Source organism: Camarhynchus parvulus, chromosome 18 (assembly GCF_901933205.1).
Source record: "Camarhynchus parvulus chromosome 18, STF_HiC, whole genome shotgun sequence".
Lineage (NCBI taxonomy): Eukaryota > Metazoa > Chordata > Aves > Passeriformes > Thraupidae > Camarhynchus > Camarhynchus parvulus.
In genome coordinates, this window is record NC_044588.1 from 11,423,615 (window position 1) to 11,961,740 (window position 538,126).

At 47.9% G+C, this 538,126-nt stretch overlaps 21 protein-coding genes across 40 annotated transcripts; 13 read left to right on the forward strand and 8 right to left on the reverse strand.

Moving 5' to 3' along the window:
• Window positions 1-1,205: 1,205 nt before the first annotated feature.
• Window positions 1,206-10,975, reverse strand: SLC9A3R1 (SLC9A3 regulator 1). Its single transcript, XM_030961959.1, has 6 exons — window positions 10,527-10,975; window positions 4,472-4,633; window positions 3,579-3,732; window positions 2,986-3,026; window positions 2,387-2,473; window positions 1,206-2,257 (listed from the first exon to the last, which is right to left on the reverse strand). Exons 1-6 carry the CDS (start codon window positions 10,917-10,919, stop codon window positions 2,105-2,107), a joined length of 990 nt encoding a protein of 329 aa, XP_030817819.1. The 5' UTR covers window positions 10,920-10,975; the 3' UTR covers window positions 1,206-2,104.
• A 2,137-nt stretch (window positions 10,976-13,112) lies between these two features.
• On the reverse strand, window positions 13,113-28,886 carry RAB37 (RAB37, member RAS oncogene family). 3 transcript variants are annotated; one of them, XM_030962061.1, is made up of 10 exons: window positions 28,808-28,886; window positions 23,042-23,152; window positions 18,733-18,843; window positions 16,699-16,740; window positions 16,486-16,552; window positions 16,349-16,401; window positions 15,800-15,865; window positions 14,996-15,052; window positions 14,654-14,730; window positions 13,113-14,543 (listed from the first exon to the last, which is right to left on the reverse strand). In XM_030962061.1, exons 1-10 carry the CDS (start codon window positions 28,865-28,867, stop codon window positions 14,435-14,437), a joined length of 753 nt encoding a protein of 250 aa, XP_030817921.1. In that variant the 5' UTR covers window positions 28,868-28,886; the 3' UTR covers window positions 13,113-14,434. The 3 variants fall into 3 exon arrangements, with proteins under 3 accessions (XP_030817921.1, XP_030817920.1, XP_030817919.1); XM_030962060.1 differs by lacking the exon at window positions 18,733-18,843; XM_030962059.1 differs by lacking the exons at window positions 23,042-23,152; window positions 28,808-28,886 and adding an exon at window positions 20,798-20,911.
• A 9,498-nt stretch (window positions 28,887-38,384) lies between these two features.
• LOC115911325 (CMRF35-like molecule 2) lies at window positions 38,385-42,599 on the forward strand. The gene is made up of 7 exons (XM_030962214.1): window positions 38,385-38,439; window positions 38,539-38,883; window positions 39,651-39,786; window positions 40,747-40,850; window positions 41,341-41,414; window positions 41,990-42,127; window positions 42,408-42,599. Exons 1-7 carry the CDS (start codon window positions 38,400-38,402, stop codon window positions 42,540-42,542), a joined length of 972 nt encoding a protein of 323 aa, XP_030818074.1. The 5' UTR covers window positions 38,385-38,399; the 3' UTR covers window positions 42,543-42,599.
• A 3,008-nt stretch (window positions 42,600-45,607) lies between these two features.
• Window positions 45,608-58,294, forward strand: XYLT2 (xylosyltransferase 2). The gene is made up of 11 exons (XM_030962213.1): window positions 45,608-45,771; window positions 50,624-51,095; window positions 51,556-51,731; window positions 52,044-52,246; window positions 52,654-52,734; window positions 52,885-53,101; window positions 53,505-53,681; window positions 54,519-54,781; window positions 54,885-55,080; window positions 55,469-55,802; window positions 56,169-58,294. The coding sequence occupies exons 1-11, from the start codon at window positions 45,619-45,621 to the stop codon at window positions 56,489-56,491; spliced, it is 2,595 nt and encodes an 864-aa protein (XP_030818073.1). The 5' UTR covers window positions 45,608-45,618; the 3' UTR covers window positions 56,492-58,294.
• Window positions 58,295-58,851: 557 nt separating this feature from the next.
• Window positions 58,852-64,706, forward strand: LOC115911278. Its single transcript, XM_030962150.1, has 5 exons — window positions 58,852-58,986; window positions 59,602-59,723; window positions 61,603-61,701; window positions 62,153-62,317; window positions 63,685-64,706. The coding sequence occupies exons 1-5, from the start codon at window positions 58,899-58,901 to the stop codon at window positions 63,829-63,831; spliced, it is 621 nt and encodes a 206-aa protein (XP_030818010.1). The 5' UTR covers window positions 58,852-58,898; the 3' UTR covers window positions 63,832-64,706.
• Window positions 64,707-65,211: 505 nt separating this feature from the next.
• Window positions 65,212-68,459, reverse strand: MRPL27 (mitochondrial ribosomal protein L27). The gene is made up of 4 exons (XM_030962151.1): window positions 68,398-68,459; window positions 66,844-66,966; window positions 66,048-66,115; window positions 65,212-65,615 (listed from the first exon to the last, which is right to left on the reverse strand). Exons 1-4 carry the CDS (start codon window positions 68,417-68,419, stop codon window positions 65,409-65,411), a joined length of 420 nt encoding a protein of 139 aa, XP_030818011.1. The 5' UTR covers window positions 68,420-68,459; the 3' UTR covers window positions 65,212-65,408.
• Window positions 68,460-68,615: 156 nt separating this feature from the next.
• On the forward strand, window positions 68,616-73,253 carry EME1 (essential meiotic structure-specific endonuclease 1). 2 transcript variants are annotated; one of them, XM_030962147.1, is made up of 8 exons: window positions 68,616-69,284; window positions 69,368-69,495; window positions 69,671-69,763; window positions 70,120-70,241; window positions 70,436-70,565; window positions 71,077-71,192; window positions 72,212-72,401; window positions 72,750-73,253. In XM_030962147.1, the coding sequence occupies exons 1-8, from the start codon at window positions 68,621-68,623 to the stop codon at window positions 72,924-72,926; spliced, it is 1,620 nt and encodes a 539-aa protein (XP_030818007.1). In that variant the 5' UTR covers window positions 68,616-68,620; the 3' UTR covers window positions 72,927-73,253. The 2 variants fall into 2 exon arrangements, with proteins under 2 accessions (XP_030818007.1, XP_030818008.1); XM_030962148.1 differs by lacking the exon at window positions 69,671-69,763 and having other exon boundaries at window positions 72,750-73,252.
• Window positions 73,254-74,686: 1,433 nt separating this feature from the next.
• Window positions 74,687-78,681, reverse strand: LRRC59 (leucine rich repeat containing 59). Its single transcript, XM_030962149.1, has 6 exons — window positions 78,365-78,681; window positions 77,695-77,853; window positions 77,288-77,392; window positions 76,637-76,709; window positions 76,035-76,208; window positions 74,687-75,490 (listed from the first exon to the last, which is right to left on the reverse strand). Exons 1-6 carry the CDS (start codon window positions 78,527-78,529, stop codon window positions 75,246-75,248), a joined length of 921 nt encoding a protein of 306 aa, XP_030818009.1. The 5' UTR covers window positions 78,530-78,681; the 3' UTR covers window positions 74,687-75,245.
• Window positions 78,682-88,939: 10,258 nt separating this feature from the next.
• On the forward strand, window positions 88,940-125,076 carry ACSF2 (acyl-CoA synthetase family member 2). 3 transcript variants are annotated; one of them, XM_030962196.1, is made up of 16 exons: window positions 88,940-89,095; window positions 94,471-94,666; window positions 96,389-96,517; window positions 97,481-97,534; window positions 100,065-100,183; window positions 100,405-100,567; window positions 100,967-101,062; window positions 101,993-102,141; window positions 102,879-102,970; window positions 104,044-104,120; window positions 122,422-122,529; window positions 122,637-122,788; window positions 123,229-123,370; window positions 124,444-124,554; window positions 124,715-124,783; window positions 124,875-125,076. In XM_030962196.1, exons 1-16 carry the CDS (start codon window positions 89,010-89,012, stop codon window positions 124,923-124,925), a joined length of 1,794 nt encoding a protein of 597 aa, XP_030818056.1. In that variant the 5' UTR covers window positions 88,940-89,009; the 3' UTR covers window positions 124,926-125,076. The 3 variants fall into 3 exon arrangements, with proteins under 3 accessions (XP_030818056.1, XP_030818057.1, XP_030818058.1); XM_030962197.1 differs by lacking the exon at window positions 97,481-97,534; XM_030962198.1 differs by lacking the exons at window positions 96,389-96,517; window positions 97,481-97,534.
• CHAD (chondroadherin) lies at window positions 105,435-113,546 on the reverse strand. Of its 2 annotated transcripts, none has more exons than XM_030962200.1 (4): window positions 112,662-113,546; window positions 108,867-109,030; window positions 108,558-108,703; window positions 105,435-106,313 (listed from the first exon to the last, which is right to left on the reverse strand). In XM_030962200.1, the coding sequence occupies exons 1-3, from the start codon at window positions 113,544-113,546 to the stop codon at window positions 108,562-108,564; spliced, it is 1,191 nt and encodes a 396-aa protein (XP_030818060.1). In that variant the 3' UTR covers window positions 105,435-106,313; window positions 108,558-108,561. The 2 variants fall into 2 exon arrangements, with proteins under 2 accessions (XP_030818060.1, XP_030818059.1); XM_030962199.1 differs by having other exon boundaries at window positions 105,435-106,316.
• Window positions 125,077-127,345: 2,269 nt separating the features above from the next.
• Window positions 127,346-130,373, forward strand: RSAD1 (radical S-adenosyl methionine domain containing 1). Of its 4 annotated transcripts, XM_030962053.1 has the most exons (9): window positions 127,346-127,486; window positions 127,905-128,038; window positions 128,118-128,322; window positions 128,395-128,760; window positions 128,851-128,914; window positions 129,003-129,150; window positions 129,222-129,276; window positions 129,678-129,781; window positions 129,856-130,373. In XM_030962053.1, exons 1-9 carry the CDS (start codon window positions 127,352-127,354, stop codon window positions 130,004-130,006), a joined length of 1,362 nt encoding a protein of 453 aa, XP_030817913.1. In that variant the 5' UTR covers window positions 127,346-127,351; the 3' UTR covers window positions 130,007-130,373. The 4 variants fall into 4 exon arrangements, with proteins under 4 accessions (XP_030817913.1, XP_030817912.1, XP_030817914.1 ...); XM_030962052.1 differs by having other exon boundaries at window positions 128,395-128,914; XM_030962054.1 differs by having other exon boundaries at window positions 128,530-128,914.
• A 183-nt stretch (window positions 130,374-130,556) lies between these two features.
• Window positions 130,557-140,887, forward strand: MYCBPAP (MYCBP associated protein). Its single transcript, XM_030962382.1, has 16 exons — window positions 130,557-130,688; window positions 131,352-131,444; window positions 132,382-132,529; window positions 132,631-132,734; window positions 133,211-133,385; window positions 133,711-133,826; window positions 134,504-134,654; window positions 134,834-134,949; window positions 135,643-135,743; window positions 136,371-136,482; window positions 136,816-137,005; window positions 137,528-137,715; window positions 138,274-138,420; window positions 138,593-138,874; window positions 139,666-139,787; window positions 140,522-140,887. The coding sequence occupies exons 1-16, from the start codon at window positions 130,557-130,559 to the stop codon at window positions 140,709-140,711; spliced, it is 2,367 nt and encodes a 788-aa protein (XP_030818242.1). The 3' UTR covers window positions 140,712-140,887.
• Window positions 140,888-145,827: 4,940 nt separating this feature from the next.
• On the forward strand, window positions 145,828-155,198 carry EPN3 (epsin 3). 2 transcript variants are annotated; one of them, XM_030962011.1, is made up of 10 exons: window positions 145,828-146,042; window positions 148,619-149,274; window positions 149,631-149,749; window positions 151,346-151,429; window positions 151,706-151,813; window positions 151,906-151,990; window positions 152,228-152,539; window positions 153,417-153,518; window positions 153,903-154,124; window positions 154,255-155,198. In XM_030962011.1, the coding sequence occupies exons 2-10, from the start codon at window positions 148,704-148,706 to the stop codon at window positions 154,572-154,574; spliced, it is 1,923 nt and encodes a 640-aa protein (XP_030817871.1). In that variant the 5' UTR covers window positions 145,828-146,042; window positions 148,619-148,703; the 3' UTR covers window positions 154,575-155,198. The 2 variants fall into 2 exon arrangements, with proteins under 2 accessions (XP_030817871.1, XP_030817872.1); XM_030962012.1 differs by lacking the exon at window positions 151,346-151,429.
• Window positions 155,199-155,408: 210 nt separating this feature from the next.
• On the forward strand, window positions 155,409-167,291 carry SPATA20 (spermatogenesis associated 20). 2 transcript variants are annotated; one of them, XM_030962303.1, is made up of 16 exons: window positions 155,409-155,474; window positions 156,438-156,575; window positions 156,667-156,731; window positions 157,095-157,249; window positions 157,479-157,622; window positions 157,870-158,071; window positions 158,169-158,299; window positions 158,393-158,497; window positions 158,997-159,071; window positions 159,283-159,495; window positions 159,652-159,844; window positions 160,577-160,745; window positions 161,157-161,365; window positions 161,476-161,675; window positions 161,777-161,857; window positions 165,515-167,291. In XM_030962303.1, exons 1-16 carry the CDS (start codon window positions 155,443-155,445, stop codon window positions 165,683-165,685), a joined length of 2,283 nt encoding a protein of 760 aa, XP_030818163.1. In that variant the 5' UTR covers window positions 155,409-155,442; the 3' UTR covers window positions 165,686-167,291. The 2 variants fall into 2 exon arrangements, with proteins under 2 accessions (XP_030818163.1, XP_030818164.1); XM_030962304.1 differs by lacking the exon at window positions 157,479-157,622.
• Window positions 167,292-184,203: 16,912 nt separating this feature from the next.
• Window positions 184,204-331,321, forward strand: CACNA1G (calcium voltage-gated channel subunit alpha1 G). 6 transcript variants are annotated; one of them, XM_030962183.1, is made up of 38 exons: window positions 184,204-184,901; window positions 229,552-229,663; window positions 230,162-230,295; window positions 240,431-240,528; window positions 242,500-242,659; window positions 244,449-244,740; window positions 245,243-245,335; window positions 246,962-247,772; window positions 247,860-247,904; window positions 249,280-249,644; window positions 263,990-264,141; window positions 264,673-264,858; window positions 265,955-266,069; window positions 266,739-266,894; window positions 273,976-274,069; window positions 274,648-274,835; window positions 274,965-275,411; window positions 280,907-281,007; window positions 282,147-282,270; window positions 285,140-285,208; window positions 286,087-286,271; window positions 292,556-292,682; window positions 295,383-295,508; window positions 296,099-296,188; window positions 296,752-296,965; window positions 299,418-299,468; window positions 305,226-305,377; window positions 307,748-307,857; window positions 308,905-309,038; window positions 310,217-310,287; window positions 310,557-310,635; window positions 310,714-310,835; window positions 311,088-311,432; window positions 313,695-313,835; window positions 316,974-317,108; window positions 320,104-320,293; window positions 322,769-322,938; window positions 326,717-331,321. In XM_030962183.1, exons 1-38 carry the CDS (start codon window positions 184,660-184,662, stop codon window positions 327,569-327,571), a joined length of 7,281 nt encoding a protein of 2,426 aa, XP_030818043.1. In that variant the 5' UTR covers window positions 184,204-184,659; the 3' UTR covers window positions 327,572-331,321. The 6 variants fall into 6 exon arrangements, with proteins under 6 accessions (XP_030818043.1, XP_030818040.1, XP_030818041.1 ...); XM_030962180.1 differs by lacking the exons at window positions 299,418-299,468; window positions 313,695-313,835; window positions 316,974-317,108 and having other exon boundaries at window positions 326,717-326,767; window positions 326,921-331,321; XM_030962181.1 differs by lacking the exons at window positions 299,418-299,468; window positions 313,695-313,835; window positions 316,974-317,108 and having other exon boundaries at window positions 326,717-326,767; window positions 326,924-331,321.
• An 8,052-nt stretch (window positions 331,322-339,373) lies between these two features.
• On the forward strand, window positions 339,374-386,829 carry ABCC3 (ATP binding cassette subfamily C member 3). The gene is made up of 31 exons (XM_030962184.1): window positions 339,374-339,483; window positions 352,462-352,638; window positions 353,500-353,625; window positions 354,518-354,655; window positions 356,264-356,389; window positions 357,198-357,259; window positions 358,376-358,507; window positions 362,567-362,785; window positions 365,078-365,255; window positions 366,010-366,171; window positions 367,135-367,227; window positions 368,533-368,736; window positions 369,941-370,087; window positions 370,478-370,565; window positions 371,324-371,390; window positions 372,531-372,657; window positions 372,967-373,143; window positions 373,987-374,154; window positions 374,879-375,062; window positions 375,967-376,072; window positions 376,755-376,908; window positions 378,296-378,503; window positions 379,276-379,586; window positions 380,317-380,516; window positions 380,615-380,741; window positions 381,681-381,782; window positions 382,730-382,876; window positions 383,804-383,962; window positions 384,323-384,489; window positions 385,578-385,772; window positions 386,409-386,829. The coding sequence occupies exons 1-31, from the start codon at window positions 339,454-339,456 to the stop codon at window positions 386,515-386,517; spliced, it is 4,590 nt and encodes a 1,529-aa protein (XP_030818044.1). The 5' UTR covers window positions 339,374-339,453; the 3' UTR covers window positions 386,518-386,829.
• A 768-nt stretch (window positions 386,830-387,597) lies between these two features.
• Window positions 387,598-396,322, reverse strand: ANKRD40 (ankyrin repeat domain 40). 2 transcript variants are annotated; one of them, XM_030961826.1, is made up of 6 exons: window positions 396,157-396,322; window positions 393,507-393,655; window positions 392,055-392,531; window positions 391,065-391,246; window positions 389,772-389,825; window positions 387,598-388,400 (listed from the first exon to the last, which is right to left on the reverse strand). In XM_030961826.1, the coding sequence occupies exons 1-6, from the start codon at window positions 396,306-396,308 to the stop codon at window positions 388,389-388,391; spliced, it is 1,026 nt and encodes a 341-aa protein (XP_030817686.1). In that variant the 5' UTR covers window positions 396,309-396,322; the 3' UTR covers window positions 387,598-388,388. The 2 variants fall into 2 exon arrangements, with proteins under 2 accessions (XP_030817686.1, XP_030817685.1); XM_030961825.1 differs by lacking the exon at window positions 387,598-388,400 and having other exon boundaries at window positions 389,556-389,825.
• A 3,065-nt stretch (window positions 396,323-399,387) lies between these two features.
• Window positions 399,388-419,670, forward strand: LUC7L3 (LUC7 like 3 pre-mRNA splicing factor). 3 transcript variants are annotated; one of them, XM_030961823.1, is made up of 12 exons: window positions 399,388-399,586; window positions 406,212-406,278; window positions 407,280-407,319; window positions 407,583-407,727; window positions 408,740-408,814; window positions 408,904-409,008; window positions 410,891-411,052; window positions 411,474-411,757; window positions 412,289-412,449; window positions 417,245-417,385; window positions 417,491-417,596; window positions 418,918-419,670. In XM_030961823.1, exons 1-12 carry the CDS (start codon window positions 399,488-399,490, stop codon window positions 418,928-418,930), a joined length of 1,398 nt encoding a protein of 465 aa, XP_030817683.1. In that variant the 5' UTR covers window positions 399,388-399,487; the 3' UTR covers window positions 418,931-419,670. The 3 variants fall into 3 exon arrangements, with proteins under 3 accessions (XP_030817683.1, XP_030817684.1, XP_030817682.1); XM_030961824.1 differs by lacking the exon at window positions 417,491-417,596 and having other exon boundaries at window positions 417,245-417,438; window positions 418,918-419,367; XM_030961822.1 differs by having other exon boundaries at window positions 417,491-419,367.
• Window positions 419,671-420,838: 1,168 nt separating this feature from the next.
• Window positions 420,839-427,792, reverse strand: LOC115911112 (ankyrin repeat domain-containing protein 40-like). The gene is made up of 5 exons (XM_030961827.1): window positions 427,519-427,792; window positions 426,825-426,973; window positions 424,868-425,350; window positions 424,196-424,371; window positions 420,839-423,449 (listed from the first exon to the last, which is right to left on the reverse strand). Exons 1-5 carry the CDS (start codon window positions 427,650-427,652, stop codon window positions 423,306-423,308), a joined length of 1,086 nt encoding a protein of 361 aa, XP_030817687.1. The 5' UTR covers window positions 427,653-427,792; the 3' UTR covers window positions 420,839-423,305.
• A 15,237-nt stretch (window positions 427,793-443,029) lies between these two features.
• On the forward strand, window positions 443,030-448,353 carry WFIKKN2 (WAP, follistatin/kazal, immunoglobulin, kunitz and netrin domain containing 2). The gene is made up of 2 exons (XM_030962072.1): window positions 443,030-443,558; window positions 445,720-448,353. Exons 1-2 carry the CDS (start codon window positions 443,358-443,360, stop codon window positions 447,229-447,231), a joined length of 1,713 nt encoding a protein of 570 aa, XP_030817932.1. The 5' UTR covers window positions 443,030-443,357; the 3' UTR covers window positions 447,232-448,353.
• Window positions 448,354-469,750: 21,397 nt separating this feature from the next.
• On the reverse strand, window positions 469,751-474,140 carry TOB1 (transducer of ERBB2, 1). Its single transcript, XM_030962288.1, has 2 exons — window positions 473,902-474,140; window positions 469,751-471,674 (listed from the first exon to the last, which is right to left on the reverse strand). The coding sequence occupies exon 2, from the start codon at window positions 471,535-471,537 to the stop codon at window positions 470,572-470,574; it is 966 nt and encodes a 321-aa protein (XP_030818148.1). The 5' UTR covers window positions 471,538-471,674; window positions 473,902-474,140; the 3' UTR covers window positions 469,751-470,571.
• Between the last annotated feature and the right edge of the window lie 63,986 nt (window positions 474,141-538,126).

A 538,126-nucleotide genomic window follows, 5' to 3' on the forward strand; every position in this document is an offset into this window, starting at 1 on the left:
AGATGTAGCTGGGCTGGGATTTGCTCCCCTAAAACCCGACCAATGTGGGAAAAATAATTTCTTTTAACCTCTGCTGCCAGGGGGAAGGGGCAGGGTGATCTCCTGTCGCAGCTCCTGTGCCCAGCTGGTTGCTCTGGAGCCAGTGAGGGCCTCGCTTGGCATCCCCGGGCTCCGCAGGCGGCTGGGAACAGCCTCGCCCTGGCAACCCTCAGCAAAGTTGGGTATGTCCCGGAGCTCAGCCCACCCCAAAGGCTGGGGAGAAGAGTCCTGGCAGGGCTCAAACAGGGCTCCCACAGGGAACCAGTGCCCAGCTGCTCTGACCAGGCCAAGAGGCAAAAGATGCTGCTGGTACCCACTGGGTGCCCCCACCCCTGGCCTGCTCCCTGTGGCATCCATCCCAGGTAGGGGTGTCCTGCTGCCCCAATGGGATGAGGATGGGAAAACAGGGGATGGGGGCTCACCTTCCCTCAGAGGACATGTCTTTGGAGGATGAGACAAGTTGGAATGGGCTCCCCCAGCTTCCAGGAGGAAGTGACAGCCTGCACATCCCCCAGGAATCTGGTGGCACTTTGTCACCTAGGTGTCACTTGAGGTGCAAAGATCTGTGACCATTTGTGTGCTCAGGTGGAAAAGCTTCTTTGCAGATTTGGAGCACAAAACAAGAGTGTGCAGAAGGGGAGGAAGCAAAGATACCAGACAGAGGCCAGGCACAGCCCTGCCCTCCTGCACCACCAGTCTGGCCCCACTGAGCCACCCAAGGCTACATGCATTCATTCAGAGGGACAAGCACCCCTCTCCTCACTGATCCCCCTGCCTTCCTTCAACCCAGGTGCAACCCAGGCTCATCCCAAAAACCCCTGTAGGGGCTGGAGGCACATTTGGGCTGCCCCAAACAAAGCTACTGCCCTCCAGCCTGGCCAGCAGACCCAGATTAGAGCTTTGCATCACCCCCCTCGCCCTCCCCCTCCACCACTCTGCCCCCCTTCACTCCCCAGGGGATTAAAGCTCATTAATCACCCCGAGCATTAACCCCCACTGGGACCAGCCGGTGCCTACTCCCTCAACCTGTCCCCATCACATGTGAGGGGTACCAAACCAGGCCCAGTGTCCCCCAGTTACCTGTTTTTCCCCCAAGCCCCAGAGGGCCACAGCAAGCCATCTGCACCCCCTAGGCTCTGGAAGGATTTAGCCTTAAACCAGACTTGTGAAGTCAGAAAGGTTTATTCCAGTAAACAGAATTTGTCTTGAGCTCAACAGTACAACAACACCTGATTGCAGCACATGGAAACAAAACATCCACAGGAAGAATTTCCACAAAATACAGGTAAAAAAAATAGATGTGATTGGAAAAACACTCATTTCAGAAAAAAACCAAAAAGTCTGTGAGAAGCTTTTAAATTAAACAGTGTTGGATTCAAACCCTGATTGGCTCTGTCTCCAGGAGTGTGCAGGAGCAATGGAGACTATTATTGCTTGCTGTGCTGGCTCCAGACACCCTCTCCTCTCCCAAAATTTGCCCCAGGGCAGGGTGCTGGGCACTCCCCAGTGCTGGGGACCCATACCCCTCCTTGCAGCTGAAGAGGCAAAGGGACAGGGTCATTGTGGATGGAGCTTGCCAGGCCAGGGTCAAATGCCCTGGCTGTGGTCAGTGGCTGGGCAGGTGGGGTTTGGGAGAAGATACTAAAAGCCTCAGGTTTTACAGCTAAAAGGTAATTTGGGGGGGGAATCTCAAATGGAGATGAGGTTTGGGATGGGGGAAGAAACAGGGAACAGTGGGGATCAGGAGTGTTGGGCATCAGGCCACCCCAAACCCTTGATCCCTCCCAAACCCCTGCTTTGTGCTTACCAGGGTGTGCAGGGCTTCAAGGCAGGGCTGGAGGAGCACCCTGGGGATGAGCTTTTGGGAGGGGGCACCCCCAGCACCCCCGGGCCAGAACCCCTCTGCAGGGATGCTCACTGGCCACCAAAGCCCAGCACTTGGGTCAGGGTGGTAGGGAGCAGCCCCACATCTCTACCAGGAGCCCATGGTAGGGAGGAGAGGAGTGCAGGAGAGGTGGGTATGGGGCTGGGGGGGCTAGAAGACACCCATCCTGCCTCAGGGCCTTCACAGGTTGCTGAATAGTTCGTTTTTCTTGCTCCAGTCCATCTGGGGTGCCCTCTTGCTGGTGCGCTTCTGGTGCGCCCGCTCCTTGGCCACGGCCAGCGGGATGTCAAGGTCCAGGAGGGAGCCAGATGCTGAGTGGCGTTTGTCACCCTCCTGTGGGTGAGGTTGGAGCTGAGATGGGGTGTCAGCCCCACGGTGTGTCCCCTGGGCAGCCCCATGGCGGGGGCTCAGCCCAGATCCTGCTTCGCAGGCAGCGCCTCCCCCCAGCACTCCCAGCCCTACCTGGCCGTGGCTGGAGCAGGGGGACACGGCCGGCGCCGCGGGGCTGGCCGGGCTCTCGGACACCGACCGCGGCTCTGCCCCGTTTTCCTGAGGGGAGCAGGGAGGCAGTGTGAGCTCCAGCCCTGGGGCTTGACAACAGCCTCCAGAGCTGCAAGTCCCACCCAGGGGGCCATGAAATCCGTCCTTCCTGCACGTAATCCCCTGCAAGCTCCAGGCACATAAATACCTCTAGCGCTGCCCATCAGGGCGGGGAAGGATTAAACCCCGGCCCGAGTGCCCTGGCTTTAGCAGGAGGAGGAGGAGGAGGGTGGCTGCAGGGCTGGGTGCTACTTCCCTACTGCAGCACAAGGGCTCCCAGCCCTGGAGTATCAGAAGGCAAAAGAGAGCAGGAAAACAGCCACCTCCATGAAATGCAGCACCACAAGCATCCCCCTTCCTGGAGGACACCAGTTTCCTTCCCAGTGGCACCAGCTCTTGTGTGGCAGGCTGAGGCCACTGCGGTATCTGGTGGCATCCCCCACCCATGGGCAGAGGGGACATGAACAGGAGGGTCCTTGACTGGAGATGGGCATACATGGAATTAAAATCAAGGCTCTTACCTTCCCTATATCACCATTGGCTACTGGTTCTGGCAAGGGACCTGTGGGATAAGGACACATTGGGATAAGGCATTGGGTGAGGATGTGTTTGCTTTGTCCCCTTGCCAGTGGAGGGCAAGCCAAGGCTGTACATGGCCAATGCTCACACAGCACTGCCCAGGGTCTGGCCAGGTCCTGAATTTTTTAACCACCCGCTGCAGCAGCCCCATGGCACAGGGGAATGGTGCCATGCTGCCAGACACATTCCCATGATGGCAGCTGCGATGTGGAGCCCAGCGAGACCCCTTCCCCATCCTCCTGGGGACCACTGTGACAGCAGAGGAGAGCAAAGGGCAGCTGATGCCTGTTTGCTCCTCAAGTCATAAACCCTGCCAAAGTGCAACCCAGGGCCATAAACCTACCCACATCAGCCCCACCAGCGCTGCACGGGGCCCTTGGCTAAGCAGGGAGATGCCAAAGCCAGGTGATTCTGCTTGTCCCCAAGGTGATAAGGCCAACTCCCAGGGCTCAGCCCCCTTAGGTTTGGTGAGAAGGTGATACAGAGCCACCAGAGGTGGCACAAACCCCTCCCAGCAGCAGAGTCCCCAGCCCACCTGTCAGGTGCTGCTCTGAGGGCACCACCTTGCACTTCTTGAAGAACTCATCTGTGAGGACGTCCACCACCAGCAGCCTGGTCTCGTCACCACTCGCCTTGATGGCTGCCACCACGTCACTGTGCTGCTTGCCCTCCATGCACACACCATTCACCTGCAGGCACCACATCACCACTGGAGCTGGGGGACATCCATCCCTCAGAAGCATCATGCAGGGGGCAGGTACCAGCCTTGGTACTGATCATAATCCCAGCACAGCCACCCCATAGCCCCCACAGGCATTCATGGCCTCACAGGGATTAGCAGTGAAGCCAGAAAAAACTCATTAAAAGCAGATTTTCCTGAGTAATTGGCATGGGGTTGAATGGGCAAAGCTGGCAGGGAACTCCCAGCAGCACATGGACCCGGGGCTGGCTCAAAACCCTTGTGCCAAGTGATGGTCTCTAGAAACCCCACAAGCTTCACTCCAGAAGAGGCAGCAGCCCCAAACCCCTGTGAGCAGCAGGGCTGGGGCTCAGCTGGTCCTTGCTCTCATGGATCATCATCCCACGTGGCACAAACCCGAGCTCATCCCCACCCCGGTCACACCTGACAGCAGGACTTGCGACCATCGTGCACCTTGGCCACCCCAGGGGATCCCCGGGGACAGTGCTACTGCTAATTAACCCCCAGACAGCTAATTAATGCTCAGTCCCAGCCCTCCACAGTGCTGCACCCGTGGGTGGGGACCGGCAGGCTGGCGCAGGTTGGGCGGCTGTGCCGTGAGTCACCAGCGGCACCAGGGACACTGTGTGCCTTCCTGGCCAGGGGCAGCTGTCTCCCAGGCACCAGGATGTGAGGGAGAGCCAAGCCTTTCAGAGAGCCCCCTCAGAGCTCCCCTGGCCCCAGCACACCTCGATGATGCGGTCCTGGGGGGCCAGCCCTGCCGCCTCCGCCGGCGAGCCGGGGTCCACAGCGCGCACGTACTGCCCTGGGCGACTCTTGTCACTATGCAGGTTGAAGCCATAGCCATCAGGGCCCTTCTTCATGTGGCACAGCCGAGGTCTCAGCTCCTCCTGCAATGGGAACAATCTGTGGGTGAACTGCTCCCGGACCCCCCAACACCCAAGGACAGCATCAGGAACCCCAGAGAGCTGCTGGAGCACCAGAGACACCATCCTCAGGTGGCCACCTGTGGGCACTGACATCTCAAGATAGGATGCAGGGTGCCAAACACCTTATGATCCTGGGCTCTAATTAATTAATTAGGTTCAGGGCAGACTAATTGCAGTGAAACATTGAAGCAACTTGTTATTACGTGTGTGTTCCCAGACCACGCTCTTCCTTTAGGGATCAGGACTGCAACTGCCATGAAGGTGGAGGAGGAAACACAGCCCAGGTGGCTGGGAAGCACTCCCACTCCACCCCATCCCACTCGGGAAGCTTTGGCCACTGGAGAGGTCTCAGGTGATGGCACAGGTCCCCTGCATCGCCCCCTGCCAACTGCCCCTCCCCATGGCAAACCAGCCATGAGCTCAGGGAGATGCCCCACCCCAGAGCACCCCACAGCCATTGTGAGCAGGGAAGGGGCACACAGGGCTCGGGCAGGCAGCTGGAACACAGATGGAGCAGCTGTAATGCTGAGGCACCTCCATGCCCCAGCATGACCTTCCAGGATTGCAAAACAGAAACCAGCTCCACTGGGGCGGTGTGACTGGGACGTTCACCTCTCCAGGAGGCAACACCCAGCTCATCTGCACCTGGTTTCACCTTGATCTGTGGATCCACCAGTACCTAGAGCCAGAGAACCCCACTGGGGCAGCCACAGCCACTGACTTGGCCCCCCTGGTGCCCTCTAAGCTCCCCACATGGTGAGCAGCAGAAAGAAGCAGAAGCATCCTGGGAGGCTGGCACACAGGAACTGCCTTTACTCACCCAGCAGGGAGTGGGATGTCCAGGAAGAATCAGAGGAACCAGGTGACATAAACCAGACACCTGCATGTCGCACTGTCAGAACTGCTCTGACCCTAGCACCCAATACCACTTTTACAATTTATATATAAAATGGTTTGATCCCACCTTGACCACCAAAACCTGGGCTTTGGTTGGGCTCTCCCAGCAGCCAAGGCTCACTCAAACTGCTGGAATATTCCTCATCAAGGGGGTGTATTTAATCTTTCATCTGAGATCATTTTTTTTCTGTGGGTACCCATAGCATCACTGAGGACAGGCACTGCAGGAATTTACCCTCCCACACCTGCACAGGGTGCTCTTTACCCCCTGCACAGCACTCTTGCATCTTGCCATGAAATCACCTTTGCCCACAGCAGGGAAAACCTGGGTCCTGGGGTGCTGACACCCCATATCTGACACACTGGTGTGGCACAGGGTCCCACACGGGCCGGGTGACACGTTCACAATTGCTAAGCCCAGTGCTGCAATAAAGCCCTGATAAAGCCCCATCCTCTTGCACAACACCCTCCTTCATGGTCAAGGCCGGCCACCACCCCAGCACCACCTGACAACGCCCTGGGAAGGGAGGTGCAGGCAGCACCCAGCACATCTGCCAGGAGTGAAGGCAATCCTGAGATGCCTCAGCCCTGGCATGCAGGACTTGGTCCCCATGTGTGTCAGCTGCACATGCCCCGTGCAACAGCCCAGCTGTGGATTCCCTGGCTGGGTGGAGCATTGTGACCCCCTCGACTTCGCCCCTTCTGCCCTCCGGTCCCCACGCCGTGCCCAGGTGGCAGCAGGTTCACGGGGTGTGACAGCAGAAATCCCAAGCAATGGTGGGGACAGACAATACCCAAAAGAAGGACAAAAGGCAGGAGCTGCTGGATGAAGGCAGCACCTCCCCAGACCCCTGCCCTGGCTCAACCCTGAGCAAGGGTTCAGGCTCTGGAGCACCCAGGCTGCCGGTGCCCTTGGCAGCTCTGTGGGGCTGCTCCACGCCGATAGCTCAGGACAAAGCCAGAGGGAGCACCCAGCAAGCGGGGCTGGCAGCGCTCCCAGGCGAGGAGGAGGAGGGAGGGCTCTGCTCCCACCCATACCAACAAAGCCCTGGCAGTCTGGGCTCCCTGAGATGCTGGTGCCGTGAATTTTGGGTGGGGATAGGAAGTCCTGCAGGATGGACAGATGTCTCAGGACACAGGGACAGGTCACGCTGGTGAGGGAGGCACCGATCCTGCAAAGGCAGCTGGCCAAGGCAGCAGCACTGGCTGCAAGGGCAGCCTGGCCAAGCCATGACCCAGCCCCCAGCAGCCCCCCACCAGCAGCTGGCAGCTCCTCCAGCCCAGCATGCCAGGCTGCCTGCCTGACCCCCCCCAAGTCACAAAAACCCTGCAGGCAGCCGCCATTCTGCCATCCAGAGAGGAAAACAAATGCATCTGATCCTCCAGCAGCCGTATCCTGCCCATCCATGGGGTGAGCACCCCATGGCAGTGCATCCTTTCAGCCCCAAAGTCCCGTTTAGGCTGAACAACATGAAGCAAGAGGGTTTGGGGCCAACAACCCAAGAATACCCGTGGCTGTGGAGCTGGGCAGTGGAAATGCCCCTAATTTCTCTAAGCTGCTGCATCCTGTCCTGCAAGGCCAGCAGCTCTCCTGGGATTAGCTGGCAGAGCCTTGTTACAAGCAATTACAGCCTCAGTCAGGGAGGGCGGTGGGGGGAGCTGGAATCGGCCCCTGCAGAGGCATCCCATGCCACCCCTCTCCTCTGCACCCAGGGAAGGCAGAGAGGTCTCTGTCTGCAGAGATGCCCGCTCAGGATGAGGACTTCAGGAGCATTGCACTGCTGCTCCTACCCTGAAACAGGATTTGGGGCACACTCAGATGCTTCTCCCCCCGCAGCACCTTCAGCCACCTGGCAGGACCAGCAATCCCAGGATTGTGGGGACCTCAGCTGCATAGCACGTCAGGACTCACACCCCATTTCCCAGCCACTCAATAGCAATTTCAGGACAGCTTTTGAAGCCTCAAGTCCCAGGAAATTCCCTGCAGCCCTACAAGCAGCATCAAGCCTGCTGGCGGCAGCAACCTTCCCAGTTACTCAAAGAGAAACACAAGAGCTCTGAGGATGCCTGAGCCAGCAAATTCACACGGGTCCCAAAATCTGGCTCACACATTCGGGCTTCATACAAAGGGGATGCAAAGCAGCCTCCTTTGCAGCATCCCTGTCACGTCCTGTTTGACTGGAGCTGCTTTTCATGCAGCTGCCTTGGGAGGAAATTTAATTCATTTCCTAATTAAACTCCAGCTACCCCAGTGCAACGCTCCCAGTGCCGGGGGAACTGCTCCCTGTTACACTCTGAAACCCAGCCCTGGGAGGCTCTCCCAGGTTTTACAAGGAGGGATGAGCCTTGCTGGCAGGAAGGGCTCTAATTTAACACTAAATTTGCAAGAGGGAAGCCTGAGGCTGGTAGCAAATGCCTTGCCCTGGTACCAGAGCACTGTGCTGGCAGCACCCAGCGCTGCCCTGGGAACACTGTGCAGCTTGTATGAAACTTTCTCAAGACACTCCCGAGCAGCTGAAGCCTCCGGAAATAGAGACGGAGGCAGACAAACTGTCACAGCTCTTGGTGGGGGGACACCTCCACGGCACAGGGCCCCAGGAAATGGGGCTGACCTGAGGGGTGTGAAACTGTCACCACACCATGGACCAGCTTCCCAGGGAGGCTCAAAACCTCCACCACAGCATCAGGGGGATTTGCACACTCAAGGTTTGATAGGAATGAAAAAGGAGCCCACAACTGCCTGAGGGATCTGTGGGGGTATCCGAGATCCCCAGCAGTCCCAATCATGCAGGACCCAGTACAGTTTGGAGAGAGAATGGATTCTGCTGGAAGGTGGGAGACATTAAACATTGCTCACCACAAGCAGCTCTCCCAGCTCCTGAGCGTCTCCAGGCTTGTTAAACAAATAAAGGCAAGTCCAGCCCAATAAAGCAAACAGAACTCTGACACGTGAAAATCTCCTGCTTCCCCTGTGATCCCAGGAAATCCTACCAACCCACAGTGATGGGATGGGGCTGCAGGGGGATGGAGCAGCCAGCACTGGTTGCCTGCCAGTGGCCAGAAACAGGCCACCAGTGTGTTCCTGCCTCACTGGAGAGGAAACCCTTTCTGCCTGCTCCGGCTTGGCTCAGCATCCCACCCTGCTTGGTGGGTGCCTGGCCTGGGTGATGTCTCCAAACCCACTTTTCCACTGGGCCCTGCCCCCAGCCGCAAGGTTTCCTGCTGCTACCTGTTGAGAAACCATCTGGGGCCTTGTGGCAATGCCACCCCACATCACCTGCTTCCTGATCTAGTGAGGAGAGAAACCGCTAGCAGAGAAACCGCCAGTAGTAACCGTGCATGGGCTGTGCCCTGAGCCTGCTCCCCAAAACTGTGGGGAATCTTCAGCCAAGACTGTCCCCCAAAGCCCATGAGGTATCTCCAGCTGGGGCTCTCTCACAAAATCTTGTGCGGCATCTGCAGCTTCCTAAGCTCTTTCCATCACTCCAGCCAACACAGCAAGCAGGCAGCAGTCCCACAGCATGAGAGGGCTCCATCCTCTTTGGGGACTGCACGTCCTTAGCCCCCAAACTGGGCAGGGGACTCACCTGAGCTGCATTAAGAACAACCCTTTTATTTTTCCCAGCCCATGGAGAGGTCTGGGAGCAGAAAGCAGAGCCTCACTAGCCCCGAGGGAGGGCTGGCACTGTGACATACGGGAGAGCAGGCACGTTCTCCCTGCATGGGGCAGCTCTGGGGCCCAGCACGGGGCCACATGTGAGGGACCTGGGATCATAGAGGGGACAGCGAGCAAGACAGCACAGAGATAGAACATGGCTGTTCCCAGCCAAATAAGCCCATCAAGGAGGTGCTGGAGTGATGTTTTAGCCAGGCAGTGATGAGAGCTGTGCCTGCAGTGGATCAGCCCAATCAGGGGAACAAGCACAGGCTAAAGTCCCACAGGAGACACAGCTCAAAACCACCCAATCCTCAGCAAAACCCCATGCTGGTAGCAGTTCAGCAAGGCACCAAGGTCTTTCTGGGGCTCAGCATCAACACTGGGAAGGCTCCACTACACCAACCTCTCTGGGAACAGGTCATAAGATTTCCCCAGAAGGTTCCTCACACTGAGAACTCAAGAGGCTGCTGCCCAGGGAGCCATCCACATGTCTGTTGTAACAACAAACACGTCTTTGCTGGGTAAATAAAAAGCAGTATTCTCTCCCAGAGCCCCGAGCGTTTCTTAGGAACCGCTTGGGGCATGAAAGGTCAGCTGTTTCTCAATTCCTCACCTTTCTACATCACTTTGTTTGTGCAACTGCTCACTCCCACGCGTGCTTAAGGCCAACATTCCTGAGTCGGGAAGCGTCTGTGGGGACTGCCAGGATCAAGCCCCCAGCCCGGGAAGAGCTCTGCTATCTCCACTCCACAGCAGAGACTGAGCACACTCAAAGCAGGGTTGACTACTACCAACACCAGCAGTCTCAGCCCCGAAAAACCTCTGCCACGGGTTTTTGTTGTATTTTGGGGTGGGTTAGTGCCGGCCCCCCTCAGCCCAGTTCTGGGCTCAGCTGCACGTCAAAGCTCCCCCTGTTGCTTTCCTCACCCCATTTTACCGGCCCCGCAGCACAGGACTGAACGGGGTCAGTGGTGGGTCCAACCAGCCCGGTGCGCCCGCCCGCCCCCGCCCGTCACAGACACGGCTGGGAGACAGGACCATCTAGAGAAAAAAAAATATTTAAAATAAAAAAGGCAAAGCAGCCGGGCGCGGCAGGACCCGGGGTTTCTGGGGAGCCGCGTTTAAAGCAAAGTAAAAAAAGAAAGAATCGAGACCGAAACCACACACAACGCCCAGGGCGGCCGCGGCTCCCTCTCGCCCGTTTGGAAGACGACCACGGCCGGTCGCAACCCCTCCTCCTCGGACAACACCCTCTGCCCCGAAAACTTCCGAGCCCCAGTTCCCCGGCCGCTCATTTACCCGCTGGTCGCCACCACCAGGCTCCCGCGCCGCGGGCTCCGCCGGCACCGGAGCCGCCTGCCCGCCGACCACCGGCGGCTCGGCACCCGCCCCGCCCTGCTTCGGCAGCTGATCCTCGGCCGTCGAGTCTACGACGAGGAGGCTGACGGTGCCGGCGGCGGCGCGGATCCGCTCCACCACCTGCTGATGGCTCTCCCGCTCCACATTCTCGCCGTCCACCTCCAGCAGCCGGTCCCCAGCGCGCAGCCCCGACCGCTCGGCCGGCGAGCCCGCCTCTACCAGACGGATGAACTGGCCCGGCTTGCCCTTCTCGCCGTGCAGGTGGAAGCCGTACCCATCCGGGCCGCGCTCCAGGCGGCACAGCCGGGCGGCGGGGCCCGCGCCGCTGCTCATGGCGGGGGAAGCGGCGGAGCAGCAGCAGGCCCGTCCCGCCACCCGCACTCAGCGCACTACGCGGTAACGAGCCCGCGGCACGGCTTATATAGGGGGGCGGGGCGCGGGGCCGGCGGTCGCCAATCGGAGCGCGGGATGCGATGATGCACGCCAAATAAGGACAGTGATGGGGCGTGGCTATGCAAAATTTAGAGGTGCGGTTATGCAAATGACGTGGGGTGGGTATGCAAATATGCTCCCGCCCCGGTGGGGCGCTCCGGGCGCGGCGCCGCGGGGTCGTGGTGCTGCAGCGGGACCGGACCGCCCCCGCTGGGGTTCGACCCTTCCACTGCCCCGCAGCCCCCTCCGCCTGTCCCTGGTGCCACCCGAGCCCACCGCGGCAACTCCCGATTCCTGCTGAACTCCCCCCACCGGGGATCGGCTCTGCCACCGTCCCGGAGACAGCCCCGACGATGGCCGGAGATCGGTGGGACGCCCCCAGCTGTTCCCGCTCCGCGGCACGTCCCGGGTGGCCTCTCGGGGAACATCCATCCCACACCCTCGCCCAGTCCTTGAAGGCTGCCGTTGCTCCCAGCGCTTCTCCGACGTAGAGGGTGGAGGGATGCTCGAAGTAAAATAAAAATAAGTAAAATAAAATCCCCAAATCCCCAAATCGAAACTGCGCAGGAAGGCGGGCCGGGAAGAGGGCAGGTAACTCGTTTTGCAGTGGAAATGAGATGCCAGCCCTGTTCCCCCAGCCGCCCCTGAACCTTGCTCAGCCCTCTAGATCTGATCTGATGGCCCGAAGAGGGGAAGGTGGAGGGAACCCCAGGGGATTTGCTCTGCCCTGGCTCCATGCTCTCTGCTCGTGGACTGAGAAGAACAAGTAGCTGCAGGAGGTCATGAGCATGTGAGATCCTGGGGTTTGGGCTCAGCCAGGACAGAGCAAGGCTGTAACCAGCCTGGGCTGCTCCGGCCGTGCCGCAGGGCTGCTGGTGCCAGGCGGAGCCGGCTCCTGGGATTGTCCCAGAGAGGGTAGCACAGAGGTGTCTCCCATGCAGGGCCTGGCTGAAGTTCCTGGGCAAAGGTCCTCAGGGCAGCCAGGATCAGTTTAACCGAGCTGCAGACCGCAAGCAAGGAGGGGACAGCTGCATGCCATGGCACACGTCTCTCACAAGGCGCTCTGTCCCAAAACCCTGCTCAGGGACCCCGGCGGCCGAAGAACCCCCTGTGTGCTCGGGGTGGCCGTGCTGCAGCTCCGTGGGACGCAGCTGGGAGCGGAGGGTGGGCTCATTTGTTTCCTCCACTCGGCTGAGCATTCGCCCGCGGCCGCTCGGCGCTGAGAAAAGCGGCGGAGAGGAATCCCACGGCAGCCGGCGGCAAATGCCTTCGGAGGGGAAAACCAGGGCAAGCGTGCTGTGGCACGGCCCCAGGACAGGGGATCTATCGCCCGCAGCACAGCCGCCCCCTTGGTAAGGGGGCTGTGAGCAGCACAGCCCTACAAGCGAACTTTTTGGAAGGGCAGATGCAGAGCACATCTTGGGTACCCTGCGCAGGAAACAAAACCCAGCTCCAGCAGGGCTGGTTTGAGCACGGGACCGAGATAAGGAAGAAAGGCAGCAGCAAAGGAAACAGCGAAAGCTGCTTTTGGGTCCGATAGTGCCTGCGGGATGGCAGGGCACAGGCAGGACCGTCGCGCTCCAGCTGCCTCCTCCTGCCCTTTGCATCTTGGAGAGAAGTTAAAGGAGCTCAGGCAGGAGGGGGGAAAGAGAAAAGAGCCAATGTCTGTTTGTGTTGAAGCCATCCAGCATTTTTTTGCAGGCATCAGCCAAGCGGCCGCAGCAATGCCATTGGTGGGAAGACGGAGTTATTTGGGGAATGCTGGACTCCGCACCATGAGAACAGCAGGGGAGGAGGTTGGTTTTAATTTAACAGGCCATGTTTACTCTTCCCCTCTCACCTTTGGTCTGTCTGAAATGTGCAATGCAAGCCCCCCCCGCAGCAAGGCAGGGAGGAAGGGGCTGTGGGTGCTCCCCCCTCCTCACGGCTGCTCCCAGGGCCCCCGGGCCAGCCGCTCCGCAGCGCCTGTGTGCAGCAGCCTCCCACGTTGCAGACCCAGGGCAGGGATTTCTCACGCAATAAACAATCAGGCAGATGCAAAGCCTCAAAAAATACTCAGCTTTAATCTGTAAACTTGCAAAGAGAGACCCAGGGGCAGAGCAGAGGTGAAGGAGGCACTGGGGCAGGTAAGACACAAGCAGTCAGGTGCAGAGCCAGAGAAGATGCTGATGGGGACAGATGTGCTGGACAGTCCCTGACTCCTATGTGCAGTGCCATACCCTCCACAGCTGCTCTCTGCATCAGTGCTTCAGTTACACAACCAAATATTCACCATCTGACTGCTCAGGGGAGTGGACAGTGTGCTCGAGGGAGCAACAGAGCTGGGCTGAGCACCAGGGATGTCCCTGAGCCCCACCAGTGCCCAACAGAGCAGTTTGCTGGCTGAAAGATGCCTGAAAGTGGGTTCCAGCTGCTATTTGCCAGCAGCAGGAAGGCATAGGTGTATTATATGGACAGTGACAGGAGAGAAACCCAGCCTGGCCTGGGAGGCAGCAGGGCTGAAGCATCACCCCAGCTGATGCCATCATGGGCATCTCCTGCATGAGGTTGGAGATGGTTCAGTCTGGAGGCATTGAAATGAAAAAGCCTTTTCTTGTTAAAAAAAATTGTCTAATTTCTGTGGCTACAACATGGGGGAAGCAAAGTTTTTCCAAATTGCTGTGTGTACAAGAAGTGTCCCAGGCATTGCTTGGATGCTCCCAGGGGAATTTTATTTCTCACACCAGCTGTGTGGGCAGGGAGCAGGTTTGGCTGGACCCTTCCCCATCCCAGCCCTTCCCTAGAGCAGAGCCAGGATACAATGGGGACATCATTGCATTTATGGTGGCAGGAGGATAAAAGCCATTGGCAGCAACTGCAGAAATGAGGAGCCCCAGCCGAGCGTGGCCATTGGGGTGTGGGGCAGCCTGGGGGGACAGAGCTGAGGTTCCTTGGGAGGGAAGCCAGAGCCTGGCAGCACCAGGGACATGGGGGCTGGACCAGGCCCTTCCAGCTGGACAACAGCAGCACTGTGAGCAGGAATAGCTGCAAGGGAGGACAGGACTGGGACCTGCAGGGGGGTTCATCCATGGCACAGCTCCTCCAGCTGCTCCAAGTCTCTCAGTGAGGTGTGTGGCTGTGTCCTGCACCCTGCTCATGTGGTGGAGGTGATGGATCACCATGGCTTGCTGGTCAGGCTGGCAGTCACCACACCATAGTGATTCCCACGATGGCACAGAGGTCATCGCTCTGCAGGGCAGCAGGATCTGAATCCTGGCACCAGGACAAGGGCCCTCCTCATGCACTCTGCTCCACTGTACTGTGCCATCCACCTTGGCTTGTCAGAGCTTGGTTCCCTCTGGTGCTTGAGGGCAGCATAGGGCCCCACTCTGCTTCACACCTGGGCCCCCAGGCCTGCCAGCTCCTCTGGGCCACCCTCAGGAGAAGGCACAGCAGCTGGATTTCTTCTTCTGTGACTCTGTGATGTAATCGTGGATCTGGAAGTGGGGCTCATCCAGCGGCTGCACCGCGCGCTGCTTCAGCTCCCTAGAGGGGTGAGGCTGTGTTACCCCCTCCCACACTGTGCTGGGGCGTGGGAGGTGGTGGGGCTGCAGGGGACACCTTCCTTGTTCAGCGCCCTGGCCCCAGGCACTCACTTGGCAATGGCCAGGAAGGCCAGCTCCACGTTCATGCCTGTCTTGGCACTTGTCTCCATGAAAGGCACTCCGTACTCCTGCAAGAGCAGCACGACCCCATCCGTGGCAATCCCCAAGATGCCCTCCTGGCCTTCTGAATCACCCCTGTAGCCTGGACAAGGCTTGAGGGTCACCCCCTCCGTGCCTTGCCCCAGGTTTTGCATGCAAGTGACTGCTGTGTTGCCCTGCAAGAGCCAGGCAGGTCTGGGCACTCAGAGGGGATGGCACGGCTGCATGGGAACCCTGAGTGACCTGAAATTGTCTGGGGGGGCTTAAGTTGGGTCAGACCGTAGCACAACTCACCCTGGCCAGTGATGCTCCATCCTCTGTCCTCACAGCTCTCTCGCTGCTCACATCAGCCTGCCAAGGGAAGGAAAATGTCCCCACACACCAGAGCAGCTGGCACCCTGGGGCATCTGGCAAACCAGCAGTGTGGGTGTTCAGGGGGCTGACAGGAACGAGGGGCAGCATGGACCCAGAAGTATCCACTGCCCAGAGAATCTGGGATCTGTGGAGCATCTGGGACCTGGTGGCACTGAGGATATCAGGGGGAACCTGTGACCTGGGGACACTGAGGACCTGGGACAGTACCTGAGAGCATCCAGGATCCAGGGAGGCTCTGGGACCCTGCTGGGCATCAAGCACCCAGCGTCATCCAGGATCTAGGGGACGTCCAGTCCCAAGGGGAAATCCAGCTGGGCACTGGGCACCCAGCAGCATCTTTGGCTCCTGGAGAGAATCTGGGACCTTGTTGGGCCTCTAGGGCTTGGAGCTACCTGAGGTCCAGGGGTGCATCCAGGCCTGGGTGGGCATCCCATACCAAAGCATCCCATTCGAGGAGCATCCCGTACCTGGAGCCTCAGGCTCGTGCTGCCACCCGCTGGCTACCGGGAACACTGCCCTCCCCGAGCCCCCAAGCCCCGGGGACATTTGGGACAGAGGAGCCACGCCGGGGACAGAGGAACCACCTCTGCGCTTGGCTGGGCCCAGAAAGAAGCAGAGCCCGGCGGAGGGTGCAGGCAGAGCCCCATCCCTGCACAGCCATGGGGATGGCAGGGGCACACACAGCACAGCAAACCCCAGGGTGGACGGGGACCCTGCACACACCTTATTGCCCAGCAACATGATGACCACGTCCTTCTGGGCGTACTCATGGATCTCTGTCAGCCAGGCCTGTAGGGCAGCAGGACTGTGTCGGGGTGAGGGGTACTCCTGTCCCTCCCAACTCAGCCCCCCACCCCTCAGTACCCCCCTGCCTTCCCTGTCAGCCCTCGCATCCCCTCAGCACCCCCATCTCTCCCCCACAAGGACAGGGATAATGACTTTTCTTGGCACAGGAATTATCCCAGCATCACAGATGAGCAGTCCTGAAAACGCCCCGTCTCCTTGCTACAGCCCAAGCTGTAGTTCACATCCTTCCCAAACCACGTTTTCTCCCTCAGGCATTCACCGTGTCCTTAAACAAAACTCACCCAGCCATGCAGCACCCAGCCAGGTGCCCTGGGATGAGCTCCCAGCTGGCTGGCTCTGGCCAGAACAGCCAGTGCTTACGGGCAGAGCAGGCTCCCAGCTGCCCCAAACAGCCGGGCAGCCAAGCAGGGCGCCCGCGCTGCCCGGCCCTGGGGAGAAACCCCCCCAGCCCTCGGTGGGACTCACGCGGATGTTGTCGAAGGACATCTTGCTGGTGATGTCGTAGAGCAGGAGCAGGGCTGGAGGGGAAGAGGCAGAGGCATTGCTACACTGCAGGAATGTGCTCTGGATGGTCTCCCATCCCTGCTGGACCCGAAACTCACCTTGGGCATCCCGGTAGTAGGCGTGGGTGACGCTGCGGAAGCGCTCCTGTCCTGCTGTGTCCCAGATCTGCCGAGAAACTGCCCTGGTGAGAGCAGGGAGAGCAACCTCCCCGAGCTGGGTCTGCTCCTGTGGCTCCCAGCCCTGCCAGACCACCATGCTCAGCCTGAGGTGGGTTTCCATCTGGAAATTTCTTCCCCCCTCCCAAAGCTCACCTGCAACTTCACCTTCACACCATCCACGGCCACCACTTTGTTCTGCAGAAGACAAGGAGAGCAGGTTTATCAGCCCAAAGCATGTCCTGGTGCATGTGCCAGCCAGCCCTGGCACTGAGCTGGCATTCCACAGCCCCTCAGCTGCTCTCCCTGGGCCACTGGAAAGAAGCAAGGCTGCCTGTGGGCCTGGACATCAAAGCCTCATTGCTACAAACTGTGATCCTGATTGCTTGGCAGCTACGGGGACATCCCAGAGCAGCAACACCTCGAGGCAGAGTGAAGAGCAGAATCAATGGAGAGGAGACAGCAAGATCCCAGCCTGCCTTGGATCCAGTGCCTCGTTCATCTCCTACAGCCAGAATCCCTGTCCTTGGCTCCCAAGTGCCTAATGAGTCAGGCAATGACCTTGGCTGCCCAGCAAGTCCCAGGAACACCGACCTGCTCTGGCTCCTGCTGGGAAGCTCTGGGATTGCAGCAGCCCCCGGGAAGCTGGCAGAGCTGTGGAAGTGGGGAAGCATGGATGAACCACACATAATTTTGCATTTATTAATAACAGGTTGGTGTGCTTTTTTGTTTGCTCACCATATGTTTGCCCTGCTCTTTCTGACAGGACTCTTCAGCTCCATGTGCTCAGGAACCACTGCTGCACTAAAAATTTAGTCTGTTTGCAGTAATTTAAGGGTTTTGGATGCTACAAACTGCCTGGGCATGCACACTGGGTGATGCTGGATATCCTGCTCAGGCTTACTTGCTGGTGGAGCCTTGCTTGATTCTTAAAGGAGGTAGAAAACACTGAGCTGGAGGGGCTGCATGTAGCACACAGCTGTATCCAGCATAACAGGAGGAAATCTCCTGGGTCAGGTTTGCAGCCAGGCTGGGCTGGGACCAGGAAAGGAAAGAAGCATTTCCAGCTGAGCTGGGAAGGCAGCTATTGAGGCTTAAGCAATCGCTATTCTCATCTCAGAAGCACAGGGGCTTCTCTCCAGAGGCCAGAAAAAAGAAAAGCAAAAACTACCGAAAAGCTATTTTAAGACTTAAAGAATCATACTTGGAGCCTGGAAAGAGAAGACCCCTATAAATAATTTGGTTGCCTGGAATTGTTTGAAATGGAAATTCAGCCCATGTGGTGATGACAGCATTTGAGCAAATGGGCTGGAAAAAACAAAAACATGCCCTAGGAGACTCTGGAGATTACCTAGAGCAGTGAGCCATGAGCTGCTGGAGGGGATGCTTGCACGAGGCAGAGCAGGCACCTACGGGCTGGCAACACCTCTGGGTTGTTGCACCGAGCCCAGCAGTGGGACACAGCAGATTTTCCTCTTTTCATGACTTTATCATAAGGAAAGGCCTCGTGGCCTCTTCAAACCAAACCCACAGCCATCTCTCTCCCCCAGCCCCTGCTCACCAAGCCCCCAGTTCCACCAAAAGCCAAACACAGCAGAAGTGGCAGCAAACAGGAGCAGCTGCAGCTGCGGGGGCAGAGGAAGCTCTGACCGCACTTGACACGTGTGGGGGCTGCGGGCACAGCCCTGCCCGGGGACACCCCCGTGACTTCCTTCCTGCTCTGCCCTGTGCTGCAAACAGCTGTGCCTCCCTGGACACCCTTAGAAAGATCCTGCAGCTGAAATCTGGTGAGCAGACAGCAGTGTGGGGGTTTAAACAGCCCGTTTCAGCCCTTTCAAGGCATGAAATTACAGCAATCTGCGTTTGTCCCCCCCAGCTGTTGGCTTTGGCCTGCATGGTGGAGCGTACTGGCTGCCCAGCACACACCCCCAGGCCATGAACACAGCTGGGATGGGTTAAACCTAGACTTTTTGCTGATTTAAAGGTAAGAGGCAACAGTACCAGCGGGCTCTTCTGTCTGTTACTGCTCTCCCAGGTAGGGGTGGAAGAGTTCCAGCAAGAACCTGCAGCTGGTTGAAAGATAACTGGGGGTACAGAGGCTGGAAACCCCCATTCTCCCTGCCCTGCACCCTGTCCTGGCCGAGGTGCAGGTGGAGGGGGGCAAGGGGCTGGCAGCTGTGGTGGTCTCACCCGGAAATCTATGCCCACGGTGGCAATGAACGTCCCGGAGAGAAAGGCCCCCTCTTTGAACTGGAGCAGGAAGCAGGTTTTCCCCACGCCTGAGTCTCCAAGTAACATCACCTGCAAGATGGGCGCAGGGAGAGATGTCAGCAGGACAGGGAGGGAGCAGCACCCCTGACTGGTGCTGAGCCCTCCCCAGTTCCTTCTCTCCCTTCGTTTCTCTCCCAGGGCTGGTCCCGATGTGTCTGGAAAGCCCCGTGGGAGCCGGGTGTGGGTGGGACCCCTGAGGCTGCGGCCAAGCAGTGCCCCAGGGCACCAGGGCAGCCCCCAGCCATGAAAAAGGGGGAGAGCTGGTGTGAAAGCAAGTACTGCAGCAAGAAGAGATATCTCCTAGCCAGGCCCTGGCCATGTCCCAGCCCAGCAGGCTCCTAGGGAGCCAGCCACAGCTCCCAAATGCGCAGAGACACCCACGCCTTGCCCCTGACCCGGGTGTGCCCAGCCCAAGGGCTGATGCATGGCTTGGGCAAACCCTGCGTGTCCGGGACTCCCTCCCTGTTGGTGCCTGCTGCAGACACCAAAGCAAACACGGTGCCTTTCCCCTCCTGCTAAGCAAACAGGATCAGCCCAGGCTCTCCAGCCACTCCAGCACCACTGGACTCAGGCAGGGAGCAGCCAAGACCAACGCTGGGCTCCATAAGCACAGCCTTTCCCAGCGCTGTGTTCTTTCTGCCTTCCTGCAGCAACCTGTTCCTGCCCAGCAATCATTAACCTGACTGCATCATTTTTCACCCTTATGAAAAATATCAGTGAGCAGGACTTCAGCAGGAAGGTCCATCCCTGCATGCCCACCTGACAGGATGCTGGAGCTTGCAAAGTAAACTTCTGCAGCCCTGCTGCCCCTGGGGCAGGCAAACACCGTGGGCCATGGCCACCTTCCACAGGGATGGCACAGCAAATGCCAAAGCTGGTGGCTGGAAATGCTCTGCCTCCTGCTACCACTTTGCTGGCCAAATCCTTCCCCAGGACTTGGGGAGAGCTGAGGACACTGCTCAGTTCTGCCTCCACCTCACTCTAGACCAAGCTGAAAACTGTTTTTCCCCCTCAACCATGGAAATTGCCCCCTACGAAGAGGAGTCAGAGAGGGGAGGATAAAGGCAAAGGAATAAAAGCAGTTTAGAGAAGGTGACAGCATGCAGGACCACTTTGGAACTGGCTCAGTGAGGCAGCAGGGGGTGTCTGGGCTGACACCGTCAGCGCTGGGCTCAGCCTGGGGCTGTAAATTAAGTTTTGGGGGTATAAGATTCATCAGTCCCGTGCTTCCCCTGAGCTGCCCGGATAAGGAATGTGCTTCCTGGGGCAACCCTTGCCTGGGCAGGGGTGGGGAAGAGGGGGGCACTCAGGAAAGAGGGCTCCCCCCTGCCCCAAGGCCTGGCAGGGGTGCAGAGACGTTCACAAGTGGCATGCTGCAGTGTGGGTGAAGGGGGCCCTGGGCTGGATCCAGGGCTGAAACGCTGTTCCCACCCTGGAGCCCTTGGGGTGCTGCGATGGCCTGGATGGGGTCCTGCTCCCCCTGCCCTGTGCCATGGGGGGCACTCTGGGGCTGGCAGGAGCCCCTTGCCCTGGAAAAGGTCTGACGGGTTTTCGGGGGGCAGAGTTCGGCCACGCTCCTCTTCCCCCGGGAGCCCCCCAAAGTCCTGCTCCGGCCGCTGGTCCCTCCTGTGCCACGGCCGGGCAGGGACACCCCGGGGCACAGACGGCACCCTCGGGACAGGGACGCCCCATCTCCACCTCCCGGGGAGGAGAACCCCAATCCCGGCACCTGCTGCATCGGGGGCTCCCGGGGCAGAGAAGGGCTGGGGGGATCAGCTGCGGCTGCCGCCTCCCTCGCCTTCTTCCCCGTTCCGCGGCCGCTTCCTGGGCGCGATCGCAGCAGCGGAGGAAGCGGGTGGCCCTCGGGACCCTTCCTAAACCCTAAACCCCTCCGGGTCTCCCCCAAGCCGGGGGGTGAACCCAAACCTTCCCCTCTGGCAGAGCTCGGAGGGTCCGTCCCTGCTCCCCCCGCGCCGCCTCCCACCTTGCCGGACAGTTGGTAATCGCGGGGCAGCGCCGGGGGATCCCCGCTGCTCTTCGGGGGTTCCCCGCTCCCCTCCGGGGTCTCGCTCCCCGCCGCCCCATCGGGGCCGCCCATGCCGAGTCCGAGCGGAGCCGCCGAGTCCCGGCGCCGCGGCACCTGCGGGAGCTGCGGCCCCACCCGCCCTCCTCCTCCTCTTCCTCCTCCTCCTCCCCGGCCGATGCCACCCCCGAGACCGTGCCCCGGCCGCCTCGCTGCCCAGCCCGGGCACGGGGTGAGGAGGAGGAGGCTGAAGAGGGGGAACCTGCCCCACTGCACCCCCGCAGCGGGGCCCCCGCGGTGCTGGGCTTTGCTGCCGGCTTGGCTGCGCGGGACAGCGGGCAGAGCCCCGGCACGTCCCTCCGGGCACGGGCGTGGGGAGAGGAGGAACTGCTCAGCCCGCACATGAGCAGTCACCCCGTCCCTCACAGTGCGGGGATGGAGACCCCGGCGCTGCCAAATCCCACCCTGGGACAGCGGGGACGGCAGCTCCCACTCCCAGCCCCCAGCCCACCCCAGGGTGGGGGGTTTGCCCCCTCTGCTGCAGCCCCAGCGGCGCTGAGCTGGGCCCGGGTGAGCAGCCGGGAGCCGGAGGGAGCCGTTCGCCGGAAGCCGCGAGCTGAGCCGAGCCGGTTCCCCGGCGCCCGCCTCTCACCCGGGATGGCTGCCAGGCCTCCCGCTCCCCCTGGCTGCTCGCAGCCCCCTGCATCCTCCACCAGCCATTGGGGCCCAGCTCATACTGCACTCCATTTAGGAAAAGCCCAAGCATGGGAATGTGGGAGAATTCCCTGGAGAGGGATGTTGTGTTACCCAAAACCCCACCCCGTAAAACCTCATATAAGTCCATGAACTACAGCTGGTCAAGGTCTTCAGCCTTACAGGTTCATGTATAGGAGCCTTGAACCCTCCCCAGTCTATTTTCCCTGGAATATCTCATCATCTCATCTCATCTCATCTCATCTCATCTCATCTCATCTCATCTCATCTCATCTCATCTCATCTCATCTCATCTCATCTCATCTCATCATCTCTCCCACATCAGGGCTAATCTCAGGGCAGCCTCCATCCCTGCTCACACCACTGGGATCCAGGGGTGCAGGGCTCCAGTGCTGTGGTCAAGGCCACACGTGGCTGCAGGAGGTCCAGTGACAGAGATGCCCTCTGGAATGGCATCCACCTCCTGCACCAGTCAAGCCCTCCTCTGCCCCCTGGGAAATAGAACCTGTATTTCCAGTCCTGTAACTGCGCTCAGACCCAGCCAGGGGATTTATAGTTTATGTGTACTCTTTGGCCAGGAAAGTGACCAGAGCTGGAGGCTGGTAGCTTGGAGCTCCTGGAAGTGGCTGAGCTTCCCTGCAGCAAGAGAGGGAGGGGGCTGGAAGGATATGGAAAACCGTGCTGGGCAGGAAAAACGCCTGGCTGAGCATCACTTCCACACACTGGCATTTGCTGCCAGAGAAACAAGGCAGCCGGGAGCTGGCAGAGATCAGTGGTGTGGCTGAGACTCCTCTGTCTGCCCATGGCTCAGGCCCCTCAGCAGAGGCACCTTGGCTGCGGATGCCTGGGCTGCTTGGCCCCAGACCATCCCCACTGGGGCCACATTTTCCTGCTTCTTTGGCCTGGACTAAAAAGAAAATTCCTGTGGGTAATCGCACCCCCGTAGGTACCAGCCCCTTGCTGAGTTCCAGCTTTGTCACAATGCTGAAGGGATGACAGTCTCTCTGGAGTAAGGTCCCAAGCACTGTCCCTGTCCTGAGCTCGCCCAGGAGAGGGGACACACACATCAGAGCCACTTGAGACCCCACGGCAGCTCTGCAAATAGCTCTGGATGGCAGCCGAGTGCTTTTCCCAGCACTGTCACCATCTGCCAGGGCCCCGGGCTGGACACAGGCAGGACACAGGCTGGCATCTCCCTGGCAGAGCAGGGCAGCTCCAAAGGAAGCTTTCTGTGTGTGAAACACAAGGCTGCACTTGGACACAGCCCCACCAAGGGATTTGGAATATGGAGCTTTACCCATCCTTCATCCCTCCCAGCAGTCCAAAGCATGCCAAGAAGCTCACAGCCAGCCCAAACTCCTCATCCAGCAGCACCAAAGCAAAGTATCCAATTCTTTGTGCTTACCACAGATTCATAGATTCTGATTCCCCAGATAAAGCTGCTCCCCAAGGGCGAGTGCACAGCCCAGGGACCAGGGACCGGGCTCTTACCGTAAACCCAATGCCCACGGTGGCAGAGAAGGAGCCCGGAATGAACTTGCCCTGGTCAAACTGGACCAGCAGTGATGTCTTCCCCACGCCACTGTCTCCAACCAGGATCGTCTGCAAGGAACAGATAAAGAGGCATCAGTGCAGGTGCAGGTGATGGGGGAGCTGAGAGCCAGACATTTGGGTAGGTGTGCTGGGTAATGTGGCGGCAAATGCAGCAGGATCAAGAAGGACCCACCCAGCCCCTGGATCTGTCACATTTGGTTCTGCCACTTGCCCAGAGAGGAATTTCCACCCCTTTGTCCATCTCTGTAATTAATGAAATGTTCTCTGGGATGAGCTTCAGCCTGAAACCCACTGCACCCTGTCCAAGAGAGGAAAGATGGGAGGGAAAGTAAAGCACAGCCTGTCATGGAGAGCGAGCAGGACAGAAGCTCCTACCCCAGCTCAGGAAGCTGCCAGGCAGAAGCGGCCTTGGCTCACACAGGCCTGCTGGAAAACCTCTTTGGGAGGACTTTGGAGTCACTGGATCAAGTCCAAAACTGTTTAGTCAAGAGAGCATCTCCTGCAGCTGCTGCACACAGCTGCTGCCACAGCCACACAACCTCACCGGGTCACTGGGCTGCCTTTGTGCTGCCTTAATGTCATGGACCCACAGCACTCCCTCCTGGCAAAGTGATGGGTTTGAAATCATGGGGTCCCTTTGCCTCTCCAGCCTCCCTGGGAAACCCCAGACTGCTCCCATCCCTGAGCAGAAGGGACAAGGGAGCTGTGCTGGTGTCAGAGCTGTCACCTCCTAAGCAGCTCCCACACTGCCAGCCCATGGCCCTGGTACCCCTGGGGAGCTCATCTTCCCTTCTGCTCCTACCCGTGTCCCTCAAAATCCCTGACCTAAGGGAGACCTGCAGTGCAAACAGAACCCCTCCCTTCCCTCTGCTGGTATCTGGCTTTTGTTCACAGAGCCACTGGCAAACATTCTCCTCCTTTCAGGAAACTGAGGCACTTTCAACCCTTTCACAGGACACAAATTAAAATAAACACTCTGCTACCAGCCTTCTGGCTTAGAAGTGCTTTGGGTTTTGTCTTTCAGGACAGGGGTGTTCCTGAAGCTGCAGTTCTGGCAAACATGAGTGTCCCCTCTGTTACTGGTCGCCTGTCACCCCTGAGGCTGCAGGGATGAGGCAGTGAGGTGCTGGGAATAAACCTCCCCACCCTCTGCATCCACCTCTGCTACACTTGGCTGCATCTGTTTTACCCCTGTTTGGTTTGTGTTTGTGCAGCTCCAGCAGCCTTGCTCCATCCTGCAACACCTCAGTCCTTCGACTCCAGCCTGAAGGTGCTTCAGTACCTCCCCACTATGCAGGGGAGCCGCTGTGCACATCTGGTCCTATCCCTCTCCTGTCCCAAAGTGCCCTGGGCTGACACCAATCCTGGCACTACTTCAGGCACTGCACTTCCCCTTGTGACACAGGGTGAGTGTGAAGGAAAGTTTAATCAAATGCCTGAACAGCCCAGCAGATCAAGACCTGATTCCATACACTGGGAGGCCACGTGGGCTTCACAGCACCTGATGCCATGATTCCTGCACCCCACAGATCCCAAAGAAGTGGGTTGAAACCAAAAGCCAAGGAGCTTGAGGACCCCAAACCATGCAGGGATGTGGACTGACAGGAAATCAGCGTCCTGCCTTGCATAAAGCATCCCCCCACAACCTGCCTGGAGCGTGCTCACACTGATACACTTCAGTGAGTGCTTGCCTCAGTGCATCAGCACTGAGAACACATTGGAGAACACATCCCAAACACTGAACCTGTCCTGGGAAAAGCTGACCTCTGAGCAGAGCTGGTGGTAGGAGGGAGCCCTGCACCTCTGCCAGATGCAGGCTGCTGCACAGACCTGTGTGCTGAGAGGCAGCAACCTGTGCCCAGCTCTGCAGGCAGAGATTTCTCCCTCCTCCCTGCCTGGGCTCTTTGCAGGTCACTTGCACATTCAGAGCAGCCGCGTGAGCTGGGAGCTTGCACTGGGGGAATGTTGGGAGGCAGAAATCTCTGGGCCAGAGGAACTGGTTCACCCCTTTCCTGGGGGAAATTTCCCTGCCCAAACCCCCCTTGGCTCTTCCCTAGGGCCCAGAACTTTTCCCTGTGCGGAGAGAAGGATATGCCCAGGAGCAGCTGGATAGGAAAGCACTCCAAGAATTCATTACCATGGGGCTCCTGCACCTCAGTGCTGTATAATTTGGTGTTACATACTATTTCCAGGTAAAATACTGATGCTGAGGTGTGCAACAGGACTGGGTGCACCCTGCAGTGCTGTCTTTGGGAGCAGTTAATGCAGAGAACAACATGAATTATGGAGGGAGAAGAGCTGGTTGGAATGAGCACCAGAAAGCCTTCAGAGCCCAGGGTTTACAGAGAACATGTATAAAAGGCAGATTCCTCTATTAATAATTTAAATGGGATTCATAATAGAGACAACTCATGAATTGCTTCATGACTTAATAATAACAGCAAAATTTGGCCTGGAACAGCCAAGAGATATTCCTAATGACTGCAGGAAAAGCTCATGGGCTCTGTGGAGGGACAGCACAGTAGAAATCCCTGTGGCTGGTCACCAAATAAACAAAAACAAGAACAAAAAGCCCACTGTAGGGAAGATGTGACTTGTTAGCCCTTGAAATCTCAGGCTGGACATGACTGAGTCATGATAGTAAAAAGTTTCCCAAAGTTCCATAGCTGTCCTGGCTCTTCCCCCACCCTCAGCCACAGACAGACCTCCTCCACTCCACACCTTCTCATCCCCCTCAGGTTTTCCCTTTTTTTTTTTTTTTTTTGAGTGGTTTTTTTGTTGGTTTGTTTTGTTTGTTTTTTTGGTTGGTTGGTTTTTTTTGGTTGTTTGGTGGTGTGGGGTTTTTTTGTTTTATTTTTTGGTTTTTTTCTTTTAGTTTGGGCTTTTTTGGTTTTTTTTGGTTTTTTTTGCGGGGGGGTGGGTTTGTTTGCTTTTTGTTTTTTCATGGGAAACTTAAGTAAAATGTTGCAAGATTCCTTTTAGTGCTGCTGATCCTCTCTGCCTGGTGGTGTGGGGATGGAACAGTGCTTTGCCAGAGGTAACCTGATTTCTCCACCACCCCACAGTCCCAGAGAAAAGCAAGAAAAGCAGGTGCACCTTGTAACACCCTCCTGAAAAGACTTGTCTGCCTGATCTGCTTTAGGGGAAAAGCAAATATCCCTCCCTACACCCTGAGGTAGTTTTGGTGCTAATTCTAATGTAGATTGATCACTTCCAGTCAGAATCGTTGCTGGCTCAGCATGGGCTGCAGGGACAAGGCAAAATAATTCAAACTTCCCATACTTGCAAGGAAAAGAGACATTTTGGTCTAACCTGCCGAGGGAAGAGAGGGTTTCAAGGCTGTCAAGGCAGCACAGGGAGGCAATGGGTGCAATTCCAGTGCCAGCCAAATGGGAGGAGATCTGGGACAGTGCATGTAGCCTGAGGTTGTCTTCCCAGCTCATTTTTGAGATTAAACATGCACAACCTGGGCCTGAGCTAAATATAGCTAATGGAAGCCTGGCAGGCTAAAACCCCAGGCAGGGCATGCAGGGAAGGGAGAAGTGCCCTCCGCAGGCTCTGGTGCTGCTCTCAGGGAGCTGATGAAGCCCCAGACCCACAGGTTTGTGCCCAGGTGAGCAGGATTTATCTCAACAAATTGTGGCAAATGTGTTCATCCCCCAGCACAGCTGCCTGCAGAGCTGAACTGGGACACAGCACTGGGACAGGTCTGAGGGTGAAGACATGTCTGCTTGCAGCCCCTCACCCCTCCACTCTTGTGGCCTCTCAGGCTGAGACTCTCAGTCCCTGAGACTCATTTTTAACCTGCTCTTTATATAAAATTGGGCTGCCTTTCCCCAGCTCCAGGCAGTACTCCAGGGATGGAGTTGGATGATGCTAGAAGCTGCTATGTGCCACAGGGACAGTTCAGGGCTGTCCCACCTGCCCAGACACGATTTCACCATGGCCAAGACACTTTTACCAGCTTGAGAGAGAGCCTGGAGCCCTCTGCCAGCCTGGCTGGGCCCTTGCCTTGGCAGAGGCTGTATCTGAGCACTGCAGACGTGTGCTCTAGGGCTGTGCATCTAACAAAACCTGGCTCAGATCATGCAGGAGATCCCTGTTTGCAACCCCCTGTTAACACCTTGGATCAACCACAGACAAGGAACACATCCCTCTGCCTTTGGGTCTTGCTCCAGCTAATGGACCCAGGAATCACAGGAAGAATGATTTGGCAATGGGTCAAACCACCTGAAAGTAGAATTAATCATTTTGTATCAAGCAAAACTTTTCTGGAACAGCCCAAAATAAACCTCTGCTGTTCCTGCTTTGGTTAGCTCCGGGCCCATTTCCTCCCCAGACCTGGGTTTAGCCACCAACCAGAAATCATTTAATCCTTGTCTCCAGACTGCAAAGCTCTCTCGAGGTTTTTCAACACATCTGAAATGTGATTGCTTGCTCAGACACAAGATCTAGTGAGGTATTTGCTGCCTCACTTCCCTGGAGTGAGAGCAGCCTTGTATCTGCAAGACAAGCAGCCCAGCCGGGAGAGGCAGAAAAATACCAAGGGAAACAGCAGGGAATGTGGGACTGGAATGGTTATTTGCCTGGGCAGCCTTCTGCCCAGAGCCTCATTTCCACTAATGTAATTCCTTAACTGCTGCAGCTGCTTCCTGGAGAAGAGAGAGTTAAGGCTTGGCAAAGAATCAAAGTTTCTCAAGTCATCCCTGGGGGCATGTTCTATGTATTCCATGTGCAACAGAAATGAGAACTGCTAGTAATTGATATTTTTCCACTAATCAAGGGCTGGGCACCTTGCCCTGAGTACAGCAGGATACAGAACAGACTGGGATTTGTGAAGAGGGATCCACAGAACCCTAGCCCTTCCCCTGTCTTGTCCCATCCCTGATTTTCCCGAGGGCGGCAGTTCCTGCACAGTCACTGGGGACTGCAGGAAAGCAGTGTGAGGACAGCAGGAAGGAATGATGGGTGGATCTGTGATAAATCTGCATCTCCTCCATCACTCCAGGAGTGCAGGGCAGTGCCTGACTGCAGAGAGCAAAATCCCTGCTGCTGCTGTCCCTGCAGCAAAGCTTGAGCACCCCACGTCTTGCAGGGACACCACCAAGCCTCACCACCCTCCGTGCCGTTGCAGTTACAAAACACAGTGCCAGGAGTTACAAAAACACAGTCCCAGGAATACTGCAAAAGAGGATTTCAAAGCAAAAAGGGCAGGAATGGACGTCTCTGGGACACGGCTATTTCCTAGCAGGGAAGTCCCAGCTCATTAATCTGCTTCTGGCAAACAGAGCCCCGGAGTTCAGCTGCTCCCGACCCGCCCTGAGCCTGCCAGGACAGCGGGAGCGGCTGAAGGGCGGCTGCGGGCTGTGCCGCGGGGCTGGCCCCGTTCCAGCAGTCCTGGCTTCCCAAACACGCCGAATCCTGCCGCCCCCTGCCTACCATCGGCCGGGATGTGCTGGGACCGGGGCCAATCCCCGCAGGCTGCCCATGCCCACAGAGGGGACAGAGCTGCCGCCGCACCGGGGTGAGAGCGAGAGACGGACCCCACCGGGAGAGGAGGAGCGAGGAAGGCAGAGGGACGGAATTTGTCGGGAAGTTCAAGCAGGAGCGCTTCTCCTTCTCCCCGCTCTGCAGCCCCCTCCCGGGTGCCCCCATCCCCATCGCCATCCCCATCGCCATCCCCATCCCCATCGCCATCCCTACCTTGTGCAGCAGTGCCTCGTTGTAGCCGTCCGCCCCCGGGCCGGCGGCGCGGGCCCCCATGGCCGGAGGGGCTCGGGGGTGCCGGGGCCGGGCCGGGCCGCCCCTGCAGCACCGCGGGCAGCGCCCGGCCCGCTCAGCACCGCGGGCAGCGCCCGGCCTGCACTCCCGGCCCCCCGCGGGACAGCGCTGCTCGGGGCCGCCCGGCGCGGGACTGCCCGGCGCACTGCCCGGCCCGCTCCGGCCCCGCGGGACAGCGCTGCCCGGTGCGGCACTGCCCGGCCCGCTCCGGCCCCGCGGGACAGCGCTGCCCGGTGCGGCACTGCCCGGCCCGCTCCGGCCCCGCGGGACGGCGCTGCTCGGAGCGGCACTGCCCGGCCCGCTCCGGCCCCGCGGGACGGCGCTGCTCGGAGCTCGTCGCCGCCACTCGCAGGGTTCCCCGCCCGGAGGAGGCGGGGGGCAGCGGGGAGAGGCCGGTCCCGCCCGGGGGCGGGGAGGCGGCGGGAGCGTCCCCCCCGCCGGCAGAGCCCGCCGGACTCCCCGCACCACCGCTGCTCCCTCCCCACCTCCCCTCCCCACCTCTGCCACCGCGATAGAGCCCCCCCGACCTGGCGGAGCCCGGGGTCCCTGCCGTGGCCACCGGGAATCGCTGGCCTTCCCTCGGCCGCGGGAGGCACCCACGGGGCACGGCCAGGCCTGGCACAGAGATTTGCGGTACCAGCTCCGATCGGCGCCGAGCTGAGCACGGAGCCAGGCCCGCTGCCCTGCTCCAGCCCGCATTCCCAGCAGGCTCGTGGGCGCTTAAGAAGCCTCCTGCCCGCACCGAGGCTGCTCTGGCCCCCCAGACATCGGCCCACAGAGCCCACGGGCAGGATGAAGCCCAGAGCTGCGTGGTCACCGGTGTGCCACCCCAGGGAGGGGCAGCAGCTCGTGCTGGCCAGGCCACCTTTACCAAACTGGTGCTGTGCCTGGTTTATCCTGACAGGTCCACTTTGGGATTCCACTGCATTTACAGAGCCCAGTTAAGACCCTGCTTAAAGTAAAAAAATTGTTATTAGAAACAGGATGAAGCTGTGCCTAAACCTGAAGGTGACAGTCAATATCTTGTTGAGATCCTTTTCTTTACGACTCCCTTTAGAGCAATCTGATGTTGTTCATTGCACTGGAAATAAATTAATCTTTACTCAGAAGTTTATTTAAGAGAGATTCAATTCCATCTCCAATTCCCTCCCTCAAGAGGAGCAGATGGCCTCAAGCCAGAGGAACAGACCAGGCTTCCAAGAGCCATCTGCACCCATCCGATTGCTGTTTGACTGCCTGGGCCTGACATTGCTGATTATATTTACTCATTATTTCTTCTGACTGCAGAGATGGTTCTGCTGGGTCAGATGATTGGACTCAGAAACAACAGCCAGAAAAAAATTTAAAAACCAATAGGGTCAGTGGGGTTCAGGCTTGCCTGAGGCCAAAAAGCCCAACACAACCCAACCCAGACCACCCTGCAGCCAGACCATGGCCTCATGCACTGGAACACAATCAGCAATGCAAAAACAAATGACAAATCCTGGTGTCTGGATCAGAAAATAAACAAGTGCTTCAAGATAGTGCACATACCCCACACAGGCAGGGCCAAGAAGAAGAGAGCAGCAAACCTCAGGAGGTCTTCAACAAAGCCAGAGCAACTCTTAAACACACCAAGAACTTGTCAAAATTCCCAAACTCCCACTGATGTCTGCATAATCCTTCCTGCAGATGTCCCAGTGCTGCCATGGCCCATTGAGGATGGAGATTTCATGCCACCATCCTGAGTGCATGCTCAGCCTTCTCCTGCCCCAGAGCAGGGGCACTGCCTGACCCAAGCTGTCTGCTGGGTCCACAGACCCCAGAGACCCAGATCTGCTGCAGGGACTGCACAGCCCTGCCCTGGACACCCAGACTGGGCAGGTACTCAGACAGACCTCTCCTGGAGATGGGGGTGAAGAAAAGGGTACGCCCCCAACATCTCACTACATCTGAGGCTCCAGGTCTGCTTATCCCTGGATTGGAATTTCTGGCAGGTCCCTGCTGCAGGAGAAGCTCTGGGGCTCGGAGAGCATTCTCTGACTTCTTAGCTCAAGCAACATTTGTTAACTACCCTGAGTGACAAAGGAGAGCAGGGAGGGATTGAAGAGCTTCACGGAGCCAAGGTGTCCATTCCCTCTGCAGGCGCTGGCGTTGCACCAGAGGCACACTCAGCCCTGCAGGTTTAACCTCACTCAGCAGGAAGACAATTCTCCTGTCTCTCATGATATCTCCAAAGGTAATGCAGCCTAATGAGACAACACAGATTGCCGGCAAAACACAGGCACCAGCATGCCCTGGCCCTGCTCCAAGGGCTTTATCCCACTTTATCATGCTGGAGGACCTGACCCATGGTAGATAAGTGATAACAGAGCTTTATCTGAGCCCAGCAGCCCAACTCCTGCATCACTGCCTCCCTTCACACGCTGGGGAGTGCATTTCCCCAGCACCCAGAGCAAACCACTTGCTCTACCAGCCTCCCCCAGACCCAGCAGAGGTTTCTGGCAGCCAGTGAGCAGTTTACAGCCCCAAGCAAGTGCTGACCAGCTGAAATCAATGCAGAGCAATGAAATCAGAGGAAATGACCTGTAAATTGCAGTGATTCCAAATAAACCTGCAATTTAGATCCATTGTTTAGTGTGTCTGCTCACAGACTGTATCTCTGGTAGCTTAATTACTTGTGTATTTGCCTTGAGAAGTACAGCTCTAACAGTGGAAGACTTAAATCCAGCTCAGGAGTTTCTGCTTCACTGAACTCCTGGCCTGCTCCTGCTTGTTCTCTGCTGCCCAACCCTATTAACTGCTGTAGTATCTCCCTGGATTGCCTGTACAACACATCTGGGGGAAACTGGAGCCTTGCTGAAGTCATTCCTTCCCCATGAGCTAGGCAGAAATCAGAATTTCATCCTCTGAATCCACTGAGTATGGATTCTTAATTTCTAAATTAAATAACCCCTGCCTTGGCCCTTTCTGGCTAAGTCCAGCCTCGGGTGGAGCCCAGAGCAAATCCTCCACCACCACAAATTCGGTGAGTATGTTTTGCCACCTTTATTGTCTTTGCTGAATTGGAAAATCTGGGAATGATCCAGACTTATCTTGGGTATCTGAGATGGCAGCAGAAAGAGAGATCAGACAGTGCCTGCTCAATCAGCCAGCACTAAAGGAGCTACAATTGCCTTATCTCCTAAGGACAATTATATTCAGCCTTATCTCCTAAGGACAATTTCCCCAAACTTGCTAAATCTGCCAGTGAAGAACAGACTGAAATGACCTGATTATTTTTCAAAGGCCCTGGTTTAAATAACAGAATCAGGGATTGGAAATATCATTGAAGTCCAGGGAAGACAGGACTCTGGAAAGGCTCAGCTGTGGTGTGGGTAATACAGTGGGATGAGAGCTGGGGAAGATCTGTTCTTGCTGGGCCCTGAACCAAGGAGATGCACGCTCTGATTCAATTACTGCCTGTCTCAGAAAGCCTTTGAGGCTTTTTCTTAGGACCAACACCAGAGAGTAAACCCAGATTCAAAATCTTGCAGAACTAGAGCGACAGCAGCCTCTGCTGGCGTGGGGCAGTGTCCCGGTGCTGCAGGGGAGGGACTGGGAGCGCTGCCCAGGGCCGGGCAGGGGCGGCAGCGGTGCAGGTGTCAGCTCCTCTCAGCCCCTGTGCCGGGCCCCCAGCACACCGCGATGGCGCTGCCGGGGCTCTGACACACTTCGCTCGCTGATGCGGCCCCCGAGCCACGCGAGGGTGCTCGCTCCAGCCCCAGCGCAGCGCAGACCAAAGGGAAATGGATGCGCTCCTGTCAGGGTGCCTTAGCGGGATTCCTGAGGAGCATTTCAGCAATGCTGCTCCTCTCACGCAGCAGCCTTGCCTTGTGCTTCCCGGGCCTCTTTCTGCCTAAACAGAGAGGTCTTGGCTGGCAGGATCCTGCCACGGCCGCCCAGAGATGCTGGTTCAGAGCACAGTGCCTTCCCCTGCCCTGTTTATCCATTCCCCGGGGCCTCTGGAGCACCTCAGCACCCGTGCCATGGCTGGAGGGTGTTGGGGGGGCTCTCTGCAGGGCTCTCCCCACTTTGGACAGAGTGATTCCCCATCACACTCTGTTGTACAGATTTGTCCCTGAATTGCTCTACTCCCTTTCTGGTTTCCCCTTCCAACTGACACTCACTTTAACTGGGTGGATCCTCCTGTGACAGACTTCTGTGTCAGCGCTCTGGGGTTCCTCATTCCTGCCTGCTCTCATCTTGACCTTCCGCTCCAGGAGGATGTTCACACACTGCTGGTTGTTTGGGGCTGAGGCTGACTGGAGCCATTCCCTTTGCAAACCCCTCACTGACAACCCCTGGCCAGTGTCCCACTCAGCCAGGAGCCCTTCACACAGCAGGTGACAGGAGAAGTATCAGAGTAAAACCCCATGTGGGAGTCGCAGTGCTGATGTTGGGTTGCTGTAATTGACTGCTGTGAACTCAGGGGATGGAAGGAGATCTTCCACTGAGACAGTCAGGAGCTCTCTGGGGTATAACACAGTCCTGGGGCCTGCCATGATGGGGAGAAAGCGGCCTCAGTCTGTTCTGAGGGTCCAAGCCCCTGCACTGGACTGGGCAGCTGCTCGTCCTGCCCAGGACCCAAACCTGGGAAATGGGAAAATGACATCTGATGGTGATGTGATAGTAATGACACAGCATGGATGTGGCTTGAAAAATTCCCCAGCAACTCAACCAAAGTGGCTCTTTGAAGAAACGTTTCTATCTGCTTTCAGGTAACTGAGCTGCCCTCAAAATCCTCATGCAGCAAATACCTTTGTAGGCACCTTCCCTGTACACATTCCATCCAGAGTCTCTACCTCTGAGCCACTTCTCACAGTCCTTGCCTCACTCCAAGGGAAGGGTGGGAAGGATGCACTGTGATTTTCCAGGCAGTGGCAGGGATGCATCCTCAAGGAAGATGAGGTGGCTGGAGTGGGAAGTGTTTCAGCACAAAGCAGATTTGCCATCTCCAGCCACTTTTTGAATTTAGATCTTGCTGTTATTTGCAGAGTTTTGGCTCACAACCAGCCAGCTGGGAAGGAAGGAGTTATTTGATGACCCAAAAGGAAACCCGGAGTTTCCTCTTGCCATGGCAAGGCATTGAAAGGGAAGGGGATTCTGAGGTTTGTGCTTTCTGCTCTTTCCAAAGGGCATATTGGAAGAAAGCCAGGGAAGTAGCTTTGCTTTGTGTATTTGGGTTTCTGAAACTTTTAATTTAATTCTGGGGAAAAACAGCATTGTCACTCAAAATCCCACAGCTGTGCCAAAAAAGGTGGTTTGGGGAGGAAAAGAAGACTCTTTTGCCTAAGAAAACAAACAAAAGCAGCCCAGCTCAAGCTGGCAGCCCACTCCAGAGCCAGAGGGCAGCGGTGCAGGGGGTTGGATGGCTGTCCATCATCACAGTCCATCATCCCAATCCATCAGAACTGGGAGAGCAACCCAGCATCACAACCAGTCCATCAGCAGGGATGGACTACCCCAGCCCCTGCATCCTGCTCTGGCCAGGCCCTCTCAAAATTCCCCAAAATCCTTTGGGCTCTGTGCAGGGGAAGGGTTTTTGGTCCCTGCTGGGATGGGCATCACGATGGAGGAACCTGCTGCATTTTGGCATTTTCCTGGGAACTCAGTGACTATTTCAGAGAAAAAGCAGAGCCTCTGTCATGGAACACCCCAGGGTGAGTCACGAGTGGTGGGTAAAGGGGAGGAAGTAACTGTCTTAAGAAGAAGATATCCAGGGTCTGTGGGTAAACACTGCCCAAAGAAGTGGCAGGAGAACACAGCTTGGAAAACTGTTAGGACATCCATGTGTGCGTGGGCCTGGCTTCAGCCTGAAGGATTTTTTGTGAAAAACCACAGGGAAAATTCCACCTCAGGAGCAAGAAGCTGGAAAATGAGGATTTTCTTGGTTTGGACCCTTTTCCTCGTGAGAGCCATGAGCACAGGTCAGTAAATCTGTATCAGGGGTTTTGGCAGAGCTGTGGAGAGGCAGGGGCTGAGGCAGACCAGGAAGCTCACTGTGGTCATGGCAGAAGACCCAAACCTTTCCTCTGGTAGTTACAGGGTGTGATCTCTGAGATTTGCTTGTTCCCTGCCATATGAACCCTGGGAATAAGGCTTTTCATTCTCTTACTAACATACACCCTTGATGGGGGCTGTTTTATTAATGACTGGTGACATCTCACCTCAGCACTGCTCACGGGCATAGTGGGTGCACAGGCACAGCCTCCCTCGGGCTGCAGCCCCTGGCCTCAGACCCTTCATGGTTCCCTGAGGCACTGCCAGAATGGGTTTACAGCTTCTCTCTGTCCCCTGCAGGTGGCTGGGCAGTGACAGGCCCCAGGCAGGTGACAGTTGAGCAGGGCAGCTCACTGGCAGTGTCCTGCATCTACAAGCCGCGCTACAAGCTCAACTCCAAGTACTGGTGCCTCAAAAACTCCCTCTGGCCTTGCTTGACCTCCATCATCCAAACCGACGGCTCAGAGGTGGCAGTGACACGGGACAGGGTGTCCATCAGGGACAACCACACAGCAAATTCATTCACAGTGACACTGAGCAGCGTCACAGCAGGGGATGCAGGTCGGTACTCCTGTGGGGTGAAGAAGAAAGTGGGGATCAGCCGATGGCACAGCACCAAGGTGATGGTCTCTGCAGGTAAAACAGGGCTGGAAGCAAAGCTGCCATTAAACTCCCCCTTTGTTCCTCTTCCTCCTCTGCAGTGCTCAGGGCATTGCTCAGATACCTCCATATCCACCCCCTGCACCTGCATTGCTGAAGTCTCAGGGACAGAGACTCCTGCGCAGGGTACAGGACAGAGGGTGTGGGGATATCTACTTTGTTTTGACTCTGTTTTCTCTGCCAGCTGTTTCAAACACAACTGAGGACAGCAACCTGAGCCCATTGACCACCAACCCTCTGTGCCTCAGGGGCTGTGGGGAGCCTCCAGTGCTGTGAGTCAGGGTTTGGGATCCAGGCAAGCCCCCAAAAGCATCCCCTGGCCAAAAACTTCATTTCCCATGCATGTACCACCTGGCTTTGAGTTCCCAAGGAGCATCCTGGGGGCAAGCAGTCCCCATCCTCATTCCCCAGACCCTACTAAAGCACTAGCATAACCTCCTTTCTCCTACACAGGTCCCAGCCCAGTGTCATCCACTTGCTGCTTCTGCTCAGCATCAAGGTGCCCATGGCATTAGCCCTGCTTGGCGGGGCCGCCTGGGTGAGGAGCCGGGGCAGGAGCCGTGGCCAGGAGATCCTGCAGCTCTTGGAGGCATCCAGCAGCACCAGGACACGGGGCTGCCCACCCGTCCCAAACAGCTCCGAGCCCCAGCGACGCCCTCCTGCCCCCCTGGCCCCCACCCTGCTGGGGCCGTGCCACCCTCACGGCCGCCCCGTGCCGGGAGCTGCTCGGCTCCGGGAACTTCTGGCCCTGGACAGCCTCGGCCCCTCCTGGCAGCCCCTGTGCTGCAGAGGGAAGGGCTTGGGGTGCAGAGAGCCTGTGTCTGTTGAGCTGCAGCTGCCAACGGAAGACAATTTGGCAATAAAGGCTGGGTATCCTGCAGGGCCGTGTCTCCTTCTGTCTGTCTGCTCCTTCCCTCAGCTTCCAGCACTGCCCAGGATGCCTGTGGCAGCCAAAGCTGATGCACATACCTGTGTGGGGACATGCTGCATTGTGCCTGGGGGGGAACATGGGGTCACAGGGGCCATGCAGGCTCCACTATGGCCCAGCTGAGCTTCCTCATGGGGAGAGGAGCCCTCAGCCCCAGGAGCCTCAGCCCTGCCACCTCTGCCTGGTCCACCAAATGCCCATCTCCAGCTTAGCAATAGCCAGGCAAGGGTGTTCTTCCAGAACTCTGCCCCCCACTCAGCAGCTGCAGGGACTGGGGACACAGGGAGAGGCCTGGAGGGACCTGATCAGAGCATGGGGCTCCTGAGCCACAAAGGGGCTGTGCTGGCAGGAGAAGTGGGTGCTCCTGTCCAGCTGCACCACGATAAGGGGCTGGGGTTACCCATTTCATTCCCCTGGGAAGGACAGGGTGGCCATGCAGGAGCACTGCCCAGCCTGGAGGATTGTCTGGCCTTCAGGTTGTCCCTGTGCTGTGCTGAGCTACCTCTCCCCCTGGATGCCCTGCCTGGCCAGAGGGGCTGGCCAGTGTGGCAGGGAGAGGCAGGCTGCGTCCCGACATGGGGGCAAGGCTGGAGGAAGAGAGCAGAGACTCCGGGCAAGGGCACAGGGGACAGTGCACAGCAAGTAATCTCAGTGACCAGGAGAAGCTGAAACTCTAGGAAACAGGAAATGCCATGATCTTGCTGGATCTCTAACAGCAATGGAGGTGGTACCAGAGGCAAAAGAGGAAGCAAAGCCGCAGAGACACAATGAAGAGGAGCAGCAGGGCTGCCCCCAAGTATCCATGTGGCTCCTGCTGGCGCTGACCTCGGCACTGCTGCCAGGAAGGGCTGAGCGCCCCGCCGGGGCCGGAGCCCCACGCTGCATCCAGCAGAGGAAGCGGGAGGTGTCCGAGCAGCGGCAGCGCTCCCGCGAGTCCGCGTGTCTGCACAGGCTCCGGGGCAGTGACAGGGCCCGGCACCGCGCAGGGATTCCTGAGGGAAACCCTGCCGGTCACGCACCAGCCTGGCCGGGAGACGTTGCCGAAATTCTGGTGCAAAGCGTGTACACGTACTGGTGTTACCTGTGCCACTTACATCGTCAGCACCGCGAAACTGCAGCCCGAGGTGCGGCAGGGCGGGTTCTCCATCCTGAACAGCTGCGTGCTCCGGGCATTCCCAGGCACTGCGGAGCGTCGGGCCAAGGAGGATGCGGGCACGCTCAGCTGTGGGATGCCAAAGGGATTTTTCCCTTTCTATGAGAGTGCTGATGTGGAGGTTATCATAACCCCAGTGGGTCCGGGCACGTTTTCCCCACACAGCAACAGTGACGCCCACGTTGGGGGCCCGGGACCACACTGAGGGAAGAGGTTTCACCCCGTGCGTGACAGGAACACGGGGCCCGTCTGGAACCCGCTGCATCCATCCTTCCCCCGCATCTGCAACCCCGACGCTCTCTCCGGACGCGCCGCCGGGGACCGGCGGCACTTTCCGCTACTTCCCAGTGCTGGCCGGGCTGCAGCTGCTGGCGCTGCTGGCCATGAGCGCGGCCGTGCTCTGGGTCAGCGTGCGGGGCCGCTGAAGCCCCGCCGGGACCCCACGGCCCCGGCCGGCGCCGCTCGACCCCCGACTGCCCCGGTCCCGACGGCGCGGGCAGGGGGAGCCGCACCGGGGCCGCGCCGGGCCCTTCCTGCTTTCCCCGCCCGCTTCAATAAAGCCTTCCTGACCCCGCTCATTATGCCTGCCTCGTCTTCTCGGCGGCTCCCCCTGCCCAGCAGTCCCGGGTTCCTCTTCTCCACCCTAACGGGGCGACCGCGCCGCAGGGGCGGCCCCGGGGGCGGGCCGAGCTCCGCCGAGAGCAGCCGGGACGGGAGCGGCACACGCTGAGCCCCGGGGTCCCGCGGCGGCCATGCCGCTCCTGCCTCTGCTCGCCTGGGCGCTGCTGCCAGGTAAGGCGGCGCCGGAGCCCCCGGCTGCCGGGCCGGCGCCGTCGGGCGGGAGGTGCCGCTGCGGCGGCTGCACTCCCGCGGCTCCGTGTGTCTCCACAGGCTGCGGGGCAGTGACGGGGCCCGGCTCCGTGCGGGGATTCCTGGGCAGTTCCCTGTCCGTCACCTGCAGGTACCAGCCGGGCCAGGAGAAGCTCCCGAAATTCTGGTGCATGCCAAGTACAGGGGTTGTTTTTACCTGTGATAAGGACATCGTCATCACCTCGGAGTCGCAGCCCGAGGTGCTGCAGGGCCGGTTCTCCATCCGGGACAGCCGCACACACCGGGCATTCACGGTGACCGTGGATGATCTGTCCAAGGAGGACGCGGGCACCTTCCGCTGTGGAGTGCGAACGGGAACATTTAAGCGTGACGAGAGTGCTGATGTGAAGGTGATCGTGCTCCCAGGTCAGTACTTGTGGGTTGCAGGGCCACCATGCCCTTCATGGATGTGTCCAGCATCCAGCATGGATGTGTCCTCCTCCAGCTGCTTGGAGCAGGGGCTGCAGTGTGGGCAGCCTGGAGCTGATGGGTGCCATGCAGGTGAGATAGCCCTGGGGTGTGACACCAGAGTGCAGTAGGTGCCACCACCACTCATTCCCTCTTTGTTCTACCCATAGCCCCTTCTTTGCCCCCCCAGTTCAGCCATCTCCATTACTGAGGTGTACTGTGCTCTCTGTGACCACTTTTCTTCCTCATTAGCTCTTGCTGGCCTTTTCTGGGCCCTCCTTGTCTTCCTGTATAACACTGGATGTTCCTCATTGCACTGTGCTGCCCCGTTTCCCACTTGGGACATGCAGCACCTCTGGGCACCAGGCCCTGGGCTGAGGAAACATCCCTCACCATTGTCTTACCAGGCATCAGCCTGCACAGCAGGACAATATATATGTGCTGTTGCTGTGCTAGTACTAAACTGGGCATGGGGTGCCCAGACCCCTTTCTGCAGGGTGAATCTGTTTTGTGCATATTTTGTGGGGGGACTGAGACGGTGAAAAGCCTCATGGGCAGAGGAAGGGTCTTACAGCACTCTGACTTTGAGATGTGCCCCCTGGATGTGGCAGAGGGGACCCAGCTTCTCCTCCTGTGACAGCATGGATGGCACTTCTGACTCACTGCAAAACCCACAGCATTTTTCTCCACAGAGATCAACCATGCCTCTCCTCTTTTTGTTACAGCTTCTTCCACCCTCCCATCATCGACCTACGTGACCACCACGTCCTCTGATCTCATTGTGTCTGTAGCAGGCCACACACAGACAATTTCCCAGGAGGAAATTTTGCAATCAACATCAAATCCCTCCACCCCTCAACTGTGAGTAGCAGCTCCTGCCTGCAGCAGCCACTTTCCTCCATGAGCTCTCTGGTGCTGCTGGAGACCTGCAAACATCAGACTCTTCACATCTCCCTTAAGGACCCAGACCTCCTGTTTTTGCCTTTAGAGACCACTCCACACGGAAAAATTCTTCTCTGTGAGGGTGGTGAGGTCCTGGCACAGGTTGCCCAGAGATGTTGTGGATGCCCCATCCCTGGAAGTGTTCAGGGCCAGGCTGGATGGAGCTCAGAGCAACCTGGCCTAGTGGAAGTTGTCCCTCCAGTGACAGAGGGTTGGAACTGGATAATCTTTAAGGCCCCTTCTGACCCAAATCATTCTCTAATTCTATGACTGTAATTCTGGTGCCTCTAGTCACAGGGGAGAAGTGGTTTCTGCCTGCAATACCAACCCCATTTCCTTCCCCAAACTCAGTGAGACTGTTCATGGGAAGCCAAGTGCTGCCCAGTGTCCTGTTCTTTGTAATTACATACAGCCTGGTAGAGATAGTTGAAAAAGCATTAAACCAGTGGGTTAGATGTTCCCCTCTTCTCTCCTGCCTGTGGGAGGTGATGCCAGCAGCAGACAAAGCTGAGACTCTCCATCAGCACACAAAGGTGTGCTGGCTCGCCAACTTTTCCTGCTTGCCCATTACAAACAAGGTTAACACAGAGTGGAGTTAAACCAGAGCAAATGCAGGAACCCATCCTTAAATCACTGAAGACACAGTGGCTCTCAGACCCAAGCATCCTTTTGCTTCTGCAGTTTTTGGTTTGCTCTGCTCCATGCCCAGCTGGCAGCCTGACCATCCCATGCCTGCTGTGATGGGCAAGCCCTGCCACTCTACTGCCACAGCGACTTCCTGTGTCACCCACAGCTGCTTCCTGCAGCCCTGCTCCGTGCTGGTTCATCCTGAGAAGCATGACAACATAAATTGTCTTCTTCATTCTTTTTTTCTTGCAGCTTGAACGTAGTTGAGCACATCCTCACTCCAGCCATCATTGTGGTCCTTTTTTTGCTTGCTGTGGCTGCTGGTGTTCTAGTAATACTTTCCAGAAAGAAGAAGGGTGAGTGAAATTGTCAGTGCCACACACATCCTGTTTCTGTAACAGAGCCTGCTCTGCTTCCCTTATTTTTCCCTCTGTTTCTTTTTCCTCCCCCATTCCCTTCCTGATCCATCCAGTTCCTTCCCTCAAGGGAGCAGTGGGTCCATGCCATGGGTGCTATCCCATGGGTGTTGTCCCCTGGGAGCAGGGAATGACAGCCCTTGGGGTGGGTGCTGCTGGGCACAGAATCTGCTTGAGTTTGTCTGGGCGCCATCACTTGCACGGGCCAGGCTTACACTAGGCTTGATGCGAAGTTTAAGGCCAGTGTGAAGGCTGGGGAGGGACAGGAGAGGACATTGCCAGCTGGCAGGTGAGTCTGGCTTTATTTGAAGAACTGCTCCAGTTTAGATGGCTCATGGAGTGTCAGGTTCCTGTCCTGCTTTATGGCAAGATTTGCAGTGGCAGTGCATTTTCTCAACACGTTTCTTTTCCTGTTTTCACTCACGTCCAGCCACATCCATGCTTCGTCCAGCCCTTTCCGGAGCAGCCATAGAGATGGACAGGACTTGCAGCATGTCACCTACAGTAAGGAAAACCCTATGAGTTCTTGGAATTCTGTGCCCTAAGTTCACATGAAGAGGGGAAACATTGCACCCTGAGCTGCCAGAGCTGCTGCTTTCAGCCAGGTTCATGGCACTGGAGGCTGGGAGGGATCCTTTGGGCTCTGCTTGCCAACAGAAAGACACAACCAGGGACTTTCTGTGACTATCACAGAGTATTCCTGGGAAAGAAATTTAGGAGTTATCTGAGAGGTTTCTCTCCAAGACTCTCCAAGCATGGGAGCTACTTCTCTGGGTGAAACAGCCTTGGGAATGTGCAGCAAATCACACCTGAAGTGCTGCAGGGTAGCTGCTCCTTCCTTACTGCTTGGAAAGTATTTTCTGATATTTTGCTACCAGCTCTTGAGGAGGGGCTGGTGTCACAAGAATTCCCCTGGGGAATATTGAGCCAGCCCTTGCTTCAATTTTTTATTTCCACCCAGTGCCCCTACAGCCATCTCAGCATCCACCACGCAGGACAGGCAGCAGGGTGGGAGATATTCCCACCCCTGTGGATGCAGGCAGGGAGTGGCAGCAGGGTAAGAGCTCATCCTTCTCCAGCAGGGAGCAGGAGCCTTGAACTATGCGGACATTAACCACGGCCCGGGCGCGGCTGAGAGCCAGTACAGCAATGCTGAGGCTTTCCACCGCCTGGAAACACTCCCAGTGGAGAACACAGAGGTCAGGCAGAGCGCTCAGGTAGGAGAATGCCAAGCACTGCCAAGCTGGAGACAGTGGGAGGAAAGCTGGAGTGGGTGGGTGACAGAATGAGCAGCAGGATGGGCTGCGTGGGGAAGGAGAGGATTGCAAAGGGAAATGCCAAACCGGGGTCCAAGTGACCCTGGCTAAGGGGGGTTCCTTCTCTGGTCCCTGTGGCTGCTCCTGGGTGCTTAAAACATCACAGAGAGCTTCCAGCAGACAGTATTTGCCTGGAACAACCCCACAAAGGGTGTTTTTGTTTATCTCCCTCCTTTCCCAGCTTTTGGAAGAGGAAAGAGAGGCGTTATATGCCAGAGTGCAGAAGCGCATGCCACAGCAGGAGCAGATCTACGCCAACATGCCATCAGCTCCACGGCCCAGTGAAGAGCTCTACAGCACTGTGTGGGGTAAATGAGCAAGCACCCAGCCCCATGGGCTGCTCCTGCTGCTGGCAGCACCAGTGAGACTTGCACAGAGGACATGGGGTTGATGTTCTGCTCAGGTAGGAGCCAGCTCAATAGCACAGCTGTTGCTCTCCAAGGTTTGGATGTTTCTTTGAGGCAACATCAGAGAGGATGAGGTTGTGTGGAGGCACAGAGAGGGTTGAAGATAAAGTCATGCCTTTGCAAATGCAATTTGGAGTCCTCATCCGTACAGCGGTGGTGCTGGGAATAAAGCTCTCCCCCTTGTAGTGGGGTAGTCCAGGCCACAGACGCACCAGGCAGGGTGGGAGAGGTGGGCAGGGGAGCTGAGCCTGGGCAGGTGGGTGAACTGGCTCCCTTTGCTCACCACTCATCCCACTTGCTCCTTTGGCTGCGTTGCTCGTGTGGGCTGAGGCTCCCAAACCCACTGTTCACCTCTGACATTTTTTCATGCTAATGCCAGCTGGCAGCTCCTGGGAACCAGGACAGTGGGAAATGTTATATCCAAGTGCATTTGCATGGGGTGTGGAGGGTGAGGTGTATCAGGATCTTGGTGCAGAAATGGCATCTCCTCCAACCCCTGGTACCACAGGCCCCTGGGTAGTTTGCTCCTGCTCCTTCTCTCCCACCACCCCCAAGGACCCCCAACCTGGGAGCACTCAGGTGGGCTGTAACCATCACCTTGCTCTTCCCTGCTTTGCTGATAACTTTTTTTCTGGCACCCACTAAATACTTTCTGTGTGAATTGTTGCTGCTTTATCAGTGACACCAAGAATCTGATAGCATTGGCCGTGGTGTGTGACTGTGTTTGTACAGCAGGTTCCCACCTGCTAAAGGCTTTGTTGCAGAGTGTCACCCTGAAAGCAGGTCCAGCCCCTTGCTGGTGCCCAGCAGTGTGAGAACTCAGATCTTTAAGGACAAGGACTCTTGGGCCTCCAGCACAAACCCACAGCCCCACCACCAGCCACTGCAGCATCACTCCCCACTGCAACAGTCCATGTAGTCTTGCCCCTAGCATGCTGGTGCCCTCCCCCTTGAGTGTTCACTCTTCTCCAGCCCAGTGCCAGGCAATTTATCCATCCACTCCCACAGAAAACAGGCCATAGGGATGGGTGTCCATTTGTGGTGGGCTGGGAGCAGAAACCCTGAGCTCTTACACATACATGGTTGCATGCAAGTGGTTTTGCACAAAGAGGTGAATTCTCCCTTGCCATGAGAATTTGGGCACTGTAGCTTTTTGCAACCCCTCTGGTTTCAGGGCAGGGATGCTGATTTATACCACAACCAGGAGGAGGCTGAAGTGGGAGCTTCTCACTCTCTACAAATACCTGAAAGGAGGTTGTAGTCAGGTGCGGGTTGGTCTCTTCACTCAGGTAACAAGCAACAGGACAAGGGGAAACAGGGTGCCACAAGGGGAAACATCTCCACAAGTTGTGCCAGTGGAGGTTTAGATTGGATATTAGTGAAAGTTTCTTCCAGGGCTGTGAAGGAAATGGTAGAGTCACAATCTCTGGAGGAGTTTAAAGACAGGTAGATGTAGCATTTGGGGATATGGCTTAGTGGTGGCCTTGGTGGTGCTGGGTTAATGGATGATCTTGATGTTCTTCGGGGTCTTTTGCAGCCTAAAGAATCCTAGGTAGGGAGCCTTTTCCTGCTGCTGTAGAGATGCTGATGCAGTCTTGTTGCTCTCAGCTCTTGAGGCATGGGCTAAATTGCTCCTATCAAAGGGGAAATCCTCCTAGAGCTCAGCAGGCTGCTCAGAGCCCTTCTGCAGCCTGGGGAGGCCCCTGTTACCAAAAGTTCTTCCTTTTAAAACCCTCAGGGACATTGAGGCTGCAGTGTTCCCTCGGCTTCATCAGCAGAATCTGCCCACAAAGCTCACAGGAGGTCATGGAACTCCCCGGAGCTCCTATCGCCACCCAGCCACTGCTTCCTATTTCTTCTGCTGAAATACTTCCACCCCCAGGAGCTTTCACAGGGGAAAGGCTGAGAGAGTTGGGGGTGTTCAGCCTGGAGAAGAGAAGGCTCCAAGGAGACCTCAGAGCCCCTCAAGGCCCCTCAGTGCCTAAAGGGGGCCCAAGAGAGCTGGAGGGTGGCTTAGAACAAGGGCCCAGAGTGCCTGGACAAGGGGAATGGCTTCACAGTGTCAGAGGGCAGGGTTAGATGGAGTATTGAGAAGGAATTGTTCCCTGGGAGGGTGGGGAGGCCCTGGCACAGAGTGCCCAGAAAATCTGTGGCTGCCCCATCCCTGGAAGTGTCCAAGGGCAGGTTGGACAGGGCTTGGAGGAACCTGGGGTAGTGGAAGGTGTCCCTGCCATGGCAGGGGGTTGGCACCAGTGGCACAGGCACACACAGCAGTGCACAGGTGGCCACACACAACCATGTGTGCACCCCAGTGCACACTCACATCACTCACAGTCCCACACACAGTCACTCATATTCACTCACACTCACATTGTCTCCCATTCATTCACACACACATTCATTCACACTCACACATTCACTTACATGCTCACACTCAAATTCATTCACACACTCACACAGTCATTTGCACACTCACATTCACACATTGACACACACACATTCATTCACTCGTTTACTAACACGCTCACACTCATTCATTCACCTCACGTTAATTAGCTCACACTCATTCATTCATTCTCACATTTACTCACATTAATTAGCTCACACTCACATTAATTAGCTCGCACATTAATTAGCACACACTCACATTCATTCACTCTCACATTTACTCACATTAATTAGCTCACACTCACATTCATTCACTCTCACATTTACTCACATTAATTAGCTCACACACTAATTAGCTCACATTCATTCACACTCACATTTACTCACGTTAATTAGCTCACACATTCATTCACACTCACATTTACTCACATTAATTAGCTCACTCTCACATTAATTAGCTCACATTCATTCACTCACATTTACACGCTCACATTCCCTTACGGGCCCCGCCCCCGCCGTATGCCCCGCCCCATCGCAGCCCTGGCCCCGCCCCTCCGTGCCCGCGCATGCGCAGCTGTGGCGGCGGCGCGGCGGGCCATGGTGGCCGGCGGGGCGATGGTGGCCGGCGGGCGGGCGCGGAAGCTGGTGCGGCGTTACCGGCTGGCGGCCGCCACGGCTCTCGCCATCCTCCTGCTCCAGGGGCTCGTCCTCTGGAGCTCCGCCGGCCTCGATGAGGAGGGCCTGGCCGAGGTGTGCGGCGGGAGGGAGGGGGGCGGCCGGGGCCTGCCGGGGGGACGGTGGTGGGGGCGGTGGAGCAGGGAGTGTGGGCCGTGCTGAAGGAGGGCGATAAAAGGGCTGAGGGGGCCGTGAGGGGGCTGAGGACGACGCGGGAGACCGAGGAGGCCCGAGGGGCTCGTAGTGGGCTGAGGGCCTGGGGGCGATGGGTGCTGGGAGGGGGTTTCGTGGGGGAGCCCTGGGGAGGGACAGTGCCCTGGGGGAGCGAGTGTGCCCTTGCTCAGGAGCTGGGGCGGGGACAAAGGGGGTGGGCTCTGTGGGGTTGGCAAGGCCCAGACCCAGGATGGGGTTTCTGGGGTGGGGGGTCCTGCAGCCTCAGGCTGCTGAAGGTGTTGGCGGTGGGGTGGGCAGCGGGAGGTTGCCTGGGGCCTTCTGGCTGCAGCGGTGCAGGGTCACAGCACCTCTGAAGGGGAGCTGGTGGCCCAGGGGGTTTGTTTTGGGTCTGGCATAAAGTGAGGAGTATGAGGGGCTTGATGGGGATCTTGCACTTGTGGTTTGGGGAATGTTGTGGGGAACTGGGGTCAGGGACATGCAAATCAAAAAACATGGAGTTCAGAGAGCTGGCAGGCTTGTGTCAGCTCCTGTGTAGCTGTTCTGGTGAGAGGTATTCCTCTGAAGTGGGAGAGTACAAGGACCTTTAGGAGCTGCTGATGTCTTTATACCAGAACATCCTGCTAAGGCCAAATGCATCACTTCTTATGAGTGTGGGGAAACTGAGGCATGGTCTGGTGAAGGAGTTTGCCCAAGGTCAGACACAGAGAAGGTATCAAAGAGGACCCAGGCTGATGAAACACATTGCTGCCACCTTCAAACCAAGCTCCTACCTGTGGGTTGTTAATTTGGATTTGTTTATTTGTTGGGAACTGCCCAGACTGTGTCCAGGTCTGCTATGTCTGTGTGGGCCAGTGGCTGAAGCCTCCTATTGCCTCCCTGGTGTGGAGGGTGATCCCGTGGTCAGCAGGTCTAGGAGGCTTTCCTTGAGAGCAAAGAGGTGAGAAGGGGAACGGGCAGCCCCTTGCTGTGGGGAAGATCTCTAGAGTGACACCACTCATTCAGCAGCTGAATTCCCAGCCTTAGGCCTCCTCCTGGGCCACAGGAAATGGCCATGAGCACCCTCATGTGCTGCCATATGCCCATCACCAGCACAGAACCAGGGAATGAATGTGGCAAGGAGAGGATCGTGATCTGGAGGCACTGGAAGCATGAGAGCAGACTGATCTGGTACCAAGGAGTGCCCAACTGCTCCTTTGCCTGTTCTGTAACCTTGATCAAATTACTTCACCCATCCTGGCTTCTCCTTCCCTCTGTACCATCCTGCACCGTTTGTCTGCTGTTCTCTGCTCCTGCTCCAGCCTCCTGGGTTGGCTCATTCTGCCTTGGTCTGTGCTTGGTTTCCCGATGTCTCATCCCAAAACTGAGCTGGGCAGCTGAACAGGTTTGGCCATGGGTCCCCTTTCCTGGAGAGGAGTTGGTTCACCACCAGCAGTCCTGGGAATTGACAAGCCTCTTTGGAGAAGACAAGAACCATCCTTAACTTCACCGACAGCCTGAACCCATTAGCAAGCTGGGAAAAGTCCATTTAACCTTAATTCTTATAAAATGCAAAGTTCTTGGTTTCTGTGCCGTCCTGCTGTCTGATTTTGGCCAGACCTAGAGGAGACACCATTTCCCTAAGGGCATTTCTGGTAAAGCCAGAGGAACAGTCCCAGGAGAGTCTGACCTTGCAGGCCTGAAAGGATTCATGGAAGTTTGGGATTTCTTAATTGCTATACTAAATAGCTCCTTCCCACTAATGAGCACAGCTCATCCCCAGCATGAATGGGCTGTGGAGAAAGTGAGAGACACTCAAGTCCTGGACATGCTGTGGAGCTGGCTGTGCCTCTTGGATCCATCAGTTCTCTTCCCAAGCCCTGTTTTGGGGTCCTGCAAGGCGCCCTCTGTTTACCAAGCAGATTCTTTATGGAGTACAGACCAGGAGTATTTGGATCTGTGTCCATCTGCCCATCAGCACTGTGTTTCCTCCTGGAAACCAGATTAATCTTGTTCCACCAGGATCAAACAACACAATCCCTATCCAAACTGATGGATGAGAGAGGAAATTCCCACTCTTGCTGTGGTCAGCATGAGTGTCTCCCCACATAAGTGGGAGCCTGAGAGACCAGAGTGATCCTGTCTCTGTCATTGTGACACCCACAGCTCCTGGATGAGCACATGAGCTTCCTGAAGCTCTTAGTCGGTGGTGGAGTTGGCACCAGTAAAACTCAAACCACAAAGTTTCCTTGTGGGCGGAGAAGAGGATCTGTCACTGCAGTGTTTTAGCCGCTTGTCTGTCCCGGCAAGGGGTAGCACCTCTCTGGGGCTGGTGAGTTTTAGTGTCCTCTGTGTGCTGTGACCACAAGAGAAGCTTCCTATGAAGTGTCTTTTCTTCTTGAGAAGAGATTCCTTGATAGTTACTTTTCCTGACAAAAGAGTTTGTTTTCAGGGGACTTACTCCAGCCATTTTAACTCGGGATTCCTCTGGTGACTTTGGAACATTTTGGTGCTGGTTTTGTCTGATGAGTGCTGGTATGTGCAGAAACCTGTCAGACAGCCAGAGAGGGAATCCTGCAGAAACCAGGTGCTGTTAGCTCTACTGCTCCCCGTGGCACAGTGGGACCCGTGCAGGGGATGGGGTGCAGGTAGATACACAACCTATGGCTCTGTTTCACTCTGGGGTAGCAGTGTCACATTGGAGGAGGCAGAACAAGACAAGTCTCTCTGGTAAAAAGCAACAGGACAAGAGGAAATGGTCTCAAGTTATACCAGGGCGGTTTAGGTTGGATATTAGTGAAAACTGTCACCAAAAGGGCTGTGAAGCCCTTGAACAGGCTGGATGAGGAAATGGTGGAGTCACAGATTCTGGAGGTATCTAAAAGATGGGTAGATGTGGCACTTGGGGACATGTTTTAGTGGTGGCTTTTAGGGGTTTAACAGTTGGGTGATCTTAGCGAGTCTTTCTAACTTAAATGATTCTGTGATTCTAAGTGAGCTCTGGCTGGTGCCTGGAGTCATCTGTGTGTCAGAAGGAGGAGATGGGGACCCTCACTGACTGTCCCACACAGGTCTCAAATACAGCAGAACAATGTGACCAGAGCCATTCCCTGCCAGGCTGGGGTGGAGGGTTCACTCTGCTGTGGTGCAATAATTAGAAACCCTTGAGTTCCTTGGCTGGCAGCTCTGGTAGCACTGGCAATGCTTCTAACAGCTTCCCTACTGAGAGAGGCAGCCAGGCATGCTCCTGAGCTGGGAACAGGGCTCCTTCCAGGGGGAGGAGCAGGACTGTAACCATGGGTGGACATTGAATAGGGGGTGTCCCCACAGGCAGGTGTGTTGGGGAGTGCAGGATGTGAGTGGGATCAGCAAGTCTCTTCCTGTAGGAGCATGGAAGATACTCTCCTCACTTTGTGGCCTTCCAGCTGCCCTCTCCTGTGATGCTCTGTGGGGAAAACAGGTTTATAGCTCTGGAACAGATGGTCCTGCATGGTGACTAACGAAGGGTTCACTGCTTGTCTTAGGCTGCCTGTGACACTTGTCTGGGTGGAGGCAGGCTTGGCTGATCGCTGCTGAACCAACTCTTTGGGATTTAAGCAGTGGTTTGGCCATGGCTTTGCCAGCACACCATGGGTAGTCTGGGAACTCTGCAATGGGTGGATCACCAGATGCTTTCCAACCTTTTCACTCTGTGCTTTCTCCTGGCTGTGACCTTCCCAGCAGCTACACCCTCAGGGGAGTCTTGTGCCAGGGGCTAGTTCAGTCCTGCTGTCCTTGTGAGGCATCTGTCCATCCTTGTGAGCTGCCGCTGCTCAGGAGTACCCCTGGTTGATCCTTACAGCTCCCCGTGGTACCTGGCACAGCTGCTGGGCAGTCAGAGTTTGGGGTTCTGTGAAACAGCCCTGGGAGGCTGGGCTGGAGCAGGCAGCTGCCTGCCTGTTATCCGGGAGTGCCTGCAGTGGGCTGGAGCGCATGGCCCCGACATCACGGGTACACTCACTGGGAATGTTCTTTCCCCCGAGAGCGGCATCCAAACTCCCCAGCTCCCTGCTCTCCACAAGGCTGTCTCTGCTGTTCAGCCAGCCTGGCAGAGGTCACGAAGCGTAATTAAGTGCTCCCTTTAGACATCTGCTGGGGTCCACAGGAGGTTTGTGCCTGGATTTCTAGGGAAGGTGGTGATGGCAGTGCCTGCCCCAGCCCAGCATGGGGAGCCAGGGTCTAGGGAGGGGTGCATGGGCAGGGCCTTGGTCTATTCCTGTCCAGTGCTTTCAGCCCAGAGAGCACAGCTGTGGCTGCCCGTGACTCTGGCTGTGCTGGGCTTGGGTTCACAGCATGGTCATGGCAGGGAAGAGTTGGTCCAATAATCTCACAATGAAATGACTATCAGCAGCAAGTACAGCCCAATGCTCATCTCCAGCATCAGGGATATCCCTGCAGGTGGGCAGACCTTCAAGGGTGGCTGGTGCACACACAACCCACTGTGTCCATTTAGTCTGCAGCCCAACCACAGAGGGTGAGACTGTGGCTATCCTCATGATGGGGGCATAGGCAGGGGGCTGCTGTTGGGTCTTAGCCTGGGGTTTTGGGTGATGAAAGGGCTGTGTAATGTCTTGTGCTGCACAGCGGTTGCTCCTGGAGCATCTGTCATGCTGCAGCATTGAGCTCTGTGGGGACTGGGAATGGATGCTCTGAGGAGGACGCTGACAGATCAAGGGAGAAACAGGCCTGAGTTAATGCTGTCTGTCCTCTCTTCTGCATCCGCATGAACCTGCAACAGGAGCGGCAGAAAAAGGCTGGGTTTCCCGAGAGCAGTGATGGCTCCAAAGACTCGGACAGCTCTGCCGGGCGCCGGAGCAGTGCCAGCCGGAAGCATGGCCGGTGGCGGGGCCGGCTGGACAGCCCTGGGGCCATGGTGTCCAAGATGGTGAGAGCCGTCACGGCCAGGCACAAACCAGGATGGAGGCTGCCGGCCATGCTGGATTCCTCCAGCCACAGGAACCTGTCAGAGCTGCGTGGGGAGGCCCAGCTGGCCATCTTCCAGCAGGGTGACACGGGCAGCGTGGAGGGGGCTCCCCAGCCCACTGAGAACAGTTTCACTCCCAAGTGCGAAATCACGGGCAAGGACGCCCTGTCGGCGCTTGCCCGGGCCAGCAGCAAACAGTGCCAACAGGAGATCGCCAACGTGGTGTGTCTGCACCGGGCTGGCAGCCTCATGCCCCAGTCCGTGCCTCGCCACTGCCAGCTCTCAGGTGAGTCCTGCTAGAGTGCTCCTGGTCACCCTAGGAATCGGGAATATCCCAGGGAGGCTGGTAGGCCACCTTCCTTATGCCACCAAGCTGTCCCACCTGGCAAACAGCAGTCTCAATCTGTCACTGATTCCCAGATTACCTCTGCCTCTGTAATCCAGTCAAAGTTGTGCCAGCCTTTTTAAGTTGGGCTGTTCATCCCAGTCTGCAGTTCTGCAGGGGTCAGAGCCAGGCCCAGCTGCATTTTCTGTTTTGAAGCACCAGGGGAGGGCACCCCCTTTCCCAAAATCCCCCATCAGTGTAACACAAGGGGCTGCATGTGCCGCCATGCCTTGGCACTGCAGTCAGTTTGGGGTTTGCCTGAGGTTGAGTGCTTCCCTGCTGTCTGCTGCCTTGCTCAGGAGCTCCAGGTAGTAGATACCAAGGATGGGGGTGGCTGACACCCTTCTCCCTCCCCATGCAGGCAAGGTCAGCCCTGTGATCCAGTGGGACGAAAGCCGGCTGCAGCAGGGGCCCCCCAGCAAGCCTGTGCGCATTGCCTACATGCTGGTGGTGCATGGCAGGGCCATCCGCCAGCTGAAGCGGCTCATCAAGGCCGTGTACCACCAGCAGCACTTCTTCTACATCCATGTTGACAAGGTGTGTAGCAGGGGTGAGGGAGTGGGTGCTAACAGTGCTCCATTGGTCCCTGGGTGAGGGAGCAGAGCTGAGGCATGGGTGGTGGTGAGTGAGGAAAGTGGCTGGATAGGGTTAGTCCTCACTGCTGTGGAGCTGTGACCCTCTGCCACTACTTCTGCAACCCCACGGAAGCAGGATCTATCCCCCCTGCCCTGTTTGATGCTTCTCTTCTTGTGGAGGCTGCTGCAAGGGCTGACTCCGGGCTGGTGGCAAGGAAAACAGGGCCCTGGGAGGATGCGCTCCTTGCTGAGGGTGAGCCATGTTCCCTGGCAGCGCTCCAACTACCTCCATCGCGAGGCTGTGGAGCTGGCCCGGCACTACCCCAACATTCGTGTGACACCCTGGCGCATGGTGACCATCTGGGGAGGTGCCAGCTTGCTGAAGATGTACCTGCGTAGCATGAAGGACCTGCTGGAACTGTCCGAGTGGCCCTGGGACTTCTTCATCAACCTGAGTGCCACTGATTACCCCACGAGGTGAGTGCCTTACTCTAGAGCAGAGGAGGAGGCTGGAGGTGTTGGGGCTGTGTGATGCTGCAGAAGCCTTGGGAGGGGCACGGAGGAGCAGGGAGCTGAGAGAGATGGGGTTGGAGATTGCACCCACATGCTGGTGATGATGCTCTGGGGCCAGGCTGGACGCATGTATGCAGAGGAGCCCAGCAAGTACCTCCGAAGCTGTTTTTTCCTGTGTCTGGGTATTGCAGGAGAATATGCATGTGAAGCACGAGACAGCAGAGAGGCTGTGTGTCTATGTCTGCCCAGTGGTGGAACAAGGGTTTGAGTCAGCAGTTTTGTGTTCCTTGTGTCTAATGGCTCTCGCAGAATGAGTGTTTACTGGGCTGCTTCACACCGGGAGCATTAATGATTCCTGATTTCCACCTCAGGACCAATGATGAACTGGTGATGTTCCTGTCCAAATACCGAGATAAGAACTTCTTGAAGTCACATGGCCGAGACAATGCCAGGTAATCTCAGCTAGAGGCAGAGCTGAACTGGAGGAACAGAAAACGAGGGATTTCAGAAAATAACTGAAACAGCTGTGGCAGGGAGGGGATGTTCTGCATCTGCACTTTGCAAGGTGGTTGACACTCCTAATTCCTCATCCGTATGCCCAGGTTTATCAAGAAGCAGGGCCTGGACCGCTTGTTCCACGAGTGTGACTCCCACATGTGGCGACTGGGCGAACGCCACATCCCCGAGGGCATCGTGGTGGACGGGGGCTCCGACTGGTTCTCGCTGACACGCAGCTTTGTGGAATATGTGGTCTATGCTGAGGACCAGCTGGTGTCCCAGCTGCGCCAGTTCTACACCTACACACTCCTGCCAGCTGAGGTGGGTGCTGGCTGTGGGCCACAGGACAGATTTTCTTCCCACTGTGCTTAACATATCTTTCCCACTTCATCCCTGCTCTGGGTACCTGCAAAGGGTGTTGCTGGTTCTGTTCAGGCAGTTTTGTGCCTCTCCTTTTCCAGACTTAGGTATGAAAGAGGGAAGAGAGGAGCAGATAGGTCAGGGGTCGTGCTTACATACAAGCCAGCTTTAGGTCCAGTCACCCTCTGAGCCAGATGAGGACTGTTGCAAGCCTGGTCCCTTAAGTGTTGCCCTCTACTGGGAACGGGGAAGTTTCTGTTCAGTAGTAGTTGAGGTCTGCCCTTCTCCTCTATGGGTGGGGATCTCCATTAACCAGCTGTCCTCTATCCCACTGGGTGTCCTGCCCCTTTTCTGCCTTGCACAGTCCTTCTTCCACACGGTCCTGGAGAACAGCCACGCCTGTGAGACACTGGTCGATAACAACCTCCGAGTGACCAACTGGAACCGGAAGCTGGGCTGTAAGTGCCAATATAAACACATAGTCGACTGGTGCGGGTGCTCCCCAAATGACTTCAAACCCCAGGACTTCCTTCGGCTACAGGTGAAAAAGATCCTCCTTTCTCTTCCTGCTCTTTCCCCTCCTCCCTGTCCTCTTCTCTCTGAGCTGTCCTGCTGGCACCCCAGGCTGCAGTGACGGCTGCTGTGCATGTCCCTGCAAGAGACTGGAGCATGATCAGGTTCCCCAGTGGGGCTCAGTGTAGATGTGTCTGTAAACAGGCAGTGGGATTATCCTGACTGTCCTGCCCTGCAGCCAGGGTTCTGTTTGCAGCATTGCTCCTATTCCTAGACCTTCTCTCCTGTTTTCCTGCTCTTTCCCTGCAAATGTGTCACTTGAGGGAAATACCTTTTTAGTAAAACCCATTCAGAGTGCTGTTTCTTTGGCAGGTCAAAATGCCTTGTGAAGAAATGTCTCCCATGCTCTCAGTGCGTGGGGATGTGGACTGAACACAGGAGGATTGGGGGAGATAGAGCCAGCCCTGAAAAGAGCAGTTGTGGCAGGATTTTCCAGCAGTTCCAGGCTTACAGAGCCCAAGACGCTGTTCCTGCAGGCTGTGCCACTTGGTCAGAGCTAATGGAGGGCTCAGCAGTGGCTCTGGTGGGTGGGGGCTCTTCAGAGTAAAGATTGCAGCAAAGGAGCTGGATGACACATGGTCTGGGCACAGAAAGGGGGAGGTGGTGGGAGAGATGGGGACCCATCTGCATTCCCAGTAACTGTTGGTGTGCTCCCAGTGATCCTGTCATAGAGGATCCCACAATCAGGCTGGCTGTGCTGTGCTGCTCCTTAGCCTGCCTTCAAAGTGGGTAGGATGGATCCTGCTGGAATGGGAGGGCAGAGTGGGTGCCCCCAACATTGTTAGAAATGCCTGTGCTCTTCCAGCAACTCTCCAGACCCACCTTCTTTGCCCGCAAGTTTGAGTCGACAGTGAATCAGGAGGTGCTGGAGATCCTGGACACGCACCTCTACGGCAGCTACCCCACCAACACCCCGGCCCTCAAGGCCTACTGGGAAAACGTCTATGATCGTGTTGATGGGCTCAGCGGTCTCACTGATGTCACCCTCACCTTCTATACAGCCTTCTCCAGGCTGGGGCTCCACAAAGCCTCATCCATCCCGGCAGCCAAGGCTGACAAGCTCTGCAGGTAGGGTATTTTCTGTGGTCTCAACCCAGGCTCCAAATGGAGGCCTTTATCTTGTGCTGGAAGTATGCTTATGCTCAGATATGCAACCTCTCTATCTCTCCAGATTTGAGCCTCGAGGCTTCCCCTCCAGTGTGCACTTATATTTCTATGACGACCATTTCCAGGGTTACCTGGTGATGCAGGAAGTGCAAAGTTTGGCAACTGGGCAGACAGAATCCTTGGAGGTGTGGATGATGCCCCAAGGAGCTCTGAAGCTGTCTGGTCATGGAGGGCAGGCAAACCGCTTGCAAAACCTAGAGGTAAATGTGGCGCTTTTCTTCCTGGCTTTCCCACACTGTGCTGCCATTCCTCCTCTGCCCTACCTGCATGCAATGGGGACAGAAGGACACAGAGCTGCTATTGTTTCTGAAAAGAAACCTTTATCTGGGAGTTTGGTTTGTTTGTGAGGAGCTGATTGTTGGTGAGTAGGCCTTTAGGGGATCTTTCAGAGCAGGTGAGATCCAGTGCCTGCAGCTGCAGGAGGCCTTGGCAGAGCTGAATTAGTGCTGGCGCATGATCCATGGAGTGTCCGTTGCTTTGGATGCCAAGGTTTATGTGTTGTCTGTTTTGGGGAGGTGAAACACAGAACCTCAGCTGATAGTGTCTCCTTGCTCAGTGTCCCACTGCTTGTGCTTCCTGTCCCTCCAGGTGGGCACAGAATGGGACCCCAAGGAAAGACTGTTCCGCAATTTTGGAGGCTTGATGGGGCCTTTTGATGAGCCGGTGGCCATGCAGAAGTGGTCACGGGGCCCCAACCTGACAGCCACGGTGGTTTGGATTGACCCCACCTATGTCATTGCCGCCTCCTACGACATCACGGTGGATGCTGAGGCAGAGTTCACCCAGTACAAGCCCCCCCTCAACCACCCCCTGCGCCCTGGCATCTGGACCATCCGCCTCCTCCAGTTCTGGGAGCCTCTGGGGGAGAACCAGTTCCTGGTGGTGCCTCAGACCTTCAACCGCAAGCAGCCTCTCAGGAAAGGTGAGGATGCTCTGGAGTTTGGGGCTGGAAGAGAGGGTGTCCCTGTGGGCAGTCCAAAGTGCTTTCCCCCTGTGTTGGCCCCTGGGCTGCAGCTCATGACCAGGCTGGAGCCAGTTTTCCACTGGTGCCCCTTGCCCATGTGAATCCTTAGACTGAGCTATCCTCTTAGCAGCTGTGGAGAGCCCATTGGCCCACGTCAGTGAGATCCTTCCTGCGGCAGCGTCCTTTTCCTTGTGCTGGACAGGAGCCGGGGTTGCAAAGGAATGGGGTGCTGTGCCCCAACTGCAGTTGGGGGCAGGACCTGCAGGGTGCCAGAATGTTGCTGCACTGCTCATCCCGTCTCTTTTCTCTCCCTTTCCTTCCCAGACGACAGCAACTGGCTGCATGGTGGTCCCCCCCGCAACGAGTACATGGACCAGAACTTCCAGGGCCTGGGCGGGATCCTGAACCTGCCACGCTCCGAGGCGGCAGAGGAGGATGCGGTGCACAAGGCACGGCTGACGGGCAAGGAGCTGGAGGACTGGGCGGATGCTGCCATCGGCACCTTCTGGTCCGCAGCGAATGTCTGTGTCAGCAGCCCCTCTGCCTGTGCTTCCCTGGAGACCTGCAGCAAAACTTCCTGGAGCTCCCTCTCCCCAGACCCCAAATCAGAACTGGGGCCTGTCAAACCTGACGGGCGGCTGAGGTAGCAGGAACAGCCAGAGGGCAGCCTTGGAAGCAGGGAGCATCCTCCGTTTCTGATTTGGGGGGTGTCTCTGGACCACATCACCCTGTGCCATTTGCACCGTAGTCACTCAAGGAAGAGAAAATGGGAACCTCCAGGCAGGGGAAAACCTTCTCCTGTGGGGTATTTTGGGCAGAGAGGCATGAGGTGCGTCTTGCCCATCTCTGCAGGAATGAGCCTTTGCTGGCCAGGGAGAGTGTGCTGGAGTGCCCATCCCTGTGGGGGCATGGCAGGCACGTGGGAAAAGCTATGTGTTTGTTACTCCAGGCCTTGGAGCTTCAGGAAAGGGTGATGTGGGAGGGAGGGATGGCTGGTGAGTGGGCAGGCTCTTGACCAGCTCAGCATCCTGCCCAGCCCCAGACTAGAACTTAGCAGGTTGGGCCCTTGTTGCTGACTGCTGCCCTGGTGGGCTGATGAGGGACTGGGGATAGGCAGAAGCAGAATGAGTCAAAACCCGCCATGTGCACAGAACTGCTGCTGGCTTAGGGTTTACATCTCATCCTTTCCACCCCAGCCCTTTAGTTTGTATTTTTATAAATATATATATAGAAATATATATGATGCAGAAGTGCAATAGAGACGAGACCCCGCATTGGCCGGGAAGTCCCTGTGTCTCCATTTCCCCTGAGACTGTAACATTCCTTGTTCCCTTGGGTGTCCTGGTGCTACAGGACAGGGTACTGGGTCGTTTACATCCTTTTTTATTATTATTATTTTATTATTATTGTTGTTGTTTTGCTGTTTGCCCATTTCCTGCCAAGGGCTGCTGGGGACCTGTAACCTGTTGGCCTTTGGGCAGGGTTGCCCCCAGATTGTGGGGCAGCTGCCCAGCTATGCCAAATGTCTGGAGCCCTGGTATGTTGTGCGGCAGTGAGTGGGGAGTGCTCAGTGTGTGGTTCAGGCCCAACAAGCTGCGCTGTAGACCCTGCCACTTCTGTTTCCACTTCAGCAAAAGGATGCCCTGATCCCCTGCCAAAAGAGCATCCACAGGGCCGATGTCCTGCTGCAGATGAGCCGTGCCTGGAGGGCTGCCCTGTGCCACAGCTCCATGACCTGACATTTTCTTTTCTCCCACGTCAGCAGAAGCTTTTGGGACCTGCTGTGCTTCCCTGGGCAAAATGCAAAGCCGCGAGACAAGGTCTGGCCAGCCCCATCCTCCCTCCGCTGTTTCTGCTTCCCACTGCTCCAGAGGGAATAGGCACCACCTCCTCTTGGGAAGGGTTGCAGTGAAGCATCCCCCTTCCCTGCAGTGCCCCCAGGATGTCCTTGGGGTCTGCCTCTAACATTCTTCTCTCCAAGACTGATGCTGCTTGGAGAAGTCTGGGTTTGGTTTCATCCTGGGAAGACACTTCACAGCTGGGGACAATTTGGAGCCCATCTGGCCCAACTCTGCTCAAAGCAGGGTCTCAGGAGCTGGTGGGGTTTTGCTGTCTCCTTGGATCTGTGCCATCCTAACTTTTCTCCCGTGTCCTAGCTCTCTCCGCCCAGCAGGTCTGATGCCCAGTCTACAAATTTAAGGATGTGGGTGTTGCAAGATGTGTACTGTAAAACAGAGGGGACTGAGACCTCTATGTGTAAGGGCAGGTACCTGCTGGCACTCAGCCCCCCCTGTCCTGCGCCCACTTCTGCCTGGGGTGCTTTGGGGCAGTGGAGGAATGTGGGGGGAGAAGGGCCACACACTGGAAGATGCCAAAACTCTGTGTCAGAACCATTATATAAAGTTGTCTTAAATATGCAACATCACCACAAATACATCTCTATCTCTACAGTTTGGTGTGTCGGGTTTTTGTGGTGTTACGGAATGGGTGGGGGAAGTTCGGCCGTACCCGGTGAGAGTGTAAATCCCCCCTATGCACGAGGACAGGGGCTGTGACGGTGTTGGGGCAGGGTCGCCTTCCTCAGATGGGTGATGTGTAACCCAAAATCAAGCTTGGGGTTTTCAAAACCTGTGGCTGGAGAGTGAGAGCTCGGGAGTGACCCGAAGCCACGGGCTGAGTCCGGTTACACCCTGGCAGCGGGTGCCCTGAAGGTACCCAGATACTTAGCGTTTACACGGCACTTCATTAAGGTGTTAATCGGCTAATGAGCGGGCACCTCCTGCTGCCTGCGGGGCCAGGAGCCTCCTGCGGCACAGGCCAGCTTTCCCTCTGCAGGAGCGAGGCAGCGCTGATCCCGGCAGTGACCCGAGGCTCGGCCGGCACCGCGGGACTCTGCTAACCGCGGCACTAGGCCGGGGCACCCGCGGCTGAGCCGGGCTGGCCCTGACGCGAGTCCGAAGGGGAGCCCCGCTCGCTCGAGGCCCCGCCCCGGCCCGCCCCTCGCGGGCTGTGGAGCGCGGGCGGCGGGCAGGGGCTGTCGGCGGCGGGGTCGGGATGGCGCAGCCCGCGGAGGCCTCGGGCCACATCGCGACCGCCAGCGCCAGCATGGACAACAACGTCCTGGCCATCGTCATCGCCGCCAGTGAGTGGCGGGCGGGGGCTACGGCGGTGCCGGGAGCGAAGCGGGGGCGGCCGCCGGGCGGGATCGGCCTCTGCCGGTGCCTCCCGGGCTGTGCCGATAAGGCGATACCTGGGGAAGGGCGGGGGAGCGGTCGCTGCAGCAGCCGGTCCTAATCCGGCGGGTCCCGCTGTCTCGCGGGACTGGGGCCGGAGCGGAGCGGCGGCGGGGGCTGGCGGTGCGGGTGGGCTCCGCGGATCCGCGGGTGGGCCGGGGGGGAGTCGCGGGTTCCCGGGAGACCGCAACACTGGCGAACCGGTGCCCGGCCGTGGTTCTGAGGGAGCCGAGAGCGCCGGCCGAGAGACGGTGGTTGCCGGTGCGGGTCCCCGCGGAGCGGTCCCTGCCGCCGCGGTCCAGGATGGGGTGAAACCCTCCTAGCTCTGCAGGTGGTTCACCGTCTGGGAGGCAGAGAGATGGTGGGGAGAAAGGGGCTTTAGCGCTCTTGAGACGGGCAGCAGGTGGAATCGGCTTCTCAGGGGCTTCTCCAAGCGTCAGCCGCGGGGCGAGAGCGGGCGGCAGGAGGAGGCCCGCGCGGCCCGTCGAACCACCGGCTCTCTCGCCTCTCCCGTCTCTTGGCAGCGGTGTCCACCTCCGTCTTCATTGTGGCGATCCTCATCCTGCTGCTGCTCTTGTACCACCGGGACCCCATGTGCTGCCAATTCCTCTGCTCCTGCCGCCTTTTCCAGACCCCCAGCCAGTATGTGAGTGTCCTCCGAGTCCTTCCTCTCTTCCTCCTGCCCACAAGTCCCCCTCTGTCCCTCGAGCTCCTGTTGCCTTGTGCTGGGTCTGTGGGGGATGCACTGCCAGGTTACTGTCCTGCAGCCTGGCTGGGATTGTTGATGGATGTGGGTCCTCCAAGCAGAGCTGGGCTCTGCCATCTCCTTGCTCCCACTCTATCCATCCATCCACCCACCCACTCCTGCCTGGCTGTGCCATTGTGGTTGTATCTCCAAGGCCCAACACTAAAAGGCGTCCCTGCTCTCCACACATCTTGGGAGGGAGGTTCTCCTCCCCTTGCATAGTCATGTGTGGGGTCGGGCTGTGCTTTATAGGAAGGGGCCCAGCAGGGAAGGGAGCTGGAAGCTGGGGGCAAAGGCAGACAAAGCTACCCGCATCCCTGACAACTGGCTCTCTTGTGCGCGGCTCCTGGGGAAGAAGCAGTGAGACACAAAGCCCTTTCGCTCGCATCTGTAATTTCCTAGGGCTGGCTTTCAACTAGGGAAGCTGATGGAAAAAGAGCAGCGTGTGTAGCCAGTGTTGCTTTTGTGGCAGTGACTGCCCGGGGAAAGCTCAGCCTCCAGAGCTACAAGGAATGGCTTTTGAGGAAAGGGCTGCAGGTACCACTTTGCAGTCCCTGGGAGAAGAGTGGACATTCAGCCTCACTAGCAAGGGGTGGAGAGACTAGTGCTATGAAAGGCAAATCTAATAGTCCAGTACAGGCTGAGAAGTCTCCACCAGAAATCACAGTGGAAATAGGCTGCACTGATGGTGTCCTTGTCTGATTGTCTCCACTCCTTTCCCTCTCTTCCCTCCTGTTGCCCGCCCATGGCACACACATTGGGAGCGGACCCTGCTGCTGTGCTCCCTTGCCCTGTGGAGCTGCTCTCTGAGGCAGTGTGGCATGCTCCCTGGATTCTGAGGTGGAAACTTCAAGCAGGCATCTTGCCTTTAGCAAAGGACTGTGCGGAAGGATGGATGCAAAGAATTATGGAAGGAAAGGGAACATATAACGTATTTCCTTCAGAAAAAGAGAAGCAGTTGTAGTGTGTGAGGCAGCTTTTGTGCAGGAATAGTTGCACTGGTTTTGCTCATGAGTTATTGAACCAACAGTTGGGTGCTGTTTTCCTGCAGCTTCTGTAGTTGTGCTGTAGGGCAAAGACAAACAGCTCCTTGCTTATTAAGACCAACAGTAAATCCTCACAGTCCTCCCTACACATCCCTGGTTGCCCTGAGAGTCTCTGGGCTGGTTTCTGCTGGCAGAGATGGGGTTTTCTGAGAGCAAGGTAAAGCCATGGCTCAAGTCCTGGCTCTGGCTCGAGGGGCTGTTCTCTGTGAACAGGATTTCTGCTCTTGCTCAATACCTTGACAGAGAATCCAGTTTAACTGGAGCAAGACAGCTTGGGAACAGCACAACTATTGCCCTGTAGATTTGCTTGCTGCATTATCCTGAAATGACAAGCTCAGTAGATAAGAGCTAACAAATTTTGTAACCCTGAGCATGTGATGGAGCTCTTATCTACACCAGCAGAATAGTTGGGTTGTTTTTTGTTGCACCCCAAAAAGAGATGGTTCCACTGATTTTCAATGAAACCGTGCCCTGGGGCCCAGACTGTCCCTCTGGCTGTGCTCTGCTCTAGCTGGCTCCAGCCCTTGGAGCAGACCCTGCACTGCCAGGGAATGTGTCCTGGAGCTCTTGGTGTCACTGAACAGGCAGGGGCTGCTGCCAGCACTGAGAGCTGCAGGAGGGAGCAATTCTTCCTCTGCCAGGGTCTTGCTGTCCCATGAGAGCTGGTTGAGCTCTGCTCTCTACTGGGAAGGATGGGAGGGATTTTGGCTTTGTTCATGTCCTCCTCATTCCAGGACCGCCCCCCGCCCTACTTCAGCAGCAGCCAGCAGCTGGTGGGACCCCAGCGTGGAGCCTCACGGCTGGAGAGCACTGCTGAGAACCCGGACATGCAGGTGATGGCAGGGTCCCTGCTGGGAGCTGGGTGGGAATGGTGCTCATGGGCTTGGAGAGAGACTCTGGTTATGGAGTTTGCCTGGGGCAAAAGGTGCTGGGCACCATCTTCTGGTGCTATCCCACAACGTTGGGAAGTGCTGCCAGTATGTAAAAACCCCGGGGTAGGCAGCATGTGGAGGGAAGGAATATTTCAGAGGATACCACAGTGCCCTGAGGGGTTTGTGCATGAAGTGCCAGTGGTAGATCCTGGGGGGCTTGGGATCCTGCAGTGCAGGTCATGGTGTAATTGCCCCCGGGAGGGTGGATATCGTCTCTGGATGTTGAAAGGAGCCTACAAGTACCTACAGCTTTGAACCCTGAACCCTTAACTCAAGGTTGCACCAGGACATAAACTTCTAGTGATGAGAGCCATCATCACACTGACCCTTTTCTGGGAATGGACATTTCTAGGGAGACGAGCTCTTCTGTGTCGGACCCCCCAGCACATACCAGCTCCCGTCCTGGGAGCAGCCCCGCCTGCCCAGCTACGAGAGTGTGCGGAAGAAAGATCGCCAGCGGGAAATCCATCAGATGATTGCCGACAGGTTTGGGCTGTGGGCAGAGCCATCCCAGGAGGTGAGCTCCCCTCCCTGGAGTGGGGGGCTGGCAGAAGCCCATGGCAGTCACCACTGTGGTTCATATCTGTGTCTTGCTTCACAGTTGGTGGTAGCTGAGGACTCTGTGCTCTGTGATTGCCTTCCTGATAGCTTTTATCTCTGGGAAAGCACAAAGTGTATTGGGAGGCTCCTTTGGTGTACATCTGTGCTGGTTAATGATCCATCTCTCCTCCCCCAGTGCATTTGCAGAAATGCCTGTACCAGGAGGCAGGGCAGAGCCCCACGGAGAAACGGCAGGCTCTTCAGGTCACCTGCTCCACACAAGTCCAGGCTGGGAGTGTTATTGTTGGATCTCTAAGGCTTTCATGGGTTCTTGCTTTCTTCTCCCTGCAGGACACTTCTGGGGACATACCTTGGTATTACCTTGAAGTGTTTATGGCTTATTTATGAGCAGGAGGCCTTGCTTGTTACGATATTTAAGATTTGCACTCCCACAATGTAACAGGGAAAAGTGAGTGCATCCTGCCAAGTAGGTCCTGTGGCAGCATCCTGAGATGCTCCTGTTCAGAGACCTCATTGTCTAAAGCAGGACAAAAACTTCTGAAACCCTGAGTAAAGCATTAAAAGTTCACTGATTTACCTGGATTTTGAGCTCTTAAAGCTGTACCATAGCCCTTGCCACTCAGTGTTTGGAGCTATTTCTAATGCCTGAAAAATTCCAGCTTGATATGGTGGAAGGTGTCCTTGCCCATACAGGGGTTGGAACTGGATGATCTTTAAGGTCCCTTGCAACCCAAACCATTCTGTAATTCTATGAAACCTGGGCATTGAGGGCACAGGAGAGTAAAGCTCCAAAGACAAGTAGTTGAGAAACAGCACTGGAAGCTCTTCCCACAACATTGTCATGCCACTTCCTGTCACCTGTGGAGAGAAAGCTAGCACAGCTCTGCCAAAAGAAATGTGACAACGCATGGAGGTTCCTCTCTCATGCAGTGAGACTTGCTGCCAAAACCTGGGTACAACACCTGGTTTGTAGGTACTTGTGTAAATCCCAGTAATTTGTCTTTAGTCAAGGGAAAACAAGTGACAGCCCTCTCTCAACAAGTTTGTTCTGGCCTTCTGCCAAGTCCTTGAAAGGGAAGAGCAGGAATCTGGCAGAGAGTGTGAGGCGAGAATGTGTCTCTCAGTAGGTTTGTGCCATGTTCCAGACTGATGTTCTCATCTCCAGGTGTTCCCCAGCCTACAGCTGGCTGCGCTGGGGGACTGTGGGGGTTTAATTTCAGGCTGGTGGCAGTTGTGAGCATTTTCATCTGCTCTGTGAGAAGAGGTGGGATAATCTCATGGTTTTTCTGATCCGCTGTAATGCTCTTCCTCTCTCCTCAACAGATGCCACCTCCTTATGAGCATGCTCTGAGGCATCCTCCAGCTTTCTCAGGAACAGGAATAAGCTCAGAGACTTTGGACAGACACGGTGTTCCAGACCCTTTCCATGCCCCCCTCAGCTACCAAACTCAGCGGAACACTGCGGTGTAAGGCCTTGGCCTCAGTGAACTGCTGCTTCCTGTGCTGTCAGCAACTGAAGTGCCTGGGATACCATTTTCCTCCACAGTGAATGGCCAAACCTTCACCCAGATCCACAATCAGCTGAAACACAGGCAAGACCAACCCAGCCATCAGTGACATCCCTCTTGCAGCACAAGAACAACCACAGAGCCATTGCTGGCCACTGCACTGAGCAGAGGAACCAGGGACATCTGCTCACTCTGGCAAACACCAAAGGCAAAGGTCTAGCTGCTGGAGCTGCACAGGGCAAAGCCAAGGGGAATGTCTGCTAGGCCAGAGCTCCTCAGGAGCAGTATTTCATACCTCTGTGAGGCAGCACTGCTGGCTGTACAAAGGATCAGACCTCAGGTACTGGTGGTATTGTGCTGCTTCACCTGTTTCTTAGGTTATCAAGTGCTTTACTGTATCTGGATTACCTGCCAGGTGGAAATCCTCACCTGTGAGTGGCAGAAGGGATGTGGTTTGCAGCACTGCTGCATGCTCTGGCACCAACAGCCTCTGTGACTGACAACAGTTCTGTACAGAGCCCACACATGGATCTGGAGAGGTTCCATGGGTTATACCCAAATATAGACCACCAAGATGAACCATGGGACTGGATTTGCAGACAGGGAAAGGACAGATGCAAGGACTGAACAGCTGGAGGTCTACATGAAGATGTGAAGCACAGGTGGACACATGTGGCTGACCCAGTTCACCTGGTCTTCTGCAGAGCAGAACTGTCAAAATAATGTCAACACCGGTGTCCTTACACTACTGATTTTGATAACTTGTTTTCTACTGCAGAGTCAATGTTTCAAATTGTTTACAAACCTGTAGATAAAATGAGATCAGTTTGGGCACAACACATTGGGGCTGCTTTATTTTGAGCAATAGAAGCTCAAAAATGTCATGTAATGACAAAGATAAAAGGATGAGTATCCTGGATAATGCTTTATCATACACCTCCAGCTGCTGAGGCTTCAAATACTAGTCCAGATTTGGGCATCTTGCCAGGCCCCCTGAACTCAGTAATGAGTTAGAATTAGGCCTGAACTTGCCTCACATGGCCAGTGAATGGCACACTCAGATATTTAAGTTAAGCATTGAGGTGAGTGAGCTAGAGGGAAAAATCCAGCTTCCAGGTACACATCATAGGTGCATGTGGAAAAGGAGCTGTTCTGTGCTGTTGTGAATTAAGGTACAAATAGAACAGTAATGACTAAAAATGAGCAAAAATAGAGGGAATTATTAGCAGGACAAGTACTGACACAAGAGTGATTGTAGAGGGAATTCATCCAATGGCACAACAGACCAGGCTCTCTAGATACTACATGACCATGGTAACACATTCCATGAGCAGCCAAGACCTTCAGCTGCCCCACAGCATTTATTAAACACTCATAAAAACGCCAGTAGGTGATCTCAGTGCCTGAACACAGATCACAAGCACTTCAGGAACAAAACCAAATCCTAGAATGGTATCTTCAGAGCCACTCTTGTCCTCAGATGCCAGTATAGCTGTAGTGGTCTGTCCTTTCCATCCATGCCCACACGACACAGCAGGTTCACAGCATGTTGACGAGTTTGAAGCTTCCTACCTCTGTGGTAGGGACAACACTGATAAAAGTTTTATAAAGGACTGCTCCTTTGGGCAGCTGACAGATCACATCCCTGCTCTCACTGCTGCGGGGTGGGGGCACGTAGACCTCTTTGGTGTATCTCACAATCCCATCCTCCAGGGCATATAGTGTCTTGTTACGGCCCATCCCCACCTGGGAGAGGATGAGGAGCATTAGAAAGGAGAGGCTGGACATCCACAACTAAAGCAGATCTGATCATTGGTCTGCCTTGTTTGATATCCTGGCTTCAACAGCATCTGTTGCTTTATTTTTTAAAATAAAACCACACAACTTGTTTCCAGCAACCAGTTTGCAATGGTGCTCAGTATGAGACATGAGACACCCATTCCACCCTGAAGCACAAGTGCCCAGTGAGGTCACAGAAGTGTTCTGGGACAGCAATTACTTGCAGACCATCCCTGAGTCCCATGAACATAGGTGAGGCTCTGAGCAGGCTCTGTGACTAACACCACAGAACACAGGGATGAGCATTAAGAATGAGACTGAAAGAGAAGAGGCAGTGAGTGTGGGGCTCTGGGGGGGACTGCTGTTCTCTGAGAACCAAAGTGAGAGAAAAGGCCTTACGTGAGCGCCGGGATGCCAGCGGATCAACCGCTGCGTAGCCAAAATGTTTCCTGCATGGACAAATGCACCTGCAACAGAGTGACACAGTCAGGCTGCAGAGAAAGAGCTTCCAGAGCCCTGGCAGAACACAAATGATTCTGGGACTTACAAATCCCAGCTTTTGTAGGCATTTTCTAAGGAAAAATTACTTTAAATGTTAAAAGCATCTGAACAAAAATGCTGTTAGCAGGAAATAAAAGGGCAATGGATGGACCACAGCAAAAAGTCAAATCTCTGAAAAGATTGCTTCTAGGGTTCAAGGCATTTTCTGGCTGCTGAAGGCATTTGTTTTACTACATTTACATTGATATGTTTCCATCAGCAAAGCTAGTAATTATTAAGCACTCAACTGCAAGAATCTGCACTTTGGCTTCTGCTAAGCTTTGTAATTCTCTCCTTTGTAAACACTGGAAATGCTCCGTTTTTCCACTCAGTGTGGGGGGAAAGTGCAGTGCAGTTATGAGGTGTCTCACAGTGTTCCCTCCTCCTGGGCTCTCTGGATAGGCAAAGTTAAAACCAAAGTACATTTTCTGTAGGCAATTTTGGCTGGCAGCCGGTGGGCTCCTGGTGGGGGGAGCTGACTCACCGTGCCCTCCCACCAACAACCCTTGATCATGAGGTTTCACTGATCCTCCCCTTCTTTCTCCTGGAAAAGTGCCCTGCCCACCTCTTCCTGAAACACTCAACTACTGTCACATATCCGGAGAGAGGAGCTGTGAAGAACCCAGTGAAATGCAAATAAGATACTGAGACCTACCTTCGACTTTTTTGAACCCATAGCGTTTCCCTGGGCTGCGGCCACCTAGGTTTTTCGAGCTGCCCCCACTTTTCTTAGAAGCCCATCTGACAGCAACCAGGCTTGGATGGTGAGTGGTTAGAACTAGGTTAGGAGAAAGAACAACATCAGCTGGAAAAACTATCATACATAATTCCTTCTGTCAGATGTAAAGGAAGACAGGCTTTAAAATTAAAGGCAAAGGAAAGCCCTGGGAGAAACAAAAAAGTACTTCCAAGATAAATTAGACCAAAATGGCCTAAGTTCCTTGAAAAAAGGCCACATCTCGAGTGCTGCTGCTGCCCAGGTAAGAATAAAACTCTCAGCAACCATGTTAAATCATGTGTACAGATTCCTGTTTCATCTTGTAAAATGCAGCAGAGGTGTCATTAGTTGCTGTGGATTGCTCTTACAGTGCTTTGAGAAAAGATGGGTTGTGATTTGTTTCAGTTTCCCCTTTGACCAAATGGCACTCACTTATACAGTTACATCCTGAAATCTTACAAATGAGCAGACTCCAAGTCTGGAAAATATATAAACATCTATGACCAGCCAGAAACAGTCTGAGGAGTATCCAGAAGGAGTATAAAGGTTGAACTTGTTGGAGGTCTTTTCCAACCTTAATGATTCTGTAATTCTATGATTAGAGGCTCTAGGAAGGAATACAGAGCCCTGGGAGTGGCAAAAGGGGAGTCTGGAGGACAGTTTTTTTCATTAATCCTCCCAGTTTAAGGGAAGTGTTTAAGACTGAACAGGGCTTGGAGCAATCTGGTCTAGTGAAAGGTGTCCCTTCCCATGGCAGGGGGTAGGAACTGGGTGATCTTTAAGTTTCCCCCCAACCCAAGGCATCATTATCTTAAAAATCTCTTCAGTACCACCTCTTATGCAGGTAGGAGACAAACCTAATTTTTCTGAATTCCTCTATTTAGCCCGTTAAGCAGCAGGTTAGTGCAGAACAGTGGTTATCTTGTCTCCCTAACCTGAGCAAAACCACTAGTTTAACCTAATTAAATCATCACGGATACTCAGTGAGCTGGAAATGTCCCACCACTGGAAGTGCTCAAGCACAGGCTGGATAGGGCTTACTGCAACCTGGTCTAATGGAAGGCATTTCTGCCCATGGCAGGGAATTGGAACAAGATGACCTTTAAGGTTCCTCCCAAACCAAACTTGTCCATAATTCTAAGAAATACTGTTGAGGAAAGGGTACAAAACCCCATTAATTTCAGGACATGACCCATTAAGTAAAGCCTTCGAGACTTGACGATTTACAGGAAATTAGACAAGACGAAGCATAGCTACAGTTTCACATACACAAACCCGCCCATCGCCGTCACCACAGCTCCGCCTCAGCTCCAAGCAAAGGCGAAAGCCTCGGCCTCGCGCTATCGGTGGTGACGTCCCACCGGGGGCGCGACGTCCCGCGAGGTGACCTCCCTGGGGCACTTTCTCCCGAGCTCATCCCTCCCGCTCCAAGGCCAGACCGCCGCTCCCCACCCCGCAGAGGGTAATGAGCTGACACGGGCCCTCACTCACGCAGCCGTCCCAGCGCCGCCATCTTGATGGCGCTGCTTCCCCGCCTCCGCCCGCTGGGAAGGGGACGCGCACGCGCGCGCGCTGGGCGGCAATTGGTCCGAGCGCGCGCTCTCGCAAGCGTTCGGACCAATCGCCGCCCACTGCACGCGCCTCCGGGCCAACCAGCGGCCGGCGCGGGCTTTCCCCTCAGGCGGGCGCGGGTGCCCCTGAGGAGACGGGGGAGATGGCGGAGAGGGAGTCGGGGTCTGAGAGCAGCGAGGAAGAGACCCTGCCCTCCTTCGCCTACCTGCTGCAGCCGCCCCCATGCCTCGGCGAGCCGAGCCGCCCGCGGTCGCCATCTCCTGAGCCTGAAGTGGCAGAGGTTGTCGAGATGGTGAGCAGCGGGAGCGAAGAGGGAGTGGACGTCGTCCCTTCGCACGAGATTGTCAAGATGAGGGTGGGAGCGGAGCCTGAGCCTTTCAACTTGGGCGCCGATGATGAAGGAGAGGCATCTGGGCTTTGTGCTACTGGTGACCTGATGGCTTCTGGGAGCGAAGGGCTTCGGCAAGACCTGACGCCGTCTGGAGAAGTAGCTTGTAATAGTGAGACTGGTACACGCAGTGTTGGGACATCCTCCTTGTGCTCCTTGCCAGTCGACTCTGACAGGCCTAGTAGCCCCCCGGTAAGCAGAGAAAGGCCAGAAACATCGCTCCCTCTCAAGAAGCGACAATATAGTCAGAAGGAACGGGAGGCAATCTGCCAGAATGCGTGGCAGAGAAGGAAAGAGCAAGAAGCAAAGACGAGGAAGCAGGAGGAGGAGAAAGAGAGGAAGAGAGCCGTTGCCAAGATGCTGAAAGCTCAGCGGCCAGGAGAGTGCCAGAAATACATAACAGTGGTGCTAGATCCAGGTAGTTGTCCTCACAGCCTGCTGCTGCCTTGTACTGATTGTTGTCTTCTCTCTCTGGAGGCCTGACCCGTGCATCGATTTCAGTCATCTTACAGGTAGAAGGTGGCAAGCAGATCCTTAGTGCTTTGCAGGCTGCCAATTATTCCTGTGTGTTTGAGAACCACGCTGTTCCCTGCAGCATCACCTGGAGGAGAAAGACAGTGACGTCACAGGTATGTGAGCAAAATTTTTATAATTTCATCCTTTTCCTCATGTCTTATTTGCAGTCATTAGTAATTGTATTTAGTAGCCCAAGTGAACACCTTCTAATTTCCCTGCTCAGAGATTTGAGTGGGAGTCTGAGTGAATTCTAAACAGACTGGCCTGTTTGTTTTCATATCTGAACAGATGGGAGGAGGAGATGAATGGACAGAAGAACCAAATGTTCTGGTTCTGCTTGGCTTGGAGGAGTTTTTGTCCATGGCTCACAGCTACAAGCAAGTGAGAATGCTTATGACTTTTGTGCTCCTGAACATGCCTTGATGTAATACCAGTGTTTTGCCATCCCTCTTAGTGGCAGGAAGGTTTTGGTATGGGAGGAATGCAGGGTTTCACTGAAACAGAAATCTGGGTGTAGAAGCCATTAATGGGCTGTATAATGTTAAGTTCTGACAAGCTTTCTTTGCTAGTTAAAATTTTTCACACATTCCTCTGAAGAGTCACATTGTTACATCGAGTGGGTTTATTTTTTACTTTTCCTTCTTTCTGCAGACCTACAACCAGGGCAATAATTTGCTGTGCTTCTCTGTATACCTCAACATTGTTTAACTCCTTATTTTTCCCATTCATCTTTTTAGAATGCTGATGGCTGTGCAGAAAGGCAGAAGGAGACCCTGCAGAGCTATGTGGCTCGTACGATGGAGAAAATGCCTGGGAGAATTCTGGCTCTGGCAGTAGTTGGAGTAGAAAATTATTTCAGGTCAGACTTCTTCCCTCCAAATGTTTCTGTGTTTTCTCTGGCCTTGAAAAATGTCATAGGTGTTTATGTTAATTCTTTCTAGCAAAGACTGGAGTATAAGAGGTATCCCCAGAACTGCTCCACCACTTTTTAGACAGAAACAGAAGCAAAGGTCCGTCCAGACTGTCACCGCAGTCTTACTTTACTCTTTTTAGGTCTCTCCAAGTTCAGCCAAAACAAAGGCTGCGACAGACTGCAAGTGGGAATCAAGAGAAACGGGGAGGAAGGAGAAAAAAGGAGTCTAAGGATTCTAACTTGGACTTATCCAGAATGGATGTGAAAGAAGTGAGTGCTTTTAAAACACATGCAACCATCATCTGTTGTCTCCCAGTATTTGAACATTTGACCCAGTCACACAATTTTGTACATGGGAGTACGTGGCTGTCATTATTCATTTATCCATCAGTCTATGGACAGAACTCTTTGGGTTCAGCTCCCCACTGCTCAGTCATGTACCTGTTTCCACAGAGACTGATGTGTCTCATTCACCTGGATACTGATGTCAGGCGCAGCACCTCTTGCCCTTCATGGCCCATTGGCAAAGGCCATTGGTGGTGGCTTGTTCATAACAAGAGCCGCAGAGGAGCTGAGGCAGCTTAGAGGACACTGAGGTGATATTAACTGTCAGGAGACAGACTGCCCCTAAATACTTCAGTGTCTTAACTGTTCCCAAAATGGAGAGTGAAGGTTCTTGTCCTATAGCAGGACATTTGTGACCCTTTTCTGCTTCAGACAAATATGGAATTTGATGCAGCAAGACTGATTGCGCCATTTGTTGTTCCCAATGGTGATACAGGCCCTGGTGGATCTGCAGCTGAGCACACAAGTCCAAATCAGCATTTTTGAGAGCAATGAAGAGCTTGGGGAATATGCCACTATGTTCACAAAAGCTGTGGCTGAAGCACCATACAAGTGAGTAAGCAGGGAGATTTGGTCCTACCTTTGGAGAGGCTGCACTTTGAGCTACTGGGAAGGAATAGCAGATACAACACAGGATATAATGGTTCCTAAAGGTGCAGGTGACAGAGCATCTGCTCTTGCAGCTCCTTCAACAAAGGACTTGTTCTTGAAATTGATGTCCTGCCGCAGAGGGATCAGGACAAACCCTGGTTTCATAGTCACAGGCTGGTTTGGGTTGGAAGGGACCTTAAAGATCATGTAATCCAACCTCCTGCCATGGGCAGGGACATCTTCCACTACACTGGGTTGCTTAGTGCTCCATCTAACCTGACATTGAATGCTTCCAGGGATGGAGTATCTGCACCTTCTTTGGGCAATTTATTCTGGTGCCTCACCACCTTTGGCTTTCACACTGGAGCCTTGACATCAAGTAGAGCTCTTGTTCTGAGCCAGATTTTTGGAGTGGGAAGGGAATGCGAGTAGGGTTGGCTCTTAGAGTGCCAGCTTTTCTTCTTCAGTGTGTAATGAAGAGACATTCCTGAGAATGAAACACTTGATTCTTTCCATTGATAAGGGAGGACAGCAGCTTGTTGCACAGTGATAGCTAAGAAAGCCATCTTGTGCAGTCTCACGCAATCCTGGCATTCCTATCACAGCAGCTGCTGGATTTTCATGTCAGCCATGACAAGAGATGAGCTGTCATTAAAAATGACATCTAAAAGTGCTTTGTTATGGTTGACAGCCAGAAGGTGAATTTTTGTTTACCACTTTGTCTGCAAGTTGGCTTGTGTCAGGATTGCTGCTGAGTATCAGATTGTTTATTTTTCAGGAGCAATCTGGGTCTTAAAGAAATTGGTAGTGCATGTAAAGAAAACAGGGTCAAATTATTCATGTTTCCTTTGATGCCAGTTGTGTCTCTGACAGCTCAAGTGAGGGACGGCGCTCTGGCTCTGTGACAACAGATGGTAGGGAAAGGATTTTCTTCACAGCCTCATTGTCTCATTTGCTTCCGCATTCCTTGTTCTCTCTAGGCGAGAGCGAGAGAACACAGGGTTCTCTTTCTACTTGGAGAAGGACTGTTGCAGAGGGGTGAAGGTGGATCCTTCTGGAAAGGGTCTCTTGAAAGTTTGGAAGAGGCAGATACAGCAATTTAACCGTGTAAGCTCTGAGATGGCTGAGGCTATCGTGTCTGCCTACCCTTCTCCTCAGCTTCTGATCCAGGTAAGGATGCCTCAGGGATACCCAGCACTGTGTGCAGGCAGCCAGCTCATGCAGGGAGTGGAAGAAATAATGTAATCAGTATTCAATTAGACACAGTGATTCTGCATGAGCGGTTCAGTAAGTTAGCAAAGGAACTGATTCCTTGTCATCCACTGGTCTGGCTTCCCACTCAGGGAGCAGCACTGGCTTCACTCTCCAAGCTCACAGATGGGACTTGGACAGAGACCAAGTGAAAAATGAGTGGGCATTGTGGAAGGGCAGAGCAGGTACAGGTGCATAGCTTTGATTGGTTTTTTGAGCAATGGATGCAAGTGGGTGATCCCATTGTTGCCTTTTTGTTGCTTTTAGGCCTATGAGAAATGCTCCTCGGACCAGGAGCGGGAGAACATGCTGGCCAATATCCCTGTGCACCGTGGGGAGGGTGTGACAGCCACCTCCCGGCGCATTGGGCCGGAACTGTCCCGACGCATCTATCTGCAGATGACTTCCCACGACCCCGACCTCTGTCTGGATTTTACTGGGTAGCACAGGGAAAAAGGATTGTACTATTCAGTTAAGTGTTCCATTTTGGATTTCACTGGGTAGCTCCAGGGAATAAGGGTTTTTAACCATTTGTCTGGTCGAGTTTTCAGTTTTCTTCTGTGAAGAAGTGCTTAGGTAACACTCATTGATCCCTGTTTAAAGACTTGAAACACATTAAGACTTTATTGTAGAAGGAAAAAAGTTGGATAAAGCTGCTGAATAGCAGGAGTTTACACAAGAGATGGTGAACATCTTCCCTAAGCACATGAGTTGCACACAGCTTATAGAACTGATGTTGTTTTATTTGTCTTTCTATAAAATAAATAATTTTGAAGAATAACCTTTGCTTAACATGGCGTCTTGAATATAGACAGATATGTCCTCTGTTAAAAGGAATACTTCCTGTTGCTCTCCTGAAATGCAAGGACTTACCTTCTCCCTCCTTTGGGACAAATCTTGAAGCTAGAGCAACATGGTGCTGCCCCCCCAGCACCTGCTCTAGCGAGGTGAAAGAACTGTACCTCTCAAAACAGTCTCTCATTGTTCCGCTGTAGCAGATGGGAATGAGTAAGACTAATTTTCAGATACAAGTTTAGAGTGCTCTGATTCAGTCTCCAGACGGCTTAATCTAGAGAAGGTCTTGAAATCTGATTATATGTGCTGGAATTATGAGGTCTAAACAGTTGGCAGAAAAAGCTCCCTTTTAATTAGATTGGGGACCACAGCCTGTCCATGCAGCCATCAGCACTTGTGTGCACACAAGGACAGTTGAGGGTTTTTGTAACAGCATTGCTGAGAATTAAACTGCATCCCATTGTGGAAGTTAACTCTTTGGAACCCTGCTGCCTGCAGTGGAAAAATCCCTACCTGCCCTGGATACTTGTTCTAGGCATCCAGCTGGAGCCCTGGCCTGACCAGAAGTGCTGCTAACCTGAATCTATAAATTGTATAAGCCCATGCTCGCCAACCTATGTAACATTTATCTGGATGTTGGCAGGAAGGGCTGCATGGAGGAAACATTGCTTTAGATGCTGTTTGTAATTTTCCTGAACATTTCTGGATAGAGAGTAAGGATATTTTAAAGAATGGGATGAGCTAGACACCCAAAGCAAAAGTTAAAGGTGTTTGAAGGAAGTTTTGAGAACATGCACCCTCCTGAGGCAGAGGCACCCCTTCCTTCCTTTCATCTGACACTTATGCTGCTGCTCTCTCCTGTGCGACATTCAGGGAACCACAATCTTATCGTGAGGTTACAGAAAAATGAGGGTTTACTGCTGTGATGGTTTCCCCATAGCACTGCTCCTGGCAGCAATAATCCCAGGTATGAGAAGAGGGAATGATTCTGGAAACCAGTGTAGAATGTCTCAGTGGAATCTGTAGCACAGATATTCTCTGAAACTTGCACTTCATTTTAAGAACTCACAAAGCTCTTAAGGATATGAAAAACTTCTGTTTGATGGGAGTTAAGGAAATTTTAAAATGAATTTTAAATAATTTTAAAGGAAATTCTAAATAATTCACAGACCATTGCAGAGGTGAGTTTTCCTCTTGAGATGCAAACCACCAAACCTCCCAGCCTTTCCCCAGCCCCGAGGCTTCCCATTCCTGCCAGCAGTGCTGCCACAGTGCCACCCAGTGCTGCTTCTGCAGCTGCAGCAGGTAGGAATTATTCCCATGTACTTTGAAATAATTTGTGGCTGTTCCTAAAAGGCCTAATTAAAATGAAAACTATGTTAATAACATAAACATCCAGTTCAGACAAATTGCCGTGAAAACTATTGTATTGAAAATTTTCAGCTTCTTTCAATAGCACATCAGCCTCTTTGCTCCAACATAGGGATGCACAGCCATCCTACATGCCTGTAATTGGTCCTGGAGTGTGGCCTTAGTGTATTATTCCCACACAGCCATACCACCATTTTTAGCACAAACAGAAATGAGAGCAAGGAATGGATATGTATTAAAAACCTTCCACCTCTAGCTCAGAGCTACAGCTGTCTCACCCAGATGGATGTTAGGGCTGCTTGTTCCCACTCCTATAGACTGTCAGCTTCCTGTACCTCACAATCCTGGTGGACACAACTTGGAGGCAAGGAGTGGTAGCAAGTTTAGGTTAATGTGCACAAGTAATGGGAGTTACAGGCCGACTGAGAGACATGCACAACAAAGATAGTTTGAACAATAGCTCTGCTCTGTGGAGCGGACCAGCAAACCAACACTGACTGGTTCAAAGCAGTTTCATCAAAACACAATTCCATAGGAATTCTGGCTGCGTAGATGGTGGAAGGAGATGCTGATGAAGCAAGTGCCCATCCAGGACAATCACTGGTGCGAGTTGTGCTGTAGCATGTTCTGCAGAGTTTTGTGGTTCTGCAGAGCAGCCACCACGTCCTCGTAGAGGGTGTTCACGCTGACGCACAGAGGTTGATGCTGCAGCTCCGTCAGCTTGCAGGCAGCCAGGGTACAGAGGATGCAGAGCAGCACAAAGAGCAGAACTCTCAGCACTGACCGTGACCACGAGGGCTTGTGCCGGGGAGGCTGAGGGGGACGGGAGCTGGAGGCCGGCTCTGCAATGAGAACGTGAACAGGACAGAATGTGAGGAATTAATAACGATAACAGGCTGTGCTCACAAACAAACTATTCAGGTAAGATACTTAATCCTCTGCTGCAGTTGGCTTTTGTTGTGAATTTTCATCACTTAGCTCTGATAAATAAGTAGATGTGCAGGATGTAACTGCTTAGAATAAAAAGTTTCAGATCCAGTTTCATGGGCAGCAGTGAAGGGGGTGTAAAGCACCTCTGTGTTGCACAAGATCTGATTATGCAAATGTAGCTCAGTAGACTTAAGAAAAAAATGAGTGGAGGGAAGTTCTCATTAGGAACAGCTGGACAACTTCAAGACTTGTAGCTCTACAGTTCATGGTAACATAGGAAAAGGGGGAAAGGGCACAGCAGCAGAGTTCATGAGAACTCCTATAAGTTCCACCCTACCCTCTCCCACCATCTTCCAGTCTCCCAGTACCTGAGCTGCATGAAAGCAATTCTGGCAGCATCACAATCTAATGACAATGAAACCTGACACAATTGCACCCAAAACAGACACTACTTACTTCGGGTGTGCACAGTTTCCTTTTTAGTTTTCTTTTCCATCTCCTGTTTTGCAGCTTTCTGAGCATCATACTCTCGCCTTCTGCGCTCCTTTTCCTCTGCCTTCTCTCGCTTCCGCAGTTCTCTCTCCAGAGCCTCCTTTGCTCTCTGTTCTGCTTCACGCTTCTTCTCCATTTCTGGGGGTTAATAGCAAGTTTTTCCCTTTTATGCAGAGGGTTGTCACTGCCATTTTCCTTATTACCTTATTATCCCAACTGGAATGAGGAAACTAATTAAACAACTATCCTCCTTTATTACCATTTTATTTAGTATTACATACCTTGCATTTTGCTGTGCTTTTCTTTCATGTTTTATAGGTAACCTACAGCACATTCCTTCCAGAGATTTAACTATTCCTCAGGCCAAGAAATCACATGCACTACCACCCTGCTCTATTTCTCCCTCCAGCCCTTTTACCCTACTATTCCCTGAGTACTTTGGGTTTGGGTGACTACAAGTATGTGTTAGATGGCAATTTATTAGATGGTGATCAAAATGTTTGGGTGTGTTAGACAGACCAAGAGCAGTCCCCAGCAGACAGCACGTAGGGGCTCTTTGTCCCTACCTCTCTCTGCCTGGAGTTTCCGCTGCCGTTGTTGATCTTGCTCAGACTGGATTGCCTTCATGTGCTGCAGTACCTTAAACAGCCAAGAAAACAACCTGAGGGCTGTGCAGAAGCCTAGTGGCACAGTCAGTTCAGAGCACAACAGATGGAGTGTGGCTGAGGATAGGCAGCTGGGGCTGACCCCCAACCCTCACCTATCCCTACAGCTACGGCTCTGAAAAGAACTCACAACTTATGTGAGTCTCTGTTGTTAAAAAACAAATCCTCCCATTAAAAACAAACATGGCAAACTGGTGCTCAGTGATTCAGAGGATCACAGAACATTTCTATTTATGTTTGCCAGAACTTCTCCAGAGGTCTTTGTACTATCAGCACAGGCATGGATTACTATGTCTGATTATGCCTCCTTTCTTGGCAGCCAGCATTTAATCCTCTCTTAACTCCACAAATGGAGAAGCATCCTCCTCAGCCAGGTGTTTGCTCTCTACAGGCACAGCAGTAGGGGAGTCAGTGCAGTGGACCTGCACCTCACTCCCTGAAGAAACTTCATGCTCCTGCAGCAGCTGCCCAGCTTGCTAAGCAAACAGAGGAAGAATCACTCGCAAAGCCATGAAAGGAAAAAAAAAATTAGAATAAAATGAGACTCCTTACCTTGACAGCAGCCTGCTTACACTGCTTCTCATCCAGACAGTCTCCTGCCACTTTTGCCAGGACAGGATCCAGGGGATTGTCCTTCAGATCCAGCCACTTCAGGTTCTGCAAAAAGGCACAACAAAGGGGAGGCTGTAAGAGCACAGCAATCTTGGAATTATTTAAGAGATCCAAAGCAGAAGCAAAGAACTGCTTAGCTTTCACATTAATGAAACAGGTACAGACGAGCAGAGATGTTTTCGATAGACTGAGAGGATTTTTACTGGGCTGCGGTGCAGACCCAGCTGAGTTTTGAAATGGGTAGTCAGCAGGATGGATGCTTTACCAGAGAAATCAACTTGAGCAGGATCACAAGACCCTGGGCTGCATCCCAAAGCTTTACGTAACTGCCCAGCAAACAGTTTTACCTTGAGCTGTGCAAAGCTGACTGGCAGGGTGACCAAGCGGTTGTTCAGGAGGTCCAAGTGCTGCAGATTGACCAGGCGGCCAAAGTCCAAGGGCAGCTGTTGCAACCGATTTTTACTCAAATCCAGTTTCACCAGATGCATCAAACTGCAGAAGTCTGACTAAAACCCAAACAAAGAAAACCCAGAGAAAGCTGGTCAGCACCTTTATAGAAGAACCTAAGTGCATGGAGATAGCCTGCATCTCAAATCAGGCACAAATCCTTGACTTACTACAGGACTGTGATGGAGGAAAATCGCTCTCCTCCTCTGCCTTGGAAGATGGAGGTGAGACACAGTGGGACAGATAAGACAGACCGAGAAGGTTATGGATGACAATATGACGGAAACAAACCCAAGTCTCCACTGCTGATGAAACTCCTCTGTATTCACCTGGGGATGCTCTGGAAGGAATGTACTACAATCTTCACACAGTTCAACCCTGTACTCTCTCCCGCCTCAGCCAAATCCACTGCCAGCAATGACCTGTCACTGACAACTGAGTCATTCAGCCACCTCAGGGCAGCGAAAGTGCCAGCTCCACAGCGCCTGGTGAGCCTCTACTGAAGCACCAGCTATCTTTCCAAATATTTCCCAGCAGACTCATCCCCACGGAGGCTCTCTAGCACCTTACCGGCAAGGAAATGAGGTTGTTACAGGACAAATCCAAGACAGTAGCTTTCGGAAGAGCGGCCTGAAAGACAAATAAGGCACTGAATGAGCATGGACATTCACCCGACCCCCTCTGACACCTGTTCTGCTTCGGCCTCTGCGGTTTCTCCCGCGTCAGTCTGTCCATTCCCCGCGGCTGCTCCGAGGTCACGTCATCTCCGGATCCATCTCTGTGTCCAAAAAGATTCTTATCCCAGGACAGCAGTAACTAGCGGCTGCCGGGCCAGCGGGACACAGAACCTCACTGCTTTAAATACCTGCAGGCCAGGTCACAAGCCCCCAGCACATCCGGCTGCCCTACGCTGCCCCTTCCCGGGGTGGATTTCGATCCTGCAAATGAATTGCCAGTTTGGTATGAGGGCTGGAAGGTGTCACAGGTTTAAAGGGTGTTTTTATAAGGTGTACACAGGGTGAAAATATAAGTTTTAAAAAATTTTTGTATAAAGGTAATGGGGGCAAGATGGAGGGAACAGGGCGTGTCTCATCCTTCTTCCTTCTTCTTCTTGTTCTCCATCTTCTGCTGTGGTGATGGCACTCAGGGATTGGTTTGGGGAAGGGGTGCACTGTCCAACATGGGTGATAGGTATTGGAAGGTAAAGGTAAATATGATATACGTAATTTGTGGTATAAGAGACGGAGCAGCCTTGGGGGCGGTCGGAGAGCGTCGTGGCTGCCTTGCTGGTCAGACCTCTGTCTGCCAGGAAGAAAATTTTGTAGATAAGACTTAATAAACAACCTGAAGACCGAACAGCAAAGAGTCCAGTCTCATTCTTCAGAGCCTGGGGTCGCTCCCTGGACCACCCAACTCACCTCGGGGGCAGAGAACAAGCAGCCGACCCCGAGACATGGCGTCCCTGGGTGGGCAGCCAGGGCAGAGGCGCCCAAGGGGCACCCAGAGAAGACCCGAAGCAAGCTCCAGATCAGCTTCGAAGAGGACCCGAAGAAAAACTTCGAGTGGGCAGCTCCCAGAGCTGGACTCGTTCCCAGGAGGGCTCCGATAAACCTCCTTGGGAAGCAGCCAGAGCAGCGGAAAGCAGGCAGCCACGCAAGGTCAACTCGCACTCCCACCTTCGCCGAAGAAGAATTCGTAGCAGGACAGCCTGGACCGGACCCAGAGGCGCGCCTGGGATCCATCCTCCTGTGAGCTGCAGGCCGGTGAGCAGGACTTCCAGACTGCCCTGACGACCTCGCTTTGGTAAGAAGGTTCAGAATTAAGAACATGGGGGGGACACTCTCCTAGGAACAACTGACCATTCTATCCGCCCTACAGGGCGTGGCACAAGCACAAACCCCTTCAATCTCTAAGAAGGAGCTCAAAGATCTTTTACTTTGGGTCAGACGCAATTATCCTTATACAGAGACGCGTCTGTTGTTTGAAGTCGGTTTTTGGCAAGAAATAAATAGACATCTTTACTTCTCAGCAGTTAAAAAGGGATGAAATAGCCACAAAATTACTAGCACCAGCTAGGGTTATGCTTGAGGCAATCTCTAAAAGAGTTGCCCGGCGGAAATCTGTCAGATCTCTGACAGAGGCAAAAGGAGAGGAGCAAAGCCAGAGAAGGAGATTGGCTCTGCTCCCGGCTGCCCGAAAAGAGGCAGGCCCCGATAAAAGGGGGATTTCACCATCTGCAACTCTCTCATCCCAAGGGGCTGCGGGACCTCAAAAATACCCGGAAATTTCAGACACTTCAGAAGTTTCAGGGTCTGACTCTGATATCTCCTCACTTCCAAGCGGGATCGAGGAATCAGATTGCGCTGTTACAGCACATCTGACCGGCCCGCGGGAGCAAAAGGGGAGGGGGGGAGATCTCAGGATCGGGTAGAGGGACCCGGGAGATGCCAGAGGGGGAGGGGGAAGGCCGTTCTCGCGGCGGACCCGTTTGCGCTGCAAAGGCAGCGGCGGCGGGGCCGGGAGGCGGGGAGGCCGTGGAGATGGTGGGGGGCAGGGATTTTCAAACTGCTTCAAGCGCAGCGGCGGCGGCGGCAGCGGTCCCCGGTGGAGCCGTGCCCAAAGTGCACGCGAGAGGCAAGACAGGGAGACCCGGGGAGGAGTCAGGGTTCGATTCCACTGCATCGGACACGGGGGGAAAGCAAGCCGGAGCAGCTGCAGAGCTCCAGGCTCCCGTGGGGAAACGCAGGGAGGGAACCCCACACCCGGAAGTCAAACCGCGCAGGTCTGCCAGGATCGCGGCAAGAAAGCAGGCACAGGCGGGGGGGAACTGCGCGCGCCGTCGGGAGTCATGGATACGGCGTCAGAGGGGCAAGAGAGGGAGTCCGGGGAGGAAGGAACATCAGAGGCGGAGCGGGACAGAGACAGTGAGCAAGGGGGAGGTGAGAGGCGTGCCCAAGGCTACGCATGCCCGGAAGAAGTGGGGGCGTGGTCGGAGGCGTGTCCGTTCCCCTGTGACGACACGGGCAAGGAGGAGGCGGGCTCGGGGTTCGAGTTCGGGGAGCTCCGCCCCTTCTCCAGTCTCGGTTCCTCCGGTTCCAGGCCTTTCGGGTCAGACCTTTGTTGCCCCAGGGAGGCGTTCGCGTGTCCAATCCCAAATGCCAGCACAGCTAGAAGCAGCCCGATCCTTGCCAGCCCTACAGGGCATGACAAAAAAAAAAAAAAAAAAAAAAAAAAAAAAAAACGGCCTTGAAGCTTTTATCCCCAGTGAGGATAATGTTGGAGGCAATTTCGCGGAATTCCGCGGGGTCTGCCAGCTATCAGCAGGCAGGAAGTATTCTCTCAAGGATGGGGGAAGGGAAGCCATCCTGCCATCAGCAGGTGGTAGTTGCCCTTACCGACCAGGGAGGGGCAAAAGTAACGCCTGGCAAACAGGTGTGGGAGGAATTGGCATCATCTCCAGAGTCCCCAGGGTCCCATGGGTCCCCAGAAAGCCCAGAAATCCCAGAACTTTCAGAGGGAGGAGGGCGGAGGGGGTCGGGGAGCCCGGGGGAGAGCTGCTTCTCGGCGACTGGCGAACCCGTGCCACGGCGGCGCCGGCCGGCCAGCAGCCCGGGGGAGCCGCAGAGGCGGCCGTAGGGGTTGCGGAGGGCGAGGGGGCCACGGCGGCAGCGGGGGGAGTCGCAGGCACAGCAGCACTGGAGGCCACAGCGCGCACGGCGGTGCACGCAATCGCAACAGCGGGCGGTCAGCAGCCGTCCAGGGCTTGGTCCGGCGGCGGCGAGGGCAGCCCCGAGCGGGGCCCGGCCGGACGGAGCGGAGCGCGGGACCGCGGGAGCGGGAGGCACGGCGGAGGCGGGCGCATGCGCGATGGCGGCGGCAGTTTCACGCAAGGGGTGTCAAAGAGGAAGGTTTTTTCCCCAGTTCGCAAACGCGGCATGAACACCGGCCGAGCGGTGGCACGGAGCCAGATCGGGATCGGGGCAGCGCGGGTGTCGGTCACAGGCAGAGACGGGGCATGATCAGGGTGCAGAGGGTGCCCGGGGTACCGGCCCTGCTCCGATCCCGTGGCGGCGGGCACGCAGCCAGCCCCAGCAGCCAGCACACAGGCAACCACAGCAGCCAGCACACAGTTTCAGCCTCCATCAAAATCTCAAGTTGGAGATTTTTCGCGGGTGCAGCACATGTTGTGTGAGACACACCGAGCTCCTCAACAGTCCGGTCCCACAGAAGTGACGGAAACAGCATTTACCAGATGATCAGGCTTCAGATGCAAAAGATAGAGTAAAAAGCTGTCCAAAATCAGTGTAAAGTGAGAAAGCACCGGGCTTTTGCCCAAGATACAGAAAAAAAAGGGAAACCTGTGCAAATCAATGTTATTCGAAATATGATGTAGATGGAAATCTTCTATTGTGAAAAATGCCTCTAAGGGAAGGAAGCTACCATATAAAGATAGAAGTATTAGTAATGATTCAATTACCTAAAATATCTCTGAAGACAGAGCATTTGAGAAATATCAATCAGATCCTATCTGTGGGATCATCAGCTGATTCTCCAATGGTTCAGAGTTTTGTTGGCATTGAGTTTGTAACCTTTGTTATTTTTGGATTTTATAGGTGATACTGATAAATAAGGATTGTTATTAATGCTATATGAATACTTTAAAAAGATCGTGATAACCCCTTCAAACACTTCCTGTTGATAAGTTGATTATATAATGAGAATTCTCAGAATTTATGATAAGAATTATTATCAAGGTGTTGTAATATTTACAGCCAGCTTTAATGTGTTTCATTATCTCTTTGTGTGATCATCTACAAGATCATCTACGTGTCTCTTCAGAATCTTCTCTTTTTGTTTCTTAACTACTCATGTTTTTTGGGTTTCTTTTGAATCCAGATTGCCAGTTTCATGGTTTTCTTCAGTTATTATTTCTTCAGTTATTATAGAGTACTGCAGCCGAGAATTTAAGAGGTTTGCTGTGTTTGAAGAATTTCTATCCAGACAGAAGTTTCGGAGGAATTCAATTACTTAATGGTTTGATTGATTTTTAATTCTAAGGTTTCCTACTCATAATTGCTGTTTTTAAGAGTCTTGTTTTAAAATGTATTAAGTGATGTCCATCAATTAGAGTTCGAACTCTGGCCAAGTTCTAGCTCTACTTGAATGGAATGATTGACAATCAGCCCAGATGTTTTCTGCATCAAAAAGTATTCAAGTCCCTTTGGCTTGACAATTTGACCATATATGATAGCTGAGCCTGTTTTCAAAGGGAGTTTGGAGAAACATGAATCCGGACATGAGTTCTCCAGTTCTCTGTTGTTTTAAGGTTCATCAGCTGTCGCAGACTCTGGGATGACAGTTCAGTGTTGCAGTGATTGATAATTGTATGATTTCAGATGTGTTATTGGTTATGTGTATTATCTGATTGATTTCTAATTGCTGTTATCTTACATTTCCCTATGCAATATTGCATAGAGACTGAAACAGAACAAATCAATGTTTTATTTTCAAATCAGGACCCATTCTTCACCTCCAAGATTTTGAGATAATCCTCCAGTCCTTGCAGGGACATGGATTTGTTTGTGTTTTAGCAGGTGCAAAAGTCCAGGTAGATCTCAGTAAACAATGTGAAACTCGATCAAGTGCATGAGAATGCTGACAAGAAGCACGGGCAAGAAAACGTTGACTATTCCACAAGCAAAAAAAAAAAAAAAAAAGACGCACAAATGTGGACTGCACAGAGATTCCAACCCTTGTGCTTCGCCCACAGAAGATTGTGGACTTTGGGTTGCTTCATGGATGAGAGTCACACAGTGATACCTACTGGCATCACTGGAACTTCACCCAAGAGACAGGACTTTTTAATAATTGGTAAGGACGGAAGCAGCATCCTTGGACTTGTCATTTATCCTTCGATTGTTTCGGCAAATCAGAAAGAAGAACTGACAGTTTTAGCCAAAGCTCTTCGATCACCACTGACTGTTCCAGAGAACACCGCGGTAGCCAAAGCTATCGCTTTGCCACCACATGCAGCGGAACAAGTAATGCCGGTGTTTGATCAGCAGGACTTTCCCTCTGGAGACCATGTCCATGGAATTCTCAGTTCGTCAGAAAGTGTTCGTCATTTGGAAGAAAACTTCAGGCTCATGGAGACTGCTGCACAACCTCAGGAAGATCAACGAAGTCATTGAGGACATGGGACCGCTTCAACAGGGACTTCCTTCACTCTCAATGACTGGCCACTTGTGATCATTGGTCTCAAAGACTGTTTCTTCAGCATTTTGCTCCATCCAGATGATGCTCCTCCACTTGCATTCTACGTCCCAAGCATCAACAGGGAGGAGCCTCTGCAAAGGTACCAACACAACAGGAGCTGCAAAAAGCTTGTGACTGTGTGATTGCAGAGGTGCAGAAGGCAGGACTGGAAATCAGTGTTTCCAAGATTCTGGAGATCGCACCATGGAAATACCTAGCGTGGAAGATCTCGGAGTGAACAATAAGACCACAGAAAATGGAAGTCGGCAATTTGCATGACCTGCAACAGTTTTCAGAGAAATCAACAAGATGAGACCAACCTTGGGGATCACAAATGATGACATCCCAGAGGCTTGATCTTTTGAAAGAGGACAATGATATCAAATCTCCCAGAACTCTTACACCTGAAGTGCGGAAAGAACTCAAGAAAGTTACAAAGGTCTCCAAAGACGGTCCTCATGGACCTGGAGATGGCATCCCAAATTATCATAAAAAAAAAGCAAGGGCAAAGTTGCTGACAATGTCAGGCATGAATTTTTCTACAATTCATTTACCATTGAAAAAAAAAAAAATTTTTTGACTGAGCAATGCAGAAATCAAAAGACTTGTTAATTGTGTTGTTAGACTATCCAGGTGTTTGCACGATTCATTTTCCAGGTCACAGATTGCTGAAATCAAAAATTTGCTACAGGGAAAAACCGAGAGGCGAGGTCCGAGGTGGGTGTCAGCGAGACACGTGAAGCCTTACCGGACTCGGACACAGGAAGACATGGATCCTGGAACACAAGAAGCGAGCACGCAGACAGAGGGAGAAGACAAGACCGTGGACATCTTCTCGAAAAACACATAAAGAGTTTAAGGACTTGGGGTTTCTTTCAGGGGCTTGGGTGTCACGGCATGGCAAAGCCTCTCACAGGGAGTGAAGCCGTGAGCTTGAGATTCGATCAGGTATTGCTCATGTGCCTCATTCTTCCATTTATTGCCTTAGGCAATGGAGCAGATTTGCCCATGGTCCAGCCAAAACAAAATGTTTGAGAAGCTTTGGCCAATGCAGCAGGTTTAGACAGCATCTGCTTGACAGATTCGAGGCCAGGGAGACCATTCTCAACATGTTTGGTGGGCTTGCCGGTGAATGAATGGCCAATTCCAAAAAATACTCCTATAAAGATTTCATAGGTCATTTCAAATCCTGTGAATGAGTGGTGTCTTTGGACACAGTTCCTCCCTGTGGCTTCTTTTGAACTTGAGGAACTGGAAATTCTTGGATCAACAAAAATGAATTTTTGTATAAAATTTGAACTTCCAGAGGTGACACAAACAAAAAATAAGACAATCTATGTCACTCCAAATCATCCTTTTTATAGAAATGCATCTGTTTGGTGCAAATGCACCAAGGTGACAACCAAAGCATCATTCCAGGTTCCAGCACAATTACCACAGGGAATCTTTTTCATTTGTGGGGACAGAATTTGACCTGGTATCCCTGCAAATGTCAAAGGTGGTCCATGCAGCATTGGGAGAATTTCATTGCTAACACCCAGTTTGAGAATTTTGAAAGAGCAAACACATAAGGAGAAAAGATCAGTGGAACAATATAGTCCAAATTGTGATGATGATGTGCACACATGGGGACAAGGCTCAGAGAATTGCAGTTGCAATTTTCTCACCCCAGACCGCATCGGGGGTGGCCTTGACTCAACTGAATCGTATGGGTTGCTGGCTGAGCAAGCATGCTCGAGCTGTTTCTCTTACACTGAGTGACATGTTAACAGACATCAACAGTGTGAGACGAGCAACCCTCCGAAACAGGGAAGCAATTGACTATCAACTGCTGGTGCACGGAGTGTGAAGAGTTTGAAGGGATGTGCTGCATGAACCTGTCAGATCATTCAAAATCGATTCATCAAAATATTCAAAAAATAGAAAATAGCATAAAAAAGCTGGGCGAAATCACTGGAACTTGGATCAATGATCTGGTGGAATTTTTTGACCCTTCTCCTTTATGGAGAAGAATTTTTAAAATGGGATTTTATATTTTAATGATACTGGTAGTTCTTCTGCTCATCATACCATGCATTCTTTTATGTGTGCGGCGGGTCATGGATCGAGTTGCCAAAGAGGTGTTCTTGGTGCAAACAGAAGGGGGAGATGTGGGAACTCTGCACATCACTCCGGATGTGAGGAGTCCCCCGAGACCACGTCGAGAGCCGAAACCCCGTCAGGGGGCTCGGAGATCTTGGCATGATGCCCGGAACACTTGGTGGCTGGATTTCGATCCTGCAAATGAATTGCCAGTTTGGTATGAGGGCTGGAAGGTGTCACAGGTTTAAAGGGTGTTTTTATAAGGTGTACACAGGGTGAAAATATAAGTTTTAAAAAATTTTTGTATAAAGGTAATGGGGACAAGATGGAGGGAACAGGGCGTGTCTCATCCTTCTTCCTTCTTCTTCTTGTTCTCCATCTTCTGCTGTGGTGTTGGCACTCAGGGATTGGTTTGGGGAAGGGGTGCACTGTCCAACATGGGTGATAGGTATTGGAAGGTAAAGGTAAATATGATATACGTAATTTGTGGTATAAGAGACGGAGCAGCCTCGGGGGCGGTCGGAGAGCGTCGTGGCTGCCTTGCTGGTCAGACCTCTGTCTGCCAGGAAGAAGCTTATATTTATGGAATAAAAAAAAAACAAAAACAACAAAAAAAAAAAACAGAGGGCAAAGAAGAAAAAAAAAAAAGCCAGGGGGAAAAAAAAAAAGAGGCAACCACACAGGGAAAAAAAGAAAAAGCCAAGAAAAAACAAGAGGCAATCAGAGACAAAAAACATCTCAGAGAAAAAAGAGCCACCCCTCGCGAAAAAAACCACCAACCATCCCAGGAGCGCCACACAGCTGGTGGGGGAAGAAGAGGGGGAGACGAGAGGACGAGCCAAGCAGGGGGGGGAAAACCGAGGGGGGGAAGCCCGCAGCAGGAATCCAGGGGGGGGGAGGGGGGAGGCCGTGCGGGGGGGGGGGGGGGCGCCCCCCGTGTGGCGGGGGGGCGGGCGGGAGGCCGGCAGGGGGGGGGGGCCCAGGGGGACACGCGGGGAGGGGGGGCGGGGCGGGGCCCTGCCTGGGCGCCGGACAAGGGGGGCCCAGCGGTGGAGCCGAGCGCGGCCACAACGCTGAGGGCTGGGGCCGCCGACGCCCGGCGCCCCAGCCCCGGACCGAGGCCAATCCCTACCCAAGCTCCACCCCCCCGCACAAAAACAAATCAACAGCGTGGATGGTAGTGATTACAACCCTTAGCGAAAAGATGGAAAAAAAATTAACATGTGCGTCTTAATTGCAATGGATTTTTAGCCTCAACCCAACCCTAACTAAAACCTCAAGCCCCGCAACCCAGTCCATTAGAACCCTATTAACACATCCACTCCCCCTTTAACCCCACCTACCCAGACCGACCGCTTCCCGTAAATCCTCCCATATGGGGAATTTCAACATATGTGCCCCCTTTAGTTTTTTTTTTTCATGTTGTTTTGAGTTTTGGTGGGGTAAAGGCCAACAAAAAACCAACTTTTCAGTCGCTCTGCCAGGCCCAAACAAAAAGGGCGTGCCTTAAGCCAAAACCAAAAAAGCTGCGCTGGCCCAAAGCCCCCGACACAGCCCCGTGTCCCCGCGGGGGGCCACACCCCCCCCACCCCCCGGGGGGCGGCAGGAGGGCCCTGGGGGCGGGAGGACGCGAGGAGGCGCCGGCAAAGGACAAAGCGCCCCAGCTGAAGCAACACAGAAGACCCTGCGGGAGGGGGGGAAAAGCGCGGAGCAGGGGAGAGGGAGGAAGAGGGGGAGGGGGAGGGGGGGTTTTTGTGTTGTGGTGGTTGGGCTGGCTAGGGGGGGGGGGGGGCAGACGGCGACCGGGGGGGGGCGACCCCACTCCCCCTGGGTGGCGCGCTCAAGCCTCCCGGCGGGCCCCCGCCCCCTCTTCCTGGCCCGGGAAACCCCCCCCATCCCCTTGCCCCCGCAGAGGCGCCCAGTGCCGCTCCCAAACACCAAAAACTTCGCTTGAACTACATCCCTCAAATCTTCTCCTTTTTAAAAGCTGCGCACCCGTGGCCGCTGGACAGGTGTAGGCTTTTGGCCCTTTGTGGGCTTTGGTGTGGGTGTTGTGCCTAAGTTTCGCTATTTGCGGTTGGTGTGTTGGGTTGCTTATCCTGCCGCCGGTGTTGTTGTGTGGGTTTATGAGCACCAGTTCGCCTGCCCTTGGGCTGTGCGAGAGGCGGGGGCGCCGCGCCACCCCCCCCCCCGCCCCCCGCCCCCCCCCCCCCCCCCGCGGGGGGGGGGCGCCGCCCCCCCCCCCCCGGGCCCCGCCGCCGCCGCTTCCGGCCCCCTCGTTGCCGGGCGGCGGTGCAGGGGTGCGGGGGGGGGCCCCCAGAAAAACCTGTGGGGGGGGGGGGGGGGGGCGGGGGGGGGGTCCGGGGGGGGGGGGGGCGCGGGGGGGGGGGGAGGGGGGGGGGTGGGTGGGGGTGGGGGGGGGAGCGCCGCCCCCACCCCTTCTGGGTGGGGGGGGGTGGGGGGGGGGGGGGGGGGGGGTGGGTGGGGGGGGGGGGGGGGGGGGGGGGGGGGGGGGGGGGGGGAGGGGGGGGGGGGGGGGGGGGGGGGGGGGGGGGGGTGGGGGGGGGGGCGGGGCGGGGGGGGGTGGGGGGGGCGCCCCCCCGCCGGGCCGTTGGGGTTCCGTCTGAGCCTCCAGTCCCTCTCGCGGATCGGGCAGGGCGGGCGCCTTCTCTGCTTCCCTTCCCACCGGTGCCTCCTCCCGGCCGGCGAAGGGTCCCGGGACCGCGGGGAGCCGCGGGCGGGGCGGAGCGGGGCCGGGGCCGGGGCGGGCCATGGAGCGCAGCGCCCCCGAGCACCGAGCGGCGGAACGGGACGGGACAGGACACAACGGGCCGGGTCGGGGCCTGCCGGGTGCTCGGGTGCTGCCGCTGCTGAAGGAATGGCCACGGCCCGTCTGGCAGCGCTGCCCCGGGCAGTGCAGCTCCTGCGCCGGGCGGGCGAGCGGCGGGGAGCCCCGCGGGGCAGGTAGGGATGGGCTGGGGCACGGGAGCTGCGGGCTGTAGGGGGCAGAGGGCTGTGGGGCTGCAGGGCGTGGGTACCTATAGGGGACTGGGGCTAAAAGGGATAGGAATTAAAGCGGGAAGGGGGCTATGGATGAGAAGGAATAGGGGCTATAGGGGATAGGGGGGATGTGGATGAGAAGATATGGGGGCTATAGGGGGCAGAGGACTCTGGGGTTGGGCAGCTGTAGGGCACAGAGGCTGCAGAGGATGAAGACCATGTGTAGTGGGGGCCAGGGACTATAGGGCAGCTGCAGAGCGCTGTGGGTGTCCAGCTAGGCCGGTGGCTGCATGCAGGGAGGGCATATTCATCTCAATGTGTAACCCTTGCCTCCCCTAAAACCCCTCCAAAGTGGCAGAAGGCAGGCTGTATCCCCTGGATCTGCTTCGCCCCAGCTTGGGAGTGGGCCGGGGCAGGCACGAGTCCTGAGCAGCAGGCGAAGGGAAGTGGAGGCATTGCAAGGGCTGAACTTTGTGCAGCAGCTCCATCTAGATTGCAGCAATGTGAAATGTATCAAATGGCTGCCCCATCCTCCGTCAGGGCTCTGTCTTGCGGTCAGTGTCCCTGTCTCCCTGTGGTCCTGCAGCCCCCAGGGAACTGGGTGACCCAGCAGGTCTGGGACACCAAGAAGCTCTGGGGCTTGGGAAGTCAGGCCAGTTCTTTGCCTGGCTTTTCTTCAGCACTGCCTTTTGGAGCAAGTTCATGTAAAAAAAAACCCAAAAACCAAAAAAACCAGAAATGGGAAGTATCTGGCTTTGAGAAAAGCTCTGAAGGATTAGCTGATATTCAGAGTAATAATCACCGGGATGAATGACTTCCAATGAGCAATTCCAAGAACCAGGTGGGCCATTCCTTGTTTTTCACAGACAGGGTTTAGGTGTGTTTTTTCAGCTGGTTTGACATTAGGAGTGAAGTGTTGAAGCCATTTCATCATAGGTGTGTGAAGATTGTCTTCTCAGAATCTGTTCTTAGGAAATAGGATGAGAAGGGAAGCATGACAGTGTTCACTGCAGCTCATTCCAGCCCAGAACTGAAACTGAGGGACAACACAAAGCCCTTGGAGAGAGACAGCATGTATTTAGAGAGTAAACTCTAGTAATGTTATAAAAAACGTTTACTGAATTCTGCTCGTAGGCTTGTTTATCCTTTTGGCAGGGAGAGTGCAGAAGGCAGAGAGTGGAAAACAAAACCAGAAAGTTACTGCAGGAGGAGTCTGAAAACCCTGGGAACCTCATCTCTCCTTAAACGAAAATATTAATAATATTTTTAAAATGTAGTAAGTATCTGATTAACTTTTTAGTCAATAGATTAAAGGAGAAGTGAGGACAGAGCAGAGTGAATTTTCACCACCCTTTAATTGCAGTCATATTACAGAAAACACCCAAAAGCTCTTGTTTTGGGGAGAGATGCTCTTGGTAGATGTCCATGAGCCAAGGAACTGGCAGAATCTGTGAACCTCTTCAAGTGTGAACTCTGTATTTGGGACAATTCCCAGGCTCGAGGAAGGCCGGGCCTTTCCCACAGGTGCAGATGTGATGGCACCACAGGGCAGGTCAGTGTCCTTCACATTACAAAGGGGACAGGAGCTTACACTCCCTTGTTTTCTCTCCCATCCTTTTTGATAATTTCTGTAGAGACTGGTAAAGAGTTAAAGGTGAAAACGGAGCTGGTTATCTTATGTCAACAACTCCAGACTGTTAATTTGGGCCGTTCAGAGAAAAATACAAACAGCTAACCTAGGGTTAGCCCAGAGTGTTTGCCTCAGTCTTATCATTTCTGCTCCCTGCAATCAGGCAAAAGAGCTCTGGGATTGCTGGGATTTGGCTGCTCTCCCGCCTTTTGCTGGGAAGAGGAGGAGGATGCATTCTTACGAGATCTCTGATGTCTCTCTGTTGAGCTGCGTTGCTGAATTTGAGGGTTCTGGAGTTTTGTACGAACAGCCTGTGGATGAGGCTGGCTCATTTGCAGGCTGTCTTGCTGCTGAAATGTGCTGCTAACAAAAGGCATGTGCTCTCCAAAAGCCATGGTTTACAGGGCTGACACCCAAGAGCAAGCAGAGTTTTATCTGCTCTCCTTTGGCTGAGTCAAGGAAATGAGAGCTGGTGTAATATCAGACCATGGGTCTTGTTTTATCTCCAGCAGCACCAGATGCTTTGTAGGAAGAGGTGAAGGGTGAATGGCTTGTTTTCTGTAACAAAGGTGAACACAGAGGTTATTTCTAAATCCTTTGGACCCTTTCTTTCTAGAGGTCTCTTGATACATTCTCTCAGATCAGATACATACATTGCTGCTGGCTGTAGGTAGGAGGGAGACCAGCCCTATGTGATTTCCAGCATGATGCTGCTGATAATGAATGTATCTTGTGTCTGCCTCCTTCATTCCACTCCTGATCCCCAGTGCTTCCAAAAGGCTGCTGTGTTTTATCCCACACCTTTCATTTCTGCCACTGTCAAAGTGATACAGAAATGCTGAAGCACATGTGAATGTCAGACCAGAATTTGGGGAGCTCAGACTCGATGGCAGTTGAGAATTTTTCTTAATGCATTTGAAGAAATTATGTGAGTTAGTGCTTTGAGAAGAGTCAGTGACTCTGGCTTATGAGCATGAGATATCAGCTTTCTTAGCCTCTAATTTCAGCCTCATCATTTGCTGATGCTTTAATTTGAAAATGTGAATACTTGGGACCTCTGAGACCAAGCTGTGTTCACAGTGTGAAATACTGCAGTATTTTCTCAGTATTGTTCAGCATGTTGCTTTGTAATGATATCTTTTACTACTCTTTGATGCACTTTCATCCTCATGTTTGGGGATAAGGAGGAAGCCAAACCACGAAACCTGGAGCTTTGTGCCTTCTTGCATTTAGTGTAAAAGTCTTGTTCTGAAAAGTCAGTGAAACCTTTTGGCTCTTCAGGTCTGGAAAATATTGAGCCAGTAAGCCCAGAGAGCCTGATCTGTGTAATGCATTGCCAAGACATGAGAGTGTAAGATATTCCCCTTTTCACTGGCAGTGCAGGGCTGGGCAAGTACCTCTTTGAAGGCTGACTGCAGAGAGCAGGAGACTGTTTCAGCTGGTCACTTTGGGTTTTGATTGAATTTTCTCAATCTGAATTTTGTAGTATTTCTTCCTCTCTCCAGTCTCTTTGTGATGCTCTTTTGTTGTTTATTTTTCCCAGTGCTGAGCCTGCTTGGCTCCTAGTGCCCCCTGAGATGATGCTGGGGGGAAGAGCTCTTGCGCAACCAGGTCAGCAGCTGCTCCCTGCCCTCTCCAGCCCTTCCTAGGCAGGAAACTCAGGGGCAGGCTCTGCTGACACCGGAGATGACTTGGCTTGAGGGAGATGAGAGTGTGACTGGCCCCATTAAGCGTTTTAAGGAACAAGCTGAGAGTTCTTCATCCGCCCTCTCGAGCTATGATGGGTCAGGGACTTCTTCAGTCTCCATTTCAACCAGCAAGTGGCTGTGGGTGGCTGTTCTGGCTTTCACAACTCTCCTAGGAGCATTCATCCTGCCCTTGCTTTAGGGAGAATTTTTTCTACTTTTTGATTTATGGAACCGATGTTTATAAAGGCCTTTCTTCAGAGCTGTCTTTCATCTCCTCACTTATACACATGTTTTGCCCAGGAGTTTTCAAGCAATAGAAGGAAGTTCAGTTTAGCACTTGTCCTCCCTCCTCCTCAGGCAGTCTTACAGCCTTGATGTGAGTTGCCCAAGAGCTTGGTGAGAAGGGATGTCTGAGCAGAGCCCGTGGGAGTTTGCACAATCCTCCCTCTGCCGAAAAGCAGTAGGGGAAAAGGGTCAGGTCATTCAGTGTCTCTTGGAGCTGTAGTCCCTCGAGAGTAAAATCTAGCTTTTGTTCTCTGAGCACCGCCTTTCACTCCACATAGGCGGTAACTGCAGGCTCAGGCTTGTTTCTTGTGGGCGGGAAAACAAATCATTTGTCACAGTAACACCAAGTCTTTGCAGAATATTGATCCCATAGTAGATGGGCATTTGGGCTGAGCTATTTTTCCTCTTTAAGGCAGGGATTTCCCCATTATACACTGCATTATAACAGCCTCTGTGCTATGCACCCTACAAATGCACCTTGACCCTGTCACTCCTGGTTGTCTCCTGATGTTGGAATGGAGGAGCTGAAGTCGTGGAGAAAGGCAGAGAGGAAATGAGGAGGGACAGAGAACATGTGGGGCTGCCTGGGGAGGAAGACAGCGTGGTGGGAGGTGGCTGCTGGAGTAGAGAGAGGTTTGTAGGAGATGGAGAGAGAAACCAAGGTAGGAGCTGCAGTGCTCAGAAGCTGTGGTTCATGGGGAGATTGCTGCGTTTCCACCGATGATCAGACCTCAGGGAAAGCCTTAATGATTTTGAAATTATTTTCCCTATTGTTGCTTCTCTTGACTCATTGACCTCCCCCTTGGCCTCCAGCACAATGTCTCGGTGCTTCTACCCTGCCTGGCTTGTACTTCTCAAACCCATCCCAGCTCTCCTCCTTCCCACCTGTCTCAAATTTGCAGTGGGGGCGATCTCCTCCCTTCTGTGCTATTGCCTTTGCACTTTCCCCCCTCATTTCACTGGGAGCTCCTCTTTTTATTGCTGCTGTTTCAGTTCCATAAACTCTCTGCATTCCAGCTGTCAGAGATGGAATGTGTACAGCAGATTGCTGTTGTAAACACAGAACATTCCTTTGTGGACCCCTCAGTTACAGCTTAGTTTCTCTGAACTCTTCTAAACAGTTTTCATTCTGCAGGATTAGACTCTTCTCTGCTGATTGTTTTGGAGAATGACCTCTTTAATTTTAATTCTCTCTTTCTCATTTGTTTGCTCTTTTCAGCCAGTTGAGAGAATTTATCTACAAACTGGTTTGGTTGTGTTACTTCACAGCTATTTATACTTTTTAATGTTGCAGGAAGACCAAGCCCAGTTGACATCTCTTTGTGAACTGCAGAGCCCATATTCTGTCCAGGCGTGCTGATATATCTGTGTAGTTTTCAGTGCAGGTGAATGATGGTAGGACCAGGATGTGCCGGCTCTACAGGGCTGGTGCAGGCTCCTTCCCCACCAGGTGTCCCATGGAGGGATGCCTGTTCTGCCTGCTGGTATAGACTCACATGTGCGTGCCCTGGGGGTACCAAGGTTGTCCATGTGCCCCAAGCCACTGCATAAGCTTTCCAAGTCCTTTTGGAAGTCTTCCTGATCTTGACTCACTGAAGCAGCTGCCTGTGGTTCCCACTGGCACAGGAATGTGCATCAGGTATTCCCAATGCCATTGGCAGGCTGGTAATCCCTCCAGATGGGGAGAACTGTATTGACAGGTTATATTAAATAGCCTCTTCTTTTTTTTTTCCCAGTGCCCTGCACACAAAGATGCCCTCTGCGTCTCCCAAGGTGACCAACAGCTACATCCAGGGACCCACAGACATTCCCCTTCTTGACAAAACCGTGGGCCAGTGCCTGGAGGAGACTGTGGGGCGCTTTCCTGACCGCGAGGCCTTGGTCTTTTGCCGGGAAGGGGTTCGCAAGACATTTGCTCAGTTCAAAGAGGAGGTGAGTGCCTTGTTCATCCCTCAGGTGATTGGATGACAGCAGCAAGTGTGATGGAGGAATAGGAAACATTTCTCAGTTTCATTGCTCAGCTCAGGACTGAGATGAGTTGTGTGTGGCCCTTCATGCCGGTGCAGAGGGAGCAGCGCATTTCCAGCATGTACTGATGGGCATGTGCTGCCTTCATCCTTCTCTGAGCCTTGGAATGAAGGAGGGAGGTGGCATATGCAAAATGCTAACATCCCATAATGAACATTCATACTTAAAAATTATCACACTTGTCTGATGGGTTGTGGGCTGAGTCATGGTGCTTTTCTCAGTTGGAGTAGACTCCACCTTTTGGATTCGTCACTCTGGCTATCAGAGGTCCTGAGTGTGGGGAAGATTTTTATCCAGGCATGAAGGCAATGGAGCAAAATAAAGGACTAGGGCTCAATATCATATGCACAGCTGTGTGTGGGTGTGTGCATATACGAATATATGGTTCTCTGTTTTTGGAGTGGAGGGACTAACTACCTGGAAAGTTTCTAATAAATGTATGATATGATCTTTGATAGGAAAGAATGGTTTGGTAGGTTTTTAGGCTTACTATGGTTTTGGTCACATCCATTCACATAAACAAGATTAGCTGTATTCACCTTAATTTTAAGAAGTAGGCCGTAATTCAGAACTAAATCAAATTGTTCCTTAGAGTCATATCTCCTATAAGGCAGATTTTATAAATTCCAAGAACTTAACAAAACTATGAAACCTTTCCTGAATGCCTCAGTGTATTTATACATACATTTGTGAACCTGAAACATGCTTACCACCCTGCAAAATAAAGTAGTTGTTAATATAGTGGCTGAACTTCAGTTGACGAATCACAGAATCACAGAATCATTAATGTTGGAAAAGGTTTCAAAGACTGAGACTTTGGCCAATCACAACACTGTCAAGTAGGTCAGAGTACTGAGTGCAACATCCAGTCATTTCTTTAAGGCCTCCAGAGGCAGGGACTCCAACACCTCACTGGGAAGTCCTTTCCAATATTTAACATTTTCAGTGAAGAAATTCCTCCCGTTTCTAGCATGACCCTAGCCTGGTGCAGTCTGTGGCCACTTCCTCTCATCCTGAACCTTGTTATCCAGGAGCAGACCCTGACTGCCACCTGCACTCTTGTCAGGGAGTTGTAGAGAGGAAGAAGGTCTCCTCTGATCCTCCTTTTCTCCAGGCTGAGCCCCTCCAACTTCCCCAGTCACTCCTCACAGGATTTAGGAGGATGGGAACCCAGAACTGGTCAAAAATCACTTGACAGAATTTTCTTCACCCAAATCCTTTTTGAAGTGATACCCAGAAGGGAGGTAGATCCAACAGTGTGGATGGGCCCAGCATATGGGTAAGGCTTGGTCCTAAGTGGAATTGATGAGAAACTTGGCAATAAATATTCTTTGGGCAAGAAGTAACTTGCATCAACATAATTGCCTATTTTGATTTCCTTCCTGCTTTGTTGCATTGTTCCAGGTTTGTTGTTTTTATGCTTTCAGTCAACCTGCTCAGCAGGGGCTGGTCTGTGCTCCAGGCTCAGAAGCTGCTGCAGGCATGGGCTGATGGACTATTCTGGGGAGACACAGTCTGTTGCATTTCAGTTACAAAGATGATGCTTTTTCTCCAGAAAGCAGTGCCTGGAGACCAATATCCCCCACTGCATCCTGTGTGTGATCCTCAGGCTCTTGTATTTTTCAGGTGGACCAAGCAGCAGCTGGACTTCTGGCCCTTGGCCTGAGGAAGGGAGACCGGCTGGGGATGTGGGGACCCAATAAATATGAGTGGGTTCTTATGCAGTTTGCAACTGCCCAGGCAGGAATCATCCTGGTAAGGAGTTTGCTTTTAGCAGTCTATTGGGAAAGGAAATAGAGACAAAGAAGCAATAGGAAATACTGGAGATTAAAGTTTGTTTGTTTTTCCATGCTCTTACCTGGCATGTCATCTATAGCTGAATCAATTATTTAAGGAAGACCTCTGCAGCTCTCTGCATCTTCGTCCTCCGCTCTCTAGGGAAGCAGGCTGCAGAGGGAGAAGGAGAAAAAAAGTGCTTACAACAGCTGTTAATAGGAGATGTGCTTTTCTCTACAGCACCATTTTTATGTGGGATGTTGCTGCCCTAGCCAGTTAGCAGCTGGTTAGATCCCTTTGAAATGTATTGCTCCATGGAACAAGGGCTCACTTAAAAATCTCGTCCAGGCTGCATATGCCTAAAGCCAATTTTCATTTGATAGCATGACCAAAATACACCTTATTTAGGCAGTGTATTGTGTTGAGGTCTGTACCCTGCCTTCTGCTCCATTTCCTCCATCCTAGTTCATTCCAGTGTCTGCAGGAATAGGGTGGAACAGTGTGGCTTGGTAGGAACCTGTGGGTGAACTTAACTCCAGTGGCCGCTCTGTGGAGAGCTGGGTAGAAGGTGTTATCACGGTTCTCCATGAAGAAACCTGACTTGCACGAGAATTTTGATCTAGTTTAGTGGATTGGATCAGCTAGATCAACTGGATCAACCCCTGTGAGACAGGAGGTCTGGTTTCTGTTCCTGAAGCTCTGTTTTGACTATGTGACCTCACATAAATCTCTTTTGCAATTGTTTTCTTTCACACAAACACAGAATTCAGATATATTTTCTGTGGATGCGGAATCCCTGTGGTGGTGAGCTCTTAGTTCTGTGTTGGAGGAGAGGCTCTGAGTGTGGCTTAACCCTGGAGGAACTTTTCTGTTGGAATCTGTGCTAGGGGGGAGTGTGTTCAAGGCAAGAAGGTGATCAAATTCTTGTTTCTGGCTCTTCAGGTATCTGTGAATCCAGCCTACCAGGCCTCTGAGCTGGAGTTTGTGCTCAGGAAGGTTCGTATGGCATGAACTGTCTGTTGAAGGGGATTGGTGGGGACATGGTGCAGATGAGCTGCTTAAGATTTGGGTGTACAGGAAGATCTGGCTGGAGAGCAGGGCTCGTGTTGGATGTGTACAGGGGATGAAGCTGCAATTCTGTGGCCACGTTTCTTGCTGTGGCTGCCTCCCTGTCTGATGGAAACTGCTGTATCCTTCTCATCCCTCTCTCTCTGCTAACAGCCAGGTACTGCCAGTACTACCCCAACCCAGCCCCCACTGTCAGCAATCATCTACTAGGGAATGGGGGAAAAAATGTAGGATTTGATACCTCCTCTTTGCCCCTCCTGCTCAGGGCAAAAATCACCATCTGGGATATCAACCTTGAAAGTAGAACCTCAGAAAGGACTTAATTTTAACCTCAGAAAGGACCAGTCTACTTGGTAGCTTGATTTCTCCTTCACAGGTTTGTCTGAGGCTGGCTGCCTTGAATTTAAGCTGGTTTAAGTCCTAGGCATTGCCACTGTTTAAAATCTCTCTGCTGTCTGATCCTGCTGCCTCATCTACCCTTGAATACCTGCCTGGGTTTGAGTTTGTGACGTGCAGAGCACTGATCAATTTAAACTGTTCAGGCTCCCTTGCTCAAATAATGAGGAATTCAGATTATTAAATATTTGATGGCTAAAAATTAAGATTAAGCAGCTAATTTTTTTCATTGTGATTTGTTCAGCTATAAATGAAAGGCTAATATTAGAAGAGAGAGGGCCACTTCTGAATGTTCCCAGCACCACCCAAGTTATTTTTACCTAGAAAGTGGATATTTTTTAGCAAATTTCTTTTGTATCAGTAACTGTGTCATGGGTTGTTGGGCTGCAATTTGAATTCTTGTTGCATCCTTTCTTTAATCCTCTCAGCAGTCCTGCTGGTCACTCCTGTTCTCATGCATAGGGGTTGAACCCACTGCTGCAGTGGAGCACCATCTCTTCCAGGCTGGATGTCCTTGGGCTTCTCTGTCCTACTGCAATGTGCAACTCAGTTCTTCCTTTTTTCCCCAGCAAGGCTTTCGTTTTCATCTCCTCTGATTTTCTTCTCTAATGTAATCTGGAATGTTGGTGGGATAAGAGCAGAAATGTGCTTCAGCTCCCATGGGAATTGCTCCTGTCTTGCCCTTCCAGATCTGCCAGCATTCTCAGCTTTATTATGCACCTTTGACACTGGGATCTCTTGACTTCCTCATCACCCTAAGGATTTGTTTGTGTTTGTTTATTTGCATAATAAAATTTCTGAAGACTTTAGGGCTTTTCCTGTTGGATCCTGTCCATCTGTGCAGTCCGATTGGTATCTATGGAAAGATGTGTGGAATAACCATTCCTTGGATTCCTACTGTATTTCCAGGGCTTGGTAAAAGCAAACTGATATCGAGTTTTCATATTTTACATTCTTTGAAGACAGGTCTGCTGCCATTCAGGTTGAGACCATGTGGGAGAGGCCCAAGCAGAGACTCTTTATCTTGTACAACACCAGCCCTTCAACCCTCCCTCCTCTCCCCACACAGCCTCTATTTTTCAGAGCTGGTTCAACCAGAATTGTAGTTTAAAGGAATTAGTAGTAAGAAGCTGCTGAGGCCCAAAACAGCCTCAGTCCCCTGGGTTCTGGGCAGCCTGTTCCAGAAAATAGAGCGAATGTTTATGTTCCTTTCTGACAAAGCCCAGAGGGTACTTACAAATAATTTATTGGAGTAGCCTTTGTCTCTTTATTTCCCAGACTCTGGGAAAATAATGAAAATAGCTGCATAAATATGTAAATAGTTTATTGGACACAAATACATTTTTTGGAAGATGAAAACAGTTTGCAAATCTGGGTCAAATTCAGAAAAATCTTCACTGCTGAAAAAGAAACAAAAATTCTTGGAGTAATTAAGGTATTTTGTTTTGGGATTATGTAAATGTAAGAGTTGAATGAAAAATGTTTTCATTTTCAAAATAGCTAGTGCTTTAAAAAGAGGTGGAAAATTCTTAGGAAAAGGAATACCTCAAAAATTCCACAAAAAAACCTTGGCTTGATTTAAGAGGCAGATTTTAGAAGTCCTTGTTTTTCCAAATTTCATCAAAAATCCTCGTTCCAGATCAACACAAATTAATTTGTTTTAACTTTATTTATTTATTTATTCATATTTTGGGACTGGGCTTTTTTTTTAGATTTGAGACTCATAATCTGAAAAATCTGTTGTTTGCCTTGTGCTCACAACGAAGGGCGTCAGTCCTGTGCAAGGAGGGAACCTTAGGCTACAGCTCTAATTTCTTGACCAGCAAAAATCATCCTGAATCCAGCACTGAGGAAGAGCAAAGCACTGGCTGCACAGCTTGATCCAGGCTTGGGATGCTGGTGTGCAGTGGCAGCACTCCTTTGGGAATGTGCAGCTGTAAGGGCTCATTTGCTTTAGTCATTGGGGAACCTCCCTGTTCCTGTACTGGGAATGGCTGCTTCTAATCATGTCCTGACCATCAACCCAACAAGGCTGTTCATGAGTTTCTGTCTTCCTTCACAGGTTGGCTGTAAGGCACTGGTGTTTCCCAGTCAATTTAAAACACAGAAATACTATGATATTCTAAAGCAGTCATGTCCCGAGCTAGAAAAATCCAGTCCAGGGGGAATAAAGAGCAAAAGGTGAGTTAGGAACATCTGGAGTCTTTGCACTGACCTCACAGCCATGTCCTGCCTTGTGTCCCCTCAGCTGCACAACACAGGTTTTCCTGAAGAAGGACTCACAGGAGGTCTCATCTGAAGAGAACAAGTTAGGCTGGCCCAGAGGTTTGCCCTGACCAGTGCCTGTCTGGGCACTTTTCTCCTTGTTCTTTTATTGTTGATGGTATTTTTCTCTCTGCCAGGCTACCTGACTTATCCATTGTCATCATGTGTGACTCGAAGCTGCCTGGCACCTTCCACATGGATGAAGTGGTGCAGGCTGGGGACAGCAGCCACCTGAAGCAGCTCAGGGCTGTGCAGCAGACGCTGTCCTGCAATGAGCCCATCAACATCCAGTTCACTTCAGTAGGTGCCCTGCCAGCTCCATGCCCTGGGGTTGGGTTCCTCACTGGGAACACGGGATGCAATGCCACACATCACATTTTCTTCCTGTTTCCCTCTGAGACCAAGCTTCCAGCTTCTGCAGTAGGATGGAAAAAGTGTTCTACCATTTCCCCTTCTTCCATTCTTATTGTTCAGCCCTTTGTCGAGGGCTAATGGAGATGAGACAGTGCCAGGTGAACTCTGTTCGGCTGAAATTGGCTATTTTTTGGGATTCAGGTGCTGTTAAAAAAGTAAAACCAGTATCCCAGGTCTGATCGGAGAAAAAAGTGGAAGATCACCCCAGAGTCTGCCAGGAAGAATCTCCCCTGAGCTCATCCTCAGAAAAGGTGGTCTTATTGCATAATTCCCTGTGTCTTCTAGGGAACAACGGGAAGCCCTAAAGGAGCCACCCTCTCCCACAGGAACATTGTGAATAATGCCAATCTGATTGGTGTGAGGCTGGGGATCACAGACCAGGTGGGTTTGGTGGGAACAGGGTTTGGGGAGGCCTCCACTGCAATGGAGAGACCGTGTGTGGAGAATGCTGGTGTTTACTCAGTGGAAGGGCAGGATGTTTTACTGCAAATGACATTGAAGGATTTTAAAGCATAACATTTTGCATTTCAAGGGAGTTCATTGATCTTTCGTTTTAGTTTCATGTGAAGGGTTTTGTTTTAGGCAAAAAAAGCTATCTTTTTGTGGGGGCAAAGCATGAAATTAATCACTTTTCATTTTGGTGACTACTCATTTCAAATAATTACAAGACTCTGGATGTTAGCTTTGTATTCTGTTGACTGAGGTTTTAATTTGATTTACATGACTTGGTTTCATGTCATGTTTACAGTCTTATAACTCTTATCAGGGTATGACCTCTCTTTTTATGGTTTCTTAAAGAAAATGTTAAAGACAAATATTTTATTTTGAAGTTCTGAAGTACTTATTTCTAACACATCAGCTGTGATCCAGAGAATAGATGAGTTGTTTCAATTGGTCTTCAGAGCCTTTGGTGATTAAAAAAAAAAAAAAGAAAGTAAAATGAATAGCATGTGCCAAATCCTGCACGTTTTGTGCCAAATCCTGCACATTTCATGCCTCTCACAGCACTCTCATTTGTGTCTTTTGGTATATAATGTATAAACAATAGCAGACCAAGGAGTCCAGCAAAGAAGAGACATTGCAAGATTACAGGATGAAATATTGACATAAAAAACTTCCCAAACTGATTTTTATTAAAGGCAGGGTGTGTCAGTTGTGTTTTCAACTAACAGGAGCACACTGGACTGTCAGATTTCCAGCCAAGGGGATCAGGAAAAATGTCACTGCTCAGATCTTTGCTCTTCAGCAGGGAGATGGGCTGGACACACGCTGGGAGGTCTCCTCTCCTCACTGTTTTCTGGTTGATCCCAGGAGAGTCGCTGTGCGCTCCCTGCGCCTCTCTACCACTGCCTGGCGTCGGTGGGAGGCTGCATGGTGATGGCTCTGCATGGCACCTCCTGCATCTTCTCATCGCCCAGCTTCGAGGGCAAGGCTGTGCTGGAGGCCGTGTCTCGAGAGAAGTGAGAGCCTGTTTTGCTGAGGAGCAGTTCTTGGCTCGTGGCTCTGCTCCTTCCCTTGCCCCACCTGCCAGGACCTTGCTTGTGCTCTTCCTTCCCACAGTGGGAGAGGCAGATTTGCTGCTGCACTCAATTGCCCAGGCACTTCAGGAACCAAAGTCTGCCTTTTCAGCTGTGCTTGGGAGTGTGTCATCCTTCTTCTGAAATTAAGGAATCCTTCCTGTCACCATAGGGCTTTGCTTGGGAAGCATAATGCTGTCTTGGTTTGCTGTGGCTGCTGTGTTTTCACAGCTGTACACCTGCCCTCCTTTTCCAAGTCCAGCTCTGCTGCTGGGATAGGGTTTCCATATTGTTCCTTAAGTACAGCTTGGGAAAGAAAAGATGCTGTCTGCATCATACATGTACATATGTCTCTATATTTTATGCAGATGCATGTCTGTGTATGCTGCACATCTGCTGTGCCTGCCTCCGTGCTGCTGCTCTGCAGCCCCAGATGGGACAGGACGGGATGGGACAGGAGGGGATGGGACAGGACGGGATGGGACAGGAGGGGATGGGACAGGATGGGACAGGATGGGATGGGACAGGAGGGGATGGGACAGGAGGGGATGGGACAGGACGGGATGGGACAGGACGGGATGGGACAGGAGGGGATGGGACAGGACGGGATGGGTGCTGAGCTGGGGCTGCCCCCAGTTTCCACCTCTGCAGCTTTGCCTTTTTATCCCTTCTTTCTCAAGATGCTCCTTCCTCCTTGGCACACCCACCATGTTCATAGACATACTCTCCCAGCCAGACTTTGACTCCTATGACCTGTCAACTCTCCGGGGAGGTAAGTCTCAGAATTCAAATGGGAAAATCCTGAGAACCAGGATATTCCTAGTTCCCTGCTGGGAGGCCATATTTTTCATTTTTGTGAGCACACATCTCTTCTGATGGGAAGAATTTAGTTGCATGAGCCTTGTGTTTCCCCTGTTAATTTGATGCCACATTTCTTTTCCTTGGGGAATCCTTCCAATCCATCATTATGTATTTTAGGACTCCTTCATCTGAAGGCAGTCTAGGGAAGGACCTTTCTATTTTAGCTGCAAGGGGAGGTGTCAGGAAGGGCTTGAATTTCCTTATCTCTCCAGCCACCACCATGTGGCAGCAGATGCTTTCTGTGTCTCAGACTAGTGCAGTCCGTAAAGCAGAGCCAAGCTCAGATTTCTTTCTCAGACCTGAAGTTTCCTGCTTGTTTCTGAAGTCATTCATCCTCATGCTGGAGGGTGTGATAACATGTGCTGGAGCTTCCTCTCTTGTCCCAGCCCACCTTGGAAATAGCTGGGCAGACCACCAGTCCTTTTGAGGCAACAATAGTATGGAGAGAGTACGGTGCTGGAGCATAAGGAAATATTTTAGCAAGTTACCTAATCATCTCTGCTATGTGCAAAACAATCCTGTCTTCATCCTGTTCCCCACCAAAGCCCATCTATTACCCTGCTCTTTTGCTCTGTCATCCTAGGTTGGAACAGGTGGCAGTGGGACCTACCCTCTCCCAAAAGGGAGAGGCAAGGCAAGAGGAAAGGTTTTTGGTTTTATGGTGATGATCGATGAGAGTGTTTGTCTCACTATAAAACTGTGTCTCTTTCTGCTATGAATCTTTCCATTTTTGGGGAAATGTAGGTTGGACTAGGTTTGAGTTATAGAGTTTATTTTCCTGTTGAGAAAGGCAAATTGGCCTTGCTACAGCCTTTGCTTCTAGAACAACTAGGACCTGTATAAAAAGATTTAGGAAGTATTTTGACACGAACCAGTGTATCCCACAGGTCTTGCCAGCATTAAATCTGGGAGTGGAGATCTGTTTAAGGGACCACTCCTGGGAATAAATAGCTAGTTTCCAAGATATTTTCCTCTTCATTCCAGGAATTATTGGAGGTTCTTCTGTTCCCCCTGAGATCATGAGGACAATTATCACCAAGATGCACATGCCAGAGGTTGTGGTGAGTTGTGGTGGCTGTGACCAGACCTGCAAGGGGTGTTGGTCGTGGTGAGACGCCAAGTTTGGGTTCTCTGGACCACAGTGGTACCTGGTGGTCCTGGAGCTGCTGGGATCAGGCTGAAGAGGGAAGGCTCAGAAAACCTGGAAGACAGAAGTGGGGGTTCTGCCTGGTTGCTGCTGAGGTGTCTGGGGAGGAAGCTTCAGAAGAAGACAAGGCATCACATTCAATGTCATTAAGTGAAATTCTGCTGCTCATTTCAAAACTTATACTGACATTCAGTTGTACACAGTGCCAGGATTATGGTGGCAGAGGCAATGCTGGTTCATGGTGCGGGTGGATGCTTACATTCCTCTTGGTGTGGAGCTGTCAAGTTTCTTTGCCCATCCTGGATTTCCTGTGGATGTAAAACCTCATTGCATGGTTTTTGTCTGAGTCAGGTCATGGGAATGGTGCCATCCACGTGTGCAGCACCAAATGCTGCACTGCTAGAAGGGCAGCATGTGCTGGGCAACGTGTCCTGCTGCTCCACCACCCTAGGCCTGTGCAAGAGCCACCAGCATGTGCTGCATGTGGGGGACAGGCCACCAGCAAGGGGGTCGGTGACCCTGTAGGTGACACATTTCCTAGGCATGTCCTGCCATCTGCATGCAGGATGCATGCAGAATGGCTGCGCCAGAAAAGGACTATTTTGTTTTGCCCTAAAGGAAATTAATTTGGTACCATGCTGCTTCCCAAGGCTGAGGAAGCAGCCAGTAGTGATGGATAAACATGTGGGTCTGGGAGTCAGATCAGGCTGTTGTTGTTGGCAGACCCCAACTGCACCAGCAGTAGGGTTTTACAGGGACAACTCTGTGCTCTGCCACAGACCAGGGGAATCCAGGGCATCTGTCCTGAAGCTGTCTTGGATGCAGCCAGTTTTTTTTCCTGGATATGATGCTCTTAATGCTGAGCTGGAAACACCAGGGTTGGTGCTGCTGCTTGAGCTCTGTCAGGTGACAGCTACCTATTTTCATAGTAAAACTGAGTTTGGCCTCGCAAAATATTTTCAAGCATTACTGTGAGAGCCCAGAACTCATTAGGTGTCACATGTTCCTGTTTTGTAGCAAGAGAAATAATAAAACGCTCCCAAACAGTTGCTCTGCCCATGGGATAAAGAGGATTAAGTCTATATTTGTGCCACTGGTCTCATGTTACTGCTGATCCCTCCAGCCCTCAGACAGACACACAGAGACTTGTTGATTTCATCTTTGCAGCAAGAGCTTTATACAGAAGATGTACATAAGAAAATATACAATTTGATTTCTATATAGGAGGCAGAGGAGTTTTCACCCTCTTAAAGGTCATTTACACTGTTACAGAGGAATAAATAGACATATATTTATATAACTTTTCAGGATTAAAAAACATAGTTGAATTGCAACTGTGGCTTTGAAATAGCTGTGACAATAAACCATAGTCATCCTGGTGTCCTGCTAGATCCTCTGGAGCATGGGTGGGAAGGAGAGGAGGGGTGCCTGAGCCAACTGCACCATGCACACCTTCTCCTCTTGGACATCTTGGTGACCTCACAGAGTGGGAGGAAAATCCAGTCTTTAGATGGCTCCAGTTTTGGAGGGTCCCAGTACTGTTTCCCTTAAAGGATTTCTGGCCAGTTTTGGGAGATGGCTGCCTCAGGGCCACTGGCTCTTGGTCACTGCTTCACCTGTCCCCTCAGCCCTGGCCTGCAGGGATCCCCTCTGTGGGAAGGCAGGGGCATCTCTTTGCATGGGTTGAGACCAATTTTCCTTATCAAGCAGCTGGGGGAGGGGTGCTCCTACCTTCCCATTTGCTCCCTCTCCTCTGGAATGGGAGAGACAGCAACCAGCTGGTTGATCAGGGACTTGGGTTCTGTTTCTTCTGGGAAAGATGACTGTGTTTTACCAGCAGGATCTAGCTTAGCTTGTCTTAATGTGGTCATGCATAGTTTAGTTTTTAAAGAGGCCTCTTTTAAAATACGTAGGTGTCAGAAAAGATTGAGAAGGTGGATTCCGTCCTTGTGATCAGCAGAGAAGCAGGGATTCAGAGGAGGCTGCAGGTGTTCATATATATCAGAAGTGTTTCCTGACAGGTAGGAGAAGCTCAAGGAAGGACTCAGAAGTCAGTAGTTTTCTGATGGTTGAAGTGACCGGTCACCAGGACGGGCCATACTGGAGCCTGCTAGCATTAAAAAAGACAGAAGGCCACATCTTTAAGGGGATTTTTCCAGCAGAGCAGTAAACTTGTAACATTTGTCTATTTTTAAACCAGTGGATGAAGCCCATACTTGAAAGTGAAGAGTTTGGAGTCAAGGAGCTGTTACAACTTCCTGCACCAGAGGAAATGGGTTAGTCCTATCTCTGAGCTACTCTCCCAACTCTCTGTGTGACTCCTGAGGATCTTACCCAAAATGCTGATGGTCAAGGGACACTTTCTTGGCAGAGGAAGGAAGCTCAGAATGAAATTTTCAAGAGTAGCGGAGTATTTTGATGCCCTGCTTCTGAAAATCCAGGTCAGGTGTAGTCTTAGAAACTACCAAGCAGCTTTTCATCTTAAATGTAGCCAGTGCCCCAAGTCAGTCCTCATCTCTGAAGTACAGACCCCTGTATATGACAGCTGCCTGGCTCTCAAGGGGTGCATGATGAAATCAGAGGCACTTTCATAAAACTCATGTTCACCACACTGGAGTGGGTTTGTGTACCTGCATTTTGGCATGACACCTGAAGGCACTGAGCTTTGTCTCCTGCAAGACTGAAATAAATAGTTTCCTATTTCGTTAGCACTTGTAAACCTATTCGAGGGAGCTGGATGGAAAGCTCTACAGGAAAAAAAAACCAGGTATTATTGTCATGGTTTTCTTACTCTCACCATGGAGGAGTGAACTGGGATTGAGTTCAGGCAAGGAAAGAAGATTAAGAAGGGTCAGACCTGTAAATAAACTGTGTTTAAGTATGGTGGTTTAGAAAACTGAAGTTTTTCTGTGCTTAGAGCAGAACTTTTCCTGCCCTGTATGGAATGACTGGTATTTCCATCTCTAATCCATAAAACCCTCTGGCACTACAAGAGAAATAACCGCTTTAGAAAGGCACAGAGCAGCTGGCATAATCCCTGACAATTTGGTCATAAATTTCCTTTCTCTACCCTGATGTGCATATCCTTACTGAAGTGGGGATCACAAGGCCATACCATGGCACAATGCCCACCTCTTTTCATACAATGCAGTGCAGGATCACTGGACTTTCTTTAACAAATGAGAAAAGGCCCCTTCCCCAAGAGCTTACAAACTTGCAGGCTCATTCAAAATCCTCTGGAATCTGTACAAACTCCAGACCTATTTCTGGGATGGGAAAAAGTAAAATGCTTGGGGTGGAGTGATGACAGTTGTGGCTTTTTTGCTCCTCTGCAGGCTGAACTTAATACCCCTGGTAGTTTTCCAGCTGTGGAAGGTGTCTGTGTGATCAGTTTTCACAGTTGGTGTTTGCCTTGGTCGCTGTCAGCAAAAGCTCATTGCTGGAGGGGAAGGCAGCCTGGTCTCTGAATCACCTCCTGGCTCAGGACACCTTACCCAAAGAATATTTCCTATCTTGAACCTCCCTCCCCTGGGATACTCATTTGAAGGCAACAGACGTTTTTAAATACCTGACTGTCTTGGAGGGAATTGTTGTGGAAAAGGAAGTGCTGAATCAAGAGCTGCTCCTTATGAAAGATATCTACTTTCCTATGGGCTGGGCAGTCTGGGGCAAGACTTCCCAGCAATGCCCTGTCCTGGATTTCACACCAGATCTGGAGAACCTATACAGGGCAAAGGGCTGAGCATCTCCAGTTGGTTAGAAAAGTAAAGCTTGTGTGGTCCCAGCTCAGGGTAGGAGTCAGCTAAATCCACCCTTGTTTTGATATATAGTGTTTATCCCTTTTGTATAACAATTACATCTTGACTTGATATGGGGCTCTGGTGTTAGGACAGGGTGCATGTCACCATAGTGCCTGAAGCATGATTGAGGCTTAAACCCTAATACAGTGTAGGGCTTTTGGTTTTTTTCCTTATGTACAGCGATTGCTGCAAAAAGAGATAAATTTTTTCTCATGTTGCAATAGAAGCTCTGAAGATTTCAAAATTATTCTGTGTGTATTTTAAGGATCCTTAGTTCTCTATTTCATATTTATTTACATGTTTTGCCCTTAATTTCTGCCCCAGGCCTGTCTTTAGCCCTATATTTTTTTCACAGAGCTGGTTCCATCCCTGATGCTGCAGGCAGGTTCTCTGCTCTGGGAGCTCATGGAGCCAGGAGATGGTGCAGCTCTGAGCAGAGGCATCTGTGGGGGGATGGATGAGCTGCTGTAAGCCAAACCCTGGTGGCATTTGAGACTGATGCCACCAAAGGTGCTGGGGCTTCTGCTGTGACTAAAAGGGAACCATCTTACGTGTTTAATGGCGGCTCCCCTTCCTGGACCTCTTGGTGGGCAGCTTGCAGGAGCGGAGAGCCGGGGTGTCCCTGATGGGCTGTCCCCGGTGCTGGGCTGGGGTGGAGCACGTGTCCTCAGCACGGGTGCGGTTGCCTTTGAGCCACCTGTGACACAGGGAGGAAGGAAGAGAGGAGCTTGAAAAAAGGGCAAACCACGGCCATCAGAGAGCAGGGTGGGGAGAGAGCTGCCGAGTGTGACAGCAGTGTCCTGGCGCAGCTCGGGGGCCCAAGGAGGCCCCGGGGAGCGCGGGGTGCGGCGGTGCCGTACTTGCGCAGAGGTGCCAGCTGGCAGCTGCAGTGCCAGGGGTTTCGGGAGATTGTCAGCGTCTCCATTTTGTCGAAAGGGAAGTTTCGGGGCAGTTGGGTGAGCCGGTTGTTCTCCACGTGGGCGGTTTTCAGCACGGTCACGCCAGCAAACGCGTTGTCTGCAAACTGAAGCACAAAGGTTTCTGGTGAGGAACGTGGAGTTGGGGAATGGGGACTCCAAACATGGGGGCCTCTGTTCCAGACTTTGAGTGTCATAAGAGCAAGGCTGCCCAGAGAAGTTGTCAATGGGCTATCCCTGGAAGTATTCAAGGTCAGGATGGACAGTGCTTGGAGCAACCTGGTGCCCATGTCAGGGGGTTTTGGAAAGGGATGATCTTTAATGCCCCTTCCAACCCAGGCTATTCTATCATTCTGTGAAGCATGGAGAGAGCAAGAGAAGAAGCTTTGAACAGGGAGCTGGCTTGCTGGATGCTCTATACACTTGAGAGGCAGCAGGCTGGTGGGCTCATAGTTGATGGAGTCTCCTACAGGGAGAGCTACATCCCAAATCCATGTGGGATTGTCTTTGCAGCCACATCCCTAAATAAATTGAAATCTGGCAACCCTTTTTTATTTTTGAGCTATAATTCTTCATTCTAATTGAAGATATATTCTGGTATATTCCTTTCTAAGGCTGGAAATCCTCCCAAGGCCTGTTGCCTTGCCTGGAGCAACTGAAGGAGGAGTGTTTGTGGCCTCTGAAGGGGCTGTAGACTTTGGCAGTGCCTGGGGGCTCTGAGTGGAAATTTACACTTGGCATTTGAGCGATGCAGAAATACAAGCAGGTTTCCAGCACCTCAGCCTCCTCCATTTTTTCTCATTTCCAGTGGGTTTTTTTGTAAGGGATGCTGTAAAATTTGTGCTTTCTTGGTTGACAGGGAGGCTTTAAAGTAGAGCCTCCCTTAAGAAAGCTGTTAAAAAGCAAGAGAGGCCGTAGATCTGACTCTGCAGCTCTCCCCTCTCTTCCCTGAAGCCTCATCCCTGATGTTTTTCAGCCCATGGTTACTCAAGTTGGAAAGTTGTTGAAAGCAAACCCCTCAAAAGGAACTTCCATGGCAGTGATGGGTTGGGGAGGGGCTCCCTGACACAGCACAAAGCTCTTCTTGGCTATGACAAACCATTTCTTCCCCCTCTCAAAGTAGGGGAGAGCTTTCTCTAAAGGTTGGAGAGGACACTCACTAGGTCTTCCCAAAGCCCCAGGACCTGTGCTCCCATTTCTGAAAAGAACCTTGCACTTCTCATGGACCATGAGGGTGTGTTCTTGCTCTCTAAGCTGAAAAGCTTGACATAGGAAATGTACTATTTTAAGCCATGAACTTTTGTCATCTTCCAAATTAAGCATTGCTGGATGGGATTAGAGCTTAGCTAGGAGACACCCAGACTCTTGTAGCTGTTAGACAGTCAGCATTGCTGGTCTTCTCTTTCCAAAACGGAGCTGACCTCAGGAGGCTGGGCTGTGCTGATAGCGGAGCTGCTCTGAGGGATGCTGGCACGCCATGCAGAGGGGCGGGAGGGCTGGACAGTGGTGTTACTGTCTCAGCTGCTCATTCCTCTCCCAGCCCCATGAGAAGAGTTCACATCTGCTGCTAACAGCTACAGAGCTGCCTGCCAGATCGTGTCTTTGGGAAGAAAAGGGTGATTTTTATCTCTTATTTAGATGGAGGATTACTGCTGTTAAGTTATTTTACACCGAATACACAGACAGGGGTGCCTGTCTCGTGTTGAGGTACAAGGATGGTCCTGGCCTGTGCAACACAGCCCTGTGGGGTCCAGCGTGGGTCTGTGATTCTGGGGGGAAATGGGAGCTCTGTGCTGGAGCCTGAGCTCCAGCTTTTACTCAGGCTCTTCCTTTTGCTCAAATGTAATTTAGGCTGGAGTAGAATTGCGTGGGTTTACTCTTTATCAGCTCAAAAATCTTGCAGCCATGCAGGGAAGAGCTAAGGACAGCATGTTTGTGAAGGAGAAAGGGCTGCAGTAAAGATGCTGGCAGCACTTAGAGCATTCGGTGGTGATTTCCTGGATCGTGCAGCCTCCGTGATTAGATGTCTCTTAGCAGTGCAAAGTTCACACGTGGGCTGTTTGGGTATGAGACCTTTGAGGATTTGAAGGGAAAATGAGCTGGAAGCTTTCTATTTGCAAGCCCTAAAGCTGCAGAAGCCACCCCTATTGGTGCTGATCCCATAAACTGGTGTCCTGTTGGGCTGCTGTGGAGGAAAGGAGGCACTGGCTGCACAAGAGCCTTTTAAGTTCCTATCCACAGGTAGTCACTGTAAAAAAAAAAAAAAAAAGTCCTTTTTGCTGTCTAGAATTGTTAACCATTGCTTCTTGGTCAAACCAAGGATGCTTATTTCCCTGGAACACCCCAAAGTCTAATTTCTTCAACATGTAACTTGGAACTCTGATATCTCTAGCTGGTACAACATTATGCTGCAATATTTGACTGAAAGTGCCTTAGAACTGAGTCTACAGAAGTACTGTCACACAGCATCTAAGGTCTTGCCTAGTAGAGGCATTCAGGATTAAAACCATTGCCATTAACCTGAGAGGTTAATGCTCAGAGTGGTCAAGGGCTTAAATGCTGAAGTTATTACTCAACTGGTTTAGTTAGTGTTGTTCTGCACCTGGACAGGCCATTATTCCAGTTTTTGAGCTTTTTGGAATTCTATCTCCCTTTGAAAACTCTGGTTTTGTGCATTTCTTGTAGCTTTCATGTGATCTGCTCATCACTGTGAGACTGAGTTGTGAAGAAATTCTCTTTTTCATCATATCTTCCTGCATGTGGTGGGTGTTGCTTTGCAGTGCAGTCCCAGCCTGGCTCACCTGGACTCTCTTTGGGCTTCCTGGCAAAGCATCATCCCAGGGAGAACTGTTCTGTTCTGCCTGCAGCTCCCTCTCTTTCCAGCCACGTGGGATTCACCCAGGACCTCAGGCTGCATCAGGATGCTGTGCTGGGTTCTGCAGCACTGCCAGGCTTTTCAAAGGTCCTAATACAAGTGATTCCCTGAGTGTGATACTCCTGCCTGTGGATCCTGCTTTCTCACAGAAAAAGGAGGAGGTTGTTTTGCCCTTCAGGATACCTGAATGTCCCTCCTCCCCTGCAGTGGGAACAGGGCTCCTTTGTAAGATGCTGCGAGAGTTCCTTTTGAGACAGCATCAATAAACAAACCTTTCTTTGTAACGTGTCAGGTTGGGAGGCAGTGGGGAGGTGAAGGTCTGTACCCCTACCTGTCTGCAAGGCAGGGGTAAGAAACCAGGACTGTTCACAGCCCCTCCAAGGAACCTCCCTCTCCCAGTCTATAGCAGGTACCTGGGCTGAGCAAAGGAGGCAGAGCAGTTCAGCTTTGCAAGGTGGAAGTGCCGTCCACTATGAGGGACACGCTCACCTCTCATCCCTCACCTTGTGTCTGTGAATATGGAAGGTTCCTAATTGTTCTGGAGCATCCCAGATACCTTTCTCAGTGTCTGGTGTCACCTCCAGCTTGGGAGGGAATGCACTGCCTTGCATCCATCCTGAGGGCTTAATCAGCTCCAGATAATTTGGTTTTGCATAAATAACAGAGGGGTGGGGTGTGCTCTCTCATCCCTCGCTTGAGCCACGTCAGGGTGTAGTCAGTGCCTTGCTGCCTGCAGAGCCTACAGACCTGCACTTCCCCTGTCCTCTGTAAGGGAGGGTCAGCAAACCAAGGGCTTTGTAAAGGGGAAGAAAAGAGAGCCCCATGTTTCTGATCTGGAGCAAGTGGAAGGAGAAGGAACTCACCTTCTTCAGTTTCATGTTGTCCAGGTGGAGTGTCTGCAGGTATCGGCCAAAGGACTGGAAGGCGTTGTCAGGGATGACCTCAATTGGGTTATGAGAAAGCTTCAGTTCCTCCAGCACTCTCAGCTTACTCATTGCATTCACAGGGTAGCTGCTGAGCTGGTTCTTGTCCAGGTGGAGGACAGCAAGGTTTTCCACATCCTCCATGGCCCCAGGTAGGAGGTTGGTGAGGGCATTGTCGGAGAGGAAGAGCCAGCGCAGATCTTTAGCCCCGTTGAAGACCCCTGGTTTCAGCTCCTGGATTTTATTGCTGCCCAAGTGCAGGATGAAGAGGTTGACAAGAGGGGAGAGAAGACCTTTGGATAGGTCTGGGATCTTGTTCTTGTCCAGGTACAGGTAGGTGAGATCAGAGAGATCATCAAAGGCTCCTGGCTTTATGACACTGATCTGGTTGTCGGTGAGATAGAGGTAGACCAGGCTCTTGAGCCCCCGGAAGGCTCCGGTGGAGATCTCCTTGATCTGAGAGCTCTGGAGGTGCAGGGACACCAGCTTTTTCATGTCACGGAAGCCGTTGGTCGGCAGGATGGGGAAGTTGTTCTTCTGCAGGTTGAGAAGCCGTGTCTGCTCAGGCACTTTGGGGATCTTCTTCAGCCCCGCGTTGTCACAGATGACGTGCTGCAGGTCTCCGCCGTGGCAGTGGCAGCTGGGGGGACATGCCTGCATGGTGGAGACGAGACATGCCAGCAGGCTGAGGACACCGAGGAGGAAGCCTGACCCATTCATGGTCAGATCTGGAATTAAGTGTGGTGGGAAGAGAAGCAGGAGGAGGAGAGTGACGGGTGGGAGAGAGAGAGAGAGAGAGAGAGAGAGTAACTGGGTTTGCAGCATACTGAACACAGCCCTATTTATAATGTTATTAAAAAGCAAAATCCCTTCCCACAAACCACAGGCAGCAGCCAGTTGGAAACAACTGGCTTTGGGAACTTACTGCGAGCTTAACCCCTTGGCACCAGGCAGAGGAGTGTCCACAGCCCTGCCTGGCCCTGCTGCTGAGCGATGTGCAGGAGTAGTTTTCATCTCTGGAGGAAAATGGGAGGCAAATACTCAGGAAGAACCAATGTAGACCTGCTCTGTGGAGAACCTCCCTGGTCCCTGCTGAGCAGAGCCCAGATTCATCTGCAGGGGGGAAAACAGCCTGCTTTGGTTGAACAGCATAGCAGGGAGCACTGCTGAGCTCCACAGCCACCTCCTGCTGGAGCTTCCAGCAGATTCTGGGGTTCTACTTAGCCTCAGCTGGTTTGGGGAGAAGCATCGGGTCCTGTTCTCACAGAGGAAGGTTCCTGGTGGGGGGTGGGATGCCTTTTTTCACTGATTCAAGAGGAGTTTGCCTAAACAGGGATTGGAGAAGGTGGGAGTGCTTTGGGGTCATGCCAAAGGCCAACAGTGCAGCAGTTGTTCTTGTGATGCAAAATTTTGGTTGAACACTTCCAGATCTAGGCTGCATTGAAGAGCTGGCCAAGCAAGGGAGTGCAAAGACAGTCTTAATTTCTTTTCTTTCTGTGTCTTTTCTTATGAACAGTTGAGGATAATATGGTCATGGTCAGGATGCCTGGTGCCTTCCAACAAGGGGTGGGGCAGCATCAGAGCCTGCAGGGAAGTGATGGGATATAGGCTGGTGGATATGAAATGCCAGGCAGTGGTGTAGAGGTGGGTGGCAGTGCCTGTGACTCTCAAGGCAGAGCTGTGGAAAGAGAAAAGCATTGGCATTGGTAAAGAGATGGAGAAAGAGCAAAACAAAAGAATCGCTGCTGGAGATGGGAGTGGCATCTGCCTTGGTTCCTTTCTTAGGGTAGTGGTGGCAAAGGTGAATTAACACCACAAGGGATGTCCCCTGCTCTCCCAATAAAGAAGGTGAAAGCAAAGCAGTTAAAAGCCCCAGTGCCCGCTTCTGTGAGCGTGAAGAGAGAGATCCAGGGGTTGCAGGGTGGGGTTTGGAATTGGAACATTTTGAACTGATTTCCAGCCAGTTCCTGGCTGCAGCAAAGAGCTGAGAGCTGAGCATATAACTGTGAGCTTGTTGAGATTTCTGCTCCTGAGGCTGGCTGCAGAGCCCCAGTGGAGCCTGTGCAGAGGCGAGACGGGCTCAAGAAGGGGAGGAAATCCAAGGGCTGACTTAGGACACAGACTGGCTTATTCACTGAGATTTCTGGGTTTTTCCATTGTTGCAGTGAGGAATCAGCTGGCGCTGCCGAGCGTGCTCCGGACCGTGTTATGCAAACGGCCTGGCAGCCCTGCTCTGGTCAGCAGCTGTCAGTCTGAGCAGTGTTTGCACTGCAGGACTAATTTGGGGAAGAAAATAGGCTTCTGGGGTGAGAATGTGGTTCTGGTGAGTCTGTGGCCAAACAATGATGTAATATGTGGGACCGTGGTGCAAACCAGGCCATGTCAGGCTTTCAATGTTTGTCAGCTCTGAGATGTGATGCCTTGGAGCAGCTCACCTCAGCACCAAGAGCTTCTCACCTCTGGAGAGATGATCTGACCTTGAGAGCTCCATGCTCCTGCTGGAGAGACCTTCTGGTTACTGTGGGATTTAAAATTCTTTGATCAAAACAATGGTATTTTGGCTTATGCCTGGTTCAGTAGGCACCACAATGGTCATGCACGTGCTTTTCTCTCTGGAGAAGCTCTTCGAGTGCCTTGGTCAGGACCTTTGAGACAGAGAAGCAAGAGATAGATAGAACCTTCTATGTTTTCTGTCTTTGCCTCTTCAGTTTGCTGTTCCATGATTCTGAGGATGCTCCTGAGTGTGCACTGCTCATAAAGCTCAGGCAGGGAGCTGGGGGAATGATTGGAAAAGAAAAAAAATCACCTTTAAAGCATCATCTTCTATCTAATAATTGATTTTATTTTTTCTCTCTGAGCAGGTTCAACCACTTTAATTTTCACTGTAATCCTTTGATTAACAAATCCTGCAGTTATGTTACTCTGTGCAAGAGCAACTGGTGGGTGATATTTAAAACCCTGTCTGTTTCTGCTGGACTCTGAATCTGGGGACTGAATCTGTGCTCCTTTGCTGAGAGTCTGATACTTTAATTTCCCCTTGCAAAAAAAAAGTCATCTAACAGCTTACTGCTTCTGCAGAGATTTTGGCCAGTGTGGATCAGGTTGGAGCAAAAAGCTGGTGAGGGCCTTGCAAACCCCATCCATAAATACATTGTACCCATGTATATTTCTGGAACAAGACCCTTTTCAAAGGTTAAACTGCTCAAACCTAAAACCTCCTTCTCTTTCTTCCTCTCACTTTCTTGTACCTTTTTATGTTTGCTGGCTGAAACTGCATATCTAGGGGGACAGAGACACTCTCTCCCTGCAGGGATGTGTGTGCTGTGGCTGTGGACACCAGTGAAGTGTAGCTTCCTTGTGAAAATGCTGGGACATAGCTGCCACAATGCTGGTGTGACGTGGGAGGCTGTCCCTACTTCAGCACTCCTGCCAGTCCTGATCCTGAAGTATAGTTTAGGTGGATGCCAGGTTATTATTGGGGAGAAAGGTGTCTGCTCCTCAGATCCATTTCTCCAGACTCAAGTAGTGAATAAAAGGAAGTTCTTTCCCTTAGTATTTTTTGATTTCCATGCCTCGGCAAGCACATTCCTGCGGTGGGAGCTGTTTGGCATCTGCCACAGCTGGCACCTCTCCCCTGGCTCCAGGTTGTGTTTTGAGCTGCTCACTAGACAGCTCTGCTCTTCCCACACCCTTAACTGGCCAGCAAATGTCCAGCCATCCTCAAAAGCCTGCCTGGGTCCCACTCGTGGGTGGTTGGCATCTGCAGGTGACAATGGAGCAGTGTTGGTGTCCCTGTGCCGCAGTCAAGGGGAGCTGAGTCCTGGCCAGCTCCTACCTCACATGTCCCCTGGGACCAGCACTGCAAGGACATTGCAGAAGAGGCAGGATTATCCTGCCACCTCTCTTTCTTAATTGATTAACAGTTCTGCAAACATTCCTGGTGATTTGCAGATGCTGGACTCCCCTCCTCTCCTTCTTAGAGGTGTTGTGGGCTAAACAAATAAATACTGTTTTTGAAGCAGTATAAATATAGATCTGGGGTGTTTCTTTGATGTTGCAGGTCCGACCTGGTTTGATACCATACTGGAGATAGTATTTTCCATGTTTAACCTTTATTTTTATAATTATGAAAGTTCTGGCATATCAAGACAGCTCCATAGTTAAAATAGTCCATTGCTCTTTTAAGCCTGATTCTGTAGCTTTTAGGGACTCCAGATCTGGTTTCCTGTGACAGTGTAGACTTGCAATCACCTTCTTGGACTGGCACCAGTGTAGCTGGCCTTGGGGTGCAGCCCTCCTCTTTTTGGCTGAAGGTGGGGGCTCAGGCATCTTCTAGGGGTGTCCAGGAATGTCCCAGCTCTTGTGGAGCTGAGCCCCTGGCACAGGGTTGGGGGCAGGGTGGGAGAAGGTGCAAGTTCAGCAGTGTCCCATGGATTTGTCCCAAGGGCAGAGTACACTCCAGACAGTGTTTGAGGAGCTGTGGTGGATGGGCAAAGGGAAGTTCCAGGGGTTTTCTTGAGTTCCCCTCTCTTCTAGGCAGCTCCTGTCCCAGCAGTAGCATCCAGGGTTCTGAGTTCAGACCTGAATTGCCATTTTAATTTTAAATTCTTGAAGAGTCCCATCACTGCAGTTTGTAGGCTGCTTGTTGAGCTGGAGGAGGTGATGGTGGGTCTACCTCCTTTCTTCTGATGGTTTTCTTCCACTGTAGCATGGCCTCCACCCATTGATCTGTTGCCAGTTTGGCTCCCCATTGATGTCCACCCACCCTTCCCTTCTGCTGATTCCAGCAGCTGCTGGATGAGGCTCTTGGCCTCTCCTGTGAAGCTCACCCAGCCCTTACAGCCTCTCCCAGCCCTGCTGTGTCCACCCTGCAAGGCACCAGATGTTCCCTAGCATCCCACTGCTCTAGCCAGGACTCTTGTCCTGGTTTGCAGAGCCTTCTTCCCTTGTGGAGCACCACTGATCCATACAAGACTTCTGACTTTCCCGAATGTTCCCCAGCCATTAGTCCCCGCTGTTCTCAAAATGGAAAATGGGCTTCATGTGGTGACAATATTTCTGCTTGTCCTCGGCCTCCCCATCCCACCCCACCTTGTTTTGGGGAGATCTGATGAGTAGGTGGTTTCTGTAGCTGTGGAAATGGGCTGTGAGAACATTTAAAATGCCTCATGGAAATAACAAGATTCCAGACTTCCAGCCATGTGTTTGGTCGCAGCTGAGGTCTCCAAATCCATAGGGGTGTTATCTTTGCCCCTAGATTTTTGCTGAGTTTCCTTGTCCAATAGTATCCTGATACCTCCAAACCAGTGGTTTTCTACCTTCATGTGACCTTTGTACATTTCCTCTCACTTTTTAATTTTATTTTCACTTTTCCCAAGTGCATTGGCATCAGCACTAGGGAGGATGGGGTTAATTGCCCAGCAAAGACCTTTTATCACACTGTGGATAAACCAGTAACTGCCCATGTCTTTGCTGGTTGCCACTGGGCAGCACTTCTGCACTGCTGGCAGGAAGGGGGAAACACTTCCAAGCCTCAAGGCTTCTGCTTGGCCTGGAGAGAAGAGAGGCAGCTTTAACTCAAGACCACGAGGAGCAGCTTGTCCTCACTGGGCAATAACAGGAGATTCATTCCTAGTGCAGTCTCAGCCTGGGCACACTGGGTTGTCCTTTCGGTCTCCTCCTGAGGCAAAGCCGTTGCGTGCCACAGCACAGGGAAGGTGCTTTGGGCACCTAATACTTCTGGGATCTCTTTAAAGCCCCATTGAAACTGGGACTGTCTGGCAGCTCTCTTGGTGGAGAGATGTCAACAGGGTGGCCACCCTTAGAGATTTGTCCTGCAAGACTTGTTTGTTTGTGTCCTGATGTTTTTGACACAAAGATGGTACTGTTGCTGGGGAAGGAAATGAGATCTCAGTGTGACACAGGCTGGATGTGATCAGAAGTTGTTTTTTGCAGCAGCAGCAAAGTTGACCTGAAGGTTCAGGAATATTCCAATACAACTGGGGATAGTGGGATATCTCCAAAGCAAGGAGACGCATGTCCCCAGGGGACAGAAAATTTAGGGTGATCTTGGCAATGAGCAGCTGAGTGAGGGAAGGTTCTTGCTCAGTTGAGAATGATTTGGAGCTGGCTGTGATGGGAAGGGATGGGGTTGACTCAGGGGGAGATATCCAAGACAGACGCACTCGGCATAGGTTTAGGGATAATTAAATCCATCCAGCATGTTACACTGAGAGCGGGTCAAAGGGCCTCTTAGAAGTCCCTGAACACATCTCCTGGGTTGCCAGTCGGCTTTCTGTTGTTCATGATGCCCTCTTTGAAGTCTGAAAATCCCTATTATTTCACATTCAATTTGCTGCATTTTTTCTGAGGCCAATATTGTCTCCAGCAGAGCTCAATTTCTGTAGGCTTTAGTTTGGCAGTTCAAGCCCTGCCATCATCATCTTCCAGCGTGGCACTACTGGAGGGTGGTGACGAGGAGTATGAAGATGTTCCCTGAGCAGTGCTCAGGTCCAGGGTAGGGTGTCCTCCAAGGAACTCATGCCTTTCTGCAGCCCTGACCTTCTGCTCCAGTCCCACCCAGTATAACCCACTTGGGGTACTGGTGGTTAAAACCCCAGCCTTTTCATTACAGCCTTTCAGCAGCAGTTAAATGTGGAGGACACTGGGTGTTTTTATTGCTGTTGAATGCCAGGGAAAACCAAGGAGCAGAGGGCTGATGTGGCTTCTGCCAAGTTATGCAGTAAATAAGCAGCACAGTTGGGAAAAACCCAGGGTCTTCAGAGTCCCCACAGTCCCCACCAGGTCAACTTGCCTCCCAAATGTTTACTAAAGAGACTGAAGTCTGATTGTTCTTACTTTATTTTTAATTTTTAGACGCTTCCCTCTTCAGGCTGTTTTGCCTGTTCCACAGTGACCAGTATTTGAACAGCACTAGCAGGAAATGTTTGGGAAATGTGCTTTAAAAAACACAGTTCTGCTAAGATGTTCCTTTTATTCCTGGTTTATACAGAGGCTTGGGATTCACAAAGAATGAATCTCTTGTTGGTAGGAGCAAGTTAGGCAGCAGTTTGTTTTGGAGCTGTCTTTGTCATCATTGAGGGCAGGACTGATCTGGCTGTTGGGGTGTCACTTGTGGTCCTACAGTAAAAAAAGGCTTTGAGGTCAATTATATTTTGTATTCTTGTAGCTCCTCTTGAAGCCAAGGGTCCAAGCTGGAATCTTTGCCTCTGGAAAGGCTGAGCTTTGACACCATATACAGCTCCAGTGGAAATTATGGAGCTGATGCTGAAATTATTGGGTGAGGTTTTCTGGACTGAATTACACCAGATGACAAGGCTGAATGATGTTAAGTGTCCCTTTGGGTTATGAAGGCTTGGAATCTTCATGGATATCTCCAAGTTTAAATTGGTGTGTGGAGTTTCGTGGAAGTGTTGCTTCATCTGCTGCTGACAATGGACATGTTGGATGGTCCACGTGTCAGATAAGGGCTGGGAAGACAGCTGTGCTGGCACAAGGGTTTGCTCCATTGCCTGCCTCCATCCCAGGAATACAGCTGTGGATAACCATCCTAAGAGAGAAATAACATCTTGGAAATAACATCTGGAGCAACATCCTGGTATCTGGCTACAGAGTGGTGTGCTGGTGTAGGCAGGGGAAGGCAGTAATTGGGAAGCAGATGAGGGGCTGGAGGTTCAGACCTGTGTTGCCCTCTGAACCAGTTGGGAAGCCCATTTCTGAGGGTGTGAGGGTGTTTATGGGGACAAGCCACAGGCCAGGGCATCAATAGCTGGTGTTTGGGGTATAGGGCACAGTGCTAGGCATCTGGAGGAGCCTGGTGAGCCACAGAACTCACAGCATCATCCTGCCAGAGAGCTGCAGCTCCTGCATCCAATTAAACTGCTGGAGAGACCCGGAGAGGCAGCAAGGATTGACTCAGGGCTTGGCTGGGATCCTGGGACCAACACTGCAATTCATCCAGCAGAGTAAAACAAAAAAACAAAGGCACTGGGATTTTTAATAAGTGTCTAAGGTCTCGGATTTGGGTCTGGTCAGTCATTTGATCCAGCCACAGGACTTGTATTAGTGGGTGGGGGAGAAATCCAGTCTGAGCATGAGACGCTGTGGGTTTGCATCCAGCTGGGAAGTTGTCCTTGTGTCTGGGAGCAGAAGCCTATTCACAGTTGCTCCTTGGGGGCTGCCAGGCTCCAAGCAGAGCAGTTTGCACCAGATGGTCCCTGCAGCATCCTGGAGAAGTTCTCCTCCAGATTCCTGGATAAAAGCAGGCTCCAGCTTGGATTCATGCTGACCCTGGTGCAGTCAACAAGAGCATCAGCCGTTGTGCCAGACTGTGCCCAACATGAGATCCTGCAGCAGCTCCAAGCAGTGGAAAGTGCCAAGTGCTCCAGGGTTATTACACACTGTTGTACCCCATACCAGTGTTGTCTTCAGCTCATTCACAATATTTTCATCCTTGTTCACATGCTTCATCATAGTCCTTTGCAAAGCTCCACATTAATTTGGGGCAAAGTGTCTGGAGTTGGGTGAGCACCATGACCATGTAGGCACACCTGGGCATTTACTCTGAAGGAACTGACCAGATCTGGGTGCCAGGGCAATTTGGGGGTGAGAGCTGCTCATGTGTCAGTCTGGAGAACTGCAGGAGAAATGAGGAAATACCTCCCACACCAGCCCTTTCACAGCCATGCTCTCCCAGCAAAGCAGCCACCAGTGACATTACTGGGATGACGTTACTCTGAGTGGGTCAGAGACACCAGAGCAGTGCTCCAGCAGCTCCCACTGCTGAAACACAGTTCCCAAGAGCTGAAGATGTAGCAGCAATCCTAGCAATGGTGCTATTGGTGCAGCTCAGAGCTTCTCAGGGCGCCTCCTGTGCAGCTCCTGCTGCCTCAGCCTGGCCACTGAGCTGGGCATAAAGCACTGGAATTTTCCTCTGAGGAGAAGTGACCTTCAGCTGAGGTGGCTCAGAGCCTGCCATAGGGATTAGCTGTGAGGGAGGTTTAGCAGCAAGAAGCTTTTGTCCTGCTGTGAGGCTTTGGGTCTGTAAGGGCAGCTGTGCCAAGTGTTGAGCAGCCTCGTGATGCCTTACAAGGATTACAGGGGCTGATGTCTGCAAAAGGATCTGAAGCAAGCAGCCATGCTGCAGGACACACTGTTTCCCACAGAAGTCTGCTGCTGGCTCCAGGGTTTTTCCAAAGTGATGTTCTATGTTCCCTGAGTTATTGGAGATGCAAGGTGAACTCAATACCTTGACTGCAAGGGCACCAAGGCAAAGTCAATGTCTGGCAGAGATGGTACGGGACAGGGCTTGGAGAAACAAGGGTTGAAAAAGAGCGCGGTGAGCGCTCCAAGAATAGCAGTTGGGGTGTCAAAAGTACATGACACCCCAAGTGTTGTGGTTGATGGGGTCAGGAGTATTGTGAAGGAGATGAAGAAGGCCATGGCAGGCAGGTGCAGTGATGCTTTAACTCCTGTTTCTCCAAGACTCTCTGGCAGAAGTGTCTGGAGGGCCCCATCCATAGCCAGCAGAGCAGGACTTCCTGTCACCTGAGTGGCTTGGGAGAACATCCTCCTCACACCCCACTCTTGCCTGCAGTCATGACCAGCTTTGTCTTTCCTGTGTCTGAAGTCATGTGGTCCCCTTTCCCCCTGAGACACATTTCATCTCCTGTGTTTGCAGGTTGCCTATGGGACCACAGAAAACAGCCCTGTCACCTTCATGGGGTTCCCCAATGACAGCATCAAGCAGAGAACTGAGACTGTGGGATACATCTTTCCCCACACGGAGGTGACCATGACCTTTCCCACGTGCTCCAGGTGCTCTGCCAGCAGCAGACCTCACTCCATCCTCACTGTCTGGTGCTGATGTCCAACTAAGCCCTTCTTCTCTTCCAGGCAAAAATTGAGGATCCAGAAACAGGGCAATCTGTGCCTCTGAACACTCCTGGGGAGCTTCAGATCCGTGGCTACTGTGTCATGCTGGGCTACTGGAATGACCCTGCCAAGACAAGTGAAGTGATCACTGCTGAGAGGTGGTACAAGACAGGGTGAGTCTGAGAACTTCTCCCAGATGGTCCCACAGGGTGGCACTGGATGAGGATGCATGGGTGTGTATAGGAGTGCTTGGCTGGGATTTCCAGCGTAGAGAAAACTGTCACAGTTTATCCCTCTGATCTGTCTGTGACACTTAGAACTGCTTTTAGCACAGAGCCCTTGGTGCTGAGTGTCCCTGGAGAGGGGGATTGTCACTGGCCACTTGTGCTTGGAGGGATTGTAGGGGTACAGGGCAGGGCCAGGCATTTCCTCCCCCCTAAACCCTGGAGCTTGTGTGGAGGCTGCCAGTTTCTGTAACAGGAGCTCTTTGATCTCTTCCATGTGCTCAGGTGGCATCTCAGCCGTTATCCTCTGATACTACCCTGGCTGGGTGGGAGCATCAGCCATTCTTCCACCCAGCTGGGACAGGACTAGAAGGGCGTTGTCATTTCAGGGACATTGGGGTGCTGAATGAGCATGGCTACTGCAAAATTGTAGGGCGTTGCAAAGACATGATTATTCGGGGAGGAGAAAACATCTATCCGGCAGAACTTGAGCAGTTCCTCCACACCCATCCCAAGGTTGAGGAGGTCCAGGTGAGTGGAAGGAGGTGGGGTGAGTGAGAATCTGGTTTTGGGAATCTTGTACATAAAGCTTCTGGGATTGCTGCTTGGAACCTGGTTGTCTTTCCCTGTTTTCAGCATCAAATTCCATGTAATATTGGTAAGCAAGGAGGAGGGAGAGTCTCATGGGATGGAAGGGGCATGGGACATATGGATTGTGGCAATCCCCTTGTGTTCCAGGTGCATGTCTGCAAAATGCTTGTCATTCTTCAGTTTTAAACTGCCTGTCCATTTCATGACTCCCTCTGAAATTCTTACTCAGAAAGCAGTCTGGAAGGACAGTTTTTACTGATAATTGCTCAACTCTGACATCCAGAAAGACTCTTCCAACAAGCCCCTGGAGATGAGGAGTGAGACTTAGTTTCACTCCTTTGCAAGATAGCAAAGATTTCCAGGACTGAGCAGCTGCTCTGTGTCTGCTGGGATTGTTCTCCTCCAGGTTTTGTGCCAGACAAGTTTCCCCATAAATAAACTGCTTATTTAGTCAGAGTTCTGCCTGTGCCAGGCGAGCATCTCTCTTTGGAACAGTCCCAGTGCAGATGGGTTGCAAACCAGCCCTGTTTGTGTGGTTTCTAGGGCTTTATGTCACTGCTCTGGACTCAAAAGGATCAACGTGTCTCTAGCAGTTGGAGATAATGGTTCAAGGCAGAGAATGACAGTAGGATTCTTGTGGAATAGGGGGAGCAAACTTTGGAGAGAGCTCAGGCTTGGGAAGCCCATTTCCTGGTGTCACAGGCAGAGGCCCACTAAGATCTGTGATTATAAGGGTTTTAAATAATGTTGTAATTCAACCTCATCCTTCCCCTGCCATTCCATCTGGAGATGCCGAAGCACTCATGGCAGCCTACCAAGTCTCCTTGTTGTTTGTGAAACCTCTTGCCCCATTTTTTTGGAAGCAGAGGGATGATGACAGGTCTGTGTTGCATCCACAGTGCTCCAGCACCCTGTGGTATGGAGTCAGGGTACACACCATGGGCCAGCACACAGACCCTGTGGGAGGCCAGGGACATCCCCAAGGGTCACACTGTCCATCTCTCCCAACCCAGGTGGTTGGTGTGAAGGATTCAAGGATGGGAGAAGAGATCTGTGCCTGCATCCGACTGCGGGCTGGGCAGGACTGCACCAAGGAAGAGATTAAAGCTTTCTGCAAAGGGAAGGTGGGTTCCCAGTCCTCAGTCTCCTTCTGGACCAGTACACCCAGTGGCTGCTGGGGACTGGTGGATGAAAGCCCATGGATTTAGAGCACTGGGGGACCCAGCCCTGGCAGTGCCAGGCTGTTCCTCTCAGGTTGTGCAGCCCTAGTTTTTCTCTTCCCAGATCTCGCATTTCAAGATCCCACGTTATGTTGTGTTTGTGAGCCAGTACCCACTCACTGTCTCAGGCAAGGTAAGAGGGGGCTGGGGCAGGGCAGGAGCCCTGGCATTCTGTCCCAGCTCTTCTCTGAGTCTCTCTCCCTGCTCTCTGCCCTCTATTCCAGATTCAGAAATACAAGTTGAAGGAGCAGATGGAGAAGCACTTGCAGCTCTGAGACTGGGAAGGCAGAGCAAAAAGCAGGATAAATCAGCCCCATTTCAGTCAGCTCTGAGTCTGGTTTTCACCTGTGCCTTGGGCTACGCAATGGAGGTTTTCCCTGACATCAGGCTGATGGCACTTTTAGTCAATAAAACAGAGCGCCTTTTTCCCCAGTTGGGCTTGTTTCTTTGCCAACAGAAATACTGTGGTGTGAGGAAGGGATGCTCATTTGTGGAATTCTGTCCAGTTACTGAAAGACCTTATGAAGATTTAAAATTGTTGAGTGTCTGTGAGCAGCTTGGCTGCAGCCATTTCACACGAGCTGAACATATGCTGGTGGGTATTTTACCGACACTCTTAAGTCCAAATGCCCTGGACTGGCTTCCCAGGATAGGTGATGCCTTTTCTTCTTGGATGCTGTGAGACTCCTGGGTTATTTAAGAGCAACTGAACTTGAAATGAGGGGCAAGGGTTTCAGAGAATGAGACTTTGCATTGGGGCTCTCTAAAACTGGCTGGAAAAGCTCACTCTGTTCCCACACCTCCCCCAGGTGTTTCCCCAAAAAAAAAACCTTCTCCAAGGTAGACATGGCTTTGTTTATTTTGTTGTTTTGGACAAGACAGACAGTAAGGCTATTGCAGAAATACCAAAATTCTTGTCCCATCGGCAGCATGAAGCAGAGCATACCTGGGACAGCATTTTACGGGAGTTATTTGGTACCTCCCAACCATGAAACACTCCTGTGAGAAGAGGGATGGCAGAGCTCCTCTTTGCCAGCAGAAGTGTCCCACCCCAGCTGGAAAGCAGATAATGTTGCTGCCAACTCTTGCTGACCTCCCGCTGTCTCCCTCCCACTTCCTTTCCCCGCAGAGCTGAAGCTGGACCCCCTCCATGCTGCAGCTTCCTCCAGTGGGTGGAGGGCAGTGGTGCAACAGGGAGAAAGAAGCGTCAGCGAGGTCTCAATCCTTTATCTCACAGCTGGACTGTGGGCTCTACCCATGGAAGCAGACAGCGGGGCCATGTTCCCTGTCCACGTCTGCACTCTGAAAGAAAAAGATATGGATGGTTTGTGTCCATCTTTTGTACACTGTCTTTCCAGCAAGTTCCTCTCCTGCTCCCACACTGCTCATGGGGCTGGTTTCAGCACTGATCCTTCCACATTTCACTCAGGTCTCCTCCCTTTCCTGGTTACCTCTGTCACCTTCCTTCCTGAAGGAAGAACTTTTACCTGCATGACAGGAGCTGTAGCCAGGGACCTTGGGGACACAGAGGGCCTCTGTGACTGATGTCTAGGGAAGGACTGTTTACCTTCTTTTGCTTCCCACAGCACTAACCCAGGTGCAGGACAGGCCTGCAGTGAGTGGAGCTTCTCCTCCCCTCCCTGATCAGTACCTCCACACTTGGCACAACCCCTACCCTGCCCACAGGTGCCCCATGTACTCGGTATAGATGAGGGCAGTGAATAAGAAATACCAGTGCTACCAGCCCTGGCTGGTGAGGACAGACACACTGCTAAGAAAACCAGTGGGTCCTCGTCAGAGCCAGCACAGGGGGAACAGTCCCTGTCACCCCACTCCTGCTCCTGTTCTGGGAGTGGGGCAGCACCATCCATGGGTATGAGCCCTGGCTGAGCCTGGTCCCAGGGAAGCCTTCCCTACCATCCCATGCCTTCCCCAGAGCGTATCCACCCCTCGCCAGCCAGGACACCTCCCGCAGTTCGTCCTGCCCCTTCCCAACCCCTGGGATTATGCATCCCCGGCTGTAAATACTCAAGGAAGAGGAAGAGCTGGTCATTTTGGCTGCCAGTGCGGTCTCGGTGTGTGCAGTGCTCCAGGCTCGCTCCATGGCTTCTGCCCTGCCCGTGCCTGAATCCCACTCTTATAGTCCTCGCTGCCTGCCCGGAATCTCCCCGGAGAGGGAAGGTTACATCAGGGGTGTTTTACACCGAAATACGCGTTACTGACCTGGGAACAGGAATCTGCAATCCCAGCCTTTGTCATGGGCATTTCAGAGTTCCTCGTGACTATTAATAGAGACAACTACTGACGTCGGGGTTCGTCAGCTGCGGGTTTGCACAACCCTGAGTGGGGACAGGCCACCTTCCTCCGCCGAAACTCCGGAAAACCCCTGTCGGCCCCGAGGAGCAGCCGAGGAAGGATGCGGGGGCAGGTCCCAAACCTCGTTCGGACCGTGCATGTGGGGAGGACACCGAGGGAGGACACTGGCCCTGGCATCCCCAGCACCGGGAGAGGACACTGACTCCTGCATTCCCGGCTCCGGGGAGGACACTGACCGCAGCACCCCCGTCATTCACAGCGAGCATATCCCACACAGCTCCTTCGGGAGCGAAGGGCTTTGCCCCCGATCCCTCCCCCGGCCCCTGCGCCCCGCCCCGGGCCCGTGCACGCCGGGAGCGGCCCCGCTCGGTGCCCGCCCGCTCCCATGGCGGCGGCGCGGGGCTGGCTGCGGAAGGTGGCGGCTGTCGCTGGGGCGCTGCCCGGCGGGGGCGGCCCGGGACGAGCACCGGGACCGGCCCCAGACACGGCCGCCCCCGCCACAGCCGCGCTCTACGTGCACGTGAGCGGGGACACGGGGGGACCCCAGGGTTTGTGTATGTGCGGGGGTGCCCGGCAGTCACGGGTTTGCACACGTGGGGACCCACGTGGGTCCTGGGGCTTGTACTCCTTGAGGGGCGCGGGGCTGGCGCAGGTGGAAGGTGAATGTGGCTCCCTGGGGCTCACTCACACGTGGGTGCATGTGGGACCCCGGGGCTTAGACACATCGGGGAGAGCCCAACCTTGAACATGTCATGGGGCTAGCCTGAACTGATGGGTCCTCGAGCCGTGCACATGAAGGGTCACACCTGTGGGTCGTGTGCCTTGTGGGGCAGGTGGGGGGCACTGAGGTCCATGCACTGGGCTGGGGGTGTCCCCCCTCGAAATGGAGTGGCTAGGGATGAGGGCATGGCCGTCCCCCACACGCCCCGTGCCCGCAGTGGCCCTACTGCCGCAAGCGCTGCTCCTACTGCAACTTCAACACGTACGTGGTGCCGGCGGTGGACGAGGCGGCCGTGCGCGCCTGCCTGGTGCGGGAGGCACAGACCCTGCTCCGCCTCAGCCAGGTGCACAGGTGGGTGCACAGCGTGGGCTCAGGGGGAGCGCTGGGCCCTTCCGTGCCCACCTGCAGCTTCCCACCCTCTGCCCCACAGCGTCACCTCCGTCTTCTTCGGCGGGGGCACCCCCAGCCTGGCCAGCCCCGGCACTGTTGCAGCAGTGTTGGAGGCCGTGGCGGGGGCTGCCCACCTTCCGGCTGGTGCTGAGGTCACGCTGGAGGCCAACCCCAGCTCCACCAGCGCATCTGCCCTTGACGGCTTCAGAGCAGCTGGGGTCAACCGTCTCTCCATCGGCGTGCAGGTGAGAGGGGCTCTCCCCGCCATAGCCGCCGCAGCCCCCCGTGACCCCATGGTCACCGTGCTCCCCCCGCAGTCGCTGGATGACACCGAGCTGAGGATGCTGGGCCGGGAGCACACAGCGGCAGAGGCACGGAAGGCTGTGGAAGCGGCTCGGGGGCTCTTCCCTGGCCGAACCTCCATCGACCTCCTGTTTGGGCTGCCGGGACAGAGCCGGGACGCCTGGGCCCAGCGGCTGGAGGCAACCCTGAGGCTCTGTGACGACCACATCTCCCTGTACCAGCTGACGTTGGAGCGGGGCACAGCGCTGGCCGCACAGGTCAGGGGCGGGGCCCTGCCCGCACCCCCCCAGGATCTGCTGGCTGACATGTACCAGACGGCCCGGAATGTGCTGGTGGCTGCCGGCTTCCGCCACTATGAGGTCTCCAATTTTGCGCGGAAGGTGGGATGCCCCCCATGCTGTGTACCCCAATGTCATGTTGGTCCCCCCAGCAGGCTCAGCCACTCCTCTCACCCCAGGGCTCTCCCCCAGGGCGCCCTCAGCACCCACAACCTCTCATACTGGCGGGCTGAGCAGTACATCGGTGTGGGGCCAGGTAAGGGGGTGATGGGGGGCCAGTGTGTTGGGGAGTGTGTGGCTATGTGCCCCGTGGACTCCGTTGTCCTCCTACCGGGCTGCTGCAGGGGCACACGGGCGCTTCGTGCTGCGGGCTGAGGGCGGCTGCAGCCGGGAAGCTCGTGTGCAGACCCTGGAGCCTGTCGCCTGGATGCGGGAGGTGCAGAGCCAGGGACACGGCACCAGGAGTCGGGCGGTGCTGAGCCCGCTGGAGCAGTGAGTACTGGGGTCCCCCCCCGTGCCCCCTCCCTGTCTGTGCTGCCTCACAGCTCTCTGTGTCCCCACAGGCTGGAGGAGCTGCTCACCCTGGGACTGCGCATGGATGAAGGCATCACACATGAGGTGAGAAGCCATCTGTGGGGACACCCCACATCGACCCAATGCTAATCATAGAATGGTTTGGATTGGGTGGCACCTTAAGGCCCATCTCATTCCACCTCCTGTTGTGGGCAGGGACACCTTCCACTAGACCAGGTTGCTCTGAGCCCTGTCAAACCTGGCCTTGAACATTTCCAGGGATGTGGCATCCACAGCTTCTCTGGGCAACCTGTGTCAGGGCCTCACCACCCTCACAGGAGAATCTCTTCCCAATATCTAATCCAAATCTGCCCTTTCCATTCATCCCTTTTCCTGTCACTCCATTCCCTTCTTCAAAGCCCCTCTTCAGCTCTCCTGCAGCCCTTTCGGGTACTGGGATGTGGATGCCCCATCACTAACACCCTTCTCTTGCCCTGGGCACACAGCGCTGGGGGCATTTCTCTCCTCAGCTCAGCCTGCAGGCCGTGTTTGGGGAGCCGGGGGAGGCTCGGGCACTGCAGCAAGAGGGCTGGCTTGTCCTGGACAGCGGGTGAGCCCCGGGAGCTGTGGGCAGGGCCGGGGGTCTCCCTGGGGCAGGGGCTCTCACCACCACCTCTTTCCCAGTGGCCTGCGGTGCACCTGGGCCGGCCTGGCCGTGCTGGACTCGCTGCTGCCCGACCTGCTCTGGCAGCTGCAGCGGGTGCTGGGCGCTGCCCGGCGCCCACCGAGGGGAGCGGCAGGGGAACGAGCCGGTGGCGGGGCGCGAGGGCTGTAAGCGGCCACAATGGATAATAATGGCTAATAAACTACAAGAGCGGTGTGCTGGCTGAGGGGTGTTGGGGCCGGGGCGCTGGCCGGGGGAGGTGTTACTGCACGGTAGGCTCCTGTATCCCGGTGTTCGGGTGTCCTGAGGCCCGGTGTCCCGGCGCCCTGCTGTTTCTAGTCGCGCAGTGTCCTAGTGCCCAGTGTCCCGTGTCCCTGGTGTCTGGGTATTCCGGAGTCCCGGCACCCCAGTATCCCGCTGTGTCCGCGGATCCCGGTGCCCCGCCACCCTGGTGTTCCTAGTCGCCCAGTGTTCCGTGTCCCGGAGCGCCAGTCCCGCAAGATCCTCAATGTCCCATTGACCCCGGCCGTTTCGCAGCAGCACGGCGCATGCGTGCCGGCAGGCGGCGCATGCGCATGGCGCGCCCCGCCCGGGGGAGCCGTACCGCGGAGCCCCAGCAGGGGGCGGTGCCCGAGGCCGCTGCCGCCCGCGCGCCCTGTCGCGGCCTGTCGCGGCCTGTCGCGACCTGCGGCGGGGCGGGCGCGGTGCCGGTGGCCGGGACATGGCGTCGCGGGGGGGAGGTCGGACTCGGAACCGGAGTCCTCCTGGTACGGCCGGGAGCAGGGTGCGGCTCAGCAGCGGCTGGGCCGGGCCAGGCCGGGCCTGCGGCCTCGGTTGGGCCGCGGTTGAAGCGGTCGGAACCAGCCCCTTCCCCCGCCAGTGACCTCCTGTCATTATTCTGGTGGTTTTGGTTTTAAAAGCAGCAGGTCCCACCGGGAGAGGCCCGCAGGTTAAGGGGGAACAGTTGCTGGTGGGATCCCCGGAGTTCGGCTTGGCCCGCAGGTGCCGGAGGAGCTGCCCCGCACCCGTTTGGTATTTCAGAGCTGTTGTGCCACCGAGCAGCTTTTGAAACCCCGTGTTTTGTTATCCGAGTCGTGCTGGGTGAGCGCAGGGAATGTGTGCTTGTACTTGCAGCTAGAGTTGGAAACTTCCCAGGAATGCGTTGTTCCACCTGCAGGGATCTGTATTTATTTGCATTTATCTTACCGTTGTCTTTTATCTGAATAAAGTGTGAGACAATTCACTCCTACTTGACCCACTTTGGTCTTTGCAGCTTCTCAGAGGTTCACTCTTTCAATTACAAGAAATGCTGAATTTATTGTTCGTTGCAGCCTTAAAGAGAAATAATCCCAAAACATAGTTCAGGTGGAAATCATTAACCAGCCTGAGAGGAATATGGTCCTTTTGGGAGACTGAAGAAGTCTCTTCATCTGTTTTTTTAGGCAGGAAGGAAAAGACTTTTGAACAACCCTGTTCAACAACTGTAGAAGAGCCTGAGCCTGAGCCTGAGCCTGAGCCTGAGCCTGAGCCTGAGCCTGAGCTTGTTTCATATATTCTGCAAGGAGAGGACATCCAGGCACTTGAAATTAAGGCGGAGGACCTGGAGAAAGTATGTATGAGTATTTTTACTGCTAGAAACAGCTGCCTTAACAGACATTCTCCTGTTGGGTGTTTAACCGAGGGTGCTGCCCATTTACTTAAGCCAAAAGTCACTCCTGCAGCTGAGTTCTTATGCTGTTTTGTCTGTCAGGTTTTTTATTGTGATAAAATGTCAGCTTATCAGGTTCAGTTGCTAAAAGTAAAGGATTATAAGTGCCTATAGAGTCCTTTCAAATGGAAGAATAAGTCATCTGCATCTTCAAAATTACATCTTCAACTTTCTGATCTAATAAGACCTGTAAATTGTTTGGTAGCTCTCATGGCTTTCCTTCCAAAACTCAGATCACAGTGTGTGAGTGGAAGCATTTGAGTGACACAGAAGCAGAAATCTCTTCTGGAAAGTGATTTAAAACTCTCCTTTTGTGCCCCTGTTATAAAGCAAGATCCAGAGGAGTAAGACAGTAACTGAGTTGGTATCTGCACAGCTGTGTAAGGTGTCTTGTAGGGGAAGAATCATAGAAGATTTGGCTTGGAAAGAACCTTAAAACTTAAGAACCTTAAAACTCTATTTCCACTCCCCCTGCCATGGACAGGGACACCTTCCACTATTCCAAGATTTTCCAATCCCCATCCACCCTGGCCTTGGACACCTCCAGGGATGGGGCAGCCACAGCTTCTCTGGGCACCCTGTGCCAGGGCCTCACTACCTTCGCAGAGAAGAATTTTTCCTAATGTGTAATCTAAACTTACTCTTCTTTGTCTACTTTGAATCCATTCCTTCCTTGTCTTGTTGTTACATGTCCATGTGAAAAGTCCCTATCCAGGCCTCGCAGCACCCTTACAGGAAGTGTACTGATATGACTACTGTGCATATCCTAAAAGGATCAGATGGAATAAAGGTGAGTCAGTGTGTACCTAACTGCACTGTGACTGTTTACTTCCTGAAGCTTCATGCTCCACGCCTTGCCCGTGATGCTGGGAGAATTCCAGTTCGGAAGAATTACCTTGTCCGAAAATACCGACCCAAGGAGGTGGCACATCTTGTAGCACATCCTGTTCCCCCCAAGGCACCCAGGGGACCACTGACTTTTCCTGGTAGGGTTCAACTTCACATCTTACCTGTGGGTTTTGGTTTTGCTAAGCCAAACTTTAGTGACCCGCTTCTGGGGTTGGGTATTTTTATATGTGTGTTGTAGGATCAAGACAGTTTGATGATGGCTGTGAAGAGATCCTCCCTCATCACATTTTGGGGAGTCTCCAGGAGTTAAGGATGGAAGCCTTGGTGAAAAGAAACACTCAGGTTGGTTTGCAGAGTTAGGAAAATGGTTCTGCATAGAACTTTTCCAGAGGTAGAGTGTGGTGCCTGCAGTACCTTTCGATGCTTTCCAGCACCTATCAGGAGCAGGGCAGGCCTGAGGTGTGGTTTTCCCAGCCTCATCACACTCTCAGGGAGGGTTGCCTTTGGAGAAACTGCACCAGCAGGTTTTGGAGTCCTGTGTGCAGGACCAGGTCATGGAAGGAACAATTACACAGGCTTCCTCTTCCCTTTGTGCCCTGCTGATGGTGTCAGGGAAGAACTGGTGTTGCAGCAATGCCATTGCTGGAGTCTCATTACTCAGATAAACACTTCCATTGTATCTTAGTGTGTCCCCACTGCCCTGGGTTCCTTCCTCTCAGATTGCTAATGTAACATTGTGGTCAATCTGAAGAATTCTCCCTCTCCCATTCCTGTTCTGGTGCATGGAGAGGTCCATTTAATGTTTCATTTCTCATCAGCTAGCAGATGCTATTAAGGTTCCTCATACAGATGTTACTGCAGCAGCTTTAGAAGAGGAACATGGAGGAGAGGAGAAAGCAAAGGCACATCAGGCCCAACTAGCAGAGCACAAAGCTTTCCAGAACTGGAGCCATCATATGGCAATGAGGAAAAAGCAGGAAAAACACCTAGGAGGTGAGAAAAGCTAAGGAGGTCTCATTTTATGAAATTCTGTGTGCAGGTGGAGAAGTTTGATGTCCCCACCCCAAATTGCAGTAGTCATTGCCCACCAGGGTTAATCCCATTGCCACTGCAGTCTAATTCCATGTTCTCAGAGCTCCCACACTGCTCATGCTGTTGGCTCTGGATGTTGTGGAAAGGTGTGCTGGTGGCTCTGGCTGGGGAGAGGGCAGTGGATTTGGCAGGAAACCGTGTAAGTGGGTTACAGATGAACAATAACAGTGGCAAAGGGTGTGCCCAGAAGTGCAGCACCAATGATGTGATGGTTTTTTATTTATAGAAATTCTTCACAAGCCAGAGAATGAATTGCTGATGAACATGTCAGACAATTACAGGCAAATCCAGGAAGAACGTGACCTCATTGACCGGAGTCTCCCTGCCCTGTTTCCTGGAAAGGTGAGAGCCCCACTTCCTGTGTGTCCTGATTGTGCTGCTCTTGCCACACAGCACAGACACTCTTCTAAGTCAGTCTCTGAAGTGCTGTCAGGAGATGTTTATCAAAGCCACTCTGAATCCCTCAGCTTGGTGTCTCAGCAGAGCTTTCAGGGACATGAAAAATAAAAACCTGAATTGTGCTATCTATACCAGCCAGGGGAAAGTGGTGATGAGCAAGTGGCATTTCTTGGTTCTCACTAAAGACTGTTGTGCCCTGGGAAGTGGCATGGGAACGTGTCAAAATTGTTGTTCCAGGGGCAGAAATATCTGATAGCTTCAGGCTTGGATTTTAGTGATTGCCATGGAGAAAAGGGCATGGGTAAGACAGGAGGGTTATGGGAGTATCATGTTAATTTTTTTTTCACATTTATAGCACTGTCAAAGAATTTGCATTTGTGTGAGGCTTTATTTTAATATCATTCAACCTTCATGTGCACTAGATAGAAGAAAGTTCATCTTTGACAGCAGCCTGATAGAAATTTTGGCTTCCTTAGCAGAAATGGATAATTCATAGACTTTTAAAATGCTTATATAGTCAGGGTTAGACCTCTTCTTTTTAGCTTTGAGTGCCTCTGAAAATAGCAGGTAGCTGCACCATTATCCACAACAGTCAGTGGGAGCCTTGTTTCCCACCCTAGGGATACCGAGTGGGAAGCGAGTTCTGGAGCCTTCCTGAGCAAATTGGGGATGAACGCACCGGGCTGACTCTGACCCTGACCCGGACAGAATGTGGGCACCCAGAACCACTCACTCATGTGGGGAAACCCCGAACTGTCCAGAGGGAAACAGGTAAGGGAACACTGCAGAGAGGTGATTCCAAAGAAATGGGGCACAAGTGTGAAGAAGCAGCTCCTTCCCTGTTGAGCCTCCTCTTGAAAACACTACAAGGCCAAAGTTTGGCAGAGAATGAAATTTGATTAGGCATGTGGGTATGTAGAGAGTGAGCTCTTGTATTGGTATTTCCACAGGTCTGAAGCCTCCAAAGAAGATTCCTTGCCACCTAAACTGGGATAAGAGTCTTTACCTGAAACATCGACGACAGGAGCTAAAATCTCTCCTAGAGGAGCTGGGCTTTTATAAGCCGGTAAGACCGGAGGAACAAGGACATTGTTTGTGTCTCTTGTCAGGTGCTGTAGAGTAACAAAATTGTCAGGAGTTGGATCTGAAAAAAGCATTAGGAAACTAAAACTTGGTCCCACAGTGTTTTTCGTGGAAGTTCCCACATTTCCAAAGGGCCACACCTATGAAAGAGTTGTCTGACCTCCTGAAGTGCTGCATGGAGTGGTCTAGGGGCCTCAGAATAGGACCCCAAACCAGCAGCATGCAGCTTCCAGGACCCAGGCAAAGAAAAACCTGCCAAGTAGTGGTGCAGGACTTTGATTTAGTGCTGTGGGGCAGAGGGAAGAGATCTTTACCTATGTGGAAGACACACACTGAAATAATCTCCTGAAGGCAGGTGACCCCTTCTCCTACAAACAGAACAAACCTCACTTTTTTGTCTTTGAAACTTGTCTCTGAGGATGAGGAACATGTGAAGGACACTTTCTCTGTGCATCATTGCTAGTGGGGAATGCAGTCATCTAGGATTCTTGGGAATCTCAGAATTGGTTCTTTTCCGTGTCCCTTGAGCATCCTCCGGATGCCTCTAAAAACCATTGAAGAAGCAAGATATCACAACTTCACTTTACTTGGCTGAGTTGATGCATTTGTCTAGTGTTTTAATGTCCTTTCTGTGTAAAAGAGCAACTGTGAGTTGATAATTTCTGTGTATGTCCAGGATCTGGAAGGACTGGAGGTGATTGGGAAAGGGCAGCCTTTCACATCTGTCTCAACTAAGGCTTTTCTACATACCACCATTTCTGAAGAGATTGAGATCCTGTAAGTTCTACTTTGTGGCAAAGTAAAGAATTTTGGGTGTGCACCATCAGTCTGTGAGAATATCCTTAGCTGTTCTTATCCAGAATGGAGACAAGTCTCCACTGGGACACAATAAAAGGCATATTCTTATATTATAATCACCAGATCTAGGAGCCTTTGTGCCTTGGGGCCTTGTGTCTAAGGAGCAACAATCAGAGAAAAGTTTTGTTGAGGCTCTTCCTCCAGTCTTCACTCTGTGTGGCTTCAGAGCTTAGATCAGGCAGGGTGGGATTCTACTCTCAATTACCTCCATTTGATTGAATTTTTCTAGCCTTCCATCATTACTTTCCTAGTTTTCCCCATCCTGTCCATCTGCAACAGGCACAGCCTGAGAGCCTCTTGTCCTTTTTCACTCATGTACTTAGACAGGTCTCATTCTTTAATATTTTGGCTGTCGTGTCCTCCTTGCCAGTGACACGTAGCTAGATGGGTTCACCACGTCTGCAGGGCTCTGTCCCTAAAGAGAGTATCATGTGAGAAAATAATAAATGGCATTATTTCTTACAGGGTCTTGTAATTCACCCCTGGTTTTCCCCTCTCTGGAAGTGAATTTCACTCCATGAAAATGCTGGCTTTTGTTTCCTTTAGCAGTGACCCCTTAGGTGACTCCTTCACCGAGGTTCCAGAAGCTGAAAAGGTTCCATCTTTAGTTTTCTGTGGCGAGCCTGCTCGTTGGATCAAGGGCATCACTGCTTGCAGGGTAATTCTGAGATTTTAATTGTTTAGTCAAGCTAAGCCTGTTTGAGCTCCCAAGTCACAGTTGTACAATAACTGTCATCCCAAAGCCACAGAATGGGGGCCTTACTCTGAACATAGTAGAATATCCCTGTGTTTGTTCCAGAGAGATCTAGGAACAGAAGGGCTCTGGTTGTGGTGTGCTGTTCAGATTCCCAGGCTTTGTCTGTAAAATGGCCACTTCTTTGGACTTGCCTTACAAGTTCTCCTACCAAGGCTCAAACCCCTTATTTAAGCTATGACTTCATGCAGGATAAATCCTACTAGATAGAGTAGAAATTGTTCCTTTTCCTTGTAGAAGGAAATTGGTATTGCTGCCCGCCTCACCTTTGAGAGTCTGGCTAGTGAGAAGGCTGAAAGCTTCCTGACAGTGACCAATGATGGCAGAGCTTCCATTTGGTACAACTGGATGAGGCTTCCCCAGCAGATCCCCTCCAGAGAAACCAATGGGAGGAGAGTGCCCTGCTTTTACTTTGATACCAGACCAGGTATGAGACCTGCTGGTCTCCAAGACCTTTGTACCTCAAGCATAGAGCAGGAATTTGGGAGTTACCGGGGTTGTGGAGTCTGACTAATGGCAGAGCACTGCTGGGTGATTTCTCCTGAGGAAGCCACCCTGGGTGTCAGAGCTGACTCACCCCAAAAGAGCTGTGCAAGGCAGATCTCTCTCCTGGAACTTAAAGGAAAGGAGGTTGCTTCTGCTCTGAGTGTAAATGGGTGGAATATTGAGAAGTGAATAATATTCTAGTGGCAAATGGGTCATAATCTTCTGGAGAGAAAACTGAGCTTGCTCTAGAAGGAGAGTGCAATGGAAATAAGGCCAGTTCAGGAACATAGGGACTGAGAGTAAATCTGGAAGGAGAATGATAGCTGGATGAAGTGTGATAACCAGCCAAACTATGGAGAAAGAGTCTCCTAGAGAGACAAGGACACTTGGGATGGTGTTGGAAAAGGGTCAGGCTAACCAGGTGGCTTCTTGCACACCCAGTGCATTTTCTCTCTTATTTCAGGTGTAATTTTGCCTGGAGAAACTCTGAGGTTTTCTTTTATTTTCAAGTCAGAGAGAGCAGGCATTTTCAGCGAGCCCTGGGAATTTAGGACACATCCCCTGTTATTAGGAGGAGCTCTGCTTCAGGTGACCCTTTGGGGAATTGCTGTCTATGAGGATAAATTGGCTGACTTCAGAGAGAAATTGGAGGTAACCAAGCATGTAGCTGGGTAACTGAGCTTTGAACTTTATATGCAAATAGAGGATAAGGGTGGGAGTGGACAACATGGTATTTTTATTGTTGTGCAATTACTGCTGAGAGTGAGATTTACAGAATGTCTGCACATACTTGAGCAGGTTTGCTAAATGACATGAGGAACTCTGCAGTCTATTGTAATGTTGTTACTAAAGACATGACTGTGTCTCCTAAAGTGTTCACACTGGTCCTTTAAAGAATGAAATTTCTGTTGGTAATTAATTTCATTATTTACTTAATGGGAAGGGGATTGACTGCTGTACACTATGATAGCAGTTAAGGTATAAATTGAAAATTACACTATGCTTTGAAAAATATAGTTTGGGGGCAGAATTTGTAGAGTTTATTTGAAAAGCTGTTGGAAGTATTGCTCTGCTCAGCAGGGTTTGCAGTTGTTCATGTCCTTGTAACTCTGTACAATGAATAGTGTGGTTATTACAGGTGGGACTGAGTTTGTGTGTTTGCATATGGAATGGGGACTCACACATGTTGTTCTTGTTGTGGTGCCTCAGAGTGAGCTGGCTGCTCGAGAAGGTGCTTCTATAGTGAAAGAAAGCCTGAATGAACTTCTTAAGCCAATTCGGACACCCGAGCGTACCCCATCTCCTGTGGATGCCTGTGTCACAGAGGAAGAGCTGTTCCACAGGAAAAATCCCAAGGTGATGTTTGCTACTGGATGGACTGCACAACTGAAATAAGTGGGGAGGGCAGATCCACGGGGCTGCTGCATCCCTAGGATTCTGGAGCTGGCAGTCTGCCATGGAGGCTTTAACAGTTGGGTTTGAAGAGGGAAGGTGCAGCTCATGTTTACCTTTTCCCCCGTTGTCACAGTTGCATTATCAGCATCAAGTGGTAAAGCAGCTGCATAAACTATGGAGACAGCACCTGACTGTGCCTTCAGTCTTGGAGGAGGAAGTGCCCTTGGACCAGAGGAACACTGCAGAGGACATGGAGTATCAGGAGAGCACCTTGGAGCCTCCCTCTGTCCGGAGCAGCACCACTGAGCTCCCATGTGGGAAGCACACATTAGAGGATGCTCCAAGGGAAAAGAGCACTGAGGAGGAAGAAGCAGGTCCTTCAGGATGGAACCTTTCCCTCGAGGACTTTAAACAGGTGGGAACCTCTGTTCCCACAAGCTGATGGTGTGTTAATTCCCCTACAAACAGCCCAGCCTGCCCCAATATGGGCCCACCTAAAGGGCTGTTGCCAATATACTGGGAGTTTGCAAGATTTATGATGTGTGTTGGCTCTGCTGACCACACCCTCAGTGCTCTTGTAAAGAGATTCCCAAGAGAGACTTTGTGGGCTGTTGTGTGAAGAAGAAAAGAGAAGCACACAATATAATAGATATTTTAAGCTCTTCCCCCATTAGCTTTTTGTCATCCCAGGACTGAATGTGGGGACAGGTTGGGCTTACAGCCTCCTGTGGCTCCCCCAAGGGCTCTGCTCCTTGGAGAGCCCTTCCTATTCATCAGAGAACTGGGGGCACACTCATGACAGGCTGTGGATAAAATACAGACCTCCTTTTATTAAAGCAAGAGTGCTTTGGATTCTGTCAATGGTTTTTCTGTAGTGCTCTCTTGGAAATCTCTCTGTTGTTTTTATAACTAAGCTTTACTAGGGAGCCTTCTAGCTTGATAGAATCCCTGTTTCCCAGAACACCTGAAGTTGCAAAGGAGCTTAATATCGGTCTGATGAGGGAATCTGGATTTGTTCTGCAGATCTTGGGTACCTTGGCCATATCCTAGCTGTGTAGGAAGCCCCATCTGGGTGTGTAAGTGTCCAGTGCAGCCTGGTTTCAGACTGGTGTCCAGGAAGAGAGCTGTGGGCTGCTCCACTGAGCTCAGGGACTGGGAATAAAGACTGAGAAGTGTTCCACAGCCGCTGTGAATTTTCTCTCACAGGCTATAATGTCAATCTCCGGGGAGGAGCAGCAGGAAGAAGCACTGACCCAGCTCAATAAGGCAGCTCTGGAGCTTTGTGTTGAACAGAGGCCAACTCAGTTAGACCTTCTGTATCCACTCTGGTGGGTTACCTTTGCAAGGAAAAGCTTGTGAAAACATTGTGTGATCAACAGCCTCAGCAAGCTCTCTTGCAAGTGTTGTGATTCAGAGTGCACATAATTATAGGAGGTCTAGAAGTCATCTTTATGCTCTGGTTTTTTATAGCTTAATTGTAGCAGCTGTCTAGGACCCAAATGCCTTTTTTTTTTTTTTTCCTGGAGATAAGTTTAGAATATTAAATGCATGTAATTTTGGAGAGTGTACAAGATTATTTCTGGCAAGACTATTCCAGTCTGTATTTATGAAACCTTTGGGTATTTTCTGTACCCTTTTACTCAGATAACTGTCTCCTCCCTCATACAGTCTCTCTGTTCTTTGCTCAGGCTTTCAGACTGTAAACATATCAACAGCTTTGAGCTGCTTCTAAATTAGAAGGATGCAGGTTCCTCTTGGTAAACACAGAGCAGGTAGATTTACCAATGTGTGTCATGTTGAAGAGCAGAACTAGTTTCACAGTAATATTAATGGGTTCCTGGGAGCCTGTTGATTTGCAAACCTTTGAGACCTCGGAGGGCTCTAACATGAGGAAAGCAATTTAGCATCCCCCTGCACAGATATTTAGACAGTGCGTGCTGTTTTGTTGGTTTAATTGCACAGGGCAGCTGTCAGCTATAAGGTGCCTTCACTTCTGGGCACAGGGTCAAACAAGGTGGCAGTTGCTGCACTGTCTCCCTTCTAATCCTGACCATTTTCTCAGCCTCCAGCTGTGGCGTGGAGCAATTGATGACTTGGTGAGTCATTCTCTGAGGCTGAGATCCGTGCTTGGTTTGATGAAGAAGGACATCTATGCAGAAGCTGTTCCAGAGGAAACAGGTAAATGGTTTTACCACGGCAACTGCTTTCTGTGGGCTGTTGGAAATGCAAAAAACATGATGAATTTGAACTGAAATGTCAATTTCAACATGTCTCCCTGAGGAAGAAGCATCATGAAAATAACTGGCAGATTGTATGACAGTAACAATGCTAATTGGGATCTGTGGTTTGGCATCAGGAAAAAAACATCCCCACAAAAAAAAAGCCTTTTGATTCAGCTAGGTCTAGCCATGGTTTTCATACAGACTGACCCAGCAAATACTGCCTCAATGAGACCTCTTCATACCTTATTTAAACAAAGAAGTCTTCAAGGTATTGTTTTTCAGTGCAGTACATCTCAGATTAACAAAAAGAGGATAATACATTGCAAAAGTAACACATTCCCACTGCGCAAGTGCAGTGGGATGGACTTTCTGGATGTGTGGATGCTTTTGGTTAATGGAAATCCTTTCTTTTGCAGAGGAAGTAAAGCAAGGAGGAGCAAAAAAAGGAGGAAAGGAAGACAAAATAGCTACAAAGAAAGAAGAGAAAAAGGATAAAGACAGCAAAAAAAGTAGAGGGACATCAGGAAAGGAGAAAGCAGTAGGTGTTGGGATGCCTGGTGAACCCTTAGTGCTGGGAACAGTGTGATCATCCTGAGGTTGTGTATCCTGAGTTTGAACTAATTTCCAACCCAGTGAAAGAGGTGCTGCTGCTGGGAGATGCATATTGAAGCAGTCTGATCAGTGTCCTGACCTATGTCCCATTTTTCCTTGGTCTGTCCCTGATTAGGATCATTCAGGCAGCAGAAAGCTGAAAGCAAAAGATGAGAAGCAAGTATCTTCCATTTCTGTGCAGGTCATGAAAGGAGGAGTAGAGTCCATCAAAGGAAGATATGAGAAGCAGAAGGTGAAAGAAGAAGCTGCAACTACAGTTGCGGCAGAACCTGTTCAGGAGCAGGTGGACTCTATTTCACTTGAAACATACCGGGAAAAGCTCTACATTGAAGTGAGTCTAACCAGAGCTTGTATCATTGTCAGGGTTTTGTTCTTTTCTTGTAAGGCACACTGAGGCTCAGGGGGAGAGGCAGGCATTTTGTTAAACTCAGAAAACTGGCAGACATATGTCCCTTGTGCTGCAGTAAGGTAAGTGTGAAATCCAAATTAATTTGTTTCAGCCTGGATTCTGTTAGCAGAAATCCAGCCATCGCATAGCCACATGCGGGACTTCTATCTGGGATGTCTTTAGCATTGCTTGCAGACTCTGGAGGGATCAGCTGAATTAATTGTACCTCAGATAATGTTAAACACACTTCATAGCCAGGGAAGTTATTACTAGAGCTCTGACAGCAGCAGGCTCCCACTTCTATATGGTTGTGTGTGTGCCCATATGAAAATGTACCTCAGAAACCATCTCTGTCAATCTCAGCCTCACGATTTCCTCATGTGTTTTCACTGCAGCTGTCTTTGAATTTCTGCAGGTTTACAGGTTGCTGGATTCAATGGTGAGCAAAATGGTGTCTTTATTTGAGGATCTGAAGCAGTAACATGCTCTGAAGTAGGAGTGAAGCCCTTTGTATGTAGAAATAGACTTGCTTTTAAAAAAATAAAATAAATAACCATATTTACACAGATGGAGTGGAGATTCTTCTTTCTGAAGTGATTCAGTGGTTACAAATACTGGGCTGCCTCTTTTCTGACACACTGTGATGTGAGACTATTGCTAGATCATCTGTTACTGCTACAGATGATGCTTGCCAAGAAGAGACAAGGCAAGAAGTATCACCACCTTGGAAAACATTAAGACTGGAAAATACTGGTATTTCTGCTAAAGGAGAATTTAAAAGTGCCAGTTAACATAAGGTATATTCTTTGTGTCTTGATTGTGCTTTGCTAGCAGGTGAGTGAACAGGATGTCCTTGTTCTCATGAATACTGGTACCAGGAGAGTAGACAAATCCATCCTGGGTTTTAGCATATTTTTGGCATCTTGTCCAGTCTCCCCTTGGGACTTGCTGACAGGAGGCTTCTCTGAGGCATTCTGGATCCCAGTAAAAACACTGTCCCAAGGGGTGTGCCACCCTGCCTGGTTTTGCACTCTCAGATTTCCTTCTTGTGCTGATCTTGCCATCTCTTTCCATTGAACTCCAGGTACCCACACCCCATTCTGAGCCAGGTTTTACATGCTTCCTTCGAGACTAATCACTCTTAAACGAGTGAAATTTTTGCTATAAAAGTTGTGAGCCATGCTCAGTCCTCATATTAGAGCCACCCCTCCTGTCTGTCCATCTGCCTGTGTATCTGGGCTCCATCACCATTTTCCATCTGTGTGCATCACTGCTGGAATGGGGCTTTTTGTGGAGGCATCCCAGGCCTGAGTGTGGCACATTGGACTTGGAGCAGGTTCTCAAGGCAGTGAGCTCTGTGTGGGGTCTGTCTTGGCCTGGTGTCACTAAGTGCCACCTTCCTGCTAAAGTCGCTGGACAGCATTCCCCAGAAAGGCTTTGGCCCTGTAGAGCAATGACATCAATGTAGATCATTAACTGGGGATGGTGATCCCACTGAAGCTCTTAAGCAGCAGATGCCTATCCATGCTCAGCATCGCTCAGCCATGAGTTCAGTGGCTCCAGGTGTGCCCCTTGGGTACATGCCCCTGTCCCTGGGCTGGCACACGCTTGCAGCTGCACATGTAGTGTGAAATGACTGCTCCTTCTGCTGCATTGGTGTCTTCTGCTTTCTCATTTTAACTCCTGTGCTGTCCCTGGGGAGAGGATCTATTTCTCTCCTTTGGCTCCCAGCAATACCATGTCAAAGCACAGCTTGTTTTTTTCACTGGCCAGGTGAGGCTCCTCATCTTTTGAGATGTTCCTTTCAGTGGGGTGTGGGGAAGCATTTTGGCTTCTATAGCAGTAGGAGCCTCCTCTGGCTTGGTGGGCAGAGACCCACAAAGGGAATGTCTCTGCTCAGCATTCCTGGAGTGAGAATTTCAGCAACATTTTGAGAATTAGGAGGAAAAAGGCCTGAAGTTGGGGTGTGTCTCACAGGCTCTGACAATAGCTCCTGCCTCCCTGGAGATGATTATCAGCTTTGTGAATTTGCCCAACTCAAACTGCTCAAGCCATCTGTTCCTAGGAGAGAGGGAGTCTGCATGTTCTAGAGGCAACGTGATTGTCGGAGAGGCAGGAATCCTTTCATTTGGTAGTTTTACCTTAAAGGATGACAAAGCCCATCCATGTCTCCATGGATCCATATCTTCAGTCCAGCCTATTGAAACCAGGCTCCATGTGTTCATCTACCCACAGGAAAATCTGTTAATGCCACATGGGGTAGATGAAAGTTTTACATCAGTCACGTACAATGGACGAATGTCCTGTGCTGGCATTGTCCCTTCCAGGGAGGAGACTGGTAGCAGAGGGCAGCTGGGTGGCATAAAAGTTCTGCAAAGGAGAACAAACCTGTGAATAGTCTAATTTCTTGTCATAAATTTTTGTCATAAATATTGCCAGTACCTCTTCCAGCCTTGGACAAGAGTGTCCTCAGGGAATGAGGTACAAGGAGCTGCAGGAAACAATGTGCTGGGCCAGCAACTGTGGTACTCTGCTGTCTGGCTGCTGCAGCTTTTTGTGAGCCAGCTGATTTTTTTTCTCCCCTTTTGCATTGATTTGTGGAAGTAACAGAACAGGAACTGCAGTGGAATTAGAGGTGGTTTCCGCAGAGTAGCTTTAGAAATATATACCTCTTATTTACAGGCCTAGTGTGAGATGTGGGCTCTGTCCTTAGCAGCAAGACCCTCAGGGCTGTCAGCCCTGCACTCTGCAGGATACTGTAAGGCTGAGTCCTTGCAGCCAGGCAAGGAAATTATTCCTTCTCTTCTCCCAAGCGTGGGCATTATTTGTATTAGTGTTAATAATTTGTGTTGTGTTTGCTAAATAACCAAGGTGAGCAACCTTCCTGGCCTTGGGAGTTGCATTCCAAACCCATCACGTGAGTGGGGCCTGAAGACACCATCACCACCAGTGAGGATGGGAAGAGGGGGAATTGCAGGAAAATAAGGCAAGCAGAAGATGACAGTACATTTCCAATGGCAGAGGGGGTCTGGGTGAGCAGCCAGGCTCCGCTGAGGGCAAGCAGTGCTTTGCTGGGTCCTATACCCACAGTGAGGTTTTGGGACCCCCCGCAAAGAAACCTCACATTTGTACAGCTCCAAAAACACCTCCTGGGATGTTCTCCCCATGGAGAGGTTCACTTTGCTTATAAAAAAATCACTGCCTGAAGAAAGGCAAGCTGTCTACCATCTGACACAGTGAAGCAGGAGCATTGGGAATGGAGGAAGCTTGGAGCCCATGGAGCTTGGGCTGCCGTGAAGAATGCCTGCCACTTCCCGAGCTGGGATGTTCTCTGGGCTGACCTGCAGAGGGTTTGGATGCTGGATATCCTCTTTTCCCACACTGCAGCTGGGAGTGGGATGCTTATTCAGCCTGCACGGCCACAGCCCGTTGGGAATGTCAGGCTGCTGAGATCCGCAAAGCCCCCAGAGGCACATGGCCTCCCCCAAGACCTAAGGCAAAGCCCTGGGGGCAAGATGGATCTCCGCTCAGCACTTTGTGTGGCTGGTGGAAGCAGCAGCAGGAAGGCACGAGCCCCCCTCCCGCCACAGAATGTCTCAGCACCCCTGAGATGTTTTCCATCGTGAAAAATGTCAGTGATATTAAAAAGATTATATATATCCATAATACTTGAAGGGCTGTCAGTGATTAAAATGGAAGGCAGAGGCCGAGAGAGAGGGGGTGGCATTAAAATGATCGAGAGACATGACTTATTTTGTCATGTCATCTGATGCCTCTCTCTCTCGCCCCAGCCAGGCTCCGGGAGCTGTTCAGAGCAGGGGAAGAACCCGCTCCAAATTTAGATCCTAGCAAAAGAAAAAAAAATAATTTAAAGAACCCAAATTGCGAGCGTGGCCTTGGGTAGCACAGAGGGAGCTGCGTGGTGGGGAGGGTCGACATCCCTCGGAGCTTCTTCCGCGCCCGGGGACGTGGATTTCTGTCTAAAAATAATGGGGGGGAGGAGGGGGGGAAAGGAAAAGGAATACAGGCGCGCAGGCAGCAGCGAGCAGCGCCTGGCTGGCTGCCAGAGAAGGGGCAGTGACTGAGCATTTACAGCATCCCCGCCTCCCGCATGCGGCGGGGCAGGGGCTCGGCGCCGCATCCCCCGCGGCCGGTACCGCACCGCGCTGCGCCGCACCGCACCGGGGGGGCCTGAGCGCCTCTGCCGGTGCCCGGGCGGCCCCGAAGGGGTTAAGCGGCGACCTGCCGCCGGGACCTGCCCAGCCAGCCCGGCAACTCGGCGGCGCGCAGCAGGAGCGGGCGGCTGCGGCCGCCTCCAGCCCGCGCTCACCGGCGGCGGCACCGGCGGCAGCACCGCGCAGGTAACCGGGGCTGCGCGCCCCTGGCACCGGGCTGCGGTGGGGGGAGGAGGACGAAGGTTCTGGACGCTGGGGCATCGCGGGCTGCGGGGTTGCCGGGCCCCGGCGGGATCGCTCGGTGCCGGGACGCCTCCCGGGCCAGGCTCGGGCCCCCGCTGCGGCTGCGGGAGCGGGAGCCGGGCGGGTGCGGGAGCCGGCGGCGCGGCGGAGGGCGCTGCGGGGGCCGTTCCCTGCTGCTTCCCCCATGGCGGTCGCTTCTCCTCTCAACCCTGCACCTGATTAAGGATGGAGCTGTAAATCCCCCTCCCGGCCCCCTCCCCCGCGCCGGCCCCTTTTGCCCCCCGCATCCCCCCCATCCCTACCGCTACCGCTCCCCCTCCAGGCCGTTCCTCCTCGCCCCCTCGCCGCTCCCGCGTCGCCCCCGCAGCCCCCCGCGCCGGCCCGCGGCCGATGGGGACCTAGCCCCGCAGCCGTGTCCTTCTCCCACCTGGCCACTCTTGGTCAAGGTCACTGCAGTAATTCCATATGAGCTGCTGGGTGCTGCCGCCTTATCTCCCACACAGCTTCTGTTTCACTCCCTTTATATTCCAGGGAGGGGGGGGATGATTCTGTGTTTGATAAACCCGCAGCTCTAAACCCCGCTGGCAGCTCCAGCCCTGATTATGTTCCTCTTATCCCTACCCCAGCCCATGCTTCCCATCTCTTTCCATTCAGACCTCCCAGGCCATCTCATGGCCGCAAAGTCCAGCTGGGGTCAGGTTTCTGGCCAGGATGAGCCGTGCCGGGAGCCTGTCACTGGACCTTGGGGTTTGTCCAGCTAGGAAACCTGTTGGAGGCAGAAGGAACCATCCTGCCTCCTCCTCGGACTGCCAGTGTGCTTGCTGGTGCTTTCCAGGCTGGTGGCACCTTTGGAGAATGTGACTTTATCTCCACCTGGGTGGTGGTGGAAAGCAGAGCATGGAGCCAAGTCCTGGAGGACTTTGCTGTGTTACTGCCCTTGTCCCAGAGGTGTTTCTGTGCCAGGCCGGCAGTGGCCTGGCCGACTGCACCATGGGCTCTCCCGGCGGGATCCAAAGGCCGCGCTGACGCTGACGGGCTGCATTGCGAAAGGGAATCGGTGCAGGGAACCGACTCGAGAGAAACTTTGTCCGCCCGCGAGCGTGGCGGTGCCAGGCTCCTCTCTGACTCACAGGAGATGTTGCTGGCGGAGCTGTGGGGCGCCTGGCTGCTGGCCCACAGGAGCAGGAGGTGCTGGACTGGTCGTGCAGGTTGTGTGGGACCATGGTGGGTGCCATGCATGGCTTGTGGGCACATCAGCATGGCCCTGGCCCAGCTCCAGTGTGATGGAGTCGTAGCCTGAGCTGGGAGAGGGCTGGATGTGGTGCAGCAGCTGCAGTCCAGGGAGGTACTGGAACCCGAGGTGGGTGATGAAATGGACACTGATAACTGCTGTCTGCAGACTGCTGTGGTGGGGAGATATTCCTCTGCTCACATGTGTTATCTTGGATGGGGGAAAAATTGCTAGTGAGTTTTGTCACAGCTGCAGTGAGGGCTCTGGGAGCAGCTCAGCTCCCCAGTTCTGCAGTGCAACCCTGCCGAGGGCAAGGCAGCCTCTGCCTCTCCCTCAGCTTGACTCTCTGACAAAATGAGGGTGAACAGTGTCTTCTCACCGTGCAGGGAGAAGGTGAGGATTTAGGACCAGCATGGAGCAGGGCACAGGGTTGTGATGGGCTCATGTGAGGACAAGTCCAGATTGCCCCACGTCACTGCATCTGTGTCAGTGCAGCGCATCCCAAGGACAGGCATTGCCTGTGGGGAGGTACCAGGGCAGCTCCCAGCCATGCCAACCCCTGCTGCCCCTGTGTCTAGGTCCAGAGGAGGCTCAGACAGCTCCGGGTTTTGGTGAGAGGGGCATTGCATTATCCATCCTGCTGGCTAACCTGGCACTGGCTGTTAGCACCCTGAATTCACCAGTCTCCTGCAGGAGCAAAATTACCGAATTTGCTGGGAAAACCTGCCTGAGCAGCTGCCAGCACTAGAGAATCGTTATAGGCTCTGACTCATGACAAGGTTTTGGGTTTGCAAGATGCAGCCTTGACAGCACTGAGAGCCTTGGGCTGACAACTGGGACAAGCAGGGCTGTGTGCAGCTGCAGGTAGTGCATCTGGGTGTACAGGGGAACTCGTGGCTGCACAAGGGCTGGGAGGGTCTGAAATCAGCTTTGCTAGGACAGTGGAGTTGAGGCAGATAGGATCTGGAGGAGGGAGCTGCCATTTTCAGATGATTACTTTTAGAAGCAGAAGTGCAGGGTAGAATCTCCAAATGTTGCTGAATCCAGAGCCAAAACTTGTGGTGGCTTGGCAATTCTGGGTATCACTTGCCATGAGATTTCTTTTCCCCTTGAGCATCCTGTGTGTCTGAGTTGGTGAGTCGTGGCAGCCTAGCAGGGTGCACCTGATGCCCCTATGATGGTCACATCCACCTTGAGAAATGTCCCTGGTGCCAGCCGAGGACTCTGGGAATGGGTCTTGGTGGTTGGGGCGATGCTGAGATCTCTATGTCACTGTTCCCTGTTGCAGGCGCCGGTGAGGCTGTGGCAGTGCTCACTCATCGCTTCTCCACCGTTCCTGCCTGCCACCAGCAGGTCTCCAGCACCACACAGCCATGACAACCTCGGCGCTGCGTCGGCAGGTGAAGAACATCGTGCACAACTACTCAGAGGCAGAGATCAAGGTGCGGGAGGCCACCTCCAATGATCCCTGGGGTCCTCCCAGTTCTCTGATGTCAGAGATCGCCGACCTCACCTTCAACACAGTGGCTTTTGCCGAGGTCATGGGCATGATCTGGCGGCGGCTGAACGACAGTGGCAAGAACTGGCGTCACGTCTACAAAGCCCTCACCCTCCTGGACTACCTCATCAAAACTGGCTCTGAGAAGGTGACCCACCAGTGCCGGGAGAACCTCTACACCATCCAGACGCTGAAGGATTTCCAGTATGTGGACCGTGACGGCAAGGACCAGGGCATCAACATCCGGGAGAAGGTGAAGCAGGTGATGGCGCTGCTGAAGGACGAGGAGCGGCTGAAGCAGGAACGGGCGCATGCGCTGCAGACCAAGGAGCGCATGGCCCTGGAGGGCATGGGCAGTGGCAGCCACCAGGTCACCTACGGCCGCCGGGCATCACCTTACGGTGAAGATTACAGCCGGGCACGTGGCTCACCCTCTTCATTCAACTGTGAGTGTTACTGGCAGTTCACTTGGGCTCTCTCAGGGGAGGCAGGGGTTACATTTGGTTTGCACCTGCTTGGTGCCCGTCATTCTTCTGCATCTTTTGGGATGGTGGTAGTGAAGCCCATCCTGCACCACAGGGCAGAGATTTGGCTGAGCCAGTGGTGGACCCCAGCAGCAGTGGCAGCTGGTGGTGCCTCCAGCCTTAAACTCATGGCTTGTTCAAGATAGTGAGCTCTAAATGTGGCTACATCTCCTGGGGAGGCTGGGTATTGGGACAGAGGCCTGGAAACTGCTGATGTGCTTCCCAAAATACCTTAGTCCTGATGCCACTGCTTCCCCTTTTCGTCTTTTATCTCCCAGCATCATCCTCATCCCCACGGTTTGCCTCTGACCTGGAGCAAGCACGGCCCCAGACGACAGGAGAGGAGGAGCTGCAGCTGCAGCTGGCACTGGCCATGAGTCGGGAGGAGGCAGAGAAGGTAGAGTGGCCCTGCCTGTCCTGGGGCATGAGGCATCTCCCTTACCTTGCCTTATCTGTGAACACAGTGGGTCAGTTCCCTGGGAAGAGGCAGGATTTTGAGGGCTGCCTGAGGCTGGTGCATGTACCTGCAACTGTACCAGGCTGCTCGCATTGTGTCTGGCATCCAAAATCACCAGCGGGCAGATGGAGGCATGGGCTGCCCCTGCTCCCTGTTCTCATATTAGAGAGGACAGCACAAGGCTGGGATCTGTCCAGCCTCCCAGACCTCAGGGTGAACTTGGGGGGTCTTCTGGATTTACCCCAAAGCCCACCCCCCCAACCTGGTTGCCCTCCTCTGCTGAGGACTTTTGGTCTAAGCTCCCCCATTCCTCTTGCCTACCCACAGAAGTTTTAGGAGGCAAAGCCTTGCCCAGCAGTTTGTATGGATGCAGGGCCAGCAGCATCCCCAGGGCTGGGGGCTCACTGCACACAGATGCTCCCTCCCACTGTCTGGTCCTTTCCAACTAGGCTAGAAGGAGCACTGGGAAACAGCCCCAGGAGGAATCAAGCAAGTGAGATGTTGTGCCCAGTGTGAAGCCACCTCAGGCTGTCCCTTCTCCTGTCTGCTGGCCCCTTTTCCACCAAGAATGGATTATTTGCTCACCAGCAAACAGCTGGCACAGCGTGCATGAGCCTGTGGGTACAGCCAGTACACAAAATCAGAGGAACATGGGGACCAAGGAGCTACATGGCTGAACTGGTAGGCATTCCCTGGAGCTGTCACCCAGCACCATGAGCTCAGTCGTGCCAGGCAGAGGACGTGCTCTAGAGATGATGCTTGTTGCTGCCAGTCTTTCCTGCACGATGGAGGCTCTTTTGGAGGCAGAGCAGGGTGTATATCCCTATTTTTGTCCTGGAATTGAAGTATTTATAGCATCCTCACGCTGTTCCAATGAGCACTGAAGAAACTCTGTGGAAAGTGTTGCCTTTTTGTTGGAGTCCATCTGGGCTGCACAGTCATGTGCACACATTTATGGGTGTCGACACACATACACCCTTATCAGGGTACCCATTCCCAGCCCCCATGAGACCCCACGCTGCTGGAAAAGTGTCATGAGGCAGTGATCAGGGCCACCATGGTGGTACAGGGACAGCCTCTCCCCAAAGACTACTCAGGTCTAGGTATGGGGCTGGCAGGAATCCCAAACTGAGGCCAGTCAGTGTCACAAACCATCTTTCCCCAGCACGCTGCCAGGGCAAGGGGATGTCTTACTCATCTCCTCTCCTTCACTGACTGCATCGTGTCCCCAGAAGCCTCCCAGGGGACATGTGCTGACTGCCTAATTTAGGGTCATCCCAGCCTTAATCCAGTGGCAGGTGATGGGACTGGGGAAGGAGCTGGGCAGAGGCTGCATGGAACTTGAGCAGGAGCTGGTTAGAGAGCACAGGGACACTGGGCTGGGGGTCTGCAGGCAAGGCCAGCTGGATGGGCACAGATGCTGTGCAGGCAGGCAAGGGGCCGCTGGAATGGCGGTGGCAAGGAGAGGGACAACCACCAAGCAGTCTTGCGAGTTGAGGGCAAGCTGAAATATCACCCAATTTCCTCTGTTGCCAGAAGCCACTTCCTCCACTTTCCAGTACAGACGAAGAAAGGCAATTGCAGCTCGCGCTCGCGCTGAGCAAAGAGGAGCACGAGAAGGTACCTGTGTCCTGCAGTCCTGGCGCTCCGCTCTCCTTGCACTTGGTCTCTCTGTGGCACCAGAGCCCAAAACATCACCTTGCTCCGGTGCCCGCTTTGCTTTCACTGCTCTGGGCTGTCTGCTGAGTGCTCTCCTGGGGGGCTCGGCCCTGGAGGAGCTGTCTGCTCAGATGCTGGGACTTTTTGGGTGGCAGCTCCTGTGCTGGGTGTGTCTCCTGGAGAAGGTGCTGTCTGCAGGGTTGCTGAGCTGACAGGCCCCATCCCTCGTCCCCACAGGAAGTGAGGACCTGGCAAGGGGAGAACTCCCTGCAGCAGAGACCTGTGGAGGAGACTGCCCCAGGCAGGGACGAAGAGCAAGAAGAAGATAAGATGAAGAAAAGCCAGGTATAGCACTGGAGGCTGGGTGGCCACACAGGGGTGATCCTGCAGGTCTGCCCCAGGCTCCTCTCACCTTTTTATTCCCTTCCTGTCTGCAGTCTTCTATTCTGGAGCTGGCAGATATATTCGGGCCGGCACCAGCCCCCGCCAGCCACACGTCTGCTGACCCATGGGATATGACAGGTGAGGACAACTTGCAGGCTGCCAAAATTTGGGACAGTGGCAGAAAGTTGTTCCTTGCCTCTGTTCCTCCAGCAGCTCAACAATGAGGACCTCTGCCTTCTCCCTCTGGTGGCCTACTCCGTTACACTCCCAGGTGGTACTGCTGGAAGCCACGGTCTCCTGGCCACATACCCACCACTCAGCATTCCTCTGTGCTCTGCATTGTTCCCCTCTCCGAGAGTTTCCCTTTTTTTCCAGATATGAAACCCAAAGTGGAGCCGGTGGCCTCTGCCTGGACCGGTGCAGCGGATCCCTGGGTGCCAGTCCCAGACCCTGGTGGGGAGCCCCTCTCCCAGGCGAGCGCCTCATCCCAGCAAACCCCTGCTGGGCCCTGGGACTTTCCCCCCAGCACCACTGCAGCCTCTGACCCCTGGGGGAAGGCACCGATGTCTTCTGGCTTCCCTCCTGCAGACCCCTGGGGAACAGCATCCCCCCCAGCCCCCCAGGGCTCCAGTTCTACACCAGCTCCTGACCCTTGGGCTGCTGTGCCTGAGCAGCCTCCAACCCCTGGTAAGAGGCTCAATGGACCTTTTGGCTTTGCTGAGGATTGAGGACAGCCTTGACCATCACTACCCTCCTGCAAGTGGGCATCTCTGGGTTCTCCCCCCTTCCTCCTTCAACCAGCTCCCCAGGCACCCCTTCCCCACCCTCCTGACCCTTAGCAAGACCTCTGCTCACCCCTCAGCATCCTGAAGACTTCAAGGAACTTTTAGGCTTTATCTTTGTACAGAACAGGCTGCTTTAATTAACATAGCAGTTAATAGAGCCATCTGATGGGAGCAGGTGGCAGCCCCACACCCCTCCAGCAGTGGGGTGATGCTGTGTCCCATTAGTGATACCTATTTGCTCAACCCAAATGACGCCTGTACACCCTGCCAGGACTAGACAGGACCGTTGCTGGTCGCAGGTGCCATGTTGCAGATGGGGAAACAGTTGTAGGAGCAGCCTGTGTTTCAAAGCTCATTGTCACTCTCAGTTCCTCCTGGGTGTTTCCTCCAGCCCTGTGTAGGTCCTGCATGTGTTGCCCCCAGTTTTGGTCCCTGGTGAGGGTTGTAGAACCTGGTCTGGAGGCCAGTGCTGTTTGCTAAAGCATTCCTGCAGACCTGTCCCCTCTCCCTGTCCCTGCTGGGGCTGGGAAAGGGACCTGCTTGTTATGGTGTAATGGCTGCAAGCAGTAGGGGTGTCTTGGTCTGCAATGATCCCATGATCTAGCGCATCTAAGCCTTCCCCAGTGCACATTCCTGACCCCCAAACCCATGCCCTGCATTGCATCCCCTCTTCTCTGTCTCCTTGCAGGCAGCCACCCCTGCCTCTCTCCTGCCCTTCCATCTCCTGCCCCACACCTCCCTGCTTGCTCCCCTCCTTGAGTGTCCCCTCTTCCCCCCAGCTCCAGGGGGGAACGCTTTTGACCCGTTTGCAAAGCCGCCTGAGCCGCCGGAGCAGGAGCCCTCGCAGCCGCCCTCCTCGGCCAAGTCCAGCAGCCCTGTGGGTAAGAGCTGGGAGTGGGCAGGTGGCAACCTGTCCCTGCCTGTGGCAGGGAGGCAGTTCTAGTGCTGGCCAGGTTGTGTGTAGTTGCTTGCTGGTGTGGCCAAATCTTGTTTCCATGGGCACGTGCTGTGGCCTCAGTCTGCCTGACAGCTAAGGGAGCAGCCCAAGTCTCTGTGTGCACTCATGTCCCTAACTCTGCTGTCTCCCATGGTGGCTTGGGGGATACTTGGGCAGGCCATGCTCCAGGCTCAGCCCCACTGTGTCACGCAGTGACCTGGGGTGAGATGTGTTGTCAGCCACCCTGTGCAGTGACAAGGGAGAGTGCTGTCACCCTTGGTGTCTCCCAGCTGGCTCATGTGTCTCATCTCCCCTCCCTCCATCTCAGAGCCCGACCCCTTTGGCGACCTGTTCCCCAGCACCAGGCAGGATGGGGCAAAGAGCTTTGACCTTGCCAACCTGGCTGACTCCCTGCCTGAATCCGGCAAGGATCGGAAGGACTGTAAAACTCCCGAGGCCTTCCTTGGCCCTGCCGCCTCCTCCCTGGTCAACCTGGACTCCCTGGTCGCACCTACTCCGGCCTCCAAGACCCGCAACCCCTTTCTCTCGGGTAGGTGCTGCAGGGCTGCTGGCCAGGGGCTTCCCTGCGCTGGGCAGGTGGTGGGTGGGGAGAAAGAGGAGGAGCAGAAGTGCTGGAAGTGGCCTGGCTGTCCTGACATGTCCCATCTTCTCTTTGCCAGGTCTGAGCACACCGTCCCCCACCAACCCCTTCAGCCTCTCTGAGCAGCCCAAGCCGACGCTGAACCAGATGCGGACCAGTTCGCCAGTGCCCGGCCTGCCCACCGGCCACCCCGCCAACTCCATGACCTACAGCGCATCCCTGCCGCTGCCCCTCAGCAGCGTCCCTGCTGCCACCGCTGCCCTCCCCGCCTCCGCCAGTGCCTTTCCGCAGGCTGGCACCTTCCCCGAACTCCCCAGCACCTTGCCGCAGCCTTTACTGCCGCTGAGCGGCCCCCCGGCCCCGCCGTCCGCGCCCGGGGGGCTCAACCCCTTCCTCTGAACCCTCTGGACATCTGGACATGTGGACCCCCTCCCCAGCTGTTACAATCCCCCTGATCATTCCTTCTACCAAGACTTGGGGGTTTGCTAAGCTGCACGGGAGGGTGCCCCCACGCAGCCCCCTCCCCGTGCCCACTATGGGGGGCAGCCAGCATGAGCCCCCGTGCTTGACGGGCACCAGGGGACCCTTCCCCTGCGAGGGCCAGTGTGGGGGGCCACGGTGGGGCTGGCTGGGGGGCAGCCAGCATGAGCCCCGGTGCTTGACGGGCAGGAGGGAACCCCCTTCCCCTGTGAGGGGCCATGGCAGAGGCCTTACGAAGGGCTGTGGTGCGGAGGCTCCGCTCAGTGGGCGGGTGCACGGGGTCCGGCTGCTGGATGGACCCCCGGCGCGGTGGGGCTTTGCCCCAGAACAGCGGGGATCTGGGGTAGCGCAGGGCCGGGGGTGGAAGCCGCGGGTCCTCCCACCCCGCGGGGTTCGCCCTCCCTTGGCTGCTCCTCTTCACCCCCGTCCTGCCGCCACCGCCCCCCGCCCGCTGCTGGGCGCCGCTTCAGGGGCGGGGGCGGCGGTGCTTGGGCGCTGCGATGGCGGCGGCGGCTGCGGGTGCCCGTGCGACAATAAACTGCGCTGAGCAACCCAGTGTACGCCTGTGGGTGCCCCGTGCCATTATAAACTGCGCTGAGCGACCGCGGCGTGCGGCGCGGGGCGGTAACGGCTGTGGGCCGGTAACGGGGCGGGACCGGAACCAGGAGGGGCGGGGGCCCAATGGGGGCGAGGCTGCGCCTCAGGGGCCGGGCGGTGACGGAGGAGGGCGGTGGCCCCGGGGGCGCGGCCGGGCCGGTAACGGGGCGGGGCCCGGGGAGCCGCCGCCATGTTGGTGGCGCCGCTGCGCTGCGCCCGCAGGTACCGGAGGGGCCGGGGAGGGGCGGGTCCGACCCTGGCTGCGCGCCCCGCCAGCGCCGCCGCGCCATCACCGCGTCCCCGCCGCTCCGCGAATCCTCCCCGCACCTCTCCCGTGCCCCCCTTGTCCTCGCTGCAGCGCCCGCGTCTCCTAAATCCTCCTGCAACGCCCTGTACCCCTTCTGCATTTCCTCTAGATTCTCCCTGCACCTTCCTGAGTCTCTCATGTAGCCTTTTCGCAGCCGTACACTTCTCCTGCCTTCCCCGGCATCCTCCCCATATCCCCCTGTATCCTCCCTAAATCCTCCTCTCACTACCACAGCCCCTGCAGGATTTTACGTACTCTGTATTACGTACTCTGTAGCCCCGTTCTTCACCCCTTTCCCACCTCCTGCATCCCAGCCCTGCATCTCTCCTTGCATCTCCATATCCAAACCCCGCATCTACCCAGCAGCAGACAAGTCTCCCTGCCCCCCACTCCCCTCACCATAAAGAGCCTGTGTCCACCCTGCCCACATCCACCCCACGAGAGGGGATTTTTCTTTCTGAGGGGGTATTCTCCCTGCGGACATGCAGGTCAAGTCCTGCAGATGCTGTTCTTGCATTTACAGATGTTGAGTGTGCCCCCAAAGTGTGCTGGTGGGGGGGGCAGCTCTGGGAATGGCCTTCACCCCACCGTGGGTGGGGTGTGCCAAACTGGAGAACAAGCTCCTCTGAGCTTCCAGTGAGTGGGAAGGACTTGTAACGTCCTAGGGGGATTGGGGTGGACTGAGCCCCAGCAGAGCTATCTGGGGCTGAGACTGTTTCCCTTGGAATAGGGAGCGAGTAGTGGAGAGCAGCACCCTGTCCTGGGGCACAGCAGGACCTGGGGTGGCGGTGCTGATGCTCTGGTCTGTCATGGCTCCGTCCAGAGGCTGAGCTTTGTTGTGGTGAGCAGGGAAATCCTGAGCCTGTTTGGTGTCACAGGCACACATTTCTAACGGGGATCGCAGCCATGGCCACGGTGGGGACACCCGGCCCCCCCAGCGTCCCTCATCACACCAACCGCCTGATTAACGAAAAGTCCCCGTACCTCCTGCAGCACGCCCACAACCCTGTGGATTGGTAAGAGCAATAGGGAGCCTTTCCCCTTCCTCCTCCTCCTCCTCTTGTCCTTGTGCCTGTGGGGCTGAGGGACTCTTGTCTTCCCCCACAGGTACCCTTGGGGTCAGGAAGCCTTTGATAAAGCAAAGACAGAAAACAAGCTGATATTCCTCTCAGGTAATCAGAAACAAGGCATATTTCATGTCCCCATATGTTGGTCAGTAGATGATCAGATAAGCTGAGCTGCATCCTGAGCTGGTGTGTGATTAGCCATGTAGGTACGGATGACCACCAAGCAAGAGAGTACAATGTGCTGGAGTAGCTCTCTCTGAAAATGGGCTGCATGCAGGACCAGAGTCCTTGGTCAGCTTTTAGGATCAAGAGCTGAGGAGTTCAGGAGACTTTTCTCCTCCATTTCTTGTCCAGGGAGGCAGCAGCTCTTGCCCATAGCAAGGGTCCCCATCTCTGAGTGTTCTCCCCATCATGTGTTTCCTGCTCCCTGCAAAGGACCTTTCCTCACCTGTCTGAGCTTGTTTGCAGTTGGCTACTCCACCTGCCACTGGTGCCATGTCATGGAGGAGGAGTCCTTCAAGAGCAAGGAGATTGGGGAGATCATGAATGAGCACTTCGTATGCATCAAAGTGGATCGTGAGGAGCGGCCAGATGTGGACAAAATATACATGACCTTCGTGCAGGTGAGGGAGGCATGGGCAGGGCCCAGGAGGCTTTGACTGGTTCTCTCAGGGTGTTGTTCATTATCATGTTCCTCAGGCAAGCAGAACCAGTATATGGGGTGGTCTGGATGGGTCTCAGCGGTGGACAGAAGCACGCATCTCTCTTTGAATGAGGCTCTTGTTTGTGCTGGAAGGGCACAGAGCAGGTGCCTCTTGCGTGACCTCGGTGCACATGCGTTTTGTCTTTCAGGCCACCAGTGGTGGAGGTGGTTGGCCTATGAGTGTCTGGCTGACCCCAGACCTCAAGCCCTTTGCTGGGGGGACATATTTCCCTCCTGAGGATGGAGTTCATCGTGTTGGTTTTCGGACGGTGCTGCTCCGGATCGCAGAGCAGGTGCGGGGCAGGAATGGTGTAGCAGACAGGGCTGAACCAAAGGGAGCACAAGGAAATTGGTCTTGGCTTGAAGGGTAACTGAGTTAGGAGATTCAGTTGTGAGGAAGAGTAGCCCAGAGAACCAGCCAGAGCTTTGGCTTGGTTAGAAGTGGGTTTGAGCTGATTTGGGGAGCATGATTGAGAACTGGAGGTGTGGTTTGGACTGGTGCAAGGCAAGAAGAGCTATCTGTTTCCCATTGCATCTTAGTGGAAGGAGAACAAAGATGTCCTGTTGGAGAGTAGCCAGAGGATTCTGGAAGCATTGCGACACACATCAGAGATCCGCGTGCAGGGCCAGGAGTCACCCCCACCAGCCAAAGAGGTGATGGACACCTGTTTCCAGCAGCTCTCCAGGTCCTATGATGAGGATTATGGTGGATTTTCCAAATCCCCCAAGTTCCCCACCCCAGGTCAGTCTGGTCTCTTCTGCTGAGACTGCTGTGAGGCAGACAGCAGTGTGGGGGCAGAGCCCACCCCACAGCCTCCCGTTATCTCCCTGTGTTTCAGTGAATTTGAATTTCATGTTCACATACTGGGCCCTGCACCAAACAACTCCAGAAGGTGCCCGGGCACTGCAGATGGCTCTGCACACCCTCAAGATGATGGCCCATGGGGGCATCCATGACCATATTGGTCAGGTAGGAGTAAGTCTTTGGGGGTAAGTCCCTGTCATGGCCAGGAGGTGTGAGGTGGAGATCTGAGGTAGAGACGTCTTCACATGCTCTCTGCAGGGGTTTCACCGCTACTCCACTGACCAGCACTGGCATGTTCCTCACTTTGAGAAGATGCTCTATGACCAGGGGCAGCTGGCAGCCATGTACAGCAAAGCCTTCCAGGTATAGCTTTGGCATCCCTCTGTGTGGCTCCCACTCCTGCAGGCTGCAAGGACTGGCCTGGTTTGGGGAGCAGCTTCAAAGCCTATTCCCCAAGATACTCCCCATCCCACGGGCATGGAGCAATCCAACGCTCCCCTTCATCTCCTGTTGTTTATCCAGAAGTGCTGCACAAACGTGTGACAGTGTAGCCCTGGGGCTTTGAGCATAATGGGGGAAGAAGCAGCCTTTGGGCTGGTTTTTGCAAGTCAGCAGACAATGCTGCTGCCTCTGACTTTGGTGTAACTCCAGCATTACTCTCCACTGCCCTTTGTAGATGTGCAGTACTCACTGATAGGAGATTTCTGTTGAAGGTCTTACTCTGAATCCCTCATTTAAAATCCTTGGACATTCAAATGCTCCTTTGCCAACTCTTCAAATTGAAATCTCTCAGCATATCTTGCTGTGTCTCTTGCCCCCTCCCACACATGTAACACTCATGTCCACCCTCTGTCTCACACAGATCTCTGGTGATGAATTCTTTGCTGATGTTGTCCGAGACATTCTGCTCTACGTCTCGCGTGACCTGAGTGACCAGGTAGGCTCTTCCCTGAGCTGACCCAAAGGGAGCCACTTACCCTACCCTAGGATGTGGCTTGGAGCTGTTTTTCCCTCCCTTCCATCCTAGCTGAGCTCAGTCTGGAGCATTACTGAGGCTCATTAGCCAGACTGCCAGCCCTGCAATGATGGGGAGCTGGCTGAAAGTGTTGTCCTGGAGCTGGAGGATCTCTCTGTTGCACTTTTCCCAGGCAGGAGGTTTCTATAGTGCAGAAGATGCAGATTCCTACCCAACCACCACATCTAGAGAGAAGCGAGAAGGAGCTTTCTGTGTGTGGACAGCCAAGGAGCTCCAGGCTCTCCTCCCTGACCCTGTTGAGGGGGCCACAGAGGGGACAACCTTAGGAGATGTCTTCATGCACCACTATGGAGTGGAAGAGGCTGGCAATGTGGACCCCATGAAGGTGAGGGAGAGCAAAGACTTGCCTAGTGTCAGGAGCACTGATGAGGGACCTGCATCCATAGGCATGGAGGGATGGCAGAGCAGCCCCAAAACACTCAGAGTCCAACACCTCCCAAGTCTGATGGCATTTCTAGAACATGTGTCCCTCTCCCTTCAGGACCCCCATCAGGAGCTGAAGGGAAAGAACGTCCTCATTGCCCGCTACCCCCTGGAGCTGACGGCAGCCCGATTTGGGCTGGAGCCAGGCCAGCTGAGTGCCCTGCTGCAGGAATGCCAACAGAGACTGTCCTCAGCCCGGGCACAGCGGCCACGGCCACACCTGGACACCAAGATGCTGGCAGCATGGAATGGTGAGGGGTGGCTCTGCTCTGAGGACACATGCCTTGGCTGGACCCCCACCAGGGCATGGTAGCAACAGGTCCTGCTGGGACTGAGAAGCTCCCACAGAGGCACTGGGTAGGCTGTGATCGGGACCTGTGATCAATGGCTGTGTGGAAGCAGCCCCACACCTGCAAGCCTTGGGAGCATTGGGATACTGCTCTGGCTTTTTTTTCTTCCCCAGCTGCCAGCAGAGAGCAGCAGAACTCTTCCCGTGGCTCAGTTCAGCTCCTCTGGCTGGGCTGTGGGGAAGGGGTCTGAGCTGGGGACCCAGGACCCTGGTGGGCACAGAGCCCATCCCTATTGCTGCATGGGTGAGGGATCACAGCACTGTGTCTGTCTGGGGGTCCTGCCTCAGGGAATCACTGCAGGACCCCCGGCTGTGTTCCCAGCAGTAAATTCCTGGGTGTTTGGATTTGGAGCTGACGTGGGCTGGAGTCACCCTGCAAACTGGAATAATCTTGAGCCCTGTATCTGCCCACAAGTGAGGGCTCAGCTCTTGCTGGCCTTACAGTACTCTGCCTATCTTTGGTGACAGTGAGTGACTTCATTAATGATTGGAACTGAGCAGAAGAGCTAAGACCTGGCCTGCTGCCATCAGGGAGGATGAGCTTCACGTTGAGCCTCCTTCCGAGAACTGACAGTGACCCTCTCACTGATTCCGTGTGCCCCCCTGACCTGTCCTGCTGTCTCTGCCTCTGCAGGGCTGATGATCTCAGGCTTTGCCCAGGCTGGGGCTACCCTGGCTGAGCAGGGATATGTGAGCAGGGCTGCACAGGCAGCTGCCTTCCTGAGGACACACCTTTTCGACCCTGACAGCGGGAGGCTGCTGCGGAGCTGCTACCAGGGCAAGCACAACTCAGTGGAGCAGATGTGAGTATCAGAGACTCCACAGACTTGACTGGCCACCTGCAGGTGCTGCCCAGACCCCCAGCAGTCCCTGTCCTCTCTTCCAGGCAGGACCGAACTGGGAGGGAGGGAGGCTGTTGGTTTTGTGTAGAGCTTCACTGCAGTTTAGGAAGGATTAGTGTCCCCCAGCCAGTGAGGAAGAATTGAAGTCAAAACCTTTCCTGTTCCTCATCTTTCATGTTGGCAAGTGTCTTCCCCTACCTTCTCCTCCTGTACAGACCCTGGGGCTGAGCTGTGTGATGGCCACAGCCATTGCTTTGCTTGGTGGCATCTTCTTGGCTATCAGAGACCAGTAAGCAGGGCTTTGCTGGGTTGGAGAACATTTCTAACCTCAGTTTAGAGATTCTGATTTTCCTTCCCTGTGTGCCACTACAGCGCTGTGCCCATCCAGGGCTTCCTGGAGGACTATGTCTTTGTCATCCAGGCACTCTTTGACCTGTATGAAGCCTCGCTGGACCAGGGCTGGCTGGAGTGGGCCCTTCATCTCCAGCACATGCAAGACAAACTCTTCTGGGACCCTAAAGGCTTTGCTTATTTCTCCACTGAGGCCAGCGATCCCTCTCTGCTCCTGCGTCTCAAGGATGGTGAGCTCAGGGACCTGGCAATGTGTTCCGTGGATTGTGGTGTGGGAGGACGGGGCTGATGGCAGATGATGGTGAGGCACTGGGCTGATGGCAGATGTTGTCCTTTGCAGACCAGGATGGAGCAGAGCCCACGCCTAACTCAGTCGCTGTCACAAACCTGCTCCGAGCAGCTTGTTACTCTGGTCATATGGACTGGGTGGAAAAAGCTGGCAAGATCTTGGCTGCCTTCTCAGAGAGGCTGCAGAAGATCCCGATAACCCTCCCAGAGATGGTCCGGGCCACTGCTGTCTTCCATCACACCCTCAAACAGGTATGGGCAGGGGCTCATTGTTCCCTGCAGGACCTGCAATGGCATGGGTGCAGTTACAGCTCTGTTTTCTCCCTCCTGCCATCCACCCTCCCCTTGGACAGGTTGTCATCTGTGGGGACCCCCAAGGAGAAGACACCAAAGAGATGCTGCATTGTGTCCACTCTGTCTTCAGCCCAAACAAGGTAGAGGTGCTCCCTGCCTGCCAGCCCTTCCCTGGTCTCGGCCGTCTGCACTGCTGGTGTTTCATCCCTTCTCTCAGTGCAGCTGTTGCACCCATCCTCCTCTGTTCTGCCTCTCTTCTGGGAAGCATCCTGTCCTTTTCATTTCTAAGCACAGCCACAGGGCCATGGCTGAGCCCTGCACTCCTCTCCCTGCACAGAGCATGGGCAGCCCGGCCTAGAAGTGGCTGCAGCAGTGGTTGTTATTGCTGCTGGCTGTTTACACTGCTCTCAGTGTAAAGCCCAGTGCATTCCCAAGGGGAAACCTTTCATTTCAGTGTGAAGGTATGATGCCTACTGTGGATATGTCATGTCCTGTGCAGACCCAGTTAGTATCTGGGTCACCTGCTGCCTGGAGACACCCTTGCATCCTTGGAAGGGATGAGGCAGTGCCTCACTCCAATTCTGGGTACCACCAGCTGGGAGAGGCTGGCTTTTCCCAAAGCTCTTCTCCCATTCAGCAGCTGTTGCTGTGTATTGGGGTTCCTGCCTGACTCTGCTTGTCCTCATCTCTGCTTTGGGATGTATCAGTGCATCCCACAGAGGGGCTGGAGTTGTTGGCTGCACCTGCAACTGGCAGGGAAGGGCAGCACAGCAGCTGGTGCCCATCAGCTTTGGTGGCCAGTGTCCCTGCCTTGGGAATGATGGCTTTGACCTCAGCAAAGCTGTGGAGCTGAGGGAAATAGGACTGGGCTGTGAGTGAGGGAGCTCGGTGTTTGGATTGGATTCATCCCTGGCCATTGGGTCCTGGTGCCAGGGACTGGCATGTTCAGTTTCAGTGTCTGGGGAGCTGAGGCCAAAGCACCACTTTGCCTCTGTAACCCCAGCTAGGATGAACTGGGGAGGGCTGAGCCATCAGCACAGAATCCTCTGCTCTTGTACTCTCGTTAGCTCAGCCCACAGGGGTGTCACCCCTAACCCTCTGCCCAGTGATGTTTAATGTCAGCATTGGAGGAGGAGGGACACATTCCAGGGACACGAGTGGGGCATACAGCTGTCTGTCCTTCCTCTGCCATCACCCATCCAGCAGCGCTCTTGTTCCATGCAGGTCCCTATTTTGTGTGCGAGGCCTCTATTCCCACACTCGACCTCTGTCCCTTTGAAGGATTACACTGGGTGACCCAGTTTGCAGGAACAGGAGCCCAGCACCACTGTTAATAACCCTCTGCCCACATCTGTTCAGCCCTTGGTCCCCTGAGCCCCCACTGGCAGTTCTGGGGTCTTGAGCAGAACAAATGGCACAGCCATGTCCTCCTCTTCCCAGCAGTCTGGCTCCCTTCTGCAGAGCTGGTAACAAGCCTGGCTGGTTGGGATGCTCCTTCCCCAGGGGAGGATCTTCCTCCTTCAAGCTTTTGCATTCCTTGGGGAAGGGAGAAGATGAGGGCTGGGTATTCTGGATGGATATTTCTGTGGGGGAGTGAAGCCATGGTCATGCCTGCCAGGGCTGCTTGCAGGGGACCTATGCTTTGAGGGGCATGTGAGAGGCTGTAGCTGGAAGCTGTCAGCAGGCAGGGTGGGAGTTTGCCCCTTGTGTGTTCCTCATGTTGCGATGATGGGAGCCAAAGCGGTTCCAGCTTGGGTTTGTTTCCTGGAAGAAGAATTGTGGCAGGAGGGTAGAGCTCTCCCCCAGAGGAGCATAGCCCTTTGGACATGCATCTCCCCTTCCCCAAGCATGAGTGTGCAGCAGTGGTAGGAGCATGATCTCTGGCAGTAGCAATGGCTCCTCCCCTTGCAGAGGTGATGGGAGGAAGGGGGGAGAATCCCACTTCTCAGAGAGTTGCACTACCTTTGGGAGCAGCCCACTGCCTCCCAACAGCCGTCCCTCTTTCCATGCTGCATCACACAGAAATGAGCATGCTACTGTTCCTGCCTGCCTCCATCCCCCTCCAGCTGCTCCTCAGATCTCCTTCCCTGCCACGGGAAACTGCCCTAAGCAGAGCAGCCCTGGGTCATCTGCTCCAGGGACATGGCTGATTTGGGAATTGCCTTTGCCAAGGAGTTGGGGGAACATCTCTGTTCCCCTGTGTCCCCGTTCCCTTTGTGCCAGCAGGGTGCTGGGGGCCAGACTTGTGTGCAGGAACACAATTAATTAGGTTGTTCCAGTAATTAATTCCTTACAAACCTCACCCTGAAATCCTTGCTGTAACAAGATGCTAATGATAGAATTGCATGGAGGTTGTGATTTTAAATGGCCCCTGGGTCTGGAGTAGCCCTTTGCTGCAGGCAGCTCTTTGGGGATGCAAGTAGGGGTGATGCTGATAAGGTGTTCCTGTGAGTGTTCTGGCGCTGGGAGCAGAGAGGGTTGGTTCCCTGCTCTGGGGCTGGATCCCAGCTGCTGGTATAGATCCCTGCCCTGTTAATGGTCTTTAGGGTAATTATGAAGGATCCCATTATCTCCTCGGCTGCAGAGCACTCGCCTGCCACTTGCCTTCATCCTGGCCCTGTGAGAGGACCTTGGGAGCTTGTGAGAAAAATGAATAATGAATTTCAGATTGGACATGAGTTGGTAATTAATCACTCCTGGAATTAATTCCAGACAAAGGCAAAGGGGGAGGAGATTAGGGGGAGCAAGAGGCAGGCAGGGAGACAGGCTGAGCCAGAGCTGGGTCAAGCAGATGTGGGGTGATGGCGGATAGAACAGGACTGCACAACCACTATCCAGGGCAGGGACTTGGGGATGTGGTGCCCCCCCTGGGGACACAGTGGTGTGGGCAGCCCCTGCCAGGCATGAGTGAGGCTGTGTCTCTGGATGTCAGTGCTGGGTCTTCTGCTGGCTGTTGTGTAGAGGATGCTGCGTGCCAGGTGAGCAGTGCTGTGGTGGGAGATGTGTGTGCTGTGAGAGGCAGCATTTGGTGTCAGCATCCCTTGGTGGCATTGGCATGAGTAGTAGGGACATGTTGCGAGTGTGTCCATGCTCAGTAGACACATGCAGGGCTTGGATTGGGGTGGGCAAGGGACAGCTGTGTGCTCCAGCAGCAGGACGTTCCCTCTGTGCCCTTGGGAAGGACAGCCTTTTGCTCACCCTTTACATCTGTGTCGGCATGAGGCTCGCTGCCAGCTCCTGGCCTTTCTCCTGATTAGCCTGTAAGCCCCGAGGCTTTAACAAACATTTTCCCTTTCAGAAAAGCTAATTATCCTGGCAGCCCAGTTATCACCTCTGGCTGATGCTGCTGTGTCAGCCAGGAGAGCCCCTGACCCACTGCTCATTGCTGCCTGAGTTTTTCTGGGAAGTGTGGGTAGGGCAGGAGGAACTGGGCTGCAGGTCGGATGGGGCAATGCTGCAGCTGTTTCTGGGGCTGTTCTTTGGCTGGGTAGGTGTCCCCAAGGAGCTGGCTAGGCTGGGATGTGCCGATCCCTGTGCTTCATCCTGGCTGCCAGGTGTTCGGTGTGGTTAGACTGCTGCATCTCCGTCATGCTTTTTCCTGCACTGGCATTATAGGGTGTGACCCTGGGACCCTGGCAGAGGGCTGGAGTGGATCCCTTCAGCTCCCCATCCCCTCTCCATTTTGAGAGAGTGTGTGTGGGGACAGTGTCAGCCCTCAGCATGCCAATGGGGCAGGAAGGACCAGCTGGCTGGCACTGCCCGTGCTCTCTGGCTCTTACAGCTCCTTCTCTGGGCAGGTGCTGGTGGTCGCAGATGGAGACAGCGCTGGGTTCCTCTACCGCCAGCTGCCTTTCCTTGCATCCCTGGAGAGGAAGGATGGGAAAGCCACTGCCTATATCTGCAGCAACTTCACCTGCTCCCTGCCTGTCACCTCTGTCCAGGAGCTGCGTGGGATGCTCAGCCCATGAGCCCGTCAGTCCTGCTGCCCGTGGGAAGGCAAGAGTGGGACAGACTGGCACGGGAACATGGGAGAACCTCATAATAGAGGCAACCTGAGCACCATCCCAGATGGTTCCTAGCAGTGCAGTGGGGCTGTGCCCTTCCCCACCGGCAGCAGGTCGGGGTCTGCTTGCATTGTTGCTTCAGCAGTGTCTCAGCACAACTGACTGTGGTCCTGGGTCCTGTTTTTGGTATGTCCAGGAGACACCCATGGAGGAGCATCTCCTGCCTCTGTATTCATGCTTGCTTCTCACCTCTTCTTGCTGAGGAAAAGAAAACCAAATTAAACATAAATCCAGTGTTAATGGAGAAGTCAGATGTGAACAGTTAGGGTTCCTATAGCAACCCAGGGTAACACTGTCAAAAGCACCTGGATGACTTGGGAGTCAAGCGATCTTAAAAGTGTTACTGGCTACAACAGCTGTGGTATTTTTCCGTTTCAGAGGAGATTGTAACATACATTAACTGAATATATAGTGCATGGAAAAAACCTGCTGATTACAACTGTAATGTATGTAAAGTTTATGTAATGATGTAAAGTTTATTCTCTCTTTCCTCCCCTCCTTCCCTCCTTGTCCTCCCTGCTTCCAAATGGGTGAGTACCAGGTTTTCAGCATCTCTCTGACACCCTGGGCTCCCCCAGCACGGTACCTCACACCCCAGCTGGCTGGGTGCTGTCATCTGGCAGCAGAATGGCACTGCCCATTGGCTTTCTAGTGGGTTGTGCCAGGGTTTGGGAGTAACTAGCCAGGAGAAATGCCTTTGAAGTCAAATTGGAATTTTGCACTTCATTTGAGTGGAGGGGTTTTGTTTTCTCTCCTCTCTTGGTTTTAAAAGCCTGAAGTGTTTCTGGAAATCCAGCTGAAAATTGCTGGTTTGGCAGATGTCCGCCTACTTTCTTCTGGGATTTTTTGCCATCTTTTTTTTTTTAACTTGGCATCTCTGCTGTGGGGATAGATTTGACACCCATCCTCAGAAGTGCTCAGAGTGAGTTGGTTTGTGTCTGCTGGGAGAGCATCCTTGGAGAACAGGGCTGGTGCTGAGTGCCTGTGGGGGAGCCCACATAGATGCCACAATGGCAGTTGTCCCCGAAGTGGCACAGGGCTAGGGTGACATTTTGGTGCCCACCAGCCCCTTGTGGCACAGACACAGGGTGCTTTCCTCCCATACTGTGTTACTTGCTGGTGTCTCTGTGAGCAGCCCCCAGGCAGAGCTCTGCTGTGAACCTCTGTCAGGATGAATTGGCTTCACCTCTCAGTAAAACAAAACAAAACAAAAAAGAATGAGAAGTTCATTGTGATGAATAACTGTTGTTGTGGCACCTCTGTCCTCCCAGTATCTTTGCCTTGCTGCTGTCCCTGGGTGCTGGTGGCCATGTCTGATGCTTCCCACAATCTGCCTATCCCTGGAGCCACCCCTGGGCTTTATGGCCTTAGCAGGGGGTGGCTTTGCTTGAGTTCTACTGCAGCTCCCCTTCTGGACCCCTTGGTACCCCTTGGCCAGACTCGCAGCTGGGACACCCAGGGGTGCTGCTCCTCGCTGGTGGCTACAGTGGTTAAACCCTCCCAGTAGTGCTTCCTGTCCTTTCCTGTCACCAGCCTTCTGATTTCATGGCAAATGCTGTTTTGCTGTTTTGCAAGGGTTGTTTTCTGGGGCAGTTACCAGGAGACAGGGCTGGTGGGTGCTGCCCAGCCTACCCAGGCCCTCAGGAGGGTGATGGAGTGGGATCTCTGGGCTCAGGGGTCCTGTGCCACTTCCCAGCGTCTGTTTTCCTGATCCCTTCCCGCATTCCCTTTGGTGGCAGATGCAACGGCTTTCTCCACCAGTGCAGAGGCTCAGGGTGGCTGGAGGCAGCATGCTGTGCTCCCCCGCTCCTCTCCAGCTGCAGAGCTGTCAAAAAAGCTCTCCAAAACCACATCAGATAACTGATGTGCTGGTTTTTCCCCACAAACACTTGGGTTTGCCATCGGGCTGCTGCAAATGCACAGGGGGACTTCCTCCTGCCCAGGGCTCTGGGCTCACCTGGGAGCCCCAGCAGCCAGGGATGGGGAGAAACAGGTTTTCCTTGGCATCTTTTTTATATAAACACCTGCTTTAACATTTAAAACTTACACTGGGGAATGTGCAGGGCACCCCATTTCTCAGACCACCAAGGCAGATGGGAAGCCCGACACCCACAATGTCCCTTTGGGGGGTCTGGGACACATGGGGGTGATGGGGAGGCAGCATAAGCAGCCACCCTTGCTGCGCTAATGAGGCTTTCCCTCTAATTAATATTCCCTGGAAAAGCCAGCGCTGGTTCTAGATCTCAGCTTTTATCTCCTGTGGCATTGAAGTGACATCAATGGGAGATGGGCTTTGAAAGCTGTTTGTTGTGGGGGATGTTGCATCTGTGGGAGAAGGGGAATGGAGAAGGGAGTCCTAAGCCTGGATCCTGCTCCAGTGTCAATATCCCCCTCTGAAACATATGTGGGGGTGCAATTTGCAATGCCTTTGAGAAGGTAGATTGGGCAAAATAATGCGGTTTCCTAAACTGAGCACACAGTTAATTCATACACGAGCACCCACGTCCGGCACAGCTGAGCACCCCATTGCCACACACCTGGATAGCCAAGTAGCACCTGAGCACTGATCTGCTTATGCCTGAGTGGACAATTAACTCCTGCCTGAGGGTTATTTTGGGCATGAACAGGCAAGTTTTGATAGCTGGGGGCTGCTGCAGGAGGAAGTTTGGAAGTGCTGCTCAGTGGTTGCTCTGAAAGTGATTGAAAGGCTTCATAATGCCCCAAAATATCAGGGGAACCTATGACAGGCAGGTGCAGGGGGGCAGGAGATGTGGGGCTGGTATGAGTTGTCCCTCCAAAGCTAATCCTGTACTGTTGAGCCCAGTTACTCCAGTATTCACCCAGAGAGAATTTGCAGCCAGCAAGCTGCCATGGTGAATCCCCTGAGTTCCAGCCTCCTCTCCTGGGTAATTTGGGGTGCTTGCTGCAATCCCCTTGCAGCAGGATGTGGGTGGGGGTTGCACCAACCCTCCTCTGGCATCCCATGGAGCCTCTGCAGGCAGTGGAGGGGGGCTGGGGGGCTCAGCAGCTCCTAATACCCTTCCCTGCCTCAGCATTTGCCTTGCACAGATGTTCACACCATGCAGCTCCAAGTAATTCCAATGTTCCTGACAAGTGAATTTGCAGCTGAGGCTGGCTGACACTTGCTCAAAACATGCTTCTTTCTTTTTAAACTGACCCTCTGTGCAGATTGGTGCCATGGACCAAGTGGACACAGTCAGGCTGTGCTGTGGGGACTCTGTGGGGGTGTCCCCTGTGGCTCAGCTGCTGCTTTAGTTTCCCCTCCCACAAAAGCGTGTCCTGGCCATTTCTATCCAAACCCTAAACCACCTCTGCATGGCTCTGGAGCATGTGCTCTGCCTGGACACTCCCAGAGCCCCTGTGTGCTCCAGAGCTGTGCAGAGCAACTCGCAGCTCTCCCCAGCTTTTGCAGGTGCCCTGGCCAAGGCATTTTGGGGACTATCATCCCCATGTAATGCTCAGCTGCTCTGAACAGGCTCTGCACCCACAGGCCAATGCTTAGAACCAGTTGGAAATCTCCCATTCCTGCCTGGCAGCTGCAGCAATCCCACCCATTTCTCAAGGGACTGCCAACCTTGGCCACTTCTGGGAAGGCAGGGAGGGGTGGGGAGGGATGGCTGAAGGCCCTGTGGCATAGCAGGAGGCCATCAGCACCAATTAAGGGTTATGCAATGGACACTTGGCCATTGCAGGCCAGGGCAGGGGTGCACATGGCCATTAATCCTCGATTATTATAGGTTTGGTATTTACTGACTGTGGTAACTGTTGCATTAAATCAAAATTAAATGTTTATTTTGATTTTACAAAAGGACAGAAGAGGATGTCCAGGGTGGAAGGTGCAGGTCTGTGGGTGCCTGGGTAGGAGGGGGTTTTGGGGGTGTACAAAGGAATCAGAGCTGCAGTGGAGGGATGGCCTTGCCATCAGTGTGGGGACATCCCCAGGTGCTGTGCCAGGCTGTCAGTCCAGGTGAGGTGACAGTGGCATCTCCACTGCCTTTGGTGCTTTGTGAGCTGCTAAATTAGAGGTTAGAGATGCTGAGGGCTCTCAGGGAGCCTGGGCTGCTAATCAAAGGGCAACAGGCTCTGCTTTCCGTCTGAGGTTTTATCCAAGACTCCAGGAGGGCGGACGCTCCTCTTCTCCCCATGGCTGGGTGGAATTAACTCCTTGTGTGCTGCGGCCTGGCAGGAGCAAGTAGCAATATTTCATGGTGTCACCTGAGACTAAAACCCACAGGAATTCTGAGGCTTGGGGAAATCCAGAGCTGGAAGGCAATGCCTAGGCTTTGGGGCCAAATGTCCTGCTGGAATAGCAGGAATAGCTCCCAGCCATAGTTTCTGGCTGCAGCATAGATGTCCTGACACAACTTCCCTGGTGCCTGTGGGCTGATGCCTGCTGGCTTGTTTGGAGTTTTTACCCATAGAGGGGAAACCTGAATGTCTCTGTGTGACCCAGCACTCCTCCCCGTCCCTGACACCCATGAATCTGGGACAGGCAGAGCTGGGCTCGCTGCAATTATCCATGGATTAATGGCAGCTAATTTAGTTGGAGTCACAGAAGCTAAACTGGATCGATACAGGGTGAAGAGTATAAAGGAGGAATCAATAAGTATGCAGAAATCGGGCTGCACATCCCTGTGGGATGACGCTTTTGGGGCTGGGGCAGCGGTGCTGCCTGAGTGATGTGGGGCTGGGAGGGAGCGCCGGGGACATGGGAACGGGTGGCAGGCGGTGCCCGGGGAGATGCAGGCTAGCACGGCAGAACTGCGACTCAGCACAAGGCTTTCATCGGCTTAGTGCAGCTCAGCAGAGCGGAGGCCGCCGTGGCAGCCGAGCTGCGGCTCTGCGGGCTCCGAGGGGCGGCTGGCCGGGTGGGCCGCCGGGGGGCTGGGGCCGAGGGGCCGGGGGCGGGGCCGGGGGCCGGGGGCCGGGGGACGGGGGCCGGGGGCGGGGGCCGAGGGGCTGGGGCCGAGGGGCCGGGGCCGGGGGGGGGCGGGGCCGGGGCTGGGGCCGGGGGCTGGGGCCGGGGGACCGGGGGGGCCGGGGGCTGGGGCGAGGGGCCGAGGGCTGGGGCCGGGGCTGGGGGGCCGGGGGCCGGGGGCCGGGGACTGGGGCCGGGGGGCCGGGGGCTGGGGCCGGGGGCCGGGGGCCTGGGGCCGAGGGGCCGGGGGGCCGGGGCCGGGGGCCGGGGGCCGGGGGGCGGGGGCTGGGGGCCGGGGGCCCGAGGGGCCGGGGGGCCGGGGGCCGGGGCCGGGGCCGGGGGCTGGGGCCGGGGCTGGGGCTGGGGGGCTGGGGCCGGGGGCTGGGGCCGGGGGCTGGGGCCGGGGGCCGGGGGGCCGGGGGCCGGGGGGCTGGGGGCCGGGGGCCGGGGCCGGGGGCGGGGGCCGGGGGCTGGGGCCGGGGGCTGGGGGCCGAGGGCCGGGGCCGGGGGCCGGGGGCGGGGGCCGGGGGCCGGGGGGGCGGGGCGGGGGGCCGGGGGCTGGGGCCGGGGGCGGGGCGGGGGCGGGGGGGGGGGCCGGGGCCGGGGCCGCCCCCACTCTCCAGGGGACGTCACGGCCGCTGGGAAACTGGTTGGATGTTCAACCGCAATTTGGATACGAGCTGACTTGGGCCACCTGCAAGGTGTGCACCAACCAAGCATCCTCACAGCAGGATGGAAACTGGGGATGGCCCAGTGACCTCTGGGGTTTCTGTGCTCCCGTGGCCGCCAGTGAGGGCTTGGTCTGTCTCCCTCGTGTTGCCTCCTAGCCTGGCAGCAGGGCATGAGGCAGGGTCCTTTTTCATAGCTGACAGCTCATGAATATTTATATCCGCCTATAAAAAACGGCCACTGCATCCCAAATTAGTCACAAGGCCCTGGATAGAGGCAGGGTTCTGGGTGCAGTGGCACTGATGTCACCCCCAGCTCTGTGGTCAGATGACAGTGACATGGCCTCTCGGCTGAGATGGGATGGAGCAAGGGATCCCTGTCCCTCTAGGGCTGCATGAGCAGCTCCCAGGTCTTGCCTTTGGACTGGACCCTGCTGTCTCGTGCGAGCCTCTCGTCCCTCCTGGGAGCCTGCTCAGGGTGCTAACAGCACCCAGATTTCTACCCCTCTTGGCTTCTCTTTCTCACCATCTTGTGCTTTAAAACATAATTTAGTGGCTGTAAATGAGGTCTCCATCAACTGCTGAGGGCTGTGGGAGCTGCTACCCCCACCACGTGCTGGGTGTGTGCTGCCTCTGGGATGCAGCCAGAGCAGGTGTGTTTACCTCCCAGAAAAGTAAGGAAATCCATGTTTTGGTGAACAAATAGAAATTAAAAGGCAAAAAGATGGAGATAAAGGTATTTCCCATCTCCTAAGGGGTTGGCAGGGATAATAAAGAGAAGAATCTAATTTAGAAAGAGTCTACAAAGACAGAAGTGCTGGAGGCGTCTTGGCTGTAGTGTGAAGCTGCAGCCTGAGCATCAACTGAGCAAACCCATGGGGATGGGATGTGCCCTGGCAAGAGTAGGTGTCCCCATAGTGTTTGGAAACCGTTCAGCCCATGAGCAGGCTTGGCCAGGGGCTAAACTCTGGCTGGGGAAGGGTTCTTGCTTTGCTCTCTGTGGCCAGTGCTGGTGAGGAGCTCAGGGAGGGCCCAGTCTGGGAGGCAGGATGAGGAGGAGGAGAACCCTGTGCTGGGAGCAGGCAGGCAGAGGCAGCGAGGCAGAGCAAAAGGAGACAAGAGGCAAAATTAGGAGACAATTAGGCTGGAAACACACCCCGGGGAGGGAAAGCACTGAGAATGGCTGGGTTAACCCAGGTCAGTGCAGGGCAGAGGTTCAGTGTCACCATCTCTGTGACTGCAGTGCTTCGGCAGAGCCCCCAGAGGGGAGTGGGGTGGAGGGGACTGCAAGGGCCTGGTGTCCTTTGAGGCTTGCAGATTGGAGAATCACGGGCAAAAAACCCCTCTAGGAAGATGCTGTTCTCTCTCTACCCCACCTGCCGATCCTCCTGTCTGCCATGCTGCTCTGGGCTCCCCCATCACACGCTAATGAAGGTCCTGGATACTGCCACTAATGAAGGGCCTTGGCTTTAAACACCACCACAGATCCTTCCCCTGTTTCTGGATGAGATCCTTGTGGCAGTAATGAAGTCCCTAAATCCCTTCTATCTCCCAGGACAGCCAAGGGGAAGGGCTGCAGTGCAGTGGGGGTCCTGCCCCCCCCAGAGGAGTGTAGCACCCAGGCTTCTCCTGAGCCCTATCTCCATGGCAACACGGTGGATGCCTCTTGGATACTTTACAGGCCACCTAAGGGGAATCCCAGCAGCCTGGGAACTTGGGCAGGGTCAGGGAGAAAATGCCTGTCTGGGTTAAGAGCATGCCTGTCTGCCTGTGTGTCCTGTCCACCCACAGCAATATCCCTGTGGATATTGCTCAGAAGCTCTGCTTGATCCTAGCAGCAGCCACTTAAAACTCAGTCCATGCAACATCTCCAGTGATGACGAGCATCTCCCAGAACAAACAATTGCGGAATTAACCCCAAAGGCGTTTCAGCCCCTAATTTTCCATCCCTGACCATGTCCTTAGCTTGGCCTTGATGAGCCAAGGGATAGAAAATCCCAGCATTTCCGTAACACAGCACCAGTGCAGCCTTTGGCCCTTGATATTTTTCCTTAATATCTGTCTTTCCTTTTTACTGTGGTTTTTATTACCAGGCACAGTCAGATATAAGGAAACCTAGCTGAAGCACGGAGGGCTCAGGAATTCTTATGGTGCATTGGGAGGGGGAAATCTGGGGCTGTTTCAGGTGAATGCATGAGCTGGTTAGCAGAGAAATGGGATCCATCCTGCTTCCCTGAGGGTCTCCCTCAGGATGTCTTAGGGCAAAAATCAGCCCTGCAGAGGAACCACATTGCTGTGTTGTTGCTTGCTGGCTGGGTTGGAGGTGTCTTGAGGGGGCTGTCCTCCTCTCAAAGCTGCCCCCCTTGCTCCCCCAGGCTATGCACTGGGGAGCTCAGGCTGTTCCCCTTCATTTGTTGTCATTTATCTATAATTTAGCATGGGATTTAGTTATATTCTAATTGAGTTTCATGTGTCACAGCATGTCTCAAACAGAAAATAAAATATTTAACAACCTCCACTGGTAATAAAGATTCACATTTGCCTCATTCTGGTTCACAGTACATGAATACTCTGCACTGCACTCCACAGGTATTAACTTCATTCAGATTTCTCCCTGGTTATGCAATATAACAGTAATGACAGATAGAAGCCAGAGCTTAAAAAAATTATAATCAAAACCAACAACAACAAACCAGTTTGATGTCATTAACTCCCCTCTGTTGGTTAGGGGAGCATTAATATGTTTCCTTTCATTGCTGGCTCCTCTGTGCATGCAAATGCTCTGTGTCTGCTCACACTATTATGGGCAGGAACTAGGGCAGGAGAAGGGCAGGGGCAGCTCCAGGGCTGGGAGAACTCTGGTCCTGGGGGGCCAGGACCCAACTGGGATGAAATAAAGCCAGGTTTGTGTCTCCACTGTGCTGCTGCTTGAGTGGAGATGTGGACTAAAGCATCACTGGGCCATGCTGGGGCCGGGTCAGGGCTGTCACAGCAGGACACTCAGGTGGTGAAATGGGTCAGGCCCATGGTGGGGGGAAACGCTGGGTGATTTTTGGGTGGTAGCTGGTCCCCAAGAGGGTGAGCTGTGTCTGTCCTAAGCAAAGAGGACCTGGGTACTGTGGGAAGGTAGATCTTGGGGAAGGTGTTGGGACTTGCTGAGGATGACTGAGTGCTGTAGCCAGGTCTGGTGTGTGTGGGCTTGCCCAGGGCTGTGCTGGGGGAGATGAAGCCACTTGGGACACAGTTGTGTCCAGGCTTTCCACTGCAACAACTCTCCGCAGGCAGAGATAGGCTTTGATCCTGTTGATATCCTGTGCTTTGCTGTGGGGCTGCTGGGAGGTTGGTGTGGGGCACCTGCTAGTCCCTCGCCCCATCCCTGGATGGTGTGAAGACTTGGGCTGTTCCTTGGAGAACTCCCATGGGAAAGGCTGGGGCTGTGATGCCTTGGAATCTCCAAACCCACTCGTTACCCCAAGAAAAGGGAGGATGTGGGGACATACTGGTCTGGTACCAGTGTGCAGAGCATGAGAAGGGGCATGGGGCTGGTGCTGGACTGCCCTGGTGGTGTGGAGCTCCTCAGCACCACATTCCCTTGTGCTCCCTGCACCCCACAGGGCAGCTGGATCGCCACCAGCTCTGCCCTTCTCCCACGCTGACAGCCCTGCCCCACCCATGAGAATCTCATTTTGTCCCTGTTGGCTCTGTCCGTGGGCGCTCATGAAGGGCTGGGCAGCCCCAAACCAAGCGCTCCCCCTCACAGCGTTAACCCCAGCGGCAAAGCTGCTGTGCTGCCCGTGGATTCGCTAAGGCAATGATGATTCATGCCAGGAAGAGGCCACACACAGGCGGTGTGATCCAGCCAAAACGAGTGGAACTGGCTAAAAGCACCCCGGGTGCCACCAGCGCCTCCCCACCGGCACGGCGAGGAGCTGGCACAGAGGAGGCACCACAGGGAGCTGCCTCGCATGGCTCACTCCCGGGGCTTGCCGGGGTCACCCTGCTGCTCTGCCCCCTCTCACACCACATCCCTCGCTTCTTGCATGTCCCCATGCCTGGCATGGCTTTGGGGCATTGCCTCTGTTGCCTGGGTTCCCGTGCATCCTGAAGACGCTGTGAGCTGCTGAAAATTCGAAGTGCTCTTTTAATTATGTGCCATGAAGAAAGCAGCTTTGATCTTGAAAGGAGGCTAATGATGGGACCAACGGGATATTTTTGGTAGCAGAAGCCCAGACTCTATCTCAATGTATCTTTAAAGAGGAAAAATTTCAGGTTTGCTTATGAAATAGTAACGAATAACTTATAAACCATGACATCACCATACACATTGCTGCTGGGGAAGTGATTAAAAGGTGCCTTGCAGATGTGAAGCGAGAGCATCTGCTCTCTGCTGGAAGGTGGAGGAAGATCTCCTCACCAGCATTACATTTAAATGAGCCAGTCTTCACTTCCATGCTTCTGCAATGCTCAGCTCCTGAAAGAGGATGGCTGGGGGGCACAGGCTTCAGTGGCGGTTCAGCATGCCAGTTCTCCATGCCTGGCTTTCTAAGAGTGTCAAAATCAGACTTCTCTATCCAGGAAGGCTGCCTGGGTCTGTATGGACCCATTGCAGGGTAGGATTTGGTCTCCACTTGCCCCAGCATTTTGTTCAGCATCTTGTCCCAGCAGAGCCACCCATACACCATCTCCCACAGGAGGGTGATGAGAAGGACCCCAATGTCCCCACAGGTGAGACAGAGAAGTCCAAGTACTCTTGGTGATGTAGAAGTTGCTTTAGAGTGAAGTGAGACCAGGATGACCCCACCCCAGCATATTGCAGTACCCCCACACCCCAACCTGGGCACCTGTGTCTGCAGCCACTCAGGTGCACTGCCCCCCATCAGCCACCCCCACTGTGAGCTGCTGGCAGGCTTTGTTATGTTCCACATTAATTTTAATTATATTTTATTTTAAAGGGCTATTAATTACAAAGATTTCCCAGCAGAGGCTTTATATGAAAAAAAAATCAGAAGGAAAGGAGTAAAAAACCCCTGCTTTTCACATCAAGAGTTCTTACAGGTGAACTGGAATATGAATAAAATTGACAGGGGTTAAGCAGTGAAGGAGCAAAGTCTGGGGTGTGTAAGGACCAGTGGCACTCAGGGTGCCTCCAGTTCACAGCCAAGATCATTTGTAGGTACAGAACCCCCTCCCTGGAGGAAAGACCTGCCATCCCAGCCATTCCAGATGTTCCAGCCTGCAGCTACCAGCTTGGGGCAGCACTCACTGGGATGAGATGTTCAGTGGGGTGGAGGGCAGTAGCTCTTGCTCACGACCCAGCACCCTGCTGGCCTGGCCCTGGGGTACCTGGCTCTCAACCTCCACAGTTGGCAGGTTAAAGCCCCACTATCCCTCTTGCCCTGAGCCCCCTCCTCCTGGCTCCCCTAGGGTCAGGTTTCTCTGTACCCCTGCCCTAGCTCTTCTCTGCTCCTCAGAGAAAGGGAGGCATCTGTCCCATGTCAGTCAGTCATTGCTATCAGGGTCACGTGCTCATTTAATATTCATTTATTTTAAAGCCATTTGGGTCTTTTTCTCCCCAGCTGGAGAAGGAAGCCACTGTTTTAGGGCTGGGGAAGAGGTGTGGGGGCTGTGGTGCTCATGTGCCATCCAGAGCTGGGAGTTAGGGGACAGGGTTGGCCTCTTTGGGGAGGGATGTGACCCCCTTTCCCCCAGCAGCACAGCACTAGCACAGCGATTTAATGATTTTGACCTACATGAGGTGGACCTGATGCCTTGGAGTGGCTACCTAGAACAGAGGCTAGACAAGATTAAGAGAGTAAGAGTAGGTATTTGATAAAGGCCTTCAATAGGTACACCATGGGCCGTCAGAAACCTCTGAGGCTACAACCAAGATGGATGATGGTCATGAGTTTTGCAGGCAATAATAAATTCAGTCCATTTACATATCAGGAGTTAATCCTCCAATTACAGCTTCGGGTGATGAAGTCATATTCCTCTGGTTTGCTCTTTCCCCCAAACTCACTTTTGTTTATACTTTTCTGGGCCTGAGGCAGTAGGGTGTGCTTGAGTTTCAGGCCTAGAGGAATTGTTTTGTCCACCAATATGTGAAGACAATAACTAACAATCTATATGGAGTTTAGAACTATACACTAAAGCAGTACAAAGTTTGAAAAATATAAAAGCTAAAATCCTAAGGCATCAGGGTTCAGCTGTTCTTTGGCGGGAGAGGTGGCAGGAAACAGCCTTTACTAGGGAAAATTTTGAGGGTTTTTTTTAACATGGGCCAAGATCTGTTTTTTTTGTGACTGTCCACCAACTCTAAGAACTACTAACCTCTCCCTACTCTCCCCTCCTCCCATGTCTGCCTTTTCTCAATTAACAATTTGCTCAATTGCTCAGCAGGTGCCATCACAGCTCCGCCTCCCTCCTCTTCCTCACCAGACCCAGGGGCAGGAGGGTGTTTGGTGTAGCTCTGGGGTGAAGGTGTTCTCTGGCTGGAGCTCCTGAGTGCTCAGGTAAGAGCTCAAGCAGAATTATTAACCTGAGACCTCTTGCTCTTGTGCCAGTAGAGAGGGGTTGGTGACGCCCTTGGGTGCCTCTGGCTGCTATGGAATCTTTGATGGAGAAAAGGAGCTTTTCTTGAGCTTGGAGCTGCTGTGAGGGCAGGGCAGTGACTTCTGGGTGTTGTTGTTTAGAAGGTTTCTTTTCTTGCCAACCTGCACGTGCTGAATGAGATCTTAGCGTCCTGATCCCTGCTGAGCCCAAGGCTGAGCTCCGCCGCTGGTTCCCTTGCCTGACTCTCAGGTGTTCCCCTGCCTCTGCCCTTCTCCTTGCCTGTCTCAGTTATTTTCTGTTTTTGGCACCTTATACCCTTCATTTCTGAGGTCTTTCTTATCTCTGGGGATGCCTTCCTGCGCAACCTGGGGTGCTGGAAGTGCTTTTATCAGTGCTGGGGCCAAGGCAGGTGCTCGCCAGTATCCCAGTGCTCAGCAGAGCTGGCAGCCGCAGAGCTTGGGGATCCAGGGCCTGGCAATAAGCATCTAGTTTCCCTCCTGTCTCTTCCTGTCAGAAAGATTTGAAGATTCAATTAGAGGGGGAGTTGCTGATAGCAGCAGGGTTGGTGCACTGCTCGTGCCCTGTGCTCCTGCTTAGTGGGGACTCAATGAAAGCTGAAGAACTTGGGAGAAAAAAGCAAGAAATGCAAATTTGAGGGGGTTGGGGGGTGGTTTGGAGCACAAGTCTTATGAGGAGCAGCTGAGGGAGCTGGGGGTGTTTGTGCTGGAGAAAAGGAGGCTCAAGCAGGACTTTATTGCTCTCAACAACTGGAAGGAGGTCGTAGCCATGTGGGGGTTGGTCACTTCTCCTGGGTAACAGCAAGAGGTTAAGAGGAAAAGGCCACAAGTTGTGTCAAGGGAGGTTTAGAGCGGATATTAGGAAAAGTCTCTTCACTGAAAGAAAGAGTGGTCAGGCATTGAAACAGGCTGCCCAGGAAACTGGTGGAATCATTGTCTCTGGAGGGATTTAAAAGGTGTGTGCATGTGACGCTTATAGATATTGTTTCATGGTGGGCTCGGCCATGCTGAATTAATGATTGGACTTGCTGATCCTAGAGGGCTTTTCCAGTCTAAAATGCTCTATAACTCTATGATTGGAGGCTCGGGGGTGTGCTCTGCCCCCTGGCACTGCATAATGGTGCCCAGTCAGGACAGGGACCTGAGGCAGCACCAGGCTGGGATGGGGAAGACCTGGTTCACAGCATGTGTTCAGTGGGGTGAGCCTGGGTGTCAGGGCAGGGCTTGCTCCTCCAAAACCTCATCCCTCAGAGCTGGGTGTCCAGAGCAGCACTGAGAGCAAGCCAGAAGCTGGGCTGAGGCTCCATGTCCAGGGAGAGGGCAAGGCAGAGCCTCTCTAGGGCATTGGACAGGGACCTGCCTTGATCTTTGCTGGATTCAGCAGAGTTTATTTTCTCTCTGGAGGGAGGGAGCCATGGTAAATGTGAGAGGATATTTAACAGGGACAATAAGCAGTGTAGTGCTGGGTCCTTGTGTGCTGTTGGGGTGGGGAAGGTGTGTCTGGTTTTGTGCCTTATGATGGTCAGAGCCAAGATGTAGCCACTAAACACCCAATCTGCCCAGACAGAATAGCCTTGAAAGGGTACTTGCCTCTCCTCTTCAGGTTTTCTGGAGGTAATAGAGGTTGTGAAGGGAAATGTAAAGTTTTTAAGGATGGCGGAGGCAGAGAGATTTTTATTATAAATTATGTTCTGAGCCTCAGAGCTGAAACATGGGCTCGGGTCAGCTCCTTGCTCTCTCAGGAGAATGAGCCACATGGTGCTACAGCCTCAAGCGGCTCAGCCCTCGCATATGAAGCAGTTCCCAAAACTCAGGCCGTGCTCAGGCATGGATTGATTGTGTACCAAGAAGTCAAGGTGCAAACATTGATCATGTAGGAAAGTGCTGGTTGTCTGCCAACAATAAGCATTCCCCAGCCTAAATTATTAATTCCTTCATGCACACCAAGTGGATTGCACTGGTCACAGACGTCCCCTTGCACATTTGCGTGGTGGTGCTTTATGCCATAGTATATATTCCTTCCAACTACTTGTCTGGCTCTTCATTTAATAAAGATTGAGAGATACAATAAACCCATTCATTAAAGAGAAAAAAAAAAAAAAGAAAGATGAAGCTCTGCTTATGGCCTCCAGCAGTCGGTTTCATTAAGTTTCTCCCAAACCCTCCACGGTGGTTCCTGGTGCCAGTACCCAGCTCCTGGGGTTTGGGGATGCAGCACCAGACTGGGAAGACCATGGCATTAATGGGATAACTGGGAAGAGCACGAAAGTGTCTGGATGATGACAGAGCAAAAGGACCTCGTGAGGGAAATCAGAGGTTTGGATGGGATTATGAGGAGTTAAGGTGCTAGTTTGTGCTGTTTGGAACGTGGGGCTGGTCTGTTGCTCCTCCCAGATCCTCCACTGCTGTCCATAGTGGGGAAAGTATTCTTTGAGCTCTAGGTACTGAGGACAGGAGCATCCCAGCAGGGCTGTGTCAGGGCTGGGGCTGGGAGGAGCAGCCAGGTCACTGGGACAGGGAGGGCAGGGAAGCAGGGTGTGTGTGACGCTGGGTTTGGTGGGTGTCTCTGCTATAGCTGGGTCAGCTCAAATAGTGTGAATGGTGTTTCTCAGGGAGTCAATTCACTGACAAGGCAGCCAGGAGCCCCTTTGCACAGCAAGGACTGATCCCACAGAACTGGCTGTCACTGGTGGGGTGGGGGAGCAGGGACAGAGCAGATTTGCTGCTCTCAAAGTGCTCTTCCACAGCACTTGAGTCTGTGAATTGGTTGTGGGAGGCCTGCTCTGCCCCCAGACTGTGACATCCAAAACAAAATGTGTGTTTTCCATCCGGTTCCAAGGCATGAGAAGAGCTTTGGACCTTGTTGTGATTAATCATTCAGCCCTGAGCTGGATACTCTATGGGTTCCATCTATAGCTCCCAGAACTGATAGAAATATTGTCCTGCCTTATTAAAATCACCCACAGCTACTGCAGCTGTGTGTCAACAGCAAAACAAATAGCGACTGGTTCCCATCGGGTTGGAGCCTCTCTGCTGAGGCTGTCTTCAATCCTCCTCCTGCCAAAGTGGTTACAGATGTAGGCTTTCCCTATTGCAGATCAGAGTAGTTCCTGTATGGCTGATTCCAAATCCCATTACCATGCTGAGGCCAGAGCCATTTTTGGTGAGCATCAGCTTGGCTAAATCTCCCCCTTGACATGAAATGTTGCTCACAATGCTTTTCCTAGAAGGACTGCTAAGGAAGAGAGTGCAGGGCTGTGTTCTCCCCAAAAACCTCCTAAACTATGTGGAAGAGCAGAGTAAGAGGGCTGTGCTGGAATGAAAGCAGGGCTACTTCCTCTTCCTCCTCCTCCTCAGGTGTCCCTGTCAGGGGTCTGCTGAGTAATCTGGCGCTCATCACAACTGCTGTTGAGGGCATAACTGATGTTGCAGTGCATGAGTCCCCTTCCTCTTGCCCCTCCAAAACCACCACAGCCCAATAATTCCTGCCACTATTTAAGCTGTCCCTGGCTCACCCTCATCCCTTCTCTCCTGTGCTATCTTTGGTCTAATTAGAAGGCCAGGACTGTGCATGTGAGGTGACCTTGTTAGTTCCTTATGCTGTATTGAAATTTCTACTCATTTACATCCCAAATCCCTAAATGTGCAGCTCTGGTCTCCGGGGTCACTTACTGCTTTCCATCCTTCTCATCAAGGCCCTGGGCTGGAGCTCTGTTTCCTGTCCTTGCCAGATCACTCCACTTCTGTCTGGAAGCTGAGTCCCCCTCAAACAAACCCTGTTGTTTGAGAAAGACAAATTCCTGGTCTAGCCTGGGCACAAGGGAAGAGCTCCCTGGGGAGATGCAGTGGGCTGGAGCAGTGCTGGGAAGGATTCCCACCCTGAGACAGGGGTGGGCAGATGAACATTCTGGCTGGGCTATGCCAGGCTCTGGGTCCTCGTCCCTCCGACATCCACAACCAAGATCACTCTTCCCCTAGCAAGAACATCTTTTTAGTTTAGTATTAGCTTGCGCCACACTCCTATTAGGCTGGTGCTGCAGGCTTGATCCTCCTTGAGTGCTTCACTTTAAATATAGGCTTGACAGACTGTATATCCTCTTCCTTTTTTCCTGTCCTAGTTGAAGGGAGAATGCTATTGGAGATGGGAAGGTTTGCATCGTCTCTCCTGTGTGATGTTGATCCCTTTATAGGGCAGGTATCTTCTAAAGCAAAATGCTTTCAATTCTCACGGTAAGCATAATTCTTGAAAATGTATGCAATAAACAAAATGAGCCAAATGTAATTAAAATGAAGACAGCATATAATCTGGTAACCCACTTAGAGGCTCAAAGCTTCAGCTTTAAAAAAATGTTTGCTCCAAATCCATTTAAATAAACAGACCGACACACAAAGGCTCTCTGTATATTATTGGGATACAAAGAGGATCGGATCAAAAGCAGCTGTGACCAGGCTGTACATATGTAGCGAGGAAATTGCTTGATCTAAGACTGCACCTTGTACATGCAAATGTGTTTGTGGACCTTCCCAGGAATTGCATTTGTACCACAGCTGAGCTATTGGGCTGTGCTCTGCCAGGGAGCAAGGGCTGGTGCATGCCCCACTGTGGGAGGGCTGGCTGGGGGCTCAGGGACCCCTTGGCATGTTCATGTGCTTTGGCTGTGGCAGGGAGAAGCCAAAGACAGCCAAGCTCTGCCCCTTCCATGCACACACTGCATCCAGAGGGGGGAATCGCTCAGAAACCTGTAGAAAAAATGGGAGTTCCTGTCCTTAGCACCCGTGTCATGGGCTCTCCATTCACCTGGTGTCACACATGCCATGTGCTGTCACACCAGTGTGCCTCTGGGCTTGCAGGAGGGTCTCCTGGCCCTGCACAGAGGGCTGTGGGATTTGAATCTCCTCTGCCTGGACACTGTCGCTCACAGCTCTGCAGCAGAGCCTGGTTGGCCTTGAAGTTTTGCCAATAGCAATGTGATTTGTCTCGGGTTGGACAGCACAGGCTGTGAATCCAAGATCAAGCGTGCTCCCAGGCCAGCAGGATTTGGCCAAGAGAAGGCATTTTGGGTCAGACAGGAGCATCTGCCTGGTGTTCTTGCAGGTGTTTTTGGACTAGCTGGAGCTCTTGGGAAGGACATGCTCACATTTATTAAAATATGATGGAGCGGCTACTGGGGAAGAGTGAGAAAGCTGTTTTTAAAGTGGAAAAGAATTCTAAGCATTTAGAAGCACGGTCCTGGCTCAGCCTGGGGATGTCAAAATGCCGGGTGGTGGCAGAAAATCCTTTACTCGGGTCCCGCTGGAGGAAGGTCTGACTCGGTAGTGGCCGGGAGTGCCCAGCGGCCCGTGCCCCTCGTTCGGGGCCGTGTGTCCCTCGCCTGTCCCCCGGGGCGCTGGCGGCGCGGTCCCCCGTCGTCGGGGCCGGCTCCCGCCGCGGCCGGGACTCGCACCGGCAGAGGGAGCTCCGGCCGCGTCCTCCGAGCGGGGGGGACCGGGGGGACCGGCTGCTCCCATGGCTGTGGGGTGACGGGTCCCCTTTCCCTCCTCGGGGCCGAGCCTCCCTGCGAGCTGCTGGCCGGGCTCGTGTGCCCAGTCAGCCCGGGGGCGGCCGGCTTGGGACGGGGTGACCACACTCGAGCAGCCGGAGACTGGGACGGAGGGAAGACCGGGCCGTGACCCACATGCACCGAGCTCAGTAGCACGGTCTCCGCTCTTAGACGGCGGGGACGGGGCAGGAGGCAACCCCTGGGGACCCGCAGCAGGGCGAGGATCTCGTGCCAGGCTCAGGCGGCACTCGGGAGGGCTCCATACCGGCTCCTGCACTCCTCCCGGCACTTTGGCCCTGCCGGCCTTGCTCTCCTGGCGCTCTCCTCTCCCGCAGGAGAGACCGGGCGGGGCGGTCTATTCCCGCCGCATCTCTCCCTTTTGCCTCCCCCCGGTTCCCCTTCTCCCGGTGCTGCAGCGTCCCACCGGGGCTTGCCTCCGCCTAACGCAGCGCGCGGCTTTCTCGCTCTTCCCTGCCCCCAGCGCTCGGCGTTTCGTCTCCCCGTTGTCCCCCCGCAGGGCAGGGGCTGCCCGGCCCCGGTGCCGGGCGGGTGCGCCCCGTCCAGCCCCGCCGGGGACCGCGCTGCCCGTCCAGCTGTGCCCCCGGACGGACACGCGCGGCAGCCAATGGGGAGGCGCTGGGGGGCCGCGGGCGAGCCCCCATTGGCGGCGGGGGGAGGAGGAGCCGGGACTTGAAGTTGGAGTGAGGGATCCAGCTGTGCGGAGCGCTCGGCTCGGCGCGGCCGCCGCGGGAGCATCCTCTGCCGCCGCCCGTCCCCGGGGCGCCGGGCAGCATCCCATCGCCCCGGGCAGATGTTGGGGAGCCGAGGGGACAGGCACAGCCGCTAGGGGCGGCCCGCCCCCCGGGTGGGGGCCAGCACCGGCAGCGGGGGCCGCCCCGCAACCGCCTCCCTGCCCGCGGCTCGGGCCCCCGAAGGCACGGCGAGGAGGAGCTACGGAGCCCGCAGACAGCAGGGCAGGACGAGGGGGCGGCCCGGCCCCGGCAGGGGGAGAGGCAGTGGCTCGCCCGGCCATGCCACCCCGGCGCTGAAGCCGCCCCGCCGCATCCCCCAGCCCCCCTACCCCGCCATGGCCGCGCCACTCTAGGCGTCCCACCGGCTCGCCCCGCGTCGCCCCGGCTCCCCCGGGGCCGCCGGCCGGAGGATGGACGAAGATGGACCGCGAGCGGCCGAGGAGGATCCGGAGCCGGGCAGAGCCAAGACTTTCATCCGCCTTAATGACCTGTCCGGGGCCGGGGGCCACCCGGGGCCGGGGGACAGGGAGGCGGGCAGCGGCGATTCGGAGGCAGAGGCGCTGCCCTACCCGGCGCTGGCTCCCGTCGTCTTTTTCTACCTGAGCCAGGAGAGCCGGCCGCGGAGCTGGTGCCTCCGGTTGGTCTGTAACCCGTATCCTTTGCAGGTGTTCGGCGGCGAGGTAAGCCCCACGGGGCCCCCACGCCCCCGGAGCGGCCGGCAGGGCGGGGAACACCTCCTGTCTGAGGCCCGCCGGATGATGGGGAAGGAGCCGGCGTTTGGGAGGACCCGTCTCCCGCCGTCCCCGGGGTAGCGGGCGGCACCCGGCGACGCTCCCCCCCTCCCCGTTGCTCGCCCGGGAAGTTTTCCGGGCTGTTGCAGGGGCTCGGCGGTTCGTGTCGTGCCGCCGGGCTCCCCTCCTGCGGGGCTCCTCTCCCTCGGCCGCCCCGCCGCGATGCCGCGGCTCCCGCGGGCTTCAGCGCTCCGTTCCGCGGGGACTCGGAGTGGAGCTGCTGGGGACCATCTCCCCCAGGGGATCGACCGTCTCTAGTCCAGCTCCCCTGACACACTGAGCGACCCTAACCCCGGTCTCTTCCCTTGTGGATCGGTTTTTCGTTCTTGACCCCGTTTCTTGCCCATTTTAGGCTCCCTGGTCCTTTCCCTGAGGTTTTGCAAGACGGGTGCAGTCTGGAGGGAGGCGGATGTTTTGGGGGGGTTGGTTTGCTGTCCAGCTTCAGGGTCCCTAAATAATTCAGGGTGCTTGAGGCCCGTCGAAGGGCCCATTCTCGGCAGTCCCCCGGGGGATGCTCTGTGCTTGGACGGGTCGGGGCAGGGTGGGGGTCATGGTCCTGGGCGGGCATCGGCCAAGGGCAGCTGTTTATCAGATCCTAGGGTGAGCCACGACCCCCCAAAGGCTTCTGATCTTCTTCCAAGCTCCCTGTCTGCTCTGGCACAGGCCGAGCTGCTTTAGTCAAGTTTAAGCTTTCAAAAAGAGGGGTGGGGGTGGGGGGGGAGAAATAGAGGAGACAATAGAAAAATTTCTTCTTTCACAGTCTTGGTGTCTTTAAAGCTTCCCTTTGGAGTTGAGTTGCAACCAGCACATGGCTTCCGCATGGCTTCTAGCATTCTGAGTATTTTACCATCCCCAAATTCCAGTTTCATTTATTATTTGAAGAAACAAAACCCCAAAATGAAATAAAGTGAAGCGATGTGGCTTCCAGCAGGGGCTGGTGCAGAAGAGGCAGCCGCTTCCTGGGAAGTTCCCGCATCCGTGCTGGGCTGCCGGCAAGAGGCAGGCGAGTAGTCTGGGCAGCAGCCCCACATCTGGAGGGGGAGAGGCTGTGCAGCAGCACGGAGGACATGTTACATGGTACAGAGGACCAGAATACCCTGTGCTAGTCCTTCCCCACTCCTGGTGTGCAGGAACTGTTAAGGACTACATCTCAGCTGAGGTTGGTGTGCTTGGTGAGGGTCTGCTGGAGTTGTGAATATTGTTTTACTTGAGCTTCAGCAAAGATTCTCTGATAAACAGGCTGCCTTCTCTCCTAAAATGTCCCCCAGGAGGGAAAAGTCCAAGATTTCTCTTCCTAGCCATGAATACTCTCATCAGCTTCTCTACAGATCTCTTTCAGGCCAGCTAAGCAGTTCAAACTGCCTTTATTTAAACATAGGAAATCTAACAACTTTGTGAAGCCTTCTGTTTTGGAAAGAAATATTAATGACAGGCTGCAAGTCAGTGTGTTCTTGTTGCCTACTATGACTAGTAGTATTTATGATTGCTGGTTTAAATATGTTTCCAAGTATTTATGGGTTTTTAATTTTTTTTTTTTACATTTTTAATCTTTGACATGCTATTTTGAATCTGATGTTAACACTTGCATGTTTTAGTGTTTTCAGTGAAGTCCCCCACCCCAGTAGTGGCTTGAAATTTGTTTTTTCCTCTGTGGCTGCAAAAACAATCTGATTAACTTTTGTCCTTGGAAAATCAGTGGTATTGTGGGCACCTGCAAACACCACTGAGAGTCGGGGATGAGCATTAAGTGCAGTCCCACTAGCTGCGATTTTTGTCACCAATTTTTCACTTGTTACTGACAGAGAAAGGATCTTGCTGGGAGTCCTAGGGCCACAGGGGTGATGCTGTGGATCTTTGAGTCATGTGGCTGCATACAGCTGTTTGTTTTGAGGGTCACTGACCCAGAATTGGGGGAGTTTATTTTAAAACAACACAAAAAAAAAGGCAGTTCAGCCTTCAGATGAGAGGAGCACAGTAGCTACTTTAGTACCTGCACTGGGTCCCATCACTTACTGGGTTGCTCAGAAGAGCATTGTCTTGCTCAGTCCTTTGCCTTTCTGCCAGTCCAGTGCTGGAGCTGAGCCTGTTCTTGTTTATATTTATTACTTTTATTTTTTTTATTTCTTTAGTGTGGTGGCCCTTCTCAGGCTGTAACCTTCTAGGAATTGTGCCTCAGTGTTAAAACCATGTATGTAATCATGTTGCTGGAAAGTCTTTGTTGCCACCAGCTGCCCTGCAGAGGAGTGACAGTGCTTTGGCTGAGTAGGTGGTGAATCCTGCCCCAGCTCTGGAGAGTCTGGGGCTTTCACTGCCTTCTGCCATTCCCTCAGGTGGATTTTACCTTTCTGCATTGGCTCCTACAGAAACTGGATGGGAAGACTCTGGTTTGAGCTGTGCTTGTGGAGATGCAGAGCTTGGGGCTTTTCCAGGCAGATTTGTGATGTTCTAATCTGACTGATAAAATTTACTATTGATGGGGCATCAGGAGGAGGTGCAGGACCCACTCTTGCCCAGGAACGACAGTTTGTACCCCCGAAGTGCAGCTGGAACTCCTGGGATTCTGCTCTATATCCCTGTCCAGGCAGTTAGTGTGACTGTGGTACCTGAGGCTGGACTGGGGGAGGGTGATAGTTGAGGTGCTGAGTATCCAGCAGGGATGCAAAGTCCTGTTGATGTGGTTTTTGGGAGTTTTCTGCCATGTTTCTGTCTAGAGCATTCTCTACCTGGACCAGGAAGCTTTTTCTCTTGCTGTCTGGAGCAGAGATGTGGGATACTGGGTTGTTGTCGTGCTCCTCCTCTCCCTTAGGTCTAGAAAGAGGTCATGAAGTTTGTCCTGATCCAGAAATTTTCCAGAGCCTGAAACCTTGGGATTTTTAACACTAAACATGTACCAGATGGCCAACATGTCTTCTCCCTCCACTCCGTTGTGGTCTCTGAGTGAAAACCTCTCTGGGAGCCATGAGGAGACCAGCCTGGATGACAGCCTTCATATTCCTGGTGGCTCTGGGGTGGAAGGTTCTTCCCTGGTTGAGAACTGCCTGGGTCAAGAGGGAAGAAGAGCAGGGACAAGTTCAGTGGTCATGGTGCTGGACCCACAGGCTCAGAGGTGGGAAGGGCTGTGGCACATGCAGGGTGTCCCGGTGTGTGTGCTGGCAAGGCCGTGAGAGGAGAAGCAGGCTTCTCTGAGGGGGAGAAAAAAGGAGGCAAGCTGGTTACTTGACTTTCACTTGTAAAATGAAAGCACCATGAATGATGGGAAGATGAAAGGCTGTATCAGGGTCTGTTCCAGGCTGCTCCTCTGATCAGAGACAAGAAACGAGGCTATTTCTTGAGAGTTGTGGAGTGATTGAAGAGCGGGAATGGAGAAAGTGGGGAGGATGCTACCACTTGGCATTAAGAGCTCTGAATAGAGAAATAACAGTGTAACTGAAAGGGCCTGTGATATCTATTGTAGTACTGAAAACTGCCTCATCCCCCACGCCCGCCTGCCTGCAGAGCGCTGCTGCCTGGAAAGCAGCACGCGGCAATGGGGCGCTACAAAAACCTGCTGGAAGGTGCCATCCCTGGGGAGATATACCCACATTGGCTGAAATCCTGTTTTTTCCTCCTGGTTTGGAGGGTGAAGGGCAGCTCTGCAAATTCCCTCTCTGGGAAGGGGAGGTTTGGGTGGCACCAGGAGGAGCGCTCCCATCCTGCCTGGCTGCTCTGCGGCACAATCCCTGGGATGCGGGGTTTGGGAATGGCCTGGCTGCTCTGCGGCACAATCCCTGGGATGCGGGGTTTGGGAATGGCTTTGGCAAAGAAACATATCTTGATCTAGTCACAGAAACCAGCCCTGCCTTCTGTTGGCAATAAAACAGAGAGGACTCTTCCAGCAGCTGCCTCACACGGCTCTGTTCACTCCCCAATAGGAAGAGGTGGGTGACCAAAGCTGGGTCCTGGGGAGGCCTGATTGCCCCCAACTCCTGTTGGAAGTTGCAGATGCCCAGACACCTCCAGGAATGGGTCTGGAATCCCCATGGCTTCATGCCAAAGTGTAGCTGAGATCTGCACCAGGCTGGCTCACAGGGTGGCTGGAGCTGCTGTGCTAGAGCTTGGTTCTTCATGGAAGGCAGTGCTGACCCCATTGAGAGCACGGTCAGCCCCTGCTGAGCTCACCCTGTGCCCTGGTCTGTGTTGGAACCACTTTGCACTGGTCTGGCTGGATCCAGCTCTTCAGGGAGGGACATGCTTGTGTGTCCGACTGCACCAGAGCCAGGACCCTCCTGCCTGGTGGGGGTGACACCTGAGGCTGCTCAGCTGTGTTGTGGTTTGGGCTCCCCAACCCCAGCAGAGCCCCCCAGCGCCCCTTCTCATGGGAATGCCTGTGGTGAGGACAGGGGCAAGTGGAACCCCTGTCACCTTGCGGAAGATCGGGGTGTCCTCACCTCCTCCTCAGCCATGTCAGCTCATGAGGAGAGCCAGACACTGCTTATGCTGCTCTTTGAAGAATTCAGTGTAATGCAGGGTTAAATTAATTTTCTTGTTATCAAAAGGGTGTGTTTTTTGGGGCAAGTGCACGTGGTGTCCTTATATATACTTCTATACATTTGTTCCAGCCTCACTTCTGAGTTTAACAAAGCAAAACGCTTTGATTTGACAGGTCAGACCTGAAATGGATCTTGTTTTAATTTAAAAACCCTACAAAGGAACCAGAATCCATTTGCTTCACCTGTGTCTGATCCATCCCAGGGCACCTGATCTTGTTTCTCTCCCCTGACCCAATTCACCCACTGATGCCTCCCCCCCTTCTCTAGACAGATGGAATTTCTCCCACTGTTGCCGAGCCTCTGCTCTCTCTGTGCCCCTTCCTTGGCTCCTGGGGAGAAGAGAAAAGAGAAAATCCTGGCTTGTCTGGCTGATGCCCGACTGAGGGGTCTCTTGCAGCCCCCTGGGATGGAGCATCCTGGTGCTACCAGGGCAGGTGCTGGCGCCTCCCTGGGCTCACTCCAGCTCCTGCGTGATGATCTCAACCCATCACCTTTTAGCAAGGGCAGCACAGAGATGCTGTGGTTATTTTCCTCCTCCCAGGAGACAAATAACTGCAAATCCTCTTCCCTGCTGTTCACAAACCTTTTGGGAGCTCAGCGGGAGCAGGAGGCAGTGTTCACTTCCCAGAGCTGGGTGCATTGGCCAGCGTTCCTCTAATCCCTGGCTCCCTGGAAGAGCCAGGAGCAGCCTGATCCTAATCTAGGTGACACCTCATCTCACCAGCCATCTCTGGACCCGTCCATCGCCCAGCTGTGCCGGCAGCCCAGCGCTTCCTTTGCTCCCTGCGTGTGTATGTTTTTTAAGGAGATTCTTCTGCGAATTCCCCCTTCCAGGCTGTTGTGTCACATCTGGAAGTTTGTGTAGGAGTTTATCCAAGTGCTGGAGTACAGCGCAGCTTTTTCTCATTTAAAAATCATAGGCTGGCATTTTGAAGCGGGCTGGGGTGGGGTGGGGGGAGGGAAGGGGAGAGGGAAGCTGTCTGCCAAAAAGGAGACTGGAGCAGAGGAATCATAATGACTTCCAGAAGTTTTCTTTCTTTCTTTCTTTCTTTCTTGCTTTCCCTCCCTCTCTCCCGGCTCACAGACAAAAGGCTCGGCCTCATGCAGTTCGTGGTTATGTCATCCCGGCGCGGGGAGCCCCGGCCGGGAGGGATGGCCCCATCCTGCCTGGGGACCCCGCGCGGCTCGGGGACAGCTCTGCTTGGGCTCCTTGTAGGAAATCCGGAACGCTTGCTCTCCTGTGGGGTGGGGGAGCGTCTCTGGAGACTTGCTTGATATCAGTTCACAGAATATTCTGAGCTGGAAGGGACACACAGGGATCATCGAGTCCAGCTCTTAAGTGAATGGCCTGTATGGGGTTGCTTTTCATCTGGGGCCAGGAGCTGGGGCAGCGTGGCTGGGAGGAGATCCCAGCTCTCCCCCAGCCCCCCATGCCCAGGACAGGAGGGGCAGACATGGGGTTGGACCACCCCAGCCGCCACTCATCCTTGGGGCTGACGTGTCTCCTATGGCTCCCTGCTCTCAATTTGATCGGCTTTTGTGTTCTCTGCCCTGTTCAGCAATGCAGCTTGTTGGAGCCAGTCTAGAAATGCCCAGGATTTTATGATGCACAGAAAATTTTCTGCTTTCTTCTCCCCCTGCACCCCCTGCAGAAGCTTTGGCATTGTGCTTTTGCATTTTTTATTTTAAACTCTCTTTCATTTTTCCCTCCCATTCTGAAAAAAAACCAAGTTTCAGATTACCCCAAGTTCCCTGCCCAGCTTTTACTCAACTCTCCTTTTTTTTTCTACTGTTTTGCTGGAAGGGAGCAAAACCTTAGGCCAAAATGAACCTCCCTGATGGCTTTTTCACTTGGATCATGAAATCATTTTCCCTTGGCAGAGGACCCATGGGGAGCCTTTGCCCCCGGCAGCTTTGCTGGCTGGGACTAGAGTCTGAGGGAACGGGGCCGTCCATGGGGAACTGTGGAAGGAGCATCCAGAGTCAGGTTAGGAGGGCTTTGAAGCTTCACTGTGGTTTGGAGAGGGTTGAATTTCCTAGTTAACTGGGAGGCCCAAGTGTTTCTGGGTTTGTTATGAGGCCAGATCGTGGCTTTCCCTTCCTCTGTGCCTTGGCTCTCTGCTGAGCAACCTAGACGTGAAATGTTCTCTTTGGATGGTGATGCATGCAGAGGTTTCCCCCAACCTAGGTTCATTTGGCTTTGGCTTTTTTCAGCCTTGGCCTCTCACCCAGGAATCTGGCCTGGTGCTAAGAAATAAAACAAAAAACCAAACCAAAACAACAACAAAAAAGCCCCAAAAAACCAACCAACCAACCAAAAAAACCCAAAACAACAACAACAACAAGAACAACAACAACAACAAGAAGTAAAAAAAAGAGGAAATTCACATGGTTTTATATAACAGAGTGAGTAACAACTGGTCGTGCTTTGGGATGCTCTCACATCTGCTTCCGACCAAAGCCCCAGCAAAGAAGCTTCGAGCAGATGGAAAAACACATTTTTCAGCCTGAATATTTGCTGAGAGAAGCTTTGAGGCTTGCTCTCTGTGCTGGCTGTGGTGGTGCTGGTTAGTGCCTTACGGGAAAGGGGCTTTTGGGGTGCCAGGAGCAGCATCCTGTGCCAGAGGTGCGGCACGGTCAGACAGGTCCTGGCGGCTGCTGCAGCCGTGCACACGTGCGTAGGACTGGGATGTGCCCGTGACTCAGCCCCAAACTCTGACTTGGTTTAGTCACAAGTGGATAGAAATTGTCCATTGGTTTGGCTTCTGTGCCTGAAATGTTGTTTTGGTTGGGATTTTTAGCAGGTTTCCTAGGCGCAAGGCACTGGCGGCTGTTTGGTGTTGGGGTTTTCTTGTCACCTGTGTCATCCCAGTTTTCTCTCCCTCTCTGCCAGGATGCAAAATCCAAAGGCGAGAGCAGAAGAGGGCTGAAAATGGGAACAAAATGCTAAAGAGGTGATGACTGAGAGCTGGGAGCTTGGCACAGACTAGCTTATAAAGAAAAGGGAATTTATTTACTGTAATCCAGGTGCTAGCCCCACACTTACTGGGTTTCTGGCGCAAAGCATCCTTACATTTATCTCTAATTTGGTTCTCTTCCAAGAGGTTTCCCCCAGTGCATCCACTGAATCAGCTTTGAGATGCTCCCTAACCCTGGGGGCTGCAGGCAAACCCACAGCCAGCAGCAGTGGAGCTGGGCAATCTCACAGAGATTCACCCACTTTGGCTGTCTGACCACCCCCAGGGGGCTTTTTGCCTCCAGGATTTCCTATGATTCATACCTTAATCAGGTCAGGTTTCGAAGTCCCTCCTCTTGCATTATTGATGGCCCCTGTGCTCCCTCCGGAGATGCTGGTGGCCAGAGCAGCCCAGCCCTCCCCTGCCCAGATGGCGAAGAGGGCTTGTTGATGATTTGTTAATTCAAATAGAAAGTGCTTGTTAACCCCGGTGAGGCTGAAGCTGCCTTCTGTAGGGCAGGGCTCGCCCCCATGCCTGGGACTCCTGCTGCCAAAACATTTATTTGGCGTTAAGCTGCCAGCCACGCTATGCAAGTATAGATGTTAATCATGAGTGAGGTTCATTTTTAACTCTGGGTTGTGACTAGTCTTTGGAAGAGCCGTACTCTGGGAAGGGGAGAAGGTGGTGGGAGCTCTGCTGTGCATGGGCGTGCAACTCCCAGGGCCAGGGTGTATGGATCCTGTGGAAGGGAGCAAATGTCTCTGCTCCTTCTTGGCTACAGGTCTGTAGGAATAAATTGTTCCTTCTGCTGTGGGTGAACGAGGCTTCTAAGTGTGTTTGATGGGCTGCTCTTTAACCAGTCTCCTCCACATCAGTGCTAGCTGCTAATTACATGAATCCCAGATCTGGGCTAGTGGTCCCTGTACCTGTGTTGGATGCAAAATGTCTTTAATTTGGGAACCATCATGTCTAGATAGCCTGGCTGTAACAATTCTACCTTAATGGGAGAAAAAAAAAACTCCAATAAGAATGATAAATAAAGGAGCCCTCTGATGCACCATTGAATTAATGTTTATCCGGGCAGATAGGGAGGAAAGGAATTAAATTAATATCTGACTTGTAACTGCTACTGTATGTGATTATTGACTTATCTTGCTTTGGAGGGCCATAAATATGTCTCAGGATATACCCCTGAGACCATAATCTGCTCAGGATCACTGTGCAGGTCTGTCTCTGATGTTCCTTCAGAGATTCATCCTGACTTCTAGGGTCAAAAATCCAAATTCCTCTGACAAAGGACCTAGCCACATGCAGAAGGGAATGTGTTTGCACTATATGGCAAGCATACAGCATAATTCTTGAAGGTTTCTGCCTTGTATAAATTGCTTTATTGTTTGTGATCCATGGCTGGCTCAGCATTGGAGGCTGTGGAGCCTGATTCAACTCAGAGGAGACATGCAGGTGAAGTTTCTTGGCTCTGGAATTGGGATGGATCACAGCTGGAGTCTCATACTCTTACCCACTGCCTTTCTCCCTGTCCTTGGGATTTTGTGCCCCTTAGGCAGTTGTTTGGGGGTTAAGGATGGCTTGGAGAGATAAGATGGGCCTCTCAGCCTGCCCCTCAGTAGCCCTGGCCCAGGGCTTTGTGTATCCATGAGCCTGGGGAGAGGGGTGAGCTCTTGCATTTCAGCCCTTGATGCTGAGTGGATGCTTCTGTTGATGACCCAGTGAATGTGAGCTGACCCCAGGCACCCAAAACCATGCTGGCCCTGGGGGTGGCACAGGGCATTTCACAGCTCAGTGTCCTCTGTGTCCTCAGTGTCCTGGGGCTTTGTACCCACACGTGTGGTGCACACACAGGGCCAGCAGCTTGGGAAACGGATGGTGGCAGCAAGGGCCAAGTTGACCTCTCATGTTCCCCTGGTGAAGCTGAGCTGGAGGATCCCTATGTGGCTGGGCTGTGGCAGGATGCTTCCTCTAGCTGAGGTGGGTGTTTCCCCTCTTGGGCTCTGTTTCATGTAGGGGATAACTTGCTGCCTGTGTGACTCCTCTTTCAGCAGTGTGTGTTCACCCCATTCTCTGGCACAGCCAATGTTAGTGCGGGAGTCTCCTGGCTGTGAATGGTGCTCTGAGCCCCCAAATCTCCTCTTCTTCTCACCCATTGCCTCAGACCCTGCTGCCTGGATGGGGCATTGCTGTGGTGAGGGTATTTTTCAGGATGCTTCTGTTTTTTCCTTCCATCCTGTCCCTTAGGATGGTGCGCATCCTGCCCCACAGCAACCCCCTCCATCCACCAACATGCTGTTCCCATGGGAGCAATTTCCCCTGCTGTGGGCAAATCACAGCCCCTTCTTCAGAAACTGCTCATGGCTGCAGTACACAGGGGAATCCTGTCTTCTTCCAGGAAAAGAAGAGCAGAGGAGCCCAAGGCCAGCATGGGGTATCCACAGTGAGGGTGGAGACACTTCTGCCTTCATCTCAGTAAATGGGCTCTGGCTCCTCCAGCAGCGGATGTTCACATCTCAGTTGGGTTCTGGGCTTGGCTTTGTGCTGGGCTTTGTTTTCTCTTGTCTTGTAGCCCCATGAAGCTGAGCTGTCTCAGCTCTGGGAGCTCTGAGGATTGAGCAAGTGGGGATCAATCTACAGATCTTGTGGAGAACCAGGGGGCGAAAGGAAAGTGCTTTGCAGTGCCTCCCCCCCGCCATCTCTTCCCCAATCTCCCCCTTTCATCTGCCTAACACCTTGATTTTTTTCACCTCTGGTTTGGGTTTTTCTTTACTATTGCCTGGAATTTGCATGGGGGGCAGGCTGGAGGTTGGGGGGGGTGGTGTGTGCACTGAATCTATTCAAGGAGTTGTGATCTCTGCATTTCATTTTGCAGTTCAGCTGGAAAGATCTCGTTTCCAAACACACCCACACACAGGCACAGCAAGAGAGGAGAGTGCAGGGGAGGGAGGGAGCTACTCAAGGGGGATGGGGGAGCACGGACAGGGATGGGGGCCATGGCATGGGTACTGGGAGCCTTGGCACATCTGACTGGGAATGGTCTGTAGCCTTTATCTGAGGACAGGAAATGCCTCTGCCCTGTATCTCAAGGCCATGCAGAAGCCTTGTGGCCCTGTGAGTGCCTGGCTGCTTTAGTCCAGAGCAAAAAGGGACTGAGAGGAGCAAGGGTCCCTGAGCATAGCCTGTGCTCTGAGCCTGGCAATGGCCCTGAGAGCATCTGGGGGGGATCCAGAGCAGTTTTAGAATTGCCCACAGTGTGTGTGGGTACATACATGTCCCCACCATGGGCTGAGCAGAGCCCAGGACATGGCTGCACTGTGGTGAGACCTGCTTTTCTAATGGAAGAAGAGCAAAGGCACAGAAAGAAGTCACAAAGCTCCTTTCCTAGTGACCTTCAAGCCAAGATGATATTGTTTCCAAAGATGAGCCAGTGCTGGAATGATTCTTATAGTCTGTAACTCCCCATCCACACTATCTCCCTCCAGGGCCTTCCTTGCCAGCTGGGTCCTGACTCCAGCTCTAGGGTTCTGGAAGAGCTGGTGGGAGATACATCCTGCATCTCCCAGTGCTGTTAGGGATGGGGTTAGTGGAAAGCAAATGAACCTTCATCCTGGTGGGCATCTAAATGTATAGCAGAGGGTAAAAGTGAGGAGCTGAAAAGATGGGAACTTGGTGTTGGTAGAAGGTTTTGGAGAGACACCTCAGTCTGCCTAAGCTGAGAGCTGACAGTAACCTTGCCTCTATGTTAGCGTGCCGGGGCAATGCGGGGACGGTTACCTGAGCCCCCAAGTCTGGGTCCTTCCCTGACTTCAGGGCTTTGGAGCAGCTTGGTGTGCTGGGGTGTTGCCACAGGTACCTGCACTCCCACACAGCTTCCCCTCGGGCCCCTTGGGTGGATGCTGGTGGCGTGTCTCAAGCTCAACCCCCGCACACCGAGTCCTTCCATCACCCCTTCGGGTCAGCGCGTGATTTTTTCCATCGCTCTGAAGCGGCTGAGCTCATACAACAATATTCCCTGGGCCAACACCGCTCCTTTTTGAAGTTCCTTGTTTTGGTGTTCCTCAAGCTCTCTTTCCTCAGGCATGAAATACAACACCCCTTGGCACTGGAGGCTTTCCCCAATGCTGTGGCTTTGGTTATCCCCCGCATCCTGCTGCCAGGTGAAACCACTGCCCTGTCCCTGAGCTGCTGCTGGTGGATGCCATCACCTCCCTAACTCATCCCAAGGCTTAAAAGGTGGTAAAATAGGATCCTTTGGCCACCTTGGCGTGCCGCAGCATGCCGCCAGTGGAAAAGCAGCCACTGGAGCGTGCTTGGGGCCATGTTTGTCTTAGCCAGTGGCCGCAACTGGAGCCATGGCTCTGCCAAGCAGTGAAAATGCCAGAGCAGTGAGTTTATCCCACGATGTTTGATTTGTGGTCACGGTGGAAGCTGGGTCAGGAGTGACAGTGGAGGATGCAGCAGAAAAGAGCAATTTCAAGACAGTCGCAAAAACATTTCATGCTGCTAAAAGTCGGGATTTTCTCCTTTGTTTTTCCTCCCCCGCTGCTGGCCGCGCTGGCGGTGAGGTGAAGTTTATGGGAGAAATAGCGTGGTTCTGGGAAATATTTTGCCTCACTTGTATTGTTGAATTTTTCTTTTTCTGGCAGCAGATGAAGGAAATGGGAGCACAAACAGCTTGGCCGGTGGGGTATTGGTCCAGAATCAGCCTGGGCAGCAAGAAGCTGCTTTGCTGGGGACAGAAAATACTCGAAAGCGGATGGGTTTTCATTGTTTTCATTCCTCTCCCTTTCTGTCCCTGTGCTCAGCTGGCTCTTAGGATGCTGCTAAACGAGGGGTGAACACATCTTGCTGTTAAGGCAAGGATGTGTGTTGATGCTCTTGGCCTCCCGTGTGTTTTCACTGATTAAAATCTTAAATTCTTCCATTTTTTACAAGATTTTGGGTTTCTGTGCCAAGCTGGAGAGTCTCTATGGCAACTGCTACAGGCAACTTTTTTCTGTAACCCTTTTTGGGTTTTTTTGGAAGACAGGGGAAGAGGATGAGTGGCTGGTGCTGAAGACTAATAACTACTTGAGTACCCCAAATATTTGGGGTGGTGAGTGCTGGGAGAGCAATGGAATTGAAATACAGAATTGCTTCATGCCCAAGAAGCCAAGCACCAGGGCCCTCACTGGACCCCTCACCCCTCTGCTAATTATAGTGGTTTTTGACTGTGAAGAGTGCAGAGTCCCATCCACCCCCACCTCCATCCCACCCCAAGGCCAGGGGTTTCCCACTTGGGTCTGTCATTTCTAGAGGCATTTAGAGCCATTCTTGGAGTGTGATTGCAGCAACATTTCAAGACACAATTAAAACCTGAGCCTTTTAGGAAAAGTTGCAGCATATAATAGAAAGGAAACCAGCTGGGCTAGATTGAAGCATAATAGGTTTTGGGAGTAATTTTTAGAATCCTGTACTGTAGGTCTTTCTAGAAAGATACTATACAATTTAATAACATGTTATATTCCTCTATGTTATATTTAAATCATCCTATAGTATTGTGTAGGAGGAATCTAATTTTCCACTACAGGGTAATATACCTTTCTATAGGTTTCTGGCTGTGGTTTTTATAAATTTAGTTTGGTCCATTGGAGTTAAATGAAAAAATTACATCCTTCCTAGAAAAATCAAACAGAATGATGAGAAAATAATACCCTTAATTTATTTAATAGAGCATGTGAGTATTTTCCATAAGGGTTTATATAGCTGCATAAAAACCCATTTAGGGTCTGTTGGGAAGGTGATTTGAGATAGGATGGAGATGTGTTCAGATGCTGTCCTGGTCAAGCAGTGTGGGGCCTCTGAAATAGGGCCTGGGACTGTCTAAAGAGGAAAAAATTAAAAATAAATAAAACCCAGGATTTTCTTGCATCTCTATTTCCACTCCTATGATGCAGTTAGAGACATGATGGAGTGGTGGGTGCTGGGCTGTGGCATGAACTGCTGGAGCAGGGTGAGACTGGGGGCTGGATCTTGTGCCAGGGGCTGGAGAAAGGAGCAAGGAGCTCTCCAAGCTTGGAAAAATGGGCTTTGGAAGTAGCATGCAGGGGCTATGCCACCCTGAGTGGCTGTTTGCAGCAGGCTGAGGGAGGCAGGAGGGTGGTCCACAGCAGAGAGGACAATGCTCCGTCTGCATCTTGCAGCACTGCCTTGTTTGTAAGGGCTGAGTTCTGTGGTGGTTTTGCCTGGTGGCACATGGATTTGGCCATACCAAATCCACCATACAAAGTGGGGCAAAGATTCTCTGTGCTGTGCTGGTGGGCAGGTGTGACAGGGTTCAGTGGGCAGATGGCAACTGGGCCCTTTTGTGTGCTCACCTTGCTTTGTGGGGTCTTTGTCAGCTGTAACCACACCAGTAAAAGCCTGCGGCGGGGATGCTCTGCTCACCTATGGAGAAGACATGCCATAAGCTGGGGCACATGTGGTTCTGCATGGGAAAGTGCAGGACTGGGTTCTCTCTTCAGCTTAGCTTGGAGCTGCCCATCCCTCTGGTGTCAGAGACCTGCATGGCCAGGTCCCCACTGGGATCCTAGGGAGCTGGTGGCATCCCAGGGAGAGAGAGAAGGGAAAGGTGGTAGCCTCGGTCCTTCCAGATCCCCAGAGGACAAGTGCCTTTTAATAGCCATGGCAACTAATAAGCCCTGCATGGTGACAGCCCTGCTGTCTCCATGGAAACGGGCCGAGTATCACATAGCAACATGTGCCTCATGTACCCATAGAAACGGCCCGGTAGCTTTTCAGCATCTTCTGTTAGATCTCTGCTCTGAGAGAGCAGAGTGGTGGTGGGGTTTATCCCAAGGTGAACCCACTGCTGCAGGGAGGTGGGGCTGGGGTGAAACTGGGGAGGAGGGTCCCAAGGGCTGCGGGAAACCAGGGGCTTTATGGGAATCAGGCATGTAAGGTGCAGGCAGGCCAGCAGGGTGTTCCCAGGCTGATGAAGATTTGGAAGGCGTTTGCTATCCAGTTTTTATCTTCCTCATGACAGCAGCAGGACTTCGGTGAAAGGGGAGGGGGGTGTGTGCAAAATAATTTGAATTTGAATCTGATGGGCTTTGCTTTGCTGAAGGAGAAGAAATATAAAAGATGCTCAGGGCCGGAGGGCTGGAAACCACCTCACCACAGGCAGAATGGTGTCACAGTAGGATACTCACAGCTGGGTTTTCTTTGTGGTTTCTGGAGTCACCTCATCCTCAAGCTGGGGGTTTCCAAGCCACCCAAATGAGGTGTAGAGGCTGGGAGCGCCCCTCCTTTGTGGGTAGCACTCAGCAAGGGGGAGGCAGCAGGACACATGCTGTCTCTACATGCAGCCTCTGCCATTTCTTGCTCAGCAGCTCATTAACCAGCCTGAGCTGTTACAGGTTAATTAGGATTTGTAGCTGGTGAGTGTGAAGGCTTTGCTGGGGTCTCACCGTGCTAAGGTTCATGTAAAACGCTGTGGATGTTGGGTTGCCTACACATGCTGGGTGCAGCAATTGCTCTGAACCACTGTAGCAAATGCAGCCTTCCACAAATTTATCCACTAAGACGCTGAAAATTTTAGGAACTCATTTATTTGAAGCTGTTGGAGCATTTCTTGCAAATGCGTTTCTTCCCCCATTGTCGCAATATGGTTTTAATGGGAAGCCTGCATGGACACTTAGGAGTAACCCTGGTTTCTGTAAACTTTCATGTAAATAAATGTGATGGGTTTGTGGGTTTGGGAAGGTTTACCGGTTTGGTGTTCTAAAGGCTGTGAACTGAACTGGTTAATTTTTTCTTTTTTTTATTATGAACTTTCAGACCTATTGTCTCAATTTTTTTTTTCTCACAGCTTTTGTTTGGTCTGTGGGCAGCTGGGAGACACCTTTAGGTAACACCTGCAGCAGTGTCCAAATCCCACTAATATTTTGGGGAATGGGAGCTCTAACTTTGCTCAAGCGTGTTTTGAGTGGGACTGGGGAACTTGGAAACTTTTGGAATTTACCCTGTGATTTGTGTCTTATGGGAAGATAAGTGTGAGTCAAGAGCAGGTGCTGTGGGAGAGGTGTTTTCTGTGGGAAAGTTTGATGTTGTGGGTCCATCCTGGTCAAACATGAAACTGATGCCATGATGGATTAACCTTAAAACTGGAAAATCTGTGCTGAAGCTCTTCCGGCTGTTGGGTCTGGCAGCAAAGAGACGCTTCTGTGGTTGTGCTGTGCCCTGATTGATCTCGGGCCTCCATTCAAGCAACATAAGGCTGGTTAAATAAACAAATAAATAGGGAATTGCAATAAAATTTCCAACTATTGAGCTTCTTACCCCGACAAGTATTTGCTTCTGGGATGGGAGTGACCCCTGGGTTCAGCAGGTACCCCCATGCCAGCACTGGGCAAGAGTTGCCCCCTCTGGCTCCCTGGTGCTCATCCTGCTGCGTGCAGGAGGCTCAGTGATAATGGCATCAGCGCTGGCCTCAGAGGAAGGTTGCAGCCTGCTCAGCAAGGTTTAATTAAATCTGAAATCCCGGCTGTTTTCTCCTGGGCTTTGGCTTGGGATGCCACAGGTAGGGAATCAGTGAAAGGAAATAAAGATAATTAGAGCAACTTCAAGGGCTGTTGCACTCCTGGCAAGTGGGGGGCTGGAGGCTGGGTGGGCTGCAGAGAGACTGAGCTGTGGTGCTCCTTTGAGACATGCACAGCATGGATGGGATCATTCCCGGGGAAAGACTGAGCTACCAATCCAGCTGAGAGCTGTCCAAATCAGGGATTTGTTCAAACCCAGAGCTCAGAGTTGGCAGTGCCATCTCTGAAACCCCCTAAATGACTGGGCAGCTCTGAGCCAGCAGCAAACATCCCCTGCAGTGTGTTTTTTCCCCCCCCCCATTTTTTGGGGACCTGCTTATTAAAGCTGTGAAGAGCCTGGCTATAAATGAGATACAAATGTACACTTAACACCACATCTCCCTAAGGCCAGTGTAGATATTCTGGTATTTAAACTACCAGAGCCAAGGGGAAGGAGACAGCAAAGGGGAAAAAAAGAGGAAAAAAGGAAAAGTACCTCTAATTGAGGTCAGTATTTGAACAGTGAAGATCAATTAATTCTCCTGAATCAATAGGTCTGGGTGACTGAAATAACACATCCCCACCAAGTGCTGGTACAGGCTGAGAGCTGACCTGGAGTGAGCCGCTGCTGTGGTGGAGGTTTCAGTGTTGGCAGAGACTTCACTGTTGACAGAGGTTTTGGTGGTGGCAGAGTTGTTGCTGTTGGCAGCCCTGAAGGATGCTGAAGCTGGTGGTTGGCTGTTGAGGGCAGTGGTGGGCAGCTTCCTCTGCCTTCAGCCTTGCAGGAACCTGTGAAAATCTACTTATACCCCCAAGCCATGGTCCCTCACCCACTACACTTCCATAACCAATTCTTCAGGCTAGAGTAGATTAAACTGAGGGGGTGGGGAAGATTCTCAGCCAGGAAAGGTGGGATGCAGCCAAGGTGCTAAGCAGTGCTTTCCCCTTTGGTCCCTGTTGGGATGGATGGGAACTGTGGACATCCCTCCCCTCACTTTTTGGCCAGGTGAGCCTTTCCAGGGTGGTGGCTTATAAAATGTCCAGCATTCCCAGACTCACATTTTTATTCCTCTTTACTGCTCTTCCAAGAAAACCCATTTGCGTGTGTGCGTGTGTGTGTGTGTGCGTGTGTGTGTGTGTGTGTGTGTGTGTGTGTAGAGGAGATTATCACGTTAGCGTTAAATACCCTGAGGGAAAGTGGGGAGGGCGGGTTGTTTTTTCCTAGTCTATCTCCCAAGGACAGCCGAGCTGAGCAGCAGCACGTGCTTGTGGAATGTGGCACCCATGGGTGCAGCCGTGCTGGGCAACACAGTGTGGAGGCAGCCAATGACTTCCCGGGGAGTCTGCACCCGCAGCAGGCAGGACAGCACAGCAGGGAGGATGAAAAAGCACCCTTGTTGTTATTATTCCACGAATTTTATACACTGAACTGATGCATATGGCAGATGAGATTATTTGCCTCCAGGCACACAGGAAAAGTGACGTGAGGCAGGATCTTTTTGGCAATCCTGTGTCTTAAACGTGAGATGAAATCTTCTGGGATGGGAAGGCAATGGAGGAGCTGTGGTTTGGGTCCTCTTGGGGTCACACTGCCCCTGTACCACGAAGCTTGGTGAGGCTGCAGCTCGTCCTAACAGTGCTGCTTTCTTCCCCCATCCTTTCAGAGGAGGGGAGAAAGCCGCTGCTATTTCCACTGTCTCACTCTGTTTCCAGGTTAGAAATCCAGGACGCTCTCAGGTTTGCCGGAGGAAGGTGAGGGAAAGGCTGTAAAACCTGGCTGTGCTCAGGAGATTATTTATGGCTGGGTTTGGTGCCACGTTCGATGCTTTTTGCTGCCTCGTTCCCACCTCCCACGGCCCCTCGCTGCAGCTGGGCTGGAGGAGGGGGAAGGGGAAAATGCCTTTGGCAGCCCCCACCGGGTTTGATCCTGCCCTGCTTGGCCAGTGGGGGAGATGAGAACGCCAGGTCCCTGCAGGTGCTGAAACAGCGGGTCTCACCAGGCATCTCACCTGGCCTGGCTGGGGGAGCACAAGGAACAAGAGGCTGGTGTTAGTGTCCCCGTGCCAGCTCCCTGCAAGGTGACACTGGGGACCCCCAGCCCCTCCCGCTGTCGAGGACGCGTGGGCAGACGGGATGAATGAGCGGTGCCTTCGGAGATCGCAGCAGGTGCTAACGAGCGTGGCTTGAAATATTTCATCACCTTTAAATAGGTGGGGTTTACTGTGTGTATGAAAAGGTAGAAAAACCGCCTGTTTGCTGGCCGAGTGTGTCGGTGGGAGCTTCCTCCCCCTCTTCCTTCTCCCACGTCGCCGCCTGCAGTGCCCTGTGACCAGCACGAGGCTGAGGATGCTGCAGGTTGCGAGGCCATCGGATAGCAGGGCGGGTGCAGGATGCATCCCCTGTACCGCTCCTGGTGCAGCAGCACGGGCAGGCTGCAGTGCTGGAGGGGGGTCAGGGCTCCAGTGCTGGTGCAACTGTGCTCCAGCTGTGTCCCTGGGAGCAAACAGAGCTCCTGGAAGTGCCCGTGGTCTCAGTGGTTCAGCCTCTGTTCTTGGCTGTTCTTTCCCTTCGTGCTGGTAGGGAGTCGGTGAAACCAGCACCGGCACAACGAGTCTAGAATGAGCAAAAGCAGCGCCTTTTTTTTTTTGCCTCCAGCCACATCCTTTGCTGCAGATGAGAAGTGTGATTTGTTTTCATGCCTTTCTAGCAATTTCTGGTGTGTTCCCACGACTCCAGCTGCCGGGACAGCCGGGGAAGCAGCTGGCTGGGCGAGCTGGCATTGCCGGGCACTCCTCGCTCCTCGTGGCTGGCCCACGCCTGCCCAAATAAAAGCTGGGGGGAACACGGAGCTTACAGGCTGCTGCTGGAGGTGCGGAGAGTGCTTTAGCAAGCTGGCATGAACTAAAATTACTGAGGCAGGCTCCCTGCTGGGAAAGCTGCTCGCAGGGTGCTGTGTGCCCCATTTCCTCAGCAGCTCCTTGCTGCTGGAGAGGCTGATGGCACAGCATTTTCCATGGATAGAGGGGCACCAGCGTTGGGTCGGGGTGCTGGCACTGGGTGGGCTGTGGAGACCCCCCGCACGCATGTTTTTGGAGAGTGGGGAGTAAATACTGTCATTTTGCATTATGTCCCAGCTCGCTGCCACACAGGCGCTGCCGACGCTGCCTTGCACCCACCCTGCGGGCAGCCTGAGCCCGGAGCAGGCGCCGGCCAAACCCGAGCGGCTCCGCCAGCCGCACTCTGTGGAGCAGCTCCTTTGAATCAGAAATTGTTGCGTAACCTCTAACGAGCCTCCTCTCCGGTTTGCAGCCACTTGCCTTTCTCCCCTCTTTATTAAGCTGGCGCACAATTCCCGCTGGGTTTGCTTTCCAAGGAGGACTGCTGAGTGGATAACGGGGCTGGGGCTGCTGCTCACCATGTCGTCTGCCCCGGTTTTGAGTGGTTTTTTAACGCTGGGTCAGTGGTGGGGTTGGAGACAAGGACACCTGAGAATGCCCCCAAAGGATCATGAGCGTCACTGCTGCCCTGGGTGCGGGATGAGGCGGCTGCTGCTCCAGCACTGCCAGCCTGAGCTGCTCCTCACCCACTGAAAATACGCAGAGGTGCTGCTGCCTGGAAGGAGGAAAAAGCTGAAATGTTTTTCTTGGAGAGAGGAGGGAACCAGGATGGGAGGGCAGGGAGGCACTGCAGCGTGCCGGCAGCAGCCGGAGGGGATGGCTTCTCTCTGCCGTGACCCCCAGGGCCGGGCACGGTCCTGTTGGCTCGAGCTCGCTCTTGCTGACACACACCATTGGCAGCAGCCGCCTGAACTGGTTATGCTGCGGGGAAACCCGAGAGGCTTTGGCTTTGCTGGAAATGAAATGAGGAGAGGGCAGGGGGCCCCGTTGGCAGGGGGGGTCTGGCTTTCCTTCTTGGGGCTAAGGGAACAAAAGAGGAACCCGCAGTGACATTTCAAGTGTTGCACAACTTGGCACAATTGACAGTGGGTTGGTTTTCTCATGCTGCTCCCTCTGTGCATGGCCTTCATCTTCCCTAGCAGTAGCTCTCCCCTTCCTCCCTAGGGGAGCAGCTGGTGCTGGAAGCTCCTCCTGGATGATGGCTCCAGGGAGGATGTGCCTTATGAGTCCCTCTGCCACCCAGGGAGGGGAAGACGTGTGATGGAAACTCCTGACAAGGAGGCTGATGTTCCTGCTTTGCCTCCTGGGGGTTACAGAGGGACAGTGCTGAGTCCCATGGGGTGCTTGCTCCTGCCTGGAGGTGGTAGTGGGGAGAGGGGGACATCCCTGGGGTGGTCCCTTTGGGATTGAGCCAGCCCTGTGATCCCGCTTCTGTGGGGTGGATATTGGGTGGCTCTGTGTCCCCCATCCTGCTGTCAAGGTCCTCCCAATGGTCCCTGCAGCTCAGCAGGGGGAGCCTCTTGAAAGCAGCCCTGCAGTGGGTGGCTGGTCCTGCTGGAATGCCTCCCTGCATACAAGCAGCATAAGGGGTTGGGATCTCATGGGATCCAGCTCTGCACTGGCAGATCCTGGGGACTTGGGATTACAGGGGGCTCAGGAAGTCCTGAAGTCTGTCCTATCCCCATCAGCAATGCGGGAATTGCAGGGAGAGTGTCATTACAAACCAGTGAAGTGGAATGAGTGTTTGGGAATTGGCAGCTCTCTGGCTTTTCTCCCACCACTCACAACCTTTCTCTTGCTCACACAGACAATTTTTGTATTTTACTTCTTAAAATACATATACATGTATATAAATACTGTATCTTGGCAGCTGCTGTTCCTCAGCACCTGCTATTTCCCCGGGAAAATGGGGATTTGGTAATGGTACAGCCTCCCTGGTCCCTGGGGCCTTGTAAACCTGGCAGTTGTTTATGGCACCAAGCAGCAGCATTCTCGCTGCTGCTCTCCACCTCTGAGCATCTCCCTGGCTGGACCCTGCTACAGAGGGATGGGGTCTTCAGGGGTCACCTTCCCCTGCTCCCAACTTGGAGTTTGCTGGGGGCTCTTTGTGGCAGTTGGGTTGTTTGAAGATGCAGGGCAGAACTGGTCCTGGCTCAGTCCTGGAGCATCCCCTTCTGGAGTTTACCCCAGTATGTCCCTGAGAATGGAGCTGCTGCTTTGGGTTTAGATTTTAATGACTTGCTGGTTTCTAATAAAAATAACCTGGGTGGACTCATGGTCTGTCCATTGACTGGCCAAGGGCACTGCTCTGGGTTTCAGTAATGGTGGAGCAAAGGTGTAGCATGGCCCCTCACAGGGCTTTGCAGTTTGTCCCCACACCATCCACGCTCTGCCTTTTGCTTTGGCTTTGGGACACTCATCCTCCTGCCAGCACCCATGGAACTGAGGCAGCCTCTGCCACAGCCATGTATCCCTTTGCTGCTGTGGTGGAGGCACAGACCATCACCATCTTCCTCCTCTTCCTCTTCATCACTACTGGAGTGAAAGGCTCATGGGGATGCTGGGCCCTGATGGGGAAGCTCCTGCCCTTTACTCCCTGCTGCTGGATTCCCATCATGGCCCCACAGAGGGAAAACCTAGCCTGGGGGTGGTTGTGGGGTTTTATAACCCTGAGAATGAATCCCAGCGCCATCCCTGCCTCTCTGGGGAGCAGGATCACGTCACTGCTCAGGAAGCCACTCCCTGGGAGTGGCAGCTTGTTAAAGAGGGAAAGAAACCCAAGGGGCTGGTTGGCGTGGGGCTGGGAGTTGGGGCGCGGGAAGGCTGGTAGTGGATGTGCTTCCTGCACGCTCCCTGCTGCTCTCAACACATGCTCAAGGTTTTTCCCCAGTTCAGGTGTAGGACCACAGTGTTTTGGGGGGATTTCATTGCACATGGGGGACAGCGAACCTGCTCTGTACCTGCAGAGTCTTGGGCAGGCGCAGTCGCATTGTTCACTCGCACGTGGGGTGGCTCTGGTTTGAGGGACCCTGAAAAGTGATGAGCAGTGGGGTGATGGGCTGATCCAGGAGAGGACAGACTGTGTGGTGATGGGGGATGTGAGACGCAGATTCCACTTACTCCCCATGAACAAGGCTAGGGGTTAAGGTCTGCAGGGTACCTTGGGGGATATACAGTAAATCTGATTCTGGGTGTCACCAGTGGGAGCAGCCCCACTTTTGTGGGAGCAGAGACAGGCAGTGGGACAGCAGGTATGGCCCCGGGGGCTGAGTGCAGAGCCAGAGTTCTCTGCCCACCCTGGCCATCTCTTCACTGACACTACACTGCCATGATCCAAACTAGCTGTGCCCTTAGCTGTCACCCATCATGAGAACATGTGTGTGGTCCCCAGCACTTGCCACATCTTCTGGCATGATATCCCAGCCTCTGTTGTTCCCCACTCGCTCCATTGCCAGGGTGAAAAGTGCCAGATACAGGCCCTGCCTGGAAGCATCTAGCAGCAAATGCCTCACCTGGGTCCCTGTCCCCCGCTGGGGGCCCTGGCTCTTGCCCAGTCCCTGCTGCAAGCTCAGCACCTCCTCAGGGGAAGGAAAACCAGGCGAATAATTCACCCTGAATTATTCAGCTCGCTAATTTATTAGCTGGACAGACGTCACTGCATTCCTTCCCTGGGCTGCCCACCAGCAGATCCCAACCTTCTGAAAGCGGAGAGCATTCCTTCCCCTGCCGTTTCCGCTGGCTCGCTCTGTTTATTTGCAAATCGCCCATTTGCGTGTGTTACTTGGATCCCTCTGATTGCGCCTGCCTTTGATTTGGGCACGTAGCTCGCTCCGGGGGTGGCTGACCCCCGGCAGGGTGGGATGCTGCTCTGAGAACCGGGGCTTTGCCATGAGCAGCTGCAGTCTTTTTTAATTCATCATTTGTTTTCTGCAGCCGATCCCTGATTTTTCTCACCGCTGCTGCTCCCGCAGATGGGAGGATCCCGTGGGAAGCAAGGGAAGAGCAGACAGAAGTGGAAGAAGGGAAGAATGGAGTGCTGGCTTCTGTCTGGCTCTCCCTGCCTGGTTTGGGTAGTGGTTGCTGCTCTCCTGTTCTCATTGCTGTGGGATGGGGCCGGCAGTGCTGGAGCGGCACTTTTCCAGACTGAGTGCTCTACAAACCTCCCTCTTGGTCTGGCTGTGCCCCCTTGGTCCGGCTGTGCCGTGCTGGGGTGCAAACCACCCCAGGCACCCCATTGTTGATTCCTTTTCCAGGACTTGAGTTCAGGTCCATCCTCTCCAGTGCCTGTGGGATGTGCTCAAGTGACTTCCCAGAGAAAGATCAAGGCTAGCTGTGGTCCTGTTCTGCTTTGCCCCACTTGGGTACAATATCTGGGAAGTGCACAGGATCTGGACCTGTTCTCCGAGTTATTTTGGGTTTCATTGCAGGGCAGAGTCCCTGATGCAAATCTGGTGTGCAAGGCAGGGTTTGCAGGCTGAGCAGGGGGTCCAGCAGAAGCAATAACCCAGGAGGATGCTGCATCCCAGCCCTCAGGTTTGAGGCCCTCTTTAAAAATCCCTGCTCAGAGCACAGGTGTCTGTGGAGAGGAGCAGCCTCTTCCACCCCGTGGGAAGTGCAACCTGTCCTGACACCTCCAAAGGCATCCCTGGGAACAGAGTGTGGAAGGAAAAGGTGCCAGAGGCAGGGAAAACCCCCATGAAAGCTGGGAGGGAAGCAGCCAAGCTACTTCCTGAGCCCTGGCATGGGGCACTCACCTTGGGGCAGGGAAGGAAGGGCTGGAAGAGGATGGGATCACTGAGGGGGTTGTTATCCGACCGCACCTCATCTGACTCTCATCTTCCGGGTGCAAGAAAACATCTGGAAGGAATGGGAGGTTGTTCTCCCTGCTGGGATGGCTCTGGGATATGCATCTGGGATTGGCAGTGGGAGTCTGTCCTCCACAAGCATTTCCCTGGAAGCTCTTGGCATTAGCCATCAATCACCCTGGTGTAAAGAGGAGGTGCAGGGCAGAGCCCTTGGTCCCTGTGGGGTTTTAGGGCAGGTGTCCTTGGGCAGAGGGTCCTGGTGTGGCTGTGCTGGGCTTTGTCAAGTGAATGGCAATGGCTCTAATTGTGCCTGAATTCCTCTGAACCACAAGTGAAATCTGCAAAAATACAGAAAGTAAACAGCTCAGGGCCGAAATTCCCAGCGCTTTAGGGAACCTTCCACTAGGAAAAGTTTCTGAGCTGCTAACAAAAGGTCTGCCTCTCCTCCAGCCTGCCTGTGTGAGGACCCCCTGGACTGGGAGGGATGCAGCCACAGTGCCATGGGTACTGTGCTGAGAGCTGAACTGACTTAATGCCTTGGAGCAGCTTGAATATTTTCTTCTTGTTGTTGGATTTTTGTTGTTGTTGTTTTGGTTTGCTGTGCTTTTTTTTTTTTTAAATTTTTTTATTATTCCTTTGCTGCTTGTGTCTGCCAAACAGGGAGGTTTTAATCTCCTTCTTGCAGACTATGGGAACAATTGCCAGGATGCTGGAGTGACCTTTGCTGCACAAATAGGAAAGATGGCAGTGGGAACCAGCCCCCCATTGCAGCCTCCCTGGCCTGTCCTGCCCTGGGGAGCTCTGTTCACCCCCAGCTGCAGGTGTTGGAGGGGGAAGAGGCTCTGGCAAAGAGATGAGCAGCCCTTGCCTATCCCTCCCTGCATGCTGGCAGGGTCTGGGAAAGATTCTGTCCCCTAAGTGTGTCCCCCGGAGTGGGTGGGGCTGTCCCCAAGGGTGAGCATCTCTCATGCTCCCCCCATCCTCCCTTCTCACTGATCTGGTGCCCAGTCCCTGTGTCACACTGACCCTGAGGAGCTCTGGTCAGGGCTGTGACAGTGACATGGAGACCTGCGAATCTCTGGGGCTTTACTGCACCCAAACTGTTCCATGTCAGCTCCATCCCCGGGAGCTGGGTGGCTGACTGGGTGCTGGACCCAAAAAGGTGTTAAATTTGGAGGAGAAAAACCAAGTTGTGCACATGAGTGCATCAAGAGGCTTTTGGGATGCTCTCTGTGGGAGAAGGCTGACTTCCTGGGAAACATCCCCTCACTGGACCCACTCTCCCACCCACCCACAGATAATTCCCAGTGACACCTTCCCCTCCTGCTAGGGATGGTCTCAGCTTCTCCTGACCCTGCAGCTCCATGGGGCAGCTCTGGTTCCCTTGGCCTCTCCCTGCAGGTCAGGCCTTTCTCTGGCTCTCCTCCAAGTCTTTGGATCGGCTCTTGGAAAACTAAAGCCATAAAGTTTGCCCCAGCTGGAGTAGAAACCCGCAGTGGCTGGCCTGGGAGGCAAGCACTGGACCCGGTGGTTATTTATAATGCAGCAGTGAGGTTAAAAATAACAGAAATTTGAGCTCAGGAAGTTGTTTTGGAGGATATGAAACTTTTACTTTGGTATTCAGATGCCAGGTCTAGTGCTGGTCATCCTCTGTCTCTGACGTCCCCATGCTGTGTCCCTTGGGGGTCTGCAGTCCCTTCCTTCTTCCCAATGTGTTGAGTCCTGTTTTGTGTCTTCAGGAATCATCTCTATTCCCAAAGAGAGTGGGGACACCGTGGGAAGCCCCAAAACTGTGCTGTGCCAAGTGCAGGGGTGGGCTGACGGGGGCATTCTGCTCAGGGGTCCTGGTGGCTCTGGGGAGGGGACAGTGTGTGGTCGCAGCTCCTGTACATCCCCCCTGGTCATGGCTATTGTCACTACAGCTGTTTATTCCCCTGGGGTCAGAGGGGTTCCCACGCCCTGCTCCCAACCTCTCCACTGCCAGCCAGGCACATCTTGAGCCACGGGTGCCCCACTCCTGGCAGTTGGAGCCCTTTCAAAGCCTTCCTGGGGGTCTTCTCTGGCATTCCCAGCTCCTCTCACTGCCAGTCATGGGTAGGCTGCAGGCTGGGAGTCAGATACTCCCCTTCATGTTCCTGGCATCCTTGCAAGGGAGAGCCAAAGCGTTTTGCCACCTAAAGCGTGAAGCCAGTTGGTGTCCCCCGTGACACAGTGTCCCCCATGACCCCCCTTCCAGCCCACTGCTGGCTGAGACACCGAACCTTCCCAAACCCCTGTGCAGGCACGTTTCTTGGCATTGATGTTTTATTTTGCTTCAGCTCAAACCTTTTCCCTGTTGACACTGTGCCAGTTTTGCTCCAGATTTCTGGGCTGAGCAGGGGTGACCTTTCCCATGTTTGCTGTCTGGGCTTAGGATCCATCTGTGCTCTGCAGCCCCAGTGAGGCAGCGGGCAATGGGGAGCACTCGGCAGGAGTAGCTCCCTGGCAGGTGCAGTGCCACTTCCCCCTTTTCATGTCCATCCTCCTGGCCTTGGGCCTATCTCCTTGGACCCAGCTGTGTCTTGTTTTCCTGAAGCAGAGCTCTGTGGGGAGCCAGGCTCTCCCTGTACCTGTGCCTCAGAGCCAGGCAGTATGTCCCCAGCCAGGCTCCCTGTAGGGGCTGAATTTCCCCATGAAGGGCTAGATGTAAAGGGCTGATCTATCCCATCTCTGCATTGCTACCAGGAATACAACCCTCTATTAGCAGGGGAAAAGATCCTCTCTTCTGCAGGAGGGAACTTCAAAGGTGAATCCCAGGATCACATCCTCTGCACGAGGGTGCCTGTCCCCAGCCTTGGACCCAGGGTATGAGGGTACACCCAGTCCTGCCCACCTGAGTGAGGAGACTATCCTCTCACTGGCCTGGGACCCACCACAGGGTGCACATTTTGAGGAGTGGAGCCAGCGGCCACACAGCCACTTTGGCAGCATTTCTAGCTGAGCAGAACAAGGCAGGGATGGAAACTGGAGATGAGCTGGAGGCTCCATTTGTGACAGCAGTTCCTGTGGGATTCATGTGGACTCGCCTGTCTGGTTCTGGATAGCAGAAGCAATGTGCTAAACCCTGTGGGGACTGCCCCAGAGCATCACCAGCCCCTTTCTTCCCACTAAGTCCAAACAGCACATGAGGCCAAACTTTGCCATTTGTGATTTGTGAGGAAGAGAACTCGCTAATGTTACTTCTTGGCAAAGTCTTGCTGAGAACTCTTCGAGGGTGAAATGAAACGGGGTCACAGAAGGGTTTAATTGGGCACGTTGTCCTTCAAGGGAAGGAAAAGTCAGACAAGAAGTTTTAAACATTTTATAAAAATATCCACATGTGCTCAGCGCAAAACTCACCGTCTTTACCTAATTTAGAAAATGACTTTATATGGAGAAAGATTTAACTCTGCTCCATGGAGGAGAAGAATAATGAATACGTCTGCACCAAATCGTGCTGTCATCTGAAGATCTCCAAGTGCTTTCCAAAGGGTTGGAGAGAAATAATTGTTCTTCTCTTCCCTGGTTTTAGAAATTGAGGCATGGGATGAGAAAGCCTGAAAAGTGCAACTTTCCTGACTAATTTTAGCTATTTGAAGTCCAGATCTAAGTACCTAAATAAATGACCTGATTTTAATAGACAGCTGGTCAAGTCTCCAGGGTGAAATCTGGAATGAGTCAGGCTCCATAGGTCTGCAAAGGGGGCCTGGGTCTGGAAAGGGAGCCTCCTTCCCTTAATTTGACACTATCACCACAAGCCTTGCTCAGATTTAGGATAAGATGAAGCTAATGAGAAGAAATCTATCTGAATTTCTTTGAACTTAACAGAAAAAAAAAGAGAATTTCTGTTTAGAGGAGCCTTATTGTAGCCATGTGAGTTCAGATCCCTTGGTGTCTCTTGGGGACAGAGGCTGGATCGCTCTGGGTCTGGGAAACAAAAGCAACCCAGGCTTTTCAGCCCTGTTATCACACCCCAACCTTTGAAATTTATTTAGTAATAAACAGTGCAGATAGTGAAGGAAAAGAAGGAAATGAGTGAAGGACCTGCACTATCCTGAGCAGCTGAACTGCTCCTGGTGTGGGGAATTGCATAGACCATTTCCCACCTCTGCAGTGGCGGTGAGGCCGAGGCTGCTGGTCTCAGCTCCAATCCTGCTCCTGCTGTCCAAATATAACCCAAAATCCCTTGAAAGGAAAATGTGATCTCTCTTTCCCAGCTGAGCAGTCTGCTGGGTCTCCAGGGTCAACCTCACCAGGAATGAGCAGCAAAATTCTTGCCAAAGTGGAGCTTTGAATTAGGTGGGCTTAGCTGGGATCCTAAAGCTGAGGAACTTGAACCTGAGGACAAATGGGGGCTGATGGGTTGTCCTGGGAAGTGCATTCTGTTCCCAAAATGCCTGTCCAAACTGGGAAGATGGTTCCCACAGCTTGTCCTGCAGGGCTAGTGGAGATCCTTGGGGAGATGCTGGCTGGGTGGTGATGTGAGAAGAGGGCAAAATACCTGTCTTTGTGTTTTGCATCCTTGGACAGCCCTGAGCTCACTTGTGCACCTCTCTGTGTGCAAGACCAAATTATAATTTAATTCTGTGTGTACAACACCAACTCCTTCTTTGTGATCAAGGTCTTGTCTGATGAGTGAGAATGGTAATACATATTTCCTGTGACCAAGGGCTGGTCCCAGCCCCAGCACCTGCATCTTCTTCTCTGCATGCCACAGCCTGCTTTATTTTCATTATGTCTTCCTGCAAATCCACCTTGCTCTGAAGAGGGATAGCTGGGCTGGTCATGTCCAGAACTATCAGGTGCCCCTCAGACTTCTCCATCCCAAATCTGCATTGCCTCAGGATGGAGCTCACAGTGTGACAGGCAGGGCTTAAGCAAGAATCTGGCTCCTCTGGTCATTGCTGGTGCTGGCAGATTCCTGCCTGATTGCCCCTGCCAGAGCCCTGGCATGCAGGGCAGCCCATGATGCAGAAATATTTTCCCTCAGCAGGAACAAGGCACTGGGCACCCAGCAGCACTGGAATGGGAAAGGCACCCAGGCTTTGGCATTTTGCTTTCTACTTGCTGTCTGATGGCTCCATGCCTGATTTTTTGCTCTCTCCCCATTTTGTTGAGTCTGGACACGATCCTTTGTGCTGCAGGACTGTGGGCATTGCCAGCAGAGCTGCCTGGCTCTCTTGGTGCTCAGTGGGAAGCAACTCCACTTGCAGGTGGCTACTCTTGTGGGAAACCCACCCACCTTTGCTTTCTTGTAATTTAGAGATATCTCCCGCTCAGAGTGCCTGAAATGCACCTCCTGGCCTGCTGGCACTGAGGGCAGGAGGAACTATGGCTGTGACCCAGATGAGATGGGAAAGATCAGATCAGGGGAAAATGAATTAGGACGTACAGAAGTCCCCTTGATCGGGACAGTAACCTCTAATCCGGCTCAGTTCTCCTTATTTACAGTTGCCAAGAGGGAAGGCAGGAGAAAAGCAGCCTGGCAAGATACACAGAGCTGATCTCCTTCCCCCAACTGCTTTGCTCTCACTAATGTATTTGCTGGCAGCGCTTGCTGTCCCCGGAGCATTTTGAGCTTGGTCAGAACAACTGTTCACAGCCAAAACAGAAGTGTCAGAGCAGGCATAGGACTGGGAATGGCTGGGAGTTGATTGGAGCCCCCAGCCCCTCAATACAGGAAGCCTGTGGGGAAATGAAGTGCTGAGCCCTTCTGCGTCCCCTCTTCAGCTAGCAAAGTCAGAGATGCAGCAGGGAAAACTTGCAGCCCCTGACTGCAGCAGGGTCCCTCAGCACCTACAGGGTGTTTCTGCTGAGGGAAGGGACTGGGCACTGGGGCAGTTCTACCAGGCCATACTGCTTGAAAATACTCCCTGAGAAGCCCCAGGGCTGCTTTTCTCTAGCTCAGGACTCAGTAAGATGAGTAGAGACATCTGAGAGTGCTGCCCTGTACCGGGACACGATGAAGGACAGCGTCCTGAGGGAATCGATTTGGTTGCACTTTGCAGTGTTGCAGAGGAGATCAAAACCTCCTCCAAAATCTCCTACACTGTAAAATGAGGCCTTTGATATGCCAGGCTGCAAGCATGTGCTTCTCTTCTGAGCTTCTCCGGACCTGACCTGTGCTGGGACAGCAGCATTCCAGTGCCTGCTGCGGAATATTCCAGTATTTTTAGTATGGCCTGGTGCGGTCACTGCGCTTGTTACAGGCAAAAGCAATGAGAATTTTATGAGGTATTAATGTATTGTGCCTGAAAGCATCCATGTCCTGCTCAGCTCCATACATGCACATACTTCTTCTGCACCTCCTGTCCTCAGCCAAAATATCTTGTCTCCTTGCAGGCTCAGAGGGAAGATAAATATTAGCACTTCGAGATGCTCTGATCTGAGTTTCAGCCTGTGTTGCTGTTGTTGTGGTTAAAAAGCACTTTTTCTGGCTGCAAAATTCATCAGGGTCCAGTCTCCAGGGTTCAGAGGGAAACCGGAGCAGCTGTTAATGAGGGAGCAGTAATATCTAGAGCTCATTTCAAAGCAATAATGGGATTAGAAAGGAGACAAACATACATCGGTCCCGTGCTTGATGGTTTTATTTTCAGCTTTTTTGTTGCTTTTCACTTTATTGGTTGGAACATCCATTTTGCATTAGACAACAGATGATGAAATCACATGGGATCACAGAGAGGTACCAGCAATGGGCTGAGATGGGGAAGTTTGAGCTTTCTTGACCATTTCAGAGAGTTTTCACCACACAGAGCAGGAGTTAGAAGTGCACAGGGAACAGGAGTGGACAATGAGGCTGTGATGGAGAGGGAGACAGGACAGTGAAGGGCAGGAGCTGGAGACTGCAGCCCCTTTAGTGAGGTTTGTAATATCTTATTAATGGAAGAGAAACTGCAATTTTTATTTTGTGGAAATTCTTCTGTTCCACATTAAATTTTAAAGCACTTTGCTCCCATTATAGTGTCCTGCCAGAGCATGCTGCTGGCTGGGAGGAGCTGCCCTTTGAAAGGTTTTGGGAGAGCCCATGTTTGTATCCGGGCTGGGGGAGCAGGGCAGGGTTGCAGGGTCCTTCCCCTGTCACCCCAAACCCAACCCTCCTGTCACACCTGCTGAGCGTCACCCAGAGTCTGGGGTGGGGGGTGTGAAAGGTGCCAGGGGTGGGCTGTAGTGGGCTGCGCGCCCTTGGTAGGTGCAGGGGCTCAAGGAGGGCTTGCCTACACCCAAAGCTCTTTTTAATTAACTCCATGTGCAGGGACATGCGGATCCTGGAACAGGAACAAGGCACCCTTATTCCCCAATAAGCCTGTCTGCACATGGAGTAAATCAATAGCAGCTCATCAGGAGCTGTGTGCTGGCTGGAGATGCTGCCTAAGGATGAGTCACATGCAGAGAAGGGGGCAATATAAAAAGAAAAGGGAAAAGAAATCTGAGGTTTGAGTCCAGACCTGGACTTAGGAATGTCCACTGTGTTGCTGGTGTGCCAAACCAAAGGGCTAGCTTTGTACTGTGTCCTCTCCCCTGCCTGCTAATCCTTGTGGGTGGTTGGAACAGAATTTTTCACCTTGATCCCATGATTATGTGCTGGGCTGTGAGTGCCTGAACATCAGGACTCTTTGTGGCTTTTAGCTGGTTATGGGTTAGTCCCACTGAGCTCCAAAGCAAGTGGTGCTGGCCTTGGGCTCCCAGTGAGAAGGCAATTGAATGGGCTGGGACTGAACACTCCAAGGATATTTTGAAATGCCATAGGTTGTCCCTGTTGCTTTTCCTAAGCCAAAGTGAGCGAGGCTCAGATGATGTGCTGGAGATTGGGAACCTGGGGAGTTGTGTACATTTTTCATGAAGCTTTTTGGGAGATGAAAAGCATTAGAAATTATTTGGTTTAAGGTTCCTGAAGTGACCAAATGCCTTGAGTGAGGCTTATCTAGAGCAGCCTGAGGCTGTTCCAGGACACAGCAGTGTGCAGGGCCAGATCCAGCTGCAGAAGTAGGGTCTAGTAAAGGTTTTGGAAAGGAAAGGATGAATTGCTTCTTACTGGGGGCTGAGTGCCAATTATGTTTCTCACCTCTGTCCCAGCCCAGCAGTTGCTGATGGTGAGAGTCAGGACATATCCACCAAAGGTGCCCAGTCCCCCTTGGCAGGATAAAGATCCCCAAAGTGACCATTTCCACCCAAATGTTCTCAAACCAATCTTGCTCCCAGTTTTCTCAGTAAAGATGAGCTGTGCAAGGGATGTGGAAATGGAGCCTTTGCAGCTGCCAGAGTCTCTCTACCTGATTTCTCTCCAACATCGAGAAGCTCCCAGGGTAGTGGGCACCCAGCAGGTGCCAGGGCTTATTCTGCAGGAATGAATGAATGGAATAAATCCATTTCAAATGCCAGGTTTTGACAGAGGTGACAGGCTTTAGGAGGTGTCAGTGGCTCAGTCCCTGCTCTCCCTTTGTAGAGGTTTGACTCTGTCACACCACACTGTTGGGGCTGCCAGCACAGGAGGAGCCATTGGGGTTGGAGCTGGTCCCTGGCTGCTGCCAGAGCCCTTTCAAGGCATTACAGATCATGTGCCATCCTCTCGCTGAGCTCCCTGGCTATTGTTAGCTGCTGTTGAAACCTGACACTAATTAAAGAGGGTATTTTGTGTTTAATAAATTCCTACTTGAGTCATGCCAGCAGGAGGGCACTGGCCAGATACCTGCCAGCATCACTTCGGGGTGGCAGCACTGGTATAGTTCTCCCTTAGAGTCTCCTGCACCCCTCAGCCCTGTGGGTGCTACCCCACAGGGGTGCATATCCCTGCACCAAGCTTGTCTACCTGATCCCTAGAAAGAAAAGTCCCCTCCCTGTGGTAGCAGCACCTTGGAATACCCAGAGGGATCTTCAAATGCTGGGAGCAGGCTGAGCATCCCTAGTGCCATGTCCCATCCTGCCCCCTTTCCTGCCACCACAGGCAGCCAGCCCTGTGCTCACCCTGCTCCCTGTCTGTTCCCACTTCCCATCTTTGCGAGGAGACACCAACGCGCTGTCAGGAAGCTGAAAGCATCAAACTGCTGCAATGCCCCAAACCCCCGGCAAGCTCTGGAGCACTGCCTGCGTCTTCACTGCTGGGAAATTGGGAATCTGCCCCCGCTACCAGCCAGGCTTCATCCTTCTCCTTCGCTTTCCTTGTCTGGAGGGGAGGCTGGACAGGTCTGTTTCCCCTGGGAATACCAGAATCACACTTGGACTACCACTAGCAGCAAGCGGGTTGCTGGGAGGGAATTGCAGGAGTAGAGGACATGGTTGACTCTGTGCCCCTCTCTAGCAACTGTCCTTGCTTGGGCAGAGGAAACCAGGGGCAGTGCCATTCCTGCAAGCAGATTCCATAGGATGTACCTTAACTTTTGCAAAATAGCCACTTTTGTAATCTTTTCTAAGACTTCAGATATTTCATCTAACATCCATCGTGCAAACCCTTCAGGGGAGCCCCTGCTGCTTTTCGTATACCTTCCCTCCACATCTACCTTTGTTTTTTGGGCAGTGGGGTGTGGCATGTATAGGACATCACATCTGAGTGTAGGCCAGGGTTTGGGGTGGAGCATGTGGGGTGAATCCTGCTGGTCTTGCCCTGTTTGCCTTGGCTACATCTGTGTGAGTGTGCGAGACTGGGAGGTGTTTTGGGGTGGCATTCCCTGTGTCCACAAAAGTGCCACAGCAGATCTTGGCTCCTGTACTGAGCACCGTCCCAACCCTATTCTCCTGCTTCTTCCTTCCTCTATCACCTCCCTCCTTCTTCTCTGCAAGCAAGATGCTAATCCACAAATTCCTGCCATGGATTTGCCTGCAGGGTTCAGTTAGACCAAACATCCAACTCAGCTGAGCCCCTGCTCCAGCTCCTGCTGCCCAAGTGGCTCAGCCTGGGGAGAGCAGCTTCCTGCTCCTGGTCATTCCACATAAGCCTGGGATGGATTTTAGTCACTGTGGGATTTTGACGTGCTGTCAGGATTTTTCCGTTCCTGCAGACAAGTGTTCCTTGTAGACACCTCAAAAACTGAGTCAGGTGCACCAGCATCTCCCAGTGAAGCCACAGACTGGCTGCAGCCTCTTCCATGCAGAGAAAAAGGCAGGGATTGTGGGCTGGGGTAGCCTTGACCTCCACTTCCCCACCTGCAGAATTCCCTCCTTGCTGCTCATCTCCATTGTGAAAGCTCTGTGTTGCTTTCACTGGAAACAGCTATTTTTCTTATTTTTATTGATCGTAGACTTCAAAACCCAAAGTGTGTAAGATGGTTCCAGTCTAATTAGTACTTAACCTGCAACAAAATATTGTATTTTACATTGATTTTTTTTTTTTTAGAAAGGAAACACTGGCTCAGTTTCTAAATGAAACACTTTAGCAGGCCATTTGGAAAATCATCATCATGTTCAGACTTTGTAAACATAATTTCTTCAATATTCTTTTTCCTGCAACTTGCAGCCGGGTAAGAAAACATACACAAAAATTGGCGGGTGGTTTGAGTCGCCCCAAAGCTCTATTTCTCCAGCAACACTCTGAATGGAAAGTTGTACCCGGCACTGGCTAATGCCAACCAGTAAGTGGGAAGGGCTTGGTTCTCCCCTGGTCATGCACAGCTCCCAGAGCAAGGTTTCCTCAAAGGGAGCTCTCCCTCAGTGACCCTTCCAATCACAGCAAGTCAGGCCTTGCTCTCAGAAACTCCTGGGGACCCCCCAGGCCAGTGTCCCCAGATCAGGGCTGCAGTGAAGGGGAAAGGAGAAGGTGTGGGGACACGGGGTCTGTGTCCCCCAGCACTGCTTTAAGCCATTTGGACCTTTCAGAAGTGATAAGGGGCCCTCCATCCCTTCTGTCCTGGCTTGTTCCATAGGCTTAAAATGATTCTGGGTTTGTCCTTGGATTTGTCCTCTGAGCTTTTTGTAAGGCTTGGCCAGATTTCCTTAGGGACTTTGAGCTTGTACCCTTTTGCAAGCAAAATGCTGTGCTGGGGACATGGAGGGCACAGCTGCAGCAGATGTGGCCAAGAGCTGGATGCTTTTGGCTCCTCTTGGAGCCACTGCAGCCAGGACTCTGCCTCTCCTGCTGTCTCCCTTTTTCCTCCTTCAAGCCCATTTGGGGAGTGCAAATGGACAAACCCCAAAGCCTGAGCTTCTCTAGGGGCCTTGGAAGATGTTTGCCTCAGTGCAGTGGACACGTTTCTCTGCTTGGTGAAAGAGGGTGGGTGGAAGGTGCTGTGGAATGTCCTCATTCCTATTTGCCTTTTGGCACTTCTTTGTGATGGCTCTGTGGGTCTGACAGCGTGGGGTTTTCTGGTGAGGGCTTTGCTGTGCTTCAGATACTCTGCCTCTCTAGGAGAGTTCCCTCCTGGGATCCTGCCCTGTGCCATGATTTCCCTGTCTGTCACAATCTTCGCATGAGCATCCCTTGGCCAGTGTCTCTGGATGAATGGGAATGGGCTGAGTGGAAGGTCAGGGCAGGGTAGAAACAGGTCATGTGTCTGGGATGGAAATGGGGTTGTTTGTTTAGCTTGCTCACCAAGTGCTCTTCCTCTGAAGTTTCCCCTGGCCCTCAGTCAGCAGAGGGAATTCCCTTTCCCTCTGCCCAAGATCCAGCTGGGATTGCTGCAGGAAACATGCAGACTAGCTGTAATTGCTGTCTCTCCCCATGTTCACCAGGTTTTGTGGTCCTCACTCGGTACCACCCTGCCTTCCACTTGTCTGGGTGATTAGGGATGTGCTGGATTAATCAGCAGAGGTGGTGGTGATTCTGCTGACCTGTCCCATCTCTTGCACTGCCCCAATGACATTCTCTGCCCTGGATGAATCTTTCTTGCACTTGCTTTGTGTATATTTAATAGGCTCGGATTTGGTTTCAGCTCATATGGGAGTTTGGGGGCTCAGTGAGCTGCATCCTCCAGTGGGATATGGCTGGGGGGGGAGAGTGGTCCCCAGGGGAGAGGTCTATGGAGGGAGGCAGAGAGCCTCTTTCACCTGTGACAGGCAGGGTGCTGATCTTCACAGGGAATCCTTTGGCTTCACAAGGAATATTTTGGTTCTGCAGGTGTGGGCACAGAGTTTTCCTGGCCAAAGAGGGTTAACCCAGTGTTGGTGGGAGCAGACAGTGAGCTTGTCAGCGATGGTAAGGGAAGCAGAGGAGCTGCCAGGACAATTAGCACAGGCTTGTTCTCCCCAGCATGTCCCTGGGATGTAATCAGCCCGTCAGTTCCCTGGCTTTATTAATACATTGATATTTGGAGGTCTTGGCTCTGCGCAGTGTGGCGCCTGCCAGCCAAGCCTCTGCGGGAAGTGGGGGTTCAAGGTGGCATGTCTCTGGGCATGGCAATGCCTCATTTTGGAACCCTTTCAGGTTTCTTCCACGGGGACTGATGGCAGAGGAGGAGGAGGAGGAGGAGGAGAGACATTCCCTCCATCTGTGCACTGCCCTAGGAAGGGATTTAAATCACAGGTTTGCAAAAAAGAGGAAATGTGCCTGATTTGCTCAGGCTTTGAAGCCTGCAGGAGTCTCCTGACAATGATCCCCTTCCAGCCTCAGGCAGGTCTGGCTCAGAAGGGATCTCCTTCCCCTCTGAGGCAGTGTCAGCTAGGGCCTCCATCCTGGGGCTGGGGCAGCAGCAAGGATCAGGCTGTGCTCCTGCAGCTCCCAGTGAGTGCAGGCAGGAGACTTTCTGTTCCCAGGGTCGGTACCCTGGATCTCATCTACCCTCTGTGCCAGCAGCAGAGAGTGAGAGATGCTCTTGAAGGAAATACATCAATATTAAAATATAAATAATAAACACAGATTAAAAATGCATATATATATATATATATATATGCTTAGGACTAGTTTTATCCTCATGCATCTTTCCATGAGTCTGGGAACTCCTCTTCCCTGTCCTGTCATTCTTTCCCCCCCCAGTGTGAACTTGTCTGACCACCACAACCTCCTTGGCACGGCAGCCCTGATGCCACACATGTGGCCATGCAGAGCCATCCCTTCAATTCCTTCATTTCACCAACTGTTATATAAATCTGCTTTTATACTGAACTTGTGGACGTCACTGGAGCTCTGTCCATACCCATAACATCACTGTTTCCATGGGAACCAGCGTACTTCCAAGGGGGAAAAAGTAGAAGGAGACTAAAAAAGGACAAAGAAGGAACAAAATAAGACAAATATGTGACATATCCCAACTATGTGTCGGTGTAGGATGTTACAAAGATTTCACTGCAACTTGTTTAGGGAGTCTTGCATAACAGTTTTTGTCTTGAGTGTAGCAGCATGCAGAGTTACGGATGGCAGAAACTCAATAGTATCCCAAATATCCGGGGTCCCTTAGTGAGGAAGAGATGTCTCTGGCAGCTCTGCATAAGGTGCTGCTCTGTGTAAGCAGCAGGGGAAGATGCATCTGCACGTGCTGCAGCATTGCCCTGGGTTTCCATGGGTTTTCCTCTGGCCTGGAGTGTGACTGGGCCTGTGCATTGTGAGAAGGTGGCATTGCTGGGTGTTGTGGATGTGTCTTGGAGAGCAACTGGCACCGCTGAGCTTTAGGGGCAGGTGCTTTTAAGGGACATTTACAGTGAGTGAGTTTAAACATATTTGTCTGGGGGTTTAGTGTCCATCCACTGCGCACTTTATTAGGCATGGTGGGAGAAAAGGTCTTAAATAAGTTACTGAGCCTCAGCAATGGCTTTGGCATATTGAGAGTATTTTAACTGGTAGCCCCTGACTCCCTGTGGAAGACCTGGCCATTAGGAAGGATTTTACTGTTCATGACAACATCTTTGTTAATGTCATGTGTGAGCTAGTGGGAGGGAGCCCAACCCCTGGCTCTGTCACAGGAGGTGACGGCTGGTGCAGAGGCTGAGCTGGGAGCTGGGAGGGACAGGTCTGGGTCGAGCATGGGAACATGCTCCCACCTCTGCAGCCCCATTCTGGTGGGATGAATGGGAGGAGTGCTGGTCCCTGAGCCACCCAAATGTTAGCTGAAGGTGCCAAACTGTTGGGAGAGGGAGTTTGGGGGGAAGTTGAAGCTTCTGTGGAGCTTGATTTGGGCAAGCAAGGCTTCACCTTCTTCTCTTCTGACCTTCCCTCCAGGAGATGCAGGGCAGTGGGAGTTGGATGGTGGCTTTGGCTGGTGAAAGAGCAGGTGAACTCCATGGGGCTTCCACCTGACCCATCCTGCTGAACCAGGGCTGGGGCCATGCACTGATCCTTTGCACCAGTTCATTTTGGGCTGTTTCGATCACTGCTCTTAGTGCTGAGGTAGGCATGAAGAGGAAGGAAGGACTGGGACAAGGATCCAAAATAAATTTAGCCTAAAGTGCTCCTGCTTGACAAATATAATATAATATAATATAATATAATATAATATAATATAATATAATATAATATAATATAATATAATATAATATAATATAATATAATATAATATAATATAATATAATATAATATAATATAATATAATATAATATAATATAATATTATAATATAATATATTATATTATATTATATTATATTATATTATATTGATTTATTTTACTAAAGCACCCATCCTTGCAGATGCTGGTCCCAGAGCCAGGCTGCCAGCAGCTGAGCCCTCCCAGCTCAGGAGTTAATTGCGACCGGTATGTAGGACTTTTCTTAAAAGCTCCAGCTCCTGAAATTTGGTGATTATGCAAGTCACTCAGCTTGCAGGATTTTTTTATCTTCTTTTTTTTTTTTCTCTCTCTTTAAGCAATAAGATTTTAAACCCTTCTGGTTGCTGGAAAAAAACCCCTTAGAGTAGAAATCTAAAAGGTTACCAGAAAACAATACCAAAACTGTAAGACAAATAAGAACCTCATCAGGGTTTGAATTTTATTTATTTTTTTTTTACCAAACAACCTTTTTTGTCACTCCCCATCCCCTCTAAATATGGCATCATTCTTTGCCTCATCACTCGGGTGGCTGAACAGGGCTCCTCCACACTGCTGAGCAAATCCTACCTCTTCCTTCAGAGGTGGCTGCATCTCACAGGCACAGGAGAGCATCTCTGCCTGCAGATGACAGTGCTAAGTCCTTGGGAGAAGAATGATAAGATGATTGCTCCCTGAAATCCCCCTTTTCCTCCACTTTTGGGCTTTACAGTCCCTTTTATGTGTCATGGAGCCACTGGGGACTCCGTAGTCTCACCAGGATGGGAGCCGAGTGCTGCCTTTCATGGCAGAGGGAAGCAGCCAGCAGTGCATCCCTTTGAACATCAGCAAGCTGAAATGAATTAGAGATGACATTTCCAAAAACACTGCCATGAATAATCACCCTGTTTTGGTTTCCCAGGTTTAATTGTGAGGCTGCATGAATTAAAAGAACCTCCTGTGTCTGTCTACACTGGGAGGGAAAGGTTCTGAAGAGCTGCAGAGCAGTGATGAGGCAGGGATGCTCCTGCCTAGCTTTTTCCCAGCTCAGAGCCTGTGGATGGGGATATGCCAGGCTCAGCGGGGTCATGCCAGCTCCTGGCAGTGTGTCCTCAGCCTGCCAGCTGCAGTGACATGGGACGGGAACACTCTCTGAGCAGTGCTTGAATTTTTAAACCCCTTTGTGCAGCCCCACTGGAGGAGCCTCATAGCTTTGCTTTCCAGGAATGCGCTGGCGATGGGACTTGCCTGGCACAAATCCCTGCAGACCGCAGGGCAGGAGGCAAGTGCTCCATCACACGTGTGCCATGAGCATGCCAGGGCTGCCGTGCCTGCAGTGGCTTTTCCATCCTGCCAGGGAAAAGCAGGCCTACTGCTGCTGTGATGCTGTGATGCTGCAGGAAAGGCTGTAAACCCTGCAGCATCTTCCCTGCTTCAGCCTGAGCTTGTGTCCCTCAGAGGGACAGGTGGGAGCAGGCATCTGGGAGGGCAAAGCTGCAGGGTGGAGACCATGTTACAATGACACTGGGGGCAGATCCCTGCCAGTGCTTGGCTGCAGGTCAGGGAAGTGGATTCACTTGGTAGAGATACTTCGAGAGCACCTCTGGCATTGCTGCGTCCACAGAGGTGGAAATACTTCCTGCAGATGCTAAAAGTGAAATACAGAGGCTGGTCATGCTTTGGAGGGAATGTGGTAGGAAAAAAAATCTAATTAAATGTCCAGGACTGTGATGGGAATCCTGTAACCTTTAACTGGGCATGACATGAAGAGCCTTTTCCGAATGTTGGCTTGGTGCAGTGAGAGGCAAAGCTAGGAAGGGGTTATTATTTCCATCTGTGAGGCAGATTAATTCTGAGAACTTTTAACTTCCCTTGCCAGCAGCCTAAATTAATGTTTTAGAATTTTAGTCCCTGCCTTCTCCCACCACCCCCCAAAGGCCAGGCCCTGGAAGTGCCATTATGCTTCTGTCAAAGGGGCTATTTCTGGAATTGATGATATGAATGAAGCCTAAAACTCCACTCTCATTAACGTCTGCAGCTTATCCCGGTGTCACTCCTAAGCTGGTGGGACTTGGTGACACTGCAGGGGAAGGCTGTCATTTCAACCCAATTTTCATATCACATTTGCACAAAAATTTCCAGGCCTTGCCAGCGCTTTCCACACATTTGTCAAATCCCAGCCGCTGTCCCAGTGAGTGAGGGCTTCTCCTGGCACAGAAGTGATGGCTGTGGGTGCTGATGGGGGACTTGGTCCTGGATGTGATCTCTGTGTTGAAACGACAACTCCTTGCCCTAAAAAACAGACAGCAAAGAGAGCCCAGTGTCACCTGTCTGGATCCAGGGGGTTTTCTGCATTGCTATGGTTGAGTTTCATTGCATGGTACAAACCTGCAGCCCCTGGTGCTGCAGGGCTGCCCCCTTGCCCACGGAGCCCAGCTCCCATCACACTGCTTGTGCTTGGGGTGGGGGGAGGAGGGCTGTCCCACCCCCCCTCCCAGCAATGGCAGCACATGTCCTTGGAGCTGCTACTTCGCTGGAGAGTGGGAAGAGGGGTCAGGAAGGGAGAGAGAGGGATGCAGAGAAGGAGGAGAAGGGGAATTCTGGGAGCTACCTAGGAATAGCAAAGCATCAAGGGAAGAAATAAATATTAATCCCATAGAAGAGTGTGTGTCCCTGTAGAGCATCACCAAATGCTCCCCTCCATACTCAGCTCAGACAGTGGCACTTCCCCAGGGAAAGGGAACCCAATCTCTGGGGCACAGAGGTGTCTGCTCTCCTCAGCCTCAAGCCAAAGAGTCCACCAGGACCAGTGCAAGTGCTCTACCTCCTTCGAAAGAGTCCAGGATGCAGCTGGACAGAGCATCTCATCTGGTTACTGCTGCCCTTGGGCAACAGATGCTGATTTAATTCACTCACCAGTGAATTTGATCCAAACTTTTGCAACCAAATCATAGCAAGCATAATGCAATATCTTTCTCTTTTAATTATATTAGGGTGGGTAGTGTTGGCTAATTGAATCTGGGACTCTTGCCTCTTAATTACAAAAGGTCAGGTGCTGCGAATCGTGGGCAGGTGGCACTGGGAGAACTGGTGGTGGGAAGGGGCCGAGGGTTCTTGCTCTGTGAAAGACCTCCTTTGGTAACAAGTGACTGACTTCTGGACATTTTCCTTCTTTTTTTCTTTTGTTCTCTCTATCTTATAAATTTTAAGTCAGATTACAACAGAAGTGTAACTGCGAATTTCTGTGTGACAGAAACAGCTTTTTTTTTTAGTTGAAAAGAATCTGTGAGGATTTTGGCTGCCTGCCTTGAGCACATTGATGGTAAAAATGTGGATTTTAAAGAATATACTGGGATGAGCAAGTGACCCTTAAAAGTGGTGACTTCTGACACCCATCGGATGGGGTGGATGGGGTGATCACCTGCTGTGTGGTCATGAACCCCATTATTAATCCTTTTTCTTTTAAATATCAGCTCTGCTTGGTGGGAGGAGAGGGCAGGGCCCTGAAGGCCAGCTCTGTTCCCAGTAAATATTTACCTCATGCAGTGAGGGCTGTGGGCTCAGCACGACACTGGGTGGTGGCAATGCCACCTCTGCCCCTGCTTTCAAGTATTCTCCTCCTCACCTGAACTGCTGGCCAGGGACCAACACTATCTCTCATGCTCCCCCAAAGCTGCTTTGCCCCTTCCCTGCCTGCCCTGCAGCAGTGACAGGCATTCAAAAAAGCACCTTCTGCTTTTGCTAATTGAAGAGTTTTCCTTTGTCAGCCTCTTGCTCAAAGGAGGGTCGGTACAAAGCCATAGCCAGCAGCACTTTGTGTGCCTCTGAAAATCCCATTAGCAGAAGAAAGAGCTTGAATTTTCATTCAGCTGAAAAAAAAAAAAGAGGGAGAAAAAAATAACACCCCTTCAACCTTCTGATGTATCAGCTGCACATTAACATACTGCCCTCGGCACTGCTGGGGTGCCTGTCCCGGGAATATTTAATCAGGGTGAAGTGTTATATCGGACTGAAATGTATGTGCTTCAGGGAGAAATGTGCTGATAAGTGGTCTGCAGTTAAATGTGGGGTAAAAAAACTCCTCTGCCCTCAGCAAATAAACACCCCTCCCCTTCCCTGGGTCCCCTCCCTCTCCAGCTGTTTTCCTGCCTGCAGATGTTTGTCCCTGCAAGATAAGTTGGGATGTGAGGAGGGCAACCCTGAGATGGGAGGACAGGATAGGATGGGGGGACCTTCACCATAGCCATGGTGGGCAGCACGGGGGAGGTCATGGCTGTGCCAAGATGGGAGGTTCTGGCCCGGGGTAGCATGTCTTTGGGCAGGTAGGGGCTGCTGTACCATGGGGACCCTCTTGGGGTACAGATGTGGGGCTGGTCCCCAAATCTCCCTGCTGGCCACAGCTGGTGCCCTGTGTGGGGCAGGTTGTGGCATTTTGGGGGGCTGCACTCTCCTGGCTTCCCTCCACTTGCAATCAGCCACTGGTACCAGTGCCAGCACTCTAATGAGTATTGAGGGGCATCTGAGCCATGATGCAGACTGCGGCATGCCAGGGAAGGACAGAGTCTTTGGTGCCATCCTGTGCTCTTCCATTTCAGCCTTTGCTCATCCCTCTACGCCAGATATGGGGCTGTGGTGGGCTTGGCTCTGCTCAGCTGCCCTGCTGTGTGAGCATTAGGGCTGTGCTGAATCTTGGACAGGGAGGAGGTGAGAACAGAGTGGCTCCAAGCTGATGCCCACCATGGTTGTGTGCCCGTCTCTGCTTGCACAGGAGTTTGTGGTCCCCAGCCAGCATCAGCAGCTGCTTACTGGGCCAAAAGCCCCCCCCAGCTGGGATGGAGTGTGTGGAGGAGATCCACACCCAGTGAAGGCTCTTGTCCACTGCCATGGAAGAATTTGAATGGATCTTTGACTGTCTGGGGACTTGTCCATCTGTCTCCGCAAGTTCTGACCCAACCAACCCAGCTGTCCTGGGACATCCTCACTTCCCTGCTGCATATCTTCACAGCCTATACAGGTGACATTCCTTCTGTCACCCCTTTGGGTCTTTTTTAATTCTTTACGTTCCCAAGGGCTTTGCAGCTCCTTGCTGGCAGAGCCCAGGACATGGCTGGTTCTGCTGGGGGATCTTCCCTGGCCCCCAAGCTGGGGATTCTCTTCAGTAGCTGCCCCTTCTTCTGGCTGCTCTCCATGCCTGCCTCCACAGGACTATATTTAGGCTAAATATCCCAGCCCATAGCCCCACCCTGACAGTTGGAATGTCTATCCCAATATCCTGTAAACATTTCTCCCGATTAAAAGATCCAGATTGTCGACAACCAAACTGTGACTCAGCCCCGTGTGGTTTCCAGGAATTCGCCCAGGATGGGTGGCGGGAGCTGCCAGCCCCAGGCCTGTGTGCCCGGTGGAGAGGCACCTGCTGATTCATCCTCACCTTCCGCTTCCCCAGGCAGATAACGCTACAGCACGGGCTCCTCAACACCACCCGCTGCTGTGTTGCAGTGAAAACTCTCGTCTGTCAAGGGCCATGCTTATTTTCCTGGAGCAGAGAAGCTGCTGCTGGCACTCAGGCAGGAGCATGGCCCTGCTGTCTGTGGGTTCTGGCATTCGAGAGGGTGTTTTTCATGCTAGGCTGGAAGATAACCCCAGCACCACACTGAACCAGTGCCTGGATTTCCCATCTCTGTGCTCCTGGAAATGCCCCCAGAAGTATGCAGGAATTGGGTACTAGGTTTGAACCATCCCTATGGGGATGAGCTGCAGCAGCACACTCTATTCTGCCCCAAAAGTGCATCCAACATCTGTTCCAGCAGCTCAGCTCTTTAAAAATTGCTCTGAGAGGCAGGAGGCAGGTAGGGATTGCGCTCTGCTGGCCCTCACTTAAAGGCTTTTAGGCTGTTCATTAATGGTTTTGGCAGTTTTGATTTGGATTGGGAATGAAAGTTTAAGCAGTGGCTTCGAGGAAACACCCCTGGGATAAGCTGAGACATGGTTAATAGAAATTGTAATGTTAAAGTGCTTTTCTGTAAAACGCTAGGAGAGGAAATTAATGGTGTGGGGTTTTTTAGTTTTTTTCTAAAAGTTGATATCGCTCATTTAATTAAATGTTTTAATCCATCACATCAGCACTCAGCACTCTTGCCATGCAACTTCCATTTTAGAGTGGTTTTCACATCAGCTGTAGCCACTGATGGCAGCATGGCGAGAACACCTGCAGGTATCTCAACATGTAAACTCGGAGAGTGCCTAACGTAGGGAAGCTGGTCTGCTCCTGGCCTTAAAGACCAGGAAAAGCTTTCCAATTCAGATGTTGCTTCTTGTGGATGCACCTCTGGGTCTGTTGCCTCCTTGACAGGTGTGTGCAGATGGTTTGAGAGGGTCAGCATGTTGGTGATTCTACTCAACTGTGTGACACTGGGCATGTTCCACCCCTGCGAGGATATTGCCTGCGACTCGCCGCGCTGCAGGATCCTCCAGGTACAGCCCCAGAGCTGCTGGAAGCTCAACAGCCGCCTCAGGTTGATGTGGAGAGGGAAGGACTGAGCTGGCTCCAGCCACGGTGGTGTGGTGTCCCAGGACATCAGGTCCTGCCTGCATTGTCTGTCCTATGAGCATTTGGAAAATGCTGCTTTTGGTGCTCAGATGAGAACATGCAATGCAGTCAGGCAAAGCCCCTGCCAGGCTGTGCCAGCCCCAGCCTAGCTAAGCCTTTCTTGGAGCGCTTGGGGAAGGCCAACCATCTAGTGGTCAGTGAAAGCAGAGCCCAAAATATACTTGTCCATTATCCTGGCACTATGGGTGCTGTTGGACCATCTGGGCTGGGCCCTGGACCACAAGGCTGCTCTCAGCACAGCTTCTTCCCAGGGATTTAGCTTTTAGAAATGCAAGAGGAGACCTTGCTGGACTCGGGTTTCTAATTCCTTCCCTTGGTGCAAGTGTGCAGGAGCATCCCTCCTCCCTTCCTTTTTTTTGCAGAGCTTTGATGACTTCATCTTTGCCTTCTTTGCTGTGGAAATGATCATCAAAATGATCGCACTGGGGATTTTTGGGAAGAAATGCTACCTGGGAGACACATGGAACCGCCTGGACTTCTTCATCGTCATTGCAGGGTAGGTCTGGGGAGGCAGGTCCCCTTCTTCCTGAGTCTCTCTGTTGTTATTTATGGCTCTGCTCAGCAAGCACTGGATTTGGGGGAGCAGCTGGTTTGTAGCAGTGAAGGCTGGGGGCTGGCTGGTGTTGATTGTTGGTGTTGTCCAGCTCAGCTTCCCAGCAGGGATCACTCCTGAGCTGCAGCTGCCCCTCTGGTGCTCTCAGTAGCTTGAGGGAGAGCTGATGCTCAGTACACGGGCAGAGCGGGGCAGGGTGACAAAAGTTGTTTGTGGTGGATTTTGACCAGCCTGGGGCTCCTTTGCTGGATACTGTGCTTGGCTCTCCTCCCTCCAGCTCACCAAAGGTTTCAGTTTCCATATTTGGAGTGGGCAGCTGGGAGCATGGAGGGCTGTGCCAGGAAGGATCATTCAATGAAACATGCACGATTTCCCTCATTATTATACTTTTTTTTGTCTTGAGGGAAAGTGATCAAGTTTGCCTTTCTGAGTGTTTTCCTTTCAGAGGCACCTGGTATGAATTAAAGGCTCTTCCAGCATCTGAGAGTCTCCTGGCAGAGGCTGGAAATACACATGAAAAGTCCTTGGCCACTGAGCTGAGTTTCTTTGATACACAATTTTCTTGCTGGCCCTTGCCTCCCCTCCCTGCCCCAAGACCCCCAAGACTTTTGGGAAAACAGTTGGGTTTTGCCTCTTTTGATAGAGCTAGGGATCAAATTTACTAAATTTTCTTGGAAAGAAGCAGGGGCCCCTCCCAGCTTGTTTGCCTGGCATGGGTTTGGTGTCCCAAAGAAGGGGCAACCGCCCCTTCTTGTTTGGTCCAAGAAGGGACAACACCTTAATGAGTTTTGCTTATGGTCCATTGCTGGCCTCACAGGGATATGGCCCATGCCTCTGCTAGTCAGCTGGGAGAAGTAAAACAGAGGTTCCAGGTCTCTCAGTGCATCCTTGGCTTGAAAAATTCATTGTTTCAGAGGTGAAAATGTTCAGTGAGCTTCAGACCCAAGAGCTGTATTTGTCCCCATAAACCTGTCTTCTGCAGGAAGCCACAACCTCCTACTTTCCAGCCCCACCAGCCTCTGGCTCCTCAGTTTAGGAGAAGGCTCAGGGTTTCCTCCTGAAATGTCTGAGCAATGTTAGGGACAGCAGTGATGGGATGCTGGACAAGAGGGAGCCACAGGTCCAATCAGGTCTGGTAGGGTTGTAGACACTAGCAGCACATCCAAGGGCTGGAGCTTGCTAAGTCACCTTTATTTCTTCTCGTTTATTATGTCTTATAGTGGAATTAATTGTGATGAAGAGCCTAACCCAAGCAAGGCCCGACATCCCATCCTGGGAAGCATGGTCACAGATGCTGGGCTGTTCCCAACTTCACTGTGCCAGGGTACTGCCACCTTGCCCTCCCAGCCTGGTCCTGCCTCTATCTGTTGATCTTCCAAAACCTTTGGAGCCAGACTTATCCCTGATGTCATTCTGTGGGGACCCGCCATGATGGGACCTCACTCTAGAGGGACACCAGCCAGGACCATTCTTATTCCTATGCCAAAATATCACATTTCTCTTTGCTTAAGCAAAGAAATCTCTGCATAGCTGCTGCACCTGGCCAGGTGACTGCATATGTGAGAGTTATCTCCTTCCCGGGCAGAGCTGCATCATGGCACAGATCCCCCCTGCAGCAGCTGCTCCCCCATCCCCATCATGCAGAGACATTTTTCTTTTGCTGCAGAGGATTTTGCAGCATGGTAGCCTGACCCTCTCGTGCCTTCTGCCAGGTCGGCTTTGCTTCTCACCAAGTGATGGCTCTTTCCTCCATGTGCACGAACTGTTCCCATCTGGGCCCCGTCAAAACCAATTCAGCTGGCAAAGGACCTGACTGGATTTAAATACAAAGCAGAGCCTCTCCTCCTCCAGCACTGACTTTGTCTGCTCCCTTTTGTGCCCTTTTGCTCTCTTCCAATCCTAGCCCATCCTACTCGGAGCGCTGCTGCAATCCTGGGGAGCCCGCTGAGGGCCAGGGAGAGCTAAAGGGGCTGCAGGAATGGGACACTCCTGAAGCAGAGAAAAAAAAAAAGGACTCAAGCCCTTAGTAGACCTAAGATATAGGTAAAAAACACCTATAGTGTTTTTACCTAAGTGCTGCAGGGTCAAATCCCAACCAGACAGAGGGAAATTCCTCAGGTAGCCTTTAGTGCAACTCTTTGGTTCCCAGATGGGGCAAACTACCCCAAGGAGCACCCAGCCCACGGTGCTCACAGCAGAGCACAGGAGCAAGGGATGAGCCGAGCTCTGCATGGAGGAGTCCTGCATCTGAGCAGGTGTCAGGAAAGAAGCCAGAGCCAAACTGGGGCCCTGGAGAGTGTGTGCCAGGGCAATCCTCAAAACCCAGCTGGGTTTGCTTAGATACCAGATAAAGCAAGTCGTGTTTTTAATGGAGGTCTCACATAAGGGCCTCAACCAGATTACCCAGTGAAATTCCAGGGGAGGAGAGTGAAGTTTGCCTGTGGTCCTGGGGACCACAATGAAGCAATTCTGTTTCTGCATTCACATTTTTTCTCTGCCCTTTATGTGCAAGACATGGGAGGAGGGAAGCAGCAGCACAGTGTGAACTCCCCAGCACCTAGCAAGACCCTGAGCTCCAGCTTTTCTGCTTTCCTTGCCACTTCCTTTCTCATGGGCTGCAGAAAGTGATGTCAGGGGAGAAGAGAAGCAGCAAACTATATCAGTGGGGCTTTGGGTAGGGAAAGCATGTAATACTGGGACTGTACACTCCCACAGGCACAGCATCCATAGAAATCCTTCCCAGCCACCACCAGTTTAGAACAGGCTTCAACCCACACTGCCCTCCCCCGCTGCCCCCCTCCCCCCAGAAGTCCCAACTTATAGCATTTCAGCTTCCCCATTCTCTGAAAACTTTCTAGATCTGACAGGGGTTAGCATTGTGGAAGAAGCCTTTTTGTGCATTTTTGCTCCAAATCTCCCTCCCTCTTGTAGTTCTGGGAGAGCCTCTTGGATGCTGTCCTTGCTCCTGCTGGCCACTTCTGTGGGATGCCATTAAGTGCTTCTCATCTCTGTTAAACTGTCCAGACCAATCTCATGAACTCATGGAGTGTAAATGACTTCTTTGTGACAATGTAATGCAATTAGTGCTAATTATAGAGTGTGTAATGTCTGCAACACATCTCTGTAATTACAGGAAAACTTGCCGGAGATGAGAATAGTGCTGTATTATCAAAACTCTGCTTAGGGAAACATGGCTTAGGCTGGAGGTTCCAGAGTTGCGTGAGGGAAAAGGGGAGGGAGAAAAAGTGATGAATGGTATAATTATGTTGCATTATTTTTAGAGGAGGGCATTTGGGGAGTCTGCTTGCGAGAGAACACTTCTTTGAAGGTTAAAAGGCATTGCAAGCAGCTCTTGCCCTCTAAAGATCATTAGATATCATTCTGACTTCTCCCAGCATAAGACACAGATGTACTAAGGATGGATGCTTGTTTGCATCCCAAAATATGCAGAAGTGGTTTTGGTTTAATGCTGACTGGTGCTTGGGCTGGTAAGCCAGAGCTGTGGGATGGAGATGTGCCCTGACTTGGTGTTTCCCTGGTCACTGTAGGACCCAGCATCTACTATCCTCCCAGCAGGGCACAGGAGCACCTTCTCTGCTCAGTCTGTGGGAAGAGGGTAGCCACAGACTGAGGTCTCCCTTCTGCTCAGCTGGAGCCAGCCCTAGCCCAACACTTTGCTGCAGTCCCAGCAGCTTGCAGGAACACAGCTTGTTCTGGCTTTTTTCAGATAAGGACTTCCATGACCTCTCATTCGTGTAGATCGAAATGGACTTTAAGCTATCCTCATCAAAAAAACCCATGGTGTGATTTTGGAGTTATCCTGTGCAGGGCCAGGAGCTAGGCTTTGATCTTTGTGGTTCCCTTCCAGCTTAGGAGATTTTATGATTCTATTCTATGATTCTAACCCCAAAACAATGAAAATCCCTAATGGTTTATTGTTTTCCTGTGAGAGAGCTTTACACCAGGGGATAATTTGGAGCTGTCAGAGCTCATGGGATTCCTCTCTGCCTTCCTGTGCCCACATTCTGCTCCCCACCGAGCAGGGCTGTGCATCATCCCCTGTTTGAGCTGTGTGGGTCTGTGGTTACTCCAGGCTCAGTCAGTTGCTTGGCCAAGACTGAGGAGCCCTGTTTATGCTTTGCTCATTGTAATGGTAACAAGCCTCTTCAAAGACTTTGTAGGAAAGTTAAACACTTCTGGAATATTTTGCTTATGACTGAAGAGGAGCTGGGGCTGGAGGTGGTTGGCAGGCTGCTTAATTCAGGAACAGACACCACTCCTTTCTCTCTTCGCTTCCTGAACATTTCTAATGTTTGTTATGATATTTTTTCTCTCTCTGTGGAAGGCTGTATTAAACAGTGAGCTCCACTGAAGCCTTCATAAACAACCTTAAGGATGTCTTTCTCCCTCCTGATTTTGAGCACTGAATTTCAGGGATGAAATAGGCTGCAGGAAGCCCTGTTGTGTTCATAGGTGACAGGAGAGAAAGGGATAACACAGCCCCCACTCCATCTCTGCTCCATTTAAATCTGGATGGGGTCTGAAAAACTCTAGCTCAGAAATTGGAAGGAGGGCTATGGTGCCAGACGGGTCTCTGCAGGGAGCTGTGATCCCCATGCAGCTGCAGCAGCCAGAGCAAGATTCCTGCTGGGTGCTCTTGCTGAAGCTTCCAGCATGTTGCCTTCATCCCACAGCGCCAGATCGCTCCACAGGCAGGCAGGGCTCCTCTGAAGGGTGTTTTAGCTGTACAAGGCTGATCAAGGGGCTGTTTCAGCTCCCTGGTTCAGACATGGGGAAGAAAGAGCTGTTGTGGGACTGTCTACAGGAGCACCTGCTGCAGCCTCCTGCTGCAAAGGCTGATATTCCCCATATATTAGTCTTTCATCCCTTAAAAACAAAACTCACAGGGAGGCGGGATGAATGTTGCTTTTTCATTCCCTTTGCCTCTGTTGAGCCGTCTGACCTGAGGAGCAGCACAAGAGGATGTGGCAGCAGTGCCCTCTGTGCTGCCTGGGCACCCCGAGCAAGCACCGGGGTGTAATTGCCCATGTAAGAGGCTGATTTGCACACACAATTACCCAATGTGCAGCCACTGCCACAGCCCCTCTGGGCCACAGGGAAAGCTACACCAAACTTTCTCCCAGGAGCCTGGCCCTCTCCTGGGCTTTCCAGGATGGATATGAGTGTCCTGGAAACTGGGAGCCTCCTCCACGGCCTCACTGTGTCCTGACTAATCCCAAATTAGGTGCTTTGTGCTCTGAGCAAAGTGCCAGAACATCAAGCCAATACTCGTCATCATGAACCTCCAGGACTTCGATATCTGGGGCTGAGCTGTGCAATTTAATGTTTTAAGTTACTTTTGGGTGGATAAAGGGTAGCCAAGACCTGGGCACAGATGAAATCCATTGGCTGTGGATGCTCTGTGCTGCCTTCCCACAACCTTTGGAGCAAAGCATCCCGAACAAGCTGCATCCCTGACTCACAGAAACCTGCTGGGTAAAAGAAAGCACTCAGCAGTCTCCCTCACAGCTGAGCTGACTCAAGTCCACCTGTGAAAAGCCTGGAGGTTTTTTTTTAGTTTTAGGACTTTTAAAAAGGTAATTCTTTAGTTTCTTTCAGTTCTTCAGCTGAACTTGCTGCTGTTTCAAAAGCCTCATTAGTCAAGTGTCCTGGCTGGGACACATGGTGCAGCCAGATCCAGCAGGCTGCAGGGTTCATGCTCTCTGTGTGCTATTCTTTTTCTTCTGTTCAACTTGATTGAAATGAGTATTTTTAAAATTAAGCAACACCCACGAATGCGGTGAGACTCACAAGGCTCCAAACGCAGCCACTGAGTGAAAGCAGAGCACAGCTAAGCTGGCGAGAGCTGGGGGAATTTTCATTCCAGCTTTCTGAAGATACACCACCTAAATAATTTCCCCTTGTCTCTTCCAGCACCGATGGCTTAATATCACCCACTGATGGCTGTGCTTTGTAGATAAAGGGTGTCTATATGCCCAGTTTGGGAAGCTTTTTAACGCTGAATAAATCTCAGCCTATCTCTCCTCAGCAGTGCAGGGTTCTGAGTGTGTAGGGGGTGGGCGGCTCTCGGGGCTGGCCCTGCCTGCAGCCACTGCTGCTTTGCCACCGGTTCCTTGTGTGACCTTGGTCACATCCCCTGGTTGTGCAGCACCCCTAGCATCCAGCTGTGAAAGGGGAGAGTTCAGGCTTTCCTTGGAAAGTGCCCTCAGCAGAAACTCTGTGTGACTGCTGAGTTTCACAACATTCTACTTCCTGAGCAGGACTGATGCTGGAGATGGGAGCAGAGTCAGAGCTGAGAGCAGGGTGCTTCAGAGATGCAATGCTGGCTAGGTGTGGGAAGGACTTCGCTGGAATTTCTGTGCTCTTTAGGGACTCTCTGGATAAGCAGAGCCCCTTGAACCCTTTCTGTGATGCCCTGAGCATCACTTTTGAAAGCCCTTTGCCTCAGGGCTGCTGCCTGGCATTGCACTCAGGCAATCATTCCTGGTGCATTGGGTTTTACACAAGAGAAACCCCAGCATGATCCAACTCACTGTCTCCAGGTGGAATAGGAATGAATTTCTCCTTCCTGGTCCATCTTGAGCCATTCTTGTTGCCTGTCAGCTGAGCTCTGGGAGTTTTCCTGCTTGGAGAAGCATTTGCCAAAGGTTTGCATCAGCTCCCTCTCTGCCTCCCACTAGCAGCCCGTTGTATGTCTGGCTTTGCAGATGCTCCACTTTTATTCTTAGAAAGTCCTAAATATTTCCGCTTTCCTTCTGAAAAACTCCAGTGATCGGGGGTTGCTAATCACCCTGACGAGCTGTGAATCCATCCTATTTAATGCTGAGTTTCTTTCTGAGCCTTTAACTTGGCCGGGCACCAGGTTGGTGGCAGCAGTGCTGACAGGCATCGTGCCTTCCCCTCTGAGCAGAGATGACATTTGAATTGAAGCTTCATCAGGAGCCTTTTACACTGCAGATTTCCAATGCATAAATGCTATATATGCTGGTAAATGTACCTGTCACCTCACCAGCTGGTGACATCCTGACATTTGCTCTCCCTGAGTATCTTCCCTTGCCAGGGATGTGGATTGATTCTTCCCATGTTTCCCCTTGCCTTGGGAAGTGACCTTAGAGCTGGGGACTGGTGGCATTCTCACTGGACTTGCTCTTTAGTGACTGAGCTTTACTGACATTCTTTTCTCTAATACTGAGTTCTTTCAAGGCACTTGAGAGAGGTTACCAGCAAGGTGTGGACCCTGTAGTCTGTGTCTGGGGCTGAGCTTGGCAGTGCTGTAACACCAGTTCTGGTAGCAGTGCCCAGCAGCATAAGCAGGAGACCACCTTCTTGCTCTTGGTCTTGGTGTTCAAGTGTTTGCTTAAGCCTCTGGGTTGTTGTTCGGCTTGTTCCTTTAAATTTGGCATTATAATTGTTCTTTAATAAGTTAAATCAAAATGTATTTTACAGCACATCCTTTGCAGCTTACAAGCACTCACATCTCTGGAAGTGCATCTGGAGCTGTCATTAATCAGAAAATGATTTGTCTTGGTGCATTTAACCACGTGCTGCTCTGAATTTTGCTGGCAGCCTCTGTTTTAATAATGGATGAAAGAAAAGCTGTATGTCTGATACGGGCTTTTCACCTGAATTTTGCCAACCACACAGAAATCTTTTTGAACAGCAAGTGAAACATGACAGAAATGAAACCACTGCCCCTCTCCTCACCTTAGCTAAAGCTTGCCCAATGCAAGGAGTCCTGTGCACTGACGAAGGGACTGGTTTTCTACTCCCAGGTCAGGTGGGATTTTGTGAATACACTGCATTCCTTTCTGGTTAGGGGCTGAGAACAAATTCGTAGTATCCATATGTGCATGTCCAACCTCCTGGGACCGTCCCATTGCTGTGGGGGTCAGCTAAGCAGAGAGGAAGATGTTGAGGTTATTTTAAACGTAGATATGGTTTGATCATCGTCATCATCATTCTCATTAGAGCCTATCAGGTAAAACCTCACTGCATTAAACACGGAGTTGTTTATATGAGGGCTGGAAGGGAAGGTGGGGCACCCCTCACCTGCTGGGGCCCAGGAGGGAGGAGGGGGGGGTTGGCTGATCACAGCAAGAACAGAAGCCTCCAGTGGGCTGCAGCCATGGCAAACCTAACACAGCATGGATGGATCCTGCAGGATTTCCAGCAGGGAGAAAAGGGACAGCACTGATGCCTTGGTGCAAGGACCAAAACCTCTTCCAGAAACTTGGTGCCTAATCAGGTGAGATTAATTCAGACCAGGGCAAGCGTGGAGGAAGGTTGTGACTGAGAAACAGAGAGCCTGTCTGTGAGATGGGGCTGGAAGAACTTGATTTGTTTGACTTTGCAAAATCAAGGCTGAGAGAAGATGTGCTTTGTCCTCCATAAATACATGGGTGAGTAAACACCTGGGACAAATAACAGCTACAGAAGCTACTTTACAGACAGTGCTGCTGTAAGAACAAATGGATATGAGCTTGTCCTGAATAAATTCAAGCTGGAAGTTAGGCTTCTAGCCATTAGAGTTGGAGGGAGGGAACCACCAGCTTGTTTGGAGACGGAATTTTTGGAAGAGATTAATATGCTGTAGTTGCCTGTAGTAGTGGGAGCCTGACTGTTCAGGGAGCCTCAGGGTTGTCTTTCTTACCCTTGCCTGGCTCCGCCTCTTCAAGAATATTCTGGGCAGAGCTCTTGAATCTTCCCACAGCCAGAGAGCAAAATCCTGGAAGTGTTGCAACTGATGACTTTGTTGTGCTTGAGCAAAGGTGCCATGAGAAGAATGAGAGGTGCTGGGGCACCCCAGGAACTTGCAGCCATCCAGGTGCATCCTTAGACTAAGTCCTGTGAATGTTGCTCCTCTATCTCCTGAGCTGGGGAATAACCCCGCCAGACAGTGGGAGCGCTGGGAGGTTCTTAGGTCCACGTTGGCCCCATTTTTTTGTCTGCAAGTGTCACCAGTTTTGGTCCCATCTGCCAAGGGTGTTTGCTGAGCAGAGACAGTAGAGCTCAGTGTCCTGTGCTGATCATCTCCTGTGTCCCACAGAGGGGTCTGCACCAGAAGATGTTCTTCTTTTCAGGACTGTGGTGGTACTCAAGTGTTATGAATATGAACGAGGCCAAACTTTCTCCACAGAAAGAGGTTCTCCTTTATTAAAATAGCTGCAAGGAATGGAATACCTAGGATAAGCCCAGGCACCCACACAGCGAGCCAAAAACAAAGCAGTGCGCTAACCCCAAGTGCACTGAGTTCTTCCTCCCCCAAAAAAATAAGCATCCAAAAAGATGAACCCCAAATCAACCGAACTCCCCCCATTTATAGCCCCCTTTGAGTCCAGGATTGGTCCATTTTGGATCCGCATGATGATTGGTCCATTTCCAGGCTTCTCATTGGTCTTTAACGCCGTTCATTCTGGACCAATCGTTTCTGCAGGGCTTCGAATGATTGGTCAGGTCTTCCGTCCAATCCCTCTTCGACCTCGCCCTGCCCCGCCAGACCACTGTTCCACCAAACCCTGGACCCTTCTCCTAGCGCATTCAAATAAGCCCCCTGCCCCCCCCGCCTTAACTAAATACAATTAATATAACATAATTAATACAATATAATTGAACTATACCCTAATTTAACTTAACTTTTACTTATAACACTCAGCACAACAAACTCAGATTCATTACAGTATCCATAAAATTGATAAAAGCAGGGGTATGCCTGGAAATTTCCTCTTTGGAATGTGCAGGGACTTTCAGAAGCTTCTGCCTGGCCCTGTGCTAAAACAGTAACCAAAGTGGAAGATAGAGAGAGAATGAGAGATAGAGAGGGAGAGGGAGAGATCTGTGGCTGTGTGAGCTGGTGTATCACATTCCCCCTCACTGACTTTATCCTGACCTGCAAACAAGCCTTAATTAATTCCTCGGGCAAACTTTCCTGATGGAAGAGATGCAGTAACAAGTCCCTCTGTGAGTGGTTGGCATTTAATGTTTGCTTTATAATGTTTGATAATCTAACATTTCTCCACTGGATCCATGACACTCCTCCGTGGTTTTGTGTCTTTGTCAGGATGCTGGAGTATTCCCTGGACCTGCAGAATGTCAGCTTCTCAGCCGTCCGCACTGTTCGAGTCCTGCGGCCACTCAGGGCCATTAACAGGGTCCCCAGTAAGTCAGATCCTTATTCCTCACTGTTGGGGTCAGCTGTCTGGATCCATGCCCCAAAGATGAGAGGGCAAACCCAGATGCTTTGCATCACAGCTCAAACGTTTGCACAAGCCTTGCAGTGCTGGGTACTACCACCACTGTCTGGGTTCCTTTTGATGCCTGTGGTATCAGAGATGAGTCAATAAGTTATCCAGGACTGTCTTCAATTACCTTCCTTTCTTATCTGGAGCGGGTCTGGGGAGGCTGCTGAAGGGCTGCAGGTGATAGGGATTGACTGAGCCAATAGCTTTTGCCAGGCAGTACAGGCAGTGGGGTCTGAGCCATGCTGGTCCCACCCTCCCTGGGATACTCCATCCTTCCCTGGAGAAATTGGGGTGAGGGGCTCTTGTTATGCCTGAAGATAGTGCCCTGGGAGGTGCTGAAGACCTCAGAGCTGGTCCTTACAGCCCAAACCCCCAGCATCTCCAAAGCAGACCTGGGTGGGATGGGCAGTGACTCTTCAGTCCTGGTGTATCAGGTCATGGACCAGGGCCTCAGCCCTGCTTTAAGCAGCAGTGGGTGCCATTGCCTGCTGCTGCATGGCAGCGCAGCCCCACATGGCACTGGCCATCACAAACCCTCCCACTGCCCCATGCTGGGCAAATCCCAGTGCTCCGTGAGACACTGAGCATGGTCCCTCTCAGATGCTGTATGAATCAGATATGGTAAGTATAAGTACAACTGCACCAGAAGCATTCCTTTTCCATCTCGGTCCAACAATCCTGGTCATCAAATCCAGTACTGTTTTAGCCAAATTAAATCCAATTGTGCACTCCCCTATCTGAACTGGCCCAATGCGTTGATGAGAACTAATCCGCTTCAGTTCTCTATGCTGATGCTGGAAGTGCCTGGGATCTATTTATTTTCCTGCTCCCGACTCGAGCTTAATCTGGCTGTGCTGCTGATGTTTCAGTCATTACAGAAGCTTCAGAATCCTGCTTGCAGTGTTTTTTTTTTTTTTTATCCCCACCACTGAACTGGTGGACAGCTGAATTTATCCACCACTGTCTAACTGGGGATGTAATTCACTTAATGTGTTTTGAAATCCTGGGTAATTTGTCTTCTCTGCAATGTAGTTACAGTGGGATAAAAATGCAAGGTATGAAAAATAAAAAATGAACTTTGTTTGATGATCAGTGCAATAACCACAGAAAGTAATTTTAGTTAATTAGGAGTTGATGCAAGGTGGTTGTTCCTAGTAAAAGAGTAGAAGAAAAACCCTGAGAGAGGAGGTGACAGCATCAGGATAAGAGAAAAAAGTCTTCCTGAAGTATCAAAGTAAAGGGTGCAACAGTAAAGCTTTCTTTAGATAAAAGCCAATATAAGCAAGTGAGAGAGTGCAGAACATGGGGAAAGAAAGCGAGTGAGAGATGAGCAGAATATTACACAGATGTCAGATGAAATAAATTTTTTGTGTGTAAATGTCAAGTTGAAGTCACCATCAATTTGTCCTTGTTACAGAACTGGCTGTTCCTGAACTTGTGAGAATTAACTGCCAGAGAGAGTCCTGTATTTTAAGGAAGAGAGGGCATTTAGGGTAGATGAGGGGAAATAAGGAGGGAAGGGAATTTTGAAATATGCTGAGTGGAGAAAGAAATACAATTGAGCAAAAGAGAGCATCAGAATTTAATCTGAGGGAAGAAAGGAAACATAATTGCTAGAAAACTTCAGAGAAGAGGACTTGAGGAGCAGGGAAGGTAGGTCTGGTGTCCAGGAGCAAGGCATGAATGAAAGGAGTTGTTCCAGAGGCTTTGTGGGGAAGCTAAAGGGGATGGGAAGCTGTGACCCTTCACAAGCCACATGTGGGTGATGAGGATAGGAGGAAAATAATAGAAGGAAATACAGGTGTAAAAGTATCAGTGGAAAGGAAAAGGTCAGGAGGACATAGCTGGAGCAAGAAAATTCAACGTAAGCTTTTCCCCTTTGCCTCAGGTATGCGCATCCTGGTGACACTGCTTTTGGACACGCTGCCCATGCTGGGGAACGTCCTCCTCCTCTGCTTCTTCGTCTTCTTCATCTTTGGCATTGTGGGAGTCCAGCTGTGGGCAGGTTTGCTCAGGAACCGCTGCTTCCTCCCTGAGAACTTCAGCATGTGAGTCTGTGGGCAGCACCAGTGTCTCCCCAGCTTGAGGGAGGCTCTCCCTCCAAGATCTCCTCTGTAAAAAAGCCCTTCTCTTCTGTAAATGCTCCCTACTCCTAAATGCCACCATCACTCCTGCTTGGGCACACACAGTGGGTACAGAGCAAGCTGTGACAATTTGCCATTTGCATTTGCAGGCTGTCCTTAACTCTCAGCTGGCACTTGGGAACCTCTCTGATTTCTAAAGGCCTCCAAAAAAGCCCTCTGAGAATGGGAGTTCATGCTTTCTAAATTCAGCATATCATTAATGTGTGACCTTTTCTGTATGGAGATGCCCAGGTCTGAATCCCCTCCAGCAGCTGGTGGTCTTTATTGCCACAACTTTTGTAGTCCCACCTAAATCCCAGGAAAAGCTAATGGAACTACCGTGCATTTTTAATGCTAGATAATTTTCAGCCTCAGAGCAAGAGATAGTCCCTATCCCAAAGTCTTAATTTTTACAGATCCCTGAATTTTAAGGCTAAAATAATTGTTGTGATCAGTTTGCTGGTCTGATGTAACACTATTTGGACAGTGGTTGAAATACCTGGTAGATGACAGCCTCTTTCAGGGTTTCCATGCCTGTTCTACCTACCTGCTTTTTTCCATCACCTCCATTGCATCAAATACCTGGAGAAAGGCAGGTGACTGCAAATCTTTGATGGCTCTGCCAAGTTCTGCCATGCTGGTCACCTTTCAGTGGATTGCTGACTCCCCAGGGATCTGGCTGGATTCCCACCTAGATGGAGGAATCTTACAAGCCCAAAGCCTCTTTTCTGTACACATCAGGATCATGTTGCTGCTGCTGCTGAGGACAGGCTGGCACAAGGCACCTTCCAACCTCTCCCACCCACCTCCTAATGAACTCCCACCCCTCTTGCAGGTCATGCCCTCAAAGGGTGGCTGGAAATGGCATTACCAGGACATGTCCCTGTTAAGTAAATATCAGCAGAGCAGGGGGACAGTCTCACCACCGAGTAAATCCAATAGAGCCACAGGTTTGGGTGCTGTTTAATTGAGCCAGAATTCCAGGGCTTTAGATAGGCTTTGAAGGGTATTACAGGCAATTCTGCAGGAATTAACCAGGCTGAACTAGGCTTAAAAATATCTTCGCAAGCTTTAGTGGGAGTCCTGGCAGCATTAAGGAGATTGTGTGTGCAGAGCAAGGAGCCAGCTTCTGACTGGCCATGGGTTGTTTCATCTCCCTGAAGAGCATTTTTTGCTTGGTTTGCTGTGGTAAGGCCACCCTCAGAGGGAATTTAGACCTTACCTGTGGGCTGAACTGACACGGTGAAATGCAGATGAAGTCCCTGTCTCTGATTTTTAGGAATTTTGGGAGGTCCTTGTACATAGAGTCTCCCTAAATAATTCTCAGCATCTCCAGAAGGACAGGACATGCAGGAGCTTAAACAGACTGATTTCCGTCTTACTGCAGCAAAGATATTTCAGAGAAGCCCTGTCATGCTGAATCCTTCTCTTAGTCTCCTAAAGTCAAAGCCAGAGTGCTTCCAGAGGGAGTAACTTTTAATAATGCCATCAAAGGGATTTCCAAGGGGCTGAGTGCCCTGCCTCAGTTTCTCAAAACCCAGTTAAGGACATCAGTTCACCCTGTGGAGCTGGAGTAAGTCCAAGGGGACTCCTTTAAAAAACAGCTTTAAGATCCAGAAAAGCAGATGTCAGACTTCTATGCTGGTACAGCTGCCTCTTTGCCAGATTGCTTGCAATCAGTGTGCAAACCCCAGCCTTGTCTGGACTCTTTCAGCCCCTACACAGTTGATTTGGAACGGTACTACCAGACAGAGAACGAAGATGAAAATCCCTTCATCTGCTCCCAGCCCCGGGAGAATGGGATGCGCTACTGTCGGAGTATCCCAACACGGAGGGAAGAGGGTCTGGAGTGCACTCTGGATTATTATTCCTACAATGACACCACCAACACATCTTGTGTGAACTGGAACCAGTACTACACGAACTGCTCTGCTGGGGAGCACAACCCCTTCAAGGGAGCCATCAACTTTGATAACATTGGCTACGCCTGGATTGCAATCTTTCAGGTAAGCCCTGTCTGCCAATTGTCACAAGGTGGGCAAACAGCAGGTCCTGCCCTCAAAATGTTCCCAGGGGCTTTGTAATTGTACTCCTGGGGGCTGTTTTGTACTAGTGTGCACCTACATAGTAGAGCACAGGTGCTCAAAGTGTTAGGGATACAATAGGATGCCTATTTTGAGAATGTCTCCACCTCACATGCATGGACAAAACCTTGTGGGTATGCAGTCTCATGATGTTGATGTGGGGCAGAGCCTAGAGGCTGCTCTTCTTTCTGCAAAATGCACTAGTGGCCCTTAAGTCCAGATGGAAAAGGGCTAGATTCAGCCTGGGCAGCTGGTAATATGGCTGTTGGCATTGGGAGGAGCAGGAGTTGTTTCCTCAGCATCTTGTACTGCACCAAGACCTGCTATGAGGTGTCAGACATGACCCAGGCAGAAGAAACATTGCCTGTGCACTTTACTGTAACTGAGCCTTCAGGAGTTTGTTTTCCTTTCCTGTCTCCACCAGGTCATCACGTTGGAAGGCTGGGTGGACATCATGTACTTTGTCATGGATGCACACTCCTTCTACAACTTCATCTACTTCATCCTCCTGATCATTGTGAGTGGCCTTAGGGGACCAGGGGGCATCCTCCTGGCATTTGTAGAGAGCAGAGTGGAGTCACCCAGAGGAACAGGGCAGAGGGTACAGTGAATATAAAAGCTGAAGTAGCAACCAGCCTGCTGGGAGAAACGCAGCTTCCCTATGGAATTGTGCTGCAGCTGCATTTAGCATGAAGAAGGAAAGAGATGTGCTCAAGCGGTAGATCCACTTCTGTTGTTGCTGCTGCTTCTTCTCTCCTTGTGCTTAGAGAACTTTTCTCTCTTGCTTACCCCCTTGAATTTAAGTTTTAAAGTAGGCAAATTTCACCTGCCCAGTTTCTGAGTAGAAAAAATATTTCACCTGCCCAGTTTTTGAGCTAGAAAGGGAAGAGGCTGCCCAAAAATTCCCCCAATAATGCAGAACCCATCTGGCTGGGTCCTTGGTGCCGTGGGGATGTTATGGGAAAACAGTCCCAAACTTCAGAGAGCACGTTAAGAAAGGAGGGAAGAGATTACTGCCCACAGCCCACCCACACTTCACAGCATCATCTGAGACCACCCACAAAGGAGCCAACAAAGAGTTTCTGTGGGGTAGGCTCCATGATGGGCTTCATCTATGCAAGCAGAATTGTCTACAGTGACTGGCTGAGCTCGTTGTCTAGACTCCCTTTATCGTCAAGGGAGAAAAATAGGTGCTTTAAGGGGGTGATTCATCTCCTCTGAAGGTAGACATCCAAAATAAATTAGATGCATTGCAGACTTGATGCGCCTGTTTCTCTCTTGACTCTAAAGGATCATTAGGTGCCTCACTCAGATGTAGCTAAGTGAGATGAGTTCTTGTCTTGCTACACAATTGGTCTAAGTCCAGAAAAATAGCTGCACATTGTCAGTTAGATCATTGTGGGGATTTCTGCTCCTCATCAAACCAGGACTCAAACCCTGATGAGAAAGTAGACGGTTGTTTAGTCCATGATGCTGGTTTTTTTCTGTTAGCTTCCCCAAGACAGAAACAAACCCTTGCTCTCAGCCTCCCCAAGATGACGAAGAGGAAGAGCAAGCAGTGCTTTTCCAGATGCCGTGCAAAAAACTTTAGCAGTTTGTGATAGCCCGTTAGTACGTCGGTAATTCCCTGTGACCCAGGCTGGGCTCTGCAGAAGGCAGAACCTCATGAAACCCTGGTTGGAAAGAAAATCTCCAAGCTGTGGGTACAGGCTGCTGATGCCCTTGCATAACAGTCACCCGCAAATCCCATTAGCAGGGGAAAGGGATCTGCTCGCAAGCTGCCCACACACTGGCAGAGAAACGCTCCTATGAGGAAGGCGCAGTGCATTCATCGTAATGTCACTAATTGTGATAATTACAACTGCTGTCTATGGAGAGAGAAAAACACCATCTCAAAAGAGCAAGAGATATTTGTCAAAATAATCTTCTCTCATCTTTGATCTCTGACGTCCTCCATGGAGGGCTGGCGTGGGAGTCCCTGGGGTGAGAGCTTGAGAGCTTGGGGGGTGAGTCAGCCCAGCCAGTGGTCCCTGCTGGGTGACACAGGGGGTGGGATTGGCTGGGGTTTGCTGCTTTCTGTCCTCGGCAGATCTGTGTGGTGCCATGGCCACACTGAGGTGCCTGATGTCCCCTGCCCCCTTAGGTGGGCTCCTTCTTCATGATCAACCTGTGCCTGGTGGTGATAGCGACACAGTTCTCTGAGACAAAGCAGCGTGAGAGCCAGCTGATGAAGGAACAGCGCGTGCGCTACCTGTCCAACGCCAGCACCCTTGCCAGTTTCTCAGAGCCAGGAAGCTGCTATGATGAGCTCCTCAAGTACCTGGTTTACATTGCCCGGAAGGGCAGCAAGCAGCTGGTGAAGGCCTACAGGGCAGCAGGCGTGAAGATGGGCTTCCTGAGCAGCCCCACGAGCAAGGCGAGGGCTGAGCGGCACGCCAGGAAGCGCCGGAGCAGGAAAAGATCCTCCGTGCACCACCTCATCCACCACCACCACCACCATCACCACCACTACCACCTAGGCAACGGGAGCCTGCGAGCGCCCCGTGCCAGCCCAGAGATCAGTGATGTGGAGACCAGCTCACTCCAAAACGGGACCAACAGGCTGATGCTCCCTCCCTCAGCACCCAATTCCCTGGGGGCCCCCAGCGCCTCTCCCAGCAACACTGAGTCCGTGCACAGCATCTACCATGCCGACTGTCACTTTGAGCCGGTGCGCTGCCGGTCATCCCTGACACAGCCAAGCCTCGGTTTGCCAAGCCCAGAAGGGATCCCCAAGAACATAGTGGGCAGCAAGGTGTACCCCACAGTGCACTCCAGCACCTCCCATGAGATGCTGAAAGAGAAGAATTTGGGGGAGGCGGCGGTGGGTGCTGGGAGCAGCACCTTGACGAACCTCAACATCCCACCCGGGCCATACAGCACCATGCACAAGCTGCTGGAGACACAGAGCACAGGTGAGCTGGGGTTGGATCTACATCTGGGGCTGCTTTCCAAAAATATTATTTTTGTCCTAATTTTTTTCTCTCTCTGCATTTTTGCAGGGTTCTTCTCAGTCCACGTTACAGAGAAAGGTGATGGCTTTCCAGGTGAGATGAATCGGAATCTTATGACCTACCTAATGCCTCTTATAGCCAAATTTAGGAGGGAGGTTTCAACCTCCCTGACTTCATATCTACAATAATCCAAGGCATATGAGGGTTTTCAGCGAATCCATTTTCTTTGCAATCTCCATTTTATAGATTAGAAGAAGAGTACAAGAGAGCTGGAGAGGGACTTTGACAAAGAGTGACAGGAAGGGGGGAATGGCTTTAAACTTTGCAGAGGGTGGGTTTAGATTAAATGTTAGGACAAAATGCCATTATTTCCCTCCACTCCTAAACCATTTACAGGGAGCACTTCCCAAATCCTGTACTCCCAAAATCAGATAGAGCTTACAGATGGACACTTTCCAGATCTGGGTCCTATCACACACCTGAGCACTGTGTAGCTCTGCTTCTGTGGGACATAAGGCTTATGGAGATTGAGTGTCTGCTTTGTGTGAGTGCTCAAGGACAATCACAGATGCCGAGTATTAAAAAACTGTGATTTGCTCAGGAAGCCTGTAAGAGTCAGACACTGAATGCATCTTTCTTGGATCCGGGATTTCATATCTTCACTTCAAGAAAGTGAAGATATTTTTCTTTTCCCCTCTCCATCCTGAAGTTTGGGAGTTCAGGCTAGTCTAGTCCAAACACTCTCAGCCTTCAAGAAGTGTTTCTGGCCAAAATTTCCCAGGCAGTCAGTGCCTTTTCCACCCCACTGCAATGGCATTGACCTTTCCAGCCAGGAGCTGTGCCGGGAAGAGACCAAATCCTGCCCCCAGCCCAGAGCTGCCCAGAGACTGAACACACAGAACTGGGCTCTGGGTTGGTTTAGCACAGGGTTTGTGCTCTCACTGCTGGGTGCTGCCATGCAGGAGTCAGGTGCATGCATTGCCTGTCTCCTTGCAGCCAGCTGGTGGGAATTTTGGGAAATATCCCACTGGTATTTCACCCAGGATACACCTGGCAGCTGCCACCGAGGGCAACATGTGGAGAGGGAAGCTAGTGGTTTTGGAGCATCAGCAGAGGGAACAGGAAAGAAGGCTGCTAACAGTCCTCCTGATAATTACAGCCAGGAGCCTGCCAGGACCAGGGGAACCGATTGCTTCCTCCTTCCTGTAATGGCTAGAGATGTAATGAGGTGCGCTCAGGGTCCACGGCTGGGGTGGTATGTGTCTGGGGGCAGCAAAGAGAGCTTCATAAACAGAGAGAAGGCACTTGGGAAGTCCAGGTTTTAACCCAGCAGAAGCCCTTTTCCCATTAGGAAATGCCTGTCATGTCAGAGGCAAAGTCTTGGTGCTAACAGGGAGTGGGGGTTGCTTCCTGCAGCCCCCAGTCCCAGCTGACGAGCTGCCCTTTCCCTGCTCTGCTGGCATTTCAGGTCCCTGCCAAAGCTCTTGCAAGATCTCCAGTCCCTGCGCCAAGCTGGATGGTGGCTCCTGCACCACCGAGAGCTGCCCTTACTGCCTCGCTGCGCTAGCGGGCGAGGCCGAGCTGTCAGACAATGAGACGGCCGACTCAGACAGTGAGGGGGTCTACGAGTTCACGCAGGATGCTCACTACAGTGACCAGCGAGACCCACAAAGGGGCAGAGCCCGGGCCAGGAGAGCCCATCTGGTACTGGCCTTCTGGCATGTGGTGTGTGAGACTTTCCAGAAGATCGTGGACAGCAAATATTTCGGCCGTGGGATCATGGTGGCCATTCTCATTAACACACTCAGCATGGGGATCGAGTACCATGAGCAGGTGAGTGCTGTCCTGGCAGCTCCTGGTGCAGAGGGGTTGCAGATGGAGTTATGAGTCTGAATTCATCTGCTGGTGGGATGGTTTGGGGTGAGAGGCATTGAAATGCTCTAGGAAGGGTCCCAGAATGGAATAAGGCAGGCTTTTTCCTCTGAGCGTGCTTCCAGGTTGCAGCAATCACCTTGACTGGTACCTGGCTATGTGAGCTCCTGCATCTTAGCCCTACCAGGGACGGTCAGCACCATGCTGAGACCACTGTCCCATGGGCAGCACCAGGTGGTGCTGGGGTCTGTGGTGAGGGAACCAAGGAGATGAGGCAGTCCTTTGCCACCAGGTCACTGTGAGCCTGGCAGTGCTTAGGGTGCTGCCAGCACCTGTGGGCTCTGTGGGCCCTGGGGTCAGTGCAGCTGCAGGCAGAGAGCTATTGCATTTGCACTCCTTGGAGAGGCGGTAAAAAATGGCTTTGCCTCCTCATTGAATGCTCCAGTAGCAGCATGATGAGTCCAAAATAGACTCATCACTGGCTATTCCTTTGCTCAATTATCTGAGTCCTTGAAGGCAGGAGAGTGCCTGTGCTCCAGCCTCTCACCGCTTGTCACCTAGCAGAGCTTTCCCTATATATAGTCATTAAGAAAAGGAGTTGCCATGTTCCTCTTGAAACATGTCCATGATGTTCCATGACAAGAACTCTCCTTTCAGAGGCCTCACGTGAGTTTTGTGGCTGCTGCTGGGGCCCACCTGGCACGGTGCCCTTGATCCTGCCTCAAGCACGTGTCTTGGGGCTGCAGGTGCATGCTTCCTGTGGGGTGAAGAGTTTATTAGTGGGGATGCAGGGATGCTGCAAAACCTTGTTATAAAGCCCTCCCATTCTTGAGAGCTCCCAGCATGTTGTTTCTTCTGGGATGTCAGAGCTCTGTGCTCCCAGAAAGACACAGCCACCCCTGTGCCAGCACCGGTCTTGGCTGAGAATCTCGTTGCATCTCAAGTCATGTTTCCCCTTTTCTCCCTTCCTGGCATGTTTCCTTGTTTGCTGGGTTGCACGCAGAGGTGTTTCTCCCCCAGCTCCCGGTGGAAGCAGTGGTGGCTGTGGATCAACTCCCAGTTCCCCTGTCATCCTGTGGCATTAATGCCTCAGTGACCAAGTGCCAGGGAGATGTGGCTGTGCTCAATGTGTCCCTTCCAGCCAGCACCTTCCCCCTGATGCCCTGATGCAGTCTAGCTGGCTAGGTGTTGTTTTCAGTACACAGGAAACAGTGGTGCACTCCAAAGTCCTGCTGGTTTCACCTTCATTTGCTGCCCTTGGTGGGAGCTCTGCAGGGAAGCTTGAGTGATTCTACCTTTATTTAATAATCTTGGGAAGATTATCCCAAAGAAGTTGGGAGGAGGTGGTTGACAAAAACCAATAAACACTTTTATTCCTACCTTGGCTGAAGGGTGAAAGCACATCCACAGTGTCTTTGCTGTAACTACCCAAGGGGCAGATTGTCAAAGCTTGTTGCTCTTTACCAGGAGCATTTTTGGGAGATGCTGGTGTGGTCTCCCATCTGGGGGACCACCCCACTGGGGATGGGTGGCTGAGTGAGCTCCCATCGTCAAACACCCTAAGTGCAACACAACTCCTTAATTCTTTGCCTTGGGAAAAGTGGGGTAGGAGGTTTCCGGTTTCTGCCCTGGCCAGTGGTGAGTCCCAGCAAACATCTGGATGACAAGAGGCAGATTTTTGTGTGGTTTTTGGGTAACAAGGGTGAAGGGAGCTGATAAGCGTGGGGGTACTCCAGACACTGTGGGTGGTTGCTTTCTTTAATGGTATTTTGAAGCTACTACCGTTTCAGATTCCTTTCTCCCAGGCATTTGGAGGGAATAGCAGAGCTTGTTTTTATTAGTTCATCTTCTCAAAGTGGCGGCAGAGAACAGAGAGGTGTTTCTTTGTAACCTCGTAAGGCTTAGAGTTGGCAATTTCATAATCTGACAGTTATGAGAGCAGGAATTAGAGGAGCAAAATCTTGGACCAGGCCTTCCTGCAGAGATTATAAACACTGAAACATGATTTTTTTTCTTTTGGAAGAGCCTTTCCTGAAAGTGTGAGCGATCAACCATGTCAAATTTATCTTTACTGACTGATGTTTGCAAAGATGTGAGGGTGCTTGAAGAGTACTTGACTCCATGACTTTCTATATTAAGCTCTCTGCTTATTTAGACAATATTTACCTCTTGGGCTTTCCACATGCTGCCCTGGGCACAGTGGGCTATATTAGGGTAAATATTTTAAGGGCCTATTTTAAGGTGTCACGTCAAAACCTTGTGTTGTTTAGAGGCCCCTTGGCAGAGGGGCTGCTCCTCTCTGAGAGGAAGGACAGGCTGGAGGTTACCCAAAAAGGAAGAAGGAAGATGCCCGCCCATCTGCCCCCAGCAATGCTGGGTGGGATTCAGCAGCTCTGGGACCACCAGACCATCCTGGGACTTCAAGACAGGAGCTGGTGAGCTGAGCCCCTCACAGCCAGGGAGAAAAGTTTGCTCCTCTGGAGGTTTGACATCTCACCTTGGGACAGGCAGCCTGGAGGGACTTGAAAAAATCTTTTACTCCCTTGTTTAACAGACAAGGCAACCAGAGTAGGCCTGGTTGGGATATTGAAGATGATAGTGGTTCTCTGAAGGCATATACAAATGAGTGGCAATTGGGAGTATGTTGAAAACACTGGCCCCACCTCTTGCTGTTCATTTGTATTCACCCATCAGTCAGCCTGGTTAGACTGTGCACCCATGGCCGAGGCTGCTGGATGAACCTCCTCTTCCACCCAAAGCTCTTTTCCATAAGCCACCTTCCACAGTAAATTGTGGAAAACACACATTTTACCATCACATGACTGGGGCTTCAAGAGCTGGGTTTCCTCTAGGCTCCTTCTGACATAAGCTGACTTTCTCATTCAACACCAGGTTGTTTCCACGTGGTTCCTGCACATGCCTGAGCTGTAGGTACACCTGACTGGTGCAATTCTATATTTCCTCCACACCCCACCCATCCAAAACCAACTCCTGCTGTTCTTCTGACTCTAGGTGCAGTCGGAGGGAGGCAGTGCAGTGTGAGGTGCTTGCAGCACTTGCCACGTTGCGGCTGCTGGGCAGCAGTATGAAATTTTCCATCAGGGAAATGACAACTAGATTGCCACAGATTATTAATGTGGCTGCTAAATAGCTTGTTTTTCTACAGAGATGAAGCAAAATGCAGGTAGAAACTATTAGCTTTGGGTAGAGGAATATAAATGTGATTTAAAGGTAGACTCAGGGGATTTTAAATACACTGTTGAACCAATTGACTGATTCGCCTTAAGGAAGCTGAGCCTCTGCAGCACTGTGGGTTCAAACAGCTGCGGCTTAGCAAAAGATTGTTCTGCCATAGAGCAGGAGTAAAATGTGCTGCTAAAACAGAGGGTTTCTGTGCTGCTTTCCCCCCCACCCTGGCTGTAAGCCAGGCTCTGTTCCATAATGTGCTGCTTTTATTTTCCTTTTTTTCCTCCAACTCCTTTCTTGGAGTGAAAAGCAAAGGCTTTAGTATGAGGCGTGATGTTGTACTCCTCAGTAGGGGAAAGAATTCGGCAAGGGCTTCCTTGAGGAAGGGCTTTGGGGGTTTTGTTCTTGTTTTTAAAATCTGGTTCACATTGAGCTTCCTGGCTGTTCTGAGTTTCCTTGTCTGAACTCGCATTGTATGAACTATACCCTACATATTCTTTTGTTTAAATAGCACTTGAATTTCAGTCGCTGTCTCTGCGGTGTTTTGCCATTGTTAACATAACAAGAAAGAGACTGGAGAGTCCTTCACTGGCCTCCCGAAAGCTGCAGTGGGTTCAAATCCCTGCCTGGGTCTTGTGTGGACTTGGATCTAGATTGATCCAAAACCCTGGTGTCTCTGAAAGGAAGGAAGAATTGGTTCAGACCTGTGGGGAGCCTTTTGTTGATTTTTAAGATCAAATTGGAGAGGTGACAAGGGTGAATGACTCTCTGGGACAGCACCCAAGGAGAAAAGCTCGTTATCCATGGGAGGCAGTTCTACAAGGAAATGGGATGAGGCGATGCCTGACATGTCCCCAGCATAAGTGCAGCCACTGGAGGACCTCCCACTATAGCAGCCTGTTGTAGGGATCCACAAAGCCGCAGTGCTCAAAGCCAAGGTGGGCAAACTCCTTCCTCAGGAAACAGGAGCAGCCTAAGCCCATGGCAGTATCTCAAGCTGAATTCCTGGTACATCCTGCTGCAGGGGAGAAAGCAGGGTACAGATGATGTAGAGTTGTCACTGGTAACATTACAATCTAATAGCTGCTGCAGCATGGAAATATCAGCCATCTGTGCCAAGGAGTCAAAGGAAACCTTGCTGGCAAAATGCATTAAAGCATCTATTTATGTAAACAGTCAAGGCTTGAGAACAAGAGGGTTGTCTTAATCAGCATCAAAGAACATTAAATTTTTAGATATCCAGTATGATGGAGAGGGGAGGTGAACCTGCCAGCATGGAGCAACCATTAGGCTGCAGGTTCAAGAATTAATAACAGTCACCCAAATGGTATTTATGTACTTCTGCTTCTGCCTGAATTCACTATGCAGGGAAGAAGGTAACTGGAAATTATTAGCTGTCATAACACCCACTGATTGATTTCTCCATGTGGGAGGAAAATTGGATTGTTCCATGAAGAAATGGTGTAAGGGAACTGGGCAGTGGGGATGTGACAGGTTGCTGCCCAGGTCTCAGGGTACTTGTGTGTCCAAAGTTCTGGGCAAACTGGAGAGTAGCAGGTCTGGATCTCTGTATGAGCACTGCCTCAGAAGATAAGGGCATATTTGAGATGAGAAGTACTTTGCTCCCAGGACTTGGTGGTCAAGAGCATCCCAATCCCCACCAGTTTCAAGCCCAGTTGAACATTTTGCTGTTGGTAGATGGCAGCTGCAGATTTGTCAGATGTGTGGAGTCTGCTCTTTTGACCATCCCTATATCCTAAAATGAGGTCTTGCCCAGTGCTCCTTCACCTCCTGAGGAGGCTGTGGGAGACCTGGGGGCTGGTTGCAGCTCGCCCTTGTCTCGCTGCATAGGGCAGCTGTGGACAGCACCGTGTCCCTTCCAGCCCCTGTGGCTCCATGCCAGGTCAATCCAGGGCACACATATTTTGGCTTCTTTGATGTGCATGGATTTGTGTCAGGTCCCCAGGTCAGGAAGGAAGGGAATCCTTTTGTTTTGTAAAATATTTCTAGTATCTCTTGGATCTCTTCTGAGTTGTTTCCTATGAGTGCAGGGACTCAAAGACCTGTCCCATGTCCATGTCCCAGCTGGTGCTGCACCAGGGGCTCTCTGCATCACACACTGATGCAAACTGGTGCTGTACTCCTTAACCCTGTACCTTGGCTGTCTCACTCCAGCTGAATGGTACAGACCAGCTTTGTGGTGAAATTTCTCATTTGATACTTCCTCGTATGAGTCTGATTCATTAGGCTTTGTTTTAGAAGAGCGCTTACACAGGTGTGTGCATCCCTGAATCAACAAAACAGCCTTTCCTTGGAAAGCCTCCATCTGCCCAGGGCTCTTCCCAGGAGCTCACAAGGCCTCGTGTTCACTGCCTTCTCTTCCTATAGAAGTATCTCCACTTCCACTGAGGTGCACATCCCACATCTCTATTTAACTCCATTACACATCTTTCCAGCCCTGTGCCAGCTGCTGTTAGCCAAGCAATCAAAGCCTTGGCAGCTCAGCGAGGCTTTTTCCTCCCTCAGCGTCTGCTGGCTTTGCCCAATGTAGGGCTTGGAGCTACTATCAACTTAATTCCTCGACACTCCAGCTGCAAGGGGCACTCCCATGGCAGGCAAATGGGAGTGGGTTTGCACACGCTGTATTCAATTAGCTCCTGCTTATGCAGAAATTACTCTTATTGATGGCTTGTTGTTGGAGACTGGAGGAGTCAATGCTAATGGAAGTCATCAGAGCTGTTAATCGCTAGGATTACTGACTTCAAAACCAGTTTTCTATTTGTTAGTGGGGGTAATTCTTTTTATGGACCTTGGGGGTTCTTCTGCTTCTCGGGGATTGGAAGGGTTTCTGAGGTCTTGTAGAAAGTCACATGTTTTAATTGACCCACTTGTGAAGCTCTTCCAGGGATAAAAAATGCCATGGTCCTCTTAGTCATTTAAAAATGGGCTGTGCCTACAAAGCAGACTTTATCCTGGTTCTGGAGACTGAATTATTTGAAAATTAAATGGGATTTCATGCAACTGGAAAGGTTATTTTTTTTTATCAGATAAATCAGTTCTCTGTATGCTTTAGGGATGAGCCTATATAGATTCCTTGGCACCTGCTAAAGTTTTCTTCAGCTCTCTGACTGGGGAACCATAAGTGTCAGTTCTTTCCTGTTAATTTAGTTCAGAGGCTGGAAATACTTGGGCTACCTTAGATCCTATCATTACAGCTGTTGTTTCAGCTGCCATCCATACCCTCATGTTATCTCTGCCCAGGCAGCATTGAGAAGAGACTCCAGCTAGGTGAAATGGAAGAATGATGTGCACTTTCAAAACTTGCTTCATCCCTGTATGGATGAAAAATTGTTGCTCTATGCAGATAGTCAGGCATTTCTTTCTATTCCTTCTTTGATTATTGTGGTTGTTCCCCTTGGGTGGGATCCAGGAAATTCAGCTAGAGCATCTGGAGCACCCTCAGCTTGCACCGCTAGCACTTTCATCTGTAAGCACTTCTGGTTGTTGGTGTTTTCCCAGGGATCAGTCCATATTTTTCCTTAGTTCTCCTGGTAGAGGTTTGTCCCAATGCTGTTGGCGCGCGTAACTCTGCCCTGCTGTCACTCATGTCCTCACAGAGCCCATTCCCACCCTGCTCAGCCCCCAGCAGGAATGGGGGCAGAAGCTGCGTGTTTTTTCCCTCATCTCTGCTGGATTTCAGCTCTTTGTTATAATTGGTTTTTTGCTGATGTTAGGAAATGAGCAGCTTTTCCCCCATGGATGTCTGTCAGCATTAGAGATAGTGTTACCAGCATCAGAAATCCAGGTTCAGCAGAACTGTGCAGGAGCTCTACAGTGACAGCATTTTTCTTTCCCTCTTTTTATTTCCTCCCTCCCCCTGGTCCCTTCTCAAGTACTAATGGGGAGATGAGTTTCAAACTTGGTTTAGATTAACCAGAAATAGAGGGCTTTAAATCTTAAGTACTTACAAGGTGTGACCAAGTAGAAATGCAGCTTTTGTTCACTTTAAGCTCCTGCGAAACCTGGGCAGAGGGATGAGCTGGTTCATGTTTTTCTTGCATTTTCTGGGATAATACTCATCCAGAAATCTCAAGCAGAGAGAGATAAGGTATCCCGGCAAGATTATATGCTGTCCCTCCTGAGAGTGATACGAGAACCCAGCTGCAGGACTTGGTGGAGGAGGGTGTCGTCTGCAGGCCCTGTTTATGGGTATGGGCAGCCATGGTCCATGGAAGGTCCCTTCAGGGTGGGTCGATGAAATTCTCCATCAAATTTGGGGCTCATTCCCTCATTTGCACCCCACTCTCGAGGTCTACAGGTGGGGGCTGGGGACTCATCCCTTTATGGGCAATAGGGGCCAGGGAATTCAGTGTTTTGCCATGGTTCCCCAACAAAGATGTGTTGGAGAGGAAGGTCTTGCACCAGGAGGTTCCATGTCCACAGGATTCAGCTCCTTCTCTCTGCAGATGTGGGCTGGGAAGGGACACTTGTTGATTGGAATGGGGAAGGCTGAGTGGAAGACAAGGAGATTAGCAGAAGGGATGGAAGGGGAATCCCTCCTGTGCAGACAGCTCTGATTTCTCTGAAATGAAAGCTGCTTTCCTCCCTTTCTTACAGCATTATTTGCTGCGGCATGAAATACTCAGCCTCCATTCAGCCCCTTAGAAAATCCTTCTTTCCCATGCACTGAAGGGATGTAACTGGACTTGTTAACTTGTCTGAAAAGTAATTTCCTTATAATAAATGCCTATAAATCCTGAACATCCCAGCAGTCCTCCAGCCCACTGAGCAGTGAGCACGCTGTCCTTTTCCATGTCTCCAGCCCCAGGAGGAGCAGAGCAAAACCGGCTGCAATCCTGCTACTTTCCGAATTGTTTTCTTTAACCAAATTGGCAAAGGACAAGTAGAGAAAGCCTATCATACCCTGATTAAGCATAGCTCAGGTTTGCTCTGCTGGACACAGGACAGTAGTTAAAGCCTGATACCTTTTAAGGAACCCCAAAGACAATGAATGTCACTTCTGAAAATATGTGTGGATTGAGTTTCTGTTTTTAGCCACAAGCAGCTCCAGAGCCAACAGGAGCTGTATTTACTGAAGGGAACTGAAGTGGTATTTTGGATGGTTGTGGCTCCGTGGGTGCACTGATACAAGGGGTTAATGTGAATGTGTTTGGGGCAGTGCATGGAGAAGGCTTGAGGGTTGAATGAGGACACAGCCATGAGCTATCAGTCGTGGGGAACTGAGCGTGGGAGAGGGCAAAGACAGGGCACCTCATTTTGTTAATTAAGAGCTGCTTCTGTTCATGAGAATTTCTTGCATTCTGCCCCAGGACTTGTGGTCTGGCTTCTGTTCCGGGGTGGACCTGGTGTGTGTCTACACCCACATGGAGGATGGAGAGGATCTTAACAGAGCAGTGTTAAGTTGAAAATCCTATCTTTGTGTGACCCATTTGATTTTCTTTCTTATGTATATATATTAGAAATCTGCAAGTGATGAGTCAGTAAAATGTTGTTGGTGTTTCCTGTGAAATAGCTGAGGTCGCTATTTTCTTTCTGTGTTATTTTTCCTAGTTGCCATGGTAATGATTTCAGAAAGGTCTTATTCTTGCAGCAGTTTGAATAGGTTAGAAGTTTTCACAGTCTTCTGGATACGCTTACAGAAGCAGAGCAATATCTCAAAGATAACCCTTGGGATCAGGAGGGATCTGCCTCCTGGCTGGTCGTCCCATCCCTTGCTCTGTGCTGTGGTGAGACAGAGTGGGTTTTTCTGTTTTAATGTTAGCAAGATAGAGAGGAAAGACCCTGGGGTGCTTCTATTCTTTTGTGTTGGCATCCCAGGACCAGGGGTGGGACAAGATCAGGCTTGCCTGCATCCTGGAGCTCATTGTCTGGACAAGGGGAATGTGGGATGGATGGATGTGTGCTAGCCATACCATGGCACTGGGTGCAGGTCTGATGATGATGATGATAAAGATGAAGACCCTGTGCCCTAAATGGGTCACAGCTGGAGGAAGGCAGGAGTTGGATGCCTTGCAGGCTCTGGGCACTGTTTGCCGGGGCACTTGGTTGCACTTCGTGCGGCAGCAGGGCTTGTTTTTCAGAAACTGGGGAACACAGGCCCCGGGGCTGGCATGGCCCCAGCTCCTGTCCTCACCTGCTTCCCTACTCAGTGCCCACAGCCTCGCTTGCTCAGCAGACACCTTGGAGCCCTGTATGCAGGGAGAAGAGGCATGTGCCCACATAGAAATGGAGTATGTCATTTCTGCCATTGAGCTTCTACTCAACTTTAAATATAGGGGGGGGGGGAAAGAAAGAAAGGCATTACAGCCTATTTCTAAATGCCAAAAAAGAGCAAGGTGCTGGTCCAGCTTTCAGATACCCCTTGAGGCACTCTGGGGACACCTTCCCTTGCTTCCCTTCCCATCCCCCCTGGCAGTGCCCTGCTTGGTGCCAGATAGCCCTGCCTGATTCCTCCAGACAGGGTGCAGACAGCATGCCCTCCTGGCTGCCACTCTTTCCCCCTGCCAGGCAGGATCAGCTCTGGGTGGGTGCCCAGGCTCACATCCTCCCGCTGCCCCAGTGATGCTCTGTGTTTTTTGAGCGGCACTGCCCTGTCTGCTCTGATTTCTTGTGCTGCCACAACTTGTCAGTGTGCTGTTTGGTACATCAACAAATCGACACTACACAAACAGAAGGCTAACAGGGAATGATTTATCCAGGACAACATATCTGTGTGTCCAGCAAGGCAAGATGTCCTGTAAACAAAATTCAGTATTTACTGAGGGCTCATTGGCAGAGCTGCTGTTTTGTACCACAGTTGAATTACACTTGGATCTTGCTCTTTCTGGGAGTTGCTTGTTTAATCATAGGCTGCTTTCCTTTTAATTAGCCACTGCTGCTACTGATGAGAGAATTAGCAGACTCTTCTTTTAATGGAGAAGCTGAGGCTGTGGCAGCTGTGCTGTAATGAGGGTGGTGGGCAGAGGCTTCGTGCTGCATAGAAACCCCAGGCTCTGCACCTCAGTTTCTGCTTCCTGAAAAATGTCTTTTTTAGGCTGGTCCTGGAAGGTATTTTTCCCCAACAATATATCATTTAGTCAAAGGAAGGATGTTACTTCCCCCAGCCGTTGTGTTGTGGCCCTCAGAGAGAAAGTCTGAGTGATTTTGCCAGCTGTTTTCCTCCCAGCCCAGTGAGGATCCATGGAGCTGGTTGTGTGCCAGGAGTCAGTGAGTCTCTCAGGTACATCATGTCTAGAGCTGGTCGATAGTGTTTTGATTAGACAGTTATTGTCAGAAAATGGCAGTTTATCACATTTGAAGCTGTTTGTGGGAGAGGAGCAGTTTCAGTGGACTGGCCTCAAAAGCCCCCCAACTTTATTGGAATATGTTGTCTGCGGTGTTTGAAATGTCCAGTTGGGGGTTTAGCTCCCTAGTGGTTCCCATTGGTTCCCCAATGACAGTTGGGGAACAAAAAGTTCCATATTCTTCTTCAAGCTGACTTTTATTTATGTTTTTTTAATTGTGGTTGATTTACAGTACAGAGCAAAGGGATAAAGGAATGGGGAGTGAAATAGAGGGAAGAACCTCCAAGATTTTCTGCATTGTGTCTTAGTTTCCCAAGCTTGAAATTTTGAATTCTTGTTTGGGATGGATTGATAATTTCAATTCCCATGGGAGAGAAAATCATGTTCCTGCTGTACTATAATGATGTCTCAGGAAAGTGGTCTCAGACATATTTGTGATTTCTCTAGAGTAGAAGCATCTTATAAAAAATCTTATTATCTTATACATCTGTGGCTGAATGAAAATCCCATAGCTGGCATTCTTAGAAGGGTCTGAATCCCCATGGCCTGGCTGAGATTCCCCAGGGCAGGATCATGATCACAGCCCTCCTCTCTTGGTACAAATAAATTCCAGTGGTGTCATGGCAGGGGTCCCCCATGGACCAGCTGCCGCTCTGTGTCCCTTGAAAGGGATGATGAGCTGCTTCAGGGGACTCATGAGCTGCCCTGGGGACCCCTGAGTGGGACTGAGGGTCTTGAGGGGATGCCCTGCTTCACAGATGGCTGTGAAATCCCCCAAGTGATTTGCATCACCCCATCTCAACTGCTTAGGGATGTGTAGTTTCCCGAGGCAAAATAACTCAGCTGATTTCAGCCACTTCAGAGTGGGGTGTGCTTCCAGTAGATGCTCAACTTACCCACCCCAGCAGAGCTCCAGGCTGCTCTGGATCTTCTCTTCTCTTTTCCTGGATGGATGACATGGAAGTTTTCCCTTTCTCTTTCAATCCAGTTTGACCAATTAGTTTTTTGGATATTAATTCTCACCTCTGGTTCAGGAGTTCTCGCTCTTCATTTTTCTTATGTCTGCCCAGTGTCTCAGATATTGAAAACTGTTTCGTGCAAGAGAAGTGGAAAAGAGTGTGTGGAGGAGGAGTGGGAGGGCAGGCAGCTTTTTTGGGGTGAAGTAATGGGAGGCAGGTACATTTTTTGCTGCTATGCCAGCACAGGTTGTCCCATAGTCCTCACAAGCCAGTGCCAGGGCTATTTGGATGTTGGTATCTCCTAAGTTGAATGGTCTGGGAGGGAAATTTCATGGGCCAGAAGGGTCACAGCCCCTCCAGTGTGTGCTGAGAATCCTGGGAGAGTTGCAATGTAAGTGCTGCTCCCCCTCTGCCTCCCCGCATCACCCACCTATGCCCTGCCAGCACCTCCCATCTGGATTTGCACATTCCAACATCTCTGACCAGAAAGTGCCCATGAAGTCCAAAGTTTCATTAATCCATGCTATTAACATGTCACCCCTTTCCAGAGCTGTTGGATTTTCCATGTCAGCCTCCACGAGGAAGGGATGTTGTGACTGTGGGAGATGTTGGGCAAGGGGTTTAACTGGGTTGTGCCTGTGGCTCCAGTTGGATTTCACTGTACCACTGCAGAGGGGGAACAGAGGGTGGAAATCAGCCTTCAGGGTCCAGGTTAGTGGTGCTGATGGATGAGAAGGAAAGCTTCCAGGAACACATCTTATTTCCAGCTGTATCACTGTGGTACTAATAACAGCACAGCCTGCCTCAGCACTGAGGCACTCATGAATGAGTTGGCATTTTTTTGTGAGTAATGTAGAATTGTAGCTATTTCAAATTGTCCTGAGGTGCAGCTTGACATATAAGTTCTTGGCCTATTTATTACCCTGTGTCTGAGTGTTCCCATATTACGACATGGGAACACTCAGACATGGTGTTCCATATTACGACATGGGAACACTCAGACATTAATGTATTACGACATTAAACCATGGCTGAATTTAATATTGGGAGCTGCAGCGTTTGTATTTTAGCTGTACATCAGTGGCAGGTGATTTGGGCTGTGTGCATGATGTGTTTGGCAAACTCTAGCCAAGGGATCTGTTCTTCAGCAAGGATGTTTGAGGTACAAGTTGTGTTCAACACCCTCTTTTTTTTTACTTTTTTATTACCTTTTCTTTTAAATGCTGCTGTTTCCTCCTTTGCTATCCTGTGTCATCACAAGCTCCTGCCAATATCCGTGCAGGGATATTATCCGTGCAAGTCCTCAGGGATTCACTACTATGTTGAGATAACATCACACCAATTTGGGTCCCCATCTACCCTCAAGCTGGGTTGGAGGAACTTGAGCTGCAAAGGCTGGACTTGGGTAGTTTAACCCTTGGAAACAAATATTTGAATGCTTCCATGGATTTATCTGTGGTTTTTGCCAGCATGTATTTATGAACCCCTTGGTCACTGTAGTTTTTTGCGGCTCTGAAGCAGGGTTGACCAAGTATTGATCTTGCCCCTGAGGTCTCTACTCTTGTAGTTGCCATCATGTCAGGGTTGGGTCACCTCAAGTCAAACCCTACAGCCTGTGCTGTGGTGTGGCAGCTCCTGGTCTGTCACAGGAAGTTTTTGGCCAGTCATTAATGTCTTTAATGTGAGTGGAAGGTGCTGCCAACTGCATGTGTTGCACGTTGTCTTCTGCTTGTAGTGTGGCTGCTGTAAGCATGCACATGTGGCCATAACCCACCATGGTTATCGTCCAGGCATCTAAAGCCACATGGGTGGTTATCAGTTAGACCAGCCAGTGCCAAACTACCCCAGGGGAACCTAGCAGCCACTGTGTGTGAGGTAAGCTGTGCCAGCCCATGGCCGTGCGCCACCTTAGCGCTGCTGATGTGACCCCACCACCATCTGCCAGCAGGATGTCAGCTTCTGATTTTAATGAAGCCTTTCAGCAGAAACAAGCAGATGCGACTGTGTCTTGGGGTTAAATGGGGGGAAGTGATCTTGTATGGTGATTCTGTCTTTGCCACTGACTGGTCCCACACAGACTACACCACAGGGTTTTGTCTTCTGCCATATGTTTTCCAGTAATGCCTGCCCACCTGTTGGGGAAAGTGAAGCACTGGGCATCTGCAGGCATTGCTGGGAATCCTCTGTGAAACATGCTAAAAAACCATAAAAGGTATTAATTTAGGTCTAAGACTACCAGGAGTCTGTTTGATAAATGTTTGTGGTTTTTTCATACCTCTATTTTCAGATTGCCTGTCTGGAATGCCAGCATCGGGCCCTTCCTCAGTTGCAGATTTGGGGCCACCTGATAATGAGATTTCTTTTGAATAATGAGATTTTTTTTTGAGCCATTCTGGTTATATCACCTCAGATCTCTGCTTTTGAAAAATCTTGGCTCAAGTCTTTTGATGAGCTACTAAATAAAAAGACAGGCCCTAAAGGGATATTTATGTGAGAAAATGGCCTTACTTTCCCTTCTGCATAAGGAGAATCAGTGTGGGGGATGTCAAAGCATTAAGCCTCAGTATATGCCACTTCTGCCTGAACCTCCTGAGGTGGTACTAAAGCTCTGATTAACGTGACGTCCATGTCCAGATTTACCAGCTGAATTTACAATGGACTTCTAAACCTTAAACACTCTGAAAGTATTTTCCTTCCATCTCCTGAGCTTTGAGTGAGCTATTGCTGTTTTCTCACCACATCATTAGCATCAGTATTTTTGCACTTGCAGTATTGAGGCTTGTTGTGTTTTCATGTGTGATTTTTTGATACGGAGCTGGCTGTTTGTTTTTTCAATTTCCTCCTCTTCTTTCCCCAGCCAGAGGAACTTACCAATGCCCTGGAGATCAGCAACATCGTCTTCACAAGCCTCTTTGCCCTGGAGATGCTGTTGAAAGTCCTTGTTTATGGTCCTTTTGGCTACATTAAGAATCCATACAACATCTTTGATGGGATCATTGTGGTGATTAGGTACAAACCTTGAGCTTTCTTTATGTGTGCTTGTCCTCATTTGGGTCTTTAATTAAACAGAAAGTAATGGAGAGTTGGCGTAAATACCTTCCTGTGACACTTTACACTTCTCTCTGTAATTAATGCACTTAGGCATGATTGCTAATACATATCTTGGGATTATTTTACGGTCATTTTAGAGAGAGGCTCAAGCAGAAAACTATCAGCCCCAATGTCCTGGGACAGTCTGGGATCCAAATGGCACAACCAGTGCCCGATTAAGTATCTCTGGTTTTTGGCACATGCAAAGGCTATAATTGCCCCTGCAGCTACAGTCACTGATTTCTAGGCGTATTTTTGACATTCAAGTAGGGCTCTGCCCTTTGCAAGCCTGGACAGAGTCCAGATCACTGCGAGCATTGGCATCACATCTCTGCCCACTTTCTGTCTCTCTTCTCTCTGAATTTCACCTTCCCTTCCCTGCCCCTCCTCTGGGCCTTTACAATTAGGCTTTGTCTGTCAACTTGCATTGACATTTTTTGTCCTCCTCAGCGTGTGGGAGATTGTGGGCCAGCAGGGCGGGGGGCTCTCGGTCCTGCGCACCTTTCGTCTCATGCGGGTGTTGAAGCTGGTCCGCTTCATGCCAGCACTGCAACGCCAGCTCGTTGTCCTCATGAAGACCATGGACAATGTGGCTACCTTCTGCATGTTGCTGATGCTCTTCATCTTCATCTTTAGGTGAGTGTTTCCAATTCCCTGTCCTGAGCTTGCTCTGGGTTTTTAGATGGGATCCCGTGGTGGGATGAGGAGGTGACAGAGTCCGTGCCAGAACATGGCTGAGCTGAAAGGTCCCAGGAGCAGCATTGCTGGCTGTGGTTTGCTGCCCTAAATTCTCTCAGTCAGATGAGATTTCTTTGCAAAATGGTTTACAAAGAAGATGCTGGATGATTCCTTGACATCACCACAAGACAGCAATCCCGTTACTTACCAACTATCAGAAAGCTTGGTGATAAAAATATTGCCAAGAAGAGGATGATCCTAAAGGAATGTCATGGTGGTGCTTGTGCTTTTTCATGGCCTCGTCTTCAGACAAGTAGAAATGTTAGAAACATGGTTGGCGTAGCTCTGTATTTTTAGATTTTGGTCTAGATTTTGAGAAGAGTTGTTCTCTTTCTACAGCCAGCTGTGGTGTTTGAGCAATGCAGGCACTGGGAAGGCTGAAGAGAGACAGTGTCTTCCAGGGCACAATGTCCCTTCTTCCAGTGAGACTCCAAAACTGCTATTTGCAAGCATGGTACTCAGTAGAGCTGTAAATAATTTGATTATTCAGGTTACTAGCAGAGAGCAGGGAAAAGCAGATTATTCTTCTAGTATCTATCCATAATGAAAAGTATTCTGTTCTTCTGTCAAAATTGAAAAAGCTGTTTCGAGTCCCCTGATATGTCTTATTCGGGCATTTCACAGAAGCCCTTTTTGTCTTCCTAATTCAGTTGAAGCATATTTTGCTGAAAATGTGTCATTGCAAAACAGAAAGTCAAAACATTTTGTTTAGAAAATGTTGAAAGACAATGTTTTGACTTACAAAAAATGAAGCAGAAGAAAAACAAGGAGCAGGCATACTTTTTGGTTGAAACTCCTTGACGGATTTGACCTAAATTCACAACAGATTTGCGTGATCTCAAGGCATGTTTTTCAGCGAACAAAGGAGCCATCTTTTTTTAAAAAGCATAAAAAGGAATTTCTCAGGTGAAATCAGGAGAGAGTCACCCTGCTGTATGATTACTGATTTGTGTGGTGGTCCTGTTGTCGAACCCCTGCTTCCTGTCATTTGCAGCATCCTGGGCATGCACCTCTTTGGCTGTAAGTTCGCTTCAGAGCGGGATGGTGACACTCTGCCTGACAGGAAGAACTTTGACTCCTTGCTCTGGGCCATCGTCACTGTTTTCCAGGTACAAAATGGAAAATACAACAGCTGATGGGCGTTTTGAGACTGGAAAGACTGGGTTTGTTTTCCAATGCATCCGAGAGAGCTTAGTGAAGCTCCATGCCATGGAAAGAAGATGACCCAAAACCACAAGGTTTATGGGGGCTTTTAGACTGTTTTCCAGAGTAAATTAGAACCCTGGTGAGGAGGGGCTGCCAAGTCAGGAGGCTCTTGTGTTTGCAGGGTATGGACTGGGTGGGTGAAAGTAAATATAGAGGGAAGAGATGGAAAGGAGGAGATCAGGACCATTTGTGGTGGTATTTTGACAAATAATGGAATCTTATTTAAAGCTGATATGTGCAGGTTTTTGTTCTAGCAGCTCTGGGCCCTTTAACCCTGGGATCTGTGGAGGACTTTAAGTCATTCTGACTGACCAAAGGAAAGGTCTGACCACTGTGATGTTACCCTCCCTTATGGCTGTCCCTGGATATGGGGGACAGGGGAGTTTGCACAAGGTCCTTGCTGAGAATCTCTGGTTCTCTCTCTTCTCTGGCTCAGAAGAGATTTATCCTCTTGTGGTTACAGCTACAGTGGAAACCCTAAAAGCAGGATGCTTGTCTGGCCTATCCAGAGCGTGGATACCCAGCATGCTATCCTCCAGTATCTCTATAGTCCTGATACTCTTCCTCTGCAGATTTTGACGCAGGAAGACTGGAACAAGGTCCTTTACAATGGCATGGCCTCCACCTCATCCTGGGCTGCTCTCTACTTCATCGCTCTCATGACATTTGGGAATTACGTTCTCTTTAATCTGCTGGTGGCCATCCTGGTAGAGGGTTTCCAGACAGAGGTAATGTCCTCATGCTTGTGCCTTTGCTTTCTTTTCAAGTTTTAGGACCTCCAGATCCTGGAATCTGATTTCTGAGGTGGTCAGCAATACCTTGACAGAAGTGGTATGGGAAAAAAGTGGGGTAAAATATTAGGTCTTCTTATTTTTTTACTTTTTTTGTTTCCGTAGCCATGGTGCAATTTAATACAGCAAACCCTCTAAAGGAAGGGCTTAAATGAAAAGCATTGTTAGCATTAATGCAGGAGTGGGAATTGAGGTGTGAGTTAGGCACTGCGGATGGGATCACTGCTATGACAGTCTCTTTGAAACAGTTTTCACTGTGTTTGTCATCCAGATTAAAGGCCCCTCCTGAAAACTTACACAGGCTGGTAAGAGATTAGTGACACGATTATCTTTTTTCATGGTATACATTCATGGAGCTCTTTCAATTTCCAGCCCTGCAATGCTCTGCGTATTTTAAAGTACATGATTTCTGGTCTCTGCCATCTGCTTCGTCGCAATGGGAGCTTCCATGAGACATTCTGCATTGCTGGAAGCTTTGAGGGGGCATGTAGGCTTGAGCTCAACCTTTTTTTCCATCCTACTGCCAATCCAACTGTCCAGCTTGGTGTGGGTGTGCGTGTCACCTAGTACCCCTTAGAGTGGGGGACCTGTGATGCTCACCTGCTCCTTGAAGAAGTTTTCCAACTGTTCAAGAACACCCATAAGGGGAGGGGACCCCTATACCCTGTCCGGGGCATTGGTTGGAGGGGTAAATACAACCTAAAACTCCTCACTGGGGTCTGCTTATTTGGGCTGCACTTCTACACACTATCTCTAATTTTTTAAAGCATTCTGGGGTGAAAAAATATTTGAGTTTTGTTGCATGTGTATTATGATATCCTGCAACCCTATGAACAGAACAGTTTTTATTATCATTATTATTTTTGAAGTTTGGAGTTAAATTAATGGAGTCATACCAGGACATAGCAAGAATAATTTTTTTCTTTTGTATCGTCTCTTTCTCTCCATGATGGTACTTTTCTTTTTTAATTGTTATTGTTGTAGCTGTTTCTGTCTGTAAATGTCCCCCACCATTCAGTCAAAGGGACAATCACTGCTGGGTTCTCTCAAAGAGCAAAATGTTCCTTTGCTCAGTCTCTCAAATACCAAAAATATTCCCTTGCTCAAGTGAGAAGAGGTACAAAGCTCCTTGTCTGTTTCTGGTGACAGCTTCGAAACCCAAACTTTGTTCAGTCTGGCAAATTGATCTTTGAAGGTCACCAGCACAGGAGATCACCTGGATCTCTGCACCCACTATGCAGAGAAAAGGATACAGCCTTTAAATGCAGCAGCCCATTTGCCAGGCCCTGGCCCTTAAGGGAGGCTGACTCCTCTGCTCCTTGGCTCAGTCTGGTTTACCATGCAGGAGCATGCTCCTGCTTCACCACTGCAGCATGCTTCTTCCTGGACAGCAAATTATCCCTTGCCTTGTGGCCAGCTGTGCCATGGTGCAACTCCCTGTAAAGTCATGTTCTGGCTTAATGTGTTGTGGTTTTATTCCAGTAATGATGTCCTTGAGGGTATGGCTCCCCTGAAGTCAGGGAAGTGCCTGCAGCGCTCCTCAAATTTGCTCTTGGCTGTTTTCTGCAGCAGGGCTGCCCCATCAACTGCCCCCATGTCTCCGCTGCCAGAGCAGCACTGGGCTTGGTCCAAGCCAGCTCCAGGATATCTGTGTAAGCTGAAATGTGCTTTAAGTGCTGTGTAAATGAGGGAGGAACTTTGGATTTGGGACAGCACCGGGACAGCCTGAAGCCAGTGGTGCCCATGACAGTACTGAGGTGAGCACAGGGACCAGGAATCAGTGCAGCCCCCAAATACCAAACCTGGGTTTGTCAGTCCTGCACAGCCCTGACAATTTTAACAAACTCACACCATATATCTATAATTTGTGACTCTGATTACATTGCTATTTTATATCTCAGGCTTTAATGATAGCTTTTTAATAGTAATCTTCCTTCCACGTGCTTGTTATTCTGAGTTCTCTACATTCATCCAGTAAGGTGCAATGGCGCCAAGAGAGCCCTTGGCTCAACCCAGGTTTCCTGCAGCAGACTGGGAGCGAATGTCTCTGGAGGTCAGGTCCCAGGTCTGGCCTTGCTGGTTTATGTTTATTCAGCTTTGCTGGTGTGTAGCTTTGTGAACAGATCACATTCTGGTTTTTGCAAGCCAGCACAGAGGATCCTCTCCTAAGCAGAATTAATAGAGAGATCATCTCTCACTGTAAACAAACCCCAGCGTCTACTGCCTGTGTCTGCACTTGACTCTTCTGAGTTGAGTTTGTTGGCTTTTTTTTTCCATTCTCCTTCAGATTTCTGGGCTGAAACACAATCCTGGGGCTGCTGCCTTTATCTCCCTGGTCCTTGAGTACTTTTCCTCAATCCACAAGCACGTCGTTAATTTTAGTGCATGGCTTTGCAGCCCCAGTTGCCAGGCAGCAGATGACTATGAGCAGCTGAAACACTAAAAGGGCCTCTTCCAAACTTTAAATACAGAGCAATATATTTTGCAGGATTGAGGTGGAGGGGTTTTTCCCCCATTTTTTTCCTTTAATTTGGAATTAATTCCTTTAATTTGGAATGTTTCATTTAACCAGCTTCTCTCATGACTGTGCAAAAGGCACAGGCAGGACTTTTTGCCATGTGGTTATTTTTGACTGCACATTCCCTGATTGAATTGGACCCTGGTGTTGATGCGGGGAAGGTGAGCAGGGGACTCCATTTGATTGAGCTGCTAACTGGAAATTACTGCGTGACCACTCTGGTGCCTGCCTTGGAGACTTCTCTCTGAAGCAAGGAATGACTCCTCTCAGTCAGGCATAAAGCTCCTCTCCCAAGGAAGGAATTCCCAATAGTGTTATCTCCAAGGTGTATTCTTCCATTGGTAATCCTCCCAGTTTGTGTCCTGTTGTCCCCATCTGTCCTCACTCATGGGTTTGATCCTTTCTGTCCTTTGTGCCCTGCTCCCTCCCTGGCAACTCGGGTCCTCCAGCCTCTCCATCCTTTTCTCTGCAGGATGCTACTTGCTCTCTAGAGGTAGCATCCTTGGGGAAATACAGATGTTCAACTTCTTCTGGGCTTTCACCAAAGGGAACAGTCCCTCCTCCTGCAGGGGAGATTTTGGGTGGTGTTTTTCTTGCACCCCTTGCCTATTGCATTCCTATCGGCTTCAGTGGGATTTTCCTTGTGAAAGGAAAATTTCCATCTTTTCCCTTTCAATGGCTTTTCCATGTCTCTCTCTGCTACAAGCAAAGACTTTAAGTTAAGTGTCCATCACATTGCAGGCAAGTCCTTAAACTCTTCATCCCAGCCTAGGCTGGGGTGAGTTTTGTAACAATTTAGCAACCAGAAAAAAGATCCATTGCACTGTAGGCAAGAAATTCAGCTGGCGGGATAAATTGTGCCCTACTGCTTCAGCGTGGAACCACTTGTTGCCCCATGGGACAGGACCAGGCACTGCCACACTGCTGAAAAATGCTGAGGAATACTGGGAGAGCCACCCCTGAGCAAGGGGAAACACAACAAGGTGAAAAAGGATGTCTGTTTTCCAAATGGGCAGGGAAAGGCTGGCTTCTGGTGCTGTGAAATGTTGGGGTCATGGGTGTTGCAAAATTTCCCAGGATGGGGCTGTGCCCCCCTGGCTGCAGACCCCTGATTTAAACTGCTGATTCAAATGGGTGTTTCCACTAACAGGTCTGAGCATGGATCTGAACTCACAGCAGACTGTGTCTCTCCTGAAACTAGATATTTCACCTGCAAGAGCACTGATATTATGTTAATCAAACATTCATTAAAAGCCTCCATTGCTGCTTAATGAAGGTGTAATAAATAAAGATGCTATTATACAGCTGCAAAAAAAATCATGTTTTCAATAATTAGCTGGTGTTTCATTAGCACAATTATCACTTAGGAGCTGAAGCAAGCTCTGTTCTAAACACTTAATTTAAAGGGTGTAAGGCTGGTCCCTTCAAAGGGTTTCTTTCTACCTGAGATCCCACTCTCTCCCTGTGCTGAGTGGAATGGATCCAGTGCCTGGCTCTCCATTGTAGCCACACACTGCCCTCCTCCCCCTTCCCCTCTGCTTCCCTGCCTCTTCTCTTGTGTTTTTTGATTCCCCACTCAGTCCTGCTGTTGAAACTGAAAATTGAACCCCAACTTCCCCTTCCTCCTTCTTCCTTCCCCCCATTTCTCCTTCAGGAGATCTCCAAGCGAGAAGAAGCGAGTGGGCAGTTAAGCTGTATTCAGCTGCCTGTCGACTCGTCAGGGGTACGTACAGCACATCCCACTGCCACTGTGCTTGTCTCTCTTGTGGTGCCTGGTCACACACTGTGGTGCTGTTCTCATAGTAGCTGTCATTCTTTTGGGGTCTATTTGAGTGTTTTGGAAGTGGTTTTTCGGTTGTTTTTTTTTTTTTGGTTTTTTTGTTCCTTTTTGTCACCCTCATTGTTGAGTCAGCCCTGATTTTAAGTCCCTTCCTTCTCTGAGGGACCCAGGTAAATTAAGGTGGGTGCTTCGAAGTGGCTGGTGTGGCTCCAGTCAACAGCTCTCGCTGACCCTTTTCTGAATGCCTGCCCTGGGGAAGGCTCCCCAAAAGACTGTCACAGCCTCTCCATGGCAGTCACATCCCAGGGACCTCCCTGAGGATGTGGATGGTGATGCTGATTGCAGGGCATGCATGCTGAGGCTCCCTCATGCAGGTGGGGGAGGATGCCTAGGAGTGAAGGGACCTGGAATCAAACCTGTTTTGATAGGTGTGTGTGTGTTGATGCGTGTGTGGGAGTCCTGTGCTCTGCAGGACAGGGTAAGACAGCAGCAGTTGCACTGTGGGAATGCTGAGATTGCCAGTGCAGTGCTACATATTACAGGATGTGAAATGGTCCTGTTTGGGTCCGAGGAAGCTGTGGATCTCCGAAGCGCAGCACACCACAAACCTCACCCTTCTGCCAAACTCATCTCTCTTTTTACCACTCACTTCCCTTTCTTTTGTCTTTTCCAAGAAGCCTGGCTTTTTCCTCAGCCCAAAAGCCCTTTCCCCTTGTATCCCAGTGTGTCAGTCCCTTTTGGTACAGGCTGGTTTAGTTGTCATACTGCCTGGCCCAGCTTGACATTATCTCATTTCCCAAAAGGATTTTAACTCCCTGTTCTCTCATAACCCCTTTTCTATCCAGAAAGGCAAACTGGGAGTGCAAGAACAGGTAACGGGCAGCAGCACCAGCTGCGAGATGTTTGCCTGCACCGTCCCGAGTCTGGCACGTGATATTTGGGAGGGGATGCTCACTGCCCTCCAGACATGGGGTTTGGTGCTGGGGAAGGGGGTGGGAAATCGCCACATAGCTCTGCTTTTCCGTCTTGGCACACATCTCATTGTGCCCCCTTAAAACTTTCCTTAGGGCTGTTGAAGAGCACTCCAGGTATACAAATAATGTAAAATTCTTCCCAGTATTTATTTTTAATAACCCATCAGGGAGAATGAGTAATTCCTGGCAGGCCTGCTGACAGGCTGAGCTGGGAGCCTCTGTGGGGAACATATCTGGAGCCAGCTGGAGCCCCTGCTCACACAGAGACTGGATCTGGCTCCAGCAAAGCTCAAGCCAGGCTGACTTTACTGCTCCCCCTTGCAAGGTGCATTCCTGACCTTCTCAGACTGCATCCTGCAGGAGGAGCTTCCCTGAAAAGCACAGAAGTCCTGAATCCTCAGGGTATTTTTGAGCCAACACTTCATATCGCACTGTCTTTTTGCCTTAAAAATATCTTTGAGTGTCCAGCCTGCCTGGAAAAAATATCTTTAATAGTTTAGTGGCACCACACTAAATATGGGAGGAATACTGGGGCTCATCCCTCTGGGGTTTTACTTAATAATGAGGTATGGGGCACTGACATGTGTTGGATTCATCTCTTCCTTCTGTCCCAGGCTGGGGTCCTTCTGAGATTTTACAATCAATGAGTACCCTAGCACCAAACCTCAGCAGTGCTGGCCAGGGCTCCTGTGGACGCAGCTTAGCCTTGGTGGGGTTTTCTGGGGCTCCTGGCCTCTCACTGCTAAGTGAGGATCTGCTTGGCTTTTCCCATCCCAGCATCTTCCCCCACCTTCCCACCTCTTCTCCATTGTGTCAGGGCTTGGTGCCCTTTGCCAGAGCAGTGGTTTCAGCCATGAATCCTCCTCTTTTTGGATGGGTATCAGTCCTTCTGGCGAGCACCTCTGCCCCTCTTAGGTGTATCCTAACTATACCACACCCTAAGTGCCTTTCTGCAGTGCGAATGGACAGAAATCAGGGTCTGTGCCACAAGACGGAGCAAGAACCCAGGCACCACGCAGAGAACAATGATCAACATCATCTTCCTCTACCTGAGGATGGGTACCTGTCAGAGGAGACAGGCCTCGCTCAACCACCAACGTTTGAAATGATACAGCAGAATTTAAACTTCCCAAATGATCCAGCATAAATCCCCAAAACTCCTGCTCCTCTTGTGTGTGGCAGCTGGGAGGGAAAGGGTTCCTCATGGCAGTCGATGTTGGGTTCTGCCACCTGGATCCTCTCTATGCTGATGGGGCATCCATGGACATGTCACGTTTCTCATGTTGGAAGTTTGGGGTCTGTTGTGCCCTTTCTGAACCCTGGATTGCTCCACCAAAGCATCACTGGAAAGAGCCACACCCAGAGACTTTTAGGTGTATAGATTCAGAGAGATTAGTAGGATCATCTTTTGTCCACAAATTGTTCATCAGTGTTGGTCCTTCCCTAACATCTGCCACATACGCAATTCCAGCAGCAAAAATTAAGCAATAGTTTGGTTTTTCTCCTGATCCCTTTCTGGGACCATGTTTGGAGCCAGAAGCAATCCATCTTCCTGATAGGAGGTTAATTAGTCTGTGGTATAAACTTGTGCATGCATCATTTTGTGGAAGGTGATGTTGCATCGTGGTACCAAGTTCAGTGGATCTGTAAGATGTGGTGTTGGACACGGGAATCCATAATTGCAGAGGGCTGTCCGTGCACTGTGGCCCCTCAGCCTCCTTGCTGAAGCCTTCTGTTTTGCTCCAGGGTGATGCTTCCAAGTCTGATTCCGAGGGGGATCTCTTCCCCCACAGCCTGGAAGAGGAGGGAGAACCTAAGAAAAACTTGTCAAATCCAACCTGTGAGTAATAACATTGGAAGGACAGGCCCTTCCACAGAAACCTTGCTTTGCAGTGAAAACAGTGTGTCCAAAAGGAAAAACCCCTCCCGGAGGGAACGCTGTAGTCCCAGTTTTGTCACGCTTCACTTTGCAGCAGGCTTGGGGTGGGATTATGGGATGCATGCAGGGAGAGACATGATTGCATTTGAACTGTTAATTTCCCCATTAAGCCCGAGGTCTGGGCTTGAGGGGTGTCTCTGCTGGAGGAGTTTGGAGAAAGAGGATGGAGGGGGTGGACAGGACGTTCCCAGGGCTGGAGCTGGTGGGTATTAATTGGAGGTTGAGGGGGCAGCAGGTGACATTTTGGGTGTGCTGTCCTCTACCATTGTTACCCGATCCCACTGACACCTGATCCCATTCCTGTTTGACATCCCCCTGCTGGGCTGAACGACCCAATTCTCCAGAAGGGCTTTTTGGCCCATAGCTCCCTGATACTCAGAGCAGAGCCTTCCCTGTGCAGCAGCTTTGCCTGCCCACGAGCAGGCTGTAGATGTTCCCCCTTGAGGTGTGACGCCTAAAAACCCGCTTGTGTCTTCCAGTGATGGCCCTGAGCGACCACCCGGAGCTGAAGAAGAGCCTGACCCCGCCGCTCATCATCCATACGGCCGCCACGCCCATGCCCATGCCCAAGAGCGCCGTGTTCGGTGACGCGGCGCAGGGCTACGAGTCCCGCCGGGCCAGCGGCGTCTCCATGGACCCCGCTGCCGCCCATGAGCTCAAGTCCCCGGTACTCGCATCACCTCCCCCTGCGGATGTTCAGCGCGTCCGTGGGGCTATCCGTCCATCCAGCCGCCCCCGCCGGCCTGGGGCGGGTGGCACAGGTCTGATGCGCTCCCTGTCGCTGTCCTTCCCACAGCCCAGCACCCGCAGCTCCCCACACAGCCCCTGGCGTGCCAGCAGCTCCTGGAACAGCCGCCGTTCCAGCTGGAACAGCATCGGCCGGGCCCCCAGCCTCAAGCGCCGGGGGCAGAGTGGCGAGCGCAGATCCCTCCTGTCCGGGGAGGGGAAGGAGAGCTCGGAGGAAGGGGACAGCTCGGATGAGGAGCACTCCAGCCGGGCCGGCAGCTTCAATGGCTCTTTGCCTCACCGCATGGAGTCGCTGGAAACGAAAGGGTCCTTTGACCTCCAGGATACTCTGCAGGTGCCTTCTCTGTATCGGACCAGCAGTATGCACAGCACCAGAACATCTGTCTCCGAGCACCAGGACTGCAATGGGAGGACCTCTCCAGGTCTGCTGCTGCACCAGCTCCACCTTGATGAGCCCCACCAGGATGGTGATGACGGCGATGATGAAGGTAGCATGGTAAGGAAGTGCCACGTGATCATTTTGGGCTTTATGACTTGTCAAAACAAAGCTTGTCACTGTCTCAGGGGTGCACAAGTGAGTGCAAAAGATATTAGGTGTTACCATCACCACCACACCAGACAAGAGTCACCCAGAAGGTCTCTAGGCAGTGGATGCTCTCAGAAATGGGATTGGTATCCAAGTAAGTATTACATGCAGTATCACATGGCTCATGATGGAGACATAAGGGCAAAACTGTCCAGATTCCACTAAATCATGCAGAGTGAAGGCTATTTGAAATATATGCTTTTATGGGTTAATTTTTTGTTTTCTTTTTTTGTTTTTGTTTTTAAGCAAAACAGGTAAGTCTCCCTGCTTTCCAACTGTTATTCAGTTTTCTGCCCCCACACCAGCAGCAGAAAACATATAGGCAAAGAAAGAACATGGCTTGGTCCCCCATTCCCATGGCAGAATTAGTGCCATGAAGATGGTGGTAATTTCAGTGGCTCTGCATTAATTTCCGTCTGAAGAGGCATTTCACTGACGAATGTCTCTTTCACAGGCCTGAAAATTGTCATTTAGGAAATATAAGCTGAAAAGACTGCAAGTGCAGGGAAGAGATCAGGGTTCCTGGTCCTTTTTTCAGATGGATGTTTGTATCTTAAATGGAAAAAAGGGGAATCTGGCTCCTTTTCCAAAGTTGTTCGCGTGACTGGCTGAATGGGACTTGAGTTGGGCACAAGGGTGTCACAGTTCTGGCTATCATGTGTGCATTGGGGCTGGTTTTGGAGTGTTTCCTGCTTGTCCCAGGTTAACTCTTTGTTTGATTATACCTTGTTCCCAGATTTAAAAGTGTGATATTCTGATGTGTCATCCCCAGGGGTGACTGTTTCTTTTGTGGGGGTAGATGGGGTTTGGGTAGAGACGTGGAGGTAGCAGGGTCTGTTCTGAGAACAGGAAAGCTGCAGATTTGGACATGATTTTACTCTTTTCCTCTGACTTTATTGAATGAAATTGGAATTGGGATCATGTGAAGGGATGTGAAAGGTGGCATTGACTCCAGAGTCCTCTGTTCCTTACAGGAGGTGGAGTTAGTGCTGGCAGAATGGAGTCACTCAGCCGTGAACCACCTTTGCAAAAAGCCATTATCCCATTACATCTCCAGTGTGGATCCTCAGCCTGGATTTTTACTCATTGTCTTAACCTGCTTTTTAACTTCCATAAAATAAATTGAATTTTTAAGGAAAGTATCAATAATTGTTTTTGGAAAATTCCCCACTATTAGAAGTGTTGAAGAGACCATGCTCCTTATTGCTTGCTGGGGATTTTTTTTTCTCATGCTCCAACATCTGCTACTTTTCCAGCTCACCTGGTCCAATCATCCCACCAGTCCCTTCCTTTTGCCCCCCCCCAGGATCAAAAGCCAGCAGTCCCCCTTGTGCTGGGCATGGTGTGATGATATGAGTCCCTCCTCTCCCAGCCAGTGCTGACAATGAACCATGGAATAAGATTTTTAATTTTTATCATCTATTTTTAGCATAAACCAAACATCATCCTCTGTGTACCAAGGTCTGGCCATGGAGGGTATAATCACCTTAATATCCTCCCAGGTAATGGTCAGAAGCAAATGCCAAGGGGAAGAATTGACAGAATAAGGGAATAAATTGTGTCCTAGCCCATGGGATAGCCACAACTGGGATACCTGCAGCTAGCTGGTGCCCTTCCCATGCTCTGAAATAGGTCTTCCCTGCAAATCAGTAAACCAGATGGATGAGAAGATATTGCTTAGATTAGAAAAATGAGTCCCCAGGTTGCAGGGCTTCCCTCCTGACATTTGGGGAGAAACTCTGTTCCTAAATTAGCCTTAACAAAGTTGGGGGATGAGGGAATTGCATTTTAAATTGAAAAAATGAAATACAAAACTACCCATGAACAAAAGAGGAGAAGAACTTGACTATTACTCAGATCAAAGTAATCTTAAATATGCCCTTCTACATCAAAGCTTTGTATTCCTCCTCGCTGCCTGGATTTGATTGTCTCTGTGCAGAAATTAAAGGAAGAGCAACTGGATTTCCCAGGCTACCCTTATATTAGTGAAGCTCTGCTGCCTTCGATGAATTCCTTTATTTCTTCAATGATTTTCTTTATTCTGAATTTCTGTCCCTCTGAGGGGACAAAATCAGGCCCCTGACAGTTTCTCTCCCCAGAGCTAGGAAACCAAGGGGCTCTTCTTTATTGAATCACTGCAGACAAGAAGTCTCTCACAGAGAGAGTGATCCACAGCTTTCTTGGGTTCACATGGCTGTGACCAGGATAGGGGGTCTGCTGCCAAGTCTTTGTTGTTTCCAACTGCTGGATTTTGGATGCTTTTGGGTGCTTTCTACCGAAATTGCTCAGTGCTCACAGCAGAAAGTAAGGAAAATATTGAATATGCAACCAATGTGTCCCCCCCTCTCCAAAACCTCACTGCATTTTACTATTGCAGCTCCTTTTCCTTTGCCTATTCCACTTTTTTCTTTGTGGCATACGGTCCAGCCACTCCCAAGCCCTCTCAGCCTGTCCCTGTTGCATATTAAAATTAAATAATCAGGTCTCAAGCGTCTCTGTGCAGCTTCCAGCTTGCCTGGAGGTCCTCTGCTGCTCACAGAGCATTTTTCAGCAGTTCCCCCATCCTTATAAATCTTTTATAAATCTAAACCTCACCCTTACTCTGAGGAGTGCATCAGTCATCTTTTATTGCCAACTGCTTTTCATCCTACCCTCAGAAGTGCATTAATATCTGAAATTCCTAAAAATAATCAAAACTTTAAAAGCAGCTATTTATCAACAGTTCTCATTGCTGTGGGATTGAAGGCCTTCATTGCCACTGCTGCCTGTTAGCACCCAGCATCTTCCAACATCCTGGCTCCTGCTGCCTCTGGTGAGGGATTTGGGTGGGCTTACCCAGGGAGATTTTGTCCAAGTCACTGGCAACGGAATTAAAAATTAGTTTTCTTCTCCTCCCACATCTTTGTTCATCCTGTCCAGGTGTGGTTTATGAACAAATAGATGTGATTTAAGCCACATAATTGATATCTTACTTTGAACATAATGCAGGCTTGAACAGCAATCAGCCCCACTGTCAGCACTTGGAGCCTGCCTCGACCTCGCTGGGAAAGCCTTGGACAGGGCTGAGGCTGGAAACACTCTGGGTTTATTTCACAAATACCTTACTTTTGGCTCAAGTTGACTGACCTGTGCTGTTCCACTGGTGGAAATATGGAGTAATTCCTCTGAGTTTAGGTTTCTGGGGATGTACTTCACCCTGCTTAGAGCAGCTGGGCTGCAGCCCCAGTTGAGTCCTGGTGCTCACCCTTACTGTAACCCTCTGAATAGAGAGACACAATGGGAGATCACTATTTGCCTTTGTTATCTGATTTATCCCATTAACTGCAAGCTGCAACAATTAGCCAACCCCCAAAATATCTTTGGCATTAAAATTGGACAAAAAGAGTATAAAGAATCATTCTGTGCTGCTGACGCATTACCATTCACTACAAATCCTCTTGATAAATACCAGAACTGCTTTGAATAATAGATACTTCTGGAAACCTTCCAGCTCACAAAATGAACTGGCCTGAGTTGTAGCTATTACTCCATGTCCAGAGGCTAGGGTAGCAATCACTGCTCACCACAGCTTTGAGCAGACACCTGATTTTTATCAATTTATTTACCTTTGCTAAATCTATGGATAATTACACTAACCAGGCTGCTTAAAGGGATAACACAACCCCAAGGATGCATGCTCTATTAAATACAGTTTAGAGACAAGGGAGCAGTTCTGGCTCTTTGCCTGAAGCTGGAAAAGGGATGTGAGATCATCCAAGACAACCAAAACCCCACTGGTGTGCAGTGCATGGTCTGTGTGTGTAGAAGTTGAGGGAAGAATGGATGGCTGAAGGAGCAAAGTAGAAAGCTCTAACTTTTTGTTATTAAAACTTTTCTTCTTATTTGCCAAGGTGATTTTCATTTTCTGAAGAGTTCAGTTTGTCACCAAGGGCTTTCATTAAAACAGGTACTACAACAATTATTCTTCATCACTAATGAGACCCCAGTCTGGGTGTCTGTAGGAAGAGAAAGCACTTCCTCCACTCCGCTCAATTACTCTAATAAATCCAATTTTTACAGTCAAGAGTACTTCAAGTGCCAACAGTTTGCCTCAAAATGAATCTGCCCTCCCTGTTTCCTAGATGAAATAAGTAAAAGTACCTTAGTCCTGGAGTGCGGATGCTCCTGGGGTGAGGGTAATTCCTGTGCTGTCCTTCAGACCCCTCTGTGGCCTCACGGCCCTGAAATCTCTTGAAGAATCTTGAAAGAGTTCATGCAGTCATATTTCCAGGTCTGCCCATCCAAGCCCGGGTGGTAGCAGAGAAATAAGGCTTATGAAAGAGCAAGAATTGTTTTTTATTTATCTGCAAAGAACTCTGGTAACAGTGCACACACTGGCCTGTGCATTTATCTTCTGGTGCTTTGATGTGGGAGTGCTGGGGAAGCCCTGGTGTGGTGAGCAAGATGTTGGCCTGGCTTTTAATGGTTGTCCATGCACAGCGTGCTAACACTGCTTTGCCAGTGATTAAAGATCTTGATTTTCCTTTGGAGGTCTATGGATGGGAAGTTGATAAAGTTAAATCAGTTATAGTAGCCAGGATAAGGCTTCCCCTTGACATCCAATTTTTGATGTCTTTGGTTGACTTGTTGGCTCAGGCTTTTGTAGTCTACCCTCCTGACCTGAAATGACCTTCCAGACAGCCTATAACATAAGGATGCATGGCTGAGGATGTGCTGTGGTTTCAAGTAGAAATTAATTTGCATGAATTGGATGGTCCATGTTCATGCAGGTCAGGCTGTCCATGGTGTTTCCTTCTGGCTTTATAATCTCCTATCTAATCTGTTCATGCTGAATGAGAGGCAGATGATCACCATTGTGTTCCTAGACCAAAACTTGGGCCTCAAGTGATTTCTTCAGCTTTACAGTGGTGCACGGACACAGGGCTTTGCCCAGCAAGCAGCAAGAATCTCTCCCTCTGCTCTATAACATCTGACATAAGCATTCTATATTATTTTTAAAAAACCAAAGAAAGATACCCCACAAAAATTTCCCTAATATACCTTAGAATATTCAGGCAAGCACCTGATGAGTATTTGGAGGCACTGAGTGGGTTATCATTTCTTTGGGCAAGTGTTTTATTTATCATGTTTGTTCTCTTGGATAACTGTCAGACCCAGTTACAGTGCAGAGAAAGAAGACCGAGCACTGTAAGCTCACAGGGCTGGCACAGCCCTCATCTGGCTGCCAGAGCTCTTTCCCCTGCCCAGCAGGGTCTTGTCTGGGGACATTATTTTATTTCAGCTTTACTGAGCATTTGAAGATAATTTTTTTGTGAAAAGCTGCCCCAAGTCCTTCACGTGGAAGTTTTGGGGCGTTGTTGTTTTAATGGTTCTGTATTTTCCCGCTCTGTACATTTTCCCTCCAGAGCAAAAGGGACCGTATGAAGGCCTGGGTACGGGCACGGCTCCCCACCTGCTGCAAAGAGAGGGACTCCTGGTCCATCTACATCTTCGCCCCTCACTCCAGGTAAGGCAGGGCACTCGGGCAGTGCTGGTGTGGTAGGGCGGATGGTAACAATGCATTCCCTCATTACAATGGCTCATCTGCCTGTTTATCCCAGACGGGTCTCTGTATGTCAGTCCACAAAACTCCTAGCCCTTCCTCTGCCCCAGCAGACATCAGGGTTGAATAGCAAACAGTTGCTGGCTGCAGAGTGTCCAGTCAAGACCCATAGCCCAGGGCATGCCTGCAGCTTCATCAGGTTCCTCATTTCCTTTGGCAATGATGCCAGTGCTCTGCGAGTTTTTCACTTGGTGGAGTGTGATGAGTTTGGAGCAAGGGGGAGAGGTGCAGCATTTGGCAGAAAAATCTGAATTTGCACCACCACACACTTACAGCACAGCAAAGGACTCCCTGATCTTCTCAGCCTGCCTCTCAGCTGAACTTCTCTGTCCTTCCCCTTCCCTTTCTCTCAGAGAACACCCTCTCCTTGCTTGAAGGCCCCCAGCTCTGCCCTTCCTAAAGCCTGGCCATGGGGATCCAGCTGAGCTCTGTGCTGTTCAACACGTTCCTCCAGACATGCACCCATGTACCCAAGGGGTTCCCGTGCTGGAGCTGAGGGCCCTGGACAGCGTTCAGGTTCATTCATACAAAGATTAGAGAGATTTTCAGAAACAGACTTTGGGAAATGTAATACGGTATTATAAATCCTGGGTCAGTGTACAGCCATCTGTCACAATAAATAGCTTCTGCCCCTTGGTTTTGCGTGTGCTCAAGCCTTATGGGCTCGCTGGGAGTATTTTTTCCTTTATTTAAGCTAACCTTGAGCACCAGGAAGCAGGTAGAGGGGCAGATCCAAACCTGGCTGTGTGTCTGAGTCATGGAAGCAGCTGCCCCGTTCCAAGTAACCAAAGCCCTCTGTGAGCATTCCCAGGGCTTGAAATTTGTGGCTCAGTTCTGTAGATCAGATCCCTCTCTGTTCATAACCCAATCTGCCCTCAGTGTGTGGCTCTGCCAGGGAGGGGATTGGGAGATTGGAGCTCATCTGCTTTGCAAGCAGAGTGCTCAATTCCCCTGCTATGCGTTGAGCTGCTGTGTGTCTCCTCAGCCAGTTGAGCATTAATAGCTAGTCTGTGTCTACTCTTTTTTTTTCCCTCTCTCAACAGATTCCGTCTGATGTGCAATAAAATCATCACTCACAAGATGTTCGATCACGTCGTCTTGGTGATCATTTTCCTGAACTGCATTACCATTGCAATGGAACGACCCAAAATTGAGCCTCACAGCGCTGTGAGTTTCTAAGGTTTTTCTGTGCTCCTCGTGGAGCAAACACGTGTGGCTTAGACCCCACTGCTGTGCACTTGGTCTTTTTTTCTTTCTCTTTTTAAAATGGGAATGTGCCAACACCCCCTGAGTATCCTTTGAATTAGGTGCAGCAGCTCTCCTGGGCCCTATCCAGTCTCCTTTTAAAGCACAAGTGCACAGATCGTGGCCTGCAATATATCCAATATCTCATTTCTGGAAGCACGATCAAGGTTTTAACACATGACATAGCATGACATCTGTCTCAGTTTCCTTCCCTGAGAAACCTTCAAACACTTTTCCTCTCTCAACACAATGTTCACTTCTTCCATCTGTTCCCCACAGGCACGTATGTGTGGTGCAAATGGAATGGGGGAAACTGTTCATTTCATACTCTTCTCTCCCCTTTGTGTATCAGCTTTGTTGTGACACCAGAAAAACTGAATTGATGCAGGCATTGCAATGCCAGTTCTTGGAACCTCTTTGTTCTAATACGCTATATAAGGATTCCTCAAACTAGACCCTCACAGCACCAGCATCCAGCAATCAGAGGGGCAGAATCATTCTATTGCTCTTTTATTTTACCATAGATTGGGGTTGAGATGCGCTGGGCTCTTGCTGATTTATCACTCAAGACTGCTCATATCACAATCATATAGAATCCTGTTTTGTTTATGTAGGCGTGTCAGGCTGTTCATTTTTGTGGATTTTCAATGTAAGGCCTTAAAACTGGAGTCTAGGCTGCTCTCTGCCTATTTTAAGCATTCCCTAGTAGTCCTTCTTACTGTAACAGTTTGCCCAGCAATCCGTTCCCTAAATCCATTTTTTTTTTTCAGTTCCCTTGCAGTCGTGCACCAAATCGCAGCTGCAAGAAGAGAGCAGGGCTCCCCGCCAGCTGATGTAGCAGGAGATCACCCTGCTTATCCCCAAATGGGGCACCCTGAGAACCTCTCTTAAAATACTAAATGCTTCCTTTGAGCCCCTTGCTATGTCCTCTGAGAGTTACCACTGCCCAAGACTGGCTCCAAAAGGAGCTGCAGGTACACAGAAAAGGGAAATGGGGTGACGTGTGTTAGTTGGAGGAGTCCACAGCAAAGAGCTGTAGCACACAAACCTAATTCATATAGGAGAGGAGGAGCTGTGGTGTCCCCTGGCATTGGGAGAGAGCTAAGACAAAAGGAGACAAGGCCTGGTGTGAGGTTCATCACCATTAGGTTATAACAAGGGAGCTGGACCATGGCCTGGGAGCTGCAGAGGAGAAGGGGAATGCTGAGCAGTGGGGCAGGGGATTGAGGAGAAGTGCATGGGCCCTGCCTGGGCAGATGGAGCTGTCATCTGGAAACCAAGAGAGTTAGTTTAGGTTGAATTGTTTAAAATAATTGTTCTTTGCTTCCCTGAGCTATGGATTTTCTAACTGCTTCGAATGAGTTCTCTGTTCCTGTCCCGGTTTCAGCTGGCTTATCAGAACAGGGGCTGCTGTTGCAAGACAGCATGTGGTCCCCACTGCAGAGTGCATGACATGGACCAGGGAGATTATCCTTCAAAATAGCCACATGCTTGCCAGGGAGGAATGCAATGTCCTCAGTCTCACCTCCATGATATTGCTGTTTTGTCTCCAGCTGCACAAGCAGGTCTCTATCATCTCCCTCCTGCCCAGTGCCTGCCCCTTACAGCAGCCTTTTGTGTGGCAGTCAACTAACAATGGAGATGTTTTGTATCACAGCTCATGCAATCACAGTACAGGTCTAGGACCTAATTAATTATGGACCATGTATAGAAACAAGCTACTCTGTGGTTCCTGAGTCACTTCCAGTAAATCATGATCTGGCAAGCAAGCGAGTTGCCAAGGTGTTTTGTCTTGTTTAAATTGCATCTCATTTTGAGTGAGAGATCTGCATTTCTTATGGGACTGCTCTGTAGGGAGAGGCAGAAATAAATCCAAAACTGTTAAAAGCAGGACTGGGGCCAATTGTATGTGCTCATACATATCTGTACATGCATCATCATTCCTCCAGCATCTGCCTTCTGCTGTCCATTTCTCAGTGCAGGGAATCAGAAGCTGTCTAGGGGTTAGGGTAAAGTGCAATTTATTTAATAATCATCATTAAAAATAAAGGTTTCTGGTAACTATGGATAGGGAACCAGTCCATGGGCTCATCTGTAATCACTAGCTGCTCTTACTGAGTGGTGGCGCTGAGGAGGGCACAGTCTAGTGGATAGTGCAGGGACTGGGAAATGAGGCTGTTTGGCTTCATGCCAGGTCTAGACTGTGGTTTTGGGCAACAGAATCGACCTTTTGGGGGCAAGTCTCAGCTGGCATAAAACCCCAGAGCTTTGCTGGCTTTGCAGGAGCTGTAATAACTCATGCCAGCTACAGTTCAGTATCCCACGAGTCCTGCTGTCTCACAGCTCTGTCACTAATATTGACTTAATTTCTGGGAGAATTGGAATCTCAGTGATATTTACACAATGCAGTGATTTCTGCAGGTGAGAGGCAGGTAGAGATTTGTCAAGCACGTTTCAAGGAGGGAACATCTCCCTGTTTCCGCTACGAGGGGGAGGATAATTTGGGAGAAATTAGGGAGGATTTGGAGGCAAATGGGAAGGCTTGGGGGGGAAGGTGCTGGCCGTTGTCTCTGTCCATGGTGCTGACACAGAGCCGGGTACTGGCGGCCCTGAACCATGCAGTGTTATTGTCTAGATATTTGGATTTTCTCCTCTTTGCAAGCAAACGGTTCAAGGCTTGTTTCAGCACAGAATTGGAAGAACAGTTTTCAACCACCCAAATATGCACGGGGGGATGCATAGCTGCAGAGAGCAGGCTATAAAACACTGTCTCTCATTTTCTTTTTCATAGGAACGGATTTTCCTAACACTCTCCAACTACATCTTTACAGTCATCTTCCTGACTGAGATGACAGTTAAGGTAAATGCAGGTGGAGGATAAGTGTGCCTGTATTATATTAGTTGTTTTTAATTATCGTGGACTCACAAAACCCTTAGGTCCACCAGCTGCAAGTGTGGTGTATATCTTCCTCTTCTGAATCATACTCAGAATGTCCACCATATGCCTTATTCCAAGCACATTTTACATCAGAACAATTGCACTGAAGTTGCTCTTGATTTACACCATTATAGGAGCAATGAGATCCTTGAATTCAGCAATCCTGTCCTATTCAGCAAAGCTCTTGAGCACATGCTTAACTTCAGCCATGCATGTAAGTCCCATTGTCTTCAACAACCAGTTGTCCTCAACCACCTAAGCTGCTGTGTGCTTTCCTGAGGACGGAGAGACTTAAGCACATTGAAACACTTTGCTGGATTTGAGGCAGAAGGCTCAGAAACCCATGGCTGCAAATCTCTCTTGAGTAATTCCTAATCATCTCACTGAACAATTGCGCTTTCTTTGAAAAGTTTTTCTAATTTCTTTATTTGCAAAGCTTGTACATGATTGCTTGGGGCAGCCGCTCTGTACCTTCTCTCCTGCAGTGTATAGGAATAAAATATGATAGAATTTTTTTTATGCCAGAGCTAAAAATGTTAGGAATAGTTTTGTGCAGGTAGGTTTATCTGCATTAAAAGTACATTAGCTGTAAGGGACAACCTGGGATGTTTCTGCAGCGGTATTTTCATAATTCTTTCAATAGAACACTTTGCTGGTTTTTCTAATTAGGCTTCTGTACTGGGAAGCAAATAGACTCACAGACTGGTGTCTGTAAATAATGCATTCTCAGCAGGTTGCTAACTGCAACAAACACGTTGGATGCTACAGTCATAATTTGTTGCAACTTGGTGTCTGGGCAGGTGGTGGCACTAGGCTTGTGTTTTGGGGAGAAAGCCTACTTGAAGAGCAGCTGGAATGTGCTGGATGGGGTGCTGGTGCTCATCTCCGTCATCGACATCCTGGTCTCGATGGTGTCAGACAGCGGCACGAAAATCCTGGGGATGCTGCGGGTTCTGAGGCTACTGAGGACACTGCGGCCCTTGAGGTAAGTAGAGGCAGGGGAAGATCTAAGGATGTGTGTGCCAAAGGTAGGGCTTAACATTCATGCATGGGAAGGGGCAGATGAGACATGTGCACAGTGTCTGTAACCGGTGTCATCCCAGCCTCCTGCAGCTCTGCAGACAATGGCAGTCTGCAGGTCCTGCTGAACTGCGAGAGCTCTGGGCCCTTGCTGGGTTTTGGGACCAGCCCCAAATGCAATAGGAAACTGATCAATGCCTCTTTTGCTCATTAAAACACACATCCCCTGCTATTTGTGTTCTCATTTGCTCTGTGTAAAGTGCAGCTTAATAGCTTCTTCTCCCCCTTTCCTTCAGGCAGTCAATGGCTTTCATAACAAAGAAGGAAATTAGTAGCAGGTGGTAGATCATTTTTAAGGAAGCAGAGACTCAACTGTTGCTTAACCTAGAATGCAAAGAAGCTTTTTTCCCCAGCTCCCCATTAATTTTAGAGAGACATTTACTTCGAAAATGACCCAGACAAGATGAAAACAATTGTTCTACTAACTTGGCCCCCAACTCTGCCAGCAGGAAGTAGCCTGTGCTCCAGGGACAGGCTCCACTCTGATAAGAATCTGCCCAAGGACCAACCTCTTATAAATGGGCATCTGTTTGTGACCTGTACCCCAAGGCATGAGGGTTTCTCTTCATGCTAAATGCAGTTCCTCTTTAATACCATTGTTGCTGCTCCTGTTATGCAGCAGCTAATAAACCTTCCTGCTCAAAGCATCTTTGTGTGCCTGTCATATCTTACTGCTGCTTCCTCCATAAAAAGGTTCACTTTGAATCAGGATTTTTCTCTTTCAGAACAGAAAAATAGGACTCTGCTTCTGATAGAAGATGTTGTTTTACTACCCCTGTGTGAATAATAAGTCTAAATAACAATGGCCATGCCTATACATATCTTTCAAATATTCTCAACAGCTACAAAGGACATTCTGTTCAATTGGTCTGTGTATGTGTGTTGTACCTGGTGAGTTTTAGGACATGAGCTGCTTTTAATCATTTTTATTTGGACAGCTGGCACCATTGGGGTAGTTCAGCTCCCTCACCATGTGAGTAGACTGTATTCCTATGTGACTCCAATTCAGGCTCTTCTCTCTTTGTGTGTCCCCTGGTATCTCATGACAGCTGCAGTTTCTGGGGTAGTTTCTGCCCAGTTGCTGGTTGGGTTGATTTGCTCTGTTCCTTTGTTTCCGCTGGTTTTTGACCCATATTAAGAAACCTATAAAATAATCTAGATGGCTCAGGGTAAAAGAAGGATTGATTTCTCTTCTCTGAACTGTAGAATGCAACTTTCTCTTCTGATGTTCCATAGTTAAATCAGATTTAAAGAGAGACGTTTGTGTTGTGCTGATCTCTGCTGGAGTCACCTGTCTGACCTGGTCAAAGCACTGTATTCTTCTTTATAGATCTGTAGGGCTGCCTGGCCAGGACTTGGGTCTTTTTTTACTGGAGCCTTCCTCTGTAGTCACCTATGTGCATGAATAATCTGCAGTTATGGGGAATAATCCACTCAGTAACTGAAGGAAGACTTGCCATCTGAAGCATGGGTGGGATTGGGGTCTTCCATTGCTATTGCATCCTATTGGTATTTGATTTGTTTTCTCAAGAGATTAAGTACATGTTTTCAGCCAACATGCTGCTTTCTACTACAAAGGAAACAAAAAAAGACAGCAACAAGCCCATTCCCTAAATATGTTCAGGATCAGTTCTGTTCTCCCATTATTAGATTTGTAGGAAAAGAAAAAGCAGCCATCAAACTGAGGGCTTTTCAGTAAGTCATAAATCTCTGCCTGTGGAAGCCCATCTGCCTCTGTGCCACACATCTGGGCTGCCTGAGCAGCCTCTGCCCACAGCTGCGCATGCTGCCTTTGCCGCAGGCTCAGCGTATGGCTCAAGGATCACATCCTCACTGCACAGCCTGGGATCTGTAGCTGCATCAACGCGGGGTGACAGCTGGGACAGGTGACCTGAGGTCTTTGCACACTGTGGCGTCAGTTACCATGTCTGGGTGAAGTGTCTCATGGAGGCTGTGCCAGTTTTTCTTCAGGAAGGCATAAGGCAGAGACCAAAGCAACTTTCCACTCACACCACAGAGGAGCAAACCTGGCTCCTTCTGTCCTCCCTTTCCGGGGACACTCCAGGACAGGACTGCAGGAGGACACCCTCAGTTAGAAGCCAAGCCACAGCTGTGTGTGTCACACTCAGCTCAAGGGCAGAGACAACTCTCGTGCTCTGTGTTGGCTTTCCCACTGGATGGCCTGGAAGGGGGATCCTTTCAAAAGATCTTCCCCATGCTGTCTTTTATTTTCTCCTGTGGAAACCACCCCATTGATTTATGCAGTACACAAAACCCTGCACAGTTCTGCCCTCTGCCCAGACATTTAAAAACCTGTATGCCAATTGCGGGGTTTTGATTGCATGATTGATTATCAGCCTCCATATTGAATCCATGAAGATTCAAGCCCAACTTTATGACCAGAATTCCAAAAATAAATTCACAAAGGAATGACATTTAAAGATGTTTCCATTACCCTCTGATGTTTCAGCCAGTAAAGGGATTGCTTATACAGTAACATTCCTTCCTAATGCATTCAATCTGCTATTGTTGGGATCAAGTGTTATAGCTTAAGATACGAGAGAAATCAAAATTGAAAATGTATTCAGATTTTATGTGGGTGGACTTCTGGGCTGTTTTACTCTCTACAGAGCCCAGGCTTTGACTTCTAAAGCACACAGATAAATTACTCACTTTTATACTATCATGGTCTAGTAGTCATTTCATTACTCTCTTCTATCTATCATATTATCACCTTTGCTAATTTTCTTTTAATCTGTGGAAGAAGGTCTTCATTAATGTTGATCTGCTGCCTCATCTAAGTACTGCTACTTCTTCTGACAGTTCTCATTGGGAAGCTTTAATGTTGGTAAGGATCCAGCTGGGATGAAGCTGGCAGTGGGTGTGGAGCATCTCACACCAGGGATTCAACAGCATTGGGAATCCTCAGACCAGAAGAACCAGGGGGAATTAGAGGGATTAACATTTCTTCACACCAAAATAAAGAAGAAAGAATCTCTCATTTCAATTTCTCTGTTTGTCATATGCCTAATACAGACTGGAATTGTGCTGAATGGAACCTTATCAGGTCTCCTTTTCCTGCACGACTGCAGGGCTCCAAATCGGCTGCATCTTTCAGCCATAAATTGCAGAGGTATGGGTCAGATAAGATTTTACAAGCCTGATAGCAGCAGGACCTTGGCAATACTGATGAGGTGTGGGAATGCTGTATGTTGACATATTGTAGGTGGTACTAATAATCTGGAAAAGCTGAGAATTTCATTGACACTCCTTAGAGAAATGTCAGACTCTTAGGAGAATATCAGGAATCTTCACACAGACTTGCCTCAGTGTTGGATCAGGCCCCTAGTCTGAGGCAGCTCCAAGGTCTGAAGGTTTCCATTAGCAAGAACTATTATTTTTCAAAATCTTTTCAAAGTCTTTCCTCCCTGTAGTGCTGAAAACAGCACTGGCATGGAGCTAAACTGGTGGCAGCTTTTACTCCAATGCATTCTAATTTGAGGAATTCCCTGGTTGATCAAAACACATAAAGCAGCTAAACTCTGCTGGTTTTCAGCCCTTTATTCCTCTACATGCCCATGACTTTGCAAATTCAGACAAGTAACCTCCTATTTTCCCTCTCAGCTGGATATGAAATAGTACCTCACAGGGGAAATCACTTTATTATTTCTAGAACAGCATTTCTTAATAACCGTTGGAGAAAATTATCAACTTTAATCTCTGGAGACTAAATGCCTTCCTTGTTCTCCAAAATTTAAGGATGCTTCAGTAGTTCAGACGATAGACCTTCAGTTTAGAAGACTTGACTTTGGTTCCATCCTGCGTGACAGTGGACAGAAGTCCATGATCCCTAAAGTCAGGATCCCTAAAGGCACCGAAAGACCTAATTTACACTGAAATAATTGGAATTTAGTTGCCTTCCTACCTCTGAGAATGTGGCTTCCCTCCTCCTGTGCCTCAGTTTCCCACCTGTAGTTTGGCAGGTGTTGTATTTCACCCAGAACTGTGCAAAGAATGTGAGGCATGTGAAGGTCTTTAGTCCATCTGAGGAGCTGAAAGCCTCAGCCTGTCCAGCCCAAGGCTTGCTTTGTGCACTCAGACATGGCCTGTTAGGCTGCATTACCTCACTCATCGAATTGGGCACACTGAGCTGCTCTTCAGCCTCTGTTTGCTAGGCTGGGCTCAGCTCTCAGCCCCATGGCAGCAACAGCAAAGTCTCCAGGCTGGGCTAATCCCTGTGGGCAGCTTTGGCAGCCTACATTGACCAGTCCCCACACTGCTCATGAGGTGTGCAGCCTTCTGCTCCTTCAGCCATCTCATTCTCCAGCTCCTTCCCTAAAATACCCAGATCTGAATGTCAGGAAACCTGAGGCATCTGAAATAGGGAGCCACAGCACCCACCTGGCAGAGATGCTCAGTGTGAGGAATAGCAGCATCTGCTCTTTGTGTTTCACTGGTAAGAGAGCAGATAAAAATACCACCATCTGCTTCTTTTTGAAAGTGATAACTGATGAGTTACCCTTGACATTTTGAGTAAATATTTAACCAGAAAAAAAAAAAAGGAAATAAGCTTTAGCTTTTCAGGATGTTATTTAAACCCAACAGTTTTGGTAAGAGCTGGTGGCTGTGCATTGAGCACTGCAGATCATTCAACTTGCAGGCCCTAGGGCAGGAGAGGAATGGTGCAGGTTGGCTGTGGTCCCAGATGAGGCCGCACATGATCAGTGTGAATGTGTCAATGGGGATCTCTGCTGTGAGCACCATGCCTGGGAGAGGGAGTGGAGGAGAACTTGGACCCTATCCAGGCAGCAAAACTCCAACAGTGCTTCAGGTGGTGGAGCCAGATTTGGGGAGAAACGGGAGAGGTGGTGAGAGGACTCCCATGGCAAAAGAGAGACCCAGGCAGAAACTAGAACATGGGGAAGTTTGGGACACATTTGAGAGCCAAGTGTTCAAAGGAGTCACCAGCAGCACCCAGAAACACACAGTCACTTCCCTCCTCTGACTTTCACAGCATTTAACTGCTTCTGAGTCATGTAAGCAGTTTCTATGGCATCAGTACAAACTGATTTACAGAGCTAGTGAAATAGCTAGTGAAATGCTTAATTCCAGTTGGCATCAAGAGGAGGGAGGCATGTAACCTCTTCAAATGCCTTTCTTGGTTCCCATCTTCAGGTTGGTGAGGCTGCATATCTTGTTCATCTTTCCTAGCATGCTGAGATGGCTTCTCTAAATCACACAAGACTTGTCATTTCTTTGCAATATTAACCTTGAGAGTATAGTACAGTTTCTACTTTTTTTTTGCTTTTTTTTTCTTCAGTCATGAAGTCCACATTATGCTTCTTCAACTTTGGGATATGATCTAACCTTCTGTTATGAAATTCTGTGTGATACCAGACAGAGAGGAGCAACAGAAATTAGGTTAGATGCTTCCAGTCCTGCCAGTGGAGTTTCACCTGGAGGACAGCACTGTTTTAGAGCTGAGGCTGTACAATGGTTATAAAGCAGAAATTGTGATGGTCTGAGGGATAGCTCAGGTCCCTGTACACAGCAGCACTATAAGGACACAACAGATTATTTTTTAAGATGAGAGTGCTGAAAACACTGACACAGGATGCCCAGAGAGGTGATTGATGCCCCATCCCTGGAAATATCAGGGGCTCTGAGCAACCCGATCTAGTAGTAGGAAGTGTCCCTGCTCATTGCAGGGGGTTGGATTAGATGACCTTTAAAGGTCCCTTCCAACCCAGACTGTAATTGCTACAGATGTGCAGGCAGATGTGTAAGAGCGGCAGCTCCATTTCATGGACTGAGACAGGGAAATCAGGTGTCTTGCCTAAATCTGTATAGGAAAGGACAGTGGAAGGCCCTCTCTTTGTAGTCCTAGACAGGCTGCAGGCATGAACTGTGTCTGTGGATGGCCCAAGCAAAACAGCTGAATTTTTTGGCCTGACTCTTCGTATGTTTTCTCCTCCTCCTCTTTATTTATGCAAAGCTGACCCTTTGCTCCAAGACCTCCGTAACTTTACAGGTCAATCTTCTAGAAGTGCTTTTTCCATCATGATTTTTGAGTTACTTGTCATTGTAAAAAATTTTCTAATGCTATGTTCTTCATATCTTCTATCTTGATAGGAGGCAAAACTGAGCAGGAACAGGACTAACAGCTTTTGTAATTACTTGCCCCTACAGAGTCATTAGTCGAGCCCAAGGACTGAAGCTGGTTGTGGAGACTCTCATGTCATCATTGAAACCCATTGGGAACATTGTGGTTATCTGCTGTGCCTTTTTCATAATCTTTGGGATCTTGGGAGTTCAGGTGAGTCTTCCATAAGCCTCAACACTTATCCTGAAAGCATAACAAGCCTCAAATTGCCCCAAGTCAGGGTATCTGTACGCATGGCACAGTGTAAGGCTTTCTGAACTCGAACTGATGTCAGGATGGATGGGGTCTCTGTGCTCACTGCAGGGAGTTGGACTAGGTGACCTGTAAAGGTCCCTTTCAATCCAACCCATTCCATGATTCTATGATCTCTCCTCCACCTTTTTTCTGGTTACAAACTGATAGGGAAATAGAAACTCAAAGCTGAAATCATTGGCTTGTAAACTCCAGAGAGACCTTGAACTAGAGATACATTCAGATTCTGACAGTTTGTGTAACTGAAAGCTTGCAGAAACAAAGATTTCTGAGTCTGTTTCCTGCCGGATTTGCTGGCAATATTCTCAGTCCCAGGAGTGCAGGAACCCAGGGGGACAGCAGCAGTTTCCAATGCAATTGGTTTCTCATTACCTGGGAAGAAGAGATTGCTTCATATAAATATATTCTGACATAACGCTTACTTCTTTCTGAAGTTTATCTGATCTGTCACAGCTGTCTTTTGGAAAGAAACTCTATTTGGCTTTGTTTTGGAAAGGTATCTTATATAATATTTTACTCTAACATACTGCTTAGATAATAAATACAGCATTGAAAATAAACAGGGAAGAAAATCATGCCATCCATAACCACCTCAGCAGCTAGATTGGTTTAGCATTACAGCATAACAATATCCATCTATTATATTGAACAGATTCATAAAACTAAGCATATCCCATAAAACAATCTAACACTCATGAGAAAATTTATGCCAGAAAACAAAACTTGCAGTATGCTCTTTGAATTTCATCCCTGCTAATTGTGATGCTTTCCCTGGACACTTGCAGCTTTATATTAAATTGTCATGACTATTGATGTGATTCAGAGGTAAATACAAGCAAGACTGATCCTGTATTCAGGATGCAAAATTCTCAGTTAATATTTATGTCTAATTAGATGTAAGATGAGGCCAGAGCTATTTTCTATAAAAAGATGATCTCTCAAACTTACAGTTAGTTTTTCCATTTAAATATAAGCTGGGGATCAAACTAGAGGTTTTTAATCTATTAAAATCCAGACATCAAAGTTTCTAACGGTGTGTCCTCTTAGCAAAACTGTTTTGATTGTAGAGCTGCCCATGTGTGAATAGTCATTAATAAGATAGAAGAAATAGGTGGATAAAGCAAGTCCAGTAAGAAACACTGGGTCTTTTCCTTTCAGAAGTGCCCAACTGTGAAGTACTGACAGGGATCAATGTTTTTACAAATTGAGCTTTGTGTTTCCAAACCCTATCAGGAGCACTGTTACCTCTCCCACCTGAGTGCCATTACAGTCCAGCTCCTGGAGAAGTTATATTTACAGACAATATACTAGAACCAGTTATTTACCTTCCTGCTTAATTAAAATTTTTCTCTGTGAGGAGTATATCTCCCCAGTCTGCCTTACCACTGATAGTGTTTCTCCATGGAAAGATCAGGGAAGACTTCTTGCATCCAAAAATTCTATGATTTCGCTGAGCAGTGATTAATTTTGCATGCCTAGAGACCATTTTCCTGCTGTTGATTTCTGGAGGAAACCCATGGAGTAGTGTGTGAATTTATCTTGTTCACTATTATTTCTAGACTGTTATTTGTCTGGAACAACAGATCAAACCCCATCCGTGTCTCTTCTCAGTATACCCAAGTGGTGTTTTAAGGAGCCAGGAGAGCAGGTTGCCATTTCCCCCCACTTTCCAACAGTAATGTCAATAATTTCTGTCAGCAAATAAAAGTAGATTTGTTGGCTGTCTCCTGAGATATGATACCATCCGTCCTGCTTGCATCAATCACCCTGTCTGAAGCAGTAATCAACCCCTGCCACTTTCTGTTCCATGCGTGGGAAGCACCAGGTCTAGAATTAAGCACATGGAGGCTCCTGTTCCTCATGCAGGTATAAATAAGGAGCTGACTATCCAGGAATTGCATCCCCCCAGGCATAAACCAAAGGAAAAAAGCTCAGTATCAGGTACCCAGTACCATCTGGGCTTAGCTCCTTAAGCTGTGCACAGGGAATAATTTCAGTCACTCTGCAGACTGCAGAGCTTAATGACAGCTGGGGCACAGCACCCAGAATCAGAGAGCAGAGCAGGACTGACAGCAGTCTCGATTCAACACGAACATCACCCCCAGGGGCTCATCTCCCCTTGGAAGTGTCCCCTTGTGACCTCCATGAGCAGAGATTAGTCCATCACTGGGTCTCTTTGCTGCCACCTTTTCTCTGCTGACAGTGGGCCCCTGTTAGACTTCATTTGTTGTTAACTGGACTGAGAGTCACCAGAGTTGCTCCACATGTGATAAGAAGCCATTAGCTGGTCTGGGCTATTGGCTGGGGCTACACTTGAGCTAACAAGTGTAGGAGCAAAGGCCTTTAGGTGAGTCTCAGATCACTGAACCCGACAGCTTAATGCATGAGGTGGGTGTCCTAAATGATGTGAAATCATGCATTTTCTCATTATGTGTGTCTTACAAAGGCTGCTCAGTCTTAATAACCTGCAGGAATCAGGTCAGTTCCCTCGACAGCTCTGATTGGCGTGCGCTGTGCAAGAACCCTGGAGAAATGCTCATCACCTGCATAGAAATACTGTGGACTGAACCCTGACACTTCCTCTCTTTGCTTGTTTTGCAGCTTTTCAAAGGCAAGTTTTTTGTGTGCCAGGGGGAGGACACCAGAAACATCACAAATAAATCGGATTGTACAGAAGCAAGCTACAAATGGGTCCGGCACAAGTATAATTTTGATAATCTCGGCCAGGTATTAATAGAACGGTAATCTGCTTCTTTGCTCCTTTACCTCCTTGACTTAAAACCTGTGGCTTATTATCCCGTGGGATTTTCTTACAGGGCCCTGCCTGCCACAGTAAATATTCAGTTCACATACACAGCATTCTGTCTCTGTAAATCCCAAAGGTAGTGTTTCCAAGCAGGCATACACTTCTTTTTGGAACAGAACAAGCGCATGTGGCTTCATGAAGCACTTAATTGCTTCACTGCTACATAACAAACCAAATATATCTTGCAGAAGGGCTTGTCTAATAGAGCTGGACATTTTCAGCCATCTCTGCAACGCAGCCTTTTTTTAGCAGTGTGGTAAGAACTAATTAGCTGGGAGCAGTAGAGACCCGGAGGGTGGAAATGAAGCCACTTTTGTCTTCAGCACTGTGGTTTCCGAATTACTGTTCATTGCTGAACCAGGCATTGGCATTGATAGGTTTTGCTGCCAAGAGAAATCTTGGTCATCAAAGTATCCCATTATCAGGCAGGAAAGGGCAAGGTGGAGTAAGATGTTACAAGTAAAAGAGGTTTAGTGCAACTGTGTCTAACTGTTTTTCCATGCATTTCTAGGCCCTGATGTCTCTCTTTGTCCTGGCCTCCAAGGACGGGTGGGTGGATATCATGTACGATGGCTTGGATGCTGTGGGAGTCGACCAGCAGGTACAGGCTGCAGCAGAGCTGTAACAAATGACTTGTCAAAGGTCACATATTTTAGCTCTTGTTTTGCAAAGTACTGTGGGCTTCTACAGTCAAATGGGGTTATGAAATTAGGATCCAGGGTGGTATTTAATCCAAGTTGTGAGATGTGATGAATTAGTAAAATGTCTGGATTTGTACTTAACATTTTCCCTACAGATTTTGCATCATGGTGTAACTTGTGTTAGGTGAAGTGCACCTATCAAAGGATGGTTTGACTTTTTAAACAGTTTGGTCATTTCAGGAGAAAAGAAGTGCTTTGTGTATGTAGAGGTTCGCAATGAGGAGCTTACAGTAGCTGCAAAGGATGCTGCTGTCCTTTTTGCAGAAGAGAGGTGGTGCTTCTGTCCTCAACACACATTTTAGGAGCATTCAGTTACAAATGTCTCAGCAAGCTCTAATTTTCAGGAAGAGCAGAGCAGCCTGCCTGAAAGGGCTGTGAGTTCTGTGGTTGGCACAGCTGTATCAATTTGTTCCCATTCTTCTTTTTGTGATTCAGTTGAAATTTGCCTTCCTCCACTTTGCAGCCAGTCATGAACTACAATCCCTGGATGCTCCTCTACTTCATTTCCTTCTTGCTGATTGTGGCCTTCTTCGTCCTCAACATGTTTGTGGGGGTGGTGGTGGAGAATTTCCACAAGTGTCGGCAGCACCAGGAGGAGGAAGAAGCCAAGAGGCGGGAGGAAAAAAGGCTCCGCCGGCTGGAGAAAAAGAGAAGGAGTAAGGAGAAACAGATGGCTGGTCGGTAGTCTTTCCACATCTTTCTGAGTCCTGCTTGACCTTCCACATAAACCCCTCCTCCCTCCCCTCCCTGTCTCGTGTCTGGTGATAATTCTTCTCCCAAAAGCATGTCCAGCTATAAAATTTGCATGAAGGAAATAGTGTCATTTTAGGCTGAACAAGGAGCCAAGGAAGCCTTTTTAATGGCTGCATGATTTGCAATGACCTTTCCATTGGGGGTTATTTAAATTAAAAAATAATAATAATCAGGCTTGGAGCTTCTTGGATAGCAGAGCTCAGTGTTACACAAATAGTGACAACTGCAAAGATCAGTAGTGCTGGATGGCATCATAAATCTCAGTCATGAGCACTGTTGCTGATAACTGGATTCACTATTTGGTTTATTACAGTCTTGTATTGCCAGAGTGATGTTACCTGTCCCATTTATCAAGCAGGTTTATTTATTGGCACAGTAGCACCACTGCTATTCAAGAATGTAATAAAATAATAGAACCATCTCATTCTAGTAATGCTTTAAAACTCCATAGAGAAACATATCAATGCATTTGCTTGAGAAATACAGATTAGAAGAAAAAAAACAACCAGACAAGGAGAGTAACTAACTACACAAAATAGTGCTGGTGCAAATTGAACCCAACTCCCAACTAGATGTGCAAGTGTGTAGCCCTGCCTAGAGGAGGCTCTACAGGTGAAACGAGGAAAGACCCCACTCTGCCAAAAGTCTCCAAACTGACATTTGTCTCTTAGTCTCTTTTCATTTTAATGTAGTTGAATAATTCCTAAATAAGTTAGCCAGAGGCCACAGGTTGGAGGTGCTCTTCTTGCATGCTTTCTCTTCTGACTGAACTTTCTCCATTGCCCTTCCTGTCCACGGCCTTGCACATTCTCTCCCTGGTCAGTCCACCTCCTGCTCTCTCCCTGTCCTCTTTCACTTCTCTATCTTTGACAGACTTCAGGACTGTTTAAGAGGCTATCTGATTAGGTGCTTTTTCCCAAAGCTGGTGATAGTGTCTGTTTTTTTGTTGTTTTTTTTTTTTTAATAGCCTAAGAGGTGTTTAATAGTTGTTGCAGGCTTAATCACGGAACCACATTGCCACAGTGCTGCCTCAGCCTCTCTCAGTTCAGCATTTCCCCAACCATTTCCTTTGGTCACATCTTTTAGTCCCATGAGCTTCACACGTTACAAAACGTGTTACAAAACAGGATATGTCACACCAGCCCCTGGCCATCAAACTTAGGTTTATGCCAAGAGCCTGCTTCCCTCACTGGCCAGTGTAAAGTAGGAGGCTTCCCTCAAGAGCACTGGAGGACCCATTAGACTGTTCTCAGTTAAGTGGGATACAGATGGAAAGAGGTTTTTTTGTTGCATGTTTTTTTGGGTTTTCTTTTTCCCCTCAAGAAAATGCCTAGAAAGCTCTTTTGCTTAGCTCAAGTTCCCAAGCACAGTTTAAGGCTGATGAGTTAGAAAAGGATTTTAAAGGTTGGATATAACAATAGCTATTTAAAGTTGCAGTTTTGGAATACTGATATTTCTGTAGAAAAAAAAAATAGATGTTTAAGTATTATTAATTATTTTATTTATAATGCTAGAGGAACTAGATGAAGAAAAGATGTAAGTCTGGGCAATTTCCCACAGGGAAGGAATCACAAACCATCCTTGGAGATACAGTTATTCATTCAGTGCTATGAAATACCTCATTAAAGAGGCAATAAACAGATACTTTACTGAGGATCAAATATTGCTGAGTATTCAATTGCCATAAAAACCTTTCAAGAGTAAAGTATGAAGTCCTCCAAATCGCTTCAGAACAGTTTTCCCAATCCATGCTCAGTGAAACATTAGTTTTAATTGACTGTGTCCAGCTTTCCCCTCAGAGGCAACAGATGTCATTGCTTAACTTTGTTCTGCACAGTGGGAACTTGCGGACGAAACCATGACTAGGGCTGGAATTGTGCCAGCAACTGGATGGGGGTTCCTTTCAGCTGGGCTTCCTGAGTGATCCCAGATGCCCAAACCAGCCTAGGGTTGTCAAATACACACAGACATTGACTAGTGGCACGGTCATTTTTAGTTGTACACTCTTCCAATGCATTTATCCAATCAGGTGTCTGAAAACTGGGGAAGCATGTGAAATCTGAGATGTGGGCGGGTGCAGGAGTGGTCACTGTGAGGTATTGCTGTCCCAGCAGGCAGTGTCCCAGATGGTCCTTCAGCAGTGTGTTCATCATCAACTGAGGGGGTTCTTGGGGATGTCTTGGGCTTCCACAAGAGCGAGAAGCACAAGAGCTCTTCCTTTCTCACATATACCTGAGTCCACCCTCCACGAGGCACAAGGATCCCACAAGGAAACACTGCTGGCAGAGGCAACGGAGAGCCATAGGAACCTCCACAGGGACTGGGGAGTCTTGCTGTGTGTCCTGCCGGGTGATTAATGCCGTTTCATTCTTTTAGATCTAATGCTGGATGATGTATTAATGGAGAGCTCAGCCAGTGCAGTGCAAGGTACTGGGAAGCTGGCACGTCTCGTCCCTCTGAATGGCAGTGCTGTGTCACTAACAGTTGGCCACCGCGGCTGAGGCATCCCACTAAACCATGTGTGTGGTGCAAAGCTCGTTTGCTTCCTTCATGGCACACGCATCTCATTCTGAGCTGCAGGTCTGCAGACCTGCCTCAGCACTGACACTTGCAAACCCTTAATTTACTCCTCAATCATCTTACGTTATTCAGTATTTTTTCCCCTCTGGTTTTCATTAAGACACTGTCAGACTTTTCATGGCTTTTTTTTATTTTTATTTTTTCGTTCTTTTAGCTTTTTTTTTCTGAAGAGAATAATGACTGGACTGTGAAAATGGGTCCTCTACTGTTGACTTTAGCTTTCCAACAACCAGCTTAGGAGTCTGAATGATTTTCAGGTGTGTGTCTTTGGAAAGCTTAGGGAGCATATTTCATTATTTCTTCAGCCCTTGCTTATTGCTCCACAAACACTGTACTCCAGGGAGTGGTTTTTTTCAGCAGGGTAAAATTCAGTACAGGGCAAAGCTTCAGTGCTTCAACAGGGAACTCAACCCCACACCAACCCCCACTGTGGACACAGGATTTAGTCATTGTGCTGCCCAGTGTGTAAATTCTGTGCATTGATTAATCCATGAAGCATCTTGTAAATTAAAAGAAATAAAGATACCACCTCAAAGCCTTTTCAGGTGCTGATGGAGATGGACCAGCTGGGCTCAACACTAATGGGGTCTGAGGTGTCCCTTTTGACCCACAGCCTGCTCATACTTCCCTTTCCCAGCCCCCTTCTCAGGATGATGCTCAGGGCTGCAAATCCATCCCTTGCTCTTTTTACTTTTAGGAGAATCTTTGATCTGGAAAGCATTTTGTTTAATTCATAACTTAAGAATATTAGCCTGAATGTTTAAAGAGGCACCAACATAAAAACAAATATAGCTGCAATTTTCGACAAAAATAATACACTACAAAAATTGTGCCATTAAAACTCTCACCTGTGCACAGGCTGCCACTGCTTGCAGCCTGTGAGAGATGGGTGCAGGGCTCCATCCATCTCTCTTAGATTGCAGGGAGCTTTGATTAAATAAAAATTGGCTTTCACTGCAGAGATAACTCAAGGAGACAGAGATTCTACCTTGTATTTCTAAGCCCTTGTTGGAAGTTATCACAATATGCTTTAATAAATCCTGAATCTCCTTCCCATTGCCATTCCTGATATCTATATTTCTTTGCTGTCTTTCTTGCTGCTCTTGCTGGGCCTCTTGGTCTCTCCTGTGAAATGGGGGCAGCATGAGGGAGGGGCTCTCACTGGGTTTGGTGATCTGGTTATTTTTTCTTCTTTTTGCTTGATTGTGACTCCTCTCCTGGTCCTACAGAGTTGCATCAAGGCTGTCTTATTTTATGTTATTTTTAAGACACTGAACTCATTCCAAACCCCCTCCATTATTCCTTGCAGGCTCAGAAAGTCTCTTAGCATTTACCCTTAAGATGTGTACAATTGTCAGACCTGTGCCGTGTGTTTCCTTTTGCCGTCTTTTCTTTGGATCCAGTGGTAGTGAATGTACCATGCTGCTCTGCAGGCACCAACATGAGGAAATAGAAGGGTTTTATTTCTGAACCTGACTGTTGGGAATTTAGAGAATGAGTCCCTGGTGCAGTAGATGAACTTCCTGTGGTTCAGTGAGAAATCTGAGTTGTGACCCAAAGCTTGCCCACGTGTCGGCACTTTCAGAGGGCGTCTTTTCTCTTTCTGTGAAGACAAGATGGTATTGTGTGTGTGCGTGTGTGCTACTGCCTGGTGCTTAGTGAAATATTTTATAATTTCATTTTTTCCTTTATTTTTTCTCCAAGTCTACATTCTATCACAACGGGAATCTTCGCAGTGGAAATAATTTGTCATTTTCCATTTCACTTTTTTTTTAAATAAATCCATTCAGTACAATAAAAGCCAACTAAAACTCTGTGTTTAAATAAAACAAGTTCCTTCAGTGCAAACTACTTTTTAACCTAATAATATTCTTGATACATTTTGTAAATCCAGCTGCGTCATGGGTTTAATTGCTCACTGGTTTGCCACTGTCCTCCAGATACTCAAACCTGCAAAGCAGTTAATTCCCTTATTATAGGAGAAGGAAGAAGCTGAAGGAGACAGTAATGGAATTGTCCCACTCTTGTGAATTCCAATTTCCCGTGCCCACGCAGCCCCAGCTCGAAGTCACCTCAGGGAAAGTGGCAATTTCTCTCTTGACAGGGCTATATTAGGAGGCAGATGCTCCTCGTAGATATTTTGGAGCTGCATGCTCAGCTTGATTCCCCCCAAAAAATGCAGTTAATGGGAAGAAAGTGGCCCCAGTCCCACTCCCTGCTGTGGTGGCAGAAACCAGCCGAGCCCTGGGAGATTCTGGGAGTGGCACTGCCCAGCAAAAACAGGGGTGCCCCAGTGCTGCTCTGCTGGGCACTGGTGATGTTTCACAGGTGACGTTCCACCACCATCAGAAAAATGGACTACAGGGTTTAGTGCCCCAAACCCAGTCTGGGATCACTGAGCCCCAAGGGCACCTGGCCTGGGAAAAGTTAGACAGGGATTAGGAATGGGAAATATTTATCCTGCAACAGCAATGGTCATTTCCTTTCCAGCCAAACAGGAGGGAACAGTGGTGAGTTCCCAGACCATGTCAAGGGGATCAATAATAATCCTAGAGCTTGGTGCCAAGAGTTGAGTACTGAAGCTTGCGATACAACCTAAGTTGAGAGCCCATAGAAGTGATGAGCTAAAACCAAGTGCACCCCACTCCAGGCACTGCTTCCCATGCCAGCACAGTCAGGACCACCATCACCCCCAGGAGGAAGGGGCAGGTGGGACTTGCTCAGACCACCTCCCAGCTGGCTGCAACATCCCCTTCCTACCTGGGTTGGGAGGAGATCTCTCAGGATCCACGGTCTGAGCCAAGTTCATCCTGTGGAATGATCTCCAGATTTGACCCACTTCTCCCTCTGCCTTGGCCCCCAGCCCTGGTGAAGCAGCTTGATTTACACCTTGTTTACCAACAGTCTGATGTCTCGTAGTGGGCTTTTGCTGTATTTCCTCATCTTTTCTCACTCTGCCAATTCCTCTTTGTTGGTTTGCTCTCTGCCTTTCTTTAACGCCATATGTGCCTGGAAGCCACATTAACCTTTCCAGTAATAACCAAGACTAACCCAGAGCTCTTGTTGTTCTTGACACAGTGTATTGTAACGGTACAGTAATGTGGTCTTGTGTTAGTTGTGAAGTTCACCACCTGGAGTTTAACAGATGTCTGTATTTCCCAAGATGTTGGTATTGTTAAGCTCTTTATTGCAATAATTACAAATGTCACTGTGTCATAGGAGGCAGGGGCTTTGCAGAGGGGGAATTATACCAGATCTATCCCAAATTCTCTGCAGAACTCTGCAGGGTCAAGTTAAAGAAATGGTATTTTCACAATGGTAAAAACTGGTTTATCTGTTCAGAAAGTTCCCTGCTTACCTAGACGCAGTGGGGATTTATCCCTAGCCCTCAGGCAGCATGTTAGCCTGTGTGTGGGAGCATCTGTATGGCACCAAGATGCATGGCTGACATGGGGACACTGGAGTTGCGAGTGGTGACATAATTTGTAAGCATGGGTTGCCAAATCCTCTCTTAACAAAGTTAATGGAGAAGGATGGAACATTTATCACTGGGAATTTTCCAAGGCTACAAGGGCATCTGTGAGACCAGCATCTAGAGAGGGTTGTCTGTGGACACGTGGGTGCTGGGCAAGGTGAACAGGAGGTATGGTGGGAGAGGGGGTGGAAAGGGGAAAAGCCTTTGCAGATATCTGAACAATTATCAACCCTGCTTATAAGGTCATGCACTGGCTAATCCAGGTGCAGGAGCCCTGCACAGGGAACATTTACAACCTCTCTCTAAATCCTCTCTCTGCTCTAACAGCATTGGTGCTATTCTGTAGGATTTGGAATTATCTGTCAGTCAAAGCTGAGAAAAAAAATTAAATTCCAGTGTCATTATTCGTAAGCAAATCCATTGCAGGAAAAGGTAGAAACGTTGACATTTTTCTTTTTGAAAGTGAATTATACATAAATGTAAAAGAAGTAAGTGATCCAATTACGATCGTGTTTCTTTCCAAGATGATAAGTTGGTTCATAAAAATAGGTCCTATTCCTAACCTAATTGTATTCAAACATTTTAGTTAATTTGCTAGTCATAATTTAGCATAATGTGATCGAGATATCTTGACTTTATGGAGATTTATGCAGATTCTGAGATATCTGACAAAGTCTTATGAGTGAGTCAGCAGTTACTAGTCTGCTTTTTTTCATAAGCACTCAATAGATTCAGCATGAAAATTAATTTCATAGACCTTTTCATCAATACTGTGCTTTAGCACTTAGGTGCAGATCACCTAAAGCCCACTGCAGATCAGAAAGTGAATATTAATACTGCCTTTCATTTGATGACACTGAAACAGAATTTTGGGCCTTCCAAACCCCTACAGAATAAAACTGCTGAGTGTTTTTTCCCTTTGGTCCCTGGGCTGGTAGGGAAAGGTCTGTCTCTATGGAAAAAAACAAAACTGATTTTTCAGGATCCTGCTATGAAGCAGGGAGCACATGCAACCTTTAAATCTATGGATTTGATTGCATTGTCATTGGCTATTGACAAAGTGAGCTCTATTTCCAGGCAAAATATAATCTTCTAAAATTAGTATTCCCCTAGGGCAACCCAAACCTGTGCTTCCTGGCATCATTTTTGCTAAAGTTTTTTTCTTGGACTATCGAACTGTACATTTGCTCTGGAGCACTAAATATCAACTGTGCAATTCTTACAGCTCAATAATTTTCATAACCAGTTGATCATCTAATTATGAGGGTAATATTATACTCTGACATTTTCAAGACAGCCCTTTCCACATCAATCTGCACTATAATGCCTCCTTGAAAATTATACTGAATTATATACTCAGCCTTGGCATTTCCTCATTAGATATTAGGTGAGTAAATGAGTTTATCTCTAGGAACATTTGGGGTCTAAAGTCCATGTGTCATCCCTGAGGCAGCCAAACATGGGATGCAGTTGGACAGTGCAATCTGCGTTTTGATAATCTTGTCTAAATGGAGGATTGTTATTTTCTGATCACTAAGGCTCATTGATCAGTTTTCCTTGGTATATTTATGGACCATTTTTCTGACAGCCAAGGTGTTGAATTCTGTTGTCTCTACAGTTTATTGCAAAGAACATCATATGTTTGCACTCTCTCATTCAAAGACCACCACATACTCAATGGCCTGTGTTTTTAGGCAATTGTTAGTAAAATCTGTCCCCAGCAAATGACCATTAATTGGGTTTTCTAATGCTTTGGGGACTTTTAAGATCAACAGAAAAAAAAAATTGTTATTTTAATTTAAATTTAACTTAAATTTCCCTACAGAGAAAAATTCTTTTTAGCAGCACACTAGTCTCAGCTCACCTCATCCCTGATCCCTGATACAAGGCTGAGTATAGAGCATGTCCCACTGAAAATGTTTCATGGATATAAGATGACGGGAGCTCATCTTTATTACCATTAAAAATGGTAACATGCCAGCAAGGAAAAAAGGAAATAAAAAGGACAGTATTTTGCTGTGATTGGTCTAGAATTCATTATCTCTGGAGTTGGAGAGTGAGGGGGCATTGACTTGAGAAAGATGAAGAGAAATCCCTTGATTTGCCTCTCACTCTCCTCCCTGCTGCAGAAGCTCAGTGTAAGCCCTACTACTCGGATTACTCCCGTTTCCGCCTCCTGATTCACCAGATGTGCACCAGCCACTACCTGGATCTGTTCATCACCGGCGTCATTGGCCTCAATGTCATCACCATGGCCATGGAGCACTACCAGCAGCCAAAGGTACTGGGACAGCCCAGGGGGACAGATGGGGGGGACATGCAGAGCTGTGCTGGGATGTGCTGTTGGGCAGGGTTAAGGCCAGGTTTGCTGTCAGATGTCCACCTTTGCCAGTGGAGTGTAGCCATCCTACAGCTGGCCCCCAGCTCAATCCAGGGCTTTTGATACAAGGATCCCATTGCACCTCTCCCTTCTAGTTAAGTGCAAACTGATCACTTTGAAAATGGGACTGGGAGTGGGTTTGCTTACTTTGCTAGATTTGATCATCATTGATATCTTCCATTTTACTTAGGTTTTACACCCACCCTCTCCCTCCGCCACCCCCCACCTCCCCCCCCCCCCTTCCAAAAAAAGAAGAAAGAAAAAGGAAAAAGAATAGAAGAATTTGGGAAATGGGGGTTTTTTTGCAAAGTTTCTTCTAGATCCCCAATGTCCCATAGAACCTAGTTTTCACAGGAATTGGATTCCATGCTGGGCTTTAACATGCATTTTAATATGTTAGTGTGCTTAATTCCTGGGTCTTTGTCATACTGTGAAAATAAAAACAGCCTGTCCTGAGATGTCTTTTCTGCATAAGAATGAAAGGGAAATATCTGCCTTTGCCACATAACTTGTACTTAATTTTATTAGTGACATTCAGAATGAATAAATATAATGCACGATAGGAGGAAACATTCTTTAAAATTAGACAGGATGTGAATACTTAATATAAAAAAAAACCCAAACAACTAAAACATGCAAATGACAGGGGCAAGGGAAAATATTCTCCACCCTATCACAAGCCAAAAGTTAAAGGGAGCAAGGCCAATTTTTTTTGTCTGTCCAGGTCACCTTTAAATACTCTGGAAGGCTCATTGCATGGTTCAGTCATTAGATGATGAAGCAGGTTGTTGGCGAAGGAGCCTGGGCTGGAGTCATTCTAGAGCATGTGTCTTACCGCAGTTGCTTTGCAGCTATATTTTCCCTTGTATTATAGAAATGTTGGGCAGGCTTTTGTTTTTCTTTTTCTTTAGAAAAATAACATTTTGTCTCTAAGCCTCTGGTATGCAACATCTGGCTAGTAAATCCAAGCTTGGGTTGTGCTGGGATGACAGCATGCTCAGAGTCATATACATGCTTGAGTCCTGCTGAATTGAGGCATGGAAATCCCTCTGGTCTGGATGATGGATGGCTGGGATCCCGAAGATATTTGATGGCCAAATGTACCAAAGAGATTTATATCCAAACTAGTGATTTCTTGGTGCTGAAAGGGGTTGGTTTTTGGATATAGCAGGATGCCCTGGGGATGAGACCCCAGATGGAAATGCTGCAGCTCCTGGAGAGGAGGGAATGCTGCAGTGTGCAGAGAGGTGGCTTGAGTAAAGGGCTGCTGAGCAAAATCTGCTTCTGCCAGCTAAATGTGCTCATTTGCTGCAGAGTCCAAGTGCCCTGCAGTGTGGCAGGGAGGCTTGCTCAGAGCCACAGCTTCCTTTGGTAGCTGGGCTTGTGCTTCTTGGTCACATGAGGTGATTTTTGTCCATGGATGCTTGAAGCTAAACTGTAGCACAGAGGCAGAGTACATGACTTAAACTCCTTCTGCTATGATTTCTCCTACTCAGGGATCGGTAAATGTTGGGTTTGGTCTGTGAGCACATCTCCCCTGTTCCCTAACACTGGCCTGGACATTGTTATTACCATCCTGTTTGCCAGCCAGGAGAAATTCAATGCACATTACTTAAGAGGCTGTGAAGGATGCTGCTACCACAGTGTTCCTTCATGAGTGAGGCTTTTGGGGATGAAATCACTTCTGGTGTATCTTAATGCCGGACTGTGCAAGAGTTGTCCCAGCCAGGATGCACTTGGATTAAACACCAGACTGACTTCTTGCAGAGGGAAGGGGGGCAGAGGAAAATGCAAGGCACTTGCTTCCCCTGGCATGTCATCCCTCTGTTGCGCTCCTTGCCAAAAGCTCAAGGTGAGAAGTAATGGCAGGCTGTCACCAAGGAGCCATTTGGCCAGCACTTGCACAAATGGACAAGTGGGATGAAATTCAGCTCTCTGACAAAAGCACAAGAGGTCTTGTGCTGCTGAGACCAGCAAATGCAGCAGCTCTTTCTGCACACGCCAGCGATCCCAGACGGGGCTGTGCTGCTGCTAGGGGGGTGAGTTGTGCGTTGGGCCTATGTCAGCCCCTCCTGAGATTCTATCACCAGGCAGCAAGTGTACTCCATGAATCCCTGGGACTTTTCCCTGGGACATTTTTCAACAGAGAGAGCCCATGTTTGAAGACTTTTAACTGTAATGGGTAACTGATGACACAAGAGTCAGTTTTGGAGGCAGCAAAGCACCTCTGCAGAACTAACATCTAACCCCAGTCCTGTGTCCATATCCCAGGTTCTTGACGAAGCCCTGAAGATTTGCAATTACATCTTCACCGTTATCTTTGTCATGGAATCTGTTTTCAAGCTTATTGCCTTTGGATTTCGCCGCTTCTTCCAAGACAGGTAACAAAAGATCCATTGTGATCACGAGGTGAGCAGCAGGCTCTGCGAAGAGCTGCCCACATTCCATGTCCTGAATTCCCATGCTCTGGGCCATACTGTGAGTCTGATATGTATGAAGGCTTTTTGGAGTGACTGGTTGAAGGCTGGGTAGGAGGAGACATGGGATGTAAGCTAGAGGATGAATTGTGCAGGCCAAAGAGTGGGATTGCACCATTTTGGCCCTTGGGAGCAGATGAAGGAGGGACAGATGTCCACCAAGCAGCCAGTTCTCATGCCAGTTGCATGTCCATATAATCAAGTGAACCTGCTGAAGTGACAAAATTTATGTAAGAGGAAGAATCTATCCCTGAGTGAACATGAAAGAAAGAAAAGACCTCTTTTTAATGCAGATGAGAAGTAATGGATGACATCGTGTCTTCATCTAGATTTTCACTCTCTTACTTCACAAACACAAATCTTATGTCCTTGGTGGATCTTTCTCCCATTTTTGTCTTCTTCAAAGTTAATACCAAAACCAGGGCACTAAGCAGGCCTTCACATGAGCCCTTCAGCAAGCAGTGGATGGTTCCATCCCTATCCCCACATTTTGTGTGTCCATACTGGAATTAACAGTTTCTCCAGCCTGGCACAAATCCTTGGGGCCTTTCTTTCACCAACACAACTTTTTTTCCAAGGACTGGACATAGGGTCCTGTTCTCTCTGGGGCAGATCTCACATCGAGGTCCACAAGTGTCATGTCTAGAAGTGGCTAGACAGACAACACAGTGTCTCTCCTGAGGTTTGGAGTCTCTGGGTAAAAACCTTCGCAGCTTTTGTTCCTCTTTCCCCTCAGTCAAGGATATGTTTGGAATTGGCTGGTTTTCTAATGAGATGTATTAGTTGTAATGATTTCATAACATCCCTGCTTTTGTATAATACCCTCAGAAAAATACTGCAGATTCATTTGCGTTCTCAAACCATTGAAATGACTGGAATCCATGTGAAACAGACTGCCTCCCATTGCCAGCTTCTTAGTAGATGTTAAACTTCACTTTTTGCTGTCTCCAGATGGAACCAATTAGATCTGGCAATTGTGCTGCTGTCTATCATGGGCATCACTTTGGAAGAGATCGAGGTGAATGCTTCACTACCAATTAACCCCACAATTATCCGGATCATGAGAGTTCTCAGAATCGCCCGAGGTGAGAGGGATAAAGCAGAATTTACTTGTGTTTGAGGTATGTGGTTGGCACCAGGAGAGAGTTAAGCATTGAGAAACAGTCCTGGGGCACATCCCCATCACGATATGCATAGTTCTGGCATCACAGGCTGTAAACAAATGAAAGAACAATGGGGGAAAATACTTGCAAGGAGCCAAAAAGCTGAGCCAACTGACCATGTGTTTCTGCCTTAAGAGATCTTGAAGGCTGAGAGCTTAGAAATTAAGGAGAAGTAGCTGTGGCAGTAACTCCCAGAGATGTACCTGGGAAAATTGCTCCAGTCAAATCAAAGTCATCTCTAACAGGGATTAGAGAATACAAGCTTGAGTACATTGGCTTTAAAAGCTGAGCATCTAATAAATTTAAATTCCCATGAGGCTTTACATCACACCACTTGGTGACAAAGCGTGCCTTGTCACACTGTATCCATCTGTCCCTTCAGACACATTCCCAAGTCAGGGAGCCAACTTCTTCACCAATTGAAGAAGTTGATTTTTCAAAACAGGGAGGTGTCAAGGCCAAATATTGAAGATGTAAAATGTGAGTGCTCAGGCCCTTAATGAAGTACTTCCAGGCCCTCCTGAAGGGTATTGTGCTCTGAGGAAGAATTGTTTTGATTACAGCCCTCATCTAAGCAGAGAAGGAGCTGGAGGAGAAATTAAATGCTGCTGTCTCAAGAGGGGGGAAAAGTGGGTTTTCTGTGCATTGGATCCCTTTCAGAATTAAAAATACATCCAGCTTCCAATTGGAAACGCAGCCTTCTGGAAGAGATGTGTAAATCATTCCTCAGTGAATCATGTACGAAAGTGGGTAGCTTATGGAAGTGGGAAAGTAGCCCCAGGGCTGGGAAAGGAACTGCTCATGATTACCAGAGGAAGGAGATGAGTCCAACACAGATAAAGTGGGGAAGGAAGAGCCAGGCAGAGTGATAACGCTTTCTCTAAGTCTCAGAGTAGGTGATGCTGCTATTCATGGGATTTTGATAGTATCCAGGCAACAACGAATGATGTAAAAAGGCCAAGGACTGTAGCAGCTAATGGAGAACACTTGACAAGATTTCATGTTTCTCTTCCTATAATCTGTGGCTCCTGGGAGAAGGACTGAGTTTGTGCGTCTGTGCTAATGCTGCCGTTACCATACTGCAAATGTGTTTTCCACAGTGCTGAAGTTGCTGAAGATGGCTGTGGGGATGAGGGCCCTCCTGGACACCGTGATGCAAGCGCTACCACAGGTAACCCACTGCCATATCAAGCCAGAGCTCCTCTGGCCCACAGCTCATTTCCTATTGCAGAGGAATGCTAATAATTTTATCTTTACTGTCATTAGAGAATCACATTTCCCTCTCGAAGCACTGAGATACAGTCCCCACATTTTTGCCCTGAACCAATTTAAGTTTTGGAATAAAGAATACAGCAAGAAACAGGTCTGGAACAAAAAAAAAATCAATGAATGTTCTCTTTTTTTTGTGTTTTTTCCCCCCATTTCTTTTTCTCTTTTCAGGTGGGAAATCTGGGCCTTCTCTTCATGTTGTTGTTTTTCATATTTGCAGCTCTTGGAGTGGAGCTGTTTGGAGACCTTGGTGAGTCTTCCTGTGCCAGTGGGAGGGGTGGGAATGGTGTTGGAGTGGGGGGTCTCACAGCTGTGCTTGGTCTTACAGAGTGTGATGACACACACCCCTGCGAGGGGCTGGGACGGCATGCCACATTCAGGAACTTTGGGATGGCCTTCCTGACCCTATTCCGAGTATCCACAGGAGACAACTGGAATGGGATAATGAAGGTAAGTGTTAAGTTTTTGTCAGCAAGTCTATTGCTGTTCTAGATGTGAAATTTGCCAAATCTTCTCAGTTTTCTTCATGAAAGGACAACCCATTGCAGACTGTGGTTCATGCTGCAATCTCTTCACATCCCTCCATCTCTTAGTGTCATTGTTTAGTTGATAAGTTGGTGTTAGGTGATAGGTTGTACTTGACAATCTCCAAGGTCTTATCCAGCCTGGTTGATTCTATGATCTTTCCTTCACTGTTTCCAGGACACACTGCGTGACTGTGACCAGGAGTCCACCTGTTACAATACCGTCATTTCCCCCATCTACTTCGTCTCCTTTGTGCTGACAGCCCAGTTTGTCCTGGTGAATGTGGTGATTGCGGTGCTCATGAAGCACTTGGAGGAGAGCAACAAGGAGGCAAAGGAGGAGGCAGAGCTTGAAGCAGAACTGGAGATGGAGATGAAGACCATCAGCACTGGCCAGCACAGCCCCTCAAACATCTTTGCGTGGACAGGCACCACCAGTGGAGAGAGACCAGAGAACCCCAGCGGATTTACCAATCCCATGCAAATCAAGGTGGATTCTCAGCTCTCAATAGCTTATCATATGGTGAGAATCTCTGTTGGAGGGTGAGGAGAGCTTGACCTGCATTTTTGTTGGGGAAGACCTTGCATGAGTTCGTAGTCAAAGAGGTGTGTACCAGATGTTCTGGGTTTGTGTTCCCTGCTGTCTGCTGCTGACTCTTTTGTGGTTTGGGAGCCAATGCTGCAGGGAAGAGACAACTGGCAATCTCCAGTCCACCTTGATGCATCTGTTTGGAGGAAGAGAGTTTTGCAATTTACTCTGGAGGTCAGCTCAAGCTACAGAGTTCAGAGCTAGCTCCAAATTTACTCTAATTCACAGTTTTGACTGGTCCTTTGTGATAGCAAAATCATGAGCATAATGTGTTTGCTTTTCTAATACAGACCATGAACCCCAACATAAAAGAGGAATAAAACTTGCTAATCTTTACTTCAGTATTAAATTTGTTTTATGTAACCTCAATTTAATATCCATCCCCACAGTCAGGCTTGTAAGAAAAGATTCTCTTAACAATAGAATAATCCAGATGAGACTCAAACTTGAGCTTACCAGAGCTGGTGGCAGAACTCCCACTCGCAGAAGCATGGGTGTAATGTGGGAGCTGCTATGAGCTGCACCATGTCTCCCTAAAGCACAGTTTTTGGATGAAGACTCAGTTTGAGGAATGAGAGGTGACATCAAGCCCCAGACAAGTTATTTGGGAGGTCACTGAGCTGAAATTACTCAGGAAATACAGTCCAGCCTTTTTTTAGTCTTAGCTGATTGCAGATTGGGTTAAATTCTCTGCAGACCTCATTAACTTTTATTACATCATGATTTCACAACAGCATGTCTTGGCTGCAGCCTGGGGTAGACTAATGCATATTCTAATGCATGAAAAACTAATTTATGATTTTTAGTCCAAGGGTGAAAGAGAGTAAATCCCCAGTTAATCTTTGTTTCAGTTCCTAAGCTACTGGAAATTTCTGGTGCCATTAGAATCTCTGATGTTTGAGATAGAGTCCAAAGCTGCTCTTTGGCTCAGGAAAAAGGAGTTCAGGGCCCTATGGGGAAATCCAGATTTATTACGTCCTCTAGGAAGAAACAACACATCCCAACTGGTGCTGTATGTGTTGAGCAGAGTACAGGCAAACTGTCTTCAGCCCTGTTGTCCTGCACCAGCACTGAAACTGGCAAAAAAGAGAAATTGCAAAATTGTGAGACAAATCAGTCAGAATGATACCGTCACTCTGCAGTCTGTTAAACGTGCCCTCTCTGAAGGCGGCCTGGGAAGGGGTTTATTCCAGTAATAACCTTCGAAGTGTGTTTCTTGCTCTTTCCCTCAAACAGAAGCCTCAAAAACCTCCAGGAGATCTTATTCCGACTATTTATTTTCCCAACCAAAATCTTCAGGACAAATCTGATGCTTGAGCTTGACAGCAGAGGAATACAATTCCCAGGACACAACCCTGCAATGACAGCATGCTCTTTTGGTTGCCTCATTCCTGGGATTTTTGCGCTGTGTGGTGTTTGACTGTAGCAGTGGTCCTCATCTCATTGTATGCGTTGGGCATTCCCTACATGGAAGGTGCTCCCTGAAATCACTCCCCTGCTGCCTGCAAAAGCCAGACCCTGCTCTGTACAACCCTAGTGCTGTGGCCGGCTGGTTTAACATTGGCCAGAGCACTGGGGGCACCTCAGCCCATGTCTGGCACATGAATTAGTGACCTGACATGTGTCCATCATGCTCAGTTGCAGCATCCATGGATAGGACACTCAGCTTCTCTTCAGTCAGGTTATTTTGATTTCTGTGCCTTCTGGATATGGATTTAGGTGTCAAGTATTAGGTCCTGGAGCTCAAAAGCATGGACCATGTGTGTAGAAGTCTTGCAGCAAGTAGTCCTGTTGAAGTTGACAGCACCAATGGAAAAATGCTGCTCAGCCTCCAGAAATGACTGGCCATGTTTGATGAGAGGGAGATTGTCCCCAAGAAGGGTTCTGGGTGGGAGCAGCCATGGTCTTGGGGCAGTTGCCGTCGCCCCATCTCTTGTAATGTCTGGGAAAGCTGTCTCTGCTCACCGTGATATTACTGCACTGTTCTCTCTCCTTTTCTCCTGTCCCATTGTTCCTGTTACTGCTGTTCTCCTTGAATGTTTCTACCTTTTTTCCCCCTTCTATTTTTTTTCCCTCATTTTGGTTGTTGGGTTTGATATGCTGTCCTTTTTTTCTCTCTGTCTCTATCCCTCGCCTTTTTCCTCTCTTTTTGGCTTGCTCTCTCTCTCTCTGCATGCTATACACCACCCTTCCTAGGAAAGGCACTTGTTTGATACCATATCACTGCTGATCCAGGAGTCTCTGGAAGGAGAGCTGAAGCTGATGGACAACCTGTCAGGCTCTGTGTGCCATCATTATGCCCTCCCAGCTCCTGAATATTACAACTCTGAGAACCAGGTTAATATTCCTAATTTCCTGCAAAGTCTCCATCCAAACTCAATTTGACCGAGACCTTTAATAGCAAGTTAAAGTTCTTTATGTAATGCAGTCACAGGTATTGGGAAGCATAAGTCACTTTGGCTTTTTCTGTGGGAGTATATGATGTTGTATATCAATGCAAGAGGAAGAGAACATGCTCAGACTTTTCCTTTCCCCTTTCAACACAGTAAGAATTTTTTCATTGGGATTTATAGTTCATGGGTGTTAGATGGGAAATGTGCAAAATTCCATCTCCATCCTTCAGTGGGGTTCTTACATTTGGCTTCCTGCTCCTAAGCAGGGCTCCACAGCAATGTCAGGGAATGTCTGCAGAGCCTGCAGTGTGAGGTTTTCTCAGAGCAGAGCCTGAGTTGATTGGTTTCATCAAATGATCTCTGTGTTCTGTGCCTACTTGTACTGCATGAAAATCCAGTTTTGAAAGGTTTTCCTAAACACCCTTCTTGCAAATGGGTCACTGTAAACTAGATCCTCATCTCTGATCCAATGAATTTGGGAGGGGAGGCAGCCCTTAATGATGCACAGAAGTAACTGTGTGCTCCAGTGCTTTCTCAAGCAGACAGTGCTTGTTTAAAATTAGTCCACTTATTTCCTAGACTAAAATACCTACTTTTTAAACTGCATTGTTCTTTAGAGCAAATATTTTCCCTAAAAGACAGCAGTGACCATGATAACAATTCAAGCACACCTATTTTTTGCTGCAGTTGGAATTGAGCAAATTCCATATTTCTTGATCTATTCCCCCTTCTCCCCCCCATCACCGTCTAAAAATAGCAGAAGTCTTCTTGTTAAATCAGTGTGCTTGTTTATGAGCTCACTGACACTCTAAATTACCCAACTTTTGATGGTTCATTAGAGGAAAGGAACAAGCTTAGGTAAAATGAAATCCTACTGCAGATCTTTATATAGCAGGATTACATGTCTCCCTCTGATTGCTCCATATTGCATCCCAGGGTCTATTAAGCTATAGGAAGTGGTTGTCTCTAATAATTGCCAGAGGAATAGAGATAGTAGCTTTAGCAGGGAAGACAGAGGGTCAGTAGGAAACTCAGTGAGAGCTGGTTGAAAATTTTTTGTCACAACATTTTTCACCAGAAAGTGCTGCTGCAGCAAAAAAAATGGGTTTGTTCTGACATTTCTGTAATGAAAAAATATAGCATTCCAGTTTGCAATGGCTTTTTCTTTTAAAATTTAAGCTTTTTCCCCCCCCGTCTATAATTAAAACTGGCCTAAATCAGTTAGGTGTTTCCAACAAAATGTTTTGACGGCTTCAAACTCAGTTTTGGATTTGGGAAGGCTGAAGTGGGGTGATGTTTTGTTTACATTTTGGCTTGTCTGTTCACACCATTTGTCATGTTCTAAGGCAACTCAGGAATTTAGAGCAGTGCTGGGACTTGCTGAAAGCAACCTGATTAATAGCAGCTCTCAGCAGGGCAGTTCCAGCAGGCAGGAGCTGCTGGAGTCCACCATGCTGCTGCACAGCTTTTTCCTGGCTCTGGTTGGTGGGTCCCACTTAGGGATTCCTGTCCTTAGGCTGGCAGCCTTCACAGCGATGCCTTTTAGGGGAGCCTCATATTAAATCAGGGGCTCCAAATCATCTCTCTTATCCATTGCCAGCAGATAAGTGTGCTAGAAGAGGTATCAGAGCCGAGGTTAGATGAGAGGAGTCCGTCCCTCTTACTTATCTCAGCTGAATTTTGAGCCTCTCCAGGCTCACTCATCGTTGGGTTTGTTCCATCCTGTGGCTGCCATTTCTAAGAGTGAGAAAACCCAGTCCTTTGACAACTTCAATGCAAGAGATCTGGGCCTCTCTGTTTTTTCTCGGAAGATTTATTACTGCTGAAAGACTTTTCAAGCACAGAAGATGGCAAAAAAAATGCACAGTGAGAAATGAAAAGGAAGCACCTGGGACTTACCTAGAGCAGGCAGCCCCTGTGAGCATGAGCTGGGTTTAGAGGTTACCTGGTGAAATGCCATTCCTGGTGTCATAAGCACTGTATCCAGGGAGGGGATCTGGGGAGAACTGAGCCTGCTGCAGGGCAGACACCCCCTCTTACAGTGCCTGGCAGCAGAACTGCTGCTCTGGGGGAGATGCCGCTTGTCCTCTTTTCCCCCTCTTTTTCCTCCAAAATCTGAAGTGACATTTTCACATTTCTTATAAAAAGACCTCTGTGTGTAGGGAGAGAGCTTCATCAATGATTTGATAAGGCCATTCATAGATTGAATGTCTTCAGTGGGGATCCATTTGCGCAAGATGCATGAAAACAGGAGCGTGGCTGTGTAGAGCTGATTCCCAAGTCAGGATTTCTCAGCACCAGAGGAGACAGCTGGGACCAGGTCTGAGGGGCATTTAGGGGCTGAAAAAAGCATTTGGCTGTTTTAGTAGGTCAGTCATTGATGTCACTGGAGGCTCTATAGCCAGCCAAAATGAGCTGAAAGCACCAGGAAGGTGTTTGCTGACCAAAATAAAATTTTAAGTTTCTCCCTGTGCCCTTTTATCTGTGAGGAAGTGAATTATGGTCCCACCTGCCTCTTGGGGGGGAAGGGGGAGTGGGGGAGGAAGTGGTCCCTGCAGCCTCCCTGGGGCACAGGGAAAGGCACACTCCATACCTCACCCAAAAATATGGTTTTGTTGTTGGGGAATCTTTGGAGACTGAACAAGTTTATCTTAGAAACCAGAATGGTTATTGGGAGGAACAACTTCAGAGAAATCAGATCTTGAAACCTCTTGTATTTGATCACAGCCAAGACGATTAATCTCTCTGTTATGAGAGCAGCGTTACTTTTGCTTATTCATGTAGACAGGAGAACCGCAAAATACAATGCTAGCATTAGTGTATGGTTTTAAACCCTCTCCCGGATCCTTGGTAAGCACTAAAGTATGAATGTCCCACTCCTTTTTTAATTTCTTCATTATATTTAATTTCTTCAATGTTCTGTCCCTGGTAACAATGTGTATGATGTAGCTCTCCCACTGCAGGGATATTGCTTTAGTGTCTAGAAGTATTTAGATTATGATACTTTCTTTTTCTTTTTTTAATTTTCTTTTCCAAAATATTTGTGTCCTGGTTTCTTATGTTTAATCATTTCTCCCTTTAGATCCCTCTAGCTGAGATGGAGGCTCTATCTCTGACGTCAGATATTCTCTCTGAAAAGTCCTGGTCCTTAGCTCTGACGGATGACTCTTTTCCTGATGACATTAACACACACTTACTTAATGCTCTGGAAAGCAATGTACATACACTGGTCACTGTGTAGTCTGATGTTTACAGGGTTCGAAATACTGCTCCCATCTCTCTGCACCTGCCTAATGGCATTTCCAGTTCCAACCCCTTCCCAAATAGCACCAACCTCTTCCCTGAACAGGATGCTGTCCTTAATGCCATTAGGTCCTGGGTTTTGTCACTCTTGTCCACAATCTTGGCTCCTTGTGAGGAATGAATGGTTATTTCAATTTTTCTTTTGGTGTCTTATAAACAATTTACTTTCTACAAGTAAAATAAGTAGTAAAAAAAAGAGGCTTTGGAAAAGCAGCAAGGTTGAAATTTCCTCCCCATGTGAAACAAATCAGTGATGAGCTAATGACCCATGTCCTCTGCTGAAGGGTCAGCCCCAACACTTCGATTTGGAGTGGATTTTTGTCATTATGAACACAGGCACCACAAGGCTTTTTGCATGATTGGTGCCAGACCGCTTCTTTTACAAATATCAAATGGGGATCTCTCCAAGATGATACATGTTTCGCAAATTCTTTCTAGCAGCCACTATGCTGAAAAAATTTTAAAATTGACTATTCAGTGTTTTTTTTACTGACATAACCAGTATTTTGAACCCTGCCTTCACCATCTCCTCTTTGAAACATTAGACATTTTTAGCTGTGTAACAGTCAAGTGCTTTTTTTCTGCTGTACAACAGACATAACTCCTTTCTCAAAATTTTAGATCATTCTTGTTTTCTTTGTTGTTGTTCATGTACCTACCTTTGGATGTTTGTGTTGTTCATAAATTTTCTGCCATATTAGTTGACTGTCATCCTAATTAGCACTTATTTGAGAAAAATTTCTTAAACCGTGACAATATTTCCCATCATGCTTCATGGCATCCTGTGCAAAAGATTTTGTAGACTCCGTTTTACTTCTTGTATGAGGCTTTTTGTTTCAAAATTAGTATGGAGAGTTGGACAGAGGAGAAACCCTCCTAGAACTGAATCATATTAGACAACCTTGTTTGACAGCACTGCAAAGTCTCAAAGATACAGCCAGGAGAGATGTTTTTCCTCCCCTCTCCAAAAAAAGGGCAAAACTATGTTGAACAAAGGGTTTTGTGAATTTTTATCCATACCAAAATGTTCTTGGTCGCAACAGTTGCCCAAACCCCTGAAAGACTGCAAGCTTGCATTGAAATGTCTTCTAAATATATTTTTACACTTCATTTAGATGTGGCTTTAGTTGAAAAATATTTGGATTGGGGTTTTTTTGTTTGGTTGGTTGGTTGGTTTGGTTTTTGGTTTTGTATTGTTTTTGGGTTTGTTTTTTGGTCTTTTTTTGTTTTTTTGTTTTGTTTTGTTTTGTTTTGTTTTGTTTTTTTGGTTCAAGGAAAACTTGGGTTTTATTTTCAGTCAAGCCAAAACAACATGTTTTTCAAAAGTACCACTGAACCAAAAAGTCATGTGCTCCCACTGCTCTGTAGCCTGACCTGGGAAGATCATTTTGCAGCCATTTTCAATGGTTTTCATGAATTTCAGTCATGAGATGTGCCCCAAGATTATCCAAAAGTGGAAATAACCCATACTGGATCCAGACGAACCCAACGGTTCACTGGAGGTTGGATTTGGATGGGGTCTCAAATCCAAGTTGTCATGTTCAGATTCAGATGAGTCTTGAGTTTGAGATCTCAGGTTTCAGGTCACCTTTTCTGCTGTAAGCTCAGCAGTATGACAGCAAAGCAGCATGAAGTGGGTAGAAGGGGAAGGCAGGGAGGGACAGAGAGGTTCCCAAATCCAGACTCTCAGCTTTACCAGCACAGGTTTTGCTCTCCTTCTCCAAGCTGTATCAGGAGATTGCAGTCTCCCTTATCTAGTCTGTGTCCAAGCTCTATCCAAATAAGCAGTTTCTCAAGGACTGAAATAAATGCTGTGTGGCAGTGCAGACCTGTTTTGTTCATTAAATTTGAAACAGTGATCTCCTTTATTCTTTTTGCAAATTCCTTTTAATCTCATCCTGTTTCTTGTGCAAATAAATGCCATCATGAAATTTTGTTTTTATGACTGAAGGATAAAATTGGGATCAAAAAAATCTGTGTTGATTCTAGAAAACCTATAATGCACTGAGTGAAGGGAAAAATTTTCAGAAAATAAGATCTAAAGTTTTCCAAAAATGATCAGCTAAATACTGTACTAGACTACAGTGGCACAAACTTATTCCTGTGTTTTTCACTTGAGACATTTTAATAATTAAATAATTGTTTCATTAGAAATACACTGGGAAGATGACTTTGCTTCCATTTTTGCTAATACTCTCCAAGACAATAACACCCAAGAACATTTCTGGGATGGAGATATTTTCTTATTAAATGAGAGCTGAATCCCCTCAATATTGCCTCTGGGGCTGCCCATTCCAAGAGTCTCTTTGGCTGTAAAAATTCCACAGTCAACATATATACAATAACCCTTGCTTGCATTAGATCCCTTCTAATTAGAGAATGGCTTTCACCCTGAAGCAGTAGGTTTAGATACCCTTTTCAATAAAATAGGTTTAGTTATTCATTATGTGAGAAGAAAATCCAATAAAATTGTGCTGTGAGCCAGAACAGAAAATATTTTTACAAACTAGTTTTTGCATTTGGATTGGGGTTCTTTTGTTTGTTTTTCTTTCTTTTATTGTTAAAAGAGGAAACTACTCACGTTTGCAAAAGCCTGTCTTGCTGAGAGGGTCAAAGTTCTGCCAAGCATGTGACCTTTGCTGACCTTGAGGCATGATGCCTTCTTTGCATATCTCTGAAATAGTCATGGTTTATTCCTACGTTGTGGCTTCCTGTTTCTGTGGTCCATTGTGTGAGAGTTTATTGACAACCCCGACAAAGGGGGATGGCTCCCTGATAGATCCATTTGTGCACCCTGTGCATGCCCATCGTGCCATCCTGGTTGCAATGGCTGTCAATCGCGTTTCTGGGTACTTCTCCTTTTTCCCACCCTTCCATACCTGCCTTCCTCACATTTTTCTTCCCCTCAGGCTGGTCTCCGCTCCAAGGACGACACGCTGACCCTGTCCCCCAGCAAGGACCTGCTGAGTGTGAGGAAGCCCTCGGTGGGACGCACCCACTCCTTGCCAAATGACAGCTACATGTTCCAGCCGCCCTACTCCAGCCCCTGCCCTGCCTCCCTGGGCAACAGGAAACCAGCACATCACAAGTCCCAATCAGGTACACCTCTCTCAGCTGGGACAATAGTAGGATTTGCCAATAGGGCAAGAGTTGTGGTTTCCCACGCTCCTCAGCAGGAAGGAGAAAATTGCCACTGGTTTCCAGTCGTGCGTTTAGACCTGTGGAATGGCTGTCAAAAGACTCTCCACAACTTCCAAAGACCCTCCACAATTTACAAAGCCCTGTTTAAGGTAACTCCTTTCCTCAGGATTTTTTGACAATGCGACAGTGGCCTGGCTCAACACTTATTGTCTCCTGCCTGGTTGCCTAAGGTTACAGTCCCTACAGCCTGGGCTCCATCTGTCCCACCAGGCCCCAGAGGAGAAATCCCAGTAAAGAAATATTTCCTCCTGTCTGTTTTTTGCAGCAGTACCTGTTCAGAAGCTCTGTCTGGGAACATCTGTGAAAGACGGGAAGAAGGTGTCTCTAAATGCCTGTAAAATGGATATAAATGTGCTGAATTGAGAGACATGTTGGTGTGAGATGAATGGGAAAATGAGAGAGTGTGGAATTGTTCTTCCCAGTGTGCATGGTTGGGATATACATCTTGGAGCTAAATTCAGAGATATTCTTAGGTACAGGGAGGGCTCTCCCTGCCTGCACCTCTGTCCCTGTGCTTGCAGTTGTCTCCCAGAGCTTGTCCCTGTGCCCCCAGTTCTTCTGCCTGCCAGGGGTTACCTGGGGCTGGGAAGTGAATGGAGGCACCTTTAATTTGTCTGTACATGCCATCAATTTAGAAATTTGTCACCAATAAGACAGTGACATTTTTACAAGCATTGCCATTTGAAAGCCTCTAAGCAAAACATAATTTCAGCAATGTTCAGAATGGTAGGAGATTTGAACAGATTAGAAATAAGATGTTGAAATTTGCATAGTAATAAGAATTTGGATGAATAGCTACTGTTGAACAGAAGCAAAAAAATATGCGGGCACAAGGAAGGAAGATGAATCTGGTGTTGTGAGAAATCTCTGCCACAATACACAATTTTCAAGGTCAAGAGTAATGTTTTGAAGAACCTGTTCACACATAATGCTAATGGTGCAGCTAAAATCCCATTGAAAGCAATAGCAAATCTCCCATTACCTTCAGTTGAGCTAGAATTTATGGGTCTCTGTAACAGTCAAGAAATTCCTGGCCATATGAAAGAATCATGTTTGCTGCAGAGGGAATTTCCAGTGTTTCATTGTTGATCTTTAATTGGGATGTATTTGCACTGTCTTAAACAAAAACTTCATCAGCAAGGGACTGGATAATTTATGAATCCCTTGTTTTTCAAAATTTCACTTCCCAGTTTCAGTTTGGAGAACCTGAATAGCCCTATCTGACAGCCGTGGCTTTTTGGGGACAGGCATTGCACCCTTGTAAATCCACAGGAACAACTGTTCCACTGAGGTGTATCAGAAATACTTTGGAGAGGTAAAGCTGATGTCTTATAACCACAATAAGCAATTAAACCTATTGTGTTTTTCTCCTGCTGGTGAAATTCCAATCGTCTTAAGCAGGCCATAGTGCTGGGAGGTGTGTAAGGTCCCCACATTCTGACATATCACTGTCCTCTTCCACCTACAATGTCACTGCTTTTCAGGGTGGGGGAAGTCACCACCACTTGTTTACAGTTTGTAATATTATAGAGTGCAGTGAAGACAGCAAAAGGTGCCAGGCACCTCTAATAAATCACCACAACCAAGCCACAATATTTCAAGCTGAGAAGGTTTTGTTGTCAGAAACACTGGCACTTGCAGGAGGCATTTGTTTGAATACTCCTTGGTAATGGGACTGTTGCTCTGGGAAAGATTCCAGGACAAATGAGATTCTCTGGGATGTGGTCCAGATTAAATGAATTGTTTTGAAAAACATTGAGCCTGTGTGTGAGGGGAGCACACAGAGTTTCAAACCTTTTAGAAGTAGTAGCCAGCAACCATGAAGGGTCAGGAAGAGGTTGGAGAGTATGTGTTTCCTTCTTCTGGGAGGCTTTGTAAAACCAGCCTTGAGAGCTGCCAGGTGCCGTTCCCTTTCACTTCATTTCCAGCGTGTGCATGCTGATTTGGAGATCCCAGCCGTTGGTCTCCATGTGGGTTCAGGCATGGGGACACCTTCAGCCTTTCAAAGTCAGATGTTTGCAGTGCTCAGAAGTGAGGCTGCCTGCGTAGTTATTAGCCCAAAAGCAGAGATGCAGGAATTGCCAGTTCAGATGAACTTGTAGTTCCTTGTCTTCTGTTCTCAAAAGGAGCTAGTCCCAGTTGTATCAGGGGAAAATGCCAAGAAAAATGAAATAATAGACAATGCTGGAGTAATTTATTAGTCGATGGGAGATTTTTTCCCAGTTCTGGAGAGCCAAATGCTGAATTCAGTGGTCTCGCTGTGCTTGTCCAATCCAAGGTGCAGCAGAGCAGTTTTCCCTGGGAGGTCACTGAGGTTGGGACACAACCCTTGGATGAACACGTCCCATTTCTGCCTCTTCTCCCCCTTGCAAGGTTCAAAGGCATCGGTGCAGTCGCAGCCGGCAGACACCAGCTCCCTTCTGCAAATCCCAAAGGACCATTTCCACCATGTAAGAGCTCACAACCATTTGGTGGGGGAGAGCAAGCCCCAGGTCTCCCAGCAGCCACACTCCCCTTCTGCTGAGAGGCTGCTCCGCAGACAGGTAAGCGGAGTTATCATCATAAACCTGCTGGGCTTTTATATTGATGCATTTCCTGGTTAACCATGCTTTAAATTCAAGGAGGGATTCACAGAGAAACCTCCAGAGAACTGTAATTCTCCTACAGAAATAACAAAATGGTTGGTGGTTTTTGATCTGAAAGCCATCCAGGAGTCTCCAAAGAATGTGCATGATGAGTATCATGTCCTTTGGCAACATGCCTAAATGTTCTCCACATTGTTAGCGCTTTATTTTTTTTAATCCTCTTCATAAATGCAGCCAAATGCTCCTCAGGGGCTTGTTGGGGTTGAGGAACTCATTCTTAACTGCTGTGATTTTTTTGGTGCTGGAAAGGACACAAGGATTGCAGACTCCATCCCAGGCCAGCCCTCCTCTGACTCCTCTGGTTTTCCGAAAGAGAAGTGTTTCATGGAAATTGGTTATCTAGTATGTAAAACCATCATGAGATGCATACTAGTTTTACAGTGAGAACTGAAAATTAAAATATTTTTTCATCAACTGTGAGCTTTTAAAAAGTTTGACTTTATGCACAGCAGAACATGTTTTATTTTGCAGCCAGTTTTATCTCTGGTTTTTGCCTGGCATTGATTTAAATCCTGATTCAATCAAAGATCTAAGGGATCTAATCAAAGATTCCAGTCTGGTTGATTGGAAGCATAAGTTTAGACTTATCTTTTTTTAGTAAAATACTTAAACTTGTGCTTCACTCTCACATTTTTAAGCATATTTCAATGATTGTGCAGCTGGACCAGGACCAGAAGCACATCTGATTCAAAAACTCTGCTTTATTCAGTATTTCCATGCCTGATTTTATATACACAAAGGGGATCAGTTCTATTTTTTCAAAAGCAATTTCTTTCCTGTATAAAAATATTCCCATTTCTTTCATCTTTTAATCAACATTGACAAATTAGACAGTTGATTCATTAAGCTCTAAAAATGGATGTGAAGTACCAAGGTTAACAATTACATTAGTCTGTAATACTAAATTGACATAAGAAATTCCTTGCATGTATTCATTTGCATGGGGTTGGCCAGCTATCCCAATCACCACTAATAGGCAAACTAATTGATGTCATGATTCCAGTTCATAACCACTCTCTCTTGCTTTCTAATGAATCACAGACCCATCATTTTGAAGCGATCTAGCCAGAATTAATTACCATGTTAGCCATCTTCTCCAGTCTAATTTTGTTCACCTCTTTGATGGCTTCCTTTTGTAGACCTTTTCATAAGTTTAAGTCAATTTATTGTCCTCCTTTTCTCCCTCTCCCTGCTCCTGCAGTGACATGAACATGCTCGTGGAGTGACAGGTCAGAGAGTAAAGAGTTTTGTGGCAGTGAGCAGATACAGTCCATTGGCAAACCCATGAGGGGTTGCCTTGGGCAGGCTCCTGAGCAGCAAGGAGCTCCCAGTCTGGCTAATCAGAGCAGTGAGGTTTTTCTGGTGATATTGCTGTTACTGTTAATTGCAATCTAGATGGCCAGACACTGGGAAACTTGGTCCTTTAAAATGCAAAATTCCCTTTACAGCCGCAGCACTTCTGCTTGCTCAAGTGCTGTCTACTTGACTCCTTTTTATTGCTACCACTAGTATCTCACTAGCACATCAAATAGCCCAAACTGGCAAAGCAGTTTAGTTTTCAGTACCCATTTATCCTTATCTTTACATATACTGCATGCAATTCTGATTTGGCTTTTTTTTTTTCCTTTTCCTTTTCCTTTTCCTTTTCCTTTTCCTTTTCCTTTTCCTTTTCCTTCCTTTTCCTTTTCCTCTTCCTCTTCCTCTTCCTCTTCCTCTTCCTCTTCCTTCTTTCGACTCATGTCCTCTCCTCTCCTGAATCCATAATAGATAAACCTTGTCCATCACATACCTGGTCCTTGCACTTTCCCTGAACATTAAAACCTGTGTGTTTAACCTCCCTTTCCCTCCAGAGTGCTGGAGAGCAAGCACAGCCCCCACAGTAACGTCCAGTTTAGACTCCGGAATGTTTGACAATTAGCGATGCACTTGCAGAGGAAGATGAGTGGATCGGATGCTTTGGGAAAACATTCGCGCTGAGGATTGTGCTCCTCGGCAGTGCATGGCACAAAGGCTTTTCTCCAGAGGAATTCTACCTGAAATTAAACCTATATTGGTTTTGTAGTTCCAGGACTCTGTATCAAAGGTGTAGCCCACGCCAAGCTGTGGCTGCTACAGGTGTACACCCCTCTGAGATGGCAGAGGGTCCTTTTATTTTTCAAACAAACCACTAAAACCAGTAAAACATTTGTACTGTTACTACTAACAACAACCACAGATGCCTGTATCATAGAGAAAGAAAGAGCTGGTGGTGACTAATACTGTCGTGGTGTGCAACACAGGTTGGTGTGCAAGCAAAAGTAATGACAACAATTACTTTTTGCTTCTGTATTCAACTTCCGTGTGGTCTGTGTCTCTTTTCAGGATATGAACATGATTTCTTCTCCCAAATACTCATTAAAACTACTGGTGCTGAGGAGACCAGAATAACTTCACTCCTGACTGATTAGTTGCCAGCATTATGCTGTGAAATTTTAACTAGAAAGGATTCACCAGCACTGGATGAAATTGTTTGCCATATTAAATATTCACTGAGCTATCCCCATTGACAAAGGGAGCACAATGTGCAGATGCTGCAATAGACTATGGTGTTTCTGTGCACACATGGACGCACTGCAGCTGATGACGGCTTTGCTGGATAGAGATCATTTGGCTCAAATGATCCTTGTGGGACAATATTTATATAAAGTGTATGATCATTTTGGGGTGATTTGTCACAAAAGTATTCCTTAGCATGAGGAATCTCATCATTTCATCTCCTTACAGTTTTCTAAAGGACTGGGACCAAGTGTATGCATTTCTTTCAAATTTCCCTGCGAAATTTTTATCTTTAAGATAATTTAAAAGTCTTCTCAAACGGATACTCTGCCTTTAAGGGCCAGTTAATGTGGTTGATCTTTAAAGCTGTTTGACAAGGCCTTTTCACAAGTGAAAAGGCAAAGACTTCAAAACATGCCCAAGGTTCCCTCTGTCAGCAGGCACTGATGCTTCATAAGGCTCCAGACAGCCAAGGCAAAATGTGCCTTAAGAAGCCTGAACTTAAGCATCAGAATGAATTGAAATAATTATGGATTATTATTAGTCCAGCTTTGGATTCCAGTGTTTCCAGCTTCTGCCATCAGATGGTGCAGAGCTGTGGCTCCAGCCTAGGGACCAAAGCCAGGGACAGGCTGTTGCCTTGATGCTGGCACACAGCAAAGTTGCTCTGGTGTTGCTGGCTCTGGGGATCCTATTCCAGGCCCTCAGCATCACCTGAGCTAGAGAAGGGAATACACAGGCTCACTTGCACATCTTTCTCTCCTGCTTGCACCTGTGCTGCTGAAATTATTGAGGGCATTGCTGTAGACCTTCATCCTTTGCATAACAAGAACATGAGTAAGTTTGGGTGGGGGCATTCTGGTTTTGCAGCCCTCCATCCTTAGAGGAGAAAGCTAAAGGTCAGCCATTTAGGAAGAGTGAAGGGCTGTCACACAGGGACAAACCCACAGATCCCTGACAATGAGAACTGGCAGAACACACAACACAGGTTGTTATAGGAGTCAATGTGTCTGTGCTGAGGGATCTCGGCAGAGCTGAGTGCCCTGTAAATGCTGTGCCTTGCCTGTACTAACCTTTGTTTGGTCTGTCTCTCTCACCTGGCAACTCCTCTCCTCCCCAACCCCTCTGCGCTCTGATACAGATGGCTATAAGGAATGACTCTCTGGATAGCAAGGAGAATCTCCACACCGAGGTGAGTGAACTCTCTGACCCAAATGTTCCCACTGTACCCAAGGAGGAGTCACCAGTGGCTCTGATGCCCTCAGAAGTGAATGAGTTGGCTGCCTGGAGTCGGGCGAGCGTCCATACACAGCAGCATTCCCACAATCAGTGTAATATTTCAAAGCAGGCACCAGCATCCTGTGCTTGTGCAGACTTGAATCAGGAGACCCCTGAAGATTCAGTGGACCAAGAAGTATCTGAAATAAACAGCTCCTCAGAGCCTTTCACTTCAGAAACTTGCACAGCCTCGAGTGCCTGTTCGGAGGGTCAGCCTCTCACGCCTAAGAGGAACATGGGCAATACTGGCAACGTGATACGGAAGGACCTGAAGAAATATCACAGTGTAGACACCCAGGGTCTGCTAAAAAAACCGCCCTCTTGGTTAGATGATCAAAGGAGACATTCAATAGAGATTTGTTCCATAGAAAACAGCCCTCAGCACCATTCCACATCCAGCTCTTCTGGCTTTATAAGTCAGGTGGTCAGTGAAATAGAATGCTTGCAAGGTACACGGCAGAAGAAGAAACTGAGCCCTCCTTGTATATCTATAGAGCCACCTGATGGGCAGAGTTTGGTACCTAGGGGACCCCACAGCATCTCACCTGCCAGTGGAGACGTTTGCTTGAGGAGGCGTGCTCCGTCCTGTGAGTCCAAGGATTCAGTGGATATAGGGGATTCACTGCTTCCAGACAGTATGTCAACATCTCCTACCCCAAAGAAAGACTTGTTGACACTTCCTAGCTTTTCCTTTGATCAAACGGAAATGGACCCCTGAGTTGCTTTTCTGTTGGTGCCAAATGTCTTCTTCCTTTCATGTAATAGAAAAAAAATCTTAAAAACTCTGTACTCCAAAATGGCACTGGGTAAAAAATTTCCAAAGAAAGATTAAAGAACCAGCTGGTTAAAAGAGTGGTTAACCTATATCACGCTTACTTAAGCATATGTTCTGCTTAGGTAAAAGCAATACAATGTGCAGAATCTATATGTATATTATATTTTATTAAATTAATTGAATCTAGTATCATGGGATGTAGTACATTTTGTGACTAAAGACTCATTTAATTTTCTTCTATTTTATGTATCTCGGAATATTTCTGAGATAAAGTTGGTTTTTATGAATATTTTAACCTAAAAAGTATATATTTATTCCCTTCTTTTTTTGTTTTGTTTTGTTTGGGTTTCATTTTGTTTTGCAAAGCACAAAATGTAGCCAATTAGTGCATTACAGAGGAAATGTATCCCACAGTCAGCAGTAAATAAGGATTATTTCATGTAATATATTTTTCCCCTTGAACTTCAATGATATTCTGGGAAAACAATTGTTTGTGTAGTACAGAAAAGCAGTTGCAATTTTTTAACAAAATATTCCAATCTTGCATAAAATTGACATTCAGAGTATGAAAGCAAGTGCTCAGACCCAGGAAGGTCCAATATGCTGATGTCTGAAGATGGTGAAGGCAGAGCCATTTAACAGTACAAGATACTGAATTATGAAAGGATCATAGTGGATGTTATGGATCATCCACTGGCAACTCACAAAATCATGTCAATGGTTAATTTTCATGCATTCCTAGGAAACAGACAACAGAGGCCTGTGGTCACTTCCGAGATGTTTTTGCAAAGTCTCCAGGATGGACTTTTTATTTTGCTGAGTTTTACACCTCCCTCATCTCTCTGTTTTCAGTGGAGCTCCTCCTCTCTACACTCTGTGGAAAAGAGAGTGAGATCAAGTTTAAGACTTGCAGTAGGTGAAAGCAGGGCAAACATGGCACAAAAATAGGCTTAAGCACATGCCCAAAGTTAAGCTCTTGCCTAGAATGCCTGGAGGTTGATCACATTAAAGTAATTCCTGAAAATTAAAATCATATGCTCATGTTCTACTGAATCAAGGCACTTCAGCAAGTTATTTTACAGAAAGTCTGCAGGTACTGAAATGATTGCTGGTTTTCAGTAAAATACCCAGGTATTTTTCTATCACTGCTAGAGTTAATTTACATTACCCCAACTGCAATTTTATTTCCAATCTATCAATAGCCTTAAGCAGCAACATGATGATACAAAGTGGATAAACCCAGAATTCATGTCCTTACTTTATAACATCAATCATCTCAAAAATTGCCTGTTTACTCCTGTGCTAATGTCCTCTGCCAAAAGCAATCTGTAAAACTGGACAGCACAGCCTGAAAACCACTCAAGGTTGGCCCCATTCGACACCTCATGACTGATGGAAGCCAGACATTAACTCCACTCCACTTCCATGAAATCACATTAAGATGTAAGCTAAATTACACTGCAGGCATGCTTTGAAGTGTGCCAATAGTCACAGGCTTGAAACCAAGTCCACAGATCATGCCAGCACAGGCAAGAGGAGGATTTGTGCTAATTCTGTCGGTTGGGAGTTTGTAAATTTTGACAACTACCAATCTTTGCAAATCACTACAACATGCTGATGTACAGCCTTCTATCCATTCAGAAATTAGGCTGTTTCCACCACGTGTATCTACATTAGCTTGGAGTGTACACACAAGGACAAGATGCTTGTTCATACCCCACAGCCTATTTGAGGCCCTAGGCCCCTTTATTTTCACTTGAGGATGTTTACTCCATAAACAATCCCTACTGATTTACATGTCCACGAGAAATGTAAGGGCTTTCAGCAGGAAGTCAGGCAATCAGTGTATTTGAAGTAGGAGGATTAACATTCTGTACTATTTAGTGCAGTTAGATTAATTCTTGGCTGGGACATTTTTCCCCTCTTCACCACAGGCCCATACAGAGCCCGCTCTCTTTGATATGCCAGCCCAAATCCAGAGTTAAGCCTGTCTAAAGCAATGATTTCAAACAAGCCTTTCATCAGTTCTTCCCCCAGATCATATTTAAGGAAATAATAAAATTACAGTGCATTAAGCCTGAGAAATATTCTTAAGCCCTTTTTGGTTTTACACCCATAATGACCCCTAGCTTTTTCTTTTACATGTGCTAAATAGTTTGGGAAACTAGCTAGGCCACTAAAATTGCCATCCTTGGTACCTCAGTGATTAGGATTGTGTTCACATAGCTGGAATGATACTACTTTTCAGATCCTTCCTTACAAAAAACCCACTGAACATTTTAGCTTGAAATCATGGCACAAAACAGTGATGTGACATCAATCCAAATGTTCAACTCCAAATGTAACAGAAAGCCTAAAAGTTCTTCTATTTAATGCTTGGGGTTTTGCCTACTGACAAGGTTTGTGGAAGTAAGAAAAAAGTTTACATCATACATTAATATTCAGTAAAGACTAGCGAATAAAAGATACTCTATGATGATGCTTTCAGGAAAAGAATTACATGTAAAATAGATTGTTTTCTAAACCAGATAAGTTTTTTCTAGATGCCCTTTTGAAAGACAAATACAAATGTACTGCAGCACATGCAATAATACTCAAATCATTTTAAATACCTTTGGGAGGGTTTTATAGAATTTGACTTTTTTAAACAAAATGTACAAAATCCACAGGAATTCTGTAGAATGGTTATGTTGATAGAATTTTTTATATTTTTGTAGAAATCTATAGAGAAATTGTTAAAAGTCTGCGCTGCATCTTGGCAACAGAAGCAGCTCTTATCTTCGAGTTTCTTTTCATAAACCTGGAGCCAGGCCTGCTCTGTTACAACACATGGAGTGTAGTTTCATAGCCTGCATCCAGGGTGTGTTTGGGAGTCAGCAGTTAAGCTGAAGTTCCATGATACTGCAGTGCTATTACTGTCCAAGAACTGTACCCACATAAAGCACACCCCTCCCCTCCCCCCAAAGCTCAGCCCCTGTCCATGGTGAAGTAGTTGCATGGCTCTCCAGCTCATTCAAGCACACCAGCACTTTACTACTGTGGATTTACTGTATGCAGATGGGAGGAAGTTATTTTGTTATTGCCAATCTGACACAATGGGGGAAAAGAGACTGCAGACGTGTCTGGAAAAACATAAATTCTGTTCTTGCAGCCCCTAGCACATAGAAGTGATTTTTCAAAACTTGGTTAGAGGTTTGTACTGTAGATATTTTGGAGGAGGACAAAGAAAACTGTTTTTGACTTCTGTGGATTGCACTCAGCACTAGGTGTATTCAAGGAGAAAATAAAAAACAGGAAAAAAAAAAACCACCAAAAGCATTACCACTGTAAATTAGGCTATGCCCAGTCTCCCCTTTTCTGCCCCTTTGGCTATAATAACCCATGTACACTATTACACAAGGTGAGTAGAGTAGGTGCAGTACCATAGCAATGTCCATAACAACCTAGTATATATGACAGAACTTTGTATTTAATAGTTAATATATTGTTATACTGTATCAGGTATATAGGCCAAAACAAAGTCTTTTGGTCAGGGCAACAAAAGGTGGTACTCATGGGGAAAATTGGATTTGGATTTGAAAATTGGAAAAAGGATAGGATCTTTTTTTTTTAAGAAAAAAGAAAAAAACAAGTGTAAATCTTTACAACTGACAAAAACAAATGTGTCCTATTAAAAGCTTTTGAAAATAAAAACAACGGTGCATTTCCCTTTTTTTGTTGTTGTTGCTGATGATGAGCTGTATCACTCCAGGCAGTCAAGTCTTTGGTCATGTTTTAATTGTGAACAGTTGGAGAAGTTATCAGATAGCAGCGGCAGCCAGGAGGCTGGAAGGAAGATTGGGAAATGATGGCCCTTTGTGGAGCAGTTTAATGTGTCTGCAAGCAAATCTGGCCCTGGACACTGCCCAGGGTGTGCAGAGTGACCAGCAAGATGATCGGCTGTGCCCTTGTGGATCCCCCTGCCCTGGCAGGAACAGCCCTGTGCAAGGCTTGAGGATGTCAGGACTGCAGCAGAGAGAGCAGCAGTCAATGGGGAGAAAGGACTGAGGAGAAGGGACAGATCTGGTTTGTCTGTGAAGAGGAAGATGCTGGATTTTTCCACTCATTCACATCTTTGGGATTTCCAGCCTGAAATCCATCAGCGTCTCCTGCTGTCATTTAAGTCTTTGCAAAGGAGGAGTTGGTGGGCATGGCACTGCCTGGAGGCTGAAGGGCAGCAGAGGCTCAGAGCTCAGGTACTGCTTAGGAACCAGAACATTTCATAGAATGGTTTGAGTTGGGAGGGACCTTAAAGTTCATCCAGTCCCACCCCCTGGCATGGGCACTGACATCTTCCACTCTCCCAGGCTGCTCCAAGCCCTGTCCAACCTGGCCTTGGACACCTCCAGGGATGGGGCAGCCGCAGCTTCTCTGGGTAACCTGTGCCAGGTCCTCCCCACCCTCACAGGGAAGAATTTCTCCCTACTGTCTAACCTAAACCTGCCTTCCTTCTGTTTGAAGCCATTCCCCCTTTTGTCCTGTTGCTACAGGGCCTTGTTAAAAGGCTCTTCAGGGGTTTTTAGTGAATGACCTGTGTAGCTCCTGACATGAAATCTCCTCTCCCCTGGGGAGCAGCCACTGGAGGGAGGAACCAGACACTGGGCACTCTGCAGCCCTGCTCCTCACTGCCTGGAATGATCTGATTTCTCTGCAGCAGGAGAGACCCTAAATTGACACCCAGACCAGTTTTGCTGTCTAGAGGATGTTTTGATAATCTCTCAGTAGAAAACAGCAGGAAGGATACTAGTCCTTAAACAAAGGGGAAATGTGGATCTGTTCAAAATCCAGTGCAAATCCACTCCAGGTGAGCTCTGTGATATGTCTGTGTTGTCCATGCTGCGGGGCCAACTGCACCAGGCTGGAACCACTGGAATGCCTTCCCAGCCCTCCGGTCCTGGAGGATTCAAGGGCATTAAGGTAAGCTGGGCTGAGCCAAGGAAGCAGAGCCTCCTACAGGCTCAAGCACTTCACACCTCTCTGCTCTCAGGTGAGTTCACTTCCTTATGGGCAACAACAAATCACTCCCTTTCCAACACTGGGGTCCAGAGGAGCTTGTGAGAGGGCTTGTTTCTCTTCTCTATTTCATGAGTGTTCCTGTATGAGGCTCTCCTGCTGAGTTTTGCTATGGTTTTTCAAAGGCTCCAACCCAGGCTGGCTGCTTATGGGTGTGCTCTCAATTTCCTGAGCTTGGGCATGGCACTTTGTTATTCCATTTCTTGAGTAATTGGGATGACACATGGAACCAGGTTGCCTTCTATGTAATGGTAACCATGCCTAGGGAAGCAGCACTTTGAACTTAATTTATTTCTTGGTTCAGACAGGTGACCATGTCCTGCTTCAGCAGAGCAGTGTCCCACTGTGTGCACACCACCTCCCTCAGCCGTAGCTCTGCTAAGCCCTTCAAGATGGGAAATAGGAAAGGCTTGTTTGTACCTTCTGTATTTCAGGCATTCCAGAGATACAAACTGAGACACAGAAACACGTCTAAAATGTGACCTGCACTAGAATCCCCCCCAGATAAAGTAGGAAAAAACAATTTAAAAAGATGGCTCCTCTTATCACCACCAGTACTGTGTAAGGGACCCGATGTGACCAGTTGACAGAAGTGAGGGTCCTGCAGATCAAAGGGTTAAGGCCAGGGAAGTTTTGGGGGGGCCAAGCCCCACTGCCCGGAGGTGGGCGAGCGTCCGACGCCGGAGATGTCCCACAGGCACGGCGGCAGCGCCGGGCGCGCTCCAAGTGCGGCGCTTTGCTCCCACCTAGTGGGCGTGGGGCGAGGGGTCGGGCGAGCTGCCCTCCTTACCGGGGCTGGGACCGCTTGTTACCAGGGAGAAGGCTCAGCAGGACCTTCTGTCCTTCTGCCGCCCGTCAGGTGCTGTGTTCCTGGCTGGATGCTGCAGAAACAGCGCTGGATCGGTATTTTTTATCAAAAATATATCGATGTTTGGCATCACAGAACCATTCAGGCTGGAAAAGCCCTCTAACATCACTGACTTAACCTGACACTGTCAATGCCACCACTAAACCATTTCCCCAGGTGCCACATCTGCTTTGTCTTTCAGACGACTCCAGGGATGGTGACTCCACCACTTCTCCTGTTTCAGTGCCTTAGCACCCCTTCAGTGACAATATCTTACCTAAGATCTAATCTAAACCTCCCTGGCACAAGTTGAGGCCATTTCCTTGTTATTTTGCTTGTTACCAGGAGAAGGGACTGACTCCCACCAGGCTGCACCCTCCTGTCAGGGAGTTGTAGAGAGTGACCCCAGAATTTGAGGTGTGGCCTCCCCAGCACTCAGTACTGTGAGTTTGGTCACTGCTGTGATTCTGCTGGCCAATCTATTGCTCATACAATAGATAGGCTCAGATTTTACCTTCTTGGCCAAATAGTTTCTAATTCTGAGGACATTTTCAGTCACGGAATTTATAAAAATACCAATTATGGGAGGAGGAGAGGAAGGATTTCTCTCACTGTGGCAAAGCCCTGTGTGCTTGGCACTGTGCAAGCTGCTCAAAGCCACCATGCCCCTCACATCCATCAGCACTGCCGCTCCCTGGCTTCTGCAAAATCCAGAGAGACAACGACCCATCCTGGGGCTCTCTGGCATCTCAGAGGTTGTGGCAGCACCCAAGAGGTATGCTTGTCTCTTCACATCCTTTTAAACACATGTACAACACAGTGCAGGGTCCCCTGCGGGGCTGTGCACTCACAGCAGCTCTAATCCATCCACAGCCTGGGAGCTCTAGAGGGCTGTTTAACCTCTGCTCGGCCCAGTGTGGGAGGAGGGGGAGGATCAATCCAGCCCTGTGCCATCGCACAGGGTTTGGGGTTTGGCCGGACTCAGACTGAGTGTCTGTCACTAGATGGCAATGCCACGAAGTGGGAAGTGCCGCCGTGAGCACAAACTCACATGAGGTCTCTGAAACCTGCAGTTCCTGTTTGCTTTGGTGTGGTCATCAGCGAAAGCCTCACTGGCATTTTCGCAACTGAGGGTGATTGGATCTTAAGTTGGTTTTCACATGTTGTATTCAATGCTTTAGTTACATTTAAAACACATATTATAATCCTACAGCATCCTCTGGTGTTTTCCATTACTGCTTGAGTCCCTGGATGCCATAATTGGCAGGTTTTCAGAGGTCATGAACAGATTATTTTCCATATCTATTAAATACTTTAAATAATGCAGCCAGAGACCCTGACGGCTCCAGCTGGGAACTGGAAAGGATGGTTAAACCACTTAATTGCTTACTGTGCTACCAGTTATTTTGTGGAAACAGAAAGCAGAATACAGCTGTTTTGGGGAAAACCAGGAAGAAGTGAGCATAGGAGTCATTCTACAAAGAACATACACTGAAGTGGACAGCATGTGCCATGCTGGCATCTAAAAAGGCAGCACAGAACTGCACTGCCACATGCCACCAGCTCAGTGTGGCTAAGGGCTGGTGATAACTGCATGTTTGTTCAAACAAAGCAGGACCAGGTGTTTGTATTTATGCAACCACTGTGTGCCCATTTTTTGGTGAAATCCTGAACAGCTTCAGTCCATTCAAAGTAGGAGGAGTTTGTGGGATGGCCAAGTTGGCAGGGGAGAGGATAAGCTGTGACAATTGTCACGGGCTAAAGTAGGATAGTTTGGGCCTTAGCTCCAGAAGGCCCAAGTTCTGTGTGTCTGTGGCTGTTTGTCCATCACTCTGAGCTCCACCTGCAGCCAAGCCACTCACAAGCCAGAGCTTCTGCCAACCTCTATAGGCACCTGAAAGCATGTCTGTGGGATCATCTAGCAGGTGAGAGAGATGCCCAGTGCATTTACAGTTCAGCTACTCACAGGATCACTTAGGGGTGATCTCGGCAGTACTCAGCCTGTCTAAATTCTCCTGCTCATTGCTCTCAGTATGAAGTGCAGGAGCACTCATGGAATGGGGCAGGCTGGTATTACACACAGTGTCCTGGAGGAGTCATACAAACACCATTTTCTCCTTTCACAAAGACTTGATGAATTATGTGGACCCCACCTCACCCTGCAGTATGAATGGCCTTACAGTGCAGCTACAGGCCAAATGGAGTATGGACCAAGTGCCCTGTGCTGGCTTCCCAGGGAACTGCCACCTCTGTACTTCCAGTCAGTGAATCTTACCTTCCACTCCTACAAAGCCATGTAGCTGATATGTGCCCAAAAACAGTGGAGTAAGAACTGGGGCTGCAAATTCCCAGCCCACTCCCTCATCTGTTTTATCATGGGACTTCTAAACTGCTCATTGCATGTTCCAGAAATGAGGAAATTAAATCCTTTCGTGCAAGAAGGGAGATGCACATATTTGCAACAGCATTGAGAAGAAGAAAGCCCAAATCTGCTGCTACTCATTCAATGTCAACTTCAAGCAGAGTTTGTTACAAGTTCCCATCTTATGTGTGTTAAAACAAGGTGTCTCCCCCTTTTTTATCAATTAAATGTATAGGGCCTTGCTGTAAATGCACCCTCTTTGGCAGGCATTTTTTCCTTACCATCTGTAAAATGGGATACCTCTGTGGGTCTTGGAAGGGAAGCTGAGCCTCTGCTGTTCCAAGCAGAGAAAGAAGGTGATATTTATAGTCAACTAACCCTAAAACTGTGACTTTCAGAGCTGCACATGCTCAAGACATCCCCAGCCCTCAGCTCTGAATGTACTTCTTTATACAGATCTCTTCAGGAGTTGACCACACTTCATCCTGCTGTTAATGCTTTGAGAATTGGCATGAGGTGTGACATGGAAAGCAGCCTGCCTCATATCTGGCACTGTGCTTCCACAAACAGCTTCTCCCTCACGTTACCTCCTGTCCTGCCCCAGTCAATCTCTCCAGCTGATATCTAGGTGCTCCTGCATGGCCTGGGTGTGCCTGGAGGCACTTCCTGATTGCTCTGGCTTGACCCAGGTGTTAGCAGGTGAAAAGTTCCTTACTGTTACTGTGCAGCTGACATGAAAAAGAATATTCAAATGCATTATGCTGAATGGATCCAGATCAGATCTTGCCATTCCCTGGAATAGAGAATAAATATCCGGTGAGAGGAGGTGAGTTCATGACTCCCTGACATTTGCACCAAAGGTGCCATTTCATTTTCCTGCAGAGCCAGCCTGCATTTGAGGGAACATCACAGGAGTAATGACATGTTCTAGGTACCTCCATCTCCATTCCCACTATTAAAAGGAAGCAGGACCAAAGTGAGCTGCCCATGATAGTGCTCCAGGCTCTGCTTTGCACCAGTGTCAGCAGAATCCTTTACCATGGCCCTTCCCAGGAGCTTTTAAGCTTCTCCCTCCATCTTGTCTGTCTGAGAAGTTAATACTTAATTTCTGCCTTTGATTTTTCCCTCTCTGCTCGTCTGCCTTGCAAGACAGCACATGGAAGTCAGTGCAAAGCCAGTGCAAGTCACAGTGTCTACCGTGAGGTCCAGGCTGCACGATGGCTGCCCTCAAGCTCAGGAGGAATGCAGGGGGAGCCAGCACCCCAGCTGGCACCACTCATCACTACCATCCCTCTTTAATGGCATTAACTGCTACTGAAAGCAGAAGCTGCCCACCATTAATTAGGAACATGAAACAAGTGGCAGAATTATTTAGGGCTCCTTATTTAGAGTCTTATGAGATCAAGGGAAATACCCTAATTCTGGACCCTCCTCTATGGATACGGTAGAAAAAATATGAGGTTCAACAGGACCACCAAAGTCAATGATTTAATCAGGAATTAATTCACATGTCAATTGGACTGTGCTGCTCATTGATAGAGTAAACCTCTCCCTTCCTGTACACACAGCCTACAGTAGCTGTTTGTGAGGTGCCTCTGTACCTGTGACATCTCATAATATCAGAGGTGGTCTTAATTTTGAGCACATTCTCAAACTGCACCCAATCCTGCTCCTTGGTGCAAGAAACCCAGTGGAGCATGTCCATGTGTCAGGAGACATGAAATTCTCAGCACTTCTCAGAACAGCTTCTCTCAGAGATTGTTGCAGGAGAGGAGATTTAAAGAGCCATAAAGGAGTAACTCCCAGCTATTTCTGAGTTTTCTTACAACTTTTATTTCAGTGCAATTCCACTGAACAAAAGTTTTGCAGTAAGACTTGCAAGGCCAACCCACTGTGTCCTCAAAAGATCTCATTCACCCAGCTGGCGAGGGCTTCTCTAGTGTTTCCTCCAGAGGCTTGCAATGTGACTGTGTTGATTAGCCTGACTCAGTCTCACATTTCAGATCTTGTAGGCAATCACCTGAGAACCTTATCTTGGGCAAGAGCTTATCTTCCCACATTAATGAGAACAGCACACCTTTAGCCAGGTTATAGTAAATGCATAAAGCAAATTTTTAGCAGTGGTCATGGCTTTCTCTGATAGTACTTCAGGTGGGAAACAGTCCCAGTATCTCCATAAAAGATTAGAAGAATATTTTTTCTTTAGGGATGACATATTTTTGGGACACAGCAGCACTGCCCTTCTCTGAAGTACTGGAACAGGTTGCCCAGAGAAGCAGAAGATGGATGCCCCATCCCTGGAAGTGTTCAAGACCAGGGGCCCTGAGCAGCCTGATCATGTGGGTGACATCCCTGCCCACGGCAGGATGTTGGAACTACATGAGCTTTAAACTCCCTTCCAACTCAAACCATTCTGTGATTCTCTGATTCTCTGATTTATGATTCTATTCTACTCCTTTTTGTTCTGGTGAAAATTTTTGACCACATCCTTCTACCTGAGAGTTCCGCATGTTACAGAAAGGAAAGAAACTCAGATTCTTAAAATCTTGACGTAGATTTGTGGCAGCAGGGTTACTTTGTGGGAGATGATGTTAATTGAACCAGATGCTGCAGCAAGTGGGCAAACAAACAGCAAGTGTTGGAAGGTCAATAATACTGTAGAAGTCCTAATAAAGAGGAAAGCAAACAGTGCTTCTGCATCACGGGGAGGTGAAATCCAGATTGTGTCCAAGGTGCTACACTACAAAACCTATTAGTTACATATAATCATGAAAATATATTGACTAAAGGCTTTTGAAAATGGATCCATGCCACGGGTTTAATCACATGTCTACAGCAGAAGCAATCAGCATCAAGAAAGAGGCTGTAGATGGATGGAGAAGTGATGTGATGCTCACTTAAATCCTGCTGGGGAAATCACACTCCACAGCACTCCAAATGGGAGACAAGAAGTCTCTCCATGATGTTACCATTAGCCTGAGTGGTCTGGATGGATGGATATAGTCAGCCCAAAGCCAGCAAGTGGCCCAGCTTTGCACACTCCTCAGCACACACTTCGCTTGAATCGTAGAATGATGTGGGTTGGAAAGGGCCTTAAAATCATGTCGTTCCAACCCTCTGCCACGAGCAGAGATCCCACTCACTAGATCAGGTTGCTCAGGGCCCCATTCAATCTGGCCTCGAACAGTTCCAGACAAGGGAGTTTCCACAGCTTCTTCTTGACACGTGGGTACCACCAAAGCCCCCCCTCCATGATCAGAGATGTAGCTGTCCCAGTAAGTCACACTGAGCTGGGGGCGCTGGGATGTCACCCATGGTGTGAGATGCCCGGGCTCAGGAGCAGAGCAACTACAGCCCCTCATCGGAGCCAGCCCCGCCACCGCCCAGAGCAGACCTTGGCCCGCCTGCCGGACTCCTCCCGCCGCCTGCGGGGAGGGTGGGAGGATGCGGCGCGCCGGCCCCACCGCCCCCGCCCCCGGCCCGCCCAACAGGGAAGAAACCGGCTCCTACCTCCGCCCGGTGCCTGGTGTGCGCCGGTAGCAGCTCTGCGCCCTTGCCGCGGCCATGGAGGCTTTCTGCGGGTCCCGCTTCTGGGTAAGCTTCTCCCTCCCCTTCCCGCCGGGACAGCGCCGCGCCCGCTCCGCCCGGGGCTTCCCGTGTGTCCCCCGGGCCGGAGCGGGCCCGGGCAGCCCGGTCCTGCGGCTGCTGAGGGGCTGGGCGGCACCGTCCCTCGGTCGTGGGGCCGTCCCAGAGCCGGCGGTGCGGTGCCTCCGCTCGGGCAGGAGCAGTAGAAGGGCCACTCCGTTCTGTTCGTCCTTCAGCATCTTCACACCAGAGTCAAGACCCCATCAGAAAGCATCCCACCAGGGATGCAGCTCTCCCAGCATAGTCTGCCTCTGGACCTCACACTGATGAACCCGGGGCTCTTCCTTTCTGTTTTAGCGCGTGTTCTGCTCTTCGGAGTCACTTCCATGGCTGGCAAACTGCTCCCCGTTCAGCGCTTTGTTACTATTAGAAGAGGGATGGGTTCGTGGCTGCCGACGGCGGTCACCAGCCCTGGAGTATTATTGTGACTTCTGTCAGTACTCGGAGCCTTTAGCCCTTTGGAAAGGCTGATTGCAGCGGGTACTGGGCTTGTAAGCACAAAAGTTTGGAAATTGCTGCCGTGGTCTGCTCTGATGATGAGAGTGCATAAGTCCTGTTACTAGGTTTCCCCGAGGTACAGCATGATGTTTGCCCCTCTCCTGTAGGAGAGGCAGACGTTCAGACCATGAGAAGCCATGGGGATTTGAGCACATATGCTGAATCTGGAACTGCCCCCCAGTGAATGAGTTTTTGTGTGTCCCTTTTTCTTGTACTACTTCAGCTCAAGGGAGATTTTTTTTCTAGTGAGGAACCGGAATGGAAAGGAATGTCTGAAGTTGCATCACTGCTGGAAAGCTACTACAGGACTGCACAAGCAGTTGGTTCTGACCACTATATGCTGAGTTCTATCCTCAGATAACTAATTACCTTTCAATACCTGTCCTACTATTACTGTTTAAAAGAGGAGTTTGCCTCCTAAGGCCCTTGGTTACCTTTCTTTCTTTGTATTTCATTTCCAAGTGCTCTGCACTCTCTCTGCCATAACAGCTGGCAGATAAGCTTGCTCAAACAAGTCTTTTTGTGTATTATTTCTACCATCAACACTTCTAGAACAGGAACAAGCACAAACAGACTGACCCTGCTCACTGATCTATTGGCTGCCTCCAGAAGCAGGTCTTAGCTTCTCAAGGAAGGCTGGTAGAGCAACAGCTCTTGTAGCAGTTTATTGATATGTTAATGTAAATAGCCAGAGAGATTTCCTGGTCTGAAGTATGAAGTAATTGTATCATTCTGTACTTTATGCTGTAGTGTTACACTCCAGCACCGGCATGGTGCCCTCTGTGCTGCTCTCTAGGGTCTGTGCTCTCTGTGGACCTGTTTTCCTTTTTCTTCCACAGGTGCTTGGGGTAAGAACAACTTTTCATCTGTTTAATTGCTTTAAACAACTCAACAACTCTGAGAAACTTAACACTGTGATTCCATGACCTGCAGGTTGAACTCAGTGGTTACCCTAGTTATGGCAGTACTTTCTGTTAGCAGGAGAGTACAAAGTGCACTGATTTTATAGGATATTTTAAGTGATGACCAGGTAGATGACAGTCACCTTGAAATTATTTGCTGTGCAAATATGTTGTTCTATAAGAAAATGAGGGAAAGGCTTCTATCTAAAACCTGCCCACAAAAGCTGGTGTTTCTGCACACTGAACTAATGAATGGTGTCTAGCTTTGCAGTTCAAAACAAGAACTTGATCAAATGTGAACCAGTATTAATGTTCACTTTTTCATTAGCTGATGAACTTAGACTCTCTATTTTTTATCAAAGAAAATCAAGACATTTTTGGAAGCTGAATGTCGTATTCGTGTCAGTTTTAAAATTGTTTAGAGTGAAAGGAAACATGCTGCTCCAGTTTCAGCAGTTATTTGTTTTGGAGTTTAAATCAACTACAATACTTTTCTGTTAAAAGGGGATGAGAATAAAACCAAAATAGTTCCAAATTAGCTCATGAAAATGTTTAAATATATCAACTTAAACAGATTATTGATTTATGTTGGATTTTTTTGGCTTACTGGAAGTTTTAAGGTTTCAATTCCTCACCCTGACTCACGGTGGGGAATTTTGCTGGAAATCTTGCAGATTGCATTTTTGTTTTTTTTTTTCTTTTGCAGAGGCAAAATAATTTCCTGTTCAACCCATTTCAGAAATAAGAAATGAAAGGGAACGCTGTAGATCACATTAGAAATCTCTAAAAACTTTTTGGCTTCCAGCTACTACTTTACCTGCTGAACATGGAATCAGCAAATTGCTAATACAAATATAGGCTATTTATATATAAAAGAGGAACAACTGGAATTTTATGTTTTTATAATGCATTATGAACACACTCTTCATCTGAACACTTGGAATCATAATGTCTACTTCAGCTGTTAATATCTCCTAGGAGTGTTCCCATGCTAAATGCCTTTGGGGAGGAGATGAATGTGATAGCACATACCCACACAAGGCAGGCCTTAGGTGTGTTCTTTACCAGTGACCATAATTACCTCCTATTTATTGTGTCACGTATTTGCTGTGTGATAGTAAGAGTGCTAAATTGGTGTTCCAATTAATGTGACCCGCAATGCCCATTTTGAGAAGCAGATACTGGTGAATTAGCGCTTTATTATTGCTCATGTTCTCCACTGTAGTAAAATGAGAGTGGCTTCTTTGAGTGGAGAGCAAAGTGATCTCCTGGGGAGTGTTTGCTACACAAGTGTTTTGGCCTACTGATTAAAGAGCACTTGGAAAAACTTGGAAAAAAGGGAATTCTGTTCCAGTGGAGAGAAATCTTGTCTTTCTGCAGCTCAACTTGTCTGGGTACAAAATGGCATCAGTGGCTGCTGTGAGATTAAAATATTGAGTGTTTGGCGCTGGTGTTGACAAATGCTGGGATGAGGGGCAAATAAACACCTTGGTCTGCAGACAGGCAAAGTCTTTAACGAGCAGCTTATATTTTGGGTGGTGTGTTCTTTTTAACAGCATAAATGGGAAATGAAAGAACACATGATAGAGCATTTCAAAGGGGAGGCCACAATTTCTCAGTTCCTTTTGGTACTGCTCAGCTGACAGCTCAGTTTCCTTATTCTCCCTGTGTCTTGGTATCCTGACAGATGTCTTGTTTTTCCCCAGCCCATGTGGAGTGCTGGCTCCTTCTTCATCCAGAGGCTCTTGAGTAATCCAGCAGGAAATTAGCGCAACTCTCAAGAGTAAACAATACCTCAGTCTTGGCTTTGTGATAGTCCCATACAAAGCACCCCTTTAACCTTTAGGTTTGTGGGTATTCCTTCACCTTGAGTCATTCTGTCAACTTTTGGTAGATTTGGGCTAAAACTCGTGCTGCTTTCTGAACCAGCAGAGCAGGAAAATGCATTTCCAAAGTGCCACAAGTTTCCCTTCTGCATAACTTCCTCTTTTGCTGCATCATGTTTAATTTATTTGCAGTTGAAGATGACTCAGGATAGCTGGAGTAAGGCAGAAATATTTCTTTCAAGGAACATGATAGATAGTGTATACTTGTAGCATGTGTACTATTTAACCCCCCACCCAACTTATGTGGTTTGGCCCTAAGTTAATAATAAAACATTTAATTTTAACAGTTCCATTATATTTTGAGCTAAAAATCAGTTCCAGCAGAGGATGAGCGAAGCAGAAGGTGATAGGAGATCACTGCCAAGAAAGGATCCTGCAGTTGGGCAGTATGATCCAGACTGGCTATTGTTTATATTTTAGCTTCCCATTTCTGCCACCCTGTGCTAAACACAAAATGTTCCTTGCTTATAGATATTTAAACATGATATTGATCTCTGTATAATCTTCATTAGCTGCATCCAACTTCAGCTGAATCCCACTCCTATAAATCTCTTCACAAATAACTGCATGAGGTACCTGTGTTCTTTCTCATGTTAGGTGGGAGATCAAACTAGTTGACTTTAACAGTCCCTTCAGACATCAAATCTGTGAAGTTTATGCTCTCTCAAAAGGGTAGCTAGGTTGGCAAGATCCTGAACTCCAAATCAGTTAAGTACTCAAGCTCCAATTCTCCAAGATTTTCAGATTTTTGACACGAGTTGAATGGAAGCTGCTGCTAATTGATTTGGGCCAGAGAATCTCAATGTCAGGCGTAGGATAAATATAAATATTTAGCACTGGATTTGGAGTATTAACCAGTACCTGATACCATTCATCTGTGTGTAAATGGCAAGACTGTATAGTCAAATAGCCTGGATTTGACACTCTTTGGGAAAGACAAAGTATGGATCTGAGAGCTGTGAGCAAAATTTGATACCACTGAAAGCTGCCAGTATCAAGTGAGTCCTTTGGTGACATTGTCAATTAATGAAACTCATCAGTTTTCAACACAACTGTTCCTCCCTGGGCAATTTTAGCTTATGTGGCAGACTGGTAGCTGTGATGTTTGGGACTTTGGAAAGCTATACAGTTTGCCTCCTGAAAAGAAACTATACTGGAACTAAATACGAGTTGCCTGAGGAGCCCCTTAAAATGTAGCTAAAAGTTAATTGCTGTACTTGGGAATATAAAGCATTTTGAGATGGACCTCACCTACCTGGTAGGCAAATTGCTGTGTCATGGCAGAGATAATCCTTTCCTTTCAATGTGTGCAAATTTGTAATGTATTAAAATAAGGAGACTATTAGTGTTTAAATTTAATTTTTTTAATTTAAAAAAATATTTGAAAAACATATTAAATGAGGTCTTTGATTTTTCCCAGTAAGCTCATGCTTGATTTGTCTCTTGATCCCCCGTTGATTGTGACGGGCCATTATCCACTTGCAAATTCCTTGGCTGAGCTTGTGGAGAACAGGGTGGCCATGAGACAGAGATCTTCCTGGGAGTGTGCCCAGGCTTTTGAGGAAGCAACAGCCCTGATTCCATGCTGGGCCTATGTGAGCTGGCATGTTGTCCCCGTGCTAATCTTTTGGTAGCGCAAGAGGTGAAGTCAATGCAATAAAATTGAGGTAATTTACAGTAATGTCACATGCCAGTGTCATAAAGCCCTGAATTAGAACAGAATGAAGGAGATGGAGAAGAGAAACTGTTTCATAGGAGCTGTTCCAAAAATCAAGTTTCAGAAAGAATAATTTCTTTTTTCTCTCTGAAACTTAGAATGCATTTGACATTTTTACAAGAAAAATTCTCTCCTCTTCCCTCCAGTTAAATGATTTCTATTCTAGAATATCTTTCAACTGCTCTCAGGGCAGCACTGATGGCACTTTTTCTGTGACAATCCTTTTTATTAGTAGTATACACCAGCCCAACTGGATGGCCTAGCTTAAAATGGCATTACAGTGGGGCTGTGTCATTCACAGCTGTTTGTGCTTTTCCTATCTCTTCAACTGAGCTACATTTATGATGATCCTTAAATTAACTGAATTCCTCTAACTGAAAGGAGATGGCTTAAATCAAGGATATTCCCTCCCAGTTATTATCACACTGGTCTGCAACAGGGCACCCCACTTCTTTACTGGTGCTTGCACAAGGCCATAGGAGAAAACATCAGTGATTCTGGTAACAGGAAGTTTTCTCTCCAACAGTATATAGCTGTGGTCAGTTTTAAAAGACAGTTGGAAACTTCCTTGTGTAGGAACAATCCTGTTTCATCTTCTTCTCAATCCTGCTTTTGATTCTAGAGCATTTTTACCTGTATGATTGCGCTGTGCCCTCCCCTCCACAAGTAAAAAATGTCCCTCTGTCCAAGCAGGAGGACTGAGTGTTACTGAAACAGCTGAAATAGATGGATTTTACTTTTACTTTAGGTGTATGTTGTCACACTAAATATATGGATAAATATAAATATATATTTATATATTTAGTGTGATCTCTTTCACTATCTCCCTGAGGCTACAAGTGCTTTTCTGAAAAGAAAAAAAAAATATTACTTGGCTCCCATGGCTGTGAGGAATATGAACCTGCCTTTTTTCATCCTGTCTTATTTTGTACCTGACAGCAAAGAAGCTCTGAACTTCTAATCCTAAAACTCAAAAACTGATATGAGAGTAAAAAAAGGAAATTACTGTCAAGTACCGCTGTCTAATCCTCAAGTACATGGTGTGGTTAGTAGCATTTGTATTATAAAACTTCAACTTGAGCAAAAACCTGTGACAAGTTACTCCACAATCATAAACTAATTCCTACAGGCTCTGGCCTTCTGCCAGGCCTATTTGATCCCTTAAAATAAGCCACTAAAGATCCTTTTATTGCTAGAAAAGAAAGTTCAGGTTCTTGCCCAGTGTCCTTCACTTATGTAGAGAACTGGTGCAGTGTGCTTTGTAAAACAGAAGGATACCATTTCTGCTTGTTAACTGTGTGGTTTATGCAGAATTGTAAGTGCTTATGTCCCTCAATCCCGCCTTCTTTCTGAGCAGTGTTGCTGCAGTGAAGAATGTTGTTACCTCTTGCCCTTACCAGATGGGGGAAAGGTTGTTCTGTAATCATGAGAAAAAATTGAGTTGTGCAGCCGCCACTCAGGATTAATGAAGCATCCAACTCCTTGTGCAAGGGCGAAGCTGTTCCTTTGGAAATGTAAATGGGTGATGGTGCTCTGAAAAGCTCATTTGAAACTGGCACTCTTCTGGAGGCCTGGAGCTGTACTTGCTAGCATTTATGCTCTAAAATGACTATTAGAGTTGGTCCCAAAGAGTTTATTAACAAGAACCTAGCAGAGGAGATGGACAACAGGTAGAAATGGGAGGTGAGACATGGAGAGGCTGAGATGAAGCTTGTACTGTACCTAAGACTGAGCCCTGGTAGTTCTTGGTGTTGCAGCTCAGATCTACTCTCATTCCTGGGAGGAGGCAATGTGGTAGAGCCAAGAGAAAGACATCCTTTTTATTTCTTTCCTTTCCTTTTGATTTTTTTTCCTTTTATTTATTTTTTGTCCCCAGGCTGTGCAAGTGAAAGTGTGTGGCAGGGTATTGACCAGACCTAAGGGCAGAAGAAGGGCAGGAAGAGTCTGCTTTGCATTTTAATTCCCTGTAACGATTTGTTCTACATTAGAAACCATTCCCGTGTTAATGTACTACAGGGAGGCATTGTTACTTTCAGTTATTCACTTCCCTATCTTCCACACTAGATGTGTACCTTCCTGGCCAGCTTTCCACTTTCATTATTAATCTTCCATAAAATACAAACTAGTGATGACTGACATGGAATCACTGATAGGGTTTTTATTAGCCTTGGGTAAGGTGTGTATGACTTCAGCCCGATGGCCTTCACCTTCCAGCAGATATAGGTTGGGTTTGTGTTTCCTGTGCTTTTCACTGTTCTTTTGGAGCTGTAGAAATTTAGAGAGAATAATGTATTAATGTATCCATTTAAAGGAGAGAACTGCTTGACACTGCAGACATGCTGTAAGTCTTCCCTAGGGTTTGGATGCTCTCTATTACTGTTGAGGAACATTACTGCAGCATCAGTGATGCTTCAAGATTTTAGCTTTTATATTTTTCAGATCCTGTACTGCATTAGTATATAACTCTGAACTCCGTATAGGTTGTGAATAAACTCTCTTCACATTTTGATCAGACAAAACAATCCTTCCAGGCCTGAGATCCAAGGACAACCCCTGAAAAGTATAAACAAAAGTGAATGGGGGGAAAAGGGGCGGGGGATGGGGCAGCAGAGCAAACTGGGGGAATATGCCTTCATTACCTGAAGCTGTTATTGGAGGATTAACCCCTGATACACAGACAAGCCAAACTTTTGATTGTCTGAAGGACTCATGACCCTCGTCCATCTTGAGTGTGGCCTCTGCAAGGCTCCTGCACTGTCCAAGGTGTACCCACTGAAGGCCTTTAATGAATACCTACTTTATTCTCTTAACTCTATCTAGCCTCTGTTCTAGGTAGCCACTCCATGGCATCATCAATAATTATTTTTACTGCTGGGTAAAGCCAGTGTGAGGCAGCCTCATTTTGAGCTTCAGTAATGGAGTAGGAGTTGATTTAGACTTAAACTCAAGACCAGAACTCCAGCTGGTCTTTTTCAGCAGGCTTCTTGAATCATGTCAGGATTTTGGGAAAGGCACAGATAGGAATTTCCCTGTCTCTGTTTTGCAGCTGAGTTCTAGGCTTTCTGTTTGTTCTTTAAATGCTGTAATGGATGATGTGCAGGAAGCCCAAGATACGTGGCACTGAACTTTTATTTCTTTTAAAGGCATTATCAGTTTCAAGGATGGCTTTTTCAGTAGCAATGTTCTTTTCCAGAGGGGAGAACGTAATAGAAAGTATGAAGTATTAGAGCAGATTTAGTGCTGCTCAGAACCTCCCCTGTTGAATACCTTCCTGTGATTAAAGATCATGTATTTAAAACTAGTCATTTGTGACGGTTGTCACAAGGGGTCTTGGGTGAAGGAAGAGAAGAGATGGTTGACTCCATTATCAGAAGGCTTGATTTATTATTTTATGATATATACATCTATTAAAACTATACTAAAAGAAAAAGCAGGAGAGCTTTTCAGAAGCTTGCTAAGCTAAGAATAGAAAGGTAAAGAATGAATAACAAACTCTGCTCTCTCGGACGGTGTCCGAGCAAGCTCAGTTCTGGATTGGCCATTATTTCTAAACATCTAAGCTGGGCCAATCCAGATGGACCTGTTGCATTCCACAGCAGCAGATAACCTATTGTTTACGTCTTGTTGCTGAACTTCTCAGCTTCAGCAGGAAAAATCCTGAGAGAGGATTTTTCATAAAAGAAATGTCTGTGACAATCATTTAAATGCAAGTCCTACTGCCCAGATTGCCCTTAATACAAGTATTGTGTTTATGTACAGACAGACTGGAGTGAAGGATGTGAGTGAAAGCTGTGGCAAGGGCCCCTGTCAATGATATCCTTAACTGATCAGGAGAAAGCCCCACTAATTTGTAAGTTTTAAATTCCAAGAGACCCCTTTTCTTCTGTGAAGCTGAAGAACAAGCATCTCTGATCTTTTCCCATGGGTCTTCCCATTGTATTTTAGTACTAGAGGATTGAATAAATTGTGTGCCCAGGGAGTTCAGTATAGTGGTCTGGTGATTTCTGCAGTACTGTATCTCACCAGCACAGCCTCCAGCATCCAAGCATCCTGCATCCAAGGGAGTGCTGCTGCATTTGGCAGTCAGGAGAAGCCACAGAGCATGGTAAGTCTGGATTAGTAATAGGTCGCAGGTTGTTGTCCTCAGCACTTGCTTGTGGGTCAGGGGGATGACAGCAGTGCTGACTGGGATGGATATGCTGGCTCTTGTGGTTTCCCTGGAAAGAGTTTTGTGGAGAAAATTGTGTTTCCCAACATTTGCTGTTGAGTACTTCCCCTTGTGAGGGGAAAGTGCCTCTTGCTGGGTCACCACAGCCCTGCCGTTTCTTGCCTGTAGAGTCTTTTCTGAGGGCTGTCACTGAAGGGCAGAACTTTCCCTTATCCAGGGAAAGGTGAGCAGCTCTCAGGAGAGCTCAGAGCCATGAGCCAAGGAACACGGGAGCTCCCCAACATCAGTGTGTTAGACCTCTTTCAGCAACAAATCCAAAGAAAACTCTCACACCCAGACAGTCGAAGGTGGGTATTTTCACCCTCAACGAGAACAGGACACAAGGAACATTACAACTTGATCTGTTTCCCAGGACAGAGTTCAGAAAAACAAAGCCAGATTGAGGCAGGAGCCTTAAGGACAGGAGGCCGAGAGCTGGTGTCTCCCTTCTTGTGTTTGTTCTCCAGGGTGGAGTTCAGTAACTTTACTGCTGCATTGAATATGTAACAAAGTTGGTTGGCTCAGGAGAGATTGTATTGAGCCTTTGTGTCATATTCTGACTCAAAATGAGTTGTTTAGGGTTGGAGTGGATGTTGGAATACACACTGTCAGTGTGGTAATTTATAAAGCCATTAAGTGGATCTTCCAGCTCCATGAAGACAGATCCTGCTTGATAAAAAACACAACTTGAAGGCTCCTTGATTTAAAAGTAATAATAATAATAATTCATTGTAGAGTCCCTGTTACATGAAACATACATGGTTTAACCCCAGCCAGCAGCTGCTCACTAACCCCTCCCACTTCCCTGCTGGGATGGGAGAAGACTTAGGGAAAAAGTAAATCCCATGGGTTGAGAAAAGAACAGTTTAATAATTCAAATAAAATATAATAATAATAACAAAACCGTAATGCAAAGAGAGACAACCAAAAAAGAGAGAAACAGAATGATGTGTCAGCTACCAGGGAGACAATAAATAAAAGTATATTGAAAAAACTAAACCCTTAAGAACTCTATCCCAGGACACATAGCAGCATTAGTCCACTCCAGTCTGGTCTCAGGGAGAGCAAGTTACTTGTATAGAATTCAACTACTTAAGTGCTTTAGGCACTATGTCATCTAATAGGGACCCTTCTCCTATTCAGGATGGGAACAGTCTGCTCTCAGAGCAGAAGCAGATCCTTACAGAAACAGATCTTTACCAGAAAAGATTATTTTTCTGATCCAGGATAGAATTGGAGCTGGAAAAACATCACCAAGAAGCCAGTAGTCAGTCCTGTTATCTTTGCCATAGGTCTCTCCTTCAGCCCACGTCCCTGTTCCCATGTGCTGTGAAGTAGTAGGTTCTTAGGTTCTTGTTGGCCATCATGTGGATACTGCTTCCGGTAGTTTCACATAATTTTGGAAAGGTTCCACTTTTATCACTTTTATTCTCAGGGATAGTTAGATTTTGAGATTAGGTAGAAATTTAATTTTTTCTTTTTTTTTTTTCTTTTCAGAATTTTTGTTTTCTGGCCAGACTCATTTTTACATTCAGAAGTGCAAACCCTTTGCCTTGTTTAAATAAGAGTAAATGAAAACCTTCCAATGCCTTGGCAGCCCTGCAGTCTGTATCTTGGATACAATAGGCAGCTTGTGTTCAGTTCAGATGTTAATGGACATCTGGGGCAGTTTCTAAGTTGCTGTCAGACAGAAAGCTGTTTGTGACATTTTGGTCCTATAGAAAATGTTTAAATTAAAAAGCGGGGGGAGGGTCCTGTGAATATCTTTTCCCTTAAACAGAGTGTTTGTTTTATTCTGAGCTTCAGTTATTGCTATTCTTCCTCTGCTTTCCTTTTCTAGGACTTTTTCCAATAAGCAAAAGGAACATAGTTGCAAACATGCTCAAGACATTGTTAAACATGTAATTTAAAGAGGAAATTAGTATTTTGTTGAATAAATGAGAGTACATAAGCTCCTACTTGGGAACTAAAGAGCTCCAAGCTTCTACAGGGCATGTCCTGCCCCAGGCAGGGTAGCTGCTAGAGGAGCTTATTGCATTAGAGATGCTGAAATGTTTTGATGATGAGCCAAAAGATGGGTGCTCTTTAAATGTTTTCATCCGTTCTGGTGCCAGAGACCTGTTTGCTGAAGGTAGACACAAAAATAGTTTGAATGTGGGGCTGGAGTTTTGTTTTGTTTTGATCTTGTGTTTGAATTGCTGTGTAATTGGCCCTGTGTTGTTGATTTGTGGCTGAAGGTTTCCTGAGGTCTGGACAAGCCTGTTGAGGAAATTTGGGCTGTTTTTATTCTGCTGTCCCATGCTGGATGTCTGACTGCCTCCAAAAAAAGCCATTTCTTGGCTGAAGAAGCACCAGCTGTGCAAAAGGTGCAGTTCAGATGTAGAGCTGGTGGATTTGTGCCAGCCTTCACCACTGCCAAAGCTGAAGCACTGAATGACAAATGTGTCGCAGTTCAGCCAAACTGTCCTGCACGCAGCCAAGGCTTTGTAGTCTCATTACACTTAACAAGCTCATTCATGTGTTTGTGGACAGGTTCAGAGATGCACCTGCCTTCTGACAGATCATCAATGAAATGGAAAGATTCTCTGCAGATTGTGGCTCTGCAATTCCCCTAAAATCAACCACTGCATTCAGGATTCAATCTCTTTTTTGTTGGTAAACAAAAGCAGGACTGGAAATACTTTGAGAAATTGATTTTCAGAGCAGTCTGTCACAAGGGATGAGAATTGGCTCCATGTAACTGACACACTTGAGAGAGCTCACACCCAAAAATTATTGAATAAATTGTTGTAGTGCAGAGATAAGGTATATTTGAACCAGGGATATCTTAGTTTTATCATCATCTTGTTAATGTCAGTACAACAAAGTCATTTTACATTCCCTGCAAGTAGGTATTTATCTACCATGTGTAAGATGTCACATCAGGTGCCAAAGTCCAAGTTTCCTTTGTGAATTTCCAGGAGGTTTGATTAAAACCAAATTCGCCTTCACCATACTGAAAGTTCTGTTTTAGTCTGAACTTGTGTAACAGTGTTTGCATGCAGTGCATTCAAATCTTTAGGTTCAAGTGCATATGTGGCTTGTGGTGTCCAGGATCACAACTGAAAAGCATTACTTGAAATGTTTCCAAGAAAACCTGATTCCTACCTGCTTGTTCAGTACATTCCTTTTGCCTTTGTTTAGAATAGGGAAGTAATTAAAGTTGGAAGCATATGAGTAAGAAGGACGAAGTGTTAGTCATAAATGGAGGGGATTTTCCCAGGACAGCATAGGATTGGTCTAAATCTGATTATTTTGTCCAGTCCTTGACAAGTCATTCTTGCTGTTGTCAGATGGAGAATTTTTCCTCAAGAGCTTTATTTAGCAGAGGCACTCCAGGCTGGGAATGCCTGAGGAACATGGTGTTGTCAGCACCTGCAACTGAGCCTCAGCAAAGATAGAAGCAAAAAGGGATTGTCTGCTACAAAATGTTTGTCCAGCTCTGAAATACAGTAGGGCAGAAATCTTTCTCTTTTGCCCTCTTTATAGCTGTAAATACTTAGTCCTTTCACTAGAGCAGATTAACCAAAGGTGCTTGGGGTAAGTATCTTGGGAAAGCTCTTGTTCAGGCCATGTGCTAGCTCCATCAGGATCTGAATACAACTTCAATCAAGCAGATATTCCATTTGGCAGCACTTCTGCCTCTCTGTTAAGAAATGTGTCTCATCCTTCTTCCAGGATTCCAACCTTACAATACACACGGATAACCCAGACCTAACACCATGTTTCCAGAACACCATCCTGGCTTGGATCCCCAGCATTTACCTGTGGAGTGCTTTACCTTTTTACCTTCTCTACCTGAAGCACAACAAACGAGGGTACATCGTGCTGTCCATGCTGAGCAGGTTCAAGACGGTGAGAGCTCTTTGCAGTGCCCCACATACCACGTAGACTTCAGTTTTATTAGTTCAGCATCCAAGGAAGTGCTGCAGTAGGGTTTAAACTAATTTCCCTCTATCATATTGAAGAGCTTGCTCATAGGAATGAACAGTTTGCATACAGATCTCTGAGGAAGGAAATCCATCCTAGGAGTCCACCTTTCTCAGTAGAGGGAAGAACTGATTGCTCTACCTTGAGTGGTCCCCCTTTGTGAGCCAAAACTGTGCTGCTTCACCCTTAAGTAATGTTTAAACCACTGAAAGCTGCAGAGCAAAGATGTTAAGGTAGGTCTAGTGGGAATTGTATCTCTTTGTGCAATTACTTTCATGAGAAGGGTTTTTTCAAGCCACTCTCCCCACGAAATAGCAACGTGATTTTGTCTGCACCTTGTGCTTAAAGGTTTTCTGGTGTCGGCAGCCCCTCAGTCTGTGAGTGGTTGGATCTAATAAAAGCAAGAAAGTTGCTTTCCATAGGCCATTAAATAACTCAGGTTATTTCTGGAGAAAAACGCCAGGCTTCTGCTTCAGGGCATGTCTACCTTTACTCTGGATGCTGCCTGTGTTTCCAGTCAAAACTAAATAGGGGGAGAAATCCAGGCAAATACAATAATCTTTCTGCTGGTTGTGATTGAAAATCCCTCAGAAAACAGTTGAGATGAGATCCTTGGATTGAGTGCAGTGGGACAGTTCATCAGATTGCAGCTGATCAGTGCTATGATTGTATTTACACAGGTTTGTTTTGCTGGGAATCTGTGAATCAGAATGGGGGGTTGTTTAGCTCTCTGACCGCTCCTGTAGAGGAGTTTACCAAATGTCATTTCTGTTTGCCTCCTCTCAGCTGTTTGGTGTCCTGCTGTGGTGTGTGAGCTGGGCAGATCTCTTCTACTCCTTCCATGAGCTCCTGCAAAACAGAACTCCTCCACCAGTCTATTTTGTAACTCCACTAGTCGTTGGCATCACTATGGTTTGTAGCTGTTTCTGTTCACTATGACCAGTATGAATAACTTTTTCTTAGACAGATGAAGGCTGAAGAGTCCCTTTGCCTTCATTGCCTTATCTGGACCTCTTTTAGCTGCATTATTAGTATTTGTATCAGTGAATCAAATTTTGCTACTGAAAAGGCTGGAGTCACAAATCTCTCTCTCTCTCAAGAAGATTCAGCTTCATAAATTAAAATATTTGTAATGGAGAGATTGTTCTGCCTTCCAGCCTGCTTTCACCTGTTTATCCAGGCTCATGATCCAGGTCTGGAGAGAATTTGAGTAGGACTTTGCCTAAATAGAGAGATACAATAGAACATGGTTTGTGCATTGTTTAGTATAGTATTGGACTTTGTAAAGCTGTGTCTGTTATCTGGTGGTTGTTCCTCCATTAAGCAAAACAAGTTGGCTTTGGCTAGGATGACAAACAGGCTTGTGGCTGTTGTATGAAAAATAAAGCAGTAAGATTTGCCAATTAAGTTTATTCCCTTGGTTAATTTCTTTTAAAAACATCATTTTCTAGACAAGTCAGGATGGTCTGTCTGGATTGGAAAAATGGCAGCTCCTATATTTGTGTAAAACGTTTGTAACTAATATTTCATTGTTCCCAGCCCTATGTGCAAAGGTTTAAAAATTGAATTCTGAAGTTGAGGCTCTGAAAACATCAAATTATTTCAGTGTTATTTGCTCCTCTGCTTACATGATGGAGGTTTTGTCATTGACTTCTGTGAAGTCATGATGGGGCTCATTTCAGAGAGGTCCTGCTGTTCTGCTGTCCTCCTAGTCGATGGTGGCTGTAAGAACTGCCAACTGAGAGTGCAGAGGGTAGCACTGGGATGGGGTTGTGTTCATGTGTTCCTGTATTTACTTTTACAGCTTTTAGCCACACTGCTTATCCAGTACGAAAGGCTGAGAGGAATTCAGTCCTCTGGAGTGCTCATTATCTTCTGGTTTTTGTCTGTGTTTTGTGCCGTGGGGCCCTTGCGGTCAAAGATCATGACTACAACAGCACAGGTAACAAGCTATCCTTGTTAGCACTTGGAGAATAGGAAATGTAGCATCCACATCTATGTGCAAAGCATGAATCACCTGAGTTTGGAGTCAGATCTGAGCCCAGGTTTTGGCAGAGAGAGAGAGAGAGAGAAAGGAGTTTGGTTCTGTTGTTTTCACTCAGACTTGTGTAACTAGAGGGGAACTCGATGTCTCAGGCAATGCAGATTTTGCTTAGCCCAGGACTATACTGGTAACCTGATAGACATAAGAGAGCAATACCAACACTGTGTGTATGTGAACAGACTCCTGTCTTTTTTTGTCTCTTTCCCTTTTGCAGCCTTTTGCTTAAATGGAGATGGGTAGTAATCAGAGAGGACACATTTTAATATGTTAAGTTCCTTTTTTACTTAGGCAGCTTGGCCACATTAGACAGCTTCATGGGCTTCCTCGTGTCAGTGCCTGATGTGCTGAGTGACAGCATTTTGACTCCACTGGGGCTGGAAACAGAGAGAAAGTTGGAGGGAAAGAAATCTGGGCTGTTAAGATTCCTGTTTGAAAACATAGCGGGTTCTCCCAAAGTAAGCAACTTGTTGAGTTTTTCACAGAAACATATTTCACTAAGCAGGGCAAGGCAGGTTGCTCCAGTGATTAAATCATCAAGGCCTGGGAGTGTTGAATCTGTTTGGTAATTTCTTGTTTTTATTCTTGCTTCTTTGTAGTATTAGCAGCATTATCCTGTTAGCAAGGATTTTCTTGTAGCAGGCTGTTGTAAATATTCCATCAGAGATTGAATTAAACCTTAACTGAGAGCCTGGGTAGAACTTTGTCAGATAATAGCTGCAATCTGGTGCGACCGTTTCAAACACCACTTAGAGGCAGCTTTATGAAGTGAAAATATTGGACTATCAATGTTGACTCCATAATCATCTTGAAATTGTGGGTGCAGAGCCTTAGAACAAGTCTGGGTAACATTTCTCCTACTCTGACTGCCCAGAACCAAATATTCCTTCTTTTGCACTTAGGTTTAAACATTTTAAGTGAACAATGGGACTGTTTAGAATGGCATTAGGGCATGAAAGAGCTGTATAAAGGACATACCCTCACAGCCGGAAGTTTTAGGTAAACTGCAGACTCATAATTAAGAAATTTCTCTAGAGCAGATGGAACTCTTATTATGCAATGCAGTGGTTTTTCTGCAGCTTCTTCTGAAAGTATTTGGCACTCACTGCTTTGTCAGTGACAAGATATTAAAATAAAAGGATGTTCTCTGATCTGAGTTGACAATTCCTGTGCTTAAGACATGATCATGCGAGAACCCCCAGAGGTAATTTAAAAGGATATTACATAGACCTGATTCCAGAGGGTGTCTGCATGCAGTGAAGATGTATAAGCACTTTGAACTTGACATGATTTAATGAAAAGCTTGGAGATAAGCATGTTCTTAGGCACTTGTCAGAGTACAAGCATACTTTTGTGAGATAATTCCTGCTGGGAGCTGCTTTACAGTATTCAACTGTAAAGGAAGAAAAGAATTGCCAAAAGAAGCAGTGAAAAAGTGGGGAGAGAGAGAGTATGGGGAACTAGCAAGTGCAATAAAACAATCATTTACAGTGTTTCTTTTTCCTCTAGGGCCATGTAAATGAAAGGTTCAGGTTTACCACATTTTACATCTATTTTGCTTTGATAATCATTGAGTTGATACTTTCATGTTTTAAAGAGAAGCCTCCATTTTTTTCTCCTGTTAATATAGATGCTGTAAGTATTTTTTCACTTTGCATTATTTGGATTTTACAGACTATATGGTGTTTTGAGAATTCCACTGAGAGTACTTGTCATTGAAAGCAGCTTTGGATTGTTATAGAGATGGCAGTATTTAGTGGCCCTCTTAAAAAACACTGGGTATGAAGAGTAGTATTGGGGTTTGGAGTCTTTTTCCATTATCTGTGTCATCAGAAATGGCTTGAAGCTGTGTAGTGAAAGCAGTTCTCCTGCTTGCTGCTTCACAGCAGTGTAAATTATATTTATGAGCACTGAAGTGTAATAATAATTATTTCAAGAGGGTTTTTTGAGGATATGGTGCACTACTTGCTTAACATTCATCTCAAATTAGCAAAAGTCTATGAGGTTTGTCTTAATAAATGAGTTCTATATGTGTTGAGAATAGATATGGAAAAACATTAATAACAAAAGATGGTTAGTGTCCCAGGTTAAATTTCTTCTCCAATTCAAAAATAATCCCTATAATTGGATTTATGTTTGAACCAAGCTGAGAGAGAAGTTGAGCTCATGTCCTAAAATGAACATCTCTGAAACTGTAGAATGACATTTCACTTTATAGGTGTGATTTAAAGGCAGTGTAGGAAGCAATTTTTAGTTATAAAAGGAGTTCAGTGTGGGAAATGGGAAATGAAAGAAATCAATTTTATGTCTCATTAGGACATAGGTACGTACATGTAATATACCACATAATATGCCAAAAATTATCAAAATAGACTCTTGTCATGTTAAAAGTAAATGTCTTGCTTTATTTTTTTTCATTTTTTCCCCCATAAATTCATTATAGAATCCGTGTCCAGAGTTAAATTCAGGCTTCCTGTCACGATTGACATTTTGGTGGTTTACCAGGTGAGTTTTTTCTTCAACCTGTTGGACAGCTTGTGATCTGTTATTGCAGTGAGCAGTACAGAGATTTTCCTTCTGTGAGTAGTTGATGTTGGATGCTCTTTTATCCGCAGTAGTGTCAGCACTTTGAGCGTTTGCCTTTTTAGAAACGCAGAGCCTAAACTTTTTCTCTGCAAGGTATGGCAGCAACAGTATCATGACAAATAGGATGTGCAGCCTGGCTGTGCTCAACGCATGCTGGAATATAACCTAAACCAAGATGTAGCTCTCTGCTCTACAAGATAAATTGTGGCAGCCTTTCACCCAGCTGAGGGTACATTTTTTTTCTGTTGAGGTTCATGGGTGAATGCTTTTTTGTAAGGACATTTCTGTGCAAAAGAGAAGGTAAACTGGGTTATGTATATAAATTATTGCTGCCAACTGAGGTCACAGTATCAAAGATGCAAATTTGAGATTGGGCCTGCTACTCCATGATAAAGAAGTGGAACAGCTGTCAAAGGTCGTGTTAAGGCCCTATTTTTCCACAGCGGTTGAGATCTTCATTCTTCCACCCATGTAATTTTATTGTCCTGGTAACAGCCCTGTAAAGTTCTTTTTAGTGAGAGGATGAGAATGTTCAGCTTCCCCAGTGAGATTCCTGGCAAATAGGATGTTTGTATCCCTTGACAAAATTCCCTTTACAGCTGAGGAACTGCAGTTTTCAGAAAAATCTGATTTTCCTTTTACTCCACTGAGCTCCACTTTCGCATTTTGTTCACCTCTGACAGTTATTCCAGATCAACTTTATTATTTTCACTTCTAAAGCTTCACTGTTTCCATTTAACAGCACAATTTCATCCAAATGCTTCTGTTAGTTGTTTTTTCTTCTGCAGTAGTGGGGTTTTTTTCTGAAGTAGTGTTTTCAATAAAATACATGTAATTAGAAATACATCATGTCCTTTCCTTAATTACAAACATCAATAAAAGGAACAAAGGGTGATAATTATTCTCCAATCTCCCTTTCTGTGGAGTGTCTTCTTGCTTTTGTTACCTTAATAGTCCTAGAGTTACCGGCAATGCTTTAAAACTGAAAATTCAGTTTTCCGAACTTAATTGCACTGTTTTTCTCCATATGTGCAGCATGGCAATTCATGGGTACAAAAGGCCTCTGGAAGAGAAAGATTTGTGGTCGCTGAACGAAGATGACACTTCAAAAACTATCGTGCAACAACTGAGTAAAGAGTGGGACAGAGAAAAAGCAGAGTGCAAACAGTAAGTAGATGAACAAGTCTGCAAAGTTGAGAGATTGGTCTGAATCCTTCCAACACTCATAAGTTGCTCATCCATGAAAATGAGCCAACTAAAAATGCACCCGCCACTTCAGCCTTTCTATTCTTCAGTCATTAATAGTTTACCTTTCTTTTTTTAATATGTCTAGGCACAGGCAAACAGGAGCCCTGTGGGGCTTGTGTGCCACCAACACACTTTTTAGGTGCTTAAAATCTCCAGGGGCAGGTGGTGCAACTTCCCATGTGGAGAAGGGCTGAAGATGTGTGAGAAGAAGCTGTTGAGTTGGTTGGGTTGTAGAAAATGAACAATTTTTCACCACTGAGCTGGTAGTTGTCTAACTGCATAACTGCATCCCTCCCAGGAGTGTTGGAGCACAGCTTCTGGGCACATAAACCAAAGAGAATTTCTCATCATCTTCATCATGATTTTTTTGGCCAGGCAGTATTTTTAGCCTTAAGGCTCTCAGCAGTGAGCAAGTCTTCACTTCCCAGGAGTAAAGATAAGAAACTCAGAACACGTGAAAGGCAGGAGGGGAAGAGACATCTCACTTTATTGCTGAGATCCTACTGCTGTTGCCTAGAAAACTAGCAGCAAAATTGTTCTAGGTATCTGACGGAAATGGGATAAGGGTCAGAACTTGCATATAGTTATACCCCTGCTTGAGAGGATTTCCTTCTCATTGCATGTTCTGTCCTAATCCAATATTTAAAAATTATCTATTGTGCAACTCTATTTTCTTCTCTCACTGTTTGGTGTCCAAAATGTTTCCGAGCAAATAGATATGATAATAGTGTGTTTCAAATGAAAAATGTCAATGAGAAGGGGGGCTGTGCTTCCATTTGCTTTCATTGTGGAGATTTCTTCGTCATGTGGAAGCTTTCTTCTGTTCTCTTTTGTGCACGTCCTTGCCAAATTGTAAAGATGCTATTATTTGATGATATTAGGAGAGAATTGTCATTTTCTTGGCAAGGCTAAATATGATGTGGAGAGTTCCATTTTGCAGCTAAAATTTGAAATATTTCCAACAGTTCACCAGCAGCTGTTCACTAATGCTCTGTGTGGATGTGTTATAGTTCTACTTCAGGGTTTATTTTCCGGGTTTTTTTCATTGTCTTAATGTGTCTATTTTTATGGTGTCGAATAATGTTCATGGTCTGGGTTCTGGTCTTTTTGCACAGACATAAATCTTACTCCCTCAGGCTGTTTTATGGTAAGAGCACAGCCATCGTGCAGGAGTGCATGGGGTCCAGGAAAACTTTTACTAGGAAAACAGAAACCATGCCTGGAGTTTTCTCATGGGATTCATTGCATTTTGGAAACTGTTCATATAAACTGGGGCCAATTGGCAGTGAATTTAGCTCTAAATTATGAGTCATATTTAGCTCAGGTAAAATTTTGTGGCAACTGTATTAATGATTCTAAGATGGGGAAAAGAGCAAAAACAAAGAAAATTACTGTACTCCAAATTGCTGTGCTCCATGGAACTCTGAAAGCTCTACTTATTCTTCAGTTATAAGTAGATACTCTCTATTACTTCCTGTCAAATAACATTAGTGGTAGTTGCTTGAGAGACATTGTAAATACTTTTTTTTCTTTCAACTCTCATTAAATCTGCTCTGAGCAAGCTTTTATGACATTAAAAAAGCTGTGTCAATTTGTACACATGTTGAAAGTGTGATGAAAAGTATTTGTAGTGTACATAGTAGTAATTTATTTCTAAAAACTTAATCAGTTGCAGCTCTGACATAGCTAACGCTTTAAACTTTTCTGGTAATGATTATCACATTTCTGTTGTTCCCAAACATTTTTTGTATCGCTGCTATCTTCTGAGTTACTGTTAAATAATTGCTAAGGATTCATTTGTTTCTTGTGAATTACAGGAGAAACCAGCATGGATTTAAAATGTTACTATAGATAATAAAGCACATAAAGAGTATTTTTCCTTTCTTTTGCTCTCTTTGCTTACATGGCTGAAGTTTCTACTTGCTCACTTTACTGATAAGTGCAGTTTCTTCTGAGAAAGTTAGAGCTATGCTGGATGGAGAAGAGAGAGCTGGAATGCATTTTCCCTCATTTTTAGTTAGCTTCTGATTTTAGAGACTATCCTTATGAAGACATATTGAAGATGCAGGGCCGTATCAGCACCAAAACATATGTGTGTTTTCCCATAAGATAAATCAGTACCTATTATCTGCCCTGCTATAAATAATGGCAACCAGACACATGCTCTTTGCTTTGATTAAAAGCTAGGTGTGAACAGTCCCACACACTGCTGAAAACCTGACCTCACCTAACTACAGGTAGTAAACACTAAAAGTGCATTTTCTCCCTTTGGGACTCTTAGCTGCAAGAGAACCATTGCTTTGCTATTAGCTCAGTGTAATAAACATTTTTAATAGCACAAAGTCAGGGGCAAGTAGTCTTGTTTCTTCAAATTTTTCAATGAGTTTAACAGTCTGGTTGCCAGAAAAACAAGGCTTTTCTCATAAACTCTCCGGGTTTGATCTGGAAGACAAAGACAACACTGTTTGTTCTTGTCTGGGGGGAAAAGAATAAATTGACTGGTTTAGGTTCTCCCCCTGCCCTCTAGCTTTATTGCAAAGATGTTGGGATTTGCAAATGGCTTTTTCTGAAAGGATGTGGACAAGTTTATACACGTGGACTGTTAGCCTCAGTGATCACAGTGAATGCTCACAGGCTGTTGGAATTACTGCACTCTGCAGCTAGCCAGCTCCAAAAAATCTGCACAGTCTTTTATAAAAAAATCATAAATTCAACCTCACTTGGTAGTACTTACAAGTTATTTTTCAAATGCCTTGTGGTAAATATTCACTGTTTCTAGGATGTGTTTTCCATCTGTTTTTTCTTGTAGAGTTTATGTGCCCCAGATTAATTTCATTCTCCCTGTTCCACCTGGACTTAACTTTCCTGTCTGACATTCAGGAAATTTTTCACTAGTCCCATAACCCCCAGGAAACAACATCAATTTGATATTTTCTGGTAGAAGAGTTGCCAGGCTGATGTTTGAGAGCAATTCATGGAGGAAATAATTTCCCAGAGCGTACCCTTTTTTGATGGGCAACAGAAGTCAGGCACCTAAACCCCAAAGGGGCTTCTACAAAACCTGCCTGGAGCCCTCAAGAGAAGTTTGGGCATGTTGGGCCCATTTTTCATCAGTCAGTCTAAAAGAATGCTCGTTGAAGAATCACTTTTGTTAGCTTATTTGGCAGTGGGAGAGCGGCAAAAAGTACAAAAGGAATCCTAGAATCCTGGAATCATTAAGGTTGGAAAAAACCTCTATGATTATTGTGTCCAGTGGTTAACAAAATGGTTGCAGATAAACAGGGTTTAAATGCCTCAATTGTCAACTGAGTAAAATTAAGGTACCTAAACCCAAGGTTTCTCTCCTGGAAGAATCTGAACAGCTGTAGTCCAGATCTTGGGGATGGCCCAGTTTTGAAGGTGCTGTGGTTTCTACTCAATTTCAAGTTTCCAGAAATGCAAAACTTTCTATTTTGAGAGCACCGTGCCTGCTGCAATGGCTATCGCCCCAGGGGGATTCATTCTGCTTCTCTGGAAGCAGCTGTGTGATCGATAAGGGTACAGGTTTAGCACAACTACTGATTGAACAAGAACACAGGCTCAGAAGGAGTAGGTGAGGGTGCCTTGTGTGGGATGTCCATAGCACTTCTTTGAGGATTCCTATGCAAGAAATTGGAGATCCAAAGTCAATTCTGTCCTCTAAGAAAGTCCAGCCTTCCTCTCCTCCTCTGGGCCTCATTCTCATCTCATGGTGGTTGATTTTGTGGCCTATGGATTGCACCCCCTAAGTACTGCAGAAAAAAAAGGAAATAAAACAAGACTCAATTGCACAAGAGGAGCTGATCCTGAGCACACCTTGATGGTGTTGGAAGTCTTGCTGTTGGTCAGTAGCAGAGCAGAGGAGGGTGCAGAATTTGGGGTGTTCCCACAGTGCTGTTCACACAGGACAGTGCCATTCTCATTGTCAGTTGTCTCCTGTAATTTGTTTTGTTTCCCTAGGAAGGAGGATGTGTCGTACATGAGGAAGTCAACCCATGTACAGAATCATGCTGGTGGCAGCCCAGAGGAAGCAGAAGTCTTGATCAGAGACAAAAAGCACAATAGGAAACCTTCCTTTCTCAAGGCTTTGTTGAGGACCTTTGGGCCATACTTCTTAATTGGCTCCTTCTTCAAGTTGATACAAGACCTACTCTCTTTCGTCAACCCTCAGCTATTAAGGTTGGTTTACTCTGTGAGTAGTTTCTATGTGTGATCCCTGTGGTTGCTTGGCTTTGGCACAGGGCTATTGTTTTTGAAATAAAGAGTTAGTTTCCCTCACAGTGCCACATGTGTATGCTTCCTCACCTTCCCCCTGCAATGCCGGGAGACATGAGTTCTCTGTTGCGGACTCAGCTGTAAATTGGACAAGCTTCACTGAAATGCTCCATTTGTAAATCTCCCATTGCCATGGGCAGCTTTGACTTACAAATTACATGTTGCTCTGTGATTCAGTCCAAAGCAATTTCTCCCCATTTCTAAAGGATTAGCTGTGAAATCAAAGTGAAGCATTGCTGGCTGGATCCAGTGGTCTCTGAATATCTGATATCCTCATATGAGGATGGTGGTTGCAGTTGTGGTGTTACTTGATGTGCAGATGTTGTCTGATGCTCCAATATGTGGTGCTCTGGCCAGACTGCTGTCATCTGGGAAAGGTTTTGGGTCGTTTAGATGAGTTCATGTGCTCTTAGTTGTGTTCAGCAATGAGAATGTGAGAGGCACAGTTGCAATGGATTTCCATGTGAAAGAAAATTATAGTTCTATTAAAAAAAAAAGCCAAACAGAGGAAGAGGTTATGAGAGAAGTGGTCTGTTCTCAAATTCTCTTTGTATGAGTAACACCTCTACCTTCCATCTCCAGGGGGACCAGTTGCTCAGCCTGATCCATAAAGGAATTTGCACAATCCCTGCATTTTTTTCTTTATTAGTATTTTTCTTAAAGTGAGGAATTCAGCAGAAAATCATTAGCTAGGAAGAAAGCAGTAGTGGAATTACCAGCATTTCTACCTAACAATTATTAATAGAAAAGCACAAAGTTCTATTAATGCATGAGGGAGGAATGGAACTTGGGTGGAGGTCACAGGTGGATGTAGAGAAAGGGAGAAGAGAAGGCTCTGCTCTTATTTGAGTATCTCAAAAATAACCTGTGTTCTGAGATCGTGTTGTTCTGTGCATGGTTTGTGATATACCCAGAAATTTGCTAAAAAGAGGGTCTGACCAAGTATGGTGACATTTAATAGCTGACAGTCTGTCTTCTCCCAGAGCCCCTGCTGAAGATGAGGCTGCTGGCTGCCTCCTGACAACATATTAAGTGTAACCTATTCTGGGAATTTCTCAAATTTGCATGAATTCCTGAATACGTTTCAGTGATATCTCAAGGCATATTATGGTGAATTCCTTCTCAAGTCTAAATTCCTGCAGTCTGGGAAAATGCCCTTCTGATAGTAAGGGAAGATGAAAAAGCCATGGCTGTCTGGCAGACTGCATGTAAGATAGTTTTATGTTTCTAAAAAGATTGGTGAATCCCTGGGACTACCCAGAAGAGGTTTTCCCTGAAGCTGTTCCCTTTTGCAGAATGAATGAATGGAGCAGTGCAGAAATAAGATTTCTCTGGACTGAAAAAAGAAAGATGTAGCAACCTCATGCTTCTACAAGCTTTGGTTGCCTGATTTGTAGTTTCCAGGTCCGTTTTTCTCTTGCTGATTGTTTGACCCATGGAGCAAAATCTCTTTTTCTCCTATATTTTGACAGTTCGGTGTTCTGATCAGCAGACTGAAATCACAAACGTGATTTTTGAGAGCACTGGACATTGCCATGTGTCACTCTGCTTGTTTGCTGTGTGTCAGTGTGCAGCTCCGGCAATGAGAGAAGCTGGGAGGAGTAAAAAAGGACTTACCAATAAAAGCTGCTATAGCCATCTTAATGGTACCATTTTACAAAAAAAAGTAGGAGTGAAGGACTCTTTATGCATCCATCCAGGAGGATGTCTTTTAATTTAGCACTTTTTTTTTTTGTGGGAAAACACCCCAGGCAGAAACACTCAGGCTGCTTGAAGAAGATTTGGGTAAGAAGCTGGTTTTGCCTGCCCTGCTGCACTGCCTTATTCTGTCCTATCATTCACCTCTTGCCCTGGGGGCCTCCCTAACAGAGCTCAAACAGTGCACTGTGTGTTTAAACCCTGAATCTCAGGGGAAACCAAGAGTTTCTCTTCATAGTTCATTTTCAGGCTCATTTACAAATGGACTTTGTCACTGGCAGAGCTGCAGGTTTTGCTGTTGGATCTTTGCAATGTTGTTTGACTGAAATCATAACTCAGCCTATGTCCTGGAGAGCTGTTGGCTTTTTGTGGTTAGGGAGAGGATGTGGCAGGATGCTGTAGTTGGGAGAAGCTGTGTTATGTCCCATTAAATTTGATGCATGGTTTTTAAATTTTTGTTTCTTTTTCCTTTTCCTTCCCTACTCTGCTGACAAACAGTGTATTAATCGGCTTCATTAAGAACAAAGATGCCCCAGCCTGGTGGGGATTTTTGATTGCAGCTCTGATGTTTATCTGTGCTGTGCTGCAGACACTCGTCCTTCACCAGCACTTCCAGTACTGCATTGTTACTGGGATGAGGCTAAGGACTGGGATCACTGGGGTGATCTACCGAAAGGTAAGGCTGGAAGCATTTTCTGGGCTAGAATACCAGCTAGGCAAGTGTGCTTAGTTCTCACATATTTAGGGAAGGCTAGGCATGTTGGAGAGGAGTAGCCTCCTGGAATATAAAAGACTGGGGGTTTGGTGAGTTTTTAGGAGTACCTCTTTAATACTTTACAGAATTTTCCAGTGAGCAGTAGTGTAATATGGATGTTATGGTAGGTTACTAGACATACCAATACTGGTTCACTTTAAACGCAGGAAGAAGAGAGGCTTAGATTAGATGTAAGGAAGAAATTCTTCCATGTGAGGGTGGGGGGGATCTGGCACAGGGTGCCCAGAGGAGCTATGGCTACCTCATTCCTGTAAGTGTCTAAGGCCAGGTTGGATGAGGCTTGGAGCAACCTGGGATAGTGGAAATTGTCCCTGCCCATTGAAGAGGGGTTGGAACTTTAAATTTCCTTTCCACCCAAACTATTCCACAGTTTGGAAGAGGGATCTAGGAGAAGAACATGTTTATGCTATGAGTTGATCAGACCCAATGAGGTTTTCTTCAGATTGCTATGCACTGCTTGAGCTGGAGATGCTCATAAGCCAAACCATTTCATGGGCTCTTGTTCCTTGGAGATCGGGAATGGATATAGGTGAATTATTTTATTCTTTTTGGAGAAGCACATTATTCTTGGATAGTGTCATTTTGCTAATAATTGAGGATTTGTTCTCCGTGTGTATCAGGATTGTGAATGCATTGACACTCTCTCCCTTGTCAGTCCTTAGTGATCACAAACTCAGCAAAGCGCTCATCTACTGTTGGAGAAATTGTCAACCTAATGTCAGTGGATGCCCAACGTTTCATGGACCTGATGACTTTCCTGAACATGTTGTGGTCTGCACCACTCCAGATATTTCTTGCTTTGTATTTCCTCTGGCAGGTACAGATATTGTCACAATTCATCTAAATAATAATGTGCAGGCTTTTTCTTTTTCTTTTTTTTTTTTTGGTCACTTTGACCTGCCACTGTGTTTTTTACCAATTTAAAGTGTTCTGTCCTGTAGTAAAAGGGTGCTGTACAGCCTCGCTGAATGTCTTAATTTTGTTCCGCTGATAGGCCAGATGGGCATTTGAAACAGAATGTTTCCTTTGTCTTTCCCCTGTCCTTACTTGAGTTTGATGGGCTCAGTCTTGGACTCTTGTTCGCAGTAGTTGATACAAATGAGAGCTTGAGGGTAGTGGTTTAGAGACCAAACCAAACAAAAACCTGGACATAGGAAATATCATGTGTAGAGATATATCCTGCTACGTAAAGAAGTTCTGTGCAAGTCAATGTGAGACAAATCTCACCTGGAAAAAACATAATTTTTCATTTGCTAAATTGTGACATTGTTTCAGGTTTATTCCAGGTTCAGTTTGAGCACTGGCTTTCAGACTTGTTTCTGTGCAATTAATGCCTTTTACTGCGTAAAACAGTAGCGCAAACTTAACCATATTGATTTCAACTCAAAAGCCATTAAATTGCAGCAGCTCTGAGTTACTGCTCTGCTGGAAGCTGAGCTCTGGTCACTAGCAGTTTGTATGCTTGTAGTCACGCTGAGGTACTGGGTTAATTCCATAATTCCAGTTCCCTTGGTCAAAGAAAAGTTCCTATCACAGATACAATAACAACAATAATAATAGTTATTATTGTTATTTTTATTGTTATTATTATCATTATTATTCAAAGTGGTCCCTTATTTTTCTGTCTCTTCTTCACAGTTGCTCTGTAGAATCACAACACTTCACTGAGATAAGTTCAACTTGTCAACATTGATTTCTGTTTCTATCACTTATTGTTGTTTTAGTGCTGACTGTAGGGAACACTTGGGTACAACAACTTACTCTTTCTTTTTAAATCAAGACTTTAGGGCCTTCTGTTCTGGCTGGAGTTGCTGTGATGGTCTTACTTATCCCATTTAACTCTGCAATAGCAATAAAAACCAGAGCATTCCAGGTAAGGTAGCAGCAGAGAAGGTAATGTTACATGAGTTGGCTGATATGCTATGAGAAATGAAGACATCTGGGGTTGTTAATAAGGTGCCATTTGCAACAATTTGCTTATGAGTAAGAATGTACTGATATATTAATAACTGTATCATCTTAGATAATTTTTCCATAGTGAATTGAATGCAATTTAAGGGAAAAAAATCTTCTGTCACTGAGCCAGTGGCTTCTTCATACCTCTGGAGCAAGCAGCTTTTGGGATTAGCAAGAGGTTTCTTTGTCTCCATATCCCTTCACCCGGTATCTTCCTCTAGGAGTATCTAGAGAAACGCAAATAAATCCTGTTCTTTAAGCTGCAAATGAATGTTTTCAGAGGTGGCAGCTAAAACCTGACAGTTTGAGTTTTATGCTAAGAACCAGTGTTGATGTTCACTGCTACTTAGCTGGGCCAAATTTCATTATTATCTTAAGGGAAAATGATCCTTTATTCCTTTCTTTGTAGTCTAGTTCTCTCTAGTCATGGAAAGCTGAAAAAATACCAATATAACAGTGCCCTCTGGCTTTGTGCTAGAAAAAAATCTAATAATTGGCTTCTGCTATGCAGCCTATCTGACTGTTTGGAAGATTAAAAAAGAAATTAAAAGTCAATCTGTTGGTGTAAAAAAAGGTAAGAGTTGGATATAAATTAGGACTTTTAAGCACAGCCTTAGTAACAGAGTGATATTATTATATGCCTTAAAAAGACATACAGGTATCTCTTGGATGCTGACATGTTAGTAGTAACATTCCTTTTCTCCCTTGCCCATTGTAAGATGCATTACTTGCTGTGCATATGTGTGTGAATTTTGTCTATAAATTTGAGCAGGGATGTTTTTATTTTAATAACTGAATGAAAGACTGTATTTTAATACATAGGAAAAAAACCCCCTAGAAGTAGCCACAATTTTCAAGGGATAAGAAATAAAATGTGCAAACAAGGAAGAAAAAAATCTGAAGGAATCAAAGGAAATGATAGGGTAGTATTTTTGCGAAGCGGATGAATCTTTCTTTAGGATGGTTTAAAAATGTAGGTCTTAAGAGTTAAAATGAGTGGAAGGCTTTTGTACTCTGCTTTCCAGGCATTTCCTTTGATTTCTTATGTCTCTGGAGGTAGACTAACTTGCACAATAAGCTCATAACAGTCTGGCTTTCTGTAATTACCTTTTGCATCCTCTTCAGAAATAGCCTGAGGGCCGCGACAGCTGTGAGACATATGTTGAAAACTCTCCTGTAGTCCTGACTGTGACTCTGTCTCCTGTGTTTACCAATAACCCAGGTGGAACAAATGCGATACAAAGACTCCCGCATTAAATTAATGAACGAGATCCTGGGTGGCATCAAGGTGCTGAAGCTCTATGCTTGGGAACCATCCTTTTCAGAAAAGGTCCTGGAGATACGGAAGAATGAGCTGAAAGTTTTGAAAAAATCTGCCTATCTCAACTCTTTGTCCACCTTTGCCTGGATCAGTGCACCCTTCCTGGTAAATTAGATTTTCATGGCTCTCTAAACTGTACAAGTATACCCTTGAAGGGTAAGCCTGAGCCTTTCTGCTTGCTAATGTACATAGAAATAAAATGTAAAGTTTTTGAAGAAATCATTCGCGTGCTTTGATACAGAGTTCTCTGTTCTCGAAAGCCCTTTTGTTAATCAGTATTAAAGTATTTTGTGATAAAGCCTGCCAGTGAAAGCTGGGAATAGCTGTCACAGGAGAATTTCCAACCACTTCAAAGTATTTCCCATAACAAATTAAAACTAGAATTTGAAACCTCAGAGAGATCCGTGAATAGCAAAATAGCAAAAGAAACTTTAATTGAGTCAGTCAGGACAACATCTGTCTTTAGCTCTCATTTCTACCTTCATGTTGCAGTGCTCTGCTTGTTTTAGTGAGAGAGGGAGTTGTTAAATTATTCTACAGCTCAAAAAAGATTTAATGTGAAAACTGAAGCCCAAATGATGTTACCAACTCTGAAATGCATTTTCCTCAATTTTGTCTTTTCCTCTATTTTCTACTTCAGTGGACTGTGATCCCTTTTGCAGAAATGGCTTTGGTGAATAAAACCATTCAGATAAGTCCATGGTCAAAACTACTCCCCACCAATTTTTCTTGAGATCTATGACCCAGTCCTGCAGGAATGATCTGATCAGCCTGGAGATTCTGCCCCTTTCATAGTTCCTTAAAGTCATTGCGCTTCCTTCAGTGCACATTCCTGTTCCTGCTCATTCTGAGTTTGCTGCACAGGATGATCCTTCCACAGTGGATGGTCCCTGTTATACAGCAAGCCAGCAAATAACTTGGATTTCACTTCCTTTTCTACTGATTAGTGAATCTCGTTTGCTTAGCCTGCAGTTTACAATGGGAAAATTTGCTTGGGTGGAGCTGGAAGAAACCACAACCCGATAGAAGCTTTTCCTTTTTATTTATCCGAGTCCTCTTCAAACTCTTAGTTCAACTGAATGTAGCCACTAGAAACCTGACAGGTCTTTTATTTTGTGTGCACTTTTTCTGTACCTACTTGTCCATAGAACTTGACATTTTTAAAGCATGTTGAAAAGGTCAGAAACAAGGAATTCTCCCAGTTTTGTGGTTGGTACTTTTATTTCCAAGATGCCTATCAGGATTGAGTACTTTTAAAATGTGAGAATATACCAGGCATCTTGCAGTAAACTCCTTTTCTGGCTTTCAGGTAGCACTGACAACATTTGCTGTGTATGTCTCTGTGGATGAGAAGAACATCCTGGATGCCGAAAAGGCTTTTGTCTCTCTGTCCTTGTTCAATATCTTGAAGTTTCCCCTCAATATGCTTCCACAAGTCATTAGCAACATTGCACAGGTAAGGAGGGTCTGGAGCACAGGTTGTTCTGAAAAATTTGAACTGAAAGAACATATCCTTGATTTCTGGAATGCAGAGATCCCTTGCATCTGCCTGTTTTAGCTGCTTTTCCTTTTAATATCCTTTCCTGCTCTCCTGCATTGGAAAGCCTGACATCTTCTGTGTGAGCCTGTGTGAATTTTGCTTTGCTCAGATAAACTCAGCTTGGTGTGAGAAATTTCACAAAAGCTTGAATCTCAGCATAAGACTCATTGCAGGGGAAGAATGACTCACTGTTCAGGAAGCCCATGGGGGGAAGCTCAAGGCACTGTGCATGCTTTCTTTTTCAGTAGTAAGAGCGTTAAGTCCTCATTAAAAGAATGATGAAATAATGCCACATTCTTTTCCTAGACAAGCGTTTCCCTAAAGAGAATTCAGCATTTCCTGAGTCATGATGAACTTAATCCAAATTGCGTGGAAAAAAAAGTGATAGCACCAGGTAAAGATGTTGCTATTTTTCTTAACTATGCAAATGCAGCAGACTTATCTCTCTTGGACTGGTTGAGCTAGGAAAAAAGCCAAAAAGAAAATAACAGTGTTAATCTTGAGTTTAAAAAAAGGGAAGAAGCTGCTACTCTGAAAGTGTTTGGTGTTCAGGCTGTGTGGAAATCAGAAAAGTTTCTGGCCATATTTCTGAGCTGGTTGGGCCTGAGTTTGCATCTGCAATGTACCGGATGCTAACAGCACTGAATATGGAATGCATCTGCTGACTGTGGACAGCAAGACTTGTTCAAACCTTTCACACTGCACAAATGCTCAAGAGCAAGTTGAGCATTGCTCACAGTTGAGCAAGCCAGGTGTGGCAAGCAATAAATTGCAGAGTGTCAAAGTTAATCTGATAAATCAAAGTAAACAGCATGCAGTGATCTCCTACTGATTTGAAAAGAGTTTCTGAAGTAAAGTTGTGGTGGTGCTGAACAGCAGATGTTGGGAGCAGACCCACCAGGGCAGGGTGAAGCAGGGCATCTTTTCAGCTCCCTAGGTCTGTCAGGTCACAGTCTATAGCTGAAGCAACAGTCAGTTATTTTCACTCTGAAGAAGCCCATGCTTCCCATGTGCATGAGCCTGTGCTTCCCATGCCAGCAGAAAAGGGAAGTGCAGTGTGTGTAAATAAAGATCCCTCTGTCAGTCTGTTCTCAGTTGTGCTGTTGTGAGTAACACATTTCCTGCCTCTCTTGTTGTGTTTTTGCCACACAGGCAATGCCATCAGTGTAAGAAATGCGACGTTCAGCTGGGGAAAGGAGCTTAAGCCAACGCTGAAAGAGTAAGATTTCTTTGTGCAGTTGCAGTACAATATCTGCCTGGTCTCTGACTCTTGGGAGGCCTGTTTGAAAGGTGTCTGGTAAAAACTATGCATCATATGTCAGCATCTCTTCGCCTTTAAAACATGGAGCGCGTGCCTCATGGTCTTTAAGCTTTATAGAGCAGGGCTTTAATGCTTTAACTTCACAGGAACCAGCATAAAATAGTTACCTATTGAAAGACAGGCTCCATAAATTCCTTAAATAGGCATTTTTTAACTGAAGCATTGTGTAAAATTAGATTGATCTGATGGATTTTGAGGGCAGTTAGAATGTCTGTGTTGGGATCTTGGTGTCCCAGCAGTGGCCTGTTACTTGAAGAGGCTTGTGGCAGATTCATCTCTGTGGCAGTGGAAAGGCCATCTTTAGACTGTGGGGATGAATGTTTTGCACATTTGCCTCCTTGAATGAACAGAAACAAAATTTGCCTGGAAGCATAAATACCTTCTGTTATCCATCAGGATATATGTAAATAGAAGTTTGGCTGGATTTCACTAGTGAAAAGCGCTTTGGCCACAAAGAGACTGTGTCTCTTTGTCAGTCATTTTTGTATCAGTTCACCTTCAGGGCCTAAAGTAGTACCTTTAAGAACACAGTGGGGAAAACAGTAAAGGATTTTAATTGGAGAGGTCCTGTTTTTCTTGTGTCATTTTGAATCCTATTTACCAGCACAGGAAATACAGTTCTGAAGTGGTTTGAACATTTTTAGATGGGACATATTCACTCACTACTTTTATACATTTGCTTTTGGTTTTAAAATCAAACCCCAAAATACTTCTGGAAGATTGTCTCTTTTCAAAATGCTTATTAACTTAATTTGACTTGCTGATGGATTGATACAGCACAGCAAAGAGTCTTGGAAGGCTTGTTAACAATCCTACTGCTTTAGCAACCAGCAAGATATATTATGCTGGGTTTTCATTTGCTCCTCAAGTTCTGGTTACAGCTGATTGTATGCAAGAAAGCGGGGAGAAAACCAGTGACCAAACTTTGCTTATTATATCCAGTCAGGCTGTGACTGTGTATTTCAGCCCTGGTTTAAAGACCGCTGATGTCTTTAGTAAACTAATGTTCAATTAATTTCAAGCTTATTTCCTCCACAGTATAAATATGTTGATCCCCAGTGGTTCTTTGGTTGCCATTGTTGGCCATGTTGGCTGTGGGAAGTCTTCTCTGGTGTCTGCTCTCCTGGGTGAGATGGAAAAGCTGGAAGGAGAAGTGGCTGTGAAGGTTGGTGGTTTTTTATGAAACCATTTAATGATGGTAGGGAAATGTGCTGCTTATGCCTGCCCTTGCCTAAAATGCACCTCTGGCTCCAGAGGGAATTCTAGTTGCTCCTCTGGCAGCTTGTCTGCATGTTTGAGTTTTGCCCAGTTTTATATGAAGTTAGTTTCCTGATTTGATCAATGATACGTGAGCAGTTAGCACACATATACATATAATGTGAATGTATAGGAACCATATACATGCTGAAGATCTTACTCAGAGTATGAATTCGTGCTTGTTATGAGTCAGAGATTTTCTTTCTCCTTTTTCTAGGGTTCTGTTGCTTATGTGCCTCAACAAGCCTGGATCCAGAATGCCACGCTGAAAGATAACATTTTGTTTGGCCAAGCTCCTAATGAGGAAAAATACCAAGATGCCCTGGAGGCCTGTGCTTTAAAAACTGATCTAGAAGTGCTGCCAGGAGGAGATCAAACTGAGATAGGAGAGAAGGTAATTTTTTTTAGGTAGATTCTTTTTATTTCAAGTCAGACCTGCCTGGTGATTCCTGCTCTAGCTAAGGAGAGAACACTGTAAAGTCAGCACTTTGTTTGATTTGATCTTCACAATGGCATCCCTGCTACAATCAACACCAAAACATGCAGGGCAGTTGTCCGGAAAGCGCTTGACTTGAACGTTTTCTTAATTTCAGGCTTGTGTGTGTATTGTGGTGCAGAATTACACATCCAGCCCTGGAAGACCAGAGTGCCCTCTATTTGTTATGAATTGTAAAGGTGCATCTGTCCAGAATCGCTGAAGGCCTTCCTTTTCCTGTAGGGATTGAAAGGGAGGGAACAGATGGTTTTGCTTCAAGTGAAAAGAAGTATAATCATCCCTTAACACATTTTAATGAGAAACACTTACATCTGTGTTTACCAACAAAGATATTATTTTTTTGTAGGCTACTGAGTCTGAGCTAGATTACATGAAATGGTGTGGAGATGGGGATTTGGGTATGAAAGGAAATATGTGGAAGATGTTCCAGGTGCCACAGCCCTGCTTTGAAATTTGCATTTTACATCCTGGTTGACAGTTTTGCTTTTTATAGTTTTGTGTTTTAACAGCTCCCTTTAGGAGCTTATTAAAAAGAGACTTACTGCATCTCCAGTTTGCTGGGTGAATGGAAAGTTTGGCAATTAGCAGGCAGATCTAGAGGCATTCTGTGCCTGTCTCTGGGTGGGTTGTTTTCTTCAGTGTTTCATGTTTCAGTTTAGCACCCAAGTGCTGGGCTGGGTGAGAACCATGAGAAGTCAGAGCTTTTGTGTGGCAGATTTGTTCTCTTCTGTCTCCCTCCAGGGCATCAACCTGTCAGGGGGGCAGCGGCAGCGTGTGAGCCTGGCCCGTGCCGTGTACAGCAGCTCAGATATTTTCCTGCTGGATGATCCCCTGTCTGCCGTGGACTCGCACGTGGCCAAGCACATCTTCGACAAAGTCATTGGCCCGGATGGGGTCCTGAAGAGAAAGGTAAACTGGGCTTTAGATCCTCTTAAAAACACACACAAATTCAGGAACACGGAAGCTGTTTCACCACCCAGGCCTGAGTGACAGCTCCTTCCTGAAATTCTGTGTGTAGCTGGCAACGCATGTACCTTTTCTCACAGCCCGGGCTGTGGCGAAATGCTGCTCACACATGTCCAGGAACACTGTGGTCTGGTCAGAATGTGTACAGGCAGAAACCTGCCCTGTCTTTTAAAATCCTTTCTCTATGAGATCTCCAAAAAACAAGGCATGTGCTGGAACGTGCACAGGCTGGTAGTGTTAATTGTTGTTTCTTGGGGGCAGCGCAGCCAGGAAGCTGCACCAAATGTGGATGTTACAGACGATTTTGGCAACAACAATCCAAACTGCAGTGGTTTTGCTGCACCGTCCACTCCTGCTGCCATCTTCTCAGATCATCTTGAAGCTCAAAAGGGAGGGGCTGCAAAGAAAATCATCATAAGGGAAGGAGGGAATGATAATTCAGTGTATTTAGTTTCCTCTCTGTTTTTGTCAGCAGTAGGAGCAAAGTGACTTCATGTACATCATGTCAAGTTAATTTGCCTAATGTGGACAGTGTTATTTCACTGTGCATTTCACCTTGACACAATAATTCATTCCCTGTCCCAAAAATGTATTTGGCTTGCTGAGTACTGTCAGTCCCCACAGTGCAAATGAAGGATATGTGTTTTTTTTCCTTTTCCCTATCCAGACCCGAATCCTGGTAACCCACAGCATTAGCTTCCTACCTCAGGTAGACCATATATTTGTCCTGGTAGATGGCAAAATCTCTGAAATGGGATCTTACCAAGAGCTTCTGAAACAAAACAAGGCCTTTGCAGAATTCCTCCGGAATTATGCACTGGATGAAGACATTGAAGAGGATGAACCAACAAGTACAGTATTAGTTTTTCTTAAAACATGTCTTCTTCTGTCAACAAGATTACAGATATTTTCTCTGTTAAGTGTCCCCTGGTTCTTCATGGCATTTGCCTTTCTGCAGTACCGTGAAAATTATTGTCTGTGGCCAGGTCTATACAACTGAGAAATCTTTTCACTAATTTCTTTCAAAATTTTGTGTGGTTTGTCCTAGAAGAAAGCAATTTTGTCTTAGAAATTATTTTAAACTTGGGAATTTATTTTGCAATTAGAAAGGTCAAGCTCAGGAAGAAGACACAATAGCCAAGAATAAACTGGGCTTGGTATGAAAGGGGCTACCCAGAGTCTGGTGTGTTTTTTCTTTATATGTGATTGTGGTATTTTTCATGTAGCAAAGTCCAAATGAAATTTTAATCTTGGGTTGCTTTTCAGCTTGGTTTGATTCTGACAAAATGATGCAAGATAAAAGCATTCTGGTGGATGTTTCCCCTGTGTGATAGTGTTCTCATGCCTCTGCGCTGCTGCTTTCAGCCTGGCAGGGGAGCATGTGTGGCACCTTCCAGCCACAGCAGAGGCTTGCAGGACTCCTGATGTGACTCCCCCAGCCCAGGCTCATGCCTACAATGTGCCAAATTAGTGAATTTAGCTAGAACCAACTCTTAACACAGGCAATAGCCTGGCATTCTGATTGGTTAAAGGGATGTGATATAAGTGCATTTGGCAGCCAACCTACATCACAAGATCTTCGCAATTTCATTAGAAGCGATGCACAGAAGGGATATACACAAACCTAGGGGGGAGCTTATGCATTATGATTTTCCTGGGGGGGCGTGGGTTTGTTTTCATGGCTCTTCCTTTTTATAGCCACCTTTCTCTGTGCTTTCCTATGACAGAAAATTGAGGTGTGATCTTGTCTTGCAGTGCTGGAGGAGGAAGAAGTGCTGCTGGCTGAAGACACCCTGAGCATCCACACAGACCTGGCTGATAATGAGCCCGTGACAAACGAGGTCCGCAAACAGTTTCTTAGGTAAACATGAGGTCCTTGCTATTCTAGTCTGTGTCTGGGGTAAAAAACATCTTTCAGATGTCAGTCACATTCTGCTTCTCCATCTGGGCTTCAGTTTCCTCAATTTCATCTCATAAATAAATTGGTTTAGCATCCTTTTAAAAATAAATGTGAACACTCAAGGTCAAACATCTATTCCTTCTGTATTCTTTTCAGTCTGGACTGAACTAATTTCTAAAAGCAGCTCTCTGGTTCTCAGATAACACCACTGTGTGTATTTACCCACACAATGGTGAACTGCTGCCAGATGTGTGAAAAATAAACTCCTTGCATTGCACCTGTCCGTTGGGAGCCTTGGAAATCTTTGAAGGTTTTTATAATCATACCCATAGGTGCTGTCCAGCTACTGCTGATAGGAAAACAGAGAAGCTCAGGGTTTAGTTTGAAATGTCTGCCTTGTCATGAAGGCCCTAAAGGCCTTTCCTAAAGAGCTCAGGCTCTGCCACAGCCTTTCTTAGATCCTGTATTTCTGGCATCCCTGAACATGCAGAGAGGTGGAAGAAGCATCCACAGCTATGAATGAGGCTGGCATGGCAACTTAGTGGAAGAGCTGGGAATAAATCCAATTCACTACATCCCAGCCTTGCCTTAGCACTGCCACAATATGCCCTTTTTCTCCTAATGACTCTTTTGTTTTAACTAGGCAACTTAGTGTAGTGTCTTCTGAGGGAGGAGAATGTCCCAACAAAATGTCAACGAAACGAAGAGTCTGTGAGAAGAAGCCAGCAGAGCCTCCTCTTCCAAGAAAAAGTGCTAACGAGAAACTTATTCAGGCCGAAACCACTGAAACAGGCACGGTATGGTTTGATTCCCCCCTCCCCTTTTCTGCCTTTTTTTTTCTGTTTGAAAAAAATCCCCTTTATTTTAACATTAGATCCAGTTCTGTTAAATATATGTATAAATCACAACTGCAGGCTTTAGGCATTAATCTGGTGACCACTGATCATTCAGATTAGGGATTTTGGCAGAGATTCTGGCACCTAGATAGACCTATATACTTAAGAGAACAAAAAAAAAGGAAAAAATAATCTCTTCCAGTTCCCTCCACAGTCACCCAATACTGCAGAGCCCTGCATTCCATCAGCCCTGCCTTTGTCTCGCAGGGCTTTCAGCACTGTTGGTTTTTAAACTGTTTGGCTGCTGCTGAGTCCAGCTGCAGCACTGGGTTACAAGAACCAGCTGCCTCTGGGTGCCAGTGAGGCTGTTCTGCCTAAATACCTGCCAACCGAAGTACAGAGCACTTTGTGCTTGTAGGTACAAAGGGGCTGTATTCCTCCTGAGTAGGGCCAGGGAGAGAAATGGGAGCAAGAAAAAAGAGAAGATGGGAACACAAAAGTCAAAGAAAGGAACAGAAAGGAGCAGCAGATGGAAGAGGAGCAGGGAGGTTTGATAAAGAAAAAGCCCCTTTCCTCCACTTCAGAAGGCTCAGTGTTTCCTGTTTAGTCTGATGTACATGGTCCATGGCACAGACCTGCTTTTTCTGTGGATTATTTTAGCCTTCAAAGTCACTAATCAACAGCACTTGCTCTTTTAATTATTCCTCCTTATGCTTTTTTCTAAGCACTGAACTTTGTCCTGAGTCTCTGTCTCTTTTTGCTTCTCTGCCTTTTTGCACTACCTTAGAGACAGCACCTTTACTTCTTGCTGTTTATGTTCATGTTGGATTGCATTAGCATTTGGTACCTCATTTAAGTTGCTGTGAAGACGCAGAGTGGAGGCATGTTCAACACTTTTCCTTAAATAGGCCATTTAAAGTTGTCTTGAGTACGATACTCCTGACAAGTTGCTTCTACTTCCTGAAAATCTTGGCTCCTATTCTTATTACCCATCTTTTGCTGCTATTTGATCTGGCTTCTTTCTTTCCTTTTTTTTTTCCCCTCTGTCATAGTCTTAAAAGCTAAAACCCCACAAAAGTAATGAAATACCAGTCCTCAACATGGAGAAGAGTATTTCAGAGAGGTTTCTGACTTGTTTTAAAAGCCATCATCCTGACATGGAGCTCAGGCAGATGGACCTTCCTCTGTGGTGTTTAGGAGTTCAGGCAATTTTGAGTTGGGGTGGTGTCAGAGTGTGTTAAAGTTTTGTCAGCAGTTCCTCTCACAAAGAATGTTTCTATCTCATAATTCTCTTTAAACTCCTTCTTGTGTGGGTTGTGCAAATCAGCCTTAGTGTGTGATTTTGCAGGTAAAGCTAGCAGTGTTCTGGCAGTACATGAAGGCTATCAGCCCTGTCATTTCTTTGGCGATCTGTTTCCTGTATTGCTGTCAAAATGCTGCTGCCATCGGGGCCAACGTGTGGCTCAGTGACTGGACCAATGAACCGGTAGTAAATGGGACTCAACAGAACACAGCCATGAGAATTGGGGTCTACGCTGCCCTGGGCCTCTTGCAAGGTGAGGGCAGGTAAAATCATCATACCCCAATGTTTTAGAATGAGTTATTAGGTCAGAAAGCTGTGGCACCAGTTGCCAGTGGTCCAAAATTATGGTAAGTTTAGATTACATATTAGGAAGAAATTATTTGTTGTGCTGGAGGTGAGGCCTGGGCACAGGATTCCCAGAGAAGCTGTGGCTGCCCCATCCCAAGGCCAGGTTGGATGGATCTCTGAGCAGCCTGGGATAGTGGTGGTGGGCTTTGAACTGGGTGATCTTATAGGCCTTTTCCAACCCAAACTATTCTGTGATTCTGTGATTCTATGAAAATTGCCCCAAGCTCCTCTCCTAAGCAAGAGAGCTCGTGTAACCTGGAGCTACACTGTCTGAGCTCAGCCCAACATTTTTTATTTTGTTGTGAAGCCCTTGAGGGGGCTGAACAGGTGACATGGAAGCTTGAGAGAGGCAAGTTGGAAAGAAAACATGAACTTTTCAGTGCAGAAGGGGATGAAAGGTTGGGGTGAAGTTGTAACATTAGGACATCATGAAGGATTGTGGAAAACAGCAGGAAGATGGTTATGTGTCTGTTTTCCATAGAGAGGATGGTGAATCCTGTGGATGTTCCTGTGCCTTAGGCAGCAGTGGGTGCAATGCTGATGTGCACAGGAAGAGAGGGTGGGCAGGAAATAAAGTGAAGTAAAACAAGCTTGGACCACAACTAGCACTGCCAAGGGTCAGGGAAACTGTGAATCATGGACATCATGGGATAACACATCTGCTCCTCACCTGCCAGGGCTCATAGTGCTGATCTGCTCCTTCACCCTGGCCATGGGGGGCATCAAGGCTGCCCGGACCCTCCATGCTGCACTGCTGGAGAACAAATTCCACACCCCACAGTCATTCTATGACACCACCCCAACTGGGCGCATCATCAACCGTTTCTCTAAGGACATCTACATCATCGATGAGGTCATCCCACCCACCATCCTCATGTTCCTGGGGACATTCTTCACCTCCTTGTCCACCATGATCGTTATCATAGCGAGCACTCCACTCTTTGCTGTGGTTATAGTTCCACTGGCAATTCTCTACTTCTTTGTTCAGGTAACTGGAAAAATGTGTGACAACTATTGCAATTATTCCATTCCTTTTGTTTTTTAGGGAAAACAACATTGATTTGTGGGTAAAATGGAAATATCTGAAGTAGCTATGTGTTTATATAAACAAAACATTACTTACTTTTTTCAGAAAAAGAAATGTCCTGCAAGATGTGGCCATAAAACAAATAGATAGCCATAAACTTCTTTAGCTTTTAAATAATAAAAAGTAAGCTTATTGCTAGAGCCAGCACTGCAGTGCATGCCAATATATTAAATGTGGATATATTTGACATACTGATAAGTTTTCAAAGTAGTTAGGAATTAAAATGTTGAAAATAGAAAGCATCAATTTTATTGACTTCTGGGCCATAATCAAGCTTATTTTACAGACTGTAAATAGAGACCTGATAATGGAGGTGAAATGCACAATTTATTTTCTTGGAAAATGAGGGTCCTACAAATGGATTCATTCTGCTTGATTATATTAACTAAATTTAAAGGGACATAGATAAATTCAACTTTCAGTCTGTAGAAATTGCAGTTACCCAATACTCTTGTGGAATGATGTAAAGGTAACTTTCTTGATACTCTTCTTAATTTCGAACAATATTTTAGAGGGTTGAAGTGCATTAGTAGCAATCTCCTTTAAATCCTTAACCTAAGAAATTCTTCACTGTTAATTTATAAAGTGAAAGTATTTCATGAACCTTTCCATTTCCTGTGAAAAATGGCAGCGATTCTATGTCGCAACCTCCCGCCAGCTGAAGCGCCTGGAGTCTGTGAGCAGATCCCCTATCTACTCCCACTTCTCAGAGACTGTGTCAGGGGCCAGTGTCATCAGAGCCTACAGGAGAGTGAAGGCCTTCGTGGACATCAGTGATCTGAAGGTAGATGAAAATCAGAAGAGTTATTATCCTGGCATAGTGTCAAACAGGTAAAACATAATTTCTTGTTTCCACTTAGATAACCCTGTTTGCAAAATTGGTCCCAGGCAACCTTTTCCCACACTGCTTACCCCTGCATTCTTCCCAGGTGGCTGGGCATCCGAGTTGAGTTTGTGGGGAACTGCATTGTCCTTTTTGCTGCCCTTTTTGCTGTGATTGGTAGGAACAGCCTGAATGCTGGCCTGGTGGGACTGTCAGTGTCCTATGCGTTACAGGTACATGTTACAGCTTTATTGGGGGGTAGTACATTTTTGTAGATGATATGGATATATTTCCAATAATCTAAGTGCTTGCTAAAGCTGGAGTTAATAAGGAAATAATTAAAATGAGTAGTGGGATGTTTGGAAAACAGAGATTCACACTGGATGCTGAAATCATCAGCAAGCTCGCATGAAGGAGGATCTCAGGGCACTTTGGGAGCATCAAGGCTATGCTGCACCCCAGTACTCTCAGGGGTGGCACATGAGAGTGCCAGAACATCAAGAACAGACATCAAGAACAGACCATTTGAGCCGTGTGGCTTAATGTGTTGTGCATCAATCCTGCTGTGCAGCACATTGGTGTGTCCAGGTAATTACAGGCAGATCAGTAGGACTTATAATTAGACAAGGCAAACTGTAGTGACCAGGCTGTGGAGAATGTAACAGCTTGAATGGCCTCACTCTTGCCAGAAGCATTTTAGGTACCCTGAGTGTGCAAAGTTGCTGTTAGCAGTTTTCCAGTGAAACATGATTTGGGGAATGACTTCCTTCCAGCTTTTTTTGAGAGGGGCAAGTGTTAAATCAGCAAGAAGCATCATCATAATCTTCATGTAAGCACTTGATAGTCTGTATATTTCTTGTCCCAGTAACTGTATTAACTTTAATGCAAAGGTAATTATCTCATTTGTAGCATTAATGTGAATACATGTCTTAATAGCAGTATCAGCTCTTGTTGGAGGTTTTTGGCGTTAGGTTTTTCTGTGGCTTTTTTGGGAGGTTTTTGGTGTTTTGTTCATGCTGGGGTTTTGTTTGTTTTGGGGGGTGTTGTTTTGGTTTTGTTGGGAGGTTGTTTGTTTTGAAGCTTTGTTTTGTTTTGTTTGCTTTGGTTTTGTGGTTTTTTATTATATGTGTTGTTCCTCTGTGGGTAATATTTTGTTCCTTGTCTTCCCCAAGGTGACCTTGTCTCTGAATTGGATGGTCCGAATGACTTCTGAACTTGAAACTAATATTGTGGCTGTGGAAAGAATAAAAGAGTATTCAGAAACTGAAACAGAGGTCAGCTACCACGAGTCTAGCATACTCAGCAACAAGATGAAAATTTTAATGCACACATGTACATGGTCCTTCTTGAGGCTCTTGAGACGGTTCCTGCTCTGAGAGTTGTCATTTAACCTGAACAAATGTCATGCTCTGAACTGTAATTTATTCTATCACAGCTCCAAATTATTATTGCTGTCATGCAGCCTGTGCTTAGCATCTCATTTTCTGCTGCTGTGAGCGGCTATAGCACAGGAGATGGGTTTCACATCAGAATATTGGTCCCTTTGTGTTTGAAGTGTTTGATACACCGTCTCACCACTGTGGCTGGTGCCATGGTCCTGCTCATGAGCAGAGCTGCAGTACAATTATCAGGTCTTACACATGTTTTCAATAGTACTTCTGTTTAACCAACTTAATCAGTCCTCACCTCCTATGAGAAAACATCTCTAGGTTCACTGTACTGCTAATCATCCAATTGCGTACCTTTGCTGCCAAAGACTTCTGAAGCTGGCAGATGGAGCTGTGCAGGAAAGCTGCACTCTGGACACACTGGTTTGTTAGTCCTATGTGCACACTAAGAATTAAGAAATGGAGGAGACCTGCAGTAAACAGTTCTGGACATCAAATATTTAACCTGGAACAAAAAAGGTAGCTAGACAAGATGTGTGATAGGTGTTATAAACCATAGCTTGAGCTGGCAGAAAACTGACAGTGTTCTGTTAAAGCTGATGGGAAAATATTCATATCTATTGAGGATTCATCCCTCTGTGCTCAGAGGTTTTTCCTGTTAACTTCACAACAAAGAAAAATGGGTAGATACTTAGGACCCCATGTTTTTTCCCCATTATTATAAATTTATTTGATCATGGAGATTTCATTTATCAGATAAAATGCTTTTATTTGAGCTTGAATTATTTTTTCTCAAGCCTATGTGAGGCATTTCTGACTTCTGTTTTCCTCAGGCTCCCTGGATCATTGAGGGCAAGAGTCCCCCAGAAAACTGGCCATCCAAGGGAGACCTGGAGTTTGTGAATTATTCAGTGAGGTACAGGAAGGGCCTAGATCTGGTGCTGAAGGATCTAAACCTCCAAGTGCATGGTGGGGAAAAGGTGAGTTACCAGCTGAATGTCTGCTAGAACTTTGCTCTGGGCCTCCGGTGACAGCTGTGGAGTAGAGGAGAGGGTCTAGAGGAACACTGATGCCAGTGCAGGAGCCAGCAGTGACACCTGTGCTGTCCATGTGCCAGCATCCTCCTGGCTGTAAAGCAGTAGAGTGAATTGCATGGCGCTTTCTGGACTTTCCAGTTCATTTGGCAACAGGCCCCCATACACGATGTAGGAGGCACCAACGCAAGTGACAAAAATTCAGTGGCAAGAATGCTTTTCTGAAGCGTGCAGATGGGAAAAGGAATTCCAGCTTTTTCTTGTCTTTGACTTCCCTTGTGAAATTTTTGGCATGGAAGGAAATGACATTCTTTGCTTCCTTAATCAGGAAATTGCCTTTATTCTGAGAGATTCATTTCTGCATGCTTTGATGGAAAGTTCTGAGGTTTGCCTGCTGGAGACAGAATAATTAGCATGGGAAAGTCCTTTCCTGAACAGGCTGTTGCTAAAAAATAGAATTGCCCTTATTCTAAGCAGACAGGATGACAGCATCCTTCTGGCGTGGAAATACATGTGCTTACCTTGAAGTAGGAATTGCCTTAGAGAGCCTTTATTTCTTGTCCTTGAGTACCTGGACCTACCATGGGTGTCCCAAATCACCCAAAGTTATGTAGGATGGCTCTAGGCCTGTGTTATTCATTATATTCATGACATGTGATATTTATATGGAATATCATTCCAGTTACAGAAATGGCAATAAGTACATCAGAGTGTACCCACGGTTTGCAGGGAAGGTTGGGACATTCTTTCTTAGATTCAGATCTTCAGTCAAACCTCTTAGAAGAATCTTGGGGGGTTGTTTGGGAGTTTTTTGTTGGGTGTTGTTTTCTTCGTAACTATGTGCTTTGTTGTTAAACCTGCGATTTGTTGTAGATTGGAATTGTCGGCAGAACTGGTGCAGGGAAGTCCTCCATGACACTCTGCCTCTTTAGGATCCTGGAAGCTGTAAAAGGGGAAATTAAAATTGATGGTGTGAAAATTTCAGAAATTGGTCTCCATGACCTTCGATCAAGGCTAACAATTATTCCTCAGGTACTGTTTCTGTGTGTCACAATGAAGGACTGTTTTCTAGCAGCTTAACAAACCATAAATAATGGTTTATCCAAAGAGGAAAATGTTTTGTTGCACTCAAAATTGTTTCAGAAAAACAAACTATTTATACTTTAACTGTCCCATCCTGCCACCTTATAAGCTGGGTGATAAAAAAGGATTTAGAATAAACCATCTTTAGAGCTGAAAGTTGAGTTTGCACTGTATGATGTAAACTATTTTCAGAGAGGATTGGGAGGTAGCCTACCTGCAATGCAATGGACACCTCAAAGCAGCAGCCCATAGTATCTGTTCTTAAAATAGCTAAAGCGCTTGTCTAATGAAAATTGGTTTTATATCCAGGATCCTGTCCTCTTTTCTGGAACACTGAGGATGAACCTGGATCCATTTAATAAGTATTCAGATGAAGAAATATGGAAAGCACTTGAACTGTCTCATTTGAAGAGGTTTGTTAGCAGTCAGCCATCCATGCTGGACTATGAGTGCTCGGAGGGTGGAGAGAATCTTAGGTAAGGAATGCCTTGACTAGAACATACACTGAGCTGTGACAGTGGGTGACACCTGAGCACAGGCTAACATTGGTCTGTCATATCTGAAATGATTCGGGCACCTGTTTCTGTTCCAAGAAAGCCACCAATGTTCAAACATTTGCCTCCTCTTCTGTTCCAAGAAAGCCACCAATGTTCAAACATTTGCCTCCTCTTCTGTTCCAAGAAAGCCACCAATGTTCAAACGTTTGCCTCCTCTTCTGTTCCAAGAAAGCCACCAATGTTCAAATGTTTGCCTCCTCTTCTGCCTCTGCCACAAATGATCTAATTCTTCTCCCAAACCCAAATCCCATCTTGTCAGAAAGAAGTTTTAGGATTGCAGGATATTAGGGACAAGCAGCCCCTTAAACACATTTTGGTAGGAAGGGAAAGGCCATGATCACATTACTGCTGTGCCGAGTAAGAGTTCTCTGCCTGACACTTTAGCAATGTTTATTTTCCATTACTATTTGAAAGGCCCATGAAGACATGACTGGGGATGATAAAATGCCATGTTCTGATATGCTTCATTGGCTTCTGAGGCTGTGGTGTCACCAGATTGCCTGTGATGAATGTTTGGCTCCTTCCTCATGCTGCACACACTCAGAGACTGAGTCTGGGCTATGTTTGTGGCAAGGGAGGAAGTCTGGGTTGCTCAGATACATGTATTTATTTTATTTTTTATGGTAGGAAGGACTTGCAGCCTCATAACATTTTCTTTTCCTTTTTTATTTTCTTTTTCCTAAGTTTGCAGATGCTCAGTGTTATCAGAACTATGAGTGTTTCTTAAAGCTTGGGCAGAAATGTTGTCATTAGCTACCCTGGCTTTTGTCACAGTGATAAAAGGCACATTTGGTGGCTCTGCCAGCACAGGGCCAGGCAGTAAGTGATCCTATCGCTGTTAGTGTAGCCATGCTACAGCCTGCATGTGTGAGCTATGGGGCTGACCGAACAGACAGCTTGCAAAATATTTCAGGGGTTTTTGGGTAACACTATGAGTGACCTGCTGAGCACAAGTGGCTGTGAGCAGTGGGGAGCTGGGGTCAGTGAAGGGCTGTCTGTGCTTGCAGTGTTGGCCAGAGGCAGCTTGTGTGCTTGGCCAGAGCTCTCCTGCGCAAAACCAGGATCCTGATCCTGGATGAAGCCACGGCTGCCATCGACCTGGAGACAGACGACCTCATCCAGATGACCATTCGGACACAGTTTGTGGACTGCACAGTGCTGACCATTGCACACAGGCTGAACACAATCATGGATTACACCAGGTAAGATCTCTGAGTAGCGTGTGGTGGGCTCATGGGTTTGCTGGGGATGTGAAGCAGCACTTCAAGGGGTCTGGTTTGTCTCTAGAGATGAACACTGGTTCTCTTGTCGGGCTGTGTGTAAGCAATTATGTGCTGTATCATCCCAGAATTTCCAGCCCTGACTTTGCCTCTGTTGGCATAGGAAACAGGTTCTATATTCAGAAACCAGAGCTGTGTAGGGGACACTGCCCAGGGACACTCCTGAGACTGTCTGGAAGCTTATGGAACCTTGTTAAAACAGCAGCTGCTGTAACTTCTTCACTAACACCATGCCATTTTAGTTACTTGAAAATATATTAGTATTCTTCATGAGCTTTCATCTCCTTGGCTTTTTGGAACTAGTTTCAGTTCCAGATGCTTTTTTTCCCTCTTCTTGCCCCTGGGAGACAGTGACTGTCCTGTAACTTTTCTAGTCAAGCAGCAGCTCAGGGAGAATGTTTATCATCTATTCTGTTTTAACATGTGAAAATAACTGAGGAAAACAAAAGCAAGGCAAAGATTAGAGAAGTTTGCTTCATGACACAAACAGGTACCACATTCCTTGTGAGGAATTTTCTGACACATCTTTCCCCCCACACCATCTTTTGTTTTGTACAGGGTTCTTGTTCTAGACAACGGGACCATAGCTGAATTTGACAAACCTGCAAACCTTATAGCAGCAAAGGGTATCTTTTACAGTATGGCCAAAGATGCTGGACTGGCATGAAGAGAAGACCCCTTGGGTTTTGGTTTGGTGTTTTTTTAATATTACTGACTTGCCACAAAAGTGACTTGTGAATGTACTGTAATTTACAAAACAGTTTTTGTAGTAGACTTAACTTGTGATATGTGAACAAAGAATTTTACAATTATAAGGACCAGGAAGTGTATTTTACATTTTAAAATATTTTCTATATACATAAAGTATTTTATTACATGCTTTTTTCCTGAAGAATGACAAATATTCGCCAAGAAAATGAATGTACCACCGCACAATTATGTACTGCATTCAGGTTTGTAATTAGTAAATTATATTAATGGTACAAATTACACCTGAGTTGCGTGTTTTCTGCATAAGGATTCATAGGATTTGAAGTGAAAAGACAGGCCTAGTTAAGCTGACTCAGCTGAGTAACAGTGAAATGCTGTGTAACCTCTGAGAAGTTCCAACTTCTTCCTTTCAATATTTTCCCCAGGACAAGGGAGTCCTTGGGACCTTTAGGATCTGTGTCCGGGGCAACTTTGGCATTATAAAATTCCTCTTCAGCCTAAGGAGCAACATGTATTTAAAGCTAAACCTACAAATAGCTTCATATAAAACATTAACTACACAGATTTTTTCCAATTCAGTATACTCCACACAAGCTCACAGGGACACGATTGGACCAGAGGTATGAGAAGTTTGCTGTATGTCTTTGGGTAGGAAGTCACTGAGAGTAAGTCTTCACTTAAGCTGAACGTGCATGCTGAGACAGGTGTGTATCTAGTTTATCTTGTTCAACACTTAATCATCTGAAATAATGGGTGATTTGTTTTGCAGAAATAATTAGCTATTTTATTATTGATAACCAGGCCTCTTCACATAAAAGGAGGCCTGTGTTCAAACAGCATTTGCTGCTAGAATCTGATAGAACCTCTTTTGCTTTAGATGTTTGTGTCTTACAGTAAGCACTCCAGAAAACCACCCAGCAAGAAAAAGTTCCTGTGTTTTACCAGAAGGAAAGTGCAGAAAAATTTTGAGAAGACAAAAATATAATTTGTTAATTCTTACAAATTATACTTCTTAAATAGAAACCCAAATCTGCCGCCAAGCATTTATTAGACATTAACATTTCATATTTCAGAGCACAAAGTAATGAATTATTTATCACACACAGAATGTAATGGTTATACACTGATGAGATTGGGGAGTGTTAATAGTATCTTCCTGGTATAAACTGCACAAGGTATAAAAATATTCCTGGGAATGCATAGATAGGGATCAGCACCTGTGCAAGTTTGCTGTCCAAGAGATGAGCTTTTCTTTAGGGGGGTCTTACTGGTTAACCCTGAGTCCTCCTGGATTCAGCCAATGCCTGAACCTGTGCTGGGGAGAAGGCAGCAGCCAGGGTGACATGAGGAATGACGATTTTATTATTCCATTACAGAGAACTTAATATTCCACCAACAATCTGGTATAAAAACAGATATTGTCAATGACTGGGACTACGTTTGACTTCTGGCACTTTGCAGAAGAGGCATTTTCAGTGTGACGAAACCTTCTGTATTCACCTGGGGAGACTGAGCTTCAGTGTGGTGACTGGCCACAAAGAGAATTCAGGTGTTAGCAGGGATCTGTGCTGGCAGCTGAGCCCCGGCCTGGTGTCTGACGACAGGTTGGCAGCTCCCTCTGGTGTGCTCAGTCCCCGTGCTCCAAGTGCTTCCGCGAGCTGAGAGCAGCGAGCCTTGGGGGGCGCTCTGGGGACAGTTCCCACTGCATTGGCGGTGACACAGGCAGAGCTGACTCTTACCTGCCGCAGCCCACAGGACAGGTGGAGGCTGTGCTTGGTTCTCAGCCCAGGACTGCCGCAGCAGCTGCATGGACACTGCACAGCCTTCTCAGACTCTGAACTCCAAGAGAAGACAAAAGATAAATTCCTTTGGCAGCTGTAGTTTGCAATGAAATTGGGGGGGAGGTGAAGAAACGGGAAAACTCATACCAGTTTGGTACATTCCGTTTGCCTGTTATATCTCATACTTTAGTTTATTCATCTAATCCATAGCACCTGCTTTTCATGTGGCCTAGCAGAGTAGAACTCTTCCTCAAATTCAAGTGACTAAATACTAAAATCCTAAAAAAACCAGATAAAATTCAGCTCTTAAATACTTTTCAATTTCTTTATTCAAGAATTTCACAGCAAAGTAGTCAAATTCTGAATTTTAAGTAACTGTGATTTTCTTTTCAGTAAACTGCATGGGTAAACACAAGTCACAGTGAAAAAAAGAAAATACATTGCATAGGAACATTAAGTTTGGCTATCAGCCCAGAAAACCCTGGGTACTTCACTGCTTTCTTTTTACATAGGTAACTTTACAGGTTCAAGATGCAATTTTTCTCAGGAATGTAGAGGTCAAAGGAAAATAAAATTACATTTTATGTGCTTTTAAAAGGGGAAATAAAATCAGCATTGAAGAAATGTCAATACAGTAACAAAAATAGTATATTAAATTGCACATGTCATTACATGTCAATTGCTCATGTATATATTAACAGACAATAGGGAATAAATTCCCTAAAAGGGATTTTGGTTGAGGGCATATTTATTATTTGGATAATTACTGTCACTTTTATTTTCAACCTGAGAAATAGGGAAAAGTGTAAACAGGGATTAAGAAATCACTATAAGTCACTTGATAGAATTTAAACTTGACATAGTTTTGTGCTTCTGCATATGTAAACCCTTCTGGCTTTTTTCCCTCTAAGTAAGATCGGGCTTAATAAACATGATCTAAAAAGAGAATATTGATGGTAATGGACTCAGTAGAAATATTAAATCAGCTTCATGGCAGGTTCTTTAGCTTGAGTACCTCTGCTATTTTATAGCAAACAAATGATTAGAACAGCTTAAGGTAAGCCTTTCCCTGAGAGCTGCTAACTCTGCAGTATTTAATTATCTTTTTGTAAGGAACTGTTGCATTAACAGATAGTTCTACCAATACTTCCTGTGCATTGAGCTACTTTTATACCAGACTCACTGTTCTTAGATTAACTAGAAGCTTTAAATGTGCATAACCACTTCAGTTTATTTCACAGTTAACAAAATAGATTTTTTTCACATCTTTAGCCCTTATAGGTACTGTTTTTCAAACATAATTGTAAAACGAAAGATAAAAATACTTTGTTTTATTCCTTAATTAGTATGTAAGTTCTGATGCCTTCTTGTTATACCCACTCTGTTCAGAAAGCGTTGGGACTCTGAAAAGTGAGTTTTTGTCGCTTACTGTTAGAACAAGCTCCAGTTCTTGGAAATCCTGTAGCCTTGCAACATCCTTGTCCTTTAAACAAATACAATAAGGAGTTAGGTGATAGTGTCTTTTAATTTTGCAGAGGTAAGTTAAAATAATAAGCTCATACTAACACAAGGTATGTATTTATTTGTAACTATGACAGCTCTTTACAGTGAACTGGAAAGCAAATATCCTGTTGCATCTTGTATTTACTCTGGGGTCTTATTCAACTATTCCCTTAAGTCTGTTTTTAGAAGGAATGCAACACTGACAGTGAGTGCAAGTGATGAGTAAGATTACACTTGCAAGATCTATTGCATGGCACCCAAATCCTTTTTTTTCCCCTTGCTAATTCTTAGCATGAATTAGCAAGCTAATGAATTGATGCTTGCATCTACCCAAGGAGGTCCTGCATGTGAACCTTCATGGCCTGCATGGCTTTCTTCAGGGCTACCCAGCAAGGCCAGCTCTGAGCCCCTGCAGCAGTTCTCTTCTGCCAACAGCAGTACACAGAGTCAGGTTTGTGTCACTGCAGGAACAGTAGGGGTCCTGAAGTCCTACCAGAGAGCCTGAAGTGATTAGAGATGAAAATAAAAAGTTCTTTCAACATTAACTAAAGTTGGAAAGTGACAGAATTGCTTATGTCTTTTTTTTTCCTCCACTTTTTGACTAACACAGAGTAAGACATCCTACAGTCAGTGAAGATGCAGCAGAGTGAAGTCTGTTAATCTATTCCTAATCAGATTTGCCCCACGAGTGATGCCAACAATACTCTATAAGGATTTGAGAGTGAAAGAAAGGTCCATGGTGAGTTGGTAAAACAGGTCAACAGGTCCCTTCTCTGTTGGCTACAGGGTAAATGTTACTAAAGGAAGGACAATTATATTCAGAGTAACCCTGAAAAACACCTATGTGCAAGGACTACAGCCAGGTCTTGCTGAACTCACAGAGCTTGGTTGAGCTCTGCAGGCCTTTTAAATGCTGTTGGCAGCTCACAGTGGTGTTGTGTTGTACTGAATTTTACAACAGAGGCATAGAATCGGGTATTAACTGGGTCCAGCACCAAATAGTTATGAAAGGAGGTGATCAAGAAATTTGAGAACCGTTTTACTGAAGAAATCCCAAACAAGTGCTGAGTGTTGCAAGTTGAGCAGAGATTTTTCATTTTTGGTTGGTTTTTTTTTTCCAACATGGGCCTATGCAAGAGACCAACAAATTATTCCTTTATATCAACAGCCTAAAAGTCTCTTTTCTAAGTTGCTGCACTTCAAAAGGTAGAGCTCTTACCTTTCTTAACATTGTATTTGGTAATTTTCTGATCTTCTGGACATGCTCAGGGTTCACACCCAGCTCATGGCAACTCACTCGGAGCAGCTCCTTGTATGTCAGTTCTTGTCTGTCCAGTTCAATTTCAATGAAGTCATTTTCTCTAAGATTAGGGGTTTGTATTCTCACTTTAAGCACCAGTTCTATTAGAAATAAAGTCACATTAATAGGTAGAGGTATAAAGAAATTGGAAACAATGTCTCTATAACAACTTCCAGGTATTTCTATGTTCTATTAATGTCATTTGTGTCACTGGTAAGAATACATGAAATACTCAGAAAGCAAAACCTGGAATTGTATGACCACAGTTTTAATTAGATTGACTTTCATCAAACTATATGAAAAAATCATAGCAAATCTAATGCAATATATGTGTGCATGTCTGAACCATTGCATGAATACTCTTTAATTGATTTAACAGCAGCTTGTACTGGTTATCAATTTCCTGAGCAATCCAAGATTGCTTTTATTGGTATTTCTTGCTCTCAGTTCACTTTGCATTGCTACCCCATGGTATCAGAATGCCTTTTACTTGAAGAACAAAATTATTAACAGTAACTGGAATTCCAGGTTTCCCTCTCTGTAGGCAAAGTTTCCCTGCAGAACAGGCGGATCCTAGAACAGCTCAGTGCAAACTGAGCCATGTGAGGTTCTGTTGAGCTCACTAGCTTCTTGGTCATGATCTGTTTTTGCAGCTTGGACTATGCTATTGAGAGAATTAGATTACCCTGGTGTCTGTATGCTTTTGTAACAATTGAGACAGCAAATTTTACATTAATATTTTAATAACATTTCTAGCAGAAACAGCAGATCTGCCTACTTCATTCTCTTCAAATGTTTCCTAAATGCCTAAGCATGGCAATCTGAAAGTCTCTGGAAACATATGATTAGTCAGCACTGCCCAAGGTGTCAGAAGATCAACACAAAGCCAGAAGAGATTTTTGGTATTACCTTGCATGTTGAGTGGAAAAGCTCCTGTGAAGAAAACAGGCTGAAAGGCTGGCACAGGTCCCATGCAGGAGCTGTTCCCTTGCTGGGGTAGGGACTGGTTGGATCCTGCTGGGAAAGCGGGACTTCTGCCCCAAGACATTGACCCCTGGTAAACAGGAGCTCTCTGGAGGACAGGATTTGGGTGTGATGGCCCAGCAGACCCTTGAGGCAGGGGTGGGATGTCCCTGTTGGGAGGAGCCTCAGGAGTAGCGTTCCCAGGCTGCAACAGTGCTCGTGCTCGTCCGCAGGTGTCTGAGTCGGGTACAGATGGAGGGTTGGTGTCTTGTGGTTCCAAGTGTGAGAGATTCCCATTCAGGGGAGGATCTGGAATGCTGGTACTCAAGGTGTTGTAAACATATGGGAAAGGTGGGTTAACCAGGTAATTGGGGATGATTGGCAGATCTGAATCTTGCTTTAAGTCTGGGAGTTCATCTTCCACTGTAAAACAAACCAAACAACATTCTCCAAGACTGATTTTCGGTTTCTTTTTTTTTTTTGGGAATGCAGTGTTAAAAGCATCACAGGTTAAAAGATGCATCAGGAAGCACCACATCTTTTTTTCGTACAATAAACAGAATGCTCAGGTGTTGCCATAGAGACATAAAAGCTGAGTCTGATTCTAATAATTCCAGGGGTGCTAATTCCTTCTAAACACTGCAGTACTTCTGTTTTGGCTTGTTTTAATCTGTACAGAATATTGTAACGTGGTCTCTGGTGGAATAAAGCTGTCATCTGCATAATGTTGCAGGCAACGAAAAACAAAGGGTCATATGTTGTTTGATATTAAGGTAGAGTATAAAGGGAACATGCAGTACTGGGAGAGCTGCAGGATTACCCATTCAACAGGTGGGAGAGACAACAGTGAAAACAAAACCAGACACGGGAGTACACAGGAGAGACAAGACATTGTTAATCAGCCGCATTTCAAATTACTTATCACCTCCAGCAGCAAAGCCTGCTCTATTCCAGCAGCTACAAAGCATGATAGAGATGCTCTACTGATGTCTTTTAATGAGCCATTTATCTGGGCTGCTAATTTGTGATTTATCCAACACAGAACATGAGGAAAATCAGGTGTTGCTCATAGAAGACCTTCCTACAGATATTTTTCTCCTGCTGTCCTTCTGAAAACTGGAAACTGCATCTATCTGGCACACAGCATTCCTGAAAATATAGTTTTTGTAAATTTCCAGTGTTTTGAAAAAAGTTTTTCTAACTGGGTATGGAATTTATTGGTAATCCCCTTTCCTTACAACTTTGTTTTCTTATCATGTAAACACTCTAGAAAGCAAGTCCAAATACTAAAATCCAAACACAATATCTTCACATGCAAAACAAAGATTGGAGCACACATGCTTTGAACACCCTTTTACCAATCTTTGATGATCATATGGCACAGTCACTGTAGGTTACCTCCCAACATCTTCCTGATCTCTCTCTTGGATGTTAACTGGGCTGGCCTCTCCCCTTTCTTTGTCAGGATGTCCTTGTCAGCCCCAGCATGCAGCAGATAAGCCACGACAGCCACATGGTTCCGCTTGCAGGCCCAGTGCAAACAGGTCCTGCACATGGAAAACATGGACACCGTGTCAAATCCTGAGTTATGGCCGATTTGTTTCCATTCATTCTTGCTGCCTATAAGAACACTCTACATACATGTAAAATAGGTTTGAGTTGCTAACCTCATTGGAAATTTGCCCTGGACTGGGAGTCTGCAATGGCACCTGCTGATGCCATTTTCTCTTTGTTCCAATGCTCTTTACTGCAATAGTATTTTCAAAGTTCAGGATCTTTTCAATTTATCATTTCTTAGGGTACAGTCTTTAGGCTACTGGAAAAATAAGTATGAAAGTAAGGTTTGTGTATGATATTTTAATCTTTGAAAGAATCAGCTGTACTTCAAATACCTGTGTTTGTGTATATGTGATCTATTACTGGTATCTCCCTAGGATATGTACTCTTTAATTAATGCTGCCAGCACAACCACTTGCACTTTCTGGCAAGTAAATTTCATTTAAAATATTGTAAGCATCATTTCTAAGAACAGTTCTTTGCCCAGTTGCCATTTGCTGCATCAGCAATTACTTGGCTTAGATCTGCAGACAACTAATTTTCTGCAATCTGTAAGTGATGCACAGAACTAATCCCTTTTCTGCATTTTCAAATTATTTGCAGTTTCTGACTAGAGAAACATATTAAGGAAACATAAAAGCTGCTTAGTGCTCAGATCTTAATTAGTGTATATATTAAGTACTTAAAGACTCACACATTAACTTGCTATAGAGTTGTACCATTCTTTCCTACCCCATGTTCTAGTGATATTTGACCCTTCTCTAGCTTTTATATTTTAATTCTCTAGCTCCAGCTGAAGGAAAATCTTCAGGAAAATTAACATGCTCAACCCTTCTCCAAGTTTGTTTATTTATTTTTTGAGAACTACATAAAATAAAGCAGAGATAAATAAACTTAGAAGGGAAAAAACTTTCGGTTGAAAATTTTCAAAAAGCTTTTTCAACTTTGGGTGGTTTGGTTTGGTTGGGTTTTTTTCAGAAAGAGACTGCAAAGTCAGACAGGGGGGTATTTGCATTGAGAACAAAATTTGCTGGTTTAGTTTTTAGAGAAGATATGTAAAGCTCAACAGCACAGCCTCATTTTGGGATTCATCCTGGCCATTCCATTTGGCCTGTGCAGAGAGGAACCATCTACCCACGGACTTGATACTCACCAAAATATAAGTACTCAGCACCTCTAAGAATCACACATACTAAGAAGCTCACAGCAAAAATTTTAATTGTACAAACTTAAACAACAATGAGGATCCATTTATTGCCATGGTTAAAAACTACCAGATCATTATTTTTAAAAATAATTGATTTTATTACAAGACTTATTTCATCAATTCCAGTTTTAGACACAAACTCATTCCGATGACAGGGTGGGTTATATCTCACTCACTAAGATAATTCAGCATCCTTTGAATCAGCTACTTTATATTTTTACAAGCTTTAATTTTAATCACAGTTTAAAGCTCAAGTTGTTAAGTGTTCCATGCTTCTCAAAACTGCTGATTGAATTTTCATCTTTAAAAGTCTTGCTCCTTTCCTAATTTTGTTTTTCCTATTTTTAATTATAATGTCATAGAATCCTAGAATGCTTTGTGTTGTAAAGGACCTTAAAGTTAATCTCATTCCACCCCCTGCAGAGGCAGGGACATTTTCCACTCTCCCAGGTTGCTCCAAGCCCTGTCCAACCCAGCCTTGACCATTTCCAGGACATGAGCAGCCAGTTTCTCTGGGCAACCTGTGCCAGGGCTTCCCCACACTCACAGGGAAGAATTTCTTCCTTACATCTAATCTAAGTCTCTCCTCTTTTAATTTAAAACTGTTCCCCCTTGTCTTGTAACTATCTGTCCATGTAAAAAGTTGTTTCCCCCTTTTTTTTATATTTTCAAGCATGAAACAGCACAGTAAATACAGGCTGAATTGAGCCTGCAGAAAACAGTCTCCAAAAATGCCTGAGCATTCCCTCTCAAATCTTCCTTCAAATAAAATTATGTGTGTGTGTTTATGTCTACAGTGTTACTGGTACAAGTGTGTATTACAGAACAGCCTTCTCTTTAATGTCCTCAGGTGGATCTAAACGAGATGCCAAATCCCCAAGTTCCCTGCTTGAAAGAGAAAGTAATTTTCAAACTTAAGTTAATAATAAATATTTGTGCTAAGGCAAGTTCATGTAAAGCTGAGGTTTGTGTTCTGACAGACCACACCGTCTCAGGCTGGGGGAAAAAAATCAAAACCAACACTACAAAATAAGTCCCCAATGACCTGGAGAAGGGGCAAACAGGGCAGGAGGTGGAGCAGGGACGCGTGTTTGTGACCCTGGTTATCCTCTCTGGAATAGGGACAGCTCCATAGCAGAGTATTCGGAGGCGGATCGACCTTTTCCTTCCTCCTCAATTCACCCCGCCTCGCCTTTCACGTGCGGACCGAATCGACAGCAGCCTCGGCACGGGACCGCCCGGGCCGAGCTCCCCGAGAGACCGGGTTCGGGGGGGCGCCCTTACCATCCGTTGACTTCGTTCTGGGAGTTGAGGCCGACCCCCAGCTCCACGAGCCGCCGCACCTCCTCCGCGTCGCCGAGCGCCGCCGCCTCCCTTAGCCGCTCCTGCCGCTCCCGCTCCGCCATCTCCCCGCAGCCGCCGGCCGCCTCCCGCATCGCCTTCCGCACCCCCACGGCCGCGCCGCGCCTCCGGCGCGGGGGACACTATTGCCGGTGACAACCCGGCCCCGACAGCCGGTTCCGGGGCGCGGCCGCTGCCCGGGGACGGGCCAGACGGGGCAATCCCGGGTAAATGTTGTTTAATTGACATACAAATGCATCGTATGTGCTGCCTCTTGCTCTGCTGATTGTTTTTGCGGGCTCTCGATTTATCATAGAGTGAATTATGGAATCATCGAGTGTTAAGTGTTGGGAGGGACCTTAAAATCATCTCGTTCCACCGCCCCCCCCCCCCCTTTCACGGGCAGGGACACTTTTCACTACACCGGGTTATTTAGAGGCCCCATCCAGCCTGATATTGGACACTTCCAGGGGTGGGCCATATTTCTAGCTCACTGAGTGTCTGTGGTAATTTAGTTAAGATTAATTTTATACAGTGGTTTTACTCAAGGAAAGAAGAACTTTATTATAACTACTGTTGCGCAAAAACCTTCTGCTAAGGGGCTAAATAAAGGGATTCAGAAAAACTGGATTTGCCTGCTAACTGCATGAGGAGGTACTGAAGAGATTTTTAAGATTATGATGATTTGGGTTGGGAAGGAACATAACACTCATCCCGTTCCAACCTCCTGCCATGGGCAGGGGCAACTTCCACTGGACCAGGTTGCTCCAAGCCCCATCCAGCCTGGCCTCGAACACTTACAGAGATGGGGCACCCTCTTGTCCTGCAGAGGAAACTCTTATCATCTTTGTGCATTCTCAGCAGTCAAAGAATCCCTAAAAAACATAAGTAAAATAAAGATCACTATCTGTCTGCAAAGCAGCTGGAAAGATTATAGGTAATTCCTGCCATTTTCATGGTTTGGTTTGAAAAGCTGTTTTTTGTTGTCATGGATTTGTCCTAATCCAAGTTACAAAGCGGTCAGTAAAAATTTTACCACTATAAAAAGTCAAAATAATAATTTCAAACTTCACTCAGACTTTTGTATTCCAGGTTGCTCTGTGCAGCCGTGGCAGCATGCCAAGGAATTCTGAGTAGTTGGTCTCCAGTGTACCTGTTTGCTTCCTTGATGCAATCAGAACATTACCAAGAAACTGAAACAGCCCATGTTCTGCCCCAGTTCCCAGCATTAGCACCCCACCTTCCCTCCCATCCCCAAACCCAGACTGCAGGATATTAACTGAAAATTCATACCGTAACTTGTGCTACATTGATTTCAATCACACTGTTTCAACCATTCCATTGGTTTCTTAAATAATTTCAAGCTGCAAGGCTTGAATGGTGCCTCACAGTGCTGCATTAGGGAGACATTTCCAAAAGGAAACTCCTCAGGTAACAACTGGTGCTTGCATGAAGCCCTCAGTGATGCTGAACAAAGTTGCTGTCAGTCTAAGCCAGTTTTACAGGATCAGCATGAACATTGGCTTCAAGCTGTTATGTTTGCCCAATTATCCCTTCATAAAAAAAGCAAACAATATTTAAGATAGCAGCAATTTTAATTGAATAATTTAGAGAATATATATTGATAATATAATTTGATTAAAATAAGGGATAATTTGGTTCAGATAATAGCGCATAAGCAAAAGATAACCACGGGGTATGGAGTGCAGGGCTCTTGGACCCCGGCCACCTCACGTACAAGCTTGCCAAGTGAAGATTCCCCCCCTATAAGCCAGGTGTCAATATCATCTCCTCCCATTTTCGATTCATCACACTTCTATCTCCGCCCTCGTCTCCACCTTTACGGCGCATGCTCCATCACTCGTTCTGGTGGTTGCACCAGTCTTTGGGGGTCGTCCTGATGAAGGCCTCTCCTCTTCCTCTTTTGTCCTTTAGTTCACCTTTGAGTTACACATGCACACCAAGCCAATATAATGTAAGCCAAAACTAACATTCTACTACATTTTAGCATCAAAGCAATAAATCTCTTATAATTAGCATTTTCCTGGGACCCAACCAGATTTTCCCTTCTTTTTGTTAATTTTGGTAACCGTTATCTCTTGCTATTTCCTCCTATCCTGAACATCTGCAGGGAAGAGGGGGTGGTAGAGCCCCTCCTCTCGCTTTTCTTATTGGCATTTCAACTTTTTAACTGTTTTATTATTTCCAAATATTGATTACTGTATCCATATTTATTACTGTTTCAATTTTATAGGCACGAACCATACCTATTTACCACAAAGTTTTTCAAAAAATATAATTAAAATTTTAATTAGTTGTATGTACGTAGGACATTCAAAATTATGTCGAGCAATTGTAAAATAGTTGACAATTGCTATGTGAAACTCAGTGTATATCGAGTACAAAGTCACATCTAGAAAAGAAAACAAAGTGGGCTGCTTCCAAGGTCAAAGACTAAGACTTTTGTTACATATGCAGGGCTTCTATTCTTCCTCAACCTGTCAAGCATGGGACAGGCTTTCTAGAGAAGTGGTGGTCATCATCCCTCGAAGCGTTCGAAAAATGTGTGGGTATGGCACATGAGGACATGGTTTATTACTGAGTGTGGTGATGGCTGGACTGGATGATCTTAGAGGCCTTTTCCAACCATAACGATCCTACAATTCCCCAAATTCCTATGTGAACATGCCCAGCTGGAGGCACTCAGAACGGGGATTCAGAAGGAGCGCATCAGGAGCTGTTTGAGTGACTTTCTCCAGCCAGGATGGAGAAGGGACTATGACACTGCTTCAGCTGTGCTCAGGCCCGTGTCCTTAGCCTCCAGCCATGACCAGCCAGGCCACTAGCATTGTGTCTCTGTGCTGTGTCCCTGCGTTCGGACACCGCACTGGGCTAGAAACTCTGTCGTGACAGGTTACCGTCTGCAGTGATTCCATACGGAGCTGGACATCACTTGTCATGACACCTCACTGGGCAGGACACCGTCTATGTGGCACCCGCTGCCCCTCACGCGGAGCCACACGCGACTGTGGTGCTTCCGCGTTCCGGCATTTGTCCGGACGCCCCGTTCTTGCCCGCGTGCCACACGGCTGCTCGGTGTGGGCAGCACGGAGGCGCCGTGAGGGAGCGGAGCACGGCGGGCTTGGCCCGCGCGGTGCATTGTGGGCAGAGCCAGCCACCACCGCCATTTTGTCTCCGTCAGGCGCGGCGCGGGTTATCGGGGTGAGGTGGCCGAGCTGGTGTCTGGCGAGGGGGATTCGGCCCGCAGCTCACGATGATATCGGCCGCCCAGCTCCTCGATGAGCTCATGGGCAGGGACAGGAACCTGGCCCCGGATGAAAAGCGCAGCAACGTGCGGTGGGACCATGAGAGCGTGAGTGTAGCGGGGCGGCCTCTCTCCTCCCTCCGCTGCTCTCGCGCCCTGCGTGGAGCCGGGGGTTTGTCGGTGCGACATGGGCGGCTTCTCTTGGCCAGGGACAACTGCGGGAAGGGGGGAGAAGGGGGGAAGGGGGAAGGGATGACGTGCCGGCCAGAGCTGGGATTCCGCGTGGGTTGTCGGGGTGCGGGTTGGGCCCTCCGTGCTGGGCCCTGCATGGCGGCCTGGGGCGGGCCGGCCTGGCCGTGCGCGGGACCAGCGCCGAGTCTCACCGAGGAGGAGGAGGAAGATCCCGACACAGCCGGGCTGTTGGGCTGCAGGAGGGACAGCCCCGGTGTTTGGGTGTCTGCGGGGGAAGGCTGTGCCCGCCGGCGCCGCCGTTAACGGAAACGGGGGTTTCCAGAGAGCTGCTGGTGGCGGAGGTCTCCCGGGGCGGTTAAAGGAATTCAACACTTCTGAGTGGAAGCTGCTGACTTGCACGAAGGGGGTTGAGACAGATGTTCGAGTTTGGGAGATAAATGTGTCTGGATCTCTTCCTGAGGATGGTGTTGGGGGAGGAAAAAAAAGCACGCGCGTACCGACTTTAATGTCTGAAGCTTGTACTACAAGGAAAAATCATAAGACTTTTGGTTAAGAAAAGCTTGATTCTTTCTGTATTTCCTCACTCAGAAGAATCTGCTTGGGAGGGGGGGACGGACACTATCCTAAACAAGACTGTTGTTTAGGAGTACTTAACGTACTTTTGTTAATATGGTGTTCATTCATTTTCTGCAATAAGTAGCCCAAACAAGACAACGTTGTTGTTGTTATTGTTATTAATTGTGGTTTCTCCAATTGGTTGAGCTTTAATGAATGAGTTCGTTTTGGCTATCATAGTTGAATTGTAAGTTATTTCAGGAAAACTCAGTGGTACCTACAGAGTTCCTATAGCTGCTGCTTTGGGAGAGAACACTGAGGAATTTTTAAATTTTATTTTCTCCCGTTCACGATACCTTTTTTTTTTTTGTCATGACGTATGTCAGAAGAAAGTGTCACAGTTACAATAATTTATCTCTTGAATGATAGGGATCTCTGTGGTTAAAGCTGCACAAAGCATTTAGCTCCTCCCCCTGGGTTGTTTATTTGGGAGGAGGGAGAAATGCTTGCATTAAATCATGTTAATCTAAGACATGATTTCATGTTTCTGTATGGGATTTAGGTCATTATAAAGGAGGATAATACTTGTTTGAATTTGTTTGGAGTGGTTGAATTTGTATGATCTAAGGACCAATACCTATTTTACCTTAGAGTTTTCAAGTGTGAGGAACCATTCTTTCCCTAGAAAAATGCTGCTCTGTAGATAAGTGCACATCAGGAAGAAATCATGAGTTCAGGAAGTTTTCATGACCCTGTTTATGTGTTTCTAGACTTACTTTATTAAGAAAATAATTCAATTGGGTGTTCGGTTAGATAATTTCCTTTGATTGTGAATGTAAAATAAGGAGGAGTTAGATGAAATACATGGAATACAAGGTGAATGGCTTGAGCCATATTGGCCCAGGTAGAACAGATAAGGTGATTGGTTTGGTTTATTCGTTAAGGTGAGAAAGACTTCTTTGTTGGTTTTTGTTTTCCCCATCATTCGCTTTTAGTAAGTTCAGATTACCTTCTTCATCTTCAATTGAACAAATCACAGAGTGTTTTCAGTTTTTCTTTTTGCTTACAGCTTCAGGCTGAAGAGTTTGACTATAACCAAATGACTCAGTCTCTAAGCTGTTCAGTTTTGTTGGTTTAGAAACAGGGCCTTGTCTCTCTTTCTCAGTCCTCTGACAGTTCAGAAGGCAAGCACTGTCCTGTGTCTGAGAGCAGTGGGAAAGTTACAGGCTTAGGGTTGAGCCTTCAGTCCTGCAAGATCTGCTGCTGTTTGCTCTGCTTCTGCTTTTATATATGATTAAATACAACCCTTCTGCAAGGAATGTTTTCCTAGATTCCTTATAGTCAGCTGATGAGGTCATAAACCCTAACAATTACTGCTGTTAAACACATGTCTCAGTTTGACTTTTTTTTGTCACCTAAAGATTAAATTTGCAATGCCGACATGTTTTAAAAGACAGGAAATGCAGATAAGGTTCAAATGGTAACATTAATTCCTCTGCCTGCTGTCCTGCTTTTCAGGTGAAATACATCTGCTAATGTAATTTCTTTTGAGATTAGACATTGATCAACATGCAACCTGCTCAATGCCAGCATGTTGTATTGATGCCATAGTGTAGGATTTTGTGTCACATTTCATCAGTTTTGAACGTGGAAGATTACCGAAAAGCTCATCTGTGTTTTGCTTATTCTTTGGAGATTGCATCCATGTGGCTATCAAAAACTGGAAGGTGCAGTGGAATACAAGATGGAAGTGGAAAGTGTGGAAGCAGAGGGTGTGGTGTGATAGCTCAGTGTGTGATTTATTTGCAGTGCCAATGAAACATATAGATCATATATTATAAAAGTTTTTGTAGAGCTTAAGTTCTTACTATAAAACTTTGACATGATTAAAGCTTTTAATCTTTAAAAATTGGAATTCCACTTGTGGTATATTTCAGTATGATGGCATGTCTTTAGGTGATCAGTCCTGGTTTTGGCAAAAAGGCTTTGTGTGCAGGAAAAAATTATTAGTATCGTGTATTTTAGTCTTTCTGCTTACTATCATATCTGTAGACAAAGTATATTTCTTTATTGATTCACACCTTCCTGCTTTAATATGCCACTTGCTTGCACAAAGCAAGGGAAAAGTTCTTACAGAAACAGCGGTTGCATAAGAATTCTGAGGCTGTTCTGTAGTACAAGACACACCGCATGGGCTGCCCGTGCTCCTGTAAGGTTTGAAATTTTGATGCTTCTTCAAGGCAAACTCAGGATTTTCAGAAAGTGGAGAGGGATGAAGAGCTGTTAGAGACAAACAACTGTGAGCAATCACCTCTGATCATGCAGTTTCTCAAAATGTTGCTTTGTATTCAGAGTATGATGGCATGATTTTAGCTATTTATGATGTGTTGTGCTTTTACTTTCATAATGCCAGCAACCTAAATTGCTTTGTATCTAGGTAGAATTTAAGGACTTAATCCTCCAGGGATGGAGGGAGAGGACTTAACCTTTCATTACTAATACTCTTCCTACAACAAATAACATTTATCTTTAAGAGTGGATTCTGGAGAAGGGCTGATGTTTGTTTGGATTTGGATGGGTGGACATTGCTCTTAAAATATCTACTGCCTGTGGGCTTTAATGGATTCAAAGAACTCAACTATGAGAAGGAATTTACTAGTTTTTGATGTGTAAGCCACAGTCTGCTGGATTTTATTCTCAGCGTTTTTACTAGGAATTGTCTCTCTAAAGGAATTTGCTTTTGTAATTGTTTATTGCTGTTAGATACTTCTCCATCAGTAAATAAATTTTTTAGAAGAGACATAAATCTCTTTTTCTAAGAGAAACATGTTAGTGTAGAAGCACTAACAATATAGAGCTGTTAATAGCTTTTTTATATGGGAGAGCTTTGAACTGCTTCCCAAACTCCAGTTGCGCTTGCAGTTCTTGCTGTTAACTTTGTGGACTTAGATGTAAAGGATACTGCTTTCCCACCTCCTAGAGATTTCAGGGATTAGTGAATTTGTGATGAAGAAATGGAAGGTTCAAGCATCCTGGTTTGTTGTAGTGTCTTACGAAAGTGTGAGCACTCATGGGCTTTGAGACCCAAGCTGTCTCAAAGGCTTATCCTGCAGCAACAGTTTGACACTGACACTTGTCTGTTGCACCTTCTCGCTATCAGAGTTGGCAGAATAACTCTGCAGAAAGGAGTAAATGCTTGTTACCTGTATTGGTAGTTACGCCTACCAAACTGCCTGTTATGGAATGTGTTTTCATATTACTTGTGATTAGTGCAGCGATACTGATAAACCATGGATGAGTGATGCCAGTTGAAGCTTATCAGTCACCTCTGTTTCAGTCCTTTAATGGTTCCGTGATGCTTAAACCATTCCTTGGCCCTTAATGTTCCCACTCACCATTGATTACATAGGATTGATTGAAAGTGCAGTTGATGTTCAGCCTGGGAAGGCAGATGTTGCACTATATGAAGCTGAGCTGGAATGATACCTGCAAGATTCTGCAGAATTCCAGCAAGTTGTATTTTCCTGTTGAAGCATATGCAATTGAAGAGCATAATGGGTATGAGAGGGGAAGAAAATTGCTTCAGCCACGGTAGTCTGAACCACTCTGAAGTGAGTATTTCTCTGCAGGCTGCTTCCTAGGAGAGAATGTCAAGTAATACACTGAGTACCATCCTAGTGCTAGCATGGCAGCATCTAGAGCTGGTAGAAGAAAATTATGGCAGCTTTTTGCTCTGTGTGTGTGTGTGTTTTGTCATTATTTTGGGTTTGAGTTTTTTGGTTTGTTTGATATAGCTTGTGTTTGTTTTGGGTTTTTAATATATAAATAATTAATGCAGTGTAGGGCATGTTTAAACCTCATATTTTAAGTATTGGTTATTCCAACTTTTAGCTGTAACCAGTTCATAAAGAGAGGATTTTCCTAGTAGTGCTGTTTCGTAATAATTGTAATTCTTTCTGGTTTTATTGAGGATGGGTATTTTGTTTTGTTCATCATACTTCTAACTTTTCCTTTGCTTCTTTTGTTACTACTAGTTTCTAAACTGTTACAAGCCAGTTTTTAATTTTTTGGTTGATAGAAGATATTCTACAACCCTTTTAATTGTTTGGTGTGGTTAGACTGTCATTACTGCGCTCTCTGTGTCTTAGGAAATTGTTTAATCCTTCTCTGAAATTTTTTGGGAAATGTCTTTCCATTGATCCTTATACCTGTATGTGAGTATGAGAAAATGGAAGAAGAGAATGTATAGACGAATTACATTTCTGTGGGAAAATCCATCAGAAAAACAGAACAGAAAAATCCATCCCAGAAACTGCTCCTTTGAAGTAACTAGTAAAACAAGGGATATTGCAGCTTTCAGAGAAGAACAGATTCTGAAATCAGATTTTGTCCAATAACTTTCTCCTTCCTTCTGAGAAGAAAAAAAAAATCACTTCACATGTTTTCTTAACTATTCTTGTTAAATTGCTTCAGATAGGTACCAGTGTCCAAAGCTGGATCACGGGAGAGGTATTCAAATTACATAATAAGAGATTTGTTTGTTTGTGTTTCTTTTCCATGGTTTGTTAATAGAAAGCCTGATTGTTTCTCTGAGTAATCAGTAAAGCAGTCAGTAGAGTTTTAACTTCTGTAGGCTGATTTGCAGTCTGGCAGTTAGCTTGGAAAAATAAATCAGGCTGGTCTAATTTGATCAGTGGGTATCACAGGCCTTTTAGTGAGGTGGTGGTGTCTGGGGCTTCAGTCCTTACCCTCATTTCTTCAGATACTTCAGTCTGTATCTTGGGAGATAAGATAGTCCAAGTCTTTGTCCATAGGATATGTGAGAGGATTAGAACTAGGCTGTAATGCATTCAGAGTTATTAGATTGCCAAAGGTTAAACTGGTGTAACGTACAGGAGGTGCTCGAAGAGTGTCCAGGCTAGTTTTGGATTTACACCTTAATTAATGGCAGTCACATCTGTGGGGAGGGTCTAGTGAAAAGTAAATTATTTAAGATTATTTATTAAGTTAGGGATTAAGTATGTCTGATTCTACCCTTATGGCTGTTCTAATTGATAGACAGGAGATATTTCTGTGTTACAAACTTCAGGAACTGACCACCTTGACTAGCTAAGCTCATGCTCATAGGTGAGGGTGAATAATCTTTTTAACGAAAGCTGGTTTTATCCATCATACATTAAGTATTTATCGACTAGAGTAACAGGTTTGTGGGTTTTTGAAATTTCTGATGGTTTTTTTTTGTTACCAGAAAAAGAACCTGACTCAATAATGTAAAACCAGACTGTGCAGAAGCAAACCAAACTCTTTTTAGTTGGCAGGAAACCAGATTAAAATGAATGCCTTTTCTGCCTGAAGAGCTATATAATGTCTTGTTGACTATCATTCTTAAAATAGGGAATTGTAAAAACAGTGGTGTGGGAAAGCTTCTGGATAATTCTGTCTTTTAATTGCCATTAAAGTCCTTGGGATAGTACCAAATGTTTTAGTACAGGTGGCTCTGGTTCTCCAGGCTAGTAGCTCTGATGAAGTGAAGGCTGAACACAGAGTAGTCCCAGGAAGCAGAGGAAGCATGTTCCATGCTTCCATGCCAATTATTCTCACCTCTTGTGGCTTTTCACAGTTAAGAATTTCACTGAAACTTACTAAATAGTCCATTCTGATCTCATTCCTTTCCTTTGGAAATATTGAATATTTAATATTTATAAATTGATGACACTTTAATCTTAAATATTTAGTGGTAGAATTAAGAACTGTTACTATTGCAAGGAAAAGTAAGATTTTTGGTGTTTTGTCATCAAAGTGCACCTTGTAGCACTTACTGCTGCCAAGAAATATAAAGGGTGTGTAAAATTTCTAGAAATTTTACTATGTTCAAAGGAAAATTTGACACTAAAACTTTGTGTTTTAGTATAAAAATCATAAAATCATTACATAAAATTTTCAGTTCGAAAGGCAAAAAATGATGACTGTTTCTTTCTTCTGTCAGGTTTGCAAATACTATCTTTGTGGCTTTTGCCCAGCTGAATTATTTACAAATACCCGTTCTGATTTAGGTAAGTTTATAAGTCATGACATTTTTATTCACAGAAAAGTAATTACAGTTGAGATTTTGTTTGCAAACTATGTTTTTATTGTTAATTGCTTTGTCAAAACACTTGGATTTTTTTTTTTTTTCATTTCAAGGGTTGCCAGTGATACAGTGTGGTAAAAGTAATATTTATTCCAGATCCTACTTTGTCTAAGTGAAAAGGCTTCTTAAGAATTTTTTCTTACTATGTAAGCTAAGTTGCTGGGTGTGGGGTGCTTTTCTCCTGCTCAAGTGGCAGTTTCTAGTTTGGGTTACTCTACCTGGGCAGGGTTTTAACCTGGTTTTATGTGATATACTATCGAGCTGCTTTACCTAAAGTAAAAGACTCACTTACTGTAATAGTTATTTCTGAAGACCAGTTCTCAATTACTGGTAGTTGATGGCTACATGTAGCACACCGTTTGGAGACGTTAACCTAGCAAAACCAGACTTTTTGTCTTAGTGTTAGTTTCTAAGTCTGTTGAAGAGTTTGAGAGTCTGGGGAAGGTGAGGAATTTTAACACAGTCACCTTCATGAGCTCAGGGTACATACCTCCTAATTTACTGTGAAGATCTGTTTTAAGTAGCCAGTGTGTTGCAGAGAACCCTGGAAATTAGAAAGTGCCTGGTGGAATTTCCCTTCATGTAATTTTTCTTTTTTTGTTCTTTTTTTTTTTAAGCCCCAGGTGTTTAGGATATTACGTTGTTTGTTTGTATTTACTGATGTAAAACTCGATCTGGAAATTTTATTTTTTATCATGACTGCATATGTTGAGTCTCTTTTTTATATCGACCTAATGATGTTGGCATGCTTTTTCTTCAGTGTGTCTTTCAAGCTCCAAGCAAAGGAAGCAGAAAGGCAGAAACATAAAAGTCTTTCTGAAATGTTTATAGTTATGTTCTGTCATGATGCACAAACAAATGTTGGTGGAATATGAATACAACATTTAGGAATGCAAACTTAAGCTTTTTGTGTTGTCTTCTTAGGGCCTTGTGAAAAAATTCATGATGAAAATCTACGCAAGCAGTAAGTTTGTTGTTAGATATGTTAAAGTAAATAGAGTTTCGGGTATCTTTGCAATTTGTTAATAGCAGCCCAAACATTACAAAATACTTGCTCTTTTTATTTGGGAAAGTTTATTTAAATTTTTATTTAAATAAAATTTTACTTATTTAAATATGTAATGTTCTCTTACTGTGAGCAAGAATTTATAATACTGTGTGTCTTGTTACTTAGTTTTCATCTATTACAGATTTAAGTGAACTCTCATTTTTAAAATCTTTTCTCAGGTATGAGAAGAGCTCTCGATTTATGAAGGTGGGCTATGAGAGAGACTTCCTGCGCTATTTGCAGAGCTTGCTTGCAGAGGTGGAGCGCAGGATCCGGAGAGGCCATGCTCGTTTGGCTCTCTCACAGAACCAACAGTCTTCTGGGGTGAGTCTGCAGGAGTCATTGAGGCAGCTTTTCCTGTAGATAGGATCTTCAGGGTCTTATCTATTCAGATGAAACTTACTATTATCCAGAAGATTCCTGATGAATTAAGATTTTTTGCCTGTTAGCCAGCAGATTGGATCTGGCATTAATAGACAAGCCAAGTCACTCCAGAGTCACCAAGAGCCCTCTCTGTTATCACCGTCTCTTGTTTCCTCAGAATGAGTATCTGTTCTCTACCTGTCAGGTGTTGCCTTTACCCTGACAACCTCAGTTTACGTTCTCTCCACTAGTTGCACATTCTTCCCTCTCTGCACTAGCAAGCCATGTCTTTCCCTGTGATGGATTTGGAGCAGTGTCTGTGGCCTGTGCTGTCTGAGTTTTGTGACTGCCAGGACAGCCTTGCTCTTTCTGCTGCCCCACCTCACTGTTCTGTACAAAGTCCAGTTGCTTCAGAAGGAGCTGTGGACAGTATCAAGTTGAGAGATGCCACTTGTGGAGCAGAGGTGGGAGTGCGGCAAAAAGTCTATTCTAGCAGCCTACAGAGAGGACACTGCTAACAAGTACATCTTTGAAGTGAGATACTTTTTGCATTTTACACTCAGAGTTTGAAATTTAAACCGTACAGAACCTCTAAGTCATACTCAAATGTCTGCAAAGATATGTAATAGCTGCATGGAAGTGTCAGAGTTTAAAGTTAGGACTTTTGAATACAGTTTTCTTACTTTTTATGGGCCAGGATCTTGAGCATTTTTGTTGATTTGGGAGGAATTAGTGTGACTAGACTTAACAAGGGTGGAGTAAATTGTGTCGAGCAGTGTTTTATAGTAGACTAGACTATTATTAGTAGCTTCTTGTGGGAGAAGAGGCCAGGGGAGGTTATTCCCAAAGTGTCTCTGGAATAAGAGAAGACGTACATTTGTGTGTTTAAGCTATTTTAACAAAACAAAACAAAAAAAAAACATACCAATGAGGAAGGAAGAAAAGCCCCAATTCACTCTTGTACTTTTTACAGGGAGCTGGACCTACCGGTAAAAACGAAGAGAAGATTCAAGTGTTAACTGACAAAATTGATGTACTGCTTCAACAGGTGAGAGGTTTTTAATCCCCATGAGAGCGATCTCTTGCTTTTGTTACTTGATCAAAAAATAAACTTTTAATGTTTTTATTGCCTTTTAGATTGAAGAGCTAGGTTCAGAAGGAAAGGTGGAAGAAGCACAAGGAATGATGAAACTTGTTGAACAGTTAAAGGAAGAGAGAGAACTGCTGAGGTCTACGACTTCAGTAAGTCATGTGTTCATAGTTCTGTGAGACATATCGAAGTTTTGTGCACAGTACATTCTAAATAACCATGTCCTTGCACTGAAGGCACGCAAGGTCTGTGCAGAATTCATTACGTAGTAACAGGACATTTGGCTGTGTTAATCCAGTGTATTGATTAGGCATTCTGTCTTGGTAGTGGGCTTCCTGCACACAAATTATGAAATTACGCACTGAGCAGTCCTGGAGGAGAGCTTTCACCTTCCTCTAGTTGAGGTCTCAGTTAAACTTTGCCCTGTAACCTCTGCAGTATAATTCTACTGTTAGAGAAACTGTCACAGAAAGGGCTTGAGTCAGGGCTGTGACTGGGCTGTGACAGGCATCTGGCTGACTCTGAGAGCTACAGAAGCCAGAGGGAATGTGTTAAGTATCAAGTTCTTGTTAATAAAAAGGAGCTTAAGTTTAAAGATTTTATTTTGGCGTTTAATGAAATGCTCAAATTGAGATTCTTGTTTTAAGAGTTCAGTTTGAATTCTTAAATTCAGGTATGTCTGTACCATATTTTAAGAGCTCTTGTTGCTCTGTGCAACATTGAAGAGCTCTTCATTACAATTTATTGAAACAATGGCTGAAAGGATTAAAAGTTTGAAAATTTTGTTGTTGGTTTTGTTTATAATTAAGATGTCTTGTTTTTGTTAAAATCCTGATAATTCTAGTAGAAATGCTTTCATAGCAAAAATTATTTAAAAGGTGTAATAGTTTTGAGGCGGTTAATTTGAACTTTGTCTTGTTAACATGTTCTTGGGTGTGATATGGTTTGATGTTTTTCATTGGGACTCAATTTTTGTACTTGAAGAGATGGAAGCATACTTTTTGCTTTAAGTGACTAATTGGGAAAGGACTTTTCATTTGTTTTGCTTTAAGGTTTTTTATTAAAATAGGGATATTTTCTTTTAGTTTTGCTTCTGTGTTATTTGAAACATGCTTAAAAATTGGTGGATTGGGTTTTGTAACAGTTGTTTAAGAAATTAAAAACGTATAAAGCTTTGTTTGACTTTATTTGTGGTGTGATTTTTATTCTTTTCTTTTGTTGGTTAAGAATGTGTTTTAATGTTTGATGTGGTCTCCTAACAATTGTTTGATTTGTGGGAGAATGAAGCATATTAAAGATGTGATGAATACTTTAATTTTTTTAAATGTGGTTACTTTTTGAGATATATATGTGGGACTGTTGTTAGCTTTTACTTTTCGGGGTATACTTAATGAAGTAAAAGCTTGTAAAAATGTTGATAGGCATGTTTGTTTGTTTTTTTAAGAACTCTTAAATGTTGCACACAGCATGTTTATGTCCATGCTGTATGATTCATGAACCTGGGCTTATGTTGAAATTTCAGTGTACTTCTCATGGCACCACTTCTCAAGTGGTTTAATTTGACCACCATACTTTTAAACAGAAGCCAGTATTTTTTTTTTGTTTGTGTTTCTTGATGTAGTATTCTAGCCTTTTGATTCCTTGAGGTGTATTCCATGGTAGTTCTGCAGCTCCTAATATTTCAGTTGATGCCAAAGATACCTGAAAACTGAAAAAAAAGGCTTTAAAAGAAAAACTTAAAACTTTAATTTTTCTGATATTGCAAGGAAGCTGCAGATATGACCATGTACATGTTAATGCAGTGAGTAATGGTTCTGTGGTTTTTCATGGGCTCCTTCCACGTGGGAATGGGCACAGGGTGGCCTCTTCTCTCCCTGTTTACTGTGATGGGGTGCAGTGCACCAAAGATAAAGCAGGCAGATGTGATTTCAACTTTCAGTAGCGGTTGGGATTTGACAACAGTAATATAGAGTTATAAACCTCTTCACTGACTAAAACTTCTCTTTTGCCGTATCAAATATTCTTCTTTTTCAGACAATTGAGAGCTTTGCAGCCCAGGAAAAACAAATGGAAGTTTGTGAAGTTTGTGGAGCCTTTTTAATTGTAGGAGATGCACAGTCCAGGGTAGATGACCACTTAATGGGAAAGCAGCACATGGGTTATGCCAAAATAAAAGCTACTGTAGAAGATTTAAAAGTAAGTATTTCCTCCGGTTATTGAAATGAAAAATGCTTGGAGGTTTCCTAACGTACATAAAAGGCAGTCCAGTGAATTTTCTCAAGAAGGTGAAACACTCCCAAGAAATGGAATCCTGCCCTGTGCTTTCACTGATGTAATTTGTTGTGACATTAGATACAAGCAAAGATGTTGGTTCAGGTTGGAATTTTTATGGCCTTTTTAAGGAAATGTAGTGTGGCCTCTGCTGTGGGAGTGACAAGCAAAAAAAGGTTCTGCAAGACAAAGGATTTTCATTTCAGGGATTTTAGGAAGTACTGTCCTTTGTTTGGAAGATAAAACAGACCTGTTTTAAAAGTTTAGGCTTTTACATTCCTCAGAATCTGTAAGCTTAAGTGTCTTGAGTACTCTTCATTTCTTCCTGTGAACTTATTTTTTTAAGGAAAAGTTACGAAAAAGAACAGAAGAACCTGACCGTGATGAAAGGTTGAAAAAAGAGAAGCTAGAACGAGAAGAGAGAGAGAAAGAGAGGGAGCGGGAAAGAGAAGAGCGGGAAAGGAAGAGACGACGTGAAGAGGAAGAAAAGGAGAAAGAGAGGGCTCGTGACAGAGAGAGACGTAAAAGGAGCCGCTCACGGAGCAGGCATTCAAGCAGGACATCTGACAGGAGGTGCAGCCGCTCACGAGACCACAAAAGGTCAAGAAGCAGAGAAAGAAGACGAAGCAGGTACCTCTGTGTCCGTGTGTCTCTTAAGTATTTTCAGGTAAATTTCCAAAAGGTAAAAATTTTGTGGGGACTTACTGTCAGCCTGAGTCACATCACTGATTTGTTAGCTTCACTTAGGTCTTTCGTCTTAAGTGAAGACACACCTTATTGGTTCTAAGGATAAGCAAGTTTTGCTGAGTGTCACTGTCTTCTCTCCATTTTTGGAAGATGAAACCGTAGTGGTGGAAGTGGCTTTATGAGGGAGCTTTCAGCAAACAAAGAATACTCCCCAAAAATACGGTTTACTTGTTTCTTCCTTCAGCTGTCTTTATTTCATGGTTATAGATACTTTAAAACTATGTAGTTAAGTGTTTCAGTAAATAAAGAGGGCATATTTCTTACGTACTGGGAAATATTGCTATACAATATGTTAAGATTTGGTTTCTGCAGGCAATCACTGTATTTTAAAGTGTTACTGTTTTACTGTTGTATATTCTGAGATAGAAAATAGCAGCTGAGATTTACGTTTTGAAATTCTCTCTGGATGTTAAGGAGTCGTGATCGGAAGAGAAGCAGAAGCCATGATAGATCAGAAAGGAAACACAGGTCTCGTAGTAGGGACAGGAGACGGTCAAAAAGCCGGGATCGAAAATCCTACAAGCACAGAAGTAAAAGCAGAGAGAGAGAACAAGACAGGAAGTCAAAAGAAAAAGGTATGTTTGTATAAGGACTGAGTTCTTAGCAAGTTCTGAAATGAATATTTTCTTAGAGTCTCAAAAGCTGTTGGCTTTTCAGTGAGTGCCTGAAAGTTCTTAGTACCAAATCAGATCTCATTCTGAGAGGTGTGTGTGTTGCTGTAAGCAGTTTGAAGGATTTTGTTCTTTCCAGTTACTGTCACTACATGTGTGTGCATACCTACACCCCAGTGTCCTTCTCTTACCTGTTGCAGTTTGCCTGCAGATGAAGTGTGCAAGGATTTTTACGTATTTTAAGACCTGTTTACCTTTAGAAAAACATAAGCCCGTAATCATCATTTTCTAAGAGTGAATGTCTTATATTCCTACTCTTAGTGGATATTTGCAATTACCCTTTGCAGGTACATGTTTTGTGGGGGGCTGGTACCTTGCTTCTCACCTGTATGACCTATTAATTTCCAACACTGTCATGTTTCCTTTATTCTTTTAACAGTGCTTTTAAGTTTTTTTCCTGATCTATAAATGCAGTTCAAGATAAATACTGCAGAATCCCTGTGATGCTCTAAATGACAATTTATGCCTTCTTCCCAGTCTCCTGCTCTTCCCCACCTTTCTCCTTTTGTTTTTTTGTTTGTTGTTTAAACGAAGTGAGTCTTGCTTTGTCAGTATTCAGGTGAGTCTGAACAGAAAGCTGTGTTAGTCTTTGAAACAGTTTTGTAGCTGTAGGTGCCATGTATCACAGCATTCGCAGTGACCAGAGGCTGAAGCTCAGAAACTTTAAGTAGGATTACAAAGAGCTACAGTGAGAACACTGTAGATTCACATTCTGTGAGAAGATACTAATTCACTGTTACTGCTAAATTTCCCCCTTTAAAAGTCTTTTGGAACTTCTATAGGAACGTAATACTTCTGGCTCTGGTGGGGAGCTGACTAATGGCCAGTCCGAAACAGCCACCCCACTTCATGGGCTGATCTTCAGTAATGGATGAAACAATTGTGTTTCTAAGGTACTTTTGAGGTTCTCTGGAATGAAAGGTGCTCTGTGCATGTGTCTGGGTTGCATAGGCCTGTCTGCTTGACCCTTCTCTGTATTTATCCAGTGGATTAGTTGCCAAAATGTTGGTGATGCTTCATGTATTTCTCTTCCCTGACTTCCTTGAACTGTTTCAATTATTCTGGTTTATAGTATGGGGCAGCTTTAGTATTGATTCTTCTCTCATTTTCCTTTGCCGTGTAAGAGAGTGAGTTTTGTTGCTTGCTCGTTGGCAGTGGAAATGATGTGCAGGCTTTAAACTCAGATTCAGTGTTGTAGCCTGTGTTTGTCCATTTGTTACTATTCTTACCGGATTTTTTTGCCTGCTTTATGAACAGATTTCTGGTACTTGGGTGAAGAATGTCCTATTCTCCTGAATGTTTATTATCTATGCATATAAATTACTGTTTTCTTATTTATTCAAATTTGGTCTGGTTTTGAGCTTTTCAGTTCTTTCATTAATCTTCCCATAAATAGAGGAGCTAGTGAACTCTCTTCAACATCTCAAATATTTTTAGTTTTAACTTGACTGATTTCCTTGCTGGCTGTTTTATTTTCTGCTTGCTACTTTCTTCCACCAGAAATGAGAACAGTGAGGTGATGCTGTAAGCTGTGGTGAAAATCCCACCTGGGAAAATCAATTACTTTTTTTTGACTGTGCCATCCTAACATTTGTAAAAGCACAAATAAGCCTTAGAACAGGACTGTAATGCTGAAGAAGTTTGTGATTTTTTCCCTTTGTTGGGAAAGTCTTCTAACAGAAAAAAAATACAAAAGAGGGAGGAAGGAAGGAGGGGAAAAACCAAACCCAGTAGTAATTACTAAGGCAACATTGAATTTCTGTACTGAAGCTGTAAGCACCATTGCATCATCATATTTGCAATGTGGCACTGTAGATAGGTGGTTAAGAATAAAGCTTTTAGAGATTCATATATTTGAAGTGTGTGGCTTTTGCACAATAGTAACTTCAAAGTTAAATCTTAACTTACTACATTGGGAATCTTGTCTTCAGAATCTACTTGTCTTTATAGCCACCACTGATCTGCACTTGTGAAAGTAAGCAGCAAAGGCTGTAACTACTCATGGTAGTGCCTTTCATCTGGAAATTTCAGACTGCTTTATAAACATGAATATTAACAAAAAAACCCCAAGGAGCAGTTTACCAAGACTTGTGTACAATTGCACATTAAATTAGTCTCACACTTAGAAAATTCAGAAGTCCTGGTTTCTTGTTCACTAAGATACCATAGAAGACGGCAACCAAGGTTATAAGAAAAAAGAAAAAGTAAAAATTGGGCACTTGCTTTGTGACACAGATTTCAGCGTCAGAGATACCTTTGCTAAAGAAAGGAGCCACCAGCCATAAACACCAGCTCAGCATTAGCTTAATATAAACCAGTAGAATACACCTACTGTTCAAGTGAACACTTCAGAGCAGATGCAGTAAATAGGGGGTTTTAATAAAACAAAAATTATTTTCCAAGTACCTTCATTTTATGAAGGGTTAATACTGGAATGGGCCTCTAGACCACTTCGGCTTGGCTTTCTGTCTTCCCTAATCTGATTCTGATACTTACATAAAAATAATTATGATCATGTTTCAATGTTAGTGATTAAACCTCAGCAAATACTACCAGAACACTTCAGTAATACTGGATATTATGTTTGATTTTCTGAACAGTAAAGTGATTCACTTTGTCATGATAAGAATTCTCACAAAACACATCTCAGTTGCCCACACAAACTCAGTCAGAAAAATGTGCATGTGTTTAATCAGGAAGCAAAGTCAGTATGAATGTGATTATACCTAATAGATCACAACTGAAATAATACATCCAGTTCCAACAGCAAACTAATTTTATATGCTTTCTCTCTTACTGATTAAAAATACAGTGGAGGAACTTAACTTCTTACAGATACTCTAGGGGTTGAAAAGTTATTGGGCTATTTGTTGAATACACTTTTTCAGTTCTGCTTGGCAAACTGGAGGTTTGGTATGGTATACCTATTTTAATACTAAAATTTTTAGAAGGGTTTGATCTTTCATACCACAGTTTTTTTTAACCTTAAACAAAATTATCCTTCTTGACCACATTCAAGACACAAACAAGACAGAACAAAACCCTGCACACTGCACATCCATAGGGCTATTAAGATCTACCATATCTACATAGGACAGAAGATAAGATTATTGGACTGACTACTAGTCCTCTGCGGGGAAACAAGACTACTATTCCTCAGTGGATCCACGTGTGCACCGGAGATACCTTTAAGACACAAAAAGAAGACTTTTTAACAAGGTTAGTTAGAGTGCAACCTACCTGTGGAGTTGCCAAATTGAGGGCAGACAGACGTAAACTGACTTAGTCCTTCAGTGAGCTGGGTGATGTTGCCATGTGCTTTCTCCAAGCACCCTGCACTGGATGTGCTGCTGCAGGTGAATCCTCACTACTGGTGGTCATTAGGCAGTTGCCTTCATTTCTCTGTGTGGGCTTTACCCTATCCTTTGGTAGTCTTATAAAACAAAGAAGTTGGAATGTTGCTGCTCTTTTAAAGCTTAATTTCTTGCTTTGTATCCTGGAATATAAAAGTGTGTTATGCCAGTCTAGGTGATAATGTTATTTTAAATAGCTTTTTCAGAGTGTTCAATCTGTGTGCTCCTGTGTCAGGGATATATCTATCTATTTATATTATTTATTTTGATTGCCCAGATAGCAGGGAATAATCAGAAAAAGAGCATGAATGTTGTTCTGTATGATGACATCTGAGAGGTTGGTTTTTTGGATTTTTTTTTTCTCTCCAGAATGTCTTTACTGAGCAAGAGTTGAATATTATGGTGTGAAATAATACAGCAGGAATTGGTATTTTTATTAAATTTGCAAATACTGAATTTACAGATGAGGCACGCAGCTCTAATACTGAATGTTTTTCTTCCCATGGAAATATTTTTACTTCTGGCTTCCTTCCTTCTTTGAAGATTGAGTTTTTAGTGTAGCAAATGCTTCAGTAAGTTTCCCAATTCATGATCAAATTGTGGGCTCCTTCCCCCACAGCTTGCTGTTTCTTTGCCTTTGAAAAAAAATTGCTTTTTATATCTCTTCCAAGCTGTCTCCCCAAGCCCTTTTAATGAGTTGTTTATAAATGACTGCTGTTTTTATAAAATTGAGAATTAACAACGCTGACAAATGTGCAGCTTCAAATTTAATTTTGGTCATCACTGATCTCCACCTTCAAAGCTGTCAGTGCTTAATATTGTTTCCCAAAGTATTTGATAGTTTGAGATTGCTAGTTTTTAATTGGCAAGTATCAATTTCTTTGATTATGCAGTCAAGCATTGTCCACCACTCCTTTCTTCTGATTCCCTTTCAAGAACCATAATTAACAAAAATTATAAACCAAAGCAAGCCATACACAATCAGAAATCAAAATGTGGGGACCAAAAGAGTCCCATAATAAGAAAGGAAGCCATGCACCATAATTACACATCTGCCTAACCTCTTTACCTCCAATTTGTTCATTTTGACAGAGAGCTGAGTAGCTCCCTCTGTTAGGAGGTCTGACCTTTCTCCTCCTCCCCCACCTTATACTGTCTCCTTCTGCCTTTATTTTGTCCCCTCTCCATTCCAGCATGGTAGTCTGAAGCCTATTTCTGTAACTTTTTGAGTATTACTCTTATTGCTATAGAAAGTAATTGTCCCATGTTGTATGCAATGTATATCTCACGTGTGCAATGTTTGTTTTTACTTTGAAATCCATGGTCAATGTCTTCTTTCATGGCAGAAAAGAGGGGATCTGATGATAAAAAAAGTAGTATGAAGTCCAGTAGTCGAGAAAAACAGAGTGAAGACACAAATACAGACTCGAAGGAGAGTGAGACTAAGAATGAGGTCAATGGGACCAATGAAGACATTAAATCTGAAGGTGACACTCAGTCCAATTAAAACTGATCTGATATGACCTCAGATCAGACAGAGGTAAGTGCATTATTTCAAACTTTGATTAGGGCTTTTTGTTACTGTTTAACAGTGCAGCGTAAGTATGCACAGATGAAGATGGAACTAAGTCAAGTAAGAAGACAAACTAAAGCACCTTCTGAAGGAAATGACAGTGTAGTCCTGCAAAACATTTTGAGGTACATTGTTTTGTCTCAGCTATTTTGTAGCAGACTCATGCCCCCATTAGAGTGCCTCTTTGGGACATATTTGTAATATAGTCACCATAGAAAAATTAATTATCCTTTTTATTTTTAGGGATTTTGTTATCGGTTTTTTTTTTTTTTAATTGAACTGGTTTTGTATTTAAGTCCATATTGTGTTGGTACATCAGCAGAAACTTTTAAATACTTAATATTTGAGGCACATGTTGGACTACTTTGTTTTCATATAAACTGCTAGTATTTCTTTGTCAAGGATGTTTCTAGTTTTTTTGCTTCATTGCCTTGCATTCTAATGCAGTTTGTTCTGTAACTCGAGAGCCAGTAGCATTGGATTGATGGAAGTGTAGGGTTTATGAATTATTGCAGCTGACTACCATACCTCACACAGCGTTGGTGTTGTGAGCGGCCCATGAAAAGCCAAATTAAAAATCAAGGATTCAGTCAAACTAAGCAGGTACTCATGCCAGGTACTCCTTTCTCTACCCACATCCATGTTTGAATGCTGTTGCCTGTAATCTTTAAGCTTACTGTTGTGTTTTTGATTTTGAAGCTAGTGAAAAGGACTTTGTGTATTGTGTGAATACTGTAAATCTGATGTTAACAGAATGGAATTTTCTTTCAACTGTGTGTAGGGATGCAGTGCTGCCCAGAATTAGATATCTTTAAAGAGTTTAAAATGCAATAAACACTACATAATATTCGCCTTGTTACTTTCAATGCAATTCAAGTCCTTAAGAGGTATGTGCTTAATATTTCCTACTGTGTAGGAGACTTTGCAGTGAGCCATAGCACGGAAGAGTGGAATGGCTGGTAACAGGCTTGTAAGGCAGATATAAGTGCAGAGACAGATGCCACCAAATGATGGCAGTGTTGATGGCAGGAATGTATGCTGGAAACTATTTGTGGGAAATTAAGCAGCTAAGCAATAGGCAATTATGTATTGAAAGGACAACTTGAAGTTTTTTCCCCACTCTTGACATAGCTTTCTTACAGAAGGTCTTTAGTTGTATTCCTGAAATATGGAACTAACAGTGAAGGTGACGGCTGGTAAATGAGCTTCTTGCAATATAATTTTTTACTGTAGTTGCATTATGTATGCTAGGAACTCTTAAACATTTAATGTTGATATTAAACCATTAATGCTACATCATTGCTTCTAATGCCAGTCATGTTCAATGGTGTGATGTTTTTGTAGAGTTAAGATGACAGCTAACAACTGGGCAAGTGTATAGGAATGGTAAACAAAATGCTCCTAATGCTGTCTAATCGTCTGTTCTCCCAAAATTTTGCATTATAGGACTACTATGTGAAGAGTCTGCGAAGATAGTGGAAGACAGCTTAAACTGAAGATCTGCTTTTAAATGAGGTGAAAGAAAGCTGTAGTGGCATAGAAAAATATAAAGTTGAGTTAGATTTTTTTTTAAATAAAATTTAATTCAGGACTGGTGTTTCCTCCCAGAGTTCAAAAAGATATGTTGATAATAGCACATATGCTACTGAGAATATAAGTCCTGTATCATTCTTTTTCTTTAAGACTTTTTAAGATAAGAAACCAACATAACCTGAACACATGGCTTGCTCAGTGTTTAATTGCAAGTTTTCATTCTTGGACTTTAAAACACAAGAATAAATGTTTAGTATTTGTGTGAATTGAACGAAAATGAATCCCATTTTTACAACTAAGCAATTCCTAGCTTCTTGATATATGAGAAATGGAAATAAAGTATCTTTGAATTTCTGTTACAAATTTGATTGTCTCTGTCATTGAACATTTAATATTAAATAAGCTTCTTTCCTAATAAATTTCTCGTGTCTTCAAGCTTAGTTCATTAATTTGAATACTTAGTTATTCTGCGCTGTTTGCGGGTTTGGGTTTTTTTGGTTCTGTCAGGATTTAATTTCAGGCTTACTTTTGCAGCAGTTAGATGCTGTTGGGTTCACCGTCTCCCCAAAAAGTGCCTTTTGCTGCAGTAGGTTAAGAAATTACAGAAATCTTGCAATAAAAATGGCAGTACTAGTTCTTTATAAAACAGGTCAACTTCGACAGCATGTTTAGAGAGATGCCAGTGCTGAGACTGACATTCAGACTGCTTCACATTTGCATTGCAATATTGGTTTGGGGTATTGATTAACAACCCTGTGCAGTTGGTCAGAACAGACACACAGGCAGGGAGATGTGCTTCTTGCTTCCCTGTGAAACTGTAGTGCAAGCAAGAGTGGTTCTTGTTGGAAAAGAACCGCAGTGTGTACTAGTCAGGGCTGTGGCTGTAAGGCAATGAATTTACATTCTTTAAAAAGAGCTTTATCTTTTCCATTAGTATTCAGGCCGTGACTGTATAGGTAACCAAAGTCAGACATGGACAGAACACCATTGTAACTTATGCTGATTTGTTTGGCCTGTGTGTGGAAGTACACTTGGGAGGAATCTGCATCTTGGTCCTTCTGGTCAGTAGTGCTAGGTTTTGATACCACATGTAGACAGCCATGTTCCTTTTTTGACTTTTATTGTTCTAAACCAGACACGGGCACAGGGAATGGAGATTGGATGTGGTGGTTTTGGGAAAAAATAAAGTGGGAGCAAGTGAAATTACAACTAAATTCTAATTGGAGACGTTAGATGAACACCTCCTCCTTTTCAAACTTGCGAGACAGGACTCAGCGTCTTCCTGGATGTGTTACTTCTTTCAGTGGTGCATATGTTTGTCTTGTACCTTCCACTGCACTTATTTGTTACAGGATTTGCATTTCCCCTTACTTTGCAAAAGTAAAAATGATAAAATGAGGAACCTTGTCATAGATTAGCCTGGGATTCAGATTCTCTCATGTCTCATAGGGGAGTCTTTAATGCTTTGAAGATGAAGGAAGATTTTGTTTTGCAGAGCATAGGAAACAGCGCCTTTCTACCTCCAGATTTGACTGTTCAGACATCTCCACAGAGATTCATCTTTGTGAGAAGTATCTTCAGAGCTTTAGCCCAGGATAAATACTATCCCAGATTTTTTAGGAATGCTAGGCAAAAGTAGCTGATTTCAGTAAGCACCTCTGACATGCTTTCTCTATACTGGTTTTGACAGCCTGACAGTCTTTATTAGATGTTAAAAGTGTACTGGCCTATGATTTTTCAAAGTTGCATTAAAATTTTAAGTGTCCTGTCCACTCTAGAGTTATCCTGCTCACATCCTTCTACTCCCTACCCTGAAAAAGGAAGAGATCAAAGTACTTAAAATGACTGATACTTTATTGTAAGTGAAGAGTAGCAGTGTCAGTTCAGTACAAGTTTGTAGTGCAAACAAAAGGCATCCTTGGAAAAACAGCAAGTTTTGTAAATTTAATCTCAGTTGTCATTCCAACAGTTCATTGTTTAAAGAAAAAGCCCAGCAAAAACCAGCTAACATAACTAGTGTGCCTTAGAGTTTATCAAACTGCATAAAACATACAAAAATACTTCTGTGAATGCATAGATACACTGTTATTACAGTCAGATTTATGAGTTTAACTCTTAACACATTAACTGTTATTCTTGGTGGAAACTAGACAAATAAAGCTTTTTAAACCAGCTGCCCTCTAGCAGAATGCTCAGTAATTAGTGGAGACAGTCCTTACACTGACTTCCTAAATAACGGAACTGGAAACAAATTAGATAATCTTACTAATTTTGAACCATTTAACCACTACTGCTTTTCACACAGTTATTGCACATAATCTAAGCTAGCCTCCAAGCTGTGCTGGAGAGATAAATACGCAATTGTTAAAATAGAACTTTCTTTCCTGTCTTACAAGAAAAACAAAGCAGGAACCTTAGTTAAGAAGTTTTACTTCATACTGTGTCAGAGTCTTGAGCTTCCCAGGAGTTGAATCCGGCATTAAACATAACTAGTTCTCTCAGCTCCTGGCTGGACGAAAACCAGGATTGAGAATGGGAAGTTAGCAGTGTTGAGGTGAGGTGATGGGTGCAGAACATGGAGGAAAGGATGATAATTATTTTGACTGAAATAAGCAAGAATTTTAAGCTTAAGTAACTTGGTGAAATCCTGAGCCCAGAGTCAAGTATCTCTGCTGGAAGAACGGGTTTCTGTCTTCTCTCGGTGTGCAGCAGCTTGAGACAGTCTTCCAGTGTAAAGATAGACACGGGGAGGGTGGCAGCCATGCTGCTTCTACTAGAAGATGGTGCTGTACTATTTATAGTTTGACTGTCAACACTGCAGTCCAGATCAACAACAAACACAGCATCCATCAGCTGTGCAGAAACTCTGCCTAGTGAAGCTTCATAAAGCAGAAATGGAAGGAAAATCAATAGTTTGGGGTGGGGGGGGAGGAAGAGGGGAACAGAGGGGAGAAAAAGCAGCTCATGCAGAAAAAGCAAATCCCTGAGCCCTCCACCCGCCTCAGGACCCATTTAAGGGTTTTGGTGCAAAGGTCAGCATTGTATTTTTTGGTAAAAAAGAAAACAGCTTCCAAAAGTGTTACTTTCCAGGCTGCCACATTAATATAGAGAAGCTTCAGGCTGTTTAATACTCTGGCAATGCAGTGACTCAAGTATTTTAACCCACAGGTGAATTTTTTCATTACTAACTTGCTTAAATGCAAGTTAAACAGTCTGTAGCTTAACCAGAGTTGTGTTTTTTTCACTCCCCACAAAGAGGGGGGGAAAAAAAAGTTGAAAGCACCTGGAGGCATTCAGCCCTTTCAGTACTCACCTGGCTAGAACAAGGCTATGTAACAGTGACAGTAGACCGTGCAGGATGTAAAGTTACAAGTTAGTTACTTACTCGTGGTGTTTTTCCCATCTAGTGGCTCATAAAAGCATTCTATGTTCCTTCCACCTGTGATCTCTCATTAGGACACTGCTGTGCTTCTCACACGGCAGAAACAATCATCTCCCTTGGAACTGGTGTACAAGGGAGGGCCACAGAGAGCTTTCCTGTCTTGACAATACTGACACCTGGTGCAAGTAATGCACAGGCTCACATCAGTCAGAAAGTAAATAAAACCACGGACACAGATTGGGGGTCCCTCCCCATCTGAAACATAGGCTTTCTCTTGAAAGGGCACTCAACTCAATAGGAACGTTTACGAGGGGCTTTTGTATTTTTTGGTGGAGGTAGAATATTCTCACGGGGGAAATAAACATTTAAATACAGATATGCTTATCCCAGTTATTTTCAGCCCAGTAAAAGGATATCTCCTGCCACTTCTGAGCATTAAGTATCTCTAGACAACCCATCTTGGTGAGTGTTTGTGAGGGGCAAGAGATTAAGGACTTGCACATTCACACTTTTAGAGAGGAACTATCCATTGTGTGTCTCTTTAATTTAATGTGGAAGTACATACAGAGACATACAATTTCCTGAATCTTTCTATGAGTCTTACTTGGTCAGAGTGGGTGTACTTAACAAAATTTTCATATCAATAATTTACACCTTTCGTGCCCCACACTGCTAGATACAACCAGTAAACTTCAAATACATTGGAAACCTGTGATTTTACTGGACAAATGAGGTATCCCTTGCCTGAATACAGTATCAAGTAAAAAAATAAAACCAAACAGGATATTAAATATAAAATACTAGTTAAAACAGTAACCCTAATAATAACTTAAGGTTTTATACACACTTAAGTCACTGCCTTCCAAAGGGCAGCACATGTCACTGCCAGGTGTTCCCATTGCAGATGCAGCTCCCAGGGTCAGTACGTCAGCTTGGATGCTCTGCTGTTGTAGCATGGGTGCTCCATCAGCGCAGCTGCAGTGTTCCGGAAAGGAGAGCTGTCACTTCTCGTTAGGACCAACTCCAGCTCTTGGAAGTCCTGGAGTCTGGCAACGTCCTTGTCCTTGTAAGGAACAGAGAGAATAACATTATTACTCCTATTAATACTAGCTGGTTGTTATTTATAAAATAACTATAATTCCAGGGACATCATCCCCAATAACAGCAATAAATAATTAAAAACTAAAAATTCCAGGGACATCATCCCCAATAATAGCAATAAAGAACTCAAAAAATAAATCCTACCAACATATACTCATTAAAAGTGTAGCAGGTTTGCTTGTTTGGTTTTTCTCCTCAAACTTCTCCTTTAATCTCATACGATTTGGCTGTATTTGTGCATGTCACTTAACCAAGACTTGTGACCACTTTAATATACAGACCTCTGAAATACACATTTTTGGAACAGAAGAGCAGTTTCATTTGTTAACAGCATATCTTTAAGTTGTTCATATGGCAATTTGTGGAGGTTTTTCCCCCTAGTGTTCATTCTTTTTAGGCAAGCAGACAGTGAAGTAATACTTGGCAATTATGTCCTTTTAAAGCACCCTAAATGCACTGTTTCTGATACATTTTTTAAAAGTCAAGCTGTAATAGTTCCATATGCTTTAGGAGCTAAAATACTCTGCCTATTTTGACAAGACTATTTTTAAACAAGTTATGATGAAGTTTTAAGAAAGGCCCAGCATCCCTTTGAATCTGTCAGTTTTTATTCAATAAAAGTGACATTTTGCCAATCTTTTTGCAAAAATACGTTCTCTGAGGTCTGCAAAGTGAAGAGTCAAGTTAATATCTCGTTTCTATTCTTACCTTTCTTAGAAGTGTATTGGGTAGTTTTCTGATCTTCTCTACTTCCTCTGGATTAACACCCAGTTCACAGCAGCTCACTCTGAGCAGATCTTGATAGGTCAATTCTTGTCTGTCCAGTTCAATCTCAATGAAGTCATTGTCTCTCAGGTTCTGGACTCTGACCTTGAGTACAAGTTCTGACAGAGAAACAATTAAAAGGTTAACAACAGAAAAGACAACAAATTCAAAACTAACATTTACAGTATTTACTATTCTGAATTCATGTTTTTTAATACAATCCCTATGATCTGAGAAATACTATGCAGTTAACTGAAGCTTCCAGCAAAAATACACAGGAGAACCATGTTAACACTGTTGAAACTGATCCATTCAGTCACTAAGTTGAGTTGTTACCAAACTACCAGAGCTGCATTTGATGCAAATGTAGTGCAAAATTTACATGTTCATGTTACGTGGACTGATCTTTTCATTGTTTTGCAAAGTATTACCATAGTTAAAATACAGTATAACAGACATTTTACGTAACTGAGCAGAGGAAAGTTTAGAGCACTTTTGGCCACAGAATTCAACATCTCTGCCACTATTGTACTAGAGTCTGAAGTGAAATGATTACTTAACTTCATTTTTCACCCAGTAACTGTAACAGAACTATGAGACACAGCACCTCTTTACCTTGCATGTTATATGGGAATGTTCCAGTGAAGAAGAAGGGCTGGAAGGTGGGTGTGGGGCTGCTGGGGGAGGTGTGAGGCTGCAGAGGCAAGGCCTGGCCGGATACTCCTGGGGAGCAGAGCTCCAGGCTGGGGGTCATGGCCAGGGGGCAGCCGGGGCTGTAGGGCACCCCTGGGCTGGCACAGGCTGCGGCTGCAGAGACGGTGGGCATAGGGGGTGGCCTGGCTGCTGCATCCGCTGCTGGGAAAATCTGGCCGCTGCTGCATGACATGGGTATGCAGATCCTTTCAGCCTGAGTTGTTGATGGACAAGGGCTAGTTTCACTCTGGGAAGCAGAAGAGATGGAAGCACTTTCATTCTCGGATTCTGCCAAGCTGCCTGGAATGTTTTCTTCGGTGTAAATGTTAGGGAATGGGTTGGCCAAGTAGTTCGCAACAATGGATAAATTTAAATCCTTCACTCCTTGATGTTCAGTTTGTTCCTCTATTGATGAAGTTCAAAAGTGAGGGGTCGGGGATGGAGAGAGAAAAAAATCCATCATGTTACTGGATAGATATTTTGAATATAGTTAGTTTTCCTATGTCTTGAAACTATATCACATTCCAAGGTAATCAAAGAATAACACTAATGTTCCAGAAGCATGTAATGGAGGCCAGTAGCTGTAAAGTGAAAGAAAAACCTATAAATGTCTTCAGTATATTCTGGTTTTTGATAACAAAGTGGGGGGAGTGACCTTTGAAAGACACATCATTTCTAGCAGTGTTGTTCCAGTGCTTTCAAATGAATTGGATGACCAATAGTCCTTTATTGAATCTAATTTTGAAATGCTCTTAATAGCACTGCTGTAAATAGTTTATTATGACCTAGGCCAGCAAATTTAACCCAGTATTTCTTCAAGGAAGTGACTAATTGCTGTAATACACAAACATACTCAACTCTTGGATAAAAGCACTGCAGTAAGTGACATTCCTGCCTAAGGATTACAGAACATAAATAGTGATGTCAAAGCAGTTCAGAAATATCTGCTAAATGATACCTCACTCCCAGAATAAAAACTAGGAGAAAAGGTAAGTGATATGTGTTTATTCCCCAGGAAACACATGAAAGCTTCACAGACAGAAAAATAAAACAACTATGAACAGAGTTCATCTACGTGTGCTTGACAGTTTAGATGTTAAAAACGGGTGAGTCGTTTGCCACAAAATAAGCCCACACCACACCCAAAATAAAGCAAAAGCATCATGTAAGAACATGCCATTCCTTCAGGCTTAACTGTTGGAACCTGAGTCATGATTTAGCTGCAACCTTGTGAAGGATAACCCTGCTCTGTTGTTGTAAGAGCAGATCACTGCAGAGAGCAATTTAAGTTCAACTGCAGAAGACAGCACATTTCCAAAGGTAAAGCACTTTAGAATTTTAATCTGGAGCACAGTACTTGGATGCTGTTCAGGAGTGTCACACACATCTAACTTGGTTTGCTGTGCATATGAAAAGTGTAAGATGGCAGAATTACAGGGTAAAAATTAACCATACCAGCAAGTCACACTATAACAAGTAGCTCAGAAGGCATAACTTCCTGAGTGATAAAACTGTTTTGAGGAGATTTGTAGTATTGATCATGGTCAGACCACAGCAAATTGTACAATTGTGAAAGCCCCTATTGGCAGCTTGCATGCCAGCTTTAGCTTAATAACAGCAAACAGGAGTGCAGCAGCACACTTCCCAAAGCATACAGCTCTTCCACTTCTTGGTGACACAGCTCAGAACACAAGGCCTTCCCACCTGAAATCTCCACATCTTTGCCCAAATATGAATTCCAGTTATAAATCAGAGCTATCTAATGAGATACAATGGTCCTAGCCAAGGTTTTGCCAATTACTGCTTCAGATATAAGCACTAAAAACGTTTTAGTGCTTACACCAAGAATTCTAGATGACTTTTAAAATGGGAACGGTACCTCCCAAAATCTTGCGGATGTCTGGTTTCGACGTTAGCTGTGCTGCCAGCTCTCCCTTGGCAGTGAGGATCTGCTTGTCTGCGCCAGCCTCCAGCAGGCAGGACACCACTTGGGCATGGTTCCGCTTACAGGCCCAGTGCAGGCAGGTCCTGCAGGAAGGAAGCAGAAGGGTTGGGATTCATCGGCCTGGCTCTTCCTCACCAACCCTGTCCTACCTCATCCGAGTTATGCATGAAGTGGTAACTGGGAATCCAGTTTCCTTCCCTGCAGCACTTTCTAAAGTTCGGAATCTGTGAGTTACGCAGGGCAGGGCCCTCTTTTGCCTAGCAGAGTGACTCCCACTACTGTCCTACACAAGCGACTGGACAGGGACCTTGAGCAAACACGCAGTGACAGATGAAAAGAGGGCGACCTGCTTTTATCGGGATCCTCTTAAGCAGTAAATCTCCGAGCATCCCGAGATTAGCTTTTCTGTATTTACAAATGGGAAAACTAAGAAACACAACAGATGCGTTCCCAAAGCAACTCCCTCCCCCCGCGCCTGATGATGGGTTGCGGGGGGAGCCCCAAGCCCAAGAACCCCGAACACCGCCACTGAGAAGGGCAGCGGGGAAAGAGCCGGGCCCCGCAGCAACCCCGGCCTGCCCCTCGTCCCCCGCAGCGCCGGACCCCGCGCGACGCCGCCGCCCCTCACCAGCCATTGATCTCGTTGCGGGAGTCGATGTCCGCCCCCGCGCCCAGCAGCCGCCGCACCTCCGCCACGTCCCCCAGGGCCGCCGCCTCTCGCAGCCGCTCTTCCAGCTCCCGCGCCTCCGCCGCTCCGCTCATGGCCGGGTCCGGCTGCGGCCCCTCCCCGCCGCTCTGGAGCCCGTCAGGAGGGGCCGGGCGGCTTCAGCGCAGCGGAGCTGGGCCCTTCCCGGCCCGGGCCCCCGTTCCGGCCCTCACGGCTGCCGCCATCTTGAGACCGGGGCGGGCGGCGAGCGCTGAGGCTGCCCCGGGCAGGGAACGGCCTTGTTCTGGAGTTCTGTTTGCGGTTCCGGGCTCCTCAGCACAGGCCATCTTTGTGGCCTTCCCTGGACCCTCTCTTCGCTGGAGAGGGTCCAGCGAAGGCCACAAAGATGATGAGGGGTCTGGAGCATCTCTCTGATGCACAGACATTGCATGAGCTGGGCCTGTTTGGTCTGGAGAAGACTGAGAGGGGATCTCATCAATGCATTCAAATATACCCAAGGAGTGTCAGAGGATGCTGTCAGACTCTTTTCATTGGTGTCCAGCGACAGGACGAGGGGCAGTGACCATAAACTAACACACAGACTGTTTCACTTCAACACTAGGAAGAACTCCTTTACATTAAGGGTGATAGAGCTCTGGAACAGCTGCCCAGGGATGCTGTGTAGTCTCCTTCTCTGGAGACATTCCAAACCCACCTGGACACATTCCTGTGTCACCTCCTCCAGATGAACCTGCCGTAGCAGGGTGTTGGACTGGATGATCTCCAGAGGTCCTTTCCAACCCCAATGATTCTGTGATTCTATGGGCCTTCCCACCTCAGGCACTGAGATGGGGGCCTGAACAGGGTGAAAATCCAAGACTGAAGTGTTTCCTCTGATGGTTCATCCTACCCTCACCTGACATCCTGAGCCATGTGTGGGGGCTTGAAGGGAGAGAGCGCTTAAGAAGAGGGGAAAAGCTGCAGGTAAAAACTGCCTGCAGGCAAAAGCACCTTATAGAATTATTTAGGTTAGAAAAGACCTCTAAGGTCTTTGAGTCCAACCCATCATCTATCACTGTGGCCTGTCATGGACATATTTTATGAAAAATCCTTTTGCTAGGATTTTTCTTCTGAGAAGCTGAGAGGCCTCAGGAACGAAATGTAAACAATAATTATCTGATGCTGTGGAATGCAACAGGGCATCTTTGACTGGAGTCATGTGGTTGTTTTTAATTAATGGCCAATCACAGTCCAGCTGTCTCGGACTCTCTGGTCAGTCACAAGATTTTATGATAATTTCATTCCTTTCTATTCCTTGCTAGCCTTCTGATGGAATACTTTCTTCTATTCTTTTAGTATAGTTCTAATATATAATTTTCTTTTAATATAATATATATAATAAAATAATAAATCAGCCTTCTGAAACATGGAGTCAAGATCCTCATCTCTTCCCATGTCGGGGCTGCCTGCAAATTCAACAGTGCCCTTGCCCTTCTTGGAGTGTTTTTTAGCCAGCAGCCTGGCTCCTGCCTTCAAGCTGTGAGGCTGCCATGGGCTGGGAAAGGACCACAAGCATGGGTTCAAATCCACAGCTTTCCCCATACACTTCCAGCCCTGGCACGCCCAGTTCCCAGCCCTTCCCTCTCCAGCGTGTTGCTCACACTCTTAATTAAATCACTGTGGCATGTGTTGGGGAGCTTATTTAACCCCAGACTTTCTGTTTTGGCATCAGTGTCTGCCACCAAGGAGCAATTTTCACTAAGATTTTCTTTTCATTGCCTCTCTTTTATTGCTTACTTTTCTTATTAGTGACATTATTTTAACCTACCATTTAATTTAGGGCTTGGGTTGCTGTTGCTTTGCTCTGCTGTTCCTTCTCTGGTAGTTATGACCATTAGGTGAAGATGACACCTGCAGCATTACCATCCAAACAGTTCCTGAATATCTCTCCATATAAATGAAGCTTCAAAGCACAAATACTCATCTTCCTTTTAATCAGTCAGGAGAGGCAGAGGCCTACAGGCCAAATGTTTAGGTAAGAAAGATACAGCAAACTACCTGCAAACTACCCTCATGAAAGCAGGAGGGAGAAGTAAGCAGTGACATTTTTAACTACTGTGGCAAAGGTTACACAGTTGCTCAGTGGCAGATCACCAGATCACATGCTTTTGATCCCATGCAAGAGATTGAACAAAAATTTTGCCCAGCTGCTACCAAAAGACTCAACAAACTGTATGAAAAACACTGGATTTGGAGAATGGTTTGCAAACAAGATTTACCTGATGACAAATGCAAATTCAAACCTTAGAGACCTGGAAGACCAGCCCTCAACTGGACACTGCTGTGACCTGAATATTTGCATTTTAACTCATTTGCTTTTTCAGTAAAGGCATCTTAAATGATCACTCGTTAATCCACGATCTCTTTTGTAATTTTTTAGTGTCTGTGCCATAAAACTGTAAAACAAAGACAAGGCACACACAAGTGGAGACCTAGTGATACATTCTAGGAAGCACACTGTGAAAGCTTTAAATCCCGATTTTTTTACATCTGTAAAAATCCCATAGGATTAGTGGCAAAAGAGCTTTTTCCAAAATAATACAAGACAAATCTCAGATGGATGGGGAAAAGCTACTCAGGAGGTGATGAGTGCAGGGACAGGCCCAAAATAGGGAACACCATTCCTGTTCTGTTCTCCAATGCCACTACCACTAGATGTCACAGTGATACAGCAAGAGGATCCTGGAGTGTGGCTTTGTGCTTCTTGCTGTAATTTTGAAATGCCTTTAAATTTGTCTTGGCACATTCATAGTGTCTCCATACAGCTTTGATCCTGCAGATTTCAAAGCTCTCTGTGGTGCAAAGGGACATTATGCAACATTTCCACACAAGTGCAGGGATACCCAGTGCAGGGAGCTGCTTTATGGGGAGTTATGGCCTATTTTCTTTTTCTTTTCTTTTTTTCCCCCCTCTACTTGAGCTCCTCTCCCAAAGCCACACAGGGCTTTTAAGGACTCTAAGCCGGCGGGTGATGCACTGAGATGCTCTCTCTCACGCTCTCTTGGGGTGAGTATCCTACTCTGTTGCACCTGTGCCAAGCCTTGTTAAATGGAGCTTGGGTTCACCATTGCTTAGTTACATAGTGTACTTCTCCCTGGAGTCATGAGATCTCCTCCCTCAAGGAAGGCTGTGTGCAAGAGGATTAGCAGCGAGTTCACTTGACTCAAACCTCCCCTCCGCCACCATGAACCTCCTGCTCATGCCCTACACGTGGAGCCTCAGACCCCCTTGTACTCGTGTGTCCCCTCTCCATTTATTGGCACTAGTGTCACACTTACCAGCTCCCAACAGAGCCAAGAACTTGTCCTTTTCCTGCTCCTTTCCCATATGATAGCTGGGTTTGTGCATGTACCTATGCAAGGCATACATGCACACACACCTCCCTGCCAAGAGCAACAGGGCCTGCAGGATCTGCAGGTGTGGGGCAGGTGCCAGCTGAGTGCTGATCGTCACCTTTGGAAACTGCTGGGAATTGCACATGATGCTCATGGCTGGAGCAGCCGCTTTGCCTCCCAAATGTTAAATGACCTTGGCTTTCAGTGGGAACACGCTGAGCTCTGAGCCTGTGCCTGGAGCCCAGATCCGTGATGTTTTGTTTTCTTTGTGATTTACAGGTGCTCAGTGCTCCTTGTTCACCAGCCTTGGGCACAGCCCTGAGCCCGTGGCTTTACTCAGCAGAGCCAGCGCCTCGCTATCATAGCCTTGCAGTAACCACAGGGGAGGCTTGGGCCAGTCTTTGTTCTCACAGAAAGTTTTCCAGATTTTGTTGGTTTTGTGTTAATATATGTCTTTATGCAAGCTTCTGACTGTGCCTGATCCTCTGGATTAGTTATTTTCTGCTTTTTTTGAGAAACCATGGTCTGTCTGTTTGCTATTTGCTCCTGGGTTTTTTAAGGCTTATGAAGTTTTTTATTCCCTTTGCATTTCAGGTTTCATTCTCCTCCTAACTCCATTCCTCCCCATTGAACCAACTTCTCAGTCACTGAAAGTTATGATTAAACATATTTTTAAAGGCTTAATTCCCAGTTACACAGTAGTACTGACAGCTGTACAATCATATTTGAAACACTCGGTCCTCACCCCACCCCACCAAAATAACGTTTCTGGCAATTTAAACCAACACTGCCATTGTGGACACAACTGCAGTTGTGTGAGAAATATGATTTAGGTTCAGAAACTTTAGATATGGTACTTAATGCACACGCACATTTAAAGCTATTACCTGGTTAAGGCTCAGGGAAATGGAAGGACTGGTGGAGAATAAAGATGGAATTAAGCCAAATATTCACTTAGATTTAAGCTAATCTGTGCTGCTCACACTAGACCTTTCAATGAGTTTGAAGGAAGATGCAACAATTTCAAAGGAGGAAGTCAAAGTCACATGGGAGAAGCAGTTTATACTACACCAGTTTTTGTGTTCACCCCATGGAAGCCCCCTCTGAGTGTCTGTAGGTGATTTAGGTTAAATTCAAACCTCCAAGTTATCAAGTCTGAGCCTGTGTCACCCAACACTCACTTCATGTTGATGGGGGGAAACATGCAGCACAGAGGCAGATGCATCTCGTCCCAGGGCAAGGGTCTAAAACAGTACAGCCAGATCATCCTCTGGAGATGCCCCTTGTGTTCTACTCCCTGCCAAAGGATCCAGAGAGAATGAGCTTTGAAGCAAAACATTTCCAGCCGCCTACTGCCAGGCAAGATGAGCACCTGAGGCAGGGTGCATAGGGCTCTACTCAAGAATAGTTCCTCTATTTTTGATGAGATTAAAAAATCCTTCCAGTGAATTCCAGAATTGCAGGGAACACACCCATCATCTTTCTTTTGACCATAAATGACAGCTTTTTCACTAAATCACCTGGAAGGAATTGCTACACTGATAATGGTGCAGAGGATTGGGATTCAGGACAGGTTTTAGCACCCTGGAGCACCCCTGAATTTCACTGCAACCAGCCATCTCATGGATTTTCAGCACTGCTGAGCATCCTGCAGGGGTTCAAAGGGAGCTGAGTGTCTAAAGAGGGACATTTAAGCAGGTGTGAGCACACACTCATGCACACAGCTTCACACGCCTACAGCATGGAGTGAAATTTGACAGGAAGTTTGGAAAATGGCATTTATATTTGGGGGAATGGTGATCTGCAAGGGAAAGATCTGCTCAGGCAGCCAAATGCCTTTAGAAATCAGGCATGGTGTGTGGCTGATTTTTTTTTTCCAATTGTTAATTTAATCTTATTTCTGTTTGTAGAATAATAATAAATAATTTCTGAAGAAACAAATCAGAGACCTGGAACCTGAGGGGCGTGGTGCATCAGCTCAGGGACTTGTGGTTAAGAAGTCCAATAGATTTTGATAACAAGAGGAAATTGTTCAGTGGACTAGTACCTAAAGCCAGTTTGGCTTCCAGTAATGACAAGCCTGAGCTGCAGTGTCGTGGAACCAAATTTCTCCCCCTGAGGATGGCTGTTGCTTGTGTTGGGGTTGTAGCAGTGTCCCCAGGTGTCAGCCCAATCCCTTCTGAACTCAGAGACATCCTAACCTGGAAAACTGCAGAAAAGGGACTGCCTTTGCTTTTTCTCCAAATTTTTGGCTGCATTCCTCTCTGCCCGTGTCTGTAGTCCCTCCCTTTGCCCTACTAATTCATGAAACACGTTCATCCTGGAGATAAGGGGCAAATATAACTAGTTGCCTGAATCCTGCATAGAGGGATATCCTGTCTAGGCATTTGGAATCAAAAGGCTTCTGTGAATCTTGTCCCACTTCATCTCCTGCAGGAGCTGACTCCTGTGGAAAGTTCACAAGATGACAGAGATGTTTCACTTGCATGCCTGAGAAAAAAAAACAACAACTGTTCTGCTAACCAAGAGCTCCAGAGCTCTTTTCTTTAGAAAAAGCTGGCCTCATGCAGAAGATCAGATGAAGGTGTTTGGATTCTCCTTAGGATGTGTTTTGGCCATCAAGGAGAAAGACCCCAGTGCAAATCATAACTGGTTACCCCAAGGGGCTGTGCCCTGTGCATCCCTCATGAGCACAAGACACAGCCAGTCAGTTTGGAACTCTCCGTTGACTTGGCCAGGCTTTCAACCAGGCACTATACAATTCGTGAGAGTAATTAGCAACGCTGTAACTAAAGAGGTCTCCATGGAGATTGACAGCATCACCTCCCAGCTGGTACATTCTCTGCCTCCTATTCTAAATTTGTTCTCGCTGTTTCCCTGGCTCTAATTCATAAGGTTAGTAAAATCTTCCAACATTTGTGACACATTACAGCAGTGGAAAGAGGGATAAAGGTGGCTGGGAGGGGGCTGAGAAAGAAAGAACCTGGTTGGTACCTCAAGGAAAGCAGCAGAAACTGTTCAGACATATATAGCCAGAGTTTTGAGAATGGGATTAGGCAGAACAGCACCTCTGCCTGCCTGTCACTTGCAAATTCTTGCTAATACTTTAGCAGCTTATTGAAGGTCAGCACCAAACACCCAAACAGACTAATCTGTATTATAGACACATAATCAAAGTCACAAGGTTTTACATAATATATATCGGTGACACAAGAAGTGTTTGTTTGAATAATTTTGTCATCAAGATTAGTGGCCATGAAAGCCTCTACTGTGCACTAACCTGGTTTTTATGGCCACGGATACACTGGATTCCTCAGAAAAATAAAAAAGGAGCTGAGAAAGCTGAAAATATTGTCCTGAAACAATTGCACTATTGGGTTTCTGACCGTGGCAAAGTTTAAAAAACAAAGTGTGTGTGTGTGTGTCTGTGTGTGTGTGTGTGTGTGTGTGTGTGTGTGTATGAATTAGAAAGGGCTGTGCTTGAACTTCACTTTAAGAGATGTGAACAAATGGCTAGAGATACAATTTTTGCATTCACCATTTTTTCCCAATGTTTTTTCAGTTGCAGCAAATCACATCTCACACTCACACATGGCTCTGAGGGAGTGGCAAGAAGTTGGGGTTCCAAAGTTAAATTGATGTCACTTGACCCACTTGAGACCTGTTTAGTCCCCTTCAGGGAGGTGGAAGCTGTACTGCATAGAGCAACTGCTCTGGGCTCACAAAAGTCAGTGGCAAAGACAGGAAAAGTTGCTGTGGAGATAAGAATTCCAAACTGACAAATCGGATTGACTTCAAAAGAAAATTAGTTAATGGAAATATTTGGAAATGTTTAGAAAAGTTTGATTTTCCACTCTCATAGAGCTTTTTAAGTATGATGTTACACAAACACAAAAGAAAATGTGCAAAATTATGAAAGAAAAAACACCCCTTCCCAGAAAAAAAAAAAGAGAAAAAGGAGAAAAATAATTCAAGACCATTTTCTCTGGGCTGGGAAGAGACAGAACCACAGCTCATGCTACATTGTAAAGATATTCCAGGCATTCTGACCAGCTTGTTCTCCTGGCTGATGAACAGCAAAGCCAAAGGTCTTGCGAGGGTACCCCACATTCTGCTGCCCCAGTGCAGGAGTTCGCCCCACCAAACTGAAGTACCTCCATGGGAATCCCATTGCCCTGAACTCCCTCACAGTTAGTGAGGAGAGAGCAAGAGTGATGCCAGCCAGACATCTGCAGAAGTGGAGTCAAAACTTGGGAGGACTGAATCGGCCTCTAAATTTGCCACAATTCACATGCTGCTACTATGTGAACCCAGGGCTAAAAGCACTCCGGCGGCGGCTTTTCCAGGGCTCCTGAAAGCTTCTTTGTGGAAGCAGAGCTGACTGAACTGCCATTCAGGTCAAGAAAAATCAAGCACTGGATGTGATTTCCAAGAGTACTTGGCTGTAACCTCACCCTGTTCCCTTTTGAAGTCAGCAGAATATTTACATCGACTTCAACTGGAAAAAAATCAGGCCATTACAGAGCATGTGAAACACTCACCACTAATGATGCTCTGGTTCTTTTTTATCCCCCAGCTCAAAGACCGTCTGCTGTGTCTGTCATTAAACACAATCCCAGCAATTGGTGATACAGAGCACTGAGCCTAACATGCTGGCCCTAAAGGCACAAGGAAGTTGTAAAGATTAAACCACGTGAATCTGTTAAACCTAGGATCACTCTGCTGGCCACCATTGTGTCAGACAGGACCCATTATCTCCAAAACTGCCATGAAAAGAAAGTACTGCATCTCAGCAGACCCTGTTATGCTGTGAGCTGCAGGTGGACTCTGAAAAAAATAAAAGATCAAAATACGAATGTATGTTGAATTAGCTATAATCAGAAAGAGCAACGGTGAAAAAAAGCTATTAAATGCAGACAAGCGTCCCATTGTCAGGGCAGGAAGTATGAGCTAGCTGCTCAAAAGATCAATGGAAGTGGATCATCGCTGGTTTGCAGACATCACTCACACCTCTAGCCTATTGTTCAGATGTGCTGTTGAATAAATGCCAGGAGAAGAGCACCTTTAAAAACCAGACCTGCACCCTGCCACCTTTGGACACTTCCAATAAGGGCATCAGTAGCCCCAAAGAGCTGTTCTGTCTCCTTCTGTTTGCCACTGTCTGGGTCCAACCGATGCAGACTGTGTGATGCCTTGCATCTGGTGGCACATAGGGCAAACTAAAACAAAATAGTTCACCTCTTGGAAAGACTTAATGTGCTCAGCCTAGAAGGCAGGGACAGCTCCTGGCAGAGGTCACCCTCTGGGCCATGGGTAGGGGATGTGCTGTGTAACAGCCAGGACTGCTAATGGCCAGTGAAGCCAAATCAGGGCAATAACTCTTCAGTTAAAAAGGAATTTTGGCCTAATTTAAATTCCAAGACAGAATTGTTGCTAAAGGGATTTCATGGTATCTGCAGGAATGGAAATAGTTCCATTTTGTAAAAATTAGCTTGTTTATAGTGAAGTTTTGGATACCGAACCCACAGAGGAGCTCTGGAACTTCCACGTTGTCTGTAGAAGCCAACACTCATTGCCTGATGAAAAGCCAAGTCACTGCTCTGCATCTCCTGGAGAGGCTCCCAGCCCAAAGGAGGGTTCCAGACTTCCACAGATTCAGGGATTTGGTAAAGTCTCAAAATGGAACACAAAATCATGCAAATCTGCAGCAGTTTAATCCCACCTCACAAACTCTCCTCCACTGAAATGTTCATAATCTTTCTAAAAAATTATCAGCCCCAAGTGACAAAGAGATGGTTCCTTCATGCTGAAGTCACAGGGAATTAAGGCTTGGGGTTAAATTAAATTAGTACAGCACGTTAAAACTTTACTGTTTATATAAATTGGATCACATCACAAACAAAAGCAATGTGACTTTTATATACTGAACCTGCATTTTGAGAAGGAAATGGTGCCCATGAGGCTGGCAGCAGGGTCTTGGGACTCCAAGCTTTTGTGGCTGTTGCTGTGTGATATTCAGCAAGTGATTTCCTCCCAGCTTTAAATTCCTAAAAGTAAATATAAGGGAGGTTAAATTAGGGTCATTTGTAGACTAAAGTGAATCTGTGCAATGGGTTCAGCTATTTCAGCTATATTCATTAGTTCTACATGGGGAACTAAATTAACTTAGGTTCCTGGAGAAACACTACCGGGTCTGGTGAAAGATGTGCTGAACATTCAGCCTGAGCATGTGCCAGGCCTGCACCTCACTTTTATTCTGAGCTTTGTTTCAAATCGAGCTGGAACCAAGCAGAACAACTGAAAGTCATGAAGAACAACAACAAATATACCAGTTCAATCCCAAGGATTTTATGCTATGGCTCACACAGTCACACAGCAGTGCTGCAAGCCATGGGAACATCTCCATTTGCACACCATGGGTTTGGTGCCAGTTCCCAAATGTGCTGTTATTCAAGCTTGCCATAAAACTTACTATGAACTCCTAAAACCTGTAACAAAACAAGGTGCTCAAGCATCTGTGCTGCAGTCATGTGTCCATGGTGTCTGTATTTGCCATGCTCAGCAGGTGACAGGGCCTGGTCCAGCCTGTACATCAGGTAGCTGAGAGGTCCTAATACAGAAAGTGCTGGCCCTGCACTGGTAGCACTGTGACTGTGATTTCTATTTCTTGGTATTCCAGGTTGCATTATAGACCTCAGATTTCCCTAACTCAAAGCTTAATTGATGGAGCAGGTCTCTCTCAGCATTGACAGTGACAGACAACAGAGCTGGAAGGAAGTTTAGGAAGTGATTTAGATCACCCTGCTCTAAGGCAGGATGAACCCATTCCCAACATTTCATCTTTGCAATCTTGACAATCCAAAGATACCAACATGACCTCTCCAAATTATCTATGGGATATCTTAGGCTTTGTTTCTGAAATAGAGACAGAAAGAGATGGGCTGGTGAAAGACTAGCTTCTGAGCTCAGCTTTTCCCCTTATCTCTCTGATGACAGATATCTCATTGATTATCTTCCTTTGTATCCTTGGTGCCTCTTGCTGTTCTGTTTCAGACAGAATAAACCAAACAATAAGGAGCCATCATCAAACTGGCAAGTGCTTCCTGCCCAGCTTACGTTAGCAGAGAAAGAGAAAGCAAATGATGATTAGTCTTATGTCTGCACTCAAAGATAAAACCTCTGAGCAGAAGCCATCTGCTGAGGCATAAAATAATAATTCTGGCATTAGCCCTGTCTGAGTGCAGTGCCATCAGCTCTTCCCAAAACACAATGCAACACAGGCCTAATGCTGAGTTCTAGCAGGTGGCCCATAACCCTGTAATAAACTCCCTGACATTATTGATTTCCCCCTGCCAAACTGAGCCCTTTTGTCTAACAACATTAACTCCTGCTTACTGAGCAGCTGCACATGAGGCAGTGTGTACATCAACAGCAGCTTCTTTCAGTGAGCAATCACCATACCAAATATGCCCACTGAGCTTTCCCTGCTCTCTGGGATCTACTCAGATATGTTATTTTAGAAGTCAAAACCAGCACTTGTTAGTTCTGGATGCTTACAGGGAGATTTCTATCTTAATTTGAGGAAAACTGAAGTATGCCTCTGCTGCTAATTATGCATATGAAGGGAGCTGAAATAGGACACAGACAGGCTGTTCCCATTGTACACCTTCAGCCCAAATCTGCCTGGCGTGTGTGCATGTGCTCCCAAAGCATGTGGCCAGCACAGCAGCCTTTGCCTGCACATTGATGTTCAGAGGTGCATCTCATGCTGCCAGAAATCCTCCTTGCTTGGCCAACCATTCAGCCAGCAGGAGATGTGTGGTCTTCTGAGGGCTGTGATAAGCATCCAAGATGGGATCCCTGGCCATCCACTTAGCAGGTCCTGCCTAGGTTCAGGATATCACTCAAAGGGGAAGGTTTGACTCTTTGCAGTCCAAAGCAAGATAAAGCTGAAGTCCCAAGGCATTATCTGTATTTCTCTGTGGAAGCAATGTTCCTGCTTGAGACAAGCAGTTGGCAGCTGCACACCAAAAGGGATCTGGCAGTGACGTTCCCTTTTAAATGTCTGGCTATCAGCTTTAAGTGCAATAAGCTTTACATACAGCTTGGAACATTGTTACTGTCTAAATGAAACAGTTTTTTTTTAGAGTACAGGCATCATATTTTCAGCTGTGCATGGACAAGGAGCCACCTACAGAAGGTGCATGCTGAAGAGCATCTCCTTGGAGCAGCCTGCATGACCAGGGTCCCTGGTTGGTAAGGCATATTTGGGTGTTCCATTTGGAGGAAGGGGCTCATTGATGCTGTGAACAGCGAGTGCAGGGAGTTGGGACCAGACCGTGCTGTCACCAGCTGTCCTGTGAGATGAGGAGGAAGGCAGCTTCAAGGACCAGACAGAGTCCTTTTTTTATGCTACTCTCAGAGGCAGAGCAGGTCCAGCATCCAACCTTTACCTCTGGCCTTAATCTGCAGCATGTGCTGGGGACATCCATGGCACCGCCAGTCCAGCCAGGAGCCTTGGGTAGGCAGCAAAGTGCCACCAGCAGTGATGAGTCACAGCCTGTCTGGAGAGGGGGTACCTCGTGTTTGTGTTGGCAAACCCAGCTGCCAATGGCAGTGGGCCCAGGGAGCACGAGAGGCTGGGGCTGGAAGAGCCCCTGTGCTGAGGAAGAGATCAATAGGAGCTGGAGTTTTAACATCGCAGGGGGACAGTTCCTGCCAAGAGCCTTCCACAATAAAACCAACAAATTAATCCACCCTCCACTGAGTAACTCCAGATGAGGACTGCTGGCCTAGTAAATCTGATCAACAGTTTGCTACTCTTTTAGTGTGGCTTAAGAAAAACTACCCAAATAAAATTATACTTTTCTGTGCACCAGAGAATCCTGTTTCCATCCTCAATTAAAAGGTGTCACAGCACACGCTTGGTCAACACTTGGCACAGAAGAGGAGGGCAGGAAAAAGGACAAAGAAACTATAATTTACAAAAAACCCAACAACAGTTAAGCCAGTTCTAGATTAATAACCCTAACCAGGACCTTGGGTATTTGTTGTGGTTCAGGGCAGGACAAACAGGCAAGCCCTCCTAGGAGGGCTTTTCAGGACTGAGGCTGGTCACACACCAATGTCTCCACTGCTGGGAGCAGACCCAGGATGTTGCTTTGTGCCATTAGGGCTCAGGTTTGTCCATCTAAGATCCAGAGAAGTTCATTGAAGTTCCCCATCCAGCAGACTCATTCATTCCAGCATCTTGATCAGAAAGATTTGGGATTTTGGGGCAGTTAATAGGGTTGCTTCTAAGGCTTGATCTCTTTTGGGAAGACCTTTATCACATCAGTATCTGACATGGCTGAGATAAGTCATAAAATCAGCTTTCATAATGGATTTGTTCATAGAAATGGAGAATGGGGATTACTTTATCGCTTATATTAAAGAAAAAATGCACAGTGCTTTATACACAAGGAGGAACAGAAAAACTGGGCTCGCGGACCATGACAGAGACCTCAGTTCACAACTGGCATTAACTGGTGGTATTTTGGAGTGTCCAGTCAGATTCACTGAGATCACTGTAGTTAAATTAACTTAAAACAGGCAAGTAAACAGCCCTCAATGAAACTCAGGAGACAGTGAGTGCATTAGTCAGAGCTTGGCTGTCCATGCTGGGACAATCAGGGTCCCTGCTGTCCCTGAGCCAACCTGGGGCAGCCTGTACAGTGGTTTCCCTCCTGGATGTGCTCTTCAGGCTGGGAAACAGCATCTCTGGGATGTCCTGGCAGGAACAGGGCAGCTGTCAAGGGTTGTTTGGGCCCCTCACTGCTTCCCTTGCCTTCTGGAGCTGTCTGCCTACATTCACAGGGAAATTTATGGCAATGTTTTCCTCTCTCCTGGCTGAACTCAAGTGGCCAAGGGATTGATCCAGGAACACAATTCCTCAGAGCTGAAAGCAGAAAACTGCAATGGGACTTACCTGTCGCTGGAGAATATCCCTGTGGGTGGAGAAGGACATAGCAAAGCAGAAGGCTGCTCTGCCTATCTGATGCAAATGAGTATCTGATTTTTCAGAGCCCCGCTGTGCTTCCCCACAGCTGAAATGTGCCACTGGGCAAGGGATCCCTGGTCAGGGACAGTTAAAAATAAGATAGTGCTGTTTTTTCCTGTTTGGAGCAGAGTTCTACCTATGGTGGCCCACATTAGTGTGTCTCTCACTCACCAAAGCTAGCAAGGACATGGCTGTCTGGCACTAGGAGAGGAGATGGAGACTGTAAAATCCACCTGTGGCCCAGCAGGTAAGGTGTAAAACAGCCATAAAAGATTAAAGCTCGCAGGGAAAAATCACATCCATGGCTAGTCTGTGGCAATGCAATGGATTGAGGAAAAACTCCCTGCATGTGCAGTGGCTGTTGAGGTCAACAAGGCAGCTCTTCCAGCACCCTGGATACCTGCACTCCTCGAGACCCACATACAGCTGGTTTCAAAGCTTATCTGTAGTCAGTTTTACAATATAAAGTGTCTTTGTTTAGTCAACAGAACCACTAATACATGTGATTTAGTTGTCAATAGAGCTGCAAGAATTTTAAGTGCCTCTTGGGCATGTGTCATTTTTGGTTGGCTTTTTTAGGCATCACAGGGTGCTGAGTTTGTAAACAAGTACTGAATAAAACATTTAGCGCACAGCCACACTTTGTACAAATGTCATGCAGGTTTCTAAAGTTTCAGAGTGAATAAATCAACTGCAAAATGCTGCCTGGCCATTGACTTCGCTCCTTATAAATAGCTAATTTGGACAACTTCCCTCTGCAAGTCCCATGAAATTCAAATACTGTGCATATGGTTAATGCAGGACCACAAATCAGAGCTACAACAGTCCCTTTTATAAGCCTGGGCTGGTATAGAAATGCCACAGCCCGGGGCAGGTTGGCTCCAGGTTGCCCTCCCTTTCTCCCGCAGGTGATACCGGGAAACACCAGCAGGTCACTGTGCTCTGCTGTCTGGCCCCAAGGGAAGAGCAGAAGCCCCATGGTGACCCAGTTCACTGCTGGTTGTGCTGGTTTGCAGCCATCATTGCTCAGGGGAGAATTAGGTCCAAACTCAGCCATGAAAAACACCCCTGGATTTATAAGCCCAGTGGAAAAAAGTAAAGGCCTGACTCTGACTGGCTTTGCAGCTCTCAGCACTGGACATGGAGTGGATGCGCAACCTTTCCTCCTATCCAGGCACAGTGCCGCTTGTCCAGCCCCGCAGAACCTCCACATGGGATGCAAACTTACTTGATTGTCCCAGGAGGCCCTTAGCAACATGCAGGCTCCACCCAAGCTAGCCCAAAACTCAGCCAAGAGGCCCTAATCCTGGAAGGTGCTGAGCAGCTCAGACTTCTGCCACTTATCTCAGGATTTTGGCACATGTTCAGCACGAGCAGGATCAGCCCCTTGCTGTAATAGTCAGGGAATGAGGAACTCAGCTTGACTGTTTCCCTCCCACCCCCCAATGCAAAAATGCTGTACATTCCTTTATGCAGGTTTCCATAGAGTTGAACTTCTATTTTTTGTTGTTGCTGTTAAAGGGGTCAGCAATGCACTGTACAATGGGATCTGGCTGTCAGAAAATGTGGAGGAATTCAGGGACACTTTTAACATCTTCCTGGTGGGACTGGAAGGCAGCATTAAACTTCGCATCATGGAAATCTCCCAACCAAAGAGAAGAAAAAGTTCGGAGGAGCCCCAGGAGAAGTTACGAAGACATTATGCTTTGTTGATCCTAAGTTTAAATAAGTTATTTTTTCCCTACTTCCTTTGTTAAAATATGATATTCTGGCTTTAATTGCTTCAATCCTATTATTTGTTTCTTTTAGCAAGTGATTGTGTAGCCCCTTGCCGTGGGGAAATCCCCTGACTTCAGTCCCTGTTACTTACACAAGTTCCCTTTCAGAAGTAAATGCCATTCTTAGCATAGGGAAGTACTTTAGGTCTAAAGGGGTTAAGAAGGCCTCCCTGCATTCAGAAACATGCAGGGGTCCCACCATGCCAGTTCCAGCCTTTTGAACTCTTTCCAGCTTTTTTTTCTTGCAACAAATCTGTCTGACTGCCACCAGGACATAGGAAGCGTGTGCCTGTCAAAGAAATCAAGTTTACTTTTTCTGAGTTGTTAACAGAGGCAGGGTATAAATAGAGCTAACTCTGCTAGCACAAGTAGCATTTCTCTTAAAGTAAGGGGGTGACTTTCTAGGACCTTTAATCCAATGAGGTCCAGACCAAACTGCACTATCAACAGAGACAGCAGAGGAGCTTGCTGAAGTTTTTACTGAAGTCAGGTGCATCTGGGTTCCTCAAAAACTTAAGGCTTACTGAAAAGAAAAAAAAAAAGGCAACCCCAAGCAAAAAAGAACTACTTCCAACTTGGACACTACCACTGCCCTGGAGAAATTCTGAGATGTTGTTGGTGCTGTTCACTCGGTGGATGTGGATCTTGCTAGGGAAAAGCAGTGTCCTCTTGCTTCTGGAGGTCTCTCTGAAAGGGAGAGCCCTACCTCCAATCCGGTACTCCCATGCTGGAATATGCCCCAATGACATGAACCCCAACCTGTGGGTCGACGCACAGAGCACTTGCAAGAGGGAGTGCGACGCTGACCTGGTGAGTGATGCACATTTTTGTGTCTCTGCGTTACAGGTGCTGCTGGGGCTGCTCGGGGTGTTTGGTGGGAGCCTTCTGTCCCAGCTGCAAGGGCACTGGCACTGGGCAGGACCCAGTGCAGACAGTGCATGTATTGAATTGACCTGTGACCTATATAACATAGAAAAGGTTTGATGAGTTATCAGTTAAGAGGGGAGGTGTGTGCCAGCTGTCACTTTTGCTGGTGTGGGTATAACATTCACTCTCTTTGATCCTTTTCCTTGTTTTCATGTCAAAAGAAATATCTGAATTTGATACTCCAGAACTCAGCATGCCCTGGGGCCAATTGTAGTATTTTAACAGTGTAATTATGCTCTTTGTTGTTGGTGGCCATCATCAATGTTTTATATTCCTGGGAGGAATCCTGTATAAAATAGTTTGATTTGACATTTAAGTCATCAGCCTTTGCTGCATTTGAAGTGCAAATCTTACTTGGGGTGCAGAACAGGGCATGGCTAAAATGACCAGGCAGATGTTCTGTGGGATGCTCCCAGCTTAAAATGTGTTTAGCTTACCACCCTAAAATTCATTTTTCAACCTGTCAGCACTGCCAGCTCAAGCTGGCATTTGAAAATACCTGCTAGTCTTAATTCTTACATCATGTCCCATGACAAAGCATCTGCAGCCCAAACCTGGCTGACACAACATTTACTGTGCTGAAAAAAAGTGTTTGGGTTTGTGCTCTGTAGCCAGGTTGTTTCTGCGATGTTAAAAAGTGGGGGGGGGAGAAACTGACAAAAATTCTGACTATAAGTAAACAAAGACATTTACTCAGATGGATCCCATGTGTTAGGAATGAAGGTGCTCTTTTTACTTTTGCCATTCCCAAATAAGCTGCCTCTGTTCCAACTACCAGGTGTAGCAATGAACAGTTGAAACACTTTCAAAACCCCAGCAGCAGCAGCAGCAGTAGCAGATGATGATGTTTTAATAATTTACTGGTCAAAACCTGAAAGCCAGAAGCCACTGGTTACAAATATTCATTTTGCTTAGTGGCAGCACAGAGTCCTGGGACTTTGGATAGAGTGTACTGCAGGCAACCAAGGACTCTGCCAAGCCGCACTCCTTAACCTCAGCTGAAAACCTCCGCAATCCTGGTTTCTAGCTTTGCTTTTGAAACCTAGTAATGTGCAGCTGGAAATGGGGAAAGAGTTTTGATATTAGATCATCTTTTTCCCAGTAAGGAAAGGATACTGGACTCAAGAGAAGCTCTTTAGCTTAGTAGCTTAAAAACCATTTTGTTCTCACTTATGGAGAAAGCTAATGGATTTTAGTGGGCTTTTAGAGGTTTAACACATGGTAGAAGTGTGCCCTGTTGGGCACATGGGAGCAGTTTTCCTGGTCCCTTGAAGTAATCTATAACTACCCAGCAACCCTGGTTACACATATAAAATACCTTTTCTGCACAGAAGATGAAAATTCTGCTAAAATTAACCACAATTTAAGAGCTGGCTGTAGCCAAGGCAGGATGTAATAAATCAGTAGAAGAGTGATGCTGCATTTGAAAATAAGACTAAAATAGGACAGAGAAGCCATAATGAGCTGTTTGGGGTTTGTTTTTTTAAATACCATAGAAAAACTATTTTTGGAGCAAATATTACCTTACTTTTGAGATATTCTATTATTTCCTCTATAATGTGCACAATTACAAATCCTTGGCAGTTTCACCTCCAAGAGCTGGCTGTTAGTCTCAGGGAATTCAAATAGTACTTTACATACTTCTGTGGAAAATAAGAAGGATTACTGCCTACAGCCATATGATAAGACTTTCCATCTGCTCGTGTTTCTCAGGGCTTGTCCTCAGGCATTTCAGAAAGCATGGAAGGGGGTGGTTGGTTCATAGTCAAGCAATCCATGTGACTCTGGGGTAAAGACTTATGAGGAGGTGTGTGCTTAAGAAACAGAAATACATTTTCCTTCTCAAGAGTCTTCTTCTTTAGCACTTCAGAACCCCCTGAGAAATGCTGAGGGGATGTTTCTACTCACTGACAGCTGGGGCAATGAGTTTCAGACCATGAATATCTGTGGCAGAGCTGAGTTTCTGAGCTCTCTGCTTGCTGAGTCTCCAAAAAGGCCTTTACTCTGTTCCCAGTAATGATCAGGTTATTTTCCTTCCCCACAGGAGTGCGAGACCTTTGAGAAGTGCTGCCCCAATGTCTGTGGAACCAAGAGCTGTGTGGCTGCTCGGTACATGGACATCAAGGGGAAAAAGGGGCCTGTGGGGATGCCCAAAGAGGCAACCTGTGACCGCTTCATGTGCATCCAGCAAGGCTCAGAGTGCGACATCTGGGATGGGCAGCCCGTCTGCAAGTGCAAGGACAGATGTGAGAAGGAGCCAAGCTTTACCTGTGCCTCTGATGGACTTACCTACTACAACAAGTGCTACATGGATGCAGAGGCCTGCATCAAAGGCATTACACTCAACGTGGTCACCTGTAGGTACCATCTCACCTGGCCAAACACTAGCCCTATCCCCCCAGAAACAACAGTTCGCCCTACCACTGCCTATTCTGAAACAACAGTCATTGATATCCTGCCACCTGCACTGGTGAACAACCCCGTCCATCAGTCCGTCTACGTGGGAGAGACCGTCAGCTTCCTCTGCGACGTTTCAGGGAGACCCAAACCAGAAATCACATGGGAGAAGCAGGTCGATGGGAAGGACAAAGTCATCATGAAGCCAAACCACGTCAGAGGGAATGTCGTGGTCACCAACATCGCCCAGCTGGTCATCTACAACACACAGCTGCAGGATGCAGGAATCTACACCTGCACTGCCCAGAACACTGGTGGCCTCCTCCGGGCAGATTTCCCTTTGTCAGTCATCAGAGGAGAGCCCACATCCAAGGAAACTTCCCAGAACAAAACACATTTTCCAACCGATGAGTGCCTGAAGCAGCCAGACAGCGAAGACTGTGGGGAAGAGCAGACCAGGTGGTACTATGATGCCAAGAAAAACAACTGCTTTACTTTCATCTATGGGAACTGCAACAGCAACCTCAACCACTTTGAGACTTACGAGAGTTGCATGCTAACGTGCATGAATGGCCCCATCAACATCTGCAACCTGCCTGCCCTTCAAGGCCACTGCAAGGCCTATGAGCCAAGGTGGGCCTACAACAGCTTGACAAAGCAGTGCCAGTCCTTTATCTACGGTGGGTGTGGAGGCAATGAGAATAACTTTGAGAGCCGGGAGGCCTGCGAGGAGATGTGCCCCTTTCCGAAGAACACTCACTGCAAGGCCTGCAAACCCCGCCAGAAGCTGGTGACCAGCTTTTGCAAAAGCGACTTTGTCATCCTGGGCCGCATCACGGAGCTGACTGAAGACCAAGACTCAGGACACGCCCTGGTGACGGTGGAGGAGATTCTCAAGGATGACAAAATGGGATTAAAATTCCTGGGGAAGGAACCACTAGAAATCACGCTTTTGAACATGGACTGGAGCTGCCCATGTCCCAACATGACCACAGTGGATGGCCAGCTCATCATCATGGGGGACGTCCACAATGGCATGGCCATCCTACAGCCAGACAGCTTTGTGGGCACCTCCAGCATCCGGCGTGTGCGCAAGCTCCGCGAAGTCATTCACAAGAAAACCTGTGAGCTTTTGAAAGAGTTCCTGGGATTGCATTAACCTCCCTCACATGTGTGAGCTGCCCTGATCCATTAGTAGGGCTAACAAGTGCTAGGCTAGTGCCAAACTAAACACACTGTTTGAAGATACCCTGTAGGAATTATGTGGAACCCCTATTTTAATCCATTAATGATGCTTAGCAACAACATAGTTTGGTCTTTGGCAGGCATGTAAACCAGCAGCAAAAGGCCATTAATCTTGCATTGAAATCAATTTCTCCATATAGGAGTGCCATTTAGGTGACTCACTTCAGTAATTACAAAATTTTTATCTAGCTTCCATCATAAATTACAGAATTCATAACATTTGTTTGGCTACACAGCTAAGAAATATATAATGTCAATTTAATCTGTCTCAGTTTCAGTCTGATTTGTCGTTGTAACACGCTTGGCTTCTTACAGCAGCACTAATATTTCAAGAGAAAAGTCTGTCAATTATTGTCTCTATTTACAATTGTGCACATTTAACCAACGTATGCATGAGTTTTCTTCTTTTAATTGCAATTTTCCTTTTTTTTTCCTTTTAAAAACCTCATTTTTAAATTACAACTACTACCTATCTTGCAATCCTTACTGAAGGACAAACTCCCTTGATCCTATGCCCAGGACAACAGGTCCCTGTAAAAGCTCAAGGCACAATCTCACCCTGAAATGACATTTCTGTCACCAGAACAAGGTCAGCAAACACCCTCATCCCTATTTAGGTTTCAATCAATATATTGTCTATCACAAAAAATCCAAGCCAAGTCAGCAGTGTGCTGCCAACTGTCTTGCTTTTGAAAAGCTTTTACACCTGAGCATACACAGTGATTTATTGCTTATTTTCAGTAACAATCCTGCTTTTATAGATGAGAGAGCAAAATAAGAGGAGTCAGAACAAAATTCAACCTAGGAAAATGTGATACACAGTCTGCCAACTGCATTAGACAGACACAAAGCTCCTGAATCTGAACTGCACAAACATAAGCAGACAAAGCAGACAATTTAAAGGCTTTTATCAACGTCACCCTTTTAGAGCCTTTTTAGAATCTTTCAAACCTCAGAATACTCTTTCCACCAGGCCATAGTATACAGGTGTATGAATGAATTCCCTAAGACAGCCAGCACAGGCTGTGGGTGGGAGCAGGTGAGTATGCATAGGATCAATAATTTTAACATTTGTGTGTCCAAAAAATGTAACATTTGCCTATACAAAATCCTTAAATAAAGAAAAGGCTGATCATGGAAACATCCTGCCTTGCTGAGGACTGTGATTGCAGAGAAGGGGGGCGAACAAGACATAGTGAGCCTTGTCCCTGCTCCTTGCTCTGTGTGCCCAGCCAAGTGACTGTAGCAGGGCTTAGAGCTTGCTGCCCTACACAAAGGGCCAGTTCACGGCTGTAGAAGTGTCAAGACATGTCTGTGTGAGAAGAAGGAAGGGAGGAAGAGAGGCAGGAATGTGCAGCCAGTGCTGCCCCATGGTGCCATCTAACGGGCTCGCTGCAGGGTGGCTGAGGCTGGCAGTGGGTTCACATGCTGCAGGCCTGTGTTGGGACTAGGTACGGCAAGGGCTGAGGAAGGAGATTAAACAGGCAGATGTTGGACACCTGCACCCCCCAAAGCCTGTGCATGTTGAGTGTTTGGTTGTTGCAGGGAGGAAAACTCACAGCGAGAGAAACAGCATTGGATGTTAGCTCAGCTCTGCTTCCCCTAATTCCATGCTCTGCACCAGCAGCCAAACCATGGGTAGAGACCACTGCAGGATGGAGAATTGGGCTCTTCTCCCGGTGATTTGGGCTTGGTTTATTTCTGAAATGTTCCTGCAACAGGAACAGATCTAAATCTCCAGTTATTTGGGTAATTTCACAAGAAGATGTGTGGGAGGGAGAGAGGAGTCTGGACTAGGCTTTGCTGACCAAGAAAATATCTTCTGGGGTTTTTGTTGTACCTTTCCTAAGTGTATGTGAAAAAAAAATCCAAATAAAGGCCCCTAATGTTTGTGTATGTTCTTGTGGAGACCATTTTCTGCAGATGGGAGATGCTAGCCCTGCTGCCCTCTGAAGCAGCCAGCATGTCCACAAGATCATCCCTGGCTGTGGCAGCCACCACTGACCCATGGCTCATCTGCCATTTTTTGAGCAACCTGTAGGAAGTGGCATGTTCTTGCCATACTGACACAAAGGTTTTGGAGGATGAAGGTTTAATAAAGACAGGGTTTGTATGGCTCCTTTTTTTCCTAAAGTTAGGGGATTTTGTAAGTGTGGGAGTGCTGAAGTGACTCGGGAGTGTTGGAATGACTTGGGAGACATGGAGCTGGTTGTTCAGAAGAGCTGGGATGCAAACATAGCTGGGAGCAGAAAGCAGAGGATTCATTGCTGCTCTAGCCAGCACAGGGCATTGCTGAAGCCTTGGCTCAAAAGTGCTTTATTGGCTTTCCCTCCTGGTGAAGCCCTGGTGATGCCCTGGGAAGGCATCAGGCACTTAAAACATGCAGCATGCAAGTTCTCTGAGGCACTGAAAGTCAGGGCTGTGCAAGGTGTAAGGTGTCTGCCAGCCTCTTTGGGACATGCAGGCCTGGTATGCAAGGGTTTTCCTGCACAGGAGATCCTGGGAGACACTCTGGGTCAGTTTTCCAATGTGGTGGGGTGAGATGGACACTGAACAGAGCAGCCCAACTCCCTAACCACTCTTGTGTAGCTCCTGCCCAAATCTCCAGACATGATCCTGTGAGCCCCTTGGAGTGCCCATGGCTGTGGCCCACTGCACAGAACCATCACAGGTACCCTGATGCAGAAGGAGCAGTGCCACAGGCATCCCTCACCTGCTCACCAGGAAAAAAAACCCGTTCCTAGCAGTGCTGGGAGCACCACATCTCCCTGTGACATGGGACTGACCCCAAGCCTCTCCACCTTCTGACCTTGAAGAATTCAGCTCTCCATTCAAAGCCAGTATTTTAGTTCAGCCTCTTATTAAATCCTTAAGAAGCCTAAAATTCAAGCCTGACCAGTCCAGCAGCCTGGGGATGCTACCTGCATGGGGCCAGTGCAAGGATGTTGGTCCACCTTTCAGGATTAATGGGCATGTGCATGTGGCTCCTCACCAGGAAGTCCCTTTTGTGTTGCTCATGAGCTCAGGTTCCATCTGTGGGGTCTTTCTCTCAGGCTGTCAGAAAGCTGGAAGGAAATGCTAGTATTTAGTTTATATAAAATGTATACGAGGAGAGAGAAAGGGAAAAGCTTCCTTGAGTCCTTTCGCTGCATGGCTGTGGGCTCAGAAGGCGCACCAGTGCCTGTGTGAGTCTCCAAGGAAGATCTGGGGCATTGATGCCACCTCCAAAGCCACATGGCTATGGCCAATGACCTCATGTCAAAGCTTTCCTTCACATGCAGACAGGCAGGAAACAGCATTCCCCACAGACACTGGCTCAGGAAGCAACAGAGAATCATAGAATCATTAAGGTTGGAAAATACTTCCTAAGATCGAGTTGAACCAAGAAGCTGGGAACAGACCCACATTGGCTGGGTCTGAGACCTGCAGAAGTTCCCCAGGGATCAGGGATGGATCTGATGGATACTTGATAGCCCTGAACCAACATGAGGTGCCCACCTCCTTCACTCCCAACCTGGAATGAGGATAAGAACTGCAATCCCCAAACCTGCAAACCCTGCAGCTGAACGGACACCATCCAGCACCTGGATCCCAACAGGAGTCACGAGTGGTTGTGTCTCACTCTGTTAACAGGTGACAAACAGCAGCAGCAGCAAAGTGATGGTGTGTGGCTGCTGCACACAGATTGTACGTGGGGCTGGTGCCACACAGGGCTGGTGTCACATAGCTGGCAGGGTACAAGGAACTGCATGCACAGAGAGCTGGCTGGGTGATTACTCAGGGACAGATACTGCATCACGTAACGCCCAGAGCTGCTGAGCTCAAAGGAAAGAGGCAATTGAGCATGTTCTCATTGCAGGGGCTCCAGATGAGGTCAGGCAGAAGATTTTTTGGGCAACCAGTTCCAGAACGAGGAGCACACAGCGGTGATGATGCCACTGGAATATGATTCAGACAGCAAAGGTATTTAAGAGCTAGGTTTCAACTTGTTTTAAAAGAAATTAGAGACCCCTGAAAGAATTCACCCCTGGCCAAGGATCTCAGTTCCTGAGGGAGGTGGTTGTGATGAAGGTCATACATGACTTCAGCCAATACCTAATGATTTCCTGAAAAAAGGAGGATTAATTCAGCTGGCACCAAATGAGCACCTTGCACCACAGGACCCACTTCCTCCACCTGGAGCACTTGTGCTCCAGTTGGCTGTAATTTATGCATGTGCATGTACTGGGAAATTCTCCCTGTGGATAATTACCAGGAAAAGATCATGGCCAGGCTGTACCTCCAATGAGGCTGGATGGAGACAGATTTTAAAGTCACAGCTGTGAAAATGTCAGCCTGAGCAAGAATATCCAGGTTAGAGCCTGTTTTAATACCAAGTATTTAGTGGTTTTCTCTCTGCCAGGACTGGTTACTGATTGACTATAAGTGACCTCCAGCTGCTGTATTGATTTACAGCAGCTGTCAAAGGGCAAAAAATTATCCCCATTCCTAAGACCTGAGAACCTCTGAATGGAGGTTGCACAACTGAATGAATGTTCTGCCAGCACTTTAAAACTTGGAAAGAAAAGGACAGCTTAAGGTCCTGATCTCCAATGCAAACAGCAGTGGGATTTTAAGATAAGGTTGCAGCACTAGATAACATATCTATTAGCCAAAAAGCAGCACAGTCTGTTTAATTCTCAGCTATTTATGGCTGGGCAAATGATATGACATTTAGGCCTCAGAGTTTAGAAAGCAAATGGAAAGTTTTACAAGGGCTGATAGGTGGGTCAGGTTTCAGTGAGGAAACTCTCTAACTCCAGTATTTTTCTGTATGCCCATCCCTACATCCACCTTTCTTCTCACCCAGCTGTCCCTGGTGCTAGCCCAGCCAAAAGGTGTTGGGGGGTCTCCTCCAAACCTCTGGCTTATTGGTGGACACAGACCTGCATGTGCCAGGGACCAGCTGTGACAAAGGCAACGAGAGTTGACTGTCTGTGTTTCAGAATTATAAGGACGCTTCAGGATGGGGACAAGCCTCCCCAGACCCCTGGTACTGTTCCCTGGGGCAGGAGACTGGTGATCATAGGATGGAAAGCCACTGAGCTTGTCCCACCTGGCAATTACTAACCCCCCTCACATGTCCCAGATATGCAGGAGGGAAGGAGAAGGCTGGACACAAGACAAAGAGAGAAAGGGAAAGATTCCTCCAGAGGAGGGAGGGGGAAGATTTTTTCACCTTAAACTGGTCTTACAACATAACAGTTGGTCTGGATTACCTGGCATAAAAAGAACTACCATAAAGGGCTTTGTGCCTTCTCTTTCTCCTTTGCTCTGCTCCTCACTCCTCTGACCCAAGGGGGGACTGTAACGCGTGTAAAGGATATTGCTTCCTCTACTGCTTGAAATAAACAGGAAAACAGCAGTAATAAATCTCCAGGATCAGATGGTTTTCACCCAAGGGTAAAAGTACTTATATAAAACATTGCTTAACCATTAACTGAGCAGATAACCTTTGCTTCAGTGCATGGCAGGAACAGAGCAGGGAAGGCAGCAAACATGGGGCTAATTTTAGAGGATGGTTCCCAAGGGTTGGGTATGTAAACTCAGCAAGTCTGGTAGAAACTGTAAGAGAGGCTAAAACTCACAGCTGGGCGGTAAATAGAATTTGAGGAGGAAGAGTGTGTGTACTTCAACAGAGGGAAGTGCTGTTCTGTGACACCTCCTTTGAAGCAATCACAAGGACAGGGATGGTCCAGCTGAGGGAGTTGACTTGGATCAAGGCCTTAGAGCTCCAGCTCTCTCACCCAAGGCTTTTAGAGTCATTTAGCTGTCCTGAGTCTGGGAGAGATGAGATAGCCTCCTGAGCCAACAACTGGTTGAAACATCAGAAAGAAAGAGTAAGACCAAAAGGTCAGAGTTCAGTGTGAAGAGAAGTCATCAGCAGTGTCCCAGGGAACCTGTGGAGACAGTCTGGAAAGGGATTGGAGAGGTAGGATATGAAGGTTGTTGTTAAGATCAATTTATTCAGGGCTGCAAAATCACAAGCTGACTGTGAGGAGCTGCAGTAATACCAAGTGACAGGATGATAAAATAGCAAATGAAATGTGATATGATTAATATACATGGGGGAAATTGAGTCCTGGCTCTGCATTCCTATGACAATTTCAAGCAAGCTGCTCCCATTCCAGACCTGGATGATCCACACATGGGTCTGACCAGGGGGTCCAGCTTGGTTCTTGTGTGCAGGCAGCCCCCTGAGCAGATCCTCCACATCACGTCTCAAAACAGCACCAACAGCTTGACGATCTGCAGCATTCCCATTAACAGCCACAAAAGCCCATGGACATCTCAAAATCCCAGCAACACTGGCACATGTTCAGGCTGGACAGGTTACTGCCCTGCTAAGAGGATGCTCCTTGCAATTAGGAACGTGCTCCTGAGATCACCAGGTGAATCTCAGCCACATCTCAGCCCCATAATGTCAGGTCTTCCTAAAACAGGTGCCTCACTTGCATCTGCCCCCACAAGCAGCCTGTGCTGCAGAAGGGACAACAGGCACAGACCCAAACCCAGCTCTGGAGCCCTGAGGCTCTTCAGAAGATGCCCACAATTCCTGCCTCTCTAGTGCTTGGAGAAGACACTAGAAATCACAAAGCTCCTTCTGGAAATGCCTCCAAAGCTGGCCTTGACCAAATGCCTCCATCCCTGAACAGAGAGCAAGATGAAATCAGGATATTCCAGGAGAGCTGTGGGGCAGAGAGGGTGTCACCAGCTTCAGCAGGACTCACCATACCCTAGAAGTGTAGAATCATCAAAGGGTTTCGGTTGGAAGGGACCTTTAAAGATCTTCTCTTTCAATGCCCTGCCATGCGTAGGGACACTTTCCACCAGCTCAGGCTGCTCCAAGCCCCATCCAACCTGACCTTGAATGTTTCCAGGGATGGAGCATCCACCATCTCCCTGGGCAGGCTGTGCCAGGGCCTCTCCACCCTCACTGTACAGGCAGGGCCAGGTTCTTCGTCCAACACTGCCCAAAATTTAATGACAGAGCCACAGCCAACACCAGCCCCAACAGTGTGACACCATCATGGCCCCAGAGTGATGCAAGGTCTTCTTCACATGGTCTCAGCTTCCTGTTTTGGAAATATTGGAGAGCAAATTTAAAAAAAAAAAAAAAAAAAAAAAAGCCCTTATCTCTTAGCACTGACATGAAGTCAGGTGGCTGGAAATGGGGACAGGAGGCTCCAGCCGCTCCCGGCGCCCGACGCGAGATGGCGCGTGGCATGGCGACATCGGCAGTGACATCGGCGGTGACATCGGCGGGGGCACGGCGCGTACACCCGCACGCAGCCGCTTCATCTGCGCCTGAAAGAGAAGCATCCTCCCGCTGAGGCTGGACTGACCTTGCCCTAGTTTATTTAACTGTTTAACAGACACCTAGCTGTATAATTTGTATTATTAATTAATAAAATTATTAATTTCTCTTATTGGGAAGCAAAACCACCCTGCCAAGCTGGGCAGCTGGGTCCGGCTTCACTGATTTCATCGTCTTGTTAGCAAAACAGGAGGAGAGATTTTCCGTTTATCAGGGGAAAAAAGATCTGGTAGGGAGTGTGATAAGGCAATTAAATCCATTTCCAGAGCTACAGAGAAAAGCCACAATGTGTCATTTACTTGAGACTTTTTCTCTACCTGTTTGCAAATTGCACAGTTTCTAAAGATATTGGTCCAGTTATTCAAAAGTATTCATGAATCTCTTAGTAGATAATACTCAACCACCAGATCATCCAAAAAGTGAGTATTGCAGTAGCATTGCAACAAAATTCTCCATTTCTGCTGTAATTTATTGTCACTAACAGATGACAGGGCAGGTAATTAACCCGGGATAAAATTCAACTTGGTTATTAATATTTGCAATTTGGTTATAATATTTGCAATTCTCAATTTTTACTGTGCTAGCCAGCTCCAAAGGTCACCTCATCAAGAGGTGGGTGAAAGCATCTGATCTCTGACATAATGGAATTGCTACTTTTATTGTGAGGTTTGGATTTTGGTGATGGAGCACTCAGTGAGCACAGAGAGACAGCAGAAAATAAACACAGATTAAAAGGGAAAAGTTAATGGCCTTCTCAGATCTACTAATCTAACAGGTGGTATCAGCAGGGCTTACTCCAAAATCTCTTTATCTGTTGGGTCTCTGATGGTGCTTTTCCCCTGAAATACCAGCTGTGGCAACCCAAAGCATTTAGGAATCACATCTCCCAGCATCAGAAAATTGGCTTTAAATTCATGTTATTTCTTTAAAAAAAATTTAATTGTTGGCATTTTTTGGGTTATTCTTTTAGTTTGCCTTCAGATGGCAGAGCCTTCCAGCAATCACAAGTTTACACTTTCCCAGCACCAGCATTAAACAGATACTCTTTTCCTCAATTTTCTTTGTGAATGAAAGTTTAAGGTCTCTCTCGGCCACAGAACCTCCAAAGCTGGGGCTGGAGCTCTCATCCAGGAGAAGGCTCCCAGGAAGGTCTGGAAGAGCAGTGTTGCCACCTAGGGATTCCAGAGAGCTCTGAAAGAGTTTTCTCCAAGTTGGGATGCTCTGACATGTTTCTGTTGGGCCATGGCTATTTGCCTGTTCACTGTAGGAGTCCTGGCAGGGAAGCAGGTTTTGGAGATGGTCTTTTTGGCTTAGCTTTTGTTTTCCTACAAAATTATTAGTCTTTGTGGCTCAGCACAGTGTGCCAGCCAGAAATGCTCCACCAGCTGCCTCATAAAGACTGTCACAACCCCTCCACCATAGGCTCTAGGAGCACATTCATCCCCAAAACGCACCCCTACACCTTTTACTTATTAATCAAATTTTTCATGTTTATCTATAGAAGTTTTTCAGCAGACAAAAACCAGAGAAGGATTTGCTGCTCCCAACCTGACAGGAAGATAAACACATGAGCAAATGATTTGTAACAAACACCATGTAAGACAGACAGAGCTGCTCCTCTGGTTCACGAATTACTCACAGACCACAGGCTTGAAGAGGAAGAAAGTTTTTGCTTGCTTTGTGAAATATACACAGATGCATTTCTTTATTATTATTATTTATAACTTCTTTCACAGTAAAATACACTCCTGAGACCATCTTTTGCAGAATTATTGTAGCTTACAGGTTATTTAGTTAGCAATCTGAACAGATGACAGGTTTGGTTGGTTGGGTTATTTTTTTCCTTTCCCCCTTTTTTTAGCAATTGCCTTGACCAGCAAGATTTTTGTCACAGGCTTGAGTCTCTGGGCATTACAAGGTCATACAGCTGAAGTTCCTGGCCTCCACTTTTCTCACCAGTCTGCTCAAGAGAGAGTATTGCCAAATCAGGCCCTGGGTTTTGCTGGGTGAGCACAGGGCTTTAAATCCAACTCTTGGGCAAATGCTCTGGCCCAGCCCTCAGTGATGGAGCTCTGCAAGTGCTCTCCAGCACCATGGAAAAAGTGCTGCTTCCAGAACTGTGTCTGGAAAGATGGGGGGTTTCTGGAGCCTCCAGAAGCTGTGAGAGATGGACAGGTAACCAGAAACAAGGGCCATGGGCACCCTGAAGGGCTCAGAAAGGTGTTTCTACGTACAGCCCTGAGGTTTGCTTTTATTTCATATTTCCCATATAAAGAACCAGTTTTTTTCTTTGTGGATAAAACTTTTTTTCCCTACTTCCATAGCCAGAATTAAAATGCATTGCCATGTCCTTGGCAGTGCTGTGAGTGGGGGCAGATCCTTGATCCAGTGTTGTGATCCTTGTCCTGTGCTACATTCACATGGAATTTGGAGTTTTCTTTCTTGGCCAGCCAGGTGAGGGAGGCCGCTCCCAGCTTTGCTCTGCGGTACAGCTGCATCCTGCAGGAGTTGTGCAATGAAATGGGCACTGCCACTCTGTGCCTCAGAAATCTAACAGCTCATTGTTATAAATAAGAAGGTTGACTAGGCCAATATTCAAGCAGCAATCAATTTATTATTTAATATGGTAAAATATGAGCAACACAGCACTGGGTATAGTGGGGGAAGTTTTCCCTCCAACTGCACACCGATAATTGAGGATTACAGGTATTTATAGGGGTACTCATCAGTTATTTTTCAGCAGTTTCTATTTCCAATTTTTTATTCATCAGCAATATTTATTCCAAATTATTACATCACAATTCTATACACTATTGTGATTTAGTTTTTCTCAGGATGTGTTTTTAAAGGAGTATCCCCAGATGGTGGTGGTCCAGTTTCCGACAGAAGGAAGACGAATCCCATCTGGTGGAGTCCAGCTCCCCAGACGTGGGTCCACATTTTAATTGCAGAGACTATAAATCTTGAGGTGATGTTCATCTTCCTTTCTCAAGCTATTTTTCTCTGCTTCAATAGGGTGTGGGATAAGCATATTTCCTTAATATATATTCCAAAGCTATAGTTTCAAGGATACAAGTAATATTCTGAAATTATACTTCAAAAGGTTATTATTGCAGAACTCTTTAAGGTTTAACTACAAGCAAAAAAGAGCAACATCTTTAACGCTTTAATTCCAATGCTCCTAAATCAACCAGGGTTAATTGCAAACAAAAGATAAGTTCAAAGGCCTTTTTCCATGCTTTATTTTCCTCAGTTATTATTAGAATTCACAGCTCTCCCACTGTCGGTGTCCACACATTTCGCACTCACAAATACACACGTCACCTGTTTGTACCTGACACAAAACACAACATCATTAAAAATAAACAAATAAAAATATGTATTTTTATCCTGAAATCCAGACAGTGCCAGGTGCTAGCAAGATCACTACTCAGTGCCCTCATGGCTCATATGTTCCAGATGTGAGCACGTGTCCACGTTCTGTATTGATTGGTGCAAATCATGTAACATATGTAAAACCTGTGAACTGAGCAAACACACAATAGCTCTGTGAATCCATTACTGGCAGGCCCAGATGGGTTCTTGGCCTAAATAAACACATTTCAAACGCCTCTAGGCCTGCTTTCAAAACCAGCACACTGTTTATATAACACAGTGCAGCCAGGCTCCTACCCCTTCTGCTCACCAAACCCTCCCTGCCTTGGAGTTCAGGTACTTTCATTACTGTATAAAGAAAATCAGAACATGAATACATTTTTGTAAACATAACTAAGGAAAAAAACCTCTTGATTTGTAAATAAGAGTAAAGCATTATTTACATTGAGGCACTGTTAGCTGGAAGCATCCACAACATGTCACTCTCAGGCACAGCAAAATAGGCACAGAATAAAAATATCTCTAAAGACCTGGACCTGTAAATGCTGTGTAACTTTATAGTCTGGACCAAAAGGGCCTTGAAACATCCCCCCCAGCTGGAGCTGCACATGGGGGATTGTCAAAGTCAGAAATAAAAAGCTGTTTTCCCTTATCCTGCAGCTGACAAAAACCCCCAGTCAATGAGGTAGGGGCAAGCACGTTTTTGTTCGTTTTGTAGGTGCTTGGGTGAGTGCTGCTCGTTCATCTGGGGAAGCCTATTTTCGACAAGACCCCGGAGCCCGCAGCTCCCTAGACAGACGGAAAGCTTGTGCGGAAGAGGAGGAAGAGAAGAGGAGGAGAAGGCGAAAGAGGAGACGCTCACATGGCTCACCCGCTGCCTGTCCCGAGACGGTGTCGGAGCGCCGGCAGTCGCCAGCGCTCGCACTCGGTGGCTCTCAATGGCCACCTTTGTTGGCAGGCTCAGGTAGGAGCTGACGTGGCACCCGTCGTGTCACCTTGTCCTGTTCCCTGTGCCGGGCCTTCCGCAGGGGGCGCGGGCCACGTCCTTTCTAATTTTTGTATTCGCTTTTAGGGCTTAGAAAGAAAACGAAACGAAGAGCGCCCTGCAGGGGAGGGAGGAGGTGGAGACATTTCTCCTTCCGTAGGTTTTTCCTGTTTCTTTGTTTCCTTGTTTTCCGGTTTGCAGTCTCTTCCCCGACCTCTTGAAACGTGGCTACCGCGACACGATGAGGGGAAAGATGCAATTTTAATGTGTTAAGCTGTTTGAATTTTAAATAAGTCCTTTTTTAAAAAAACCCAAAACAACTCAGAGGGAGAGAGTGTGTGCCTCTCTCTGCTCTGCCACCCGCAGCCGCTGGCCGGCCCTGGCACCCCTCTGCAGACACCCTCCCACCCTGGCAGAAGGCAGTGTTTACACTTGTCACTTATATTTTTAGTGCATCCTAGCCCCAGCCGTGCCTCAGCACATCCTCGTGGGCCAATTGCCACGGGGGAAGGCACCTCCCAGTAAATGTTACTTCATTTCTGGAAAGACTGAGGAAAGAACAATCCCCAGGTGAATCCTGACTGGAGCTGGCTGCAGGTCCCCATTTTCACCAGTCCTCCAGTCCTTCAGGTTCTTCCAGTTCACAAGGACAAGGTGCACAGCAAAGGCATTTGCTCTGCAAGAGGCCTCCCAGCACCTGATCTCTGTGAATGCAAACAGCAGTTAAAGCAGCCAAGTTCGACACAGACCCCTCACCCCAGCCTGACAGCAGCACAGACGGACCATCAGGCTAAATCCATTGGAGTTTGGTGGCCCTTTGGGGTCTGTTTCTAAAAGGACCTCAAAGAGTAACAAGTAACGGTGACCAATTTCCAATTTTCCTTCATTTTTGTCTCAATTGGCTTGTCCCTGTACTGCTGGGATGCCACTGAGTGTTGGACAATACCCATTAACATCCTCACTGTGGGCACAGCCCAAGTGATCCCCAGAAGAAAGGATTTGCACCCCTGTCTTCAGTGACAGTCACTGCTGTTTAGTCCTGTTTAGTCCAACATCAGCTCCCTTGAAAACACCCCATAATCAGCTGTCCCCAGTTTAAGCACATCCCGACCAAGCACAGGATGTGTAACGGATGGAAAATAAATAATACTTTAACTTTCCCCTGCTGTGGGGGGATCGTGCATTTCACAGGAGAAAAAGGCCAACCTGGGGCCAAAGTCCAGGGCTCTCCTCAACAGGGAAAGCAATGCCACAGGGGAATTTTCAGAGAATAAAAGCCTGTGGGTGATTAGGAGGTGCATTACAACAGCAGTGGTATCATAGCCTGGGGTCAGACAGGGCTCTCAGGCAAGAAGGAAACTTTAGAGCTCCTCTGAAAGACACAGAAATGGGGTTATACCTCATTCTGTAAGCGGAATGGGAGCCCAGAGAAACTAGAACTGCTACTGGAAGGCAGGAATAGGACAGCAGGTCATATGCTCCCATTCCCAGCTTTCCATGGCATGATTTATCAAGTGTTTAAAACAAAACAAAACAAAACAAAAACAAACAAACAACAACAACAACCAAAAACCCCAAAGAAAAACAAGTAAATAATGAAATATAATAACTGGATAGAGGCTGTACAGCCTGGACTCTCTTTGCCTTTCAGCTTGCCTTGATAATTGTCATTCTGGGAAAGGCCGGAGATGAGATACGGCCCTCAAGTTCAGGAGCTCTAACGGGGAATGAAAGAAAAGGCTCTGGATGAAGATAACTGCAGCAGTGATATGACTAATCCAAACATCTTCAGATGTTTTCCCCTTTGACTGTAAGAGTTATGTGATCCTAAACATCCTCAAGGGAAAAAAAACCCCATTCTGGCTAGCAGATGACTAACTGCTTGCAACTAGTACAGATATATTATTATACATGACAAAAAACTAAAATATCTAAAATGACAGTGCCCCACAGGAGGGCACAAGCTGGGCAGTCCAGCACTGCTCTTTCCAAAAAACAACTGGGAGCTGTGCAGCGTGAGAGCCTGGCCACAGCCAGAATGAGCCTTTTGTTCCAGTGGGCCACTTGCCACCTCGCAGCAATACCCCCAGCAGCAGGGTTGGGCTAGACAGCCCCAGATCTCTCTGGAAAAGAAGCAAAGTCAAAATCCTCTCTCTTTAACCATTCTGGCTTTTGGGGGGAAGCATCGCCAAGTTGGAGTCACAGCTGATCCTCATCTCCGCTTACACAGTGCTCGTTCTTCAGTTCCACTAGGGAGATGTTTATGTGCAGAGCCCATTTGTGCAGGCAGCAAAAAGTCCAACTCACTGGAGATCCCTGGCCAAAAAGCCTTTTAAAATGCATTATTAGCCAAACATTACCCTCAGCACATGTGCAGAGGCACGTTTCAGTGGAAGTTTCAGTTTTCTAAAGGCAGAAGTCTGTCCTGCATGCCTGAGGTTTCACCCCCAACCTTTACCTCTGTGAGTAGGCTCATCCTGCTCCTCATCCATCCTCCTTTTCTGGTCCTCCCACAATGGGAGAGCCAAGCGAGTGGGACTCTTCCAAAAGCAGCAGCCGAGGCCAAGGAAATCAGCCTTGGAACAGATGTTACAAAGGAGGACAGGGATAAAGTTAAGACATTACTACAGCATGACTGGTTAAAAGGTTTTAGTCCTGTGTTGCCATTGACAGTTAACTATAAATCAGCAGAGGAACATTGTTCTCTAACATAAGCCCTTGTATTTTTAGATAAATACATTCCACAAAAGTTTTGTAAAGGATGTTTCTTTGCCTAAAGGATCTACTTCTTCCCAAGGCGCAGTGGTACAGCATAAACCACGTTACTAGTAACAATTGTTCCTGCATTTGTTTCTGGAGCATAGATCACACAACACAGTTTATTTGGGAGTGTCTGTGTACTCTTCTATTTCTGTCCTTCTTATTCAGCCTCACAGAGTAAAACAGGCAACTGTGAGTCCAGGGCAGGACACAGCCCTGCCCTAGAGAGATTACAGTCTCCATCAGATAATACGCTGCAAATTATACATGGTGAGGCACAGACCTCAGACAAGCAGCAAGGGAGAACAGCTTGGTTTGGGAAGGAAACTAAGAAAAGCAAGTTTTAAGGGAGACCTTGAAGGAAGACAGAAATAAAAATTAGGAGGTGGAAACCTAGAAATTTCAAGGACTAAACAAGGTAGGGGAGGGGTTGTACAGCAGAACAGTGGAAAAAAGATGGATGTATACCAGATGAGATCCAGATGCTGAATTTAACCAGATCTTCTAGTACCTTACTTTGGGCAGGTCAGAGACTCTAAACACTGAATACTTAAAACCATAGAGACACCAAGAAAAAATGAAAGACAACCTGTCTGACCTCCAAAAGTTCCATCACCCCCAAAAGAGTGCTGTCTAACAAAATGATCATCCAGCCAGCCTTGCTCCCAGCTCTCCATTGTCACCAGCAGCTTATCTTACCTGTCACCAGCCCCTGTCGGGTGGCACTGGGAGACAGGTGGGATGGGTGGTGCAGACAGAGCAGCTCCAGCACAGGATGCCTGCACTTATCCCTTGAACTGGGCCAGTAGAGCATCTCCCATAGCAGCTCCTTGAGGTTGTGCCTTCATTGGCAGGCTCAGCCCAGCGGGAACAAGCCTGGAGGTACAGCAGAGGCATCAGAGCAAGGACAGGGCAAGATGGAAGTAAGGCAAGGGCAGGGACAGGGGACATCATTTATTAGGTCAGTGGGCACATTCAGAAAAACTACACGTGATTGCAGGCACATCAGGCTGCTTCAGATCTGAAATAGAAGCAATAATCTTAGAGCTAAATACAGACTGAGAATAGTTGTTCTGTGTTAAACTTCATTATATTAATTAGGTAGTTTGAGAGAAAGGGTGATTAGTTCCTGTTGATGAAAGGGAGGATGCTAGCCAGAGGACAGCTGATGATGTAATTTGTGGCACAAAGAGAGAGTAAGAGAGATAGGAATAATTAGTGCCTAGGAATGTCTGGTGGTGGCAAAAACCATAATGTAATATGCAGTCAATATCTATGTGATTTTCTATCCTGGAGTCAGGAATTTTAGTACTTGGATTGTCTTTTGAAGCAATTCTGGAGACCTTCCTTGTAGGTCAGGAGCGAGAGGTTGGAGGTGGAGTGGCTGATCTCTTTACGGGGCATTTCTGTCCCTTATCAGCTTGTATAAGTTAATTTGAGGTGGTTGCCTGCAGTTGTTGCCACCAGCCTGCCAAATCTGTCATGCAAAGCACACAGGCAGGAGGGTGGTAGCAGGTCTCAGTCCTTCTGTGTCACTTAGAAATCTGATTCTATTAAGCAGCTGTGGTTAATCGCTAGCACTTCTGAGCTCATCACTATCCCTTCAATATTGTTTCCTGTGCAGTGACAGTTCCAGAGAAATTGTGATTTCCTAAGGACCTAAATTTTCACATAAATATAAGTTCTTGGAGAACTTGTGGAGAGAAGGAAACTCTGAAATCTATTTAACTCTACACCCATAAGATAAATTAATGTGAGGTGAGGTGGATTATTATTTATGATTACCTCATAATTTCTAAAATATTCTTGGAAGACTGAATCACAATTTCTCAAGTGATTTGGTTTAGCAATGCTGAAAGGAATCTTTAAGGACAGCACTGTAACAGTCCAGAGGCAAAAGAGCAGAACATCCCTTACTCAAAACACCTGTTATTCAAAAATGAAATAGCAATTTTCTCAAGTAAAATATGAAAATATGTCTCAAAGCAGTTAATAAATACAATCTGAGATTCAATATGTAGTATTCATATATCTTCAAAGTAGGTAATTGCCCCAAGTGTTAATATTTTCAACAGTAATTGGAATTTTGCACTCTTCCACTCAGTTGCAGAGGTGCTGTAGGTACCTGGTTAACCCTGGAAAGCACAGACCCCTAAGCTTCAAAAACACATTGTAGTTACCTACAACATCTGAGACTCAGCAGGGAGTGAAAGGCTCAAATATGGGCTTAAAAGCACAGTTGATGGGTAGAAGATTCACACTTAGCATGGCTGTGGCAGAGCCCAGCAGCCCTGTCTCTATGGTGGCATGTGGGATGTGTAGTATCTAATGAAAATCAAAGGGGAATTCATTTTAGTTTGTAAAATCTGTCTGCAAATCTAATTTTGACCAGCAACAACTTCAGTTGCAAAATTTTCACATGACTTTTACTGGAGAAATATATACTTTCATATATATAGAAACATCCACAGACAGTCTTTTAGAGAATCATAATAATCAGTATGTGACATTTCAGTGCTCCAGAGGCCTTCTGCTCTGATGGGGGTGAATCAGACTCTACATGCCATGAACCATGAGAACCCAGTGCCTCACTTTTGTAGGCATGTCTTGTTTCAAAACACAAAGGTTACCTAATCCAGGTTAAGTGAACTGAGCAACAAAGGAGGCACTCCAAGGCCACAGAGACTAAATGCAATAAAAGGAGGGAATGGCAGGTCAGCCTCAGAGTTTGCTCCTGTGGCACAGAGAAACTGGATGAAGTTCCTTATAGCAAACAGCCAGGGAAAGTCTGACACTTACAGCAGATTCCAATGGAGACAGAGGCAGAAACAACACAGAAAAGGGCAATGGCTTGCACAGAGTCAGCTCTGGTCTGTGGAGTACCTAAGCTATCATATATGACACCATGCTTCTCTCTAACCTGCCACCTCTGGTTTACATCAGCGTGGCTGAAAACTCCTGGACTGTTGCATTACTGAGGCTGCCCAAGCAGCAAATTCACCCCATTCCCTGGGATGAGAGCACCTCCTGCAGCCCTTCTCTGTGTTCTGACATTCCTAAACTCTTGACACTGGACCTTTGAAGTGAAGCCAAGCAAAGCCTGAGGCCAGGAGGTGCTGGGAGAGGGCACCTCTCTCACTGGAGCCTTGCATGTGGTGTCTTCCCTGGCACAAGAGTTTCAGCAGCACACAGTTCAGAGCTGAGGTCAGGCAGAAGTGGAGTCTGGGTGAAGAGAGGAGCAACATGAAAGCCTGGAGCAGCACAGCAAGTAGCAAGAAGTGGTGAACAAAGGGAGCAACACAGAACTCGGTCCTACTGAGGATGCTGTGGGAGGAAGAAAAGCTATGGTTATGGGTGTAGCAGGGAATGAATATGTTCTGCCAAGAAAAGAAGGTGGATTTCCAGGCCTGGTTTTAAAGGCATTAGTCAGTCGATAAAAATTTCTCAGAGAAGTTCACAGGGGCACTAAACAACAATAATTAAGGCTTTACCTTCCCAGAGTCATCTTTTCTTTTATGCTCTTGGTAATCCTGAAGCCAAGGGGACAAAGGAATGTAGCACAATGAGCTCCATAGCTGACAGACTGAGTAAATGTAAGAGTGTTCCTGTTGAAGGTTGCATGCAAGATGTTTTCCATTACCATCTGTATGGCAGATTACCTTGTCAAGTGAGCAGTTTGCCTTATCTCTCTCTTTGAGTGACCACATTCATACCTCCCTCGAGAGGGGACCTCTGCTGATAACAGACTATTGAATATCAGTGCATGACTGATAAGAACAATAACAACCCATTGGGAGATGCTCCGCCCAGAGGGAGGAGCCAAGCACTGCTACCCCGATATACTCTCAGATTCTGGAACACCAGCATGGTTTTTCTCTACGGGATCCCCTAAAGGAACAGCAGCTGCCTCTTCCTCCACTGGATCTTCAGAGGAAGACTACATCCTTCTCTACAGATTCCCCTTGCTCCAACAGAACCACACCTGATACTTCAGAGGACTGCAGCCACATTTTCAATTGGAATACCACCAACACCCTGACCAACAGGGTGTCAGGTTGGGTTCTGACTCGGGTAGTGTTGTTCTAGTGGACTGCATTGTTTATTTTATTCTTTTTTTTTCTCCCTATTAAATAACTGTTATTTCCTGCTCCCATATCTTTGCCTGAGAGCCCCTTAATTTAAAATTATAGCGATTCGGAGGGGTGGGGAGGGTTTACATTCTCCATTTCAGGGGAGGCTCCTGCCTTCCTTAGCAGACTCCTGTCTTTCCAAACCAAGACAGTTCCAAAACTCAGAGAAAAGGAGCTGTGATTCCAAGCCTCTGAAGTGCTAAATCACCAAATGCAAACTACAGCATGTTCCACCAAAAATGCAGTCATCAATACGACAGATTGTTTATAACAAACCAAAGCTGACAGAATAAAGGATGGAAGTTGAGGGATGTCTGCACTGCACGCCAGGGTTTTTCTAAAAATATTGTACACCTGCCATTTGTTGCGCACACTGATCATATTTTGTCTATGACGAAGAGAACTCGTAGTTCCAAAGGGGATGTGGTTTATGTTCCTGAGTCTTAATGCTTTTTCCCTTCTGTAAGGCAAAACTCCTTACTACTGTTGCTAAAATAAAGCGAAGAGGACAAAAGTCACACAGGCACTGCCACGGTAACAGTTTAACTGCTCCTCTCACTGATCTTTGGAAACAGTCTCTTCAGCAGGATTTTACAGCTCTGGCACTTCAATTTAGCAAACTTTTTATGCAACTCATGAAGGGAATGCAGCCAACTCTGTACACTCAATTTAAATCAACTTGCTGATGATATAAAAAAGAGTGCTGAACCACCGGTTTGCTTCATCTGCTCCAAAACTACCAACACAAACCCTGAGGTATTTATTCCTGAAATGTTAATAGAACAGTCTGGGGCATCAGATCAGTACATGAACTCTCCTTTGATCCCATGTCAGTCCAAATTGCTGATTTAACAACTCGTTGTTTGGTTACTTGATAGTTCAGAATGTAGCTGGGCTTTTTGCTCCCACCAGGCTTTTGCAGGTTGGGATGCAGTGGGAGCAGAGAGTGCAGCACTGGGGGATCATCTGTCCCAACTGTGCACCAAGAGATTGTAGAAGCAATGTTCAGCAGCTTTCTAATTTTGCATCATCAAAGAAGGATGATCCTTCCATGGCTTATAGAACCATAGAATGATTTGGGTTGGAAGGGGCCTTGATAGCTTACTTAGTCCAACTCCCTGCAATGAGCAGAGACAGCTTCAATTAAATCAGGTGGCTCAGAGCCCCATCCTTAATATGTATGAATTACCTGAGCCGAAATTGACAAGTGCAGAACTTGTACTCATCAACCTGCAGTGCCAGGCCCTGGACTCAGCTCCAGGGACCCTGGAGAACAGGACACAACAAAGGAGCACTACTCTGTGAACTCCACCCACAATTCAGGTTCCCACGGCAGAAATAACCAGAGCAGTTTAATTTTGGTGGCCATTACCAGACTCCTGATCAAGAGAGAGGTCTGCTCCCCACCCACAGAATGAACACAGTACAGACTGTAGTTGTCCCCTGAACTTTCTGTGCAACCATACTGGAGCCTCTGAGCAGCTTCAGGGATCCTAGACTGCAATTTTGAAAAGTTATTGACTTGTGCTGAATTAAGTGAGCCCTACAGATCAAAGTACCTTGAACTTGTGCTTGGGTGGGGACCTGGGGTGATGTCACAGGAGGGACTAAGCAGCACTGAGGGGATCTCATATTTCTACCCTTTCCTTCACTGTAAATTAAAGTCACTTTCCAAGGTTTAACCCATACTGGGAATTCTAAGGAAGCAAATTGCATGTTCACGTGAGAAAATACAAAAGAATTTGCACACCTGAGCAAATGCTTCCTTTTCCCCGTTTTTATGTCCCTTCAATCCAAGCAAGTGGATTTACCTGACAGCTGAATAGTGGGTGTGCACAAATGACCCCAGCAATTAACCTGGCACTCGGTGAGAACAGAATGTTACAACGTGAATGGTTGGTCTCAGAAGTTCATCACGGAACCTCAGCAGAAGATAAATAACTGGGTGAAGCAGACTGAACACAAAGCAGGCATCTCTCATTCCTCTAAGAAGATTAAAAAATCATTCATGCTTAAAGGTTAAAAATCATTAAAACAAAAAATCTCCACGCTTGCATTGAGAGAACTTGAAGTTCTCTTTTTGACTTGTCTCCTTTCAAAGCACCAGAACTAAACCCTACTTGTCAAATCTTTGTATTGAAAGGTGCTGCAAAAATGTGTGTTCCAATAGATTTTTCTTTGCATGGCCCATCAGAGCTGGTTGCAGTGGAAAGGAACAAATCAGCCTGGGAAAAGGATAAGCTTGCTGACCTTTAAACAAATGATCTCAGTTTAAATCACAGGAATAGAAATATTACAGAACACATGAAGAGTCTCCCCTGTCAGAGTTGCTCAGCCTCTTGGGCAGTTTAGGTATTAGTATCATGCTGTAAATAGTAAAACAGTAGTAAATATTAACGTCTAGGCATTCATATAGGAACAATACACAGAGCTGGCATTCTCTGTTTTCCAGCAATTGATCCAGCTTTTTTCTAATTCCTCTTAAAAGCAAAATCATCCACTTAAAATGAGGTACCAAGCTATGTGCTTTTAAGGCCAGTGCTGTCTGCAGCTGTGCTGTGAGTGGAAAGATAAACCAGATGGCAAACTCAATAAAAGGGAGCCAGTTAAACAGAGACAGATGAATGCCAAAAAAACCCTTTCGCTGCATTATTGCTTTTGAACTGGTTGTCATGGCACTGGAAATGGATACCACTGTCAGCCTCCCACCTCTGCCCGGCCAGCTCTTCCCAGCCTCTGCCCAAACCAGGGAGTTTGCACTGCTGTGAAAAGCACAGGCTGCTGCCACTACAGCTCCATTCCCATCAAAGAAAGGGGTGTGCATGGAGTTGCACATTTTGTCATATCAAGTGCATCCAACAGGTAAAGACTGACCTTCGGTCTCAAATTCCAGTGTCAGAACACTGAAGTTCAGGTCATTTTAATCCTGCGCTCTGTTTGTAGCTCACAACTTACTGCCAAGAGCCAAGGACTATCCACTTAGCACTGGGTCTCTGTATGGCTGGAGCAGCAATGGAACATAAGCTGACCTTTGTCAGATTTACACATTAATGCAGTCTCTCTTCCCCTTGACAATGTCCATTAGCAAGGAACACTATTTGCTGAGCAGGTGGAAAAGAGTAAATGATTCAACTTCAAAATAGACCTGGAAAAACTGAGTTGTTCTGTCAGCCTCTGAATTATTTCCCCTCCCATTCCCCATTTGATTTTGAGAAACTATTCAGTTAAAATTGGTAAAATCTGCTAAAATAAACACCTTAGAATGTCACCGTGTAGTTGCATGACACTTCTCTTTTTAACAGAGCATATAAAATGCAAGTTTACAATAGCTTTAGTAAGCTGTAAATCAGCACTTTTATTCAGTTTAGTTTCTGAGCTATTAATCCCTAATACAGAGGCAGAGTGCTGATTTGCTGGTCTAGGACCTCCCGAGAGAATAGTTCCAATAATCCCGATTACATGGAAAGGAAATGTTACTGAATCACCTGAGTCCCTGCTACTCACATCCCATCAGCCCATAATTCAATGTTCACAGAGCTTAAGAGTCTTAATTATCAAGGAAAAAAGATATAATTCCATTTTGGCTTCAGTGAGCTGCTGTTATGAAAAACAAGTGTGATTTTTTCAACTAATTACAGGCAAGCCCCTAATGAGGTTATGTACTTTGTCAGGGGTATTTTGGGTAAGGAACCCCACATGAGGTTCAGCCACACAGCCCTTTGCTCCAAAGTCAGACTCTGGTGCATCACTAGCAGTGCCAGCACAAGGAACACAGTGCTCAGCTCATCAGCAGGACACAAAGAACGCACACATCACCACAGCCAAGTAATTTTAAAGAATTTTAATACAAACTTAATATAAACTATTTCAGTCCCTCTTAACATGTAAGACACTGACTCAAAATACTTTTATACCTTTTTTCAAGTATTGCACAATGTAGGTACAAAATTAATATTTACGATTACATTTTCTTCCATAATATATAGCAAAAATCTTTAAACTTTTAACAGAAAATACAATTTGTGTTTCTTTTGAAAAAAGCAAATATTTCGTACATTTTAATTCCACCACTAAGGAATATTCTGTACACAACTTTTTTACTTTTTTTAGAATTGATGTCTTTAAGATGGATATCTTACAATTTCAGTAAAAAAAATACAACATGAAGCTGCTGCAGCTGTCACAGATCACTGTAGTAAAAAGATATAAATGCAATACCATGTTGTAGAAACAATATATATACTCTGATATTTTACAAACTTTGTACTAAATTAAATTATACAATTAGAAAAAGACCAATAAACCCACCTATTAGTGCCAATTTTTTAATACATATACATATATGTCTGAGCACACATATATATACACATGAAAAAATTAGCCACTTCCTTGCTATATCTTAAATACTGTAAGAGGCCATATTTTTGAGAGTATATTTTTGTAATGTACAGTCAGTATAAAATAATTTTGTGCTTGGTTGGCAAATGAAAAAATGATGCATGTTGTATTTATCTAACCAAGCCTGAATGTATTCATACTACAAGCCTTAAAAAAAATCTCAAGAGGTGGGAAAAAAGATACACCCTTGGGTACGTGCACTTCAACTTGTACAATAGTATTTACTTGGATTTCTCTTTCTGTTTCTTTTCAGTTAGCCATAACTGGCTGGAATTGCTGGTTAGAATACTGCATGTTGTTTAAACTAAAATTCAAGCCATCCACAAAAGACTTCTCATTTAAACCTCCATAGGCTGCAAACATATCAAAGGCATTACTGTACTGGAGAGGACTGAGGTTAAGCGGGCTGTCACCAGCAAAGATGCTACTACCTTGACCCTGCACATTGGGGACAATGAACTCCTTTGCATTAGGAGAGAGAGCAGAAGTCTTCTGCTGTTGCTGTTGCTGACTGCCTAGGCTGAGCCCATAAAGAGAGTGCATGGAGGAGGAGAGGGATTTCTGCTTCAACAGGTCATTGACATTCAAGCCAAGGTTGGTGGGAGAGGTGCGGGCGACCTTGTTGCCACGGCTGCTGTTCTTCATTTTGGTTGAGCCAAACTTGGTGGCAGCAAATGTGGCAGTGGTGAAGGTTAAAGGCTGAGTAGAGCGGGGCATGAAGGTCGGGCTCACAGCGGCTGAGTGACCAAAGGGAGGAGAAGGAGAACTGGACACTGAAGATGCTGGGTCACTAATAGGCATGAACACCTGGGCCTCGGGGTTAAAGCTGTTCTTGATTTCCTTATCCAACTCACATCCATTTTCATTATCATCCACATAAAGCACTTTCACCGGTCCCTTTTCACCGATTTGGTATGAAACCTCAAATGGGTCAATCCAAACACTAAGATCCTGAGGCAAGTTGCCGCGAACATCATCAATGTCCAAACCACTCTCTTTGGATGCTTGTTCTATGACTGGGTCCACTTTCTCCCCTATATGAATACATCTAAACCCTGATCCTTTGTATGGCTTTTCTGGATACCAGTGCCCTTCATACTTTTTTTTCAGAAGTCTTTCAAGCTCTTCACCAAAAATGTTCACACGTCGTCTGGGAAGCTTATTGTACAGATATGAAATAATAAAATTGAGTGCTACTTGGATTTCAAGCTGCATAGCTGCTGTGCCACAGAGTTATAAGTCTGTTTCAAAACCCAAAGAAGAAAGTGTTCAAGATGCCACAGGGAAACAAAATTTCATTGAAAATGCTGATTCAAGTTGATTATTGTCCTTCACCTTGAGTGCTCTTGTTCCTTTAAGAAAAGGGAAAAGCAAACACATCCAAATAAGAACAGTATAAGATCAAGCTCCAAGGCCTATTCTTTGAGCTCCATTTTCTGCAGAAAATAGGTTACTTTTTAAGTTAAAAAATGTGCATCAAACTATTTCCATTCCTGCCTGAGGAAGGTGAGGATGTCAGCTCCACTCAGTGTGACTTACAAACAACACTAGAGAGGATAGGCATGTGTTTACATATACAGCATGAGGCACTTCCAAATCACATGAGCTGTGTGTTTAGTTATTCACAAAGCAGCAAGGATAATTTTTAAGACATCACAGAACTGCCAAGAGTGTCAACAGTTCAATTATCAACCTGCATTTGGATGATTTATAGTAGTCAGCTGCAAAATTAAGTACCAGACCATTAGTTTAGCCTGAAAGGTCTTAGTCCAAGGGTCATTTGTCACTTTAAAGTTTGGAAACATACTGACTATAACCATAGGCTGCAGAATTATAATAATGTTAACAGTTGCTTTAGATAGTTTCTTACAAATAGCTTAAATGATGCAACATTTATTTTAAGTCCAAGCAAATCTCCCTAAACTCTGCGCGGGTGAAATGATGCAAACTGAGGAGAAAATGTCTGCTGTGCACATCCAACAGCTCACACTGAAATGCAGTCAGCACATACATAATAGCTGCCCGTATGTTCTGTCACCAGGGTGGCCAAGATTGATAATTAGTTCACAATTTTTTCTCTTTCTTCAAATTATTCTCTATTTTCAGATACAAGATGCAGTTATATACTCAATTGTATTGCACTGTCTGTAACTCAGATTTCACAAAGTTCCTGGGCTAACCGGGCTTTTGACAGCCTCAAACTAGATTGCCTTTCTTCTTCTCCATTACTCCATTTTATATTTAATGTAAGATATGGTTGTCGCTGCTTCACAAAGGACAGAAGAGAAATTAAGCTGTCTGAAGTTAGAGAAGGGACGAGAATCAGGCATTAGCACATGAACTGCTAACACAAAATCCTGCAGTACCTTGGTGTAAACATACACACACACCACACACCTGTGTCAAAAAGATCCAATAAAACAAATTATGGGGATCGTTTTTGGATCAAGTTAAAAGCCCAAAGAGAATTTCAATTAACTGTGGGCTTTTCTGCACTGCATCATTAAGAACAAAATTTAGCATAGCTGTCACTAAAGATTAGAGAAATCAAAGTTAAAGGATTTTGACATTAACAATGTGACTACACGGCTTTTTTATTTCTTGCTTCAAATAATCTCCTTTTAAAGTCGAGAACCCTATTTCCAAGCCATTCGTGTTCTCCCCAACATGGTATGGCAATAGTTTGAAAGGCTACATGTATGATAAGGCGACCTTTAAACGTTTGCTGGATCAGCACTGGGTGGGGGATAAGGAAAAGATCAAGGGCAAACAGAAGATATTTACAAAAGGGGCACAATCAGTACCGAAAAGCTGATTGGGTAGTTAAACGGGGCATTTAAAAATGATTTATTAATCCATCTGCGCTGTTTCACTTCCCCCATGTCCTTTAAGAAAGGAACGCTCCTTTCAGAGCGCACCAGGCTGACGCTGTAAATTTCTCTACGCGAAGCGAATCCACGGTACAAAAGCAGCTGATCAAACATACTAGCTTGATCATTTCGAACTTGTTCTTTTTATGTATTTATGGGAAGACGGCAGTATTTCTGGAGGATCCGAGCCCATACGTGGCCCAGTAGCAGCGCCCTGGCAGGAGCCTTAAGCAGTGGGAGTTACATAACCAGGCAGTCGGGTCTCATTAGATTTCTGCTCACAGCCCTAGAGCTCCGGCGGCAGCAGGAGGAGGAGGAGGAGCATTTTCTGAGCCCGTAGGAAAGCGAAGGAGGAAGAGGAAGGGGTATATCTATCTGGAGGGCAGGTGGGGGTTGCAAGGCCCCTCTCCCGGCGGACAGTTGGGCAGGTCCCGCCGGGCGCTGCCGGCGCTCCCGGAGCGGCCCAGCACCGATTACTCAGCCGGCACCGCTCCCTCCTCCTCGCCCAAGCGCGGCCAGGGCGGCCCAGGGGCAGCGACCCCTCACAGCCCCTTCCCCGAGGAGCCCCTGCACCCACCGGGTCCCCCTCGGCACCCCCGGCACCGCGGGGTCGTGACTGCCTCAGCACACCCCGCCCAGGAGCCGGGGCCGGGCTGTGCTGCCTCAACCCCCCGCCCGCGCTCCCCTGCGCCTTACGGCCGGTACTCACCCAGGAGTGCGGGGTTAGTGCAAACAGTTCCGGCGGGGGTGTGAGGGCGGAGGCTGGCGGCTCAGCACCCGAGCCCCATCTCCGAGCGCCGGCTCCCTCGGCGAGGATGGGAGGGGAGAGGATAGAGAAGAAAAAAAAAAAAAGGGAGGGGGAAGGGTCGGAAAAAAAAAGGGGGGGAGGGAAGGGGGGGGAGGGCAGCGCTACTCACACCCCCACGACGGACTCGCTCGACCGCCGCAGCTGCAACCCCTTTGCTTATGCTCCGCCGCCTACCGCGCCCCTACTTATACCCTCCCTTGCCCCGCCCACGGCCGCCCCTCGCCCACGTCCCGCGCGGCCACATCGCCCAAGCCCCACCCTCCAGTGACTAGCGTCCAGGTGGCCCTGTCCACAGCTGCGGAGGCTCCGCCCCCTGGCCGAGGCGCTCCGCTGCCTCTTCTACACCCCCCGGTGCGGCGCGCAGGGCCACTCTGACGTCAACGCGCTGCTCGCTTCGCAGCCCCGTTGCGTCACTGCCTACGTCAAACCGTGCCCTTGCGCCCCTCAGCCCCGCGGGGTAGGGAAAGGGGGGAGCGCTGAACTACATCTCCCATGACCACCGTGGCCCGTGGGGCCCTCGGCAGCGGCGATGGCGGGGCTGACAGGGGCCGCTTGCACAGCTGGCACCCCTCAAGCTCTGAAGTGATCCGGGCGGGCTCCTTCCTTACGGGGGGGCGCAGGACGACCCCTCACACCACCGCCAGTATCCCACCTTCGCCGCCACGGTGGCTAAAAATACTCCCCACAGATAGCAACGCCCGGCGATTGGCTGTCTGCCCGAGCGGCCGCCGCTGATTGGCCAGCGGGACGGGGGGGCGGATGCAGGCCGGGTTTTGGCGGAACGGAGGTGAGCCGTGGTGGGTGGGTGGTGTGTCTTCGTGTCCCTTAGTGCCGGCGGGGCTTCGTGCGACGTCGGGGTTGCTAGGGGCGTTTGGGATGGAGCGGAGCCGACCCACCCCAGTGTTCCTTAAAACATCTCCGGGTTTGTTCCTAAACACCCTTAGGGGTGTTCAGCGTTGGTGCTGGGGCGATTTCCCTCACATCGCCAGCAGGACCCGGTTCTGGAGGACAAATTGTAAAGGGCTTTTTTTGTTTTTTTTTTTTCCCTTCTCCACCTCTTGCTCTTTTTGTATAATAATAAAGCATTTTGGCATAAGCGCTACATGGGCCCCCGGAGAAATTTGGAAATGCCAGTCGGAAGAAATTCCAAGACTTTTAACCCTTTGTAGCTGAGAGTATATATGAAAATGGGAGGCAGTAACCCAAAAGCTGAAATATTAAGGGAAAGAAGAGGGTAATATTTAGGATTTTCCACAGCTTAACATTTCTAACGGAAGGCTTAATTAATTGTAAAACATAGTTTTTATTCAGATGTATCAATGTTGATGCTACTGGGATTGCAGTATTGCAAACAACTTGAAAATCTTGATTAAAACTCAAAATATTTACAATGTCCCCGTGTATTTCTCACCCATTTTTAAGTCTAGAGGGTTGAACATGCTTTCAGTGAAAACTGGGTCACTTGTCACTATGCACCCCAAATGGAAAATAAAATGTGAAGAGTATAGCATCACAATCACTGGCAACTGCAAGACTACTGGGAACTTATGTGGCATCTCCAGGAATCTGAAAGAGAGTCCTGGGTATTTGTTTTGATCAAAAAGAGACAAAGTGAAACAACTCCCTAAACAGACAAGGTGAAAAGACCTTCTTAGAGGGGGTTGTTTTGTTTTGGTTTGGTTTTGACATTAGAGCTTGGGAGTCTCCATGGAACAACAAACACACATTGACAGGTGACATCAGCCACCAGTGACAGGTTCAGCTCTTGCTGTGCTCAGTTCTGGGGTGGCAGCAGCAGATTTCCCTTTGAAGTGGGAAAAACTTCACAGTGCTGCAGATCAGTGTTTTCAGATGAGATTTCATAAGGAGCTTTACAAGCCTGGTAACTGCTGCTGAGCTGCTAAAAAAAGCCAGATTTTAAAAGCAGATACATTCTTTTAAATGGCTTTAGTGCTACATGAGGAGCATTAGGAACTGAATTAAATGTACAGAGCTAAGATGTTGGTAATCAAGGCAGCCGTGGGATCCTTTAAAGCTGTAAGAATCGAGATGTGCTTTTCTGGGGCTTATGGAAAGGAAGCTTCTCATGCAGTCCATGCTATAGAAAAATCTGTTAAATGCAACTAGACCAATTTTTAGGTGCCTCCCACCCAAAACCATTCTATGATTCTAAATGTTAATGATGGGTCATTGGCCCAGGAATAACCTCTTTGAGGATCTACCTCACTTTCCAGTGTTCCACTGAAAGTTTCAATTTATCCTTTTTGTCTGAAAAAACAGCTTTTAAACTGCAGTGATCACAGTGTGGTCCACATATGGCACATCAGAGGTAGGTGGCAAAACTGTAGTAGTGTTAAATTATTAACACCTAAAGCCAGAGTTTAATCCAGGATCATTTTTATTCTTAAAACCTCTACTGGCTTTTTGATCCATAAGGGTCAGAGTAGGGCCTGCAGTGTTTTTCAGCCCTTTTGATTTAATTCATGGCAATAACAAAATGTCTGCCTCCCTGCTAGAAAAATCTTTAAAAATGCAATCAATACAAAATAACTCCAGCAGCAAAATTTTACTTATGTTGCCAGTTCTATTCAGCTGGAAGATTAATGTTAAAAGGAAAGAAAAACTACATATTCTCATCTCTCCTGACAGACATTGACAAGTCTTTTCCACAGCAGAGCAGATCTACACAAGTGTTTCAGAGCAAGGCAGGAGGCAGGAGTGAGATTAGAAGTAAGAAGACTTTCTTAATCTGTATTAAATAAGAAGGGTTTGATCTAATGCTCTGTTCATAGCCAGATCCTGCCATGCTGGCCATCAACAACTGAACTACAATTTCCACAGTCTGGGTCTCTGCAGAATAATCTCCAAATCTAAGATCTCTCTATTGTAAAACAACTACATTACTGCAAAACCTTGCAGAGACTGCACAGACTTGACAAAGAGCCCTTCTTTTCTGCTAAAAAATCTAAATTTGATTCCTGAAATAATAACTATCTCTCTTTAAAAATCTAAATTAGTATTTTTTATTGATCGACACATCCAAATCCAAAATACAGTTTGTTAATCTTAAAAGTTGTTTAAAGTAATTATATATAACAAGAAAATTTTTGCTAATTATGTCAATAAGGACAAGAATTTGAAAGTTGCAGGAAGACAGGCTCAGAATTCCCACCACCCATCCTTTTCATAGAATACTCTTCCCTGATAAATGAATGTTGCTGTACAGAATATATAAGATTTGTCCTGATGATGGACATGAAGCTTTGTATTATACATTCCTGAATAGAGTGCAGTCTATTTTTTAACATTTTCCTATTTGGGATCAAAATTCTCCTTTTAGCATGGGAGCTTGGGCGTTGATCTTGAAACATTGGAAAGCTTTCCCCATTGTATTAATCCCTCTCAAGCCCAATTTTATCCATTTGCTGATTTTAACATGTGTTCCTTTTCCCCACCATCTATCAGTGTGAGCAACCAGGCCTGGCTGCTCTCCAGCAGATATCTTAACACTGAGTTTGAAATGGGATGTAGATTCTCTTACGTTTCACTTTACCAGCAGTGATTTTTCCATAAATACTGATTAGAATGGGGGTCTGGACGTATGAGATGTTGGCCAGTACCAAAAGCTCTCTGACCACAAAGGTTTTTTGAGGTGAGAAACCACAAAATCACCTTGTAAGTGACATTGTTTCAATGGAGTAAAAAATAAGCACGAGCAGAATTCAGGCAAAACAGCCAGGTCATCTTCTAGGAGAGCCCCAAGCTTGTCTCTAATCCTGTGAATATATAATTTTTCTGGGCCAATGTGACGGTGTTCACAGGGGTTTTCAGGTGAGGAAAGAGACGAGAATGTTGACTCTATGTTCAGAAGGCTTGATTTATTATTTTATGATATATATATATATTACATTGTAACTATACTAAAAAGAATAGAGGGAAAAGTTTCATTTCAGAGGGCTAGCTAAGCTAAGAATAGAAAGGAAAGAATGAAAACAAAGGTCTGTGGCTTGGACAGAGAGAGCCAGCTCTGCTGTTACTGGTCACTAATTCTAAACATCTACACGAGACCAATCACGGATCTACCTGTTGCATTCCACAGCAGCAGATAACCATTGTTTACATTTTGTTTCTGAGGCTTCTTAGCTTCTCAGAAGGAAAAATCTTAAAGAAAAAGATTTTCACAAAAGATGTCTGTGGCAGGCCAACATCAATAGAAGGAACTGATCTGCAGGAGATTAGAGCTCAGAGCTCACAACGACATCCCCCTCTTCTAAGTGGAATGCTACCAATATTATAGCTTACCTAGGATAAGTTGATAGAGTCCTGAGCAAGACACAGAAAGAAAGCAGCTGTTGGGTAAGAAGGAGAAATAAAACCAGGAGAAATAAAGATTTTGCACCAAGGCTTTTTTTCTCCCCAAAGTTTCATCCAGCTTCAAGCTTGAAACTCGAAGTAAAAATGTGGGTTGTTTGTTTTGCCTGAAGATGGTATAAGGTAGGATCTGTTCTTGAAGAGGAGCCTGATAAGCAACATTTTCAGAATGGGGTACAGATTCTGAGAAGGCCAGTAAAAAAGAGTGAAATGAGGAGTAAGTAATCTAAAACTGCTGTGAAAGGTAATGGTCACAAGTAGAGAGAAACTATAATAAGAGGGATAGAGAATGGGAAATATTTTATGAGCATCAGAATTTCCTATAGCTGTGAATAAATGGTCTGAAGAAGGAGGAAGGAGGATTTATTTCATACATTAGAGAGGTTGACTTTTGAAGAAAGTTTTATTAAAATTCAATATAATTTTTTACTTGAGTTCACCTTTGTGCTGGAAACCTGCCAGTTTAATGTCAGTTAGTTGTGCAGTATCTGTTAATAGATAAAATTATGAGATGAGGACTGTCCTAGCTGATAGCCATGGAACTTCTAAGTTAATCAGCTTCAAATTCTTTACTATGCTCATTCCAAACAATGATTCATAAACAGTTTTAAAGAGACAGAAAGCTGCTTTTTAAACTGTCAGTACTTTCGTGGGGATCAAAAATAAACACTGAAGATGAAGGGCCGGTCTTTTGCCCTTTCAGTCTTTGAATAGATGAAGGTAGCTTGAAAATGTCTCACTAGGAATTTGCTTAAGAATTTTGTGTACTTAGCATTTTCCAGGAAGGCAAGTAAATATTTGTTTTCCTGAAAAGGGAATTCCAGGACAGCCATTCAGTCTTATTCAAGAGAGATACTGAATGTGAGAAAAATATATAGTAAATGGGAAAAAATGTCAGTACAAAGAAATAGTTTTCATTCAGTCCATTTAAACTGAAAGAAAGAGCAATAGAGGGGTGACTGTTTACCAAAATGGTGATGTTTTTATTATCATCAGCTAGGGTATAAAACATATCATCTGACAACTACCAGGGGTCTCTTTTTGAAATAAATGGAAACTCAACTTTATTTATGCAAAGATCGAGCCAATACCACCTTTTCTGACTAACCACAATGTCCTTTAAAGCAAATCTGCACCCATTGGGTCTCCCAGCAATGCTTTTTGTTTACTTAGGAAGGATCAGTGAGGCCTTCACTGTTTTCTAGTTTTTCAACAAAGTGATGTAGACGCACCTTGAATGAGAAGGGGAGGAAGGATGTTTCCATGCACTGTCAATTTATTATCAAGATTGGAAGGTGCCTCAGGCTTATGCAATAAAATCCAGAGCAAAATATAATTTTAACATCCCCAGAAGATCTCCCTTGTTTCTTGCCGAAGAATTTAAAACAACCAAGAACAGTGCAACTCAGTAAGAAGCCATCCATATTTTAAGCTTTCAGGCGTTCCCTTTTCTCTGGAGCATGTGGCTGTTGACTGGGTTTCTTATGCCTTTCTTCATGCTATTTCTATCAGTAACAGTGTTTTATTCTGAGCCCAGGACTTGGAGAGTTTAATTAGTGACTACCAGGTGACAGGCAGAATATCACCTTTAGGAAAGGTGCTGGTTAGAGGTGTTGATACTGGGTCTGAAGGTAGTCTGATTTGAGAAGTGCTGAGTTAACCTGCTGTGCTGTCATGCTATGACAGTGTGAGTGGCAGTGACTTCAAAGTAAATGAGTTCAAATATCTGTGTCTTGATAAATACAGTCTGAAAATTGTCCCCATGAGAAGATCATGAATACTATCTGTATTTTATAAAAAAACAACCCAAAAACAACAAGGGTGTTTCTTTTCAGCTGAACAGGAACCCAGTACTTGTGCAGACATGAAAAGCTAGTTGAGTGGAAAGATATCAGGATGTGACAGTTGAAGGTTTGACCCTGAATCTTTAAGGGTATTATCCACGGGGAAAAAAAGTCAATGGAAATTTCTCTTTGAGCTTGCTGTGCTACAGATCAGGTCCTTCCTCAGCTCCTGTTAAAGTCCATTAAGTCACAGAGACAGGAATCATGGAAGGGAATGAAGATTCAAGCTGTGTGTTTGCTCCTGAGACATACATAGCAGATTTTACAGTTTGTACAGCCTGTTCGTGTAAAGAACATGGGCAACTCTGTCTGTCACTGGCATTGAAATGATCGCTCGGTTCAAATAGTAAATCACTCATTTCCTCTCCAACTTCTGATTCCTAAAGGTGCAATTCCCAATTTAATATAATAAGTGCCTTAAAAGATTAAGCAAAAGGTCATGTTAGCATATTGTCTTTCCTGAACTGATACCAAAAGGCTGCATAAAGCCACACCTTGAAATCCCCCAGGACACTGTTCATGGGACTTGCCAATAACACAATTTCACAGAGGTTCTTCTGTTTCACAGATCACAGCTCTTTACCCTGTGATGGATAGACTGAGCTACCTTTGTGTACCTACATATATATGACCCACTTCATTAGAACAGAATGTTTTCTCTAGAACACACAACCCAAATAGGAGCCATTATCTCATGTGCTATTATTAATGCAAAGACTTCAGACAGCTCCTGCACACAGCAGTGGATCTGTGCAGTCTCAAGAGTAGCTGATCTTCAGAAGCAGGGATAAAACAGCTGTGTCACACAATTACATTGAGTTTGGCAATCTTCTTGGGGGATCAAGAAGAGATTTCTTCTTGATCCCCCATGATGTTTCTCTTCCATGCTGGGAAATGAGCACTTGGAGTGACATACTTTTTATTGTAGCTAATGGAACTCAGATTTGTAAAGAAAGTGATTCTGCTATCTGACCATATTATCTAAATTGCTTTGTCGCCAACGCATAAAAAACTGAATATAAAATTGCCTGAGTATAATTGAGTGCTGACTCACCCCCCGATTAGGGTAAATGGTGCAGTGTTCCAGGGTGCCTTGGAGTGTTCTATAGTCTCACAATCCTATGTGAAATTCCCTGATTGATTTTTTCCTCCTCCAAGCAAACTTATGTTTCACGCTCCTATTTGATGCTAGATGCTACAAATCCAGCTGCTGTCACAAGACATCTTCCTCCTGCTTCGTTATCTTGATCAATTTTCTGCTGAAACTCATCTTTCATCCTGGCTGGTGCAGTTGCCTCCCTTGAGATTATTCCAACTCCTGGCTCTCCATATTCATAGCCATTCTCTGAGCTCCAACTCTAACTCTCTAGTTTCTAAGGCTATGTACCTGAGGATGTTTTCTCACAAAAAGCTTTTCCATAAATTCTCACAATTTAATTTCAGTCTAATCCAAGGCTGCATACACACATGACACTTCTCAGAACAGACTTTTAATAGAAGTACCTGCTTACATGAGCAAGAAAACACAGACCCAAGTATTTTAAATGGATTTTTTTTAAATCCTGAAAATAGCCTCATATTCATTTGGAGGCATAACAGTGTGATTATGCTTATATATAGAAGAATTCTCAGGTTTTGAAATTTAAGTATAAGAAGGGCAATTGTAAAAAGCAATGCCAGAGACCCGAGGTGAACTGAGCCATGCATATTGAGCAGAGAGCTCAGATTTAGCTGACTGTGGCAGTAAGTTAAACCAGCACTCGTGCCTTGGGTGATCTCTGTTTCAGCTCTCCCTCAGGCAGTGAAAAGAAAGAGAAGAAGAAGGGCTATGACCTAAATGAATTACAGCAATTATTAACCAGCAATCCCACCTCTGAGGATTTGTAAAAGATGCCAGCCCTGAGCTGGAGGATCTGGGATTGAAACCAGTCGTGGAAGTGGCAGAAATTGGTTTTATTTCCAGTTATCTATGAACATCTCCTTTCTGGCTGGCTGAACTGTTGAGCAACTGAGCAGCTGTTGAAAACCGAGTAAGGAAGAGGCTGAAATTTGTTTCCTTTATATGTGGGACGGGTTTCATATCAGAAAATAAAGAGTAACTTCGGCACATGCATCGGGCTTAGATTCTCCAGAAGCACTTGTTGCTGTACAGTCCAACCTTGTTCCTTGCCAGTAATTGTAACTTTTGTTGTCTGATAAATTCTTTGCCTCAAAGAGGATAAAGCCCATTTATCTCCAGCTCCAGAGAGATAGTAATGTAATTGTTCCTTCACCAGAAGATCTGCTCCCTGAAAGTTCTCTTCTGAGCTGGATGATATTTTCTCCAAGAGTTTCCTTCCTAGAATAAAAAAAAAATAGTTGAAATGCATTTCCAGAGACAATCCCTTAAGAATAAAACTAATTGTAAAAAAAGTCTTAAATTGGTAAGGAGGAGTAAATCTAAAATTCAGAGCTGATCTAAAGCTGGGTCGGAATCCAGCCAGAGTTAGGGATCTGGTCTCTTCTTGCTGATCAGCACAAAGGCTGTACCTTTGCAAAATAAAGACACATTTAAAAGATGCAATGGAATAAAAAAAAGAATCTCTAAAAGTGAAGACAGCAACACATTCTAAGATTTTAAAAAATGCTGTCAGAACCCTTCAAAGATAGGGGTGAAATACATAAAAGCATCATGGCTTCCCCAGAAAGGTTATGTTGGTTGTTACTCTCAGCCCAAGCTGCATTTGACAGCTGTCACTTCTATTGCCAGAAGTGTGTTTTGAAAGACCAGTATTCCTATCCAGATTGTTCTTTCTAAATGTTTGACAGCAGCCTGCCCAAGTGGCATCCAAATGGGCACAATTAATTGTTAATGTCCCCAGTTCAGCTGAATCAGAGAAGTGCCTAGATGACAGGGAAGACCATCACTGGGAAGACTCAAGGGAGGCACCAGGGGATTTGCCGAGGTCAGCGGTGGATTCAATGTCTGCAGTCACTCCAACATCTGTAACAACTGGTGGGTTACTCAGCTGCCATTTATTGCTACCCTACAAGGAGGAGTGCGGGCAGAGCAGGGAGCAGAGCACTCTTGGCCAGAAGTCCCAAATCATTCTGCAGCAAAGATAAGCCCTTGGATGGAAATTCTTCAAAGGGATGAGGCCGGGCAGACTGTTACTATGGGTGTCTTGGAGCAGGCAATCAGTCCTTCCTTTAATAAATAGAGATATGAGATGATCAGGGAAGAGCATGCTTCTTAAATGTGTTGGAAAAATGAGTCTGGGACATCTATCATCTCTGATCTACAAAGTGATGGATGTTCCTGAAGAAGCATCAACACCTGCACAATCAAACAGGAGCAACTCTGCTGGTCCTGCCCTGCAGCTTGTGCTCTAAACTATAACTAATGAGTGTAAAGGCCTTGACAAAAAAAGCTTCTATAGAATCCCTTTTCTAAGTCCTTTGATTTTACTGGAATATGCATAGCAGTAAAATTCATATAGCCAATGGAAAGCCATGTCCTGCCACAGAAAACAACGAAACAAAAGGACAGCAATTTGCGGTCATGTTTGGGGAGGATGAGGATCCATGATTCAGCATGTCTGTTTGCTAAATCTCCTCTAATTTGTCACGTAATGAAGGAGTGGGGCAAACACCTGCGGCTCTAGGCTGCTGCTTCATTATGAAAAGGTACGACCCAGGCAGTGATGAGCATCTGAGGAATAAATGAGTTTCAATTAGGACAGTAGGTCAGAAAGAGCAAGATGATTCATATCCAGGATTTATTCCAACCCTCCACAATAACACTCAGCAATTCTGTTCAGCTTTGCTCCTTCAAAGTGCCCGCAAACACCCCATCCTTTCCATGGCACTGGCAGGTAACAGGCAGAGAGGCTTGGGTGTGTGCTGAGACCTGCTGATTCCTGGAATAATTGAACTAAACTGGGAAAAAATGCCTTCCACAGCAACAGGAAAGAATGAGACAGCTCTGTCCTAGTCACAGCATACCACTGTGTGTTTAGAAATCAGGGGACGTAAAGATTCACATCCCAGAATTAATAAATAAGGTACCCAGAATTAATAGCCTCTTTTAGGGAGCCATCTACATGAATTTTTCCCAGGAGTAAGGAACAGGTCATGACAGATGGGGTTTAGGAGTGTGTGGCTCCTAGGTTAGCGCCCTGACAATGCCTCTGCTCAACTGTGCAAATCATATTTTACTTGCTTGACTGTGAGTTGCTGGGCAATGGGATGTAATTTTCCATGCTTGCTGTTGGCACTGGGTTTTACCTTGACTTGCATCTGGTAATGCAAGCTCTGTCAACATTGATTTGCCTTTTGGAAAATAATAATTAAGAAGCCTGGATGATAGGCATGTGTTAGTACCCAAGAATGCATGGCCAGCTCCACTTTAACCTAGTCACCATAGTTTACCATTCTGCCACAAAATGTCTTTTCCAGGTTTACTTGAAGACTGGGATGTAAGAAAACCTTAGGGGTGCCAGACATTGGGTTGACTTTGATCTCTCTGAAAACAAATCCTTTAAAGTTTAGATCAAGGAATCTTTTAATGAAACAAAGAAATTGTGCCACTTATACCAGTTCCAGATATAAATAAGTCTGCTAGAAATAAACAGAAGCAAGGCAGAAAGGAGACAGCCACGCTCTGCAATGTCAGTTGAAAGTGACTCTCTGATGGATGATGATATGGCTGGCTGGGAAAAAGTCAGTCTAAAAGTCTTGCTGCGAGCCATCTGGCAAATCTTCCAAAGGATATTGCTATACAGTGGCACTGAATTCATACCTGCTTTGCATTTCCTGCTATCAAGAAAGGCTATTTACTCTTTTAACGAAGTGAAGATTTTGAAATCTCTACTATGACTCTCATCTTAGGGACTCATTGTAACCCTCCCCACTGCTAGTTGTCTGTTCCCTCTCCCCACCAGTCTGCCATGGATGCAGAGTCTTATCCCAGGATCCTTTAGAATGGAAAAGATCTGTAAGCTCAAGTCGAGCTGTAACCCAGCGCTGCCAAGCCCTCCACTAAACCATGTCCCCAAGTGCCACACCTGCAAGTCTTTTAGATACCTCTAGGGATGGTGACTCCACCACTGCCCTGGGCAGCCTGTTCCAATTCTTGGCGGCCCTTTAGGTGAAGAAGTTTTTCCTAATATCATCACAGGATCGTGGAATGGTTGAGGTTGGAAGGGACCACTGGAGATGTCTGATCCAACCCTCTGCTAATGCTGGCTTACCCAGAGCAGGTTGCACAAAGTAAACGTTGCAGTGTGTTTTTATTTTGCAGGTCTATTGTTTGATTTGTGTTTTGGCAGTCCTTTTGGGTTTTTTTCTCCCCCGGTTTTAGAGGGACACAGACCTGCCTTTGTTATTCAGTTGAGTCAGGTGTCTTATCTGTTATTACTTAGCTACTTCCCTGCCAAGTTTCAAACCCCTTCCCCCCCAACATCCAGCTGTTAACCCCTCCTATCCCAAGCAGTTTTCCTCCCTTGTATTCCCTGCCTTGTGTTCCAGCCCCAGTTCTCCTGATTAACTGAACATTGTATCCTCCCTCGAGACCTGACCCCCTTTATAAGCTGTTGTTTGCCCCCAGTCCGTTTCCTGGGACCCCGGGACTCAGGGAGTTTACCATCAAATAAAGTAACCCAGTGCCCTCCAGGCCTGTGCTGTGGCCCCTTTTGTTCTGCATTATGCCTCCACTGATAGCTGGGATTCTGCAGAGCCCGAGAGAGGGGGACTGTCGCCCGCCCACTCTCACCATCTAGCCAGGACGTGCGACAGTAAAGATGATTTGTTAAAATATCTTTCCACAGTAAAGATGCTCTTGGACATTTAGTGCATCACTAAGACACAGCGCACACCTGACTCCATCCAGGCTGTTCCAGCTCAGGATTCTGTTCCCTTGTTCTGCAGGGGAGGCAGAAGTTCACAGCGCTGGAATTTGTAGCACATCCATCCTCTTGCTCCAGAATCATCATTACTTCATGCTTGGAACTGAAGAGCCACATTTCATACTTCTGAACAGTGTAAGGCTTATTTTCATAACTGAGTCATTTGGACTCTGTACCCTAGAAGGCAACAGTAAATATCACCACTGGCCATTTCCTAGTGAACATAAAGCGGTAACAATTTAATGTCATTTCAAAAAACCCAAAAAACTTGCCATAAAACCAAAAATATCTCTAAAGGACAGGCTATCTATATTAATGATTTTTTTTCCCTGCTTCTTCAGCTGCTCTCATGTGATGCATAATCAGCTGTAACGGAGTTCACAACCCTCCTGAGTTGTGATGAACCGCAATGGCTTCAGACCATGGAACTGGGAGTACCAGCACCTGGATAACCCCGACTGAGGGGCAGCTGGATATTTGGTGACCAAACACTTCTGGGTTTTAACATGGGCCCAGTAAAAGCTATTTTCAGCCTAAATGATCTTTGATACTGAAACTAGAGTTAACCTGGATGGTGAGCAGAGGAGATCATCTGCTCTGAGAAATAAACCAAGGGAGAAGGAGGTGGGAGAAGAGTAGGAAGATAACAAAGGAGAGGGACTCTTTAGGGAGAGGAATAAATTTGGAAACATGAAGTGATGGAAAAAGGAACAGAAGAAAAACTGCTGTTGCATCTCCCTATCACTCCCTCTCAGGTCCCTGTCCCTGCTCAACTGCCAGCCACATTTGCATTTGTAATTCTCAGCCTTCTTAAATAGATGGGACTAAGAAGCAAAAACTGACTCAAAGCAGCTCCTCTCACTTTTGCTATTGCCCATTTTAGTAATTTTTTGTCAGTTTGGTTTGGTTGTTAATAAGGACTTGATTCTAATTTCGCCGTGTGCAGCAGTAACTTGTTAACAAGCTGCTCCAGGAGATCTTTGTAGGACAGTGGAAACCAGGGAGAGGGAATAATTACAGCATTTCCACCTATGGCAGTCTGCTTCAGGGCGGGTGTAAATAGATCCATAAGTGTTTGTTCACTTAAAAGTTCAGCCCAACTGCTTTCTCAATTTCCAGCAGCAGGATTAATAGATAGGGGTTTTTCCTTAAAAAATGAGGGCAAAAATTATCTACTAAATATCACCCTCCCTTCCCACTAGACTGCAAGTAGTATTAAAAAAGTTGCAGAATTTTTACCAAAACCAGATGTTGGGTGTATAAAAGTACAGGTAGTTTTTCAAAGCATTCTATTTGTTTGGAAAGGGAAGGACAATTAGATCCAAAAACTCAATTCAACTTCAGAACAGAGGAACTTAATGGGGAAAAAAAAGAAGGAAATTACATTTCATTCACTTGGTGCATCCAAAAAGTTCTGGACTGGTGCATGCAAAGAGTAACTCCCTTTGTAGCAGCACCACAAGCTTTGAGAAAGCAAAAGTGCCTGAAAGCATCCTGTTTCTTGTCCTCTGCTCTCTGAAGAGCAGAAGGAGCACAACACAATGCCCAGATGGGGTGGAACAAGGGTCCCCAGATTATGGGGACACTGATCTTGAGCTGGGCAGTGGGACACTTGCATCCAGTTTGAGCATCCCAGAAATAACCTACCTGACTCAAAGAAGGATTGGAAACCTCTCCTCAGGGCTCAGCACACCTTGATGTGGGAGGAAGAAGAGCCCAGTGTGGGTGGCCTGGACCTCTCTCTGGGAGCAACACTCCCACAGCTTCATCTACTTTTGGCTGGAACCTAAAGCCCTGCCAACATCCATTTTTCCCTGCACCAAATTGTTTAAATAAACTTCCCCAGTGTGGGCTCAAAGAAATTCAATAAACATTTGTGTGGCTCCTTGGGAGCTCAGCTAATGGACTGCCTGGAAGGACTTGCTAGGCAAATGTGCTACCTCTGGCTTCCCATACTGAAACCTCACCTTGCACTCCATAACAGCCCATCAGTGCAATACCCTGCTTCTGCCTATTGTTCAAGCTGCAGGTACCACATTTAACCAAACAATAGCTAAAAAACAAAAGACATTTTAAGTGACTTGTGGTGTCTGCTGAGCACCAGCTGCCCTTTTTGTGTTCTACTGTGTCTTCAATCCCATTGCTCCATGCTCAGGTCTCCTGGGTCCCATTCAGCTGCAAAAGCCCAAAGCTACAGTGAGAGGAACAATCTAATATGCTAGGGAAATAAAACAGTTGATGACTCATAAAAGCAAAAGGGACAGATATTTGAAAAGGAAAATAGTAGAACAGATTCAAATGTAATTGTGAGTCCTATCACAGGAGTGCATGGAGAAGTAGCGAGTTCTGCCGCGTTCTTCCACTTGAGCCCTCAGCCAGCTTCAATGGAGCCAGGACTCAAACCTATGGTTCCAGGTAGCCTTAATAAAGCCTGGATCTGAATTAAACTACTCTTCTGCATGCCAGGGGATATGGTGGCATGTGGCAGCCTTGGCTGCTTCAGGCTGCACTGGAGCATGTGAAGGAACATGTTCATGAGTGACAGCGCAAAGCAGTGGGACAGACCTGTGTGCAGCCACAAGAGCTGGGGCTCAGCTGGAGTCTGAGATAGCCTGAGGGAGAAGGAGCTGTTTGCAGGTTTCCCATGGGGAACTGACACCAAAATAAACTCTTTTGAAGGCGTCAACAACAGCACAAGACCCTGGGCAGCACAGGGATGCATGTGTGGCTCTAGAAGAGGAGGATGGGAGGCTGAGCCCACTCACCTGAGCACCCACCTCCCCCCCTGGAGGGGCAGCAGATGTTGTCAGTGGCTGCTCTTCAGGGGAAGAAGGACCCCAGACCGGTTCAGACACCTCTGTGATGCAGAGGGGTGGGGTATCATCTCTGAGACAAATGGGACCCCCTCAGAGCCCAGCTGTAGCAATTGGGGCTGTCTCCTCTGTGCTCCCTTCTCTCTCTCCAAGGCAGCATAATGAGGCCAGTGGAAATCTGAAGAAGAGAGATTTCCTTTACTCAAGTGTTCCTATTCAAAGCTACAGCTATTGACATATTTTTTCTATTCCTATGCTTGGCAGAAGTTGATAGTATTTATTAAGCTGATCTTAGGCACCAGATCTGGATCCTGATTCTTGATACATAGACAATCATCAGAGCCTGTTGTGTTTGCATGAATATACTAATCCTGCCTCTGCTTCCTGAATGCATAAAGCAATGTATAGGACCACTCATCTCTGAGAGACTTGGAGATGGCTGCAGAGGGCAAGACAATGTTTTTAATATGGAGAACTCCAAAGTAAAGTATTTTGGTACCTCAGGATTATTCACATTTTTGAAAGTCTGAGAAGCCACTAACATTTATAAGACATTACAATCAAGATTCATTCTCCCAAATGGAGAAAGAGCTCCTATTTTTCATATACACTCTAGATATTGATAATTTTCTCATTTTCTGATATGACAGGGCTTGGGGACTTCTTCCCCACTGGGACAAGGTGACTGACAGATGGAGATAAGAATTTCTCATAAAGAGAAGCAATGCATTTTTACACAGCTGAGGCTGGAAGAAAGCAATAATTCTCCTAATACATAGGCACAGCCCTCCAGAATGGCTGATTATTTACTTCAAGAATCAGTCATCACTGACCAGAATGCCAGGCATGTCTTCCCAAGCCAAGATGTGAGCTGAGATCAGTGCAAACAAACCCTCACCCCTCTGCCCGCCTGCTGTGCTGCTGGTGGGTGGTGAAGGCTGGTCCTGGGTGGTGGTGCTAGCCTGGGATACCCTGACCATGGTGGGTCAGACCAGCAGAGACTCACCAACACTGCTGTCATGGTGAGTCCAAGCCACTGTCACAGAGGTGGCACTTGGCACAGGCTTAGTTCAGTTCTAGGGTCATTCTCAGCAAGCACTGGAGTGCTTGGAGAGGCCAGACAACTTGGGGCAGGCGTTAGAGCTGCCACTGCAGAACCCATCTGCCTTTAAAAAAAAGACAATAAAAAAACCAAAACCCCCTCAAAATAACAACAATAATAAAAAGAAAAATCAAAAACAAACAAACAAACAAACAAAACTCCCTCCAAACCCCCCAAAAGAAAGCCAGAGAAACTGCCTCCAACTCTTGGGCCAGGACAAAGCCTTAGAGCAGCAGGAGAGCAGGAGTGCCCGTTCTCAGTGTCAGCACCACTTCTGTCCCCTTAGAGCAGCTGAGCAGCTTTGCTTCCTGCAGGGATCCTCTGGAACTGTCTGGTTTTTGCCATGCTAGACCACATCTTGCAGGGTTGTAGCAGTTGTACTAGTACACACAAGCCAAAATTTACACCCCTTTACCTGCTTTCCTCCCAGCCTCCTCTTTCAGCTGTTCTCCCCTCTCACTATCTGCATATTCTGTTCTTCACTGCTGTTCCTAACAGCTTCTATCTATGCCAAGTCCCATCCTACTCAGCTCTCATTAAACCTCCAGCCTTGGGCAGAGCTTTTCTGCATTGGTCTCCCAGAAAGCTTTTGTCTCTTTGACTTCTAGGTTCTCTTTGTTTGTGCTTTTCTCTCTGGATCTGGGAATTATTCTGCTTCAGTTGATGCATGGATCCAGGCCCTGATATTTTGTTGAACTCTGTGGGATCTCTTCTGTTTGGTGGGTGCAGTGATGGGTACAACTGCTCCCGGCATCAGCAGCACCCACAGTGTTGCAAAGGCCTTGAGAGGCTGATGTGTATTTCAAGCAGTAGGAAGCTTATCCTGTGCTAGACATTGGCTTGAAAGAGACATTGTCCCTGGAAGATACCAGCTCCAGAGAGACATTTTCCATGGCATCCCTGCCCAGGAATAGATCCTGACTTCATCTAACAGAGAACTGATTGTACAGGACTGTGCTGCTCTACTGGAGGATGGCACAGCCAGAGTGAGTGGCATTGGGTCACCACTGCATGTTTTGTTCTTCTGATGCCTCAGATCAGTATCAATAAAAATCTTCAGATCTGAGCAGCCCCTACCGGTAGGAAGTGCTCCCCCTGCAGCACGACAGGTCTTGAAATATATGTGCCAAGTGGATCTTTTATTTGGAAAACAAATGGTATTGACTATCTATAAACCTTGGCTTAGAGTGAGGCAAAACTAGCAGGAAAAAATGCCACCATGGGCGAGTGAAGGTGCTTAATGAGGAGTAGGGCAGCCCTGAATTATAGGGCAGCAGTGAGCAAGTGACTTAGCCTTTTCTTTTTTGCCTCCTACTGATTTAGTCTGGGAACCTTTCAGCAGGCACTTTGTCCTGTTATATGGTGATAAAAGCCTGGACTCAATAACTGAGATCTGCTGTCTGTCATCACAGAAATACAAATAATAATAAAAGAAACAAAATAGAGGTGAGTCAGGCTGATTTTCACTAGGAAAAACATCAGTTATCTTATTACTCACCAGCTCTCGTCCAGGGTAGTCTGCTGGCCACCATTGAGGCTGCAGTTGTAGGAGGGCTGTATTTTGCTCAGGTCCTCCTAAGAAAGGTTCTCCCTGGGATTTTGGAGAGTTGGTGGTTGCATATCCACATCAACAGGACCATGAGTATAAGCAGCCTTTTTGCAGAGCAAAAGCCTTTTAGCAGCTGAGCCCAGTGGAGACACAAGGCTGAAGAAACAACACAGCATGGAGAGGCCACAGCCCATGGTAGGACAGACAATCCTTGAGGACCAGTTCTTCATCTGGGAAGGAAAAAACAGAGGAGGGAGGCTGGAGGGGGGCCACCCTGGCTCTGAGGCTGGCTGAGGTCACCCATAAGCTCCTGAGCTGTGGCTTTGTCATGCCCCGCAGAGCATAATCACAACAGCTTTGATGCATCCAAAACACAGACAAGCAGCCAATTCCAGCTGGAAGTTGATTTCTGCTATTGAGATGTGTATTTATTAGTTTGTAGCCCACTTGCTTTCTTTTGGCACCATTTTTCTCTGCAAGTGAAAAATTTCCCCTGAATCACTGCATCTTATTTCCACTTGTCAAGATAAAGGTTAATGAAATACCAGTAACTGCATCACAAATCCAGCTCCATATCTATCCAGAATTTTATATGGCAAGTTGTACTGCACAGTCTGTTCTTAGAAAAGGCTGTGATTAAAAAAACTAAAATTGTCAGAGGTCAAGAAATTCATAGTTAGAGCAGCATAGCCTCTGCCCTTCACTCCTCACATCTCGCCTGAAGGACAAGGAATAAAAAACTTCCTGGAACTGGCACAAACAAATGTGGGATGAGATTTCCTCAAAAACACACAACATTCTGCAGGACTGTGGTATTTAAACAGCACTTTCATTTGCAAATGTTGCCTGGATCTGGACAGTGGTTACTTGGATATTTATACACTATGTAAATAATACATAAATACATAAATACCGTAGAATCATGGAGTATCTTGAGTTGGAAAAGACCATCGAGTCCTATAAATATATATAAAATTTAGAAGCAACATGATGCTATAATTGACATATGTCTTCAAAGAGATTTGCATCAGGGTCAGAATAATTTGACATACTTGCTGCAAAGGGGTTTTCATGCTTAAACATGAAACCACCAGGACTGGGTGAAGGACAATCTGTGCCCATGGACTGGGGAGCTGAGACCAATTTTAATGCTGCAAACAAGTTTTCAAGATCCACTGGCACAGCCTCACTCCCCCAGTTAAACACTTGAAAACACAGAAGATGCCCCTGTCCAGCAGCCATTGGAGCATGTGAGGTTTCAGGAAGGAAGGGAGGAGCTGCTTTGTTTTCTTCCTAGGGAAGGCCAGCAATGGGATGAGTGTCAGGAACTGCCATTTGGGGTGAGCCAGGAGATTGGCATGGGGTGGTTTGCATTAATACCAGCTTGAACACATGCCAGAGAGGATTTCCAAAATTCACAGCCAGTTATTTCTTGTCACAGAGTTAAGAGATCCTGTAGCCTGTTCTTCCACTCTGAGGCATGTGATCAAAAGCCTGTGGAAATTATTCTGAGAAGGTTTGTTTGTTCTGTAAATATGTATTTAAAATCTTGAATACAGATTACTAAGCTTGAAGAAAATAAAAGCCAAAACAAAAAATTCTAACTGAGCAAACCCTCTCACAGAGGATCTTATCCCTTCTTGGAGGTGGATTAAAAAGTATTGTTATGAAATCACAGTGCAGATTTTATTATGGGCTAAATCAAAATGCTTTGGAGTTTTTGGAATTCAGACCTGAAGTTCAGTATTTCAGCCCTATGATCCATATAAAAGTAAGACAAATGAATGAATGTACTTTTCCTTCCTTTTGATATGCAAAGATTCAGATTATATGCTTACTTTCCAATTTGTTTTTTCAGTAGAAATTGACTAGAGATCCTATCAACCTGAAATACCCTGTGAAACCTGAGAAGCTCCTGAAATGATGGATGACATCAAGAGCCAAGAGAACAAAACGTCTGCAGAAAGAGATCCTTAATCACTTTGTGAAGCCTGTTGATCTGTGCCAACTTCTTAACTTAAAGCTTGTGTTGTCATATATCTAACTTTAAAGTTTAATGAACCAGTTGGAGAAAGAAAATATCTGTTAAACAATTCAGTCCTGTCCCTTCAGCTGCAGTGTGAGCAATAGCACACTCAGCAAGTACCTCATTAAAACAGTAGCACCAGATGAGATCTAATTTTCCTAATATTTGTAGACTACAATGCAAGAAGGAAAATAATTGAGATTTGCTGTATTCCTGAAGAATAAGTTAAACAAACAACAACAACAAAACAGTGAAAGCTTCTCCCCAGGTTATATGCTACACCTCTTTCATTTACAAGTATTTTACTATTGAAATTGAATATCAATGTTATTTAATTTTTTTAAAAATTGCCCACTAGATGGCTGTAATTGTTATGGCCATGCTTAATTTTTGGTATCAAATTCTCATATTTAAAAAAATCCGTTCTTCCTTTTTGTTGATCTTCAGCACATGCTCTCAATCTCCAAGGCTGTCTTTGTAACAATAGGATCCTCACCTTGGAAATTTCAGCTGTTTATAGGAAATTTAGTTGTTCAAAATGGCCACTGCAATGGGCTTGTATAACGTCTAAGGCACAGAAATCCACTGCCATTTTGAAAGATAAAGTGGGAATTCATTTTTCATTATTGAAAGAAACACTTTTTCTTCTGCTATTAAAAGGAATGATCAAAGACTCGGAGCGCTTTGGAAAGAGTTTCCAATAGTGTGGCATTTAATGCGAGCAGCTTGTGATTACTGTTGGAGCACAAAAACGTTGTAAATCTGTTGAAGGAGAGCCCAGAAGGCAGGATTGAGCATCTCCTGTGTCCTAGATTCAGCAGAGGAGCTGATGTGAAAAAGAAGCGGGATCTGCTGGAAGGAAAGCTCAAGTGATATATCACAGGAAATAAAATTTCCCTGCTGTTGGCATGGGCTGTAGTCCAGGAACAGCAGTGCATCTGGGTAGAGGATTTGCAAAGTGTTCGCTGGCTGTGGTTCCTCCTGCAGTTTTCCTGAAGATCCACCCAAAGGGAATAGGCTCAGGTGCAGAGGGAGACTTCCCCCATTCAGCTAGCAAGCAGGGCACTGATGCTTCCTCTGAACAGAAATGCCTGAATATAAACATCTACATATCTTTGGCAGCTCTTGACTGGAACATATAAAAAGGGAACTGCCTGTCTACAAGTTTTAAGCAGCATGCAAAGACATTTGTAGGAATTCTCCACAATGCATGAGCCAGTACAGAATCACCGAGGCATTGCTGCAGACCCTTGGGCATGGTGCATGGTCCTGCCAGCAGCACATAAATCTGCCTTTAATGGGAATTAATTCATTTCCATTGAGGACTTTGCCCACCAGTTTAGCACTGCACCAAAGGGGTTATCGGGGGCCATCAGGTTTCATAAGACTTAAGTGCAACTTCATTAAGTGTCTTTGAAAGACGGTTTGTACATCTGGAGTAAGAACAGTTCGGCCTGTGGCTCACCTAAAAAAAAATCCTCAGCACAGCACTGAGCTCTGTGTATCAGGGGAGGGGAGGGGAGGGGAGGGGAAGGGAGGGGAGGGGAGAGGAGGGGGGGGGAGGGAGCACCTCTAGCAAAGGAAGTGTTGTGATAAGGTTTGTTTTAGAGAAATTCAGGACTGCTGTAGTGCACTGGTTTAATACCAGTCAAGTAGATAATTTCAGTTATTGCTCGCTATTCCAAAAATGCCATGCCGAGGTGCTCAGAGGGCCCAGCTACAGTCAGACCAGAGCATCCCCCTACTCTACCTGGATTTCTTCCTAATTCAGTAGAACAGAGCGCTCTTTTTGTGTAGGCACAAGTAGATTCATGCCAGCACGTGAGTCCCATGTGCTGTGGGTTTGTCAGCCAGAGGTTGGGCACAGTCCCTACCCCTCCAGATCAGCTCCAGGCATTGTCCCAGACCTACCTTGACTCAGCTGTCTTATCATGGTGAGTATGGGGTCTGGTTTGCCTTCAATCTTTTCCTGGCACATGCAAATCCAGGCTACCTGGATATATAAATCAAGTTCATTGTCATGCTAGCTGAACACCTTATAAAGGTATGTTAATCAAGAAAGAATAATGAGATTTCAAATTCCCCTAAGTTGTAAATAAGGACAAAGTGCTCAAGCAAAATATCCCTCATTCTAAATGGGTCTTTACTTCTAAGTCTTCTGCATCCACAAAACAGGGTTAAGTCAACACTGAGACAAATGGATGAAAAAATTTAAGGGCTCCTCAGGAAGATGAGCATCTGTTTTACCCTCTTGTCCTATTCTCTTTAAAGACATTCATATCATCATCCTGTGAAACAATCTGAATATGTCCCTGGAGCTCAAGACATTTATTTGAGATTCTCTGACTTGCTGATTTTTCTGTCTTTGTCTACAGTGAATCTTGCTGAACAGGTTGAACCAAAATGATCTTCTTGCAAACATTCTGCAAATAGATCAATGCCATATTCTGTGTCAAACACCCTACCTAGAGCCCATTTAATAAATGGGGTGTCTTTGCTACGAAATTACAAACCAGAACTTCATGTGGCATCATACCCATATAGATTTGAAATAATTTCACTCTCAGCAGAGTTTTCAGCATTGCAATAAGAGCAGTATAAATAGTCACAGTCTCTGAGCATTGCAAACAACAGGGATTAAAGTCAGCAGCCACACTGCAGTCTTTGGCCTTTGAAGACTGTCTGGAGCAGACTACAGAAGGTGCAGGGTACCTGGGGCTTCCATTCAACTGTAATGGGGTTGTGGATGCCTTGTATTTCTTGATAATCACTCTGGAGGGATATGAACAAGAAACAGATGTGTAGAAACCTGCAAGATACTTCTGAATAACAGAAGCTCTCTTGCAGAGAGGACAGGCTGGTTCAAGACCACGGCACGTGCTCCTGCATGGAGCAAAGTTCCCTCCTTGCTCCATGTTGTCCCAGTGGAGCACAGCTTGCCACCAGCTCACCTGCTCAAAGGAAACTCCCCACCACAGGGGTTTGCTGGGTAAACAACGAGTCACCCCTGAAATATCAGCACTGGAGAGAAATAGAGGAAGAGATGCAATGAGTGCTCCTCCCCTCATGTGACTCACCCCAGGAAGGTGTTTGGGTATTTGGTATTTTTAAAGCTGATAGAGAGAACATGCTAAATTATGTACAAAGAAATTCTTCCCAGTGAGGCTTGTGATGTCCTGGCATGGATTGCCCAGAGAAGCTGTGACTCCCCCATCCCTGGAAGTATCCCAGGCCAGCTTGGATGGGGCTTGGAGCAACCTGGTCTGATGGAAGGTGTCCGTACCCATGGCAGGGGGTTGGAACTGGATGAGTGTTAAGGTCCCTCCCAGGCCAAGCCATTTTATGAGTCTGTTTGGAAGAGTGACACATGTAAGATGCTGAAATACATTCAGGTACCCCACAGAGTCATCTGAATTGTGCTAGAGATATACAGCTCAGTCAGAGCCAGAGGAAACCATGAAGGCTGAGAGCGACCCTGTTGGGTCAGATGGCTGCTCACTTTCTCAGGCTGAGTTGTGCTCACTCCAGAGTCAGAGCTCCCATGGCCAGGGGAAGGCTCTGAACAACATACCTGGCATCAGATGGTCCGTGGGGTCGGTCACACTCTTTCTGAGAAGGGACTGTCACCTTCATTGGTCTTATCTGGTAATTGCTCTGAAAAGAAGCATTTTGTGAGCCTGAACAAAAACACTGGGAAGTGCTCAGCAGCGAATTCTTTCACATGCTGCCTTTTTGTTTTGTATGATTTCCAACATTTCTGGCAAAAACATTTCCTCTGACTGTTTTCCTTCTAGAAACAGCCTTCTTCCAGACAGGGCTACTCTGCCACTATTTAGCTGGGTAGACACAGGGCTATTTAAAACACAGAGCTGGAACATTAGCAAAGCACTTGTCTCATTCCAGGATAAGCAGGGAAGGGGAGGGTGCACATCGCTGAGTGCAACGTTGTTCATCCATGGGAGGTTTGTGCCTGCATCATGCCGATTTGTGTTGCATTTAAGGTTTGTGAGGATGAAGTCTGTGGCAAAATCTGATGAGATTTTTTAGAAGCCACTAGTTCACAGCCTTGAGTATGATTTTTGGCTGCCAGGTCTCACATACATTGCGGTCAGATGTTTAATTATTTACCAGGCTCTGTACAGTATGGTTCAAGCAGCAACCATCAAATCTGACATTTTGATAATGTGAAGGTAATTGGGTAATATTTTTTTCTTCCCCTCCCACCGGCTCCAACCCCCTATTCTGCTGGGAGATGCAGAGTCATAGCTCTGCTGGCTTGGCTTCCCGCCATCTCACTGCTCCTTTAAAACCCCATACCTCCCATTGAAGGAACTCAGTGTCCTGTTCACCAGGAGGACGTCAATGTTTCTATGGAAACTCTTCCCAAAGATTCTTGCTCCACGCTGCCGCTGCTGCGTATTGTATGACTGGCTTTGTATACTGCAGTTCATTATCCAGGCTGTGACGAAAAGGGAGCAGCTTTCTGCCCAACAGGAAAAAGCATTAAAGGAAAAAAAAAGACCCAAAACACTAACCCCCCTTCTCCACCACCTTAATATTAATCAAATAAGCCACTAAAACCAAAGGTGCTTAAATAGTTTGGCATTTGAGTTATGAATAGAATCTGCTTGCCTATGCTCCTTGCAGTGAAAAATACCCTTTCCTGAATAATTAATTTAGCTGAAGAAGCTTATAAATTCTTTGCAAGGTCCTTTTTCCGAGTAGTGAGAAGAAAATTTTCCACCCCTCACAATTGCAATCCCGATGATGGATGAGTGTCACATAGGTAACAAATGTGCCTGAGCAGGAACCCTCTGTATGAACTGTGTGGAGAACAGGGGAGGCTCAAACTCAGGCTCAGATTTTGCATTTGAATTAATATCTGCAAAGGGGATGCAGAATTAATAGGTGCTGAAGGAAAATTCACATTAATTTCTCATTTGCCTCAATAACAGGAAATGTCTAGGACCAGCAGAGAACATGATGACAACGTTTATGGACATGTCCCTTACTAATGATGTCCAAAGCTGGCCCAATTACTCACCCCTCTGCAGATGAGCTCCAGGTATTACACATTTGACAAGTAAAATGGTCTAGATTTTGTTCCCACCTCTATCACAGATTTGCTGTTATTTTGTATTCAGACATCACTGTTACCTTTGAAAATCTGAATTTCTAGATGGTGCACTGAAGAAGCTTGGAACCTGATATTCTTGACTTCCACTGGATCACTGATGGGCTCTCGGCACCTCAAGCAATCAGATTTCTGGTGTCCCAAAACACGTACCTCAAACTCAAGGTACTCAACTTGTGACACTTGGAGAAAGATAACTCCTTAACCCAGCAGAACTTTGAGATCTGAAGAAAAACATTACTCATCTGATATGCTGGGAACCAGCACTGAGTAAAAACCTGAGTAAAGATGAGGATGAGAGGAGACAAGTATTTTATTTTTAAACCTTATGAATTTCTGAGTAGGTCTGCTTTCCTAGAGAGGAAGGCAGGGTTGGGAAGATCAGATTTTCAAACCCTACTCCCTCCCTGATAGCACACTAAAGACTTGTATTACCTTTAATTGATGTTTCTGAGTGCATCCTCATTGATTTACTCCAGCCGTGCTCTTTATGCAGGCAACATTCTATTCTCAGAGCATAATCTAGACCCATACGAACAATATAGATGTTTCCTGATAACAATTTAGAAAGAGGAGATGTAATTGCTGCCTATGCTGAATGCACAGCATCTCTCTGCTTGCCAGAGCGCTGCAAACTCATGATCCCTTTTGGAATCCATACAGGGAGAAAAGTCCCAGATCCTACAATGTGGTTCTCATTTTGTCATTTCCATCTTATTAAATATGCCGGTCCTTTTGCCTTTGATTTTAATTTCCTAAGGATAGCTCATGCTGTAATTATTTAGAAGGCTCTCAGAGGCTTTTAAATTAGATTTAGCGATCATTCCTGCAGAAATGTGTCTGTTTGTGGGACACAAGACAGCAGCAACTTGGGCACCTGCTGCGGAAAAATGGGGAAGGGACCCAGCAAGTTCCTCCTCAGGTAACTTGTTCTTTTAAGTGCAACAAAGCAGGTTCTTGTTAAGGACTTCCCTTAAATACTTGAAGAGGAGGTTGGAACTCATCTGACCTGCTCCAAAACCAGTTGGCTTGGCTGTGCATTGTCCAATTGCTGTGGTTTAAAATGAGTGGTTGCAGTGCTTTTGTCTTCTAAATCATCCCACAAACACCATTCTTTACTGTCTTCTCTCTGATGGAAGGATATCCAGGGTGAGACATTACAATTCAAATTTTCATCTCTAGGGTCAAATCTGTCTCAGTTCTGTAACACCTGGAAAGCACTGCCATGCAGTGGGGTTTGATGTGAAATAAGTGCAGGTCCCTCCACAGCACAATCAATCGAGATCCACAGCACAGAAAAATCACCACTGTAATTGCTCTCTGTATCAGCTGCCTCAGGAAAATATAAAATAAAATAAGAAATAAATAAAAATCAATGACTGAATTGTCCCTAGAGACTGAGTTACTCTCCTCTGTTTTAGAGAGTGGTCCCTCCTGAGCAGTTTTCACATTGCAAAGCCACTGCAAAATGGAACAATTCAGTTCCACTGACAGCCCTGGCTAAAATAGCCCTAGAGCAAGATAGGGAAGGTGTAGGTCACTGCTAAGATGCTTGGGAGGGCTGACAGTGAGAACCATGCCAACACTAAGAGTTTTTCAAATTACTTCAGTGAGACCAGACTTAGGTCGCAAGCCTGGTGTGATTGTGTCAGAGAGAAGCCGTTTTGTATTTTGGATTCATGCTAATTGGTTATCAGCTTCTCCCTGTGTTCTGCAGCAGCAGCTTCCCTGGTGACCATCCATTAACGGTCAGGCACAGGTTGGCTCTGGAATCCACTGTCAGAGGAGAGGGCTCAACTCTCCAGCTTGTTTCTTTCCTGGGATCTGACAGAGCCTAAATTTAATTTGCCCTGTGATCCTTGCTAAAGTCCCTCTACACATAAAAATCATGTAGTGCTTTAAACTCTTTAAGCATGGCCCTCAATAGGTCTTAAGAACAAGAAATACCCATTATACCTGTTTCTCATTATCTGAATTGGACATGAGGGAGCAGGAGTTGAGTTCAGCAACCATTGGGATTAAGAACAAGGAGACCACCTTTATGGAAAATAACAGCAGCCAAACACATTGTGAGTGAGCAGAAAACACAATCAAAGAGGGACCAGTTGACAAAAATGATGCTAAATATCACTGGTATTTAGCATTAATCTTTTTGTCTTTGTCTTGCTATGCATCCTCCCGAATCTCATGTCTGGTGAGAATGGCCAACCCAGAGGGTTTGGCTTATAACCAGTTCAGGTTAATTCTGCAGAATGAACATGGGTGAGACTAAACTATATAGCTCATGACATAACATTATTCATGATAAGAAGCCAAACTGAAGTTCAATTTGTTCCAGAAAGCACAATTTGTAAGGCAGAAGAGCAGCCAAATCAATGACTGAGAGGAATTAGAGGTGAAAATTGAGAAAAATAGATATAAATACACTTACTTTTAAACATTTTAATTTCAAATGGCAGGAAAACCATTCAATATGTGTCCTGAGGTTTCTTTAAACAGGGAAAGAAGATTAAAATACTAATCCCTGCTGATTTCCCTGTGCAGCAGCAAAAATGAGCATGGCTCAAAAGACTGACCTGTGATCAAAGATTAAGAGCAGCAAAATTTGTATAGCTTGGCTAAGCAGCAACCATGAGGGACACACTGGCAGAGTGCAAAACCAGAGAAAATGGAGTATTACTTGGAAAGACAACAATATCAGGGGCTGAAAACTAAAGAAAAATCAGGCAGAATGGTAAAGTCTCTATTTTAAGGAATGAAAGCCAGAACACTCCAAGCATACAAGGACAAGGATGAACTAGACACTGGTGTGAGGATCTTTGGATGCGACCAGTGACTTTAAGCACTTCTATTCCTGAGTTTCCAAGAAAATCACCTTTAGAAATGGGACAGCTCATACTACAAAGCATTTCTTCTTAAGCTCAGCACCCAGCAGCCACCGATCAGTTCTTAAAATCTTGAGTGAAAAATAAACCACAAGGAACAATCCTGTACTCTGAGGGAATGGACAAGCTAATCTAATACATCTTTGTCATCTGTGGTTTCCATGACAGTTGCATAATCAGACATTTATGTAAGTAGAGGTCTCCTCCTTAAATAGCAGCCTATGATCTCATCTGCACCTACAGTATAACCCACTTGGATGGAAACGATGTGCCAGTCATGTGTACAACTAATTTTTTAATGCTTCTCTCTTATTTTTGTTTCTTTATTGTGGAACATAAGCCTGCAGAGCACTGCTCACACATGACTAACTCTTCTTATTGGTCTTCTCGTGGTCCAGAAATAACTACAGTCCCCAGGTCCAATTAATGGCTGGGCTCACACTTGCTCAGCAATTCAATGTGGAAAGTGATGGTGTATCAACAAATCCCAGTGCAGTACCTAAGCCTTGTGATGGTGTATCCACAAACCCCAGCACACCCTCCTAGTAACACAGAAGGGTTTGGATTGGAAGGGACCTTGAAAACCATCTAGTTCCAAACCCAGGGGTAGGGACACATTCCACCAGACCAGGTTCTTCAGAGCCGCATTCAACCTGGCTTGGAACATTTCCGGGGATGGGACAGCCACAGCTCCTCTGGGCAACCTGTGCCAGGGCTCCGCCACCCTCACAGGGGAAAATTTCTTTCCGATATCTAAACTAAGCCTTCCCTGTGTCAGTTTGAAGTCATTCTCCCTTGTTCTACCACTCCAGGCCCTTGTCCATAGTCCCTCTCCAGGTGTCTGGCACTGGAAGGGGTTCTAAGGTCTCCCCAGAGCCTTCTCTTTTCCACTCTGAACACCCCCAGCTCTCTCAGCCTGGCCCCAGAGGAGAGGGGCTCCAGCCCTGATCATGTCTGTGGCCTCCTCTGGATCTTCTCCAGCAGGTCCACATCCTCCTTATGGTGGGGACCCCAGGGACAAAGTATTTTGGATGGGTGATTCAACAGAGTCACCTTCCTTGACCTACTGGTCAAGCTTCTTGTGATGCACCCAAGACGTGTTTGGCTTTTGGGGCTGCCAGTGCACATTTAGGGTCATGTCCAGCAGCCCAAGTCCTTCTCACAGCTGCTCTCACAGCAGCTCTCTTCAAGCTGCTCAAACCTAGAGGTTATGGGCTGCCCTCAGGCCCTGTTGCAGATTTTCCAGGAAGCTGGGATTTCTAAATCATACTTTTCCCCAAGGGTCTGGGGTGACGACCATAGAAGAACTCCAGGGATTTGTCTTGGACAATCTGGGATTTCTCAGGGTTGGAGGAAAGCTCCCAGGACCACTCTACTCCTGCTGCAGAGGCTGCCTGGGGACTCCTCTGAACTCATGCAGAGTATCCTAAAGCAATGCCAAAAATGCAGATCTCTTCTTATATGACATATTAATTGAAATTAAGAAAAGCAGACCCAGTCCATGAAATCTCACTCCTACTCCCATCTAGGTTCATGTAACAAGAGTGAAGGCAACCAAATAACTGCACTTAAATCTGCATGCAGAAATTCTCAAAAACATCTAAAAAAAAATCAGCTACCTAGAAGGAGTGACTTTTATCTAAAGGCTGCAGACATCAGCAGGCTAGGGAGCTGATTCCAGTAGGCAAATAGTTCTTATTATGGATGTCCAGGGGTATCAGAAACTCTTCAAAATCTGTCCAGAAGCTGAGAAGTGAGTTGATCCTGAAATGTAAGTGGTTCTATTTAGACCATCCTCTAAGTGCTTTTTTGCATCACTCTGCATCAGCGACTGTGCACAAAAATATGCCCCAAAGCAGAGGAAAACAAGCAAGAACAGAAACCTAATCCAATCTGCCAGCCTTCGCAGCATCAAATTTGTGGGACTCTTTCCAGCCTTTGGATGTTGTAGCACCTTCTCTCAAAAATATCACTATTAAAACAACAAGTATATTATGCACTATTGTTTCCAACATCAAACAATCAGCAAAAATATCTCCTCTTGCTCTTCAGCCTGATCTCACTTCTCCCACTGCAGCTGATTTAGTGACAAAGATAGAGAGAAATAGAGTGGCTTGGTGTTTGTGAGTGATTGTCAATTGGATTTTGTGAGCCCAGTGGTATCTCGGAGTAGGCTTCAATTTTCCCTGAACCATCTGCAGCTCCTATTAGCCTCAATAACTGCTCCTAATTTTGGCTAGGGCATTTGCTCAGATTTTTGAAGGAAGAGGGGTGAGAGGGGTGTCTTTCCCGGGTGCAGAGAGACTCCTGCCTCCATGCAGCAAACATGGGCTGGGTAATGGTTTAATTACAGCAAGAATTCCAGCCCTGTCCAGCCAGGCTCTGACACACGTTACGTAACTGGATTGTTAATGCTTTTTATATGTTGGTGGAACTGAAATTAAATGAGGAAATTATTCTCCTGATGCTCAACTCTAATCCCCATCTGTCTGTGTTTTTACTTTTCTGCACTTGCAAAGCTCCCTGATCAAAAGGTCTTGAATAGATTCCAGATTTCCAATTTAGTTCGCTTATGTAACCCAAAATATTATGGTAGTCTTTCCTTGGGGGCGATTAAGCATATATTTTCAGATCCTCCAATTCTCTCTGTTCCAAACGTGCTAAAAATGGCATAAAGCTTTAGCTCATTCCATACCATTAGCACCACAAACATTTTTTTTAAGACTCTTTTAGGAAGATAGGAATAGCCAAGAGCATTACAGGGAAGGAATATATTCTGGAAAAAAAAAAAAAGAAAAAAAAAGAGGGACTTGTTAAATGTCCCCTATGCCTGAGTGAAAGCAAGCAGAGACTCTGTACTGAGAGAGCTTTGCAGGGCATATAGAGAAAGACTAGACAGGCGAGGAGGGAGCTATCTTCAACCAGGGTAGATTCCTGATTCCAAAAAACTCGAGCTCTCTGGATCCAGGCTTTTTCTTTGTCCCATCCAAAGGATAAGCTTTAGGTGGACAACTGAGAATAGATCTGATTCTTCCTCTGGTACTTTGATCATTCCCATCTGAAAACTGACACCAATTTTTTTATCCATTTGCTCGTCTTTCCCAGTCCTTCCTCTGGTGCTGGAACTACATGATCAGCAACTGGTTTTATTAGTGGGAACGAGGAGGCTCCTTATGTTGGAAAACGAAACTTTTACCCAAATCACCAGCAAATGAACAAAAAGTGCTGCTGTAACAGTTGTGCTTCATTGCCTCTTTGGTTTCTGAGTGCAGGATGGGAGGCAGCACCCCCAATGCTCACCTGGATCCTGATCACTGCTGTGCCATCACGCCAGAGAGAGTAGTGGAGAGAACACTTGAGACCATTGGTGTTGGGCTCACTGTTCCTAAAGAGATTTTTTTGTTTTGAATACAGAAAATTGAATAAAGAAAAAGTCTTTATTTACCCACAGCTGATGTGTGTCTGCTCACATGGAGTAGGCAGCAACACACAGGATGGGGCCACCCCTTCTGGCCACTGGTCCTGTGTTTGTGGCAGCTACGGGATGATGGCATCACAATGCAGCTCTGGGCCTAAAATCTGAATGACACTTTTTCCGATTTTGGATTAGGGAAGCTGTGATTTAAGACAATTGCTGAGTCCCAGAAAATACTATGTTCTGGCTCAGCCAAGGCTTAGAGCCTTTCTGCTTTCCAGGATAATTTGATTTGAGAGTCCAAAGGGTGTCAGTCTCCCAGGTTTCAGAGAAACTCAGCACACAAACCAAACAGGTGATCCTGGTGGAAACCCTGCTGATCTCAACCTGATTGGTTTTCTTAAATTCAGCAGCAGATCATCTCTGCTGATTTTGACAAAGTGCCAAACCCTACCCTGAACATCTCCAGGCTGAGCTTTCCCTTCAGTAGGGTCCAGTTTTAAATACACCAACACACTTGAAGCCTTAGAGCAGAAAGGGTGTTGGAGAACCCCCATCACAGCCAGTCCATCCAGGAAAGGCTTTGGATGTACTCAGCAAAGTGCCTGCTGTCAAATCACAAGAGCCATTTATTATCTGAATTTCAGCAACACCCACAGTCTTCAGGCAGGGACCTGCACTGTGCCTGTATAGCAACATCCAAATATAGAGCAAGACAACAGCATAGCCACAAAGCTTCACTCATTCCAGAGCATCACCCCCCTTCCTGCCCTGACAAAAGCCCTTCCAGCCCCAAACTGGGGAGGAGCTGCTCTTGCTTTTACCAGAAATAGCATATTATAAGGTGTTTGGTTTTTTTCAATCTTTCTATTAGTGTGACAGATCCACTAGTTCCATAAAGGCAGGAGGATAATCATCTACCAGAGCTGCTCAGGTTCCAGGTTCGAGGAATATTTAAGCATATGCTCAAATCCCCTTGTCTCTGGTTAAAGCAAAGCATGTGTTTAAATGCTTTGCTGAGTAGAGGTGGACTTAAGGACATACCTTGCTGTAGGCATGTGCTTAACTATTTTGTAAAATTAAACTGAAGATAATCAAGTGCTTTTGCTGAATCAGGCCCAAGTGCTCTGCAAACCCCCATCTTCTTAAGCAAGGCTGCTTTCAGCAACATTTAATTTGAGAATACACTCAGAAAATATCATTTAAAAATGTTAAAGAGCCAAGAGCTTTAGAGAGTGGAAATAAATAACTAAAAAGATATCTGAGGAAATAATTAAACTGCACAAACCAGGACTGGGCTTTAAAAAAAGAAACTTGGCCTTCTGTCAGTTCAGCATTTGCACATAGATGAGAGATGCTTCAGCTGCAGGGACCTGAATTGTGTTCAACGCTGATACCAAATCAGGCAGATTCAGTCTCACACATTTGCCCTTCAGCCCAGGCCCAAAGGGGGCTATTTTGGAGAGAGTGGGAGAAAACCTGCTGGCAACAGACACACTGTGGGCCAGTCTGTGTGTATGTGTCCCTGGGTGCCAAGGATTCCATCCCAGAGAGGTCCCTGATCAAACATTGCTGCTCTCAGACACAAGCGCCCCATGTATAAATAACCCCACATTCCATTTCTCTCTGACCTTTATGTCTCAGCCCTGCCAAACCAGTTCTGTGCAAATCCAAACTTAAAACAGTCACACCTCTGTCCCAGACAGGCATCTCTGGGGGTTTTGGGCTTCCATCCCAGCTTGGGGTGATGGTGATGTGCCCTGTATAGGGAACCAGCCCCCCACCAATGACAACATGGCAGAGTCATCCCCAGATGACCTCAGCTCAGTTGGATTTGGCATCAGCGCCTTTGGGGTGGTTTGCCAGGAGATTTTTCATTGAAAAACAAGGGGTTTCATGGAAAAGGTTTGATAAAGGGGTTTGCACATTCTCACATGTCTGAATACAAACCAGCAAAATTTGGGTAGAAATGGAATGGTAGGTAGAAATTTAGATAGAAGTTAAATGTAGCTGTGCTTTGCAAACCTTTACCTGTTTTTAAGTGCACCTTTTGAATGCCAGCATTCCCAGCATCGGCTATAAAATTGCCAGCAGCACAAGGTTTTGCAGAAGGCAAGTAAGGGAGCACTGTGCTGCCACTTCCCAACATACTCTGCGGTCATGATCCCTTCCTGCTGGGACTGGTTGTTCCTATGAGCTGCAGAGCAAATTCTTGAGTGCATTTTTTTTTGAGACATTGCATTTGCATTTTGCATTTTCTTTTGAGACATTTCCCACTGCAGGAAAACCCTATTTTGAAGTCTCAGTGGTGTCTCATGGAAAACCTTCTGAGAAATGTGCTGGATGAAGGCAAACTTGCTTATTTTGGGATAATAGATCCATGATTCAGTGGCTCTTTCTCTACAGGACATGAGCTTAAACATCAAGTCTCTGGTAAACCCACTAGCCATCAGCCCTTCACCATCCAAATAAATAACAAATGTGCTGGGTAACAACCTTCTGAGTACATGGAGAAGTGAAATAGCCAAAAAATGGCCTTGAGAAGTTGATGGAATTATGGGTTTGTACCTCCAGACCCAAACTGTGAGGCACACCAGGAGCTGGTGTGTAACACAGAGCTGATCCAGGAGCAGGGATGAAGCCAGCTGGGCAAGGTGGGTATCTGCACATCATTCAGGGGGACTGAAGGTAAACTCCCACACTAAAGACTGAGGGAAGAGCATATGCCAGTGTTTCCTCCCTGTCAGCAGTTCTTGAAGGTTTAAGAGCTTTGCTTTGATTTTAAAATGCTTCTTTCAGCATTGACAATGCCCAGGGATGTTTTTGAATTTAAATAAATAAATAAATAAATAATATATTTTAAAGTTAGTTCCTTCATGCAAACTTTTTAAAATTTTATTTTATGCCATTTTAAATTTTTTTTTTAATTTTTTAATGAAATGCTCTAAGCACACCAAACTTTTCAGAGTCTGGTTGCTCACAGCCAGTTTTAGGGCTGGGCCTGTTTAAGAAACCAGAGCATTTGGATGAAATCTGGATTACTCCCTGTTTATTTGGAGAAGTCGGTTTCAAACCCAGGAATTTTGCAATTCTTTGTCACCATCAGTATAGGGCTGAAGCTGTGCTGTGGTTTTGCTGTACAAGAAGCACCAAATGGATCTGGGTAAACTCCAGAGGGATTTTAAACTCGAAGTCATCTTTGTGGGGCTCTGAACTTCCTTATAATTGACAAAACCTTTGATCCTGATAGCACGGAGCTGCAGCTGGATAAGGAACAACCAGGGGGGCTGAATGGGTTTGTGCTCTGCAATGTCAAATTCGTTTTAAATAGTGACACTGCCTGTGCTATTTGGGATCTCAGAGGGAATCGCAGCTCATCCCAAAAATATTTCCATCATTGGCTCTTCCTGACCACCCTGTGAACACATGAGATCTGGTAGTTCAGAGGGGTTTGTGCTGGCACCAAAGCAGAGCAAGGTCAGCTCTGTGATACCTTTACAGGGATTTGGTATCTGGCAGCAATATTTAGGAAAATATTGTCCCTTTTTTTCCCCTCCCCAGGTAGATAATGAAAGATCTACTAAATTGGAAGCTGTGACCATGCTTGCTGGCTCAACTGTTCTGGTTTTAAAACAGGACCATAATATTAATAATATCACAAAAAACAGACAAACAAAATAATTTAATCCAAACCACTATTCAGTGTAACCTTCACTTTAGGGATTTTGCATCATTATTAAAAAGTGCAAAATAGTGATATCCCAGGTCAGACTGTGACTGCTGGAAATAGTGTGCAACTGCATTTCAGGTATTTTAAAAATGCTTCCAAAAGTCAATATATAGGATACTGAAACAAGCTATGAAACTTCAGATCAAAAAACTTCCTTTGTTTTCCCTTTTGTCTTTGGTCCCAGCACTGTCCCAAAACCACAGCTGTCAATGTGCCATGGGCACCTCTGCATTTCATAGGAGAGGTAACCTCATCACCTTGGGACCTGCCTTGGGAATTCTCTGTTTGAAATGGAGCCCTAAAGTAGTGCAACCCCCTGGGTCAGCAAATACAAATACAGTTGTATCAAGTGTTTTATTCCTCTCAAGAGTAAGAGAAGCTGCAGCTTCCCTGGGGACTTTTCAGGGATTTCAGCTCTGGATAAGCCCTGTGGATCTGGTTGGATGGAGCAGCACTTCAGTGCCTGAGGAAAATCTGTTATTTCCCATAGGACCCCTCTAGGAGAAGCTGATCTCCTTCATACACACCTTTTCTATCACTAGAAACCATCAGAGCTGGACGAGAGATATTTGTCACTGGTTATAATGCAGATAAAACAAACAAAACAGATAAAACACCCTCCCATGAGGATAAAACAAATTCCACACTGCCCTTCCCAGCTGCAAAATCAATATGTCGCTAGAAGGCTCTCCACTTTCTGCCCATGCCCACTGCCATTTGCGCACAGGGGTTAGCAAGAATAGCTAATATGGAAGAACAACAAACTTTCCCCTTCCTTTCTTCTGGAATTCATTTCCAATGAACTGGCATTTTAAATTTCTTGATAGTAAAGCCTAAAACAAGTATGTCTTCAGTATGGCCTCAGTGCAATCTAAGGGCATTGTAAATCTATCAAAAACCGTCACTTGTAATTTTCTGTGTTCACGGGAAAAAATATTATATAGTAAGATAAACTAAACCATTCTCTTTGAACTTTCCCTTTGTTTGAGTTAAATACTCTGGAAGCCACCACTAGTTAACCACGGAAGTTAACCACATTGCAAAACCCATCAGGTTTGCAAGCTTAAATTATTTTTTTTAATGAGCAAGTGTTCCTTGTGATAACTTGAATTATACTTTCTGAATGGTGGGAAAATACACAATTGTGTCACACCCCCCAAAATAAACACACTATTCAGGAAACACAATTAAAATTTAAAAACAAATAATTCTTCTTCTTTGTTTCAGTACTGGAGAACTTCATTTGGGGATTATAAATCCTTTTGAAATGTTCCTTTTTTATGATGTCACTCCTATTCATGTTCCTTTTACAGCATTTTCTGAGTTGTTTTCAGTGTTTGGATCTGATTAGTTGACTTGAAAAATGTATTTTCCCCCTTCTAGAGTAACATTAGATCTAAAACTCTTTCTGTTCTGATGTTATGAAGTATGTGCTCTTGAGATTGCAGTTTGTGATGCAAATAATCTTGTTTCATTTCCAAGGATAATTGCTATTTCTGCTACAGTAAATCACTCGTTTCCACTGACTGGCAAGTCTTGGGGGAGTTGCTGGTTTCTGCTCTCCAGTCCTGCCTGCACAGTCCAAGGCCCACCACCACAAAACTGGCCTCACATCCCCTGAGCTGTGCAGAAGGAGACCAGAACAGCAAGTCCAACCTCTTCCAGTGCCTCTGCCTTTAGCTTGTGCCCTCCAGGCAATTTTTTGTCAACAGAACTTTTTACTCCTTAAAATCTCAGGAATAATGTAAGGTACATATAACTTGATAATTGACAAGGATTGAAGCTTGAATGGGGCTGTGGGAAACAGCTGAGCATCTTCTGCAGAGCTCCCTGCACAGCAGCACCTTTGTTCAGCTTTGAATTTCTTGGATTAAACTTTCCAGGGAAATTTATTTTGATGGGGTTTTTTCCTGTTGCAACAAAAAGCCGTGCCAGCTTCAGGAGAAGCCAGCCTATGATTGGAGGAGGAAGGAAAAAAACCAACAAAACAAAACAAAACAAAACAATAAAAAAACCCCAAACAAACAAACAAAACAAAACAAACAAACAACAACAACAACAACAACAAACCCTAAAAAACCCACCCAAGTGCAAATTGCAAAACATGGCAAGTTTTCTAGGATGGAATGAGCCCAGATGGATTCTCCCATTCCCTTTGCCAGAAGCAGAAGTGACTCAGAGCTTATGTGTTTCATGGTGGAGGCTCAGCACCCTGCAACTGCCCCAGGAACAAGCCAGGGACAAGAGTGAAGGCAGGTTCAAAAATCAGACACTTTTCAATTACAGGAGACAAAGAACAGACCCCAGACATCCAAGCTGAAAGATGTGTATAGCGCTTGTTGCTTATTAGGAATGTCTGTGTTTTTACCAGAAATTTGTCTCCTTGTTTCCTTAGTAACCCCTCTTGGTAGAAGCTAAGGAAGAAGTAAATGCACCTGAGCATAGCTTAACAATTGGAATGTTCTCCATCCATTGCTGCATCCCTTCCCACCCCCACACAGTGTCTCTAGGAGCATCCATGTTGGCCCCACTGCGCACGGAGTACAGGCTGAACGCTGGGGGAGGAGCTGCACTTGGAGAGCAAGGAGCCCACTAACCAAAAAGTCTTAGCAAAGAACAAAAATAAACCCTCACCAGTCACTTCTTGCAAATGTTGCTCCCAAGGGATGGGGGGGAAAAAATGTGTACTCCAAGATGTACATGAAGGAGCTGCCTACGCTGCTGCGTGGGAAGGGGTTTAATAGGGAGCCAAGAAAGAGCCTGAGCGTAGGAGGAGAAAAGAGCAGATGTTAGCAGTGCCTTTTTGTTTTCCTGGATGGCATGGCAGGCAGGGAAGATGGAAAGAAAAGCTCCCCTTCTGCAGAAATAGAAGCTGCAGGTGAGTAAGCCTTTTTCCACTTGTCCAGGCTGGGCTCAGAGGTGGTTGCAACATCCATAAGAAGAGGATCCAGGGGCTCACTGCCAGCACCACCCACTGACCATCCTGAAGCACCATGAAAAGAAAGAGCCTGGTTGTGAGACACCAGACTTGGAAATTACTCCACTGTGCTTATGAAAGCTGGAACAGGCCCCCTTTATCCTCCCCCAGGGACTCTGAGGTTGGAGACTGTCACAGGCTGCCAGGGGCATCTCCCATCAGGAACCTGCTGACAGGTTTCTGAATACACCAAGGATTCCAGTTCCACTACAAAATTTTTAGTGACTTTCTGAAGAATCATCTCTCTCCCCAAAATAGCCCTGTGGCATGCAAGCACATGTAATGTGATGCGTAATATTCCAAGGACGGGAGGGCTGGGTAATTCACCACATCAGACATCCACATTCCGTTCCCAGACCATGTTATTGCATTAATTATCTTGAATTTTTATACCAGGCTGTTTGATAATCTCCAATGCAAATTCCAGGTGAGTAACCATGCCTGGTGAGCTACTGGACACACACAAACCCTGCTCCTTGTGTGAGCAGAGAGGCTTCTTCTCAGAAGAAAGGACTTGCAGGTAAGATAGAAAGTGCAAAATTAAGCCAGAAGAGGAACAAACAGTGTCTACAGGTGCACAGGACAGGAGATTGAGAGGACCAAATGTGTCTACTTACCATAGATACCCTCTGTTACTTGGTTTGCACTGTCATAGGTTTTAAAAGCCCTGAAGTTAATCTCTGGCACTGCACTGCACTGAAGATGCCTTCTGCTCAAAAATCTTCTTCTTGGAAGACTTTTTTACTCAAATATTTCACAGAATTTGTTCTTCTGTAACTCAGAGAAAGGCTGGGACTACATAGATCCTTCAGAAGTGCCTGGGATCTGCATGCAGAGGCCATTTCAATGTCCAGTTGACTGCTCTGGGTGTGTTTTTATGTAGTTTTGTTCACTGGCAGAGACTGTACAGACTGCTTGCCCCATCTCCCCACATCTTGCCATCTGAGCAGGGCACAGAGGCAAGGGCCCTTTAAAGCCTGCATGAATGAGGCTCTCATAAATTCCATATTTGAGAAACTCTGGCTGTATCCTTTGGTCATAAAAAGAAATTAAAACGGCATGTAACATACTGTACCCTGTAATCCTGCTCCACAAGCCTTGTGCCTGCATAAATCAGCCTCTCATGAATATTGCACTGTACCTGCAACTGCCTGACCTGGGAGTTTAAAAAGGATAAATCAAAGGGAAACAAAGCGACAGTCACAGAAAGGCTTCACAAACAGCACCTGCTTTCTGTGAGCCTTAAAGGTCACCAAAAGCAATCTGAGAAGTGCAGAGATTTCAGGGACCCAATCAAAGCTCCAAAAGGAAGAGAGAGTGGATATTTTGCCTTCTCTCTTGCCACAGTGAAGAAAGCCTTGGAATACACAGCAAATCTTCTGGCAGGAGTTTTGTGGTCATGGAGAGGAACAAGCTGTGGAACACCCAGAGTGTGGAGAGGAGCAAAGAAGAAAAGCTATTTTATAAACCTTGGAGGGGGAGGAGGACTATTATTATTGCTGCTTTTAATGAAGGGATGAGACTATCATCGGGTTAAGAACAATTTATTGCTCAGATAAACATCAGTCTCAGAGGTTGTGAGATCTATGAGAGCAAGCAGTCAGCCATAGCTCAAAGTAGTCACAAGTTCTTTTTTACAAGGCAATATATAACTTTCTAATCCAACAGATAGTTGCCAAAACATTTATTTTGCTTTTCTAATTTATCACTTTTACTTAATTTTCCTGCACTGTGGAAGATTTTATCTAATGGGCTGCTGTCACATGTAAACCTATATGCTTCTGTTATAACTTCTAAACTCTTCACTTAATCTATACAATTATGTTACTACATTATAAACCCTTCCACATCTTATCTAATACAATTTCTTACTTACTTAAGGCATATCTTACTTACAACTATAGAAACATAAGTTTATTATTTTTCTGCTTAATGTCTGTGTATTGTATTTTTATATCAATCCAAGCTTCTTCCAAGGCTGTAAATTCAACCCTCCTTTGTCTGTGGAAGTTTCTGTTTTTCCATTTCCCACAGAGAACCTGAGCTTCAACAGCGATTTTCTACCAGAAATAAGTCACAAAAACCTAGGATTTCAAGTTCTGTCTTGGTTAAATATAATGAACTCTCACTCACTCCATGTATTTTTTTAATTCAAAAACTTAAAACAAGACAAAAGCTATCTTGTCCAGCTCAAAAAACAGCAGCAACAGCTCAGAGACCTAGAAACAACTTCCTCGGAGACCTAGAAAACATATCACAGTGCTCAGGGAGAGGTTTTTATGGCTGAAATCTTCAGTAACAGGAAAGAAAAAATTCAGCCAAGACATCCCCCTCTGTTCCCTCCACCTTTCCCAGTTTATTTGCAGCCCAGCAGCTCATGCCTCACAGAATTTGTGCACAGGAACAGTGGCAGGAAAGGGAGTCCATCTTCTCTGAATAAATTCAGAGATCATGGGCTAAAATTGTCACTGCCTGGCCATTAACTTGCTTTGCAACCTTTGCTACGTTAAGCACCCTGCCTCAGCTTCCCTGCTTGGGAATAGTCAAGTTTTGTATTTCAAACTCCATGGTGTCCACCAAGCACCTTATGAGAAGCCACTTGAGCTTTGACCTGTAGAATTTTATGCAGGGCTTTGCACAGATTTGCTGTCTACCTACCTTCCCTCCAAACTGTGGATTTTTTCTTTCACAGCTGCACCCCCCTTTCAGCTCCTCAGTGCTAGTCATGTCAGCCAGAAACACAAAATACTTCATGCTCTCTGTTCCTGTGTTTCAAAATCCTACATCTTAAGACATTCAGAAAAGGTTTGTATTGCAGCCAACAAACACCGTTAAAGGGTATTGAAAGATTCTTCCATTGCCATTAATCGAGTGAAGAGAAAATTAGTTCAGCTACAAATAGCTCAGCTTACTCACTGTTTTCTGTTCCTCTTTTATAAGGTCAAGGCTGCAGCCAAAAGGAGTAGCAGCACATCCCAGAGGAGCATCTCTCTCTTCTGCTTGGGTTTAGGTAAAACAGCGAGACAAGGAGTACATCTCTAATCAATGATCCCAAGGCTACACAATTACATAATAATTAGAGAAATAATTAGTCTCATTTAGGTAGGAAGAGTATTACCAAGCCTACCTACGCAAATTTCCCTTAGCCTAATTAATGAGTATTTTCAAACCAACTTTAGCTAAACTGCCTTTGTTTTTGTTGGATGATCTTTGATTATTTCTGCATTAAGTAGAGCTTCTACATGAGAAAAGCCAGTGAAACAAGCTGTGACACCAAGGTATTTTCTTCACCTTAATTAAGGGCTTTCAAACCTCCCTTTGTGCAAGCCCTGCTCTTGCATTTGCTGCAGTTAACCCTGTCCCATCTGCCGCTTGTTAGAGGTGATAACCTGAATATCCAGGCACTCTGATAGCACGAGATCAAGATACTATAAAGATCTGTAAGAATAAGCAGTGGTAGTAACTTGGATCCCAGTGCAGATCTGGTCAGCAGATCTACTCTGTATATAATGGGCTCTGCTTTAGAAAGATGCGCATTGCTTGACACAAACAGCAGCCACACCATGTCCCTTCACCTTTCCCGCTAGATTAGCTTTGCCATAATTTCAGAATTGTCACTGTGTTTCAGCAAGTAACATCTTTGGTATACAACTAATCAAATCTACACTAGATGAATATATTCCATAGTTCCATTAATTAGACGAGATCTCTGAAATTGTACAAGAATGCTCTAAACAGAGCTGTTTGCATGAGGCTATTGTTATCCTCAGGGAATATTCCCCTGATGCTCAAGGATGCACTTAGGTATTTAGCTACTTTTGGGTGATGTTTATGTTGTGCAATTCACAGCCTCAGTTCCAGACCATGAGCTGCACAATGATGTATTTAGATGTATCTCTAGCCACTGCATGAGACCTAAAATATTGCTTTTCTTCCTTCCTAACTTCCCAACTCTTTGCAACATCATCAATCACAGAACCCTCTTTTCCCATGCTTGCTCAGGGCTATGCAAGTGGGGACTGGAGTCTCTATCCACTGTTCAAAGCAAAAGAAGATTTTCTACAATTGTTGAGTTTTCACGGGAGGCAGTGGGAGTTAAATATCCAGCTTGAAAAATGTATTTGCACTCAGGCAGGTTTGGCAGGTCTTCAAGTGGATCCTGACCTACTCCCAGATATTTTTTCCTGCCTAGTCTCACATGCAACCATATTTTCCAGGTACAATTATCTACCTGTCACACACAGTGATGTAAAACCTTGAAGAAAGTAAAGCAGGTGATTTCCTTTCCCCAGTCAAGTGTAGCGGAAAGGTCAGATCTAATATGAAGCTGAGGGGCGACGAAATGACACAGAAAATGTACAAAAATAGAGCATAGCCATGCTGGGAGAGAAGCAGATCTGCTCGTCCCCATGGAGCAACCAGCAGCCCAGACACGCCATTCATCTCTGCACAGGCTCTTTATTTCCCACTGGTCTTTGATTTGGTACTTGGTTTCACTATCATAGAAGATACATTTTTGGGAAAATGTGAATTAGGCTGGTGAATAATTTCCTTCTGCATGGCATTCAGCCTCCTGTGGTGGCTGCCCAGGCTCTGTACAGAGCCACTAACATTCAGCATCCACCAACTCCTTGAGCCTTCCCAAAGAAATTGGATTGTTCCAGGCTTTTATGATGGAAAATATATTTTTCCTCAATCCCACCCTTTCAATGGCTGGGGAGCTGCTAGGTGTTGTATACACAGTCCTGCAGGTACTTATTTTAATCTTGGTACTGTCTTTGAGCATTGCTGGACTCCTACAAAATCAGCACCTAAATGGAAATAAATGCACAATGCTGCAGCTCCCTGCATTCAGAGGAATTCAGTGTACCCCCCATGTCCTAAATGCAATTGGATGTTTCACAACTTTTGCATCTAAATTAGGTTTTTCCGTGCACATTTTTTCCCTCTTAGTCCTGCCTAAATTCAGAGCAAATTCCAAGGAGAAATTCTCCTTGGACCACTCACTAGGGCTTGAACCCTACATCCAAAGCACTTAGACTGAAGATCAGCTACAGAAAACAGAAGTTTCATAGTTCCACAGTTGAAAACAAGCTCCTGCTTTTACTCTCCCATGTCATTTTGAGTTCAGGATTCCAAGTGCTGTTCTGCACTTAGGTCTGTGCAGACCCGTTTGGCTAGATGAATGCCTCGAAGGTTATGGGTAAGACCTCAAACCTGGAAGTGGTTTTCCTCAAAGCTAAGAACGGAAAATTCCTGAAGGTCTTCATGATAAGTTGATAAGAAATAATGCAGAATTGTTTAATTTAAACACAAACAACAATTCATAGCATCACTTATTCATCCATAAACCAACAATTCATCCATTATCACAACAATTCATCCATTGCATCACTTGTGATAAAGACATTGTGAAAGTTATCAGATGAAAGTCTGCATGCTAAATCTTTTTAGTATTGAAGAGAAATGTAACAATTTACTGTCCATTATGAAACCTGGGCTTCCTAGAAGGGTACCTTGCCTTGCTGCTTCTTCATGTTCCCCATGTCTGCCTCTGCCTTTCAAATGACTGTCATGAATCACAGTCTAATAGCAATGTTTTAAAGAACTACTTCTTTCCTAGGAAGTCAGATGAATCCCACTTATAAGTGAACTCTCTGAATGTGCCAAATATTTAGAGAATCAATCTCAAACCCAGGAATGATCTGCTTCCTTTATCTGCAGACCCTGGGTGTAATGCAGATACCAGCATACCCAGCATCTCTTGCAGGCCCATGGTGTGAGTTCATGAGGGGAATTAAGAAAAAATTTACATAGAATCAAAATTAGATTCAGAAAACCCCACTGACAGCTAATTCTGGCCAGCTAAAAAATCAGTATATCATCTAAATTAGTCACCTAGACCTTTGCTTTTGGAAGTTAGCTTTCCTCACAGGGTGCCTTTGAACCACCCCCTCCATCTGAAATGTAGCACCACCAACTGAAGAGCTGGTTTCAAACCTCTTTAAGAGCCATATGAAAAGTCTATGCCCTGCAGCAAATTGGCAGTCAGCACTATAAAATAAACTCAGCTCCAGTATCATTGTTTGCATAGTGTATGGTGACTAAAATTAGCCTCGACTCCATTGCAGGAGGATATCAGAGTTGCCACTGTAGTTTCAGGTTTATTGGCTTTCAGAGAAATTTGTAGCATCCAAGGAACCCAGACATGTCTTCTGTGCAGCTCTGCTCCTCTTGGCTGCCGCTGCTGTCCCAAGCTGCATCTCAAAGATGTCCTACAGCACCAGCAAAAGCTTTGTTCTTCCTCACATGGGAAACCAGAATGTGCTGAAATCTTTGAAAGCCTTTTTTTCAGTATGAAAATGTTTGGGAGATAAATTAGTAAGGAGAGAACACACTGCAGGTCACAAATGGTCTATCATGGGTGTAGGAAGGGTAAAACCTTCTTGAGAGTTAATTACCACGTGAGACAGAGGTTTCTCAAAGCAGAGGTGGGCTGGAAGGTGCTCTGCAGGAGACATACACCATATAAAGCTGGGTTAGAACTGGTAGTTCAACCTTCATAGCTGCTGGATGAAGGTGAGATCCCCAACTTGATTCTCAGCCATCACCCCACAATATCATTGTGTATCAGAGCTTGTGTTCCTCTGTCATAATTTAATACTGTCATTTGGCCAGCCAGAGAGCTCACATGCTCCCTTGGTCTCATTTTATTCTGCAGATGAACAGATGTCCGTAGGAGGTCATGCTAGTCTACCATGGATGTCCCTGTTAAACCTGAATTATTCAAAAAGTCATCAGCTAAGTAGTAAGCTATTGTGTCTTCTTGGGATTAGTTTTTTGTTTATTTTTCAGCTTGAGATGTGGCCATAGCTTCACTCCCCAGGATGCATAAATAATTCATGCAGTTATGAAGTGGCATCACTCAGGACCTGTGTGAAGAGTGCTGCTGGCTCAGATCCCCTTATCACCTACCGAACAAACCCAGGTCAGCTCCCTTCCTTCATCCATCCTCCACCCGGGGTCAGGCCATGGGCCCTCAGGCCACATTTCACAGAGTTTTGGTTCCTCTATCCCTGCAAGGTCCCAGATACCTTTGAATCCAAGATCACAGCTACCAGAGACTTGTAGCTTAATATTTGTAGTAAATTCATACAAAAAAAATTTGCTGTAGCAACACTCCAGTTAAGTATTTGTTTTTATATTTTATATGAATGCAGGCCAGCAACTAATTTCATTTGCTGCTGAGGTGTAGAATTGAAAGGTAATGATTCACCCTTAAAAAATACATTTAAAATTATTTAGTAACTACTCTGACTATAGTAGATATCTTATGGAGGGAACCCAGAGTAAAAGCTCAGTGATGTACAGAGTCCTGTCTGGATGCAATTAGGAAGAGAGCAGCCCCATGACATGAAATCTGATGGTATGTTGAACTTCTGACCTATAGGAGAAATCTGATCGTCAGCATGCACCTTCTTCATTTCAGCTCTGTTCAGGAAAACAAAAGTCTTCATTCAGCATTCAATTTTCTCCACCCTTCACCACTGGAATTTTTATATGAGCTGAATTAAATATGCCAGACTTTGAGGTAAACGTCCTGAGTGGCTCAGTGACATCCATGGTGCCTTTCTGTTTCTTTAGCCATTGTCATTAAGCCTCGTTCTGTTCTGATGAGGCCCTACAGGAAAGTGAAGTGCTCCTGTGTCCAGCTTCACTGTGCTTTAAGCAGAATAAAATACTTGCTATAGTATTATTGGATTACTTTATGTCTGAACTGGAGGCAATCACTGGGTTTTGCCTATTTTAGCCGCATTCTCTGCTCTGAAGTTACTCAGTATTAACCCTGAAGTCTTTATTCAGGATTCCCAACATCCAAGGCAAAGTTTGAGGCAGACACAGACTACACAGAGCTTGATGACCATCCAGAGGTGGTGAGCTGGGGTGGAAGCACCCAATAACCTGTGGTATGTCACCACCATCGGGTGACACATCTGCAGTGTGGTGTAGAGATAATTACGCCTTAAAAGACATGGCACCATGGCTGGGTGGAGGCCAGCTCAATAGTCCTTATCTGAGCTTCTGCTCAGCTTCAGGCACATTGCTCTTTAGTCATCCACAGCTGAGCTCCCTGGGACCTGGGCATGCGTAAGAGGACAAGGGCTCTACCCACCCCTGCTCTGATAAGCTAAAAACAGAATGAAGGTCTAAGTCAACTACACTTGAGCATGTGATAAAATTCTTTGCTAAACTGGGGCCTAAGTCAGTGTGTTCTTAGGGTGGAACTCAAATAACTGCTCTTGGAGGAGAAAGAACAGGCACACAAATAGAGCCAAAGGTTCTCCTGGAGTGATGGGCTGGGGTGAGCAGCAAGAGCCAGAGCAAATGGGGAAACAGCCTCATGCAAGAGGAGGAAGGATTGTTGTGACTGGCTGTGTGGCTATGGCTTGGAAGGAGGAATTTCCTCGTGGGAGTGTTGCCAGGAGAGTGAGGAAATTTCTTGCTTTTCTAAGCTGAAGCAACTAAAGAAGAAGGGGTGAGAACAAAGGTTATGTGCTGTGGGCAGTGTCACTGGGACACAGCAGGAGTGATGATTTGAGTTGTGCGGTCCAAAATAGCACACTGGCTTCAGACCTCAAAAACTCTGAAAGAGTAAAGTTATAGAGATCTTCATCCCAGATTAATATCTGTGGTAACTGTCAGGGGAGAGAATATAAGAAAATAAAGATAGTGCAGAAAGTAATCTTACCCCTAAGGAGTTGCAGCTGGGCCAATTATCAAAGATTAGGAACAGGCTTGACTTTAACAGGCCACAGCTGTAACCAATGAGAAGAAGAGTGCTATAAAAGTGTGGGTTGGCTGGTTGAGAAGGGAACTGGAGTTTGCTGCCTACTTTGTAGAGTTAGTGCTTGGAGGAGCTGCCCATGAGAAAACACCAAGACGGTATGAAATTTTTGTAATAGGAGACAACAGTATGGAACCCCTGCAATAAGATGGCAACAGGTGACCATTCAGGAGGTCTAGGGCAATGGTTTGTGTGGTTAAGGATAAAAATAACCCAGATTTAAGATACCAGCCCCAGATTTCATGCAAAGTTCTGGAGACTAAGTGTTAGTTGAGTCCCTGGAGTGCCTCAATATGCCAAGCTGCTACTGCTGGACTGCCTGTTCTCTCTGTTCTTTCTTTGGGGCTTTTGGGCCACCTAACAGTTCTTGTTCTAAAATATACTGAAACTTAATTGTGTAATAGGGGAGAGCTTTTGTCCTTCTAAAAGAATTTGTGCAAAAGGCATGGAAGGACTAGAAAGAAATGGTTCAGGTTTTTGTCTCTTTTGGAAAATAAGTAAAATGCAGTATGGGTGGAGGGGACCATAAATTCTCAGGAAAACACTTCAATGCATCAGGAACTACACTCTGAAATTGTTAGAGCTATATGTGCAAGAACATAGCTTCTACACTCGTGAAGACACTTCGGCTACAGCCAAAAAACCTGTGAAAGACAGAACCAACCAACCTCCCAAAATTGCATTCCCCCTAAGGGGAGTTTTGGGCACTGTGCTGGCTCACAAGAGGCTTGGAGCTGTACAGAAAAGTTGTTTCTGGAGATATTCTTACTACACAGAGGGAAAGATTTCATGCCTGAAGGATCTCCTTGATTACATCTCCATTTTGGAGGCACCATCTACAACTGGTGCCTAAAAGCAGCAATTTCTTCTGCTCAGAAGAGACAGCAGCTTCTTTTCTCTTCTTATACCAGAAAAAAAAAAATTTGTTTTGAACTGACTCTTCTAGATAAATAGCACTTAAAGTGTAGTGCTCATGATGAATCTCATGTAGGGATTTGCAGTTGCTTTTCATGCCACAGATCACGAATTAATTAAGAAAATATTGTCTCTTGGAAACTCTTCTATTCACAGTTACATCAAGTCACTGTAGCAGTAACTTGCATGGAAAAATAACATTAGGGATATTTTTATTTTTAGCTGTCTTAATAAAATATAGCAAATGGAAATGAAGAGGAGAAGCCCATCCTATGTGACTAGCCATCTGTCTGGGGATCAGCAACAAATGTTTCATGGATCACAGTTAGAAAATTAGTAGGTAATTAATGTCAGTCTTCAAGCTACCCTACAACTCCTCACACTCATTATTCTACTCTATAGAGTGACTTTCAAACGCTGCCCAGAGCTTACCCAGCTGTGAGGGAAGTGCTCCTATCACCATCCCTGGCTTTAGAGCACTAAACCTTGGGCTGAACACCAGCAGTTCCCTCCCATCCTGCCTGCCCTCTCACACAAAGCTGACAGTGACAGCATAAAATCCACATTCCCAACTGCCAAGATCCCAAGGACTATTCCAGTCATTTACCTTTTCCTAAATTTGCCTTTAAGATGTTCCTATCCCACCCTCAGCTCTCCAACACATCAAGCACTGGGATTTGCACTGGGCATGCCATGGAAACCAGGTTACCAACATGAACATGGGGTAAAGAGCTATTATACAAAACTAGTTTTTTTGTGTTGGGTTTATTTCTGGCATGTGGCTTTTCCAAGTCCGTTGAGTAGCTGGTCTGGAATCTCACTCTCAAAACCCATTCCAATGACTTCTACACACTGCTCTGCTGGAGGAAGCCTGCCTTGTTTAATGACATCCTAAACAGACAATCCCGAGCACTGATAAAGGTCAGGCAGCCTGAGCTTTTGGAGATGAGATATGTGCTCAGTTTTGTCATCGTTATACCCTCTTGGTGCCCACACATGCTGCATTACATCTCTGGGTTTCTCTCCCCTTCCTTTCTTGGAAAATCAAGAGAAAGGTTTTGTATTTCACCATTAGAAAGTAATGGCTATTCTTCTTTGGTAACAGGATATTGTTATCAGGCTGGTTTAACTTTGTTTATTACCTCCATTCCTCCGACTGCTACAATTCACTTGATATGGGTTTGGTTATTTTTATGCTTTGATTTAAGAACAGTGTGCTCCAAGGCTGCACTTAAAGAAATGCCCAAGGAGTGGAGTCAAGGGAGTCATCAACTTACTTACTGGACTGAGCTGACCCCAACCCAATGCCTTAGGAAATAACCTCTCTTCCTGGAAATCCATGGATAACTGTTAAACTCTACTGTATGGCATCAACATAATTAATTTTCATAAAACCCTGAGCATGCAACATCTGAACATGACACAGCAGTTGGAAATTGTGTTATTCTTCATATAGGGAAAGTGGCCCCACTGACAGAGCTTAAATCTAGGGAATCCTCTTCATAGACCTACTTGAGTTTTGGCTGTGTCTATTACTGTTATGCCCCCCCCCCCCCTTCTGAATGAGTAAGCAATCACAGTTTGCTGTCAAATGCCAAATATTTGCAAACATGTTTCAATATGCCCTTTCCAAGCTTGAAGGTAGATTTATAAGTCATGGAAATGTTCCCTCCACTCTGCATCAATGCCTTCACCATCTTCCCCCCTCCTCTTTTTTTCCAGCCCATCTCAGAACAGATGAAGGAATCAGGGCTGGGATGGGATTGGGATGTCAGTAGAGGGATGCCATCAATCAGCCTGTCCCTTCCCACTTTCCTATGAAAAAGGAGAAACATTACCTGTAAGGAAATCATTGATATACATCCCAGCTCATCCCACCTGGGCTCATCTAGTGAGGTGTAAATTAGCAGAGCAGATGTGAGGGTTGAGTGCGTGCTGCCTTTCCAGGTGAGCCATCCACCCGGAGCCGTGCCCCTTGTGGGATGGTGGCGCTCACCCTCGTGTGCTCCTGGCTGGTGGGACATGCGAGTGGGTGGTTTGCTTTGATAGAGTTGATCTGCCTAAAAAATGGGAGTTGTAGAGCTTCCCCTCTCCGTAAAGACACTGTGAGGATGATCCAGTTAACACACAAAGGGTTGCTAGAGAACTACAAAGGGAGAGCTTATGGGACATAAAATGCCAATTGTTTTTTAATGAAAAAGGATCAAGAGATTATCTTAAAAACAAACACAGACGCAGTGTCATGTGCCTTCTGGGCATCCTTTGCTGTGGCCTAGTTTCTGTTTCAGTTGCCTGTGCACATCTGGACATGCACATCTGGAAGCTTCTTCTGCTTTTTTACTGCCTGGAAGCTGAATAGACTCAAGAGCAAGTGTGCAGAAGTACTGCTGCCCAGAGAGAGGTGATCCCCACTTTCCCTCCTTTGCTGCACTCTTAGCTACACTCTAACGTACAGCCAGAAGATTGACTTCCCTGGTACTTTATACCCAAATTAAGGTTGTAGAGACAGCAGGGTTGTTCCAGATGTCTCCCCCATTTCTTCTTCTAGAGTTTTGAGCAGCCAGAAGGTTGCCCAGAGACCAAGACAAAGGGAATTTCTTCATGAGCTTTACATAAGCCGAATTTCCCAGCAGTGAACCCAACAATTATTTTGGAAAAGCTCTTGGCTCTTTGCTGTTGTTTCTGTTTCAAACCCAGAAGCGAGGCTGAGCCTTTTGCAAGGCAGGCAGGTTCCTCTTCTCAAGAGGGCTCTAACAAGGAGGCCAAGCTCAGACCTGGCCACAAATCCTGTCCATGTAGTGGAGTCGCCACACCAGGGCACAAGCCTGAATCCACTGGTTTGAAGCTATCTGGAGATTTGGGCAGGCACACACTTGGGGCTCTGTGGTGTGCACATCCTCAATTTTCCTCCCAAGGACCAGGAGAATCTGGTCTTACTCTATCTTCTTTTTTCCACCCATTCCAGCCTGTTGTCAGTACTTGTAGCAGCAGAGAACACAGAGCTCCTTTCAAAATCCTCCTCTGCTCTCATGGCAGAATTTACCTCTGTTATGATCCAATTTAAACACAGAAGAGCAGAGGGAAAAAAACCTCTGTGAATAAAATGGATCAAACCCAGAATGGTTCAAAATATACCCAAAAAACATGATTAAAACCAAACAAGGTTAGATGTTGGTGCCAAAAATTTGATACATTTAGTTTAACAGTAGAAGATGCAAACAGAAAAAAAGAGAAAAGAAAGAAATAGAGAAAGAAGTGCGTGTGGTGTGGTGTGGCACAGCGCGGCACGGAGCGGTGAGGCCATGGTGGCAGCGGGGGACCCTCACCATCCAGAAGACCAGATGGAGGGGAGCAATGAGACATGGCTGGGACCCCCAGAAGGGTTAATATGTTTCTACCTAACCCCTGTCACTCTCTCCCGGCCCCCCCAGCCCCCATGCACACTTCTTTCTTTTACTTTCTTTCTCTTTGCCTCTTTTAATATTAAAAAAATGTATCAAATTTTGGCACCAACATCTAACCCCGTTTGGTTTTAATCTTTTTTCTTAGGTATATTTCAAACCTTTCTTGGATTGATTTGCTTTATTCGCAGAGACTTCATTTCCTCTGCTCTTCTGTGTTTAAACCGGATTGTAATGACCTCCCAGCTATCCAGGAACTGGTAACCAAGCCTGGTGTCTCTAGGGGCTCAATGACACATGACGCAACCATCCTCCCTCTCCACGCTGCCATCCTATACAGGGAAACCCAAGCTTTTTCAAGATATATTCAACCTGCAGCTCTATCTCCTGTAGGGATAGGGCTGAGATTTTTCAAATGACACCACTGGGAATTTGTTGCTCAATTCCAATTGTGTTTCCAGGGATTTGGCAAATAACTCACAGCCTTTTTTAAGGCTTTCGCACAAAACAGCAATGAACTTGAATTTGCAGGTTGTCCGCAGAGGCAGACTGCTGGTTCATTATAGCACCAGTTAAAAGTTATTTATCTCATTCATTGTCTCATTCTAGTTATTAATTTCCCCCGGAAACTCAAAGAGTTGAACACATGAGATGGTTGGACAAAGTTCTTTGTTCAACTGTCATTCTCTGTTTAGGAATAATACCTAGAAATATCTTTTCCTGCAGAGTCCTAAGCCTCCAGTCAGGGCAAACGACTGCTTATTACAGGAGCTCAGATCCAAAGTTTGCCACTGTTCACGGGGAGCCAGATCCAATGTTCCGGTTTGGCTGATGGTAAAGAAAGGTGAGCAAAGCTGAGTAAATCCAGATCTGACCCACTCCCAGTGTCCATTGCTGGGGACTGGGCTGCTTTCATTTCATCTTCAGAGAAGCCCATGGCCTGAGCTGCAAAATCAATTCTGGTGCACCAGAAGGGTTTGAGTAAAAATACATTGCTGTTACTCACACTAAATAAATACATGAAGTAAGACCTGCTGTGGTGAAGAAAGCTGCATCTAAGTCATGACGTTTGAATTGCTGAGCTGCACCCTTGGGATTTGTATCCTGCGTTTGCCAAGGGGCTGTTTCCCTGGGCAGGGAGCCAGCACCATTCTGGGCTCCTTGGAAAGCTGCGAGTGTTTCCCGGGCTGTAACATAGCCTAAAGGGCTCCGGTCCTTGCTCTAGGTGATGAACAACACAGCTGCCGGGGGCGCTGAGAGAGGCTGGAGGTGTGCGGACAGCTCGTATCATGCCATTTGATCTGAGGAATCCCAGCCAAGGCACTGGCAACCCCGGCAGGATTCCTCTGCGGGCTGTAATGGGCAGGGAAAGGAGCTCAGATGCAGGAAGTGACCTAGTGTTTTCAGTAGGATACTCCCACAGTGACAGCACAGCTGACCCCCCCTTCCCAAACCAAATCCTCCCCCTGATCCCTCATCTCACTGCTCAACACAAACACAAACTGCCCTTTGCAGCTGAAGGAAAAGGGCAACCAGATTTCTTGCCTCTGTCAATCCTATCTCCTGTTCTAGTGTTGGAAGCTCAAGATCCCCGTCATTTTTTGAAGCCTGAGTGCTGCTGAAGTGCAAATGCTTCCCCCCCTTTACTTTTTAATTATAGTGTTTGAGTACTGTTTTCATTGCAGTAATGGTGAGAAACCATGAAGGAAAAAATAAACCACAAGGCAACCCGCAGATTTTTACTCACAAATGGAAGGAGGCAGATATAGAAAAGTGACTGCAAGCCCTTGCCCAGTATAAAATTACAGAGCAGAAAACTCCATCCTACTCTTCAGCACCAAAGGTCTCTTCTCCAGTAAAGCGTACCTCCTGAGCTGGGGTGTCTCCCAAATGAAAATAAGTTTCAGAGTCATGGTTTTGGATACCATTTCAGTGGGCACATGCATGAATGCTCTTCTGAACCTCTGCCTCCCCAATTACCTCTCAGCTAAATACCTGGCAGCTGCTGGAGCTGACAGCACTGGGGATCCTTATGGAACAGATTGTTCATAACCCCCTTGAAAATGAAAATATAAGCAAGCCAGTTCCTGCTGGTGTTGGTTTTACCCGCCCTTGCCAAAACATCACCTTCAGTTTCCAAACTTGCTGCCCTCTTTCTTAGGACCAGGATGATCACTAGGCTTGTTGGGCTAGAGGATCAGGAAATTCAGGCTCTTATCCTTCTACCTCAATATTTGGGGATTTTATTCCATTGTCTATTTTAGCCACACATTAAATAACAGTGGTGGCACATGAAAAAGAGAATAAAAACAATATCCTTATCCAAATACCCTGTGCCTAGTGAGGCACCAGGTGTGCCATGTACTCTACTGTTTGGGGTTTGGCTGCTGTTCTTCTGGAGCTGGGGGGTGCAGTGGGTGCCCTTGGTCACTCACCCCATCCCAAGTGACAGGCTTGAGCAGCAGTGCCTGCTGCCTGTCAGGACGTGCATTTTGATCTTACTCATGGCTCAAAAATAGCCAAACTGCTTTATTTTCACATCTGCTTCAGCAGCGTGGGGTTAGGTAGGCTTTGCTTCAGTCTCAAAGGGCTGGAGACCAGCTCAAGTTTGAAAGGTTTCAGGGAAAAAAGTGTTATGGGGTGAGAGAAAATAATCCAGGAGAAACTTGCTGCTGCTTCAAGCCACAGCTCAGGCATGACCCATTATGAACATAACCCTTTCCTCCTAATTTTTTGTCCAGCCCATAGGCCCAAGTTGAAGGTGTGTTTCCAGCCTAGAGGGGGCATGTGGAGTCAGTGGTCTCCACAGCAGAGCTCCAGATCATCTCACCCACCTGTTTGAACCTGCTTTTCTTATAGAGATTACGTGTTCAGGGGCATAGGGACATTGTTACTGGCAATCCTCAGAATTGCCTTGCCCAGAGGGCCTGATGAACCTTCTCATACTGACTGAATGCACACAGAAAGACGTTGCTACTGCCACCCAAATTAGTGAGGGGGAAAGGCAGTGTGTGTATTAAATAATGCTTACCAGTACAAAGGACTGATTGTCCTGTTCATGTAAAGGAAAGAAAAAAAAGTAGAGAAAAAGGAGCTTTCTAAAAGCTTAAATTTGGAGCCCATTACTTTTGCTGAGCAGCTGGGCCTCCCACAGTCTGGTTTGAAGTGAATCTCTCACACAAAGACTCTGTGTGCTCAGAGCCCCCACTATCCACCGGCAGATACGTGTGTGTGTGTGTGTGTGTGTGTGTGTGTGTGTGTGTGTGTGTGTGAGTGCTACACACCACCAGCTCACAGGTTCCAGCTAATTAGCAGAAATACCCTGCTATTACATTTGGTCAGCCAGACAGTCAAGGAGAATCCCATGGTCCTGCCTGATGTCCGTCCCAGGACTGCAGCCATCCACTATTTGCTACTAAAATCTAAGTTCACAAAGGCCCATGGAAGCATCCAGCTGGTAACACCTCACACCAAAGCCCTAGACTTGGGCTCAGCCCTGGCTGCAGCAGAAACCAGCAGCAGTGGGGACACAGCAGAAAAACAGCACTAAATAAACCTAATCTTAGCACCAAGGTTGGGATACAGCAATAAGAAACTGAAAATAAAAACCTGCAATAATAAAAAAGAAAAAATGCATGGCAAAAAACAAAGTGCTGACATAAAGGTGGTTGGTTTGGACCAGGCTGCCTAAAATTCTCTCTCCTGGAGCTTGTCACATGTCTTGTCCTAGCAGGATTATGGCTTGCACACACCAGCACATGTCAACTTGTATTCATAGTCCTGAAGTTGTACACTCCACAAATGACAGCAAGATCTGAAATGCTGCTTCCGCCTGCCCTTGTCCACCCCTGTTGCTGTTTCAGCTGCCTGTTCCATCCATCATCATCCCATCCCCAGCTCCACCTCAGCATATGTTGCAGGACAAGAAATATAATTCAGTTCAGAAGATTCACTTTGAGGTAACCAGCTGTCTTGCACCACTTTGGACATGTTTCCCATGTCTCAATTAGCAGAGGGAAAATGGCAGCACTGATGGAGGAGGTCTGGAAGCCCTTGCTTCACTGCAAAGCAAACTGGATTCACATTGGCATAGAGAAGCATCTTCTTGAGGAACACGCCCTGCAAAGGCTCTTGAAGCGCTGCTATGGACTTGGAGAGGACTCAATTCCTGGTGCTCTTCACCTGCTCACATCCTGATTGCCTGTAGACAGGATTAAGCTGTGACTTCCCTTTGTTTTGCTTTAGGGCTGCAGGTTTGGTTTATTATGGTCAGATGAACAAATACAGGTTGTGAGTCAGTGCTGTCACTTCTGGATGCTGGCTGGGGGATGTGGTGGTGGCAGTGACACACATACCAGAGCAATGAGGGTACAGGAGCTGCACACACAAGTCAGGATTAGCTGAATGCCGACAGCACAGACATCCACCAAGACTTTGTGACAATGGCATTTCCAGATTGCTGCTTTACAAGGAAATGTAAAGCATTTTAAGAAGGAAATGCCTTGATATTCCATAAAATAACAGGACAGAACACCCCAGCATGTCAGTCAGGGCCCAGAATCACAGCCCAACAGTTCACGCAGGTCAGTAGGGCTGGTTTAGTTCGCCCCAAAACCGCTTTACTCCCCTCCTAAAAGCTTAAATCCCTCTGATGGCCTTCAGGTGAACTCTTGGCCTGCAAAAAGGGAAGGGATTATACAGAGGGGATGGGTGATGCTGGTAAACCAGCAAGCAGCAGCTGGGAGAAGCAGCACTGATGGGAAGAAGCCAGACACTGTCTGGGTCACCGCTCCAGGGGAGGTTTTCCCTATGGATGTCCATAAGCCACAGTTCCTTTCCAGGGAACTGTGCGTGGCTATTTCTGTCCCCCTGTCAGCAGCTGGGAGCCCTGGGGTGTTCCTCTTCCAGTCCTGCATTTACCCCAGGGCCAGGTTTCCTCCTTCCGTCCCATCCAGCTTGCTGGGTCCCTGCCAGAGGCCCTGGTGCCAAGGGAGGGGTGACACAACTCCTGTCTCCCTGAATGGAGCTGAGAGGGACAGGGGAGGGATTCAGAGTTATCTGACTCATGTGCCTGTCACCCTGCTGCTCCCTCATCTCTGGATGGTCCCACTGTGCTGGAAGGACCACTTTGGTGTGGGATGTGCAGCAGGGATGTGTCTTACCTTGCTGAGACCTCCCCAAGCTCACACCTCAGTGTTGCAAACCACAAAACAAGACCCCCAAACCAACACAACACCCCATTTCTGTATACTCAGCTGTGTTTGGAAACGGCTGAGACAGATCCACCATGGGCTGAGTTTCCAGCAGGAATAGTCATGCCTGAAGTGCAGGTCCTGCCCTGGGATGGGGCTTTGATTTGGGGCTCAGCTGCCACACCTGCAGATGTGGCTGGGTGTCAGCTGCTGGACAACCAAAACTGTGCCTGTACTCCCACATCAGCAGGTCCTCTTGCTTAGGAGCATCTCATTGTGCTGCCTGCAGACAAAGTACTTCCCCAGCTGCTGCCCACCTGGTGCTGGAGACAAGTTTAGGATACAGCAATAAGAAACTGAAAATAAAAGGCTGAAAAGAGAGAGATACAGAGCTCATACCAGAAGTGAGAGTGCTAAAAATAGTGGTGATACAATCCATCAGAGTTATAGGACATCATTAAGCACTTGAGTGTCTTTGGACACCAAGCAACTGCCTCTCCAACAATAGGAAACTCACAGAGGTTTAACAGGAGAGATGGTGTGTCCTGGGCTCCCAGCACATCCTGGGCTCCCAGCTGGAGACTGCCAAAAATAGAGGATGTATGGACAGTGCTCTGAGGGGCTAATGCCAGGCACTGGTGGGGCATTGCCCCTCTGCTCTGCTTTAGGCTCCACCACACTCCTTTCACCTCCAGCCACGGAAATGTGGGGTTTTCCAGGGGATGAAACAACCACTCCTGCTGGGAGAGTAAAGGGCAGGGAGGAGCAGCATGGGCACCCCTTGGGGCACAAGCCCACTGCTGTATCCGCAGTAGTTCTCAGGAGCTGCTGGGATATGGATACACCACAAAGATGCAGGAGCAGCTTGTGTGAGGCTCAGGCACATCAGCCAGCATCACCTTTGTGGTAGTTTTGGAAGGAGAAGCCACAGCTCTGAGCCATCTTCCAGTCTGGAGATGATCCCTCCTTGCTGGACTGCCCCAAACCGGGCAGCTGCATCTTCTATGGGGAGTTCCCAGCACTTGAGAGGCTGGTTTGATTGCAATCCAAGCTTCTATCAAAACTCTAGTTGGTGCTCAAGTGACTAAAATGATCAAGGCAAGACACATGGATGTGCCCATTCCTCATTGATGAAGCCTCAGCTCCACCCCTCCCAACAGAGTCGTGCAGAGAATGGCAGGGTCCCCCTGGCCAGCAGGGACTGCCCTTTCCTGGGGTGCCCCATTTCCCCAAGAAAAAGTGTTTTGTGCCAGTAAACTTCACCAGGGGATAAGCAAGAGTGGCCCATCAGGTTTGGTTCCCTGCTGCTGTGCCCATCCCAGTGCCTGTGGGTCTAGTGTCTGGCCGAGTATCCACACCAGTGATATCATGGTCAGCTAAAAGATGTGTCTCAAGTCAATTTATGCTGCTTTTTAGATTCTGTATAGAATATCATGCATGAGATTGAGTGGAAAATGTCTTTAACTCCTCCAGTTACAGGATTATTTAACTGAGCTACTGTTCCCTAGAAACTTTTGACTCAAGCGTTACAACATTGCAATACAGGAGAAATTAATACCACAACAGCCCTTGGCTAATCCCTTTTCTCTTCTGGGATCTGGAAAGCTCAGACTGGAATAAGGAAATTTAAAACCAGTTCAGCTCTAAGAATAAATGGTAGTTAAAACCAGCATGAAATAGGTAAGGATTTTGAAAACAAATGCATGGCTTAATCAAACATGATCCTAAAAGAAGTTAAAGTAGCTACAACCCCAGCGCTGCTCCTGCGTGGTGTGTACAGAGTATGTGAACAGGCTGAAGGATACGCCAGCCAGCAGGGGCTGAGACTAAGGCGAACTTCATGGCACAGACCTGACTACCAGGAGCACAGCACTGTGACTAGGAAGAGGAGACTGATGTCCACGGTGTGGCCATGGCTAAGGGTGCCACCCCCAAGGGTATCCCATGCACCTGCAGCTGCACAGCTAGACTGCGTTTGAGTCAGAAGAGCTGGAAAGTCATAATTTTATTTTCTCTCATTCTCCCTATTTTTGGCTTCAGATTCTTGGATGTCTCCTGCCTACTCCCCAGATAAGTGACAAGGAGTAGGTTTGAGATAGTAACAATATGAAAATGAGTCAAAGCACAGATTGAGCTGAAAGTTAGCAGAAATGCAGAATAAAAACCTCTCAGCAAAAAATAAGTCAGGTAGGCAGAAGATCCTCAGGAAAAGACTGGGCAGCAAGGTAGTACTGCAGGCTCAGTGGGGTCCCCAGTGCCACATGGTTTAGGAAATCTCACAGGGACAGTCACACTTCAGACACACCCTGCTCAGCACTGCCCAGGCTGAACCAAGGAGACAAAAATCCAGAGTGGAATGGGAATGATCCCAAAATACAGGCTATGAGGAGAGAGAGGGAGATAGCGAATAAACAAACTCCAAGATACTAAAGGCCAATAAGATCTTGCACCCTCCACGGCCATAAAACCTGCAAAAATAAAGATGCCAAATACTGACACCATTTAAAGGGAGGGCACAATATTGTGTCACTATATGGTGATGTGGCCCTGGCCAAGACCCTCAATTACAGTACACACACACCTGACAGTGGCTCATTTTTTGTCTATGTCCATCTTTCCTCTGGGGACATCCCCTGGCTTCCTGCAGGGTACATCCTCATGGGATGGGGAGCTTTCCCCACAAAGAGTTTACGTCAAGAAATTATTAGCTGGCTTATTCCAATCACAAAGTATTTTTACATTTTTAACCAGAAGCTATAAAAACCCAGGAAATATAGATTTATGGCCTATAAAAGGTTTAGCTTGAGCTACGACCTATGGTTTTATGTAATTTACTACTGGCCTCAGAGTGGACTCCAATTCCAGCACCCCAGTGAGCTCTTTTTGGAGCATTTCTTGATTTGGGCTCTTTTAAAGCACAGCTGGGCAGTCAATCAGATATGGGAGCTTGGAGGGCAGCTGGGCACTTGTCCCATGGCACAGGAGAGCCAGGAAGTGCCAACTTTCAGTTTCTCATGAAGACTCTGCCTGTGCCAAGTTGGAAAACCTCACCCTAATCTTGGCCCTTAGTGTTTGCCCTGGAAACAAGGTGTTTGCTGGTGGGACTGCTCCTTTCTCACCCCCCTCCATTTCTTCAGGTGCCAGCAGGTCAAAACCTTTGAAGAGATAAATTGAACAGAGTGGTTGTATCCATGTCTTAGCTTGCAGAAGGATCTGCCCCAGGGCTTGGCAATGTTTCTGCTGCAATGCCAGAGCTTGTGGGGGTGACTCTGGAGCATCTCTGCACCACAACCCAGTTTGATGCCATTATTACCTTGAAGGCATCTCTGAAGATTCAGCCCTGACACAGTCCTATGAAGGAGCAATATATCATCATGGAATATGCTGAGTTGGAAGGGACTCACAAGGATCATCAAAGACCAACTCCTGGTCCTGCACAGGACACCCCGACAATCCCATTATTGTGCCTGAGAGAATTGTCCAAATGCTGCTGGAGCTCTGGCAGTTTTGGGGCTGTGACCACCGCCTTGGAGTAACTTCGTACCCTTGAGAACATGTCTGGGTGATCCATCTCTGGAGGGGAAAGAAGGTTCTGCAGCATTAGTGATTTAGTTAGTTTCTGATGAGAAGTGATGAGAGCTGCTCAAGCAGAGTGTGAGATATACCTAAAAAATGGAATCTGTACAAACAAGAAAGGAAATTGCAGCAACTGTGGAGCAAAGCTACTGTGTCTCCTGTCCAAACACCAAACTTCCCCGGAGGAAGGTGCGCTGCACACTGTGCCCTGAGGCCAGTATTTGTGTGTAGAGTAGCTGGAGGACCAAATACTGACAGCTCTGAAGAACCTCCAGACTAGTGCCAGTCTGGTTAAACACCAGCCCAAAGCAACACTGAGCAGTAAGAAGCACAGTCTAGCTTGGTGTCATGCAACCCAGCTGCTCAAGGCACAGAGAGCCCAGCAAAATCTGTTTGAATCATAAGAGGAACATGGAAACTGCCACTTCATCAGTAGATAAAGCCCTGCCAGTGCTGCCTCCTTCTGAAAACTCTCCTTATGACCTATTCACACTTCCTTCACTTTCTTATTTCTGATTTCAGATCACACCTCACACTGCTTGCAAAACCCAGCTCACAAAACAAGAACAGTTCAACACCCAAGTGCTGCTGCTGTCAGCCCAGAACACTGCTGGTGGCTCAGCAGAGCTTTGTTAATGTCTCTTCATCCCTCCAAAAATTCTCATCTATGTTTCCTTTTGAAGGTTTCTGACCCATTTGTGTTATTTCCAGGCTGAGTGAAGGGATGAACCCCCTTTATGCTGCCCCTTTATCTGCTGTCAGCCAAGAGAGACTCCTGTACCTCTAGCCCTTCTGATGGACCAGGCCATTTTGCAGGCATTTCAAAGAGATTCTGACCAGCAGAGCCCTGAGCTTCCTGCAAACCAGGATGGCAGCAGAGCCTGGGCTGGAAGGGTGTGAAGAGCTGCAACTTCCCAGGATAAGCAGCCCCACAGCGATCATGGTGTAAACTCCACCTCACCCTGTGCCCAGAGTGGCACACACAGCTCTCTGCTCAGAGCTTGCTGTAGTTCAGCCACAGCTTTGGCCCAGAGGCGATATTTGGGGCTTTACAGCAGATGCAGGTTGCTATGGTGAAATTACTTTCTGAGCACCCCGTAAAGTTCAGAGAAGGATTAAAAATGTTTGCAAAAGCCAGTCGTTGATTTGCTGTGTTCAGCTGATGGCAGCTTGTCACCCAAAAAGCAGCAAAGCATTTTCCTCACCCCCTTTGCATAAAACCTTTATTCTGTCTTGGTGTTCTCTAGTGCTGGTACTGCCAGTCAGATGGTGCTGGGATGTTCCTGGTGCCTTCCTTCCCTCTGGAAATATCCTTCCTCATTTTCTCATCCCACATGTGGAAATCTGTACAGCCCTGGGCAAGACAAGGATGGGTACCTTGTGCCTGGTGCTGAGTTTGCAATGCCGAGGTGGGGGGGTTGAACCTCTGAGCTTGGGCCTGGCTGAGCTTCTATCCTTCCTCCCTCCTTCCTTCCTTCTCAGGAGGAATGAGACAAAAGCACATCTGCACAGGGCAGAAGACCTTTTTTAGCTCCCAAGCACCCACACAGTGTTTATTTGCAAGTGAGTCAACCGGACTCTAATGGGTTTGTGGATGCTGCACAATTCACCTCTCTCTTATCTCAGGGATTTTCATTAACTTTTGGGCAATTTTGACAAGGATTGAATTTTCCCCACCCACACACACATCCTGCTGTTCTCTCATTGAACACATCAATTAGCAACCAAGAGTCCTCAGCACCTTTTCTCCCCTGGATACAGCCTCCCCCATCAGCCTTTAACAACATTTCCTTGTGCAGTTACCCACCCCAAACCAGGTCTGGCCTGAAAAGACTGAAACACTTCACACCTGATCCATGTGCTGCTCACCCACAGATATCTCTGTGCTATTCCAGGAGCAGAATCCAAATGCCCCAAGCAAGGACAGAGCCATGTATAGCACCTGCAACAACATCTGCCAGGAGCAACCATGCAGTGGCAGAACAAGTATAAAATTTTCTATCATTCTCATTCAGAGTATCCAGAGTATTTCAGAGGTACTCCAGCTGCCTTTGCAAACGAGTGAGCTCTCTGATTTCCTGATTTTTAGTCCTGCTGGGATACAGACAGCTGCACAATTTTCCATCAGTCCAGTTGTTTCCACAAGGTAGAAGCTGATTCATTCAGCCTGGACACAGCAGGATCCAGGGTGACCTGTGGAACACCTCCCCACACTCCTGCTCCCTCCTGGTGTTGCTTTCAGCCACCGCCAGCCCCAACAGCAGGACATGTGCTCTGACCCAGGGCAGCACCATCAGCTCTCCTTTTTCCTTGAACTCAAAGCAAACATCAGCCGAATTTAATTTTAAAGGGAGACCCTGAGATCTATGTCTGCAGACCAGGCTCTGCGAAAGTCTAAGAATCACACTGTGAGGAAGCGCTGCTATTGCTACCACAAAGGGCCTAGCTGGTGGCAGCTCCATCCCTGCCAGCCCTGAGTCTGGGCAGGGCCTCAGGGACACAAGGATATTGATCCTATCTCAGCCCCATGTGCTGAAAGGTGGAAGTGAAAAGCAGATGTGATGTCTGGGAAAGTTTCCAACATGATTTTTTGTTTTTTTTTCCTTTTCCTCTTCATTTAAGCTCCAAATCTAAAAGACATCTGGACACAGCAACATTCAGGAGCAGGAGATGGCAGCACCCCCCAAACATGCCCCAAATCCCTGGGCATTGGAGGTAGGTGGTCTGGGGTAGATGCAAGGAGCATCAGCCCTCTCAGCCCTGCAGCCCAATCTGCTGCAGGCTCATGAGTTTAGAACCACTGTTCCCAGAACATCGCACCTGCAAACTGGAACAGAACTTCCCTGAAGGCTGGAGAAGCAGCAGGAAGGGGAGCGCTGTGGAGCAGCTGCTCAGGCCTTGCAGTGCCAAGAAACCTCATCTCCCCTACCCTGCCTGGCTCCATCCCAGTGACCAGCAGGACCTTTGTCTAATAAAGGAAAAGCTTTCCCTTTCCCAGATGTTAGGTGAATTGGATGGGAGACCCCAGCTCCAGAGCACACAGAGGCAAATCCCAACTGGAGCACTTACAGGGATGAGGGCAGGGGAGCATCTCCTGAACCCTGAGTGGCTTGGGTTCCTCTGTCCTTCCTTAGACACAACAGCTTCACCTAGGAGAGCTGTTTCAGGGAACCTGAGGCTTAGCTGCTGTAGGAAGGCTAGGAGACGGGAATGCTCAAGCAGAATGAGTTTTCTCTTGGGCTCCACATTTTGTTTGAATTGTAAGAGCACCATCTTGTGTCACAACTTGGACTGCTCCTGCTCCTGGCTAGAAGAAGCTCAAGCTGAGTGTAATAAGCACCAATCCACATCTCCTCCCATCAGCTCCCTTCCTGCCATCATCCTGAAGTGTTTTAAAAAGCAGGAAACTATTTGCACTCAAAATAAACTTCTTTTTTCAAAGAAGTGTAACCACACAGATTCACAGAGAGTCCTGCAGGTCCTGCCAGGAGCTAGTCCTGGTCCCTGGCCAGAGGCCCCTCACAGCTTGTTCTACAGTAGAATTGAGGGGCAGTTGTGCATCAGAGATCACCACAATGGTCAGTACCAGCTCCAGACTACTGCACAGACAGGACACTGAAAATGGGAGGTGAAGGCAAAAAGAATCCCAATTTTTGGTTTACTATTTATTCCATTGTAGAAAAAGGGAAATAATCTCCCTTAGTAAGTTTGAGGCTTAATTTCCAAGCAAAAAAAGTGTTTTTCAATAAAAGCATTGGCAGTGAAAAAGTTTAATAGTGTGTGTATTCTGCCCTGAACACGTCTTGATGTAGGAGACTGGTACAACTGAGGAAACTTTTTAAAAATCTACGTCAGAAACAGTGAATGCTTTTCCCATGATCCCATGCCCAGAGCAGACAGGCTGGTTATTTCCAATGGCTTCAAACTTCAGTCTCCAAACACCTTGTAACACCTTAGCTTAGTTCAGAACTCTATTCTCTTATCTCTCTCAATACCAGATCTGAAAAATTCAATTACTTACGCACAGACCTGAGGGCCTCCAGGGCTGCTGGAAGAGCTGAAACATTTCCAGAGTGAAGATTTATGATGTTTCTTCCCTTTTAATACAGACACAATCTGCTTTAGCACAGTGCAGTGTGTGACCAGCCTGGGAATGGACATGGCCCCAGAACCATCACTGTAAGGAGAGGGAAATGCATCAGGACATGTGGTCTGGAGAGGAAAAAATCTTCCAGGAAAATCCAGTAACTAAGCAAAAATTATGGTGGGTTTGTTAAGCACCAGGTTTATAAAGCTTCAAGGTGGAACAACAGTGGTAACAGGACAATTGGTAGTTCTCGTCCATGGATGATTCCAGTGTTTGCACATGCATTTGTGCAAACAAATCTGAAGCATTTTTGTTCCGGAAGTTTTAAACAACTTCATGTGAGCCCTTCACCACTGCCCAAGGGTAGCAGTAGCACCTG

Coding starts and splice junctions, on each gene's coding strand:
- MRPL27 (XM_030962151.1), bottom strand. CDS start 68,419: ATGGCGGCGCTGGGACGGCTGC. Junction 66,967..68,397: donor GGCGGCGCTGGGACGGCTGC/GTGAGTGAGGGC, acceptor CTCCTAACCTAG/TTCTAACCACTCACCATCCA. Junction 66,116..66,843: donor TGGGTTCAAAAAAGTCGAAG/GTAGGTCTCAGT, acceptor ACTCTGTTGCAG/GTGCATTTGTCCATGCAGGA.
- EME1 (XM_030962147.1), top strand. CDS start 68,621: ATGGCGGAGAGGGAGTCGGGGTCTGAGAGCAGCGAGGAAGAGACCCTG. Junction 69,496..69,670: donor GAAAGACAGTGACGTCACAG/GTATGTGAGCAA, acceptor ATATCTGAACAG/ATGGGAGGAGGAGATGAATG. Junction 71,193..72,211: donor GTGGCTGAAGCACCATACAA/GTGAGTAAGCAG, acceptor TGTTCTCTCTAG/GCGAGAGCGAGAGAACACAG.
- MYCBPAP (XM_030962382.1), top strand. CDS start 130,557: ATGGCGTCGCGGGGGGGAGGTCGGACTCGGAACCGGAGTCCTCCTGGT. Junction 131,445..132,381: donor AGGCGGAGGACCTGGAGAAA/GTATGTATGAGT, acceptor TACTTCCTGAAG/CTTCATGCTCCACGCCTTGC. Junction 138,421..138,592: donor TCCACAGGAAAAATCCCAAG/GTGATGTTTGCT, acceptor CCGTTGTCACAG/TTGCATTATCAGCATCAAGT.
- CHAD (XM_030962200.1), bottom strand. CDS start 113,546: ATGCTGCAAACCCAGTTACTCTCTCTCTCTCTCTCTCTCTCTCTCCCA. Junction 109,031..112,661: donor ACAACATGAAACTGAAGAAG/GTGAGTTCCTTC, acceptor TTTGTGCTTCAG/TTTGCAGACAACGCGTTTGC. Junction 108,704..108,866: donor CAGCTGGCACCTCTGCGCAA/GTACGGCACCGC, acceptor CCTGTGTCACAG/GTGGCTCAAAGGCAACCGCA.
- EPN3 (XM_030962011.1), top strand. CDS start 148,704: ATGACAACCTCGGCGCTGCGTCGGCAGGTGAAGAACATCGTGCACAAC. Junction 149,275..149,630: donor CTCACCCTCTTCATTCAACT/GTGAGTGTTACT, acceptor TTTATCTCCCAG/CATCATCCTCATCCCCACGG. Junction 151,814..151,905: donor ATAAGATGAAGAAAAGCCAG/GTATAGCACTGG, acceptor TCCTGTCTGCAG/TCTTCTATTCTGGAGCTGGC.
- LRRC59 (XM_030962149.1), bottom strand. CDS start 78,529: ATGGACAGACTGACGCGGGAGAAACCGCAGAGGCCGAAGCAGAACAGG. Junction 77,854..78,364: donor ACAACCTCATTTCCTTGCCG/GTAAGGTGCTAG, acceptor TTTGGGTTTTAG/TCAGACTTCTGCAGTTTGAT. Junction 76,209..76,636: donor GAAACTCCAGGCAGAGAGAG/GTAGGGACAAAG, acceptor ATTAACCCCCAG/AAATGGAGAAGAAGCGTGAA.
- LOC115911278 (XM_030962150.1), top strand. CDS start 58,899: ATGGCGCAGCCCGCGGAGGCCTCGGGCCACATCGCGACCGCCAGCGCC. Junction 58,987..59,601: donor GGCCATCGTCATCGCCGCCA/GTGAGTGGCGGG, acceptor GTCTCTTGGCAG/CGGTGTCCACCTCCGTCTTC. Junction 62,318..63,684: donor GGGCAGAGCCATCCCAGGAG/GTGAGCTCCCCT, acceptor TCTCCTCAACAG/ATGCCACCTCCTTATGAGCA.
- TOB1 (XM_030962288.1), bottom strand. CDS start 471,537: ATGCAGCTTGAAATCCAAGTAGCACTCAATTTTATTATTTCATATCTG.
- ANKRD40 (XM_030961825.1), bottom strand. CDS start 396,308: ATGCGGGAGGCGGCCGGCGGCTGCGGGGAGATGGCGGAGCGGGAGCGG. Junction 393,656..396,156: donor CAGAACGAAGTCAACGGATG/GTAAGGGCGCCC, acceptor TTCCATGTGCAG/GACCTGTTTGCACTGGGCCT. Junction 391,247..392,054: donor TTTTCCACTCAACATGCAAG/GTAATACCAAAA, acceptor TATTTCTAATAG/AACTGGTGCTTAAAGTGAGA.
- CACNA1G (XM_030962183.1), top strand. CDS start 184,660: ATGGACGAAGATGGACCGCGAGCGGCCGAGGAGGATCCGGAGCCGGGC. Junction 274,836..274,964: donor CCCATGAGCTCAAGTCCCCG/GTACTCGCATCA, acceptor TCCTTCCCACAG/CCCAGCACCCGCAGCTCCCC. Junction 310,288..310,556: donor TGATGCAAGCGCTACCACAG/GTAACCCACTGC, acceptor TTCTCTTTTCAG/GTGGGAAATCTGGGCCTTCT.
- ABCC3 (XM_030962184.1), top strand. CDS start 339,454: ATGGAGGCTTTCTGCGGGTCCCGCTTCTGG. Junction 380,517..380,614: donor CCTGGCATAGTGTCAAACAG/GTAAAACATAAT, acceptor CATTCTTCCCAG/GTGGCTGGGCATCCGAGTTG. Junction 384,490..385,577: donor GAGGGTGGAGAGAATCTTAG/GTAAGGAATGCC, acceptor CTGTGCTTGCAG/TGTTGGCCAGAGGCAGCTTG.
- SLC9A3R1 (XM_030961959.1), bottom strand. CDS start 10,919: ATGAGCAGCGGCGCGGGCCCCGCCGCCCGGCTGTGCCGCCTGGAGCGC. Junction 3,027..3,578: donor CTCAGAGCAGCACCTGACAG/GTGGGCTGGGGA, acceptor CTTATCCCACAG/GTCCCTTGCCAGAACCAGTA. Junction 2,474..2,985: donor CCAATGGTGATATAGGGAAG/GTAAGAGCCTTG, acceptor TGCTCCCCTCAG/GAAAACGGGGCAGAGCCGCG.
- LUC7L3 (XM_030961822.1), top strand. CDS start 399,488: ATGATATCGGCCGCCCAGCTCCTCGATGAGCTCATGGGCAGGGACAGG. Junction 406,279..407,279: donor AAATACCCGTTCTGATTTAG/GTAAGTTTATAA, acceptor TTGTCTTCTTAG/GGCCTTGTGAAAAAATTCAT. Junction 412,450..417,244: donor CAGGAAGTCAAAAGAAAAAG/GTATGTTTGTAT, acceptor CTTTCATGGCAG/AAAAGAGGGGATCTGATGAT.
- XYLT2 (XM_030962213.1), top strand. CDS start 45,619: ATGGTGGCCGGCGGGGCGATGGTGGCCGGCGGGCGGGCGCGGAAGCTG. Junction 53,102..53,504: donor ACACACTCCTGCCAGCTGAG/GTGGGTGCTGGC, acceptor TGCCTTGCACAG/TCCTTCTTCCACACGGTCCT. Junction 55,803..56,168: donor CAAGCAGCCTCTCAGGAAAG/GTGAGGATGCTC, acceptor TTTCCTTCCCAG/ACGACAGCAACTGGCTGCAT.
- WFIKKN2 (XM_030962072.1), top strand. CDS start 443,358: ATGTTGTTGGTGCTGTTCACTCGGTGGATGTGGATCTTGCTAGGGAAA. Junction 443,559..445,719: donor GGGAGTGCGACGCTGACCTG/GTGAGTGATGCA, acceptor CCTTCCCCACAG/GAGTGCGAGACCTTTGAGAA.
- ACSF2 (XM_030962196.1), top strand. CDS start 89,010: ATGGCCACGGCCCGTCTGGCAGCGCTGCCCCGGGCAGTGCAGCTCCTG. Junction 122,789..123,228: donor GAGAGGTGGTACAAGACAGG/GTGAGTCTGAGA, acceptor TTGTCATTTCAG/GGACATTGGGGTGCTGAATG. Junction 124,555..124,714: donor AAGCTTTCTGCAAAGGGAAG/GTGGGTTCCCAG, acceptor TTCTCTTCCCAG/ATCTCGCATTTCAAGATCCC.
- LOC115911112 (XM_030961827.1), bottom strand. CDS start 427,652: ATGAGCGGAGCGGCGGAGGCGCGGGAGCTGGAAGAGCGGCTGCGAGAG. Junction 425,351..426,824: donor CATCCGCAAGATTTTGGGAG/GTACCGTTCCCA, acceptor CTTCATCAATAG/AGGAACAAACTGAACATCAA. Junction 423,450..424,195: donor CCAATACACTTCTAAGAAAG/GTAAGAATAGAA, acceptor GTTCCTTACAAG/GACAAGGACGTTGCCAGACT.
- SPATA20 (XM_030962303.1), top strand. CDS start 155,443: ATGTTGGTGGCGCCGCTGCGCTGCGCCCGCAG. Junction 156,732..157,094: donor CAAGCTGATATTCCTCTCAG/GTAATCAGAAAC, acceptor GCTTGTTTGCAG/TTGGCTACTCCACCTGCCAC. Junction 159,496..159,651: donor GCAATGTGGACCCCATGAAG/GTGAGGGAGAGC, acceptor CTCTCCCTTCAG/GACCCCCATCAGGAGCTGAA.
- RSAD1 (XM_030962052.1), top strand. CDS start 127,352: ATGGCGGCGGCGCGGGGCTGGCTGCGGAAGGTGGCGGCTGTCGCTGGG. Junction 128,323..128,394: donor GTCTCTCCATCGGCGTGCAG/GTGAGAGGGGCT, acceptor CTCCCCCCGCAG/TCGCTGGATGACACCGAGCT. Junction 129,782..129,855: donor TGGCTTGTCCTGGACAGCGG/GTGAGCCCCGGG, acceptor CCTCTTTCCCAG/TGGCCTGCGGTGCACCTGGG.
- LOC115911325 (XM_030962214.1), top strand. CDS start 38,400: ATGCCGCTCCTGCCTCTGCTCGCCTGGGCGCTGCTGCCAG. Junction 38,884..39,650: donor GAAGGTGATCGTGCTCCCAG/GTCAGTACTTGT, acceptor TTTTTGTTACAG/CTTCTTCCACCCTCCCATCA. Junction 41,415..41,989: donor CTTGCAGCATGTCACCTACA/GTAAGGAAAACC, acceptor ATCCTTCTCCAG/CAGGGAGCAGGAGCCTTGAA.
- RAB37 (XM_030962061.1), bottom strand. CDS start 28,867: ATGGGGGCCCGCGCCGCCGGCCCGGGGGCGGACGGCTACAACGAGGCA. Junction 18,844..23,041: donor CCGTGGGCATTGGGTTTACG/GTAAGAGCCCGG, acceptor CCCATCTTGCAG/GTGATGTTACTTGGAGACTC. Junction 16,553..16,698: donor GTGTGAAGGTGAAGTTGCAG/GTGAGCTTTGGG, acceptor GTTTCTCGGCAG/ATCTGGGACACAGCAGGACA.